This window comes from Ornithorhynchus anatinus, chromosome 2, assembly GCF_004115215.2.
Source record: "Ornithorhynchus anatinus isolate Pmale09 chromosome 2, mOrnAna1.pri.v4, whole genome shotgun sequence".
Taxonomy (NCBI): domain Eukaryota; kingdom Metazoa; phylum Chordata; class Mammalia; order Monotremata; family Ornithorhynchidae; genus Ornithorhynchus; species Ornithorhynchus anatinus.
Genome location: NC_041729.1, coordinates 131,265,472 through 131,842,187, shown reverse-complemented (window position 1 = coordinate 131,842,187; position 576,716 = coordinate 131,265,472). Strand labels below are relative to the sequence as shown.

General features: G+C 42.1%; 1 protein-coding gene, 1 long non-coding RNA gene and 5 other non-coding genes across 8 annotated transcripts; 3 read left to right on the top strand and 4 right to left on the bottom strand.

The window, feature by feature from the left end:
- Positions 1–30,342: 30,342 nt before the first annotated feature.
- Positions 30,343–58,898, top strand: LOC114809019. Its single transcript, XR_003756773.1, has 4 exons — positions 30,343–30,684; positions 49,712–49,828; positions 50,232–50,478; positions 57,608–58,898. It is a non-coding gene; the product is annotated as an uncharacterized LOC114809019 (long non-coding RNA).
- On the top strand, positions 34,838–34,975 carry LOC114809896. Its single transcript, XR_003757667.1, has one exon. It is a non-coding gene; the product is annotated as a small nucleolar RNA SNORA7 (small nucleolar RNA).
- Positions 58,899–115,452: 56,554 nt separating the features above from the next.
- On the bottom strand, positions 115,453–115,590 carry LOC114809757. Its single transcript, XR_003757535.1, has one exon. It is a non-coding gene; the product is annotated as a small nucleolar RNA SNORA7 (small nucleolar RNA).
- An 11,710-nt stretch (positions 115,591–127,300) lies between these two features.
- Positions 127,301–568,149, top strand: KLF12 (Kruppel like factor 12). 2 transcript variants are annotated; one of them, XM_039911204.1, is made up of 7 exons: positions 127,386–127,447; positions 313,778–313,867; positions 321,102–321,180; positions 403,435–403,987; positions 452,154–452,289; positions 526,521–526,678; positions 565,206–568,149. In XM_039911204.1, the coding sequence occupies exons 2-7, from the start codon at positions 313,815–313,817 to the stop codon at positions 565,385–565,387; spliced, it is 1,161 nt and encodes a 386-aa protein (XP_039767138.1). In that variant the 5' UTR covers positions 127,386–127,447; positions 313,778–313,814; the 3' UTR covers positions 565,388–568,149. The 2 variants fall into 2 exon arrangements, with proteins under 2 accessions (XP_028913311.2, XP_039767138.1); XM_029057478.2 differs by lacking the exon at positions 321,102–321,180 and having other exon boundaries at positions 127,301–127,447.
- LOC114809355 lies at positions 198,822–198,959 on the bottom strand. The gene has a single exon (XR_003757142.1). It is a non-coding gene; the product is annotated as a small nucleolar RNA SNORA7 (small nucleolar RNA).
- LOC114809692 lies at positions 245,664–245,801 on the bottom strand. The gene has a single exon (XR_003757469.1). It is a non-coding gene; the product is annotated as a small nucleolar RNA SNORA7 (small nucleolar RNA).
- Positions 537,628–537,765, bottom strand: LOC114809552. Its single transcript, XR_003757329.1, has one exon. It is a non-coding gene; the product is annotated as a small nucleolar RNA SNORA7 (small nucleolar RNA).
- Positions 568,150–576,716: the final 8,567 nt, after the last annotated feature.

The following is a 576,716-nucleotide window of genomic DNA, read 5'->3' as shown; positions in this document are numbered from 1 at the left end:
CGGTGAACTCATCCGCTCTCACGGCTTTGACTACCATCTCTACGCAGATGACACGCAGATCTACATCTCCGCCCCTGTCCTCTCCCCCTCCCTTCAGGCTCGCATCTCCTCCTGCCTCCGGGACGTCTCCACCTGGATGTCGGCCCGCCACCTAAAACTCAACATGAGCAAGACTGAGCTCCTCATCTTCCCTCCCAAGCCCGGTCCGCTCCCAGACTTCTCCATCACCGTGGATGGCACGACCATCCTTCCCGTCCCGCAGGCCCGCAATCTCGGTGTCATCCTTGACTCGTCCCTCTCGTTCACCCCACACATCCTATCCGTTACCAAGACCTGCCGGTTTCACCTCTACAATATCGCCAAGATCCGCCCTTTCCTCTCCATCCAAACGGCTACCTTACTATTACGGGCTCTCGTTATATCCCGGCTAGACTACTGTGTCAGCCTTCTCTCTGACCTCCCTTCCTCCTCTCTCGCCCCGCTCCGGTCTATTCTTCACTCCGCTGCCCGGCTCATCTTCCTGCAGAAACGATCTGGGCATGTCACTCCCCTTCTTAAACAACTCCAGTGGTTGCCTATCGACCTCCGCTCCAAACAAAAACTCCTCACTCTAGGCTTCAAGGCTCTCCATCACCTTGCCCCTTCCTACCTCTCCTCCCTTCTCTCTTTCTACCGCCCACCCCGCACGCTCCGCTCCTCTGCCGCCCACCTCCTCGCCGTCCCTCGGTCTCGCCTATCCCGCCGTCGACCCCTGGGTCACGTCCTCCCGCGGGTCCTGGAACGCCCTCCCTCCTCACCTCCGCCAAACTGATTCTCTTTCCCTCTTCAAAACCTTACTTAAAAATCACCTCCTCCAAGAGGCCTTCCCAGACTGAGCTCCTCTTCCCCCTCTACTCCCTCTGCCATCCCCCCTTTACCTCTCCGCAGCTAAAGCCTCATTTTCCCCTTTTCCCTCTGCTCCTCCACCTCTCCCTTCCCATCCCCACAGCACTGTACCCGTCCGCTCAACTGTATATATTTTCGTTACCCTATTTATTTTGTTAATGAATTGTACATCGCCTTGATTCTATTTAGTTGCCATTGTTTTTACGAGATGTTCTTCCCCTAGACGCTGTTTAGTGCCATTGTTCTTGTCTGTCCGTCTCCCCCGATTAGACTGTAAGCCCGTCAAACGGCAGGGACTGTCTCTATCTGTTGCCAACTTGTTCATCCCAAGCGCTTTGTACAGTGCTCTGCACATAGTAAGCGCTCAATAAATACTATTGAATAACCATTATCAACAAAAACAATTCCTTCAGACTGGTTATCAGCCCTCACATTTCAGTAATGAGGTTTATCCACTGTTCTTAAAGGGAAATCCCAACCTCAAGTGCTTAATCACTAGTTTGTGTATGATTTGTTATAGTAATATTGGTATTTGTTATGCACTTACTATGTGCAGAGCACTGTTCTAAGCGCTGGAGTAGATACAGAGTAATCAGGTTGTCCCACGTGAGGCTCACAATCTTAATCCCCATTTTATAGATGAGGTAACTGAGGCCCCGAGAAGTTAAGTGACTTGCCCACAGTCACACAGCTGACTAGTGGCCGAGCCGGGATTCGAACCCATGACCTCTGACTTCCAAGCCCAGGATCTTTCCACTGAGCCACACTGTTTCTCTGTACTTCTAGAGCAGAGATATTGCCTAGTGGGAACCTAATGGGCTTGGGAGACTAATGACCTGGGTCTAATCCATTCAATTATATATATTGAACACTTACTGTGTGCAGAGCACTGTACTAAGCACTTGGGAGAGTACAATGCAATAAACAGACACATTCCCTGCCCACAACGAGCTTACAGTCTAGAGATCCTGGCTTTGCCACTTGCCTGCTGTGTGACCTCGGACAAGTCACTTATTTTCTCTATGCCTCAGTTCTTCATAAGTAAAATGGGATTCAGAACCTGTTCTCCCTGCTCCGTAGATTCTGAGCCCCATGTGAGACAGAGTCTGGGTCTGACTTGATTATAAATGACATTATCATCGGTGGTATTTACTGAGCACTTATGTGCAGATCACTCTACTAAGAGTTTGAGGGAGTACAGTAATCCTACTTGATTATCTTGTACCTACCCCAGGTCTTAATAATAATAATAATAATGATAATTGAGGCATTTGTTAAATGCTTACTAAATGACAAGTACTGTTCTAAGAACTAGATTCGAAACAATGGGGTCCCATGGGGTTAACAGTCTTAATGCCAGTTTTCCAGATGAGATAAATGAGGCCCAGAGAAGTGAAGCGACTTGTCCGAGGTCACTCATCAGACATGTGGCAGTCCTGGGTTAAAACCCAAGTCCCTTGACTCTCAGGCTCATGCTCAGTACAGTGCTTGGCCCATAGTGCCTCACAAATAATATTCTTATTATTATTACTCCCTCTTCCATGAAATTTTGATGGATCCCTATCCGTGGCAATGGGAGGGCCCTGAGCAGAGCTGTATGCTCCCTCAGTCGCCTGGAACTCCCTCCCTTCTCAAATCTGACAGACAGTTACTCTTCCTCCATTCAAAGCTTTATTGAAGGCACATCTATTCCAGGAGACCTTCCCTGACTAGGTCCCCCCTTTCCACTTCTTCCATTCCCTTCTGCATCGCCTTGACTTTCTCCCTCTGTTCTTCTCCCCACATCACCCCCAAAGCAGTTGTGCACATATTTGTAATTTACACTTTTATATTACCGTCTGTCTCCACCCTTCTAAGCTTAAACTCATTTGTGGGCAGGGAATATGTCTGTTTTTTGCTGTATCGTACACTCCCAAGTGCAAGACCTGCCGGTTCCACCTCTACAATATCGCCAAGATCCGCCCTTTCCTCTCCACCCAAATGGCTACCTTACTGCTACGGGCTCTCGTTATATCCCGGCTAGACTACTGTGTCAGCCTTCTCTCTGACCTCCCTTCCTCCTCTCTCTCCCCGCTCCGGTCTATTCTTCACTCCGCTGCCCGGCTCATCTTCCTGCAGAAACGATCTGGGCATGTCACTCCCCTTCTTAAACAACTCCAGTGGTTGCCTATCGACCTCCGCTCCAAACAAAAACTCCTCACTCTAGGCTTTGAGGCTCTCCATCACCTTGCCCCTTCCTACCTCTCCTCCCTTCTCTCTTTCTACCACCCACCCCGCATGCTCCACTCCTCCGCTGCCCACCTCCTCACCGTCCCTCGGTCTCGCCTATCCCGCCATCGACCCCCGGGCCACGTCCTCCCGCGGTCCCGGAACGCCCTCCCTCCTCACCTCCGCCAAACTGATTCTCTTCCCCTCTTCAAACCCCTACTTAAAACTCACCTCCTCCAAGAGGCCTTCCCAGACTGAGCTCCTCTTCTCCCTCTACTCCTTCTGCCACCCCCCCTTTACCTCTCCGCAGCTAAACCCTCTTTTTCCCCCTTTCCCTCTGCTTCTCCCCCTCTCCCTTCCCATCCCCACAGCACTGTACTCGTCCGCTCAACTGTATATATTTCCATTACCCTATTTATTTTGTTAATGAATTGTACATTGCCTTGATTCTATTTAGTTGCCATTGTTTTTACGAGATGTTCTTCCCCTTGACTCTATTTATTGCCATTGTTCTTGTCTGTCCGTCTTCCCCGATAAGACTGTAAGCCCGTCAAACAGCAGGGACTGTCTCTATCTGTTGCCGATTTGTTCATTCCAAGCGCTTAGTACAGTGCTCTGCACATAGTAAGCGCTCAATAAATACTATTGAATGAATGAATGAATGAATGCTTAGAGCAGTGCTCTGTGCACAGTAAGCACTCAATAAAAACGAAGACTGACTCAGAGAGGCTTCCTTAAATATCTTGGAGGAAATGACAGGAGGAAACAGAGTAATAATAATAATAATGTTGGTATTTGTTAAGCGCTTACTATGTGCAGAGCACTAAGTGTTGGGGTAGATACCCTGTATTTACCCTGTATTTACCCCAGTGCTTAGAACAGTGCTCTGCACATAGTAAGCACTTAACAAATACCAACATTATTACAGGGTAATCAGGTTGTCCCACATGAGGCTCACAGTCTTCATCCTCATTTTACAGATGAGGTACCTGAGGCACAGAGAAGTTAAGTGACTTGCCCACAGTCACACAGCTGACAGGTGGCAGAGTCCGGATTCAAAACCATGACCTCTGACTCCCAAGCCCATGCTCTTTCCACTGAGCCATGCTGCTCACTGAAGCCAGGTTTGCCCCCTACGTGACTACCTTCTCTTCTCTCCACCAGGAGAGCTTGACTCATTCTGGATTTTCTGGGATCATTCCCACCCAAGTCCCTCCAATCCCAAATGAGCAGGCATTAAACATTGGGATTCTGAATTGACCAAACCTTGAATTTAATAAAAGAAGTTTATGTATCCAGTAAATAGCATCAATTTTAGAGGAAATAGAGCACCTTTAATCCATGTGTCCCCTAGGCCACGAGCAGCAGCATAGCCTACTGGATCAAGCACAGTCCTAGGAGTCAGAAGGACTTGGGTTCTAATTCATTCATTCAATTGTATTTATTGAGGACTTACTGTGTGCAGACCACTTTACTAAGCACTTAGCAAAGTAGAGTACAACAGTAAACAGTCACATTCCCTGCCCACAACAAGCTCACAGTCTAGAGTCGGGGAGACAGACATCAAACTAATAGATAAAATTAAGCTGGAAGGGGTAATTCTGGCCCTGCCATTTGTTGGCTGTGTGCCCTTGAGCAAGTCACTTAATTGTACTTTCCAAAGCACTTAGAACAGTGCTTTGCACACAGTAAGGGCTCAGTAAATACAATTGAATGAATGAATGAATGAACTTCTCTGGGCCTCAGTTACCTCAACTGTAAAATGAGGAATAAGACTGTGAGCCCCAAGTGGGACAAAGACAACACCCAACCTAATTAGCTTCTATTTATCTGAGCTCTTACTATAGTGCCTGGCACATAGTAAGCACTTAACAAATATCATAAAAAAAATCCATGTCAACCATATTTATTGAATGCCTACTGCATGCCAAACATTGTACTAACCCCTCTGGAGAGTACAATCTAGTGGAATTGCTAGACATGTTCCCTGCCTACAAGGAACTTACAGTCTAGATGGAGTTTAGAGTCTAGTCTTCAAATAGCTTTAAGGTGCATGCTAACTACACCATGGTCCTCATACCAAAAACGTAAAAGAAGAAGAAAGAAACCTTAACCAAAATGGAATCAGGACTTTCAAATGAACAATTCTCCCCCTGCACCCAGAGAATTGGGCTGATTAGTATAGCAATGCCACCAAATAATTTCTCCAAGAACCTGAAAGTATTTTTAATACAAATACAAATTTGTAATACAAATACAAAATATGCGTGATGCTCATCTAATAATCCTTAAAATGTCCAAAATGTTAATGGACAGTATTATCCTCAGATTTAGACTCAAAGATGTTTAGAGACTAAGGTTCTAAATAGAGAAATAGGGAATCTCCTGACCTCAGCCTTTTAATGTTCCTACAGTTGCATGCTTCCCTCATGAAGGAATTCCAACTCAAAACATCTGGAAACTTGGAAATAGTGAGTATTTCCTGCATACAAAGCACAGTATTTTGACCTCCAGTTTGTCTTGTATCTGGATGGGTGAACCCAAGTTTGAATTTCAGTCTTTTTTGTTCACTCTTTTGAACTAAACATTTTCAGTTTATTTTCACTTTTCCTTACTTTCATGTTATCTAAATCATGGCTCAGCAGGTGAGAGACATGAAGCTATTAATAGAAATTTTGAATTACATCAATTCCTTCATTATTAATGGTCTTGGTAATCAAAAGGAAAGCATCTTATTTGAAATAGAATATTCATGACATAAATTGGAAACAATGTAATCTGGCATCTGGTTGAAGATTTGTTTTCCACCTGGTTTAAATTTGTGCATAATAACATTTCTCTTTAATAATGTTGGTATTTGTTAAGCACTTACTATGTGCAGAGCACTGTTCTAAGTGCTGGGGTAGACACAGGGGAATCAGGTTGTCCCACGTGGGGCTCACAGTCTTAATCCCCATTTTACAGATGAGGTCACTGAGGCACAGAGAAGTTAAGTGACTTGCCCACAGTCACACAGCTGACAAGTGGCAGAGCTGGGATTCGAACTCATGACTCCTGACTCCAAAGCCCGTGCTCTTTCCACTGAGCCACGCATTTTTCCGGTAACATTTGAGTGGATGGTCACGGTGCCTTTTAGCAACTTTGGGTTATGGAGGCATCTATGAATTAAAAATATATTTTGTACTGGCTGCTTTTGATTGTTAGACTACTTTTGAATCATTCATCCTATTGGTAAATCTTATAGCATTATAAAGTATTTGGTATTAGTACACTACAATTCATTTAATTATCCTCTAACCACTTGTAAAATGCTCAGCAGTTAAAAGATCCCTATAAGAGGTCTCTGTGCTACTTTGGAATGTAATTATCCATCAGTGGTATGTATTGAGCACTTACTGTGAGCAGAGCACTATACTAAATGCTAACAGATTTGGCAGATCCATTCCCTGAGCAAAAGGATCTTACAGACTTTTTCCATTACAGATATGTACATAAATTCATTCATTCTATCCTTCCATCATTTATTGAGTGCTTACTGTGTGCAAAGCACTATACTAAGCTCTTGGGAGAGTACAGAATAATAACAAGCAGACTCATTCCCTCCCCACAACAACTTTACATTTGGGTGGGAGGATAGGGCTAATATCAAATGCTTAAAGGTTATAGATCCAAGCGCATAGGGGGGAATGAAGATTTAGACAGGGCAGGTCTCTTGGAGGAGATGTGATTTTAATAAGGCATGTATTCAAACGGAATTAAGTTTGAGAAAGACAAATGCTGCACATAATGCAAGACTCTGGGGTGCACTAGGTTGAAAAATCTCCGACTAAGACTGAATCGAACTCTTGTGATATCTTCCTGAATCTGCAGAATCTTCAAGATGAATTGTCTAACAGTCTGTCAGTTCTGGGATGAATAATAAGTTAGAATGTGAGAGGGAGGATGTCGTCTTCATTGAACAGTTCTTGTTATTTAACACTTGACTACCGAGATGTGCAAAACAGAGATTTTGGAGCTCGTTGCCTTTAGAAACTGAGTCATACTGTCTAGGGTTGTGGTCATAATTCAGTCTCTCATCCTGGCTGTTCTGGTTACTTCTACCCTTCCTCTTTTCCTTCCCGCCCCTCCACTAAATTAACTGACCTAAACTCTGAGGTTTTGTTCTGTTTGCTATGATTTAGCCACCTGCTTGCAATGTTTGTGGTGAAGAGAGAGGAAAGTAGGGGGTGCAGAAGAATAGTGTTCCTGACCTAATAGCATCAGAGTCTCTTACTGAAGAAGCTTCTCCAAGCAAAATAATTGAAATAAATTAGGAATATTTGAAGAAATGTATCTATCTAAAGAGAAGTTGTGGATTTTTTCTTGCTGTTAAAACTGGTTCAGGGCCGAACACAGTAAATATTTAGTTCCAGTTATTGTTGGCAAGTGTAGGAAAATGGTTCTGATCATTGAAGAGATGACAGAAACGACTAGCATATTAAAAAAACAAACAAAAAACAAAGACCTCTATAGTCCAACAGTAAAACTATACTTTATAATGAATTATTTCAACCAGATAGGAGCAGCAAGACCTTTTTTCTGAACAAGAAGTGCCAAGGGGCTATCAATAACTCAAAATTAAGGTAAATTAAGGAAATAATTTAACACTGAATTCCTATCTTGGATAGTAGACATTGTATTGTGAGTGTGTGCGTGATTCAGTGTGCATTTAAAATCAAGAGAAAACCAATTTCCTACATCTCCAGAGTTTGGGGAAAACTGGAGCTTTGAATTACTTTTCTCATTCCAAAGAGAAACACCATGGCCTAGTGGATAGAGCACTGGCCTGAAAGTCAGAATAACTTGGTTTCTAACCCCAGCTCCACTACTTGTCAGCTGTGTGACCTTTTGCAAATCACTTTACTTCTCTGTGCCTCAGTTATCTCATTTGTAAAATGGGGATTAAGACAGTGTCCAACCTGATTCTATTTATTGCTATTGTTCCTGTCTGTCCGTCTCCCCCGATTAGACTGTAAGCCCGTCTAAGAGCAGGGACTGTCTCTATATGTTACCGATCTGTACATTCCAAGTGCTTAGTACAGTGCTCTGCACATAGTAAGCACTCAATAAATACTATTAAATGAATGAATGAATGATTCCCTCCTATCTACTCCAGTGCCTAGAACAGTGCCTGGCACGTAGTAAGCGCTTAACAAATGATATAACAAAAAGATAAACCTCATACCTTTTCCCCTGCTGGTTGGTCATGGAATAACCCCAAGAAAACAACCCCAGCAGTGTACAAAGCAGATTTTCTGGCAGGTTGGGTTTCCTCAGGGCTCCACGCACTTTAATGAGAAAGCCCTGTGGCCTGTCCAAGGGAAAGATCACAGATCTGGGAATAGATCTGTCACAAATCTGTCTATTGGCTTAGTTCCTCATGGGGTGAAAGTTTCTGAGCACAGCATTTATGTACATATCCTTATATCCTTCCATTTCCACGATCTCTAATTTATTGATCATATTTACTAAGTACTGTACTAAGCACTGGGCAGAGTATAATATAACAGAGTTGCTAGACGTGTTTCCTGCCCACAATGAGGTTACAGTCTGTTCGGATCCTCCTGTAGACTTTAAACTCCATGTGGGAAGGGAATGTGTCCACTAATTCTATTGCATTGTACTTTACCAAGTACACTGTTTTGCACACAGTAAACAGTCAATAAATACTATCGTTTCCCTAAATGACCAAAGAACTACCTAGGACATCCCATTAAAACCAGCAGTCAGTCAGTCAATCGTATTTTTTTGAGTGCTTACTTGGTGCAAAGCACTGTACTAAGCGATTGGGAGTGTACAATATAACAATATAACAGATACAGTCAGTAACTCGTATCTACTGAGTACTTTATTCAGAACTATGTACTCAGTGCTTGGGGGAGCATACAGTACAACAATAAACAGACACATCCCCTGCCCACTATGAGTTTACAGTCTAGAGGGAGCGACAGACAATATAAATAAATTACGGATATGTACATATGTGCTGTGGGGCTGGGAGGGGTTGATGAATAAAGGGAGTAAGTCAGAGTCATGCAGAAAAGAGAGGGAAAGAGGAAAGGAGGGCTTCGTCAAGGAAGGTCTCTTGGAGGAGATGTGCCTTCAATAAGGCTTTGAAGAGGGGGAAGAGTAATTATTTGTCAGATACGAGGAGGGAGGGCATTCCAGGCCAGAGGTAAGATGTGGGTGAGAGGTTAGAAGTGAGATAGATGAGATCAAGGTACAATGAGAATGTTGGCATTAGAAGAACAAAGTGCTGGGTTGTAGTAGGAGAGTAGTTAGGTAGGAAGGGGCAAGGTGATCGAGTGCTTCAAATTTCTGTTTAATACCAAGGTGGATGGGCAACTAATGGAGGTTCTTGTGAAGTGGGGAAACATGGCCTGAATGTTTTTTAGAAAAATGATCTGGGCAGCAGAGTGAAGTGTGGACTGAAGTGGGGAGAGACCGGAGGCTAGGAAGTCAGCAAGGAGGTTGATACAACAATCAAGGTGGGATAGGGTAAGTGATTGGATTCATAGGGTAGCATTTTGGATGAAGGGGAAAGGGCCATTTTAGTGATGTTTTGAAGGTCAAACCAACAGAATTTAAGGATGGATTGATTATGTGGGTTGAATGAGAGAGAGGAGTCAAGGATAATGCTGAGGTTACAGGCTTGTGAGACAGAAAGGATGGTGGGGCCATCTACATTGATGAGGAAATAATGGGGAGCACAGGTTTTGGGTGGGAATATAAGTTCTTTTTCAGTCCTGTTAAGTTTGAGGTGACGGGAGGACATGCAAGTAGAGATGTCTTGAAGGCAGGAGGAAATACGAGACTGCAGAGAGGGAGAAAGATCAGGGCTGGAGATATCATCGTCATAGAGGTGGTAGATGAAGCTATGTAGTTGTAGTTCATTCATTCATTCAATTAATTCGATCATACTTACTGAGCGCTTACTGTGTGCAAAGCACAGTATGGAGTGTTTGGAAAGTACACTTCAACAATAGAGACAATCCCTGCCCACACTGCGCTTATAGTCTAGAAGGGGAATACAGACGTCAAAACAAGTAAACAGGCATCCATATGAATAAATATAGTTATAGATATAGATACCTCAAAACAAGGAAGCAGGCAATAATATAAATTAATAGAATTATAGATATGTACATATATACACAAATGCTGTGGGGTAGGGAGGGGAGTAGAGCAGAAGGAGCGAGTTGGGGTGATGGGGAGGGGTGAGGGATCTGAGGAAAAGGAAGGCTTGGTCTGGGAAGGCCTCATGGAGGAGGTAAGCCAGATAGCGTGTGTGGTGAAGGCCGCAATAGCTTCCAAAGCAGCCCCCTGTTGGGACATCTGCCCATTCTGCCTGCGCTCACTTCAGTCAGTCTACTGATGAAAGGTATTTATTGAGTCCTTATAGTGCAGAGCACTGTACTAGCACCTGGGAGAGTACAATACAATGGAGTTGGTGGACAAGATCCCTTCCACTCTCCTTTGACCCTACAGCTCACTCCATTTATGGCCCCATCTTCCTACCATTTCTCTCCAAATTCCTTAAGTAAGGTTTTACATCCACCGCCTCCACTTCAGTCATATTTATTGGGTGCTTACCATGTGCCAAGCACGGTACTAAGTGCTTGGGAGAGTACAATACAACAATAAACAGACACATTCCCTGCCCACAACGAGCTCACAGTCTACAGGGGGAGAGGGACGTTCATATGCATTAATTAATTACAGGTGTATACATATGTGCTGTGGGGCTGGGCTGCTCCACTTTCTCTCCTCAATCCCCTGCAATGTGGCATCTGTCCCTTTCTGGGCCATAGAAACAGCCCTCTTAAAGGTCAGCAATGCCTCCTTCTTGTCTAATCCAATGGCCACTACTCCATCCTAATCGTCCTCGACCTTTCTGCTCCATTCAACATTCTGGACCACCCCCTTCTCCTGGAAGCAATGATTTAATTTTGGCTTCACTGACACTTGCCTCCTTGGGTCCTTGTACCTCTCCGGCTGCTCCGTATCATTCTCAAGGTTCTCCTCAGTGAAGCTAAGGTTGGATAATGTAGTGAAGAGAAGGGGATGGTCCACAGTGTCAAAGGCAGCTGAGCAGGCGAGTTGATAGTTGAAGCCATGGGAGTGAATGAGTTTCCCAAGGGAGTGATTGTAGATGGAGAATAGGGGATGAAGAACTGAATCTTGAGGAACGCTTACAGTTGGGGAGGGGAGGGGGAGGAGGAGCCTGCAAAGGAGATTGAGAATGAATGGCCACAGACATAGGAGGAGATTCATTCTCAATCTCCTTTGCAGGTTTCCCTTGGGAAACTCATTCACTCCCATGGCTTCAACTATCATCTCTGTGTGGTTGACACCCCAATCTATACCTCCTCCCTTGTTTTGTCTCCCTCCGTCCAGGCTTGCATCTCCTTCTACCTTCAGGACATCTCTACTTGGATGTCCTTCAGCCACCTCAAATTCAAGATGTCCAAGACAGAGCTTCTAATCTTCCCTCCCACCCTGTCCTCTCCCTAATTTTCCCATCACTTTGGATGTCACAACCATCCTTCCCATCTCACAGGCCAGCAACCTTGGTATCATCCTTGACTCTGCTCTCTCATTCACCCCACACATCCAATTCATCACCAAATCCTGCCAGTCTCATCTTCACAACATTGCCAAAATCTGCCCTTTCCTCTCCATTGAAACTGCTACACATTAGTACAAACACTCATCCTATCCCAACCTGACTGGATTACTGCATCAGCCTCTTTTCTGACCTCCCAACCTCCTGTTTCTCCCCACTTCAGTCCATACCTCTCTCTGCTGCTCAGAATATCTTTCTACAGAAATGTTGTGGGCATGTCATCTGCCTCAAAAATTTCCAGTGGTTGCCTATCAACCTTTGTATGAAGCAAAAACTCCTCACTCTTAGCTTCAAAGCTTTCCATCATCTTGCCCCTTCTTACCTCACCTCCCTTTTCTCCTTCTACTTTCCAGCCCCCATACTCCTCTCCTCTGGTGCTAGCCTTCTCACCACGCCCCTGGCCCACATCCTACCTCTGGTCTGGAATGCCCTCCATCCTCAAATACACCAAACAATCACTCTTCCCCACTTCAGAGCCCTACTGAAGGTTCACTTCCTCCAAGAGGCCTTACCAGACTAAGCCCCCCTTTTCCTCAGCTCCCCCTCCCTTCTGTGTCACCTTGACTCACTCCCTTTGCCTTTCCCCCCTTTCCCCACCCCACAGTACTTATGTATATATGTATATATCTATAATTCTATTCATTTACATTGATGTCTGTTTATTTTCTTTGATGTCCATCTCCCCCCTCATAGACTGTAAGCCTGATATGAGCAGAGGTTGTCTCTATCGCTAAATTGTACTTTCCAAGCGTTTAGTACAGAGCTCTGCACACATTAAGTTCTCATTAAATACGACTGAATGAACTACCACCTCTTTGTGGATGCTTCTCAAATCTACCTCTCCTGCCCTGACATTTCCTTCTCTGCCATCTTTCAATTCCTCCTGTGGTCAGGACATATCCAGTTGGATACCCTGACAACTCCTCAAATTTCACATGTCCAAAATAGAACTCATAATCTTCCTAACCAAACCCTGTCCTTTCCCTGCCTTTCCCATCACTCACTATAAACAACACCACTATTCTTCCTGTCTTACAAGTCTGAAATCTTGGCATCATCCGTGACTCGTTGCTGTCATTCACCAAACATGTTCAATCTGTCACTGAATCCTGTTGGTTCAACCTTCATAACATTGCTAAAATCCATGTTTTACTTTCCATCCAAACAGTTTCTATGCTGTTACAAGTACTTACTGTGTCCCACCTTGACTACAGCATCAGCCTCCTTGGTGACCTTTATTATTATTATCATTATTATTATTATTATACTTGTTAAGTGTTTACTATGTGCCAAGTACTGTTCTAAATTCTGGGGAAGGTACAAGTGAATCAGTTTGGACACAATCCCTGTCCCACATGGGGCTCACACTCTTATCCCCATTTTACAGATGAGGTTAATGAGGCTCAGAGAAATGAAGTGACTTGCCCAAGTGCCCAAGGTCACACAGCAGACATATGGTGGAGCTGGGATTAGAACCCAAGTCCTTCCAACTCCCATGCCGTGCTCTATTTACTAAGCCAGAATGCTTCTTCTGACTTCTGTCTCTCCTCACTCCAGTTCATAGATGATTCTTCTGCCTGGGCCAATTTTCTGAAAAAAAAACCAAACCAAAAACCAAGAACCATTCGGTCCATATCTCCCCACTCCTCCAAAACCACCAATTGTTCACTGACCTCTTCATCAGACAGAAATTCTTTGTCATTGGTTTTAAGGCACTCAGCTCTCTCCCTCCTATTTAACCTCTCTGATCCCTTAATACAACCCAACCCACGCACTCCAGTCTTCTATCACCAACCTACTTTCCCAAGCACTTAGTACAGTGCTCTGCATAAATCAATAATTGATTGATTAATTAGTTGTGCCCTGATCTTGTCTATCCTGGCACTGACACCTTCCCTCAGTCCTGGAACTCCCCTCCCATTTCATATCCACTCTCCCCATCTTCAAAAGCCCTCCTAAAATCCCATCTCCTCCAAGAGGCCTTCCCAGACTAAGACTTCATATTTTTGGACTATTGGAAAGTTCTAATTTTTCTAAGCCTCAACACAACATCTTGATGACCCTGGGGTATAAATAAACCAGTGGCCACATCCTCAGTTCTTGCCCCATCTCACACTCCTTATACCTTTTAAAACCCCACCTTACCATACCACTACTCTGAACCACTCTAACCCAGTTCTAGTTCTTTTGTTCTGTTTCATACCCCCTAGATTTGCTATTCACCCCGCCAGCCTTTTTTTTTTTGACCCCAGCAATCTAGTTCTACCCAATCCTATTTTGGTTCCCTGCAACCTCAATCAATCAGTGGTATTTACTGAGCACTTACTGTGTAAAGAGTACTTACTGTATTAAGCTCTTGGGAGAGCACAATACAACAGAATTAGCAGAAGAGTTCCCTGAATTCAGTGAGCTTTGTTTCGGCCAATTGTCATTAGCTTGAGCTGCCAGAGAGTAGTTAGAACTGGATACTTGCCCATCCATGTTTTATTAGGGAAACAGCATGGCCTAGTGGATAGACCAAGGGCCTGGGAATCTGGACCTGGGGTCTAAATTTGGCTCTGTCACTTGTCTGCCGTGTGATCTTGGGTGATTCACTTAACTTCTCTGTGCCTCAGTTCCCTCAGCCATAAAATGGGGATGAAGTCTATGATCCCCATGTGGAACAGGAACTGTGCTCAACTGATTAGCTTATATCTAACTCAGCGCTTAGAACACTGCTTGGCAAATACAGTAATTATTACTATTATTATTAGCTTTTAGGGAGAGATACAAGGAGTCTCCTTTTATTTCCTACTTTCATATTTCATCTTTTTGGTCTCTAATGTAAAATTAATCGATGAATCCATAGCATTTATTGGGAGTTTACTGCGAGTAGAGGCGTATGTACAGTCAATCAATTAATAGCATTTACTGAATGCTTACGCCGTGAAAAGTGTGTTACATTTTTGAGGCATTTGCTAGCTAGTGAGTGAGGTAGGTGCTAAAATAAATTACAGGAAAGAGGGAGTAATTGAATGTACTAGATGCCTGAAAGAGTACAGAAAGAACAACAAATCTGGTCTTTGCCCCAAGGAGCTAATGGTGGAGAGGAGAGAGAAAAGGTCACAAGGCTGAATAAAATGATTTACAAATGGTGGGAGCAGGAAGGAGAAAAATGAGTGACTGATGAGCAAAAGTATGAAAGATGAACCAAGATGAAAAATTCACCATTGTAAGATCCTTGAGGTCAGGCTCATGTCTACTAATTCTATTGTACTCTCCCTAGTGTTCAGTACAGTGTTCTGCCTGGAATAAGTGCTCAATAAATACAATTGATGGATTGTTTTTAAAAGTGAATGAATAAGTAGAAACTGTAGCTCAATATCTAACCCTAACCTATATATCTAGAAATAATTGTCTGTTGGGTTGATGTGCTGATTGAATTTGGGTCAAATGGAATTCATCTGGGAAGGATTCCTAAAACAGATGAGATTTAGGAGGACTTTGACAGTGGGGAAAGTTACGGTCTGTCAGAAGGAAATGTGCCCCCTGCCGAAAGAATGTCATAAGCAAGTGGTCAGAAGTGGGAGTCTCGGGAGCAAGGTACAGTTAGAAAATAAGCTGGAAAAGAATGAGTGCTCAGCATAGCCTCAGTACCCCATATGAGCTAACATTTTATTATTATCATCACAACCTTTTTTTGATCCTCTTGTAGCGTTCAAGTAAAGGGATTATGCATACCCAAAGCCTGTTTGAATCAAACAATCAAGTAAATGATGCTACCAGATACTTAATTCAAGTTATTTTTATTTCATATCAATTTTCATTTTCATATTTCCATTTAGTAACTTTATCTTCCCAGGTACTATGAAAATGTGGTCCATAGAAACAGATAAAATATATCAGGTAGAAAGCACCTACTGCACTTTTATTCACTAATTTTGTCATTTTACCTAATTTTTCCCTTTAAAACTCCTGCTCTTTGCTGATCATGGTTTTGTTGACCTCTAGATGTTTTCAGATTATCTCCTGGCATGTATTTTGTGAATTTACTACCTTTGGATTAGCAACTTGTGTAATAATTTCCAGGTTCACTTGTGATCATTCCTTTCAAAAAAAATTTTTTTCTCTCCAACTCTATAGTAGACTGCTGGTTTTACATATTATTTTATCTGTCACATCTAGAGTTCAGAAAGATGAAACCACTGTCAGAAGCTGAGACTTCCATTCCTATATGGCAAATGAATCAGTAAAATGGGATACTGAGGTAAAGAGCTCAAGGAGAAGCCTAGGAAATACAGATATCATCTTTTGGGAGTCTTGGTGTGATTAATGGAAGCATTGAAAGGCAAACAACAGGATAATCAGCAGCCAACTGGACAGTCAATTCAACAATAACATTTACTGAGTGCTTAGACTGTACAGAACATTGTTCATTCAGTCATATTTACTGAGCGCTTACTGTGTTTAGAGTATTGTACTAAGCTCTTGGGAGAGTACAAAATAACAATAAACATTCCCTGCTCACAATGAGCCTACTGCCTAGAGGGAGGTGTTTGGGAGAGTACAATACAGCAAGTAGACACAAGCCCTGCTTTCAAGGAAGCTACAGTCCAGTGGGTGAGGAAGGTGTGAAAATAAATTCCAGGTAGGAGGAAGTAATTGAGTGCAAGGATAAAGACGTAAATGAAACAAAGTGGGGTGAGCACCCAAATGCTTAGGTGACTTGAAAGGCCTAAGTGGCTGATCTGGGAAAATAGAGTGGGGAGTAGATAGAGCATGGGCCTGAGAGTCAAAGGGACCTGGGTTCTACTCCCGGCTCTGCCATTTGTATAGCATGTGACCTTGAGCAAGTTACTTCACTTCTCTTGACCTCAGTTACCTCAATAGGAATTAAGACTGTGAGCCCCATACGGGACAGGGACTGTGGTTGACCTGATTAGTTTGTATCTACCAAGCTATGGGAAGCTATGCTTATGGGAAGCAGCATGGCTCAGTGCAAAGAGGCCAGGCTTGGGAGTCAGAGGTCATGGGTTCGAATCCTGGCTCTGCCACTTGTCAACTGTGTGACTGTGGGCAAGTCACTTCACTTCTTTGTGCCTCAGTTACCTCATCTGTAAAATGGGGATGAAGACTGTGAGCCTCATGTGGGACAATCTGATTACCCTGTATCTACCCCAGCACTTAGAACAGTGCTCTGCACAGAGTAAGCGCTTAACAAATACCAACATTATTATTATTTACCACAGTGTTTAGAATAGTGCTTGACACATAGTAAGTGCTTAACAAATATCATTATTATTATTATGAGAGATTAATCAGGGAAAGCCTCATTGAGATGAAATTTTAGGGAGAGCAATGTTCTGCTTGATGTGAATTGAGAGGAAGTAACAGAAAGAAGGGAGGGTGTGAGCAAGAGTCGCAGCAAGGTACAGTAATAATAATAATGATAGTTCATTCATTTCTTCAATCTTATTCAGCACTTACTGTGTGCAGAACACTGTACTAAGTGTTTGGAATGATCAATTTGGGAACAGATAAAGACAATCCCTACCCAACAATGGGCTCACAGTCTAAAAGGGGAGATAGACAACAAAACAAACCAAGTAGTCAAGCATCAATACCATCAAGATAAATAGAATCATAGATATATGTACATCATTAATAAAATAAATAGAGTAATAAATATGTACAAATATAAACAAGTGCTGTGGGGAGGAGAAGGAAGTAGAGCAGAGGGAAGGAGTAGGGGCAATGGGGAGGGGAAGAGGGGGTAGGTAACAGGAGAGTTCAGTCTGGGAAGGCCTCCTGGAGGAGGTGAGCTAGGACGTGGGCCAGGGACCAACAGAGGGACAGGCGAGAACGAGGCATCATGAGGAGGTTAGTGGTAGAAGAGCAGAATGTACGGGGTGGGCTGTAGAAGGAGAGAGGGGAGGTGAGGTAGGAGGAGGCAAGGTGATGGAGGGGAGGGGAGGTAGGAGGAGGCAAGGTGATGGAGAACTTTGAAGCCAAGGGTGAACAGTTTTTGTTTCATGTGAAGGTTGATAGGCAACCACTGGAGGTTTGTATTTACCCAACAACTTACAACACTCTCCTGGCAAATATTAAGTGCTTAACAAATACCGTAAAATTTTAAAAAAAAGTGGTGTTTATAAATTGGGGAAGGAGCATGGCTTAGTGGAAAGAGCCCAATCTTGGGAGCCAGAGGATGCAGGTTCTAATCCCGGCTCTGCCACTTGTCTGCTGTGTGACTTTGGGTAAGCCACTTAGCTTCTCTGGGCCTCAGTTACCTCATCTGTCAAATGGGAATTGAGACTGTGAACCCCATGTGGGACAACCTCCTTACCTTGTATTTACCCCAGCACTTAGAACAATGCTTGGCACATAGTTAGCGCTTAACAAATGCCATCATTATTATTATTATTATTACATATTTGGGACTCATGGAAAGGGCTGTTAAATGAAAAAAAAATCTGTCTGGTGCTCTTCCTAACTGTACCTAACTGGGAATCCATTGACCTTAGGACTCATACCGATAAATGAACCACTCAGATTGTCAGTACAAGAGAGTAGGGTAAATTTTTCTGTGCTTACCTGGGCTTTATCTAAAAGAATCACTCTTCAGCAACCAAATCTTTCTCTCAACTACTTTGCATGTGCGTAATATATTTATGATTAATTCGAGCTTATTCAAATTGATGTTTGTATACCAATATTTTATTTGTATATATGTCTGCTCAATTGATTTAGACAGTATTGTAAATCTCTATGATTTTCTCCCCCATTTGTGTTTCAATTCCTGTGGGCAGGGAACATATCACTTCATTATTTTGTACTCCAGAAAGCCTAGTATAGCACCCCATACCGTATATTCCATTGTTGAGCAGGGATTGTCTCTATCTGTTGCCGAATTGAACATTCCAACGCTTAGTACAGTGCTCTGCACACAGTAAGCACTCAATAAATACGATTGAATGAATATTCACAGTGAATACTGCTGTTACTACTAGTAGTAATATTTCTACTTCTACTATTTCGGCTATGACTACTAAATAATCCCCTTCCCTTTGCCCTCAGTTGCTCAGTTTTGTAAATATAAATGAACATATGCCATAGAGCAAAATATCTTTTCTTAACTTTTCTTCCTCTTATAATAATAGTAGTTGCAGTATTTATTGAGCACCCACTTTGTGTTCTGCAATTTATCTATAAATCAGTCATTTATTGAGCACCTACTGTGTGCAGAATACTGTACTAAGCACTTGAGAAAGTACAAAATAACAGAGTTGGAAGACACATTCCCTGATCACAGCTAGCTTACAGTCTAGAGAGGGAGATATATTGTATGCTATGACATATATCTTTATGGCTGAATTGTACTTTCCAAGTGCTTAGGACAGTACTCTGCACACAGTAAGCACTCAGTAAGTACGATTGATTGAATGAATATATCATACATTATATATATGCAATAATATATATTATGCACTTTACCTGATGCTTGAGAAATACAGAGAAAAAGTGGTGCATTCCCTGCCCACAAGGAAATTACATCCTAACAGGGGGGAGATGAAGTCATCATGTATCTCAAGATGTAAAATGTTGGCAAATATTTAGTTTAATTAAAGAAAATCACTTAATGGATTCCCAGTTTACTTATTGCCTGGCTGATTTCTCTGTAAAACAACCAATTTCTCACTTTTTGCAATGAAGATTTTAGTCCACAGTTGCCCTAAAGCGGACAACTGTGGTAACGGCAATACTCCCAGAGAGTAAAGGCACAATTCTACATTGCAATACTGTTATTAAATGCTTCACTGGCCTGAACAATCCTCATTAGTTCGTTTTTTCTTGTTACCAGCATTTTAGCAAGATAGCACTTCCCAAGTGCTAAACAGAACTCCTCTCATTCCCACCTAAATCCTTCCCTCCCACTACTTTCCAGTAAATGTAAATTCATTCATTCATTCAGTAGTATTTATTGAGAGCTTATTATGTGCAGAGCACTCTACTAAGTGCTTGGAAGGTACAATTCGGCAACAGATAGATACAATTCCTGCCCAATAGCAGGCTCACAGTCTAAACCAGGGAGACAGGCAGCAAAGCAAAACAGAACAAAACAAAACTTCTCACAGGCCTTGGCGTTATCCTCGACTCATGACTCTCATTCGACCCACAGATTCGATCTGTCACCAAATCTTGTTGGTTGAACCTTCACAATGTCATTATAATCTATTCTTCCCTCTCCAACCTAGCAGCATTTATCCTATCCTGTCCTGATTGCTGTATCAGCCTCCTTGCTTATCTCACTGCCTCCTGTCTCTCCCCATTCCAGTCCCCACTTCATTCTGCTGCCCAGATCAATTTTCTACAGAAACATTCAGTTCATCTTTCCCCACTACTCAAGAATCTCTAGTGATGTCCCATCCACCTCAGTACCAAACCAAAACTCCTTAACTTTGGTTGTAAAGCACTCAATCACCTTGTCCCCTCTTATATTACCTTCTTGTTTTCCTATTACAACCCAGCCCACACACAGCAGTGTGGCTCAGTGGAAAGAGCCTGGGCTTCAGACTCAGAGGTCATGAGTTCGACTCCCGGCTCTGCCACTTGTCAGCTGTGTGACTGTGGACAAGTCACTTAACTTCTCTGTGCCTCAGTTCCCTCATCTGTAAAATAGGGATTAAAAGTGTGTGAGCCCCACGTGGGACAACCTGATTATCCTGTATCTCCCTCAGCGCTTAGAACAGTGCTCGGCACCTAGTAAGCACTTAACAAATACCAACATTATTATTATTATTACTTCACTCCTCTAGTGCCAACCTACTCATTGTACTTTGATCTTGTCCATCTCATCACTGATTCCTGACCTACATGCTACATCTGGCCTACAATGCCCTCTCCTTTTATGTCCAACAATCACCCTCCCCACCTTCAATCTCTAATCATAAACACATCTTCTCCAAGAGGCCTTCCCAAATTAAGCCCTCATTTCCTCTTATCCCATTCCCTTTTGCACTTGGATTGACACCCTTTATTCACCTCTCCCTCAGCCCTGCAGCACTTTTGTACATATTTGTAATTTTTTGTTTATATTCATGTCTGTATCCCTTCTAGACTGTCTGCTTACTGTGAGAGGGAATGTGTTATAATCTACTCTCCCAAGAATTTAGTACAACCCTCTTCTCCCCACTTTCCCTCTGCTCCTCCCCCTCTCCCGTCCCATCCCCTCAGCACTGTACTCATCCGCTCAACTGTATATATCTTCATTATCCTATTTATTTTGTTAATGAGATGTACATCACCCTGATTCTATTTATTTGCTATTATTTTAATGAGATGTTCTTCCCCTTGATTGTATTTATTGCCATTGTTCTTGTCTTTCTGTCTCCCCCGATTAGACTGTAAGCCCGTCAAAAGGCAGGGACTGTCTCTATCTGTTACCAATTTGTACATTCCAAGCGCTTAGTACAGTGCTCTGCACATAGTAAGCGCTCAATAAATACTATTGAATGAATGAATGAATCTCTGTGCGCAGTATACACTCCATAAATATGGTCGATTGAGGTAGATACAAAATGATCAGGTTGGACATAGTTCCTGTCGCTCTTGGGATTCACAGTCTAGGAGGGCATACAGGAGTTTAAATCCCATTTTACAGTTGGGGAAACTAAGGCACAGAGAAGTTAAGTGGCTTGAGTCCAGTCACACAGCAAGCAAGGGGAAGAGCCAACATTAAAACCCAAGCAGTGTAGCAAGCAACGTGGCCTATTGGAAAGGTCACGGAACTGGAAATCACAGGACCCTACTTGTAATCCCAGCTGTGCTCCTGACCCGCTGTGTGACCTTTGGCAAGACATTTAAGTTTTCTGTGCCTCAATTTCCTCACTGTAAAATGGGGATTTAGTACCTGTTCTCCTTCCTACTGAGGCTTTGAGCTCCATGTGGAACAGAGATTGTGTTCAGTTTGAATATCATGTATCTACCCCAGTTCTTAGTACAATGCTGGGCATATAGTAAGTGTTCAACAAATATCTCAACTGTTATTATTAAGTCACCTAACTCTGAGACCCATGTTCTTTCCAATAGGTTATACTTAATGTGTAAGAGCAAATTGTGTCTCCAATTTGGTTTTCTGTGCTCCAGAGCCCCTGAAAAGAGAGGGAGTTATTTGAGGAACTTTGAGTTATTTGGATTGTAAAGAAATCGTTTCATCATTATCATCAATGGTATTTCATTCATTCATTAAATAGTATTTATTGAGCGCTTACTATGTGCAGAGCACTGTACTAAGCGCTTGGAATGTACAAATCAGCAAAAGATAGGGACAGTCCCTGCCCATTGATGGGCTTACAGTCTAATCGGGGGGAGATTAAGCACTTGTAAAATGCTGCAGAGTTGGTAGACACATTCCCTGACTACAGTGAGGTTCTTGTGGACAGATCTTTTATAAAACAATTAAAATTTGCATTTTAGATTTCAGTGGATGACAAACAGCTTCATGACAGAGTTGATCTTTCCTACCATTTTCTGTTGTTCCTAGGTGATCTTGGTGAATTCACCATTACAAAATAGAGATGTAGCTTTATTTACTGAGGGATTGGTGTAACAACTATATACTTTTCATTAATAACTCATTTTTAGAGATTAAAATAATTCCCCCCCCCCAAATGTTTTTCAGGTGTCACAAAAATTTCCTTCCAAACTATTTCCTGAGTGATGACTAACACTGTTAATGAAAGGAAGGAAATAACTTTATAAAGTTAATCAGTTATTGTGCCTGTCTTCATATTTGATACAGTAAGAGCTGACAACTACCGTCAAAGCCCTAATAAACTCACGTAGAATGCGGTAGCTAAAGTGACTATTGCAATTATTATCACCAGAAACAAGCATAGCCCTTCATTATTAGAAGCAAATAAAGGTCAATACAGTCCGAACCTGTGAACTTCATAGTTTCCAAATCACTTATTCTTCAGCTTTTGTTCAGTCAACATTATTCTGGATGTATTTTTTTTAAAATTAAGCAGAATAGTTATTGCACACATATTGATATATAAATTTATTTTATTTTGATTAAATATCAGAGACGGATATTCACAGAAGTATTGCATATCCGTGAGCAAAACACAGAATCCGTAAACATCCATGGTACTCTCTCCCACCCCCAACCTGTTGCTCACACCCTCAGTCCTGTCTGGAACTATCTCCCCCTTTACACCCAGAAAATCCACTACTCTCCCTGTTTTCATAGCACTTCTGAAATCACTTCTCCTCCTGGAAGACTTCCCCAATTAAGTTCCAATATCCTCATTGTCTACTCCCATAAATGGCACTTCAAATCTTCCACACCACTTAATAATGGTATTTCAATAATAGTCTTTGTTAAGTGCATACTATATTCCAGGCATTCTTCTAAACACTGAGTTAGATACAAGATATTAGGGTTGGAAATTGTCCCTGTCCGACTGCAGGCTCACAGTGTTAATCCACATTTTACAGATGAGGGAAATGAGGCCCAGAGAAGTGAAGTGACTTGCTCAAGGTCACATAGCGGATAAATGGAGGAGCTGGGATTAGAATCAGATCTTTCTGTCTCCTGGGCCCATGCTCTATCCACCATGCTATTTCTTAAATACTCACACCTCCCTGTAGCAATTAGCCATACCTTTATACTTAATAATAATATTGATTTAGCTCTTGAAATGTGCAAAGCACTAGACTAAGCAGTGGGAAAAAAATTAAATGGATGAGATATAGATACAGTCCATGGCCCCAAAGGATCTCACCACCTAAAATTGGTTGTGCTGCAGAGGGAAGGGAGTGTTGGCAACAGATATGTGAGGGACATGTGCCAAACAAAATGTCAACAGCAAACATGAAAGGAGCAGCAGGATTTCAGGCTTTTCATGGTTCAGACCAACAGACACAGAAGTCACAGTTGTGGTTAGGATGATGACCTTCTCAATGGTCTAAAAGTTGAAGGGGCTTCATGCTGTTACTGCTCGAGTCCGTCACTGGGCTGGCACAGAGGTTGATGAGAGTCTCAGTTCTTTCTTGTACGCTGAGCTCTGGGGTTGGGAGTGAATAGAACACTGAACAGCTCACATGGCTGCCAGCATTGATTATTATTATTACTAGTAATAGTAATAATAATAATGAATTGTGTATTTGTTAAGCCCCTTTTGTGTTCCTGACACTCTTCTAAGCACTGGGATAGATACAGGTAACCAGGTTGGACACAGTCCCTAACCTACAGAGGGCTCACAATCTTAATCCTCAGTTTGCAAATGAGGAAACTAAGGCCCAGAGAAGTGAAGTGACTTGCCCAGGGTCACACAGAAGACTGGCAACAGAGCTGGTATTAGAACCCAGGTCCTTCTGACTCCTAGGCCCGTGGTATATCCACTAGGCCACACTGCTTCTCCAGCATTTGAGTTCTTTCCGTGCCCACCCGAAACAGGAGAAGCATTTCTTCCTACTTTTACTTTCTACTGTCCACAATTCATTTTAGCAATTTAATTTAGTGTCTGTCTCCCTTGCTAGACATAAAGCTCTCCAAGGGCAGGAATCATGTATACTTCCTCTACTGTACTCTCCCAAGCACTTGGTATAGTGTTCTGCATAGGATAGGTTCTCAGTAAATACTACTGACTTTTTTAATGATATTTGTTAAGCACTTATTATGTGTCAAACCCTGTTCTAGATGCTGGGCTAGAGTAATTAGGGTAATTAGGTTGGCACAGTTCCTGTCCCACTAGACTTATATCTTCTAATTGTACATCTTACATTAATGGGGGACACAGTCCAAAAGTTTGGATTAGGATTTAATCCTCATTTTATAAATGAGGAAACTGAGACACTGAACAGGAAAGTGACTTGGCCATGCTCGTTCCACTAGGCCAAGCATGTTCTTAAAATGTTTTTGGACTAACAAAGAGTAAAAGCCATTACTGACTGTCAGGAATGCAGTGCATAAATACTTTGCTCCTTGAATGATTCAACTTGAGCTCTTCCCAACTCACATTGTTCTATTTCTATGGACACACTGGTACTGGGGTCTTAGAATGTGAACCCATAAATGGCAATGTTGAAGCAGAAAACCCATTGAATGGTAAAATTGGTAACATGAGATATGTCCTCCAAAATAATATCATTACCAAGCCACCCGCTCATTTACCAACCTCTCTCCTCTTTTGTCCCCTCTACTTTTATATAAAATATAGTTTGTTCCTGCCACCATTTATGCCTTCATTTCTTTCTATTTGGTTTCTGCCTCAACAGCTCAACTATGAAGGGTTTTCAATGTCCTACATAGTGTCACACCATCAATCCTCTATTTTTATCCTCTTTGTTTTGATTCATTTTTGGCAGTTAATCAATTGCTCCTCCAAATGCTTTCCAATCATGATTTCCACTCTCTTTCCTTCCAGGGGTTGCTTTCCACCTCTTGCTGTTTCAGTATCCTTCTGATCATCTGTTGCTGTTCTCCTCTTCCACTAACTAGAAGTTTCCCAGAAATCTTCTTTTTCTTTTTTATAGAATTTAAGTGCTAATTGAGTGCCAGGTATTGCACTAAGTGCCGGGACAGATACAAGCTAATCACATGGGCCTCCCATTCTTGATCCCCATTTTACAGATGAGGTGACTGAGGCACCCCTTCTCAGGGTCACACTGGAGAGTTTCCAATATTCTACCAATCTCGATTAGGGGAGGGAGAGTCAAGCAGAGGTCTACCCATTCCATTTTTAGCTTAGGCAGCTGCTAGCGTGTAGAAGGCAATCTGCTACAAGTCAAAACTCACCCATGCTGGGTAGCAGCGGCAAGGGAGAGAGTCAAGGGTGGAGACTCGAGTTTACTGCGTGAAAGGAGGCAATATTAAACCACTTCTGTTGTTTTTTTTTAACCAAGAAAACTATGGATCCACTACCAGAACAATTGCAGATGGAGGTGGGGCATCCTGGGAGAGATGTGTCCAAGGCATCGCTACAGGTAGGAGACCACTCGACAGTGTGAGACAAGACATCGGAGGGACAGAGAAGTCAAGTGATTTGCCCAAGGCTGCACAGCAAATAAATGGCAGAGCCGGGATCTATCCAGGGTTCCTCATCTACATTCTTTGGATACCTTCACTGCTGTCATCATTTATTTATCTGAATGTCTTGAACAGCTCCCAGATGGCCTTGATTCTACAGGCTAATTGTACATCTTCTATTGCCTAAAAACACATCCACTTGAATGCCTTACTGCCACTTCTGGACTTAATAATTTATGATAATTGTGATATTTGTTAAGTACTGATTATATGTCAAGCAGGTAGATTAAAGATAATCCGGTCCCCTGTGGGGATCATAGTCTAAATAGGAGGGAGAACAGGTATTGAGGTATCTTCCTGCCCAAATCCTGTCCTTTCCCTGTCTTTCCCATCACTGTAGATGACACCATCATTCTTCCCGTATCACAAGCCCGTAACCTTGTCATTATCCTTGACTCCTCTCTCTCATTCAACCCACTTATTCAAACTGCTACCAAATCCTGTCGGTCCCACCTTCACAACATCACTAAAAACTGCCCTGTCCTCTCAATCCAAACTGCTCTCATGTTAATACAGTCACTCATCCTATCCCACCTAGATTACTTCATCAGCCTTCTTTCTGAGCTCCAAACTTTGTCTCTCCCCACTCCAGTCTATACTTCTCTCTGCTGCCCAGATCATCTTTCTGTAAAAACCTACAGGACATGTCACCCACCTATCCCCCTCCATATTAAACAAAAACTCCCCACTATTGGCTTTAAAGCAGTCCATCACCTTGCCCTCTCCTACCTCACCTCACATATCTCCTTCCTTACCTTCAGCCCACACATTTCGCTCCTCTAGTGCTAACCTTCCCACTGTGCCTTGATCTTGTGGCTGACCCCTGACCCACATCCTGCCTCTCGGCCTGGAACAACTTCCATCCTCAAATCTGACAGTTACTCTCCTCCCATCAAAGCTTTATTGATATTGAAGGCACATCTCCTCCAAGAGGCCTTCCCAGATTATGCCCCACCTTTCCTCACCTCCCACTCCCTTCTGTGTCACCCTGGCTTGCTCTCTTTGCTCTCCCCTGCCCACCAGCCCCACAGCATTTATCTATACATCCATAGTTTTATTTATTTGTATTTATGTCTCTCTCCCCCATGACTGTGAACTCATTGTGGGCAGGGATTGTCAATGTTTATTGTTGTATTATACTTTCCCAAGAGCTTAGTACAGTGTTCTGCACACAGTAAGTGCTTAACAAATACAATTGAATGAATAAATGAATGAATTTTGCAGATGAGGGAACTGTGACATAGAGAAGTGAAGTGACTGGGCCAAGGTCACCCAGAGGACAAGTGGTGGAGCTGGGATTAGTATCTAGATCTTTTGAATGCCAGGCCCATGCCGTTCCCCTGCCCACCAGCCCCACAGCGTTTATCTATACATCCATAGTTTTATTTATTTGTATTTATGTCTCTCTCCCCCATGACTGTGAACTCATTGTGGGCAGGGATTGTCAATGTTTATTGTTGTATTATACTTTCCCAAGAGTTTAGTACAGTGTTCTGCACACAGTAAGTGCTTAACAAATACGATTGAATGAATAAATGAATGAATTTTGCAGATGAGGGAACTGTGACATAGAGAAGTGAAGTGACTGGGCCAAGGTCACCCAGGGGACAAGTGATGGAGCTGGGATTAGTATCCAGATCTTTTGAATGCCAGGCCCATGCCACTTCCTTTAGGCCATGCTGCTTCTTGACTTTTCTATTCTGATCTCCCCTCTCTCTCTTGTCCCTCCTGCCCATGAGTCCTTCACACCTGGCAAAGGAGTCAGACACTAAAATAAATTACAGCTAGGGGAAAGCAGCAGGATTTAAATATATTCTATAATTGCTCATATCATTAGGAGCAATAGAGTTAAAATCAGTCAATCAATCAATGGTATTTATTGAGTGCTTACTATGTCCAGGCCACTTGGGAAGTACAATACAACAGAGTTAGCAGACACATTCCCTGTTTGCAATGAACTTTCAGGCTAAAGGGGGAGACAGACATTAATAAAAATAAGTAATTTATAAAATATAATTTAAGGAAATGTACGTAAGACCTGCAGGGTTGAAGGTGAGCCAAGTATCAAATGACCAAAAGCCACAGATTCAAGTGCATAGACACTGCAGAAGGGAGAAGGAGGTGGGAAAAGGAGGGTTTGATCGGGGAAGGCCTCTTGGAGATATTGACTTTAATAAGGCTTTGAAGTTGGGGAGAGTGGCGGTCTGACATATAGAGAGTTCCAGGCCAGAGGGAGAATGTGGGAAATGGGTCAGCGAAGAGATTGACGAGATTGGGGCACAGTGAGTAAGCTAGAGGAGCGGAGTGTGCTGGCTGAGCCGTAGTGGATTAGTGAGGTGAGGCAGGATGGAGCGAGCCGGTTGAGTGCTTTAAAGCCTATGGTAAGGAGTTTCTGGTTGACATAGAGGTAGATGGGCAGCCATTGGAGATTCTTGAGGAGTGGGGAGACACAGACCAAATGTTTTTTAAAGGTAACTCATTATGTTTATATCATATAATTACACTACAAACTCTTTGTGGGTAAGGAATGTGTCTACCACCTCTGTTTGCATTTACTCTCCCAAGTGCTTAGTACTGTGCTCTGCACACAGTAAGCTCCCCAATGCCACCAATTGATTGCTAATTGCCTTCACTGCACAATTACCCCACCCCATTTTTTGAGGTGGGAATAAAAGACCACATAATTGTAAGCAATTATAGCCACTGGCCTGGGGAAGGAGAAAGAGCAGAAAGGTGAGACTGGGACAGACCACATAGGGTTGCTCATTTATTGTATCAAGGAGAAGAGCAGAAGATGGAGAAATGTGATTGCCCAAAGGGAACAAGGGAATAGATTTACTGAATGCCTATTGTTTACAGCACTTGGGAAAATGAAGTAGAAGTAAGATAGTGTATCAAGTGCCCCTTTATCTTCATCTTCCTTCTCCCTTCCTTTCTTTGATTCTCTGCTTTAAACACCTGCTCCTTACATCTCATAGTAGCCCCACCCCCTTTTTGGGGTTGCAAAAATTATGAAGAAAGCAAAACAATTATGATGATAGTAATGCTTGTGTTTTTTTAAGTATTTATTATGTGCCAAGCACTGTACTAAGTGCTGGGGTAGAAATAATCCATCAATAATTAATCAATGGTGTGTTTTGAGTGCTTACTGCATGTGCTTGCTGTATGCAGAGCACTTAAATAAGCACTTAGGAGGAGTACAATTCAATAGGGTAGGTAGACACAATTCTTGCCCAGAAGGATTTTACAGTCTAGAGGTGGAGACAAATATTAAAATAAATTTCAGTGCTGTGAGGGTGGGTAAAAATAAAAGTGCTAAGTGGATGCAGACCCAAGTTCATAGGTGATGCAGAAAGGAGAGTGTATAGGGTAAACGAGAGCTTAGAGATATGATTTCAGTAGGGCTTTGAAGGTGGGAAGAGTGGTGATCTGTCAGATATGAATGTGGAGGGTATTCCAGGGTAGAGGGAGGACATGAACAAGACGTCAGTAGTGAGAAAGATGAGATTGAGGAAATGCATAGGCAATCATTAGAGTTTTTTTGAGAAATGGGGAGATAGTGTTTTTTTAGAGAAAGATAATCAGATCAGGTACAGTCCCTATCTCACTTGGTGCTCGCAATCTAAATAGGAAAAAAACAGAAGTATTTAATCCCCATTTTACAGATGAGGAAATTTAAGCACAAAAGAATCAAGTGACTTACCCAAAGTCACACAGCAGGCTAGAGGCAGAGCCAGGATTAGAACCCATGTTTTCTGATTTCCAGGCCCATGATCTTTCCAGTAGGCCAAGCTGCTTACAGTTATTATAATGAATACAGTGTATGTAAAGAGCTGAAGGACAAAGGAATGAGGAAGGTCCACTGAGGCTTCTCTTAATGAAGCCCCAGATGGAAGCAGAGTGGGTGGAGCCGAACTATGATCCAAATGAAGGACGTACGGTTGTCTGCATATGCAATGGCTGTGACTGCTCCTAATTTTTCTCTTCCATTTTCCCCTTCTGGATCTCCTTTTGACCCACCTAAACTGCCTTAGTTTTTCAGTTAACCTTCTTCCTAGACATCCTCAACTCAGTTGAATTTGAGGACATATGTTCTGAACTAAATAGCCTCTTTTGTGGCATCTCCTTGCTAAAGAGCAACCACCCCATTGGTCTTTACAACAGGTGTGTCACATTCAACAATGGGATGAACACAGACAAGGTCACAGCAAGGTCAACTGCTGAGAAGTTTCAGATATACTACGTTCCGTGGCTCCTATGCCAAGGCCATCATCTCCCAGGGTCTGCTACTCCTGGTGGAACCAGGTGAAAGGGAATGACTGCAACTCATCATCCTTGCTGGAAAAAGAAAAACAAAAAACTCAAGTGCATGTTCAGTTTCTGCTTTTCATCCTGAACTAAGATAAGTATCTTTTCATGGACACAAACTGTTTATTCACTCATTCATTCAGTGAATCATTCAACTGTATTTATTGAATGCTTACTCTGTGCAAATCATTGTATTAAGCGTTTGGAAGAGTACAATATAACAATAAACAGACACATTCCCTTCCCATTACAAGCTTACAATCTAGATGGTGATGGTTTTCAGTCACCCATTTGCACCCGGTTTCAACACCAGATGCCCAAACGTCTAATATTTCTATTTTCAGAGCGCAACACCTCCTCTCCACCCCCGGCCCTGAGTTCTACTGCCAAATTCTGCAGTTTGGAGGCGGCGGCTGTGTCCACAGGGACCCTAAGAGGGAGAATGCAATGGCAGCATGGTCTAACGGATAGGGTGCAGTCCTGGGAGTCAAAAGAACCTAGATTCAAATCCTGGCTCTATCACCTGTCTGCTGTTTGATCTTGGGTAAGTCACTTAACTTCTCTGGGCCTCAGTTACTTCACCTGTAAAATGGGGAGTAAGGCTGTCAGCCCCATATGGGACAGGATCTGCATCCACACTGATTAACTTGTATCTATCTCAGAGCTAAGTACGATGCCTGACATATAGACAGTGCTTAATAAATACTATAAAAAAGTTGGGAAAAAGTCAGAGTATTCCAGAGAATGCTCTGGGTGCATTTGTGCTGAGTACCACAAGATAGTGCTCTCAGAAGAAGCAGTGTGGTTCAATTGAAATAGCACAGGCACGAGGGAGAAATTGGGTTCTAATCCTGCCTCCTCTACTTGGCTGCTGTAGGATCTTGGACAAGTTATTTGACTATTCTGTAGTAGTTACCTCATCTGTGAAATGAGTAAAATTGACTTAATATACCAATTATATTTATTGAGCACTTACTGTGTGCAAAGCACTTGGAGACTGTGATTGGATCCAACCTGAGTATACTGTAGCTTCTCCAATGTTTATTACAGTGCAACAGTTATTGTCATTATTACTATCATTATTAACACAAAGTGGAATAGATTATTATTATTGAGTTCCCACTATGGGCAATGCACTGTGCAAAATGCTTGGTAATTACCAATCAATGAAGGGAAAAAATCCCTGCCTAAAAGGCATTTATAGAGGGAGAGAGACATAAAAACATTTACAAATTAATAAGAATAAATAATTGAATTTGCAACTGAAAAATAATATACTACAAAGTCCTGTGGATGGGTATACATAAATACCTTAGGTGGAGTGAGTTGGTTAGTTGGAGAGGAATGAAGATTGCATGTTTGGGTGTAGTGAAGGAAGGCAGTGGATATGCAGGAGAGAGTTAAAGCTTGGTGGTTTCTATTTTACAAAAAAAGTGGTTGATGAGTTCATCAGGGATTAGAAAAGGAGAGGGTTGAGTAAGTGGGGTCTACAATAGGAAGCTGAAGGTTTCGAAGACTTAATGGGTGTTGTAGGCATAGGAGTCAATGAGGGAAAAATACTAGAGTTGTCAAGTAAAAAAGAGGGCTTAGTTACAGCAAGACAGAATGAATTTCTAATTACAGAAGTCAGGATGGCATCTGGATTTTGCCCAACTGTGTTAAGCTGCCTGGGAGCAAGAGCAGAAGCAGCAGTCTCTGATGGTGATCCAGGAATGTGGGCTGGAGAAGTACACGCGGCGCTTACAGTTTGCTAAGCTATGACACCCATGACTAATGAAAGGCTTTGGGAAAACTTTATTTTTTGGTTTCCTTGAATTAAAATTCTGGGGAGGCACTGTGGACTAGTGGAAAGAGCTGGGGCCTGAGAGTAAGAGGATCTAGGTTCTAAACCCAGCTCTACTACTTGCCTGCTGTGTGACCTTGAGCAAGTCACTTAGTTCTGTGCCTCAGTTCTCTCATCTACAAAATAGGGATTTAATACCCTCCTACTTAGACTTTAGAAGCCTCCATGTGGGCCCTGGTTATCTTGTATCTATCCCAGCCCTTTCCCCTCTCAGCGTCACACATGGAGAATTTCCAGTAGTCTACCAGTCTCGACTAGGGGAGAGAGTCAAGCAGAGATCTCTCCATTCCATTCCTAGCTTGGGCAGTGGCTAGTGAGTGGAAGGCAATCTGCTACAAGTCACAACTCACCCATGCTGGGCAGCACCGGCATGGAAGAAATTCAAGGGCAGAGACTCAAGTTGACTGCTCGGAAGGCAGCAGTGTTTGTACTTATTTTTATCAAGAAAATCATTTAGATCCACTACCAGAATGATTGCAAATGGAAGTGGGGTATGACTCAACAGCATAAGACAGGACAGACCCCAGCCCTTAATATAGTGCTTGGCACAGAGTAGGGGCTTAAGAACTACCACAATTATTATTAAAGCATTGGTGTGGGAAAATGTGTGTTGAATGCTCACTCCACTTAGGTCCCGTCTGATTGGTGAGCAAATCTACCTGTTGTGTTCCCTGTGACAGTGACAGAATCTCTTTTGGGTTCAGTGGTAGGAAGATTGGCAGGGAGGCTTATTTGGGGTTTATTTCATCCCACATTCCACTCCAAAGGGGAGAAGAAGAGGAGCAGGTGGGTGAATGACTGGGTACTCCAATACAGGCTATTCATTCAATCGTATTTATTGAGCTCCTACTGTGTGCAGAGCACTGTACTAAGCTCTTTGAAAGCAAAATACAGTAATGAAGAGAGAAAATTCCTGCCCACAATGAGCTTACAGTCTAGAGCAGGGGGAGACAGACATCAATACAAGTAAACAGGGATCATTATAAACAGAATTATAGATATATACATATATCTATCCATAAGTGCTGTGGGGTGGGGAGATGAGGGAAAGAGCAAATGGAGCGACATGGGGCGATGGGGAGGGGGAGCTGAAGAAAAAGGGGCTTAGTCTGGGAAGGCCTCCTAGAGTAGGTAAGCCTTCAGGAGGGCTTTGAAGTGGGGAAGAGTGATTGTCGGATTTGAGCGTTCCAGGACATGGGCCAGGGGTCAGTGGCAAGACAGGTGAGACGGAGGCACAGTGAGAAGGTTAGCCCCATATGGAACAGGGACTGTATCCACCCTGGTTAGCTTGTATCTATCTCAGAGCTAAATATGATGCCTGGCATATAGTCGGTGCTTAACAAATACTATAAAAAAATTGGGAAAAAGAGTATTCCAGAGAATACTTTACCAAGAGTGGAATGGGCTATGATTCCGATGTGGACTGGAGCCACCCCCTGGAACACCGTAGAAGCTTGGGTAGTGGCCAGAATTCATCAGTTATAGTCGTCCCCCACCCATGGTCCTGGAGATCAGCATCCCTCCCTCCCCACAGCCACCCCTGGGGCCCGAGGGGCTTTAGTCTATGTAGTGAGGAACTGATGGAAGGGACCTGGTCTCCCTCTGACCAAACTGGGACCTGGGCATGATATTGAGGAGGCCAGGCTGGGTGCCCACAGAATGGGTGTCCAGGTACATGGGTACCCTCTAGGGAAACAACACCCCTCATTTCTTCTCCAAGGAAGGCAGAGAGAAAGTAGTCTTCTCATGCCTCCAGCTTCATGAAAATTGAGGGTGAATGGGTGGAACCTGTTCCCCAGGAAACTGTGAAGCACTCCTGCAGTGGAGAGGGTCTCACCCTTTCTCCTCCCCTTACTCCCTTCTTTTCTAGCCCCGCCAAAATCGAGTCTGAGTGCTCTTGAGAAAGGCAATAGTTGCCTTGTAAAACCATCAGAAGGATGTGGGTTCTAATCCCAGCTCCACCATGGATCTGCTCTGTGACCTTGGGCAAGTCAATTCACTTCTCTGGGCCTCAGATATCTCATCTGTAAAGTGGGGATTAATAATAATAATAATGTTGGTATTTGTTAAGCGCTTATTATGTGCAGAGCACTGTTCTAAGCGCTGGGGTAGAAACAGGGTAATCAGATTGTCCCTCATGAGGCTCACAGTCTTAATCCCCATTTTACAGATGAGGTAACTGAGGCACAGAGAAGTTAAGTGACTTGCCCATAGTCACACAGCTAAGTGGCAGAGCTGGGATTTGAACCCATGACCTCTGATTCCCAAGCCCGTGCTCTTTTCCACTGAGCCACGATTAAGACTATGAGCCCTATGTGGGACAAAGACTGTGTCCAATGTGATTTACTTGTATCCATCCCAGCACTTAGTACAGGGCCTGTTACCTAGTAAGTGCTTAACAAATACCACAGTTATTATTATTATGATAATATTAATAACAACAACAAGAACTGTAGTATTTGCTAAGCCCTTATTTTGTAACAAGTACCATACTGAGATAAACAGTCACCCAGCCTCCAAGTAAGCTATGGGATTTTTGTTGGACACCACCCACTCGAGCTTGTGTTCTCAGCAGAGAGTTCCTCTTAGTTCCTCTCCAACTAGGTAGGAAGTAACAGCATCAATTGTATTAATTAAGCACTTACTGTTATCAGGCACTGTACTAAGCTCTGACAGAGAATAGAGGTGGGAAATAAAATTTCCTCACGGGTCTGTGACTTCTACATTGGGAGCCTTCTTCAAGATTGAGATCAAACCAGGGCTGCACCACTCCCATCCAAGAATCCTGGCACTCAGTGACTTCACCTGACAGTTTTGCTCCAGGCGAGCTAGCAAAATCCTCTTCATTTTGGAGCTTTTCTCGGAGTCGCAGCCGGAGAGTTTCCAGTACTCTACCAGTCTCGGCTACGGGAGGGAGAGTCAAGCAGAGGCCTAGCCATTCCATTCCTAGCTTGAGCAGTGGTTAGTGAGTGGAAGGCAATCTGTTACAAGTCAAAACTCACCCATGCTGGGCAGCAGCGGCATGGAGAGAGTCGAAGGCGGAGATTCAAGTTCACTGAGCCGAAGGAGGCGATGGTAAACCACTTCCGTATTTTTACCAAGAAAACTCTATGGATACAGTACTGTAATGATTGCAGATGGAGAGCAGGGAGTTCTGGGGGAGATGTGTCCGTAGTGTCGGTAAGGGTCGGAAATGACTCGACGGCATAAGACAAGACAAGATGTACTATGCATACAGCAGGTTTGGTAATGTCCACAGAAATCTCAGACACAGTTGAGGTTTCATCCTCTAGAAATGGTAAATTCATTATCAGTCACCCTAAATAGGATAGAAAATAATTATTCCCAGTGTCTACATACTCCTTTCTTCAGAGAGACTAACTGCTATATATTAAGAAAACCCATTAGCTCTTTATCTTTCAGTGAGAACTGCTTTCCTTCACTTTCCAACCTTTCATCTTTTTGTTTTCCTTTTGCCCAGGATGTCTGTGGGAAGCTCATTGTGGGCAGGGAATGTGGCCATTTATTGTTATGTTATAGTCTCCCAAGCGCTTAGTACAGTACTCTGCACACAGCAAGCCCTCAAAAATATGATGGAATTGAATGAACGAAAGATATAGAAAATGCAGCTCATAACACTGACATCCTATAGTGCTGCCTATTTGTCTCCAATATTTCCCTTGAAGTTCTGGCCTTTCAGAGGAATGCTAGCAATTATAGTGCTAGCAATAGTTGCCGCATTGGTTAAGCACTTACTATGTGCTGAATATTCTACCAAATAATGAAGTCGGACACAATCTCCGTCCCCACAGAAGCCTACAGTCTAAGGGTGAGGAAGAACTGGCATTTCAAGGGAGTGTGTCTGCCAACTCTGTTTTATTGTACTCCCCCAGTTGCTTAGTTCAGTGTAAGTGCTCAGTAAATACCACCGATAGATTGCTTCATTCCCATTTTACAGATGGAGAAACTAAAGAAAAGAGAAGTGACTTACCCCAGGTCATACTGCAGCTGGTAGAGCTAGGAGTTGAACTTAGGTTCCCTGACTCCCAGGCCTAATACTCTTTCTTCTATGCCCCCACTGTCCTCATTTCATATCACTGGGTGTCTTGGCACTCAGAATCTGCAGCAGAAAAATAACCGTATTTTATTATTCCTTACTCTATAGCTTCACAACATTTTCCAAAACTAATTATTGTCATCATTGTCTTCAGCGAGTGAATATTTAGTGCCAATTATAGTAGTATTCTCTTCCATTTCTTCATCTACTTGAGTGTGCTCTCTCTCTCCCCTTTCCCTTCCTCTTCTCCCTCTGTCCCTCCCTTTTTTCCTCTCTCTCTCTCTCTCTCCCTCTCAATCGTTCCCCCTCTCCTTTTCTCCCCCATCTCCTACACCTGACTTTAATTTCTTTTCAATAAGGTGTGTCCACTGAAATTTTCTTACTGCCACCTACACCCATTACTGGCAAGATAAATGAATTTGATCTAAGTTTTAAAACCATGGAACTAGGAACAAATTAATTTCCATGGCAAGATGGCTTTTCAGCTGAGTAGTTGCTTTCCTCAAGAGTCACAGGGTTCCAGCTAAACTCTGAGTCCAGTATTTCTATTCCCTCACTTGAATAATTAACTCTTCTGACCTTCCCTCAACATCTGTCTCCTTAACCTTGTCAATTGCTGTCATTAAGTTTGAGTGCTAGATGTGCTTTCTCATACTTTCCATGAGCCGATGCAAATACCCAGGCACAGAGCTCACAGTTCTAAATGTAGAAGTGCATGAACTCTGAACAAGTCTCCTCCTCACTCAGTTGTTTTTTTTTTAAACAACAGAGTTGGGTTTCCAGGGAAAACACCACCGTGGATCACCAATTTTGTCTCCCAGCCACGTTGGATCCCACATTTCCGGGTAGTTACACAGAGAGCATGTTGGTGAGGCACAGGAGGTCGCTTCATGATGGACTTTTATTATCAACAAAACCAGGAAGCTGCACAGATCCTTGGCAAACATCTATCTTTATGCTGCTTAGAAGTGATAGTATGTTTCACTCTGTTCTTTAAAAGAGTTGATAGCCACCACTTAGTGCAATTTAAAAGCTATGGCATGAGAGCGGGGAGGTACAACACATTTTTCATCTAAGAAAAATCCAAAAATTACAGAGCAGGCAATATTCTCAATATCTCCTTTTCCTGTAATCCAGGAGAAATTATAGTTTGGTCATCCATTTTTCAAACTATACAAAAACAGTTATGTGCACACTACTACACTCCTATAAGATTAAGACATTTTTTCTAGAACTTCTAATGAAGGAAACGCTCCTGTTCTCCTCTTCTGATTCTTCCCATTTTCAAAACCCTGACAAAAGTCATGTCTTTTCCCTCAGGCCTTTCCTGATCAACCTCATCACCCCATCCAATTCTCCTTCCTTCTGTATCACCTATGATTTATAACTCTCAATCAATCAATCAATGGTATTTTGAGTACTTCTACATATAAAGCACAATGATGATAAAAATAATGATGAAAATAATAGTACTTAAGTGCTTACTATGTGCCACACACAGCTCTAAACATTGGGATAGAAATAAGTCGATCAGGTTAGACACAGTCTCTGCCTAATATGGGTCTCACAGTCTAAGTAGGAGGGAGTAGATTTAATCTCTTTTTTACACAGCAAACACATGGCAGAGCTGGGATTAGAAACTTGGTCTTCTGACTCCCAGGCCTAGGCTCTTTCCACTAGGCCACACTGCTTTTCCTTACTGTACCAAGTGCTTAGAAGATGCAATAGAATTGGTGCCCACAAGGAACTTACAGTCTAAAGGGGAAAACAGACATTACAATAAATTTCATATGGGGGAAATGGGAGAGTATAGAAACGTGTACTTCTACTCTCCCTCCCTTCTGCATCACCTGTACACTTAAGCCTATACATCCTAACCACTTTTATCTTCACCCAGACCTGCCCCCACCATTCTGCATTTTATTTTGATATATTTTTTCCCCCACTAGAAAGTAAGATCCTCTGGAGTAAGGATCCCATTTACCAACTGTATAATACTCTCCCAAGCACTTAGTACAGTCTTATATACGGTAAGCTCACTATGGGCAGGGAATGTGTCTGTTATATTCTTATATTTTTCTTTTTTCTTTCCCAAGCACTTAGTACTGTGCTCTGCACACGGTAAGTGCTCAATAAGTATGACTGCTTGAATGATTGCTCTGCAAACAGTAAGCCCTCAATAGATACCATTAAATGATTGGTTGATTGACATTCTAATAGTGAGTTGGAGTGAGATAAAGAAATGTATTACTAGCTAACTTCTAATTTGAAAGGCGTTAATCGATTCTGAAAACAAATAATTACTTTGCAAGCTAAAATTCTCTGATAGGGGATGTTTTAGGCATTTTATCCTCTGAAATAAGCTACAGTGCAATTAAAAGTGATCAAAATGGATAAATACTGAGACATTACATCTTTTGGGAAAGCTCACAAATATTTTCTGTCATATGATACAAATAATCCACACTTTAAAGAAACAAAAAAGCACCAATGAGTTTTGGGAAGTTAGCTTTAATATTTACCCAGTCCTAGCTAAACAAATCAAGATATGGTCTGACAAGATACATGGTTTTTAAGAAAACAGGTCCTCTCAGTTTAGTCCGCTGTCTCCTATTTCTTTTTTTCAATTGTTTTCACTTTAAGTTTAGGGCAAATGGCAGTGTTGAGTCATATCATCTCTCTGAAGCTGCAACCTCATCAAGTCAGAGATGTGACCTGATATCATTATGATTCGAGCAACTGTCATTTGGATACATGGCTTTCATTCCCCATCACCTTCCCAAAATATCTCACTTGTGAAAAAAATGTGATCTCCAAAGTTGGGTTCATACCTCTTCAAAGTTCCAAAAAAGTGGAAAAAGATGTTTCTACCCGGAAGAAGAAAAGAGTCTCATTATAAAGATGCTATTGCTGATTGCCTCTGACTATTAATTTGACCCTGATTTAGATGTCAGCTCATTAATCTGAAGAGTTGTTTCATGGGGAAACTGGACAGGAAGAGGTTATTGAAAACATTCTTAGGGATTGAGGCCATGGAGTTAGCTGCTGCCGAATTATGCAAGCAGATCCCTTAGTAAGAAACAGAGAGTTTATATAAACCACAGAGAACTGAACTTTACAGGATATAGCCAGCTTTCAATCTAGTTCCATACGTATAATAAATTATGAAAATAAAAATGTGCTTTAAATAGAAGTACTATTTCTTGAAGTTCTCTTTTCCAGGTTTCCTTTTTCCTTCTAGAATTTTTTTTGTTTTCCATCCCTGTACAGTTTGAAAACAGATTTTACAAATTATATGGATGAGAGGAAAAATCACTGGTTTGAATGGCCCCGGGATTCAAAATCTTGTCTTTGCTGCTTTTTCCAGCAGTGGAGATAGGAGGGATTGTTATGAGGTATAATAATAATAATAATGTTGGTACTTGTTAAGCACTTACTATGTGCGGAGCACTGTTCTAAGCGCTGGGGTAGATACAGGGTGATCAGGTTGTCCCACGTGAGGCTCATAGTCTTAATCCTCATTTTACAGATGAGATAACTGAGGCACAGAGAAGTGAAGTGACTTGCCCACATTCACACAGCTGACAAGTGGCAGAGCTGGGATTTGAACCCATGACCTCTGACTCCCAAGCCCGGCCTCTTTCCGCTGAGCCATGTTATGAGGTTTATTCAAAGACATTTGGAAGAGCACATTTAGACCACAAAATTAAACCAATAAAAGGCACTAAATGTGTTGAGCAATATGTAAGGGTTAGAATCACAACTTTCTCTTCCCTTCAAACTCTTAGTCTTCTACCATACTCCGTACAGGACACCCTCGAACCTAACCATTTCACAATGCGATCTGATATCCCAAGCACATTGGAAGACTCTACGCAGCCCAGAATGTGAGTTGGAGAAGCAAATTATGTATCCTCAGTGGTATTTAGTGAGGACTTACTGTGTGCACAGCACTGTACTAACCACTTGGGAGAGTACAGGGCAACAGAGTTGGTAGACACGTTCCCTGCCCACAATGAGCTTACTGTCTTTCTTTTTGACAAGTGTATACCCAAATGCCCTACCCTAAACAAAAGCCATAAGCACAAGTTGAGTATACTCCAGCACCTAGAACAGTGCTTGGCTCAGCGTAAATGCTTGGCTCAGTGTAAACGCTTAACAAACTTTTATTATTATTTCACAGATTGAGTGTTTGCTGCATCTCAGAGAAACAGTGCTGCCTATTGGAAAAAGCATAGGTCTGGGAGGCAAAGGACCTGGATTGTAACCTTAGCTCTTCCACCTACCTGATTTGTGACCTTGAATAAGTTACTTAACATCTCTGTGAATTAGTTTCCTCATCTGTTAAGTGGTAGTTCAATACCTATTCTCCCACCTACTTAGATTGTGAGCATCATGTGGGGACTGTGTTTGACTCAATTACATTGGGTCCAGCCCAGAATTAATAAATGCGCCACACACAGTAAGTCCTTAGCAAATACCACAATTATTATTATTCTCTGGGCCTCAGTTTTCTGATTTGTAAAATTAGTATTAAATATCTTTTCTCCCTCCCTCTTAGTTGGTGGGCCCTGAGTCGGATAGGGACTTCATTCGACTCAATTATCTTGCATTTATTCCAGTATTTAGTATGGTGCTTGGCACAAACTAAGAGCTAAGAAGGTACCATTATTATTGTTATTTTTTTTTAGGAAAATGCTACTCACCTCAAATTGGAAACAAGCTAGAAAAGTTACTGAAAAATGTCCTGCCTTATTCATATTAAACTCATGGGACCTCCATGTCTAGTGGGCTTTAATTTGATTTTGTAGGGTTAAGACAGAAAATTCACAAAGAAAATAAATCAATATACAAATAGTAGACCTTTAAGTTCCAAGACGACACCATACTACTACAACTAATAACAATAATAAAAATAATAATAATGGTATTAGGTGCTTATTACGTGTCAAGGACTGTTCTAAGCATTGAGGTAAATACATGAGAAGAGAAGCAGCATGGCTCAGTGGAAAGAACAAGGGCTTGGGAGTCAGAGGTCATGGGTTCTAATCCCAGCTCTGCCACTTAGCTGTGTGACTTTGGGCAAGTCACTTCACTTCCCTGTGCCTCAGTTTCCTCATCTGGAAAATGGGGATTAAGACTGTGAGCCCCGTGTGGGACAGGGACTGTATTCAACCTGATTAATTTTATCTACCCCAGCACTTAGAACTGTGCTTGACACATAGTAAGTGCTTTACAAATGTCATCATTATTATTATGATTATCAGATGGGTCACAGTCCTTGTTCCACATGGGACTCACAGTCTAAGTAGGAGGGAGAACAGGCATTTTGGGGAAGTCCCTTAACCCCTTGAGGGACATGGCTTCCGCATCTGTAAATTGGGGATAATAATAATTCCAGCCTCTCCTTATTTCATAGGGAAAAATGAGATGTGATGTGAAAGTGCTTCAGTAGCATAAAGTTGCACAAAAAAGAAGGCATTATCATCATTATTATTAGTTTCTCTTGTTATTTCAACAAAAGTAAAAGACAGTGCCCTCAAGGGGCTTACATCTAATGGATTCCTGTCATGGAATATCAAGACCCTGCATAAAAAGACAACACAGAAAAAAGAATGTAACCTGCACAAATATTAATTTGACCCCACAATACAGAATTTAACAGAAACAATCTAGATTGTAAACTTTTTGTGGGCAGTGAACATAGCTATCCACTCTGTCATATTGTACCTTCCCAAGAGGTACAGTGTTCTGCATGCAATAAATGGTCAATAAATATGATTGAATTTGACATAAGGTAAGGAATCTGCCAACACTGTTGTACTCTCCCAAGTGTCTAGCACAGTGCTCTGCACATAGCATGCAGTAAATATGATTGACATGGAGTGTCCCAGTGGTAACTAACCAATTATGGATTGGCACGGGAGATGATGCTCTTTAATTTGCTGTGAATTTTAAAAAACAAAACAAAACAGGAGGCTCCCTGGACTTCCCCATTTATATGGTTGTTTTTTAACAATTCCTCAAAACTAATTCTGTTCTCCCTGACCTTGTCTCCTCTGCTGAATTCACAGTTGTTATTAAGTCCTCCCAACCCTTGAGGAATTCTAGGCTTTATGACAGCATTATTCTTTGGTGTAAAGGTTCAGTTTTGGCAGTGTGGCCCTTCCCAGATTCCTTTCTCAAGAAATTTGATCCCTATGGGAAGCCTTTAGGCCTGACTTCTCTCCCAGGACCAAGTTGGAAACCAAGGAGAATCTACCGAGCAAAAATCCCTGCAGCTTTCTGAACTTCCCGGGATGCCTTAGAGAAATGAAGCTTATAAAAATCATACAGTCAAGTGCTGATCACTTAAACCTCTCTCAAGACTTACATAGAATCAGACTCAAAATAATGGCATGGGAAATTGCAGCAAAAGCTAGTTCAATTTCATTCATTCATTCAATCGTCGCTTAGTACACTGCTCTGCACTTAGTAAGTGCTCAATAAATATAATTGAAATAATTTATTGAGCACTTACTGTGTGCAGAGCACTGAACTAAGCACTTGGGAGAGAGAGTACAGTACAATAAACAGACACATTCCCTGCCCACAACGAGCTTACAGTCTTTCCCCTCACTCTCATTTGTTTCCACTCTCTCCTGAGCTGATGGTGCTGGAATAAGGGAATATGATTTCTGAATATTTTTTTACTGATGATGATAATGAAGATAGTGTTGATTTCATTCAGAAAACTGAAAGTTCCTTGTATTCTAATCCTGAGTCATTTGTCAATTTTAAATGTACTTAAAATGACACTTTAAATATTTAGAGCCATAGATCTGAAAAAATCTAAATTGTGCAATCTTTCAAGTAAAATTAGCAGATCAATACTTTCTTTTTAATATTACTGTTCTGTGACAGATAAATAAATCTAGACCTATTCTGATGCTGAATAGTTCATGCAGTGCTATGAATTTGCCTTCCTGAGACATTTCATTTTTATTTCATTCCATTTTACCATTTCTCTCCAGTTTAACTCGAAGTGCTTCTTCAATAAAATACTTTCAATATTTTCAGCACCCCTTTTGCAAAATATGACAAAATGCGCTAAAGAAAAAGGTATAAGGAAGAGATAATATCCTTCAGGCATAGATACTCTGTCTCTCATGCACAAAGACAAATAAAATATATTTAGATGAAAAGTGACATTTAAAATTGGTATAGGTACACACACATATTCTTCCAGAAATAGTATCCTTTTACCTCCATTGCAATAAACCTCTTATCTGTCTTCCCAACTCATGGGAAAAGGCATTTCTGAGTTACTGATTAATGTCCTACACAAGCTGATCTTTGCTTCTGTCTAAGGTTCATAAAAATCAGTTACACCTTTTCCTACCAAAGGGAAAACTAAATCCATGGGAAATTAATGATTGTTTTGGGGGGATAGAGTCATAAAAAATTAATTCCTCCATGTAAACAGTCTATTCTATCCCATAATACCTAAGCATATTGGTTCCTTCTTCAAACCATGAAGTTCTAATAGCGGTTCTTCCGCTTACTATGATCATCCTGAGTCACACCTTATCATAAAGGAATTATTAAGAACCCACTTACAAATGGCTCTATATAACCACAAGTAGCAGGCACAGGGCAGATAAGCATGTAAAAAGACATATAAATGGAACTAAACAACAGACCAAACTTCTTGAAGCATCCTTTGCTTGAAGGTGTTGAATGCTACCAATAACGGGAAGTTGAGGAGGGAAGAGGTTTTTTGTAAGGGAGCAATAAACCATTTCATTAGAAGTGTCCTGAAGGCATAATGAGTTTGGGTTGTACTACAGAGGGAGAGTTTGGTGAAGTGAGGAGATGCTCGATGGTGGGTGGTGAATGACCCTGCTATTGAAGGAGACTGCCAGAGTGTTAGATTTAAAATGAGTATCTGAGAGCAAGAGATTTCCATTTCTAAGTAAGGATTTTATGTTATATATATTGCAGGCTCACCCACAGTATTATGCCTCTGCAGATCTGCAAGAAACCACACATGTAATAATAATAATTGTGGTGTTAAGTGCTTATTATGCTTCAAGCACTCTAAAAAATGCTGAATTAGGGTCAACATCATCAGGTCCCACATGAGGTTCACAGTCTAAGTAGGAGGGAGAAAAGGGATTGAATCCCTATTTTGCAATTGAGGGAACTGAGACCCAGAGAAGTTGTGATTGCCCAAGGCCACTGTCCAAGATAAGTGCTGGAGGAAGGATTAGAACTCAGAACCTCTGACTCCCAGGTGTGTGCTCTTTTCCAGTAAGCCACACTGCTTCTCACATTTCATGACAAATAAAAGATGACAAATTAAAATCCATTTCAACTTGGATATTTTGAGTTGCTCAATAGAGTAAACAGTTTTCTTGGATAATCTTCAAAAATATAAGGTGGACTTTGACTATGGCTTCAAAGTTACCTTCCCTACTTTGTAAATAGCTAGATTTTTCCTCATTCACTTGTCAGTTGAGTTCCAAATACCTAGCATTTCTTTAAATGATGTTCCTAATCAACATCTATGATCCTCTTCCTTTATTGGATTTCGCCAAATGTCTCCAATGAACTTTGTGTGCCTTCTTTAGAATTTATTCATGGTTTTAGTTATAATTAGGAAAAAAAGGCTCTAAAATCTAAAGCACAATTCTTCCACTGTGAGCCATTCAGAATGGCATATCTCCTCTGTACCTTAATGGAACCACTCCAGATGTGACACTTGTATTTACTTAATTGAGCCTTAATCTAACTACCACTAAGCATCTGACCAGTTTCTGCTAGTATAATTCCTAATTATAAAGACAAAATGTGATATATTGACATTTGTAGAAGCACAGAGGAAGTGGAAAGGAGAATTTCATCCGGTTATTGAGTTCCTATTAGACAAACCTATATTAGTCTCTCAGATGCTGAAAAGACAACAGAGCCATTTGATTTTTCAGGGGTATTTATTGAGCATCTGCTGTGTGCAGGGCATTTGGAAGTCCACTTGGGATCTGAGTCATCTAATTTAAGAATGGATAGCACTGCACATGGGGGCTAGAAAAGATGTCCACAGATCAGTCTATATAAGGTGAAATCAATCAATCAGTGATATTTATTGAGCACTTGTATGAGTGTATTGTTCTAAGCACTTGGGAGAATACAAAGTGACAGAGTTCTCTGCCCACAAGTAGCCAGGGAACTACTTTTTCCCTCCTACCTCACCTCACCATCTTCAAATCCTTATTGCAGGCATATCTCTTCTGAGAGGGCTTCTCTGATACTTCCTCATTTCCCCTTCTCCCACTCCCTTCTGCATCACTCTGATTTGCTTCCTTCCTTCAGCCTTCCCTCAGGTCCACAGCACTTACGTACATATCCATAATATATTTATATTAATGTCCATCTCCCCCTCTAGACTGTAAGCTCACTGTTGGCAGGGAATGTGTCTACCAACTCTGTTATATTCTACTCTCCCAAGTGGTTAGTACAGAGCTCTGCACATAGTAAATGCTCTATAAATATTGACTGATTGAATGATAGAGGTCTGAAACTGCTTTCTTAGCCACACCCATACAGAAGGATTTGAAATCACACTTTCAGCCATATCAACTTCAGTGGCAAATTTCTAAATTCCTTGGCCAACATTAATTTATTCAATAGTACTTATTGAGCACATACTATGTGCAGAACACTGTACTAAGCACTTGGAATGTACATTTTGGCAACAGATAGAGACAATCCCTGCCCAATGATGGGCTCACAGTCTAAACTTAGTGATATACTTTGTTAGCTACTTTTTTGCAGAAAACTTCCTATACTTCAAGTTCAAAGATGGTGCTACTGACATTGATTTCATCCTTATGTAGTTAAAACACTAAAATATGAATGAATCAGTTGTATGCATTGTGTGCTTATTCATTCAATCATATTTCATGAGCACTTACTGTGTGCAGAGTACTGTACTAACTGCTTGAGAAAGTACAATACAGCATATAGAGACAATCCCTGTCTCTGATGAGCTCACAGTCTAGAGTAGACCCTGAGCACTCTGTGCATGATCAACAATTTCTCAACAATTTCTTCCTCATCTTGTGGTATAAAGATGTACATATGCATTCATGATCTATATTTCAGTTGAGAAACAATATGGCCTAGGAGAAAGACCACAGGTCTGGGAGTCAGAGTAACTGGATTTTAAACCCAGTTCTGCCACTTGCCTGCTCCGTGATATTGAACAAGTCACTTTATTTGTCTGTACCTCAGTTTCCTCATCTGTCAAGTGTTCTCCCTCCTACTTAAACTGTAAACCCCACGTGGGACAGGGACTTCTGCCTGACATGATTTATTTTGTATCTACCCTAGTGCAGTCCCGAGGACATAAGAACTTTAAAAATATTATTATTATCAACAATCTTCTTGAAATGCCTTGTATATTTTTATATATATTAGGTTATCTATATTAGTATATATATAGGTTTGGCTGACTTCTTCATTTTCATATCACAATCTAAGCTACATAAAGCAACAGAATGAATTACTACTAATAATGAATGAATGTCTTCTTTCATGTATTTCTTTAGTGCTTACCACGTGACAACTAATAATAATAATGATGATTGTGCTATTTGTTAAGCACTTTCTATGTGCCAGGCTCTGTACTAAGCACTGGGGTAGATACAAGTTATTGGGTTGGACATAGTCCCTGTCCCATGTGGGCCTCACAGTCTCAATCCCCATTTTACAGACAATGTAATTGAGGCCCAGAGAAGTCAAGCAACTTGCCCAAGGTCATACAACAGACAAGTGGTAGAGTTGGAATTAGAACCCAGGGCCTTCTGACTCCCAGGCCCATGCCCTATCCACTAGGCCACATTGCTTCTCTACTGTGCTACGTGCTGTCTCTGAGGTTCTTCCCTTGCCTGGCCTCCCACAGACTGATAAGGATTCACCTCCCCTTACCAACAGTCACCCACCTTTGTGAATCTGTCTCTGAGGATTACCCTGCCACATCACCCTGCAACATGGAGTTGAACCTTGTCATAGTCTACGAGCCTGTCACTGGAGACCCACTCCCCCTCTGTCAGGCACTCAATGACAAGTTCAAAGTGAAACCAAGTGACCACTATATGGCAGCAAGTTTTATTCAATTCTTAGTCTAAATGAAGGGGTAAACACATATGAACACACATATAGATATAGATATAGATATATACACATATATCTATACCCCATTAGCTCCCCATCTGACTGTTTGCCCCAAGTTCATGCAGATGGTCCCAAATCAGAGGAGTTTGAGGAGTCTGGCTCCCCTTAGCACGGCATCCCAATGGGGCATGGCTTAGTGAAAAGAGCATGGGCTTGGGAGTCAGGTTTTACTGGGTTTTACTCCCACCTCTGCCACTTGTAAGCGGTGTGATTTGGGGCAAGTCACTTCATTTCTCTGGGCCTCAGTTACCTTATCTGTAAAATGGGGATTAAGACTGTGAACCCCACGTGGGACAACCTGATTATTTTGTATCTACCCTATGGCTTAGAACAGTGTTTGGCACATAGTAAGCACTTAACAAATACCCTTATTATTATTAAGTCTTAAGTGATTCTCAGCGGCCATAACATAGGCATCTTAGGTGGTCTTTGCTGCCGCCACACAGGATCCCATTCTTTCCCCCTTTTTATCCACTCAGGGTAGTTGTTTAGGGGGGATGGCAATGGGTTCTGATTCACTGCTTCGATTGCCTGGTGCCCCCACCCCCAGGCTGTTTTTGCAAGATAACTTATCTCGGATCACCTCAGTTAGTCTTTCTTCGCCCAAGACAATTCAATTCCTCCTCAAATATCTCCTTTGATGTTGTTCACAGGGTCACAGAACCCTCTCTTAAAAAATGGCTTCTGCATTACAAGATGGATTCACTATTGCTCACTGCACTGTGCTCTTCTACTTGACCAAGCTGCATCTAACAAAAATAAATTACAAATAAGAGCAAATAAAAATAGGGGGAATTCAGGACCACATTACTGTAGCCAGCTTCTCTCTGTCTCTTTCCCTTAGGGGATGTCTTCCCTCCATGTGGACAGGAGATGCCTGCTTGATACCTCTATTTCCAAGTTAACAGTTAGATACTGCTAGATACAGTGTGGCCAAGAGCATAGGCTTAGGAGTCAGAAGGGCCTGAATTCTAATCTTGTTTCTGCCCCTTGTCTGCTGTGTGACCTGGAGCAAGTCCACTAACTTCTCTGGGCCTCCGTTACCTCATCTGTAAAATGGGATTAAGACTGTGAGCCCCATTGACATGGACTGTGTCCAACCTGATAATCTTGTTTCTACCCCAGTGCTTAGTATAGTGCATGGCACATAATAAATGCTTAGTAAAGACCACAAAAAAAAAGATTGCACTGTCATTAGATAGATGGATAACTTTGCAGCATGATTGTCATGGTGGATTTTCCTGGAGTTTTAATTCAAATCCTCTTCTTATTGGAGTATTCTGGGTTGATGTTTCTGCAATCATATTCCAATAGTCTGCAGCTGTGTCCATCATCTGAGGTTGTGTTTCACTATTTATCTTTAAAGACTCTGTTCTATTCTTACCCTGTTCAAATGGACCAGATTTCAGTTTGTCATAGAGTCGTTGTGAGGAACTCCTGCTGTTTGTGAAGAAATGACTGAACAGAACACTGAAAACTTTCTCTTCTTTATCCTTAATAAATGTAAAAGAAACCCCTAAGACAGCATGTTTTGGAAAACACAGCTTGGTTCCTGGAGAATGTGGTTTGTTATAGCTTGAAGAAAACCTATAACAAATGCATTTTCAGGTGCTTCACCTACCAATTAAGGGTTTGTGTTGAAACAGTGACATGCACCCTTCGAAATACGTGGGGAAAAAAGTAGTCTCATCCCAAGTTTCTGACCTCTACTCCAGAACCAGGGCTTGTGAATGCATTCGTACCAGGCATTTGGGATGGTTATGAGAAAGTTTGATGCCTAGGTCAATAATTTCCAACCCAACAGCAACCATCCTTCCATTTCCTCACAGTGAGAGGGAGATGAGCCAGGGAATGGAGCTGACTGAGGAGTGATGGAAAGAAACTAAGGAGCAGCATGGCCTATAGAAGAGTACCCAGGCCTGAGAGCCAGAGGACCTTCATTAATGAATTCACTCAGTCATACTTACTGAGCACTTACTGTGTGCAGAGCACTGAACTAAGCTCTTGGGAGAGTACAACAATAGACAGACACATTCCCTGTCCACAGTGATCTTACAGTCTGGAGGACCTGCATTCTAAACCCTACTCCGCTACTTGCCTGCTGTTCAACCTTTAACAAGTCATCTGCTACTTGCCTGCTGTTCAACCTTCAACAAGTCACCTCACTTCTTTAGACCTCTAGTTTCCTCACCTGTAAAATGTGGATTCGACACCTGTTTTTCCTCCTACTAAAACTGTGACCCCCATGTAAGACAGGGTCTCTGTTTGACTGGATTATCTTGCATCTACCTTAGTACTTAAAATGGTCTTTGGCATATATTAGTCACTTGATAAATACCACAATTATTATCACCATTATTATAAAAGCAATTTCAAGAAGGCAGGAGAGAGAGCTCGATGTTGATGGGGGAAGAGCCTTTCTTCTGCCTCTCACATTCCTATTTCTCTGTGTCTCAGTAGGAAGACTGTCACGAGCCCACAGTTCGTACCAACCAGGGCCTTCCCAAGACCAGGGGAGCTTCAGTGACACATAGTAGAGTTCAAACCACACCTCTGATCACCAAGGTTAATGTGGTAAGTTTTTACTTAGTTTTACCAACGTGCAAGGGAGTTGCACATACACACTCACTCACACACTCCACCAAGAGTCCAATACTAGTCTGTGGTCAAAGGAGCCCATTCTGCCGGTACTTCTTTCTGCTTCCAAGTGCTGCTCTCCTGCTGATTCTATACTTGTTTCTCTGTGTGCCTTCAGGTGCCCCAGTGCAATTCAAAACAAGTACCTTTTTTTCTGCCTTAGGCATCACAGCTGGGGCTCTGTGTGGCAGTCACTGATTGTTCCAGGCTTATTATTGGGTAAAACAGGGAGAGCAAGTCACACCTCCCTCCATGCTCCACCCAACAGGCCCTCAATCACCCGTCTCAGGTAAAGACCATCAGTCACTTTGCAAAGTCTTTTCTTTGTTGTTGTTTACAGGATTACAATCAGTCTCTCACAAGCCTTTAGCTTGCTGTGGGCTCACCACAAAGACCAAAACAGGTATCTCACTTCAACTCCTGCCTTTCATCATCCGAGCTGCCCAAGATGACTATCTCCACCTCCAGTAGAGCAGCTGCTGCTAGCCCAATCCCAGCTCTCTCTGCCATGGTTCTAGCATTGTTCAGTCCTCCAGATGAGCACGTGTCCGGCTTCTGCAGAAGTCCTGAAGAATGACCCATCAGAGGTAAAAGTACACCAAAACAGTTTGTATCATAGCTAATGAAAATAGTAATAATAATAGTATTTGTTAAACAGTTACTATGTCCCAAGCACTAAGTTAACCCCATGGGGTTGACAACATCAGAGCAGACACAGTTCCGGTCCCATGAGAAGCTCACTGTCTATGGGGGAGAGAGAATAGTGAGGAAACTGAGGTCCAAGGTGTTTAAATGACTTGCCCAAAGTCACACAGCAGGCAGGTGTACAATATAACAGACACATTCACTGCCTGCAATGAATTTTTTAGAATCTAGAGGGGGAGACAGACACTAAATTACAGACAGGGCAAATGGAAGAGTAATGGGATAAGTGCATAAGTGTTGTGGGGCTGGGGGTGGGGTGAATATCAAGTGTTTAGGGGGTACAAACCCAAGTGCATAGGTGACCCACAGGGAGGGTGAGGATGGGAAATGATGGCTTAGGAAAAACCTCTCAATGGAGATATGATTTTAGGAGGGCTTTGAAGATGGAGAGAATGGTGGCCTGGTGGATATGAAGAAGGAGGGAGTTCCATATCAGAGGACATGGGAAGGGGAACAGAGACTGTGAGCTGATCACTGGGCAGGGATTGTCTCTATCTGTTGCCAGATTGTACATTTCAAGGGCTTAGTACAGTGCTCTGCAAATAGTAAGCACTGAATAAATACAATTGAATGAATGAATGCAAGATAGAGGAGATCAAGGTACAATGAATACATCTCCTCCAAGAGGTCTTCCCTCACTAAGCTCTCTTTTCCTTTTCTTCCACTCCCTTCTACATCACACTGACTTCCTCCCTTTATTCATCTCCCTCCCCTACCCCGCAGCCCTTCAGCACTTATGCACATATCTGTAATTTATTTATATTAACATCTTTCTTCCCCTCTAGATTGTAAGTTCATTGCAGGCAGTGAATGTGTCTGTTATATTGTTATATTCTCCCAAGTACTTAGTACAGTGCTCTGCACACTGTATGTGCTCAATAAATACGTTTGATTGAAGTGGGTAGGCTGGAGATCACTGATGAAAGGTAGGCGGGGGAGAACTGATTAAGCTTGAAGCCAGTGGTAAGGAGCTTCTGTTTGATGCTGACTTGGGTGGGCAACGAGTGGCAATTTTGCTTAGTGGAAAGAGCTCGGGCTTGAGAGTCAGAGGATGTGGGTTCTAATCCCTGCTCCACCACTTTTCTGCTGTGTGACCTTGGGCAAGCCATTCAACTTCTCTGTGACTCAATTACCTCATCTGGAAAATGGGGATTTAGACTGTGAGCCCCACATGGGGCAACCTGATTACCTTGTATCTAATCTATCTAAGTAATCAAATACTTAGAACGGTACTTGACACAGAGTAAGCACTTAACAAATATCATAATTATCATTCAGAAGTCAGAGACATGGACAGAACTGTTTACAGAGAAATGATCTGGGCAGCAGAATGAAGAATGGACTGGAGTGGGGAGAGACAGGGATCAGGGAGGAGGCTGATGAAGTAGTCAAGTCCTGACATAATGAGAAGCACTATGGTATTCTGGAAAGAGCATGGCCTGGGTGTGGTAAGTCTCCACTACTCATCTGCTGTGTGACCTTGGGCAAGCCACTTAACCTCGATGTAAAATGGGGATTAATTTTGTCAGCCTCATATAGCACCTGGACTGTGTCCAACCTGATTAGCTTGTAGCTATCCCAGGGCTTAGTACAGTGCCTGGCACATAGTAAATGCTTACCAAATACCATAAAGAAAAGGAGACTGAACAGGTATTGAATACCCAGGCTAAAAATGAGGAAACTGAGGTACAGAGGACTTAAGTGACTTACACTAGGCTACATAGAGATTGAAAGAGCAGGAGTTAGAACTCAGATCCTCTCACTCCCAGACCTGTGCTTTTTTCATTAGACCATGCTGCTTCTCTATTATTTGTTGATTGGTTGATCAATTTTAGAACCTTGCTTTACCCCCATGATCTAGAAAATGTTAATATAGGTATTTTCTATCTTGATTTGGCTGAGCTCACCCTCCAGAATAACCTTTAGTTCTTTTTTCTATGCTACTTAAGTGCTTACTATGTGTAAAGCACTGTATTAACGATGGGAATGAAACAAGATAGTTGTTGGACATAGTCGCTGTCCTACATAGAACATTTCTCAAGTCCACTTTATTGCCAAGTAATGATCAGAGTTCAAGCCTGCTGATGGAGTCTTTACTTTCATAAAGTTCTCAGTATTGAGAGAAGCAGCATCGAGACAAAAATGCAATGATCATATTCGTGACAAAAACATTTGATATTCTCCTTTGATCATGGCTTATATGACTACTAATTTTTTTTTATTTCCCCAAGACTTTTATCAAGAGTTTAAGATTACCACCCAATGATCTGAACTATGTCTAGACTCGAAGAAGTTTGTCAAATCATTTCTACATCATCAACAGAGCAAAGTAGCACCCTAATCTATGAAGCCTTGTGTCAGGAATGTTGCAAGAGGTCTAAAAACTGGTGTCAGAAAATGATAATTCTGTTTTCTGAACCTCATAAAGGCTGAGGGATTTTGTTCTGCTTTAGGTATTGAGGGTAATTGGTTTAATTTTCTGCAGAAGCTCTAGTCAAGGCTTAACTCTTGCCATTCTGGTGTAAGGAAACCCTTTCAGTTTGCTGCTGATAGGTTTAAATTAAAAATTTCAGCTTGGATGTAAAATAAAAAAGCCTCCTCGGTCATTAGACATTGGAAATATACATATATATATATGTAAATATATATATATATATAATCGGAAGCTAAGGAAACTAGCGAGCCATCTGTTTGGGACAGGCTAATTACTCACTTGTCTAATGCAGAAACCGAGAAAGATAAGCTCTTGAGGTTCCTCCAGCAGGATTTTCCGATTCTCTGAGTCCTGTGAGTAAACTATTCCCTTGACTCAATCAACAGATGAATGGTCCTGTTCTCCAAACCTCTCTTTTGAAGTCTTAGTGTCAAATCAAAGCGTTCCATTTGGAAGGAGACAGCATAAAATTTGGTGCTGGAATTACACTGGCTGGCAATAGCTGAAAAATTAGCATACTAAATTAGCTAAAATTAAAAAAAGAACCACTCTCATTCCAACTCGATGGGGGTCCATTGTAACTTTCTTGGTTTCTCACATATGTGTTTTTTTTTTGGATTGCTTTAGTTAAGGTTTGTACAGCTGAACCGGAGCGTTAATGGGTTCATTATTACTTTCAAGTAAGCAGATGCCAAATGCTTCAAATTTCACCAAGTCTAGGATTAGCTCTGTAACTCTTCTGATACTGACTGTAATGTGCGGTATTAAATAAATTGCCAGAGTGTAGACTTCATTTCATGATCCCATGTTGAGCTGAGCAAGCACCTTTCACCATCTTCAAAGCACTCTTGAAATCCTAGCTCCTCCAGGAGGCTTTCCTCAATTAATTTTTCTCCTCCTCAGGTCATATCATCCCAACTATCTCACCACTTAGGCGCTCACAGTCCTCAACAGCATTTTTATATGTATCCATTTACACACACTTCTTTTTAAGCACTTATTTATCCATCTCTTCATTTGGTTCTTCTAGTTATCCGTAATAACAATGATGGTAATAGCAATAATAGTATTTTTTTACTATAATAATAATAATGGCATTTGTGAAGCACTTACTATATGCCAAGCACTGTTCTAAGTGCTGGGGTAGATCCAAGGTAATCAGGTTGTCTCATGTGGGGCTCATAGTCTTAATCCCCAATTTTCAGATGAAGTAACCGAGGCCCAGAAAAGTGAAGTGAAGTAACTTGCCCAAGGTCACACAGCAGACAAGTGGAGGAGTCAGATTAGAACTGATGTTCTCCGACTCCCAAGCCTGAGGTCTTCTCAGAACGCCCGCAGCTTCTCTATGGAACAAGTACTATTCTGAGCATCTGGTATCCAAACATCTGGTATCCAAGTATCTACGTTCCTTGGGTAGATACCAGATGACTCTAATAACAATAGGTTATGTTAAGTGAACACTATATGCCCAACATTGGTGTAGATAAAAGATAATTCGGTCAGATATTGTCCTGTCTGATGCAGAACTCGCAATCTAAGAGATAGGGACAGTAGGGGGATTGTATCCCCATTTTAAAGATGAGGAAATCAATCAATAACAGTATTACTGAGCCTTTAATTTAAACAGAGCACTGGACTAAGTAAGCACTTGAACTAGATCACTTCAATAGAGTTGATTGAGACAAGGAGCCATTCCTGGATGGGAACCATTTTGGGTTAACCATATTTTTTTTCACCCAATCCCACTCCTGCATTTCCTATGTTTTCCACTTCTAGGTTCTTCTCTCTCTCTCTTCTCTCTCTCTCTCTCTCTCTCCTCTCCATGATCCCAGTGACTTAGATGCATGCGTATCCACTCCATGGGGTGATGGGGACAATGAGGGTGATAGCAACAAAAGTTAAAGGAAGCAGGGTGGCTTAGTGGATAGAGCACAGGCCTGGGAGTCAGAAGGATCTGGGTTCTAATCCCCGCTCAGCCACTGGACTGCTGTGTGATTTTTCCGTGCCTCAGTTACCTCATCTGTAAAATGAGAATTAAGACTGTGAGCCCCATGTGGGACAGGGACTGTGTCCAACCTGATTAGTTTGTATCTACAGCAGTGCTTAGTACAGTGCCTGGCACATAGTAGGTGCTTAACAAATTCCATGATTATTACTATTATTATTAATAATAAATACCACACACACAAAAAAAAATTGGTGTTGATTAATTCAGAGAAGGCTGGTGGGATCACATACCTGTCTTTGAATCTGCTCTTAATTCCAAATGAAAACTATAGATTTAGGCTTCAAAGTACTCTACTGGGGAACGTGCCTGCAGGCTCTATTTTATTGTACTCTCCCAAGTGCTTAGTATAATGCTCTGCACACAGTAGGTGCTCAATAAATACTATTAATTGATTGATAAAATTGGTTCCCCCCTACCCCTGCAAGCCATAAGGATCCCAGGAGATCAGGGCTTTGGAGGGCCTCTGGAGGAGAAGTGGTTCTGGAGGGGCTACAGTAAGCTCTAAATTGTAAGCTCCTTGTGGGCAGGGAATGTATCCATTCTATTGTTATATCGTCCTCTCCCAAGTACTTAGTACAGTGCTCTGCACACGGTAAGTGCTCAATAAGTACAACTGAATGAAAGAATGAATGAATGCCCAAGGTCACACAGCAGACAAATGGCAGAGCTGAGATAAGAACCCATGACCTTCTAACTTCTGGGCCCATGCTCTATCTACTAGGTCATGTTGCTTTCTACTCCTGCCCCCACCAGAGTGAGTCTGGGTACTTCATTTCAGTGGAACCAGTTTAGTTCACCATGGAACCATTTTCCCACCACTAACAGTAGCAGTTCAATGCTTCGAACAAGTGCTCCAATTCCCCACCCTCTCAAGCGTATCCCTGGATTTCTTTTCATGCTTAATACAGGTGATCTGAACATACTAAGCACTCAATAAATACCACTAATTTGAAATTTCCCAAACCAGGAAACTATGTGTTTTACCAGCTTAGCATATTTATTGTCATTATTTTACAGTCACATGTATTTAAGCACTTTGAATACAGTGACCTAGCATTACTGACGAATGATACCAAATCTTTTTGAGACTATTGTTCCTTATATTTGCATGTTTTATGCACAAATTTATCCCTTTCACCTATGATTCTCCTGTGATGGAAATACTATAAAAATAGCATTCCACCCACTATAACATCAGCTTGGTAATAATTACTCCTCATCTTGAGATGACAGATATAATTTCTATTCTTTTATGTTTACATCTATAATAATGGAACAGAAATTATTAAATAACTTGTTTAAATGCTCTGTGATTCAAAGTGTATACAAAAAAAAATTAAAGAGAGAATTAGTTTTAAATACATTCTTTTTGTGCATTCTTTTGGTAACTTACAAGTTTACTTTAAAAGTTAAAAATGACAATCAAAATTAAAGATAAACTATGTAGTCATATTTTATGTTCCTTTTTCATGCATCTTTAATATCCTGAAATAACCATAAATTTATTGCAATGTTTTAACTGTTTATTGAGCACTTTTCTGAGCCTGAGCCTCGTCTTGACATGTGGATATGTGGACGTGGATAGAGCATGGGCCTGGGTGTCAGAAGGACCTGAGTTCTAATCCCCACTCTACCATTTATTATTAATAATAATAATGATAATAATGACTTTGGTATTTGTTAAGCACTTACCATGTGCCAAGCAGTGTACTAAGTGCTGGCGTAGATACAAGGTAATCATGTTGTCCCACGTGGGGCTCACAGTCTTAATCCCTATTTTACAAATGAGGAAACTGAAGAACAGAGAAGTGGTTTGTCCAAGGTCACACAGCAGACAAGTGGCGGAGTCAGAATTAGAACCCAAGAACTCTGATTTCCAAGGCCATGCTCTTGTCACTAGGCTATGCTGGGTGACCTTGGGCAAGTCACTTCACTTCCCTCTGACTCAATTACATCATCTGTAAAATGGGGATTAAGACAGTGAGCCCCATGTGGGACAGGAAATGTGTTCAACCTCATTTGCTTGTATCTACTCCAGCTCATAGTAGAGTGCCTGGCACATAGTATGTGTGTAAGGAACACCACAGTCATTATTATTATTATTATTATAACATGGGGCTGTGAAAGGGACATGTTGGAAATTTCATTTGAGAGTTCTAGATTTCTAGTATTTTAGGATTTTCCTTTGTATGGCTAATGTTAAGTGTTTAGTTATAAGCAGAGTGGCCCAGGTGACATTGAAGGGGCTTGGAAGTCAGAAGGACCTCTGTTGTAATCCTGGCACTGAATCTTGTCTGCTGTGTGGCTTTGCTCTGTTTCTCTGTTTCTCAGCTACCTCATTTGTAAAATGGGGATTAGGACTGTGAGGCCCATGTGGGACATGTACTGTGTCCAACCCGATTTTCTTGTATCTTCCTCAAAGCCTAGTACAGGGCCTGACACATAGTAAGCACTTAACAAATACCATTAAAAAAAAAAACTGCAGTGTCTCTGCCTTTAAGATCATAAGCTCTTTTATTGCAATTATCATGTCTACTACCATTTACATTATATTTTCCCTCATCTCTAGAGAAGTGCTCAGCTTGCAGCAGAGCACATAATAAATCATGGAGGATGATGATGAAAATGATGGCATATACAACAATGATGAAGATGATTATGGCAAAGATGACAACATGACGATGAAGGAGGAAAGTCTGAAATGTTTTCTCTCAAGCCAGGAGACATACCAGTGATGGGATTAGTAAACTGCATTCTGAGGCAAGCCTAGTTTAGTGGACTGTGGCTTTCAAAGGTTTTGTCGGGTCAGCCCTTAGCAATCCCTGTTAAGGTTAACTTGGTCTTTGAAGTTAACCTCGCTTATGCAAATTCAAAGCAAAAATAATTTTCCTCTAGTAATCTCTCCAAAAATGCAGTGAAGACCTATGCAGACACGGCAATTTTCTGTAGCGGGAGCCGTTGTTCCAGGGGCAAATGTTAAACTGCTGCTTAAGTAAGATCAGGGCATGCTATGAAAACACAGCCCCAATGAAGGCAAATACATTTTCCAGGTTATATAAAGCCTCACTCTCTTCCTAATTTCCAGTCTCTCTCCACAAGGTTAGAGCTGTGTCTACCTTGGGGAAGCAGGCTTTCAAAAGATACCATTTCTGAAGAAAAAAAATTGCCTTTAGCCATCTTCAGAGTAGGGTGAACACAATGCATGCAGTCAAGATTAATATTTTTGCAGCCAAACATGCCCTTAATCTCACCTCTGAGTCTACCTCAGAAACTCTGCCTCAACAACCACGTTATAGAGAAAATATGATGCTTTGCCCCATAACCAGACCTGTCCATTTTTCCTTTGCCAGCTACTGTCCTTAGGGCAGTTTTCAGCACCCAGGAAGGCTGGCAGAGGGGAGAGGAAGAAAAAAAAGCATTTAAAGCTCTATCAGGGAGCACAAGGACAAAATCTCACATCCAAATGCCCCATCTGCATGAAATCAATTAAGAATATTTCAGCCTGGTTTGAATTCTAAGAAAAGTAGAAGTGACAACCCTTCATAAGTCTGATCACCTATATGTCCTTAAACCCTGATCACATTCTGTGAAATGCTTGAAAATGAGGTTAGGTTTATCCCACACAGTCACTTCCAAATTCCAATGAGAGAATTTTTAATCAATGCACTGACCACTATTTTTTTATTATATTTGTGTCAAACCTTAGTTGGAAGAAACATGAGAATTTAAAATACTATTAATGCAACTCTCCCTACAAATCCATTTTATGGTTTTTGGCATACATAATATCACATCACAAGGGACAAATGAGTGTTTTAGTGTTCTTAAATGTGCTATAAAAAACAGTGCCAAAAATTGAATTTTGAAATGGTCCTTTATGAACTACTGTTGGATTTAAAACCCTTGTTCAATTGATTATCTCTTTTCATGTAAGTACCCTTAGTGATCTGTTAATTTCTTCATTTCCAAACTCTTTTAAAAGAATGAAAATGTGCCCCAAACTCTTCTCTGTATCCTGACCCCTAAATTTGACGGAAGACAAACATCCAATTATCATATCATACTTTTTGTTTTTGAACATCAAGCACGAGCTTGACTATGCCTTTGAGACTTTCAAAATGAGAGTGGAGACACGGTGGACATAACAAAGCCCCACGCAAGCCCAATATACAATGACAGAAGAAGCTGTCCCAAGTGTTCCAAGTTTCCACAAGTTCTTTCTGAATATGGAACTTGTTATAATATCCTGGATGGTTGTCAATGAAATGATGGTTGGATGAGACATATTGGAAAAGTGATTAAAAGAAGAGTTCTTTTCTTAGATGGATAATGAAGGCTCTCATGAATGGAGCAGGTCATTTAGTAGGACCTGAGATTAGGACTGAACTGTGGAAGTACATGCCTCTTTCATTGAATTTGATAAGGGGGAAAGCAGCGTGGGAAGCAGTGTGGCCTAATGGAAAGAGCATGGGCCAGGGATCAGGGGTGTTCCTTAAGGTTCAGTTTTGGGTCCCCTTCTATCCTCCATCTATTCCTTCTCCCTTGGAGAATTCATTCACTCCCATGGCTTCAACTACCACCTCTATGCGGATGACTCATTCAATAGTATTTATTGAGCGCTTACTATGTGCAGAGCACTGTACTAAGCACTTGGAATGTACAATTCGGGAACAGATAGAGACAATCCTTGCCCATCGACAGGCTTACAGTCTAATCAATGAGAAATCTACCTTTTCAGCCCTGATCTCTCTTCCTCTCTCCAGTCTCGCATCTCCTCCTGCCTTCGAGATATCTCTCCTTGGATGTCCCCCCATCATCTCAGATTTTAACATGTCCAAAACAGAGCTCCTTATCTTCCCACCCAAACCTTATCCTCTCCCTGACTTTCCCATCAATGTGGATGGCACCACCATCCTTCCTGTCTCACAAGTATGTAACCTTAGCATTATCCTTGACTCCTCTCTGTCATTCAGCCCACATATTCAATCCATCACTAAATCCTGTTGGTCCCACCTTCACACCATCGCTAACATCCATCCTTTTTTCTTCATCCAAACTGCTACCACATTAATAATGATAATAATGTTGGTATTTGTTAAGTGCTTACTATGTGCAGAGCACTGTTCTAAGTGCTGGGGTAGATACAGGGTAATCAGGTTGTCCCATGTGAGGTTCACAGTCTTAATCCCCATTTTACAGATGAGGTAACTGAGGCTCAGAGAAGTGAAGTGACTTGCCCACAGTCACACAGCTGACAAGTGGCAGAGTCGGGATTTGAACCCATGACCTCTGATTCCCAAGCCCGTGCTCTTTTCCACTGAGCCATGCTGCTTCTCTCACCCTATCAACTCACCCTATCCTCTCTGGATTAATGCATCAGTCTCCTTGCTGACCTTCCAGCCTCCTGTTTCTCTCCACTCCAGTCCATGCTTCACTCCGCTGCCTGATCATCTTTCTTCAGAAAGGTTCAGGACATGTCACCCCACCCCCCTCCTCAAAAATCTCCCATGGTTGCCTATCTGCCTCCACATCAAACAAAATCTCATCATTGGCTTTAAAGCAGTCCACCACCTTGCTCCCTCCTACCTCACCTCCCTTCTCTCCTTCTACAACGAAGCCTACTCACATCACACCTCCAGTGCTAACCTTCTCACTCTGCCTCCATCTCACCTATCTCACCACAAACCCGTGGCCAATGCCCTGCCTCTGGTCTGAAACACTATCCCTCAAATTCAACAGATAGTTACTCTCCCTTCCTTCAAAGCCTTATTGAAGGTACATCTCTTCCAAGAGGCCTTCCCTGCCTAAGCCCCACCTTTCCTCATCTCCCACTACCTTCAGCGTCACTCTGATTTGTTCCCTTTGCTCTTCTTCTCTACCCAGCCCACAGCACTTATAAACATATCTGTAATTTTATTTGTTTGTATTCGTGTCTCTCTTCCTCCCTCCCCAACCTCCAGACTGTAAACTCATTGTTGGCAAGGAATGTGCCTGTTTCTTGTTGCATTGTACTCTCCCAAGTGCTTAGTGCAGCGCTCTGTACTCAGTAAGCAATCAGGAAATACAATTGAATGAATGAATGAATGAGTGTGGGTTCTAATCCTGACTCTGCCACATGTCTGCTGTGTACCTTGGACTAGTCACTTAACTTCTCTGTGCCTCAGTTACCTCATCTGTAAAATAGGGATTAAGGCTGTGAGCCCCATGTAGGAGTAAGACTGTGTCCAACCCGACTACCTTGTGCTTGTCATGTAGTAAGTGCTTAACAAATGCCACAGTTGTTAAAAGAAAGGGAAAATGTGTGGGCTTGGGTGAAAGGGGAAAGAGATGAAGGGGAAGGTGAAGAAGGGGGTTATTTCCAAACCTCCTCACTGTGGCCCCTCATGCCAGGCCTGGGCAGCCTGCCCGGCAGCTTGGACCAGACTCTGCAGAACCACAGAATTTCTAACCTCTGGCTCTCACCAACAGAAGCTCATCTCTATTTGCTTAAGGGAAAAATCCATCCTGGTATTAAATAGGAGGTGAATTGCAGAAAAGAAGGAAGGAAGGAAAATGAGAAAATCAAAACCATGGCTATTAACATGACTTTCAAGTCTTAATCGTGCTTTACTTCACAGCATCTTGACGGATGTGATAAGTGGAGAAAAATGGTATCTGTGAGGCGAGACTAAAAAAAAATCTAGTTTCACAGTAGCCAGTAACAAGGAAAACCCCCATCCTGTAATAATGCATAAGTGAAGAGCCTCCAGCTGTTGCTACCCAGCAAGGAAACATTAAATCAGCCACCTGTGAGTCACAGATGTCAAGCTATATGTATTCTGTTGCTAATTCCAAAACAGAATATACTACTTGGCACATTCTTGATATAAAATCATTCCAAAGGATAATTCATTAGAAGGGATGCTTGCAATATAATGATGGAGACTTTTTTATTGCTTCATTTACAACTGACCTGAAGTTTTAATCTGGAATCTCATTAGGATCAACTTGGATTCAAAAGCTTGGTAGGAGTAAAGGATATGTATATATAAACATATTAGTTTAGGTTTGACTTTTAGTTTTGACTCTACCACTGGCCTGCTCAAGCTGCCTTGGGCTAGTCCTTTAAAGTTTTGGCCAGAAATTAAGTGACTGTCAGAAATGAGCTGTGTTTATTATTTAATTAGGTGGGAGATTAAGAGCTATGTGAGCATCCAGTTATTGGGTTTCATTTCAGCCTTTATTTTAAGCAATGGTATCGTACACAGTAACTCAATTCCACACTCCCTTACTAAAAGCACTAACTTCGTGTCTACTTGGCCCTCTTCTCTTTGATGTAACAATCTTAGATTGGACAATCTCTGAAAGAAATGATCTCAGCAGTGTACATCTTGCCTGGCTTTTGCGGGGGCGAGGGGAGTGAGTGAAGACGCCCAACTCTGACCATAGGAGTAAAGTCCTGAGAACAACAAAAGGGCAGGCTTACGGACCTTTGGGGATTGCTTTTTTTAAGGTATCTGTTAAGAATTTACTATATGCCAGGAACTGTACTGAGCACTGGAGTAGATACAAGCAAATCAGGTTGGACACAATCTCTGTCCCGCATGGGGCTCTGAGTCTTCTTCCCCGTTTTACAGATGAGAAAACTGAGGCATAGAGAAGTAAAAGGACTAGCCCAAGGTCACACACGAGTGGCGGAGACAGGACTAGAAGCCAGGTCCCTCTGACTCCTAATCCCATGCCCTATCCACTAGACCACACTTCTTCTCTAGTAGTCCAGGACTACAAGCAGATGCTAAGGACTCCTACTGAACAAAAGGCATGAGGTTCCATAAATAAGATGAGAATAGTTCAATTCCTTTCCTTCCCACCCCTTTATAAGATCTGCAGTTGGATCAGTTCTCCCTTGTACTCCAAGGGCATAGGTAGCTCTGCGCTCTTGGATATTCTATCCTTAAGCCTGGATCAACAGGAAATGGCCAACCGGTCAATTAATACTCAGTGATCCTTCACAGAGTGTAAGGTCATTGTGGGTGGACCTTGGGGGCAGGCAAAGGCATCACACTAGTGCAACTTGTCTACTGCGTGACCTTGGGCAGTTCACTTAACTTCCCTTAGCCCCAGTTCCCTCATCTGTAAAATGGGGATTAACACTGTAAAAGAAGCAGTGTTACCTAGTGGATAGAGCACGGGCCTGAGAATCAGAAGGACCTTGCTCCGCCACTTGTCTGCTGGATGACCTTGGGCAAGTCACTTAACCTCAGTTATCTCATCTGTAAAATGGGTTAAAACCATGAGCCCAATTTCCTTGTATCCATCCCAGCGATTAGAACAGTCCCTGGCACATAGTAAGTGCTTAACAAGTACCATAATTATCATTATCATTATTTCTATTATTATTATGATGATGATGATTAAAAGCCCCATGTGGAACATAGACTCTGTCCAACCTGAACATCTTATTATTACTACAACACTTATTTCAATGCTTGGTATGTAGTAAGAGCTTAACAAATACCATTAAGAAAAATAATCTCTACTCCTTAATAAGGGTTTTGCTAGACTGCTATTAGAGTTAGTGTGATTTCCAACCACCGAGGAAGACATTTGGTGGAAAGGTGGCACAACTGTGAAATACGAAAGGGGGAAATATTTCCCAGGAAGCAATGTAGCTGATTGTATTTCCCAGTGACTCTCAGGGTTTATTGGAAGAATTTTGCGTTCACTAGCAGAGGTAGAGTCTACAACTAAGCTGAGCCAAACAAAAGGGTTGACTTGTTAATCAATCCTATTTATTGAGCGCTTACTGTTTGCAGAGCATGGTACTAAGCACTTGGGAAAGACTTCCTATGCTCTGCTGTCCTAGGCAGAGTCATGCTCACTGATGTCTCTGGAGAAGAATCAGAATCATCCATCTGTTTTTTCATTCCTGATTGTGGTACAGGGAGAGCTTCTTCCTCCAGCTCTTGGGAGCAAGATCTTACATATGGTGAGTTTTACTCTCTGCTTAATCAGTACTTGTGAGAAAATAGGCTAGAGTGACCTATTTGTGGGTTATGATCTTTCACTTGCAAGCAAATCTTTGAAGAAAAAGGGTTCAGTGTACTCTGAAGTGTAGCCTGAGCACATGGTGATGAAAATCTTTCTTAGTGAATCCTTGGGAGCAGTGTAAATCTCAGCTTGTATAATTTCCATTTTAATCTCATATACTTTGGAACTATGTCTGATTAAATATTATTTGCTAGCAGACAAATTTAATGAGAGGTGGACAGCGTCTTAATAGATTGATATAGGGTTGTCATCTGAGCTTTGATCAGATCCTATACCTCAATCAATCATATTTATCGAGTGTTTACTGTGTTCAGAGCACTGTACTAAGTGCTAGTTGTTGTTGTCTTATGCTGTCGAGCTGTGTACAACCCATAGTGACGTAATGGACACATCTCTCCCAGAATGCACCACCTCTAACTGCAATCATTGCAGTAGTGTATTCAGAGAGTTTTCTTGGTCAAACTACAGAGGTTCTTCTCCATTGCCTCCTCCTGCACAGTACGAAAGAGTCTCCACCCTTGACTCTCTCCCATGCCGCTGCTGCCCAGAGCAGATGAGTTTTAACTTTAGCAGATTGCCAGACACTCGCTAGCCACTGCTCAAGCTAGGGATGGAATGGATATGCCTCTGCTTGACTCTCTCTCCCATAGTCAAGACTGGTACAGTACTGGAAACTCTCCATTTGAGACACTGAGAGGTGTACTAAGTGCTAGAGAGAGTATAATATAACATTGCTGGTAGACACGTTCCCTGCCTGCAAGAAGCTTAGTCTAGAATCTCACTTATTCATTCTGAATACTTTAGTTTAGTAAAGATTTTCATAGCAACTGATTAGGAGCAAGAAACAACATGACCTAGCAGATAAAGGCCAGGCCTGGGAACCAGAAGGACCTGAATTTTAATCTCAGCTTTACCACTTCTCTGCTCTGTGGCCTTGGGCAAGTTAATTCACTCCTCTGTGCCGTTTTGTAAAATGGAGATTAAGACTTTGAGCCCATGTGGGACAGACACTGTGTTCAACCTAATTTGCTTGTATCCGACCCAGTGCTTAGTACAGTGTCTGGCACAGAGAAAGAACTTAACAAATACCATTATATTATTAATATTAATCATTATATTATTATATTAATAATAGTAAAGACCATAGGAAAATGAATGAGTAAAAAAGATTGTCCTCTGAATCACCAACAGTTTTACACCCAGGGAAACCCTGCCATATCTTTGCCACAATTTCACATTTTGTTATTGTTGTCCTTCTTAGCTAAGTCCTTCAGATAGAGCAAAACCACAAGAGTACTCCCAAAATGAACACTTTTATAAGTACTCTGTACTCCAGATGGTTTCTTCTTTTGTTTAATAGTATTCGTTGAGTCCCAGGAGCTATACTGGGCACTGAGTTGATGCTAGCTCATCAGGATGGACATGGTCCCTGTCCCTCATAATAATAATAATAATAATCATGGTATTTGTTAAGTGCTTACTTAGGTACTGTACTAAGCACTGGGAAGGATACAAGCAAATTGGGTTGGACACAGTCCCTATCCCACATGGGGCTCACAGTCTCAATCCCCATTTTACAGATGAGGCAACTGAGGCCCAGAGTAATGAAGTGACTTGCCCAAGGTCACATAGACAAGTGTCCGAGCTGGGATTAGAACCCATGACCTTCTGACTCTCAATTCTGTGGTCTATCCATTATGCCATGCTGCTTTCCCTTAGGGCTCACAGCACAGAGAAGTTAAATGACTTGTCCACAGTTACACAGCAGACAAGCAGTGGAGTCTTAATAGGAACCCAGGTCCTCTGACTCCCTGGCCTGTGCTTTATCTATTAGGCCTCACTACTTTCCTAGGACACCTAGGACATAGAAGAATTCCAGAGGACACCAGAATTATCCCACCCTCTAGGTCTCTGGCTTGGGATGTGGAAAGGCCGAGCATTTCCCCACAGTGAGTGCCAAGCCAAGATTATGGACTCTCACCTCCACCTCTGGGTTTCACTGACAGATGTCTGCCAGAATGCTGTAGGGTAGCCCGGGAATCAACCAATCGATGGCATTCATTGAGCACTTACTCTGTGCAGACCACTGTACTAAGCACTTGGGAGAATACAACACAACAGTATTAGTGGATACGATCCCTGCCCACAACGAGCTTACAGTCTAGAAGACAGGGAAACCACATTTTGGGGATTCATTCATTCATTCATTCATTCATTCAATCAATCATATTTATGGCCTGCTTAAAGTGTGCATAGCACTGTACTAAACCCTTGGGAAGCAGTGTTGCTCAGTGGAAAGAGCCTGGGCTTTGGAGTTAGAGGTCATGGGTTCAACTCCCGGCTCTGCCACTCGTCAGCTGTGTGACTGGGCCAGTCACTTCACTTCTCTGGGCCTCAGTTACCTCATCTGTAAAATGGGGAATAACTGTGAGCCTCACGTGGGACAACCTGAATACCCTGTATCTACCCCAGCACTTAGAACAGTGCTCTGCACATAGTAAACACTTAACAAATACCAACATTATTACAATACAAAAATAGTGAAGCTCCTGCCTTCGGTGAGCTTACAGTCTAGAGGTGGGGAGACAGACATCAATACAAATAAAGATACAGATCTGTACATAAGTGCTGTGAGGCTGCGAGGGGGGAAGAGCAAAAGGAGCAAGTCAAGGTGATGCAAAGGGAGTGAGAGGTGAGGAAAGGTGGGGCATAGTCTGAGAAGGCTTCTTGGAGGAGGTGTGTCTTCAATAAGGCTTTGAATGGGGGAGAGTCACTGTCTGTAGGATTTGATGAGGGAGGGCATTCCAGGCCAGAGGCAGGATGTGGGCTAGGGGTTGATGGGGTGATAGGTGAGGACGAGGCCCAGTGAGAAGGTTAACACTAGAGGAGCAAAATGAGAGGGCTGGGTTGTAAAAGGAGAGTAGTGAGGTGAGGTAGGAGGGGCCAAGGTGATGGACTGCTTTAAACCCAATGGTGAGGAGTTTTTGTTTGATACCAGAAGTGGATATGCAACCACTGGAGTTTTTAGAGGCGCAGGAAGACATGTCCTGAAGCTTTCTGTAGAAAAATGATCTGGCAGCGGAGTGAAGTATGGACTGCAGTGGGGAGAGACAGGAGACTGGCAGGTCAGCAAGGACAATGATGCAGTCATCCAGGCTGGATAGGATAAGTGACCATATTAACGTGGTAGCAATTTGAATGGAGAGGAAAGGGCAGATTTTAGCAATGTGGTGAAGGTGGGACTGACAGGATTTAGGGATGGATTGAATATGTAGTTTGAATAACAGAGGATGGGTGAGTTGGGTGTGGGAAGAGTGACAGAATCAGTTCATATTTCCCATGTCATATCCTAGTCACTGTCTTTCCAGGAAATTCATGGGATCTTTCACAAAAGAGCACTTTAGACAATCAAGTGTCCTGAATGTGGTTACGAAGCCCTTCTCCCACACAGGAAATATTATGGCTTACTGGAAGGAGCATGGGTTATTATTAATATTAGTAATAATAATAATGGACTATCATTATTAGCAATAATAATAATAGTGGCTAAGCACTTACTATGTGCCAAGCAATGTTCTATGCACTGGGGTAGGTACAGGATAATGGGGTTTGACACAGTCCCTGCCCAATATGGGGCTCTCAGTCTTCATCCCCATTTCATAGGTGAGGTTACTGAAGCCCAGAGAAGTGAAGTGACTTACTCAAGGTCAAATAGCAGACATGTGGCAGTGCCAGGATTAGAATCCACGTTCTCTGACTCCTAGGCCCGTGCTCTTTCCACTAGGCCATGCTGCTTCCTGGGTCTGCCAGTTGTCTGTGACCTAGGACAAGTTGCCTCTCTGTGAAATGGGGATTAAGTCTTACATCCTCCTTTATAGATGTTTATTCCCTCATGGGCCAGGGATTCTGTCCAACTTGGTTGTCTTGAATCTAGGGTTTTGTAAAGTGTTTTACTCCTAGTAAGCCCTTAACAAATACCATAATAATTATTATTATTATCCGTGAGTCAAGGTTTTTTTCCTCCATGCCTAGCCTTATGAGAGTAGAGGAGAGGTAGCAGGAAAATTCATTACAAATTCGATGCAAAATACATTAGGAAGACTACAAAGTAAAATGAGCATGCAATATCCCAGTGAGGCATCCTGCTATTAATCATATGCCATTCTAATTTCCTAAACATATGTCTCACTCAGACATTCGGTTTACTGATTGAAATGCGGAAAATCGCATATTTTAACTTTCCCACCCTAGAAAAAGCTTTTAGAAAAATAAACTCTCAAGTAAGAGTCTCCCTGCTTGTCTGAAAACTTATGATCCTTAGCACAATAGATATGTCACATATGTCAGGGTTAACATTGATGAAAATTTCAAAAAATTGTAATAATTGTTCTTCATATAAATTTAGTCCTCTCAGGGTCACACCTGGCAAGTTTCCAGTGTTCTACCAGTCTCGGCTACGGGTGGGAGAGTCAAGCAGAGGCTTACCCATTCCATTCCTAGCTTGGACAGTGGCTAGAGAGTAGAAGGCAATCTGCTACAAGTCAAAACTCACCTGTGCTGGGCAGCAGCGACATGAGAGACAGTCGAGGGCAGAGACTCAAGTTGACTGAGCAAAAGGAGGCAGTGGTAAACCACTTCCGGATTTTTACCAAGAAAACTCTGTGGATCTACTACCAGAACAATTGCAAATGGAAGCGGGGCGTTCTAGGAGAGATGTGTCCATGGTGTCGCTATGGGTCGAAGACGACTCGACAGCATAAAACAAGACTAAATTATGCATGGGGAAAGTGAGACACAGATTGGAACTAAATTAGGAAGTCAAGGTCAACAACCCACCTGAATTAGTACTCAAATCTCCCATGCCTCACGTTGCAGATTGGTCTTGTGTCCATCTTTGTTTCCATGCCACCCTGTATATTACAACGATTTTTCCTTCTCAGTTAAAGGACTTCATTGTATTAGAAGGACTCAGCTATATGCACTGAATCTGCCAGGTGTTTCAATGCTCTTCTTCCAAGTTGTGTGGGTGGATGGAAATGAGTTTAAATTTTCATCATCCAAATAACAATCAGTTTTTTTCACAAAGCTTGACTAAGCCCATGGGTAGAATATATCTGATGCTCAGCCTTTTCTTGCTTAAACTGAAATGTTAAGATTAAATCTTATTGCATCACTAGGAAATGGGTACAGATTTGCTTATGTAAAGTCCTTGGTGCAAACATTACCTGGATAAGCAAATAAGAAATAAGAAGACTTAAGGACATAAGCAATACCTGTAAGGTTGATATAAACCTTTATATTCTGTTCCTTAGCCCTACATGTACATTTTTATTAGTGTCTGTCTCACCCATTAGATTGCAAACTCCTGGCGAGCATGATTCTTACTACTTACTTTAGAATGTGCTCCCAAGTGCTTAGCACAGTGCTCTACAAATATTAAGGGTTCAGAAAATACTGTGGATCAATTAATTGATCAGCATCCAAATCATAAAATTTCACCAGGAACTTCTAGGATTAATGTATTTACTTATACCCATCCTCAACACTATGGTATCTGTGGTTAATTTATTTTGATTATATGTAAATATTCTTCTGCCTCTCTTCCCCATTAGAGTGTGGGCATGACACTGTCTCCTTTTTACTCCAAACACTTAGTAAGATGTTTGGAACCCAATGGACAATCAATAAATGCTATTATCAAAACTACCACTAGATTCTTGATATTTCTTTCTTCTTTTCTTCTAGGAACTGAAAGTGAAGTGTTTGTCTAAGAATTAATCCAAAATCCTATTAAAACTCTTAATATTTTGAAGACATATCTCCTCTAAGAAGCTTTTCCTGACTAAACTCTCCTTTCCTCTTCTCCCACTTCCTTCTGTGTCTCCATGACTTGCTACCCTTACTGATCTTCCCTCCCAGCCCCACAGCTCAATCATTCATTTATTCAGTCGTATTTATAGAGCACATATCGCGCACAGAGCACCGTACTAAGCATACATATGTATATATGTAATTTATGTATTTATTCATGTATTTGTTTGTTTATGTATATTATATCTGTCTCCCCTTCTAGACTGTGAGTTTGCTGTGGGCAGAGAATGTATCTGTTTATTGTTGTGCTCTCCAAGAGTACTTTGTACAGACTAAGCACTCAATAAATATAATTGAATGAATTAATGGATATTTGTTGCTGGCGTAACTTTCTCTGGTAACAAATCCATTATGAAGAAGTGTTTCCTTTTAATCAATACATACAGGCTAGCTGTTCTTTGTGGGAGCTATTCATTTCCAATGTTGGAACATAGATTCCAGCCCTTAGCATAGCTTAGTGGAAAGAACACGGGCTTGGAAGTCAGAGGTCATGGTTCCTATCCCGGCTCCACCACTTGTCAGCTGTATGACTTTGGGCAAGTCACTTAACTTCTCTGTGACTCAGTTACCTCATCTGTAAAGTGGGAATTAAGACTGTGAGCCCCACGTGGGACAACCTGATTACCTTGTATTTACCCCAGTGCTCAGAACAGTGCTTGGCACATACTAGGCGCTTAACAAATACCATAATTATCATTATTAGTATTAGATTAGCTTTAAATACACATGAAGCCACACAAAAAGGTGAAGGCTAGTCAAATGATGTATTACTGTTCTCAGGCACTTTGATACTGTTGACCAGTCTCTCCTCAAGGAAATCTTTTCTAGTCCTAGATTAACTGATTATGGTTCCCCCTTGATTCTCTTCTTACTTTTCTGCCATTCCTAGTTTCCTTCACTGGCTCATTTTCTCCTGGTGTGATCGAATTTGCGTATTATTTCAACTATTGCTGAAGCATCTGTTCCTTAACCTCTTATTTCTCAGTGGAACAATAATTGAAAAAACAACATTTTTGGATAAACAGGAAAGTTTGTAGAAATGCAACAGGATGTTGCGAGATTAATGCTTGTAGTGGGATTTCTCTTTGGCATAAAGGATTGATAACATGCAAGGTAATCGAGAAGCATGTAAGAGGCTACATGTATGGGAGGCAGCATGGCCTATAGTGGAAAAAGCATGGGGATAAAAGTCAGTCAAGTGATTTTGTCACTTACCTATTAGGGAATTTGGATGAAGTCACTGCCTCAGTTTTTTCTTCTGTAAATTGGTCATAAAATACTTGCTCTCCTTTTCTCTTAAACTGCGAGCCCCATGTCATTTTGCTTATTTCTATTTGACCATTTAGTACATATCCTAAGGCTTTAGCACCGTGTTTGGCAAATAATAAGAACTTAAGGAATTCTATCATTCCTATTACTCTCTATGGTTACTTTTGATGACTTTTCTGGCTGTTTTATCTTTTAATAAGATAAGGAATTTTGGCCCATCCTGGGTTAAACAGGCGTTTGCCATGAAAGTTCCTGAGCTCATTGCTAGAATGTAAGCTCCTCTTCTAGACTGTTAGCTCCTGTGGACAGGGACCATGTCTACCAACTCCACTGTAGTATACTCTCCTAAGCACTTAATACCGTGCTCGGCACACAGTAATAATAATTACTCTCTTTATTAGGGGCTAGCTATGTGTCAAATGCTAAGGGAGATACAAGGTAATCAGGTTGGATATGGTCTCTGTCCCACATGGATCTCACAGTCTAAGCAAAATGAACACTGATTGATCATAATAAATGACCAATCAAAATAGATGACTGTTCATAAGCTCTCACTGTCTTATATTTTTGCTATTGAGGATTTTCACATTGAAGAAAATATTTGCAGAAAGAAATAATCATCAAAATGATGTATCTGCAAATCTAATCCTTAGGCAATCCTTTCTAAGTGTAAGTCTGCACTCTTAAAAATCACAGGTTAGGTAACAAATCCTAAATGGGAGATTGGAAATTCCCAGAGAAGCAGCGTGGCTCACTGGAAAGAGCACGGGCTTTGGAGTCAGAGGTCATGGGTTCGAACCCCAGCTCTGCCACTTGCCAGCTGTGTGACTTTGGGCAAGTCACTTAACTTCTCGGTGCCTCAGTTCCCTCATCTGTAAAATGGGAATTAAGACTGTGAGCCCCACGTGGGACAACCTGATTCCCCTGTGTCTACCCCAGCGCTTAGAACAGTGCTCGGCACATAGTAAGCGCTTAACAAATACCAACATTATTATTATTATTAAATTCATCAACTTTGAGCCCGTTGAGGGCAGGGATTATCTCTGTTGCTGAACTGTACTTTCCAAGCACTTAATACAGTGCTCTGCACACAGTAAATGCTCAATAAATGCAGTTGAATGAATGAATGAATGAATGAATGAACGAACGAATAAAGTTTTTTCCATTTACCCAAAAGCAAAAACTGAAACATTAAGCAGTTATGGAACAGAGATGAAAAGGAATCTCGAACTATAATTTTTATCACTTGGTCTACTACAATAGCTAAAGTAGAATAGATTCTGAACAGAATAGTTATCTTCTGTGATATTTCCATGTCCATTAATACAATCTGTTGGTCATCCTGATGTCACTATTAGATTATTGTTCTTTCCATTCTTCCTTCTCTTTTCAGTCCTTTTCATTGATTTTTCAAGGAAAGTAGTTTCTGTATTACTCTAGATAACTATTTTTTCCATAATACTGATTTTTGTGTTTACTGGTTCTTACCAAAATTCTATATCTCAGCCATTTCTCAGCTATCAGTCAATCAATCCTATTTATGGAATGTTGTTTTGTGCAAAGCACTGTGCTAAGAATTTGGGAAGTACAATATAAAGAGTTGGAAGATGCAATCCCTGCTCACAAGGAGCTTACAATCTATGTAGGGTGGGACAGATATTAAAAGAGATTACAGTTGGAGGAAATATTAGAGTATAAGAACATTTACATAAGTGTTATAGGGCTGGGATGAGTATCAAAATGCCCTCCCTCCTCACATCTGCCAAACTAACTCTCTTCCCCTTTTCAAAGCCCTCTTGAGAGCTCACCTCCTCTAGGAGGCCTTTCCAGACTAAGCCCTCCCTACCCCTCTGCTCCTCCTCCCCTCCCCATTCACTCTTCTTGCACCCTCTGCTCTTCCTCCCCCCCACCCCAGCACTGTGCATATTTGTATATATTATTTATTACTCTATTTATTTTGTTAATAATGTGTATAATAATTAATAATAATGGTATTTAAGCACTTACTATGTGCTGAGCACTGTTCCAAGCACTGGGCTATATACAGGGTAATCAGTTTATCCCACGAGGGGCTCACATTTTTTTTAATTCCCAATTTTACAGATGAGGTAACTGAGGCACAGAGAAGTTAAGTGATTTGCCCAAGTTCACACAACAGACAAGTGGTGGATCTGGGATTAGAAACCATGACCTCTGACTCCCAAGCCCGTGCTCTTTCCACTAAGCCATACTGCTTCTCTGAGCATGTGTATATATCTGTGATTCTATTTATTTTGATGATATTTACGCCAGACTACTTGTTTTGTCGTCTGTCTCACCCACTTAGACTGTGAGCATGTTGTTGGGCAGGGATTGTCTCTATCTGTTGCCGAATTGTGCATTCCAGGTGCTTAGTACAGTGCTCTGCACATTGTAAGTGCTCAATAAATATGATTGAATGGATTAATTAATTAATTTAAGGTATATACAGAGAAGTGCATAGTAGACTCATAGGGGAGGGCAGATGGAAGAAATAAAGAGATTAGTCTGGGAAATCCTCTTGGAGAAGTTGTAATTTTAGGAAGGTTTGTAGTAAGGAGGCTGATGCAGAAGACAAGGTGGGAAACAAATTCTTGGATCAGCATAGTAACAATTTAGATATAAAGGAAAGGGAGGACTTTAGAGATGTTGTGAAGTTAGAATTTCATGGCAGATTGAATTTGTGGATTGAATTTAAAGAGATGAGTCAATGATAATGTCTAGAATGCAGGCTTGTGAGGAAAGAAGGCTGGATGGTGGTGCTGCCTACAGTGATAGGAAAGTCACAGGGATGTCAGGGTTTAGGTGGAAAGATGAGGAGTTCTGTTTTGTGTACATTAAGTTTGAGATGTCAGCAGGGCATCCACATAGAGATGTCTTAAAAACTGGAGGAAATGCAAGACTGCAGAGGAGAGGGTAGCCTGGAGAGGGAGATTTGGGAATCATCTAAATAGAGGTGGTAGTTGAAGCCATGGGAGTGAATGAATTCTCCAAGGGAATGGGCAGGAAATGGAGAGTAGGCAACCACTAGAAGTCATAGAGGAGGAGGCATGGACTGAATGTTTATTTAAAAAAATGATCAAGGAAGCAGAGGGAAGTATGAACAAGAGCCATGGAGATCAGTGAGGAGGTTGATGCCATAGTCAAGGTGGAATAGGATAAGTGTTTAGATCAGTATAATAGAGTTTGGATGGAAAGGATGAATTATAGCAATGTTGCAAAGGATTCGGTGCCAGATTGAATATGTGTGTTATATGAGAGAGACGAGTCATAAAATATGGCAAGGTTACAGGTTTATGAGATAGGTAGGGTAGTGGCTTTGTCTACAGTGACGGGAAAGACCGGGGAGGACAGGATTTGGTGGGAAGATGGGGAGCTCTGATTTGCACATATTTAGTTTGAGGGTCGATGGGATATCCAGGGAGAGGTATCTTGTAACCATTAGGAAATGTGACACTGCAGAGCAGGAGAGAGGTCTGGGCTGGAGAGGTAAATCTGGGAATTATACATGTAAAGATGGTAGTGGAAGCCATAGGAGAGAATAAGTTCTCCAATTAAGTGTAGATGGAGAATAGAAGGGCAACCGGAACTGAGGCTTGAGGGATTTCTGCTGTCAGAGGGAGGGAGGCAGAGGAGAAGCCTAAGAAAGAGACTGAGAATGAGAGACCAGAGAGATAGGAGGAAAACCAAGAAAGGACAGTGTCAGTGAAGCCAAGGTTGGATAATATTTCTAGGAGAAGAGGGTGGTCCACAGTGTCAAAGGCAACTGAGAGATTTAAGAGGATTATGATGGAGTAGAGGCCGTCAGATTTGGTGAAAAGAAGGTCATTGCTGACCTTAGAGAGGGCAGTTTCCATAGCGTGAAGGAGGAAATAAACCAGTTTGAAGGAGAGCAAGGAGAGAATTAGATGAGAAGAATTGGAAACAGCAGGTTAGACAACTCTCTCAAGGAGTTTGGAGAGCAATGAGAGGAGGGAGGTGGAGCTAAACTTGGAAGGAGCCATGGGATCAGGAGAGGTTTTTTATAGAATAGAGGAAACATGAGCATGTTTGAAAGCAGTGGGGAAGAAGCCATTGGAAAGTGAACAGTTGAAAATGGTGATCAGGAAGAGAAGGCAGGGGTCAAATGTTTCGATCAGGTATGAAGGATGGGACAGAAGCACAGATTGAGGGGGTAGAATTTGAAAGGAGGTGGGAGATCTCCTCCAGGGATACTTCTAGGTAGGATAGTAGTGTCAAAAATGGGGTTGGAGGAGGAAGGGACTGCAGAAGAGCAGGAGAGATTTTAGGAAGACCACGCCTAATGCTTTCAATTTTATAGAGCTGAGTTAATAGGTGAAAGATTACCTATTCTCTCATTTTGCAAAATTTACTTCAGGTCATTTGCCTCTTTATGAGAATACATTATCATTAATTAAAATTACACTTCTCAAAGCAAATGAACAAAGTACACGTTGTCAGCCATCATAATTGCTTTTTATTATGCTCGTGCGTATATATACTCAAACCACCATTTGGTAATACATATTGCTTTTCCTTATCCTAGAGATTTGTTTCACATAAATGTATTTATGTAGTGCATTATGGAAATGGTCTGAATGAATGAAATATTTATTTTGGGCCGGATTCTGATCTACCAGTCGGTAGAATGTCTCTTCAGAGTCACAAACGAATAAAGGTTTTGGTAAGTGTGGTTACCAACTGATTTGAAAGGGATGTAACTACAGCTGGTCAGGTACTGGCCTGTGATTTAGTGAGGTATATATTTATATTTATTCCATGTGGGGATAAAGACCGGATGAAAGCCTCTTGTGTTTAGGGATCATGTACTCTCTATTACAATATTCTACAATACAATATAATTACAATACAATACTCTCTATTGTATTGTACTCCCCCAAATGTTTATTATAATGCTCTGCATAAAGGAAGTTTTTGGTAAATACCATTTATTGATTGATTTATTGATTTCCTCCCCCTCTAGACTGTAAGTTTGCTGTGGGCAGGGACCGTGGCTGTGAATTCTGTTGTATTGTGCTCTCCCAAGTGCTTAGTACAGTGCTCTGCATATAGTAAGCGCTCGATAAATACAGTTGATTGGTGAAGAGTTGTGGCCAAAGGAGTTCCTTTTGTAACTTGGTGTTCTATTGCCCAGAACACTAAAAGAGTCCATGTCCTAGAATCCTTTGGGAATTAATCTCTTCTGGGAGTTGGAACCTGGAAGGAGTTCAGCCAATCGGTGGATCTGGCCAAAATTTTACGATCCAAGGGAGCAGGAGCTTGCCCTTTTTCTCTCCCTCCTTCCTGCATTGCGCTGCTCTGCTTCCTCCCTGTGGCTAAAGCGTAATGTCTAAACCTAAGCACGTTTTCTCAGGCCAAGGAAAGCTTGTTGGCTATCAAATTGCAAGAGATTTAGTTTTTTCATTTCCCATTAAATGTTTTCCTTGATCTATTAGTCTGTGAGTAAATGAAAATGTCTGAAGCCACTATGAATTTTGTGAATGATCGACCTTTCACACAAAAAGTGGTCTGGATTATAGCAATTATCCTTGGTAAGGAACCATGATACATGAGGTTGTTTTGAGAACCCAAAATATAACACCAAGGCAATGTAGCTGTCTATTTTGCATCTATTAAAATCATATTTAGAGGTGATGTGTAATTTTGTTCCTTTTCTCTTACAAAACATCCTGGGAATCTTGCTGTGAAAATTGACACTGCCTACACAAAAATACTTTTAAATGAATGAATAAAGCTGTCATTACCATGTATTACTTATATATTTTTCTCAGGTTCCCATCCTATGTTTGTATTTCTTCCCACTTCATAATTGCTCTTCCTGCCTTCTCTAGAAATATATTTTATCTTTATCCCCCATTAGACTTCAAGTTCTCTGAGGACAGGAATCTTGGGCCTTCCTACTACTTAGCGAGAAGCAGCATGGTTTAGTGGATACAGCATGGGCCTGGGGGTCAGAAGGACCTGAGTTCTCATTCTGCTCTGCCCCACATGTCTGCTGCATGACCTTAGGCAAGTAACATAACTTCTCTTTGCCTGAGTTACCTCATCTATAAAATGGGGTTGAAAAGTATGAGTCCCATGTGGGACAAGGGACTTTGTCTGATCAGATTAACTTGTATCTACCCCAGCGCTTTGAACAGTGCTTGGTACATAGTAAGTGCTGAACAAGTACCGTAATTATTATTATTATCATTATTATTATTATTCCTGCTGTACTCCCAACCACTGAGTCCAGTTTCTAGCACTTAAAAGGTACTCAACAAGTGCCACTGATTGATCAGTGAAAGATCCAAGCATATACTAAAATATTAAGTATAGTCCTTTTTAGACCTCTATTATAAGAACAAAACTTCAAGTAATAGAAGAATTAATTCATTTTAGAACTTTTAATGACAAAAACCCTATTACTCTTACCACTAGCATTTAATATATCCTTTCGATGTGTGAAGCATTGTCCTAAATGCTTGGGAAAATAGAGGCAAATTATAGTCCCTTTTTCACTAGGGGTTCATGATCTAAGTTGAGGAGGGCAGATACCCAGGTCAGTAAGAATGTATACAAACAGCATGCAGTAGAAGGAGGTTACAAAGTGTATTCTGTCCTTGTTTTGAATGGCTGATTAGCTTATATATTGTGTAGGCAGGAAGGCGGAGGAAAAACATGATCTCTGGCTTCAAGACCATGTCTACAGAGATAAAGAGAGAAACAGATTCATCATTTATAATGATATGGACTCATTCATCTCCCTCTTTGTCTACTAGTTGGCTCAAGGTAGCTGCGTTAAAGTCGATTTTAGTTGTGAGTCTGTGACGGGGTGGGGAAGCAGCATGGTGTAGTAGTTAGAATCCAGGCCTGGGAGTCAGTAGGTCATGGGTTCTATTCCCGGCTCTGCCACTTGTCTGCTCTGTGGCCTTGGGCAAATCACTTAACTTCCCTGTGTCTCGATTACCTCAAATGTAAAATGGGGATTAAGGCTGTGAGCTTGTCCAACCTTATTTGCTTATATACACCCCAGCGCCTGGCACATAGTAAGTGCTTAACAAATGCCATAATTATTGCTATTATTATTTGAATAAGAAATATTTGGTTGGCTTAGAAAGTTGTCTGGGTGCCCTATCAATTTTATCACATGGCCTAGTGGATAGAGCAGAGAGTGGGAGTCAGCAGTTCCAGTTCTAATCATGGCTCCGCCATTTGCTTGCTGTGTGAACTTGGGCAAGTCACTTAACTTCTCTCTGGGCCTCAGTTCCCCTATCTGTAAAATGAGGATTAAGACTGTGAGCCCCACATGGGACAGAGACTGTGTCCAACCCAACTATCGTATATCTAACCCAGTGCTTAGAACAGTTCCCAAAACAAAGCGTTTAACAAATACCATAATAATAATTATTATTATTAATATTGCCAAACCTGAGGCGAAGAGGTTGAACTATAGTCCAAAATGGCACCGCCTCCCCTTCTAGTCACATACGCAATCTAAAACCGGCCTAGTGTCTGTGGTGTCACCTCCCTGGCCTCAGTCATAGGACATAATCTGACGCCGCATGTGCCAGCCCCTCCCCTTTAGCCCCAGCTCTTCAAAAGAGGGCTCCTCCTCAGACTGCTACTGGCCTTGGGGATTGATTTTTAATTTATTTTTAAATAAAAATAAAACAAATATGAGATTTCTCACAGGTTCTTTCCTGCTTTCCCTGCTCCTATCTGGCAAATGGGGAGACGGACCTCATGCAACAGGACCTCTCTCCAGGAGCTAGTACAGAGCTGCTTCCGTGCACGTCACTGCTGGACTGGCCTCTCCATCTCTTGGTCTAGTAGTGGGGGAAGGGAATGTGTCCGTTCATTGTTACGTCGTACTCTCCGTCATGCTTAGTACAGTGCTCTGCACACAGTAAGTGCTCAGTAATACGATTGACTGCCTGACTGGAAACTGCATGCTCACATGTCTTCTTTCACCAACACAGCCTAAAAATGGTAGCATTGGTAAGCGTCCATGAGTTCCAACTCCCGTATCTCCCACCTTATTATCAATCAGTCATTCGAATTTATTGGGTTCTTACTGTGTACTGAGCACTGTATTAAACTTTTGAGAGAGTCCTGTGTAACAATATAATAGAGTTGGCAGACACATTCCCTGCCCACAATGAGCTTATAGTCTAGAGGGGGAAACAAACATTAATATAAGTAAAAATAAATTAGGGATACGTACAAAAGTATTATAGAGTGGGACTGAGGAAAGCATGAATGAAGGGAACAAATCCAGGTGCAAAGAGGAAGCAGAAGTCGGGTTTGAGAGTCAGAAGTCGTGGGTTCTAAACCCTTCTCTTCCACTTGTCTGCTGTGTAACCTTGGGCAAGTCACTTAACTTCTCTCTGCATCAGTTACCTCATCTGTAAAATAGGGATTAAGACTGTGAGCCCCACTTGGGACAACCTGATGACCTTGTATCTCCCTGAGTGCTTAGAACAGTGCTTGGCATATAGCACTTAACAAATACTACAAAAAATAAAAGAAGAAGAGAGTGGGAGAGGGACCTCAGACAGAACAAACCCTCCTGAGGAGCTGGAAAAGCCCTGGCTGTGGTAGCCCAGACTGGGGTCTCCCTTGCTTAAGGATTCACCCACAAATGTTTTGGTTTGGGAAGAAAGCATGCTTGCCCCTGCAATCAGCCTGGGTTTCTTCCTCCCAAGCTTCAGAGAAACAGCATGGCTCAGTGGAAAGAGCACAGGTTTGGGAGTTCATGGGTTCTAATCTCAGCTCCCCCACTTGTCTGTTTGTGACTTTGGGCAAGTCATTTAAGTTCTCTGTGCCTCAGTGACCTCATCTATAAAATGGGGCTTAAGACCGTGAGCCCCACGTGGGACAAACTGATTACCTTGTAACTACCCCAGAACTTAGAACAGTGCTTGGCACATAGTAACCACTTAACAAATACCATCATTATTATCATTATTATTCACCAAAAGTTACTCCTCCCTCTTTCTGGCACCACCCCAGTTTAGCAGATCAGGTAACCTAATAATAAAAGCTGTGAGATGGATCAATCAGTCGCTATTAAAAAAACACATGATCATAATATTATCTTGAAGGATTTCTCCTGAAAAACACTGTGTAGAGCAAAATGTACCACCCTACTGTAGAACCATAGTAAATTGTTTCACACAGTGAAACCCGTGTGGTTAGTTGGAATCTTTTTTTTTAATGTTTCCCCTCCCTCCTTGACATCTACTCAAAATCTTGGTAGATTTTTTGAAATTTTATCTTTGAGGTGGAGAGGAACCAATAACAGCACCATCCAAAAGTGAGTGTAAGCTCTTTGAGAACAGGGATTGTGACCCCCAATTCTATTGTCTGGTGCTTAGAACAGTGCTTGGCACATAGTAAGCACCTAACAAATCCCATTATTATTATTATTATTATTATTATTATTAATCTCCAAAGCACTTATTACTATAACTGATCAGATTAACTGTATCTAACCCAGTGCTTAGTACAATGCTTAGCAAGCACTAAACAAATGCCACAATTATTAGTATTAAGCACCTACTAGAGTACACTACACATAATAAGTTACCATAGATTGATTCATAAACACTAAGAGATGATGACATTTAGATTGCAATGACCAGTCATCTGTCTGATTTAAGCACTAGAGTCTCTGAATAGGAAGGGCTTTACACGCTGACCTCACCACTTTCTTGGCAAAAGGAGTCATTTCTGGACTTTATTGAATAGAGAAAGGTTGTGAAAGGAATTAGTAATACAATCCTTAAATTGCAGGTATTTAAATAGATTAGCTGTCAACTCAAATGATTCCCTAAATTCAGCAAACTAAATCAATCTGCCTTCCAGGATGTTTCATGCAATTTGCTAAGGCTTTGGTCCAACCATCAGTGCCAGACAAAAGTTGCTTATTTTCCTAATTATCCAAGGAGAAATATGGGTGGGGTGGCGGAATAACTCAGTTAATAAAACTCTAAACACAGTGGCAGTCTGTATCTGGTATGACAGATAGCCTACCTCATGAAACGTTCAATGAAATGCTTATAAACATGATCCTTTACTTGTCTTTCATATTTGGTTCAACAGTAAACTTCCTGTTCTCAGTTGATATGATGCCCCAGTATGCAGTATGTTATTTATTGTGCACTGAAGGACAATTTCTCCACTTGACCCTGATCTAAGCCCCTTAATGACTTCTGCCTTAGCTTTAGCCTTCTGCTTCGTTCTCTTCTGAGCTGTCTGCGAAGGGGGAAGAAGCCCAGATGTTCTGAGCCTGCCCCGTCCCAGCCAGGATCATTACAACAAGGAGCCAGTTCCGTACAGCAATTCCTCCCTGCTTTTCTCCAGGTGGTCAGGAGCCAGATGGAAGGGATTACAGTCAGGAATTGGAAAAGACTTAAATTGGAGCAAAGGATATCAGTGTGACTAAATGACAATGGTGGTGGGTGAATGGGGAACAGAGGGGAGATACAGAATTAGTTTGTGGAAAAGGGCAACTGCTGTGATGAGAGAGAGACAGAGAGACAGAAGAGAGTGGGAAAGAGAGTTGGAGAGAGAAAAAGAGCAGGAAAGAGAGTAGGTGGGTGTGTACATAGTTCCACTGGTTTTACAAGAAGCAAAAATATCCCCAACTTTTGCCCAGTCATCATGAGTTCCATACCCACTTATGGCACAGATGTGTCCACTGCTGGGGAGTCCCTCAGAGGTATTCTATTCTCTGACAGATTGATGATTCACCCAAGATGGTCACCACTTTGAACACTCAAGATAGTGGTTATAGCAGAGCCTTCCAGGCCATGCCATCAGAGTCCCTGCCTTCCCTTCCCCCTACTAAAAATGTTTAGTTTACTGTGGGATGCTCCACTTCCATAACATTCCCATAACAATTTCCCCTTAAGGCACTGTGCAGTTTCTGTCCAGCCCATGTCCTTGATTTGCTTCTGTAGTCACTTTTATCTGCTTTTGCCCTCCCTTGAACCAAGAGCTGGAACGAGACTAATGTATCTCCTCTGGAATGGGTGCCAGCTGTGAGAGCTTGAATTTTTTGCCTCCAGGAGGTCAGTTTTGTAAAGCCACCACTGGCTGTGGGGGAGAACAAACCTCTAGGAGATTTATCTCTGGGAGAGAAACTCTAAGACTGCAATAACATTTTTTTTTAATCACTCTTACTTAGCACTTACTGTGAGTAGAGCACTGAATTGGTTCGTTGTATGTCTCCACCATTGAGACTGTGAGCCTCTTGTTGGGGAGGGATTGTCTCTATCCATTGCTGAGTTGTACATTCCAAGCGCTTAGTATAGTGCTCTGCACATAGTAAGCACTCAATAAATATGATTGAATGAATGAATGAATGAATGAAGCACTTTGAAGAATACAACAGAGTTGGTAGACACATTCCTGTTCCTTTTTGTGGTTCATTTTTGTTTAGATGCTCACTTTCACTCAGTTTACAAGAAGTTAAAAAAACCAACCTAATTCTAGTAGAGCCAACGCGCATGCCTTCCAACAATCAATCAACAATATTTATTACGTGCTTACACTGTGCTAAACACTTGGGAGAGTACAATACAACAGAATTAACAGGACGTTCCCTGCTCATAATGAACCATCCACACATGTTTATGCAGTGGTCGAGGGCATGGGAGTGTCAGCAGCTGAGGAATTTGATTCTGTGTCTACAGACTGCACCCACTATCCTTACCAGCTGCTTTGCAAAGTGTGTTCCTGATTTCTTGATTTCATGGACCAGGAGAAAGAATGTGGAGGGGTCAGCCCGATCCACCCCCACCACTGGAAAAGCAAATTCATTGTCATGTATCAGCCAAAGAGTAGAATGCACTTTTTTCTCTCTTCCATCTAAACCCTAAAAAAAATTCCTAAGTGAACTGAGTCAACTAATTCTGGTCTGTTGGTTCAAAAGACGACAGTGTCATTGGGCAGCCTCCTTGGTGTCATATTTGTCAATCAATCAGTAGTATTTATTGAGTGCTTACTGTGTTCAGAGCACTGTACTAAGCACTTGAGAGAGTACAGTGCAACAGAGATGATATGTCTACAGGGGGAGACAGACATTTAAATGGATTATGGTTATGTATATAAATGCCTAAATAAGGTACTGCTGAAGAGACCATTTTTCAATAACACTCCCTTGTACAGATGGAATTCCATCATAAACAACAGCAGCAGTATCCAATGAGGACAAGCATATTCACATACAATTGGGCTTTCTTGCTGATCTCCTTGTCTCCTGTCTCTCCCCACTCCAGTCCATAATTCACTCTGATACCCAGATCATTTTTCTACAAAAACGTTCAGTTCATGCTTCCCTGCTGCTCAGTAAGCTCCAGTGGTTGCCCAGCCATCTCCACATCAAACAGAAACTCCTTATCATCAGCTTTGAAGCAATCAATCACCTTGTCCCCTCCTACCTCACTTTGTTACTTTCCTACTACAACCCAGCCCACACACTTCGCTTCTCTAATACCAACCTAGTCATCGTACTTCATTCTTGTCTATCTCGCCACTGACCTCTCGTCCACATCTTGCCTGTGGCCTGGAACGCCCCCCCTCCTCATATCCGACAGACAATTACCCTCTGCTGCTCCTTATTGAAGTCACATCTCCTCCAAGAGACTAAGCCCTCCTTTCTTCTCCCACTCCCTCTGCATCACCCTGACTTGCCCCCTTTATTCACCACCCATGCATCTAACCCCACAGCACTTTTGTACATATTACATATTTGTGATTCATTCATTTATAATAATGTTTGTCTCTCCCTCTAGACTGTAAACTCTTTGTGGTCAAGGAATATGTCCGTTATATTATGTTGTACTCTCCCAAGCGCTCAGCAAAATGCCCTGCACAAAAAAGCACTCAAAAATAGGATTGATTGACTGAATGTTCAGAGCAGGATCAAGTACACTAAACAAAATCAACAAAATTATGGAACCGAGCTGCTGGGGAATTCATTTTGTCCTAATCAGTAGTGAAAGCGAAAATAATTCCAACTATATTGCCAGCTGCCTCAGTCACTGCCGACACTTCCTCGCCCTGGAAGTAAAAGGCTTTTCAGTGAAAAAGGGAATCGAAGACACCAGGCATTCAAGTCAGGGCACCAGAGCGGAGGAAAATGGGAAAGGCAGGGCTGCAGCTGCTGGAGACCAAAGAGACGGCAGGTGTCAGGATCTGGGGCAGCCCCTCCCCACCTCAGCCCAGACCAGACGGACCCCTCCTCCCACCCCCAAACTCTCTCTCTGCATCCACGCCCACTTATCCCGATGCTTTGAAACAGAGGGTCTTTTTGGGGCATTTTCTTCTTCTGGAAGTTTATGTGGATGACTAGCCTTTCCTCAAACAAAGCTCCCACCAACTCTACAGAACAAACGGCCACTAAAAGAAAACACACACACACACACACAAGATAAGAAGAGGGAGAGGTACATACAAATTCCCCCTCTCATATATATACAAGTTGAACAGATACAAATACATATATATATTCATTCATTCAGTTGTATTTATTGAGCGCTTACTGTGTGCAGAGCACTGTACTACACGCTTGAAAAGTACTATACAGCGGTGAAGAGAGACAATCCCTGCCCACAATGGCCTTACAGTCTAGAGAAGGGGAGACAGACATCAATAAATGATGTCTTGACTCTATTTATTGCCATTGTTCTTGTCTGTCTCCCCCGATTAGACTGTAAGCCTGTCAAACGGTAGGGACTGTCTCTATCTGTTGCCGACTTGTTCAATCCAAGGGTTTAGTACAGTGCTCTGCACATAGTAAGTGCTCAATAAATACTTTTGAATGAATTAATGAAGTAAATAGGCATCAATATAAATTAATAGAATTATAGATATATACATTTATACATAAGTTGCTTTGGGGCAGGGAGGTATTTGTATCTGTTTAATGTGATTAATCTGTTTAATCTGTGTAATCTGTTTTATATATATATAGATATGAGAGAGAGAGAGTTTATATGTACTTCTCCCTCTATCGTATGTGTGTGTGTTTTCTTTCAGTGGCAGCTTATATATATATGTGTATATATATATATATATATTCCCCTCTGGGGATCATTCCTGGAGAGTTTCCAGTATTCTACCAGTCTCGCCTGTGCTCACCTGTGCTGGGCAGCAGAGGCATGGGAGAGAGTCGAGAGTGGAGACTCAAGTTGACTTCATGGAGGGCTGCAGTGGTAAACCACTTCGGTATTTTTACCAAAAAAAACTCTATGGATCCACCACCAGAATGACTGCAAATGAAGATGGGCGTTCTGGAAGTCGCTATGGGTCAGAAATGACTCGACAGCATAAGGCAAGACTCAAATATATCTATCAGATGAGAAGCAGCATGGAGTAGTGGTTAGAGCAAGGCCTGAAAGTCAAAAGGTGATGGTTTCTAATCCCGTCTCCATCACTTGTCTCCTGTGTGACTTTGAGCAAATCACTTAGCTATTGTGGCCGTGGCTTCGTGGAAAGAGCATGGGTTTGGATGTCAGAGGACGTGGGTTCTAATCCCGGATCTGCCACTTGTCTGCTGTATGACCTTGGGCAAGCCCAATAACTTCTCTGGGCCTCACTTACCTCATCTGTAAAATGAGGATTAAGACTGTGAGCCCCACGTGGGACAACCTGATTCTCCTGTATCTTCCACAATAATTAGAACAGTGCATGGCACATAGTAAGCTCTTAACAAATACCATTATTATCATTATTATTATTCTCTGTGCCTCAGTGACCTCATCTGTAAAATGGAGATTGAGACTGTGAGCCCCACATGGGACAGGGACTGTGTCCAAATTGATTTTTCTTTTTTTTATGGTATTTGTTAAGCACTTACTATGTGTCAAGCACTGTTCTAAGCACTGATTTGCTTGCATCCATCCCAGCACTTAGTACGCACTTAAAATACCATTATTCTTAATATTATTATTGAGTATACCATATGTTGTTAGCCAGTTCCAAGTGAATTGTCGAACTAGGGGTATCTATCAATCACATTTACTGAGTGCTTTCTGTGTGCAGAGCACTGAACTAAAAATTTGGGAGAGTACAATATAAGAGTTAGCAGACAAGTCCTCTGCCCACAGAGACCTTACAGTCCAGAGGTAGATATCAAGAAGATATAAATAAAGGTGTTATTATTTTAGAATACAGAGACTTTATGTCTTTCATTTCATCTTCAAAAACATGCTTTCAACAATTCTACTGAATATTTAAACCATAGTCCTAAGTGGAATTTTAAAAAATCAAAATATTTCCCTTAAAAAATCTAAAATGAATATCAAAATACTTCAAGTGACTAACAGTACCTACTCTGGATTATAATTTTATTAATTACTTGGTGCAACTAAATTTTTGTTTTGCATTTAATTAGTAAATCTCTAAGCTGTCTGGCCCATTTATTCCAGTTGCTTCATTCCAGACATTTCATTTCTCAGAGAAGAAAAAGACATTTCCTAGCATCTATCATTTGGATGGTCCTGGTTCCATTGTTATGCACATTCCTTTCAATACCCCCGGGTACTGGGGAGAGGAATTTTCAGGATCTACATTATTATCATGATCAAACACTTCACATAATCAAATGCTGTCTGTCATTTGACTGAGGAGAGCCAACCTTGAGTCCAGAGAATTATTTTTTTCTGTAATAACCAGATAACATGATCAAAATAGAATCTCCGTGAGAGATTTATGAAGGGATCCCACTGTCCACAATACCAGACTGCTAATTTACTGGATTATATGGGTCTGGGGAAAGAGAACCTTTATAAAATCACTCTAAAAACATTTAGACTGTAAAAAATAAAGGTAAAGTCAAGAACGTGGCCTAAAAGAAAAAGATAAAAATAAACTATTCAGCTACATTGACTCTGAGGTTATGGCACAGTCATTCTTCATTCTTGAAAGTACAAATAGTTTCCTTATTCCTCATTCCCTTAAAAGGTTATAATATATGGGTCAGCTTGACTTTGGTCTTTTAGTTATCCAAAACACCACTGGATAACTTCTTTAGCAGTTTATCAATTAAGTACCATATCCTTGTAGGAGAAGGTGGTTTCTATCTTTCAGGATATTGCATTTTAAATAGAAAATAATTTATGAATTTATGTTACACCTAGGGGATGGAACTCTAGATTGAAAATGTGTTTAAACACAGGTACAGTATTTCACCAGATAAGGGGACACAGAAGATTAATGAGGCTTAATGAAGGATGATAATGATTGTACAATCATTCTGGGCTCACAGTTGCAGCAGCGTCTGTGTTTCTGATTTATTTTAAATGGTTAACATGTTTCTTAGTTAAATGAATTCCACTCGAAAGGCAGACCTTTCAAATGTGATTTAAACAACGTTTGTCTTAAATGCATCCATTTCTGTTTTTTTCCAGCCATTCATTGAATTCGAGCCCCTGCCCATTTTCAATGAATTCTAATTTTGAAAAATGCCTTAGTCCATCTCTATCTGCAATAATCGTTTCCTATACATGTTTGATTTTTCAAATGAAATGATTGTTTTCAACCTGGGATAGAGAGAATGGCAGAACTGCTTTGGCGGTTGTAAGATGAATATTCTAAACCCCGGTGGTCTCTACACAGGCCTGACTCGGTGTGGACATTAACATTTAAAATGAGTGCAGATGTGCTGCCTGCTGGCTTTTCCAAGAAACCCAGCCTAAATACCTCCATGGAGGGGAAATCAGTTGAGTGGCTCTATTCCTTGATTTTCTGTGACTCTCTGTGGATTTACCTGGGTGACTCACCAGACCTCCTTAAATTGTAGACTTTTCTATATAAAATAAAACTATAACATGTTCCACTGAATGATAACAATCTAGCCTGTGAGTATAGTGAAATATTCCTGTTAACAGACATGAGCTGGCAAAACAAAGGATTTACACTAGGCAATTCCTAAAAAATAAATTACATATAGTACATGTTTAGTTTTTCACAGCAGAGTCTTACCAATCAATCCCTCAATGGTATTGAGTGCTTACTGTGTTCAGAGTACCACACTAAGAGTTTGAGCAAGTACAATAATACAGAATTGATAGTTGTGATCCCTGCCTATCAAGAGTTAGTCTACAATTTTATCTACAATCATTCAATCTAGAGTATTTATGGACAGTACACTGTACTGGGATCATCAAAACTTTCAAATGAAGAGTAAGATATGATCCCTTCACCTGGAAGAAGTCTTAATGTAATGGAGAATACGTTCCGCAAAACAGAAATGCACATGCTTATATGCATATGGTCTTTCTCTAAGAAAACACCAGAGAAGGTGAAATTATCCTATGAGAGTATGTGTGTGTTTATATATGTGTGGGTGAGAGAGAGGGAGAGAAATGGGCAGGGCCCAGTAACACTGTGTGCACAAAAAGGCTGGCTCTTGTTGCAAGGTTTGATGTTTGCAGGGCTTGGAGCTATTTTCTCTTTTACCTCCCTGTCGCTTGTTCCTTAGGATACTTTTGTGCATAAAGAACCATTCCTTTCTCCTTTCTCCTCAGGATCTGACCCAGTTTTCAGATAATAATAATGTTGGTATTTGTTAAGAGCCTACTAGGTGCAGAGCACTGTTCTAAGCACTGGGGGAGATACAGGGTAATCAGGTTGTCCCACGTGAGGCTCGCAGTCTTAATCCCCATTTTACAGATGAGGGAACTGAGGCACAGAGAAGTTAAGTGACTTGCCCACAGTCGCACAGCTGACAAGTGGCAGCTGTGGGCATGTCTCTGGGCATGTCACTCACCTTCTTAAAAACCTCCAGTGGTTGCCTATCAACCTCTGCTCAAAACAAAAACTCCTCACTCTAGGCTTCAAGGCTCTCCATTTCCTTGCCCCTTCCTACCTCTCCTCCCTTCTCTCCTTCTACTGCCCACCCCGCACGCTCCGCTCCTCTGCCGCCCACCTCCTCACCGTCCCTCGGTCTCGCCTATCCCGCCATCGACCCCTGGGACACGTACTCCCGCAGTCCTGGAATGCCCTTCCTCCTCACCTCCGACAATCTAATTCTCTTCCCCTCTTCAAAACCCTACTTAAAGCTCACCTCCTCCAAGAGGCCTTCCCAGACTGAGCTCCCCCCTTTTTTCCCTCTGCTCCCTAAACCCCCTCTTTCACCTCTCCACAGCTAAACCCTCTTTTCCCCCCCTTTCCTTCCCCACCCCTCAGCACTGTACTCGTCCACTCAACTGTATATATCTTCATCACCCTATTTATTTTGTTTAATGAGATGTACATCACCCTGATTCTATTTATTTGCTATTGTTTTCATGAGATGTTCTTCCCTTTGACTCTATTTATTGCCATTGTTCTTGTCTGCCTGTCTCCCCCGATTAGACTGTAAGCCCGTTAAAGGGCAGAGACTGTCTCTATCTGTTGCCAATTTGTACATTCCAAGCACTTAGTACAGTGTTCTGCACGTAGTAAGCGCTCAGTAAATACTATTGAATGAATGAATGAAGTGGCAGAGCTGGGATTCGAACCCATAACCTCTGACTCCCAAGCCTGGGCTCTTTCCACTGAGCCACGCAGATGGGATGCAGCATAGCCTGAGAATTTGTTTCATCGAGTCCTGAAAATGTTTCATTTGCCCTCTTTGCTCTTGGTTTCCCAGTTTCAGCTCTCCAGTTGGGATATCCTGCTGTCATTAATTTGGCTCAGGTTTTCCACCCAGAATAACTGTGTTGGGTTTGAGCACATTTTCAATTCTAAAAGATCAACTTAGTTCCCCTACTTTGTTCTATGTGGTCCTGCATTATTATTTGATATTGAGTATATACCATAAATAGTTGCTGATGGAATATCTGATGCAGTCAGATGTAATATCTGTGTACATGGACAAAGGTCTTACAGCCATAGAGAAGACTGGACAACATTATAGCTCTGTAGAACTTTGGTATGTCTTTGGTTAAATGCTATGGGCTTTGGAGTCAGTGGTCATGGGTTCGTATCCCAGCTCTGCCACTTGTCAGCTGTGTGACTGTGGGCAAGTCACTTAACTTCTCTATGCCTCAGTTACCTCATCTGTAAAATGGGGATTAAGACTGTGAGCCCCACGTGGGACAAGCTGATTCCCTTGTGTCTACCCCAGCGCTTAGAACAGTGCTCTGCACATAGTAAGCGCTTAACAAATACCAACATTATTAACACAATCGGTTTGACTGTCTTCTCCAAAGAATATACCAGCCTTCTTGATTTGGTTTTCTATTTCTTCATCCATCTTCGTACTGTCAGGGATCTGCCTAGGCAATAAGATTCTAGGCTAGAATTTATCTTCCTGGTGCCCAGATAAATATTTGGTTGGCGTATGACTTCCTTAGGATGGGTCTGGGAATCAGAAAGTCTTGGGTTCTAATCCCAGCTCCACCACTTTTCTGCTGTGTGACCTTGGGTAAGTTATTTCACAACTTTGTGCCTCAGTTATTTCATCTGTAAAATGGAGATTGAGACTGTGAGCCAAGCAGCGTGGCTCACTGGAAAGAGCATGGGCTTTGGAGTCAGAGGTCATAGGTTCGAACCCCGGCTCTGCCACTTGTCAGCTGTGTGACTTTGGGCAAGTCACTTAACTTCTCGGTGCCTCAGTTACCTCATCTGTAAAATGGGGATTAAGACTGTGAGCCCCACGTGGGACAACCTGATTCCCCTGTGTCTACCCCAGCGCTTAGAACAGTGCTCGGCACATAGTAAGCGCTTAACAAATACCAACATTATTATGTGGGACAAGGACTGTGTCCAACCTGGTTTGCTTGTATCCACCCAAATGCTTAGTACAGTGCTTGGCACTTAACAAATGCCACAGTTGGTATTATTATTATCACCAACCAAACATCTTCAGACTTACTACCAGCCTGGATTGCCTGACTGATTTGGTGAAGTGGTTTACAGCCATTTTTCTGTCATTCTTGAGGTTGTGTTTCTAGAGCAGAGTCATCAGTGCTAAATACTTAGTAAAGTGCTCTGCACACAGGAAATGCTCAATAAATATGATTGAATGAATGGATCTGCCTAGAGCCACTAATGAATGAATATCTCTAAGAATATTCAAAATTTGCATTGGAAGTGTTTCTTAGGCACAGCGGCATATTCTAGCACCTTCATGAAGGTCTCTGATATCTTTCAGACCAGCTACATAGAATAAGGTGAACAGGACCAGTCATACTTCACATCGTTGCCTTACTCCACTGACAATGGATCAGGCAAGGCCCACTCAGCTCTGACCCAGCCAACCATGCAGCGTAACCTAGCAGATAGAAAATGGGCCTGGGAGTCGGAAGGTCCTGGGTTCTAATCACAGATCCTCTACTTGTTTGCTGTGAGATATTTGGCAAGTCACTTCACTTCTCTGTGCCCTAGTTACCGCATCCAGAAAATAAGAATTGAGGCTAGAAACCATCTGTTGGATAGGGACTGTGTCCAACTCGATTATCTTATATCTACTCCAGAGCTTACTACAGTGCCTGGCACATAGTCAGTGCTTATTAAACACCACAGTTATTATTACGGTTATTATCATGATGTAGTGTCAGAATCTTGATGAACTTTTAAGGGCAACCAGATTGGCATTGTCATTTCCAGAGCGCCGATCTATTTATGATGACAAAATTTTGTGAAGCTTATGAAATCTGTGAAGACATCTCAGGGCCATTCCCTGCATTTTTTGTGTATAGGACGTGCAGCAGAGATCATGTCCACTTAGCCGTTGTGTAGTCGAAAGCCACATCATGACTCAGGCAGCATTTGGTTGATGATATAAGACACATCTCCTCCATGAGGCCTTCCCTGACTAAGCCCTCACTTCCTCTCTCCCAACTCCTTTCTGGGTCATCCTGATTCTTTCCCTTTATTCACCACCCCACCACGGCCCCATAGCACTTATCTACATATCTATAAGTTATTTATTGATATTAATGTCTGTCTCCCCCTCTAGACTGAAAGTTCACTGTGGGAAGGGAATATGCCTGTTATATTTTAGTATTCTAGTCCCCCAAGAGCTTAATACAGTGCTCTGCACTCGGCGATTAGTAAATATTATTGATTGATATTCTTTAACCGCCAATCCAGGCAGACTCTGGTTAGTATCTTGTCAGAGCTGGAAAGCAATGCGCTACCTTGAGTGTTGCTGAAATCTGGTCTTTCACTTGGCTTCTCGAAGATGACTGGCATCCTTAATGTCCCTTGATGTTTTCTCAGTGGTCCGTGTGCAAGAAAAGCTTGTGTCAGGGCTTAGACAGGGAGATGTGTCGGTTTATTATTAAATCATGCTCTCCCAAGCGCTTAGTACAGTGGTGGGCAAAAAGTAAGTGTTCAATAAATAGCATTGAATGAATGATTGAATGAATGGAGGGTTTGTAAGTCTCAGCAATCGTGCCGATCAGGGGCCAGAGACTTTTCCATTTTTCATGAGTTCGCTGCAGACACTTTCTCAATAGCTGGGACAAATCCCACTACATATTTTGGAAGGTTCTTTTTTTATTTAGTGGCTCTCATCTTCAATACCAGGAAGCATGTTGAAGCCACTGAAATGTACTTGCAGTCTTTTTAGGATTTCTGTCAGGAGCATGGAGCGGTCTTTATTCTTCACAGCTAGGCTGATGATATAATATCTTTAGATATAGTAATAATTATTATTATTATGGCATTTGTTAAGCGCTTACTATGTGCCAAGCACTGTTCTAAGGGCTGAGGTAGATACAAGGTAAGGAGGTTGTCCCACGTGGGGCTCACAGTCTTAATCCCAATTTTACAGATGAAATAGGCCAGAATAGTTAAGTGGTTTGCCCAAGGTCACACACTAGACAAGTAGTGGAACCGGGATTAGAGCCCATGACCTCTGACTCACGAGTCTGGGCTCTTTCCCCTAAGCCATGCTGCTTCTCTGGTATGCATAAAGATACATAAATGGGTTGGTCTCACTTTGGTTTGATTTGTAGGCCACATTACAGGTTACTACAAGTTTCAGAAAGTGGTATTCCCACATTGTCCATCCATTAATAACTGTGATATTTGTTAAGCACTTATTATGCGCCAGGCAGTGTATTAAGCTCTGGGATAGATAGAAGCAAGTCAAGTAGCACACAGTCCCTGTCCCAGATGGGACTCACAGTCTTAATCCCCATTTTACAAATGCGGTAACCAAGGCACAGAGGAGTGAAGTGACTTGTCCAAGGTCACACAGCAGACCAGTGGCAGAGATGGGATTAGAACCCAGGTCCTTCTGACTACCAGGTCCATGCTTTATCCACTACACCATGCTCCTTCTCATAAATCTAGAATGCTTAATGCAGGCTAGTGGGGTGTTCATTAGGGTCTGCTGTTGATAAGAGCACATAGAAATATTCTTTTCCAGGGTCACAGATTGCAACTGGCTTGGAAATGAGCACCTCAGCAATTAGTACAGAGAATGTGGCTCTCCGGGAAAAATGGAGTATAATCTGGGGTGCTGCTGAGAAGGGCAACTTGGGATGGACTGTTCATTCATTCAATGTCATTTATTGAGCACTTAGTGAGTGCAGAGCACTGTACTAAGCAATTGGGAAAGTACAATACAGCAATCAGAGAGACAATCTCTGCCCACCCTGATTGTTCTATTGCCACGGATCGCCAGCCATCTCAAAAAGTGTACTGGTGTCTTCTAGGGGACCAGGTAAAAGAGTGTGGATGGCTCATCACAAACTATTACTAGTAGTAATAATGATAATAATCTCTTTTTTATTGTACTTTAGTGAACACTTGATACAGTGGAAAGAGGGTTGCTTTGTGAATCAGGAGGCATGGATTCTAGACCAGTTGTACTGGAGTTATGGCTTGGTGGTGAAGGTGGTGAATATTACCTATATAATATATGTCATATTATTATGATTATTACTAGTAATGGTAATTAATATATAATAGCATTTAATTACACTATACTGAGTAATGGAAAAGTTTACAGGGGTGGGAATTAAATACAGTCCCTGGTTCAAGGGTAAGACCTACCAGTGGTGGGATGTTTTATATAATGTTGGTATTTGTTAAGTGCTTACTATGTGCAGAGCACTGTTCTAAACGCTGGGGTAGAGAAGCAGCGTGGTTCAGTGGAAAGAGCACGGGCTTTGGAGTCAGAGGTCATGGGTTCGAATCCCGCTCGGCCACTTGTCAGCTGTGTGACTGTGGGCAAGTCACTTCACTTCTCGGTGCCTCAGTTCCCTTATCTGTAAAATGGGGATGAAGACTGTGAGCCCCACGTGGGACAACCTGATTCCCCTGTGTCTACCCCAGCGCTTAGAACAGTGCTCGGCACATAGTAAGCGCTTAACAAATACCGACATTATTATTATTATTATTATTATTATACAGGGTAATCAGGTAGTCCCATGTGAGGCTCACAGTTAATCCCCATTCTACAGATGAGGTAACTGAGGCACAGAGAAGTTAAGCCCACAGTCACACGGCTGACAAGTGGCAGAGCTGGGATTCGAACCCGTGACCTCTGATTCCCAAGCCCGGGCTCTTTCCACTGAGCCACGCTGTATATCTCAAGAAACCTCCATTCCGAGTAGACAGTACAGTGGATATTGGTCAGTCAATCACTGAAGAAGCAGCAGCCTGGATGGGGCTCTTGAGGAATGCATTGCTCTTCCCATTTGGGAATGGGAACTGGAAAGAATATATCTATAAATAGTCTGTGGCACCCAAAATCGACTAATAAAGATTAATTATGTGGGTTAATTTGTAATAAAGTCATCTCAATAAATGATAAGCTGTATATATCAGCGATCCAAAAGCGGACAAAAGATTTATTGAGACTTGCATTAAGAAAATAATCATTAAGTCACGGAACATCAGGACATTACACAATCTTGGTGTGGCTCCTGGTACTTTTTCTGTCCACGATAAGATGCAAAGATTTCACTTTGCTGCATGGATTTGCTACCCTCAGTGTCTGGTGCTATTTTTATTTAGCCTCTTGCTGCTTCATTCTGTCATAAGCATCTCTCATAAGACAATAAACCTGCTTTAATTTCTGTATTCATTCAATAGTATTTCATTCATTCAATAGTATTTATTTAGCTCTTACTATGTGCAGAGCACTATACTAAGTGCTTGGAATGTACAATTCGGCAACAGATAGAGACAATTCCTGCCCATTGACAGGCTCACAGTCTAGTCAAGTTCTATACTTCAACCTGATCGGGAATTCTCCTGTGATAACATCACATCATTTAAGGTTTTGCTTCAATGTGACGTAATATTCCTTCTGTCCATCATGTTTACTTTTATTCCCTTTCAGCTTATGATAGTTTCTGTTGCTGTGATTCCTTCTCCTCACATGTTGCCCAAGTGACTGTTGCTCTATAGATCGTGAACTGCTTAAGCAGCAAAATTGTCACAACCTTCATATCTGTGCGAATCTGGAAAAATGATTGACTGTGTATAAGATTTACCAAATGCAGACTGCTATGTAAGCAGAATCAGGTTCACAGCAATTGTGAGGTCCTATTTCATTTGGCTCATTATAAAAATATTTTCATAAGATCTTCATGCCTTTTTTGAATATTTTTACAGTTCTATCAATCTGACAGTGCTATTTATTGGACACCCTTCTGAACCTCTAGCCAACTCTAGCACTTATGCATTGGTTCATACTTAACCTCAGTACTCAAGTACTTGGGCAAGTCGCTGAACTTCTCTGGACCTCAGTTACCTCGTCTGTAAAATGAGGATGAACAATGTGAGCCCCACGTGGGACAACCTGATTACTTTGTATCTACCCCAGTGCTTAGAACAGTGCTTGGCACATAGAAGCAGCGTGGCTCAGTGGAAAGAGCATGCGCTTGGGAGTCAAAGGTCTTGGGTTCAAATTCAGCCTCCGCCACTTGTCAGTTGTGTGACTTTGGGCAAATCACTTAACTTCTCTGTGCCTCAGTTCCCTCATCTGTAAAATGGGGATTAAGACTGTGAGCCCCATGTGAGACAACCCGATTACCTTGTATCCCCCCAGTGCTTAGTACAATGCTTGGCACATAGTAAGCGCTTAACAAATGTTATCACTTTTATTATTATTATTATTAAGTATATGTGTGTTAATTTGTAATTACAATAATAGGACAAGGTTATTATTATTCTATTTGTTAAGCACTTACTACATGCACAGTACTGAGCTCTGAGGTGGAGGGAAAACAATCAGGTTCATTCATTCATTCAATAGTATTTATTGAGCGCTTACTATGTGCAGAGCACTGTACTAAGAGCTTGGAATGTATAAATCAGTAACAGATAGAGACAGTCCCTGCCCTTTGACGGGCTTACAGTCTAATCGGGGGAGACAGGCAGACAAAAACAATAGCAATAAATAGAATCAAGGGGATGAACATCTCATTAGAACAGCAGCAAATAAATAGAATCAAGGTGATGTACATCTCATTAACAAAATATCCCTTTCCCACCTGGGTCTCCCAGTCTAAGAGGGAGTAGGATTTAATCCCTATTTGTCAGATGAGGGAATTGAAGCACAGGGATGTTAAGTGACTTGCCCAAGGGCACATGGCAAAAAAAAGTAGTGGACCAGGAATTAGAACCATGTCTTCTGACTCCCAAACCTCTGCTCTTTCCACTAGGCCATGCTGCTTTAAATTTGTATCCAAATTTGTATTAGTACATTCAAATATTTGCTCTACTCTCTTTCTAAATATTTTTCTATCGGTCTCCAGGAGCTGCCCTGGTCACTCCAGCCAACAGGCTTTTTGGGTGTGTTTTCTTGCCACTGCCAATGAAATAAATACCACCTTGAATTCACCTAACTTCTGGTGAGGATTGCCATGTACCCTCACAGAAGGGGTAATTGTTACAGACAAGAAAACCTGAAGCCTAAAAATGTGGAATTCATTCAATAGTATGTATTGAGCACTTACTATGTACAGAGCCCTGTACTAAGCACTTGGAATGTACAATTCGGCAACTGATAGAGACAATCCCTGCTCATCGATGGGCTTACAGTCTACCTGGAAGTAGGAGAACCTGGGTTCTAATCCCAACTCTGTCTCTAGTCTGTTGCTTGACCCTGGAAAAGTCACTTCATTTCTTTGTGCCTCAATTTCTACACCTGTTAAATGGGGATTCATTATCTGTTTTCCCACTCACTTAGATGGGTGAGCCCCATATAGGACAGGAACTGTGCCCAATCTGATTATATTCTATCTACTCCAGTGCTTAGTTTGGTGCTTCTCACATAGTAAGCGCTAAACAAATATGACTATTATCATTGCTACGATCATCGTTGTTAAGAAAAGTATCAGCGGGGAATATGTCTCTTTTTTATTGTACTTTAGTGAACACTTAGTACAGTGGAAAGAGGGTTGCTTTGTGAATCAGGAGGCATGGATTCCAGTCCAATTCTACCTGCTGGAGTTATGACTTTGGTGGTGAAGGTTTCTGACTGACCAACCACCTAGACCATTCCACAGGGTGGACAGGCCTAGCAGGCCTAGACTGTAAGTTAGTTGTGATCTGGGAATGAGTCTGTTTATTGTTATATTGTACTCTTCCCAAGTGCTTAGTACAATGCCCTGCATACAGTGAGTGCTCAATAAATACAACTGAATGAATGAAAGGAAGCCTGAAAAAACAATTCAGATGAAGGCGGGCCTTGCATATAATGGAGTTACTGCATCGCATGAACAATACGCTGCAGTCTGCAGGCAAATTCTACCAGAACTGGGTTCTGCATATCCAAAAACCTTCATGTGCATTTCACATTGTGCTGTACCCTTTGCCTACTCAGTGAATTCAGAGTTCCATGGGGATCATGTTTGGCAGGGTTAGCTTCTTATGGGAAGCAGTGTAGCTCAGTGGAAAGAGCCCGGGCTTGGAAGTCATAGGTCATGGGTTCGAATCCCAACTCTGCCACTTGTCAGCTGTGTGACTGTGGGCAAGTCACTTCACTTCTCCGTGCCTCAGTAACCTCATCTGTAAGATGGGAATGAAGACTGTGAGCCTCACGTGGGACAATCTGATTACCCTGTATCTGCTCCAGCACTTAGAAGAGTGCTCTGCACATAGTAAGCGCTTAACAAATACCAATAGCATCATCATCATCATTAACAAATACCAACATTATTATTATTATTCTTGTGAACGGGGAGTGGATCTAACAACTCTGTTGTATTGAACTCTCCCAAGCATTTAGAGAAGTAAGGTGGCTCAGTGGAAAGAGCACGGGCTTGGGAGTCAGAGGTCATGGGTTCAAATCCTGGCTCAGCCACTAGTCAGCTGTGTGACTTTGGGCAAGTCACTTAACTTCTCTGTGCCTCAGTTACCTCATCTGTAAAATGGGGTTTAAGACTGTGAGCCCCAAGTGGGACAAGCAGATCACCTTGTATCCTCTCCAGCACTTAGAACAGTGCTTTGAACATAGTAAGTGCTTAACAAACGCCATAATCATTATTATTATTACAGTATTGTACACACAGTAAATGCCCAGTAAATATCCTTGATTGATAGATTGATTGAGAAAGTTTGAGTGGTGCTGTCCAAACCGCTGGCAACTAGACACGATTCCTTTATACAAGGTCTCACTCCTGAAGTCAAATAACTGAATCCATCATTCTCAAGAGAGTTCGACAGTATAGGATATTTCACCAGTGATCGCTCAGTAAGTACTACTATTATTATTACTACTACTACTGATAGCAATAATAATAATAATGTTCTACTCTAGAAGTGCTTAGTACGGTGCTCTGCACACAGTAAGCGCTCAATAAATATGATTGAGATGACAAAAGAAGCAAATTTCATGCCTTTAAGAAGCCTACTGGGGAAAACAGGCAGGTAAAACTTAATTACAAATAAAGAGATCAGGAGGAAGAAACAAAGATCTAACAGGATTTAGTACACATCTGTCAGAAGGAAATAAAGGCATATTTAATGGAATGTAGAAATAAATATTCATGTGCTTCTAAGTATATAAGCCCTCTCCTCTTGCTTCTTGAGCCACAGTACCTACCGTTTCTGTTTTGTTTTGCTCTATTAGTTTTTACTTTGTGTGTATCTGTCCTTGTCTTGGGTTGTTTTAGTGTTTTTATTGATTCATCTCAACTTATGTATCTGTCACAAGTCTCCTCTCCCACCCTTAATTCTTAGTCTGTGAACACTTTGAGAGTCAGGAATCATGTCAATTTCCCAAGAACTCTTTTCCAGTACTTAGTGTGGTGCTTTGTACACCATCAGCACTTAATAAATGCTATTATTACCATTACGGTCAACTCCTGGCTTAGTGGAAAGAACCATGCTGCTTCTCTGCATATTATTTCCAGCAGTTAGAACAGTGTTTGGCACATAATAAGTGCTTAATTAATACCATCATTATACTAGTAGAAGCTTGGCTTAGTGGACAGAGGAGTCAGAAGGATCTGGGTACTGATCCCAACTCCACCACATGTCTGCTGTGTGACCTTGAGCAAGTCACTTCACTTCTCTGTCCCTCAGTTACCTCATCTCTGAAATGGGCATAAGAGTGTGAGCCCCATGTGGGACAGGGAGTGTATTCAACCTGAAACTTGTATCTACCCAGGTGGGCTTACAGTCTAATCGGGGGAGACGGACAGACAAGAACAATGGCACTAAACAGCGTCAAGGGGAAGAACATCTCGTAAAAACAATGGCAACTAAATAGAATCAAGGCGATGTACAATTCATTAACAAAATAAATAGGGTAACGAAAATATATACAGTTGAGCGGACGAGTACAGTGCTGTGGGGATGGGAAGGGAGAGGTGGAGGAGCAGAGGGAAAAGGGGAAAATGAGGCTTTAGCTGCGGAGAGATAAAGGGGGGATGGCAGAGGGAGTAGAGGGGGAAGAGGAGCTCAGTCTGGGAAGGCCTCTTGGAGGAGGTGATTTTTAAGTAAGGTTTTGAAGAGGGAAAGAGAATCAGTTTGGCGGAGGTGAGGAGGAAGGGCATTCCAGGACCGCGGGAGGACGTGACCCAGGGGTCGACGGCGGGATAGGCGAGACCGAGGGACGGCGAGGAGGTGGGCGGCAGAGGAGCGGAGCGTGCGGGGTGGGCGGTAGAAAGAGAGAAGGGAGGAGAGGTAGGAAGGGGCAAGGTGATGGAGAGCCTTGAAGCCTAGAGTGAGGAGTTTTTGTTTGGAGCGGAGGTCGATAGGCAACCACTGGAGTTGTTTAAGAAGGGGAGTGACATGCCCAGATCGTTTCTGCAGGAAGATGAGCCAGGCAGCGGAGTGAAGAATAGACCGGAGCGGGGCGAGAGAGGAGGAAGGGAGGTCAGAGAGAAGGCTGACACAGTAGTCTAGCCGGGATATAACGAGAGCCCGCAATAGTAAGGTAGCCGTTTGGGTGGAGAGGAAAGGGCGGATCTTGGCGATATTGTAGAGGTGAAACCGGCAGGTCTTGGTAATGGATAGGATGTGTGGGGTGAACGAGAGGGACGAGTCAAGGATGACACCGAGATTGCGGGCCTGCGGGACGGGAAGGATGGTCGTGCCATCCACGGTGATGGAGAAGTCTGGGAGCAGACCGGGCTTGGGAGAGAAGATGAGGAGCTCAGTCTTGCTCATGTTGAGTTTTAGGTGGCGGGCCGACATCCAGGTGGAGACGTCCTGGAGGCAGGAGGAGATGCGAGCCTGAAGGGAGGGGGAGAGGACAGGGGCGGAGATGTAGATCTGCGTGTCATCTGCGTAGAGATGGTAGTCAAAGCCGTGAGAGCGGATGAGTTCACCGAGGGAGTGAGTGTAAATGGAGAACAGAAGAGGGCCAAGAACTGACCCTTGAGGAACTCCAACAGTTAAAGGATGGGAGGGGGAGGAGGCTCCAGCGTAGGAGACCGAGAATGATCGGCCAGAGAGGTAAGAGGAGAACCAGGAGAGGACAGAGTCTGTGAAGCCAAGGTGAGATAAGGTATGGAGGAGGAGGGGATGGTCGACAGTGTCAAAGGCAGCAGAGAGGTCAAGGAGGATCAGAATGGAGTAGGAGCCATTGGATTTGGCAAGAAGGAGGTCATGGGTGACCTTAGAGAGAGCAGTCTCGGTAGAGTGGAGGGGACGGAAGCCAGATTGGAGGGGGTCTAGGAGAGAATGGGAGTTAAGGAATTCTAGGCATCGATTGTAGACGACTCGTTCTAAGATTTTGGAAAGGAAGGGTAGTAGGGAGATAGGACGATAACTGGAGGGGGAAGTGGGGTCAAGAGCGGGTTTTTTTAGGATGGGGGAGACGTGGGCATGTTTGAAGGCAGAGGGGAAGGAGCCCTTGGAGATCGAGTGGTTAAAAATAGAAGTTAAGGAAGGGAGGAGGGCAGGGGCGATGGTTTTAAGAAGGTGAGAGGGAATGGGGTCCGAGGCGCAGGTGGAGAGGGTGGCACTTGCGAGGAGGGAGGAGATCTCCTCTGAGGATACTGCAGGGAAGGATGGGAAAGTAGGGGAGGGGGTTGTTGGGGGGGAGGGAGGGGTGACTTTGGGGAGCTCAGACCTGATCGTGTTGATTTTCGTGAGGAAATAGGTGGCCAGATCATTAGGGGTGAGAGATGGGGGAGGGGGAGGAACAGGGGGCCTAAGGAGAGAGTTAAAGGTCCGGAACAATCGGCGGGGGTGACGGGCATGGGTGTCGATGAGGGAGGAGAAGAAGCTTTGCCTGGCGGAGGAGAGGGCAGAGTTAAGGCAGGAAAGGATAAATTTGAAGTGTGTGAGGTCGGCTCGGTGCTTGGACTTTCGCCAGCAGCGCTCAGCAGCTCGAGCATAGGAGTGTAGGAGGCGGACGGAGGAGGTGATCCAGGGCTGTGGGTTAGTGGAGCGAGAGCGGCGGAGGGAAAGGGGGGCGAGAGAGTCGAGATGAGTAGAGAGGGGTCAAACGGCAGGGACTGTCTCTATCTGTTGCCGACTTGTTCATCCCAAGCGCTTAGTACAGTGCTCTGCACATAGTAAGCGCTCAATAAATACTATTGAATGAATGCTTAGAACAGTGCTTGGCACATAGTAAGCACTGAACAAGTTCCATAATTATTAATTATTATTATTGCTACTATAAGCGTTGTGGATAAGTATAAAATTAATAAGTGCCAGGAGTGGCTATTGGGTGGATGCAAATAGGTGATAAATTAATTGAAGAAAGTCTTCTGGGAGATCTCTGGGAAAATTTATCTAAAATTCTGTAATTTTAGAGGAGCTTGAAAATGGGGAGAGCTATGGTCTGGAAAATTTGGTCAGGGAGGGAGTTCTGGGCTGGGTAACAGCATGAGAGAGGCCCAGAAACATAAGGGTCAAAAGTGGGGCACAATTTGAAGGTGAACCTGGAAGAAGCAAAAACAGGATGATCTCAGGAAGAGCGGACCTACCTTGACTCTGGAATCGGCCTCCTCGCTGACCTCCTTTATCTCTAGTCTTGCCCTGATTCGGTCCATGCTTAACCCTGCTGCGGGATCATTTTTCTAAAAAACGTAGTTCTGCACCACTGTCCCCACTCCTTAATTACCTCCAATGGTTGTCCATCTATCTCTTCATCAGACAGAAACTCTTTATCAGCTGAAAGGCAATCAGCTCTCCCACTCCTAACCTAATCTCACTCCTCTCACACTACTGTCCAGCCCACACACTTCACGCCTCTGAAACCAACCTACATCCTGCATCTCAATCTTGTCTCTGGAACTATTACCCTTTTCCAACATGCTTCATCTTGACTCAAACTCCCAGCTCCTTCACATTCATCAGACCACCACTCACCACCACTCTACCTGTCTACAAAGGCCATCTACAAATCTGAGAATCAGCGAGGTGTTTTGGAAAGAACACCGACCTGGGAGACAGGGGATCTGGGCTCTAATCCTGCCTGTCATTTGTCTTCTGTGTGACCTTGGACAAGTCACTTCACTTTTCTGGGTTTCAATTTCCCCACTGGTAAATTAGGACTTAAATTCCTGTTTCCTCTCCTATTTAGACAGTGAGCACCATGTGGGACAGGAATAAAATGATTTCTACTCCAGGAAGCCTTCCTTGACAAACCTCTCTTCTCCCCATGTTATCCTCTCTCTTTTCTGCATTACTTATGCACTGCTGTCATTGTTGATATTTGCCCCACCTCCAACCGCAGAGCATTTATGTGCATATCCTTATATTTTATTACTTCACTTATCTATAATTTGGTTTGGTGTTTCTCCCACTAGATTTTAAGCTCCTTGTGGGCAGGGGTCATGTCTATCAATTGTAGTATACACTATTTAAGTGCTTATTTCAGTGTTCTGCACACAGTAAATGCAAAATTAAGAAGTTTGATGGATTGATAGATTGGCTGACAGTGTGTAAGATGGGGAGAGCTGGTGGGCATCCGTGAGACTGATTACGTCAATCAGTGGTATTTATTGAGCATTTACTGACTGCGGAGCGCTATACTAGGTCCTTGGGAGAGTACAGTAAAATGAGTGGACATGATCCTTTCCCTCAAGTTGCTTACAAACTAGTGGGGAAGCAGACAGTAAATTACATTCATTTCAAATTTACCCTTTCCTGCCTTAACTCTGCCCTTTCCTCCACCAGGCAAAACTACTTTTCTTCCCTCATTGACACCCACTCCCGTCACCCCCGCCAATTGTTCTGGACTTTTAACTCTCTCCTCAGGCCCCCGTTCCTCCTCCTCCCCCATCCCTCACCCTCAACTATCTGGCCACCTACTTGGTCACGAAAATTAACTCAATCAGGTCTGAGCTCCCCACAGTCACCCCTCCCCCTTCTGCTTCCCCTCCCTCCCAACCCTCTCCCCTACTTTCCCATCCTTCCATGCAGTATCCTCAGAGGAGATCTCCTCCCTCCTCACAAGTGCCACCCCCTCCACCTGTGCTTTGGATCCCATTCCGGCTCACCTTATAAAAACCATTGCCCCTTCCCTCTCCCCTCCTTAACTTCTATCTTTAACCACTCACTCTCCATTGGTTTCTTCCCCTCTGCCTTCAAACAGACCCATGTCTCTCCCATCCTAAAAAAACCCTCTCTCGACCCCACTTCCCCTTCCAGTTATCACCCTATCTCCCTCCTACCCTTCCTTTCCAAATCCTAGAACGAGTCATCTACACTCGTTGCCTTGAACTCCTCAACTCCAACTCTCTCCTGGTCCCCCTCCGATCTGGCTTCCGTCCCCTCTACTCTAACTAGACTGCTCTCTCAAAGGTCATCCATGACCTCCTTCTTGCCAAATCTAATGGCTCCTACTCTATCCTAATAGACCTCTCAGCTGCCTTTGGCACTGTCGACCATCCTCTTCTCCTTCACACCTTATCTCACCTTGGCTTCATGGACTCCATCCTCTCCTGGTTCTCCTCTTATGTTTTTGGCCGTTCATTCCCGGTCTCCTTCGCGGGCTCCTCCTCCTCCCCGTCCCACCCACTAACTGTAGGGGTTCCTCAAGGGTCAGTTCTTGGCCCTCTTCTGTTCTCCATCTATACTCACTCCCTTAGTGAACTCATTCACTCCTACAGCTTTGACTATCATCTATTTGCAGATGACACCCAAATCTACATCTCCTCCCCTTATCTCTCCTCCTCCCTCCAGGCTCATATCTCCTTCTGCCTCCAGGACATCTCCACCTGGATGACTGCCTGCCACCTAAACTCATGTCCCAAACTGAGCTCCTTAACTTCCCTCCCAAACCCTGTCCTCTTCCTGACTTCCCTGTCACTGTGGACAGTACGACCATCCTTCCTGTCTCACAAGCCCACAACCTTGGTGTCATCCTTGACTCAACTCTCATTCACCCAACACATCCAATCTGTCACCAACGCCTACTGGTCTCACCTTTACGATATCACCAAGATCCACCCTTTCCTCTCTGTCCAAATGGCTACCTTGCTGGTACAAGCTATCATAATATCCTGACTGGATTATTGTGTCAGCCTTCTTTCTGATCTCCCTTCCTCCCGTCTCTCCCCACTCCCCTCCACCCTCTGTTCACCCCCCTTGCCCCCTTCACCTCCCCTCAGCTAAGGCCCCTTTCCCTCTGCTCTTCCCTCTCCCTCTTCCCCCCAGTACTGTGCTTATTTGTGTATATTTTTTATTACCCTATTTATTTTGTCAATGAGATGTACATCCCCTTGATTCTATTTATCGTGATAATGTTGTCTTGTTTTTGTTTTGTTCTGTTTTGCTCTGCCGGCTGTCTCCCCCGATTAGACTGTGAGCCCCTCATTAGGCAGGGATTGTCTCTATTGCCGAATTGTACATTCCAAGCGCTTAGTACAGTGCTCTGCACATAATAAGTGCTCAATAAATACTACTGAATGAATGAATACAGGTCAGGAAAAAACTGATTATAAAGATATAGGTTCATAAGTGCTGAAGGAGTGGAAAGTGGGGTGAGAACCTAACTTCTTAGGGGGTGTACAGGTGACACAGTAAGGGGAGCATTAGGTGAAGAGAACAGAGATTCACCACGGGAGGCTTCCTGAAGGAGATGTAATTGCAACAGAGTTTTGAATATTGGGAGCACCGTGGTCTGCTGGATGTGAAGGTGGAGGGACTTTCAGGCAGGAGGTAGGGCATGAGCAAACAGTTGTCATAGAGAGAAGCGTGAGTCAAGCACAGTGATTAGGGTGGCATTAAAGAAGTGAATTGTGCAAACTGGGCTGAAGTGAGGGAGCAGTGAGGCTAGATACAGGGAAAACAGCTGATGAGGAGGAGTCTTTGCTGAATGCAGAGGATTTTGAGAAGTGGAGTGGAGTGATGGGTCAAGTGACATTTAACAAAGATAATCTGGAAGGTAATATATATTATAGACCAAAGGTAGACACATAGACTACAAACTTGTTGTGGGCAGGGATTGTATCTGTTTATTGTTGTATTGTACTTTTCCAAGTGCTTAGTTCAGTGCTCTGCACATATAGTAAGTGCTCAATAAATACGATTGAAGGATAAAACTAGAGGCAAGAAAACCAGTGAGGATTCTGTAGATTCAAAAACTTTCGATTTGTGGCATTGAGATCAGGGTCATTTATCTGTCAAACGTAAAACTAAAACAAAAATTTACCATCCTAAATTCATAGCCATCAGAAGATATGTGGGACTGGAAGTTCCAGCCAGAATCCAATTGGAAGCTCTGTGAAGAGCCTAGTAATCATGGCCAAACCTGATTCTCAAACAGGATAACAGCCAGAATCAGGATGTGATTAAAATTACCAACTGGAAAGAATAGTAACAGAAGATCCAAAGACTACATTGTACAGAATGATAATTAAAGCTACAAATCTTAAAACTGCAATGCAAAGTTTGATTGCCTGATTCCAAGAATCCACACAATATAGGCTTGGGGAAAATGGATAGAAAATATTTTCATTAAAATAATCCCAAATTGTTTCACCTTGGTTTTCTTCTTATCCCAAAGTATAGTTTACCTCACCATGTAAAACTCATTCTGAGTCCTGAATAAGCAGCAAACAAACCGGCACAGAACACCAGAGAAAAACCAAGCCTCATTTTCCATACTCCTTCTGAGGAAAGCCAAGGCTCATTTTCCATACTCCTTATGAGGAAAACTAAGCTCCATTTATAAGAGTGAGGGAGAAGAGGAGGAGGAGTGGGAGGGAGGGTGGGAAGCCAAAATTCTCTATTGATGGAGAAGGAAAAATCCTCCCAGAATGTTCCAGTGGCTTCTGGGAAATAGGTACAATTAGCTCTTCACCCCATGGATTTTTTGGTTTTACTTGCCTGTCCTTCCCTGCAATCTTCCTACCACCTTGCTTATGCAGGTGTTATTTAAAAGGGTTTTAAAACTTACTCCTCCATCTCTGGCTCACCATCTGAGAGAAGTTAATACAGTAGTCTGCCATAATCTGACAAGAGATTGGATCAGTGTAATGGCTGTTTGGGTGGAGAAGAAAGACTAGATCCAGGAAATGTTATTTAGGGAGAATAGGCAGGATTAAGCAGTGAATGAATTTGGGAAGCAAAGTACAGCAAAGAGTTGAGAATGTCATTCATATTAAATTGTATTTATTCATTCGATAGTATTTATTAAGCACTTACTTTGTGCAGAGCATTGTACTAAGCGGTTGTAATGTACAATTCGGCAACAGATAGAGACAATCCCTGCCCAATGACGGGCTCACAGTCTTGTACAGAGAGCCGTACTATCATTTCAGGCTTTTAGGACAGGGAAGATTCAGACAGTGCTGACTAATGAGAAATTCAGTTTTAGACATATTAAGTTGAAGCATTCAGGCAAGGTATTCAAGTGGAGACCTCTTGGAGGGAAGAAGAAATGAGGAATTTTTAGATCAAATGAGAAACCGGGATTGGAGAGGTCAATTTGGGGGTCAGTGTGGCTTAGAGGAAAGAACCTGGCCTTGGGGGTCAGAGGACTTGGGTTCTAATCCCGGCTCTGCCATTTGTCTGCTGTGTGACCTTGGGCAAGTCACTTAACTTCTCTGTGCCTCAGTTCCCTCATCTGTAAAATGGGGATTAAGACTGTGAGCCCCATGTGGGACAACCTGATTAGCTTGTTTCTACCCCAGCATTTAGAACAATGCTTGGCACGTAGTAAGTGCTTAACAAACACCACTATCATTATTATTATCGTTAGATGGTAGCTGGATCCTAGATGCACATGAGCTCCTTTAGAGAATTAGTATAGGGGAGAAGTGAGAAGAGTAGGGACTCATCCCAAAGCCTCGTGGGACCCTCACTTTGAAGCAAATAGAAGAGCAGCCTGAGGAATCATGAGTGATGTAGGAGGAGACCCATGTAACTTCCTTGGTCGTGAAATCAAACACCATTTCCTCCTCTAGATTGTGAGCTCATTATAGGCAGGGAACATGTCCGTTACTTCTGTTGTACTGTACTCTCCCAAGAGCTTAGTGCTCTGAACATAGTAAGTGCTCACTAAATATGATTGATCGAGTAAGGAATGATCCACAATGTCGAAGGCAGACGAGATCAAGGAGGATCGGCGCCCAATTGATCTGCTTGGACTTGGCTCTAAGAAGGTGATTGGTGACTTTGAATGAAGTATTGAGAACCTGAATCTACTGAGTCAAGAAATGTAGAGAGGAAGTAATGGCAGTCAAGGAATACAATACGTTCAGTGAGTGTGGATCGGAATGGGAGTAGGGAGTAAGAGAAGCAGAATGGTGTAGTAGCTAGAGCATGGGCCTTGGAGTAGAAGGTCATGGGTTCAAATCCCAGCTCCGTCACTTGTCTGCTGTATGATCTTGGGCAAATCACTTACCTGCTCAGTGCCTCAGTTGCCTCATCTGTAAAATGGGGATTGAGATTGTGAGCCCCATGTAGGACAGGGGATTGTGTCCAACCCGATTTGCTTGTATCCATCCCAGTGTTTAGTACAGTGCCTGGCACATAGTAAGCACTTCACAAATACCATAATTATTATTACTATTATTAGGGTAATGGGACTATGGGAATCAGAGAAGTCTTACTTATAATATAACACAGTCATTATTTAAGAACTCCTGAATGAGTTATTCAGGGATTCTCCATGATGCACCAAACCTGTCAAACATAATATCCCAGGGGCTCACGCTGGCATTCCAACCCAGTTTCCAGATTCCTTGTGACTTAAAACAAAACTCCATAGACTAGGTTGAACTGCCTGTACCTATTACACACTCCTGCTCTTCTTTGTTGGCAGTGTGATGGGAAAGAATCAGACACAAAACCCATCCACTCTAATCAATTGTTTTAAAAGAAGAGATTAACATAAAACTTTTAAGAATTGAATAAACCAATGGTATTTATTGAGTGCTTACTATGAACAAAGCACTGTATTAAGCACTTGAACATAAGATAGAAGATAAAAACATAAATCAAATTTACACACACATATGTAAAGTGCTGGGTTCAAGATGAGATAAACACTGACAGTTTAAAACAACATAATGTTTAAGGAAAATTAATCCACTTACCTAAACTCACTGGACATTCATTCATTCAATCGTATTTATTGAGCGCTTACTATGTGCAGGGCACTGTACTAAGGGCTTGGAATGTACAATTGGGCAGCAGATAGAGACCATCCCTGCCCGATGACGGGCTCACAGTCTAATCGGGGGAGACAGACAGCAGAGCAAAACAGAATAAAACAAAAACAGGACAACATTATCACGGTAAATAGAATCAAGGGGATGTACACCTCATTAACAAAATAAATAGAGTAATAAGTAATATATACAAATGAGCACAGTGCTGAGGGGAGGGGAAGGAGGAGGGGGAGAAGCAGAGGGTGGAGGGGGAGCAGAGGGAAAAGAGGGAGGCTCAGTCTGGGAAGACCTCTTGGAGGAGGTGAGCTTGGCATGCAGAGACTGGTCTCTATTGTCTCTATTGCTGAATTGTACATTTCAAGTGCTTAGTACAGTGCTCTGCACACAGTAAGCACTCAATAAATATGATTGAATGAATGAACGGTCAGTGTTTGCTGTCACAAGGGCTCCATGCAGTCATCTTCATTTTGCACCTGGCAGCTGTTCTCATTAGCACTTTAGCCCTCTGGAACAAAGAGGTTCTCACTATCGCATAATCTGTCCCATTAGAGCATGCAGTAGGAAACAGCAACTTTACCTTTCGAAGAGTTAAAAATAATGGATTTGGGATTGTTTCCCTTTCTTTTGTAGCTATATTATGATTATATGATACAATTTAGGTTGGGATGGAGTATTGTAGCAGTTTATTAGAAGGGGACAGTAATTAATATTTTAGCCTCCATAAAGTAAATCGAATCCCTTCTTTTATCTCTTTTATTTATAAAACGCCATCCTACTTGAGGCAATGAACACAATATTTAATAATTGATGTGGATTTGTAGAGCTGAAATCTTGTAAACAAAGTAGTATTTCAGTGTAACAAAAGCTGAACAGGCTCTCTCTGTGATATTTACTATCATTTTTATAGCACCTATTGTCCTAATATCAAGGCAGGGAAATCTTAGATAAAATAATGAGATAAAACATATTTTTATTTCTGCTCCTGGAATTAAAGTGTTTGGCCTGGTAGGCTTCCAGAAGCACATGTATTTCTAAATCTTTTTCCGGTCTTCCCAAATTCAATTTTTTTAAATGAAAATTTGTAGTCTCTTTTAATGTAATGTAAATGCATATGTGCTTAAGATCCTCTGAGGACTGAATCTCAAGGATTTGTATTAAAAATACCTAAGTGTAAACAACATATAAGTCAGGGTGTGCATAAAATTTACTAATGGACAGATTTCCCTTTCTATTTTTAGACTTTTATTCATTTTACTCATTATTCATTCTTTATTCCTCCTTGCCTCATCCTTGTGGAAAATGGAGTTGAGAACCTGAGACACACTGTCAGCTGGTGATGTTAACAAGCTTCTTCATGCCAGGAGAAGCCATATGGAAATGGTTTATGTTATAACAGTTAGTGACAAATTGTACAAAAAGGACACATAGCTGTAGTTTATGTGGCACAATGACAAGAGAGCATGAGGAATTTTATTTTACTATTTATTAGTTGAATATCTAGTATAAAATAGCTGGGAAGATGTAATGTTTTCCCTGTTTTTTTTTCTTAATTGCCCATGTTTTTAAACCATAAAAGATTCTGGTATGTTGTGTAAATAGTTTAGCGGGCTAATCTGTGAACTGGAAATAAGAATCAGGAATACCAGTAAAGACTTTATTAGTGAAACAAACAAACAAAAAAATAAGGTTATTAATCCCATCCTTCACTTGGCTAGCCAGTCAGTGAAAAATATCATTTAAGTACTTTACTGATTCATAAAAGGAGAACACATGATGGTTTTGAAAAATTTAGAACCTAGTAGAGAATGCAAAACCAATATATTCACAGAAATATATCATCGCAGGCTAATATCTAATATAATCAGATGGATAATGAATATATAATATATAATATGATCAGTGGAATACTCCCGCTAAGGATGGGTAAGCAAGCACTCAGATCACTCTTCAGAGACAGTGGACTGAGGAAAATAACTGACCCCTACAGGGAAGAAAAAGAAGAAGAAACAGAGTCAGTCAGATCCATTCCAGCTAGCTGCCCAGCAACTTCCAGCTAACGGTGCTGCTGATGCTGTAGCAAAGGATTGATAGCTCCCCAGAGTTTCTGGATGAGTTGCTCTGCTCCCAATCTCCATGCACCACAAATCCCAATCTGGAATAATAACAACATCAAGATCCCAGAAGATGTCGGCCAAAGGCAGATTCAGCTGTGTCTCATTCTTCAGTGACCAGATTTTTGCGGGAAAATCATCTTGATGAGCATAGCTATGGGGTGTATGCATGATAGTGGTTTTAATGTCTGTCCATTTCAGTCTCAGCGTGTGTCTTTGGAGTTTCTCTCCTTTCTCTGCCTCCTTCTTCCCCCTAATGTTGAGCCACTCCTCTTTTCCCTACAGAATTCTGCCTTGTAACCTGCTCTTGTCTTATGCCATCGAATCATTTCTGACCCGTAGCGACACCATGGACACATCTCTCTCAGAACACACTGCTCTCCATCTGCAATCACTCTGGTACTGTATCCATAGAGTTTTCTTGGTAAAAATCTGCAAGTGATTTACCAATGCTGCCTTCTGCGCAGTAAACCCGAGTCTCCTCCCTCGACTCTCTCCCATGCTGCTGCTGCCCAGTTTTTACTTGTAGCAGATTGCCTTCACTAGCCACTGCCCAAGCTAAGAATGGAATGGGAAGGCCTCTGTTTGACTCTCCCTCCCGTAGCCAAGACTGGTAGAGTACTGGAAACTCTCCAGGTGCGACCCTAAGAGGTCTGTAACCTGGTACAGCCACAAATTAATAGAGTTTTTTTTATTTGTCAATATCATTTTCTTTGTAGTAGTAGTCATAGTAATTATTAAGCACTTACTGAAATAAGTGCTGGAAGAGAATTATCCAGGAGGGATTTCAACTTGGAATACAGTCCCATGAAGGACTCACAATCTAAGATTTATAATAATAATAATAATTATGGCATTTGTTAAGTGCTTACTATATTTGTTAAGTGCTTACTATGTGCTAGGCACTGTACTAAGCTCTGAGGTGAAGACAAACAAATCAGATTGGACACAGTCCCTATCCCATATGTGGCACACGATCTTAATCCCCATTTTACAGATGAAGTAACTGAGACACAGTGAAGTGAAGTGACTTACCCAAGGTAACACGGCAGACAAGTCGTGGAGCGGGATGAGAGCCATTTACCTTCTTGCTCCCAGGCCTGTGCTCTCTTCACTATGCCATGCTGCTTCTTGGTTCTGTTTCTAAAAAAAGTATTTGTGTGCTAGTATAGAGCTTTCCTCCTGTCGTACAGTACTTTTTTTAGGGAATATAAGAGTAAGCTGACACTTTGAAAAAGTGCAGCATGCATACATATGTATAACAGGCTTAAGATCTTATCCTAGGAATAAGTCTGTTTAACTAAGGATGTTACTAGGGAACTGGAGTGAGTGGCAGCAGGTAGGGTAAGTGTAGGGAAGCATCTTGGAAGTGAGTTTTGGACAGAGTTTTTAAGTGAGGAGGAAAGAAAATCTGGTTTGGTAGAGAGGAAAGGCAAGAGCATTCCAGGCAGAAGCTGGAGAAAGAAAGGGACAGGCCAGACATAAATAATCACGATCAAATATGACTGACAAAAGAACTAACTGAAGCAGAACAAAAATATGCACAGCCAACTCCTGTGTCCAGAGGTCCTTCTCATAATTAGCGTTACCACCACAGTTTTTTGCTAAGCTAACCAAATTGCACCATGCAGTGTCCTGGGAGAAAAGTACAGTAAAAATGAGGAGGCAGAGACCCTGTCCTCGAGGAACTCTCGAAACAAAATACAGGAGGGAATTCTTATAAAAACCTCAGCTCACAGAAGTGGACACAGTGCATAATGGCAGGATGATAATGAACTAGGAATCTCGACAAGCAGGGCCAAGTGGTTGAGTGTTCAACCACATTCAAGGCCAATGTGTTCCTGTTCTTCCCAGTTCTTCTCGGTTTTCTAGACCAAATTAAAGGCAGGCTTCTTGGCACCGCTGCTTCCTCTCTTGGAAGGGGTAGAGGGGAAGAGGGGCATGTCTATCGGATTAGATGTTTTCTTACCTCAACTCTTGTCAGGGATCTGAGCAGTATTCTGTATATGATGAGCACTCAGTAAATACTACTGATTGATGGATTAATTGAGGTTACAAATCTATCTCACAGAGCTATGGAAATAATCGCCTTCATCCCTCCCACTGAGTGGACATCAGAGAATCCCTGTGTTACTTCAGGGATTCTCAAAACTAAAAGTCATCTACCGTGTCCAGTGGGAACTCCATATCATAAATTGAGTGCTTTCTCACATCTAAATGATCATGCAGAGTTTTTCTTGGCTTATCATTTCCCTTCCCCTCTTTTTCAATCAGTCAATCAGAGGTATTTATTGAGCATTCACTGCACTCAGAACACTGTATTAAGTGATTGGAAGAGTACCAGTATAACAGAGTTGGTACACATGTTCCCTGCCGGCAATGATTTAACAGACTAGAGGGGACGTTTTTCTGGAGTATTTTGGTTGATTGATAGATGTCACTATCTCTGCTAAATTGAAATGTCCTTTAATCACTCTTTTTAGCATGAACAATGGCAGGTCTGTTAGCAAAAATCTGTCTTTTTGTTGAATAGGATGTTAAAGAAAACATTTCCAAAATTAAGTACTGTATTTACGTGTCCACACAGAACATCTAGTTCAAAATCTTGAAGTAGAAACCAATTTACATTGCCATTTGATCAGATATTTATTGTGTTTTTAACTGCTTGCAGTGTATTAACATGCTTTTGGTTGATTTTGGGGGGATCTTGGGAAAACATCAATGTACTTTACATTATTTCCAGTGGTAAACTACACTTCTTTAACACGCTTTGCTTGGAATTCTATCTCCATAGATAGATTAAGAAGGCTAATGGTGTAAAATGGTAATATTGCATCAGGTCTATGGCATCACTTCTGACTCAGAGTAGCCTGTCTCAAATCTCCCTGTTACTCTCCTTGGGGGTATATTATGGGATATTAGGATGGGAGGCATGGGGGGAGTCACAGACTTCTGGACACTTAGACTGCAAGTCCCATGTGTTTTAGTTAGTCTGACCTGATTAACTTGTGTCTACTCCAGTGCTTAGAACTGTGCTTGGCACATATTAGGTACTTTGTCTTGTCTTATGCCGCTGAGTTGTTTCTGACCAGTAGCGACATCACGGACACATCTCTCCCAGAACACCCCGCTCTCCATCTGCAATCATTCCGGTAGTGGATCCATAGAGTTTTCTTGGTAAACATCCGGAAGTGGTTTACCACTGCCGCCTTCCGATCAGTCAACTCGAATCTCCGGCTCTCATAATACCCCGGCTGGATTATTGTGTCAGCCTTCTCTCTGATCTCCCTTCCTCCTGTCTCTCCCCACTCCAGTCTATTCTTCATTCTGCTGCCCAGATCATCTTCCTTCAGAAACGCTCTGGGCATGTTACTCCCCTCCTTAAAAACCTCCAGCGGTTGCCTATCAAACTCCACACGAAACAAAAACTCCTCATTCTGGGCTTCAAGGCTGTCCATCACCTTGCCCCTTCCTTCCTCACCTCCCTTCCCTCTTTCTACTGCCCACCCCATAGGCTCCTCTCCTCTGCCGCTCACCTCCTTACTGTCCCCCGTTCATGCCTATCATGCCGTCGACCTCTGGCCCACGTCCCACCACTCTCTTGGAATGCCCTCCCTCCTCACCTCTGCCAAACTAACTCTCTTCCCCTCTTCAAAGCCCTACTGAGAACTCACCTCCTCCAAGAGGCCTTCCCAGACTGAGCTTCCCCTTTTCCCTCTGCTCCCTCTGCTCCCCCTTCACCCTCTGCTTTCTCCCCCTTCCCCCCTTCACTTCCCCTCAGCTAAGCCCCCTTTCCCTCTGCTCCTCCCCCTCTGCCTTCCCTTCCCCTCAGCACTGTGTTCATTTGTATGTATTTTTATTACCCTATTTATTTTGTTAATGAGGTGTACATTCCCTTGATTCTATTAATCGTGATTATGTTGTCTTGTTTTTGTCCATCTGTCTTCCCCCATTAGACTGTGAGCCCATCATTGGGCAGGGATTGTCTCTGTCGGTTGCCGAATTGTACATTCCAAGCACTTAGTTCAGTGCTCTGCACATAGTAAGCACTCAAGAAATACTACTGAATGAATGAATGAATGACTCTCTCCCATACCGTTGCTGCCCAGCATGGGTGAGTTGTGACTTGTAACAGATTGCCTTCCACTCGCTAGCCACTGCCCAAGCTAGGAATGGAATGGGTAGGCCTCTGCTTGACTCTCCCTCCTATAGCCGAGATGGATAGAGTACTGGAAACTCCCCAGGTGCGACCCTGAGAGGTGAGTAAACACTGTACAAATACGATAATAATAACTATATGCAGCTCACAGTATTGCAACTGCTGCCTGGTTAATCTCTGAATTTTAATGTGGCTCCCCCTAAGGAACTATCATTCATGCTCCTCATACACTGTCAACAACTTGCTGGCATCTGCTCTCATCAGTCACTCTATCAGCAGCATTTATTAAGGACTGACTCAGCACAGAGGACTGTACTACGCAGTTGGCAGAGTAGACAAAATCCCTGTCCTCAAGGTGCTTACAATCTAACAGGTGGCATAGTGAAAATTAGAACCCTGGTCACCTGACTCCTACGCCTGTGCTCTTTCCACCAGACCACGCTGCCTGCCAAATGATGGTGTTCATTAAGCACTTACTCTGTGCTAAACATTATAGTTAGAACACCATCAGGTCAGACAGAGCCCCCATCCCCAAAAGGGCTTGCAGACTAAGAGGAAAGGCATACAGGTACTTTATCCCCATTTGTGGATGAGGAAACTGAGGCACGGAGAGGTTAATTGACTAGTTTTCTATCATCCAGCTGGCAAGTGGTTGAACAGGGAGGAGAACCCAGGTCACCTGACTTCCAATCCCTTGGTTTTTCCAGTTGGCCATTCTGTTGCCCTTAGTAGTAGAGTCTTGAAAGTCTAATTTAATTTGAAAGGCAATTGTAAGGCATTTATTGAGCACTTGCTATGTGCAGAACACTGTAATAAGCACTTGGAAGAGTACAACAGAGCTGGCAAACACATTTCACATTTAGAGAAGCAGGATGGCTCAGTGGAAAGCCCCCGGGCTTGGGAGTCAGAGGTCATGGGTTCTAATCCCGACCCTACTGCTTGCCAGCTGTGTGACTTTGGGCAAGTCACTTAACTTCTCGGTGCCTCAGTTACCTCATCTGTAAAATGGGGATTAAAAACTGTGAGCTCTTCTTGGGACAAACTGATCACCTTGCATCCCTCCCCCAGCACTTAGAACAGTGCTTTGCCCATAGTGAGCGTTTAACAAATACCACCATTATTATTATTATTTCCTGCTCACAAGGAGCTTACAGTCTAGATAGGAGTGATGTCTGAGATAAATAGTTTTTTGCTGGGTTTAGGATGAATTCATGGGAGCAGGGTGTTCAGAAGAAGATCGTGTCAGTAGTGAACAGGCAAGAACTTGATAGGAGCTGGACAGAGACAGTGATCCGGAGGAAGGAGAAAGAGACCAGAAGCAGCAAGGCCTGTTGGAAAAGAGAGGGGCCTGGGAGTCAAAGAACCTGTGTTCTCATATAGGTTCTGACACAACTGATGTGTGACCTTGGACAAGTCACTTAAATTCTCCTTTCCTCAATTACCTCAATTGTAAAATTGGGGATGGAGATTATGAGCCCCCCTAGGACAGAGATTTGTGACCAACCTGATTTTCTTATATCTACCCCAACGCTTAGTACAGTGCCTGTAGCATCATTGTGGGCGGAGAATGTGTCTGTTAAATTGTGTTGTACCCTCCCAGATGCTGAGTGCAGTATCCTGCACAGGTAAATGCCCAGTAAATATGATTGATTGATTGACACATAGTAAGTGCCTAATAAATGCCATTGGGGAAAAAAAGGACATATTTAGAAAATATTTTAGAGAAAGAACAGTCTGGATTTGATGGCAAATTGGGTGTGGAAAAGGGGAGAAAGGAACTAATAGCTTAGAATCTGAAGGATTCAGAGTGGTGGAGTAATTGAAGATTAGTGAGGAAACTGGGAGTCCTTGAGGATTTGAAGGGATGATCATGAGCTCTGTTTAGTTTTTTGGGGTTTTTAAGTATTATCTGGACAGTCAAGGAGAGATTTCTTATAGAACATAGGAAATACAGACCAGTGCCTAGAACACTCCAATGACCAAGCACTTAGTACAGAGCTAAGCACTTAGTACAGTGCTCTTCACACAATAAGTGCTCAAAAAATATGATCTAATGAACCCAGCAAAAGCTCAGTAAATGTCATTGACTGTACTCTGGCTGGTGAGAGGATGAAATGTCAGAGCTGGAGATGTAGATCTGGGAGTCATCAGATTACAGGGGGTAATTGAAACCATGTGGGTGGACGTGCTTCCTGAAGGAGTGTAGAGAGAGAAAGAAAAATAAGGGCATGTTTCTCCATGCCTGTAGGTACAAACGGACTTGTACCGGAAGAGGGGTTGGGATGGAGGCGTTTAAAGGTTCCTGGTCTTCTGTAAGACTAGAGATTATGGGGAGAGAGGAAGCCAGGCATTTGAAATTGTGGAGGCAGGGGTAAGGGGATTCCAGCTTAACCTGCGGCCCAAGGGATGAAAGAATACTAGGGTTCTCTGGGCCAGGCTGAAGGTTGAGTTCTGTCAGTCCAAAGAGTGGGAGCAGAAGGACCACAGGCTGGTTTTCATCCCGTTCTCACCCTAGAATGGCACACACCTATCAGTGAGTGAGGTTAAGAAGGTCACAAATGGTTCATATATTTTCTGAATTCCCACTTAATTCCCGCACCAATTCTCAAGCTACCATTCTTAGAACTTTGATTTACCATTCCGGAAAAAAGAACACCAGAAGAATCTTAACTGTATCTAGGAAATATTAAATGTCTAAAAACGGATGGAATTTGGGCTTTAGGGAATGGGCAAATTGAAATCCTCATTCGGTAATGAAAAACAAACTGGTGATCAGCCAAGAGAATACTATATTGTTTTTGTTGAAGTTGAAATACTTTTTTATTTAAAAAAGAGAAACATTACTATATTCACTATTATATTAAACCCAGATCATTATGAACTAACCCAAAGTCTCCCAAATTTCAAGATGCATGTTTTTATTACATTGCATCATCATTTATTACATTACAGTTCATTCTGTTAACAAGATGTGAAGATTGAACTCAGAGTTTTAAAAGGAAAGGGGAAATTCTAAACTAGCACAGTCATGTTTATTTCCAGGTGACAACATAGAGTCATCCCCAAAGGAATTTATTGAGCACCTACTGTATGAAGAGCACTGTACTAAGCAGTTGGGAGCCTATAATACAACAGAGTTTGTGGACACTTCCCTGGCCCACAACAAGTGAGTAACTTATAACAAGATGGAGCTGAACATATCGCAACATTAACTTACTGAATATTTTTAGACTGTAAGCTGTTCCTCTAGATTCTCAGCTCATTGTAGGCAGGGCATGTGTCTGTTATATTGTTATACTGAATTCTCCCAAATGCTTAGTATAGCTCTCTTCCCCCAGTAAGTGCTCAGTAAATATGACTGAATGGGAGATGGTGATGATGAAGATGTATCACACTATATAAAAAAGCATAAATTCTAATACTCCTAAAATAATAATAATAATTATAATAAGGCTTTCCATTTACTTTAGGAAGGGATTTTCCCCAAAGTGCAGCCCTGAAAATTATTAATTAACAAATTCACTGATTTCACGGGCATCTAACTGTCCTTCTTTTCTGCCTGAAACTCTCTCCCGCTTCACATTGGGCATACTGTGTCTCTCTTCAACTTCAAAGTCCTTCTAAAAATCACATTTCCTCCAGGAAGCCTTCCCTGATTAATCTCTCATTTCTCTGCCCTAACCCTCCACCCCCACTACTGCCCCTTTAACACTTTTTTGTCACCTAGGTACTTCAGTCAGCGTCTTCAAAGAATAAGATTGCAGGAGGGGTTTGAATATGAAGAGAGCTGTACTCTTTGTCAGATATGAAGGAGAAGGGAATTGCAGACACTGGGGAGCGCATGACAAGAGGTCAGCAGTAGAAGAGACCAGAATGTATTTAAATTAATGTTTGTTTCCCCTCCTCTAGACTGTAAGCTCTCTGAAGGTAGGGTACATGTGTGTTTATTGTTGAACGTACTCTACCAAGAGCTTAGTACAGTGCTCTGCACACAGTATGTGCTCAATAAATACGACTGAACGAATGAATGAAGGAAAGAGTAATAATTGTGGTAATTAAGTTCCTACTATGGGACAAGCATTGTACTAAGCACCGGGGTTGATATGCTATAACCAAGTGGGATACAGTCCCTGTCCTCTGTGTAAGAGGGAAAAGAGGTATTGCATCCCCACTGTACAGATGGGGAAATGAGTCACAGAGAAATGAAGTGGCTAGCCTAAGGTCACCTAGCAGGCAGGTGGTGGGGCTAGGATTAGACTCTGACTCCCAGGTCCATGCTCTTTCCTCTAGTCCACATTTCTTTTCACTGGCACAGTGAGTAAGTTAGTCGAGAGGAAGAAAGAGAACAAACTGGGGTGTAGTGTGTGAAGAGTAGATAAGTGAAAGCAAGATTGCTGATTGAGTGCCTTAAAACAAGGATGAGTACTTTCAACTTTGTGCACAGAGAAATGTTCAACCAGTTGAGTTTTTTTGTGGAATGAAGAGATGTATGTAGAAAGATGATCCAGGCAGGAGTGAGATATGAGCTAGAAGTGGGGAGAGGCTGGAGGTAGGGAAGTCAGGAGATGGGATATGGCCATCTGGATCAGCATGGTGGCCATGGAGATGGAAAGGAAGATGGGGCTCCTGGAAATACCGTGGACCCAAATCGACAGGATTTGTGGAGAGTCGAGGATCATATCAAGGTTGTTGGCTTCAGGTATGGGAAGGATGACTGTCATTCACTCTGATGGGAAAGTTAGATGGAAGAAAACAATTAAGAGGGAAATGAGGAATTCAACTTTGGACCTGTTAAATTTGAGAGGTATGAGAAACGAAATATTACAGAGAAGGGAAGAGGTTGGAGCTAGAGTTAGATTTGGGCATTGTTCCCATAGAGATGGTGGTTGAGCTGTGGGAGCGACTGAGGTCCCCAGTGGAATGAGTATAAAATGGGAAGAGAATCCAGAAGAGAGCCTTGAAGGAGACCTGTGCCTATCTTTCCAAAAAAAATTTAATTAAATCGGTTTTGCAAAGCTATCAGCCTACCAAAACTCTGACTAGACTTTTCACACTTTGTCAACCATTTGTTTTAGTGGTTCTACTCCCTGATGCCCCTCTCAGGATCACACCTAGAGAGTTTCCAGTGCTCTACCATTATTGGCTATGGGAGGGAAAGTCAAGCAACGGCATACTCATTCCATTCCTACTTTGGCCAGTGGCTAGCGAGTGGAAGGCAATCTGCTCCGAGTCAAATTTCACCTGTATGGGCAGCAGCGACATGGGAGAGAGTCGAGGACAGAGACTCAAGCTTAATAATAATAATAATAATAATAATAATAATAATGTTGGTATTTGTTAAGCGCTTACTATGTGCAGAGCACTGTTCTAAGTGCTGGGGTAGATACAGGGTAATCAGGTTGTCCCACTTGAGGCTCACAGTTAACCCCCCATTTTACAGATGAGGTAACTGAGGCACAGAGAAGTTAAGTGACTTGCCCACGGTCACACAGCTGATGAGTGGCAGAGCAGGGATTCGAACCCATGACCTCTGGCTCCCAAGCCCGTGCTCTTTCCACTGAGCTTACTGCGTGGAAGAAGGCAGCGGTAAACCATTTCCGTCTTTTTACCGAAAAAACTCTATGGATATACTACCAGAATGATTGCAGATGGAGAGCAGGGAATTCTGGGAGAGATGTGTCCATGGAGTCACTTTGGGTTAGAAACTTCTTGACAGCATAAGACAAGACTAGACTCGCTGCTGGCCTTCTCTCCTCATGTAACTCTAAGAAGGCCTTTCCCTTACACTGCCCTAGGACACTCCCCCCTCTACCCACCAGCACCCTAGATCAATCTCTGCCTACTCTCCGTTTCCTCAGTTCCAATTCCTTCTCACTTTCAGGATCCAGATGTCTCATCTTGCATTCCCATTTCCCACATCCTCTCACTATCATCCTACCATGGCCGAAGGCATTCTGTCACCCATAACTCATTCCCTTCTCATTTATTATCTGTATTACCTCCACTATTGTCATTCTGCCACTATTTCATTTAACCCACAAGTGGAGGTAGGAGAATGTTGAGCACTAATTTGGGACTAAGAGAAGTCCTGTCAGAAGTGAATCCAGGACTCTTTCTGAAATGGGAATAGTGATCACCATTCTAGAGGACCTATGTTCTAATTCTGGCTCTACCTTGTATGTGACCCTGGGCAAATCACATAATTTTTCTGTGCGTCCATTCTGTAAAATGGAGATTTAATACCTGCTCATTCATTTCATTCATTCAGTCGTATTTATTGAGCACTTACTATGTGCAGAGCACTGTTCTAAGCATCTGGGAGAGGATAATATAACAAAAAGCAGACACATTCTCTGCCCACTATGAGCTCTCTTCTACTTTGGCTTTGAGCCCCAACTGAGGCGGAGAATTTGTCCAACCTGCTTTATGTTTTGTTTTGCTTTGTTTTGATAGTATTCGTTAAGGCACTGCACGAAGCACTGAGGTAGTTGCAAAAATAATTTGAACACAACCCATGTTCCACATGGAGATCACAATCTTAATCCCCATTTTACAGATGAGATAACTGAGGCACAGAGAATAATAATAATAATAATAATAATGGTATTTGTTAAGTGCTTACTATGTGCCAAGCACTGTTCTAAGCGTTGGGGTAGATGCAAAGTCATCTGGGTGTCCCACGTGGGGCTCACAGTCTTCATGCCCATTTTACAGATGAGGTAACTGAGGCACATAGAAGTTAAGTGACTTGCCCAAAGCCACACAGTCGATAAGTAGTGGAGTCGGGATTAGAACCCACAACCTCTGACTCCCAAGCCCATGCTGTTTCTACTAAGCCAAAAGTGACTTGTCCCAGGTCATGCAGTGGACAAGTGGTGGAGCTGGGTTCTTTTTTTTTTTTATGATATTTGTTAAGTGTTTACTATGTGCCTTCTTAAAATGTGCTTACTTCTATGGGGTGAGACCCCGGGTCCTTCTGACTCCTAGGCCCATGTTCTATCCACTAAATCACACTGCCTGATTATTCTGCATCTACTCCGGCACTGAATACAGTATTCGGGACATGGTCAGTGAGCAACAAATGATATTATTAGTATCATTTCTTGATTTCCACTAGGGTTTTTGCAGTGAGACAAGGGCTCTGTCACGGGGCTCCCATTCCCATCCCCCCCCCTTGTCAAATGACATTTCATTCATTCAGTCGTATTTATTGAGCACTTACTATGTGCAGAGCACTGTACTGAGCGCTTGGCCTGTACAATTCGGCAACAGATAGAGACAATCCCTGCCTAAGGACGGGCTTGCTGAGAGCTGGGTGGTTCTTAGGTCACTAATGGCAAGCTCAGCAGGGATCCTGAAAAGAGTTGGCTAAAGTGGGCAGCTGAGGCCGCAGCATCTCCCGAGTTGGTTACCCTGGCAACGGGCGGCGGTCCTTCGGTGCTAGGCAACGGGCTGGCCCGGCACTATGCTGCAGTCACCCTGCCCGTCGGCGGCTTCTCTAGGTGAATTCCCTGCTCCCGATTCTTGCCTGATTGATCTCTATTATGATCTGCAGCTCTCCACCTCCATTCCACCAGTCCACAGCCCCCCAATTCCACATCCTAACCCTTCTCCCGAGCTACCGCGGAGGAGACTCGACGCCGGAGGGGGAAAAGAATAGCTTTCTTTGAAATAATCGCCATGGGAAAGGAAGTCACAGCAGCCCCGATCGTTTTCCCCCTACTGCATTTCGGACAGTTCTGACTTTCCCCTCTGCGGATCCCTTTCATTTTCCTTTTCTCCTTCTTTTATTTCCTGCTGTTTATCGCCGTTTCTTTCTCCATCCACTCTGTCCCGAGTCACTTTTTTTGTTTTTAGGTTTTTCAGTTGTTTCTTCTAGATCTACCGATTTCTCTGGTGTTTCTGGCTCTCCCCCGAGTGTCCTAGCAGACGGCTCTAAGGGACCCGTAGTGACCGAGGGTGCCTGGCACATAGTAAGCGCTTAACAAATATCATTAATATTATTACTATTATTTCCAGATCAGGCAGGGGGGAGGGAGGAAAAGACTGGAGGGAAGAGGTGAGATTGGGGTCGATCACGCCTTCTTTTGGGGCAGAGTCGAATGTGCAATCTTAAAACATCCTTGATTTGCCCGTCCCGTGGTCGCATCAGGAAGGCAATCCTCTACCCACTTTCTCTCCGACTCCCTCCGCTGAAGCTTTCGGTCCTTCCCTTCTCCTGCTCGATCTCCTCCCCCTTTTGCTTCATTGACCTCCTGCCCCCCCCCCCCCCCCCCCCCCCCCCCCGGGGTCTCCTTTTTTGTTTTGTTTTCTCCAGCTCGAATAAACTCCCCGGGACTCAGGGAGAGGGAGGAGATCGGGAGAAGAACAACCCAGAACAGGGAGACGGGGAGAAAAACGGGAGGGAAAGAGACGGAGACAGAAAACGAGAAGGCGAACTAAGGTTAGCTTCTTCGGTGTCCATCCCGCCCGTCGCTGGGGAGGGCTGTCTCCCAGGAGCTCAGCTTCTCCTTCTGATGGTATTTGGGGTTCACCTTTCCTGTACCCAAGGCGCCCACCCAAAGCTGGGCTAAGAAGAGGGGATCGGTTCTTTTGCATTTTGGACTTTGGGCGCCTTTTCTCTGAGCAGCGGGACGGAGGGTCGGAGAGTCCGGCTCGGCATTTGGCAAGCCAAGCGAGACCTGGCCTCTCCCCACCCCCATTCGCCAAAACAAAGGAAGGGGGGCGGTGTTGGGGATTCAGAGATCTCCACCATCAGCAACGTGGGTTTCATTCAGAACCCAAACAATGACTTCCTTTTTTTTCCCCCCTCCTCCCTCCTTGTCTCTCTTCCTCTCCCGGGGCGTAGGGACAAGCAGCGGCTCCTCGGCTCTGGGCTCCGTCCCCACGCCCAACCCCAGCCCCAGCCCAGCCCCAGCCCCAGCCCTGCCCCAGATCCAGCCCCTCCCCGTCCCCGCTCCCAGTCCCCTCCCCCCGCTCCCGTCTCCAGTCACAGCTCAACCTAAACCCCGGCTCCAAGATCAGTCCCAGCCCAACCCCAGGTCCAGTCCCAGCATTTCCCCAACCCCAGTTTAGCCCAGCCCAGCCCCAGCCCCAGATCAGCCCCAGCCCCAGTTTAGCCCCAGCCCCAGTTTAGCCCTAGCTCCAACTTAGTTCCAGTTTAGCCCCAGCCCCAGCCCAGCCCCAGTTTAGCCCCAGCTCCAGTCCCAGTTCAGCCCCAGCCCCAGCTCTGCCCCAGAGCCAGTTTAGCCCCAGCCCAGCCCCAGTTTAGCCCCAGCCCAGCCCCAGTTTAGCCCCAGCTCCAGTCCCAGCTCAGCCCCTGCCCCAGTTTAACCCCAGCCCCAGGCCCAGCCCCAATTTAGCCCCAGTCCCAGACCCCAGCCCCAGCTCAGCCCCAGACCCAGTTTAGCCCCAGCCCCAGCCCAGCCCCAGCTCTACCCCAGGCCCAGTTTAGGCCCAGCTTAGTCCCTGTTTAGCCCCAGCCCCAGTTTAGCCCCAGCCCAGCCCCAGTTTAGGTCCAGTTTAGCCCCAGCCCAGCCCAGCCCCAGCATAGTCACTCTTTGGCCTCAGCCACAGCCCAGTCCCGGTTTAGCCCCAGCTCCAGTTTATTCCCAGCTCCGGCCCCAGTTTATTCCCAGCTCCAGCCCCAGTCCAGCATATTTAGCCGCAGCCTAGCCCCATCCCATCCCAGCCCCAGTCCCAGCTCTGCACCAGCCCCATCCCAGCCCAGCCCCAATCCCAGCTCTGCATCAGCCCCATCCCAGCCCAGCCCTTAGCTCAGCCCCAGCCCCAGCCCCAGCCCAGTCCTAGTTCATTCAGTCAATAGTGTTTATTGAGCGCTTACTATGTGCAGAGTTCAGCCCCAGCCAGCTCAGTCCGAGTTCATTCGTTCAATAGTATTGACTGAGCGCTTACAACGTACAGAGTTGAGCCCCGGCCCCCGGCCCCCGGCCCAGTTGAACCAGAGTCCCAGGCCCAGTTTAGCCTGAGCCCAGGGCGGCCCCAGCCCCAGCTCAGTCCTGGCCCATTGTTTCAGTTGACCGGCGATGCCCAGGGCCCAGGGGCAAAATCCCGGAGCGGAACGGCTGGAGTCCAAAGCGGCGACCCCTCCCCTCTTTCCGCCCACACCTTTCCAAGTTAGCGAGCTCTGGAGAAACCCCTCCCTCGTCCTGGCCCCCTCCTCCCCACCTCCCCATCTCCCCACCTCATGGCCTTTGCCGCCACGCCAGGCTTTATTTTTCTCTGCCCCAATCTTCCCAATAACGGTACGCCACCCGACCCGGGAAATAGGGAACTTGCTCCCAGCTCAGCGAAACTCTTCAGCTTGGGAATGATTTGTTCATCTCGGTGAGAGCCGCGCAACCCTTCCCCTCCCCCAGCGGCAGATCTCTCTCTCTCTCTCTCTCTCTTTTTCTCTCATTCTTCTTCTCTCTTTTCTCTCTCTCCTCTTTCTCTTTCTCCCTTTTCTCTCAGTCTCCTTTCTCTCGTTCTCTCTCCTTTCTCTCATTCTGTCCTTTCTTCCTCTTTTCTCTTTTTCCTTTCTCCCTCTCTCTCCCCTTACTCTTTCTCCTTTTTCTCTCAGTCTCCTTTCTCTCATTCTTTCCTTTCTCCCTCTTTTCTCGTTTTCCTTTCTGTCTCTCCCCTTACTCTTTCTCCTTTTTCTCAGTCTCTCTCCTTTCTCTCATTCTCTTTACATTCTCTCCCCTCTCTCTCTTTTCTCTTTCTCCTTTTTCTCTTGCTCCTTTTTCTCAGTTTCTCTCCGTTCTCTCATTCTCTTTCCTTTCTCTCTCTCTCTCCTTTCTCTCGCTTTCTCCTTTTCCTTTCAGTCTCCTTTCTCCCTCTCTCCTTTCTCCTTTTGATCTCGCAGCCTCTCTATCTCTATGTGTGTGTGTGCTTGTCTCCGCCCCAGTCTTGGGCAGAGCCCGGGGGTGGGTGGGGTGCAGAGAAGGCCCCGACGGTGTCGGGGGGAGAGGCGGTGTCCGGCCAAGGGCCCCGGGAGGGGCGGCGGCGGCGGCCGTCTGGTCCCTCTCCCCGCCCCTCTGAGGATGGGGAGAGAGGGAGGGAAGGAGGGAGGGGTTCCCAGCCCCCCCGGGGAGGGCCAGGATCAGCAGCCCGCCAGGCCCCTCCTTCCCTCCCGCTGCCCCTCCTCCGCCTCCGGTGGAGCCCTTTCGGGGAGACACAATGTTAGAGCAATAAAAAGGCCCGGAGCTCCCGCTGCCCGCGGCCCGGCCCAACCCGGCCCCGCTCCGGCCTCCGCCTTTGTTCCGGAGCTCTTTCTTTTGTTTGAGGGGGGCTGGGGGTGGGGGGGTCCTTGGGTCGGTGGCTCTCCATCAGCCCCCACCCCCGTCCTCCGCCCGCCGACCCTCGGGTTTCCCACGGGCCGGAGGAGAGGAGAGGACAGGGGACAGGACGGGAGAGGAGAGAGGAGAGGAGAGGACAAGGGAGGACAAGGGAGAGAAGAGGACAGAGGACGGGGGACAGGACAGGGGAGAGGAGAGAAGAAGGGAGGGCAAGTGAGAGAAGAGGACAGGAGAGGACAGGGGAAAGGAGGGGAGAGGACCTGGGAGGACAGGGGAAAGGAGAGGAGAGGACAGGGGAGAGGGGAGGGGAGGGGAGAACGGGAGAGGGGAGAGGAGAGGAGAGGAGAGGGGAGAACAGGGGAGAGGAGAGAGGAGAGGACAGGGAAAGGAGAGGGGAGGACAAGGGAGAGAGGAGAGGAGAGGGCAGAGGAGAGGACTGGGGAGAAGAGAGGAGGGGAGAGGAAGGGAGGAGAGAGGAGAGGAGGGGAGAGGAGAGGAGAAGCGCCCACAGGCTCGCGAACCCCCTCACCCGGGCCCCAGTGTCATTTGATGCGGGCCCCCGCTCAGGCTCAGATTCCCCAGGCTAGCTTCTGTCCCTCTCTTGTTTCGGAAGCCTCCACCCACCGGCCCACCCTACATTTAGCTCATCATGTGATCCGGGTAAGTCATTTGCAAGTACCACAGTTCTCTCTGTTGCCCCCCTCCCCATTCATTTCCTGAGAACTGCATAGAGCAGCTGAGAGAGAGACACACAGGGAGAGGGAGAGAGAGAGAGAGAGACCTCTGTGTGTGCGTGTGTGTGTGTGTGTAGGAGAAGGAGTCACAGCCTGTGTGTCTCATGTGGGTGTGTGTATGTGTGTGAAAAGGAGAGAGGGAGGGAGAGAAAGAAAGAGCGGTGGCTCTGTATAAGGGAAAGAAAGCAATTTCTCCTGCTCTGCAGCTTCTGTTCAGGTCTGTGCCTATTCCGTTTCTTATCCCAATAAATAAACCTTTTTCCTTTTTCTTTTTTTCTTTTGCCATCCCAAATCAGTCGGAATTCTTATAACCTGCTTTATTGTCATGATGATGATGATTCTTATTCCCCCCTCTCCCGTCATCTGCTCAAGTTAGATCATTTTGTTGGGGCTGGCTTCTTAAGCGGGTAAAGTGATAGGAGACGGGGTGGGGAGAGGGCAAGAAGAAGCGGGGGTACGCTATGGCAAAGCAATTCTATAAGGCTTAAGGATCTGGCCATTGATGCCGTGCAGATCGCGTGGGTGCGCTTCGCTTTTTTCTTTGGGAAGAAAAACTTAACAACTGATGTGCATCAATCAGATGCGTTTTCACCCCCCGGCTTCTTGGTTAGTTGTCACGGATTAAAAAGACAACGTCACGGCTCGATTTCGGAGCTCGATGAAATAGTTTTCCTTCCTTTTTTTTTTTAGTATATTTCTTTGGTACGGGAACGTGCCACAGAGGGGTGCGTGGGGTGTGTTGGAGAGGTGGTTGGGGGACAGAAGGGGTTAAAGTGGAGATGACACCGCTAGCGTGATGAGCGGTCCAAGTGCTACATTCATTATTGTCTCTGGTCGGGATGATGTGTAACTGTCACTTGCTACAGTGCGGAGTTCATGGAAGTAGCCCCGAGGCGGCCCAGGGCTCTTATTTTCCATTCAGGTGGATTCCTTTAGAGTTGTCAAGGCAGAACTTGACGTCTCGACCCACTCGTGAAAAGCCCTAAGCTTGGGGAGCCACTTCAGGCCTCTCTTGAGATTGCTGTGAAGTGACGGTCGACTGTTGACCCCCGATGACATCTGGGGGTGAAGCTCCCCTTGAGGAAGCATCCATCCCACTTTCGTTGCGGGGAAGGCCCAGCGGAACTTTCCACCAACTCTTACCTTGGTTTTGGGGAGGGGGGCTGGGAAAACGCAACAGTGCGTTTGATAACTTCTTTTTGGTGAGTGCTGCCAAAAAGTCCTCGTTCCTTTGTTAACGTTTCTTTGTGGTCTCCCTACTCCCACCCGCTACTCGGGGCACCCAGTGCTGCTATACTTTAATAGTTACGGCTATGATTCAGTCGATAAAAGCCTACCGTGTCGAACTGGAAATATTAGTTTAGTGGAATGCGTAATCTGGATAGATGCTGTGCAGTGGTATTGTCAGTCATTTGAATTTTAGCTGTTCAGAGGGTTAAAGCGCCATTCCACGTAGATAGCTTTAAAACAATTCCAGTGACTTACCGGGCTTCCTAATGCTTCTGTGGGGCATTTTTTTTTCTTTTTCCATCAGCCGTAATGCTGTCTGCTTCACTGTAATGTTGGGAAAAGGAATGGCTCTATTTACATTTTGTGCATGTGCATCCAGTTGTTTCGGCAGACATCTGCCAATCAGATGAACGTCATCCAGAAAATCCACCTAGACTATTCCATCCCCTCTTCTGACTGGATGATAGAACTGATTAGCAGAGGAAATGCTTGGATATGAAATTTGTGGATCATGGCGAGTAGCGAGACATAGAAGCATCTGATGTGAATAGGAGTGGTCACTTTGAAAGAGTGGGCATAGCCCATGGAGTGGGAAATGTTTCTTAGACTTGGTATTTTATAATCTTCACTTTTCGGGTTTACCATTTTTAGGTACTGAAATTAGAGGGAAGGCATTTCTTTCCAATGGCAAAATGAAATTGAAGATGTACAGTGAGGATAGAGTGTTGAAGGGTAAAAACATTGTTTCGAGTGCCTTCTTTCGTTCTTTGGACCAACAAACTCTATAAGCAACTCAATCTCTGGTCCCTTCACTAAAATATGCAACAGGTAATGGAAGAATGATGAACATTAAGTTCCAAATTAATTGAAAATGGCCCGATTTGGGCACAAGAGTGAAGGGGTAAATTTGTGTTAATTACAGGAGGCTGCTTACTGCCTATGTTTGAATCGATATTTTTTTTATTAATGTGTACCTAGAGAAAGAGCGATGCATTTGAATGTTTCACATTAGTACTAAAACAATCCCATTAAAAACAGTCATTTGGTAAATACAGGAAAGACACTAATCAAAAGAGGAAATGTTTATATGAGTATTATGTGTTCACTAAAAAGCAACTAAGACAACTAAACATATTTATTTTATAAGACTTTTATTCATTTCCTTGACTGGGAAAGGCTGTAATGACTGTTCCCTGAGTTAAAAAAAAAAAAAAAGATTTCATTTCAATAAATGAAATGTCATTTTGGGAGAAAACTGGTATGGGTACAGTGTTAAAGACCTTGACCTTCTCAACTCTTTGTGAAGGGTTGTTTACTACAGCTGCAGTCTCTGTGTGTGCAAAGGGGAAGGACTGCAAACACAAGTATCAAGTATATTCACTTTCCTCTGCTGAGGGAAAAATAAATCAGGAGGCTAGACACTTTCACCAAGCTTCAGGGAAATAATATTAATAGTTATCTGCTGGCTCTTTAAATTCACTCTCCTCTGGGGATTGTTTCAGTCTTCCTGTGAAAGGCACATATACTTCTAACAGTCTTCAAAGTGAGGCCCGGTCATAACAGCAGATTGCCATCACACTCATAAAAGCAGTCTACTTTTACTAAAAATGAGAAGTAAATGTTATCTAAGTCAATGCAACAAAAGGGAAAACACATTTAGGACCCTATTAAGGTATTTTACCTGAGACCAGTACTGGTCAGTCAAATAAAGAGCATTCTGTAATCCAGTGAGCTCACAGAACAAAATACCTGAACTTGTTTATTTTTGTTGTTGTTTTTTTCTACCGAGTAAAAAGGAGAGCTGATAGTTTCACACCCTATCAAGTAAAAAGGAGAGCTGATAGTTTCACACCCATGTTTAATAAGAAAAGCAAAAAACAAACATTAGAATGTTGAATTTTTTTTAACTTAATAAAGAGAGATTCTTAAGATTTGGTTTAATAGCTAGCTCAAGATGATCTGTTTAGTGAACATTAAAAAAAAATCAGCCAATGGGAGAACTCTTGTGTCTTCCAGGTGAGTTTATGCTGATGTTTGTTCAGCAGCAACAAAGAGTTTATCAACCATCTATTGAGATTTTCCTTCAATCACTTCTCGACAAATTATTTAAAAATAGATCAGGATTTAGTATTTTGACCATTTTAGGCTGCTGAAGAGTACGGGCTCCGTTCTCATGTGCTACCAGGAGCTAATATATGGGCTTGCTAAATCAACAAAATTATAAAATTCTGCACTTATCCTTTCTTCTCCAATTACAGGGCATTTAAAAAGCGTAAGCATTCCAAGGTGTTTATACGTGTCAACAGGCGGCCCCAGGAGGCTGCAGATTCTGGGCTAAAGCAGTCAGATGACATGAAACAATCCCCGCTGATCGAGCATGTACTGGTACCAGTCGATAGCGGCATTTGGAAGAAAAAAATTCCATCCATCAATTTGGACCCCAAGTTCATCTCTTGGGTTACTCTGTGGGTGTGGATGGGAACATGCCCTCTCTTCCATTCCATCACATTTCCATACCTAGTATTTTTAACTGGGTTGAGTCAGTGCTTAATATTGGTAGGTGTTATTATTATCATTAGTTGCAGTAATAGTAATATTTGTTTAGCACTTACTATGTGCCAAGCACCGTTCTAAGCACTGGAATAGATACAAGTTAATCAGGCTGGATAGAGTCACTTTCCCATCTGAGGCTCCCACTCAAAGCAGTAGGGAGAACAGCTATTGAATCCCCATTTTACAGATGAGGAAACTCAGGCTCAGAGAAGTTAAGTAACTTGCCCGTGATCATAGAGCAGAAGTGGCAGAACCAGGATTAGAACCCAGGTCCTCTGACCCCCATACCCATGCACCTTCCACTAGGCCAGGCTTCTTCCATCTAAGCTGTCCGCATCACCAAACTTTTGGATGGGGACTCACTGCTGGATCCTTCATTCAGGTCATTCGATCGTATTTATGGAACGCTTACTGTGTTCAGAGCACTGTACTAAGTGCTTGGAAAGTACATTTCGGGCAATAAGGAGAGACAATCCCTGCCCACACTGGGCTTACAGTCTAGAAGAAAATGATGGTATTTGTTTAAGCCCTTATAGAAGCCAATTGGGTTGTGCAGAATCCCTGTCCCATGTGGGGTTCATAGTCTCAATCTCCATTTTATAGATGAGGAAACAGGCACAGAGAAGTGAAGTGACTTGCCCCAAATCCTACAGCAGACAAGTGGCAGAGCTGGGATTAGAACCCATAACTTTCTCATTTCCAGGCCTGTGCTACTTCCACTGTGCCATGCTGAATGTTATCTTGCTATCCAAAATACATTCTTCCCTTTTAAAAGTTTCTATTCAGTGCACAAGCAGTCATCCCCTTGTGTAGAGCCAAAATTTAAGAAAAATATAAACTCTGTAGATCAAATCATTCTAAACAGTCTTAAGTCACCACAGTCACCCCCTCCCCAAAGACAAAAGATTGAGTAAACAGATGGGTCTCCTATGTGCCTTGAAGGTCAATAAACTTAGGCTTTGTCTGACCACGGGAAGAACACATTCTAGAATCAGAGAACCGTCTCTGAGTTGAGGCCACTGGAGTTCATGGCTAGCCCTAAGAGTAGCCACACCCTGCTGATCTCAGACATCCAGGACTGTGGCAAATGATAAATATTGTATGATCAACCTACCGCAAATGGTCACTTGCCGTGTTCTTTTTCACTATTTAGAGACAAGCTACTGAAAGAACTCTATTGTTATTAAAGTGATGGACTCGAGTGGCCATACACTGTTTAAGCTTTGACTTGTCTTGCTATAAATTATAGGGTAAGGCACACCAAAAAATTCCAGTGTAGCTAAGACTGCTAAAAAAAAAAAGAGTAACATTTGACTTTTGGCATTCCACCCACAATGTGAACTTTTCTCTAAGGGTAAGTATGTGGTTTTCTACTACGATTGTTGGGAATTGGGTACCCACCTTCAGATGTTACATAACCCTTTTCCCAAAAGTCACAGAAAAAAACAAGACCAGCTGTCACCTTATTCCCTAAAGTATAAAAATTAATCAAACCAGTTCCAAAACAAGTTAGGAGAAACATTTCCTTATAAAAGGAAGATCCAAGCTAGATTCCCGAAAAGTGCCATGGCTCATTTAATGACTACAAATAGACCAAGAATATCTTTTCTATCAACTGTTTGACAATCAAGGTAATACATTTCCAAAATTGAAATGTCTAATAACTAAGAATCTCCACAAATTGAGAATTGACATTCTGTTGTGAACAAAATTAATTAACCACTGACAAACTGGATTAACCTACTTCCTCTTTAACTAGGTATGATTAGAGGTAGGACTAGGTTGGATAAGATCAGCTTTACCTTTAGAGCTAAGGATAGGAATCAGAGATCATTTTGGATAAACGACTTTTTCATTTGATGGTTGGGTGTGTCTATCTTTGACTCTTCTCAATTTGTTCGAAGCACTGGATTCTGAGAAGTGAAGAACCCAGGAAACTTTTCGTTCTGAACCCATACATTACATTTTTTTTTTTTGATATTCCTTAAGTGCTCACTTTGTGTTGAGCACTGATCTAAGCGCTGATACAAGCTGATACAAGTCTATCAGCTTGGACACAGTCCCTGCCCCATATGGGGCTCAAAGTCCAAGTTGAAGGGAGAAAGATGTAATCCTAATTTTGCAGATGAGGTAACTGAAGCATGGAGAAGTTAAGTGACTTGCCCAAGGTCACACAGACAGTAAGTGGAGGAGCCAGAATTAGAATCCAGGTCCTCTGACTCCCAGGCCTGTGTTCTTTCCACTTAACAGCGTTGCTTTGTGGTAGTCCCACTGTGCATCTCGCTAGATCACTCAGGGACAAACAAACACACAAACACACAGGGACACCAACTCAGAGACACACCCCTTTGCCCCCAAAGCCACATTTACACAAACAGAAATACTGGGACGATGCTGAAGTCTCCATCATCTAGCAGGGCAACTGCAACTGGAGCGAGGATGAATTTCAACTAACCCTCTCTATTGTTTCTGGCTCTAAAAAAAATTGTGCCTCTGCCCAAAGTCCCGGAAAAAATGGAATACCTGTGTTAGGAGTGGGGAAGAGAGATCATCCAACTCCCACTGCTGCCTCCTTATTGCTCACTGTGCCTGGTTTCTGGTTTATTCTCTTCTCTTTCATTCATTCATTCAATAGTATTTATTGAGCGCTTACTATGTGCAGAGCACTGTACTAAGCGCTTGGGATGAACAAGTCGGCAACAGATAGAGACAGTCCCTGCCGTTTGACGGGCTTACAGTCTAATCGGGGGAGACGGACAGACAAGAACAATGGCAATAAATAGAGTCAAGGGGAAGAACATCTCATAAAAACAATGGCAACTAAATAGAATTAAGGCGATGTACATTTCATTAACAAAATAAATAGGGTAATAAATATATACAGTTGAGCAGATGAGTACAGTGCTGAGGGGATGGGAAGGGAGAGGAGGAGGAGCAGAGGGAAATGGGGGGAAAAGAGGGTTAAGCTGCGGAGAGGTGAAGGGGGGGGGTGGTAGAGGGAGTAGAGGGAGAAGAGGAGCTCAGTCTGGGAAGGCCTCTTGGAGGAGGTGAGTTTTAAGTAGGGTTTTGAAGAGGGGAAGAGAATCAGTTTGGCAGAGGTGAGGACGGAGGGCGTTCCAGGACCGCGGGAGGACGTGGCCCAGGTGTTGACGGCGGAATAGGCGAGACCAAGGGACGGTGAGGAGGTGGGTGGCGCAGGAGCGGAGCGTGCGGGGTGGGCGGTAGAAAGAGAGAAGGGAGGAGAGGTAGGAAGGGGCAAGGTGATGGAGAGCCTTGAAGCCTAGAGTGAGGAGTTTTTGTTTGGAGCGGAGGTTGATAGGCAACCACTGGAGTTGTTTAAGAAGGGGAGTGACATGCCCAGATCATTTCTGCAGGAAGATGAGCCGGGTGGCGGAGTGAAGAATAGACTGGAGCGGGACAAGAGAGGAGGAAGGGAGATCAGAGAGAAGGCTGACACAGTAGTCTAGCCGGGATATAACGAGAGCCCGTAGCAGTAAGGTAGCCATTTGGGTGGAGAGGAAAGGGCGGATCTTGGCGATATTGTAAAGGTGAAACCGGCAGGTCTTGGTAACGGATAGGATGTGTGGGGTGAACGAGAGAGACGAGTCAAGGATGACACCGACATTGCGGGCCTGAGAGACGGGAAGGAGGGTCGTGCCATTCACAGTGATAGGGAAGTCTGGGAGAGGACCGGGTTTGGGAGGGAAGATGAGGAGCTCAGTCTTGCTCATGTTGAGTTTTAGGTGGCGGGCCGACATTCAGGTGGAGACATCCTGGAGGCAGGAGGAGATGCGAGCCTGAAGGGAGGGGGAGAGGACAGGGGCGGAGATGTAGATCTGCGTGTCATCTGCGTAGAGATGGTAGTCAAAGCCATGAGAGCGAATGAGTTCACCGAGAGAGTGAGTGTAAATGGAGAACGGAAGAGGGCCAAGAACTGACCCTTGAAGAACTCCAGCAGTTAAAGGATGGGAGGGGGAGGAGGTGCCTGTGAAGGAGACCGAGAATGACCGGCCAGAGAGGTAAGAGGAGAACCAGGAGAGGACGGAGTCCGTGAAGCCAAGGTGAGATAAAGTATGGAGGAGGAGGGGATGGTCAACAGTGTCAAAGGCAGCAGAGAGGTCAAGGAGGATTAGAATGGAGTAGGAGCCATTGGATTTGGCAAGAAGGAGGTCATGGGTGACCTTAGAGAGAGCAGTCTCAGTAGAGTGGAGGGGATGGAAGCCAGATTGGAGGGGGTCTAGGAGAGAATGGGAGTTAAGGAATTCTAAGCATCAATTGTAGACGACTCGTTCTCTTGTTACTGCTCCACTTCTGTCAGGGATCCTTGTACACAAGAAGACCGAAGGGCAAGTGGTGCTGTTGGTAAAAGCAACAGCTATTGATTCTTTTTACCTGCTTTGGTTTCTGTGCATTACTCCTTGGTGAACTCGGGAATGGGCTACTCCAGAGAGAGGATCAGAAGAAACACATCAGCAGCTATAGGGGGAAGAAAACTCCAGCATCAAAGTGCCACTGCAGTCATAGCACCCATCTCAGTCAAATCTACATGGCCTAGTGGAAAGAGCGTGGGCCTTGGAGTCAGAACACCTGGGTTCTAATCCCTGCTTTGCCCCTTTTCTGCTGTGTGGCTGTGGGCAAGTCACTTAACTTCATTCCCTCATCTGCAAAATGGGGATTCCATCCCTGTTCTCCCTCCTGTTTGACTGTGAGCCCCATGTGGGACTTGGTTGTATTGTATCTGCCCCAGCATTTAGTACAGTGCTTGGCATATAATAACCACTGAACGAATACTACGATTATTATTATTGGAAAATCCACTCCTACACATATGGTTAGCACACCAGAGGGACCTAGGGAGCCAGCAACCATTCTCTATTTTTCTCAGGTTTCCTTCACCAACCAGTTTTAAGTATCCTTATTTGATGTATAGAGAAGTGGTGTGCCGTTTTGAGCATAGAGTCTATAGTTATGAGTAACCACGCGTTATCGTGGTTACGCATCGGACCGCCAGCAGCCAAGTTATCTCTTGCCATCATGGTGTTTTACATCGCTGTGGGCTCTTCTTCTTCTCAAGCTCTAGCACTCTCCTCCCGAGGATCAACTGGACACATGGATTCTACAGCCTCATGCTAGAAGCACAGACCTGTAACATAGGCAGCACACTGATGGATAACTCTAGGGTAGAAAAGAGGAAGTAACCAGGCAATGTTATGTTTTGAATGCTCATTCTGTGCAAAACACTGTACTAGGCACTCGGGAGAGTACAACAGAGTAGGTAGAAGACAAAATCAAGGTCAGCTCATCCTCTGGGAGGCCGGCAAACTGAGTGGTAGCTGGGTGGAATTGGGCTCCAGATCAAACTAATCTTCCCTTTGGCTGTGAGACCTGGATGGTACACTTACGGCACATCCTATTCCTTGAGGAGTTCGATCAGCGTCATTTTCGGGCCATGCGCAATGTCAGGTGGCAAGACAAGATCACGAATCGTGGAGCTTTGGAATCCCTCTAACATTGAAACAAAGTTCACCTCGCCTAAACAAAGCTATGCTGGGTGGGACATGCGAAGAGAATGAGTGACGGCAAGATCTCCACAGAGCTGCTGTATGGAGAGCTGCAATCGGCAAATTGAAACACAGAGGACCGAGGAAACATTTTAAGGACGATAGAACAAATCCTCAGACAAGGCTGCATCCCAGCTGAAAACTGGGAGGCCACTGATGAGAAAAGATCAGCAAAGTGCACTGCCATCAAGAAGGGAGTGACTCTTTTCAAATAAAAGCTTCCTTAGGAACAAGAGAGAAGGAGGCAGAAGAGACAGCAATTCCAGGCACTGCAAACATCAGTCATAACAACACAACAAGGGGCAACTTTTTGTGGGTACAACGTGTCTGAGATTGTGGATTTTTCCAGCAATAAATGCACCCATGGAGGAATCTCACAATCAGTGGTGTACTCTTTGCGTATGTAGGACAACTACGCATACACACACACACACACACGTACACACATATGTACACAAATATAAATATACAAATATATATACAGTGTCAAGCTCAGGCTCATGTTGCATTTCACCCCACTAAGATCTAGTCGCAGGACATTTAACTCTGTTCCCAATTTTGTTGTGATTTTTGCTCTTACTAATGAATCATTCAGTACTATTTTAAGAGAGCCTACTGTGTGCAATCTGACCACTTGGGAGATTACAATGGAGGTATTAGACATGTTGTTGGGTAGGGAGTGTTTCTATTTGTTGCCAAATTGTACCTTCCAAGCACTTAGTACAGTGCTCTGCACACAGTAAGCACTCAATAAATGCAATTGAATAAATGAATGAAAATCTAGCTTGGGAGACAGGCACTAACAGGTAGGAGGGGGAGGAAATGTGGGGATGTTTATCACTCACTGTTTCAGTAAATAGGATAAATAAGATATGTCCATTAGTTCACTCAATCGTATTTATTGAGCACTTACTGTGTGCAGAACCCCGTACTTAGCACTTGGAGAGTACAATTCGGCAACAGATAGTCTCAGGATAGTTGTGAGAACGAGTGTGTAGTCGGTCCAGAAGTACTGAAGTGGGGTGGCTGTGACAACTGGGGAAACTATGAATTAATCAAGGAAGGCCTCCTGGAGGAGATGCCATTTCAGAAAGGCTTTGAAAAATCACCTGTAAGTGAAAAGCGACTGAGCGATTCATGGCAAGGGCAAGGAGAGTGGAAAACGGTTTTTCAACTGTGAAATTGTTTTAATTTTTTAGAGGAATTTGTACTTGAATTATATCTTAGTATAAAAGTACATAAAGGGATTTTTACCCATTGTGGGTTTCTTTATCGCCGTATTTATCATTATCAGTTCAGGCTAAGCATGTTTCTATTTGACTGTCACGTAACTCATCAGCTTTTCCCAATGTGACCACAGGCTCCTTCACCCCATCTGTTCCATAAATTACATTTGACTCTCCCAAGCACAGAATACAGTGCTCTGCTCATAGTAAGCGCTGAATAAATGCTTTCGATTGATTGATGAATCTTCTAGCTTACCAGCCATAATTTTGCTGGGTCTTTCAGGAACCTAGCCCCAAAGACTAGAAGGGAAATCTATTCACACACACGGACACATACGTGCACTCACACACAAAATGGCATGTTCTAGTTTGGGTAGAAAGATGGCAGCATCCGTCAAGGTCCATGGCTTCCCCTCCTTGCACCGCTTGGGCTGCGGTGGTGGATCTCAGTCACCACCATCGGTATGGATATGAATCAATAAGATCGTTATTATGAGATGAGTCACTAAAATGTTTTGACCTTCTGGAATGGGAACGTAAACATTTAATTGTAATATTTCATGAAGGGGGCAATTAAGGAAACTAACACTGTCAGGCGGTCACCCTCAGTTATTTTAAATGCTGGTAAAATATAGCAATTAATCAATTAATGGTATTTATTGAGCCCTTAATATGTGCAGAGCCTAGTACTAAGCCCCTGGGAGAGTACAACAGTGTAAACAGATGCAATCCCTTTTCTTGATTACCTTACATTCTAGTGGATGTCAATGTAGCTAGAAAAGGGAGCCCAGTTGTTGAGTTTGGGAGAATAGATTGTTGCGTACCTGTGGAGGCCAGTTAAGAAAGCCTCAGAGAGCAAGATAAACAAATACTATAATTGTGTAAACCCCTAGACTGTAAAGCCCTCTGGACCATAAGCTTGTTGTGTGCAGGGAACACAACCTACCAACTCTGTTATATTGCAATACTTTTCCCTGGACATTGTACCCAAACACTTAGTACAGTGTCCTGCACATGGGTAGTGCTTAATAAATATGATTGATTGATTAAATGAGGGGCAAACTACTAAAGAGAAACCTGAGAAACTGCTGATCAATCAAAGAATCAATAATATGTTTGAGCTCTTAATGTGTGCAGAGCAATTTACTAAGTGCTCGGGGAGAATACAATAGAATTTGGAGACTAGTTTTCTGCTCTCAAGGAATTGACAGTCTCAAAGGGGATACTGGATGAATTGGTGATTAAATAGCATAGTGTTTGATTATAATAACTGCGATGTTTGTTAGGCCCTTACTATGTGCCAGACACTCTACTAAGCGCTGGGATAGATATAGATAGATATAGGCACAGAGAAGCAGCATGGCTCAGTGGAAAGAGCACGGGCTTTGGAGTCAGAGGTCATGAGTTCGAATCCCAGCTCCGCCACTTGTCAGCTGTGTGACTGTGGGCAAGTCACTTAACTTCTCTGTGCCTCAGTTACCTCATCTGTAAAATGGGGATTAAGACCGTGAGCCCCACGTGGGACAACCTGATTCCCTTGTGTCTACCCCAGTACTTAGAACAGTGCTCGGCACATAGTAAGCGCTTAACAAATACCAACATTAATACAAGCAAACTGAGTTGGACAGAGTCCCTGCCCCACATGGGGCTCACAGTCTCAATCCTTATTTTACAGATGAGGTAACTGAGGCACAGAGTAGTGAAGCGACTCACCCAAGGTCATATAGCAGACAAGTGGAGGATCTGGGATTAGAACCCACAACCTTCTGACTCCCAGACCCGTGCTCTATCCACTACATCAAGCTGCTTCCCTTTATTTAGTGATATGGTAAGTTTGTTTTGGGCAGGGAATGTGTCTACCAATGCTGTTGCATTGTACCTTCCCAAGCACTTAGTACAGTGTTCTGCACACAGTAAGCGTTCAATAAATGCCTTGACGATGAGGATGATGATGATGACTGTTGTGAATTCATAAGTGCAGAGAGAGACAGCTCCACAGTGCTGAGGTGGTAGCTGGAGCATATCACCTGGGAGGAATGAAAAATTCACCAGAGCAAGTTTCTTGGAGGAGAAGGAGCATGGCCTAGTGGACAAAGCGTGAACCTGGGAGTCAGAGGATCTGGATTCTAATCCTGGCTCTGCCACTTGTCTGTTGTGTGACCTTGGGTGAGTCATTTAGCTCTGAGCTTCAGTTATCCCTTCTATGAAATGGAGATTGACTGTGAGCCCCACATGGTACATGGGTTGTATCCAACCTGATTAGCTTATATCTACCTCAGCACTTAGTATAGTGCCTTAGTACATAGTAAGTGCTTAACGAATACCATAAAAAGGGGAATTTCAGAAGGCTTTGAATGGAAGGAGAGTGGTCAAGTGGTAGATTGAGGGGAGAGGCAGTTCCAGGCAGGTCCTCATCTGTAAAATGGGGATAAAATGTATTTTAAGCCTCATGTCAGGCAGGGAGTGTTTTTGACATGGTAACCTTCTATCTACCCAGGACTTAGCACATGGTAAGTGCTTAATGAATGTCAAATGCTACAAATGTATTATTAGGAAAGAGTGGATGAATTAGGAGAGAGCTGATGGAGTGCTTTGATGGCAAGGGTCAGGAGCTGCGTATCACTGATTACATCTGAGCCAATTTGATTTCATTCTGAGAACCCAAATGAGCTAAAGCTGCCAAAGGAATACGCTCCCTGGCCCAGCAGGCTTACTTGTTTCACCCCTCATAAACCTTGGTCACTTCCCCTTTGGTAGCTCAGTGCTGAGCTGGGCTGAGTCTGGGCAAAGCAGCCTCATCTTGGAGCCCTTCCCACCTTGCAGTTGAATCTGATGGCACAGGCATATATAGCTTGATAGACACCATGTCTTTCTCCTATCTGGAAGGAAGAGGATATGGGAAAAAGATTCAGTCCCGGGAGATAAGAACTGAGAGTTCATTGAGAGTGTTTCCGTATTTGTCAACAGCAGACAAAGATGTCGAAAGGACTCACATCGTCTCAAAATCCAGGGCACGAAGTAGCTGTGGATAACTGTACTTTTGTTCTTTCCCCAGCTTCTCTCTGTAATAATAACAGTAATGATGATATTTGTCAAGCGCTTACTATGTGGCAGGTTCTGTACTCAGTGCTGGGGGGGAGATAAAGGCAAATGGAGTTGGACACAGTGCCCATCCCAAGGGGGGCTCACAGTCTCATCCCCATTTTACAGATGAGGGAACTGAGGCACAGAGAAGTAAAATGACTTGCCCCAGGTCACACAGCAGACAGTGGCAAAGCCGGGATTAGAACCCCTGACCTTCTGACACCCAGGCTCGTACTCTATCTACTACGCCATGCTGTAGCTCAGCCACTCCCCTGGAAAGCTCATGAACTCTCTTTCTAGGTTTCCAGTGGTCTTCACCTCTCCTGCCATTGGTAAAGGGAGATGGTCTTAAAAAAGGAATGAGAGTCCTGCTCTGGCCTGCCCTAGGTATTATTGTTATTATTATTTTGTTGAGTGGTGCTTGCGTCTTCCCTTCTTGCTTTGCTACTTGTTCTTTGATTGAATCATTGTGATTTCAGTATCAGTAGATGATTATTTAAATGTCTGACAGTTACTTTTTTGAGTGGCCGGCAATAGATCCTCTTAAATAGTAATATTTAAAACTGTGCATTAATTATAGGACCATTACATGTGACAAGAAGGTGAGATGACCATACATTGCTCTCATCATTTCCAAGGCAGGAGTTTTATTCCCATAGTAGATAAAATACATTTCAAGAAAAGCAAATTCTTCCTTATAGGAGATAGTGCAGATAATCTTATTCATTATGCCTACAGTGGATGTGACATTGAAACCCATGAGCGGGAGCTACAAAAACCTCTTTTAACTTTCTCCAATGCTCCAAATTCAGGTTACAGCACTTCCTCCTTCTTTTTCCTCTTCTTCGCATTTTGGTGGCTACGATTATCTTTTAATTGAGGGTTTTGCTCCTCACCATGCTTTAAAAAATTGCATAGCTTTACAGGTAATATGTCCAATGCTTTAGAGATAAGAAGTCAATTAATTGCAAGATGTGTCATCCAACATCTACGGTTGATCATTTTCCTTATTCCTTATTGGAAAGCAGCCCCCCTGGTAAACTAAAGGCAATTTCCCCCAAGCACAGCTCAGCTGCGAGAAAAGGAACACAATTTGGTAATCCTAGGACCTCCACTTTCAACAATTTTAGTATCTCTCTTCTGCCCATCTGAGCATCTGGTGATCAGACTGACAATAATATGTAAGGACCTCTGTAAAGAATGGCATATATAAACTAAAAGACAAATTACCCCCTTACCCATATATCATAATTCACTTTTTTCTCATAACATATCAAGTATAGCATAAATGTCCGTAAGCCAGTTCAAACAACTGACATAATGAGAAAGAATTGAATATGATGTCAGTTTCATTTTCATAAACAGTGTGCAACTCATTTTTTAAAAGAGTGGTGTATTTCTGCCATGAAAGCAGATTGAGGTCATCTAAAAATTGGAGCCAGAGTTCAGATAATTGGAATTCATGGTTTTCTAAACTTTTTTTTTTAAAGCTGCAAAATAGTTGGAATCCTCCCAGGGTTCTCTTTAAGGCCCCTGCCATTTTCTTGAAAACACTGGATAAGTGGTAAAACAAAAGGCACTTTTTACATGCATAAGAAAAAGAAATAAGGCATTCTCAGTGCTTTTTATAACACAATTTGAAAAGACCATCATTTTCCACTGGCCTCCATCTTGTAAGTGAATTTTTTTTTTTTTTGAAAAGAACGATAGAATACTGAAAGAAAATGAAATAAGCAATACGGTATTCTCTGATGGGTGACTTTTTAAAAGATTGATATCAAATTAAATTCAAAATTTGTTTTTTAAATCAAACTTAGTATTTCCCGAAATTAGGCAGGCTAAAACAGCAGTCACCCTTAGAAGGAGGAAATGAAAGTGGCAACAGGGCTTGAAGTTAGACGCTAGATAGGAGAGAGAGAAGGAGACAGAAAGTGGTTTTGGTGCCACAGATCTGGTGTCCTTATTGTTTGGTGTTGAGAGAAGAGCCTGAGAAATGTCTTTTCATTAGATATGAAAAGAAGAAGGATCTGATTTCCCCATTCAAAACCATCCACTTGATTCTGTGATGGCTTTTGTTACTATAATAAATGGAAAATGTTTACTTAAATAGTCATGTTGGTATTTGTTAAGCGCTTACTATGTGCCGAGCACTGGTCTAAGCACTGGGGTAGATACAGGGTAATCAGGTTGTCCCACGTGAGGCTTACAGTCTTAATCCCCATTTTACAGATGAGGTAACTGAGGCACCGAGAAGTTAGGTGACTTGGCCAAAATCACACAGTTGACAGGTGGCAGAGCCGGGATTAGAACCCATAACCTCTGCCTCCTAAGCCCGTGCTCTTTCCACGCTGCTTCTCTACTACGACGTATGACAAGCAGCCTTCTATTGTCAATCTAATATAATCAGATGAAAATGAAAGTCAAGACTACAGTCTTTGCGTTATGCTGGCTTCTTCACCTCGAGGGAGTGGCCGGTCTTTTGTACTGGTGAGTTACCTTATCTACTGCATCGGTCTCCTGTGTCTCCCCACTCCAGTCCATACTTCACTCTGCTGTCCAGCTCACTTTTCTAAAAAAAGTTCAACCATGTCTCCCCTCTCCTCAAGAATCTCCAGTGGTTGCTTGTCCACCTTTGTATCTTTTCTACCAATGGCTTTATAGCAATCAATCACCTTGCACCCTCCTATCTTACTTTGCTGCTTTCCTAGTACAGCTCAGCCACACATTTTGCTCCTTTAATGCCAACCTTCTCACTCTATCTCCATCTCATTCGTCTCCCTGCCGATCCCTCACCCACATCCTATTTTGGGGGCTGGAACTCCCTCCCTCTTCATATCCTACAGACTATCACTCTCCCCACGTTTAAAGTTTCATGTGAGCCCGTTGTTGGGTAGAGATTGTCTCTATCTGTTGCCCAATTGTACTTTCCAAGCACTTAGTATAGTGATCTGCATACAGTTAGCACTCAATAAATATGATTGAATGAATTAAAATCACATCTCCTCCAAGACGCCTTCCCTGACTAAGCTTTTATTTCCTTTACTGACCCTCTTTTCTGCACTTGGTTCTGTAGCCCAGAAAAATTTTGATATTCATCCCACCCACAGCCCCGTATCACTTATGTACACGTTAAAAAGTACATCAGTTAAAAAGTCCATTGGTAACTTATTTTACTGTCTCTTTTTCCTGCTGGAGACCAAGGTACAGTGAGTGCTCTCCTAGTTCTCATCCTACCTGCAACAATTTCTCTGCAGCTTCTTATGCTGGTCTGTCCTCACCTCCTCATCTTTTTACTATGCCTCAGTTGAACTTTTTCTCAAGGCTATATTCTCGACCCTCTGGTCTTCTCACTTTACCTTCATACTCTTATGAAGCCCATGAGCTCAGCTATTTTCTACCACTACCTTTTATGTGAGTAAATGAGTCAACTGGAGGAGCCTCTTGGTCTAATGGAAAGAGCTTGGGTTTAGGCTTCAGCGGACTTGGGTTCTAACTCTGGCTCTACTCCTTGTGTGCCTCTTGACCTTGGACAAGTCACTTAACTTCTCTGTGGTTCAGTTTCAGCCTCAGACCCAACTCCAGATGGAATGCAAGGTAACCACCCTGTGCCTCGGGGGGCACACATCAGAGGTAACCACCACGTGCCTCGGGGGGCACACGCCAGAGGCAGAAATGGTCCTCCTGGCCCATTCAGGATGGTCTTTGTCTAGACCAAACCCACCTCCCCCACCTTGACAATGTGCCTATTCGATGGTTTCTTAAGTTCGTTCTATTTAGGTGAAGAAGGAAGGTACAGGTGGGCGGGTAGGAGATGGAGGAGTCGGAGAGGATGAACTCTGGCAGGGAGGTAGGAGTGGTGAGGGGAAGAGCCAGGATACGGCTCCCAATTAGCGCCTGAACCTTAGTTACTGACTCCTGAGTGGCTGGAGCCTGTGGCAGGCTGCTGCTCTAGCCCAGCCTAACCTGATCCTGGGTCCAGGGTAAGCCCGGGGGACCATCTGGCAGTCGAGGATCTACACATTTCAGCGCTGTGCCCTGGGATCCTTGAGTGGCTCATCTCTTCCATGTTAACCTGGGGCTGGAAGCGTGGAGTAGAGTGGTGAGGAGGGGACTGGAATGTGGCAAAATGATGCCTCCTGGAGCTGAGATGGTGGTGGGGCAGCTGGGGAAGAGCCAGCAGGGTAAGGAGCCTTGGAGAAAAGAGATATTCAGCTGTGCTGTGTCGTGTGAAAAGACATATTCAGCGGGGCGGAATGGGAGGTTTCCTTCCTGTCACTTGTGGGGGTTTTCTTGGACCTGGATGGTTGGTTGGAACACCCCCACCCAGGTACTGTGGAGGCTCATCTGGCAGGGGGTGAGAGGGGAGGGAGACACTGAACTGTTTGCTTCCTCCACAGCCAACTAGCCTGTCCTCCCAGGCCACGGCGGGCAGTCCAGAGCTGAAGGAAGCGCTATGGTTTACCATCAGACAGGATCCCAGAGACCCCTCTTGTCATATAGGGGTGCGCTCACTGCCACAGTAATAATTGTGGTTTTTGTTCAGTGCTTACTATGTGCCAAGTATTCTGCTAAATTCTGGGGTTATGATACAGTCAGATACAGTTCCTGTCTCACATGGAATAAGGGGGAAGGAGAATGGATATTGTATTCCCCCTTTTTCAGATGAGCAACAGAGAAGTGAAGTGACTTGTCCAAGGTCACAGAGCAGGCAAGTGGCAGAGCCAAGATTAGAACTCAGGTTCTCTGAGTCCCAGGCTCGTGCTTTCCACTAGGCTATGCTACTTCTCATGTGGTGATGTCACAGGGTGTGCCATATAGCATCACCAGATCATGTGACAGGGGCAGGAGAAAGTCCTAAGTAATGATGTGGGCTTGTTTGACTTCCTTCAAAATCCTAAAAACCCACACCCCTAAGTAGGCATTCTCTAATTAATCACCCAACCCAATCATCATCAACTCAGAACTCCTATTTACTATCATTTTATTTCCTTATTGTTAACTTATGTATCCACGTTTTATTGGAAGCCACATGGCTTAGGGGAAAGAGCATGGGCTTGGGAGTCAAAGGACACGGCTTCTAATTCCGGCTCTGCCACTTGTCTGCTCTGTGACCTTGGGCAAGTCGCTTAACTTCTCTCTGCCTCAATTACCTAATCTGTAAAATGGGGATTAAAACTGTGAGCCCCATGTGGGACAACCTGATTACCTTGTATCCACTCCAGCACTTAGAACGGTGCTCGGCACATAGTAAGCGCTTAACAAATACCATAATTTTTATCATCATTATTATTATATATCTATTCTCTATTTTCTATGCATAATCATCAAATTACATATGTTTATAATAATAACAATTGGTAGTGTGTGCCAAACACTATACTAAGCACTGGACTACATACACAGGGAAATTGTAAGCTCCTGTTTGGTAACAATAATAATAATAATGTTGATATTTGTTAAGTGCTTACTATGTGCAGAGCACTGTTCTCAGTGCTGTGGTAGATACAGGGTAATCAGGTTGCTTCACGTGAGGCTCACAGTCTTAATCCCCATTTTACAGATGAGGTAACAGGCACAGAGAAGTTAAGTGACTTGCCCACAGTCACACAGCTGACAAATGGCAGAGCTGGGATTCGAACCCATGACTTCTGACTCCCAAGCCCAGGCTCTTTCCACTGAGCCATGCTGCATCTCATCACATCTATCAGTTCTATCATACTTTACTTTCCCCAGTGCTTAGTCCCGTGCTCTGCACACTATAAGCACTCAATAAATACCATCAGTTGATTTACTGATCACATCGGGCATAGTTTCTGTCCCAATGTGTCTAATAGTCTAAGTAGAAGAGAGAACAAGTATTGGATCCCCATTTTACAGATGAGGAAACTGAGGCACAGAGCATTTAAGGGACTTTGCCAAGGTCATACCACAGGCAGGTGACAGAGCTGGAATTAGAAGTCAGGTTTGGGCTCTAGACTGGATTTGTATTCCCCATTAGATGGGAATTTTTCAAGGGCTTGAAGGTACAGTCAGTTCTCTTTTAACCTGGGGTTTCATTCTGGAAGAACCATGCATTCTTAATGATGCTGCATGCATTTATGTAACTGTTTCTTCTGGCATGGCCTCACCTTTTACCCAGACAGAAGCTCATTGTGTGAAAAATGCTCCGTAATTGCACAATTCTAATTCTATTGAAAATGCATGATTTGATTTTCTGCATATTAGCTGCACACCTTTGGATCGATGACCTGATCAAGTTTCTTTCAAAAAGAACTTGAATAAAAGAACTGGGAAAGTTTCAGATGATCATTTTTCCCTGCCCCATGAAAACCAAAACTTAGGATTTTCAAACTTTTTAGAAAATCTTTCCCTGAGGATTCAAGATTTTACCTGAATTATCTCCCCCGCACCCCCTTCCCACACACAATTTACTTCATCTCACAGTAAACTTTCCCAATTCCTCCCCTCACACAATATTTCTTACACTAACCTTTTTCCTTCCCCAACCCACAAACACCAGAGCCAGATATTAATGATAATGTCTATCTCCCCTCTAGACTGCAAGCTTGTTGTGGATGGGAAAATGTGTCTACCAACTCTGTTGTATTGTACTTGTCTGCTATGTGACCTTGGGCAAGTCACTTCACTTCTCTGTAGCTCAGTTACCTCATCTGTAAAATGGGGATTGAGACTACAGCCCTATGTGGGACAGAGACTGTGTCTAACCCGATTTGCTTATATCCTCCACAGCAGTACAGTTCCTGGCGCACTGTAAGAGCTTAACAAATGCTGCAATTATTATTATTATTCTACCAAGGATTTAGCATAGTGCTCGGCACTCAGTAAGCGCTCAGTAAATACCATTGATGATAACTGGCATTTGTCAAGTATTTACACTGCAAATGTTTTGGGGTAGATACCATACAATCAGATCAGATAGTGTCCCTGCCCCACAAGGGGTACACAGTCTTTGATGGGGAGAGCAGTTAATTTCTATTTTACAGATGAAGAAATGGAGGCATAGACAACTCCAAAGTCACACAGCAGGCAAGCGGTGGAGCCAGATTAAAATTTAAGCCTCATGCCTCCTGGCCAATGCTCTTTCAGTCATCGTCAGCCACCCATTATTTATTGAGTGCTTACTATGTGCAGAACACTGTACTAAACACTGGGGAGAGTATGCTACCACAACGGACACATTCCCTGCCCACAACAAGTTTACAGTCTGGAGGTGGAGGCAGACATTAAGGTAAATAAATGAATTACAGCTCTTTCTATTTAGGCCATACTCTATGGTGGTTCTGTGCTCATTTGTATACATTTTTATTACCCTATTTATTTTGTTAATGAGGTGTACATCCCCTTGATTCTATTTACGGTCATTAAGTTGTCTTGTTTTTGTCCATCTGTCTCCCCCGATTAGACTGGAAGCCCGTCAATGGGCAGGGATTGTCTCTATCTGTTGCCGAATTGTACCTTCCAAGCGCTTAGTACAGTGCTCTGCACATAGTAAGTGCTCAATAAATACTACTGAATGAATGAATGGTTGGGCAGAAGTATCTGAAGCCGGTGGAGATAAAGTGTCTGAGCAGAGCGGGAGATTTCTTTGGAAGTTGATTGTTGGGGAGATATGGCCTCAGAAGCGCTGGAACTAGATAACCTGGCATGAATTTTGTATGAATACATTATCTATATTCAGGGCTAACATCACACATTTGGGAGCCCTGAGGCAGGAAAAACTTGCCACCTCATCCCCCATGATGTGTGGGGCACCAATTGATCATTATGGAGGTGGAACTCCCGAGTCTTGAAATCAATCTTCCAGCTCAAACGCTGCAAGCAAATTCCTTCAAACCAGAAACCCTTAATTACAAAGTCGAATTAAATTAAAATCAAAATAATTCTTCAAAATCTGCTTAATCACTATAAAATTTCCATTACAATGAAGTATGTGAACTTTCTAGCAATAATTAATCAACACACTGAGCTGTCAATTAATGAAGAAAGCTTCCTTGAGCTCGAAGACCCTTACTCACAATGCTGTGGGGTTGCTGCACTTTTCTTGGAATGAGCACAGTTTAACATATGAAATAGCAAATTATCTATGCCCGAGAACTCGCTTTTATAGAAACCTAGGGGGAAATTCGACACAAAATGGCCTTCCAGATCGGGACTTGATCTTTTGGCCTTAGTGTGCTTCTTCTATGAACTTTGTCACTGTTAAGAATTTCAAAATGGTCAGGTTATGTAGATGGTTTTCCTCATTACCTGTGTTGCTTGGCGTATCAGTCCCTCATCATTTTGCATAAGAACCTATTCATTTATTTGTTGCTCTGAGTTTAGGAAAAATTGGGTCACTTTGGGAAGCATTTATTTAACAGAAAATACTATTCCTTTGCCTGTTTCCCATTGGTGTGTTGGTTTCCTTCATATGCTATGGTTGCAATGCTTCCGATCATTCCTTGCTACAACCGCAGCAGCTTGGCCAAGTGGATGGAGCGTGGGCATGTGAGACAGGAGGATCTGGGTTCTAATCCTGACTCTGCTGTTTGTCTGCTGGGTGATCTTGGGCAAGTCACTTTACATTCTGTGTCTTTCGTTACTGCATCTGTAAAATGGAGATTAAGATCACAAGACCCAGATGTGTCCTACTTGACTAGCTTGTTTTGCCCGTGTCTAGTACACTTCCTGGCACATAGTAAGCGCTTAACACATACCATAAAAAAAATCCCTAATCAATGGGAATAAAAACTGCTGTATCTTGATGTTTCTCTGAAATCATTTGATTAATGTATGCTTTGTAATTAAAATTTCCTTACATAAAATCTTCAGTGTTGCAAATATTCAATGCCATCCCTCACCACCCCTGTGTTGGTGCCCTGAGGTGACTGACTCCTCTTGCTTACTTTTTGAAGTCAGCCTTGCCCAGCCCCATAACTTCTCTATATTCATAGCATCTCTGTAGTCATAACATCTGTGAGTGACTGTAGAAAATCAGTGGTATGTAGCAAAGTTACTCATGAATTGGCCCAATTTTCAAGGAGTCTGCAAGAGAATTCTCATAAGAGTTCACGGCAGTGATCTAATTTTTAGAGTAACAGAGTCATAGGCAACTGTGAAGAGGCCGCTTGTTTAGAGAGGCGTGGTCACATCATAACTGACAACACTGCTTCTGGCTATATCTTTTGGCTGTTACAAGGAATAATGTTTACAAAATATTTACAGGTCTTCAAATGAAAATTGCCAAGGGAGCACTAAGACTATTATTACAAAGAATATAAAGGGATCAGTAGCATAGAAATCTTGGCTTAGTATTGGTAGTTGACTAAAGTATGAAGTAAAAACAAAATAAACTGTGTAATGCGTCCCATTATAAGGGAGGATCAGATAATTTCTTTTATAATAATAATAATATTACTATGTAATATTAGTAATAATATATTACTATGTGTTAAGCACTGTACTAGGTGCTGGGGAAGATAAAGAGGATGCAGGGGACTAATCCCCTGTCCCACATGGTGCTTACAGTCTAAGAAGGAAGAGAACAAATATTTAATGCCTATTTTTCATTACTCCTTTCAAAAAATAGAAAGTAAATGATCATCAGTATAATACATTGACCCAACCTTACATCTAGAATATGCTATCTAATATGAAGTTCCAAAACAAATATTGGCCTCTGTTAGCTATTGCTTCTTCCCTTCTGTAGGTTTGTGGAAATTAAGGATAGACAGCACAATTTTGCTAATGATCCCTAGCATGGCTTAGTGGAAAGAGCACAGACTTGGGAGTCAGAGGCTGTGAGTTCCAATCCCGGCTCCGTCGCTTGTCATCTGTGTGACCTTGGGCAAGTTGCTTAACTTCTCTGTGCCTCAGTTACCTCATCTGTAAAATGGGGATGAAGACTGTGAGCCCTAGCTGGGACAACCTGATTACCTTGTATCTACCCCAGTGCTTAGAACAGTTCTTGGCATATAGTAAGCGCTTAACAAATACCAACCTCATTATTTAATTTCTTATGACTAAATAATAAGGATCGGACAGGTTCCTCTGAGCACTTTGTCATTAAGACTCTCTTCACCTCCTGGTCCTGATAAAGTCTTAGGGTATTGAACAATAGGTCACAGCACAAGGTTTATTTGTTCAGCTTGGCTCCCAGATTTATGATTTCTCTAGCATGACTTCTTTCTTTGAGGTATTTTGTATTGGTTAAATCAGTGTGTGCATCCAGAGACCTCAGTAACCTGTTATTTTGGAAACAAAAGCAAACAAACAAAAAATCCTAAACACCAGAAGAAAATAAAAAAAAAGAAAGAAAGAGACAAGTTGCCAATTATAGGATTGGTATAGAACAAAATCACATTTTGCAATACCGATTATTCTCTATCTCAGTTGAGTGGGAATCTAATTAAAATCATGGTAATAAAGCTTGGAGAAAAGCTGTCAAGCCACACAGTCTTCACTATTGAACTAAACTTGGAATATCCATAGAGAAATCTTAACCTTATTTTCTGTGGAATTTCTGAGGGGAGAGTAACTCTCTTTGTGTCTGAACTCAACTACCATGGTGGAGGGAAGAATACGATCATTCGTCTGGTATTTTATTACTTATTTATTTACCATTTACTAATATGACCCTTTGGGACGCCTGCTTTTTATGTTTGCCAAAATGTGGACAGTAAATAATTACAGTGGAACTGTTAAGAAATTTCTAGATTGTCTTTACGTTCTCCTGACAGTCATGTAAATTAAATTATTCCATAAGCACATCCATTTCATTACAAATCTAGTAGAAGATAATATTTTTGAAGCCTGATGTTTGCCTCCTGTGTATGGAGTCCTCTTTAATTTTTGAATGACTGCTTACGTGAATTTACACATCCCTGATGACTGTAAATGTGTTCACCAAATCACCCAGGAGAAGAGAGTGACAAAAAGGAAATCAAGGGCATGTGTATTGGCAAGACAGTGATTAAACACTGTCACAAAATGATGTTACTTAGGAAGCACTCTAGCGATGCGACCATAGACAAGGAAGTAGAAGATCATATCGAGGAGGCCAGGATATCCTTGGGGAGACTTTCAAACAGATTCTGGAGGCCTTTTATTTCAGGATTCAAGAACAGCTAAAGATCTGTGGAGCTGTAGTGCTGACCGACTTTCTCTCCAGCTATATAAAGCTCTTCGAGTATTTCCTTCAGTGTCATTTATGAGCTATACTCAACATCGAATGACAAGACAGCATCACAAATAGCAAAATCCTAGGAACATGTCAGTTGCTGGCCAACTTTCTTTACAGCCACATCCATCTCCTTGGGTATTTTCATCCGTGTCACTTAGGAGCTATACTCAACATTGAACGACAACATCATAAATGGCAAAATCCTAGAATGAAGTCAGTCTTCGAACACTGAAGCTACGCTCATCTCAATGAATGGAACATTCAAAGAGAATGGACAGCAGTGGGATACAGCAGCCGTACGGTGAACTGAAGTTGGGAAATCCAAAAGTAAAGAGGACCGTCATGACTACAGTTATTTTAGGGGGTTAAAAAACAACAACTGGACTTCAATTATCACAGAAAAACCATCATGGCTCAACCCACTCAAGAAAAGGGCAACTTTTAGAGCGGAAGTTTTGTAGGATAGGGAGATGAGGCGGCAAAAGAGAAACAAGAGTTTGGTATGCTGCAGAAATGAACATAGCATAACAAAGTGTACACTGTGTGTGGGTATGATGTGGTCAGGGCGGTTGCTACTGTTATTGGTCTTTTTAGGCACAGAGGTGCTCACAGCTGAGTTTCACTATTGGTAGTGTCTTATATACGAGTGTCCACTTATGAGACATGAAGAGAACATTTCCCTTCCTGTTTCAAGCACTACCCTCATTTTATGTACTCAAGTGGCAAATTCAGTGCTTCATACTCAGCTGTCATTCAGGAGAGTTGTTTGTGATTGTGATGGCAATAGTTTGGTGCATCATTTTTCAGTTAAGCAGTGCATAGAACCACTGAGACCATGTGCCTTCAATAAGGCTCTGAAGGTGGGGAGAATCATTGTCTAACAAAGAGGGAGGATACTCCCTAAAATCTCCCCTGAACCCCTCCAGTTTCACCCTCCTCCTGCCCCCTCTTCAATTCTCCCATCCTTCCCAGCAGTATCTCAGAGGGCCATCCCACTTCTCCATAAAATCTACCCTCTTTACCTTCACCCCTGACCTACTCTTTGCACCTTAGTAAAACAGTTGCACCCTATTTTTTTCACCCCTTACACCCTCTTCAGCTGCTTACTCTCCCGTGGCTCCATTCTCATTGCTTTCACATATATCCATGTATCCCCTATCCTAAACAAAGCTTCCTTGGATCCCCCAGTACCCTCCAGTTATTGCTCCATTACCTTCCTACCATTCCTTTCCAAACTATCTGGGTCATTCACACTCACTCCCTCCATTTTCCTTCCCTCAGTTCACTTTTTGATCCCTTGCAATCTGACTTCAACCTGCTCTACTCAATCAACCGATCAATGCTATTTATTGGGTGCTCACTGTGTTGAGGGCACTGTACTAAGCTTTTGGGAGAGTACAGTGCAGCAGCAGAGTTGGTGGACATGTTCCCTGCCCATGAGGATCTTGCAGTCTAGAAGAGGAGTCAGTGACCTCCTTCTTACCAAATCCAATGGCCTCTACCCAATCCTAATCCTTCCGAACCTTTCAGCTGCCTGCAATGCTGCATTTCCTTCTTCTGGAAACACTTTACATCCTTGACTTTACTGTCACTACTCTCTCCTGGTTCTCTTCCTATCTCTCTGGCCATCCCTGTCCCACGGGTTCTTCCTCTTCAACCCTCTGATACTGAGGCGGGGGCAGGGCGGGTAGCAGGGATCCCTCAAGGCTTGGTTCTGGGTCCCTCGTTATTCTCCATCTACACTCACTCCCTTGGAAAATTCATTCATTCATAGCTTCAACTACCATCTCTGCGACCTGGCATTTTTCCCTGCCTTCAGGACATCTCTACTTAGATGTCCCACTAACACCTCCAACTTAACATTTCTTTAGCAGAAATCCACATCTTCCCACCCAAATCCTGTCCTCCGTGTGTCTTTCTCATCACTGTAGATATCACCATCCACCTCCTTGACTCATAAACCTCAGTATTATCCTTGACTCATCTTCTCTCATTCAACCCGTATATTGTCTGTCACTCAATTCTGTCAGTTCTACCTTCACAACATCTCTAGTACCTGAACCTTCCTCTCCATCCAAACTGCTTACCATGCTTATCATATCTGTAATTTATTTCAACATCCGTCTCCACTAGATTGTAAACTCCTTGTGGGCAGGGTTTGTGTCTACCAACTCTACTGTATTTTCCTGTTTCCCCAGTTGCTTAGCACAGTGCTCTGTACACATTAAGCAGTCAATGAATAGCATTGATCGATTCATTCATTGCTGTTGAATGAGAATAAATCATATGCTTATCAACAGGACAAGTTCATAGAATTTAGGACAGAATCACTGTTCCAAATAGATCACTCAATGCTTGATTTTTCTCTTTGAAAAACTTTTACTGTTTATAGAGCTAGAACAATGATTGTGGTCCACACTGTTCTGAGACCTCATACACAGTCATTGAATAAAGTGCACTAAAAGAGTATTCAAGTACAATGGAGACTCAAAGCCAAAAGGAAATTTCATTATGCCCTGGAGAGCTGTGTAAACCAGTGGATGTTTACCCTTTTTTTTTAAAGTACAGTGTAAAACAAATTTTATACCCCACTTTGGAAAGCTAATTGCTCTATTGGGAAAATACTTATCACCTTTCTGAAATTAAATTGACCTTTTCCATGATATATTACAATTCCAGCTTTTAGCTCATTTCACAGCCTTCTAACAAAAACTCTTTCATTTTGCCGTTGCATCATGATTTAAGCTTCCACTGAGATGTTCAAAAATGGCATGTGCTATTCGGGCGAACTGAAAACGGGTGTGAAAATACAATCCCTGGAGTTAAGCATGGTATTTCCAAGACTTGTCAATAAGTTCTCACACAGACATTTAAACGCTTTTCTTTGTGTATTGGTCTTTTGTGGGGGAAGAAAAGAAACAGGTAAAAGTATCATTTTTCTCCTTAAAAGACTGAAAATTTTAATTCAGCTATTATATTACAGAAGCACTTTATAGGCTGAGTTAACAGTTCATTGACTTTTTTGTTTTTTAATTCTATTCAGAATATTGAATTTTAATGTGTATGTCTTGTGTTCAGTTCATATATATATGAACTATATCGATACATATCTCTATAGATACATTATGCAACTATATATAGAGAGAGATGGCCTTCATCACTGGTGAAATGCACATATGAATGTATGTGTGCCTGGTGTGGACATCCAGTCCTGTCCACACACCCAGAAAATTGTCTCTTGTGTTTTATATTTCGTAAAAATAATAGTATTTGTTAAGCACTTACTATGTGATAGGTGCTGTTCTAAGCGTTGCAGATCAGGTTGGACACAGTCCCAGTCCCACCTGGGGCTCTCGGCCCCATTTTCCAGATGAGGTAACTTAGGCCCAGAGAAGTGAAACGACTTGTCCAAGGTCACACAGCAGGCTTGTGGCAGAATCAGGATTAGAACCCAAGTCCTTCGGACTCCCAGGCCTGTGCCCTATCTACTAGTCCATCCTGCTTTAATATTTATAGCCCCAGTACTATTTTCTCTATTGCTTTCTTGTCTTTTGTTTTTTATGATGTTTTTTGCTCGAGGGGAACTTCTCCTTTCTTCATAGGATTGTAACCGCTGGTTCATATTTTGCAATTGACTCCCAGTTTTCTCCTGGGATGGAGCATTGTCTGAAGCTTCGCATTACCCCTTCCTTAAATTATATTATCTGCACCCTTTGCTTTCGGTGTGCCAATTTCAACTCTACCCAAAGCAGTTGTTTGGGTCTCCTGCTGTGCAGGACATCCTCTTAACAAGTCCCACCTACTGTAGCTGGGTTAAGGCGAACACAGTTTTGTTGTTAGGAGACTGACTATATTTCAGAACTTCATTGTGCATGAACCTGTCTGGCCATCTAATATTGAGTATAACCTATAAGAGATGGTGGCAGGACAGGTAGGTGTCCGTTATATTGTACTTCCTAAGTGCTTAGTAAAGTGCTCTGCACACACAAAGCACTCCATAAATACAATTGACTGACTGGAGCGCTCTGACCACGGTTAACTACTCTTGAATCAACACAACTCAGAAACTCTAGGCTGACATCTCGCCCCGCCCCCCCCCTTCAAGTGGACATGGTGTAGGTTTTCTGCAGCAATCTGGAACTACATCTCTGCAGCACAGTGCACAGAGGTGAAACATTGCTCTCCTGGAGAGGGGCAGCCTGCAATGCCTGTGGGAAAGAAGAGCGGTGTGTAGAGCCTGAAGATCAGAGTTGGCAGTGGGGAATGGAGACAGAGTAAAGTAAGTTTGGAAACCCTGAGATCTCTGAGGTTTGGAAACAGCTGGAACAGCCCTAGCAAGCCTCAGGAGAGCAGCTCTTGAGAGGTGGGAACCCAGGTGTGTACAGTGGAGGATAGAAGGTCAGAATCGAAGGGGGAGCAGGAGGGAAAGTATATGGATTGAACCAATCAGTCATTTTTGTTGAGCTTCATTTGTGTGCAGAGAACTGCACTGAGTGTTTGGGAGAGTTCACTAGAATTAGTAGACATTATTCCTTCCCTTAAAGAGTTTGCAATGTATGGGGGGAAACTGACACTAAAATAAATTACAGGTAGGGAAAAGCAATCAAATATAACAATAAATACATAAGGACTGTGGGATCAATCAGGTGTTTGAGTGAGGCAGGAGTGCTGAAACACCAATTGGGGAAATATGGTTTGGAGGCCAGAGAGTAATCAGAGAAGACCTCTGGCTCCTTGTCATTTGGGGTTATGTCAGGGAAGATTCTGGAACAACATCTAATTGCATATATTAAATCGTACTTACTGAGCACTTACCGTGTGCAAAGCATTGTATTAATAGCTTGGGAGAGTACAGTATAACAGACATATTCTCTGCCCACAACGATCTCACAGTCTGGAAGACGAGCTCACAGTCTGGAGGGTAACTAATAATAGTAATAATTCTGTTGTTTGTTAAGTGCTTACTATGTGCTGAGCACTGTTCTAAGCCCTGTGGTAGATGCAGGGTAATCAGGTTGTCCCATGTGAGGCTCCCAGTTTAATCCCCATTTTACAGATAAGGTAACTGAGGCACAGAGAAGTTAAGTGGCTTGCCCAAGGTCACACAGCAGACAAGTGGCAGAGCCAGGATTGGAACCCATGTCCTCTGACTCCCAAGCCTATGCTCTTTCCCACTGAGCCATGCTGCCTCTCTTTAGCGTAAAGACCTGTGGCAACCGTGTATCCCAGCATTGTGATACAGCACTTCATGATGTATCAGTTTATGATGCACCATTATTTTCAAGGACAAAATTGAGGGTGTTTCCCTGGGTACATGTGAGCATTAAAAGTTAAAGATATGGTCTATACCCCCTGCGAGATTATAATTTGATAGGGATACAGGGAAAAACAAATTGCCTGCATTCGGTAGGAGCAGAAATTTTGGTTTTGCCCTTTAAGATGGTGCTTCTGACAGTGAGATTTTTCTTGGTAAGCATGAGCCTGATCAGAACTCTCTGAGACTGTGCCTTCTACACTGTGTATGTACAGGGGTTTGTGTTTGCGTAATGACCTGCTAATGCCACTCCATTTTGTTTGTTACCAGAGTGCCTGAAGCTGATTTTGTTTCTCCTTCTTGGTTTCATGATATTCCTGAAGCCAATGGTCCCAAGAGCCTCCCAGTGTACTAATATATACTATTGTCTCACCCAATTGTCCGTGGTATGCCACATCAGGTGAGGTATACTTTATTGTGTCCTTCAATGCTTCTTCTGTCCACTTATTCTTTGTGGTTTCCCTATTTCAGTTCCCCATAAAGTGACCATACGGACATTCAGTTGTTACCAACTCAGCGTGGCCTAAGAGAAACAACATGGCCTAGTATGGGCTAAATAGAGTATGGTCCTGGGAGTCAGAAGGACCTGGGTTCTAATCCCAGCTCTGCCATTTGTCTGCTGTATGACCTTGGGCAAGTCACTTTCTTTGGGTCTCAGTTAACTCATCTTTAAAATGGTGATTAAGACTGTGAGCTTCATGTGGGACAAGGACTGTGTCCAACCTGATCAGCTTGTAAGTACCCCAGAGATTAGAAGAGTATTTGACACATAATAAACACTTAAATACCATCATCATCATCACATCTTGCACCCAAGTGAAAATATGATATGACATGTATTCCTTCAGTGTTGGCAATTTGACTGTTTTCTAGGTTGTGAATGCTTGTTTTCCCATCTGGTTCTTGATGTTAGATATTACAAGTAGGTATCTTTGGTGGAGCTGCTTTGTGGTGTTTACGGTATGTATAGGACTCACAGTTATAAAGAAGTTGGACTCCACAACTGTCCAACAGAACTTCAGCTCAATCAGAATGTTATTCAATGTTAAAATTTCAAGGGCCATGTAATCTTGTAACCAATCTCCATTCCAGTTTGTCAGTTATTTCCCTCTCCCTAGTGTTTATTTTTGGAGGTTCTGAGTAAGGTACAGACACCATTCAAGTGATATCTTAAAAGGCAAAGAGAGAAAATGACCCAAAAATATTTGAAAATCACAGCTTTAGAATTTTTTTCCCTTTCATGAGAATTGAGATTATTTGAGCAAGGGACTCCTGCTGGCAATTCCATAATGCTAAGTTCAAGGGTTTGGAAGAAGTAAAAGTCTGTAAAGGACCATTGGCTGTGGAATTCCCCGCCCCTTCTATTCTATCAAGTAAGACGCGTTTTCCAATCGGACTTTTCTGAGCGGGTACCAGTTAAGATTGAATACAAAAAGAATTCACAAGTTCAGTCTCTGCTGTTTCAATCGTTGCAAATGTGTGTTTTCATTTATTATAAAGTTTTACATTTCAATTGTACTTGGTTTCTTAACTGCATGGAAAGAAATGGTAGACATTCATGGTTCATATCCTAATGTGTGAAGCAGTTACTTTATCCTACTTTATGTACTTTCATGTTATGGCTACTCTTCTATATGTCCTTGGGGCCTTGGAACTGAACATTCTAGCAGAGATTTATTAGCTCGGCTTCCAGAAGCCAAGCTGTAAAGCAGTGACCCATTATTTGCTAAGTTATTTAATGAAAGATGAATTGAATCGAAAGAAGTGATATCGTACGGTATTCTAGGATGTGCATCATCATTCGACTCTCATCTGAGGCTAAGCCTGAGGAGACATTTTCATTACGGGGCCTTTCCTATGGACCCATCTTAATCAGCATATGCTTAAACCTGATGTGTGAGTTTTTTATTATCCTGAACTAGACCATACTATCATTACAATTTGAATTTATTTGCCTTTCAGTTTTAGCATTTGACTGATTGAGTAATGAGTTTTCTTTCTCCTAATTCAGTAATTCAGCCCCAACATCTCTTTATCTGACAAAAAAAAGATGAAATCCATACCTACACAAGAAAAACAAAAGTTAGTCACAGCCTGAGCCCTTATCATAGACAGGTTATTTAAATAACACATACAAAAAGCCAGCTTCTTTTTTTTTGCCTTTTAAGCATTTAATTTTGGCTCATTGGAGCGGTGATTGAATGATCACTTTTCTGAGTCAAGAAGGGTAACGCAAAGCTCACCATCGTGTATCGTAATTTGGTTTTATTTCCCTAGAGGCATTACCTTCCACTTGCTTACACTGGAACTCATCTGCCATTTTTCAGCCCATTTACTCTTTGATTTTTGAGGTCTTCCTATACCACTTTGTGAGGAACAGCATGGTCTGGAAGAACACAAGTCTGGGAGTCAAAAGATCTGGTTCCTGGGGCAAGATCTACCACAGGATTGCGATATAAAGATGGACAAAATAATTCCTCTTAGCCTCAGTTTTTCATCTGTTAATTGGGGACAATAATCCCAGCCTCTCATTACCTCCCAGAGATGTTGTGGGGTTAGAAGTTATAACTTAGTGTGATCTGTAAATGTGGAATTTCTTTGTTTACTTCCCCTTCCAAACTATATATGAAAATGCTTAGAAAAACAAGTTCTGGCACTGATCCCTCACCCACTTAAACAGTGGAAATTGAGAGGCCCCAAACTAGGGGTTAGAAAAAATATTTTCAAATCACAGAGAAACTCGATTTCCAGAAAAAAAAACTTCAGAAAATAAGGGTCAGCAATAATAATTACAATGATAATAATAATGGTATTTGTTAAGCACTTACTATGTGCCAGGCATTGTTCTAAGCACTGGGGTAGATACATGGTAATCAGGTTGGACACAGTCCTGTCCCACACTGGGCTCACAGTCTTAAACCCCATTTTACTGATGAGGGATCTGAGGTCCAGAGAAGTGAAGTGACTTACCCAAGGTCACACAGTACACAGATGGTGAGCTTTGCGTTATCCTTCTTGACTCAGAAAAGTTATCATTCAATCACCACTCCAATGACCTTCTGACCCCCAGACCCAAGCTTTATCCACTGTGCCATGCCTCTTCTTACGCTGCTTCTTGCAGTAGGAAACTTGCAAAAATTAGAAATGGGAAGGTTCTCTGTAAGAGCAGAGACTCTTAGAATATGGTAATGATAATGACTGTGATATTTGCTAAGCTCTTATTATGTCCCGAAAGGATGCACAGATACAAGATAAGCAAGTTGGACACAGTCCCTATTACACATGGGCTCACAGTTCAGTGGTATGTGGGGGAAACTCTCTCTTAAGGAAAAGAGAAGTTCAGTGACTTGTCCAAGGTCACACAGCGAGCAGGTAACAGAGCTGGCTTAGAAACCCAGATCTCAGTCTTTTCCCACCAGGCCATGCTGTTTCTTTTCTCTTGGGGTATTGTAAGTGGGAGAAGGAAAATTGGCACCAGACACTAAAAAAAGCAAATAGAATGGCACAGTAAGGGGTAATCACTATGCACATATGGCCTAGTCGATAGAGTAGGGGCCTGGGAGTCAGAAGACCCTAGATTCTAATCTTGACCCTGCCAATTGTCTGCTTGTGACCTTTCACTTTTCTGTGCCTCAGTTACCTCATCTGAAAAGTGGGGATTAAGACTGTGAGCTCCATATGGGACATGGACTGTGTCCAAGATGATTAGCTTGTATCTACTCCAGTATAGTGCTTGGCACCTATTAAGCACTTAAATACTATGAAAAACAAAAAAAACCCCAAAACCCCTATGCCATAGGGATCACTTGTCATATATCAAGCATGTTTCTAGACACAGATGCAGTTTATTTGAAGTTCAGGCTTTCCTTGCATCTGTCTCTAAATTGCTTTTTCTGATCAGACTGGTCATTGGGAAGCCATGTGGCTCAGTGGGAAGAGCACGGCCTTGAGAGTCAGAGGTCATGGGTTCGTATCCCGGCTCTGCCATTTGTCAGCTGTGTGACTGTGAGGAAGTCACTTCACTTCTCTGTGCCTCAGTGACCTCATCTGTAAAATGGGAATTAAGACTGTGAGCCTCATGTGGGACTATCTAATTACCCTGTATCTCCCCCAGCACTTAGAACAGTGCTCTGCACATAGTAAGTGCTTAACAAATACCAACATCATTATTATATTATTATTATTATTATCAACCACTTTAGTACACAATCTATTTCTCTAGTCTGCAAGCTTGTCCTCTAGACTGTAAACTCACTGTGGGAAGGGAATGTGCCTGTTTATTCATTCAATAGCATTTACTGAGCACTTACTATGTGTAGAACTCTGTACTAAGCGCTTGGGATGTACAATTCAGCAACAGATAGAGACAATCTCTGCCCATTGACGGGCTTCCAGTCTAATCGGTATTTGTTAAGTGCTTACTACATGCAGAGCACTGTTCTAAGCACTGGGGTAGATACAGGGTAATCAGGTTGTCCCACGTGAGGCTGACAGTCTTAATCCCCATTTTTACAGATGATGTAAACTGAGGCACAGAGAAGTGAAGTGACTTGCTCACAGTCACACAGCTGACAAGTGGAGGAGTAGGAATTTGAACCCGTGACCTTTGACACCCAAGCCCGTGCTCTTTCCACTGAGCCACACTGTTATACTGTCCTCTCCCAAGAGTGTAGTACAGTGCTCTGAAAATAAGGGCTCAATAAATACGATTGTACTCCAATCTTTGTTCCAATGCTGCTCATCAGAGTTGTAATGTAATAAATATTAGTCAGAATCTCATGGTAAGGGATTTTATTCTATTTATTAACTTTGCTTACTAGGGTGGGATGACTGTGTAAGTTTGAGGTTTCCCTAAAATGGGAAGGTTGGACCAATTCTGTAGACTTTCAGTGTGGTCTGGAACTGGCTGCTCAGCTAATAATGCTATATTCTGTCTGGATCGCTACCTTCTTTGACATGGTGAATTATGAAATGATTGGAGTTAATCTTGCTTAGTGAGCAGAATTCCCAAACAGCCACCAACAGAGCTGTCAGTCAAAATCTTTGGCTCAGAATAGGGTTTCTTTGGTGCTCATTTCTTCTCTGTTACTATGGTCACTTTCGAGCATATTTTTGGCATAAATAGTAGCAATAGTATTTACTAAGAACTTACTGTGCATTTAGCATTGTAGTAAGCATTGTAAGGGAATGTATATGTGGACATTAGACAGAGTCTCTGTGTTTGTATTGACTCTGCAAAGTGTGTTACAATAATTGGTGTGACCTCTTGTGAGTGTATTTCCAGAGGAAAATGATCAGCATATTTTGTTTCCCTGAATGATACTATCCAGAATCCTAGGGGATAATGGCATAAATCACTTCTAAAATCTCACAGTTTCTAAATACACTAGCATTACGAAAAGCCACAACAGATGATTTCTAACAGATTAGGTCATGCTTTTAACTCCCTCCCTAGTTGTCCCATTAAACTACTACTCAACCTCTTCATTGAAAGCGTTTATTCTCCTTTCTCTTGTTTATGCCCATGCCAATTGCTATAACAATAGCCTTGGTTCTCCTTTCCCTTTATCCCCACTTTCAGCTGTGGCACTGTAGTCATTACTGATTGTTGAAACAATCCTCATTTCTACAATTCCTGCCCAGAGCTTCTAAAGTATTTAGCCGTGCCTCAAATAATCTACAGCATTCTCTTACTACCTGGAAACACACATTTTTTTTTCCCCCTGCTCATTATTTTTCCCTCATTCTTAAAGGAATTGCCATCTGATATATTGCCTTTCTAAGAATACGTCTATCCCTTTCCCCTTTTACCTCAGCCCAAAGAATGAGGCTCATTGTAGAGAATTTAATTTAGAATGGGGATGTGGTGTAGAAATGAGGAAGCTACATAAAGATAGTTCAAAATTTGGGGAAATAAAAAGGAAAAAAATTGGAAAGAAAAAAGATTAGTGTGGAAAGATGGGACTCTCAAGTAAAAATAATGAGCTTAATTGGGAGGTCAGAAGGCAACTGGGAGGTCAGAAGGCAACCTCCATCCATGCTTCTGTCGTTTCCCTTTGGCCAAGCTTTACTCAGGTTAAATACCTCAGAGATTAAAAAATTGTCTTGCAGTAAAATTGTCTTACAGTGTCTCATGATGCAGACCAAAGAGAAGCTAACAGAAACACACATTGTCATGAGTCACCCCCCAGGGATCACTCCCCTACAACATCAGGCACTCGACCTGCGACATTTAACCAGAGATTTGACTCCCTTATTAATTCATGAGCTCAAATGACATGTCAAAATAAAGCATAACCTAACACCACTGTTACAGTGGAAAGCTTTATTTTAAACTAAAACAGGGGTTAGGCCCATCATCATATGCATACATATACAAACGCACACACAAATCACAACACCTATAGTTTCCAATCTAACTCGTTTGCCCCAAATTTTGGTGACGATAACAGTTTCAAGGAGTTGGAATGCCCAAAGCTCATCATCATCTTGGTTTTCCCCAAGTCTAGTTGAAGATGATCCCACGTTGGAGGAGTTTCATTGAGTTGGACTACCCACAGCTCATTGTCATCCTGGTTCAAATCTTAGGTGCTGGGCCATAGCAGCAATAGGAATCTTAGCGCATGGCTCAGTTCGTTCCAAGCTGGGCAAACCGGCTAAAGATGGCCAGTTTTTTCCCCCATTTTATTCACGTTCTCAGGGAATTGCAGCAGGGGGGCTGCTCAGGATTGCCTGCTGTCTTCCACTCATTAGCTCATTCAGGGTAAACCAGACAGAAAGGCTTATTCCCCCGTGGGCATGGACCCATCAGACAGTTCCTTTCCTGCCCAGCGGAGGAATTCAGCTCCTCCTTAAGGCCTCAGCAAAACAATTCAGTTCCTCTCCTCAAAACTCCTCAGAGAGAGAATACAGTTTCTCCTCTAAATCATCCTTTGGCCTTGTTGCTCCCAGTGTCAAATAATACAAGATGGAGTCACTCTCTCTCACCACACACATCACTACATGTAAATCAGAAAAGCAACATTGCCTAATGGAAAGAACAAGGGCTTGGAAGTCAGAGGACCTGGGTTCTAATCCTGACTCCACACTTGTCTGCTGTATGACCTTGGGCAAGCCATTTTATTTCTCTGTGGCTCAGTTACCCCATCTGTAAAATGGAGATGGCCCCATCTGTGAGCCCCATGTGGAATGTGGACCCTATTCAACCTGATTGTTGTGTATCTACCCTAGTGCTTAATACATTGTCCAGCACATTGTGTGGGCCTAACAAATACTGTTTAGAAAACATCACTTTAAGAAATGTGGAATGTGTGGGGAGATGTCAAAGGAGAAGAGAGCCAAAACTAAACATCAGCCACTAAATTATGAACTTCTAGAAATAATTAAATATGTTATATCTCCCCACACATTCTTTCACATCACTTCTAAGAATGATGATGGTTCTAGTCTTGTGTTAGACGAGGCAGAAAGTATGAAGAAATGTCAAAAACATTTCATCGTTCTTCCCAATATGCCTAGCAAAACAGAAAACCTGCCAACACTCAAAGACATTGTACTTGTCCCAAGTATTAAGGACGTCCCCACAGCAGTCAGAGCCATGAAAACTGACAAAGCATCTGAACTTAATTGCGTATCACGCTGAACTCTACAACCTGTCAGGGAACTTTCTGCATCAACAGTTCTGTGTCCTTGGGTAAATCACTTTGGGCGAATCTTGGGCAAAACTGAGGCAAATCTGTGCCTCAGTTTCCTCAACTGGAAGCAGCTTGGCCTAATGGATCGAGCAAGCGTCTGGGAGTCAGAAGGACCTGGGTTCTAACCCCAGCTCCACCACTTGTCTGCTCTGTGACCTTGGGCAAATCACCTAACTTCTCTGTTCCTCAGCCACCTCATTTGTAAAATGGGAATTAAGACTATGAGTCCATTGCTTAGTAGCGTGCCTGACACAGAAGCAGCGTGGCTCAGTGGAAAGAGCCCGGGCTTGGGAGTCAGGGGTCATGGGTTAGAATCCCAGCTCTGCGGCTTGTCAGCCGTGTGACTGTGGGGAAGTCACTTAACTTCTCTGGGCCTCAGTTACCTCATCTGTAAAATGGGGATGAAGATTGTGAGCCTCACGTGGGACAACCTGATTACCCTGTATCTACCCCAATGCTTAGAACAGTGCTCTGCACATAGTAAGCGCTTAACAAATAGCAACATTATCACTATTTTTAAAAACCCCTAAAACAAAGAATTGCATAATGGGGATTCAGTAACTGTTTCTTCTCCTTCTTTGACTATGAGCTCCATGAGGGACAGCGATTATGTCCAGCCTGATTAACTGCCATACACCCAGTGCTTAGAACAGTGCATGGTACATAGTAAGCACTTAACAAATGCCATAAAAATGAGTTCTTCCTCAACACAGAATACTGAGGAGAGGCTAGGGGATCTCATAGATGTCACCGTTATCACCGTCTCTAAGAAGGAAGTTAAAAGATCAGACTGTGGTCCCAATCACAGCATTTTATTATTCTTTTACCAGGAAGGTTCTATCTTGAGTCATCCCGGATAGACCACTGATGAAAATCATTAATTGCGAATTCATATAATCTGAATGAGACTTCAAATCACAGCGTGGCATGAAAGTCTTGATTTTAGCAGCAGCATATTAGATTCTAGCACTTCTCAGGGAAGCACAGAAGTACTCAGTTTAGTTTCTCCGCAGAGCTTCCATAATACACTCCCTCTCTCTCTTCTCTCTCCCTCTCCCTTTCTCTTTCCCCCACTTTTTCCCTTCCCCCAATGCTCTGTCACTCCTCTCTCTCTTTTTCCTAGTTTTCTCTTGCTCAATTACACATAATATTTGTAAGAAGAATTTCTCTTTAGGTTTCAGGGTCCTATGCATCTGTTGGTAGAGAATCAGTTCCACCTTATTGATGGAGTTCCACCAAGGTCAGATTTGGGAATGAAAGGGGGATTCTTAAAACAAGTGGCAGATATGCTGTTCAGGCTTCACCACCTCTAGGTCCACTTTCTTCTTCCCTGTAAATACTCTAGACTATAAACTTATTGTGGGCAGGGAATATGTCTACCACCTCTTTTATACTGTACTCTCCCAAGTCCTTAGTACAGTGCTCTGCACACAGTAAGCACTCAATAAATATGACTGATTGAGTGATACAGGATTGCTCGAGTGCATCTGTTATATTTTCTAGGCTGTGGGCTTGTTATGGGTAGGGAACTAGACTGCTAATTCTGTTGTACTGAACTCTCCTAAGCAGTTAGTACGGTGCTCTGCATTTAGTAAGTGCTCAATAAATATGCTTGATTGATTGACTGAAGGATGCATTTTTCCTCAGTAGCTATACTACAGCCTAATACCTCCTTCACACTGGGGAGATTTGGGTTTATTCTTTAAATACGTGGAATAGGAAGTTTGCATTACCTGGTCTGTTTGAGGCAGACCTACCTGAATAAAGTGAACTACAATGATGATCCTTAACTTAATAGTAATAATGATAATTACAACATCTCCTCATAACATTAAAACTAGTGAATGTCAGGTTAAAGGGTGGTCAGAGGCAAAAGTTAAATAAATGAATGATTGATTCACGTAAATGTTTCAATGATTAATAATAATTCATGCAAGCGTATTTTCTCCTTAGTTTGGTGGGTGGTTACATGTTCTAAAATGCAAGTGAAATAATTTTCATTGTCTAATAGTTCTATATCACTAATTCCCAATTAGTTACTTGAAAACTGAAAACTGTGTAGCGGAGAACTTTTTTTTTTTTTTTTAAATGGCATTTGTTAAGCATTTGATATGTGCCAGGCACCATAATAAGCACTGCAGTAGATACGACCTACGTAGGTTGGACACATTCCTTGTCTTTCTTGGGGCTCACAGCCTTAATCCCCATTTTATAGTTGAAGTAACTGAGACACAGAGAAGTTAAATTACTTGTCCGAGGTCACACAGCAGACACTTGGTGGAGGTGGGGTTAGAACCCAGTTCCTCTGCTTCCCAGGGCCATGTTCTTTCCACTAGGTCACACTGCTTTCACTCTGAGATCAAATGGTAAATTCCATCGGATTATTATTCCATTAGATTAAAAGCTTCTGTAGGGTAGTGATCCTGTATCTTGCTTTTGATGTATTCTTTCAAGACCTTAATAAAATGCTGCACCTTGAGTAGGCAGTAGTAAATAAATACCACTGAATGAACGAATTCATGATTATGCCTGGCTCCCCTGGCCTGAGAGTGGCCACCGTCAGTTCAGAAAGACCTGATCCACAGTCCTCCCTGTTTTGCTATTTTAAATTCCGCATGGACATTGGAAAGTGGCCTAGGACTGTCCCATATCCCAGAGACAAACAGGTCTCTGAAGGACTCTTCAACTGCATAGCCATTTATCCTCAATTTCCTCCTTGGATCCGTCAAGGGTAGACAATAAACTCTTTCAGCTGCCTCCCCTCAACCCCCCACTCCACTCCGGTGGGTCCCTGCTCCCAGCATACTCCCTACCCCCCCTGCCGGGGACAGATGCTGTTCCTGTATGCACTCACATCATGGTGTAGTGGATAGAGCACAAGCCTGAGGGTCAGAAGGTCATGGTTTCTAATCCCGGCTCCCCCACTTGTCTGCTGTTGACCTTAAGAAAGTCACTTCACTTCTCTGGCCCTGAGTTTCCTCATCTGTGAAATGGGGATTGAGACTGTGAGCTCCACGTGGGATGGGAGCTTGTATCCACCCCGGCACTTAGTACGGTGCATGGCACATAGTAAGTGCTTAACGTGTGACTGTGGGCAAGTCACTTAACTTCTCTGTGCCTCAGTTGCCTCATCTGTCAAATGGGGATTAATACTGTGAGCCTCACATGGGACAACCTGATTACCCTGTATCTTAGAGCTTAGACCAGTGCTCGACAGACACATAATAAGCACTTAACAAATACCAACATTATTATTATTACTATAATAATTATTATTATTACCTTGGGTAATTCATTTCACTTCTCTGTACCTCAGTTACCTCATCTGTAAAATGAGGATTGAGACTGTGAGCCCTATGTGGGACAGGGACTGTGACCAACCCGATTTGCTTGTGTCCACCCCACAGCTTAGTACAGTGCCTGGCACATAGTAAGTGCTTAACAAATACCATAATAATAATAATTACTATACTATTATTATTATTATTGGCATGGGGCTGCCATAAAACCCTGGGAAAACCGGTGGCTGTGTGTGTTCCCTGAACCCTGAACCCTGAGGAGCCTGAAATTCTGCTCCTCTATTCACAGTTTTCATTTTGGCCATTTGTCTGTATTATGTTTTAATATTTCACTGTGTCTGATGTGTCTGTCTCTTCTCCTCACTTGTACTCTTGGATGGTGAGTAGACTGAGGGATAAGACCAATGCCTAAGTTCCACCTATGGGAGAAACAGCGTGGCTTAGTGGAAAGAGCCCGGGCTTGGGAATCAGAGGTCACAGGTTCTAATCCTGACTCTGCCACTTGTCAGCTATGTGACTTTGGGCAAGCAACTTAACTTCTCTGTGCCTCAGTTCCCTCATCTGTAAAATGGGGATTAAGACTGTGAGCCCCACGTGGGACAACCTGATTACCTTGTATCTCCCCCAGTGCTTAGAACAGTGCTTGACACATAGTAAGTGCTTAACAAACGGCATCATTATCATTATTTTTAGTCTCTGTGCTCAATACTGTGCTTTCCACATGGTAAGTGCTGAATACGTGGTATTTCCACTACCTTTTCATACTTACACATGTGCAGTTGTAGCTGAAACCAATATTTGTGGAGAGGGACAAGTACCATTTGAGACTTTTCTGATACTTTTAATCATTATAAGAGAAACACCAATGAACTGTCTGAAAAGAGAATCTGTGGTTCAAAAGAACATGATCCTAACTCTCACGTGTGGGGTCAGAGGCAAGGCAGTTGGCAGAGCTGCAGGGGAATGATTTTAGAATCCTTTTCAACCCACCCCATCACATAACTCCCATTAGGATTTTCTGTAGTGAGCTTCCCTTCGTGAGATTAGTGAGCTGCTGGAGATGCAACATGTCCTAATGGAAAGAGCACGGGTCTGGGAGTCAGAGGACCTGGGTTCTACACCTAGCTCTGCCGTTTGTCTGCTCTCTGATCTTGGGCAAGTCACTTCACTGCTCTCTGCCTCAGTTTCCTCACCTGTAAAATAGTAATTAAATACCAGATCCCCCTCTCCCTTGGACTGTGATCCCCATGGGGGACAAGGATTTCTCCGACCTTATCTTGGTCTATCCCCTACTTAGTACAGTGCTTGGCAAATAGTATGTACTTAATAAATATGATTATGATTATGATTCCCACAGGTTTTAGATGCTCAAAGTGTGGTAAGGAATAGGGCTGTTTATTTTAAAATGTGGGAAAGACCTAAGACAGCAAGGAGGTAGTTATCAGAGACAGACGTAGGAAGACAGAAGAGCAAAGAGAAATAGAAACATATAGGAAGGCCAGTAGGCAGATCATATAGGCAGGGGCAGTAACCATGGGGACAGTTTCACACATTCATAAGGAAACAAACTCCTGTATCTCACATACAGGCACAGAAATGCACACACTCATTTCTTAATAATAATAATTATGGTTTTTTTAAGTGCTTACTATATGCAGAGCACTGTTCTAAGCGCTGGGGTAGATACAGGGTAATCTGATTGTCCCACGTGGGGCTCACATTTTTTAATCCCCATTTTTGACAGATGAAGTAACTGAGGCCCAGAGAAGTTAAGTGACTTGCCTTAAGCACTTACTATGAGCCAGGCATTATGTTAAGCACTGGGATAGATACAAGAGCATTAGGTTGGACACAGGCACTGACCCACATGGAGCTCACAATATGGATCCCCATTCTGTAGATGAGATAACTGAGGCACAGAGAAGTTAAGTGACTTGCCAAGGTGACACAGCAGCAAGTGGTGGAGTCAGGATTAGAACCCAGGTCCTTCTGACTCTCAGGCCCATGCTCAATCAATAGACCATGCTGCTGTCTGCTGTGCCTGATGCTTCTCCCTACCTCAGCTATCTGATATGGAAACTGGGGAATAAGAATACAAGCCTTATGTGGGACAGGGATTGTGTCCAACTCGATTTGCTTGTATCTACCCCAGAGCTTTGTACAGTGAGAAGCAGCATGGCTCAGTGGAAAGAACAGATATGAATATAAATAAATTACAGATACATATATAAGTGCTGTGGGGCTGAGGGAGGGGTCAATAAAGGGTGCAAATCCAAGAGCAAGGGCAACTGGAATGGGGTAGGAGAAGAGGAAATGAGGGTCTAGTCGGGGAAGGCCTCTTGAGGAGATGTAGCTTCAGTAAGGCTTTGACGGTGGGGAGGGTGATCACCTGTCAGAGATGGGAAACAGTGTGGCTCTATGGTAAAAGCATGGGCTTTGGAGTCAGAGGTCATGGGTTCTAATTCTGCTTCTGCCACTTGTCAGCTGTGTGACTTTGGACAAGTCACTTAACTTCTCTGTGCCTCAGTGACCTCATCTGTAAAATGGAGATTAAGACTGTGAGCCTTACGTGGGACAATCTGATTACCCTGCATCTACTTCAGTGCTTAGAACAGTGCTTGGCACATAGTAAGAGCCTAACAAATACCAACATTATTATTATGATTATTTTTAGTAGTAGTAGTAGAGTGTTTGGCACACAGTGAGGGCTTAACAAAAATAAAACAAGACAGAAACAACAAAAACTTACACACACTAACCCACACAGTTATGCTTAGCTGGAACAGAAGTGTTGTGAGTGGTTATGAAATATCCCTAGCTGAATCTTGCCACTGCTGCACTCTTATCATCCCTCATATGTCTGCCTGGGATGGGGTCAGTGGGTGATCCATCTCTGAGGCCAGGTAGAAAACCATGGCGGGAAATCCATCCAATACCTTACCACTGTCTTTAAAACATTCAATCACCTTCCCCACTCCTAGTTTACCTCCCTGATTTCCAACTACAACCCAGCCCACACACTTTGCTCTTCTAATGCCAACCTATTCACTGTACCTCTATCTGATCTATCTCACCTCTGAGCTCTCACTCCTCGTCCTGTCTCTGGGCTGGAAAGCCCTCCCTTTTCATATAATAATAATAAGAATAATAATGATATTTGTTAAGTTCTTAGTATGTTTCAAGCACTGGGATAGATATAAGGTAATCAGGTTGTACCGCGTGGGGCTCACAGGCTTCATCGCCATTTTACAGATGAGGTAACTGAGGCACAGAGAAGTTAAGCGACTCGCCCAAAGTCCCACAGCTGACAAGTAGCAGAGGCAGGATTAGAACCCTTGACCTCTGACTCCCAATCCCGTGCTCTTACTACAAACCACATTACTTTCCATCTCTGACGGATGATCACCTTCCCCACCTTCAAAGCCTTATTGAAGGTACATCTCCTCAAGAGGCCTTCCCCGACTAGGCTCTCACTTCCTCTTCTCCCACCCCATTCCAGTCGCCCTTGCTCTTGGATTTGCACCCTTTATTCACCCCTCCCTCAGCCCCACAGCACTTATATACGTATCTGTAATTATTTATTTATATTAGCGTCTGTCTCCCACTCTGGACTGCAAAGTCATTGTGGGCAGGGAATATGTCTACCAACTCTGTTATATCGAACTTTCCCAAGCATTTAGTACAGTGCTCTGCACATAGTAAGTGCTCAATAAATCTGATTGATTGATTGTTTAGGAACTCTGGAATCTTAGGCAATGGCCATCGTTCACTTGTTTTGTTTGCCTGTTGTGATAACACTTTTTTCCCCACTACTCCTTCACTTATGATGATATACCAGAGTTATGGCTCTTGCTATGTCCAAAAGGGAGATTTTTTTTTCTTTAACAATTCTGCTGACCTTTTGGAAGGACGCAGAATTGCCCTGAGAGGATGTAGTAGCCCTGACTCCTGGGAAATATCTGTGATATATTTTTAGTTGGTTTCAATCAAACAGCATATTGGAAAAAGCAGATAAATATGTAACAAAAACATACTGTTTTCTATGCGGATGTTTTTGGATAATCCAAGAAGCACAGATACCGACTAATGTTGTCATACTATATAATATTCTGTAAGCACATTCGCTATTAATAGATGATCCCAATCACTTACAGGTGGAGTTCAGGTAAATCTGGCTTGAATAAATGTGCAAGGTTTGGACAGGTTCAGTCCTTCTGCTCAGCCGTTTGTGAAATTCCTACTACTCCTAACCCAGAGGGATCATTGTGTGAGGTAAAGCAGTCTCTGAGGTTGCATAAGCATCATAGTTCTTGGCAAATATGCCTGTGTCTCCTCTGCTTATGTAAGGAATTGTGCCGATGTACAGAACGTAGGAGCGTGGCATAGTGGATAGAGCACAGGCCTGGGAGTCAGAAGGTAAAGGTTTCTAATCCCAGCTCTGCCACTTCTCTGCTGTGTGGCCTTGGACAATTCACTTCACTTCTCTGGACCTCAGTTACCTCCTCTGTAAAATAGGAATTAAGACTGTGAGCCCCACTTGGGACAGGAACTGTGTCCAACCCAATTTGCTTGTATTCACCTCAGCACACAGTAAACACTTAACAAATACCACAGTTATTATTATTATTGTTATCATTATTATTTGCACCAGGATAGCCTTTCGACTCCCTGTCAAGCACACATCGGAACAGTGGTTTCTCTTTCCACCTTACCCAGAGTTCCCAAATATCGATCAATCAGTCAATCAAGCATTTATTCATTCCTTCATTCAATCCTATTTATTGAGAGCTTACTGTGTGCAGAGCACTGTGCAATTCAGCAACAAACAGAGACAATCCCTGCCCACAACGGGCTTTCAGTCTAGAAGTCTCGAAAGTATATTTATTATACTTTACTATACTTTATAGCATTTACTGTATCAAGCAAGTAGGAGAATACAGTGCCATTTGTGCACACAATTTTTACAAGGAGCTTACAGAAGATGGGGAGAGTAGAGATCTCTCAGAAGTGAAAGGTAGGGCTTTCCAGCCAGGAGGGATCAAGATGTGAAGAAGAGAATCAAGGCAAATGATAACAATATTTCAATTATTTTCCATTTCACAGTCTAAAGTTGTACCTACCCATTTAGAAATTAGCATTGATAGTAATAATAATGGAATGTGTTAAGCGCTTCCTATGTGCCGAGCACTGTACTGAGCGCTGGGGTGGATACAAGTTAATTCAGTGGGACACAATCCACGTCCCACATAGGGCTCCCAGTAGTAATGATGATTATGGTATTTCTTAAATGCTTACTATGTGCCAAGCACTGTTCTAAGCCTTGGGATAAATACAAGGTAATTAGGTTGTCCCAAGTGGGGCTCACTGTCTCAATCCCCATTTTACAAATGAGATAACTGAGGCCCAGAGAAGTGAAAGTGACTTGCCCAAGGTCACACAGCAGACAAGTGGCAGAACTGGGATTAGAAGCCTCAATCTCTGACTCCCAAGCCCGGGCTCTTTCCACTAAGCCATGCTGTTTCCCTCTTAATCCTCATTTGACAGATGAGGGAAATCAAGCCCAGAGAAGTGAAAGTGACTTGCCCAAGGTCACATAGCAGACAAGTGGAGGAGCCGGGATTAGAACCCAGGTCCTTCTGACTCCCAGGCCCGGGCTCAATCTACTTCTCCACTGTATGGAAAGGAAGCTTGATGCGATTTATGATCTCGACTGAACAGTGTTTGTGGATTAGGCCATGGGAAGTGCTTTTACTCTTTCTTGGTGCTATGTAAATAGTTGCAAATGTTAGACATTTGCTTAAATCCAGCCTATTGGCATGTTGCTCAGGCTGGAAAAGTAACGTGTAAAATCATTTCTCTACGCTTGCTTTGCCAACTTCTTGCTAGTATGCTAATGTTTCCAAGAGGATGACTGTCATTCCAAAGCCAAAAATTGTGCCTAATAACTGAGCTCATATTGTTATCTTTGACCTGAATTTGACAAACCCGGGCTGCCCTTCAATTTAGCAATTGTGCTTAGTGAAAAGACTCTGCAGAGCACAATTTCCAGCCAGAACCGACCACCTCAGACACAGTGATCATTGGCTGAAATCCCCAAATATTCTATTGCTGTACACATTATCAACCTTCCAAGTAAGTCATTTTTAAAGAGTAGCCTTTGGGTGCTATTAATCAGGGGATTTGCAGCATTATCATGCCAGATAATGCTTTGCTTATTTTGTGACAAAATGTTTCCATGCAATTAATAGAATACAAAAGAGCATCATTAATTAAAGTTGAGCAGCTCATATATGTATATTGTATATGTATATATTTTGACTTCTCATGATAAAGTGAACACAGTTGATCAACATAATGGCTATTTTTCCTTAATGAAGAACTTGAGTTCTGATGGATCTATTGTTCAGTAGCTAAGGATGGTTTCAACCTCCATTACTGGGTTTAAAACAACTAGCAAATTTGAAGTGATTTGGAAAAATCTCTAATGTATTGGTAAATCTTTTTGAAAAAGTTAGTTGTTTTCATTTCAGCAATTATGGATAAAAATGCTGTTAAGGAAAATAAGCATATTCTGTAGAACAATCAGTTAATCATTGATATTTATTAAATGCTTACTGTGAACAGAACAGTGAAGTTTAGCACTTTGGAGAGTACACATTGTAGATGACATTAGTTATTCATTCATTTAAGCATAAGAACTGAGCGCTTATTGTGTGCAAAGAACTGTACTAAGTGCTTGGAAGAGAACAATATGATAAGAGTAGTTTACATTGAATCCAAACTTTACCGATATGAAGTTAATTTCCTATTTAGGTGGTCAATAGTTAATAATGTTGGTATTTGTTAAGTGCTTACTATGTGCCGAGCACTGTTCTAAGCGCTGGGGTAGACACAGGGGAAGCAGGTTGTCCCACGTGGGGCTCACAGTCTTAATCCCCATTTTACAGATGAGGGAACTGAGGCACAGAGAAGTGAAGTGACTTGCCCACAGTCACACAGCTGACAAGTGGCAGAGCTGGGATTCGAACTCACGAGCCCTGACTCCACAGCCCGTGCTCTTTCCACTGCGCCACGCTGCTTCTCAATAGTTCTTATCATAGCCAGAGTCAGCTTTAGTGCATGAGGGTTAGTTGCTCTAGGACCACCATGGTCGAAGCCCACCTGACTGAGGGGATTCAGGGATGGCTTGCATTGTTGTTGAGTGACGTTGGACAAGTCACTTCACTTCTCTGGACCCGACTTACCTCATACAAAGTGGGGAATGAGACTGTGATCCCCATGTGGTCCAACCCGATTTGTTTTATCCATCTCAGTGCTTAGTACAGTGCCTGGCACAAAGTAAGCACTTAACAAATACCATTATAATTTTATTATTATTATCATTATTATTATTTGCCATCCTCTCTGGCCACTTGGTTGATCACTGATGATATTAGAGAAAATTGGATATTACTTTGTCGATTCTCCTCTCCCCTACGTATTACACAGACCCAAATAGGTGACAAAAGAGATGAATGTCCGCTGATTTTAAAACCATCACAGAATTGGAGTGGAGGCCCTACTTTATGCCTCACTGCTAACCAGGCACCTCCGTGGAATGAAAATGTCTATTTTAGTGTAAGTAAAGGGTTTGAAATGAAAATACCGTATTTACTTATACAGCAGCTTCCACCATACCGTCGCATCCTCCCACTTCCTGATTTTTGAGGAATAAATAAAGGATTATTTTTTAAAGCAGTGATAGTGGCCTGTGCCGGGTAGGAAGATAGAGTTAGAATGCTCAGGGTCCCAGGTCACACTGCAAATTTGAGTTTTTGGAAAATGGGTTCATGAGCCAAGATAGGAAGGGGATAAGGGGGATGGGGAGGTTACTATAATTCACTGAGTGCCTGTTGTTTGCAAAGTACAATGGAAATAAATGTGAGCCTCTTCCCTTTCTCTTTGTTCTTCAGTACTTTTCTCCTTTTTCTTCTTCCCCTTTTCTTCTGCTCCCCTTATTACTAGACTTACCTCCCAGTATAGTAGGCCCTCCCCAGTTTGGGGAGTTCCAAAATTAGGCAGAACGGTAGGGAGTTTTTATAAGGACATACAGTAGTTGATAATGTTTAGCGCCACCTCCCCTTCTTCCTCTTCTTTCACGTTTGCCATTTTTTAAAGAGAAGTAGAACCCTAGTTTATCCTTTGCCCTGAACACACCGTAAGCCCAGAACAGGCCCTGTTTGTGCTCATGTGTACAACTAAGCTCAGTGTGGGGTGGGAATATGTCTGTTTATTGTACTCTGCCAAGCACTTAGTACAGTGCTTTGTACACAGTAAGCTCTCAATGAATACGATTGAATTGAACAGGGATAGTATAGTCTCCTTCTCCAGAGTAAACCTGAACAGACAGATGCTTACCCCCTCCCCTCCCAGCTCCACAGCACTTATGTATTATTACTGTTACCAAGTGCCATAGAGTCATTTATGAATAGTAGCGACTCTATGGATATGATTTCCCCAGAACGTCCTGTCTTCTGCCATAATCCGTAACCTTGCTAACAGTTCTTCTGTTATTGTTATGATTACTTACACATCTAGCTGTTGGCCTGCCTCTTCCACATTTTCACTGGACTTTTCCTAACATTAGTATCTTCTCCAAAGAATCTTGACTTCTTGATGATGTGTCCAAAATATGCTAATCCAAGTTGAGTCATTTGGCCTTTCAAAGACCACTTTGGTTTAATTTGCTTCAAAACCCATTTGTTTGTTTTACTGGCTGTCCATGGTATTCACAAAAGCCTTCTCCAATGCCACATTTCAGAATTCTCCACATTTCAAATTTCAAAACTCTCCTCAAGACTGTAAGCACGCTCTGGTTAGGGAATGTGTCTGTGATATTGTTATATCATACTTTGCCAAACAATCAGTACAGTGCCCTGCATACAGTAAGCACTCAATAAATCTGATTCACCTCACTAGTGAATTGTATGTGAGCATTTGTACCCTTCACAGTGAGCAAAGTCTGAGCAAAGAGAGTTTTGTCATTATTACTATAGCTCAGGTAATATAATCTTTGGTTACTATGCTTCACATAGCATTTATTCTAAATCATCATCATCATCATCATCATCATCATCATTATGGTATTTAAGCACTTACTATGTGCCAGGCACTGTACTAAGTGCTTCGGGAAGATACAGACTGATCAGGTTGGACACAGTCCTAGTCCCACATGGAGATCACAATCTTAATCCCCATTTTACAGATGAGAAAACAGACACAGAGAAGTAAAATGACTTGCCCACGGCCACACAGCAGACAAGTGGTCGAGCTGGGATCAGAATCCAGGTCATTTGAACCTAGGCCCCTGTTCTATCACACTATGCCAGTTAGATCATTCTGTGTAATCTTTTTAAATCATTTGTTCTATATAGTTATACATGTTTAAACTGTGTACATTTGTAAATTCCTGTGTTTACCAAGGAAGCTTGGCAGTCTCGAAACAAAGCTTTCTAATTTTTAGTGTGTTTAGCAACTGGTACAACTGAATTCAAACCCTATAATGTTCAGAAGAACAAATGCAGCTTAGACTGTTTTTTTTTTTCTAAACATACCTAAAAAAAGAATTTCCTGAAGCAAAACTGAACAAGATTTACAACTTAAGATGTCTTGATTTATTTTTTTTCTCAGAAAGATTTATGAAAGTATAAAGGTCAACAATACTCTGCAGGACCATTTCTCTCTAGACTAAGGTAATAGAAACCTGTGTTTATTCCATTCTTTGCACTGTGAAAAAGCATGTCAATAAACTTCAGTAGGGTGTAAAATAATAATAGTTTCTATAAGAAAGAGTCAGGATGCTGTGGGAAAACATCTTAGCTGTAGTTTCCCACAGTCCTTGATTTCTTTGTATGAATTTGGGATCATTTTTTCAGACCTATAAAAGGAAATAAATGAGATGCGTGATCAGGAAAATTAGCCTAGGGATTTCTCAAAAATAGGAAAATCAGGCAAGAAAATGGGATGATATTGCCTATTTTCCTTCCTGTCTCCAGTCTCATCAAATAAGACAAGAATTCTGGAGATCGTATTCAGTCAATTTTGGGCAAGAGAGGGTAGTTAGTGGAAAAAGGCTTGCTCATTTTGGAGACTGTCTTGTTCTATAGATATTCATTGCTTTAATCACCTGGTGTTCTCTGCTTGTAAGGGAAATCAGGGCTCTGAATGCTTCACCAGACCCCGATTCTATCTGGACTGGTAAACTAGAAGTGTTTGGTAGGCAGACATAAGCAGGTTCAGATTCTAGAAGAGTTGCAGCTCAAATTTAGATGGCCTTGCTGTAGTGGAACACTTGTGGATTTGGGACAGTGCAGTTAAACAATTTACCCGAATGCCGAATTAATCATCATCTGATGTGCCCTCAATACAATAAATGCATTGAAGAGTAATATACAAACCACCAAAAAAGTTCTGTTATTATTTGTTTAGCATTTGCTCTGTGTCAAACACTGTACTGAGCATTGAGGTAGATTGAAAATAATCAGGTCTGACACAGTTCCTGTCCCACATGGGACTCAGAGTCTAAGTGAAAGGAGAATGGATATCGAATCTCTGTATTTCAGATGGGGAAACTGAGACATAAAAGTTAAGTGACTTGCCCAAAGCTCATACAGCAGATGTTAGAGCTGGGATTAGAACCCAGGTCCTTAGATTCCCAGGCTCATGCTCTTTTCACTAGGCCAGGGTGCTTCTTTCTATTTCAAGTATCTGGAAAATGAAGCTACTATCAAGGAGATTTATTAAAATATCTTATTAGCCCTATTGGAGAGAGGCACCAGTTATAAATACCAATGTGAAAATTCAATTCATTTCAATTCAATCCTATTTATTAAGTGCTTACTGTGTGTAGATTACTATGCTAAGCACTTGGGAAAGTACCTCAAGTATAACAAGAAACAGTGACATTCCCTGCCCACAGTGAGTTCACAGTCTGCGGGGTTAAGGGGAGACAGACATCAAATAAAGAAAATTACAGATATGTACATAAGTGGTTTGGGGCTGGGAGGGGGTGGGAAAAGCAAAGAGAGCAAATCAGGGTGACGCAGAAGGGAGCGGGAGATGAGGAAAGGTGGGATTTAATTTGGAAAGACTTCTTGGAGGAGATGTGCCTTCAGTAAGGCTTTGAAGGGGGGAGAGTAAAAAGTGAAAGGCTGTTTCTCTAAGATAATAATGATGGCATTTGTTAAGTGTTTACTATGTGCTAGGCACTGTACCAGGCTCTGGTGGATAAAATAAATCGAACTGGACACAGTCCCTGTCCCATGTGGGGCTCACATTCTCAACCCCCATTTTGCAGATGAGATAACTGAGGCACAGGGAAATGAAGTGACTTGCCCAAAGTCACACAGTACACAAGTGACGGGGCCAATATTAGATGCCATGACCTTCTGGCTTCCAGGCTCTTGCTCTATCCACTATGAAGAAATTGTTATGTAAGCGCCATGACTTTGTGGTTGGCAAAGCAAGAATGGGTTTGGGAAAATGACTCTCAGGTGTTTCTCTAAGAAACTGCCATGTTAGTATCAAGGTTTTTGAGGATGCTAAAGCAAGAATGAGTTTGGGAAAATGACTCTCAGGAGCTTCTCTAAGAAACTGCCATGGTAGTATCAAGGTTTTTAAGGATGGCAAAGCAAGAATGGTTTGGGGAAAATGATTCTCAGATTAGAAACACATTCAGCAAGGCAAGAAAAACATTATTTATTCTTTTCAGTTCCCGACACTGGAAAAAGGAAAAACACACAAGGCAGCATGACCTAAGGGAAAGAGGTCTGGAACCCAGTTTTGGGTTCCACCACTTGTCTGCTTTGTGACCTTTAACAACTCACTTCACTTCTCCATGCTTCCGTTTCCTCATCTATAAAATAGGGAATAAATACTCCTTCTCCCTCCTACTTTCGTTCAGTGGTATTTATTGAGCTCTTACAGTGTGCAGAGCACTGTTCTAAGCACTTGGGAGGGTTCAGTATAACAATACTTAGACTGTGGGCCCCATGTGAAATAGGGTCTGTGTCCAACCAGGAATGTACCCCAGTGCTTGAGCACAATGCTTGGCACAGACTACATATTTAACAATATCACAATTATTGTGATTATTAGTAGGAAGGCCTCCAAAATTGTGTGATATGACAGAATGCTATGGTTAAAGAGATCCTAATGAGTCAGTCTTCACTGCAGTTACAGAGGGGCAACACATATCACAGAGGATGAGAAGCAGCATGACTTAGTGGAAAGAGCGTGGGCCTAGGAGTCAGAAGGCCTGGGTTCTAATCCTAGTTCTAGAACTCGTCTTCTGTGTGACCTTGAGCCAGTCCTTCAACTTCTCTATGCCTCAGTTTCCTCATCTGCAAAATGGGGATTCAATTCCTTAGACTGCGAGCCCCATGTGCTGGGATCTGCTTATCTGATATCTACCATAGCGCTTAGAACAGTGCTTGGCATATAGTAAGCACTTAACCAATCTCACAGTTATTATTATTATTATTATGAGGATCGATGAATCAGAGAGATCTGACCAAAATGTGAAAGATGAGTAAAGCTCAAATTTTTGTTGAAATCACTTTGTATCCCAGTTCTGTCACTTGACAGCTGTGCAACCTTGGACAAGTCACTTAACTTCTCTGAACCTCAGTTATGTCATCTGTGAAATAACTGTGAGCCCCAAGTGGGACAACCTAATTACCTTGTATCTACCCCAGCACTTTAGACAGTGCTTGGCATGTAGTAGGCACTTAAAAAATACCATAACTATTATTATTATTATAAGAAGCAAATAAATACCATTAAAAGACAAGAGAGTCATGAAAAATGGAATAAAACCCCAACCCGATAACATTCCTGCGTAATCATCAAACATGGAGGGGACTTAATTCCTGGACATCGTGACAGGGATTCCTCAACATAGAAATACTGGCTGAGGAAGTGCCATAGGATTTCCAAGAGGCCCATTGTCACCATCTCTCAAAAGAGAAAAGAATGATGACTTGGTGAAATTAATTTCTTTCTAGCCAGAATCCTGGATCTGCTTCTGAAGTACGTAATCAGTAGAATGGCTAACTGACTATAAATTCTAAGATCACTGTGGGCAGCGAACATGTCTACCAACTATTTCTATATTTTACTCCCCCAAGTGCTTTGAACAGTGCTCTGCACAGATTAAGGGCTCAGTAAATATGATTGATAGATCAGTCTCTATAGGAATCAATCTAGATTCAAGAAACATTTGCCCAGTGTTCCATATCATTTTGTTACTTTATACTGCATGCCTGGGGTAACACCAGCCATGACATATGCATCTAGACAATGGATAATAATAAGAATTATGGTTGTTTTTAAGCTGTTACTATGTGCCTGACACTGTACTAAACACTGGAGTGGATACAAGTAAATCAGGTTGGATGCAGTCCCTGTAATTAATTAATTAATGTTGGTATTTGTTAAGCGCTTACTATGTGCCGAGCACTGTTCTAAGCACTGGGGTAGACACAGGGGAATCAGGTTGTCCCACGTGGGGCTGAAAGTCTTAATCCCCATTTTACAGATGAGGTAACTGAGGCACCAAGAAGTTAAGTGACTTGCCCAAAGTCACACAGCTGACATGTGGCCGAGCAGGGATTCGAACCCATGACCTCTGACTCCAAAGCCCACAATCTCAATCCCCATTTTACAGATGAGTTAACTGAGGCCCAGAGAAGTGAAGTGACTCGCTCAAGGCCGCACAGCAGACAAGTGGCGGAGCCGGGACTAGAACCCATGTCCTTCTTATTCCCAGGCCCATGCTCTAGCCACTACGCCATGCTGCTTCGATGCAGCTGGTGGACCTAATCCCTGCACACAAGGAGCCTGGTAAGGAAGGGAGGGGAGTTTCTTGAACAAGGTAGACTTTTGGGAGGACTTTGAAGATAGAGTGGGAGTTGGTTGGGGACGTTCGGGGGGACCAGGTGAAGTTCTATTTAGTGGGAAAGACAGGAGCAATGTGTCAGATTTGGGAGATGGCAGAGTGACAAATGGTTAGAAGGTTAGTTTGGGAGGGATGAGAATTGTAAGCTGAGTTGTAACTAGTTGTGTAGAGAGTGACTAGTTAGATAGCTGTGGTAAAACATAAAATACAGTTCCATTGATGTCCCCAGTGTGTACTATTTGTCATGGAGAATAGATTAAGAAAGACTGGAATAAACTGAATTGCCCTACAGTATATCAGTCACTGGAAAAGTGCCTGATGGAGCAATTTCTGATTCCAATCAATCATGCAAATAATGGTACTTATTGAGCTCTTATTACTTCAATCGTATTTATTGAGCACTTACTGTGTGCAGAGCCCTGTACTAAGTGCTTTGGAATGTACAGTGCAGCAATAAAGAGAGACAATCCCTGCCCACAGTGAGCTCACAGTCTTGAGGGGGGAGACAGACATCAATACAAGTAAACAGGCATCAATATAAATCAATAAAATTACAGATGTGCACATAATTGCTATGGAGTGGGGAGAAGCAGGAAGAGCAAAGGGAGTGAGTTAGGGTGACACATAAGAGAGTGGGAGATGAGGAAAGGTGGGGCTTAGTCTGGGAAGGCCTCTTGGAGGAGATGTACCTTTGGCAAGGATTTGTCTGGCAGATATGAGGAGGAAGGGCATTCCAGGCCAGAGGTAAGATGTGGGCCAGGGGTCGACGGCGAGACAGATGAGAAGGATAGCACCAGAGGAGTGAAGTGCGTGGGCTGGGTTGTAGAAAGAGAGAAGGAAAGTGAGGTAGGATGGTGCAAGGTGATGGAGAGTTTTAAAGCCAAGAGTGAGAAGTTTTTGTTTGATACAGAGGTGGATAGGCAACTACTGGAGATTATTGAGGAGGGAGGTGACATACCCTGAGTGTTTCTGTAGAAAGATAATCTGGCAGTGGAGTGAAGTATGAACTGGAGTGGTGAGAGGCAGCAGGTTGGGAGATCAGAAAGGAGACTGATGCAGTAATCTAGGCAGGATAGGATGAGTGATTGTAGTTCCATGGTAGCAGTTTGGATGGAGAGGAAAGCGATGCTTTGAAGGTGAGAACGACAGGATTTGGTGATGGATTGGTTATGGGGGTTGAATGAGAGAGCGGAGTCAAGGATGAAACGGAGGTTAAGGGCCTGTGAGACGGGAAGGATGGTTGTGCCGTCTACAGTGACGGGAAAGTTCGGGAGCGGACAGGGAGTACAGAGCACTTTACTAAGTCCTTGGGAGAGTACGATAGAAGAGAGCTGGGAGACATGTTCATGTTCATAGAAGAGAGCTGGCCATAAGGAGCTTACAGTCTAGAGGAAAAGCCAGGTAGAAGGCTATCACACCCATAGCTTCATTCCACCATGGACTAGGCTAAGAAAGTCGATGAACTTCTCGGTGTGCCAAATTGCTTAATATTTGTGAGAACTCAGCACCAGTCATCAACTTTGTAGCATAGCCACGTAAGTGCTAGTGTGCACTAAGAACAGCCTAGCTCTTAAATACATTTTCTGGTTTTATGTAAAATACGATATGAAAAGTGAAAACAATGCCGGGTGCTTTAAGCCACAAACATGATAGCATAATAAGGGTCTGCGTTTGTGGGTGCAGAGTGACTGGAGCTGTGGGCCTGGACTGGATTTGCCAATCACACAAGGACTTTTGGGTGACCTTTACCTTCGGCGGCATCTTCTTTGAATAAGAAGACAATGATAATCATAATGATAATAGTTGTGGTATTTGTTAAGCATTTACTATGTGCCAGGCACTGTATTAAGTGCTGGAGTCGATACAAGCAAACTGGTTTGGGCACAGTCCCTGTTCCTTGTGGGGCTCACCATCTCCCCATTTTACAGATGAGATGACTGAGGCACAGGGAAGTGACTTGCCCAAAGTAACAGAGCAGAAACGTGACAGACCCAAGATTAGAACCCATGACCTTCAGCTTCCCAGCCTGGAGCTCTATCCACTATGCAGGGGCTGGAAGGAGGGTGGGTGTGCCTAAAGATGATTAAAAAAAAATTTGTAAGATCTGCTATCTGAAAATTAATATAGTGATCATGGCTCACTGCTGTTCCTCCCCTCCCATTGTATCCCCCATATACTCACGCAGATCATCTTCTTAAAATACTTTTCAGAACATGCTATTTCCCTTCCTCAAAAACCTCCAAGACTCCCATTTCTTCTCACTTAAAACAGAAACTAACACTCTCTTCAGTGGTCTCCCATCTCTTTCTCTTTCTTACTATACACTCCCCTCTCCCACTCTATTCAATTTATGCTTCTTGCTCCTCCAAAAAATCTCACAGTGCTCCTTACCCGATTTTAATACTAAGGGCAGGATATTTTAACCCCACAGCTTGTGGAGAGTTGAGAGTGCTCGATGCCTTCTTCTACCTACCCCTCTTCTACCTTTCTTCCCAATTCAGCCATATCAGACCATATAATGGAATTTCAGTGGCTTGCTGGGAGGTGCAGAGCCCCATCCCAGCCTCCTTGGGTGAGTCCTGGAGCTGGAATCGACTGATCCAGGACAGATTTCTGTCAGCCCGCCTATGCTACTGGTCTGGGCCTTCTGAGCCAGTGTCGTAGAGCTGCCAGTCTGGTCCTAAATGGTCCTGCTGGGAGCAAGCCCTGCTAGTCAGAAAAGAACCAGGTTTTGGCCTCCTTCTCTTCTTCAACCCTCAGAGAAATTCTTTGCATGTCAGTTGCCCTGTTGTCTCATCCGAGCAAAGGAATAACTGGCCTCATTATGATTTCCTGCCCAAATGAGCTCCTTCCTTACTTTTTTTAAGCAAAAGCAGTCCATCGCAGTCCTAGGCTATGATGCTAAAATTGTTTGCTTTGGGTTGCTTAATAATAATAGTAATAATAAAAATTAAAATAATAATAATAATGGTATTTGTTAAGCCTTTACTATTGGCCAAGCACTGTTCTAAGCACTGGGGGATACAAGATGATCAGGTTGCCCCATGTGAGGCTCACAGTGTTCATCCCTATTTTACAGATGAGGGAACTGAGGCACAGAGAAGTGAAGTGACTTGCCCAGAGTCACACAGCTGACAGGCGGGGGAGCCAGGATTAGAATCCATAACCTCTGACTCCCGAGTCGGGGCTGTTTCCACTGAGCCACGCTGCTTCCACGCTCAAGGAGTCGTGGTGTTGTCTGTGGTAGTCCAGAGAGAAATGGAGTAGCAACAGAAGGGCGAGGGCTGCCAACCAAGCCCAAGGGCTGCCTATGATCGCTTCCTGAGCTCCTCCTAATGGCAGCCCCTTTGGGCATCAATCCAGGCGACTGTGGTGGGAATTCCATCCAGGCAGCCAGGGGTATAATCAACAATGTCTCTGGAAGCGTCTGTGATTGTTTATGTGGTGAGTGAGTGTGTGTGTGTGTGTGTGTGTGTGTGTGTGCGTATGTATTCTGCCCTGTCTGTGTGTGTTTGTCTCTCTTGATTTGTAAAATAATATTGGCATTTTTTAAGGACTTACTATGTGGTAAATACTGTGATAGATACATGTTAAGCGGATTAGACACAGCGCAGTCCCTGTTCCATTTGGAGCTCACAGTCTGAGGGGTGAGGTTGGGAGAACGGGTATCTTATCTCCATTTTTACTGCTGAGGAAAATGGGGCACAAAGAAGTTAAATGAGTTGTCCAAAGTCACACAAGAGACAAGTGGTGGAGTTGCAATTAGAACCACACCTCTGGACTCCCAGGCCTATGTTCTTCCCACTAGGCTGGGAAGCAGCGTGGCTCAGTGGACAGAGCACGGGCTTCGGAGTCAGAGGTCATGGGTTCGAATCCCAGCTCTGCCACTTGTCAGCTGTGCGACTGTGAGCAAGTCACTTAACTTCTCGGTGCCTCAGTTCCCTCATCTGTAAAATGGGCATTAAGACTGTGAGCCTCACGTGGGACAACCTGATTACTCTATATCTACCCCAGCACTTAGAATAGTGCTCTGCACATAGTAAGCGCTTAACAAATAACATAATTATCATTATTATTAGGCTTTGAGGCTCCTTCTATTTCTTGTTCTATCTCTCTGATGGACTGTGCCTCTCTTTCTCTCACATGCTCTCTCATACCTTCTAGATCCGCCACTGTTTGGCTTTTGCTGTCTTTTTCTTTCCTCTCAAAGTCTTGGATGTTGGTTCCTCGCCCCCGTCTCACTGTATGCTACAGAAAAATGGTCATTTTAGTGAAAGCACCACTTTAGTCCTAAAGAAATGAACCATGCTACTATATAAGATCTATGTCCATAAACCCATGTGGCAAGCTTATGTGATTGGAATAAAACTTGGGACCATAAAAGGCAGTGAAGCAGTTTTTCTAAATGTGTTTATATAGAATTCTGGTATATGCTGACTGGCACTGAGATGTAATTTTGCTAAAGCATGAGGTTCTAATCAGTTGGTGAAATACTCTTCAGGAAGAATGTCGTCAATTGTCAATGATAATATTAAGAACATTAATTGTGATGTTTGTTAAGCGATTTACTATGTGCCAGGTACTGAGGGGGATACAAGGTAATCAGTTTAGACATCGCCCCTGTCCCACATAGTTCTCATGATCTAAGAAGGGGGGAAGAGTAGGCATTTAACCACCATTTTAGAACTGAGGAAACTGAGGCACAGATAAGATGAATGACTTGCCAAAGGTCCCGCAACAGACTAGCTGCAGAGCTGGGAATAGCACCCAGGGCATCTGATTCTCAGACCTGTGCTTTTTCCACTAGGCCACGCTGCTTTAAATGAAGTGAAAAGTGAAGGAAAACACATGGTAAACACTCAGTGAACATTTTGGAGGTTAGTAGACAATATAACTCTTAGAAAGCTGGCCCGGGCTTCTTTTACATTTATTTTACAAAGGGGTTGTGAGAATTAATGTTTGAAGTTTGCTGTGATGGCAGAAATGTCATTAAAGGTCTCCTGTCATCCTGTACTGATCAGGTATGGTGGTAATTAATTTTTTTTGTTTCAGTCTGTACTTTGTCTTCCTTACTGCTGGAAGAACGAATAATGTAGATCTTTTTAATTGGTTCAGGTGTCAGGAACCCACAGAAGAGGACATAGGCGTATGTATAATTGGGGTAACATATAATTGGGGTAACATGGTAAAATGCTCTCCAGGAGTTCTGATGAGCATGGAGAAGAGAGAGTACCAGGAATATTCAAAAATGCAGGCAGAGCTTTTGATTGTCAAATGATGCTTTCACTTTAGCTCATATTCTACTCAGGCATTTTAAAGGAGTTGTGATATGTCTAGTAAACGGTTCTACTTAAATTTCAGAAAGAGACTTTTCCATATTCAGAGTGAAACAAAGTATTCATTTAGAGAAAATTAAAAAAAATTAAAAAAACCTCTTCCATCCAGGAGCAGACTGCATTAAGGTTTTGCCAACCGTCCTGTTTGTGAGAACTAGTGAAGTCATCAAGCCAGTTCTATTTTAGTATGCTGACAGAGTGCACCACGGCAGCTGGAGATGCAGATGGAGGAAGGGAGGAGATAGAGGAGGGAGGGAAGCAGGAATGGAAAGTAAAGGGAAAGAGGGAGGGAATAAGAGAGTTTTAGAAACAGAAATTTTCCATAGAGATCGGCAGAATCGCCATTTCATTGCTGAGGGGGTTCTAAAATCTCAAGCACATATGAACCAATGTTGTACAGTGGGCTAAACTTGTGAGCTTGAAGGAACTCATAGACATTATCTGAAAGAGCCTGCCTTTAAACAACTGGCACGAAGCCAGGTGTCAGAAGGACTTCGGTTCTAATCCTGGCTCCGCCACCTGTCTGCTGGGTGACCTTAGGCAAGTCACTTCACTTCTCTGTGTCTCCATTAAAAATTGGGGATCAAGACTGTGAGTCCTATGCAGAACAGAGACTCTACCCAACCTGGCAACCTTGAATCTACCTCTGTGCTTAGTAGAGTGCCTGGCACATAGTAAGAATTTTACAAATAAATAGAGAGAGAGAGAAAGTAAGACTCTGTCTATTGCACAGCATAATCTCCCATGGTCAAGAATTTAGGTAAAAATCTTATATTTATACAGTAAGACATATTTTTTTGACCAAAAAAAAAGGTCAAAAAGGCAAAGGCTAGCAATCTGCTAACACAGTCCAGTAGAAGAAATGCAAGAAAAGCAATTACTTCAAGAAGTAAGGTATAAACATGTGATTGGCAGGGAATGTGTCTCATAACTCTGTTGTATTATACTCTCCCAAACTCTTAGGACAATGCTCTGAACATAATTAGCACTCAAGGAACACCAGCAGCATATTGAAAAAGAAATTTAAGGTCCTATTGTACCAAAATTAAATCTACTAAGATATAATATAGGACAAAATAGTGATGAGAAGAAGTTTTCATCCTCACAATAACAAAAATCCTCCACCCTTGAATATGTCTTTACTCCATTAGTTCAATTTTAGGGGTGAGGGCATATTTGGATTCATTCATTGTGCAATATAAACACTGTACAAGGATAGAGCAAGGGTCTGGGAGTTGGAAGTGTTTAGGTTCTAATCCTGGCTCTGCCCTTGTCTTCCAGGTGACCTTGGGCAGGTCACATCACTTCTCTGTGCCTTAGTAACCTTAACTGTATAGGGGGAATTAAGACTGTCCCCATGTGGGACAGGGACTGTGGCCAACCCAATTACTTTCTATCTACACCAGTGCTCAGTACAGTGCCTGGCACATACTAAGCCCTTAACAAATACCACAATTATCATTATAATTATTATTATTAGAATGTAAAGTTCATTCTTGGTTCATGAACTAGGAGAGTATTTTACCTGCCTTTAAATTGAGCCAAAGGCATGATCTGCGCTCCATATCTTGAACCACTTGCAGCAAAATGCTGATTTATTCTTTTCAGATGAAATGTTGAGTTTTGAACTTATGAAGTCTGTTCGCCATATGCAGGCTCAGTCAACATTCTGGCACACGTTTGGCTGATCTGAACAGAGGGGGCATGCTTTAGATTCTAGTCTAAAAGCAGAAGGCAGCCTTGGGAAGGGAATACCGTCTCTCTGCAATAAGGAGTTAATTGAACTAGACAGACTTCTAGCATGAGTGCATTGGGAGGTCATGACTGAAAGCTGCCATGATTCAATCTGATGTAGCAATGGGGCCCTGAGACAGGAAGTTGCCTTGTTTATAAGAAACAGAATAACCACACTCTCAAACAACCCCCAAAGATTCCACCAATTCTTTCGTTCTCAGTGGTGTGTAACACCACTAAGAATAAACTTACAAAAGTATCAACATATTAATTAGACATTGCCTACAGTGACCAGATTTCCTGATAACTGGAAGTTTCTTGATGCAGTTTTGTATTTCTCATTGCTTTAAGGATAAAAAACTGGGCAGCGTATCATATGGTTTTAGAGTACTAACAATCGCCTGTATTCATATATGCATGGAGAGAGAGAAAGAGGTTCTTTTTGAAGATAATCATATTGATGGCTATTCTGTTAGTGCTTCTCGAATGTGGTTGGAAAAACTATGTAAAACCAACACTTCTGTTCACCCTGAGTCCACCTAAAGATTATCCTCTGTTGCAGTGATGCATTCCTACTCCCAGCATATGATAGTAAAATATATATATATAATATATATATGTTTTGGGCTCTCTTGGAAAGGACCCATCAATATAATTTTTTGAACTCTTGTTCTCTGCAGAGCATTGTCCTAGGTGCTTGAGAGATTTTTTTTAATGGTATTTGTCATTTGTCAAGCTCATACTATTTGCTAAGTACTATATTAAACAAAGAAGTAGATACAAGCTAATTAGGTTGGAAACAGTCCCTCTTCCATATGGAACGCACAGTCTTAATCCCCATTTTACAGGTTTAAGGAACTGAGGCACAGAGGAGTTAAGTAACTTGCCCAACGTCACACAACGGACAAGTGGCAGAACCAGGATTAGAATCCAGGTCCTACTGACTCCCAGGGCCATGCTCTATCCACTAGATCGGGCTGCTCCTCAATCGAAATAATAGGCATGAAGCTCAAGGAGCTTATAAAATAGCAACCTTTCTCCCAGATGCTACAAATCATCTTGTTCCATCTCTTAGTGTTGTCTCCTATCAGCCCCTTGCTGCACCACAATTGTACAAGAAATGCATTGTCAACACCTTGCACCCCCTGATGATGACACTAAACAGGACTCCTACAAGAGCCCGCAACATGAGACAGGTCAGCCGTGTTCAACAAATGGTATGATGCTAAGGTTAAAGAGGCCACCAAACTAAGGATTTTTTACCCATCACTGCAAAAGAAATATATCCCCTTTCACAGTACCAAAATTTCACTGGAGAAATCAGATAGAACCACTCTCAGCACAAAGAGGGACTTTTGCCAACCAAAGCAAGAATACTACAGTGGACCTTTGAATGTTCTTTCCTAACCCCAAAGGAGCCCGGAAAACTGCCCCAAATAGCAAGTTATGGCCTCAGCTCCAATTTTTGAGAAAATTATTTCAGCAAAGACATGGAAGATAGTATTCATTCTTTGCCCATATTTATTTTTATTTATTCTTTACATATATTTATACACATAGCCTTTACCTAATGGTATTCCTGCAATCGTCTACAGGTGTGGGGTAGGCCTAATTCTGAGATATCTGCAAAAATTCTTCTTCCTCAACATTATGGATATGGCAGAAGTTCCAGATGATTTCAATAAGGATGCAGTTTCCGGAGTGAGATGTGGACCTAGTGGCCTATTGCTCAACCGAATATAAATGTACACCCACGTATTGTTCCACCTACCTAAAAGGGACTTAAAAATGGGTCTAAGCTCAAAAGCTGGGATCTAGCAGGTGAACGACAAAGTGGCCCAATTGCTTGGAAAGTCTGGTTTATCCAAGGCTTTCTGGTTGTCCTGGTTGGTTGCTATTATTAACAAAATCCAGTTTGGGAGCTGTGGGACCCTGGGGAAGGGGTGGGATATTTTTAACCTGTTAACATTCTAGGGCTGGTTCTGTTATCAAGGAGGAAGTATTGGTGTCCTCTTTTTGACCTCTCTTGAGTCCAAGAGTCATTGCAGAATTTTCTATTAAGAGCTTGTTGAGATCAGGTGCCTAGCTGCCAAACACGATGATGTTTTCATGTGAAGCAGTGTGGCCTAGTGGGTCTGGGCATCAGAGGACCAGGGTTCTAATCCCACCTCTGCCACTTGCCTGTTGAGTGACTTTGGGGAAGTTACTTCACTTCTCTGTGTCTTCACTTCCTCATCAGTAAAATGGGCATTAGATACCAGTTCTTCCTCCCTCTTAGAAGGTGACTCCTATACAGGACAGAGATTGGGTCTGGCCTGAATATTTTGCATCTACCCCAGCACTTAGTACAGTGCTTGGCACCTAGGAAGCGCTTAGCAAATTCCCCAATTATCATTGTTATTATTACTTGTTATTGGTTTAGGTGCTTACTATGTGCCAGACGCTGTATTAAGCACTGAGGTGGGTATGAGATAAAGTTGGACACACTTCCTGTCCCACAGAAGGCTCACAGTCTTACTCTCCATTTTACAGATTAAATAACTGAGGCACAGTGAAGTTAATAGAGTTGCCTGAGGTCATACAGCTAACAAGTGGCAGAGCTGGGATTAGAACCTAGGTCCTCTGAACCCAGGCCCTTGCTTGTTCCACTAGACCACACCGCTTCTCTGCATTTCACCAGACACAGCATTGTTTTATCACACAGCACCCTGAATCCATAGTTGCTGCCAGTGCTCTTCTCTTGACAGAGGTCACCATGCTAGATAAGGAGTGTGGCCTAGTGGATAGAGCATAAATCTGGGAGTCAGAAGGACCTGGACTCTAATCCCAGCTCTATCACCTGTCTGCTTTGTGACCTTGGGTGAATCTCTTAACTTCTCTGGGCCTCAGATAGCTCATCTGTAAAATGGCCATTAAGACTGTGAGCCCCATGTGGGACAGGGACAGTGTCCAACCTGATTAGCTTGTATCTACCCTGGAGCTTAGAACAGTGCCTGGAACATAGTAAACACTTACCAAATCCCACCAACATCGTGGTGGCGGGGGTAGGGAGCAGAGCTGAGGAAAAGAGAATGCAGAGAGAAGTGGTGAGGGAGGTGAGAAGACGAAGGGCGCTGCTTCACAGCTGCAAATGAGCCGGGGGCACTTTCTGTGAGGCGGCACGGTTCTGGTACCTTTTTGCAGTTGCAGCCTAAGGCATGCTGGGCAAGGGCCGTGACCATGGGGCCGTGAACATGGGGCATTTTGCCAGGGGAACACCATCCTGGTAGCATTTAGGGCAAAAGCAGAGATGCAATGAGTTTCTCCCCATACGCTGATGAGAAGATTCAAAGACATGCCCTTTTACTCGCTTTAGCAAGCTCTTACCAAATACCATCATTATTATTATTATTATTATTATTATTCTCCTCATGGTCAGGTTAGGCCACAACAACTCTTCCTGTCAGTACAGCTGGAGCTACCCCCCAAGTGCTTATAAAGCTAAGCCCTGGTCCAGCCCATTTAGTTGGGAATGTCATGCAATAGAATCAGTTGAGAAGCAGTGTGGCCTAGTGGAAAGAGTGCAGACCTGCGAGTCAGAGGACCTGGATTTTAATCCCATCTCCACCACTACTAGATGACCTTGGGCAAGTCTTTGAAGTTCTCTGTACCTCAGTTACCTCACACATAAAATGGGGATTAAGACTGTGAGCTCCATGTGAGACAGGACTGTGTCCAACGTGATTGGCTTGTATCTCCCCCAGCGATTAGAACAGTGCTCATCACATAGTAAGCACTTAACAGATACTATTATTATTATCATTATTATCACACAATTTGTCTGGAATGTAGTTAGGGAATAAGCGACCATTCATCCCACAAACTGAACCTGCTTGAATACAGGATAATGATGATGATAACAATAATAATAATAATTGTGGTATTTGTTAAGCATTTACTATGTGCCGGGCACTGCACTAAACATTGGGGGTGAGAAATACAAGCGAATCACGTCACATTGGATGCAGGATGCCATGATGCTGGAGGGAAGCTGGCCCAAGGTGAGTTTTCCATGTCCTAGAGTCTCGAAAGAATTTGAACACCTTCATTTTGCGGGAATTGGACATAGTTACATGCAAGTATTGAGGAGGAAGCTTTCAACTCCTCACTACTTGCTGCCTTCAGAGAAGAGGCCCTAGTCAACCCTGCAACACAAGTCAAAATGCCTCTATAGATTTCAGTCATCTCCCAGATGAGTATCAACAACCTAAGTAGCTACTGGAGATTACAAGGGGATTTCATTTTCTTCAACTCAGAAAGAATCTAGCCTGTGGGTTAGCCTTCTACGTGATATGTTCAAATAAGAAAATCAAGTTGGTTTGCATTCCTTTGCAATAGTTGGAAAACGGCTGTAAAACACAAATAATCCTGTCTCAAAATCAATACTTTATTATTTTGATATGTATGCACTATATAACTCAGATGTTTCATTCTCTTTGTATACCATGCTAGACCTCTTCACAGACTAAAATGCATTTATCAAACTTCTCATTAGGTCCAGTAAGATCCCGAAGGATATAAAGGTGATACTTGTCTCAGACTAATATAACAGATACCTTGCAAATTGACTATCTGATGCATAAATAACAAATACAGTCAAATTACTCTCCATGACAGATTAAAGATATAAACAACCTCAAATGCAAGCAAGACTTTGGGGCTAAAAAATATCTTATGAAAGAAGCGTCAGTCAACTAAGCTGTTCAAATAATTGACAGGAAAATATATGGTACACCAGTTATCAACAGTCCGTATCGTACGATTGTACTTCACAATGTTCATCTGTGGATGAGACTAGGATATAGAAGCTCATATCAGGGGAGGCTACCCAGTTTCTGAAATTTAGAGCCTGCTGCTGCTATAGTGTGTTGCAACTTTTCAGATCTACTGTACTATCTCAGAGCTCTGCTTAGGTTTGATTTAGGAAGCCCTACTTGACTGATAAACCAGTTCCACCCAAGAATGATAAGCAAAGGAAAACTGAGAGTCAGGCCTCTCTCCCCCTGTATTTTAAAACGTTTCCCGACGGAGAAAGGAAAGTGGATGCCCTTTCCAACAACTCCAAGTTCTTGCTCAAGCAGGGATTGCAGCATAAGGACAATCACTAGGGACCCTAATGTGTATTTACACGTTTGTGTGTTTGCTTTGGCTTTATTACCTTCCAAGTGAGAAATAAAGCCAATGAAACCCCCAAACATTTTAAAGTGCAATTAGCTTCCTTCCTCCCTTAATGCTTAGTTGGCAGGAGGGGGCTGGGAAGCTGCCTGAGCTTACTTGAATCTGGTTCGGCTAGCATATTGACTCTAGACTCTGAGAACTGGGTTTAATGGGTTCCATTACAGGATCCCTCTACCAGTTTCCTTCCTGTGGCTGGTTGTCAAAGGCATATTGGAGGCCCATGATCCTGATGCCAAATTTTGGGACCAGCTACCAGGATCTGGAAAGCAACTTCTCTATCTACCGTGGCTCAAGCTCCTTTGGGGTCTGGCATACACCCCAATCCCTTCGTGTAACTTGGCTGTGCTCCTTTTGATTGCTGCTGTCTAAACTCAGGGTCACTCTAATTTTTCTTTCAAAGAATCAGGATTCACCTTGTTTTGCTGTTTAATGCTCTAGTTCTCAGGATTTTATGATTCAAAACATCTCTCAGAGCAAGAATTTTCTTATTAGATCTTAAATGATAAGTGGAGTGTTTCTAGCCTATCCCAGCTTCCAGGTTGATTTGTTGACGATTATTAACACACAGCTGGAAGTCACATGTATCAGGGCTTTCCCAACCAACTGCAACATATGGATGCTACATTAAGTGTATCCTCATTTTTGGACTTATTGAAATTTCAGAGGCTATGACTTTTTCTTACCTCAAATGATCATTTAATTTATTTGTGATTTATACTGGTTTGAAACAGTTTTCCTGTGAAGGTGGTAGTCCAGGTGTTTACCACCAAAAGTGTTATTATAAACTGTTTTAGTTTATAATAGTGCGGAGGGGAAGAAGCAGAGAACGAAACTTTTGGGGGGCGTGTGGAGGTAAGGGCAGACTGACTCCTGTTATTTGTAGTCTGCAGTTTGATTTCCCTAGTTAGCCAGGCATGAATATTATGAATACAAAGTAACACTCACATGGGATCTGCCTCTTTCTGCAATTTACTAGGTTTCCTCAGATACCTTTGTTCATCTAGTAAGTGCTTTGTATTTATTTGTGCTTCAACTAAGGTGTGCTTTCTTCCCCATTACTAAATTGTTTAGCAGACAAATTTAGCAGACAAATAGTTCTTCTCTTTTGAGGTCCTATAAAAGAAAGCATTGGCAGAATTTTTAGCAATATGAAAAGTTTTCCAGCACAAAAGATTTTCCTAGGCAATTATCCAAATTTATCAAGTCCTTTTTGAATTCCTAACTTAAAAACATGATATATTTTTCACCTAGAGTTGGAAAATTCACTTTGAATAAAATTAACGCCTGAATTTATTTTATGTTATTTTGAATAAATGATGTAACTAATAGGGTTAGTTATGTTTAATTCATCTATATATACGTATGTATATATTGATGTATTTGTTTTAGATAAGTAATCAATATGTGAGTTACTCGATTCTTAAATATCTTAACCCTTAACAGGAGGGGCATGTGGAAACTATCCTTTAGGAATCTTGTATGAATTACTGTTGTATGACATCTTTTTAAAATTAATTTTAATATGGAGCATACACTTTAGGAGAGTTCAGAAGATATTTTTAGATTGTATTATATGAGGTTCTGTGCTTGAGATTATGTTTAGCACCTCTTTTATTCTTATTATTACTACTAACATAATAATATTAATAATAAAAGTATTTGTTAAGCACTTACTATGTGCCAAACACTGTTCTAAGCCCTGGGGTCAATAAAAGCTAAAGAAGTAGGACACAGTCCATGTCCCACATGGGGTTCACAGTCTTAATCTCCATTTTACAGATGAGGTAACTGAGGCCCAGAGAAGTGAAGTGATTTGCCCAAGGTCACACAACAGACAAGTGGTGGAGCTGGGATTAGAGCCCATGTCCTCTGACTCCTAAGCCTGTGTTCTTTCCTCTAGGCCATGCTGCTTTTCTACATAAACTAGTTCAGTGCCTATTCCCTAAAACTGTGATATGTACAATATGGCTGCTCAGTAAATAATGCTATTGTTGCTGATGATAAAGCAAATGATGAGGATCATGATGAGGCTTTGTAGAATCAAAGAATAAAGTAGATTTTACAGCTTTGTAATTAGCAATGATTTTTGGTCCAGAAACTGAAAGCGATGGAAAAGATAGATGCTTCAGAAATTATAGCACCAATATATTCTCACTCTAGACTGTGGGCAGGGAATGCATCTGTTTATTGTTGTATTGTTGTATTGTACTTTTCCAAGTGCTTAGTACAGTATTTTGCATGCAGTAAGTGCTTAATAAACGTTACTGAATGAATGACTACATCATCAAAAGTACTTATTGTGTGCCATCATTCCAAGAACTGTAGTAACCTCCTGGGGAAGAATTTAAAAGACACAGAACCTGCTCTCTGAAAATTTCCATTCATATGGGATAGAGGGTAGACAAAAAAAATGACTAATATGGAAAAATAGAGAAGCAGTGTGGCTTAGTGGAAAGAGCCCGGGCTTGGGAATCAGAGGTCGTGGGCTCTAATACTGCTTCTGCCACTTGTCACCTGCGTGACTTTTTGGGCAAATCACATCACTTCTCTGGGACTCACTTCCCTCATCTGTAAAATGGTGATGAAGTCTGTGAGTCCTACGTGGGACACCCTGACTACCTTGTGTCTACCCCAGCGCTTGGAACAGTGCTTGACACATAGTATGCGCTTAACAGATGCCATCTTTATTATTATTATTATTTATAGGCAAAGTGAATAAATGCATTTACAGATGACTACTCTAAGAGATTGCCTTGTATTTTCCTTTTGAAGAGAATGGTAGTATAGAGTGAGTTTAGAGATGTCTTTCCGATTTGGAGCTGTTGCTTCTGCTGGCCTGATTTTATCACTGTGAGAAAGGATGGCGGTTAAGTCCAATGTGATTGACATTCCTTTCTGTATGACGTGCATCAAAAGGCTGTTTCTTGCCGCAGCCGCAGCGTTGCATTTGCTACCCTGGTGCCTGCTGCTCTTTTCATTTCTGGTTTTGGAATCAGGATCTTCCTGAACCCTCTGCCTCAAGTCAACTACCCATTTCTAATCGCTGCCTTTCAGACAAGTCCTCTTCCTTCCTTGCCATTTGCCAATAGTTCACTATATTGTCTTATCACGGGAAGATTTGCTCTTTTGTATCTATAAAACTTTTCTTTTGTCGACCGGGTTTACAGTGCATCACTTAGTCGTATTTCAACACATGTGGGCAGGGAACGTGTCTGCCACCTCTGTTGTATTGCACTCTCCTAAGCCTTTACTACTGTCCTACTGTCCTATTGCCAGTTGAGGCCACCCATTAAATAAAGGCAGCTGTAGTGGAGTAACTACTCCAAGAGTTTCTTATGGTGCTCATGGCTGGTCCAGGTCTCACCACCATAAAGAAGTTTGGATCTTATCTTTGCCTTGTATGTTTGTGGTTTGGTCTTTACCTTGACACCATGTTGGTATTTCAGTCTTCGAGCACTTAGTACAGTGCTCTGCACACAGTAAGCACTCAACAAATACGATTGAATGAATTATGAGTCTCCAAAAGGATATTCTAACCTTTTCTGCTTCTGTTTTATGATCTTTTCTGTTCTTGTGGCATTGGGCAATAAAGTCATCTCTAGACTGTAAGCTTGTCTCTAGATTGTAAATTCATTATTGGCAGGGAACAAGTCTGTATTCTGTTGTATTGCACTTTCCCAAGTGCTCGATATAGTGCTCTGCACATGGTCTTGACTTTTGCCGTTAAATCTTTTCCGACCCAAAGACACACCACAGACACATCTCTCCCAGAACGCTCTGCTCTCCATCTGCAATCGTTCTGGTAGTGGAGCCAGAGAGTTTTCTTGGTCAAAATATGAAAGTGGTTTACCATTTCTGCCTTCCCCACAGTAAACTCAAGTCTCCACCCTTGACTCTCTCCCATGCTGCTGCTATCCTGCTCGGGTGAGTTTTGACTTGTAACAGATCGCCTTCCACTCGCTAACCACTGCTCAAGTTAGGAATGGAATAGGTATACCTCAGTTTGACTCTTCCTCCCATAGCCGAGACTGGTGGAGTACTGCGATCTCTCCAGATGCGACCCTGAGAGGAGTCTGTACATACTGAACATTCAATAAATACCACTGATTGATATGCTCTCCAACTAATAGCATTCAGCACTCCAATTCAACTGTGTTTTACCCATGTTCAACCTACCAATGGTATTTATTGAGCAAGAACTCCATGTTGTGTGCAGAGCACTGTACAGAGACCTTGCACTAAGATCTTTGATTGCATTTAGAGTTTGTGAGCTGCACATAGATACATAGCCTCAGTTTTTATAAGATGAATGGTCAATTCCTAGGAATTGACTGATTCTGAGAAAGTGTTTGATATTATCTCTGTGGTTTCTTGTATGTGGACTTTCAGAGCATAGTCATCAGTCTATGGGAGTTACAGTATTTGTGATCTGAAGACTTTTAGTGATGCCCTGCTTTGGTTTCAGCATGACTAATGTACAGACTTTTCAATCTTGGCATCTTTTCCCTTGACACATGTGCTTCTTAGCTTGTTCTGCAATCTGTGACATAACCTAGAGTGTAATAAGCAGCCCCTCTGTCAGGCTTCTGAAATTCATGTTGTTGAAATGCTTCTTTTTCCAGTGTAGCTCTTCGATCTCATAAGCATTTTCATCAAATTTGCCTTAGTATTTAAAGATTTAAAGTCCGTTTGGTATTGAATATCCTCTAGAGATACCCAACTGTTGGTCATGTATTGGAAGCAGATGAAATTTCTTGCCCTAATAGGCTGGCTTTGATGTTATTATGAAATTCCTTATATATTTTTCCATCCTCTAGACTGTAAGCTCATTGTGGGCAGGGAACAAGCCCACCAACTTGGTTATATTGTACTCTCCAAAGGGCTTAGCATAATGTTCTGCACACACTAAACACTCAATATGTCCCACTGATTGATTTGCCAGGCACTCAACATCCAGGCAGCCACCTGAATGCAAGCCATTGGCTATACAATTAGGGAAAGTTTGGCACATATTATAATAATAATGATGGTCTTTGTTAAGTGATAACTATGTGTCAGGCACTGTCCTAAGCGCTGTGATAGATAAAAGATTATCAGGTTGTCCCACACGGGGCTCATGGTCTTAATCCCCATTTTACAGATGAGGTAACTGACACACAGAGAAGATAAGTGACTTGCCCAAAGTCACACAGCTGACAAGTCGGGGAGCCAGGGTTAGAACCCATAACTTCTGACTCCCAAGCCTGTGCTCTTGCCACTAAGCCATGATGATGATCAGTTCAAAACTCTGTCCCAGACAGTATCAGGAATGCGAGAATCTGCAGGGCTTGCCAGATGATGTTGCTTATATCACAGGTACACACAGGATACCTTTCTCTTATTTGTAAGTGAAAAATGGTTTTAGTTATAACGATCTCCTGCTTGTCGCAGTGATTTCCTTCAGGTTTTAGCAAGATCGCTAAGCCTACATCAAAATCTCCTGAATTGATCCTTTAGGGAATCATTCTACTCATTGGCATCATTCATTATGGGGGCTTAGTCACTGGTAACTGTGACATAGCATCTCTGTTTCCCAGGTAGGCGTAGGGTCATTATATGATCACTAATGTTCGACAAGTTGGGAAGGATTGAGTCAAGCATTTGTCTTTCTTCAAAGTCTATGGCTAAGAGCTGGGAGAGAGGATATCTTCAGGAAAAAAGGAGTATTTGGCATTTATTTCTGTTAGTTGTCATTTATCAGGCAGTCCTATTTACACATAAGTACACACACACACACACACACACACACACACACACAAGTCCCCTGAAATAACCTCTTCCTCTGTCTCTGCATTCACACCTGGATGATTTACTTTTAAAACTCAAATATTCAGCAATGCTGAGAATTCACGCATGAACAGTTTTGTAAAGGAAAGAGAAGGTTAAAAAAAAAAAGAATTGTGATATAGTTGTATTGTTCAGAGATTGCTCCAGCTGCACCTAAGGCAAAATTGAATGTGGCTTTTGATATTACAAACATCTTATTCCTCCAAGCATGCTGTTGCCATTCAGCAAGACAGAAAGCTAGAATAACGGGATCCTTGTTCTGACCCTAGAGTTGCAATTGCTTATAGTTTCTAATGTTTACAAGAGCCAATTTGATGTATATCCAAACAACACTGTAGTTTATTTAACCACTCTGTGGGTATGCCTCAGACAGAACACAGTTGGCTCCTGAAGACTGGGTCTGAAATGGAAATGTACTTTTCTCTTAACCAAAGTCAGATACCTAATATTCACCAAATCTATTCAGGATTACGGGCTCCGTTAGTGTAATAAATCGATTGTACTTAATGATAATAGTGGTATTTGTTAAGCACTAACAATGTGTCAAGCACTGCTATAAGCTCTGGGGTAGATACAAGGTAATCACGCTGGACACAGTCCATGTTCCCCATGGGCCTCACAGTCTTCAATTCGATTTTACAGATGAGATAACTGAGGCCCAGAGAAGTGAAGTGACTTGCCCAAGGTCACACAGCAGACAAGTGGCAGAATCGGGATTAGAACTCAGGTCCTTCAGGTCCCAAGTCCGTGCTCTAACCACTAGGCCATGCGGCTTCCAAGTTGAGGTCCGTGGTAGGGTAGCCAAATTTTACCTCATCAGATTTAAAATAGATCTTCCTCTTTTCTCTGACAATTCCACCTCACGATTAGATAACTCTGCCAAGCCTCTCCTGCTCTGCCATTCTCATCCTCTGTTGATGTATCCCTTTATTTATCCCAAAATGAGGCTTCTGAAATTATTTCCTCATTTTCCCTGGCTTCCATATTTCAATACCTTCCCCACCATTGCCCAAGACATGAAGTGCCATAAAGGAGACTTGGTGTTGTAAAGTTAAAATGTATTTGTTGTAAATATCAAATCTGGTGTACATGTAGACTAAGCATACTTGGAAGTCATAATGTGAAAACTTCCTGGAGTACCTTTACTCTTCAGAATAACTACTTTCGGGAACTGGATTCACAATTGGACAATTGCTAGTTTCTGTTCTTGCAAATCTGCCCAGAGGTATAAATGATGAATCATGCTGACCTTTTCCCTGGAATAAATATGCTTTGCCATCATCACTGATGTCTATATACTGCTTTAATATGTCAGTCTTTTTCCACTTTGGTTCTATCTAGTTGTATAAAGTGAAACTGTATATTCATTGTTTTTTGCTGTCCTTGGTTTTTATTTCTGCTTTTCCCCTGTTTTTTTTCAAGATGAAAACACTCCCCCAACCATCTTGAATGGCATAATCACCATAGCTTATGAAACCAGTGAGAGCACAGCAGTGTCTGCTGCCCATGAGGTGCCACAGAAATATCTTGTTATCTGAACAGAGATGGGATAAGACATCTAATAAGCAATCAGTGGTATTTATTGAGCACTTACTCTGTGCAGAGCACTGTACTAAGCACCTCAGTGAGTACATTATAATAGAGTTGGTAGACACATTCCCTGCCTTCAGGGAGCTTACGATGTATCCATCCTGCTGAACACGGTGGTGTCTTGTGAGAGAGTGTGGATGGCTTAGTGCAACCCATCACAACTGCTTTAAGTTCAGTGCAAATACATGTCCTACCTGGAATAGGTCTTACCTTTTCTCTCTCCTCTTACCTAGGGGAAGAGAGCGATGTCATTGGATAACTCAACATTGTAATAATAGTAATGATATTTATTACTTAATAAATAGTAATTTAATGGTAATCTCTCCTACTAAAACCCAGACTGTACACTTAAGTCCTCTAATGCTAACCTACTCACTGTACCTCAGTCTCGTCTATCTCCTTGCTAACCTCTCGCCCATATCCTGCCTCTGGCCTTCCCACTTCATATCTAGCAGACATGGACTCCACCATCCATCAAAGCTTCATTGACGGCACATTTCCTCCAAGAGGTCTTCCCTAAGCCCTCATTTCCTCTTTTATCACTCCCTTCTACGTTGCCCTGATTCACTCTCTTTATTCACTATCTCCACCCCTAGCCCTGCATCATTTATGTACATGTTCCTAATTTATTTATATTAATGCCTCTCTCCCGCTCTAGATGATAAGCTCATTGTGGGTAGGAAATGTGTCTGTCATTTTGTTATATTCTACTCTGCCAAGTGTTTAGCACAGTTCTATGCACACAGTAAGCACTCAATGAATATGATTGATTATGAAATGTTTACTAGGTATGAAATAATGTGCTGATAATATACTGTCTCTATCTGTTACTGATTTGTACATTCCAAGCGCTTAGTACAGTGCTCTGCACATAGTAAGCGCTCAACAAATACTATTGAATGAATAAATATGACATATCCCTTTATCAAGAAGGGGATGGGGCTGGAGGGGACTCGGGCTCACAGATTAAATGGGGATAAACAATGATCAATCAGTGGTATTTACTGAGTGCTTACTGAACATTGTACTAAGCACTAGATAGAGTACAGTATAGCTGAGTTGCTAGATGGGTTTCCTGCCCTTCAGAAGCTTTTTTTCTAGCTCATCCACAAAATAGATGAGTAACAGTGGAAAATGAATTGAAAATAAACATTCCAAGATAAAAATAATAATATTGATAATTATGATATGTATTAATTGCCTATTATGTGCCAAGTACTGTACTAAATGTTGGGGAATATAAAAAATTGCAGTGGACACAGTCTCTATCCCACATGTTGTTCATAGTTTAAGTAGGAAGCAGAAAAGTTATTGAATTCTCATTTCAGAGATGTGAAAACTGAGGCACAGAGAAGTTGAATAACGTACCCAAGGTCACACAACAGGTCAGTGACAGTGTCATTATTAGAACCCAGATCCTCTGACCACTAGGCCCACGATCTTTCTATTAGGCCATGCAGCTTCTTCACGGTTGTATAGCACACTGGCTAAATGTGACTTCTTTGAGAGAGGAGTCCCCATACAGTTCATATCCTGGCCTGGTCTCTGTTTAAAAAGCCCAATATTCAAATCAGTCAATGGTATTTTTTGAGCCATACTGTGTGCGGAACCTTTTCTTAAAGGTACAGGACAGGAGAGGTGGTAAACATGGTCCTTGTCCACAAGAAGCTTACACTTTAGGGGGAGAGGCAAATATTTCAATAAATTATGGATATTCACATAAGCTATATGGGGCTGAGGATGGAGTGAATATCAAGAGTTTAAAGGATACAAATCCAAGCATGTAGATGATGCGGAAGGAGAGGGAGTCGGGGAAAGGAATTTCTGATTTGGTGAGGGTAGAGATTATAAAGTGACTAGAAATGATGAGTTCAAGCATGTGTCCATGTTGGTGAGTGTGTGAGGTGGTCATGGAGCAGGAGGTCACTGGAGTTGAGGAGTGAGAGGAAACAGTCAGTGGAAGGGTATCACTCCAATGGCATAAAGCATTTCTGAACTGGAAAAGGAACCCAGGAGTCTGCTATACCCTAGAAGTAGGAATTAGCATTCATTTTGATGAACGAGCACCACCATCCAATAAACCAACTCGAGCCAACCATCATAAAATAGAATGACTTATGATAAAGACAATAAATCAGTGTTATTTACTGAGCACTTAATAATAATATAATGATGGTATTTCCTAAGTGCTTACTATGTACCAGGCACTGTACCAAGCGCTGGGATGGATACAAGCAAATCAGGTTGGACGCAGTCCCTGTCCCACATGGGGCTCACAGTCCCAATCCTCATTTTACAGATGAGGTAACTGAGGCACAGAGAAGTGAAGTGACTTGCCCAAGGTCACACAGCAGACAAGTCTATGCTGTGTGCACAACATAATAATAATAATAATGATGGTATTTGTTAAGCACTTACTATGTGCCAAGCACTGTTCCAAGCACTGGGATAGATACAAGGTAATCAGGTTGTCCCACATGAGGCTCACAGCTTGAATCCCTATTTTACAGTTGAGGTAACTGAGGCACAGAGAAGTTAAGTGGTTTGCCCAAGGTCACACTGCAGACAGATGGTGGAGCCAAGATTAAAACCCATGACCTCTGATTCCCAAGCCCGCGATCTTTCTGTGTGCAGAACACTTTGGTAAGGACTTGGGAGAGTACAGTACAACAGAGTTGGTAGACGTGTACCCTGCCTGCAGTTAGGTCACAGTCTAGACAGGAATACTGGCATTAATGGAAGGGAATGTGTCTGCTAATGTTGTTTTCTCCCAAGCACGCAGTAAAATGTTCTGCACATAGTAAGCATTCAGTAAATACCATTTATTGATTAAAACAAATAAATGAATTATAGAATGAACATAATTGTTTTGGGGCTGAGCGTGGAATGAATACTAAGTCTCTACAAACAAAAGGGAGAGGGAGTTGAATAAAAAGGGCTTAATTGGGGAAGGCCGTTAGGAGGAATTGTGACCTTAATAAGGCTTTGAAAGTCGAGAAAGTGTTGGTCTGGCAGATTTGGAGGGGGAGGGTGTTCCAGGTCAGATGGAGGACGTGGGAGAGGAGTCGGCAGCGAGCTAGATGAGATTGGGGAACAGTGAGCAAGCTGGCACTAGAGAAGCAATGAATTGTGTGGGCTGAGCTGTAATGGATCAGTTTGGTAAAGTAAGGGCAAGCTGATTGATTGCTTTAAAACCTATGGTAAGGAGTTTCTGTTTGATGTAGAAGTGGATGGGTAACCACTGGAGATTCTTGACAATTCGGGAGACATGGACTGAATTTTTTTCAAAAAATGATCTGGGCAGGAGAGTGAAGTATGAACTGGAATGGAGGGAAAGAAGTAGGGAGGTCAGCAAGGAGGCAGATTCAGTAGTTAGGCAGGAAAGGGTAAGTGTTTGGATCAGCACAGTGTCAGTATGGATGGGGAGAAAAGGGTGAATTTTATCAATGTTCAGAAGAATCGATAGGATTCAGTGCCAGATTGAATATGTGGGTTTCATGAGAGAGATGAGTCAAGGAAAATGTCAAAGGGATGGGTTTGAACCCAACGTATATGAATCGAAAAGGTTACGAGGAAAGGAGTCACTAGCGGAAGGCTCTCGTTCACCGTCAGAGCTTCAGTAGAGTCCTAACCCATCCAGAACATCCCCAGTGGATCCATCAGATAATGCTAGGTGAAATTCCTCAAACCGGTGGATCACCTATCCAAACCTCGTACTCATCCATCCATAGAGAAGCAGCGTGGCTCAGTGGAAAGAGCACGGGCTTTGGAATCAGGGCTCATGAGTTCGAATCCCAGCTCTGCCACTTGTCGGCTGTGTGACTGTGGGCAAGTCACTTAACTTCTCTGTGCCTCAGTTCCCTCATCTGTAAAATGGGGATTAAGACTGTGAGCCCCACATGGGACAACCTGATTCCCCTGTGTCTACCCCAGCGCTTAGAACAGTGCTCGGCACATAGTAAACACTTAACAAATACCAACATTATTATTATCCATCATCTCCTGGCTGCAAAGTTCAGCGGCCACATCAAGCCAGCAAGAAAGATTAAACTGAGGTTGACATAGTATACCCCTAAATTATTTGACCCAGAGGAGAGCAGATAGACAACAGTATTGAAGAGAAATCTCTGCAGAGGGACACCAATAAAAAATGAATGAAATGTTATCCAGAAAACCTCAAGGAAGAGCAATCTCCATATGGCTGAGTAAAAATTTGAGGCTGTGTATAATCCAGTTTATATCACGCCTCTGGTCTTTGGGTGTGATGATAGTATCGCTTATAATGGGATTTTATCCATATGAACTTTCTCAAAAGAAGGGCAGATGATTGTTAATCCATAATACACCTTGTCCACTTTAAGAACATCTATCTATGTTGTTCCATTTTCTGTTTTCATTGTCTGAATCTGTCCTTGATTCTGCCTGTTGGTAATAGGATTGTCCCAGAGTTTCCATTCCAAAGGAGCCTCTCTATTCCAAGCATTCATTCAACTCAAGGGTTTCTGAAAAAAATTCTTTGTACCTTTAATTCTATTGCTCTTGTAAGTAAAAAGACGCTACTATTCTCTACTCACATTTTTATCCTAACTCCTAGACATCTCGTTTTCTCTTTCGAAGCACTTTTCTGGATCCACCCAATAAAGTTTCCTATCCATAACTTCTCTTTCAATCTGTTTCCACAAATCTCCTAAAACTGTTCAGTGAAACTTAGCACAGCCTGGTGTCCATTCCAAAATGAATTTAATTTTATTATAGTTATTTACTTCCATGGACATATGTATGACTATGCCTGGGTTATCTGTTTATTGATTGTCACTATCATTTGCATTTTCCAAATAAATCTTATAGAAGTGTAGCTTAATCAATTGCTATCTGAGCTGCTGTGGCATACAATCAAATGTTCATATTTGTAAATATTAGGTATAAATATTCTCAGTGGACGTGTTATGAAGATAAATGCCATTTTTCTTTTTATAGACTTTAAGAGATGTAGCTGTCATCTTCCTCCTTACATAGTCTTTGATCCCAATCCTTTTGTGGGTAAACGTAAAATACAAAATAAAATACAGTTTCCTTGACTACGAAGGACATTTCTGGAGGAGCAGCGTCGCTTAGTAGAAAGAGCAGGGGCCTGGGATACAGAGGACCTGGTTTCATTATTCATTCATTTGTATTTATTGAGCACTTACTGTGTGCAGAGCACTATGCTAAGCCCTTGGGAGTGTTCAGTGCAACAATGAACAGATACATTTGCTGCCCACAACGAGCTTCCAGTCTAGAACTGTACTCATTCCATCTATGCCACATGTCTGTAGGGTGACCTGGGGCAAGTAATTTAACTTATCTGATAGATCTGTTTTAATCCCACCTATGCCATATAATTCATTCATTCATTCATTCAATAGTATTTATTGAGTGCTTACTATGTGCAGAGCACTGTACTAAGTGCTTGGAATGAACAAGTCAGCAACAGATAGAGACAGTCCCTGCCGTTTGACGGCCTTACAGTCTAATCGGGGGAGACAGACAGACAAGAACAATGGCAATAAATAGAGTCAAGAGGAAGAACATCTCATAAAAACAATGGCAACTAAATAGAATCAAGGCGATGTACATTTCATTAACAAAATAAATAGGGTAATGAAAATATATACAGTTGAGCAGACGAGTACAGTGCTGAGGGAGAGGGGGAGGAGCAGAGGGAAATGGGGGGAAAAGAGGGTTAAGCTGTGGAGAGGTGAAGGGGGGGCGGTAGAGGGAGTAGAGGGAGAAAGGGAGCTCAGTCAGGGAAGGCCTCTAGGAGGAGGTGAGTTTTAAGTAGGGTTTTGAAGAGGGCAAGAGAATTAGTTTGGCGGAGGTGAGGAGGGAGGGCATTTCAGGACCGCGGGAGGACGTGGCCCAAGGGTCGACGGCGGGATAGGCGAGTCTGAGGGACAGTGAGGAGGTGGGGGGCAGAGGAGCGGAGCGGGCAGTAGAAAGAGAGAAGGGAGGAGAGGTAGGAAGGGGCAAGGTGATGGAGAGCCTTGAAGCCTAGAGTGAGGAGTTTTTGTTTGGAGCGGAAGGTTGATAGCAACCACTGGAGTTGTTTAAGAAGGGGAGTGGACATGCCCAGATCATTTCTGCAGGAAGATGAGCCGGGCAGCGGAGTGAAGAATAGACTGGAGCGGGGCGAGAGAGGAGGAAGGGAGGTCAGAGAGAAGGCTGACACAGAAGTCTAGCTGGATATAACGAGAGCCGTTTGGGTGGAGAGGAAAGGGCGGATCTTGGCGATATTATAAAGGTGAAACCGGCAGGTCTTGGTAACGGATAGGATGTGTGGGGTGAATGAGAGAGACGAGTCAAGCGAATGACACGAAGTTTGCGGGCCTGAGAGACAGGAAGGATGGTCGTGCCATCCACGGTGATAGGGAAGTCTGGGAGAGGACCGGGCTTGGGAGGGAAGTTGAGAAGCTCAGTCTTGCTCATGTTGAGTTTTAGGTGGCGGGTCGACATCCAAGTGGAGACGTCCTGGAGGCAGGAGGAGATGCGAGCCTGAAGGGAGGGGGAGAGGACAGGGGCAGAGATGTAGATCCGCGTGTCATCTGCGTAGAGATGGTAGTCAAAGCTGTTGAGAGCGAATTGAGTTCACCAAGGGAGTGAGTGGTAAATGGAGAACAGAAGAGGGCCAAAGAACTGACCCTTGAGGAACTCCAACAGTTAAAGGATGGGAGGGGGAGGAGGCGCCTGTGAAGGAGACCGAGAATGACCAGCCAGAGAGATAAAGGAGAACCAGTGAAGAGGACAGAGTCCGTGAAGCCAAGGTGAGATAAGGTATGGAGGAGGAGGGGATGGTCGACAGGGTCAAAGGCAGCCAGAGAGGTCAAGGAGGATCTGAATGGAGTAGGAGCCATTGGATTTGGCAAGAAGGAGGTCATGGGTGACCTTAGAGAGAGCAGTCTCAGTAGAGTGGAGGGGACGGAAGCCAGATTGGAGGGGTCCCAGGAGAGATAGGAGTTAAGGAATTCTAAGCAGCGATTGTAGATGACTCGTTCTAGGATTTTGGAAAGGAAGGGTAGTAGGGAATACGGCAATAACTGGACAGGGGAAGTGGGGTCAAGAGCGGGTTTTTTAGGATGGGGGAGATGTGGGCAGGTTTGAAGGCAGAGGGGACAGAGCCATTGGAGATTGAGTGGTTAAAATAGAAAGTTAAGGAAGGGAGGAGGGCAGGGACGATAATGGCAGTCATGGGTAGTATGAATCTTGGGCCAAGGTCATTTACTTATCTGTGCCTCAGTTAACTCACATGTAAAATGAGGAGTGATTGGATACCTTGTCTCCCACTTTTAATGTGAGCAATTGTATCTTAAGCTTTGTGTAGTGCTTGAAACATAGTAAGCACTGAATAAATGCCACATTATCATAACCATTATTATTTACATACAAATATTTGAAGAAATGACATGAATAGAAGAGGAGATTTAATGTTCTCCATGACTAGGGAACAAAACAACAATTGGGAAAAACAAAATCATGTAAAACAAACAAAGGCTAAAGCTTTAGTAGTTTTCCATCGTTTCTTGAATAAAACACATTCCTGCCTATTAACTCTAAGACTCTCCATCAGATGGCTTTCCTTTTCCCTTTATTTTCTTTATTCTATTCCACTCCACTCACTTTAAGTAAACCTCCTAATTGTCTTTTGTTCTTGACTCTCCATCTCTCAATCCATTTCTTTCTCCTGCTTTGAATGTCCTCTCCCATTCAACTTCCTCAACCACTTCCCCTTCCCCCCCGACGCAACCAAATCCTCCTAAAAGGTAACTACTCCAGGAAGCTCTTCCACCATTAATCTCTCCAAATCCCCATTATGCCAACACATCAGCTACCTCATCCACAAATATTACCTGTTAATTTGTCATTTATTTTTATTTACTTATGCCAGTGACAGTAAACTCTCATTGTCTATCTCATCCTGTGTCTCAGTGACCAAACAAATGGGAAAACACGGATAATCAAAAAATTATCTCCAGAAGAGAAGGTTGAAGTTTCTTTGGCTTGGGTGTGCTATTGCTGGGGTCCATTGGTCGATTTTGGATTAGATGTAGATCTCCCCTGTATCTCGTCCTACAGGTTTCAAGGAAGGGAACTTGTCCTAGCCCCCATTTATCTTCTCTATCTTTATCATTAGAGTGGCCAATTTATCTACTTTTAAAATGGAAAATGAGAGCTTTGGGCTGGCTCGACCCTGTCCAATGCCGACAGGGTCCTTGATGTCGTGATTCTTATTCAGTACCCAGCCTCATTCCGACTGCCGCTCGCTGCTAACATACCTGTGAGGAACCTGGGAGCAGAAAAATAATAATAATAATAATGGTGATGATAATAATTGGGGTATTTTTTAAGCATTTGCTATGTTCCAGGCACTGTACTAAGTGCTGGGTGGTTACAAACAAATCAGGTTGAACACAGTCCTTTCAGTCATTCATTCAATCATATTTATTGAGCGCTTACTATATGCAGAGCACTGTACTAAGTGCTTGGAATGTACAATTCGGCAACAGATAGAGACAATCCCTGCCCAACAAAGGGCTCACAGTCTAAACTGGGGGAGCAGACAACAAAACACTGTACTAAGTGCTTGGTTAAGTACAATACAGCAATAAAGAGAGCTAATCCCTGCTCACAAGGAACTCACAGTCCCTGCCTCTCATGGGGCTCACAGTCTTAATCCACATTTTACAGACGAGGTTATTCTCTGGCTCAGAGAATTTAAATGACCTGCCTGAAGCCACATAGCAGACAAGTGTGGGGACAGGATTAGAACCCAGGTCCTTCTGACTCCTAGGTCCCTGCTTTATCCACTAGGCCAAGCAATACCCTTGGGGCTGTGATTGCCCCCTGGAGAAATGCTGCAGGTTGAGGCAGACTTTCCAAAATGTTCCCTAGGTTGTAACTACTTTGTCCTGCATGCTCTCCATAATCCATGTACTACTGTCATGTGTTACTGGCTGTCTGGTGGGATAGCAAGTTCTTACTTTGTGCAGAGTACTCTACTGAGCTCTGGAAAACGATACACAGGAGAGAATTAAACATGGTTTGGTATCCGCAAGGGCTATTCCTGGCCACCCTATTTATGATATTATGGTAGCCGTGAATAGAGTCAGAACTCAGAAGACAGGTTGGTTGTGGAGATGAAAAGCACCTCCTTACAAGTAGTAACACCATTAGTGAATAGCAACACGATTACTAAGTAAAGAATAATAATAATAATAATTGTAATAATAATAATAGTGGTACTTGTTAAGCACTTACTGTGTGTCATACACTCTTCTAAGTGCTGGGTTAGATACAAGTTACTCATGTTGGACACAGTCCCTGTCCCTTATAGGACTCGCACTCGCAATTCTCATTTTACAGATGAGGTAACTGAGTTCCAGAGATTTTAAGTGACATGCCCAAGGTCACACAGCAGACCTATGGCAGGATTGGAACCCAGGTCTTTCTTACTCCCAGGCCCCTGCTCTATCCAGTACACCAGGCTGCTTTTCAGAGAACTGAAAGAATCCTTAAAGCCTACCAGTTATACTAGGGGCTAGAGTAGCTGAAGTGGTTTGCATGGGAGATTATCACCAGAAGGCTTCACTGTGAAGCTGATTTTCCCCGTTATTGGTAAAGCTTATTTGGCCACAATTGATGCAGAGGCACAACCTTCCATTTATAAATATTTCTGACAATTTAGCTCTTAGTCTGTCTCCGATAAAGCTTCACATATCCAAAGCTTCAACATTAACACATAAGAATCAAAATAGAAATGATGATCTGTGTTTGTTTCATTTTAGCAGCCTGTGATTCCAGCTGGCTTCCCGACATTATGGAAATTTTTCTCCACTTTTTCTAAGAAGTGAAAACATGGCCCAGTACCTTGTAAGTGTGCTGTGTGTCTAGGTCAGTCATATTTTCAGGAATAGGTTCTCACTGAAGTAATTTCGTCTGAGGCTTTTTCTACTAAGAATTTCTTAATGGGTAATTGAATTTGAAATATCACCGTTTACTATGGCTATCTAAGTAAACTATGGATAAACCATACCAGAGGGACGAGTCCCTGAGAGATCTTTATAAAGTCAATGAGTAGAGGATTTGCTTTGTCATACCTTCATCAGCCAAGATTTGGATTTTATTTTCATTCATTTCAATTATGGATATTAGTAATTCTATGAGTAATGAGTTTTAAGATAGTTTTTATCGCTAGTATTTATCATTATCATTATCATCACAAGTGTTTTATTATAAAGTTCCTACTCTATTCCAAATAAAGTACTGAATGCTTGGGTAATATAGCAAAGAAGCATACGACATGGTCCTTATATTTTGATATGGAATCATGGGAGTAACTTGCCTTAAATGGACCACGGAATTTTTTTAAAAGAAACAAGCCATTAGATAGAAATATCAATAATAGAATTAATTATACATCCCCTGGGTCCAAAGCACTGAACCAGGTGCTGGGGGATAATAAAATGGTTGAAATAAAGACAGTGTTCTTGCCTCCAAGGGACTCAGTCTAAAAGTAAAGAGTACAGAATTAAGTCTTGACTGTAACCTCGTTTAGGTCAGGGAACGTGTCTGTTATATTGTTGTGTTATACTCTCTCACATGCTTTTACAGTGCCGTACACTGTAAGCACTCAAGAAAAAAGAATGATTGATTTATTAATTGACTGAACAGTAAGGCAGAGGAAGTTTTAAGCAACTGTTATCATAAAGAAGACTAAACACAAAATAATACGAAAGACAGGACAACATGAGCAATCGGTCAGTCGTATTTATCGAGCTATTATTGTGTGCAGAGCAATGTGCTAAGCACTTGGAAGAGTACAACATAACAATAAACAGACACATTAGCAGACGATTCTCCGCCCACAATGAGCAAGCAGTTATAAAATGGACAAGTTATTCTTTTGTTCCATTAATCAGTCAGTGGTTTTTATTGAGTGTTTACAGTGTGCAGAGCACTCTACTAAAGTGCTTGGGAAAGTACAGTATAATAGAGTTGGTAGACCCATTCCCTGCCCAAAACAAGCTCACGGTTAAAATCCATTTGGAGATCACACTAGACATGATGAGGTCAACACTGATTTCAGAATTATGTAGGTTATCAATCCTGGCTGGTCCATCTATGGGGTGATAAAATAGTATAATGCAGGCTCTAAGACTAGCTGGTTTTATTTGTCCTCTTGCCCTCCTCAATTAGAGGCATTTATCAATCAATCATATTTATTCAATCATATTTATTTAGTGCTTACTGAGCACAGAGCACTGTCCTAAGCACCTGGGAGAGTACAATTTAGCAATAGACACAGTCCCTGCCCAAATTGAGCTTACAATCTAGAAGGGAATGCCAAAACTGTGGGCTTGTGGAACAGGAAGAATGGTGGTAGGGGTATGTACAGTGATGGGAATGTTAGGGAGAAGAAAAGGGTTTGGGTGGGAAGATGAATATTTCTAATTTTGGCATGTTTGTATGTGTTAAGTTGAGGTGTTGGTGGGCATCCAAGTTGAGCCATGTCATGAACCCCTGGTTTGTTCCAACCAGGACCTTCCTGGACCAGGAGAGCCTTGGTGACATGTAGTCAAGTTCAAACCAGACCTCTGATCACCAAAGTTACTGTGGAAAGTTTTTTATTTAGTTTTACCAGTGTGCAAGGGAGTGACACATACCCACACTCACTCCACTCTACCTAGGGCCCAATACCAGTCTGTGGTCAAAGGAGCCCGTTCTGCCAACGCTTCTTGCTGCTTCCAAGCTGTTGCCCACTGCTGCCTTCTATTGCTTTCAATTGCTGCTCCTGCAGAAGGTGCTTTCCTGTGCTTTCCTCTGCTTCTCTACATGCCACAGCTCCTTCTCTTGCTGCTTCTGTGTGTGCCCGCCCCCACACACAATGCTGCCTAATGCATCACAGCTGTGGCTCTATATGGCTGTCATAGATTGGTCCAGGCCCATTACCAGGTAGAACAGGGAGAGAAAGTCCCTCCTCTCACCATGCTCCGCCACCCCCACGCAGGCCAGCAATCTCCTGTCCCAGGTGGAGCCCATCAGTGCCTTTGCAAAGTCTCTTCCTTCTTGTTGTTTGTGGGATCACCAGTAGTCACCGGTAAGGTAGCTTGCTGTGGGTTCACCTGACCTGAGGCAGAAGAAAACATAAGACTGCAGAAAGGGAGAGCTATTGGGGCCGGAGAAGTAAATTTGTTAGTCATCAGCTTAGAGACTGAACTTTGGTAATTGTGCACGCTATGGAGGAGAAAGCCTTCTTATGAAAATAATAGTATTTACATTTCTTTGATCACTGTAATTCTGGTGCTAGCACAGGTGGATGTTTGTCAAAATCATATTAATAATAATAATAATGTTGGCATTCATTAAGTGCAGAGCACTGTTCTAAGTGCTGGGGTAGACACAGGGGAATCAGGTTGTCCCACGTGAGGCTCACAGTCTTCATCCCCATTTTACAGATGAGGTAACTGAGGCACAGAGAAGTTAAGTGACTTGCCCACAGTCACACAGCTGATAAGTGGCAGAGCTGGGATTTGAACCCATGACCTCTGACTCCAAAGCCCAGGCTCTTTCCACTGAGCCATGCTGCTTCCCTAGCCTTTGGTTCTTTCATTAGGGCCTGTCAGTACTTAGTGTAGGGACCTTCACTTCAGACCCGAGAGTAGAATTCTTTCTTAATACAGAATTTCTAGCTGCATTTCTCCCAAGTCATTTTTAAAGGAATTTTAATGCAAGTTTTAAGTTTAAAGATAAACTCTATCTTGCTATGAAAACAATTCAATTGAAATGAGAATTTCTATTTTCTTATAAAAAGGATTTTATTTATAGCACTCTTCTCAAGGTCATGGAGCATATGACTCGTTAATACATAGATACTTCTGACGGTGGGTTATGCTTAAAATTGAGTGCTGTGTTGGGGTCCATAGTTGGTGAATATATTAATCTGAATATATGGCCTTCATCAGCAACTTTTGCGCACAATGAAAGACATTATTGATTCTGCACGTTTGTGAAGTTTCAGGGCTCTTTTTATTCCTCACTTCTACCTTTTAAATGACCTAATCTCTTTTCTTCTACTTTCTGTGAATGATAACAGTGTTTTGGTTATGATTTGACTGTTATTTTTAACCTCAATTGTGAGGGTTGAGATAAGAGCATCTTCAAGGCACAGCAAAGTTGGTGCCTATAAATTTCACCCTAGTGTGAATTGTAATTATTTTATATCTTGATATCTTAGATAAGTAGGATAGTCACTGATAGTCCTTTTGGTTACTTGATCCTGATTATGATATAATGCCATGGTGGTGTTCTTAAAGAACCTTGTGTTTTTGCTGGAAATTGATTGGCACAGGTGATCAAAACTACTACCAAAGTTGATAAACATTTTATGCTACAAATTCTTAGCTAAGTATTACATGTTCTTTTACAGTTACAATAATTATGAAAAAAATCAAATAATATGCTCAAAATTAGATGTATCTATATGTGTTTTAGTTCTATAAGAAAAATACAACAAACCACCACTCTTTCAATCAATGGCATTTATTTAGCCCCTACTCTGTGCAGATCGCTGTACTAAGCAGTTGGAAAAGTAGAGTGCACTATTGTAGGTAGATATGATCCTTGCCCACAAGGAGTTTGGAGGAAATGTCATTTTAAGAGGGCTTTGAAAATGAGGAGAGAAATGGTATTTTGGATAAGAGAGGGGAGGGAATTCCATAGCAGATGGAGGATTGGATAAGGGGTCAGTGGCAAGAAAGATGAGATTGCAATATGGCACGTACGTTGATGGTAAAGAAGTGAAGTGAGTGGGCTGAGTTCTAATAGGAAATCAGGTAGGAAGGGGAGAGATGATTGTGTGTTTCTAAACTGATGGTAGTGAGATCATTATGGAGATAGATGGGCAACCATTGCAGGCTTTGGAAGAAAGGGGAAATATTAATGGCATTTTTTTAGAAAAATGATCTGATCAGCAAAGTATGGCCAGGAGGCTGAGTGGTTGGCGAGGAGGCTGATGCAGTAGTTTAGATGAGATATGATAATTTCTTGGATTAACATGCTGGCAATTTGGGTGGATAGGAAACAATTAATTTTAGAGCCATTGTGAAGGTAGAATTGTACTCTCCTAGTGTTTTGTAGAGTGCTCTGAATATAATAAGCTCCTAGTAAATACCGCTGATTTATAGATTGAGAGAAAAAATAGTTTGGTGGCAGACCAAATATACAGGTTGAATGAGAGAGGTAAGTCAAGAAGAATGCCAAGGTTATGGGCTTGTGAGACAGGGTGGGTAGTGATCTTGTCTACAGTTATTACAGTCACAGAATTTGGGTGAGAAGATGAAGAGTTCTCTTTCGGACATGTAAAATCCCCACCTTCAAAGCCCTCTAAAATCCTTTCTTCTCTAAGGAATCTTCTCTGACGAATTTCTAATTACCTTACCAAATTTGCCTTCCTTTCTGTGTCAGCTTTGCATCTGTTTCTGTACCCCTTAAGCACTTTGATCCTCTCCCAACTCCCAGTCCCACAGCACTGACGTGCATATTCATATATTCTGCCACTTCCCATATCTATTATCCATTTTAATGTCTGTCTCCCCCACTAGACTGTAAGCTCCTTGAAGGCAGGGATTACTACTACTAACTCTAATGTTTGCACTCTCCCAAGTGCCTAGAATAGTGCTGTGCACACAATGAATGTTCAAAAAATATCGTTGATGGATTGATCGGTTAGAGGGAATGACAGAAAACATTCAATTTACTACTTGTTCAGAACACCGCAGAACTATTTCAAATCATTTTTTGCTATTTGCAATTATGCTAGAAACATTCATTTAACCAAAAGATTGACAATTGTTTTATCTTCGACATAAACTAAAAAAAGTCATGTAAATTTCCCATCTTATGTTACTTGGCAACTATTGCCATGAACAAGAGACAGCTGAGGGTGGAAGACAAAGAAGGGAATATATGAAAGAGTAAATCTCATTTTAACCATTTTAAAAAAAACACATATTCTTAAAGTAACAATGTTGAAAACACAAATTTCCCCTAACTGTAGACATCACTCGACACCCTGTCTCACAAGCCCATAAACCTTATTTTTCTTGACTTGTCTCTCCCATTCGACTTGCCTAATGGAGCTGTCACCGAACACTATTCCTTCTGTCTATGAAATAAAGTGCCTGGTAGTGAAGTTGGCCTCAAATGAATTAGAATATGGTCATGAGCAAGCACACAAATATCACCCCCCGTTCATGAATTAAATGGTACCTTGGTGGTAATGGTAGGTCCTGTTTCACAAAATACTTTTCAATCTTTTGGTGAATTTCTACTTTTCTCTTTTCACTGATGATTGCAGCCTATAGTGAGACCAAAGCTTTTAGGTCTTGGCATTGAAGTCACTCTCCTCCGATCAGTCAATCAGTAATATTTATTGAGCACTGTGCTGTTTCTCTAACCCTTCTTATGTTAGCTGTTGCCAGAGTAATTGTGGTTAAACCTATGTGTAATCTGCTTGGTCAGGATCATCATTGTTTCCACATACTGCCATTTCTTCATGAAAAAGTATAATAGTTAAGTGCTTAACAAGTACCAATATTATTATTACTAAATGATCATAAATATATTATATACAATATAATATTATAACCTAATGTTATAATAAATATAACTGAATGAATGAATTATCATTACGATACTTCTAAAGTGCTTACTATGTGCTAAGCACTGTACTAAGTGCTGGGTTAGGTACAAGATAATCAGATTGGATCCAGTCCCTCTCTCAGAAGGGGGGTCATTCAGTTCACTAATGTATCTGTGTGCTCGTGCTACTATGTGTAGGCAGAGTATTGTGCTAAAGCGGCTTGACAGAGTTCAGGTAGGATTTTAATCCCATACCTTTTACATATGGTAACTGAAGTATGGAGAGATTAATTGTGACTTAGGTCACAGAACAGAAAAGTGGCGAGATAGGATAAGAACCCAGGTCCTCCAACTCCCGGGCCTGTGCTTTTTCCTCTAGGCCACACTGCGTCTCAGTTCTTGCTCTGTCAACTCCATGTACCTGTGGAACTCAAATTTAGCCTTTCTCCTTTGTGAAACCCCGTGGGTTTTTTTGACCTTCTTCAGTAGAGCCTGTGCTACTGCACAACTGTGCAGAACATGGGGAAGTAGGCTTTACCATGCCTCATTTAAGCATTGGTTAGTCGCTTCTGACCGTGGCTGTTCAATGATGCCTACTGTAATCTTAGATTAAATACTCCCCAAAATATCTTCTGCTAGGCATATCCTCACCATTATGAGCTCATTCATTTTTGCAAATGGTTGTGCTAAAAAATAGACCTCAGTCTAATGGCTGCTATAATAATTTGGTAAAATGTGGCAAAGACAAAATGGAAATATTTTCCAAGAATTGATCAATGTCTAGATGTGGGTGTGGCTGCAGGCATTTTCTAACAAAAATAAAATCTGGAAAGATTGATTATCCCAGTTTCAGGTTCTATGCATGTATTTTCTCATGCAGTGGCCCTCAATCATGACATTTATAATTGTAATTTCTGTCCGTCTACCCAGTTAGATGGCAAGATCAAGAGCACCGCATATGTGATTTCCAGAAGTGACCTGGAAGTCTAGCCTGAAAATATTGTTTCAAAAGACCTAATAAATATTAAGAAGCAGTGTGGCGTTGTAGAAAGATTGTGGACCTGGGTTCTAATCCTGGATCTACCACTTGCCTGCCATGTGACTTTGGGCAAGTCACAACTTCTCTGTGCCTCAGAGTCCTCATGTGTGAAATGGGGATTAAATACCTATTTCCCCTCCTACCTGGACTTTCAGCACTGTACGGGAGAGGGGCTGTGTCTGACCTGATTATTTTGTGACTTTCCCCAGCACCTAGTACGGTGCTGGCCACATAATAAGCACTTAATAAATACCACAGTAATAATAATCATTCCTCTAGACCGTAAACTCTTCCTCTAGACTAAGCTCCATGTGGGCAAGGGACATGTTTACCAACTCTGTTGTAGTGTCCTCTCCCAAGCGCTTAGTCCGGTTTTCTGTACCCAGTAAGTGCTGATTGATTAACTGAATTCAATAACTACAACTTGGCTGTCTCTATAGCATTTTTTCTGTCAGCCCCGCTTCTGAGTTATCACCCTTCAGCTGGCTATGCAACAATTGTTTGGGTGTCCTGCTGCTTTCCACGTTTTATATGTATAGTAATTAATTGATTAATTAATTAAGGCATTTGTTAAGCACTTACTATGTGCCAGGTACTTTACTAAGCAAATCAGATTGGACAAAGTCCCTCTTCCATAAGGAGCCCACAGTCCCCCAGTCAAGCCCTTCATACCTAGCTATCCAGGCATATAAATGCTTGTGATCCAGGGCCTTCTTCTCTAGATTTATTACCGGTCTATAGCCCTTTATTGGCTCTGCACAGTGATCCTTAATCTCTGGCATGTCTTCTTGAATGTACATTTAGGGAATTCAGACATACTCGTGCAGACTCTCCTGGATTATAGTCAAAGACTTTTGATGATATTCACAGCCTGTTGAAACAAGAAGAATTTTCCAGAGCATTTGAAGCATAGTGAAAACACATGCTTCCAACTCCTTATACCATAAACAGGGCTGAATAAAATATACTTGTCAAAAATGGACTGGCTCCCCAGTTCATCTGTATAGAGCTTGGATTCATCAAGAAGTTGTCCCTATCATCATTAGTTAGCTTAGTTTTAAATGTTAAATGTGTAACACATTGCTTGAGCATAGTTTTTAATATGACTATATTTAAGATTGGACAGATATTTATTTTTGCCATTTTCTCTCTATCTTTTTTAGGCAAACTAGTGGTTTTCTAATTGTCTTAAATTACCTTGCCATGTAAGCTTGGGTAGGCATATCACACTCTATCTTGGAACCTCCCCTTTCTAACAATAAACACACAATTCCCTTTGCAAAACCATCATGTCAATCTAGAATGTACAGTTCAATATTCTTCAAGATATTAGAATCAGAGGAATTTTTTTCAGGTTTTTTTCAAGTCCATTAGAAAAAAAAACACCCTCACTCCAATTATTCAGAGTTTTGAAATCATAGAGGCTTTTACGACCTTTGAAGGTGATGAGAATTTTCAACTCAGATGTTATAATTTAATATTATTAAAAGCAGATGTAAGGCATATTTAAAGAAAGCTACATCGTGAAATTGGCTGGATTTTTTTCTTGAGCAGGACATTGTCTCATTTTACAAATTTGAATTCAAAATGTGCAGTTCTTTAATAAGTGTTTCAAGGAAAAATTTAAATAGCATGGATCTCAACAGTGTGACTCGGGTCACTGGTCTATTTTTCTAGGACTGAATAATTTATTTGCTGTAGCAATTCATATTAGGCCTGGAGTGATTATTCAATGAAGTCAGTACTTGAACAGCTATTTTAACTTAAGGGGCACCGTAAATTAGTGATAGTGGGTTCTCTTTCTTTCTTGGATATAGTTGAGTTTGGTCATTAGAGTTGAAGATGTGAAATCATCCTTGTTAATTCCCTCCATTGTTCTGTCACTCTCAACCCCCTCCTTGTGATTGCAGACCTATTCTGCACTGGAAGTCATTTTCCAACTGTCCATTTCCCCATGAGGATAAACAATGTTAATGATGGATAAATTTACATAAAGAGGAAAGTACATTAAGGTGTAAAAATCAATGGAATTTATTGAGCACTTGGTGCAGAACACTGTATTAAGCACTTGGACAGTAGAGTATAAATGATAACAAATGAGAAGTGTGAGATCTGAAAACAAGACTGAAAATTGTTATGGAGGAAAACATGAAAAGGAGTAGAGGGGATAGAGGTGTTTTCTCAGATCTGCCTTCGAGACATCTCTACTTGATGTCCTGCCTTCGCCTCAAACTCAGCATGTCTAAAACAGTACTCCTTATCTTCCCACCCAAACCCTGTCCTTTCCCTGACTTTCCCATCACTGTAGATAACACCATCATCTTTCCTGTCTCCCAAGCCTGTAATCTTGGCATTATCTTTGACTCCTTGCTCTCATTCAGCCCACATATTCAATCCATCACTAAAGCCTATTGTTTCAACCTTCAATTCGACCTTCACAACATTGCTAAAATCCTCCCCTTCCTCTCCATCCAAACTGCTGCTGCATTCATCCAAGCACTTATCTTACCCCGCCTTGACTACTGTATCAGCCTCCTTGCTGACCTCCCTGCCTCCTGTATCTCCCCATCCCAGTCTTCAATCTGCTGCCCAGATTATTTTCTTACAGAAACATTCAGGTCACGTTTCACCACACCTCAAGAACCTCCATTGTTTCCCTATTCACCTCCGCATCATGGAGAAATTCCTTGCCATTGGGTTTAAAGCACTCAATCACCTTGCCTCCTACTACCTCACCTTGCTACTTTCCCACTGGGAAGCAGCGTGGCTCAGTGAAAAGAGCACGGGCTTTGGAGTCAGGGCTCATGAGTTCGAATCCCAGCTCTGCCACTTGTCAGCTGTGTGACTGGGCAAATCACTTAACTTCTCTGTGCCTCAGTTCCCTCATCTGTAAAATGGGGATTAAGACTGTGAGCCCCACGTGGGACAACCTGATTCCCCTCTGTCTACCCCAGCGCTTAGAACAGTGCTCTCCACATAGTAAGCGCTTAACAAATGCCAACATTATTACATTATTATTAACCCACCCAACACACTTTCCTCCTCTAATCCCAACCTTCTCACTGTCCCTTGATCTTATCTGTCTTGTCGCCAATCCCATGTCCGTGCCTCTGGTCTGGAACACCTTCCCTCCTCAAATACGCCAGACAATCACTGTCTCCCACTTCAAAACCTTATTGAAAGCACATCTCTTCCAAGAGGCCTTCCATGACTAAGCCCTTCTTTCCTCTTCTCCCATTCCTTTCGACTGGCTCCCTTTTTTCATCCCCCATACCACCACCACAGCACTTCAGTATATATCTGCAATTTCATTTCTTCATATTAAAGCCTGTCTCCCCTCTAGGCTGTAAACTCATTGTGGACAGGAAACATGTCTGTTATATTGTTATATTTTATTCCCCCTAGTCCTTCCTACAGTGCCTTGTACAAAGTAAGTGCTCAGTAAATACTATTGACTGACTGACGTCTTCCTATTCTGGCTTTGTTTGCAGTCCAATTTTGTTCTGTTTAATTATTCTCCTCATCCAAATTTCCCAAATGATAATATTCTAAATCTTTCAACCTAATTCGAGTGCTCTTTTTCACTCTTTTCTGACATCCCTCTGTTTTGACATGTGAAAGTCTTTGCTACTCTTCCTCCTGCCGTTCCTGTTGTTGCTGCCTCACCTTGAAGTTTCCCTTCAGGAGAATTATAACTTTAATGGTAGAGGTTTCTGGCAGTTATGGATAAGAGGCCAGTCACTCATAGGTGATGATTCATAAATGGACCTGCAAAGCAGCAACTTCAGGGCATGATACTTCACCACCTTTCAAGTTGATTAGTAGAAGATGCTGCTTTTATTGCAAGTTTGAACGAGAGAGGAAACAGGTCAACTCTAGGTTGACTTCTACCTGTGCTCTGATTCATGTCGTACTTTTCTGGAGCTAGATTAAAAAAGAACACGGTTGATAAATATACCATATTTAAAAATGAATACTTGTTTGGAGTACTTTTCCTGTGCTATCACACTCCATATACCTTTTTGGGTTTCAAAATTTGCTTCTCAGTGATAGAGGTTTGTGGCCTTGAATTCAGTGATTTCTGGTTTGGTAATTTAGAATCTATATAAACTATATGTTTGCCAGGAGGGTGACTCATCGGTTTCTAATTTTAGCCTGTAGAGTCCCAAGAAACCCAAATAACTTTACTCTTTGCCTATTTTCGTACAATTTCGCTTTAGGTACTTGGAGAATACTGAGCTGTTTTAAAGCTTTTATCCCGTCTAAATCTGGCAATATATTTTTTAAATAAGAAGTCGATGAACAGGCAGTCATTTCTCCATAAAGCATAAATTGTCCTACCTTGTCTCGTCAGGACAATATAAACAAGCTGTAAGAACTCAGAGAAGTAAATTCTTGAGGTAGCATGACTGACAGCCATTAGTTAGAAACAGATTTGAGTTGAAATGATCCTATTAACTCGAGGATACAAAAGCCCCCCAATTGATCAGCTTTCACTATTCGAAGGAGCCTTTTTGTCACCTTTAATTATTATTTTTCTTAATTTTGTTTTGGGGACTCAAGGTGTGATTATATGGCAGTAAATAATCCCTAAGTGATTAAATGCACATTAAAACACCTGGCATTCCCAAAATAATAACCTCGGTCATGGGATTATCTCATGAGATCAGTTTAATGAATGTTCTTGTTTTACTCTCATCGAAACTATTTATATCACAGTTGAGCTATGAACACTATTGTACTCTGTTTATGAATAAATTGAATGCAGCCCTCTAAAGGGCAAGGGCGTAATATGATCAAAGTGCTTTAAAACATTTGGGTACTCAAGGAATATTAATGAATAATGGCAGTAATAATTAGGTTGAACGAACCTTGAATACTAAATAGGTATCACTTTGTAATCTGTCTGGATTCATCATTTATGTTTAATTATTCTTTTTTAAACCTGAAAAGGTGCCTGACACTTAAATTTCACTAAAGCTTACCACCAATGAGTGGCAATTAATTGCAAGGACTCTGATGTGTGTGTAACATGAGTCCTACTTCATATGTAAGCTTAACCTGAGAGTTATTAGAAACTAAATTTTGTCAACGGAAGACACACATAGCTGGAGGGAGTGACGTTTGCATAAAAGCACTTTTTGCCATCTTGGTTTTTAAGGATTAGATTAATCTTACAGTGCTTTCAGCTTCTTTAAAAATGTCACAATCAGATTGAAGGATTTTAATTATTCCTCATACATTCCAACAGAATAAACCTCAGGCATTTAATGAAGAAGTTTCTTCTTCTCAGGCCTTGTGAGCTTGCGTTTGTTTCATTCGTTCATTCATTCATTCAGTCGTATTTACTGAGCACTGGCTGTGTGCGGAACACTGTACTATGCACTTGGGAGAGTACCATTCAACAACAAATGGACACATTCCCTTAGGAGTAAATAACCTGACTTTGATATTTTACTTTTCAAAGCTGTATCAAATGGATTATGTTCCTTTAATAATACCTATTGTATCTGTTGTATTTGCATTTTGTGGCTCAAATCATTTTTCTCTCACATTATTTATAGTGTGGAAGGGTCCCATGCTAATAAGGCCAACACAGTCTTTTTTTTTCTTTTTATCTAACCACTGATAACTAGGGCTCAAATGTTTGATAACTACTGAAGATGGAATGGTTGCTGAAAGGAAATATAATTTTCTCTTTTACTATTTATCGTACTCAGCATCTGTTTTGTGTTTTTTTTGCTCATGTTTGTGTTTACTGTTCTCAAGTCATTGATCCAATGTGTAGTACAGAGATCCAGAGTGTTTTTGAAAACCACTTAGGAAGATAAACCAAGATAAACCAAGAGCTGAGTTCTGCCATTTTCTAAAATCATGGTCTGGTAATACTAGGAATATGACTTTCAGTTCCAGTAGTGACCTCTTAGAAAAGAGTTTAATGGAGCTCGAGAAGCTTCAGAGAAGGATAATCACAATGACCTGTAGTATGGGACATTTTCATAGTATAGGGTAAAAAAAAAAGGACTGAAACTCCAAAATGGAAAAGATGAGGCTGACATTGAAATCTACAAAGTGGTAAAGAGGCTGAAAAGGCAGACCAAGGAATTCTCCTTTACCAAAGCCCACTAGTTCAAGGATCACTATCAAATGGCTAAACAAGATCATAATAAAAATAATGTTGGTATTTGCTAAGCGCTTACTATGTGCCAAGCACTGTTCTAAGTGCTGAGGTAGATACAAGGTAATCAGGTTGTCCCATGGAGGGCTCACGGTCTTCACCCCCATTTTACAGGTGAGGTAACTGAGGCACAGAGAAGTTAAGTGATTGCCCAAAGTCACACAGCTGACAATCGCCTGAGTCGGGATAAGAACCCATGACATCTGACTCCCAAGCCTGGGCTTTTTCCACTGAGCCATGCTGCTTTTCATGAACAATGTAGTTTCTGGAATGTGGTCTCTTTTATTATCGAATCCCAGTTTTGATGCTGGGGTCTAATCCTGACTTGGCCACTGTCCTGCTGTGTGACCTTGGAAAAGTTACTTAAGTTTTCTGTATCTCAGTTTTCTCATCTGAAAAATGTAGGTTAGTTTTTTGTTCTCTCTATTCCTTAGACTGTGAGTTCCATGTGGGATAGGAACTGTATCCTATGTGATGATCTTGTATCTATCCCAGCACTTGGTAGTTTTACTCTTGTATCTATCCCACTGCTTAGTGCAGAGATTAACAAATGTCACAATTATTATTGAACCTATTCTCACATTAATAGAGCTACCCTAAGTCAAACACTCACAGAGAATGTGGGGGATACTAATGAATGATGGGTATCTCAGAGAAAGATGGCAGGATACTCAGTGAACTGCTGTATGAAGTACTGAAATTGGGAATTCTGAAAACAAAATGGGCAGAGAAAACGTTTTAAGAATTCAGTAGAACAGAGTCTCATGCGATGCTATATCTCACAGTGCAAAGTGGGGGACAGTACCCAGAGATAGACCAGCAGGACACACTACTATCAAGAAAGGAATGACTCTCTTCGAGCAAAAAGCTTTGAAGGAACAAGAGACAAAGAGGCAAAAGAGAAAACAGCATCAGATGCTGCAGGCATTAAATACGGCTTTAAGACTTCTACTTTTCCTAACGTGGTCGGGACTGTAGGCCTCCATTTACCCATTTACACACCTGATCTCAAGAGTGAATTTCTCCATCAATAGCTTCTTCTTTCCATAGGAAGAACATCTGTGTGGAAAATCCAAGGAATAGGATCCATCCATTAGGGCGGTGATGGTATCGCCCGTTGAAAATGACAGATGAGACTCAGTTCCATCACCTCGATGTGTTTCTAGATGGAGGCCAAGACAGGAGGCTCTCGGCAATTGCGGACTGTACACGCAAAGGGTAGCACTAATTGGTCTGCAGTGACCCACTGATACTTTGGCTCTCATGGACCCAGTAGCAGATCGGATGCCAAGAGGACCCATATTGTATTGGCAGTGGACCATGAGGGTGACCTTCCGTATGACTTTCTAGCTTCATACTAGTATATGGGTGTGGGGAATTGGGATTCTTCTGGCTAAATTGATATCTGCCTACCTTTCACCCACCTCCAGCTACTCTCATTAATTTAAAATGCTCAGAACCTCAGTGTCGGAGCTGGAGCACACTCGGTACATGATCGGTTGAGATCCCGCAGGATTCTGGGACTTCTAATATGGATATTGAAACTTCCAGGGGAATAAACCACACATTTCTTCTTCCAACTCCACTCTTACAAATGTCAAGACGGAAGGAGAAAGTCCCACAACTTGGAATGCTGCCTCAATGTCCCAGTTTCAACACAAGTAATACTGACAACCTATCGATCAATAATTTTATAGTATAATAATAATGAATAATTATGGCATTTGTTAAGCACCTACTATGTACTAAGTGCTGGAGTGGATACAAGCAAATTGGGCAGACACAGTACCCATCCCATACGGGCTCATAGTCTCAATTCCCATTTTACTGAGGCACAGGAAAGTGAAGTGACTTGCCCATGGTGACAAAGCAGACAAGTGGCGGAGTGGAGTTAGAACTCATGACCTTCTGACTCTCAGGTTCTATCTACAACACCATGCTGCTTCTCCATGAGTGCTTACTGTGTGCAGAACACTGTACTAAGTGCTTAATATCGTGGATTAGTGGAAAAAGCCCAGATTTGGGAGTCAGAGGTCATGGGTTCTACTCCTTGGTCCGCCACTTAGCAGCTGTGTGACCTTGGGCAATTCACTTCACTTCTCTAGGCCTCAGTTCCCTTATCTGTAAAATGGGGATTAAGTCTGTGAGTCCCACGTGGGAAAATCTGATTACCTTGTGTCTCCCCCAGCACTTAGAACAGTGCTTGGCACATAGTAAGCGCTTAACAAATACCAACATTGTTATCATTTTTATTAATATACTAATAAAAGAAAAGGGTGAAGACTATGACCGTTAATTAATATTAAAAGACAGTTGATTTGTGCATCTTTTTGAAAGATGAAATCATCACAGACATGAATTGAAAGACTTTCAGCACCACTCTAACACTCTATTGTCAATGAGTAAATTTAGCTCCTGACCAATCAATTCTATTTATTGAGTGCTTACTGTCTGAGAGTACAGCAATATAACTATAATCTAAACATAATTATAAACTACTATTATGTTGCTGTATCCTCTAATGAGTGGAATGTGGAGTGTGAGCAGGAGTGTAACAGGAGAAGAGTTTGCATAAGTAGTTAGGAGAGAGATGATGGAGTACCTAAATAGCAATTGACGGGAGCTCCTGCTTGATGGTGAGAGTATTACGTAAACATTGGAGGTTTCTGAGGAGAGGGAACACATGCACGGAATGTGGTTTTAGTAGGATGACCGTCTAGGTCTAGCAGAGTGAGGGACTGGAGAGAGAAGAGACCAGAAGCAGAGCTTAATAGAGTGCCCGGCACCTAGTAAGCGCTTAACAAATACCATTTAAAAAAGACAGCAAGAAGGAGGCTGGCTTAGTAGACAAACCAAAATATGAGAAATATCTGGGTCAGTGTGGGGGCTATGTGGAGAGAGGAGGATTGAACCTGGAGATGCTTTGGAGGAAATGACAAAAGGATTTGACGACTGACCGAATGTAGGTGTTGAATGAGACTTAGAGTAAAGGATAATTCTCAGGATGTGGATTTCAACGATAGAAAGGAAAGCTATAAGGAGAGGATTTGAGAGGGAAGTTCAGTTTGGATATTTGAAACTTGAAGTCCCAGCGTGACATAATAACTGTGGTATTTATTAAGTGCTTATTATGTGCCAAGCCCTGTACTAAGCACTGGAGTAGATACAAGATAATCAAGGCCCACATGGAGCTCCTAGTCTAAGTAGGAGTCAGTGAGTCAATCGTATTTATTGAATACTTACTGTGTGCAGAGCACTGTACTAAGTGCTTGGGAGAATACAATATAACAATAAACAGGCACATTCCCTGCCCACAATGAGCTTACAGTTTAGTGGACAGGTATTGAATCCCCATTTTGCAAATGAGGGAACTGAGGCATGGAGAAGTTAAGTGACCTGCCCAAAGTCACACAGCAGGTAAGTGGCAAAGATGGGATTAGATCCCAGGTCCTCTGACTAGCATGCCTGTGTACCTTCCACTAGACCATCCTGCTTCTTCATGTAGACATTTCCTCCCTCCTTCAGGACATCCACATAGAGATGTCCTGAAGATGGGAGGAAATATAATAAAATCATATGTATAATATAATAATAATATAAGACTCCAGGGAATGAGATAGCTCAGATCCAGCGACGTAGATATGGGTTTCAATAATCAATCAATCGTTCATATTTCAATCAATCATTCGTATTTATTGAGCACTTACTGTGTGAAGAGCACTGCACTAAGTCCTTGGGGGAGTAATTAATTGATTATGGTGTTTGTTGAGCATTTACTATGTACCAGGCATGAGAAGCAGCGTGGCTCAGTGGAAAGAGCCTGGGCTTGGGTGTCAGAGGTCATGGGTTCAAGTCCCCGCTCTGCCACTTGTCAGCTGTGTGACTGTGGGCAAGTCACTTCACTTCTCTGTGCCTCACTTCCCTCATCTGTAAAATGGGGATTAAGACTGTGAGTCTCACGTGGGACGACCCAATTACCCTGTATCTACATCAGTGCTTAGAACAGTGCTCTGCACATAGTAAACCCTTAACAAATACCAACATTATTATTATTATTTCTAAATGCTGGGGTGGATACAAGCAAATCGGGTTGGACACGGTCCCTAACCCACATGGGGCTCATAGTCTCAATCCCTGTTTTACAGGTGAAGTAACTGAGGCCCAGAGAAGTGAAGTGACTTGCCCCAGGTCACACAGCAGGCAAATGGAAGAGCTAGGATTAGAACCCAGGACCTTCTGACTCCCAGGCCCATGCTCTGCCCATTATGCCATGCTGCTTCTCTATAATATAGATAATACATCTACATAATGGTAGTAGTTGAAACCACTGAAAGCCGAGTGAGCGAGAAGAGCGGTGTTCATAAACAAAAGATGGCTTATTTGCCAACCCTCTGAGTCTTTCTGTGTTTAGCCACACCTTCCAGGCTTTAAATGCTACACACACAGGCTCTCAATACATAGGATTGATTGATTGAGTGTAGAGTTTCCAGATTCTGGTCCCGAGGGATGGCAGCTTCCCAACATTCTGAACGTTGGAATTGCTAAGCGCTTATTATGCACCAAGAACTGTACTAAGTACTGGGGAAGATATAAGATAATCAGGACTCACAGTCAAAGTAGGAGGGAGAACTGGTATTGAATTCCCAGTTTATGTATGAGGGAACTGAGACATGAAGCCAAGTGACTCAGTAAGCCATTTCTGAGTGGGCTTGAGAGGAGAGGAACTTTGTCAAACTTCCCGGACTCCACGTGCCACAGAGCAACAGTGGGAAGGGAAAAGCAGAGTGGACTGTGCAACACAGCTTCCTCAGTCTGAGGATGAAGTTCATATTTTGTTCATAAATTCATACTTTTAGGTGCCTGGAACTATAAGTCTCAGGAGAAAACATATGTCTTTTTGTCTCCTGAAGGTCATTACCATAAGAGGTGTGTATCTCAATGAGCTTCTTGAGAAGGAGCAGGCCATAGTGGATGGAGCACAGTCCTGGGAGTCAGAAGGTCATGGATTCTAATCTTGGATCCACCACGTTTGCTGTGTGATCTTGGGCAAGTCGCTTCACTTCCCTGTGCCTGTTACCTCATCTGTAAAATGAGGATTGACACTGGGAGCCCCACGTGGGTCAGGGACTATGTCCAACCCGTTTTGCTTATATCCACCCCAGCTCTCAGTACAGTGCTTGGCACAGAGTAAGCACTTAACAAATATCACAATTATTTTGATCATTATTATGATTCTGTTTCTACCTAACAGAAACCCCAGATTTGCTGAAGTAACTTGCCCCTTACCCCAACTCCCTTCCTAGCCAATCTTCCACATTGCTACAGGCTGACAGGACCAGAGGAGAGGAGAGGGTGGGATGAAGATTTTCAAGTGAGGTGGTGTCTACTGTCTCCGCCGGCTTTGGTAAGGGACCCACGACGTTGCGTTCCCACAGTGTTCTGTGGTGCTGACGTATGTGGCCATTGGGAAGAATGGGGAGGAGAGAGAAAGGTCCAGATTTGGCAGCAGGAAGTGCAGGGAAGCTTTCTCCCCTCCCCAGCACTTCATTCATTCATTCATTCATTCAATAGTATTTATTGAGCGCTTACTATGTGGAGAGCACTGTACTAAGTGCTTGGAATGTACAATTCGGCAACAGATAGAGACAATCCCTGCCCAGTGACGGGCTTACAGTCTAATCAGGGGAGACAGACAAAAACTATAGCAATAAATAGAATCAAGGGGATGTACATCTCATTAACAAAATTAATAGGGTAATAAAAATATGTACAAATGAGCAGATGAGCACAGTGCTGAGGGAAGTGGAAGGGAGAGGAGGAAGAGCAGAGGGAAAGGGGGGGGAAAGGGGGCTTAGCTGATGGGAGGTGAAGGGGGGCAGAGAGGGAGCAGAGGGAAAAGGGGAAGCTCAGTCTGGGAAGGCCTCTTGAAGGAGGTGAGCTCTCAGTAAGGCATTGAAGAGGGGAAGAGAGTTAGTTTGGCGGACTCCTGCTTTCTGGTTGGTGGCTTGCAAAGAGAATCAGCTCCTCTCTCCAGTGAGAATCACAGAAGAATGCAGGGAATAGTGGGATGTAAGCTCGTCATGGGCATGGAATGGGTCTGTTTACTGTTATACTGTACTCTCCCATGTCCTTAGTACCTGACTCTGCATACAGTAAACACTCAGTAAATGTGACTGAATGAATAATAGCGTTTGTTAAGAGCTTACTGGGTATAGAGCACTGTACCTCTTCCGTATTTTTTCCCAAGAAAACTTCTGGATCTACTCCCAGAACGATTGCAGATGGATGTAGGGCGATCTGGGAGAGATGTGTCCATGGAGTCGCTTTAGGTTGAAGATGACTCGATGGCATAACATAAGACTAAATGGTGGGAGAGAATACACAGGTGAGATTTAGACACCTGTCCATCGTGGACTCACAATTTAACACTTTAAAGGGGAGAAGCAAGGGCCTCGGGAATCCTAGGAGGGGTGGGTTACATGCTGGTTTTGTGCCAGGCTGGTTTTGCCTAACTTGACGGGAATGGGCCTGAGTTCATAACTATCGCGTCTCTCCTTCCATCTCTCCCTTCTGCGTCATTTATGGATCAGTGGATCAGTGACCTTTGGAAATTTGATATTCACTCTGCCCCCAACTCCACAGCACTTATGTATATATCTTTAAATTGTATATTATAAGCTCTTTATATTAATGACTATCTCCCTCTCTAGACTGTAAGCTCATTTTAGGTAGGGAAAAGGTCTGCTAATTCTATATACTATACTCTCCCAAGTGCTTTTTACGATACTCTGCACAAGATAAGCGCTCAATAAATACCACTGATTGATTGAGGCTCAACTTTCTTCTTGGCACATGCAAAATAGAAACAGTTGAAAACCTTGAGATGCTGTGGTGCCCAGGGGAACAGTTACAATAATGGGTGGGGATCAGCATTGTGATAAAATCCATTACTATGATAATGGATTTCATTCATGACTTTATTGGTTGGAAAGATTTCTGGGTAGATTGGAATGTATTCTAATTTTCTAGCACCTGCATCCCTTTTAGCACCCTGAATCAATCAGTCATTATGCTTGGAAGAGTACAATACAACGGAGTTGGTAGATATGTTCCCTGCTCACAAGCACAGGAACAGAAACTATTGTACAGTCTCAGACCTGCATAATAATGCTACTATCTTCTAATATTGATGGGAATGAATTGATGAGAAGCAGCGTGGCCTAGTAGAAAGAGCAAGGGCCAAGAGTCAGGGGACTTGAATTCTGATCCTGACTCTGCTGGGTGACCTTTGGCAAGTCACTTAACCTCTTTGTGCCTGAGTTATCTCAACTATAAAGCATGGATTAAGACTGTGAGTCCCAAGTGTTACATTATTTGTGACCATCTCTATTATCTTGTATCTAACTGCAGCACTAAGTACAGTGTCTGGCACAGAGTAAGTGCATAAAAAGTACCATTTTTTTAAAAAGGAGTAGGCTTATCACCTTTCCTTCTGATTTGATGGACTATACCATTTTGGAGTGGTCTAAGGATCTTGGTAACCTCCTCAGTGTAGCCAAATTTAGACTGTAAAATCCTTTGGGCAGGGAACATGTCCACCTACTCTTCTGTTATGCTCTCCAAGAGCTTCTTAGAGCATAGTAGGTGTTCAATAAATATGATAGACTGATTTGTTTAGAAGTAGCAAGAGCCCAGGTTTGTTGATGCTGTCAAATGCTTTCATTCAGTCTGGATCTGTAAAAACAATGTACCGTTCTTATTGTTGCAATTTTCTGTCATCTGTTGTGCTACAAAGATCATTTCTGCCATGTTGAGCTTAGGCTGAAGCTTCATTACAATTCAGACAGTAGCTGGTTAACTCTAGTGGTCAGCAGTCTGTCCCAAAGAATTCTGAAGAGAAACTTCCAGGCAACGGAAAGCGGTGATGTAGAACAGCAGTTCCCCCTCCCAGTTTTGTGTTTGTGTTTGAAATGGTGGGACCTCTGAAGGCCTGTGGGATTTCTTCATTGTTCCATATATTAAAATAATGTGTGCAGATATTCATGCTGGCTTGAGATTTCTGCAGGAATGCCACCTCAACTAGTTGGGTCTGCTGTGGTTGGTTTGCCATTTTTTCATGGCTTTTTCGATGTGGTAACTTCCTGTAAATTTCAGATTTGACCCCTTTTCTGTTTCAAACACTTTCTCCTCAATGTTGTAAGTCCTGTTAGAATATCATCATTTATATATGATTCCTTTTGTGCCAGGGTTGTGGGTTGTTCCATCTGTACTGCACACAGTAAGTGATCACTGCATGTCCTACTGGGTAGAGAACAAGTCTGGGTGTCTGGGAGTCAGCCTCTGCCCCCTGTCTGCTGTGTGACCTTGAGCAAGTCACTTTACTTCTCTGGGCCTCAGTTACCTTATCTGGAAAAGGGGGATTAAGATTGTGAGCCCTATTTGGGACAGGGACTGTGTCCAACCCAATTACCTTGTATCTACCCCAGTGCTTAGTATATATACTATGTGTATAGTGTATACACAGAATAATCACTTAAGAAATACCAAAGTTATTATTATTATTGTTAAAAACAATTAACTGGTACTCTTCAGCAGGGTGCGGTAGTATGCACCGGGCCATAGTTTCTTTGATGCTGAGGAAAACTTCATTGTTTAATGGTAGCCCGTACATACCTTGCTCTTTTCAGCTTCTCCAACCTGACACAATAGGATGCAAATGATTATTAGTTAATCTACATGTTTGATCATGGAGTTTGGAAGACTCCTTTTTGATACTATCACAGAGGCATTGCAAAATATTGACAATGCATTCCTTGTTTTATTGCAAATTGTCTTCATTCCCCAAGTTACTTTTCATTGAATTATTATTCGCAGTGCCTTCCCCGATTAAGCCCTTATTTCCTCTATTGTCCCTCCCTTCTGAGTCACCTATGTCCGTGGATTTGTTCCCTTTAAGCAGTTGATAGTCACCCCATCCTCATCCCCATAGTACTTAGATTCATAGGTGTGTATCTCCTTGATTCTATTTATCTTGATGATGTCTTGTTTTTGTTTTGTTCTGTTTTGCTTTGCCGTCTGTCTCCCCCATTTAGACTGTGAGCCCGTTATTGGGGAGGGATTGTCTCTATCTGTTGCCGAATTGTACATTCCAAGTGCTTAGTACAGTGCTTTGCACATAGTAAGCGCTCAATAAATACTATTGAATGAATGAATATTCCAATATTCTGCTATTCCCCGCCTCCTCCATAATTTTTTTTAAAGCCTGTCTCCAATCGACTGTAACTTCCTTGAGAGTAGGGATCGTAACTATCAATTCTATTTTTGTACTCTCCCAAGAGTTTAGACTAGTACACTACCTGCAGTAATTGCTCAATAAATACCATTGATTGATTGATTGATCCCCCTGTTAGGCAGTGTCTTAGAAAATGAGCCATTCATGGTTCCTGTGGGGACTTGTAGCTAGACAGAAGTATTTACTGAGCCCTTACTACATTTAGACCAATGTAATAAGCACTTGGGAAAGTACAATAGACACAATTCTTCCCCTTGAGGACTTTTAATAGAAATAGATTTTCATTAGTAATACTGTGATGCTGTCACAGAAAGCCTTGCAGGATTCTTGGTTCTCCAAGAATTTTTGTATTTGCCTGTCTTGATTGTTAGGATGTGACTTTGATACGTTGGCTCTACTGTAAGCATGTTGGGAGCATATAAACTGATCAATCGGATCATTTTTTATCTATTCCTGTGTTTTAACATAGAAAAAGAGGAGCTCTCAGAAATAGTGAAAAGCCCTATAATTGACAAACGTATCAGCGAAGCAAGAAACTATCTTGACAAGGTCATAACTGTAAGCTCTAGCTGTAGACTGTCTATATTAGATTCTGGCCTCATAAAGGCAGATTCTGTTATCTTTTTCCTACCACACTGTGCCTCCTAAAATTCACTCTAACTTGACAATTTAGTAAATGAAATTCAACCCAATTAAGTGTTTATTTTTCATTCAGTAGGGGTGGTGCTAAAATGCCCGGTGTCTACACCTGTGTGTATTTGCTCCTACACAGTGCTGCTTAGAAAATACCTTTGAAACCTCAAATTTTATCTGGCAGTCAATAAAAAAAGGTACTTTTCAAATGCTTATTGTGTATAGAGCACTGTATTAAACATTTGGAAGAGTACCATGCAATGGAATCGGTAGACCTGCTCCCTGCCTACAGGGAGCTTACAGTCTAGAAGGGGAGACAGACATTAAAAGAAATCACAGACATATATAAATGCTGTGGGGTTCTATAATGCCTAATGATTTTGTATATTTTGAAAATATAACTTTGTACATTGATTTCACTACTACTAAATCGTACATCCACTCAGGTTCTTCATATGAAAAATGCAGGGCAAACTAATATTTCAATCTACACTTGTTTAGATCACTAAAAGACTAAGTTCATTAAATGAACTGTTCATTCTGGGTTCTTTCATAGGTTTTATCTCTAGTTACATTTAGTTATATGGGCATAACATGCCTTTGCAGTCTAAATAATTTTCAGTTAAAAATTGAAAATCTACAGGATTTTCCAACTTAAGAAATCATATGGGTATTTTAAAATATGTATATATGGAGAATTCTATATACACTGCATTTTTATGTTCCTTTTTAATTACTACAATGTATTTTCAATTCAGAGTTCACTCTAAAGTATGAGGATAATATGCAATTTGAGGCATTTATGCTTTATTAGTATTATTACTATCATATTGTTATGGTAATTTAGTGCTTGCTATATGTCATGCACTGTTCTAAGCACTGGGGTAGACACAAGTCAATCAGGGTGGTCACAGTCCCTATCCCACAAGTTGGAGGAACAAGAGGTATTGAATCTGCATTTTATATTTGAAAAAACTGAGGCCCAGAGAAGTTAAGTGACTTGCACAGGGTCACACAGCAAGCAATTGGCAGAGCTGGAATTTGAACCCAGGTCTCTGACTTCCAGGCCCATGTCCTTTCCACTAGGCAATACTGCTTCTCATCTAATTAGGGTCAACTTTTAAAAAAAAAAATTCATCTGTTTTTATATTGTAGAAAATGGAGCAGTAGACAGACAAACTGACAAATATATAATAGGTAGATAGTTCATCATGGAGGAGCTTTTTAAATATTTTACTGACATCCATTCTTCCTTACACCCCCCCCCCCATAAAGTTATGGGAAATGAACATAGCTGTATTTAAGGTCTTCATTGCTTATGATCCTAAATGGCAATTTGTTTTTAAGAATGTCCTGGAAATGATGATAGACTACTTAGAGATTTGGTCATAAGTCCAGATTTCACAACCATATATGTTGTTATACAGCACTCTTGTACATTTTGAGCTTGGTTTGAAGCATGATACAGCAATTAATCAATAGTATTTATTGACTGTGAGCCGAGCACTGTACTAAGAATGTGGAAGAGTACAACAGAGTTGGCAGATTAATTCCCCGTCTACAATAAGTTGACAGTCTCTTGAGGAATACAGATAATAGCAGATATATACCTAAGAGCTGTGGGGAGGATGGGGTGAATACCAAGTGCATATGTGATACATATAAGGAGAGGGATTGGGGAAGGAAGATTTAATGGAGAAAGAGGCCTCTCAGAGGAGATGTAGCCTGAATTAGAGAATGTAATGTAGAGAAGCAGCATGGCTCAGTGGAAAGAACCCGGGCTTAGGAGTCAGAGGTCATGGGTCTGAATTCCAGATCTGCCACTTCTCAGCTGTGTGATTGTGGGCAAGTCACTTACCTTCTCTGTGCCTCAGTGACCTCATCTTTAAAATGGGGATTAACTGTGAGCCTCACAGGAGACAACCTGATTACTCTGTATCTACTCAGCCGCTTAAAACAGTGCTCTGCACATAGTAAGCACTTAAATACCAACATTATTATTATAAAGTATTAATTAGGCTTTTGAAGGTGGAGAGACGTGATAGTCTGGGCAAATATGGAGGAGGAAGAGAGTTCCAGACCAGAGGGAGGATGTGGGAAAGGGGTCAATGAGTTTAGAGAGATGAGGTTGGGGCACCAGTAAGCAATCTGGCTCGAGGAGAGTGTAGCGTATGGGCTGGGCTGGAATAGAAGATCAAATGAGGTAAGGTAGGAGGGGTAACCTGATTGATTGGGAAGTAGCACGACCGCAGTAGATAAAGCACAGGCCTGGAGCCAGAAGAATGAGGGTTTCTGTTCCCTGCCCTGCCACTTGCCTGCTGTGTGATCTTGGAAATGTCATTAACGTCCTCTGCAGCTCAGTTTCCTCAACTGCATTGTGGGGATTTTCATTCATTTATGTGATTGTATTTATTTGAGTACTTACTGTGGCAAAGCATTCTACTAAGCACATGGGAAAATACCATACAACAATAAACAGACACATTCCTTGCCCATAATGAGATTCAATAGATTCAATACTTCTACTCCATCCTACGTGACTGTGAGCCCCATGTAGGGACAGGGACTCTGTCTACCTGATTCACTTGTAGTTATCCCAGCACTTAGAACAGTGCTTAACACATAGTAAGCACTTTAAATCTAGTTTTTTTAAAGTGGATTTCAGGATGTGGGCTTGTACATCAAAGAGTAAGTATTGGTTAATATTCCAAATATTGTTTAGACTGTGAGTCCATTGTTGGGCAGGGATTGTCTCTATCTATTGCCGACTTGTACATTCCAAGCGCTCTGCACATAGTAAGCGCTCAATAAACACGATTGAATGAATTAATTAAATTCCAAATGGGACATCATGGACTGGGAGCTGTGGAGATGGAAGAGATTATTTTGTAGGAGGAGATGCATGGGCGAGAAGAGAGGAAAAGAGGTTATAAATTTCTATTCCCTTTTCTCTCTCTGTCTTTGTCTATGTCTCTGCCTCTCTCTCTCTTTATGTATCCTATAGATTAGTAGAAAATACCACTGCTGGTGTAGGTCACCTTGAATGAGTGTGTGGATGAAAATCCAATGAGGAACACACAGTCCTGACTACACTTTCCCCCCCGAAAGCCTAACCCTTACTTTGTTCTTACCTTTAATGCTTTACTCCCCACCCACCTTGTTTCTCATCATTTCAAACAGAGCTTGGGTTCAAAGAGAGCCTCTCCTTTCCTCTGGACTGTAATTCCATTGTGGGCAAGGGAAGGTGTCTGTATATTGTTGTGTTGTATTCTCCCAAGCTCTTAGAACAGTGTCCTGCTCAGTAAAGTGTGATTGATTGATTAATAACCATGGGTCATGATGATTTCACCTTAAAAATTGAATCCCAATTTTCAGCAGCATAGACTTCCTTGTTTTTCCTGACATTGTTGGGCGATGCACAGCTATGTAGATAACAGACTACTCTGAAATCCTTCAGCCCCAGGTTCCAGTTAGGATCTTTGGCTGTGGGAAAAGTTTCCCTGGAACTCTAATTTTTTTACCTTATTTTGTTTAGATTTATTGTTAAATCCATAGCACTGGGCTGACTGCAAAGTGACTTATCCCTAAGGCATAGTCACCTGCAAATAGGTCTGGAATGACTAGCTTTAGGGCCTCATTAACGGGTAAAACCTGCTTGACTAAAGTTTCCTGTAAATTTGGAAGACTATTCTATGCCAGTGTTGTAAAACTCAGCTCCAATTACATACCAACTCCTCAGTGTGTGTTTGTGTGTGTCTGTATACCTTATGTGCTTGGGGAGTGGTCTAGTAGAGTGTGGGCCTAGGAATCAGAGGATCTGGGTTCTAATTCTGACCCTACCATCTGCTTACTGTATCATCTTGGGCAAGTCACAACTTGTCTGTGCCTCAGATTCCTCATCTGCAGTACATTTAATTGCATTAAAAATGTATCTCTATTTTTCAAAAGTTTTTCCTTCAAGTATATTCATAAAGGCAGTTAAAACATAATTTTAGCCACTTTTCTTTGGACATTTATTTGTGCTTTCAATATATAGAAATGAAAGACACATTTGAGGTTGGAGACAGGAAGCGTTGAATTTAAATTTTCAACCTACATTTGCTTTACTTCTGTCTGGAACTAAGCTGTTTGCTAATAATAATAATTGTGGTATTTAAATGCGTACTATGTGCCAAGCACTGTACTAAGTGCTGAAGTGGATACAAGCTAATCAGATTGGACACATTCCCTGTCCAACACAAGGACTCACAGTCTTCATCCCCATTTTACTGATGAGGTAACTGAGGCACAGGGAAGTGAAATGACTTGTCCCAAGGTCACACAGACAAGAGGAGCCAGGATTAGCACCCTTGACCTTCTGACTCTGAGGTCTGAGTTCTTATCCACTAGGCCATGCTGCTTCTCAATTATGACCTCATATAATGCATAGCTCGGGGAAAGAAGCCTGGGCTTGGGAGCCAGAGGTCATGCGTTCGAATCCCGGCTCTGCCACCTGTCAGCTGTGTGACTGTGGGCAAGTCACTTCACTTCTCTGTGCCTCCAGTAGCTTCATCTGTAAAATGGGGATGAAGACTGTGAGCCTCATTTGGGACAACCTGATTGCCCTGTATCTACCCCAGTGCTTAGAACAGTGCTCTGCACATAGTAAGTGCTTAACAAATACCAAACATTATAATGTCTGGTTTTTTATGGTATGTGTTGAGTGCTTACTATGTGCCAATCAGTTTTCTGAACTCTGAGGTAGATACCAAAGTTGTCAGATTGGACACAGTCCCTGTCTTGCATAGTTTTATTTTGGAGTAAAGCTGATCTCCAATTAAACCTTGTATTTTGGATGTGTTTATTTAAAGTTCCCCCTTGCCTTTAATCATCTTCCAGGAAATCACAGATTTGGATTGTAGTGAATGGGAGTGAAGGGTTAAATACATCTGTGTAAATGTATTTATATAGTTCTGTGTACAACCAAACTTGGTTTTTTCAAAATACCATTTAGCAATTATTGATTTCTTTTCCTTTCTGTTTCTCCTTCTTTGCTTTCTCTGACTGCCTTTTGATCATCTAATGACTCTCTAGTATATCCAAAAGAGTGTGCAAGAATAAGGGTCAATTAAAACACAATCACTTAATTTGCTACCATTTACCAGTCTTGAATAAAAGTTTTGGAGAGGATAGAAATAAAAAGATGATCCTGTATGAGTGTTTTTTAAAAAATTAAATAAAGATCGTCTATCCATTCCCTTGGTATAGGTTATGTCCTCTAAGACGCCATTTTAAATTTTGCTTTAATGGATTCCTATAAATATATATGCAAATATTTGCACATCTAACTGGCTCTCAATTCACAAGCATAGCACAAAATTCAATAGTAACAGAACAAATGCATGCTTGAAATTATGATTGCATAATGCTTGGTTAAACTAAAGATGCTAACATGGCAAAATTGTAGGCAATAACTGGACTCATCAATCAGTTGTATTTATTAAATGCTTACTATAGGCAAGCGCTGTACTAAGCACTTGGGAGAGTATAACTGAGTTAGTAGACACATTCCTGCCCATAATGAACTTATATTCTAGAGGGGAGACAGGCATTAGTATAAATTAATTATGGCTATCTTAACAGGATGAAATATTGGGGAAATGATCTTTAGGCCTCTGCAGTTCCAAAGTAACCAAATCTGAAACTTTGTTTCTCTTCTCCTCAGACCATGTTGCATAGCCAACAAAACTCCCGTTCCCTAGTAGATGCCATTAGTCTCATGCTACATATGTTCAGTGCTTAGCACAGTTAGCGCTCAATAAATACGATTGAATAAACAAAGTCAGAACAGATAAAATTGGTGTCATCTATCACCTAGCTAAATGCATTCCAAAATCTATACTTTAGCTTGTCTTGCCTAAATCAAAAGCTCCAGTGAAAACAGTATTGTGCATCGTAAACTCCTCGGTAGATTGGAAGTTCCTTCTGGTCGGGGTGTACTTACAACCTCAGTTGCACTGTACTTTCCCAAGCACTTGGTATAGTGTTCTGCACACAGAGAATGCTCGATAAGTACTACCGATCGGTATTGAGAATGAGTTTACCTTGAGAAATTATTTGGATTAATCTTCAGATAGTTTATTCCCTTTATTTGTTAGGACAGATAAAGCAGAAAGATAAAGTGAAATTCATTCAATTAATTATTCAATCATATTTATTGAGCATTACTATGTGCAGAGCACTGTTACTAAGCACTTGGAATGTACAATAGGCAACAGATAGAGACAGTCCCTGCCAATGACGGGCTTACAGTCTAATCGGGGGAGACAGACAGACAAAACAATAACAATAAATATAATCAAGGTGATGTACATCTCATTAACAAAATAATAGAATAATAAAAAATATATACAAATGAGCGGACGAGCACAATGCTGAGGGGAGGGATGGGAGGGGGAGGAGCAGAGGGAAGGGACAGAAAGGGGGCTTAGCTGAGGGGAGGTGAAGGGGAGATAGAGGGGCAGCAAAGGGAGAAAGGGGAAGCTCAGTCTGGGAAGGCCCTCTTGGAGAGAGTGAGCTCTAAGTAGAGCTTTGAAGAGGGGAAGAGAATTAGTTTGCGGAGGTGGAGGAGAGAGATCAATTCCAGGACCACAGGAGGATGCGGCCCAGGGGTCGACGGCGGGATAATAATGTTGGTATTTGTTAAGCGCTTACTATGTGCAGAGCACTGTTCTAAGTGCTGGGTAGATACAGGGGTAATCAGGCCATCAGGCAACCACGTGAGGCTCACAGTTAATCCCCATTTTTACAGATGAGGTAACTGAGGCACAGAGAAGTGAAGTGACTTGCCCACGAGTCACACAGCTGACAAGTGGCAGAGCCGGGAGTCAAACTCATGACCTCTGACTCCAAAGCCCAGCTCTTTCCACTGAGCCACGCTGCTAGCGAGAAGGGGGGATGGTGAGGAGGTGGGTGGCAGAGGAGCAGAGCGTGCGAGGTGGGAGTAGAAAGAGAGAAGGGAGGAGAGGTAGGAGGGGCAAGGTGATGGAGAGCCTTGAAGCTAGAGTGAGAAGTTTTTGTTCCGTGCGGAGGTTGATAAGCAACCACTGGAGGTTTTAAGAAGGGGGAGTGACATGCCCAGAGCGTTTCTGCAGGAAGATGACCGGGCCAGCGGAATGAAGAATAGACTTGAGCGGGGAGAGTCAGGAGGAAGGGAGATCAGAGAGAAGGCTGACTCAGTAATCCAGCCGGGATATTATGAGAGCCTATACCAGTATTTGAAATGATTTTAAGTGACTAGGGTTTAATGAATAAAAAAACATTTATCTATCAAGTAATAAAAAAGTGTATGTTTGCATCAAATGTCCATCCACTATGTAAATTGCATAAAATAAGTCTTTTCGATTCCTAATACATCTCTAAATGTGTGTGTTCATTAACTTATTATATGTGGGGATCTCAGCAGGCAAAAAATGGGCTATGAGTGGATTGTAAACAATTTGCTATAGAATTTGCTTACATAAAACAGAAACTTGATCCTTGTATTTTGCAATGAAATGAATAGCCATTCAGATGTATACTTTGGTCTTCCTGATTGTATGTTTATATAAAAACAATCTGTTTAATTAGAAGCAAAAAAAGAGGCTTTGCGCATTCTATTCCAGTAGGGAAGGTTTCTGTATAGTTTTACAAAATCTAGACTAGTCAGGTACATCAAGCCAAAAGCTAACATGTTTCTCTGACTTATTTCATCCCATTCTTTACTTTCTAATATATATACATATATATTTACATAGAATATTGTGAAATTTACTCCTTTTCCTCTCTCCTTCCCATTTCCACTTCACTCTCCTCTCCCGAAAGAGCTAGTATACTTTAGGAGAGCATACTAGTGTAGCATATCTAGCTGCTGAGAGTTTGAAATGAGACTTGATTGACCATTACTGTGCAGCAACGAGGGCCATGGTATTTGAGAGTAATAAATATGGTAGCATACTGTATCCAGATAAAGGGAAGAAGACTTTAACATATTATCAAGTAATTCAGACTCAACTGTGCAGGCTCAGGGAGAGTGGCTGATTGAAAGTGTTAGAAGTGAAGTGGTGGGAGGGGAATGATAAAGAAAAATGAGTGTAGAGGAGAGAGGTATTCGTGTCCAAAAATAGAAGATAAATGCCATGGTCACTGAGGACTGTGGACTACTCCCTTTTCCTCACAACATTATCTTTTCTTGGATTCGCGGATAAAGTTATCTCCTGGTTTCCCTCATTTTGCTGCCCACTCCTTCTTGGTCTTCTTCATTAGGTCTCTCCCTGACTCCCACCCCCCTGACTGTGGATGTCCCTCAAGTTCAGTGTCCCTTTTCTTTTCATTTTGTACTCAAAATTTGGGATAGTCCTGTGGCTATCACTAATAATAATGTTCGTATTTGTTAAGTGCTTACTTATGTGCAGAGCACTGTTCTAAGTGCTGGGGGAGATACAGGGTCATCGGGTTGTCCCACGTGAGGTCACAGTTAATCCATTTACAGATGAGGTAACTGAGGCACAGAGAAGTTGAAGTGACTTGCCACAGTCACCACAGCTGACAAGTGGCAGAGCCGGAGAGTCGAACCCATGACCTCTGACTCCGAAGCCCAGGCTCTTTCCACTGAGCCACGCTGCTTCTATACAGTTGACTCCAAATGTATCTGGCTAAGCCTCTGTCTCTGTCTGCATTCTGACATATCCGCTCTCCCCCAGAACATCTTTACATACATATCTCACTGGTCACTCAAGAACGATATGTCCTATAAACGATATGTCCTATACTCAATTCCTCCCAAATCATCTCCTCCACCTTAAGTTTCTAGCCCAGTTGATGACTCATTCATTCATTCATTCAATAGTATTTATTGAGCGCTTACTATGTGCAGAGCACTGTACTAAGCGCTTGGGATGAACAAGTCGGCAACAGATAGAGACAGTCCCTGCCGTTTGACGGGCTTACAGTCTAATTGGGGAGATGGACAGACAAGAACAATGGCAATAAATAGAGTCAAGGGGAAGAACATCTCGTAAAAACAATGGCAACTAAATAGAATCAAGGCGATGTACAATTCATTAACAAAATAAATAGGATAATGAAAATATATACAGTTGGGCGGATGAGTACAGTGCTGTGGCTCCACCATCCTGCTCATCTCACAAGTCCATAACCCTGGAAATCCTCCACTCCTTTCTCTCTTTTAAACCTCCATATTCAGTCTATTATTAAACACTGGAGGTTTTTCCTCCACAACACTTTCAGAATGGGTCCCTTCCTATTTATCTAGATGATCACCACACTCATCTAGGTAGTTATCATAACCCCGACACACCTGATTAGCCTCTAGTCTCCCTACCTCTAGTTCCTCTCCTGACTCAGATCATGCTTTAAAAGCATGGTTAGTGCCTTAGAAGAGTGCTTTGCACAGGCACTGAATACATACTATCAGTGGATCAATTCTAGACAATAAGAAATGGAAGTTGTGCATTGGTCTTTTCAGACTCATTGCTTGGGTCTGAATGTCAGTCAGACTCATTAGCAAAGCTGAAGTCTTTGTAGAACACTGTGACCCTTTCTTAGAACAGCAGATTATCAGATTAAGCCACTTCATTTACTCTATACAAAAGAGGTAAACTATGGACCAAACCCTTCTCCTGGAAACTTTATCTAACCTTAGCTTCCCTGACACACACTGTCCTTCCTGTATCTCTTTGGCACTTCTTCTCTGTCTCTTGGGCAGGCCCCTCCTCTGCTCCCCCCTCTAACTGTAAGATTCCCTCAAGGCCCAGTTCTGGGTCTCCTCTGTTCTCCATCTATACCCATTCCCGGGGACAACTCATTCCCTACCTTGGCTTTGACTACCATCTGTATGTGGATGATTACCAAATCTACTTCTCTCCCTCTGCAGTCGTGCATTTCCTCCTGCCTTCAGGTCATCTCTACTTGGATGTCCGGCCAACACCTCCAAGTTAACGTGTCCGAAGCAGAACTCCTCATTTTCTCACCCAACACTGTCCTTCCCTTCCTTACCCATCCCTGCAGACAACACTATTTCCCTCCCCATCTCAAAATTCCATAACCTTGATTCATTCACTCATATTTACTTATTGAGTGCTTACTATGTGCAGAGCACTGTACTGAGTGCTTATCTTCTATCTTATCTTCCTGGACTCATCACTTTCATTCAATCAACATGTTCAATATGTCATGTAATTCTGTTGGTTCTACCTTCACAGTGATGTAAATATCCTCCCATTTCTGTCCATCCAAACTGCTCCCTCACTGATATCAGCACTTGTAATACTTATGTTGTTGTTGTCTTATGATGTCGAGTCATGTCCAACCCATAGTGACACCATGGACACATCTCTCCCAGAACGCCCCACCTCCATCTGCAATCGTTCTGGTAGTGGATCCAGAGAGTTTTCGTAGTAAAAAATATGGAAGTGGTTTACTTTTGCCTTCTTCCATGCAGTAAACCTGAGTCTCCACCCTCTACTCTCTTCTATGCCACACTGCTGCTGAGCACAGGAGAGTTTTGACTTGGAGCAGATTGCCTTCCACTCGCTAGCCACTGCTCAAGCTAGGAATGGAATGGCTAGGCCTCTGCTTGACTCTCTCTCCCAAAGTAGAGATTGGTAGAGTACTGGAAACTCTCCAGGTGCAACCCTGAGAGATGAATACTTATGTAAATTGCATATTGTAAATTATTTATATTAATGCCCATCTCCCCCTCTAGACTGTAAACTCCCTGTGGATAGAGAACTCACTCACTGTGGATAGAGAACTCACCTACCAACTCTATTGTACTGGACTCTCCTGAGCTCTTAGGACAGTGATCCACAGACAGTAAGTGCTCAATAAATACCACTGACTGATTATAATATCCCTCCTAGACTAAGGCATCAGCCACCTTGCTGACCTCCCTGCCTCCTATCTTTCTCCACAGGGGGCCTGACTTTATTCTGCTGTCAGGATTATTTTTCTGAAAAGTCCCCTCCAGTGGTTGCCCATCCATCTCCACATCAAAAAGAAACTCCTTGCCATTGACTTTAAGGCATTCGATCAGAATGCCACCTCAATCAATCAATGGTATTTATCGTTTACTGTGTGCAGAGCACCGTACTAAGAGCTTGGGAGAGTACAGTGCAACAGAGTTGCTAATACACATTCCCTGCCCACAGTGAGCTTAAGGTCTAGAGGGGGAGACAGACATTAATATGAATAAATGAATTACAAATATGTACTTAAGTACATTTCTTACTGCAACCCAGCCCAAACACTTCTTTCTTCTAAAAGCAATCTGCTCACTGTACGTTGATATCTATCTTGTCTATGACTGTAAGCCCGTCAAACAGCAGGGACTGTCTCTATCTGTTGCCACTTGTTCAATCGCTTAGTACAGTGCTCTGCACATAGTAAGCGCTCAATAAATACTATTGAATGAATATGACCCCTTGCCCAAGTCCTCCTCCTGGCCTGGAACTGTCTTCCCCTGCAAATCTGACACACCACCACTCTCTCCACCTTCAAAGCTTTATTAAAATTCCATCTCCTCCAAGAGGCCTTCCCTGACTAAGCCCTCATTTTCCCTTCTCATTCCCCTTCTGTGTCACCCTTACATGTAGATCTGTACCTTTAAGCCCTTGATATTCACCCTCAGTTCCACACCACTTATTTACAAACCCATAATTTATCTTGATATCTGTCTCCCCCTCTAAGTTGTAAGCTCGCTGTGGACAGGAAATGTGTCTACCAATTCTGTTCTCTGCAAACTGAAAGTGCTGAAAAAATCCCATTTTGATTGACTATTTTTCACTCATGGAAAACGTTTTATCTTCCAATAGGATCCCCTTCAAAAATGAATTTTATATCTGTAGATCTCTAGAGAGAAAAACTTATGATTTTCCAGTAACTTGATGACAAGTCTGTGTTTGTGTTGAGAAACGACCGACAAAAAAACGTTGAAAACTGGAAGCAATTACAGGTTGAAGAAACTTTCCAGAGTGGTACATCCCATGGAGCTTTTAAAATGTGACTGCATGTGGTTTAATTGAGTTTGTGTGAATCTCCTTTCACTCAGTTTAGGTTTGGGCTATGGAGGGCACAGATTTTACACCTACAGGAAATGTGGCCCACATCACTTACACACAGGAGTTGGCTCAGAATGGACACTTCTAAGGGCTCAGAGTTGTGTCCTTTCCTGAGTACATTTCAAAAATAAAAAAAAAAAACTAAGGTCATCACTGGATGCCAAAGAAAATTTTCCATTGAAATGGAAATTCTGAAGTAATTTGAATAACGCCAAGAGAGATTAAACAGAAATGACCGTCTCCAAGATACATCAGAAACGGGGCAAATAGTCCACAATATTTAGAAGATTCCAAGACCTCAATACTTAATTACATTTAGTGAGGTCAGTGTTCCAAGGGAATCTGAACTTTTAGAAATTGTGCACATTTTAATTTGGAACTCAAATCTTTTTTTACAAGAGAATTTGAACTTTTAGGAATCATACACATTTTAATTTGGAACACAGATCTTTTTTTTTACTTTTTAGGAGAATATCTAAATCGGAGTTAAAAAAATGATTGGACATTAGCCATTACGGAACTATCCCATTTTGCACAAATAAATATAGGATTTTACTCTGGCCATTTTCCAAAATTTTAGCATATTTCATCAATTAGAATGAACCAATTTTGAAGGAAAATTGGTGTGGGAACTTCTTGTAAGGATGGATGGTAGAGTTGGTGATAGATATAGAAAAGTGCTCAACAAATGCAAAATTATCACTCAGTCAAATCATTGGTATTTACTGAGTACTTACTGGGTGCAGAGCACTGTCAAGTGCTTGGGAGGATACAATATAACAGAATTGGTAGACACTTTCTCTGCCCAAACGAGGTGACAGTCTATCAATATTATTATCTGGCTTCAGAAATTTGGTCGTCCTGAGGGAAGGTCAAACTTTTCCATCCTTTCCCTTTCTGTATATCACTATGGCAATATATGACACCATTACATTACATACCAAAATGTTATCCTAGCAGGATTTTGCAACAGCCTGTGTGAAGGACATTGGCATCCACTGACCCCAGTGTCCTGCTGCCACTCTTTAAATGATGTTGCCCCTGCCTTTACCTTTTTAGAGGATAGAGCACAGGCCTGGGAGTCAGAAGGACCTAGGTTCTAATCCCAGCTCTGTCACTTTTCTGCTGTGTGAACCTGAGCATGTCACTTAATTTATCTATGCCTCAGTTACCTCATCTGTAAAATGGGATTAAGACTGTGAGCCCTGCCTTTTCCTCCCCACTAATCAAATGCTCTGAGACCACAACTTCTATCTGGTAATGCATCACTGAGCACTCTCCTAAGTGCTAGGAAAAAATACACACTTGGGAGTTAGACATAGTCCGTGGCCCTTAAGGGACTCACAATCCAAGAGTATAAATTGGAAAGAAAGTCACATCATTTGTAATGAGACAGTGAAACACTAAAACATCAAAAACACACCAAATGGACAAAATAAAAGATAAATCATTAGAGTGCAGTGGCTACAGGAAAAGAGTTTCAGATTCTTTGTGGCTCGAGTTCAGTGAACACCCATAACCACAGAAACCACTGTAGTAGCCACCAGTTTTGTGGGATTTTGGGGTGGCCTCATGCTGCTGGTGATTTTCTCTTTCCTCCACCAGGGTGGAGGAAGGCAGGGATGAAGGGGTCTCCTCGATGATGCAGAGGAGAGCCGGTTCCCAGAGAGGCAGATTGGTCAGATCTCTGTTGGCGGGGATGCTGAAAATATGTAGCATTAAACTTGTATTTCTGTGAGCTTTTACACACAGAGCATATTGAGAGAAGGATCCCTTGGAAAGAGCCTAATGGATAGAACATAAGCCTGGGAGTCAGAAGAACCTGGGTTCTAATCCGGACTCTACACTTAATAATAATAATGATAATTATGGTATTTGACAAGCTCTTACTATGTGCCAAGCACTGTTCTAAATGCTGGTGTAGATACAAGGTAATCAGGTTGTCCCACGTGGGGCTCACAGTCTTAATTACATTTTACAGACAAGGCAACTGAGGCACAGAGAAGTGTGGTGACTTGTCCAAGGTCACACAGCAGACAAGTGGCAGAGCTGGGATTGGAACCCAGATCCTTCTGACTCCTAATCCCAAACTCTATCCTCTAGCCCACACTGCTTCTTGACTGAGGCTTTGAGCCGCTTGTGGGACTTGGACTTTGTCCAACCTGATTGGCTTATATCTAATGCAGCTCTTAGTATGGTGCCTGGCACATAGTAAGCACTTTAAAAAGTACTATATTAGAATAAAAAAGTAGTTACCGGTTGCTTCCCTTGGCTGTAGTGGAGAGGAGGGCATAGAAACATACTGACTCTGCCTCAGCCCTCTTTCAGTCAATCAATCAATCAATCAATTGTATTTATTCAATTCCTTTCATTCATTCATTCAATTCATTCAAGCATATTTATTGAATGCTTACTATGTGCAGAGCACTGTACTAAGCACTTGGAAAGTACAATTCAGGAACAAATGGAGACAGTCCTTGCCCACAACAGGCCCACAGTTTAAAAGGGGGGAGACAGACATCAAAACAAGTAAATAGGCATCAGTAAAATCATTATAAATAAATATAATTATAGATGTATGCACATCATTAATAAAAATAAATAGAATTAAAATTATAAAGTTATACATATATACACAAATGCCATTGGGCGTGGAGGTGGGAAGAGCAAAGTGAGCGAGTCGGGCGATGGGGAGGAGAGGAAAAGGGAGGCTCAGATTGGGAAGACCTCCTGGAGGAGGTGAGCTTTCAGTAGGACTTTGAAGGGGGGAAGTGTACTAGTTTGGGGGATTTGAAGAGGGAGGGCATTCCAGGCCAAGGCAGGACATGGGCCAGGGGTCGACAGCGGGACAGGCTTGAACGAGACACAGTGAGGAGGTTAGTGGCAGAGGAATGGAGTGTGTAGGCTAGGATGTAGAAGGAGAGAGGGAGGTGAGGTAAGAAGGGGCAAGTGATGGAGAGCTCTGAAGCCGGTAGCGAGGAGTTTTTGCTTGATACAGATGAAAAAAAGCCTTCTGTGTGCTTGGGAGAGTACGATACAAAAGGATTGGTAGACACATTCCCTGCCCACAACAGGCTTTAAGAAGCAAGGTGCTGTTACCATCTTTGCTCTTTCTTCCTCTGGTGTTGCATCCACACTGATGATTCTGCAGTGGCTCAGCACCTGCTGCTGCGATCTTGTCTCCTCTGGCATCGCACCCTTGACTGATCCTTCATTCGCTCTCCGAATGAAGCTGGCTCTGCCACACACTCCCCATCGTCTATTCTTCTCATATAATCAGTGAAGCAAAGGTGTATTGAAATGAGCATTGCCTCACACTTGATGCCCTGTCTGATTGAGTTTGAATCACAGGTTACATTGATGAAATTGCTAGAGAAACCGAATATATCTTCCGAAGAAGGTCTGGGTCTTTTATATCTAGAAGGTAGGACAACACAGCTGTGTAGGTGATCCATTTGTTATAAGCTAGATATCCTGTTGTTCTCAAATTTTATCTCGAAATCTCCCAGGGAATATGTTGGCCTTCTTGATGCACTTTCTTCTTCCTCTGCATTGTTAAGCAGTGTATTGCCTGATCATAGAATTTTACGTTACCGATGAAAATCATTGGTGATATGTAGAATTTTCTGGTGTAAGCGCGTATAGAGTCTCCATTTACTTCAAGTTAAATGTCAATTCTAATGTGGGACAGACTCTGTGAGGCAGTTCAGAGTTATCCAGATGTCTTGAATATTCATTTTCAGAATTTAGTCATTAGCCATGTAATCAGTGGCATTGATTGAGTCCTTGTAGTGTGCAAAGCATCGTACTAGGGAGTGTATAATACAGTAGACTTGAAAAACATGAACTCTTCTCACGAGAAGTTTACAATCTGTAGGACAATAATGCTAGTACTACTAATAATAAAGGTATTAGTTAAGTGCTTACTATGTTGCCCGGCACTGTATTAAGTGCTGGGGTGGATACCAACAAATCAGGTTGGGCACAGTCCCTGTTCCACATGGGGGCTCACAGTCTTAATCCCCATTTTACAAGATGAGGGAACTGAGGCACAGAGAAGTAAAGTGACTTGCCCAAGGTCATACAGCAGACAGGTAGCTGAGCTGGGATTAGAATCCATGACCTTCTGACTCTCAGGACCATGCTCTCTCCATTACGCCATGCTACTTCTCCAAGAGCTCCTGAATCCCTACCTGTAGTGTGTGTCTCCCTTTATCGGTACCTCCCTGTATTTTCTACCTTTATTGCCTCTTCCCCTTCCCCTTCCTCTTATTCTTCTTTTTCTTCTCCTTCCCCTTTCATTTATCCTTTCATTCGGTCATATTTACTGAGTGCATACTGTGGAGAAGCAGCGTGGTCAGTGGAAAGAGCACGGGCTTTGGAGTCAGGGCTCATGAGTTCGAATCCCAGCTCTGCCACTTGTCGGCTGTGTGACTGTGGGCAAGTCACTTAACTTCTCTGTGTCTCAGTTCCCTCATCTGTAAAATGGGGATGAAAACTGTGAGCCCCACGTGGGACAACCTGATTCCCCTATGTCTACCCCAGCGCTTAGAACAGTGCTCGGCTCATAGTAAGCGCTTAACAAATACCAACATTATTACATAGTACTGTACTAAACATATGGGATAGTGCAGTACAAGATGCATTTCCTGCTCATAGCAAGCTTACAATTTAGAGAACCCTTCTTCTTCTTCTTCTTCTTCTTCTTCTTCTTCTTCTTCTTCTTCTTCTCTTCTTCCTTCTTCCTTCTTCCTTCTTCCTTCTTTCTTCTTTCTTCTTCTTTCTTCTTTCTTCTTTCTTCTTCTTCTCTTCTTTCTTCTTTTCTTTTTTCTATCTTCTATCATCTTCTATCTTCTTCTATCTTCTTCTTCTTCTCTATCTTCTTCTCTCTTCTCCTTCTTCTTCTTCTTCTTCTTTCTTCTTCTTCTTCTTCTTCTTCTTCTTTTCTTCTTCTTCTTCTTCTTCTTCTTCTTCTTCTATCTTCTTCTTCTTTCTTCTTCTTCTCTTCTTCTTTCTTCTTCTTCTTCTTTTCTTTATCTTCTTCTTCTTCTTCCTTCTCTTCTTCTTTCTTCTTCTTATCTTCTTTTCTCTCTTCTTCTCTCTTCTTCTCTTCTTTTCTTCTTCTTCTTTCTTCTTTTCCTTCTTCCTCTTCTCTCTTCTTTTCTTTCTTTTCTTCTTTTTTCTTTTCTTTTATATCTTCTTCTTTCTTTCTTCATTCTCTTTTTCTCTCTTCTTCTTATCTATTCTTCTATTCTTCTATCTCTCTTCTTCTTCGCTATCTTTTTATTTTTTCTTTTTTTCTTCTTCTTCTTTCTCTTCTATCTTCTTCTTCTTCTCTTTTCTTATTCTTCTTACTTCTTTATCTTCTTCTTCTTCTCTTCTTTTCTTCTTATCTTCTCTTCTTCTTCTTCTTCTATCTTCTTCTTCTTCTATCTTCTTCTTCTTCTTCTTCTTCTCTTATCTTCAATCTATCTTCTTCTTCTATCTTCTTCTTCTTCAATCTATCTTCTTCTTCTATCTTCTTCTTCTATCTTCTTCTTCTTCTTCTTCTTCATCTCCCTCTCCTTCTACATCTTCTTTTTCTTCATCTCCTTCTACTCTCTCCTGCTCCTCTCCTTCTTCCCCTTCATTGATCGATTGGAAAAAAAAAAGCTTCAACAATTTTCCTGGCTCTCTGGACAAAGGCAATTAATAAATTAGTGATATTTATTGAACACTTAATACAAAGCATTGTACTAAACCCAAGGGAAAAAACATTACAGTAGAGTTGGTAGACATGACTGCGTGAAAAGCCATGTATTAAGCACATGGGAAATATGCTACAGTAGACAGGTAGATGTGAACCTGCACACAAGGAGCTTAGAGTCTAGAGGGGGACAGGTAGTAAAATAGAGAATGAAAAAATGTCTGAGTGCAAGGATATCAATCAATGATATTTACTGGAAGCTTACTGTGTGCAGAGGACTCTTCTAAGCTTTTGGTAGAGCATGCTACAAACGGGGTAGTAGGCATATTCTCTGCCCTCGAGAGGTTTATGTGTATTAATGTTTAAAGCGTTCAGATCTGAATACAGGGCACAGAGGGGAAGGTAGATGTGGGAAATGAGGCTTGATCGAGGAAGGCTTCTTGGAGGAGATGTGATTTTTGGAGGGGTTTAAAGGTGAGGAGAGTGGTGGCCTGTCAGATATGAACTGGGAAGGAGTTCCAAGCAAGAGGGAGGAATGAGGAAGGGATCGGTAGTGGGAAAGATGAGATCAAAGTAATTAGAGTAAGTTGGTGTAGAGGAGTGGGTTGTGTGGATTTGGTTGTACTAGGAGACCAAGGAGGTAAGGTAGGAGGGGGAGAGGTGATTGAAGGCCCTAAAGCTCTGGGAAGTTGTTTCTATTTGATGCACAGAGTAACTATTGGAAATTTTTAAGGAATGGGGAGATAGGGACTGCAGGTTTTTTTAGAAAATGATCTGGGCAGCGGAGTTAAGTATGGACTGGAGAGGGAGAGACAGGAGGCGGGGAGGTCAGCAATGAGGCTGAGGCAATAATAGGCAAGATATTATAAGTATTTCGATGAGTTTGGTAGCAGTTTAGTTGGAGAGGAAAAGACAGAACCCAGAGCTGCTGTGAAGGCAATATTGCAAAGTGCACATTGAAGTCATTGCTCATTTAAGTCAGTACAGGTCTTGACCCAAGTCTCCTGATACCTAGAACAGTCCTCTTTCCATTGCACCAGGTTCAATGGTCTCTATCATATTTTTATCAGTGTTTTGCAATATATGTGCATTGTTTTGGTCAATTTTTCAGATCTTGGCATGGATTAATTCACATTACATTATTTACTACCATAAATATTCTTAATTTAGCACTTTTTTGTTGTAGATTTCATTGCCAATTAAGAATGCTTCCTGGTAGATAATGTGCTTTTAGTCCAAGGAAGGTCCAGTCATTGCGGTGGGTAGAAAAATCATTAAATTACTGATACTGATAGTATCTATTTTGCAGCCCCGAGTGTGATGCACCATATTAAGGACTTGAGAAGTAGTAATCAATCAATGCTTTAAATGCTTGGAATAGTAGAATACAATAGAGTTGGTCAGACAAAATTCCTGCTCACCAGGTTCTCAAAACTCCCTCTCCAAACCCTAACCTCTCTCCTTCTCTGCAGATGTCTGCAGATGTCCCACTGACACTTCATGCTTAACCTGTCCCAAACAGAACTCCTTATCTTCTCACCCAAACTCCGATCTCCCCTGTCTTTCCCATCACTGTAGACAAACAACTATCTTTCCTATCACACTTTGGCATTGTCCTCGACCAATCTCTCTTATTCAACCCACTTGTTCAATGTCACCAAATCCTGTTGGTTCTGCCTTAACAACATTACTAAAATCCTTCTTTTCCTCTCCATCCAAACCATTACCTTACTTATCCTATCCTACCTTTACTTCTGCATAGGCCTCCTCTCTGAGCTCCCAGCCTCCTGTCTCTCCCACTACAGTCCATACTTCACTCTGCTGCATGGATTACTTTTCTAAAAAAAATAAAATTCAGTCCATATCTTCCCACTCCTCAAGAACCTCCAAACGTTGCCCATGCACTTCCGCAGCAAACAGAAACTCCTTAGCATTGGCTTTAAAACATTCAGTCATCTTTCCCCCTCCTATCTTACCTCACTGGTCTCCTAATACAGCCTAGCCTGTTCACTCTGCTCCTCTAATGCCAATTATTCACTGTGCCCCAATCTCAGCATCACACCACGACCCCTTTCCCACATCCTCCCCTAGACTGGAACTCCCTCCCCTTCCATATATTCCAGATGACCACTCTCCCCACCTTCAAAATCTTATTAAGATCACATCTCTCCCAAGAGGTTTCCCCCAATTAAACTCTCTTTTCCCCGACTTTCTTGTCCCTTCTGTGACATCTTTGTACTTAGATCTGTGACCTTTGGGCATTTGATATTCACCCCACCCTCAACCCTATAGCACTTATGTACATATCTGTAAATAAAATACTCTAATTACTCATAGATACTAATGTCTCTTTCCCCCTCTATACTGTATGCTCACTGTGGGCAGGGAATATTTCTGCCAAATCTGTTGTATTGTACTCTCAGCCTGGCTTAGTAGAAAGAGCACGGGCTTGGGAGTCAGAGGATGTGGGTTCTAATCCCAGATCCACCACATTGTCTGCAGTGTGACCTCGGGCAAATCACTTAACATTTCTGTGCCTCAGTTACCTCATCTGTAAAATGGGAATTAAGACTGTGAGCCCCAAGTGGGACAACCTGATTACAAGGTAATTACCCCAGTGCTTAGAAGTGCTTGGCACATAGAAAGCGTTAACAAATACCATTTGAATAATAATAATCCAGTGTCTGCACATAGTAAGCCCTCAGTAAATGACACTGATGATGATGATTGATAAAGAAGTAAACTAAATACATAAGTGAATGTACAATTGAGTAACTATATATGCATTACTGTTTAGGATAAGTATAAACAAGTATTTAATTTATAGAAATGACTAATTCATAGAATTTTCGGTGCTGGGAGTTTGCTGAAGAAATCATGATGAAAGATTTTGGGATTTATAGCAGTCTTTGAATATGGGGAGGGTTGTGAATTGTTGAACTTGGGGAGGAGAGAGGGAATTCTTAGCAGGGGAAACCCCATGGCAAAGGGGTTAGAATCAGAAAAATTGAGAGTGACATGTAAATAGAAGGTAAGTTTGGTAAAAAATGAAGTGGATGAAGTGGTTAGGTGCATTAAATGGGTCGAGTTGATGGAGAGCCTTAAAGTCATTTGTAAGGAGATTATGTTTAATGTGTAGAGGCACAGGAGAGATGTGTGTCAAGCAACTAATTTGCAGTGACAAGATAAAGCAGAAGATCCCCATTTAGTATTATTATATTATCAGTCATTCTTGACAAAGTGCTGATTCAATCAAATAAGAAAGGAATTGGTAGTTTCATACAACATGAAGTGTTTGGATTGATTTTCAGTGAAAATACACAATGTATTCCAGTCTAAAGAGCCTTCCATAAATGGAGTGTCACCTAAACCATGAGAAAAATAAAATTTGATCTTGACTTCATGCTGCCTTGATAATGTTACCTTACAGCTCTGCTCTTCAGTTTCCTCAGCTGTGAAGAAATAGTAGTGGCAGATGCTCAGGGGATATATAAAAATTGTGAAACATATATATTTCTAATTAGAATCTTATATTAAATTATCTTCCCTCTCCATCACTACACCGGGGTTGAGTCACAGACACATTTCACCTCAATTCTCTGAATTGCAAGAGGTAGACTGGGGTTTTCATCTGCAAAATACTTAATCTTTCTCATATATTGGTCTTAATTCTAAGTAGAAGATGATCAAAGCACCCAGACCCTAGATTGTTTTAAAATGTGTAATCAACTCCACTTAGCAGTCAGTGACCATAAAACTGAAACAACCAAATGGCCGTATCCATCAGACCATTTTGATTACAGAATCAGAGGAATTTGGAGAGGAATCTCATCTACCACTGACTTTTGCCAGGAACAAGCCCAAGGGCCAAACCAGATGGATCACGGGGGCCATATTGAACTAGCCTCTAATCAGCTTAAATGGATCCGACATACGTCAAATGTTGGAACTTAACTGTGCTGGAAGACCTCCATGACACAGTTCTTTTTCTGGGAACATTTTACCCTGGTCAAAGAATCAGTGGAATTGATTGAGCACCTACTGTGTGAAGAGCACTGTTTCTGGAGAGTACAATACAATGGGGTTGTTAGATATGATCTTGACCTTGAAGGAGCTCACAATGTAGTAGATCAGCATCACCTGGAGGGCCATTTTCCACCCTCCAGGTGATGCTGATCACTACACTGTGAGCTCCTTAAAACTGCTGAACCATCCCAAAGTTTGGTGGTCATTCACAAATTGTCACAAGTTATAGGAAAATTCCTGATGGAATTTGAAATGCTCCAAAAGTCCTGAGGTTCATCAGTGTATGTTAAAATGCCCGACACTGGACTAGTCCGGTAACTAAATTGTAATGTATTTCTTATGGGGATAAAAAAAGTTACTTTTTCGATTATTATTTTATAAATATGTAATAAAAAAATTAATCATTATTGAAATTATTTCTAATTTTTGTAGGATTACTTTGGTTCTAAGAACAAATGGATGATTGACTTTCTTTATGAAGAGAAAAAGTAAAGGTTAGTCGGCAATTTTATTGTTATATACTGAAAGTATTTATGGTCAGCTGTAGGGATTGTTGAAGTGGATGGTTCCAGGAACCCTATTTGAAGCCATTTTCCAATCCTATTTTTCTCTCTCCTCCTTGCTAAGTGGTGCAGTATTTGATGATCTGAGGAAAATGGCATTTACCCAGCCAGAAGTTGTTAGCAGTATAGGATTACTTGTAAGTGCACTACGTTCTTCAAACACACCTTTCTTTCACACATTTGGATAGTTCCGCATCCTGGAATCAATGCCTCCCAGTTCAATCTGGAGAATGGAAGTTTAAGAATGAAGGAAATACTTTTGCAGGCATTAGATCAAAGCTTTGAACATCAGCTAACCATTTTTCCTCACCTTAGTGCCCATTTTTCCAGGACAGTCAAAGAGTCTTAGCCATGGTTATGTTGTATAAGGAATAAATTCAGAGTGATAAGAAAATGATGCGTGCAGTTTTAATTACTCAAAAATACCTTTAGTTGTTTCGTATATTAATGTTATAATAAAAATATACATACATATATAAAGAACTTCACATATTCTATTTACTATGGAGTTTGTTTTAATAGTTTCCCACAATCATTACTTAAAGTGATTTAAAAATATAAGGTCCAAAGAAGACAATAAATTTCCAGTGGATCAGGTATGATCTCTACTCTTTATATCTATATGTACCTCAGCACTTAACAAATATCACAATTGTTATAATCATTATAACTGTTAGAGACCAAACTAATAGCAAAATTACAAACTAATAGCAAAATTATTATCTCTGTTAGTTTTTTTTTTAAGGACTCTATTTGCAAAACACTTTTATATTTCCCAATTACCTCCACATACCAGAATTTTGGGTATACAGTCATGCCACCTAAAGTAGCCAAATATACCACTTTTTAAACCTGAATTTTGTCAATGATTGATTTATATTAGTATTACATTCTATCCAGTGGAGAGGCAGCATGGTGTAGTCTACAAACGATGGGAGCCAGGAGACCTGGATTCTAGAAGCAGCGTGGCTCAGTGGAAAGAGCACGGGCTTTGGAGTCAGAGGTCATGGGTTTGAATCCCGGCTCGGCCACATGTCAGCTGTGTGACTTTGGGCAAGTCACTTGACTTCTTGGTGCCTCAGTTACCTCATCTGTAAAATGGGGATTAAGACTGTGAGCCCCACGTGGGACAACCTGATTCCCCTGTGTCTACCCCAGCGCTTAGAACAGTGCTCGGCACATAGTAAGCGCTTAACAAATACCAACGTTATTAGTTCCAGATTTACCACTGGCCTGATGGGTGACCTTTGGCAAATCACTTAACTTCTCTGTGCTTCACTTTTCTCAGGTGCAAAATAGGAATGATATTTGTTCTTCCTCCCTTTTAAACTATGAATCCCATGTGGTACAGGAACTGTGTCTGATCTAATTGTATTTTATCCAAGTGCTTATCACAGTGTTTGGGAAATAGTAAGTGCTGGTTAATACTGCTTGAAAATGGAGAGCTCCCTCACTCTCTTACTCTTCTCTCTCGCCCCTGCTTTTTAAACCTTTTCTTTCCTCCTTTGTTCCTATTCCTTTCTCCCCTCCCTTCCTCGCTTTATTTTTTATCTCTGATCTCTTTTTCCTTTCCCCATTCCTGCTCTGCAGCCCCTATTTGTTCAGATTTGATAGCAACTGTTATTTTCATAGTCAATTTTTTTGAGAATGACAATTTAGTTGGGCATAAATTAATAAATTTGAATCATACCAATTTGCCAGCTATGAGAAGTACTTCTTGGGAGGCCTCTGAATACTGGCCTGTGCCTAGCAACCAATCTGATTTGCTTGTATCCACTCCAATGCTTAGTTCAGTGCCTGGCAAATAGTAAGCACTTAACACTTACCGCAATTATTATTACTATTATTCAGTGTGACCTTGGAAGTTACTGATGATTTCTTCAGAGAACACTGGAGTCATGCAGCTGCTTGTGATATTTCCCCACTTTGAGGCCAAGTATTGGGTCTTAGCACCAGGACTATAATTTGCTGTGATACTCCGAGACACTTAGCTATGGTCTTGTCTACCTCTCATCTTTCTTGCCTAAATCTTCCCCTTCATCCACTGTGTCCTAGCAAATGACATCAAGACTATGGTAAAGAGGGGTCGCATGGAGTGAGTAATTTCTCTGCTCTAGAACCAGCTGGGCCTTCTCCCCCTTATTTGTGTGTGCTGACGGCTAGCCTGATAAACCATCTCATGACCCACATCGCAACAAAATGGTGGGTGACTGGCAAGAATTGTACAGTGACAGTTGAGGAATGTTTTAAAAATGCATTTATTTTGCGTCGTCTTACCATGTTTGTACTGTTTTCCTTTCCCTCATCCAGTTTTTTTGCATTTAAGCATACTCCTTCATAAAATAACAAATAATTGCACATTAGTACATCATTTCATACTACATACCAAAACACGGTTGAAGACTACCGAGTGAGCAATGCTTAGGCCAGCTCCAATTGATTTGGTAAGTTGTTGTCTTATAAAGTGCCACTGTGTGATGACAAGGAATTTGTCACTTTCTCAAACTTAATCATTTATTGAGCTCTTATTACGTGCAGAGCACTGTATTGAATGCTTGGGAGAGTATAGTATAGCAGAGTTGGTGCACATGTTCCCTGCCCAAAATGAGCACAATTAATGAAAGCTTGTGGTTCATTTTTCCACTATTTCATATGTGATGGCACACATAAACATATGTGAACATGTATATGAGTGAACTGTGTATCCTTCCCTTTGACAATGGCACTCTTAACAGTAGGATACTAGAGATATGTTTGGCAGAAAAGACAGATATGTGACCAACAATCCCTGCTCTATCTCCTGCACTTAGAGATAGATCCTTGCTCCACCAATGGCTTTGCCCCATACAAGGCAGTATCTTTTCATGCCTGTCCCTTGACAACCTGATCTTTGTGAAGGAAAAAAAAGAGTCAATCAGTCAGTCATATTTATTCAGTGCTTACTGTGTGCAGAGCACAGTACTAAGTTCATGGGCGAGTACAGTATTACAGTGTAACGGACACATTCCTTGCTCAAAAAGAGCTTACAGTCTAGAGGGGCAGACAGACATTAATATAAATAAATACAATTACAGATATGTACATAATAATAATGTTGGTATTTGTTAACCGCTTACTATGTGCAGAGCACTGTTCTAAGCGCTGGGGTAGACACAGAGGAATCAGGTTGTCTCACTTGGGGCTCACAGTCTTAATCCCCATTTTACAGATGAGGTAACTGAGGCACAGAGAAGTTAAGTGACTTTCCCACAGTCACACAGCTGACAAGTGGCGGAGCTGGGATTTGAACTCAGGACCTCTGACTCAGTGCTCTTTCCACTGAGCCACGCTGCTTCTCAAGCACATAAGTGCTGTTGGGCTGGAAGGGATGAAGAAAGGAAGAAGTTAGGGTGACACAGAAGGGAGTGGACTAAGAGGAAAGGAGGGCTTAGGCAGGGAAGACCTCTTGGAAGAGAAGTGCCTTCAGTAAGGCTTTGAAGCTGGGGAGAGTTACTGTCAATATGAAGAGAGAGGGCATTCCAGGCCAGAGACAGGCCTTCGGTGAGAGAACGGCAGCAAGGTATAAAATAGTCTGGGTTTTATAACCAATTAGAAAGGTGGACAGTAATCTTGTAGATCTACAACATGATATAGAACTGCCATACTCTTTCTTCCAGTTTGCCAAAAACCATGCCAGCCTTTTGGTTTTGCTTTCTATCTCCCTAAGGATAGAAGCAGTAGTGATAGATAGACTGCTTAGTTAGCGGAATTCCATAACAGCTTTGGTTTAGTGATGTGGCTGAGACCCTTGGTTGTATGTATCATGTTTCTGGGTGTTGGCTGGCATGTAATTTCCATTTTCTTGAGATTTATTTTCAGGCCCTAGCTCTGTGCTCTATGCATACTTTAATTCATAAGCATTTGCAGGCCCTCTTGTGTGCCAGGTTCCTAAACCAGTAAATAGAATAAAGCTATTCCTGATCTACTATTACTCAATTCCCATGTCTTTTTTAATAGTATTTGTTAAGCGCTTAATATGTGCCAGGCACCTTGCTAAACCATGGGCATGGTGTGGTGGATAGAAAATGGATCTGGAAGTCAGAAAGGTCATGTGTTCTAATCCCAGCTCTGCCCCCTCCCTGCTGGGTGACCTTGGGCAAGTCACTTCACTTCTCTGGGCCTCAGTTCCCTCATTGGTAAAATGGAGTTTGAGACTGTGATCCCCATGTGGACAAGGACTGTGTCCAACTCACTTTCCTTATATCTGAGCTGATGCTTAGTACGGTGCCTGGCACATAGTCAGTGCTAAACAAATGCCAAAATTTTCATTATTATTATTATTATTGTTATCAGATACAAGCTAGTCAGGTTAGACAAAGTCCATGTCCCACATGGTGCCCACAGTCTTAATCCCCATTTTACAGATGGGCAACTGGGGCCCAGAGAAGTGAAATGTTTTGCCCAAGGTCACACAGCAGACTCGTGATGGAGTTAGGACTAGAATATAGGTCCTTTTGACTCTTTAGGACAGAAATCATGATATTGGCCCAGGGCAAAATTAGAATGCATTCAGCAACTTAGTAGTGATTCTGCATTTCAATCATTCATTCAGTCATTTATTGAGCACCCACTATGTGCAGAGCACTGTATTAAGTGCTTGGAAAGTACAATTCAGCAATACAAAGAGACAATCCCTGCCCACGTCGGGTTTACAGTGTAGAAGGGGAGACAGGCGTTTCCTCTCTGTAGACTGATGGTGGTTTTCGGTAATGAAAAGGCCATTGTGGAACCACAATTTTGAATATACATAAAGAGTGTCCTTTGTTATAATGCAACTAAATCAATCCCAATGATCAAAATAGACAGATAGGCAGTATGGCCTAGGGAAAGAGCACGGGCCTGGGAGCCAGCGTCCTAGGATCTAATCCCAGATCTGCCAGTTGTCTACTGTGTGATCTTGGGCACGTCACTTTCATTCATTCAGTAGTATTTATTGAGCGCTTACTATGTGCAGAGCACTGTACTAAGCGCTTGGGATGAACAAGTCGGCAACAGATAGAGACAGTCCCTGCCGTTTGACGGGCTTACAGTCTAATCGGGGGAGACAGACAGACAAGAACAATGGCAATAAATAGAGTCAAGGGGAAGAACATCTCGTAAAAACAATGGCAACTAAATAGAATCAAGGCGATGTACAATTCATTAACAAAATAAATAGGGTAATGGAAATATATACAGTTGAGCGGACGAGTACAGTGCTGTGGGGATGGGAAGGGAGAGGTGGAGGAGCAGAGGGAAAAGGGGAAAAGAGGGTTTAGCTGCGGAGAGGTGAAGGGGGTGTAGAGGGAGTAGAGGGAGAAGAGGAGCTCAGGTGTGGCGAAGGCCTCTTGGAGGAGGTGAGTTTTAAGTAGGGTTTTGAAGAGGAGAAGAGAATCAGTTTGGCGGAGGTGAGGAGGGAGGGGCGTTCCAGGACCGCGGGAGGACGTGGCCCAGGTGGTCGACGGCGGGATAGGCGAGACCGGGGACGGTGAGGAGGTGGGCAGCAGAGGAGCGGAGCGGGCAGGGTGGGTGGTTAGAAAGAGAAAGGGAGGAGAGGTAGGAAGGGGCAAGGTGATGTAGAGCCTTGAAGCCCAGAGTGAGGAGTTTTTGTTGGAGCGGAGGTTGATAGGCAACCACTGAGTTGTTTAAGAAGGGGAGTGACATGCCCAGATCGTTTCTGCAGGAAGATGAGCCGGGCAGCGGAGTGAAGAATAGACTGGAGCGGGCGAGAGAGGAGGAAGGGAGGTCAGAGAGAAGGCTGACACAGTAGTCTAGCCTCCTCTGTAAAATGTGGATATATGGCTGTTCCTCCCTCTACATAGACTGCATGTCCTATGTTGGATAGGGACTGTGTCCAACCTGATAAACCTGTACCTAGCCCAAAGCTTAGTACAGCGTTGGAACGTAATAAGACTTAACAGATACTATTATATAATCATCATCATTATCAAATCAGTAATGTTTATTGAGTGCCTCTTGAGTGTACTACGCTGTAGTGAGTGTATTGCGCTGTTTGGGAAAGTGCAACAGAAGCAAGATAAACTGGTTCATTATTAAAAAGCAGTTATTGAAATATTAACACTGTTTCCTATACCAAAATGAGTTGACTTTCCCTGCTGCTCTCCTGAAAGAAATGTGTGCTAATGAAAGTGTTGTGGGCAGGGAACATGTCTACCGTCTCTGTTATCGTGAGCTCTCCTAAGTGCTTAGCACAGTGCTCTGCTCACAGTAAGTGCTCAATGAGTAAATCAGTGATTGACCAAAACATTACTGACACCATTTTTCAGGCCTACATATTAGACCCCACTTTTCCTCAACTCCATTCCCTTCTGCCTCACCACGATTTGCTCCCTTTGCTCTCCCCCCTCTCCCCGCCCCACAGCCCTTATATATATATGTATATGTTTGTGTATATATGCATATGTGTACATATACCATATTATATATATATATATATATATACACAATATGTATATATATACATAATTCTATTTTTTATATTGATGCCCGTTTCTCTGTCCACCCCCTCTAGACTGTAAGCCAGTTGTGGGCAGGAATTGTCTCTCTTTATTCCTGTATTGTACTTTCCCAATCACTTAGTACAGTGCTCTGCACAGAGTAAGTGCTCAATAAATACGAATGAATGAATGAATATTAATCAACACTTCTTCATTATCCCATAAAATACTGTTGAAAATTAGCCATCTTTGTACAGTACAATTGATTATATTATTATGTAATAATGCTTACATATAATGAATCACTCTAGGTTAATGTAAATGTTTCACATTGTTAAAGTTAGCTTATTATTAAAAAGAATGTCAGAAGCAAAATGATGAACAGAGCTCATTGTTGTGAAAAGTATTAGCTCGGTTTATTTTTTTTTAATCTATTTTCCCTGAAGTATTCTGTTTTCTGTCTTCTGAAAGTTTCATCACTACAACAATGATCATAGAATTTGTTTGTGTTAGCCTAAACCTGATTTTTCCCCATTATTAATTTAACAAGAATAAGTAAACTAATGACATCTATTCAAAATGGAGATAAGATTCTTTGAGTATGATTCCCCACTGGGACAAAGATTGTTTCTGATCTGATTTTAGAGGTCATTACAACCTAGTCTCTACTGTCAGTAGTAGTCAAATTCATTAACTGCTTAAGGTGTGCAAAACAATATACTAAACTCTGAGAAAGAATATATGGGTGGGAATTAATCATGGACCCTGCATTGAGGGCTCACAATCCATGAATATAAGTGGGGGAAAGAACTGCGGATGGACACATTGGGAGTGATGAAACAATGAACATAAAATCACTTTTCTAAAAAAGCATTCAGTCCAAGCCCTGGCAGCAGGATTGAAGTATGAACTGGACTGGAGAGAGACAGGAAGCAGGGAGGGTCAGTAGTTGAGGCGAAGTGTGATAAGTCTCTTAATGACTATCATGGCCATTTGAATGGGAGAGGAAAGGGCATGATTAGCAAGCGAGGGTTAGAGCCGTTAGAATTTGGCTACAGAATGAATTACGTGGGTTGAATGGGAGACGTGAATAGAGAATACTGCCAAAGTTTCAGACTTGTGAAACAGGAATGATGTCAGACCTGACTACAGTGATGGGAAATCTGGTAGGAGGGCAGGGTTCGTTTCAGAAGACGAGAAATTCTGTTTGGACGTGTTAAGGTGGAGTTTTGTCGTGACAGATACTAGATTGCAGAGAAGGAAGCTATTACTACTATTATTGTACTATTATTACTATGACTACTACTATTAATAATAATGGTGGTATTTGTTAAGCGCTTACTATGTGCCAAGCACTGTTTTAAGCACTGGGTAGATATAACCGGTCATCAGGTTGTCCCACATGGGGCTCACAGTCTTAATCCCCATTTTAGTGATGAGGAAACTGAGGCCCAGAAAGTTAAGTTGACTTGCTCAAAGTCACACAGCAGACAAGTGGCAGAGCCGGGATTAGAACTCACGTCCTCTGATTCCCAAGCCCGGGCTCTTGCCACTAAGCCACGCTGCAATTGCTATTATTAACAGAGATGCGAGAGCAGTATTTAGTTGCCATTTTACAGATAGGAAACTGAGGTACAGATAATATAAGTGTTTTGTCCAAGAACACATAGTGGCCAAATGATGGAGTTGGGATTAAAACCCAAGTCAACCTATTCCCAGTCCTGTGTTCATCCTAGTAGACCATTCAGCCTCTCCATCATTTAGGCACTTCCATATGTCTTGGATATTCACACCATTCAACCCTTTGGTATTGCTACTGATAACTTAGTTTAGCGTCTGTTACCTAGGATAGATTGAAAGCTCCTTGAGAGACAGAATCTTGTCTACTAAGTGTATTGTACTCTCTCAAGCACTTACTACAGAACCCTACATAGAATTAAAGTATTCAACAAATGTCTGTGATTGATTGATTGGTATCGGAAATCCATCCAAATGGCTTAACTTCCTCCATAAAGTGTCCTTTAAGTGTTACTACTAAGAAACTAAATTGATTCATTTCATTGGCACGCCCTTTGCAATCCCATTGTTTTCCTTTTGGCCCAACTGATGGCAGGCAGTCAAAAAAAGAAGCAGCAAGGGATGTCAATAATCTGCAAAATAGGATGAGAAAATAAATCCTCATTTAATCAAATTTTCCCTTATTACGACTGCTGTTCTGGAGAAAGATTTGTGTTGCTTTGCAACAAAAAGGAATGTGGTGATAATAGGATTTCCTACAGCCTAGTAGTTCTGCACCACTTTCCTGACTCAAATGTTGCAAGGATAAAACAATGCATTTTAGTGTGGAGGCTTCATTTTACAATAAATAGGTTAATTTGGACAGTTAGCTCTTTGAAATTTCCAACCTCCCAAATTAAATTTCCAATATATTGCTTACATTTCCCCTTGAATTGCTGGTATCTTGGCAACTCCCTCTACCCAGTGCAGACTGTGGATATTAGAAATGTGTCCTTTTTTGACTGATTGGTTTTTACAAAGTTTATACAGCTTAATATATCATTCAGTTGTTATAAGATTTCATTTTTCTCAAGGTAAACTGCTGTGTGCCTTGTTCTTATCTCTCCTGCTGTTCTCTTGTTCACACCCTTCCCAACTGCCTCCCCCTTTGACCACAGTTCTCCCCATACTCAAAGCCCTTCTGAAATCCCATCTCGTCCAGAATGCCTTCCCTGATTAATTTCTAATTTCCCCTGCTGATATGCCCCCATTACCACCTTAGTACTTCTGCAACACCTAAGCACCCAAGTAAAAGCAATTGGGCAAAGCCCTTAGGTACATATTTCACATATCCTATTACTTAACCACTAATAATAATCATTAATAGTTATGGTATTTGTTAAGTGCTTTACTATGTGCCAGGCACTGTACTAAGCACTGAGGCGGGATATAAATAAATCAGGTTGGACACAGGTCCCTGTCCCACATGGGGCTCATTAGTCTCGATCTCCATTTTACAGATGAGGGAACAGAGGCCCAGACAAGTAAAGTGACCTGCCCACTGTCACACAGCAGACATGTGGCAGAGCCGGGATTAGAACCGTGACCTTCTGACTACCAGACTTGTACTCTATCCATTACACAGTGCTGCTTCTCACACAGCCACTTTATCATCAGGCAGTCCCTTTTCTCTCTCCTGAATGATTCCTTGATAATATTACTCAGCTCCTCCTGCCTCACAAGGCACTGTATTAAGCAATTTTACTTATTGAGCACTTCCCGTGTGTGGAGCAACGGAAGTAGTGCTTGGGGAAGTACAGTACAATGAGAAACAGTTATGTTCCCTGCCCCCAATGTCCAATAGAATGATAAAACAGACTCTTTTCCTGCCCACTATGAGCTTCCAGTCTAGAGAGAGAGACAGAAATAAATAGAAAGAAGTGAATAACAGAACTGGACATAAGTACTGTGGGTTACTAACTTTCCTACCAAACCAACTAATTTGCACTAACTTGACTACCAAAATTTGGTTATCTCAGGATGCTCTGCACCCAGTAAATACAAATAATAATAATAATGATGGTAAGCACTCACTATGTGCCAAGCACTATTGTAAGCGCTGGAGTAGATACAAGGTAATCAGATTCTTCCATGTGGGGCTCACAGTCTTAATCCCCATTTTACAGATGAGGTAACTGAGGCAGAGAGGAGTAAAGTGGTTTCCCCAAGATCACACAGCAGACAAGGGATGGAGCCGGAATTAGAACCCATGTCCTTTGACTCCCAAGCCCATGCTCTTGCCACTAAGCCACGCTGATTGATTGGTTGGTTGATCCCCTTTTCCTTCTTTCTCTATGTAATTCACTTTAACATTTGTGTCCTGTGCTTACGTAACCTAAGCTCCTTGAGGGAAGGATTTTATCTACTAATTCTGTTCTCTCCCAAGCATCGAGTACAGTGGTCTGCTTGCAGTAGGCATTCAATAAATGCCATTGATTTATTGAAGATTAATAAATCATCTTTTTCAAAATGAAATGGCTCCATTTAATGATTGGACTAGGCAGATAGCACACCATAGCTTAGTACAGTGTTCTGCACACAGTTAAGTGCTCAATAAATATAGTTGAATGAATGAATGAACAACATGTGCAAGTGACACTCCTATATCCTTGTCTCTGATACAGTCATGTGCAAATTTCCTACCTATTGTACCAATTGATTCTTGGAATGCTTAGTCCTGCTATAAAGTAGTGCCAGTCTTAGGCTTCTCAGTGACAGAAATCACTTGCGGTCCATCAGGAAGAATGAAGAGTCTATTCAAAAATGTAGACTCGGCTGTATCAGTTTTTTAATGTTGATTTAAGAATATTATCATTTCAATGTAAAAAAGGACAAAGGTGGAGTAGGGAGGAGACCTAGGAAAATTTGGCGATTTGTGGAATTGCCAAATACCACCAACTGCATTTTATGAACTCTTTCTTATCCTCAGGCCTAGAAATGAATGATACATTAGTTTTTATTTAAGTATTAAAATACTAAAGCTTAGTCGTTTTTCAAGAAAAGTCAGTGGTGTTCATATGGCGGGGAGGTGGGGAGGGGTGGAAAGGGGAATCACGTCTCTTGGTGGTAAACATGAAGTGCTTAGACTCATCAAACTGGTACCAGTATCCAACAAGCTGATCGATGCCAACTGAGCATCGAAATGTTCCACAACATGTCAAAACATGGAAAAATGTCAAGTCACACTGAAAAGCTAAATAACAGTTTGAGGAAGGTGCCAAATATTAGCTTGCAAATATCCATCAGCATCTTCTGTCTGGCAAATAAGATAAAGATGTTATGTTGCCTTCCAGGATAAATGCCTTATTAATTCTATTAGTACTCGGCAGGGGAACCCCATGTATGTTAGGGATTATTACCGCCATGCATTGCCCCAAATCTGGAACCAGTCATTAGTTCTGTGGTCCAGATTATCTCTAGGGACTCAGTCAGATGATTGAAAAATATCACACTACTGATTTAGATGATTAAATGTTAAATTTAAGGAGGGTGAAAAGTTCACAAAGTGAAGATTATCCTGGAAATCCTCTTACGGTTAGGGACCCATCTCAAAGTTAGGATTTTAATAACTACTAGTTTTATTTCATATATTGTATTCAAATGTATTATATATTTAATAAAACAATAAAAAGGCTGATGTCAAGGCAGTGGGGATTATTAGTTGAAGCAAACGATATCTGTTCAGTGAAAGTGACCCACAGAACTAGGTACTACTTTTTTATGGTGTTTGGGTAGAGCTCACTATGTGCGAGGCACTATACTAAGCACTGGGGTAGATTCAAGCTAATCAGGTTGGACACAGTCCATGTCTCACGTGGGGCTCACAGTCTTAATCCCCATTTTACAGGTGAGTTAACTGAGGCCCAGAGAAGTTAAGTAACTTACACAAGTTCACAGAGCACACAAGTAGTGGAGCCAGAATTAGAAGAGAAGCCAGGCCTCTCTGCCTCCCAGGACTGTGCTCTATCTACTAGGCCACGCTGCTTCTCAAGCGACAACTCACCATAGTTAATCTATTAGCCCTATTGATTGAAATACGTGTCATAATTTGACTATCAAAAAAAGAAACAGTTCTGAGTATTGGAAGGATTCCATGGATGGAGATCTTCAGATCTTTGCAGACCTGCCATGAAATTAAGGACCTGTAAAGGATTGTGGAAAACATATATGATCTCATACACTATGACAGCTTCATTCAAATTGTATTTGCACACTTGCATCACTTGTTGTTTTCCAAATTGACTCAAACGGTGGACTGAACCTGTCCCTATCTAAGTGTGCTGATGTGGACTGAAAACCCAAGTGTGGAACTAATTGGTACACTCTCTTGCACTATTTACAATTCAGGATACAAGTCAGTCAGAAGCAGCGTGACCTACTGGATAGAGATAATAGTAATAATGTGGTATTTGTTAAGTGCTTACTATGTGCAAAACACTGTTCTAAGCGCTGGGGGAGATACAAGGTGATCAGGTTGTCCCACGTGGGGCTCACAGTCTTCATCCCCATTTTACAGATGAGGTAACTGAGGCCCAGAGAAGTTAAGTGACCTACCCAAAGTCACACAGTTGACAAGTGGTGGAGCCGGGATTAGAACCCATGACCTCTGATTCCCAAGCCCAGGCTCTTTATTAATACTTTTTATTAATACTTGAAACATTGAGGAAATTTTATTCTCATCATTATTATTATGTTTATTAAGTACTTACTAGTTGTAAAGCACTGTTCTAAGTGCTGGAGTAGCTGCAGTTAATCAGGTTGGACAGCATAGCTTAGTGGATAGAGCATAGGACTGACAGTCAAGAGGACCTGAGATCCTGGCTCCTCCACTGTCTGCTGGGGTGACTTTGGGCAAGTCGCTTAACTTCTCTGTGCCTTAGTTACCTCATCTGTAGAATGGGGATTAAGACTGTGAGCCCCCTGTGAAACTTGGACTGTGTACTGTGATTAGCTTGTACCTACCCCAGCACATGGGAAGTGCTTAACAAATACCACTAAATAGATAAAAAAAAGGTGGGGGGGACAGGTATTGAGTCCTAACTTTACAGTTGAGGAAAATGAGGTACAGATAAATTAAGTGACTTCCCCAAGATCGCACAGCAAGCAATTAGCAGAAAGGGATTGGAACCCAGGTCCCGTCATTCCCAGGCCCATGCTCTTTCCACTAGGCCATGCTGCCACAGGATTAAAAATTCAAAAACGTTATGAATTGTCGAGGCCCTCTATTGCTCACTTGATCATACCCAGTACTGTTCTACATATTAATTAATACCATTGTTAAACTTCCAGAAAAGTAATTTGGCTCTGGACCACAGGAGAACAGTGTGGACTTGAGCTTTCTTGCACACTAATGCAAGGAATATCCAGACCATTATATGTGTTAGAAACCTGAATTCCATCATCTAAGAAGCATATTTGATGGCTCTGGGAAGTTCAATGAGATCTTAGATTTACTTAATAACAGAATTCCTTATTTTGAGGTTGAAACTAATTACCCATCTCACTTCAACTATTTCTCTTTTTCCCCTCCTTTAAAGCTCATATCAGCTGCATTTACGACTCTTTCCAATTACTAGTCATCATCGCCTACCACTCCCCAGGCCCCACATCCAACTTTCTGAATGATTTTCATCCCTTTCTCATTCTCATTTCATCTTTCTTTGTCATATATTGATTCTCACTATCCACAAGGCTGTTTCCATCCACTGATCGCTTTCTCTCCCCCGTCAACTCCGCTGACCTCCTGCTCCACCCCATCTCAACATTCACCAACTCGGACACACACCCAGTCTCATCATCTTTAGTTACTGTACGATCCCCAACTTTGAAATCACTCTATCCGACAAAACCTCCTCACCAACCTTCTGTCCCAGACACCCACTTCCTGCAAATCTGTCCTGTTCCCTGACAGAAACCTCAGATCTTTTCACCTCCTCATGTTTCTAAAGTCATCATCTTCCATTTGGCCTCCAAACCCAAACTACCTTCTTTGACACACAGATTACCATTACTCTTATGGTATTTGCTAACCACTTGCAAGCGCTAGGGTAGGTATAAGTTAATTAGGTCGGACACGGTCCCTGTCCCACATGGGACTCACAGTCTATGTAGGAGGGGTGAACGGGTATTGAATCCCCATTTTACAGTAGAGGAAGCAGAGGCACAGAAAAGTTAAATGACTTGACCAAGGTCACCTGGCAGGCAAGTGACAGAGCAGGCATTAGAACCCAGGTCCTCAGACTCACAGCCCCATACTTTTTCCACTAGAACACAGTCTCTTCCAGCTTCCAAAGCACACCCTCAACTCCACCCATGCCACAGAAATCAAGTTCTTCACTCCCTTCTCCTTCTGCCAACCACATGCCACCAAACCACAGTCCTGGAACGCCTCCACCATATGCTTGTTGCATTCCAGTTGCTGGTGGAAATCCAAACTCACCCATCTCAAACTCATTCTCACACGCTTTAACTCAGTCCTCTTCTCCACCCAGCAAAACTGTCTCTCCACCCTCTCCACCCATGTTTCCAACCTTATCCCTTTGCATCTTATCAAAACATTTCCCTCCTCCCTTCTTCCTACCCTGATTGCTTGACCACAGCACCACCATCCTCCCTCTCAAGCCTGTAACCTTGGCAATATCTTCAACTCATCTCTCTGTCAACCCATATATTCAATCTGTCACCAAATCCTGTCTGAACTACCTTCACAACATCTCTAGAATTTGTTCTTACCTCTTCAACCAAACTGCTACCATGCTAATCCAAGCATCTGCCATAGCCCGCCTTGACTCCTCGCTGACCTCCCGATTCCTGAATCTCCCCACTCCAGGTCATAATTTACTCAGATGCATGAATCATTTTTCTAAAAACACTTCAGCCCACATCTCCCCAACCCTTGAAAGCCTCCAAAGGGTTGCCCACCCACCTCCATATCAAACAGAAACTACCCAGTTAAGGTACTCAAACTGCTTTCTTCCTCCTACCTTACCTCGCTAATCTACAATTCAACCCACATGCTTTGCTTCTCTAATGCCTACCTACTCACTGTACCTCTATCTTGCTCCTTGATCCAGTAGATCTTGTTGTGGAAGTGGCAAGGCCGAATTGAAAAAGTATGGGCCTGAGAGTCAGAGGACCTGGTTTCTAATTCTAGCTTCGGCACTTGCCTGCTCTGTGACCTTGGGCAAGTCACTGGACTTATTTGTGCCTCAGTTTTCTCAACTGTAAAATGAGAATTCAATATCTGTTCTCCCTCCTACTCACTCATTCATTCAATGATATTTACTGAGCACTTACTCTGTGCAGAGCACTATACTTAGCACTTGGGAGAGTACAATATAACAATAAAAAGACACATTCCCTACCCACAGTGAGCTTACAGTCTAGAGGAAGGGGAGACAGACATTAATATAAGTACATTATAGATGTGTATTTAAGTTCTGTGGTGCCGGGGCAAAGAAGAACAAAGGGAGCAAGTCAGGGTGAGGCAGAAGGGAGTGGGAGAACAGGAAAAGGAGGCTTATTCAAGGAAGGCCTCTTGGAGGAAATATGCCTTCAGAAAGGCTTTGAAGGAGGGGAGTGAAATTGTCTGTCCGATTTGAAGAAGGAAGATGTTCCAGGTCAGAGACAGGATGTGTACTAGGGGTCAGTGATGAGATAGCTGAAACTGAGGCTCAGTGAGAAGATTAGCATTAGAGGAGTGAACTGTGAGGGCTGGGGTGTAGTAGGAGAGTAGCAAGGTGAGGTAGGAGGGGGCAAGGTGATTGAGTACTTTAAAACCAGTGGTGAGGAGTTTTTGTTTGATTTAGACTAGGAGCCCAATTTAAGACAGGGACTGTGTCCAACCTGATTAACTTGAATCTACCCCAGCACTGCGAATAAATAGTAAGAACTAAACAAATGTTATTATAATTATCATTGTTATTATTATGATTATTGTCAACCTGGTCACCCAATTTTTGCCCATATCCTCCTTCAGACCTAGAATTTCCCTCCTCTCTCAGCCTGATGACTACTACTCTTTCCACCTTATGCACTTTAGACATTTGATATTCACCCTACCCTCAGCCTCCAGGACCTATAAACAGATTCTTATACCTTGCCATTTCTCTTGTTTGTACTGCCATTTCCCAATCTCTCTCTCCCCATCTGTACTGTAAGATCCTTGTGGGCAGAGATCATGTCCATCAACTCTATTGAATGAATCAACTCTATTGATTGTACTGTCCAAGCACTTAGTCCAGGGCTCTGCACAGAATAAGTACTCAATAAATACCATTGATTGCTTCAACTAGTCCTTTCCCTCAAACAATATGGTATTCCACCTTTGTCTTGGCTTATGCTGTCGAATTGTCGCCAATCCATAGCAACTCCATGGACACATCCCCCCAGAATGGCCTACCTTCATCTGCATCCGTTCTGGTAGTGGATCTACAGGTTTTCTTGGTAAAAATACAGAAGCGGTTTACCATTGCCTTCTTCTGTTCTGTAAACTTAAGTCTCCACCCTTGACTCTCTGCTACTGCCCAGCACAGGTGAGTTTTGACTTGTAGCAACCTACAGCCCCTGCCCAAGCTAGGAATGGATTGGATACACCTCTACTTGACTCTCCCTCCTGTAGCCAAGACTGGTAGAGTACTGGAAACTTTCTTGGTGTGATCCTGAGAGGGCATTTCCACCTTTCTTATCCTATTTTATTTAGCAGTGTTTAAAGGTGCAACAGCAGAAGTCTTTCATCAGTCATCCAATTGCTTGTGCTTCTAATTCCTTATAGGCAGGAATCATATCTACTAACTCTACTGTACAGTACACTCTCAAACACTTAATACAATGCTCTGCACCCAGTATGTGCTCAAAAAATTCCATAGATTGAATTATTGATATACCAGTGGTTATGATCTTTAACTCACATACAGGGCATTCACTTTGCAGGGTCACTGAAGTCCTGTGGACTAGGTTGGTGTATGGAAGTGTGATATTATTGCATTACAATGAAAGATTTCTGACTGTTGTAAATAGTTGGAAGCTGTCACTGAGTTCTGATGCTGAGGTATCCAGTCTTTCTACCACACACTGTGGTGAAGGGCAAATATCACGGGACTCGAGGTCCGGAGACCTGGATTCTAATCCTGGCTCTCCCATTGACTTGCTGGCTGACCATCTGGCAAGTCACTTGGACTTCATACCTCAGTTTTCTTATATGTAGAATGACTGTGAATCCCATGTGGGACAGATATTATGTCCAATACGATTATCTAGTACCACCATACTCAGGTTTGTTCTTGGCACAATGTAAATACTCTGAATACCACAACAAATTGATATGCTAACAATGAGTGAGCAGGCAACAAAACCCACTAATGACTGACAGAGTGCGGCAACAATGTGTAATTGTATAGAATCTGAGGGTCTGTGATGTGGTTGTACTATCTAATTTTCTAAAGGGCTCGCTGTAATCAACAATTGAGAATTTGATCCTTAAGGGGAGCGATTATTTGTATATATGGTTGCTTATCAATTTTAAAATATGATTAATTATAACTTGAAATGCTATTCAAATCCTACCTTTGACTCCTCTCCTTTAAATTGGATTGCTTATTGATTGTTCAGAGTAAAACCACTGAGAAGAGCAGTACAGTTTAAAAACATTCAACATAGGTTATTAAGAATGGTGCCATACAACAGTTGCACCCAATGGGATATATTAGAAAAAAATAATTCTATAATCCTTAGTGGAGCATTCAATCAGTCATATTGATTGAGTGGTTACTGTGCACAGAACACTGTTCTAAGCATTTGGGAGGGTACAATATAACCCAGTTGGTCTAGAAGTTCTCGTCTTATGCCGTCGAGTCGTTTCCGACCCATTGGGACACCACGGACACATCTCTCTCATAACATCCCGCTCTCCATCTGCAACCGTTCTGGTAGTTTATCCATAGAGGTTTCTTGGTAAAAATACGGAAGTGGTTTACCATTGTGGCCTTCCGCACAGTAAACTCGAGTCTCCACCCTCGACTCTCTCCCATGCCGCTGTTACCCAGCATGGCGTAAGTTCTCTATCCACAACAAATTTACAGTCTAGAGGATTGCAGCTAGGGAAGCATTGCTCTCTGATGGAGACAGCTCTTCAACACCTCCACAGTCTACCTGCCTCTGCTATTATCTGCATCCAACTGGACCATAGTAGCCTGTTTCTTCCACTATTCTTCCTCTAGACTGTAAGCTCCTCGTGGGCAGGGAGCGCATCTACAAGGTCTGTTGTATTATACTGCCCCAGGTTCTTAGTAACTAAGTCTCCCAAAGTAAGTCTCAAAAATACCATTAATTGAATGATCATTAGAGAGCCGTATTTTGTATCTCGGGAATATCTCTGGAAGTAACACAAGCAATATTTTGTCCAGTAGGTTGGATTCATGAGGAGAGCCACTGTTACACTTTCCCCATTGCCTAAACCAGTACCAAACACAGAGTTATGCACTATGACTGCAATCGGTATTCACAGTGTACTTCAATCCCCCATCATTATTTAACAGTGTAAAATTAGTAGTCTTTCTGGACTCCTTTCTTGGCACTGAGCCATTTTTCAGTTTAGTATCCCTATTCAGTATCTCTCAGATCTTTGATAAGTGATCATGTCTAAAAACCTGAAAAACCCAGAATAACATTCATTTCTCTAAACCCCAAACATTACATTTGACATACAGTTTTTTATGGTTGTATGTTATGGGCTTTTTATGTGCCAGGCACTGTTCCAAGTACTGGGATAGATAAAGAGTAATCAGGCTGGACACGGTCCCTGTCTCAAATTAAGCTCACAGTCTTAATCCTCATTTGCAGATGAGGAAACTGAGGCCCAGAGAAATGAAGTGACTTGTCCAAGGTCACACAGAGGGCAAGTGGCAGAGCCAGAACTAGGACTCAGGTCTTCCCTACTCCCAGGCCCACGCTGCTTCCCACTAGGCAATGTTGCTTCTCCCTTAAGTCCAATAGAAAGAGCAAGACCTTAGTTCAGTACTAAGGTAAGTCTCATTTTCCCATCCCAACAATTAATTTTGAGCTTGATTATTCAGTGTGTGCTCCTCATTAAATATTTTATATTCCAAAGGTGAGGGAATGTCATGGAATGGCAAGTTTTCTGCCAAGAAGTTCTCGCTTATATTACTTTCCCACTTATTTTGTTCATTTGGGTTTGATATTATTTTGCTGTCACTAGAAATATTGAAATATATTGGGTGCCATGGACAGATTAGGAAGTGAATATGAATCCAAACCAAAACTTTTTATAGGAACAAGAGACCAGTTATTGCAGGCAGCAGTTAAAAATCATGTTCATATTAAATTGTCCTTGGTATTTAGACAGTGCTATGATGGGAATTACAGCAGAAAGATGATTTGGGTTTAAAAGAGTTCATCATCGATAAAGTTTGGCTCCTCAAGATATGGAAAATGTGGGAGGGATTCAGATTGCGATGCTGAATGGAAATTAATTTCAGTGCAACCAAGGTTGAATTGATGATTTTTCAAAATCTGTTGTGATAGGAAAATGATATTTTCCAGGGCTATTTTCCAATGCTACATCCAGTATGTGGAAGTGGAAAAATCAGTGAAGAAAATTTTATGTTACTTATAGTTTCATTGTGTTCCCTGTTTTAATGAATCAGGATTGATTTTCTTAAGAATGAAATGCTTTCCAGGACAGATAAATCCTCTCACAGTATGTCAGGATTTGTGCAGTATTATGTATGTAGCATATGTCTGCCTTTTTATTTGTTTTATTACTATACAATTTCAGGTTATTTTTTAACAGTATAATTCCACCTCTGTTGAAAAATAGACCCTAATCATACCTTTCCAGTCACTATTAATTAAGAAGGGATGAATTTCCAGTAGAGTTCATCTAGCATTTATAGATCATTGGATAATGCATTCAATTTGACTTGGGCAACCTTTCCCATCTTAAACATTATCAAAAATATCCTAATGAAGTGGAGATGGGTGATGTATTTTAATAAATTATGTATGCAATACAAAATTCTGAAAGGGTACAGACCATAATCATTTTACAATATTTTAAAGCACAGTTGTGTAGATTTGGGTTCTTGCCAGAGACTGAGTCTGGAATTTGTTGGATATGTTTATTTTGGTAAGGGAGGCATGTGTTTGGATTGCATTATGTCTACTGCTGTATGTATCATGATATCCTGGAACACAGACCCCTCACCAGCATTAATGAGGAGCTCACAATAACACAGTCCCTTGGACTGGGGGGCTTTTGAGGCAGGATCCCCAGGTTACTGTTGGGTAGTGTAGAGAATAGGAGCACAGCAAGCGGAGAGAGCAGAATAATATAAAGATATAATGGAGCAGAGTTTCCTTCAATGCAACATAGTTGAGGGCAGTTTGCAGATTTTTTGGAGGCAGGCCAACTCAGCAGGCAGCAACTAGGAGAAAAATGTATTTCTGTCTTTGAGCAACAATTTTGTCAAGGTTGGAATATCAAGAGTCAGCCTCATATACAGATAGAAGTTGTAAAAGATAAACTCTGTAGCACAGCCAGGATATCCTTATGTGCAAATGGAAGCAGTGTGGCTCAATGGAAAGGGCACAACATAAGGAATCACAACATCTAAATTCCAATCCCTTCTCCATCATATACCGTCTTTTTGACCTTGGGGAATCAATTTGCTTTTGTGTGCCTCAGTTCTCTCATCTTTAAAATGGGGATAAAATACCCCTCTCCATTCCCATTAGACTGTGAGGCCACCCCAGATAGGACAGAGACTGTTCTGATGCGATTATATCTATTCCAATGCTTATTCATTCGTTCAATGATATTTATAGAGTCATTACTGTGAGCAGAGCACTGTATTGTGCTTAGCACTGTGCTTGGCATACAGAGATTATTACTATCATTATTGTTATTATTGTTATCATTATTACTGTAAAGATAGCTTTGGTCCCTTATTAGTCTTAACAGCCACAATCCCTCAGATAAGCACTCTGTCACCATCAGTAGCATCAATCAATCAATAAATTGTATTTATTGAGCATTTACTGTGTGCAGGACACTACATTAAGCTCTTGGGAGAGTACAATATTGGTATAGACACATTCCCTCCTTACAACCCTGCTTAGAAGCAGTGTGTCTCAGTGGAAAGAGCACGGGCTTGGGAGTCAGAGGTCCTGGGTTCGAATTCCGGCTCAGCCGCTTGTCAGCTGTGTGGCTTTGGGCCAGTCACTTAACTTCTCTTTGCCTCAGTTTACCTCATCTATATAATGGGGATTAAGACTGTGAGCCCCTCGTGGGACAACCTGATCACCTTGTACATGCCCCAGCACTTAGAACAGTGTTTGGCACATAGTAAACACTTAACAAATGCCAATGAAAAAAAAGTTTACAGTCTAAAGAATAACGATTTTGCTAAACTCACCCATGCTGGGCAGCTGCGGCATGGGAGAGTCGAGGTTGGATACTCAAGTTTACTGCGTGGAATCAGGCAGTGGTAAGCCATTCCTGTACTTTTACCAAAAATACTCTAGGATCCACTACCCGAATGATTGCAGACTGAAGTGGAGCATATTGGGAGAGATGTGTCCATGGCATCGCTACGGGTCAGAGACAACTGGACAGCATAAAATGAGAATAAGCACTTACTACGTGCCAAACACTGTACTAAGCAATGGAGTAGATAGAAGATAATTGGGTCCCACATGGGGCTCAAAGGTTAGGTAGGAGGGAAAGCAAGCATTTAATCCCCATTTTGCAGATGGTGAATTGAGACACAGAGAAGTTAAGTGAGTTGCCCAAGGTCACAAAGCAGATAAGTGGCAGAGCCGAGATTAGAACACAGATCCTCTGAGTCTCAGGCCCATTCTCTTTCCATCATCTTCAGACATGATGATTAGCAATGTAAGTAATAATGATGGAATTTGTTAAGTACTTACTATGTGCCAAGCATTGGTCTAAGCCCTAGGGTAGATACAAGGTAATTAGGTTGTCCCAGGTGGGGCTCACAATCTTAATCCCCATTTTGCAGATTAGGTAATTGGGGCAAAGAGAAGTCAAGTGACTTGCCCAAGATCACACGGCAGAGAAGTGGCAGAGCCAGGATTAGAACCCACATCCTCTGACTCCTAAACCCGGGCTTTTTCCGCTAAGCTGCACTGCTTCTCTATGTGTAACTGTGATACATATATTCTTCTATTCACTAAAATATAAATCATGTGAGGCATGCATATTGAAGTTTACGTATTTTGTCACTCAGGCCATTTTTCTCTTAAATTTACTAGCTCATGCATCGCAAATTGAAAAAAGCATGTGCAGCTATCTCTTGTAGATTTTTGTCAGTATTAGGCATCAATTTATTATACTTTTTTGAACTCTCATTTTATAATCTATCTCTGTGGGCTTGCTGCCATTCCATCGATTGCTCATCACAATCTTTCATGGTTTATGTGATTTACATTCTTTTGGAAATTCCCAATTATGGGATTTTTCGCAGCCCAGACCTTCCTTTAAGCCTCAGGAAAAGGAAGTCTGACTCTTTCTTTTGTAGCATGCTACAGCTACTGATGATCATGATCATGATAGTCATAATATTTTTTAAATGTGCATTATAGCATTAGAACTAAGCACCCTGGGGTATATTTAAGATAATTAGGTCCCTCTTGGGGTTTCCAGTCTAAGTAGGAGCGATAAAAGCGTAGATATCTCTGTCAGATTCATTCATTCATTCAATTGTATTTATTGAGTGCTTACTGTGTGCAGAGCACCGTACTAACCGCTTGGAAAGTGGAATGCCAAAACAGATGGAGACAATCCCTACCCAACAATGGACTCACTGTCTAGAAGAGGGAGACAGACAACACAACAAAACAAGCGGACAAGCAACAGATGCAAAACTGTCTCCAGTGATTAAACAATTTCAAATTTCCACACCCTCTTTAACAATTTTCTTATCAGTTAAGGCACTCTTATGTTATTTCATTCATTCACTCAGTCGTATTTGAGTGCTTACTGTGTGCAGAACACTGTATTAAGCGCTTGGAAAGTACAATTCGGTTAATTGCCAGTTGACATCATTTTCATGCCAACTGCCATGAAGAAGTATGGTGTAGTGGATAGAGCACAGGTCTGGGAGTTAGAAGGTCATGGGTTCTAATTCCAGCTCCACCACTTGTCTGCTGTGTGACCTTGGGCAAGTCACTTCACTGCTCTGGGCCTCAGTTACCTCATCTGTAAAAAGGAGATCTAAACTGTGAGCCCCATATGGGACGGGAGCTGTGTTCCACCCTATTTGCTTTGTACAGTGCCTGGCACATAGTAAGCACTTAACAAATACAATTATTATTATTATTTTCTCTATGCCTCCTTGTACATTTGTTTTGGCCACATAGCACTAAGCTCTGAGGAGGTCCTGTTTGACTTTCCATGATGCTCCTAGCCTCATAATTTGGAAGAGTTTTCCATAGCATCATCATCAATATCATCAGTTGTTTTCCTAGAGGGACAGAGTGGAACAAGAGAGGAGGTGGGCAAGAGGCAGTTCCCACTGTGTGAAGTGTGCATAAGAAGTTTACATACAAACTAAATTATGAGTGACATGACAGTATATATGTATATTTTTATAATAATAATTATGGTATTTGATAAGCACTTACTATGTGTCGAGTACTGTTCTAAGCACTGGTGTAGATATAGTGTCAGCAGGTTGTTCCAGGTGGAACTGTGAGCCCCATAGCTCACAGTCTTAATCTCCATTTTACAGATGGGGTAACTGAGGCACAGAGAAGTTAAGTGGCTTGCCCAAGATCACACAGCAGACGAGCGGCAGAGCTGGGATTAGAACCCACAGCTTTTGACTCCCAAGCCCGGGCTCTTTCCGCTAAGCCCCCTGCATCTCTGGTATTCCTTAAGCTTGTCCCCTCCTATCTTATCTCACTGCTTTACTACTATAACCTAGCATGCTCATTTTGCCCCTCTAATGCCAATATACTCTCTGTACCTCAATCTCGTCTATTTCGGACGAGACTCCTTGCTTTCCTCTGGCCCAGATCTTCTTTCCCTTTCATAAATGACAGATCACCACTCTCCCCACCTTCAAAGCCTCATTACAATCACATTTCCTCCAAGAGCTCTTCTCTAAGCCCTCATTTCTCCTACTCTTTCTGCCTTCTCTTTCACCCTTGCTCTTGGATTGTCACCTTGTATTCACCCCAACTTCAGTTCTACAACACTTATGTACATATCTTTAATGTATTTTAATATCTCTCTCCCTCTCTTGACTGTAAGCTCCTTTTGGGCAGGGAACATTTCCCCCACTTCTGTTATACTGGACTCTCCCAAGTGTTCAGTACAGTTCTCCGCACACAGTAAGCGCTCAATAAATACGATTGAATGAATGAATGAATAAATACCACTGATGATTGATTGATTGATTGGATGCCAGTTACACATTGCCTTTATCAACCTCAATGGCACCATCAGACTTTTAACTTTCAAAAGCATGATCTTTAAACACTGAAAGGGTGTTCTGCTTTCTTAGATTTCATATGTATTTATGTAAGATCTAAATTTACATTGAACACAGTCTTCAAATTAGATCTTAATTCCATTTCCTTAATTGAATGTTTTTCACAGTCCATTCCAAGGAAAAAATACATGAGAAATACCATTTTCTTCCCCTAGGATTATCCCAGTAAGATATATCCTATTCTAAAGAATTTGGAAACTTCTACTTTGGATCCTGAATAAATATTTTGGTGTGCCACATTAAATTCTGTGCCCTTAACCATAAGATCAATCAAGGGAAAGCAAGTGAACAAGACAGGTCCTTGTGCTGTTTTGTCCAATTACACTAGAATAGTAGTCATTTGAAAACTTTTAATAGTACATTCTAATATGCATGTCTGCTTCACATTGGTTTGTGTTGAGGTTGATCTAGGATTATAGAAATCATTTTTGGTTAACATGAAAAAACTCATTCGTATAGCTTTATTTAGAATTCTTTTGGACATATTGTAGAGAAATTCTGCAAAGTAAACATGGCATGTGGAAAATGTTGGGAATGGGTATGTGGGTATACACATTCTTAGTTTGTTGATTTACAAGCCTGGATTTAAGGCCCATCTGTTTACCTTTTTGGGAGCATGAAGATGAATTGTATGAGGGAAATAGAGAACTATGTGTATCTGTCTGCAAAAAGTACATATTTTTCATCTGATCATAGACCTGGAACAGAGCTCTTGAGTTCACCTGTCTTTGGATGATACTATGTTAAGTCCATTGCTGAAAGTGCTATTATTCTCCACCCATATGTCTGCTAACCTATGTTGTGCTGGATGAAACTAACTTTCTATTTTCAATCGAACTTCTCAAACATCTCATAAAAGTAGAAAGTCAGGGATTTCTTTCAAAAGTATCCCCAAAGGCGCTTGTGCCCTGAACTCTGTGGATTCTTTACTTCCAACTACCCATTTTGCCTTCTATATTCATTCATTCATTCAATCATATTTATTGAGTGCTTATTGTGTGCAGAGCACCATACTAAGTGCTGGGAAGTACAATTCAGCCGTAGAGACAATCCCTGCCCACAACAGGCTCACAGTCTAGAAGTGGGGAGACAGACATAAAGACAAGTAAACAGGCATCACTAGCATCATTATAAATGAACAGAATTATAGATATATACACATCCTTGATAAAAATAGATAGAATTATAATTATAGATATGTACATTTATACACAAGTGTTGTGGGGCAGAGAGGGGGTAGAGCAGAGGGAGTGAGTTGGGGCAATTAGGAGTTGAGGAGGAGCAGAGGAAAAGGGGGGCTTAGTCTGGAAATGCCTCCTGGAGGAGGTGAGCTTTCAGTAGGGCTTTGAAAAGGGAAAGTGTGTTAATTTGGCAGATTTGAGGTGGGAGAGCATTTCAGGCCAGAGGTAGGATGTGGGCCAGGGGTCGACGGTGGGACAGGCGAGAATGAGGCACAGTGAGAAGATTAGCACCCGAGGAGAGAAGTGTGCGGGCTGGGATGTAGGAGAGTCCTCCCATGCAAAAGCATTGTTAAATGTAACCAGAAAATGGAAAGCGCATTGTTAAATGTAAACTAGGAATGCTGCTGAATCTTTGAAAATATTTCACAGTGTCAATAATTACCGGTATGAGAGGAAGTTCTCTGTAAATTTGGAGATTAATCTGTGCATTTCTCAGCGGACCCAAGAAACACGCTAAATGATGATAACGCTTCTCTGGTTCGTCTCCCACTAAACCCCAGCTCACCAGCTCTGTTCCTCCGAAACCAGTGTAAGCACAGCTTCTGTCTCATCTCTCTCACTGCCAATCTCTTGCTCACGTGCTCCTACTGCCTTCCCATCCCCTTCATATCTGACTGGCTGACTATTGCTCTCTCCTGTGCCGAGGCCCCTTCAAAATCACATTGTGTTCAGGAAATCTTCCACATCTCCTAAGCCCTTATGGCCCATCTCTGATCCCTGCAGGACTTGCACATTTTTCTGCTCTGTTGCTTCCTCCTAAATCTTAATTTATTAATGTCACGGGTTCAAATCCCTGCTCTGCCACTTGTCAGCTGTGTGACTTAGGGTATGTCACTTAACTTCTCTGTGCCTCAGTTTCCTCATCTGTAAAATGGGAATTAAGACTGTAAGCCTCACATGGGACAACCTGATTACTCCGTATCTACGCGAGCACTTAGAACATTGCTCTGCACATAGTAAACGCTTAACAAATACCAACATTTTTATTATTGTTATTGTCAGTCTCTCAATCGATCAAACGTTTTATCCAGTGCTTACTGTGTTTAGAGCACTAAACCACTGCTATATCGTGAACTACTTGAAACCAGATCATATCTGCTAATTCTAGTATAGCCTCCTAAGTGCTTAGCATGCTGCTTTGCACAGAGTAGGTGCTCAGTGAATAATATTGATTCATTGATTATTACTGACCAAATATGCAATTATGATGGAAGGCTGATCAAAAGCATGCAATTAAATCTCCCTTAGCTTTCTCTTCTCCAGGCCTTTATAAAGATGTTTTAGTCGTTTTGCATCAGGTTATTTTGGTTGCTCAATTTTGGATTTTTTGACCTATGTGAAACAGAGACTGTGTCTAATTTGATTATTCTGTATCTATTCCAGCACTTAACACAGTTCTTGGAACACAGTAAGTGCTTAACAAATCTAACATTTATTGCTATTATTGCTCTCCAAGTTCCTACGCCTTGTTTCTGTTGTGGATTCAAAACTGAACACCCAATTCCAGTAAAAGCTTAACCACTGCTGCATAAAGTGGGGAAATACTATTTTGATTTTATGTGGCATTATCATAATTAAACATAGCAATACAGATATATTTGCAGTATGGCAGATGTTAAAGTACCGGGAGCAATATCAAGACTCTGAACCGTTTTATAGACTTTACAAAAACATTTCACCTAACCAACAGGCCAGAGCTATAAAACAGACATGAGAAATACACCAAAACCAGTCTTTTTCCATCTTGTATTTCCCCAGTTTATTTTTCTTCCTTAAGATACTTTGAATATGCTCCTATTTCCCTTCAGTCTCCTTAAAGTTGCTATTGCTCTAACTTGTCAAGATTATTTTAAATTTCAGTCCGATTCTCCAAAGTATTAGCTGCATTTCCTAATTTTTAGCCTTGGCAGATTTATTGAGCACACTTTCTATTCTGCTTTCTAAGGATAATGAGACCTTTTAAAAATTGAAAAATGAATAATTAAAATAATAATGTACGGTTAAGATAAATGCAAGTATCCCCAACCTCATTTTTCTGAAGTTCTTAGGCTCTGAAAGCAGGCTCTGTGGTGACCTGTATGCTTCCTTTCCAATCTCTGTTTCTGCTGTTGTTTTCTATATTTTCCAGGAGACATCTCTGCCAGCCTCTTTAATGGCCCAAAGTGGCCAATTGGGAACCACAGGCAAATTGGTCGAAGGCTTCCCAAGTGAAACTATTCCCCCATTAACCTCCACCTTCCCAGGTTATACCAATCCGGCCACTTCTCTCAACAATTTTGATTATTTCACCTTATGTAAAGCAACTACATAACTAACTCCCATCAAGGCCCTTTTGTGTTTCCTCATTTCCTTTAATCTATGCTGTGCTACTCAGGGTTCCTGTGTATGAGATGGGGATACCAGACACATGCTATTTCTAAATTCATTGAAATAATGGAATTATGCTTTAAACAATAAATGATCAATCACTGGCAATGAATGTCTTATCAAAGTATACTCCCTCTTCTCAGCATTTACAGAATGTCAGTTTGAAAAAAAAGGAAATGCCATATCTAAAGCTAATGTTGATATGAGGCTAGACATGGCTGTTTAAAATTGCATGATGGATGCGTGGCTACTTTCCCAATGTTTTAGCAAAAAATAACCAGCTTCTGCTTTGGTTGCAGTGCATAGGTAACATCCGAATTGGTTATCTTTACACCAGAAGCAAATGCTAGCACAGTCTTTTTAAAGAATACATGTTTAAGACTAGTATTGAGCTTCATCTTCGTTATCCGTATTTAAGTGAGTCGAAGTGAGTTGTAAAAGGTAGAGGTGGAGAGGAGGTACTTAGGGCTTGTTTTTGTCCGTTATTTGTAACACACCAAACAGTGAATCAGGCACTGTTCCCAAAAGATTAAGGAATCAGAGAATTACCGTCCCCGCTTTGGGGCCCAAATCCAATTCTTTGTTGTTGTCATCACCTCCCAGGCAGTCAGGTTCAGCAGTGACTATCAGGAATTTTACCTTGTGTCCCTTCTAAAATGATCAGTTTGAAAAAACCTCAAACACAGCATAGGATAATTTGCCACGATAATAGGGAGGCTGAAAATGATCTTTTAGATAAATCTAGTAGTGACTTCTTACAGTTGATGGGAGTTTTAAATATTTGTTTTCTCAAAGATTGCTTATTTGAATATATTGCTCTATATCTCCGTAGATCCACATGAAGTGCAGTAAATACATTCGCTTGGGTTAATCAAATAAACTTCTGTCTAGTGAATGTTTGACTGAGCCGAGATGTATGTGTCGATGCTGAGACTGTGAGCCCCTTGTGGGACAGGGACTGTGACCAACCTCGTTAGTCATGTATCTACTCCAGTGCTTAATATAGCTCTTGGCCCACACTAAGCACTATAACAAATGCCACAATTATTTTTATTGTTATTATTGAACCGAACCATGGACTTCTACCCATCCCTGGAGAGCGTATATGGACATACACGCTCCCAGCACCAAAGACCTATAGTTGGTCTTCTAGACTGTGAGCCCGTTTTGGGTAGGGATTGTTTCTATCTGTTGCCAAATTTTACTTTGCAAGCACTTAGTACTGTGCTCTGCACACAGTAAGCGCTCAGTAAATATGCTTGAATGAATGAATGGGTGAATAAATTAGAGATGGCCTCACCACTGGGGATGATATTGAATGAATAATAATTGGCTGTCGAACCTGAAATATAACTCTGGCTCCAACACTTGCTAAAATTTCCATGGCCGTCATCACACACCTCTGTACCTCTGAGCGTCCCTGTTGTGTGTAGGATTGGGCAGGTCTAGGCTGATTCATAACTTCAGTCTTCCTTAGAATCAATGTCAATCCATAGCACTTTGCTTATTCTGTGAAGCAGCATGTAATCATGTGTCTGTCTTTGTGTGAGTGTGGATCCAAAGCATAGTCATCAGTAAATAGAAATTACTGTATGAGTAATTCAAGGATCTTTGATGATGCTCTCAGCTTGATGAATTCAGAGTTTCTCAGAGGAAGTTTCCCAGAGGAGTGACATCATATTCCCCTGGTTCTCTTACTGAAACCTTGAACATGGCGGTGTTAAAGAGCTTGAACAGTGGACCAAGTATATTGACCCCCTTTGCTCCATCGGTGATGGGAAAGCATCTAACAACCCTTCCAACTGTATCACTGTCAGTCATAATTTTACTATCTTGATAGCAATGAAATAGTTTCAGAAATTTCCAGAAAACCAAATCTAGTCCATTCTACCTTCATAACACCTCTAGAATCCATTCCTTACTCTCCATCTAAAAAGCTAACCTGCTGCTCTAAGCTCTCACTTGTCTTATTACACCTCAACTCCTGCACCGGTCTCCAAGCTGACCTCACTGCCTCCAGCCTTTCCAAACTCCAGTCCATATTGTTCTCTGCTGCCCAAATCATTTCACTAAAAAATTGTTATGTGTACATTTCCCCCATCCTCAAAATCCTCCAACGTTTGCATCGAACAGAAGCTCCTCACCACTGGCTTTAAAGTTCTCAATCACCCCTCTCTCTCCCATCCAACCTACCTCCTCTCCTACTACAACCCAGCCCACATATTTCAATCCTCTAACACCAACCTATTTACTACACCTCTGTCTCCTCTCTGTCACTATGGAAACTGTTCATTCATTCAGGTTGTATTTATTGAGTGCTTACTGTGTGCAAAGCACTGTACTAAACGCTTACTCATGTCCTCCCTCCTGCCTTGTATCATACTTCCCCAACTGCTTAGTACAGTGTTCCGCATACAGTAGGTGCTCAATAAATATGACTGAATTAATAGTACTCCCTCCCCTTTCATATCCAGCAGACCACCATCATCAATATTACCAGTGATATTTATTGAGCACTTAATGTATGCAGAACACTGTATTAAGCTCTACGGACACTACAATACAACTGACTTGTAGATGTTCCCTGCTCACAGTTAGTTTAGATATACTCTCCTCACTTTCAAATCTCAGAGAAATCTCCTCCAGGAAGCCTTCCCTGACTAACCTCTCACTACACCACCCCATCCTCCCTCTCTTTGGCTTCACCTGTGCATCCTTTCAATTCTTTGATACATCATGCTTGGCCCCAGAACACTTATCTACATATCCTTTAGCTCTGCTGCTTCCCCCCCCACCATAATTTTTAATACACCTCCCCCCTAGATTATAAATTCCTTGAAGGCATGGATCTTCTCTACTAACACAATTGTACTGCGTTCTTCTAAGTGCTTAGTCCCCTCTCAGTATGGCACCTGGAAAGTTTCCAGTACTCTACCAGTCTCAGGAATGGGCGGGAGAGTCAAGCAGAGTCAAGCATTCCTAGCTTGGCTAGTGGCTAGCGAATGGAAGGTAATTTGCCACAAGTCAAAACTCACTCATGCTGGGCAGCGGCGGCGTGGGAGAGACCTGAGGGTGGAGACTCAAGTTTACTGCATGGAAGGAGGCAACAGTAAACCACTTATGTATTTTTACCAAGAAAATTCTGAGGATACACTTCCAGAATGATTGCAGATGAAGAGCGGGTCGCTCTGCGAGAGATGTGTCCGTGGTGTCGCGGGTCGGAAACGGCTTGACGGCATAAGAAAAGACAAGAGCTTAGTAGAGTTGCTGGCTCACAGTACGTGTTCAATAAATGCGACTGATTGACAATGGATTACTGGTAATGTTAAATGCATTTATAAGGTCTTCAAAAAACAACTTGAGTGTTTTCATGTTCTTCCTTGTATTACTGTCATATCTGATGTATCGCTACGATCACTTCCGCCAGTGCCTTGCTGTGGCTTGAAGGTCATGATGTAAGCAAGAAGGAAAGCTCTCAAGGTCAACTCCACCCCACCTTCCCCTGGAGAAATGTTCTAAATTTGGAGGTCCAGTGACCTTCCATACTGAATGGAAGGAGGTGGTGAATTTTTCCCTTTCTCAGGGTAGCCCAATCAATTAATCAATCACTCAGTGGTATTTATTGAATGCTTACTGTTGTATGCAAAGCACTATATTAAGTCCTTAGGAGAGTACAGTACCACAGAGTTGGTATATATGTTCCCTACCCACAGTAAGATTACCCTCTATTAGTTTTACATTGTATTTCTGGTACTCTGAACGCAGAGGTGAACAAAGATGTGAATGGGTGAACAATTCTGGTTTTCATTTTCCAGAGAAAAACAGCATGTCATCCAAAGAAGCCCTTATGCATTTTCTTTGTGACCCTAAACGCGTGGTGTTAAGTTGATAATTAGAACCAGAGGACTGAAGAAATTTGTTGTGGGCGTGAGCTGATTAATTTGCTAGTTAAAGAGGCACGACTGGGAAGGAGGTATACAAGAGGAGAGGAGAGGATAGAACAAAATATAAACTCTTTATTCACCAGGCACTAATAATCCAGAATCTCCTTAAAAAAAATAATGGAAAAAAAGGAAATTGGGATATAAGAGTGAGAGTAAGGTAGGTTAAGTCAGGGTTCAGAAGATAGAGAATAGCAAACTTGGAAACAAGGAGAATCATATAAATCTAAAATAGATGAAGAGGGGAAAAAACATCATTCTAAGTAAAACTGGGTAGCGAAAGAGAACAAGAAGGACATCATTTACATACTTTATAGAAATTGCTATTCCATGAATTAGGTATGAAGTAAAATGCACATACATTGTTCAGGGGTTTTTTTCCATATATTTATAGGGAAATGGCAACAATCTGGCACAATGCACTGTAGTAAGATTTTGGAAAAGTGCATCACAACTAATTAATGCTATTTGTTTAGTGCTTACTCTGTACAAGACACTGTACTAAGCACTTGGGAGAGGACAATACAACAGAGATGGTAGACACATTCCTTGACCACAAGGAACTTACCATCTAGAGAGGGAAACAACACTCAGGTACATATTTATAAATTGTATATAATAAATTATTCATTTGTATGAATGTATGTCTCCCCACTAGACTGTAAGCTCATTCTGTGGGCAGAAATGTTGTCTACCAACTCTACTGTATTGTGTTCTCCCACGAGAAGCAGTGTGGCATAATGGATAGAGCACAGACCTGGGAGTCAGAAGGATCTGGTTCTAATCCTGACTCTACCACTTGTCTGCTGTGTGACTTTGGACAGGTCACTTAACTTCTCTGTGCCTCAGTTACCTCATTGTAAAATGGGAATTAAGTGTGTGAAACCTATGTGGGACAGGGACTGTGTCCAACCTTATTAACTTGTACCTATCTGAGTGCTTAGAACAGTGCTTGGTTCATAGTAAGCGCTTAACAAGTACCACAATAATAATAATAATAATTGTCTAGTACAGTGCACTGCACATGGCATCATGGAGAGAACATGGGTTTAGGATCAGAAGATCATGGGTTCTAATCCTGGCTGCACCACGTGTCTGTTGTGTGACTTTGGGCAAGTCACTACACTTGTCTGGGCCTCACTTTCCTCATCTGTAAAATGGAAATTGAGACGGTGAGCCCCATGTTGGACAGGGACCATGTCTAACCCAATTTGCTTGTCTCCACCCCAGTGCTTAGTACAGTGCCTGGAACATAGTAAGCACTTTAAGCACTTAACTAATACCATAATAATTATTATGATTACTATTACACAGTTAGTGCTTAATAAATACCACTGATGATGATGGATGATTAATATAAATATGTTACAGATATCTACATAAGTGCTGTGGGGCTAAAACTGGAGGTAATATCAAATGCTTAAAGGGTACAGATCAAAGTGCATAGGCAGAGGAGATGGTGTGACTGTGGGCAAGTCATTTAACTTCTCTATGCCTCAGTTCCCTCATCTGTAAAGTGGGGATTAAGACTGTGAGCCTCACGTGGGACAATCTGATGACCCTGTGTCTACCCTAGCACTTAGAACAGTGCTCTACACATAGTAAGCGCTTAACAAATACCAACATTATTATTAGAAGGAATAGGGGAAAAGAGGGCTTAATTCAGAAAGGTCTCTTGAAGGAGTTGTGATTTAAATAAGACTTTAAAGGTGTGGAAAGTGGTGGTCTGTCATATGTGGAAGGAAAGGGAGTTCCAGGTCAGAGGGTAAACTGTGGCCAACGGATCACTAGCAAGATAGATGAGATCAAGATATAGTGAGCAGGTTCATGTTAAGAGGATGCAAACTGGAGTGTAGTAGGAAATCAACAAGCTCAAGTAGGAGGGGGAGAAGTGACTGACATTTAAAGCTGATAGTAAGGAGTTTCTGTATAATGTGGAGGTGGCTGGGTCACCACTGGAGGTTCTTGAGGAATAGGGAGATATAGATTTAGTTTTTTCTGTTTTTTTTAGGAAAATGATCTGTGCACCAGAGTGAAGGATGGAGTGGAGTGCAGAGAGTCAGATGGCATGGAGGTCAGCAAGAAGGTGGGATAGCATAAAGGCTTTGAACAGCATAGGGGCAGTTTGGATGGAGACGAAAGGGTGGATTTTAGTGATTTTATGAAGATAGAAATGACAGGATTTGAGGACAGATTAAACATATTTCTTGAATAAGAGAGGATGGGTCAAGGAAAATAATAATATTAATGTTGGTATTTGTTAAGCGCTTACTATGTGCAGAGCACTGTTCTAAGCACTGGGGTAGATACAGGTAATCAGGTTGTCCCAAGTGGGGCTCACAGTCTTCATCCCTATTTTACAGATGAAGTAACTGAGGCACAGAGAAGTGAAGTGACTTGCCCACAGTCACACAGCAGCCAAGTGGCAGATCTGGGATTCGAACCCATGACCATGATAAAAATGCCATCAATCAACCAGTTGTATTTATTGAGCTCTTATTATGTGCAAGATACTGTACTAAGCTCTTGGGAGAGTACAACAGGACATGTCTACAGTGATGGGAAAGACAAGGGGAGGCCAGGGTTTGGGTGGGAAGATGAGAAGTTCTGTTTTGGAGATGATAAGTTTGAGGTGTCATAGGAGATCCAGGTAGAGATATCTTGAAGGCAGGAGGAAATGTGAGATTGCAGAGGAGGATAGAGGGCAAGACTTTGAATCCTCTATATAGAAATAGTTGAAGCTATGGGAGCACATGGGTTTTCCAGGGGAGTGGGTGTAATAATGATTATGGTATTTTTTCAATACTTACTACATGCCACACACTCTTCTAAGCATTGGAAATCAGGTTTCCTCATGTGGGGCTCACAGTTTTACTCCCAATTTTACAGATGAGGTAACTGAGCACAGAGAAGTTAAGTGACTTGCCCAAAGTCACACAGCAGTCAAGTGGAGGAGCCAGGATTAGAACCCATGGCCTCTGACTCCCAAGCCTGTCCTCTTTCCACTAGGCCATGTGTAGATGGAGACCAGAAAGAGATGCAGAACTGAGCCTTGATGGACTCTCAGGCAGAGGAGGAGCTTGTGGAAGAGACTGAGTAGAAGCTGTCAGAGAGGTAGGAGGAGAACCAGGAGAGGACAGTATCAGTAAAGTCAAAATCAGTCAATCAATCATATTTATGCAATCATTCATCCAATCCTATTTATTGAGTGCTTACTGGGTATAGAAATTAGCACAGTGTTGTGCACACAGTAAGCACTCAATAAATACGATTGAACACAGAGCACTGTACTAAGCACGTGGGAGAAGACAGTATAACAATACGGCAAAAGCATCTCTTGCCCCCAACGAGTTAAAGTCTAGAGCGCTGTGACTATTAGTCACTTAGGTGACTATTTGGGAATGCTGAAGTTTGAGTTGGGAGTGGAGGATGTCGGGAAGGGATAGTAAATACTAATCTGTCAACCTCTGGCCCATGTCCTCCTGCTGTCCTGGAATGCCCTCCCTACTCATCTCCGCCAAATTAACTCTCTTCCCCTCTTCAAAGCTCTACTGAGAGCTCACCTCCTCCAAGAGGCCTTCCCTGACAGAGCTACCCCCTTTTCCCTCTGCTCCCTCTGCTCCCCCTCTGCTCCTCCCCCTTTCCCTTTCACTTCCCATCAGCTAAGCCCTCTTTCCCTCAGCTTCACCCCTTCCCCCTCCCCTCAGCACTGTACTCATTTGTATATATTTTTTATTACCCTATTTATTTTGTTAATGAGGTTTACATCCCCTTGATTCTATTTATCGGGTAATTTTGTCTTGTTTTTGTTTCATTCTGTTTTGCTCTGCCGTCTGTCTCCCCTGATTAGACTGTGAGCCCATCATCGGGCAGGGATGGTCTCTATCTGTTGCCGAATTGTACATTCCAAGCGCTTAGTACAGTGCTTTGCCATAGAAAGCACTCAATAAATACTATTGAATGAATGAATGATCAGAAAAAATTTCCTAGAGTAGATGTAATTTCAGAAGGGCTGGACTTTTGGGAAATACAGAATAATGAAGTGACACATTTTTGAATAATGCTTCAGGAAGAAGGCGTTTGTCCACAGTAGTTCATAGCATGGTAAACAGCTGAGAAATAGAGTAGAATTGAAATCCCAGCTCTGCAATTTGTCAACTGTGTGACTGTGGGCAGGTCACTTAATTTCTCTGTGCCTCAGTTACCTCATCTGTAAAATGGGGATTAACTGTGAGCCCCACGTGGGACAACCTGATTACCCTGTATCTACCCAGCGCTTAAAACAGTGCTCTGCACATAGTAAGTGCTTAACAAATACCAAAATTATTATTATTATCAATTAGGATGGAGAAAAGTCCTTTGGATTTGGCAACAAGAAGGTCATTGGTCATTTTTTGAGAGGGTAGTGTTTGTGGACTGAAGGATGTGGAAAAAAGATTGGAGGCGGTCGAGGAGAGAATTGCAAGAGAGGAAGTGGAGACAGTAGGTGAAGACAACAGGGAGCTTGGAGAGAAATCATAGGAGGGAGATGGGGTGAAAACTGGATGGATCCATGGGGCCAAGGTAGTATTTCTGTTTTATGTTAGGAGATGCATAAGCATGTTTAAAGCAGTGAGGAAGGAGCCATTGGAAAGGGAATGATTGAAGATGGCAGTCAGGGAAGAAGGAATAGAGAGAATGTTTTGATCAGGTATGAAGGAATGGGATCAGAGATGCAGAGATGGATTTTGAAAGGATTCAGGAGATCTCTTAATAATAATGTTGGTATTGGTTAAGCACTTGCTGTGTGCAAAGCACTGTTCTAAGCGCTGGGGTAGATACAGGGTAATCAGGTTGCCCCAAGTGACGCTCACAGTCTTAATCCCCATTTTACAGATGAGAGAACTGAGGCACAGAGAAGTGAAGTGACGCCCACAGTCACACAGTTGACAAGTGGCAGAGCCGGGATTCAAACCCATGACCTCTGACTCCCAAGCCCGGGCTCTTTCCACTGAGCCACACTGCTTCTCTTGAGATACTGCTGGGAAAAATAAGAGAGAGTCGAAGAGGATGCCATGCTCCATGCCCAGTGTAGCTTGCGCTTGATTAGGGAGGACTGTCATAAAAGCATTTGGAGATGATGGAATACTGTGTCAGGAATGATGGACGAGCCTCTGTCTTGAGACTTCTGGATTGAGAAGCTGGACAGAAATATTGTTTCTAGCAATAGTGGTTTAGGTGTGGCGTCCTCACTTGTCCCTGCCAGGTTTGACTCCAATGGAGCACAGAATGCATCAAGCAAGGGGTCAAGCAGGGAAGCTGCACGTTGCCAAGTACACATGCAGTTTTTGCCCACCCTAGCCAGCAATATGTACCACTGGGACCGAAACCCGGGTGTCTTGAAACTAAGAGCAGTGCTTTCTCTTTTTTTTTTTATTCAATAGCAGGATTATAAAAGTATCTGCAAAAATAACAATAATAATAATAATAATGTTGGTATTTGTTAAGTGCTTACTATGTGCAGAGCACTGTTCTAAGCGCTGGGGTAGATACAGGGTGATCAGGTTGTACCACGTGGGGCTCACAGTTTTAATCCCCCTTTTACAGATAAGGTAACTGAGTCACAGAGAAGTTAAGTGACTTGCCCACAGTCACACAGCTGACATGTGGCAGAGCCGGGATTCAAACCCATGACCTCTGACTCCCAGGCCCGTGCTCTTTCCACTGAGCCACGCTGCCAGAATCAATAATTGACTATAAAATTGCATTTAACACAAACACACATATGTATGCCCATCATCGGACAGGGATCGTCTCTCTCTGTTGCTGAATTGTACATTCCAAGTGCTTAGTACAGTGCTCGGCACATAGTAAGTGCTCAATAAATACTATTGAATGAAGGAATCTGTGTATATACATATATATCCAAGTGCTGATGATGAGTAAAAATAAATAAGTCATTTTTTGGAACATATGTGGAGTAATCCTGACCAGAATTTGTATTGTTCATTTTTCAATTTAAAAATCATCACTTGTCATTGGTCTTGAAATTGAAGATTCTTTTTTATTTTTGCTTCTTTCAAAATGTGTTGTCTTTCAGAGCTTAATTCTCTTTGTGGGAAACTCCATAAGAATTTTAATGAATCATACTTTCCTCTAATATTGAATAACATGAGAATCTGACATGTAATGACTTAAAATACTCTGGTGTGTTGAGCTGAATAAAGATTTAGATTTGCCACTCCTGGCAATAATCACAGGAAATAATGTGTCTTGAAATGAGTTGACCAATGCACATATTCTGTTTCTCATGTTATTTTTCAGTTGTGAATTATTAAGAATGCTTTGACTTCAACAAAAACAAAATCATTCATTTAGAGTTTTAAGTAGTTGGTTTTGTAACTTTACTCTTAGAGCTTTGGAAAAAATCCTAGATAATGTGTGACACCAAACTATTAATTCAAATACTGTCATCTGGGACCCTCGACTATGAAAATTTGCTTTAGAAAAAACAAAATGGAAACTACTTATTAAATGCTGTGTTGAAGTGAAAATCATTTTTGAAATCATATGGAGAACTAAAGTCAGAACTATTGATGAGAAAGAGGCAAAAATTTAGAAGATATTCAAATTTTCAGCTAACATTATTAAATTCAAAGGTCCATTTATTAATCAGTCATATTTATTGAGCACCTAGTCTGTGCAGAGCACTGTATTAAGTGCTCAGAAAGGTACAGTAGAAGGTGGGAGACATAATCTCTAAAGAATTTACTATCGAGCAGGGGAAACAATTTACAGATAGTAGGTAGAAGTACACGGAGGGTCTTATCTTGTCTTATGCCGTCGGGTGGTCTCTGACCCATAGCGACTCCATGGACACATCTCTCCCAGAACGCCCCACCTCCATCTGCCATTGTTGTGGTATCCTGAGAGTTTTCTTGGTAAAGGTACAGAAGTGTTTACCTTTGCCTTCTTCCTTGCAGTAGACTTGAGTCTCCACCCTCGACTCTCTTCCATGCCGCTGCTGCCCAGCATGGGTGAGTTTTGACCCATAGCAGATTGCCTTCCGCTCGCTAGCCACTGTCCAAGCTAGGGATGGAATGGGTAGGCCTTTGCTTAACTCTTCCTCCCTCAGTCGAGACTGGGAGAGTACTGGAAACTCCTCAGATGCGATCCTGAGAGGTGGCACAAAGAGTAGAGTATACTTAAGAAGCAGTGTGGCTTAGTGGATAGAGCACGGGCCTGGGAGTCAGACAGACATGGGTTCTAATTCTGATCCACCACTTGTCTGCTATGTGACCTTGGGCTAATCACTTCTTTGTGCCTCAGTTACCTCACCTGTAAAATGAGGATTATGACTGAGGAACATGTGGTACACTGATTGTGTCTAACCTGATTAGTTTGTATTTACCCCAGTGCTTAATACAGTGCTTGCAACATAGTAAGTGCTTAACAAATACCCTAAGAATAAAATATATAAAGGTGTTTGGAAAATTGTGAATGCACATGTGCTGAGAAGGTCTGAGGTGATGTTTGGGAGGATGTGTCCTGGGAATTAGAAACATTTATTCTGGAGAGCTTCTCGGAAAAGGTAGGATTCAACAGGCTTGAAATGTGCCCTGGAGAATTTGAAGGGAGGAAAGAGTATTGGGCAGGACAAAAACTGTGAGCCAGGAATTGGGGCAGGGCAATCAAGCATTGGAGAGAAGTTGAGCTGGGAAGCTTTGGAGAGTGCCAACTGGGCTATAATAAAAGAAAGTGTATACATAAGAAGGAAAGAGTTGATGAAATTCCTCAAAGCTATTGTTCCGAAGTTTGAGGCAGAGAGGAATGAACAAAGATTGAAGGTTTTACGTTTTGGAAAGATGATCTGAATGTGTACTGGAAAAGGGAGACCAGAGAGGAGACTGATACGGTAGCCTAACTAGGAAATATTCAGCATCTGAGCTAGGGTGGTGGTTATTTGGATGGTAAGAAAAGGGCAGATCTAGGAAATATTGTAGAGGAAAATGTGAGGAAATATGAAGAAAATGGAGGAATGTGATAGTTGAAAGAGAGCTATTGATAAAAGATAATAAACAGCTGCAAGTTTCAGAGACAGGGAGAATAGTGGTATTGTCAATCATTATAGAAATGAAGGGTGGAGGAGAGGATTTGGGGGTGAAGATGAGTTTGGATGTGCTGAGTTTCCTGTACAAGTAGAACATCCACGTCATGTGGAATACAGTGCCAGCCTGAGGAAATGCTAGTGTGGAGCGAGAGAGAAGTTGAAACTAGCAAGAGAGATTGAGAAATTGGAGAAGTGGCCAACTCAAAGTAAGGATAAAATGCATTAGAAACAAATGCAAGTTTGTGAGTGTTGCGACAGGGTTGTGATTTGCATGACATCTTATTAGTGACCTCAAAGGTTGTTTGGGTGCCCTATCAAGTCTATTGACTTCTTGGGAAAGGGGTTGAATTACTCTCCTACATGGTGCCATTCACCCTTCCCTTCTCCTTCCCCCAGTCATGTGACTTGATCCCTAAAGCATCCCCCATCCCCTCCATCCCCCACCACTTCCTTCCAGGGGCAAGAGTCAGTTAATCATCCATGTTGAAATTTTTTATCATGAGGAAAAATGCCTTGCTCTTTGCTTTCTCTATCACTCCACCTCAGTAAGCAATCCCTACCCCCAACCCACCAAGCTTTCCCAAGCATTTAGTGGATTTTTCTGCAGTAAGTGCACATGAAATACTATTGATTTATTGATTGATATGAGTGGCCCTAAAACCGTTAGCAGGTAGCTGGAGAGAATTGAAGGTGGGTTGTGCAAAGGAAGTACCCTAAAAAGCAAATACCCATATAAGATTTTGAAGAAGTTCTCAGGTGGGTAGAATCTTTGATTTGCAGGTGGTTTTCCTGAGCATTGAAGCTCAACTCAGAGCACCTGGAAAGAAATGAGTTGGTGGTGGTGAACGCTTAAGATATCTTCTCCTCCTCTGTTTTTTCCCTTTTTTTGGTGTTGTTTTTTATGGTATTTGTGAAACACTTATTATGTGTCAAACACTATTTTAGGAAATTAGGTTGGATTCAGTCCCCGTCCCTCATGGGCTTCACAGTCTAAATAGAAGGGAGAACCCAAGAACTGAGGCACAGAGAAGTTAAATGACTTTCCCAAGGTCACACAGCAAGCAATTAGCAGAGTTGGAATTGACCCCAGGTCCCCTGACTCCCAGGCCTGGGCTTTTTCCGCTAGACCACAAGGCTTCCCTATGTATTGGATGCTAATGTTTCATTGTCTAAAGTTTCTTCCCATCAGCTTCAAGGATTTTAGCTTTTAACCCCCATCTCCCACCCCAGCGTCCCTTTACAAAGAAACACAGCCACTGGTAGGTGATTTGGTAGTATGGTTTACCATCGATTAGGAACATCATATGTATTCATTCTCTCAAACTTTTTGGAAGTTATTTTGAGGTTGTTGCTTTTTTTAGAACATCTGGGATGTAAGTAAAGGCAAGCCTGTTCACAATTAATGGTTGAGTCAGAGTTCTAGGAGCAGAGGAGGTCCATATCATGAAAATCACATTGTCCACCAAAATGGAGAGTGTGACTCTCTCAACTCCAGTGATCAGGGCACCTGAACCAGAAATTCCTTCCCCTTCCTCCACCCACCTTCAATTCTCTCCAGCTGCCTGCTGAAAGTTTGAGGGCCATACAGGTGAATCAATAAATAAGTAGTATTTAGTGAGGACTGACTAAATGCAGAACACTGCACTAAGTGCTTGGGAAAGCATGGTGGGTGAGGATGGGAGTGGGATGCTAGCTGGAGTGTAGTAAAAAAGAAGCAAGGAGCAGGACAGTGAACTTCTTTGTACCTCTGTTTCTTTATAACAAGATAATTGATAAAACAGTTATATCAACTAATCAATAGTGCTTTTTGAGTGCTTACTGTGCTTAAAAGGAGCAACTTCTTTTGTAGAAGCCAGAGTTAACTTAAAATGCAAATGAAGGTCAGACATAATAGTGAATAATGAATTGCTCAAAAAAAAAAGACTTCTTTAATTTATACTGTTTAAGCAGGGTGTTACAATCTGTAGTCATCTTCTCCAGCTCCCAGGACTATATTCAACATAACAGGACATTCAACAGGAAAATCATCAACATGATGATTGACTCATGCTTCAAAGAGAGATATAAAACAGAGTCAAAAGCATTCCCCCTCTAGACTCATTGTGGGCAGGGAATGTGTCTGCCAACTATGATGATGATAATACTTACTAAACGCTTACCTTGTGCCAAGCACTGTTCTGAGTGCTGGATGTTAAACTGTACTCTAGGCTCAGTGGAAAGAGCCCGGGCCTGGGAGTCAGAGGTCATGGGTTCTAATCCCAGCTCTGCCGCTTGCCAGCTGTGTGACTTTGGGCAAGTCACTTCACTTCTCTGTGCCTTAGTTCCCTCATCTGTAAAATGGGGATTAAAACTGTGAGGCCCACATGGGACAACCTGTTCACCGTATATCCCCCCCAGCGCTTAGAACAGTGCTTTGCACATAGTAAGCACTTTAACAAATACCACCATTATTATTATTACTCTTCCAAGAGTAATTGGAATAATAATAATTATTGTTATTACTCTTCCAAGAGCTTAGTACAGAGTTCTGCATATAGTAAATGCTCAATAAGTAACCACTGATGGATTGAAGAACAAGCAGCTTCCTATTAAATAATTGCCAAACAATTGAAAATGCGATGAGCATAATTTCAGTATTTGTAAATTTTCTTCTCCGCTTGTCTGTCCCCATTTCCCATTTCTCCACCTCCTTCTTATTTCCGGAGTGAAGCTCTTCCTCCAGTGTCCTGGGCCATCTCACAAACAGCAGCCTCCATGTTGCCCTACTTGCCCTGCAGGCAGGACTGCTATGGAAGGCAGAATGAAGAGATCTTCCTCTGACTAGGACCTAGTGGGATAGATTTCATAACATGATTTTCAGCTTAAAGTCCCTCCTCCTTCTTTGCTGGCAATGCCTTCTTGCTTGGACGGTCACATAACCTCTTAGTATAAAGTTTGCAGAGATCAGATCAGGTGATCTGTGATGATCTCAAAGGATTAAACCTTTGTAGGACTAAGTCGAAGTTGTAGAACTGTCAAACTACCATGGAACTGGTCTGTGCATTTAAGGAAGAAAGACAAACATACCCCCAAAAAAGGATGGGGAAAAATGTGTACCGTTCTTTTAAAGTATAGTGCACAACAGGTCACAGTCAATGAAGGAATAGTGGAGAAGTATGTCTTTGAATTTGGTTTACGTAGCTTAGAACAGAAAAGCTAAGGATAACAATAAATATGTTGAAATATCGCATGGAAAAGTTGCTGATCATTTATTCTTCATGTTTACCCTATCTTTATATCACTAATAATAATATACTCTTCTGTCTCCTGCATTCCAACTCACAATCTCCATTCCTCTCAAACTGACCTTTTAACTATGCTTTGCTCTTGTTTTTTCTGCCTCTGCCCCCTTGCTCTTTCCTTCCCTCCTTCCTGGAGGTCCTCACTTCAAGTTCACAAGACCATGGGTGTCCCCCTCCTCAAAGCCCTTCTGAAAATCCCACCTCTTCCAGGCCCATTTAAATTCTTTTTTCCTCAGGTTATAATCCCTAACTACCCTTTCAGCACTTCTGTACTAACTTCGCTTCTGGATACTCAAAACCATTTTAGCACTTCACATATCAACGGACATACCTAAATACTTAGCACTTACTAATCTACAATCTGAAATTTCATTTGTCTACCTTTCTGTAAATGCATCAGTATATTTTCCCAAGAGATCATAAATTCCTTAAGGGCACGGATTATGTTTAAACCTTTAGTATTCTCTCCCAAGTGAAAATACTGCACACAGTAGACACTCAACAAGTACTAATGTTTGATGGATAGACTGAGGACCAAATAAAGCAGGAAAAATTTCAGTCCGCCTTAAGTACATTTTTCTGACTACCAGAGATTTAAAACATTGGAATCAACCAACAAGAGAGGTTACAAATGTAATATGCCTCACCTGCAACCCCTCTGAAGTTAGCACTGTTCAAAAAGGCCCATTTCAGGTGCTGGGATAGAATTTATGGCAAAAATAAAATTTCCTCAAAAATCCACCCCAGTGAACCCTCATGCCTACTCCCTCTACCCAGTGTTTCAGGATTTCCGACTCATTGCCAGTATTGCACCTGGCTTCCCATTGGAATAACACTGGAGTTCCATGCTTCTATTTTGGATTCTCCTAGCCTTGTTAAGGTTTAGAACAAATGGGCAACTCCTGTTCTAATAGTTTTGCCGTTTGTCTTCCTGAAGGAGGTCTCTCCAAACTGTATTACTTTATAATTCTGGGAAATCGCCAAATTTTAGAAATGCACATTTATTTTCTGCCCAGAGGAGTTGTGAGTATTGCACAAATGGCCCAAAAGCTGTACAGACGTTACAAATGGTTCACACGATAATGCCATTCTCTTTTGAAGAAAATAACATATTGACTCTTTCCCTCTCGAATTTTTTATCCATCCTATGGATCTCTCTTGGCATGTTTTCCAAAATGCTAAGCATGAAGGGACATGCTGTACTTATCTTGATAAATCATTTTTCGAGATGCAAAGATTTTTTCGAAGTTGGTAGGTACTTTAATCAACACAGATTTAGCAAGGACTCTGCTCAGTGTACTCATGAGATAGAAAATTTACTCCGGGATGATAGGAGAAAGTTTGGGAAGAGGAGTGATAATATATTTAGAGAAAGGCAGACACTAAAATGTTGTTTGTCAGAACTGTTCAAGATGCTCTTTTGAGAGGATAAATAGAATTCATGCTGTTGTAACACCCAAGTGCAGCCCCATTTGACAGAACCTTTGGAAAATGAAAGATCATAAAGATCTATAGATCAGTCATCATTTCCTTTGTTTTCCCCCCAAAGTGACAGCATTTGAGAGCACTCCTCATTTCATGTTTTTTTTTCCAAGGCATAGGAAGAAAAGAGATGATTTCTTTTATTCATATTCCAAAAAAAAAGTTTTTTATTCCCAAACTTCACCTGGTGTTTTTTAATGAATAGATGAACAGATAGATGTGTTGAAATGCTTTCCATCATTCACTTTGCCCAAAACTCTCTGCAGTTTTGCAGTTCCTTCTGCCTTCAAGTCATCTCTAGTTGGATGTCCTGTGGTCACCTCGAACTTACACTTCCAAAACAGAACTCCTTATCTTCCCACCCAAACCCTGATCTCCCCTGGCTTTCCCATCGCTGTAGACAGCACCACCATCCTTCCTGTCTCACAGGCCCTTCATCTTGTCATTATCCTTGATTTGTCTATTTCACTGAACACACATATTCAATCTAGTACTAATTGTGTTGGTTCAGCCTTCACAACATGGCAAAAATCATCCTTTCCTCTCCATGCCAGTTGCTATCACATTAATCTAAGCATTTATCCTACTCCACCTTGATTACTGTATCAGCCTCCTAGTTGATCTCCTTGATTCCTTTGTCTCCCCACTCCAGTTCAACCTTCAGTTTTCTCCAAAAACACTCAGTCCATGTTTCCCTCCAGTGGTTGCCCATTCACTTCTGCATCAAAGAGAAATCCCTTACCATTAACTTTAAAGCACTCAATCAACTTGCCCTTCCTACCTCACCTTTCTGATTTCATCCTACAACCCAGCCCACAAACTTTGCTTCTCCAGTGCCAACCTACTCACTTTACCTCAAACTCATCTGTCTCACCACCAACCTCTCACCCATGTCCTGCCTCTGGGCTGGAGCACCCTCTCATCTTATTCAACAATGACTCTCCTCCAATTCAAAGCCTTACTGAAGGCATATCTCCTTCAAGAGGCCTTCCCTGAATAACCCCTCTATTCCTTTTCTTCAGCTCCCTTCTGCATCACCCTGCCTTGCTCCTTTTATTCACCATCTGGTCCCCCAGCCCCACAGCACAATTATGACTTATTTAGGTTAATGTCTGTTTTCCCCACTAGACTCTAAGCTAGTAATGTGTAGTAAGGAGTAAGTAGTAATGTGTACTGCGGGCAGTAATGTGTGTGTTATATTGTTGTGTTGAACTTTCCTGAACACTTAGTACAGTGGCCTGCACACAGTGAGCACTCAATAAATACAATAGATTGATTCATTGCTGATCCCGGTTTGCTGTGGTTTGAGAATAATCCAAAAAAAAGAAAAAAGTAACAAAAATTTCAGGTTTATTTTATATAGCTAATCATGGTGAATGTTTAACTGAATCATGTGCAGCTACACATCTTCTGTTGACTTGCTTTCTGTCTGACATATGACCTGCATATGCAGTCAATCAGTTAGTCAATCAGTCTTCAAGTGCAATCAACCAAACGGTGATATTTGTTGAGCACTCACTATATGCAGGATATTGTGCTTAGTGCTTGGGAAAGTACAATACAATAGAGATGTTAGACCCAAAGCTTACCCTGAAAGAGCTTACAGTCCAGTGGAAGAGACAGACATTAATGCAAATTCCAGAGAAGGGAATTGGCAGAGTGTCAGGAGATGTGCATACATTCTAAGGGGTCCCACACATCCATCTGTCACCAATACCTGCCAGTCTCACCTTCAAAATATTGCCAAGATCCACCTTTTCCTCTCCATCCAAACGGCTACCATGCTGGTACAAGCTCTCATATATCCCAGCTGGATTATTGTGTCAGCCTTCTCTCTGATCTCCCTTCCTCCTGTCTCTCCCCACCCCAGTCTATTCTTCATTCTGCTGCCCTGATCATCTTCCTACAGAAACGCTCTGGGCATGTCACTCCCCTCCTTAAAAACCTCCAGTGGTTGCCTATCAACATCCGCACAAAACCAAAACTCCTCACTCTTGGCTTCAAAGCTCTCCATCACCTTGTCCCCTCCTACCTCACCTCCCTTCTCTCTTTCTACTGCCCACCCCACACGCTCCACTCCTCTGCCACTCACCTCCTCACTGTTCCCCGTTCATGCCTATCCCGCCATCAACCTCTGGCCCACATCCTCCCGCTGTCCTGGAATGCTCTCCCTCTTCACCTCTGCCAAACTAAATCTCTTCCCCTCTTCAAAGCCCTATTGAAAGCTCACTTCCTCCAAGAGGCCTTTCCAGACTGAGCTACCTACTCCCTTTTCCCTCTGCTTCCCATCCGCCCTCTGCTCCTCCCCCTCCGACCTTCCCCTCAGCACTGTGCCCATTTGTATATATTTTTTATTACCCTATTTATTTTGTCAATGAGGTGTACATCCCCTTGATTCTATTTATCATGATAATGTTATCTTGTTTTTGTTTCATTCTCTTTTACTGGGCCATCTGTCTCTCCCGATTAGACTGTGAGCCTGTCATTGGGTAGTGATTGTCTCTATCTGTTGCTGAATTGTACATTCCAAGTGCTTAGTACAGTGCTATACACATAGTAAGCACTCAATCAATACTATTGAATGAATGAATGAATGAATGAATGAATAAATAGGTTTCAAAGTGCTTAAAGCATAGAGATCCAAATCCCTAGATGATGCTGAAGGGAGGATAAATAGAGTAGGAAAATGAGAGGTAGGTCAGGAAAGGCTCTTGGAGGAGTGTGATTTTAGTTAGGGATTTGAAGAGATTTGAGTGAGGTGGGGAGAGTGGTGATCTGTTGGATGTGAAAAGGTAGGGCACTCCAGATCAGAGGGAGGACATGGGCAAGGGATTGGTGCTGAGACAGATAACAATAATAATAATAATGGTATTTGTTAAGCACTTACTATGTGAGAAGCACCGTTCTAAGCACTGGAATAACGTTGGTATTTGTTAAGCGCTTACTATGTGCCAAGCACTGGTCTAAGTGCTGGGGTAGATACAAAGTAATCAGGTTGTCCCACGTGGGGCTCACAGTCTCAGTATTCCATTTTACAGATGAGGTCACTGAGACACAGAGATGTGAAGTAACTTCTCCAAGGTCACACAGATGACAAGTGGCAGAGCTGGGATTAGAACCCACGACCTCTGACTGCCAAGCCTGTACTCTTTCCACTGAATCATGCTGCCGGATTTAGGTACAGTGAGAAGGTTGGCATTAGAGGAGCAAAGTATGTGAGCTGGGTGGTAGAAGGAGATTAGTGAGGTAAGGTAGGAGAAGGAGTGTTGATTTGAGTGCCTTAAAGCTCATGGTAAGGAGTTTCTGCTTGATGCTGAGATGGATGGTTGAGGAAGTTGTTAATCACTCAAGCTCATTTGGGCAGAGAGCCTGTCTAACAATTCTGTTGCCTTGACTCTTCCCAGCACTCAATATAGTGCTTTGTACATAGTAAGTGCTCAATAAATACCATTGATGATGATGATGGAACCTTCAAGAGCTCTAGGTTTACTGGCCAACATCTTATGTAAATATACACATGCCTCTTCATGTATTTCCAGAAGCAGAATGGATAACCTGAAATATACTTGAAGAATAGCTCTTCCAGTCAAAATGTAACCTTTTCCATATATTTTGAGGAACTGGAAATGCAGTAATCAAAAAAGGTACCAATCTGGGCTTTGCTACTTTGGAGAGGTAATGCCGTCAGGCTGCGTGCACAGCACAGACTGAGTTAAACATATATTAAAAAAGCCAGACAGAAAGTCTAATGAAAGTATAGTAGTACAAAGCTTTTTACCTACAATAAAAGCCCAAAGAACCATCTCTGAGATACTAAAATTGATGACCCTGAGTAATTTCTGTTTATCTCTTTAGTAGCAAATGGGCTATTAATTTCACAGCCAATATGATTTGATTAAGATCAAGACAAGATATATCTGACAACATTACCCATTTGTTTGAAAATGTGAATTTAAATGTATGATGGATTCTGTTGCTATATGCTTCTGATTTGGAACTGAGGTTGGTGAATCTTTATCAGTGCTTTCAGTGACCAGTTGCACGTTGCTTTGAAAATGTGTTTTTCATTGTTTTTGAGCCTGTTTTGAGTCTGAAATCCAATGTTTAAGCTTCCAAAGAAAGTGTAACACAAAGAGCTTCAAGATTTATTTTCTTCCTGCCAATACTCTTTTGGAAAAGTAAAAGTAGTTCTACAACCAAGGTCTGCTCCAATGGTTGTATAAATAACTGCGTTGTTTTTTGCCTGTTTTAGTTGTGGTAAGACACTTCTTGGGAGAACCAGTTCCTACGAATAATCTCAGGGAAAATGTGGCATGTTACCCCTAGGATTGTATTATCTTTTTTTTTCCTCACATTTGAACCTGAAAGGTGGAACCTGCCTTTAGGATATGCAGCCTTTGGGAACGAATTAGAAAGAAGGTACCTCACACCATGGAATCCAGTTACATTTTCATGTGTTAAATGGTACATGAACCAATCAGGTGTCTATGATTTATCATTTTTAAACTTCAAAGGCTCTGGTTAGCTTGCATTTTTTAAACTAATGAGTTTATCACAGCCAGTGGGAAAATGGTTAAAGTATATCAGCTGTAAATTGGTACAAAGCACTAAAAGGGACATTAGCCCCTAATCAGATTGGAACAGTTCATTAAACCTGCCTTTCTGGAATCCTTCTTTGTCTTTTCCCCCTCTCTTCCCATGCCCCCTGCACAAGGCAGCTCTTTTTTTTCTCTCTGTGTATGACTTCCTCAGGGATCTGGAGCAATATCAGCTCATCCTTCTTTGTCTACAAACTAAACAGCTTTAGGGATGCCTTCTTGTGGCATAGTCCTGATTTTGCTGTAAAACTCAACTGCTCATTTTATAAATCGTGACGGCAAGGGATGCTAGCTGTATAAAGGTTTTTTGGAGGTGGGGTGGTGGAATAGCAATCTGGCCTCTCGAATTGCTCCACCCAAAACCAAAAATCAAACCTCCGAAACCAGGGAAGCCCTAGGGTAATGATATCTATTCCTCGTAAGGGAAAAACAAATGGCCCTTTATGGCAAGAGGAATTTAAAGTTTGAAGCTCTACTAGAGGAGCCTGACTCATCTTAACTTATGATAATGATCGGTCGCAAAAATTGAGAGTAAAGAGCGACTCTAAAAATGTTTAGTCTTCCAAATCTGTGATACTGAGTTTCTTCACGTTTTTTCATCACAACCTTAACTTCTACAATTTTAGAGTGCTAGATATATTTCAGAAACAAGTGCTACTGCCTTTTCATTGTTTTTATTGTTGTGCTCTCTTTAACTGTGATTCGACTGCCTAGCATGAAGCTTTAAATGCCCATTATGTGTCTGTGCAGATAGCGTCTCTTTTCAGCCCAACATCTAATCTTAGCACTTGCGAATTTTATTCCTACCCCTAGCATCCATAAGCGTATGTATAGTTTATATCATCCTATTTATATAGTTATCTAAACGTTTAACTATCCTTTCAGCTATTTCATCTTTATGCGCTTGTACAATTTTTGCTTTATCTTTGTTCTTTCCCTGTCTTTACATCGTTAGCTCTTTGGTGTCAGCTGTGTGTCATCTTAGTCCTGCAGTCTCCCTAACACTACAGTGACTAGACTTCAGCAGATACTCAAAGAATATCATTGCTTAATTGAACGATTTTCCTTTGTTGCTTTCCTGGATTGACTGAGCTCCATACTGATTAAAATCTCCCATGAATCAATTGATCGATCATATTTATTACACTTACTGTGTGCAGAGCACTAAGTACTAAGCACTCGGGAGAGTGTAATATACAACAGTATAACAGACACATTCCCTGCCTACAACAAGCTTACAGTCTAGAGGAATTTCAGCTCCAGGCATTTGTGGAACTACAGGAAACAATTTTAACAAATTATAATACATGCTTTAAGATTTCATGGGGAATAAAATGTTCTGCTGCATAGATCAGTGGCTAGAAATGTTGATAATGATAGCGATGACACAGAAGTTAGGTTTGTGTTAGAGGAATGAGGTGTTTGAGCTGAGTTGTAATGGGAGATGAATGAGGATAGGTAAGAGGTGGAGAGCTGATTGAGTGCTTTAAAGTCAATCATGAGAAGTTTATGCTTGATGCAAAGGAGTGCAGAACAGTGTTTTAGAGAAATGATCTGAGTAGTAGAGTGAAGCATAGACTGGAGGTCAACGAGAAAGCTGATGCAGCAATCGAGGAAAAATATGACAAGTAATTAGATCAAACTGGTTTGAAAGGAGTGGTTTCAAGAAACGTTGCCAGGTAGTTAAGGTAGAACTGACAGGAGTTGAGATGTTTAGAGGATTAAGATGGATTTGACAAGACAGAGGTCATTTCTTAGTCCACATTTTCAATGGAGTAGAGGAGGGGAAAGACAGAATGAAGGGATTCAAGGAGAGAGTTCAAGGATAGGGAGTAGAAGTAGTAAGGTTAAACTCATTAAAGGACTTTTGAAAGGAATAGTAGGAGGGAGATGGGTGATAATTTCAGTGAGATGAAGGAAGGGTAGGACAGAGATATATGGGCACGTTTGAAAGCAAAGAGGAAGGGGCCTTTGGTGAGTGTATGGTCGAACATGGTGACCATGAGTGGAATAAAGGAGGAGACAAGTGATTTAGAAAGGTGTAAAGAAATTGGGTTGGAAGAGCAGATGTTGGTTGGGGGGTGGGGTAGATTTCAATAAAATATGGAAGATTTCTTTCTGAGAAATGGCAGGGAAGGATGAGTCAAAGGGGCTGGAGGAGAGTAGCATGGGAGAGGTACAGTGGATGTTTTAGGGAGATCACACCTTATTCATTTCAATTTTATTGATGAAATAGCTGGCAAGATAGTCAGGGCATGAGATGAAGAGGCAGGGAGAACAGGAGGTTTCAGAAACGAGTTCTGTCTGACTACTTGTTTTGTTTGGTTCTCTGTCTCCTTTTTAGACTGTGAACCCACTGCTGGGCAGGGATTGTCTCTATCTGTTGCCGAATTGTACATTTCAAGCACTTAGTACAGTGCTGTGCACACAGTGAGCACTCAAAAAATACGATTGAATGAATGAATGAGTTGGAAGTCTAAAATAGTTGGCGTGGGCATCGGAGGCAATGAAGGAGAAGAAGTATTGTTCCTAGGCAAAGGAGAAGGCAGTACTCTTCAGTGCAAACATGTGCATTGGGGGAAGAGTAATGATAATAATATTAATGTTGGTATTTGTTAAGCACTTACTATGTGCCGAGCACTGTACTAAGCGCTGAGGTAGATACAGGGTTATCAGGTGTCCCACATGAGACTCACAGTCTTAATGCCCATTTTACAGATGAGGTAACTGAGGCACCGTGAAGTTAAGTGACTTGCTCAAAGTCATACAGCAACAGGTGGCAGAACTGGGATTTGAACCCATGACCTCTGTCCTAATCCCGTGCTCTTTTCACCGAGCCATGCTACTTCTCTAGAGGTGATACAGCGGTTATGATTTTGTGGGATGAGATCAATGGAAGCACAGGAGTACAAGGGAGTTGAGGTCAGTGCAGAGGGCAGAATTGAGGACTTGGATCTGTGGTCAGTCTGGTCTGACACAGTTCCCGTTCCACATAGTAGAAATGGTATTTAATCCACGTTTTACAGGTGAGAAATGGAGCTACCGGGAAGTTAAGTGACTTGCCCAAGACAAGTGGCAGAGTTGGATGGCATTTGGCGGAGCTGGTGATCAATTGGCAGATTCAATATGAGAAATCAATCAATCGTACTTACTGAGCACTTACTGTGTGCAGAACACGGTACTAAGTGCTTGGGAGAGTACAGTATAACAGTAACCCAGAACCCAGGTCCTCTAGCTCCCAAACCTGTGTCCTTCCCATTAGGCCACACTGCTCCTCTGCTGAAAATCTAACATAAAAATCTAACATATTCCCTTTCTGCTCCCTTTCCTTACTCCTGATCCAATATACTTTTAAACTTTGAGAAATGATTGCTCAATGGGAAAAAACAAACGTGTCAATAGAATTTCTCATTTTTACAGTTTAAACTAGGTCTCATTATGATATTCTATGTTTACTTGGTGTTTGCAACCTCAACTGTGTTTAAAATATGAGCCAGGTTCTAGAATTTGTTACACAGGGAGCATTTTGAAACAAATGGTCGGCTTTTTCCTATTGATTTCTTTCAGGAAAATGTAGAAGCAGAATTGATAAAATTAATGGAATTTGTTTTATGAAATTCTGGATAAAATGATCATAGATTGAGGTTTTATAAACCAATCACAGACATATAATCTTAATGAAGAGTGTTGGTAAATTGATACAAAATATTAACTTCTTGGGAAATCAATTTATACAGATTGTCATGTGACTGCACATTAAGCAGCATTTATAGTTGTTGAAAAGACTTTTGATTTTTGTAGCAAGATTATATAGTCAGACTTAAGAAACATTATTTGGGAGAACATATTGATGGATGAATGAAGGAATTATGTGATGATAAATGATCAGCAGTCAATAAATAGAATTTATTAAACACTCTCTGCAGCACATATGTACTGAGCTCTTCAGAGAGTTCAGTAATTAGGCATAATCCCCATCCTGAAAGAGTTTACAGTCTAGAAGGGGACAAACATACTAAAATGAATTGCAGGTATGGAGAAGCAACCGAGTTGAAACATATTTACCAAGGTGCTATGGGGGAGTGGATGAAGGAGTACCTGAGTGCTTAAGGGGTGAGAACCCCATACAGTGGGGTGTGGAAATAGTTTTAGAGAGATGAGAGATTAAAGAGGAAAGTTTTACTGGAGAGCATGCAATTTTAGTTCAGTCTTTGAAAATGGGGGGTAATAGCAGTCTTTGTTCTGAAGGGTGTTCCACATAGGAGCGGAGGCTGTGAGCAAAAAGTCACTGACTGGAAAGATGAGAGGTAGGTACAGTGAGCAGATCGAAGGTATTCATTCAATAGTATTTATTGAGAGCTTACTATGTGCAGAGCACTGTACTAAGCGCTTGGAATGTACAATTCGGCAACAGAGAGAGACAATCCCTGCCCAAGGAGCAAAGTATTCAGCCTGGGTTGTACTGGCAGAGGGATCCATGACAATTGGAGGATTTTGCTCTATAAAATGTTAATCAGGGGGAATCCTTTAAAATGATCCTCTAAAACAGCACTTCATTAAACCTCCTGACCAGCTCCCTGTATAGTTTAAATGATGAAGTCTACCAGGTGGAGCCGGGGAAGAAGGAGGAGGAATTTGGGGTGGAGTTGGGGAGGAAGCAACCCAGGCTGTCTCAGATTATTTTCCTGGCTCTGGAGCAGGCTGAAAAATGTGTTTGCCTCCACTGCTCCACTGGAGCAAGGAAAGCAGGAAATCACATTTCCCTCCTTGTCCCGGCTCATTTGCTTGGGCTCCAGAGCTGGAGAAGCAGGAAAATGACTTTTCCTCCATTGTCCCTGTTAAGTTTCCTGGGTTTATCCCCACAGCAGGAGGAAAGACCTGCCACTACTGTTCCCCCATCACCACTGCGGACTTTGAGATTCTATGGGGGATGGAACCGGCCTAGGCTTTCTCCACGGGGCACGGATTCACCCCACTTGAAATCTATCTCCCCATGGGGCGGGGGGAGAAGACAAATCGAGCAGATGTTTGTTTCCTTTTAATTTAAAAAAGCTGACAAAATAATTCTCCGGGGCCAGCAGCAGTCCGAGGTGACCAAGGTGACATCCATATACTGGGTCAGGGAGTGCTGTGGCCATTGCCCAGCCCAATTGGGCCACCCCTGGGGAGCAGGTACCAGGCCAGCATCAGATTACATAAGTAATAATAATAATAATTGTGGTATTCGTTAAGTGCTTAAGATGTGCCAAGCACTTTTCTAAACACTGGGGTAGATAATTAGGTTAGACACAATCCCTGTCCCACACTGGGCTCATTGTCTTGATCCCCATTTTAAAGATGAGGTAACCAAGCCACAGAGTAGTTAACAAGCAGAAGCAGCTTAGAGTAGTGGATAGAACTTGGGCCCGCGAGTCAGAAAGTTGTGGCTTCTAATGCCGGCAGCATCACTTGTCTGCTGGGTGACTTTGGGCAAGTCACTTTACTTCTCTGGGCCTCAATGGGGATTGAGACTGTGAGCTCACATGGGACAGGGACTGTGTTCAACTCGATTTGCCTGTATCTACCCCAGTGCTTAGTACAGTGCCTGGCACCTAGTAAGTGCTTAAGAAATGCCATAATTCTCAATTATTATCATTATTACTAAGTTGACTTGCCCAAGGTCACACAGCAGACATGTGACAGAGCCAGGATTACAACCCACATCCTCTGCCTCCCAGTCCTGCGCTCTTTCTACTAGGCCATGCTGTTTCTTCATACATCATATACTTAACTGTGGCATCTGTTAAGCGCTTACTATGTGCCAGGCACCGTACTAAGCGCTGGAGTAGATATAGGAAAATCGGGTTGGACACAGTCCCTATCCCATGTGGGCTCACAATCTCAATACCCATTCTACAGATGAGGGTATTGAGGCCCAGAGAAATAATATAACTTGCCCAAGGTCACACAGCAGATAGAGGCTAGATTTGGGTGAGGGGTCAGCATAAATCTCCGAGGCAAATTTTTAGGCCAATCAGATGCTTCTTTTACAAACTGTACCCCCATCGTTGATTCAGGTGGAGAGGGATGGACAAACACTGGAGAAGTTTGTGGAGAGGGGACATTGTACACAGAATTATATTTTAGAAAATGATATGGGCAGGAAAATGAAGTAGGGTCGGGACAGGCAGAAAGGTTCGGGAGGAGTCTGGTGTAGTAAAGATGGGATGTGACAACTGCTTTGACCAATAGACTGGCAATTTTGATGGAGATGAAAAGGATAACTCTAGAGATGTTATAAAGACCGACCTGACAGGATTTGGTAACCAATTAAGTATGCATGTTGAAAGTAAGGGAGGAGAGTTAAAGATAATATCTAGGTTGCAGACTTTTGAGATGGGGAATATGGTGGTATTATTAACAGTAATAAGAAAGTGAGTTGGGGGAGAGGGTTTGGGTGGGAATATGTAGTGCTTACTTTTTCAGCTTAAGGTGTCAACAGTACATTCTTCTTGCTACTGGATTTAAACCATTTTATTATGCTCTTGATATAATTGACACCTACATAGTCTAGGTATCATTAATAGAAATTTTTGGCCATTACTTCAAAATTAATTTAGTCGGAGGAATAATTGGCTTGTCTCACGTTTCATTGCAAAAATTAGTTAACACTGGGGGCGGACTGTGTCAGGCATTTCTACTTTCTTCAACATTTTACAGAAAATTTTCTTCTATTCTCAGAACATCAACACCTTTGAGAACAGAATGTTAATGCTTGATGGGATGCCGGCAGTCAGAGTCAAAACAGAGCTGTTGGAATCAGAACAAGGGGTAAGTAAATGTTGCAAGACGTTCTCTTCTCTTGGTGACATAGAAAATCCTTTCCAAATCATCCACAGGCCAGTCATACATAGCATAAAAAAAATTATTTTTCCTTTATCAGTCTGGCTCTATAGAAATCATAGTGTATGTGGCTTAAAAGTAGTGCCATAGACACTATCCAAAATTTAAGAAAATGTGTATCACTCTTGGGAACCTATAGCCCCTTATTTACCTTTAGCTTGGAAAATGTTTTGAATGGACTTCTAAAAGGAAAAAAAGGTATTAATAATAAATATGCATAATGGCAGTAGTGCCATTCTGTGCAGGTTTATTTTCAACTTTTAAAGATTGGAAAATAGCAAGACTAGCTATTAATTGAACAACTTTAAACAAATCAAATAGAAATTAACCATGAGGAATTGAAAAAGAAAAAGTTTCTTACAAGTTTCTTACCCTTTAGATGGTAAGCTCACTGTGGGCAGAGAACGTGTCTATCAACTCTGTTGTATTGTACCTTCCTAAGTGCTTAGTGTAGTGCTCTGCGCATGGTAAGCTCTCAATAAATACGATTGATTAATTACAAGTAGCTTAAAAATGAATTCCCAGTTACTCAAGGTGTAAGAATACAGCATTGCAATTTTTTGAAAGGCATTAATTATTTTGCAGTTGCTAACATTTACAGATAGTCTAAAATATTTGTGGGGTTTTTTCAATTGCTACTCAGTACTGACAGTCACATTTGGGAAAAGGAAACAGACACTTCTCAATAAGAATATTGTTATAATTAGGATGATCAAATTACTTCCTTAAAAATATGGGCATTGGAGCATCACCCTGTGCTCCACCTTTGGTAGCCGTAGACACCATGGGAGTTGGGAGGTGGGAGGAAGAATGAAAGCAAGAGACTACTTTGGAGCCTAAGAAAAGAAGGTTGAAGGGAGCTTGTCCCAGCCTCACTGGAATTCTGAGTATTTAAAATTAACTAGAACAGTTGGGGATTGGTATAAGGTACAAGTCTAGTCAAACCAGCCCCTGATCAAATAATAATAATTGTGGTATTTGTTAAATGGTGATTATGTGCCAAACACTATTTTAAGTGCCAGGGTAGATACAGGATATTCAGTTTGACATCATTCCACAAGGAGGTCACAGTCTATATAGGAGAGAGAACAAGAATTGAATCCCCATTTTACAGATGAGGAAACTGAGGCATAGAGAAGTGTTAGTCATTTAGCAGGCAAGTGGTGGATTCAGGACTATAACCCAGGTCTTTATTTTATGGTATTTGCTAATCACCTAGTATATGTCAAGTACTGTTCTTGTGTTGGAGTAAAACACAAGTTAATCAAGTCTGACCCAAATTGGGTTCACAGTCAAAGTAGGTGGTAGAAGAGTTTTTGAATCCCGATTTTGCAGGTGAGGAAACTGAGCTACGGAGAGGTTAAGTGACTTGCCCAATGTCACACATCAGGTAAATGGTAGAACCTAGATGAGAACCCAGGACCTCTGGCTCCCAGACCATGCTTTATCCACTAGGCCATGCTGATTCTTATAAAAGGTGCTTAGTGAGCCTACAAATCCACAGGGTTGTCCTGACCAAACCAAGACTCGTAGTCGACGAATTATGAGATTCCTTCTTTCAAAGCCCCTGGTCTGACTACAAGTAGGATTGAAATCTACCAAAAAATCAATAACAGGATATATCATGTTTTAAAGCTGCTTTCTTTTGTTTTCTAATTATATGGTTGAGGGAGACACCATATAACTTCGTCAGAAAAATTGAACACCTTTTCAGAAGAGAATTGCCATGTTCTAGAATTATTTAGGCCTTGAAAGGATATAAAAACTGTGGAAAAATACCACAGTTAGTAACTAAAAAGTTCCATTTTCTTCTTAACTGGGAAGATGGGAGACATATGCTTTACATTTCTTTAGTACTTTATGTTACACCAAGTTCTCCTTTAATATAGGAACTGTGTTCCTGCAGAAACCCCAAACTAAGGAAAACTTGTGTTGTAGTGCTCACCTTGTGCTCGATGCTGTGTTCATGCGCACCACCATGTTTTCCACGCCACCTCCAGAAAGACTTCATTGGTCAGAAGAATTTTCTCTATTTTTGATGTCACTTTCTATACAAAATACACAAAAAAAGTGTACATTTACATTGCTCAATAGTATAAATGTATATTGAAATACTTTTGTAGATATTATTATTATTATCAGTATTTACTGAGGGCTTACTGCATGCAAAGCACTGTGCTAAGCACTTGGGAGAGTACAATATAACATCAGGCACATTCCCTGCACACAACAAGCTCATATCTCTCAATGCCATCATCATTGCCAGAAGTAAAATAATTTAGACATTACATTTTGAAAAAAAGCCAATGGGGAAATGAAGCAAAATTATGACAAATAAGTAAAATAAATCCTCAAATATATGTATGTATTCATACATATATGTGTGTATATTCATATATATATATATATATTACTGATCTGAATATATATTATTAGACTGTGAGCCCGTCATTGGGCAGGGATTGTCTCTGTTGCCGAATTGTACATTCCAAGCGCTTAGTACAGTGCTCTGCGCATAGTAAGTGCTCAATAAATACTACTGAATGAATGAATCTGAAATCTATTGTGCTATAATTTAAAAAGTCAACATTAATGACTTCCATATATGTCATCATCAACACCATCATCCTTAAATTTGGAAGCTCAATAAGCGTGAAAGTTTCCAAGACTTTTTAAGCAAAGGCTATTCATTCATTCATTCAGTCCTATTTATTGAGCACTTACTATGTGCAGAGCACTGTATTAAGAGCTTGGATTGTACAGTTCGGCAACCGATAGAGACAATCCCTGCCAATAACGGGCTCACAGTCTAAAAGGGACACAGTCTATTCTCTCCAGGGAATATGCAGTCTAAATGGAAACTCTGCTTGATACTCCTCATATAGTAGTTATATTCTTGGTATGTACTTTAACAGGGCGAAGTAAAGTATCATGCTGAGAATTTTACTGCATATTTAGTTAATAAAAAGAATCACCCTCTGAGTGGAAAAATGTGTAACTTGTTATTGCAGCTTTCCTTTTGAGTTTAGGTTTTGGGAAAAAATAAACAATTGGCTTGGTGTGTAATTTCCACAGTTTTCCATGAAATGAATTTATGGAGCTCAGAAATATCTTGCACGTGGTGACAGTTTCTGGTGGGAGTTACCCTGTAGACAGACCACCAATGCCAATGAGAAAATTGGAAGAGAGGCTCCTCCCCTGGAGCAGAGGCTTTGTGGGTGCAAGGAACCTGGCTCAAAACACAGGCCAACCAAGAGAAGCAGCGTGGCTTAGTGGAAAGAGCCTGGCCTTGGGAGCCAGAGGTCATGGGTTCTAATCCCGGCTCTGCCACTTGTCAGCTGTGTGACTTGGGGCAAGTCACAATTTCTCTGGGCCTCAGTTACCTCATCTGTAAAATGGGGATGAAGACTCTGAGCTCCATGTGGGACAACCTGATGACCTTGTATCTACCCCAGTGCTTAGGACAGTGCTTGGCACATAGTAAGCGCTTAACATATACCAACCTTATTATTATAGCACCAACCCAGAAAACCTAGTATCATAGAAGATACTTTACTGCAAAACAATGTGGAAAGGTATTCCAGGCCTTATCGGTTAAGCTCCTCATGGGTGAGGACCATGTCTATCAACTCTATTGTATTGGCTTCTCCCCATTGTTTAGTATAATGCTGTTCAGACAGTAAGTTCTCAATAAATATCATTTTTGGATTTCCAGCTAACTTTCACCAATATGAACAGGCCTTAAGCATCTGAAGTCTACGCTTGAGTGACATATATACAAAGAGAAACAATACATTAAATGCAAATAAAATATTTTACTTAAATTTGAGTCAGTCAATCCTATTTATTGAATACTTACTTTGTGCAGAGCACTATACTAAGCATTTGGGAGAGTACAATATAATAACAGACACATTCTCTGCCCACAGTGAGTTTATAGTCTAGAGAGGGAGACAGACATTAATACGAATAAATGAATTACACATATATGCAGAAATGCTGAGGGACTTGGAGGGAGGATGAATAAAGGGAGCAAGTCAGGGTGACGCAGAAGGGAGTTGTAGAAGAAATAGAGTGGTCTCGTGGGAAGAACACAGGCCTGGAAGTCAGAGATTCTAATCCCAAATGGATTCTAATCCTAGCTCTTCCACTTTTCTGCTCTGTGACTTGTACGATCTTTGACAAGTCACTTAACTTCTCTGTTCATCAGTTACCTCATATGAAAATGGGAATTAAGATGGTGAGCCCCATTCGGGACAGGAACTGTGTCCAATCTGATTAGCTTGTATCTACCCAAGCATTTGGTACAATACCTGACATTGTCATACATTCAATCGTATTTTTTGAGCACTTACTGTGTGCAGAGCACAGTACTGAGCGCTTGGAAAGTACAGTTCGGCAACAGACAGAGAAAATCCCTACCCAACAACGAGCTAAGAAATACCATAAAAAGTAGTTGTCGTAATAATAGTACATTAAGCACTTGCTGTGTGCTAATCTCCAGGATATAGTACACGGGGGAGCACTGGACAGGATTCCTGACCCTCAAGGAGTTCACGGTCTAAAAATCTGGGGGGAGAGGAGACAGGTGAAGGGCACATAAGGAGAAAACAAAATGATATAAAAACCAAAATGAACATAAAAACGAGGGCGAGGATGAATATGAAATAAAAAGCACTGGGTGCCATGGCTTGAAGAGCATTCATTCATTCAATAATATTTATTGAGTGCTTACTATGTGCAGAGCACCGTACTGAACGCCTGGAATGGACAATTGGGCAGCAGATAGAGACCATCTCTGCCCTTTGACGGGCTCACAGTCTAATTGGGAGAGACAGATGGCAGAGCAAAACAGAACGAAACAAAAACAAGACAACATTATCACGATAAATAGAATCAAGGAGATGTACACCTCTAACAAAATAAATAGGGTAATAAATAATATATACAAATGAGTACAGTGCTGAGGGGAGGGGAAAGGGGAAGGAGGAGGAGCATAGGATGGGGTGGGGAGGGCAGGTGAAGGGAAGCAGAGGGAAAGGGGGCTCAGCTGAGGGGAAGTAAAGGGGGAAGGGGGAGGAGCAGAGAGTGGAGGGGGAGCAGAGGGAAAAGGGGGAGCTCAGTCTGGGAAGGCCTGTTGAAGGAGGTGAGCTCTCATTCATTTTTGAAGAGCAGGGTTTCAGCATTCTCATAGCTCCTAAGCCAACGGTTTTAGACATGGTAGCCGGGGTGGCCACGGCTTTTCTAACACTCTACATTCTGTGGAGTTGTCACCATGCTGCGGCTCAAAGCCTCTGCTCCAAGGGAGGAGCCCCTCTTCCAATTTCTGCTCATTGACAATGGTGGTCTGTCTGCCATGTAACTCCCACCAGAAGCTGTCACCATGCGGGAGATATTTCAGAGCTCCATTTCTCTCCCTCTGAGATGAAGCAAGGCAGGTTGGGAAAGAGGCCCTGATTTGGGGCACAGCCTGCCCGGTGAGGGTATCACCTTGACTCACTGTTGTTTTGGTAAAAATGAATAAATAAATAAGTAAATATTCAAAGACCTAAGTAGATAATAATAATGTTGGTATTTGTTAAGCACTTCCTATGCCATGGATATGAAAGTCAGCTTTTCAAGTCTTTTTAATTGGATCATACTATATTTAGAATTTCTGATATTCTAGACTTACCTTATTTCTGTTGGCAATAGATTTTAATCCAAAACTATTAGCATATTATTAACATTTGAATTGGAAGTGCAGTAGATAAAAGAGCAAAAATGAATTGAATGTCACCGAATCTGCCTCAGCACTTAGCATAGTACAGATATTTAATAAATACCAGGTAATAACAGGTAATTGAGAAGCAGCATGGTCTAGTGAAGGGAGCTAGCCTGGGAGGCAGAAGACCTCGGTTCCAATCCCGTTCTGCCTGTTTTCTTCCATGTGACCTTGGGCAAGTCACAGCTACTCTGTTCCTCAGTTACCTCATCTGGAAAATGAGATTCGAGACTTTGAGCCCGATGTGGGACGTGAACTGTGTCCGACCTGAATAGTTTGTATCTACCCCAGTGTTTGCCACAGAGTAGAAGCTTAACAAATGCCATAAAAATTAGTAATCACTTAGTAAATTTTAATAAATAGTATTACAAGTACGACTGAAGCCAGACCGCATATCACAGGCTATCCACAATCCCTTTGCTATCCAAATGAATATGGAAAGGCACCAATGGGAGATTTTCGCAGGAGCTGATGAAGTCACTTAACGGCACTGTATATATGAGAAGCAGTTTGACTCAGTGGAAAGAGCCCGGGCTTGGGAGTCAGAGGTCATGGGTTCAAATCCCAGATCTGCCACTTGTCAGCTGTGTGACTGTGGGCAAGTCACTTAACTTCTCTGTGCCTCAGTTACCTCATCTGTAAAATGGGGATTAAGACCGTGAGCTTTAGATGGGACAACTTAATTACTCTGTATACCCCAGCGCTTAGAACAGTGCTCTGCACATAGTAAGTGCTTAACAAATACCAACATTATCATCATTATTATCCAGATCTTGCCACTGCCTGATATTGGCTCCTTCCAATGCCAATCTAGACTGGCCAAGTTCTAGGTGAAATGGAAGGGTGCCAAGCTGCAAAGAGAAAGAGAATGGCTTCAACCATGCTCGGGTTATATCTTAGTCAGGCTACGGCTTTAGTTGAATGCTTATCGATCGTAAAGGAGTGTACTAAGCGCTTGGGACCCAACAATGCAAGGGTTGATAAATGCTTTCACTGCCCTGCAAGGAGCTTGCAGTCTACGGGTAGGACAGCCATTGAAGTAGATTAGGGTGAGAGAAAATGGTGAGGAAATATTTGCTCAAATAATTTGGAATTGGGAAGTGTATCAAAGTGCAAAATGTCCTATGCAATTCCAGTTTCCCAGGACTACCCCTTGTTGGAGAGGAGGAGGTATAGAATTGAAGGAATTCAACTGATTCCAGCCCAGAGGAGGCCAAGTTTGTCCCTGGGAACTTGTGAGACCTTCTGAGCTCTTAGAGGGTTTTTATGGGGGTATTCAAACTTAGTACAGGGAAGCCTATGCACGTTTCTGATTTGCTAACCAAAGCACGGTATTTATTCCCCGTTAGCTACTGGTTAAATGTTCACAGCTGAGGCATTCAGTGTTTCCTTTTCTAGACTCAACCATGCTTGTAAAGAAATCTCTACTACAACTAAGAGGTCTCTAGAGGGAATGGAGCCAAAATGTAATTGTAAGGTGAGTATGAGTTTACTCCAAAGGATTTCATTAAGAGGGCTTGAAATGTGCTGCAGAATGTTACTTTAGGCAGTTTCTTTACTAGGTCACAGTGTACGTTAATTATTTTAAAATGTGTCAGCATTACCTGAAAAAGACACATATTTCCAATAATGACTATTCTTGATTCTGAATGAGAGATTCAGTGCAAATTATTTCACAGTCTAAAAAGAAACACTGTTACTTTAATGACTATCACGAGCGAAGAAAAAGCATTCAAAAAAGACTCCTGGCTTTGCCCTTTTACAGAATTTAATTATTACCTCCCCTACTGTGAAACAGGAGCTAGAGTTGATAATAAATTGATAAAATTACCTTAGAAATGTGAATTTGCTTATCATTTCATATTCTCTGGTAAACCCCTGCTTGCCATCTTTTGATCTGTTGCAAAAATCATTGTGTGTCAGTACCTCAGTTTCAAAGAGAAACAAGCACAGAAGTTGTATTCTTATTAATGTGGAAAGACCAAATGTTCTAGTAGGAATGAGTTTTTCGACAAGATACATTTTGAAAAAAACTTTCATCTAACATTAAGAAACTGCACAAGCTTTAATAACAAAGTCAAAATTTCAAACATGGATTCGTTGAAGAGATTGAAAAATAGCACATTTATAGCCAATTAACTGTATACCAATAAGTGGAAAAGAAACAGAAACAATTAAGTCATGGCATTCTGTCATCATAATCTGTAAACCCCTTTCTGGCATCATAATCTGAAACCTAACATGCAGAAAACTCACATTTACTTGAAGTCCTTCGGTCAGTCAGTCTACCAGTCAGTTGTATTTCTTGAGCACTTACTTGGGAGAGTACAGTATAACAGGCTGAAGAGTACTCACTGGACATAGAAGGCTTTTGGTTATTCTAAGAATCAAGCTGTCAATCAATCCATGATATTTAGTTTTTGAGTACTGCATAGAGAAAACGATGCAAAACTGCTTGGGAGAGTATAATTAATTAATGTTGGTATTTGTTAAGTGCTTACTATGTGCAGAGCACTGTTCTAAGCGCTGGACCTGGGGGTCACAGTCTTAATCCCCATTTTACAGATGAGGGAACTGAGGCACAGAGAAGTTAAGTGACTTGCTCACAGTCACACAGCTGACAAGGGGCAGAGCTGGGTTTCAAACCGATGACCTCTGACTCCCAAGCCCGGGCTCTTTCCACTGAGCCATGCTGCTTCTCTAATTCATTCATTTAATAGTATTTATTGAGCACTTACTATGTGCAGAGCACTGAATACATATGCCCAGTTCCTGCTCTCAAAGAGTTTACAGCATAAAACAAATGGTTGCCTTCCTACTTTCCTACATCTCCTACTCAAATGCTTGAAATTTCAAACTCAGTGTTGTGCATTTAAATAAATCTATGTACACCTTTGGGATACCAGAACGGAAGGAAGACCTTAATTGCAAATCCGCCAGCCAAATGGCATCGCTTTGAAGAGGAGAGGTTTGTTCAGAAAGTTTAAATGGCATCTGCCTTCATGAGCTGTTCTTGATAATGTCATCCAGTTAGGCTCAGGTGAGGTAGTCAACGATCAGACACTTTCCTGAACCCCTGCTCCAGTTCTAAGTTGGACTGCGGCATAGATTGAGTGACCAGTGCTCTATCCCGCCCATTTAACCGGAACTCTGGTTAAAGACTTGGAAAGAAGATATCTCACTATTAATAGAAATGCAGACTCTAGCTAGACTATAAGCTCATCCAATAGACTGCAAGCTTATTGTGGGCAGGGAATGTGGCAACTAACTCTACTGAATTCTATTCTCCCCAACACTCACTGTGTTGTGCATTCAAATCTGCCACGCAACAAATCTATTCAGTTGTTCAGTTGAGTTTTCCGAGCTGCTTACCCCAAAATATGGCCATATAGACTATTTGAAAGTATTTGCAATCCAAGATAAAATTGGGCACTGGTAATAAGAAATGGAGAAAGGGCAGCATGAGTAAATTTGCGGAAATATCCATTTCCTTTATATTTTCATTTTAGCCCCATCTCTATGCTATATGTTTTTAGTGGAAAAAATGATACATCAAGAAACTAAAAACTTTTGTATTCCTAATGCTAGCTCTCCAGGCTTTTTTTTTTTAATTAGACTCTACAAACTACATTAACATATTGTCAAAACAAGTAGCACCTCAGTTGTGTCATGGTAGCATATGTGAGACAAAGCATTTGGGGTTTTTTTTCTATAAGTATCATCGTGTATTTTAATTAGAAATGATGGAAGAAAAGGATCGAGTGCAGTCCAGTGGTGAATCTGAGCTAAGGAAGAAAGAGAAACAGTTTGATTCAATGGAATTATTTTCATCCCACCCCAACAAGATCACCTATTTCTGAAACGATCGTGAGAAGTTGTGTTTCGTAAATTTCAAACTAGGTTCAGAAGATGAGATACTCTTGGGCAGGGATTGTGTCTATCAGCCTTAGTATACGCTCCCAAATGAGAGTACAGTGCCCTGTACACAGTAAGTGCTCAGTAAATACCATGGAATAATTGATACAAACATATCACATTATGATTTGTATATAACACGATGGAAGAATTAGGAAATGTTCAGTGTATAAAGAAATGACTCTGTACCCGCACATAGTATTGTCAAAATGTAATATTGCTACCTCCCTCCTCCCTCTCTCTGCCAGAGTCTCACTTCATTATATCATACAGAATATCATGTCTTTTGTTTTTGCAACTTTTAAGTATTAAATACAGTAAAAGTCTTCCACTGTTGGTGAGCATAATGATAATGAAGAAATTCATATTCAAATGTCAGTCCTAGTATTATTTATTATATACTATCCATCAATTAATTATATTTATTGAAGACTTACTGCATGTAGAGCACTGTACTAAGTGATTTGAGAATAAAATACAACAGAGTTGGTAGACACATAATAAGCATATAGTGTAGAAGGGGAGACAGACATTAATATAAATTAACAAACAAACTCAGTGAGTGGCTGAGAGCGGCTGCTATGGTCCTGGTTCTCTGCGCGAGCCGGAAGCTCTGGGGCTGAAATTTATTTTTTATATTAGTACTTGTTAAGCGCTTATTATATAGCAGGAACTGTTCTAAGCACAGGGGTCGTTACAAGACAATCAGCTTGGACACAGTCCCGTGTATATATGTACATATCTATAATTCTATTTATTTATATTAATGCATGTTTTGTTTGTTCTGATGTGCATATATATATCTCTAATTCTGCTTACTTATATTGATGCTACTGATGCTCGCTTACTTGTTTTGATGTCTGTCTTCCCCCTTCTAGACTGTGAGCCAGTTGTGGGCAGGGATTGGCTCTGTTGCTGAATTGTGCTTTCCAACTGCTTAGTACAGGGTTCTACACACAGCAAGCGCTCAATAAATACGATTGAATGAATGAATGAAATAAACAATGTCATTAATCCATTAATTACCACTAATGAAGGCTATATTATAACATGAGTTTCCCACATCCTGAGGTTCTTTAAGTACACAGTAACCATTTGTTAGAAGAAATGACTATATGTTTAAAAATTTTTCTGATGAAACTTGAATACTAAATAGATATTATGAATAAATTAAAGAACTGCCATAAACTCGGTACCTATATTAAGGGAATAGTAAATATATTCCTGACTATTGTTCTCTACCTCATTATTTAATGGATCCCTTAAATTACCTGTTTTAGAAAGGGCAGAAGAAATTTTATTTTGGGTTACTGAATAGAGAAGGTTGGAGTTAAAAGTGAGATTGAAAAATTGTTAAAAACTAGGCCAGAAATATCTGACTTCTTTTTTGTCATAGATGCATCATATTTTATCATTATATGCCACAATACGTATACATACAACTGAAGGTAGACTAATATTTGGATTTCTAATAACTATAGTTAATAAAGGCACTAGCATCATATAAATTTTATACAGAATTTGTTGTGTTTGTATGTTCATTTTTATTTGGTTCTTCTCTACTGGGAAATATTAAGACAATTTTTTAAAAATATCAGTGTCTGTACATTATGTATCCTTAAAGGGTTGCATTATATGCTTTCGATATTGTACTATACTAAATTTTGCATTCTTTGTTCCTGCCGTGAGAAGGGTATTTTATAATATAGAGGTGTGGACTTCCAAATCCTTTTCATGATTTAGCTTGTTGCTATTCTATGGTATACCTCAGAGTTGTAATGGAATCATGATAATTGGAGATAGAAAAAACCTATTAGCTCATCTTGACAGTATTGTCCCCTACAGTGTATGCCTAAATTCTTAAATCCTATTTAATAAGCCTTGACAGTTTTGGGCCCAGGAGATTAGTACACCATTTTCTAAAGTGAAAAGGGATAATTCAGATGATCATTTCTTCACAGAAGGTAGTCTTATGTTCCAGAAATCCCTTGGTATGCTCAACAGTTGGTCTCTCCAGTATTAGTTTTTTTTTTTTCCTCCTTTCATTTTAACTTCTGTAGCATTTCTGTCATTTCATATATTAATTTCCTTTCCAAGTCTACAAAAAAACCACTTAGATTCCATTAGGTCTCCTTATTCTCATCTAATTATTAGCATTGGGGGATGGGGGGTGGGGAATGAAGGAGGGTGGGAGGGAGCTATAACATCTAGAAATTATACAGTTTCCGCTACATCTCCCGTACTGTGATCTAGGACACAGTGTAACGCCCCGTTTTCAACAGCTGTTTGAGATAGCTCAGGCCACCTTATTCACTTTCCAATCTGCAGCTGCAAACCTGGGGTCAAATTGGTTGTTAGGATAAGGAGAATAATGAAGGCTATTAAAGAATGGGGTACGGGGAAGGTATTCAACAGCAAGGGGACACCTTCCAAAGCAACAAAACCCCCCTTCCCTGACCATCTTTCTGCTAGGATCCCATGATGTAGAGGATTTTTTCATGTGTCAAATCATCTGGAAGAGTCAGTGGTGACCTCATACTGAAGTGTTCTGATTTTCTTACTTGATACACCCTGAAGGTTTACATGAAAATGATGTGAAGTACAGAATACATTTGCTTAAAATTATTCATAGCATTTATGTGAGACGAGTAAAGCCAGAATAAAGGCATGGCAGGCTAATCTGGTGGACACTCCATATCTTTCAAGCTCACCTCCTCCAGGAGGCTTTCCCAGACTAAGCCCCCTTTTCCTCTGCTCTTCCTCCCCTCCCCATTGCCCTTACCCCCTCCCTCTGCTCTACCCACCTCCCCGCCCCCCAGCACTTCTGTATATATGTTTGTATTCATTATTCCATTTATTTTATTAATGATGTGTATAGATCTATAATTCTATTGATATTGATGCTATTGATGCCTGTTTACTTGTTTTGATGTCTGTCTCCCCTCTTCTAGATGTGAGCCCACTGTTGGGTAGGGTTTGTCTCTATCCATTGCTGAATTGTACTTTCCAAGGGCTTAGTACAGTGCTCTGCACACTGTAAGCACTCAATAAATACAACTGAATGAATGAATCTTTCAGTTTGACATTACAGTTACAGGTCTAGACCTATACCCTTAAGCACTCCCCTTTCCCCTAGGCCCTCCCCCGCTCCCCAACACACACTTTCTGTTTCTGTCTCTCTGTCGCTCCATCTCTCGAGGCTTCCCCTGGTGAGGAAATCCTGCAGTCAATACCTATTTCTCTTCCCAACCTAATATTTTCTATGAGAAGCCATTGCATAATTGGAGATTTTTGAAGATGGACTAAGTTGAGGGTTGTTGTGAGTCCCTGGTTTGTACCAACCTGGGCCTTTCTGGACATGTAGTAGAAGTCAAATCACACCTCTGATCTCCAAGATTACTGTGAAAAGATTTTACTTGGTTCTACCAGCGTGCAAGGGAGTGACACGTACATATGCACACTCACTCCACTCCACCAAGGGTCCAATATCCTTCTGTGGTCAGAGGAGCCCGTTCAGCCGATGCTTCTTCTTTCTGCTTCCAAGTGCTGCTGCCTTGTGCTGCGTTCGAGTGCTGCTCTCCTGCTGCGCTCAGCGTTGTTCCTTCATGCTTCTCTGCATGCTTCTGCCTGCATGTTCTGCTCCAGTGCTGCCTCTCCTCTGCATGTCTCTGTTTGCATGTCGACTACGTTTCAAAGGGGCCGCATTTTATCTGGCTTAGGTTTAGGCATCACAGATGTGGTTCCACATGGCAGGCATTGATTGCTCCAGGCCTGTTACCGGATAGAAGAGGGAGAGAAAGCCATCTTCCTTCCATGCTCCACCCCACAGGCCAGCAATCACCTGTTTCAGGTAGATCCATCAGTTCCTTTACCTAATCTGTTCCTTGTTGTGGTTTGCAAGATCACAAACAGTCACTAAGTCAGCTTACTGAGGGCTCACCAAAAGGGTGGACTTCTAATAATAATTATTACGGTATTTGTTAAGCGCTTACTATGTGCCAAACACTGTACTATGCCCTGTGGTGGATGGAAACAAGCAAACTGTGTTGAACAATGTTGGACACAGTCCCTGTTCCATGTGGGCCTAACAGTCTCAATCGCCATTTTGCAGATGAGGTAACTGCGGCACAGAGAAGTGAAGTGACTTGCCTAAGGTCACACAACAGACAAGTGGCAAAGCTGGGATTAGAACCCATGACCTTCTGTACTTCCGTGATTCAACACAGACTGAAGAGGGAGACTCAGGTGGCAGGAGATCAGTAAGAGAGAAAGGAACTTGGTTTCTGAGTCTGACCTTAATCCATCAACTCTGAAAGGGATCCCAAGTTTCAGTCCCAGGGGGCCACTCCCCATGCATGCATGTGTTTGGGTTGGGACAGTGAGAAATGTATTCATTACAGCCCCTGGGGAAATTGCTGAACATGGCTGAATCACCAAGTGTCTGTCCCAGCTTTCAAGCAATTAATAATAATAATAAGAAGAAGAAGAATTATGCTATTTGTTAAGCACTTACTATGTACCAAACACTGTTCTAAGTGCTGGGGTAGATACAAAGTAATCAGGTTGTCCCATGTGGGGCTCACAGTCCTAATCCCCATTTTACAGATGAGGTAACTGAGGCACAGAGAATAATAATAATGATAATTATGGTATTTGTTAAGTGCTTACTACGTGCTGAGCACTGTTCTAAGTTCTTGGGTAGATACATGATAATCAGATTGTCCCACGTGGGGCTCACATTTTTCATTCATTCATTCATTCAATAGTATTTATTGAGCGCTTACTATGTGCAGAGCACTGTACTAAGCGCTTGGAATGAACAAGTCGGCAACAGAGACAGTCCCTGCCATTTGATGGGCTTACAGTCTAATCGGGGGAGACGGACAGACAAGAACAATGGCAATAAATAGAGTCAAGGGGAATAACATCTCATAAAAACAATGGCAACTAAATAGAATTAAGGCGATGTACATTTCATTAACAAAATAAATAGAGTAATGTAAATATATAAAGTTGAGCAGATGAGTACAGTGCTGAAGGGATGGGAAGGGAGGGAGGAAGAGCAGAGGGAGATGAGGGGAAAAGAGGATTAAGCTGCGGAGAGGTGAAGGGGGGGCGGTAGAGGGAGTAGAGGGAGAAGGGGAGCTCAGTCTGGGAAGGCCTCTTGGGGGAGGTGAATTTTAAGTAGGGTTTTGAAGAGGGGAAGAGAATTAACCTGGTGGAGGTGAGGGAGGGCATTCCAGGACCGCAGGAGGACGTGGCCCAGGGGTCTACGGTGGGATAGGCGAGACTGAGGGACGGTGAGGAGGTGGCTGGCAGAGGAGCGGAGCGTGCGGGTTGGGCAGTAGAAAGAGGAAGGGGCAAGGTGATGGAGAGCCTTGAAGCCTAGAGGGAGGAGTTTTTGTTTTGAGCAGAGGTTGATAGGCAACCACTGGAAGTGTTTAAGAAGGGGAGTGACATGCCCAGAGCGTTTCTGCAGGAAGATGAGCCGGGCAGCGGAGTGAAGAATAGACTGCAGCGGGGCGAGAGAGGAGGAAGGGAGATCAGAGAGAAGGCTGACACAGTAGTCTAGCCAGGATATAATGAGAGCCCGTAGCAGTAAGGTAGCGTTTGGGTGGAGAGGAAAGGGCGGATGTTGGCGATATTGTAAAGGTGAAACCGGCAGGTCTCGGTAACGGTTAGGATGTGTGGAGTGAACGAAAGAGACGAGTCAAAGATGACACCGAGATTGCGGGCCCGAGAGACGGTAAAGATGGTCGTGCCATCCACGGTGATAGGGAAGTCTGGGAGAGGACCGGTCTTGAGAGGGAAGATGAGGAGCTCAGTCTTGCTCATGTTGAGGTTTAGGTGGCAGGCCGACATCCAGGTGGAGACATCCAGGTGGAGGATGCGTGCCTGAAGGGAGGGGGAGAGGACAGGGACAGAGATGTAGATCTGGGTGTCATCTGCGTAGAGATGGTAGTCAAAGCCGTGAGAGCGAATGAGTTCAGCAAGGGAGTGAGTGTAAATGGAGAACAGAAGAGGGCCAAGAACTGACCCTTGAGGAACTCCAACAGTTAAAGGATGGGAGGGGGAGGAGGTGCCTGCGTAGGAGACCGAGAATTACCGGCCAGAGAGATAAGAGGAGAACCAGGAGAGGACGGAGTCCGTGAAGCCAAGGTGAGATAAGGTGTGGAGGAGGAGGGGATGGTCGACAGTGTCACAGGCAGCAGAGAGGTCAAGGAGGATCAGAATGGAGTAGGAGCCATTGGATTTGGCAAGCAGGAGGTCATGGGTGACCTTAGAGAGAGCAGTCTCAGAAGAGTGGAGGGGACGGAAGCCAGATTGGAGGGGGTCCAGAAGAGAATGGGAGTTAAGGAATTCTAAGCAGCGATTGTAGATGACTCGTTCCAGGATTTTGCAAAGCAAAGGTAGTAGGGAGATAGGGCGATAACTTGAAGGGGAAGTGGGGACGAGAGAGGGTTTTTTTAGGATGGGGGAGACGTGGGCATGTTTGAAGGCAGAGGGGAAGGAGCCATTGGAGATTGAGTGGTTAAAAATAGAAGTTAAGGAAGGGAGGAGGGCAGGGGCGATGTTTTTTAAAAGGTGAGCGGCAATGGGGTCCGAAGCTCAGGTGGAGGGGGTGGCACTTGCGAGGAGGGAGGAGATCTCCCCTGAGGATACTGGAGGGAAGGATGGAAAAGTAGGGGAGAGGGTTGGTGGGGAGGAGGGGAGAGGGGGAGGGGTGACTTTGGGGCGCTCAGACCTGATTGTGTTGATTTTTGTGCTGAAGTAGGTGGCCAGATCATTGGGGGTGAGAGATGGGGGAGGGGGAGGAACAGGGGGCCTAAGGAGAGAGTAACAGGTCCGGAACAATTGGCGGGGGTGACGGGCATGGATGTCGATGAGGGAGGAGAAGAAGTTTTGCCTGGCGGAGGAGAGGGCAGAGTTAAGGCAGGAAAGGATAAATTTGAAGTTTGTGAGGTTGGCTTGGTGCTTGGACTTTCGCCAGCAGCACTCAGCAACTCGAGCATAGGAGCGTAGGAGGCGGACAGAGGAGGTGATCCAGGGCTGTGGGTTAGTGGAGCGAGAGCGGCGGAGGGAAAGGGGGGTGAGAGAGTTGAGATGAGTAGAGAGAGTGGAGTTGAGAGCGGAGACATCATCAAGAGTGGGAAGTGAGGACAGGGCGGCAAGATGAGGAGAGATGCTTTTGGAAAGACGGATGGGATCAAGAGAGCGGAGGTCTCTGTGGGGCAGTAGCAAAGATTTGCAGGGGGAGGGAGTGTGAGAGATGAGGCAGGTGAGAAGGTTATCGTCAGAGAAAGGGATTTCAGAGTCGGTGAGGGAGGAGATAGTGCAGCGGTAGAGATGACGAGATCGAGGGTGTGACCGAGTCGGTGAGTGGGCGCGGTATGGTGGAGGAGGAGGTTGGCAGAGTCGAGGAGGGACAGCAGGTGGGCGGCAGAGGAGTCATCAGGTACATCCATATGGATGTTGAAGTCTCCGAGGATCAGAGTGGGCAGAGAGAAGGAAGGTGATTTTTTAATCACCATTTTTACAGATAAGGTAACAGAGGCGCAGAGGGATTAGAACCCACGACCTCTGACTCCCAAGCCCGTGCTCTTTCCACTAAGCCAGGCTGCTTCTCTAATAATGTTGGTATTTGTTAAGCGCTTACTATGTGCAGAGCACTGCTCTAAGCACTGGGGGAGATACATGGTAATCAGGTTGTCCCACGTGAGGCCCACAGTCTTAATCCCCATTTTACAGATGAGGTAACTGAGGCCCAGAGAAGTGAAGTGACTTGCCCACAATGACACAGCTGACAAGTGGCAGAGCAGGTATTCGAACCCATGACCTCTGACTCCCAAGCCCGGGCTCTTTCCACTGAGAGAAGTTAAGTGACTTGCTCAAGGTCATACAGCAGACAAGTGGCAGAGCTGGGATTAGAACCCACATCCTCTGACTCCCAAGCCTGTGCTCTTTCAACTAAGACACACTGTTTTTCACAGCCACGCTGCTTAAACTTTGAGGTCAGGGGGCACTAGTTCAGCAGCTAACTGACAAGGTTGACACTCCAAGACGTGTCTAAACCTAGCTCAGACCAACCTCTTATGGAGCCAAGTATAACAATAATAATAATAATAATGTTGGTATTTATTAAGCACTTACTATGTGCAGAGCACTGTTCTAAGCGCTGGGGTATGCAGGGTAATTAAGTTATCCCATATGAAGCTCACAGTCCTAATTCCAATTTTACAGATGAGGTAACTGAGGCACAGAGAAGTGAAGTGACTTGCCCACAGTCACACAGCTGACAAGTGGCAGAGCCGGGATTCGAACCCATGACCTCTGACTCCCAATCCCGTGCCCTTTCCATTGAGCCATGCTGCTTCTCAGCCAAATATAGTCCATGGCCTGACAGGACACGGAAGCTGCTGGCTGATACAAGTGTGTAAAAGGGCTTGGTGTCAGGAACTGTACTGAGGAAGGAATTCAGTCATGGGGCCAACTCCAATACTTATTAAATTATATACAACCCCCTTAGCACTTATGTATGTCTGTGTACTCATTTATTTTAGCAAAGTAAGTTGTAAATATTTTTCAATCAATCACCCGACTGTATTTGTTGAGTATTTACTGTATGCAGAGTACACTACCAAGACATTGGGGGACTATAGTATGACACATTTGGTAGAACTATTCCCTCTCTCTCCTCTCAAAGTGCAGAATAAAGAAGTGAGACTGATGTCTGCCCTCAAGGAGTTTAGCTTGTGGGCAGAGCTTGTAAGGAATAATCTCTTTTTGGTAACCACTGGTGTCACTTCTTTATTCGGATCTTCCCATGTTCTTAGTACTGTCCACTCCACTAACTGGACACTCGATAATTGATTCTTCTGTTACTGTTTGCGTACACACCTCTGAAAACTGTTTGTTGACTCGTCTCTATGATGTTGCCTTGGTTGTTGACTCTATTGCTTGTTTTCATTTATAATTCTTTCCATGGTATTTGTTAAGTGCTTACTATGTGTTAAACCCTTTTCTGAGTGCGGAGGAAGTTACAAGTTAACTATGTCAGACATAGTTCCTGCCCCACAAGCTGGTTTCTAGTTCCAGGTCCATCACTTGTCTGCTGGGTGACCTTGGGCAAGTCACTTAATGTCTCTGTGCCTCAGTTACCTCATCTGAAAATGGGGATTAAGACTGAGCCTCATGTGTCCAACCTGATTACTTTGTATGTACAGTGCCTGGTACATAGTAGATGCTTGACAAGTATCAGTGAAAGAGTTGGAGAGAGACTAGGTATATAATCTGAATTTTACAGTTGAGGAAACTTAAGCACCGAGAACTTAAGTGACTTGCCTAAGGTCACACACAGCAAGAAACTGGCAGAGCTGGGATTAGAACCCAGGTCCTCTGACTCTCAGGTCTGTGCTCTTTTCACAAGGCCTAGTGGAAAGCTGTGGTAATCTTAATATCTTTGTATCTATCCCAGGGCATAGGCTCCGAGCTTGACATATTGGAAGAGCTAAATATATACTGTAACTAATTAACTGTGAAGAGATTGGGACGGTGTTATTTGTACGAGAGTATTGAGTGCAAGGATCATGTTTATTATACTCCTCCAGGCACATAATACAGTGCTCCCCCAGGAAAAAGCTCTCCATAAAAACCATGAATTGATTGTGTGTGTAGGTAAGCATATGCATGGTCTGTATGTTCAATGGGAACCTGCAACTGACATCCTTTCAATTATTATGTGAAACGTTAATTAGCCGAGAGAAAGCCAGCTTAATTTGTTTCCTAAACAGTTACTCTCTGATCCGCCTTGTAATGATTATGGATAATGGAAGAAATTTTATCTTCAAGGTAAAATAACCGGAAGACATAGCTTCCATTTCCATCTAGGTTTGGTGATGGGCCTTAAAAATACTTTCATAATCTTTGATGTTGGAGTTCAGTTGCCAAAGTTGAGACTCAAAAATAGGAAATTGAATATATCTTAACCTGTACATCCAAAAATCTTTCCCTGTTGGGTGAAGGCCTTATCTTTATATCAATCCTCCTGTTTCAAACAATTAAATATGTTCCCCTCCCTAAATCACCAGCTTACGGAGTTTCATTTTATTTCAGTTGTCGTTGTGCACTTGAACATATTTGAAAAATGGAGAGTTAGGAAGAGACTGAAATGGAAAGCATAGTATTAGGTTATTGTGGAAGATGTTATTAATCTGAACTGTATTTCAGTCAATAGACAAGAATGTATGAATTTTCCACTAAAAGTGTTTTTTTTTCTGCAGTATAATGAAAGTACTTTGGGTCACGATTACTTAAAAAGCAGGGAAGAAAGTGTTTTATTCTCTGTAAATGGAGTACAAGGACTTTTAAAAATTTGCTAGTAAAAATGCAGTCAGTAATGATGCCATTCAATGTTGGAGCTGACATAATGTGGATTTGCTTTACCCTGTTAAAATAATACAAGATGTGTTTGGCAGAACATTGCGAATGAAAAATTATATGCCAATCTTCATCGCTTTACTACATTAAGGAAGTTTTAAATTCAGTCAGGTTGGGTTACATCCATTTGTCAATGGATTCTGTATCACCCATGAGATTTTTCTTCTTCAATTTGGGGAATGTGTCAGAAGTAGGGTCTATGTGTCATTTATAATAATCATCTTGGGTCGAGTTATCTTACAATTTGTACTAATATTCCCCTGAAAATTTTCCAAAGCACGTTGATGTAAAGGTAATGTTTAGAACTAAGAACAAGGTGGCTGGAAGATATTTCCATGGCAACGGAAGAGTCCCTACAGATGCCTTCCTTCTGAAGTTGAAGCTGTTTATGAAAGGCTGGTTGTTCCACAATCTGTAATTATCATTAGGTAGAGAAAGGTTGTGAATGTGGGTGGACGACTTAACTGATGTTTTTTGACTGATTTGTGTAACATCGCTTTGAAAAGCAAATTCAAAAGAATATTCAGAACTTGAGAACACTGTAGGGAGCATCTCTGGAGGTGAGTCCATAGTTAACTGAAAGAGGTTAGCTGAATTAGAGGGAAATGTCTGAACAAATGATTTATGTCAGTTATAATCACAAGAATAAGGAAATCTATCAGTTTTACTCATGTTGGGCCCTCTGCCTGTTTATGTCATAAAGACATACTCATTTCCACTTTGAGGAAAAAAAGCATTCAATCAGTGGTATTTACTGAGCATCTACTGCATTGAGTGCATGGGAGAGTACAACAGGAGTAAAAGACATGATCCTCACTCTCAAGGGACTTACAGGCTAATTAAATTTATACAATTAGTTGAAGATTTTAGTGTCTGTCTCCCCCTCTAGACTGTCAGTCCCTTATAGGCAGGGAACAGGTCGACCAACTCTATTATAGTGTACTCGCTTAACAAATACCATTATTATTATTATTATTACTATTATCCCATGCAATTGGGAGAGTAATAATAATAGTAATGATGACCAGGAGGCCTTCCCAGACTGAGCCCTCCCTTTCCATCTGCCCCTCCTCCCCTCCCCATTCCACTACTCCCTCCCTCTGTTCTACCTCCTTCCCCTTCCCACAGCAGTTGTGCATATTTGTATATAATATGTATTACTCTATTTTATCAATGGTATGTATATATCTATGCTTTTTATTCATCTATTTTGATGGTATTGATGCTCGATTACTTGTTTTGTTTTGCTATCTGTCTCCCCCTTTTAAACTGTGAGCCAGTTGTTGGGCAGGGATTGTCTCTTCTTGTTGCCGACGTGTACATTTCAAACGCTTAGTACGGTGCTCTGCACACAGTAAGTGCTCTATAAATGCGATTAAGTGAACAAATAAATGAAGGTCCTGTGACTCCAAGGTCCATGCTCTATTCACTAGACCATGCTGCTTTCACCCACTGCTTGGGAAAGTACACTATAACAGAATGGGTAGATCCATTCCTTGACCACAAAGAGGTTACAGTCTCGAATTTACAATTTTACCTACCCGACATCACTAAAATCCATGCTTTCCTCTCCAACCAAACTAATTCTATGCTGATCCAAGCACTTAACCTATCCTGCCTTGATTATTGCATCAGCTTCCTCGCTGATCTTCCTGCCTCTCATCTCTCCTCACTCCATTCGTTACTTCAGTCTGCCTCCCAGGTCATTTTTCTGAAAAGACACTCAGTCCCACTATTCAGAGACCTCTATTGGCTTTCCATTCAACTCCTTGTCAAACTGAAACTCCTTAGCATTGGTTTTAAGGCCCTCATTCAGCTCTCTGCCTCCTACTGCTGGGAAGCAGCGTGGCTCGGTGGAAAAGAGCCTGGGCTTTGGAGTCAGAGGTCATGAGTTCGACTCCCGACTCTGCCACTTGTCAGCTGTGTGATGGTGGGCAAGTCACTTCACTTCTCTGTGCCTCAGTTCCCTCATCTGTAAAATGGGGATTAACTGTGAGCCTCACGTGGGACAACCTGATTACCCTGTATCTACCCCAGCGCTTAGAACAGTGCTCTGCACATAGTAAGCACTTAACAAATACCAACATTATTATTATTACCTTATCTCACTGATCTCTTGCTAGCCAATCTACACACTTCACAACTCTAACACCAACCTATTCACTGTACCTCAGTCTCATCTATTCCGATGTTAACTCCTGACCCACGTCCTCATTCTGTCCTGGAACTCCCTCCCCCTTCTTACATGAGAGAGGACGAGTTTCTCCACCTTCAGAGCCCTATTACAATCTAAGAGGCCTTAACCCTGATTACGTTCTCATTGCCTGTACTTGCCTTCCCCTCTGCACCTAGCTGGGTAATCACTCAATAAATACGATTGAATGAATAAATACGAGTGAATCAATGGATACCTCTTAAGCATTCTGATATTCACCCTGCCTTCAGCCCCACAGCACTTTTATACATGTCATTTATGCTCTACCATTTCTCCTATCTTTAGTTAATTTTAATGTCTAGCTCCCCCTCTAGGCTATAAGATCCTTAGGTACCGGGATCTTGTCATTCAACTCTATTACACTGTACTCTTCCAAATGCTTAATTCAGTGTTGTGTACACAGTAAGGTCTCAGTAAATACCCCTAATTGATTGATTGATTCCAGTGAAATAATTTTCCATACAATTAACACTTGCTATCCTTCACTACTTTTCCCTTGTGTGAGAAACTTCCATAGTTTTTTTTCATATGTTGTAGTAAGAACAAGGTTGTAAAAATAGAAACCAAAAGGGTATCAAATTAGTTTGTAGATTAGAGCTTGATGGACTACTGTTAATTTTGTTTTACTGCATTTGTATTATTAGTAATTCTTCATCAGTAGATTTCAAATTTTCAAGTAGATTTTAAAGACATATAGGCTTCGTTTTACGTGACCCTTGTAACTCCCTGCTTCTATAGTAACATGCACTATGCAGAGTATATGATCAAAATATACTGCCAGTGATGGTGGTAAGTATTTAATATGTTGAGATTTCACTTGGAAGCTGAATAATCTGGAACTGAGAACCATGAAATGAAAATATTCAGTAAGGGGTCAGACTGTGTATTTCATCTTTGGTAGATTGTTCCCCAGTGTTTAGTAAGTATGGTGTGTGGTCCCTGTGGGTGCTTAACAAATACCCAAACTGTTTAATATTATCAATATCATTATTATTCCTCTCTAACCAGGAAAATTGTCAAGTGCTGAATTTAGCTTCTGCTAGAGCTGAACTTATTCAAAGCATGATTCCAAAGCATGAGCTTATTCTTAATAATAATAATTATTCTTATAATAATGATGGTGTTATACTCTCTTCCACTGTAATATGTTCAAAGGTAGATAAAAGATAATCAGATCAGACATAGTCTTTCTCCCTCATTGGGCTCACAGTCTAAGTAGGAGGGAGAACAGGGATTTTTATCCCCATTTTCTGATGAGGAAACTGAGGTACAGAGAATTTAACTGAAGTGCCCAAGGTCATACAGCAGACGGGTGGCAGAATGGAGATTAGAACCCAGGTCCATGCTCTTTCCACTAGGCTAAGCTGCTTCTCAATGAGAAATAATAATAATAACAATTATGGTATTTGTTAAGCACTTAATATGTGCAAAGCACTGTTCTAAGCGCTGGGGTAGATACAGAGTAATCAGGTTGGACACAGTCCTTGTCCCACTTGGGGCTCCCAGTCTTAATCCCCATTTTACAGATGAGGAAACTGAGGCACAGAGAAGTTAAGTGACTTGCCCAAGGTCACACAGCAGACAAGTGGCAGAGTAGGGATTAGAACCCACGTCCTCTGACCTCCAAATCCATGCTCTGCTGCTAGGCCATGCTGCTTCTGAAATGAACACATGGATAGGAAGAGGAAAAAAAATCATCACTTCTGTCTGAATGACAGACAGATTGTGGTGACAAAGGTTTTCAGTCAGTCAGTATTTATTGAGTGCTTATTGTGTGTAGAGCACTGTACTAAGAGCTTGGGAGAGTACAATAACAGACACATTCCCTGCTCACACTGAGTTTATGCTCTAGAGGGAGATACAGACATTAATAAATCAATTAATGATCTGTACTTAAATGCTGTGGGGGTGGGAAGGGGGGATGAGTAAAGGGAACAAGTCAGGGTGACATAGAAGGGAGTTGAAGAAAAGGAAAAGAGGGCTTAGTCAGGGAAGGCCTCTTGGAGGAGATGTGCCTTTTAAGGGGGTGAGGAAGCATTTCAGACTTTCTACACCAAGCATAGCCTAGCCTTTTGCAGACCTGCGAGGCCTGGACCTACAATCAAAAACACATCTCTCCTACTGAGTGAACCGGTGAACCATTCTCCACACCAAGCGTTGGGATTCCTAACTACAGGGTCTCAGAACAAAGCTTAGCAGCTCTGAAACAATGCTTAGCTGAACACAACATTTCTGGGTAGTGCTTATTACAGCCTTCTGCACACAGTAAGCGCTCAATAATTACAATTGAATGAGTGGTAAGGACTCAGTGAATGCTTTAAGAACAGCAGCAGAAAGCCTAGCCAGTTCATCAGTGAAGGCATTTTACACAGTTGTTTCTTGATCACTCCTCCAAATCACGAAATCTCACTCCAAGCTATTTTTGTCAGCCTGCCTAATTTGTTGGAAACTTGACATCTCCAGATATCTTTGCAAACCAAGCCAGCCAACTGAGAGCCCCACCTGGGACAATGTGATAAACTTGTATCTCCCCAGGTGCTTAGAACAGTGCTTGCCACATAGTAAGCGCAAAACAAATGCCATTTTTATTATTGTTGTCGTTATCTTAGCAGTGTGGCAGGTAGTAATCAGGAGAAAAGTTGATTTTCTTCACCAAGGCTAGACAAAGTTTGAGGCAAAAAAAGCCTGAAGACAGGTTCTCTATGGGATAATTCATCTACATAACAAAGACTAGATTGTGTACATAAAAAGGGAGGGTGTGTCCTTTTCTATCTTTTCAGCCACAGGTGCATAAATAAATGGGATCACTCCATGTTCAATCTGATTATTTTGTTTCTACCCCAATAACACCCAGTAAGCGCTTAAGACATACCATAAAAAAAATGAGCTTCTCATCTTTTAAAATGAAGGGCAACTGTATATTTGCTTATGGGTCCCTTGAAAAGAGAATGACTTTACCGTCTTTATTAACTGAACTGTAACTGTAGATACATAATTCACAAGCTGTTTTCCGTGGTTCATTTTTACTGTCTCCAGTCCATAGTGACTGTCCATCACCCTCAGAATTAAGATCAACTCCTGATCATGAATTTTAAATCTCTATATCACACTTTCCAAGTCTTCCATCCCTATCACATGCCCTACTGATACGATGTCTGCTTCCTTACTTCCAGCCAGGCAGACCTAATCCTCATTCATTTCTTCCTAATTATATCTGACCCTTCACACCGATGTACCCTTAGAGAGGAGGTGATATAGCTTGAATTTCCATTTTCAAAATTTTTGATCACTCCTAGCCTCATTTCCCTTGTTTATTTTACCCTGAAGTACCTTGTTTGCCCGATATAATGCAATGAAATCACCAAATCAGTGGATGAAAGGGTGACCTCCACAATTCATTTACCTATTCCAGCTCCTACACTGAGGCAGGAACTAAGTTAAATTAGTCCAGGAGCATGAGTATCTTTATTCTTCTAAATGATCTCCTGGGAAGAAGTGAAATCATAAAACCTTGAATAAAAAATCAGTATTGTGTAATTACATAAATCACATATGCATATTCACAATCGAAGTCCCTAAAGAAACATTTTAAGAGTACTATTTGGCTTAATGAATCCAGTATTATTTTCATTTAGGAATAACCCAAGAAAATAATAGTTTCTGCTGTGACTTTAATTTCAAATTCTGATCATTTATTTTCAAATTCTACAGGATCTGTATAAAAGGATTTTGGGATTGTGATTACTCACAGGGATCCCTCACAGGGAACATATAGTGCTTGGCACATAGTAAGAGCTTAACAAATATCATCATTATCATTACTGTTATTTTATCCTGTCAATGAAATGCAGTGTGAGAAGTAGCGTGGCCAAGTGGAACGCGAATGGACCTGAGAGTCAAAACAATCAATTGTATTTTTATTATTTTATTATTTGTTATAATTATTATTATTGAAATATTTGTTAAGTGCCTGATACCTTACTAAGTTCTGGAGTAGATACAAGGTAATCGGATTGGACACCATCCATGTTCTACATTGGGCTTAGAGTCTTAATCCCCATTTTACAGATGAGGTGACTGAGGCACAGAGAAATGAAGTGACTTGTCCAAGGTCACACAGCAGACAAGGGGTGGAGCCAAGATTAGAACCCAGTTCCTTCTGACTTCCAGGCCTGTGCTCTGTCTACTAGACTGTGCTGAGACCTTACTCTATAATAATAATGTTGGTATTTGTTAAGAGCTTACTTCGTGCAGAGCACTGTTCTAAGTGCTGGGGTAGATACAGGGTAATCAGGTTGTCCCACGTGAGGCTCACCGTCTTAATCCCCATTTTACAGATGAGGTAACTGAGGCACAGAGAAGTGAAGTGACTTGCCCACAGTCACACAGCTGCCAAGTGGCAGAGCCGGAATTCAAACCCATGACCTCTGACTCCCAAGCCCAAGCTCTTTCCACTGAGCCACGCTGCTTCTCATATGCAGAGCCTTGTAGTAAGTGCTTGGGAAAGTCCAGTACAACCGAGTTGGTAAACACATTCCCTGCCCACAATGAGCTCACGGTCTAGAAGGAGCTCATGGGTTCTAATCTCAGCAGGGCTATTTTCCTGCTGTGTGACCTTGGGCAAATCATATAACTATTGTGTGCCTCAGTTTTCTCATAGAGTTCAATGTCAATTCAATACCTCTTTTCCCTCCTTCCTTGACAGTGAGTTCCACTTGGGACAGGAATTTGTCCAGCATGGCCTACTGGAAAGAGTATGGGCCTGAGAGTCAAAGTGCCTGTGTTCTGTTCTGCCTACACCACTTGTCAGTTGTGAAACCCTGAGATAGTTATTTAACTTCTCTCTGCCTCAGTTACCACATCTATAAAATGAAGATTAAGACTGTGAGCCCTAAGTAGAACAGGGAGTGTGTCCAATCCAACTGTCTTGTATAAGTGCTTAGTACAGTTCTCTGCACACAGTAAATGCTCAGTAAATACAATTAATTGATTTACTCTAGCCGGTACTATGAACCTTGACACATAGTAAATTTGTAACAAATACCTTAAATAAGGACAAAACCCCTCTTTTCCCTTGTATATATCCTGTCATTTAATACAATGTTTGGTGTACAGTAAATATTTAACAAATACCACAATTATATTATTATTGTCATCATTATTATTGTGGTTTATGTTATCATTATTAATTTTATATATTCTAATAGTGAACTCTTACTAAATGCTTAATATTGTGCTAAAAAAATGTTGGCCATTCAATAAATACTATTCATTGATTTACTGACTGATTAGAATGAGTATCATGTTTGTTAAAAATGCTTTCAAGAGAATTAACATTTCTATTCTTGATAATCACCGTGACTTGATCATGACAGATGCAAAAAATGCCTCCTCCACAAAAAGAAATCACCTCATGCAGAGTTTTTAAAGTCTTTAAAAAAACTACTAATATGGAAGAGATTTGTCATTTGTGTCCAAACTGATTTAATTCTTTTTCTTTCCTGGTATTCCCCTGTGAAAATTGTTTCTGAATTTTGGCCAAAAAAATCAATCCAATCAATCAATCATATTTGTTGAACACTTACTGTGTGTAGAAGACTGTACTAAATCTTTGGGAGAGTACAATACAACGGATTTGGTTGACACGTTCCCTGCCAACAATGAGTTTACGCTCTAGAGGGGGAGACAGACTTTAACATAAATAAATAAATTACAGATATGTACATTGGTGCTTTGGGGCTGAGGAAGGGGTGAAAATAGGGGGTGAAAATCCAAGTGCAAGGGTGACACAGAAGATTGTGGAAGAAGAGGAAATGAGGGCCTAGTGGGGGAAGGCCTTTTGGAGGAGATGAATCTTCATTAAGGCTTTGAAGGAGGGAGATGAGGAGAAGTGATCGTCTGTCCGATAAGAAGGTGGAGGGTGTTCCAGGCCAGAGACAGGATGTGGCAAGAGGTCAGCAGCAAGATAGGCTGGAAGGAGGTAGAGTGAGTAAGTTGGTATTAGAGGAGCGAAATGCATGGGCTGAGTTGTAGTAGGAAATCATAAAGGTAAAGTAGAAGAGGGCAATGTGATTGAGTTCTTTAAAGCCTATTGTTTCTGTTTGATGGGGAGAGGATGGGCCAACACTGGAGGTTCTTGAGGAGTGGGGAAACATGAATTGAAAGCTTTTGTAGAAAAATAATACGGATAGCAGAATGAAGTATGAACTGGAATTTGGAGAGACAGCAGGCAGGGAGATAAGCAAGGAGGCTGATACAGTAATCAAGGTGGAATAGGATAAATTCCTGAACTAATGTAGTTGCAGTTTGGATGCAGAGAAAAGGCAAATTGTACCAATCATGTGAATGTTGACCTGACAGGATTTGATGACAGATTTAATATGTGGCTTGCATGGCTCAAATGAGTTGAGAATAACCCCGAGGTTCCGGGTTTGTGACAGAGCAAGGATGGTGGTGCTGTCTAGTGACAGGAAAGTTTGGGCAGGGACAGAATTTGTGTAGGAAGATAAGGAGTTCTTTTTGGACAAGTTAAATCTGAGGCATCAGCAAGGACATCTGAGTGGAGATATAGTGACAATAGGAAGAATTGACAGGAAGAAAAAGACAGGAAGGAGAGAGATCAGGGCTGGAAATGTAAATTTGGGACTCATCCACATAGAGGTGGTAGTTGAAACCTTGGGAGCGAATGAGTTATCCAAAGGCGTAGATGGAGAATAGAAGGGGACCCAGATTGAGCCTCAAGAGACTCCCACATTTAGGGGATGGGAAGCAGAGGAGATGGGAAGCAGAAGAGGAGCCCATGAAAGAGCCTGAGAATGAATGGCCAAATAGATATGAGGAGAACAGGAGAAGAAGGACAGTTTCAGTGAAGTCAAGGTTGGATAATGTTTCCAGGAGAATGAGATGGTTTACAATGTCGAAGGCATCTAAGAGGTCTATGAGGATTAGGATGGAGTAGAAGTCATTGGATTTGTCAAGAAGCAGATCAGTGGTGACCTTTGAGAGGGCAATTTCTGTGGAGTGAAGGGGGAAGAAGCCAAATGGGAGAGGCTCAAGGAGAGAATCAAGGAGAAGAACTGGAGACAGGGGTATAGGAGTTGTAATCGCTCAAGGAGTTTGAAGAGGAAAGGTAGGAGGGAGAAGAGTCGATAACTGGAAGGAGCCATGGGTTCAAGGGAATTTTTTTTTTTTTAGGATTTGTGGAGACATGAGCATGATTGAAAGCAGTGGGTAACAATTGGAGAGTGAACTGTTGAAGACTGCAGTTTGGAAGGGAAGAAAGGAGAGGGGGTTAGGGGTGGGGTCAGAGGCTCAGGTTCATTCAGTAGTATTTATTGAGCACTTACTATGTGCAGAGCATTGTATTAAGAGCTTGGAATGTACAATTCGGCAACAGATAGAGACAATCCCTGCCCATTGACGGGTTTACAGTCTAATAAGGGGAGATAGACAAAAACAATAGCAGTAAATAGAATCAAGGGGATGTACATCTCATTAACAAAATAAATAGGGTAATAAAAATATATACAAACGAGCAAATGAGCACAGTGCTGATGGGAAGGGAAGGGAGAGGGGGAGGAGCAGAGGGAAAGTGGGGGGAAGGGGACTTAGATGAGGGGAGGTGAAGGAGGGGGCAGAGAGAGAGCAGAGGGAAAAGAGGAACCTCAGTGTGGAAAGGCCTCTTGGAGGAGTTGAGCTCTCAGTAGGGCTTTGAAGAGGGAAAGAGAGTTAGTTTGGCAGAGGTGAAGAGGGAGGGCATTCCAGGACAGCGGGAGGACAGGAGCCAGGGGTCAACGGCGGGATAGGCATGAACGGGGGACGGTGAGGATGTGGGTGGCCGAGGAGCAGAGCGTGCAGGGTGGGCAGTAGAAAGAGAAGGGAGGAGAGGTAGGAGGGAGCAGGGTGATGGAGAGCCTTGAAGCCCAGAGTGAGAAGTTTTTGTTTCGTGCGGAGGTTAATAGCCACTGGAGGTTTTTAAGAAGGGGAGTGACATTCCCAGAGCGTTTCTGCAGGAAGATGAGCCGGGCAGCAGAATGAAGAATAGACTGGAGCGTGGAGAGATGGGAGGAAGGGAGATCAGAGAGAAGGCTGACACAATAATCCATCTGGGATATTATGAGAGCCTGTACCAGCAAGATAAGCCATTTGGGTGGAGAGGAAAGGGCGGATCTTGGCAATATTATAAAGGTGAGACGGGCAGGTCTTTGTGACGGATTGGATGTGTGGGGTGAATGAGAGAGGTGGATCGGGTGGATGGAGTGTATTTTGAGAGGGTGCAGGAGATCTCCTCTTAAGGTACTGCTAGGAAAGATGGGAGAGTTGAAGAAAAGGCTGGAGGAGGGAGGGACTGGACAGGAGCCAGGGAGATTTTAGGGTGATCACACCTAATGATTTCATTTTCTCAGTAAAATAGGTGGTTAGATTATTAGGGACAAGAGATAGTGGATGCAGGGAGATGGGGTTTGCGAAGGAAGTAAACATCTGGAACAACTGGTGAGGACAATAGGAGTGGGCATAAATAAGGATGAAGAAATAATGTTCCTGGGCGGTGTTAAAGCACACAAGGATGAACTTGAGGTGGACGAGGTTAGCTTAATATCTGCATTTCACCAGTGGCGCTCGGTGGCTCATGCCCAGGAGTGAAGGAATAGGGCTGAGAAGGTGATCCAGGATTCTGGGTTAGTGATCAACGAAGGGGTAGGGAAGAGTTAGTTGAGTGCAGTAGCGAGGGTGAATCTGAGAGTCTCCATTTGATTGTCAAAGGAAAGCAGTTTGGGTATAGAGACTAAATGGAGCATAATGACTTGAGAAAATTGGATGGGATCAAATGATCTGAGGTGTGCAAAAGATCTGAGGTGTCTATGGGGGAACAGTACAGATTTGCAGGGATGGGGCATATGGCAGAAAAGGCAGAAAAAGAGAAGCAGCGTGGCATAGTGGAAAGAGCACGGGCTTGGGAGTCAGAGGATGTGGGTTCTAATCCCTGCTCTGCCACTTGTCTGCTGTGTGACTCGGGCAAGCCACTTAGTTTCTCTGTGTCTCAGTTACCTCATCTGTAAAATGAAGGTTAACAGTGTGAGCCCCACGTGGGACAACCTGATGACCTTAAATCTACCCCAGCACCCAGACAATGCTTGGCATATAGTAAGCACTTAACAAATACCATTATTATTATTATTATTATCATTATAAGGAGGTTTTAGTCAGATAGGGGGATTTCAGAGTTGGTGAGGGTAGAGATTGCACGATGACCAGAGATGATGAGCTCGAGTTTGTGTCCAAGTTAGTGAGTGGGTGAGGTGGAGTGGAACAGAAGGTCAGTTGGGTTGAGGAGTGCTGGCCAACAGATAGTGGAAGGGTTATCAGGAACATCCATGTAGCTATTGAAATCCCCAAGGATTGAAGTAGAGATGGAGAAAGAGAAGAATGTGAGAAAGGGATCAAAATGGTTCAGAAAGTTAATAATAATAATAATAATGTTGGTATTTGTTAAGCGCTTACTATGTGCCGAGCACTGTTCTAAGCACTGGGGGAGATACAGGGTAATCAGGTTGTCCCACGTGAGGCTCACAGTTAATCCCCATTTTGCAGATGAGGGAACTGAGGCACAGAGAAGTTAAGTGACTTGCCCACAGTCACACAGCTGACAAGTGGCAGAGCCGGGAGTCGAACTCATGACCTCTGACTCCGAAGCCCAGGCTCTTTTCCACTGAGCCATGCTGCTTCCCCTAAAAAAGTTGAAGTTGAAGTTCAAGTTGAAGTTCAAAGTTGAAGTAAGAAAGTTGAAGGTGGAGCCCCGGAGGTGGTAGACGACCAGCCCCGATTAGACTGTAAGCCCATCATTGGGCAGGGACTGTCTCTATCTGTTGCAGATTTGTACATTCCAAGCACTTAGTACAGTGCTCATCACATAGTAAGTGCTCAATAAAATCTATTGAATGCCTAGTAATTGGTGTGGGTGGGTAGAGGCGGATTATATGGGCTTCAATGGAAGGGAGAGACAGAGGGAGGTGGAATGGTGCAAAAGCGGCATTGGCAATCGAGAAGGAAGCTGACTTCTCCCTCTTTCCCGGTGAGTCGGGAGGAGTGGGTTAGCCAGGGATGGATAGTCGATAGATTTTAAGTATAACTATAATGCAGAAACTTTATAAGGATCATTTTTCTTTTGGCTGGTAGGCAGGCACATTTTTTGTGATATGTTATTGCTGTACAGACCAAAGAAATTCCCCCAAGGACCTTGACCTATGACCTCTGAAAGAGTCAAAGATAAGTAATAACATTTGGAGTGTGGGAATTGTCTATAGAGATGCTAGCCTTATCTGATAGCAAACTAAAGATAAGATTAAACTTAGCCTGCTAGGAACTTTTGTACAGACAATGTGTATGTCAAAACTACATTTCCAAGGCAACTAAAATGAAAATAAGCACAGCAAATAAATGTTCTCTGTCAATTCTTATTCTGATGGCAAAAATATTCTTATTCAGTAGTAAATGTGAGGACCAAAAATACATCGCAGAACTCATCTTCTGTGAATAAAATTGTTTATTTGAAAATCTGGTTCTTTAAAATGGATGAAAATTTGTATCTACGTCTTTTCAGAAGGAGTGTCCTAGTCCTCCATGACTTTGCTAACTTTGACAGTGTGGAGCATTCCCTCTTCCTTGTTGCACCTTCAATAATTACTTGATTTCCCCATATGATACTCTCAGAGTTCGCCTCTTATCTCACTGTCTTCCCTTTCTCGATCTTGTTTCTTGGCTCCCCTTCTACCTTCCATCCTCTAACTGGTTACTACAGTGCTCTGCACAAAGTGCTCACTAAAAATGATAATAATTGCGGTATTTTTTAAGCGCTTACTATGTGCCAGGCACTGTTTTAAGTACTGGGGTAGATACAAGCTAATTTATGTTGGACACAGTCCCTGTCCCACATGGAGCTCCCAGTTTTAATCCCCAGTTTTACAGATGAGGGAACTGAGGAACAGGGAAGTTAAGTGATTTGCCCAAGATCACCCAGCAGACAGTGGCGGAGCTGGGATTAGAACCCAGGACGTTCTCACTTCCAGGCCCATGCTTTATCCACTACACCATGCTACTTTCAAACTGCCAGCAACTCTTGTCCAAAATCTTGCTTGTCCTACCAATCAATATAAGTACCTGTCTTCTCAGGTATTTAGTGCTTGGGAGAGAGAACACTACAGTTACCTGGTAAAATGCTTGCCCTCAGGGAGCTTATGGTAGTTACACTACTGTCTATGTTTCTGTCCAAGAAGTCGTAATTATCATAGTGCACTTTTCAAGTGCATACTATGTACAGAGCACTGTACTATGAATAGGAAAAGAAGACACTAGTGGGAATTAGACATGACCTCTGACCCTTAGGGGACTCATACACTTAAATCTTTCGTACACTTGTCTCCTTCAAAACCAGTCTCACTCCATTTTAGTCTAGCACTGCATTCTCCTGCTGGGCTATCATTTAGCATCCCATCTCTTCATTCTGCAACAATCCCTACAAAAATCTGTGCAAAAATCCACCTGAGGCAAGTACTCCTCACAATTGGTTTCAAGGTTCTCCCCAGTTCTCCTCTTTTTATTGTCACCCACTTCTTCCCAGACCTCACACTGCTCGCTTTTCAAACTCACTCTTTAATTTCACCTTTATACCACTTCCAACCCCTCAATTGTGTCATTCTCCTGCAAATACAACAATACACAGCTCTCCCAGCTCTCAAAACCCTCTTAAAATCCTACCTCTTCCATATTCAAAATATCCCAGTGGAACTGGCCCACCATTCCCTAAGCTCATTCTTTCTATGCTCAGCATTCATGTCCTTACATATAATTTCATTTGTATATTGAATTATTGATTGAGCTAGTTCATCTTGATTTATTCATGCTGCTTCCTGATTATCCCTGTTTTTCCTCCTGTGACCACCTTTGTAAATAAGATTTGTCTGTCTTCTTCCATAATTACAATTTCTTTGAGGCTAGGAAATGTATGTCCTGATTCCATTGTACTGTCCCAAGAGCTCAGTACAGAACTTCGCTCTCAGTAGGTACTCAATGAATACCACTGATTGATTACACACAAAAAAAATTCAGTGAATATTGACTACTTTTGAAGACTTACCCTTGAGGCATAATGGTATTTGTTAAGGGTTCACTATGTACCAAGCACTATATGAAACATTGGGGTAGATACAACAGAATCAGGTCCTTCACAATCCCTGTCTCATATGTGGCTCACAGTTCAAGTCGATTGGAGAAAAGAGTATATTACGGATGAGAAACTGAGGCATGGAGACGTTAAGTGGCTTGCCCAAGATCACACAGTTGGTAAATGGAAGAGCCAGATTTAGAACCCAAATCCCCTGACTCCTAGGCCCATACTCTTTCCATTAGGCCATACATAATATGGACAAGACCATCTTTCCTTACTTTTACAATGAGATTTTACTGTGGAACCAAATCAAAAGTTTTACTCAAATCCATACTATCTAAATCTATTGCTTCTCCCTTGGCTATGTGCCGACTGTAAGCCCGTCAAAGGGCAGGGACTGTCTCTATCTGTTGCCAATTTGTACATTCCAAACGCTTAGTACAGTGCTCTGCACGTAGTAAGAGCTCAATAGATTATATTGAATGAATAATTCTGAGTTGAAAATAAACTGATTTTCTCTAATAATAATCATGTCATTATTTTGGTATTTACTAAGAGCTTACTATATGCTAGGTACTGTACTAAGCACTGGATTGGGTACCAGGAAATCAGGTTGGACACAGTCCCTGTTCTGCACAGGGCTCACAGTCTAAACCCCCAATTTTTAGTGTGGCTCAATGGAAAGAGGACGGAGTTGGGAGTCAGAGGTCATGGGTTCTAGTCCCGGCTGCTCCACTTGTCAGCTGTGTGACTTTGGGCAAGTCTTTGTGCCTCAGTGCCCTCATCTGTAAAATGGGGATTAAGACTGAGCTCCATGTGGGACAATGTGATTACCTTGTATCCCCCCCAGTTTTTAGAACAGTGCTTGGCACATAGTAAGCACTTAACAAACACCACTCTCGTCATCATTAACATCATTTTGATGCTCACCCTACCCCTGACCCGGAGCAAATTATTCAGTCACTCAATTCTATTTCATTCATTCATTCAATCATATTTACTGAACGCTTAATGTGTGCAAAATACTAAATATTTGTGAGAATACAGTATAACAATAAACAGGCACATTCCCTTCCCATAATGAGCATTTATTAAGTGCTTATTGTGTGCAGACCACTGTACTATATGTCTGGGAGAGTATAATACAGAATTAGTGGACACACAGAACATATTTCTATGTCCTTAGACCATTTCCTCCAGGTGTATTTTATTTTAATCCCTGATAGAGTGTAAGGTCTTTGGCAGGGATCGTGACTGCCAGCTCTATTTTATTGTACTCTCCGAGGTGTTAGTAGAGTGCTCTGCATACAGTAAGTGCTCATTAAATACCGTGGATTGATTGATGGGTAGTGCTGCATTTGCACCAGTGACTCTTCAATCACAAACTGCCTGACAGTTTTCAAATATAAAAGCCCTCGCTTTCAACTCCAATTTCAATCTAAATAAAGGGAAGTAGGGAGGAAGAGTTTTTTTGTTGTTGTTGTACCATTAAGAGCACCGTTCGCCCTGAAAGGTAATGCATCTGGATAATGGCCTCCTTAAAGTTTGAGGAGTATCTACAATTAATAGCTGATGCCGAGCATGGCATAGGTTAGATGAAACGTTAACTCTACCTCTGACCCGACAGTCTCTGTTTAAGCACGCAATTTAGTTCCCACCAAACATTATGAATAAGATATATCTGTACTGATACATTCCTTCAGCCAAAGCATGTTGACATGGGTAAGACCCTTGGTTAATTTCAGCAAAACCTTTTGATTAGTGAAATCAGAAGCAGCTTCTAAATATAAACTATAATTAGTTGGAGGCGAAAATTATTTGCTTTCCACTGTGGCCTTCCTTTCAGAGATCATCAATGATAATGACCAATGTCATTATCATCATCGTTATAATAATCCTATCACGCTAGGATTTATCAAGTTCTTATTTGCATGTGATGCTATATTAGGCCCCGAGCAAATCAAATAAAACGACTAAATAAACTTTCCCCTTGGAGCTTGCAGTTTGAGGTAGATGACAAAAGTTTGTTTATCCTGAATCAAACTCGAAAAAGTGCAGAAAGCAATCTTTAAACTGTCATCATTTAGTCTTTCATATTTCCTTGATTATCTTCTCTAAGGAGGAGGGCTAGGCAACAGAGTTGATGAAGAAGGAAGGGATACTTGGAATGCAATATAGAAAAAGGGAATTCAGCATCAGATTAAACATGATATTTTCTTAATCTTCAAACTTCACCTGGCAGTTTATAATATGAGAATTAAAAATTAATCAATTAATTTACTTGCACTGTACTAAGCATTTGGGTGAGTACAATATAGCAGAGTTGGTAGACATATTTTCTGCCTACACGGAGTTTACAGTCTTGAGGCGGAGACAGCTATTAAAATGAATTATGGATATGTACATCAGTGTTATATATGCTTTAAAACATTTTAACATGTTTTTTATTATTACTAATAAAATAAATAATAATTGTAATATGTTAAATGCGTCTTATGTACAAAGTACTGCACTAAAATAATTCCAAATGGGGTTCTCTCCAGCTAAATGGGAGGGTGAACAGTTATTACTTCCTCATTTATAGATGAGAAAACCGAGGTACAGAACAGTTGAGTGATATGCCCTGGGACAATTGGCAGGGTATTTTCCCACAACCTTTACCCAACCTGGATGGAGAAGAAAGGGTGGATTTTAGCAATGATGTGGAGGTCGAACTGACAGGATTTAGTGAAAGAGTGAATATATGCATTGAATGAGAGAAAGGAGTCAAGAATAATGCCAAGTTTATGGGCTTGTGAAATGGGGAGGATGGTGGAGTGGCCTTCAGTGATGGGAAAGTCAAGATAGGCCAGGGTTTGGGTGGACTTCTGTTTTTGACAGGGTAAGTTTGAGGTGATGACAGGACACCCAAATAGAGATGTCTTGAACGCAGGAGGAAATGTGAGATGGCAGAGAGGGAGAGAGATCGGGGCTGGAGATGTAGATTTGGGTATCATCTGCATAGAGGGAGTTGAAACCATGTGAGTGAGTGAGTTCTCCAAGGGTGTGGGTGTAGATGGAGAATAGAAGGGAACTCAGAACTGAACCTTGAAGGACATCCACAGTTAGGGGGTGGGAGGCAGAGGAAGAGCCCACAAAGAGGCCTGAGAATGAGCGTTCAGAGAGAAAGGAGAACCAGGACAGGACAGCGTCAGTGCAGTTGAGGTTAGATAATGTTTCCAGAAGAACGGGGTGGTCGACAGTGTTGAAGACAGCTAAGATGTTGAGAAGGATTGGAAAGGAATAGAGACTGTTTTTTTGGCTTTTTTAAATGGTATTAATCCAATGCTTACTATCTGTCAAACTGTTCTAAGAGCTGGAGTAGGTAAAAGTTAATTATGTTGGGCAGAGTCCCTGTCCCACATGGGGCTCAAAGTCTAAGTAGGAAAGAGAACAGCGATGCCCATTTTACAGTGGAAGAAACTGAGGAACAGAGAAGTGAAGTGGTCATATAGACAGTATCGGAGCTGGGATTAGAACTCAGCTCTTTCAGACTCTAAAGCCTATGTCTTATCCACTATGCAACACTGCTTTTTGCTAGAATGAAAATGGTAGGCCTGAAAATGAAAGTTCAATTTATAATTCCCCTTCTGACATTATTTTTATCGTTATTATATTAGTTAAATGTTATGTGTCGTACACTATTCCAAGCTCTGGGGTGGATACAAGTTAATCGGTTTGTCGAGAGACTCTGTCCTACATGGGACTTACAGTTTAAGTAGGAAGGAGAAAAGGAATTGAATCCCCATTTGGTAGATGAAGAAACTGAGGTGCAGAAAAGTTAAGTGACTCGCCTAAGATCACACAGTGAGCCCCACAAGGGACAGGAACTGTCACACGGTAAGTACTAAAGAAATACCACCACAGAGCAGGCAACTGTCAGATTCAGAATTAGAACTCAGGTCCTCTGTTACTCTCAGAGCTGTACTCTATCTTCTAGGCCACACTGGTCCATACTTGGACATACTTTGGAATGAGTGAAAATGCAGATTGTAATACCGAAGTACTGAGGATAGGCATGAGATACTTTTGTGTTATAAGGTCATGTAGATTAATGTTCATTTAACTGGGGATACTGTGAATTAATCAGACAAGTCTTTCTGGATGAGTGGGATTTAAGGAGGGTTTCCAAATCAGGAAAAGTTATAGTCTGGCAGGTTTGTAGGGAGAAGGAATTCAAGCTGCGGTAATAGTCTAAGTGAGAAGTTAGAGGTGGGAGAGATGAGAATGAGGGGAAGTGAGATGGTGCTTAAGCCAGTGAAGAATGTTGATATAAAAGATGAGGAGAGCTTGAGAAAAGCCTCTGATGTGTGAGGAGCTTTCAGAGGATATTGAGGATAATTGGTAGCCATTAGTAGGTTTTGAGAAGTGGAGAGATGAGAATAGAGCAAAATTTTGGGAAGCTGAATCAGACAGCAGTGTGTGTGTTAGCCTGCAGTGGATGGAGGCTATAAGAGATAAGTGATGAGGCTGATTCTGTAATCCAATTGGGATATGACAAGAGCTTCGACTAAGTTTGTACCTATTTGGTTGGAAAGAAAGGGGTATTGCCTGGGAGTGTGATAGAGGAAGAAACTGCAGAATTTAGTATTTGATGAAATATCAGAAGCAAAAGACAGTTAAGCACTTACTTTGTGCCAGAAACTATACTAAGTGCTGGGGCTAAAAGTCTGTGTCCCATACGAAACATGAAGTTGATGTCCGTCTCCCCACCCCTAGACTGTGAGTTTGTTGTGGGGAGGGATTGGAACTGATTACTGTTGTAGCGTACTTTCCCAAGTGCTTCGTGCAGTGCCGTGCACACAGTAAGTGCTTAATAGATATGATTGAATGACTGAATGAAGTCTTAATCCCCGTTTTACAGATGAGGTAACTGAGGCACAGAGAAATTAAGAGATTTGCCCAAGGTCACACAGCAAACAATTGGTGGAGAGGACCGAAGTCCCCTGACTCCCAGGCCTGTGCTTTATCTACTAGGACCGCTGCTTGACGGTGACTTCTTCATAAAGCAGATTAGTGACTTTTCCAGGATTTTTTCAGCTGCAAAGGGCACCAACAAGCCCTCTCGAACCTGCGTTTATGAAGCAGGGAAGATGAGGTGTCATTTACAGAGATGTGAGGGCTAAGAGGTGAGTTTGAGGAAAAACGATGTAGCGATTGAGTGAAATATTGATTTTTATTAAGGGTATGTTTCCCAGAGATGGTTGTAAAATAAAGCACACAACTCGATATTTCTTGTCTAGACAGTATCCTCAAATCAAAGATGTTACATTTTAGGAACATTGTAGAATGTTTGGAGAATCATTTTTCAATTATTTGGAAAACAAATATGTCATACTATTGCTAAATCCACTTTAAAAGGGTAATGAATTGAAAATTGGACCACATTATTCATTTAGCATAAATTTATTTGGGAATTTCTTGCTGCCTTTCAAGCAGTGCTATGTCAAACAAATGTAATCAATCTCGTATATACTAAATACGTACACTGTAAGAAGCATCACACTAAGTACTTGGGGAGCACAATGAAACTACAAGGTTCATTCCTTGCCGTCAAATGAATTTTCAATTTCAATAACCATTTAGCTTCATCTAAATGATATGTAGATTTTACTTGCATAGCAACTTTAAGCCTCACCCAGAAAATTAGAAAAGAATGTGAAGAAGCAGCAGAGGCTAGTAGAGAGAACTGGGAGTCAGAGCACCTGAAGTCTAATCTAATTCTGGCTCTGCCAGTTACCTTCTGTGTGACCTTGGGCAAGTCACTTCAACTTCCCCTTGCCTTGCCTCAGTTTTTCTCATCTGCAAAATAGGCATTAAATACTTGTTATCATTTGGGGTTTTTTTTAACGTTTTTTGTTAAGCACTTACTCTGGGCCAGGCACTGTACTAAGCACTGGGGTAGGTAAAAGGTAACTCAGTGCCAGAGTAGGTACAAGGTTCTCAGACTGGACACAGTCCCTGTCTCTCATGGGGCTCACAGCCTTAATCCCCATTTTACAGATGAGGTAGCTAAGTCACAGGGAACTGAAGTGACTTGCCCAAGTTTACCCAGCAGACAAGTGATGGAGCTAAAATAAGAACCCAGGTCTTACTCCTAGGCCTCTGCTCCATCCACTAAACTATGCTGCTTCTCTTTGCTCTTTTCCTCCCTCCTCATTAGACTGTGAGCCCTTTTGGGCCAGGGAATGGGCCTGACCTGATAATCCTGTGTCTACTCCAGCACCTAATACAGTACTTTTCACATAATTTAAATGCTTTAGAAATACCACACTATTTATTTATTTAACAAAGATGTTGGGGGTCATTTAGAAGATTCTAAATAGATAACTCTTCCAGCCTCACTAACACTGAAGCAATGTTCATTCATGAATAATAATTATGGCATTTGTGAAGCACTTACTATGTGCTGAGCACTGTTCTAAGCACTGAGGTAGGTAGAGGGCAATCAGATTGTCCCACGTGGGGCTCACATTTTTTAATCCCCATTTTTACAGATGAGGTAACTGAGACACAGACAGTGACTTGCCCGAGATCACACAGCTGACAAGTGGCGGAGCCGGGAGTAGAACCCACGTCCTCTGACTCCCAAGCCCGGGCTCTTTCCACTAAGCCACACTGCTTCTTAATGAATACGATTGAATCAGTCCTTCATTCAGTCATATTTGTTAGGAGTTTACTGTGTGCAGAGCACTGTACTAACTGCTTAGAAGAATACAATGCAACAATAAGCAGACACATTTCCTGCCCACAATGAACTTACCGCTCCACTGACAATGATGCATCCTTGAATGGAAAAGATCAAATCACCCAAGCAGCTTCTGCATGCTGAAATTCAAGGGACCACTAAACAGAAGGTAAAAATAATTTTTTTAAAGACAGCAAAGTTCAGCCTACAGCAACGTGTACTAGCAGTGGACTTTGGGGAGACCATTTCAGTATTAAGTCGGCTTTGGCAAGCAACAATTTATGAAGGCATCATTTTCCTTGAACATAGAGGTTTATGTGAAAATCTGGAATCCAACAGGGAGGCTTGAAAATAAGAGCGGGCTCTTCATGGGAGAAATCCATTAGCATGACAACCAATGAGGAAAGGAGAGAAATTGATGCATTGCAGGTAAATTTTGGCATTGGTAATGGCTTAGTGGAAAGAGCATGGGCTTGGGAGTCAGAGGTCATGGGTTCTAAACCCGACTCTGCCGCTTATCAGCTGTGTGACCTTGGGCAAGCCACTTCACTAATCTGTGCCTCAGTTACCTCATCTGTAAAATGGGGCTGAAGACTGTGATCCTCACGTGGGACAATCTAATTACCTTGTATCTACCCTAGTGCTTAGAACAGTGCTTGGCACGTAGTAAGCGCTTAACAAATGCCAACATTATTATTAATATACACCTCTTTTTCATGCACTCCTCATCTCTCTCCCCACAAAAGTAATAAATGATAGAACATGTTATTTTCACTAATTATAGCATAATATTAGGCCGACAGTCTTGAGCCTATAATTCATGGGCTACAGATAAGCCTTCTTGGAACAATAATATTAATATAAATAATCATTATAATATTGTATAATCTATAATATGTAATATAAAATAATGATGTATAACAATAAATATAATGATATATAGTACTACAATGGGCTCAGTTCTCTCACCTGTCAAATGGGGATGAAGACTGTGAGCCCCATGTGGGACAAACTTATGACCCTGTATCTCCCCCAGCGCTTAGAACAGTGCTCTGCACATAGTAAGCACTTAACAAATCCAACATTTTCATTATAGTATCATATAATAATATGATAATAACTATAATAATTAATTAATGTTGGTATTTGTTAAGCGCTTACTATGTGCCGAGCACTGTTCTAAGCGCTGGGGTAGACATAGGGGAATCAGGTTGTCCCACGTGGGGCTCACAGTCTTAATCCCCATTTTACAGATGAGGGAACTGAGGCACCGAGAAGTTAAGTGACTTGCCCAAAGTCACACAGCTGGCAAGTGGCAGAGCCGGGGTTCGAACCCATGACCTCTGACTCCAAAGCCCGTGCTCTTTCCAGTGAGCCACGCTGCTTCTCAATAACAATTGTAGTTGTGATATTTGTTAAGCACTTACTATATGCCAGGCACTGTACTAAGCACAGGGGTAGGTAAAAGGTAATTAAGTTGGACATAGTCCCTGTTCCACTGGGGCTCACAGTCTTATTCCCCATTTTCCAGATGAGGTCACTGAGGTAGAGAAAAGTGAAGTGAATGAGCCCATGGTCCCACAACAGACACGTGGTAGAGGTGGAATTAGAACCCAGGTCCTTCTGACTTCCAGGCCTGTGCTCTCTCCACTCAACCACACCGCTTCTCTAGTCACAGATGGCTTTTGAGTAGAGTTGGGTTTCCTTGCATCTGTTACTGAAAGGGCACTGCCTTCAGCTTTATCTCCACAAGAAGGAGCTGGGCGGGAAATGGCTGAGCCACCCAACTCCTTGGGAGATGGAGGAGCACGTGTCAAGTGATTCTTAGGGTGGGGCGTACAAGGAATGACTCTCTGTGACCCAGCTGCTGAGAGATTTCATTTAGTTTGGCTTTCCTGCACAGGAAGGTCTCTGACCCCTGTGCTAAACGATTGGAACACAGCTAGCAGCTGGGTGTGAGAATTGGCAGAGTGATATAGAAAGAACATAGGCCTGAAGTCAGAACACCTGGGTTCTAGTTCTACACTCCTCTCCTTGGGTGTCCACCTCAGTGCTTAGAATAGAATTTAGCAGATGACAAGCACTTAACCAGTACCATTATTATTGTCATCATCGCCATCGTCCTCATCAACCTCTCAAACTCTATTTAGGCCTGGCAAGACAATTTCAGGAAAGGAAGGAGGGGAAACTACATTTCCCAGGAAGCAAAGGGGTTGATTTATGACCTTTTCCAACATTGTGATTCTATAGTGGCCAACCAAGCCCCCAAGACCTTTCTTAGTGACAGAATTCTTCTCCCTTCTTGCCCGCCTGGGTAGACCGAGGGTTCCCCCTCCAGCTCTCTGAAGCCAACTTCACGTGGTAAGAAGACCTTCATCACCAAAGTGAAGGAGGTTCTCAAAGTTCCTAGCCTTCCTCTATGCCTGCGTAGGTGTTCAGCAAATATCGTTAATAAGGCTCTGAACGATAACGGTGCCCACGGTCAGGTACTTGAAGATTCCGGTGGCTTCTTTGAGGAACTCTAGGTGAGCCAAATGCGCTTCCCTAAAGTATAGCAGCAGGGCCTAGTGGAAAAAGCACAGGCCTGGGTGTCAGGGGACCTGGGTTCTCATGTGGGCTGCCTCTTCTCTGATCTCTGACCTTGGGCTAGTTACTTAACTACTCTGTGCCTCTGTTTGCTCATCTGTAAAATGTGTTTTCAATATCTACCTTGTGCCAAGACTGTGCGCCCCAAATGGGATAGACACTTGGTCTAATCTCAGTTTCTTGTATCTACCTGGGGTTTAGTGCCACACTAGGAACAAAGTCAGTGCTTAACAGATACTACTATACCACAGTTTTTAACTCTGTGCCTCAGTTTCCTCATCTATGAAATGGGGATCATTCATTCATTCAATTGTATTTATTGAGCACTTCCTGTGTGCAGAGGACTGTATTAAGTGCTTGTAAAATAGAGAGACAATCCCTGCCCGCAACATGCTCATAGTCTAGAGGGGGGAGATTAGATTAGATACCTATTCTCCTTTCCATGTAGACTCTGAGTACCCTGTGGATCATGCACTGTGTTTAACTTCAGTACGTTGTATCTACCCCTGGATTATTCAATGCTTGATACATAGGAGGGCCTTACTACATGGGGTAGAGGATTCATTCAATAGTACTTATTGAGCGCTTACTATGTGCAGAGCACTGTATACCACTACATCACTATATATCAAGGGCCTGGGAGTCCGCTTGTCTGCAGTGTGACCTCGAGTAAGTTACTCACTTCGCTGTGCCTCAGTTACCTCATCTGTAAAATGGGGATTGAGACTCTGAGCCCTGTGTGAGACAGGGACTGTGTCCAACCCGATTTGCTTGTATCTGCCCCAGTGCTTAGTACAGTGCCTTGCACATAGTGAGCACTTACCAAATAACATGATTATTATTATTATTAATAAGTACCACCATATTATTATTATTATTGTTATTATCATCATTAACCAGGTAACCTATCCAAGGTGATCTAGATCCTGAGGGAGATCGCATAAATATTATTGGAGTAGAATCAGAAAAGGCCTCGGAATCTATCTCATCTTCTCCGTGTGTCCTTCGCTTTTACAAAGAGATCAGCCTTCGTATTTTCAGTTAACCTAACTGCTCTTCCTCTTCTTAAGGAGAGAATGGGCTATCGTGAGTTTATACAGGGTTGACTTCACCAGCGATAAGCTCCCACTGGACTGCCAGCTCCTTAAAGGCTGGTATCATGCACCCAATAAGCAATCAGTAAATACCATTAATTTATTGATTGATCAGGGTGAACAGTGGTCCATTTTTCTCCCATGTCATTGCTAGATAATACCTAGTGATATTTCCCATTGTTGGTGCTGTTGAGAGAGTGGAGCTCAATGTGCGTGGTCAAAGAATCTGTCTGTTTATTGTTATATTGTCCTCTCCCAAGCATTTAGTACAGTGTTTTGCTAACAGTAAGCATTCAATAAATAGGAGTGACTATAGGTTCTGACCAATGTAGCGGGCGAAGACTCTCCCACAATTGGTCTTTGTTCCGGATCCATTACTAGTCACTGCATTTGGGCAGGTCCGTAAAAGAGGTCACTGGCTTGTCCCCATGGTATCTTTTTCCTGGTAAGGTCTAGACCACCTCCCAGAAATGTGGCTAGCTCGACTGTAAACTACTTGAGGGGAGAGATCAGGCCCTTTAGGTCTTTTTCCTCTATTGTGCTTTCCCAAGCATTTAGTCCAGTGCTCTGCGCACAGCATGCACTCAATAAATATCATTCATTCTTTGATTATAGCTCTTTCACGCAAAAAATTTTGATTTACCACTCAGCTATCTTTCTGAAACCAGGGCAAACATACCTGCTTTTCTGGACTCCAGGTCCAGTTAATCAATTAACCAATCAATGGTATTTATTGACAGCTTATTCTTTGCAGAGCACTGTACTAAGCACTTGGGAGGGTACAATACAACAGAGTTCAATCAATCAGTCAATCAATCAAAGGTATTTATTGAGAGCTTACTCTGTGCAGAGCACTGTATTAAGCACTTAGAGATTTAGCAGATTTACAACAGATTTAGCAGACATTTGCCCCAGGGAGCTTACAGTCTAGAGGGAGAGACAGACATTAATAGGAATAAGTAATTTATAATGCATAATTTGAAGATAGAGACATAAATGCTATGGGGTTGGAGGAAAGGAGGATATCAAGTGTCCAAAGGTCACACAGATTGAGGTCCATAGGTGATGCAGAATTGAGAGTGAGCCGGGGAAAAGAGGGCTTAACTGGGGAAGGCTTCTTGGAGGAGGCATGACCTTAGTAATGCTTTGAAGGTAGAGAGAGTGGTGGTCTGGTGTATATGGAGGGGGCAGGAATCTAAGCTAGTGGGATGACGTGGGAAAGGGGTTGGCGGCTAGATAGATGAGAACAGGACAAAGTAAATAAACTGGCTGTAGAGGAGCGGAATGTGTGGGTTGGGTTGTATTAGGAGATTAATAATTATGCTATTTGTTAAGCCCTTACTATGTGCTGAGCATTGTTCTAAGCGCTGGGGTAGATCAGATTGTCCCATGTGGGGCTCACATTTTTTTTAATCCCCATTTTTACAGATGAGGTAACTGAGGCACAGAGAAGTTAAGTGACTTGCCCAAGGTCACACAGCAGACAAGTGGCGGAGTCAAAATAGAACCCACGACCTCTGACTCCCAAGCTCCTGCTCTTTCCACTCAGCCAAGATTATTGAGGTGAGGTAGGTTGGGAAGAGTTGGAAGACATCTTTCCTACCCATAACAAGTTATAATATTATAATTCTACGGGGCCAACTAACGATCAATCTACTCTTGATCATTTCTATTGATACGGAGACTGCGAACCTGTTGTTGGGTAGGGATTGTCTCCATCTGTTGCCAAACTGTACTTTCCAAGTGCTTAGTACAGTGGTCTGCACACAGTAAGAGCTCAATAAATGCGAATGAATGAATGAATGAATGAATGAATGAATAGAAAACCTATTGCTCGTTGACGAGGACTTACCCTAGCAGGAAGTTCATATCCCTAATAATAATAATAATAATTGTGGTATTTGTTAAGTTCTTACTCTGTGGCAAACACTATTCTAAGCCTGGGAGTAGATACAAGGTCATCAGGTTGGACACAGTCCCTGTCTCACATGAGGCTCACAGTCTTAATCCTCATTTTACAGATGAGGTAACTGAGCCACAGAGAGACTTTCCCAAGGTCCCACAGCAGACCTGTGGCAGAGCGAGGATTGAAGCCCACATCCTTTGACTCTCAGGCCAGTGCTCTTTCCATTAGGCCTTGATGCTCCTACTGTAAGCTCACTGAGGGCAGGGAATATGTCTCTCAATGCTGTTATATTGTACTCTCCCAAGTGCTTAGTACAGAGCTCTGCGTACAATAAGCGCTCAATATGTACAACTGATTATTGATGCTTCATAATTCGCTTGTGGGAGCAGTATCTCCTATAGGCATCTGGCCTTTTATAATGGTGTTTAATGCTCTCTGGACAGGTGACTTCCCGTGAGCAATTTGGGAACATCAGAATGACAGACTGCACAGCGACAGTCCTATTTCCTCCCCAGGGACCCAAATAATGGGTGGAGGTTGTGTACAGTAGGGCTTTCCTTCTACAGGCTGCTGTTTCAGCCTCAGCAAGAACAGTTTCAATATCATCGTTGGCATTTACTGAATATTTACCGACTGCAAAGCACAGTACTGTGATGCACTGAAGAGAATATACAGAAGTGAGACACACAACTACTCACCTCCAGAAGCATACAATCCAACTGGGCAGACACACAAACCTTTTTACAAGTACCTAGAGGTGGAACAAGAACAAAAACTTAACAGGAAGTAGTACTATTGCATCAGATTTGAATGACCAAATAAATATTTAAAAAAGTTAAAAGGTGCCCGGCAACATAAGGGCTGAAAATAGAAATGAAATATATTAGTGCAGTTAAGGTTGGTGCAGTGGGGTGTTGTAAATAAGACAGGAAATGCTTCCTAGAAGAGCAGCAATTTTAGATATTTGGGCAGAGAATATGTCAACAAACTGTGTTTTATTGAACTCTCCCAAGTGCACTATATTTTCCTGGCAATGATGGTGACCATGATCCAGGTGAAGAATATTCTACTGCACAGTGAAAGGCTTAAGTGTTCATGTACATGGACACCAGTTGGGTGGATTTGTGATAAACTAGATGATAGCGATAACATCCCTATCTATAATACATTTGCCTCCGAGCCCTGTACACCTGAATTTATAACCTCAAATAGGTGTGAGAATCAATTATTTTAAAATGTAGCATTATCATTTACCTCTGAAGTTATGTCAACAAGTGATCACCACATAAATCGAGTGGGGTTGGTTGCTTTAATGATTTATCTGAAGTCTTTGTTTCCTGCAGACCTGTTCTAAAGTCAGTGGAATTGATACGGCCCATTAACTCTTCTGAGGATGATAAGAGACATCCATTAACATTGTCTTGGAGCTGAAGGTCAAGAGTAAATGTCAGTGGAGCTATTACTGTTTTATTATTATGTCATTTGTGACAGCTGAAATTCTATGAAAAGTAGTTACTCAAATGCATGTAATAATTATCTATTCCTCTGATAATGGGCCCCTTTACATCAAACTTCTAGTCCCATCCTGGTCTGGATTCATAGTGAGTAAAGGTATTGGTTCTTTGTATGAGAAAGTTGTAAATCACTTGACTTGGGCAAAATTAACTTCTTCAATTCTGTAATGTCTTAATATCCTGAAGGAATTAATATACCTTCAAAAGGGCAAATTTACCAAAATCCAGCAAGAAACCCTCACCTTGAATTCCAGTTTGGACTAAACTGGGACCTTTAAGGCTTATCAGTGAGTCAATCAATCAACCGTATTCCTTGAGCGCTTACTGTACTGAACTCTTGGGAGAGCACAATATGACAGACACATTCCCTGCCCGCAACAAACTTACAGTCTAGAGGGGGAGACAGAAGTTAATATAAATGAATAAATTACGGATGTGTACGTAAATGCTGTGGGGCTGGGTGGTGGGAGCAAATCAGGGTGACGCAGAAGGGAGAGGGAGAAGAGGAAATGAGGGCTTAGTCAGAGAAGGCCGCTTAGAGGAGATGTGGCTTCAATAAGGCTTTGAAAGTGGAGAGAGTAACTGACTGTCAGCTATGAAGAGGAAGGGTATTCCAGAGGCCAGAGGCAGGACATGGGCCAGTGGTCGGTGGCAGGCTATATCAGCCCAAGGTACAGAGAGTATGTTGACAGCAGAGGAGCGAAATGTTTGGGCTGGATTGTAGTAGGAGAGCATGGAAGTGGGGCAAGGTGATTGAGTGCTTTAAACCAAGTGATAAGGAGTTTCCGAGGTGGATGGGCAACCACTGGAGCTGGCTGAGGAGTGGGGAAGCATGGCCTGAATGTTTTTGTAGAAAAATAGTCCAGCCAGTAGAGTGAAGTATAGGCTGGAGTGAGGAGAGACACTTAATTAAACAAGCTTAATTAAACATAGAAGTTGAATAGCAAGGTAGAGTAGGTGCTCTCCTCACATCCGAGGACTAATCCAGTTTTGATCCTGCCCACTAGGATCTTGGTGTAGATTCTGTTCTCTTCTCTGAAGGCAGAGAACAGTGCTTCACATTCAGTAGGTGCTCAGTAACACACACTGAGGATAATAATAATGAAGATATCTTTACTCTGGTTCCAACGTAGTTAATATCCTTTGGCAACTGGAAGGCTCGGCCTTTTAGAGCCTCCACCCTTTTCTGGAATCTCTGGGTTGGAAATTGTCAGCTCTGCCACTGTGAGACAATGAATGGTCCAGGGTGAGTCACTTGAGTTGGACTTGAGACTTTTACTTCTTTTTGGAAACTGCTGAAAATTCCATCCCAGCCCTGGATTAATCCACTCCCGATTCATCAGATTGGATTAATAGTCCCTGGCCAATGAGGAGATTCTAGTCCAGTAAAGGGTAGGTACATCATAGCACACAATAAACTAGATTGTGGGGACCTCCTTAGAATGATTCTGGATTAAGTCAATCGATCAGTCAATCCTTTATTGAGCGTTTACTGTCCGCAGGCCAATGTACTAAGCTCTTGGGAGAGTACAGTGCAACAGTAGAGCAGACATATTAATTCCCTGCCCACAATGAGTTTAATAATAATAATAATAATAATGTTGGTATTCATTAAGCTCTTACTATGTGCAGAGCACTGTTTTAAGCACTGGGGTAAATACAGGGTAATCAGGTTGTGCCACGTGAGACTCACAGTCTTCATCCCCATTTTACAGATGAGGGAACTGAGGCACAGAGAAGTTAAGTGACTTGTCCACAGTCACACAGCTGACAAATGGCAGAAGTGGGATTTGAACTCATGACCTCTGACTCCCAAGCCCGTGCTCTTTCCACTGAGCCACGTTACGGTCTAGAGGGGGAGCCAGACATTAATGTAAATAAATAAATTACGGAAATATCCAAAAGTGCTATGGGGTTGGGGGTGGAGGTGGTGATTAAAGACTGTAAATTCAGTAAGGACGCTCAATAAGTAAGACCGAATGAACGAATAAATGAATGAAGTCAGGGCGAAGCAAAAGGGAGTGGAAGAAGAGGAAATGAGGGTTTAGCCACGTCAGAGGCAGGACCGAGCCAGGCTTTGCAGGGCAAGGAGGAGAACCTTTGCCTGTATATTAACACAACCAATGTACGAACACTGGCTGTGGACTAGGGAAGACTGCTCTCCACCTATCACAGCTCTCGTGCTTTCACAATTATGTAGTTTGTTTGGATTGGTAACCTGGCAGCCCTGGCTGAGCGGCTCCAGTCAAAATGGATGTGTCCTGCAGTTTGATGTGCAGTTTACCCTTCCATAAAAGGAAAAAAATAATAATTTGTGATTTTTCTAGTGGGCAGGAAAGAGAAAGAAGATGACCGTGGAGAAATGTTAAAAAAAATTCTGAAGAGCAGACTCCAACTTTGTATACATTTTAGAGAACTGACAAACATTTCTAGATCATTTTATGTGAATCAGATTTTCTCTCTCTTAGAAAAGCCAGTACTTTTAATTCCTATTCAGAATTTAACACCTTTATTTAATGCACTGTAAGAGAATTTAGGTCCCCAAACATCTTTATGGCATTTGATTTAGTATGTTTAAGTAAATAGTCTGAAGGGGAAACTTGTATTTAGTAAGAATGTCAAAGATAAACTGTATACCAATGAATTATCTTCATGAATAAAATGTACTGCTGATATTGTAATACATACTAAGGGGAAATATGCTGTTCTAAAAGGAAAATATATCAGAATTCATAGCGTTTCTCTTCTGATTTGATGCAAAACTCCTCGTGGTGATTAAATGAAGTACTGAATATACCTGAGACTCTGAAAAACCAGAAGCTCCTTAACTGTCGTATGGCAGTAGAGATCGGTTTCTACTATCCTTCAGCAATGGAGATTTCAAATCCAAAGAGAATCTGTAGCAAAGGTGGGTATTATTGTCACCGCCAACTGCCATCGAAAACCATGGGAATGTGATTTTACCTAGGTGTCTGGTTTGGGTTAGTGAAAAACATAATCACTTTCCCTCTAACTGAGCTGCTCATCTGCCCTGGTTGCTTCAGTTTTAACAAGAATCTGACTAGTGACGGAGAGAGTGTCAATCACACATCACCGTTTCCCATCACCTCACATGCATCGACAAGACCTCACCATCAGTGAGGCATCTTCAAATGCAAAGGACGGACTCGGTCTCCGTACGTATGAATGCATCTCGCTACTAATCGAATGTATAGTGTTGTATGTTATCATATAGTTATTATATAGTATATGATCCACAGTATCATATCTGGGCGAGAGAATGATGTGATCGAGTCCTCTAACCAGAAGGCAGGTCACGGTCCAGGGTACTTAAGCGACAGGGTGAATTTGTCCTGCTTTATGCCCCCACAATCGGCCTTTCTGACTATTGGTGTGTGAAAATGTTAAGGATTGCGAAACAAAGAACTATTCTGCATTTACAGTTACAGTTCCCAGATTAATTGAGTAATTCAGTGCCAAAAATGCACTGAAAAAACAGCTCCAGAATATTTATCGTATGTCGACGTTAAGTTTATTCTTAGATGAACTGATGTGGAAAACATTCTAATTTATCGTGGTGGGTAATTGCTTGCGGTTGTTGAACAGTGTTGTGGAGCTCCATGGATGAGGCTTTTTTTTTTTGCATCAGTTTTTGGTTATCTGAATAATTCACCTTTATAGAATGATCTCTATTCTTTATCGAAGCCTACATCTCTTTGGTCCATAAAGTAAAGTCGAGGTCGCCAACCCAGACAATCCATAAACAAAGCAAAACAAAAAACAAAACCTTATTTGCAATCATCCTAGCATGGAAGCTCTGAAGCATGATGTTGTTGCTTTCTTAAAATTCATTCATTCAATTGTATTTATTGAGCCCTTACTATGTGCAGAGCACTGTACTAAGCGCTTGGAAAGTACAATTCAGCAAGAAAGAGAGACAATCCTTGCCCTCAACGGGCTTAAGAAATCCAAGCATAAGAAACTGAACCTGACCTCATCAAAAAGTTTCCCCCCAAATTGTTTCCGGCCTTGCCTTCTTGCATCTCCAGGTCAACCTGTAAATTCCTTTTTTTTTTAATATTTGTTAAGCGCTGCCTATGTGCAGTAGTGAAGTAGCATGATGTAGTGGATAGAGCCCAGGTCTGGGAGTCAGAAGGTTATCGGTTCTAATCCCGGCTCTGCCACTTGTCTGCTGTGTGACCTTAGGCAAATCACTTCGCTTCTCTGTGCCTCAGTTACCTCATATGTAAAATGGGGAGTGATAATAATGATAGTGGCATACGTTAAGTGCTTACTATGTACCAAACACTGTTCTGAGCTGTGGAACAGGGACTGTGTCCAGCCTGATTTGCTCATATCCGCTCAAGCTCTTAATACAGTGCCTGGCACAGAATAAGCGCTTAACAAATAACATAATTATTATTATGTGCCAGGAACTATGCTACACACTGGGGTAGATACAAGAGAAGCAGCGTAGCTCAGTGGAAAGAGCACAGGCTTGGGAGTCAGAGGTCATGGGTTTGAATCCTGGCTCCGCCACTTGTCAGCTGTGTGACTGTGGGCAAGTCACTTAACTTCTCTGTGCCTCAGTTCCCTCATCTGTAAAATGGGGATTAAGACTGTGAGCCTTATGTGGGACAACCTGATTACCCTGTATCTACCCCAGTGCTTAGAAGGGTGCTCTGCATATAGTAAGCATTTAACAAATACCAACATTATTATTATTAAGTAAATCAGGTTGGACATAGTTCCTGTCCCACATGGAACTCACAGTCTTAATCCCCATTTTACAGAAGAGGAAGCTGAGATACAGGGACTGTAAATGCCCCACATCACAAAGCAGACAGGTGGCAGAACAGGGATTAGACCCCGATCCTCTGCCCTTCCGGCCCGTGCTCTTTCCGCTAGGCCATGCTACTTCCTTGTTAGTCTCTTACATGTAGGCTCTATCTGTACTCATTTATATTTTTCATAATTACTTCTGATGTTTTCTGTGTTTTACCAAATATTTACTACTGAAATTGAAATGCTCATGCCTGAAATTTTCTCTACATCTAATTGAAAAATTGCATCTTGTGTGTTTGAATCCTTCATTAATTTGAATGCCTTCTCTATTCTGACTTAATCAAACCTCTTAATGTCAAGTGAGAAGCAGCGTGGCTTAGTGGAAAGAGCATGGGCTTGGGAGTCAGAGGAGGTGGGTTCTAATCCCAGCTCCGCCACTTGTCTGCTGTGAAACCTTGGGCAAGCCACTTAACTTCTCTGTGGCTCAGTTAGCTCATCTGTAAAATGGGGATTAAGACTGGGAGCCCCATGTGGAGCAACCTGATTACCTTATATCTATCTAAGTGCTTAGAACAGTGCTTCGCACATAGTAAGCACTTAATAAATCCCATAATTATTGTTATTAAATGCATTCATTACTTTATGTGACCCTTTGGCCTAGAACTCCTTCTAAGAGACCTACTCCAACCCAAACCAGTTTTCCCCAACTCCCTCTCCCTTCTGCATTAGCTAAGCACTTGATAGTCACCCCACCCCCGGGTCCAGAGCATTTATGTTCATAACCATAATTAATTGATTTATATTAATATCTGTCTCCCCCTTGAGACTCATAAGCTCATTGTGGGCATGAGCTTACCCGTTTCAAGACACCTTTCAACTCTGTTGTATTTAGTCCCAAGTGTCTAGTAAAGTGCTTTGTATACAGGAAGCACTATAAATACCACTGATTGTATTAATAATCATCCCCATTTCATTTGTGCAAAAACTAGGAACATTTCACTCTTCTCACAGCCTGTATATTGAACATCTAAAAATATGGGCACATAATAAGTGCTTAACAAATACCATTATTCTTATTAGTAGTATATAAACGACCCCAAAACAAATACAGTTTGATAATAAACATTTGGCTAGGCATGCTAATTTGGTTACTTCTATAGTATTGAAGATTTATATGAATTAATTCCTTTCAGAAAGGCAAAGGAAGGATAAGGAACTGTTTTTAATGGTACTTGTTAAGTGCTTACTATGTGTTCGGCAATCAGTCAATCAAAAATGGTATTCATTGAGCACTCACTCTCTGCAGAGCATTGTGCTAAGTGCTTGAGAGGGTACTGTAAAATGGAGATTAAGTCCTATTCCCTCCTACTTAAACTGTGAGCCCTATGTTGGGCAGGGACTGTGTCCAACCTGATAAAATGATATCTACCCCAGCTCTTAGAAGAGTGCTTGGCATATAGTAAGCACTGATCAAATACCATAGAAAAATACAACAGAATTAGCAGATACTTTCCCTGCCCATAACAAGCTTACAGTCTCCAGGGGAAGACAGACATTAATATAAATTAATGTGATTTATAATACAATATAAAGATATGTACATATAAGTGCTGAGGGTTTGAGGATGGGGCGAATATCAGAGATCCAAGAAGCAGCATGGCTTAACGGAAAGAGCACAGGCTTGGAGTCAGAGGTCATGAGTTCTATTCCCAGCTCTGCCACTTGTATCAGCTGTGTGACTTTGGGGAAGTCATTTAACTTCTCTGTGCCTCAGTTGCCTCATCTGTAAAATGGGGATTAAGACTGTGAGTCCCACGTGGGACAAGCTCATTACCTTGTATCTACCCCAGTGCTTAGCATAGTGCTTGGCACATAGTAAACGCTTAACAAATACCATCATCATCATAAATGACACAGAAGGGAGAGCAAGCTGCCGAAAAGAGGGCTTGAGGAAAGTCTCTTGGAGCATATGTGACCTTAATAATGCTTTGAAGGTGGGAAATGGGATGGTCTGGTGTAATGAAAGGGAAGGGAGTTCCAGGTTATAGGGAGGACGTTGGAAAGGGATTGGTAATGAGATAGATGAGATTGGGGCCCAGTGAGTAAACTGGGAGTAGAAGAGTGGAATGTGTGGCCTGGGCTGTAGATTGAATGAGAGAGATGAGTCAAGGATAATGCTAAGGCTACAGACTTGTGAGATAGGGAGGATAGTGGTTTTGTCAACAGTGATGGGAAAGACAAGGAGGACAGGGTTTGGGTAGGAAGATTAAGGAGTTCAGTTTTAGGCGTGTTTAGTTTGAGGTGTCAGCGGGACATCCAGGTACAGATATCCTGAAGGCAGGAGGAAATTCGAGATTGCAGGGAAGGAGAGAGGTCAAGGCTGGAGATAAAGTTTTGGAAATCATCTGTCAAAAATGATAGTTGAAGTTTGGGGACGAATGTGTTCTCCAGGGGAGTGGGTGTTGATGGAGAATAAAAGGGAACCCAGAGCGGAACCTTGAGGGACCCAACTGTCAGAGGGTGGATGGCAGAGATAGAGCCAGCAAATGAAATTCAATTCAATTCAATTCAATAGTATTTATTGAGCGCTTACTATGTGCAGAGCACTGTACTAAGCGCTTGGGATGAACAAGTCAGCAACAGATACAGTCCCTGCCGTTTGACGGGCTTACAGTCTAATCGGGGGAGACGGACAGACAAGAACAATGGCACTAAACAGCGTCAAGGGGAAGAACATCTCGTAAAAACAATGGCAACTAAATAGAATCGAGGTGATGTACAATTCATTAACAAAATAAATAGGGTAACGAAAATATATACAGTTGAGCGGACGAGTACAGTGCTGTGGGGATGGGAAGGGAGAGGTGGAGGAGCAGAGGGAAAAGGGGAAAATGAGGCTTTAGCTGCGGAGAGATAAAGGGGGGATGGCAGAGGGAGTAGAGGGGGAAGAGGAGCTCAGTCTGGGAAGGCCTCTTGGAGGAGGTGATTTTTAAGTAAGGTTTTGAAGAGGGAAAGAGAATCAGTTTGGCGGAGGTGAGGAGGGAGGGCGTTCCAGGACCGCGGGAGGACGTGACCCAGGGGTCGACGGCGGGATAGGCGAGACCGAGGGACGGCGAGGAGGTGGGCGGCAGAGGAGCGGAGCGTGCGGGGTGGGCGGTAGAAAGAGAGAAGGGAGGAGAGGTAGGAAGGGGCAAGGTGATGGAGAGCCTTGAAGCCTAGAGTGAGGAGTTTTTGTTTGGAGCGGAGGTCGATAGGCAACCACTGGAGTTGTTTAAGAAGGGGAGTGACATGCCCAGATCGTTTCTGCAGGAAGATGAGCCGGGCAGCGGAGTGAAGAATAGACCGGAGCGGGGCGAGAGAGGAGGAAGGGAGGTCAGAGAGAAGGCCGACACAGTAGTCTAGCCGGGATATAACGAGAGCCCGTAATAGTAAGGTAGCCGTTTGGGTGGAGAGGAAAGGGCGGATTTTGGCGATATTGTAGAGGTGAAACCGGCAGGTCTTGGTAACGGATAGGATGTGTGGGGTGAACGAGAGGGACGAGTCAAGGATGACACCGAGATTGCGGGCCTGCGGGACGGGAAGGATGGTCGTGCCATCCACGGTGATGGAGAAGTCTGGGAGCGGACCGGGCTTGGGAGGGAAGATGAGGAGCTCAGTCTTGCTCATGTTGAGTTTTAGGTGGCGGGCCGACATCCAGGTGGAGACGTCCCGGAGGCAGGAGGAGATGCGAGCCTGAAGGGAGGGGGAGAGGACAGGGGCGGAGATGTAGATCTGCGTGTCATCTGCGTAGAGATGGTAGTCAAAGCCGTGAGAGCGGATGAGTTCACCGAGGGAGTGAGTGTAAATGGAGAACAGAAGAGGGCCAAGAACTGACCCTTGAGGAACTCCAACAGTTAAAGGATGGGAGGGGGAGGAGGCTCCAGCGTAGGAGAGCGAGAATGATCGGCCAGAGAGGTAAGAGGAGAACCAGGAGAGGACAGAGTCCGTGAAGCCAAGGTGAGATAAGGTATGGAGGAGGAGGGGATGGTCGACAGTGTCAAAGGCAGCAGAGAGGTCAAGGAGGATCAGAATGGAGTAGGAGCCATTGGATTTGGCAAGAAGGAGGTCATGGGTGACCTTAGAGAGAGCAGTCTCGGTAGAGTGGAGGGGACGGAAGCCAGATTGGAGGGGGTCTAGGAGAGAATGGGAGTTATTCTCTCATGGGAGAAATTGAGATGGCACAATCAGAGAGATGCCGAGGAGGAAACCAAGAGGGGGCAGTGTCAGTGAAACCGAAGGTGGGGAAAGTTTCAAGAGGAAGAGAGTGATCCACAGTGGGGTAGATACAAGTTAATCAGGCTGGACACAGCCTTTGTTCCACATGGCGCTCACAGTATAAGGAGGAGAGAGAACAGATATTGAATGCCCTTTTTCAGTCAAGGAGCCGGCTGGAATTTGAACTCAGGTCCTCTGACAACCAGTCCTGTGCTCGTTTCCTAGGACGCACTGCTTCTCCCTAGGCCGTGATGCTTCTCTGTTTGCAATAATAATAATGATGAGAATTATTAAATATCTACTATACTCCCTCCTATACGGTGACCTCTGGGATGAATAAAAGATAATTAAATAGGACAGTCTAAAATAGAGAGATTTTTACAGTTGAGGAAACTGGGGCATTGAGATGTTAAATGACTTCAGCCAGCCAGTGGCTGAGATGGGAGTTTCTTCTCACTCCTCACCCCACGTCCTATGCATTTACATGTGCTTTTCACACATTATATCACTACACAAAAAAACATGTTGAGTTTGCTGGCCCTGGGAAGCTTTGGAACCCTGTTCCGGCATCGTGACAACCTGAGTCATCATGGTTTTGAGGCGAAGGTTTGGGGTTGAGGGTGAGTGCAGGATATTGGGACATGCTTTCTTAAGAAAAGGAATATCCAAGGTGGTCAAGGCCAGCTTCAAGACCGAATATATTCCAGGTATTGCTATGATCATGCTGAAGATTTAGGAATAGTATGGATTCCACACAGGGACCATTCAGGGTTTCCTGAAGTTTTGTTGGACCCCTAGAGGACTTCCAGATAACTGGAAAAAGATCCAAAGCTAGAAATGAGATGAATATACAGTTTTACATGAGAGTCCTCGGAGATCCCAGGCCATTCTCTGGTCTGAGGGACGTCCTGTTGGAAGTATTCGCATGTGCCCATTACTGGGTGGTTGTTGTCATAGTCCAGCTGTTTCTAAGGACATTCTCTGGCTGTCTGTTAAGGGGAGGTCATCCTGGTTTATTTTATATTTTTGAGGATCAATGGTTCTTATGACAAGATTCCCCAAACCAGAAAGTGGCATTGCATTGCATTGGCAATCTGCCTCAACCCAAGTCCAAAAGTCATGGTCCTCCTCCTTACGGCAAACCACTCCCACAGAAATGCACACATGAGGCCTGGGAGGCTTTGCATCTTCAATCAATTCTATTTATTGAGCGCTCACTATGTGCAGAGCACTGTTTTAAACTCTTGGGAGAGTACAGTATAAGAGAGTTGGAAAACATGTTCTCTGATCACAGACTCACCATTTCACCTGTTTTTTTACAATGACAATTGTTTATATGCCTACTCTGTGCCAGCTACTTTACTAAATGTTGGTAAATCATGTCCCACGAGGGCCTCACTATTTTAATCCCCGTTTTGTAGATGAAATAGCTGAAGCACAGAGAGTTAAGTGACTTGCCCAAGGTCACACAGCAGACAAGTGGCAGACCCAAGATTTGGAGAAGCAGAAGCAGCGTGGCTCAGTGGAAAGAGCCCGGGCTTTGGAGTCAGAGGTCATGAGTTCGAATCCCAGCTCTGCCACTTGTCAGCTGTGTGACTGTGGGCAAGTCACTTAACTTCTCTGGGCCTCAGTTACCTCATCTGTAAAATGGGGATTAAGACTGTGAGCCCCATGTGGGACAACCTGATTCCCGTGTCTACCCCAGTGCTTAGAACAGTGCTCTGCACATAGTAAGCGCTTAATAAATACCAACATTATTATTATTATTATTTGGAGTCAGAGGTCATGGGTTCTAATCAGCTGTGTGACTTTGGGCAAGTCACTTCACTTCTCTGAGCCTCAGTTACCTCTTCTGTAAAATGGGGATCAAGACAGTGAGCCCCTGAACACCTTGTATCTCCCCAGCGCTTAGAACAGTGCTTTGCACATAGTAAGCACTTAACAATTGCTATCATTATTATTATTATTAGTGGAAAGAGCATGGGTTTAGGAGCCAGAGGTCGTGCTTCTGATCCCAGCTCTGCCACTTATCTGCTCTGGGACTTTGGGCCAGTCACTTAACTTCTCTGTGCATCAGTTACCTCATCAGTAAAATGGGAATTAAAACTGTGAGCCCCATGTGAGACAACCTGATGACCACGTAGCTCCCCCAGCGCTTAGAACAGTGCTTGGCACATAGTAAGCGCTTAACGAATGCTATCATTATTATTGTTATTAGAAGCCAAGTCCTATAACTTCCACACCCAGGTTCTTGCCATTAGGTCACACTGCTTTTCAATTATCACCCGGTAATTTTGCCTGACAGGATGGGATTGTTCTTCTCCTGAACTTGATGAAGCCCTCCTGCCAGTTCATGGGAATGAGCACCGTTGAGAGAGTCAGGAGATTCTAGACCCGGTTCAGCCTGGAGCTAGCTAAAGTGCTTAGTACAGTGCTCTGCACACAGTAAGCACTCAATAAATACAATCGAATGAATGGGTAATGACTGTGTGTGCCCTTTACAGTTTGCTGCATTCCTACCTGCCTTCTTGCTGTTTGCATTCCATATCCAAGTAGGAACATGCCTGGCGAGGATGAGACAGTTTGAGGGGCTCGGTGCAAGCCCCTAGTTCTAATAATAGTAATAATAATAATAATAATGCTTGGTTTACTGGAAAGAACACGGGCTTGGGAGTCAGAGAACGTGGGTTCTATCCCGGCTCCACCGCTTGTCTGCTGCATGACTTTGGGTAAGCCACTTCACTTCTCTGGGCTTCAGTTATTTCATCTGGAAAATGGGGGTGAAGACTGTGGCCCCACGGGAGACATCCTCATTACGTTGTCTCTACCTCAGTGCTTAGATCAATGCTTGGCACATAGTAAGTGCTTCACAAATACCATCATTATTAGTATTTTTAAGTGCTTGCTATGTGCCAAACATTGTTCTACGCATAGAGGTAGATACAAGCTAATCAAGTTGGACACAGTCCCTGTCCCACTGGGGGCTCCCAGTCTCAATCCCCGCTTTCCTGATGAGGGAACTGAGATCGTACATGACAGCAGTGAATTCATGACACCTGAATCCTTTTTCCTAATGTGAAACCATTTCAGTCAAGCTGCTCAAATTAATTTCTGAAAGAAATCTGTGGATTTATTTTTTTAGCACAATGCCTGGCACATAGTAAGCGCCTAGTAAATACCATTAAAAATAAACAACAATAAAAAACCCCAACTTCTTTATTCAAATGATTTATTTTGGGGATCCGAGAACATGATAAAATATGTTACAGAGGAGAGTTTAATATTGTCATCCCTAAAGAAGCATGCATCTGCCAAGTCATTTCCCCCTAATCTGTGCTCCCAACGGAACTATGTTGACTCCTGTTATTGGGCAGGGATTGTCTCTCTCTCTTGCCAAACTGTACTTTCTAAGCACTTAGTGCAGTGCTCTGCACACAGTAAGCGCTCAATAAATATGATTGAATGAATGAATGACTCTGTCACTTTTCCGCTGAGTATCTTCGGGCATCTTATTTAATTCAACTGTCCATCAGTGATCCCATCTGTAAAATGGGGATTAAAATTGTGAGCCCCATGTGGGACATGGACTGTGTCCAACCTGATTGTCTTAGAGAAGCAGAGTGGCTCAATGGAAAGAGCCCGGGCTTGGAAGTCAGAGGTCAAGGGTTCTAATCCCAGCTCTGCCACTTGTCAGCTGTGTGACTTTGGGCAAGTCACTTCACATCTCTGTGCCTCAGGTACCTCACCTGTAAAATGGGGATTAAGTCTGTGAGCCCTATGTGGGACAACCTCATCACCTTGTATTCCCCCCAGTGCTTAGAACAGTGCTTTGCACATAGTAAGCGCTTAATAAATACCATCATTATTATTATTATTACCAACCCCAGCACTTTGTACAGTGCCCAGCACATAGTAAGCTTTTATCAAATACCGTAAAAAAAACCACCAAACTGCAGCGTGGCTCAGTGGAAAGAACCCAGGCTTAGGAGTCAGAGGTCATGGGTTCTAATCCTGGCTCCGCCACCTGTCAGCTGTGTGACTTTGGACAGGTCACTTAACTTCTAGGTGCCTCAATTACCTCATCTGTAAAATGGGGATTAAGACTGTGAGCCTCTCGTGGAACAACCTGGTCACCCTGTATCTACCCCAACGCTTAGAACAGTGCTCAGCACATAGTAAGGGCTTAACAGATACCAGCGTTATTATTATTAGTAGTAGTATCCCACAGTGACCCCCATTGACCATCATGAAAAGCTGGAGCTCAGTAGGAGGGCAAGAAAGGTTACCTGCCTGGACCCATCTCACACGCCAAGTAGATTTGTGTGAAAAATTATGTCATATTGACTTTTAATAATAATAATAATTATTATTATGACATTTATTAAGCGCTTACTATGTGCAGAGCACTGTTCTAAGTGCTGGGGTAGATACAGGATAATCAGATTGTCCTACTTGGGGCTCACATTTTTTAATCCCCATTTTTACAGATGAGATAACTGAGACCCAGGGAAGTTAAGTGACTTGCCCAAGGTCACACAGCAAGCAAGTGGTGGAGCAGGGATTAGAACCCATAACCTCTGACTTCCAAGCCCAGGCTCTTTCCACTAAGCCAGGCTGCTTCTCTAAGGTCTCATTATGTTCTTCTATGTTATGGGTTTGCTGTAATCATTAACTTGCCAAACTATAATTTGAAATTTGTAAAACTCCAAGTAAAACCTCTAGAATTAAACTAAAGGATTGCCTACACTGGCAAAAAGATTTTTGAAAAAGGTTAATTTTCCCTCTTGTGTCACCACTGAATTCATGTGAATGCAGACAGGGAAAAAAATCTATCAGTAAGTGTTCAAATCAGGAAGCTGCTTTCTCTAAGGTGATTGAGCAATTAAACTGAGCACTGATAAGAAAACAGAGCAATGCACCGCATTTTAAAGTTTTCTCAAAATACTCCTGGAAAATAGGGAATAGAACCATGAATTCTGCTGCTCCGTGTAAGTGGCAGGAAATAGGATTCAGAATACCTGGTTTCAAATCCCTGGTTGGCCAACTGCCTTCTGTGTGAATTTAAGATGTTATCGGGGGTTTTCATCCCTAAACTCTGGCTAAAAGTGCCCCCGGAGTCACTGTAGATGCAAGCGTCTTTTAAAACTTCCAGTTCTCATGTTCTCTTATTGCAGGTTTCGGGGCACCCTACTCACTGCCCCCTAAGTCCCTGCACCCCTATTGCTCCCACCACTTTAAAGCCAAAACAATTGGTCAACTGATCAGTGGTATTGGGTGTTAACTGTGTGCCGAGCACTCTACTGCTAAACATTCCACTCTAGAATGTAAGCTCGTTGTGGGCAAGGAATGCGACTGTTTATTGTTGTATTGTACTCTCCAAAGTGCTGAGTACAGTGCTATGCACACAGTAAGCACTCAGTAAATGTGACTGACTGACTCACTGGCAATATAACTGACTTGGTAGACACTTTCCCAGCCCACAATGAGCTTACAGTGTAAAGGGGAAGAGAGATACCTAAGCCCCCCCATTTCCTTTCCTCCTCCTTCCCTCCCCATCGCCCCGACTCCCTCCTTCTGCACTACCCCTTCCCCGCTCCACAGCACTTTTATATATGTACATATTTATTATTCTTTTTATTGTATTAATGATGTGTATATATCTATAATTTTATTTATTTATATTGATGCTATTGATACCTGTTTACTTGTTGTGATGTCTCCCATCTTCTAGAGTGTGAGCCCGTTGTGGGCAGGGAGTGTCTCCATTTGTTGCTGAATTGTACTTTTCAAGCCTTTAGTACAGTGCTCTGCACACAGTAAGCGCTCAATAAATACAATTGAATGAATGAATGAATGAATGAATACCAATGTAATAGTAATAATAGTAATAATGATGGTATGTACCAAGCACCATTCTAAGCACTGGGGGAGTTAGAAGGTTATCAGGTTGTCCCATGTGGGGCTCACAGTCTTCATTCCCATTTTATAGATGAGATAACTGAGGCACAGAGAAGTTAAATGATTTGCCCAAAGTCACACAGCTGAAAAGTGGCAGAGCTGGGATTAGAACCCATGTCCTCTGATTCTCAAGCACGTGCTCATTCCAATAAGCCACCCTACTTCTCTAAGTATAGTAAATAAATTACAAATCTGTATATAGGTGCTGTAGGACTGAGGATAGGTTGAATGACAAGCTTCCATAGATTACAAATTCAAGTGCATAGGTGACACAGGGGGAGAGGGGCTGGGGGAAAAGAGGGTTTAAGCAGCATCGCTCAGTGGAAAGAGCCTGGGCTTTGGAGTCGGAGGTCATGGGTTTGAATCCCGGCTCTGCCACTTGTCAGCTGTGTGACTGTGGGCAAGTCACTTAACTTCTCTGTGCCTCACTTACCCCATCTGTAAAATAGGGATTAACTGTGAGCCTCACGTGGGACAACCTGATTACCCTGCATCTATCCCAGCGCTTAGAACAGTGCTCGGCACATAGTAAGCACTTCACAAATACCATTATTATTTTCTGGGCTTCAGTTACCTCACCTGTAAAATGGGAATTAACTGTGAGCCTCACATGGGACAACCTGATTACCCTGTATCTACCCCAGTGCTTAGAACAGTGCTCTGCACATAGTAAGCACTTAACAAATACCAACATTATTATTATAGGGGTCATGAGGGACTAGTTTCCTGCAGAAACACTCTGGGCATGTCACTCCCCTCCTTAAAAACCTCCAATGGTTGCCTATCAACCTCTGCACGAAACAAAAACTCCTCACTCTGGGCTTCAAGGCTCTCCATCACCTTCCCCCCTCCTACCTCTCCTCCCTTCTCTCTTTCTACTGCCCACCCTGCACACTCCGCTCCTCTGCTGCACACCTCTTCACCGTTCCCCGTTCATGCCTATCCCAACTTCGACCTCTGGCCCACGTCTTCCTGCTGTCCTGGAACGCTCTCCCTCCTCACCTCCGCCAAACTAACTCTCTTCCCCTCTTCAAAGCCCTACTGAGACCTCACCTCCTCCAGCAGGCCTTCCCAGACTGAACTTCCCCTTTTCCCTCTGCTCTCTCTGCTCCCTCTCTGCTCCCCCTCTGCCCTTTACTCCTCCCCCTTCCCCCCTTCACCTCCCCTCAGCTAAGCCCCCTTTCCCTCTGCTCCTCCCCCTCTCCTCAGCACTGTGATCATTTGTATATATTTTTATTACCCTATTAATTTTGTTAATGAGATGCACATCCCCTTGATTCTATTTATCGTGTTTATGTTGTCTTGTTTTTGTCCATCTGCCTCCCCCAATTAGACTGTTAGCCCGTCATTGGGCAGGGATTGTCTCTATCTGTTGCCGAATTGTACATTCCAAATGCTTAGTACAGTGCTGTGCACATAGTAAGTGCTCAATAAATACTATTGAATGAATGAATGAGTAGGTTGACATCAGAGGATTGAAGCGTACCGGCTGGGTTGTAGTAGGAGAGTAGCTTTTATTTCATACATTCATTCAATTGTATTTACTGAGTGCTTGCTGTGTGCTGAGCACTGTTCTAAGTGCTTGGAAAGTACAATTTGGCAACAGAGACAGTTCCTACCCACAGTGAGCTCACAGTCTAGAAGGGGGAGACAACCAGACAAAACAAGTAGGCATCAATAGCATCAAAATAGATAAGTAGCAAGGTGAAGTAGGAGGGGACATGGTGATTGAGTGCTTTAAAGCTGATAGTAAGGATTGTCTGCTTGACGTAGATGTGGATGGGCAACCACTGGAGGTTTTTGAAGAGTGGGGAAACGTGAGCTGAACATTTTTATAGAAGAATGATCTGGGCTGCAGAGTGGAATAAGGACTGCAGTGAGGAGAGACAGGAGGCAGGGAGGTCAGCGAGGAGGCTGTTGTGATAATCAGGGTGGGGTAGGAGAAGTGCTTGGATTAACGTGGTAACAGGTTGGATGGAGAGGAAAGGGTGGATTTTAGGGAGAGAAGCTTCACTCCTATCTTCCTAATTGCTAGACTCTGAACTCCCAGGGTGTCTGGGGTGTATAGCATCATCTCTCCCCATGTCCTTCTCTCCCAGGAACATAGCTCACCTTCTTTCATCTCAGTGTAATAATAATAACAGTAATGATAATGATGGTCATTTGTTAAGTGCTTACTATGTGCCAAGCACTGTTCTAAGCACTGGGGTAGACACAAGGTTATCAGGTTGCCCCACGTGGGACTCACAGTCTTAATCCCCATTTTACAGATGAGGTAGCTGAGGCACAGAAAATTTAAGTGACCTGCCCGAAATCACACAGCTGACAAGTGGGTAAGCCGGGATGAGAACCCATGACCTCTGACTCCCAAACTGGTGCTCTTTCCGCTAAGCCATGCTGCTTCTCCAAGGCTCTTCCTCTTCCCTCCACCCCGACCCCTCCAACCTAATCCCTCCACTGCCTCCACAATCCTTCTCTCTGACTGGTTTGGTTTATACTTGCAGGAGGGGCATTTCTGGCTTCTTCCACACTCTCATAAATGTGGGAGCCAGTGGAACTGGGCAATAGAGACCTTGACCAAGTCACTTAATCTGTCTGTGTCTCAGTTTCCTCATCTGTAAAATGAGGATAGATTACCTTTATACTCCCTTTTTAACTGGGGAATCAATGTGTACCTTGATACTCCCTTTTCAACTGGCAAGCCATCTGATTTGATTATCCTGTATTTACCCTAGTGCATAGCTCAGTGCTTGACACATATTTATCACTTAATATGGTCTATTTCTCTCACATAGGTGGGGGGTGATATTCAAAAATTATCTATCCAATATTATCTATCCAATATTGATAACCACAAGAGTTTAGAGTATTTGAAAATAGTTGTATCCAAATTACATCCTCATGAAAATTCTGAATATTCACTCTGTTTTGTTACAACTTTATCTTTAAGAAGCAAGTTCCCCTTTTTGCATAGACTTTGAACTTTGTCTCTTTCTCTCTCCCTTTCTAATTACTTCTGTTCTTGTTTTGGGGGAAGGTTCTGATTTTTGAGGCCTGTGATTTTTGTCTTTCAGACTTTTATAGTAGAAAATGAAAGTAATCATTCAAATAACTCATGCATCTTTTGATTATTCCCGTAACTCTAACGCATATACACTCAAGTTCAGAAAGTGACCTCATTATATTGATTCTGTCTGCCTTACTCAAGACTATAGGTAATTTTCAATTAATTATGGTAATTGTGAACAGAGATGATGTAGCAAGTGATAGCCAGGAAATGTACAACATTTCAATTCCATCTCATTTTCCAGCAACCTTTTTATCAGAATTGCAGAAAACTGGTCAGTGACTGTTCAGTAATTTCTGCATATGTTCATTATCCACTTCTGATGTAATGAGATAGAAAAATTAATAATAATAATGGCATTTGTTAAGTGCTTACTATGAGCCAAGCACTGTTCTAAGCACTGGTGTGGGTACGAGGTAATCAGGTTGTCCCACGTGGGGTTCCCAGTCTTAATCCCTATTTTACAGATGAGGTAACTGAGGTACAGAGAAGTAAAGTGACTTGCCCAAGGCCACACAGCTGACAAGTGGTGGAGTTGAGATTAGAACCCATGACCTCTGACTCCCAAACCCGGGCTCTTTCTACTGAATGACTGTCCAACACAAGTCTCTTATAGAAACAACACAATTCACAAGTTGGCATGGGCATTTTGCATAGATTATACTCTCAAATGGCTTTTATTTCAGAGCTATATTTTCAAGGACATACTTATAAAATAGGTTAAACTCTTCAGAAAACATCCAAATATCCAGATATGCCAAGCATGTTAAAAAATGCACTTCTGAAACATGAAGGATGTGCCATTAAATCAAAAAGTCAGGATAAAGTTGGGTGGCCCTCTCAGCCACATGTGATTAAATTTTGAAATACATTTTGAGTACGTATAACCAGCAATTGCAGGTGAATGGAAATTATGACCAAGAATCAAATTGTTCTTAGTGATGACGGATTTAGTAGTACATTAAGGGCAAGAGGAGAAAATGTTTAATTGATTGAGTGAATATTTTCAAAGTAGTATGGCCTAATGGCTTGAGAATAGACCCAGAAGTCAAAAACAACCAGAATTCTAATCCTCGCTCCGCCACTTGTCTGCTGTGTGACCTAGGGAAAGTCACCTCACTTCTCTGTGCCTCAGTTACCTTATCTCTAAAACAGGGACTAAGACTGTGAGCCCAGTGTGGGACATGGACTGTATCTTAACTCATTAGCATGTATCTATCCCAGCTCTGAGTACAGTGTCTGGCACATAGTAAGTGTTTAACAAATACCATATAAAAACTGGTGTACCCTAAAATCTTTGTGTTCAGAGCTGCATTCCCATCTTGTCTATACCCATTCTTCATAAACTGATTCGATCCCATCCATCTCTCCAAAAGCATCTCTCCCCACCATGCCCCCCGTCCTCTGTTCTCACTCTTGATGATCAGGTCACCGCTCTCAACTCCACCCTCTCTACTCATCTCAACTCTCTCACCCTCCTTTCCCTCCAACGCTCTCGCTCCACTGACCCACAGCCCTGGGTCACTGGCTCTGTCCGCCTCCTACGCTCCTACGCTTGAGCTGCTGAGTGCTGCTGGTGAAGGTGCAAGCACCAAACCGACCTTATCCATTGAAAATTTATCCTTTCCTGCCTTAACTTTGCCGTCTCCTCCACCAGGCAAAACTTCTTTTCTTCCCTCATTGACACCCATGCCCATCACCCCCACCAATTGTTCCAGACCTTTAATTCTCTCCTCAGGCCCCCTTTTCCTCCCCCCCAATGATCTGGCCACCTACTTCATCATGAAAATTAACACAATCAGGTCTGAGCTCCCCAAAGTCACCCCTTCCCCTCCTGCCTTCCCCGGCAACCCTCTCCGCTACTTTCCCATCCTTCCCTGCAGTATCCTCAGAGGAGATCTCCTCCCTCCTCGCAAGTGCCACCCCCTCCACCTGTGCCTCGGACCCCATTCCCTCTCACCTTATAAAAACCATTGCCCCTGCCCTCCTCCCCTCCTAAACCTCTATCTTTAACCGCTCACTCTCCAATGCCTTCTTCCCCTCTGCCTTCAAACATCCCCATGTCTCCCCCATCCTAAAAAAACCCTGTCTCGACCCCACTTCCCCTTCCAGTTATTGCCCTATCTCCCTCCTACCCTTCCTTTCCAAGCTCCTAGAATGAGTCGTCTACACTCGCTGCCTAGAATTCCTTAACTCCCATTCTCTCCTTGACCCCCTCCAATCTGGCTTCTGTCCCCGCCACTCTACAGAGACTGCTCTCTCTAAAGTCACCCATGACCTCCTTCTTGCCAAATCCAATGACTCCTACTCTATCTTAATCCTCCTTGACCTCTCAGCTGCCTTTGACACTGTCGACCATCCCCTTCTCCTCCACACCTAATCTCACCTTGGCTTCATGCACTCCATCCTCTCCTGGTTCTCCTCTTATCTCTCTGGATGTTCATTCTTGGTCTCCTTTGCGGGCTCCTCCTCCCCCTCCCATCCTCTAACTGTTGGTGTTCCTCAAGGGTCAGTTCTTGGCCCTCTTCTGTTCTCCATCTACACTCACTCCACCAGTGCACTCATTCGCTCTCACGGCTTCAACTATCATCTCCATGCAGATGACACACAGATCTACATCTCTGCCCCGTCCTCTTCCCCTCCCTTCAGGCTCGAATCTCCTCCTGCCTCCAAGACATCTCTACCTGGATGTCTGCCCACCACCTAAAACTCAACATGGCCAAAACTGAGCTCCTCATCTTCCCTCCCAAACCCTGTCCTCTTCCTGACTTCCCTATCACTGTGGATGGTATGACCATCCTTCCCGTCTCTCAGGCCCGCAACCTCGGTGTCATCTTTGACTCGGCTCTCTCATTCCCCCCACAGATCCAATCCGTCACTAAAACCTACCGGTCTCACCTTTATAATATCGCCAAGATCCGCCCTTTCCTCTCCACCCAAACGGCTATCTTACTGTTACAGGCTCTCATAATATCCCGGCTGGATTATTGTGCCTTCTCTCTGATCTCCCTTCCTCCTCTCTCTCCCCGCTCCAGTCTATTCTTCAATCCACTGCCCGGCTCATCTTCCTGCAGAAACACTCTGGGAATGTCACTCCCCTTCTTAAAAACCCCCAGTGGTTGCCTATCAACTTCTGCATGAAACAAAAACTTCTCACTCTAGGCTTCAAGGCTCTCCATCACCTTGCCCCCTCCTACCTCTCCTCCCTTGTCTCTTTCCACTGCCCACCCTGCACGCTCTGCTCCTCTACCGCCCACCTCCTCACCATCCCCCGTTCTCGCCTATCCCGCTGTCGACCCCTGGGTCACGTCCTCCCGCTGTCCTGGAATGCCCTCCCTCCTCACCTCCGCCAAACTAATTCTCTTCCCCTCTTCAAAGCCCTACTTAGAGCTCACCTCCTCCAAGAGGCCTTCTCAGACTGAGCTTCCCCTTTTCCCTCTGCTCCCTCTGCTCCCCGGCTACCACCCCCCCACCTCCCCTCAGCTAAGCCCTCTTTCCCCCCTTTCCCTCTGCTCCTCCCCCTTTCCCTTCCCCTCCCCTCAGCACTGTACTCATCCGCTCCACTGTATGTATTTTCATTACCCTATTCATTTTGTTAATGAGATGTACATCACCTTGATTCTATTATTTTGTTAATGAGATGTACATCACCTTGACTCTATTTATTTGCTATTGTTTTAATGAGATGTTCATCCCCTTGATTCTATTTATTGCTATTGTTTTTGTCCGTCTGTCTCCCCCGATTAGACTGTAGAGGCAGGGACTGTCTCTATCTGTTACCAATTTGTACATTCCAAGCACTTAGTACTCTGCACATAGTAAGTGCTCAATAAATGCTATTGAATGAATAGACCTGAGAAATCTGTGTCAAATACCGGCTTTTCTTCTACCTGAAACAATGTAGGTAAGTGTGGTCAACCTATTTTGGCTTTCAAAGGTTCCATTTCTTTATTTATCCTTATTTTTACTCCTTCTACTTCAGCTCCCTCTTAAGGTTACTGTGTCGTGACAAATGATTGGTATAGTCCTTCAGACCCAGTGGGCCTTCAATAAATACTATTATTATTATTAATCTAGGAGCAGTATTAGGGATAAAAGGAGATAAGGATTTGTAATTCCGAAAATATACCACCAGGTAGAAAGGAAAACCCTCTTGATAAGGGTATTTATCATTGTTTTGTTCTTATCCTTCCTGTTACATTTTCCCCTTCCTCTTCTCTGATTCCTGATGTAGTTTTTCCCTCTCCGACTTCCCAGAGCTCAGAGCAGAATGGTTGTCCTGCTCTGTTTCATAGTGATCTCCAAAATCTTCGGGTTAACAAGAGGACATGGGTGTCTGAAGAGCTTATTTAGGGAAGGTAATCTAAACTACAAAACATTATAAAGCAGTTACCCTAATGTGCCTTCTAAAATACCTTCACTCCCCAGCAAATTAAATAGCTCCCTAAGTGCTCCTGATGGTATAGCAATTGACAGACCACTTAATACTGCTGTATCTAGCCTAGTATTTCTAGCCTGCTACTTCAGGGGTGTTGTGAAGGTTAATGAGTTAATGTTATAAAGTACTAGGAAGTGCTCAAAGGAGATGCATAAGCAAAAATGTGAAACCTGATTCCCTTGTGATGGGGAGAAGTAGGTTGTTTCAAGTAGGGATGCCTATGCACACATAGCGAGCATGTTCTTTTTGCCTAGTCCCCCCCAAAGAGTCCTTGAAGTGGATTGACAGTGGAGAGTGAGGAAAGGTGTGGAGGGAGATTGCTTTCTCCTCTGCTGTTCCCAGGCATGTGTTGTCCAACCCAAAGCTCCAGATTGGAGAATTGGATGCGTCCTTATTACAACATGAATTAGTATATCTCTGAGTTGCATAATGAGACGGTTAAATAGTAAAATGCTTGGCTGTACCCTTCATAAACTGTAGGCCCGTAAATTGACGATTGATCACGAAACAGCTGTGTTTGGAAATCTTTTATCACGAAGTTTTAGATGATTTTCATTTCTCCCAAAGACCTAATCATCTCCTCCTATGGATTTTTCAATATTTAATCTCGTCTGCTTTCTGCCTTTTAGCTAATGGCTGTTGCAAATCACAGCACTGTTTATGAAAGGCAACATGATCCAAAGTTTCAAGGCTACTTTGGTCAGGGAGACAGACAGACAATCCAGCTTCTATTTTCAGCACCTTAACAGGGCTAATGTGTGCCATCGGTCCCATTTACAAAGGCTTCTCTTAGCCTTGTTTCCCTATGAACAAATGAGGTAACACTTTAATGCGGGGTTTGGTAAGGACTACTGATGTAAATCCTTAAACAACTTTTTCACAACTTTTAACTCATCTGAAAGCTCTTTGGCTCACATCCTTGCCAACGCCCTTTGGTAGCTATCACCACAGTTTGAAAAACAGAGTAGTACTAGCAACTTTGGTATATTTCCTGTTCTAATAACAATAATGATCATGACATTTATTAACCAATTTCTCTGGGCTAAGTGAAGCCATATATCTACATATACATATGTAGATATATTGAGGGATTCTATTTTATCGCACTCTTCCAACTGCCAGGTACCATGCTCTGCACACAGTAAACTTTCAATAAATTTCATGTCGACGGGAAGAGATTTTGGGTGTAAAAATGTGTCCAGAAGAATCTAGAGCATAAAGTGACGAGACTCGGTAATCGCAGAATGTGTCTGGAATGGACTGGGATTTTGCTTTACTTTGTTGCAGAAAAGATTGGTTCGAGGGAATGCAAGGAACATGTCTGCCAACTCTGTTAGATTGTACTCGCCCAAGCACTTGGCACAGTCCTCTGTATGCAAAAAGCGCTCAATAAATACCACTGATTGAATGTCGTATGGAATCATGTTCAGGTCTCATCCCTGTCAGGAGAATGGGCAGGGCAAAACTGGGCCGTAATGATGTTTCAAGTCCCCAGCACAATATTTGGCAAGCCTATTTTATGCATATTTATCTTGGGTATTCCTTTGTCATTCCTTAATGTGAAACCACTTAACTAAAATCAGACAATTAATCAGATCATTAATATGGTTAGCTTTGACTTGGGGACATCTTTCCCACTGAGGTTTCGATTTTTGAATCAAAAAACAAGATGGGATTTCATGATATAGTGCTAACCGATGCTTTGTAAATCTAGGTCAGTAAAATACTGCTATTATGTGGTTTTCAGGCTAAGAGAGAAATAATAATAAATAGAATCTGGAATTAAAAAATGGTATTACCACCCACGGGCCCTCTCTGCAACAGTAAGCATATCAATTCCATTCTAGATGGGGATTAAAATGGTTATTTGTTGAATTTAAATTACAGTTTATATGTAATATTTCTTGGCCTAAGTTTATACAAGATTTTCAAGAACATTAATAATAATATAAAGCAGCAGTGTAATGATTTTCACCAGCTCTGAAGAACACCAGGGTTTTTAATAACTGTAAATCATTCTATTATGCTCTTTCAAAGATATCTTCTTTCAGGAAATTGTGAATTTATTGAAGCATAAATACATCTAACTGTTTAAAAGATAACTGCTGAAGTGAAATATGGATCTGTGGCACATACACACACATACTCACACAAACACTCACAACACGCAGTGTAGCGAATGTTTGATTCCTTGGAACATTACGGGAGAGGACGACAGAGTGTACAGCCAGTGCTGGTTGGCTTTCATTTCCAGCGCAGCAGCAGAGTGGCAGGTGGCGAGTGGCATCCAACACGTGGCCTAATGGATAGAACATGGGTCTAAGAGTCAGAGGGACCTGGGTTCTAATCCTGTCTCCACCACTTGTCTGCTGTGTAACCTTGGGCAAGTCATCATGGCTCAGTGGAAAGAGCCCGGGCTTGGGAGTCAGAGGTCATGGCTTCGAATCCCAGCTCTGCCACTTGTCAGCTGTGTGACTGTGGGCAAGTCACTTCACTTCTCTGTGCCTCAGTTCCCACAACTGTAAAATGGGGATTAACTGTGAGCCTCACGTGGGACAACCTGATTACCCTGTGGCTACCCCAGTGCTTGGAAAAGTGCTGTGCACATAGTAAGTGCTTAAGAAATACCAACATTATTATTATTATTTCACTTCCCTGGGCCTCAGTTACCTCATCTATAAAATGGAGATTAAGACAGTGAGCCCCATGTGGGACATGAATTGCGTCCAACTTGACTGCCTGGTATCTACCCCAGTGCTTAGAATAGTGCCTGGAACATAGTAAGTGCTTAACAAATACCATTAAAAAGAAAAACGGCAGTTCTAAGAATCCTTGGCAGCAGACACCCTCTCTACTGGAGCCTTAGAATAACCTGCATTTGCCTCACATCTCTGGTCCAGGTTCAGACCCTATCCCAGAAGTGATAGGCCCTTTTATTCCTTGGCCCTTTTATTCCTGCTGAACTCCCAGAGATCAGAAGGGATTCTAGCATGCTGTCTTTGAGCATCACCACAGGATGAGCAGAGAGTCAGGGAGCTTCAGTGGAATAGGGCTCACTGGAGCTAACGTGTAGGTGTAAAGAGAAGGCAGTGAAGGCAGATTCTTCCCTTAAATCAGGCAGACTCTGCTGCCCCTGGTTGCCTGCTCTTCTCCCATCCCTGGCATTCCCTTTTTCAGCAAGAGAGGAGGATCGGAAAATGTTCCTTCCCCACTGTCACCGAGCACCTGACCAAGCTGATGGGGCTCCCAAGTCTGCCTGATTTTCTTGATCTTTTGGTGGGAGGAGACCGTGTACAACGCAGCGACTCTGAGATCCTGGAGAGGGCTGGGAGACACAGCAGCTCAACTTCACTGTCCTGTATCTACCCCTGTATCTAAAGAAGCAGCGTGGCTCAGTGAAAAGAGCCTGGGCTTGGGAGTGAGAGATCATGGGTTCGAATCCAGACTCTCCCACTTGTCGGCTGTGTGACTGTGGGCAAGTCACTTCACTTCTCTGTGCCTCAGTTACCTCATCTGTAAAATGAGGATTAACTGTGAGCCTCACGTGGGACAACCTGATTACCCTGTATCTACCCCAGCGCTTAGAACAGTGCTCTGCACACAGTAAGCGCTTAACAAATACCAGCATTATTATTATTATTACCCCAGTGTTTAGTACAGTGCTTGGAAAACAGTAAGCACTTAACAGAAACCACAGATATTATCAGGGGTGAGGTTCTGTTGGTGGGAGATTGAACCTGTAATCCTGGGCCTTTGTTATCTACTATCCTGGTCAGACAGCTTCCCTGGAGTCGTATCAAAAACTGTCAGGAAGCTGCATGTGATCTGCATGAATTCACTTCCTCAGGCAACCTGAACTTTAGCAAAACTGCTACAGTCGATAACTTCCATTCTTGCCTCTGTTTGTACTCTCTCAAATGCTTAGTATAGTACTTTGAGGACTTTATGTGCTCAATCGACAGCACTGACTGATTGATGCAGTTAATCCCTTAGATTTCAAATGGCCATAAATACTATTAGATATATATATATTAAAACCAAAACTTTTTATAAATCTGGATGCATAGAAGGAAAGATGAATAAGCATTAAGTTGCCCATTTGTATATAATAATGTTGGTATTTGTTAAGCGCTTACTAAGTGCAGAGCACTGTTCTAAGCGCTGGGGTAGATACAGGGTAATCAGGTTGTCCCACGTGAGACTCACAGTCTTAATCCCCATTTTACAGATGAGGGAACTGAGGCACCGAGAAGTGAAGAGACTTGTTCACAGTCACACAGCTGACAAGTGGCAGAGCAGGGATTAGAGCCCTTGACCTCTGACTCCCCAAGTCCGGGCTCTTTCCACTGAGCCTCGCTGTTTCTCTAACACATTCAAACTTTCTAGATTTGAGAGGAGCCTTATGTCATCTAGAATTGTTGAGCATTATTTGACTTTATAGGAACTAAAGTCAAATTTGTCAAAACACATGTTTCGTGTATTCAGCTCAGAAGGAAGTCACATCCAAAAACTTTTGGAGTTGTTTGTTCCTCTCCTTTTATGAATAGTGAAGGTTAAAGCCTAGTCCCTCAGCTTCTTTATCTTGTCCATAGAATACACTGACAAACTTCAGTTTTTTAAAATCGGGTTATCGGGTGCAGTTGAACGTTACCCGGGCCCCATTCCTGCAAAGAAGCAGGGGATGGGTCACTCAAGTTTGGGGAAGTGTGCTGTCGCTTCCAGGAGCTCTTTCCAGGAAAAATGGCAAGAGGAAATGAGATAATGGGCACACAGTAAGGACTCAATAAATACGACTGGCAATCTTATCTCAGTGTCCCTCCCTGTTCCATCAGTCCTCTAAGATTGACATTTTTAACTTCAGCTGCTGGAGGGAAAGCTAGTGATAGAAATGCAATAAGGATTTGACTTGTGCTGATTTGATTTGTTACCATGGGAATTGTAAATCACCATTTTTATTCTACAGAGATTGCACAAATGCATTTATTGCTATATCTCATCATATGGACATTTAATCTGTCTTTGATTTACAGACAAAAAGATAACAAATCTTAAATTAATTTTGGGAAAATGAATAGGCATTAAAATAGAGCCATGGAATCAGATAGATATTACAAGACAGACACAGCTGAATTTTGGTCACCACCCGCTTTTGAGTGATTTTTCTAATATTGAAAATTCATATACCAAAAACAATGATGAAAGTTTATATAGAGCAGTGTCATGAGCCATAATGATCATCTGGTTTTGCAAGCCAAGGGAGAAGGATTTAAGGTTCTTCCAAATCAAGATAATGTGGTAGAAAAAGCAAGTGTTCAGTACAGTGCTCTGCAAACAGTAAGTGCTCAAAAATACAATTGAATAAATTTAGAAAATTGGATTATAGTGGTGTGTCAATCATAATTATGAGGTTTCATATTGCTGAAAATCTTCAAATTTTTTGAGGGCAGGAATCGTCTTCTAACTCTGCTGTACAAATAATAATAATCATAATAAAGACAAAGTATTTGTTAAGTGCTTACTATGTGCCAGGCACTATAATAATAATAATAATGATAATAATAATAATGTTGTTATTTGTTAGCGTTTACTATGTGCCGAGTACTGTTCTAGCGCTGGGTAGATACAGAGTAATCAGGTTGTCCCACATGAGGCTCAGTCTTAATCCCCATTTTACAGATGAGGTAACTGAGGCACCAAGATGTTAAGTGACTTACCCAAAGTCACACACCTGACAGGTGAGGGAGATGGGACTAGAACCCATGACCCCTGATTCCTAAGCCCATGCTCTTCCACTGAGCCACACTGCTTCTCACTGTACAAAGCTCTGGGGTGGATACAACCACATAGAGTTAGACACAGCCCCTATCCCATGTAGGGCTCGCAGTCTCAATCCCCACTTTACAGATGAGGGAATGAGGCTCAGAGAAGTGAAGTTACTTACCCAAGGTCACACAGCAGACAAGTGGAAGAGTCGGGATTAGAACTCTTGACCTTCTGGCTCCAAGGCCCGTGCTATATCCACTACACTATGTATTCTTGCAAGAGCCTAGTACAATGAGCTGCATGGAAGAAACACTCAATAGATGCTATCAATTGATTAATTTATTAGGATATAGCAAGCCCCGACTATGGTGACAACTATTAAGATGCAAAGGAGAAGATTCCTGAAATGTTGTGGGGGGAAAACTGGCAGAATTTGAAATAGACTGAATGTGATTGCTCATTATAATTATAATAATTCATTTTTTGAGAGCTTACTGTGGGACAAGCATTATACTAAATATTGGAAAGAATTGAAAATTGAAAGATAGTGAGGAGTCAATGTTAATGGCTTCCCCTAGATGGTCATTCATGTTTCTTAGAAAGTTAGGTTGAAATTATTTCACATGCTTAATTTTATATACTTCCTGTTGACAAATTCATCAAGCTTTATGTTTTGACATTTTCTTAGATTTTTGTTCATCTTCATGCCTGTAATTTCATATGAATCAATCAGTTGATCAACAGTAGTTATTGAAAGCTTACAGTGTGCAGAGCACTGTACTAAGCACTTAGGAGAGTACAGTTTAATACTACAGAGTTGGTACACAAGTCCGTGCCCACAGGGAGCACACAGTCTAGAAAGCACATGTTGTCTCTGTTTAGAGAAACAGCGTGGCTTAGTGGAAAGAGCCCAGGCTTGGGAGTCAGAGGTCATGGGTTCTAATTCCGGCTCTGCCACTTGTCAGCTGTGTGGCTTTGGGCAAGTCACTTCACTTCTCTGTGCCCCAGTTACCTCATCTGTAAAATGGGGATGAAAACTGTGAGCCCCACGTGGGATCACCTTATATCCCCCCACAGCGCTTAGAACAGTGCTTTGCACATAGTTAAGCAGTTAACAAATGCCATCATCATTATTATTATTAGAGGGGTTACAGTTCCCCATATTTGCAAGATGCTTTCAACAGAAAGGCCCTACCCATGAGGATGAATGTGTCTGAAAGAAAATATGGTATCAATACTACTACTACTAATAATGATAGTAATTGTTAAGCTCTTGCTATGTGCCAAGCACTGTTCTAAACACTGGGGTCGATACAAGGTAGTCAGATTGTCTCACGTGTGGCTCACAGATTTAATCCCCACTTTCAGATGAGGTAACTGAGGCACAGAGAAGTAAAGCAACTTGCCCAAGGTCACACAGCTGATAAGTGGCGGACTTCTGACTCCCAAACCCGTGCTCTTTGCACGAAGCCAAGTCTTTATCGTCTTTTAGCTTGTGTGCAAATTTAATTTTTCAATGAATGCATCGGTAGTCAGATTTTGGAAAAGGATTAATCTTGATGGATATGTGTAGGCTCCAACTTTTCATCATGATTGTTGGGATGGGGATGGAAAGGCGGGGCAGGGAATGTTGGATACTGGAGTCTGGGGGAGGCAGGATTCACCACTGGCTGGTTTACCTCTCACACAAATTGTCTTCATGAATTTGCATCTGTGGGTGGAATTGTTAATGCTATAGGGGATCAGGTTTATCTGGAAGAAATATAGCATGTAAACATTCTACCACCTGATAAAATACTGTCTAATCAACTTTGTCCCTGGTGAAAAAAAACCCCAAAAAAGCAATTGCACCTCTTCAGGCATTATTGAACTCCACTTCTAAATTCCGTTAGTGGGGAAGTAGATTTTCCTGTAGTTGTCAACCTACTCTCTCCAACCTATCTGTTCCAAATGAAAAAAATCACCTTTTTAAATCAGTATAATTTAGTGGTCTGTGTGAAAATCATTATGTTATTGCAGAAAACAAATCCAAGAATCTTTTTATATGGTGACAGCCAATCCATTATTTTCCTTAAAATCCTGATAAGGAAAGTCTATAACATTCTTTGTTTATACATATAACTTGGAAGTTTTTGAGTATTTTTTAAGTCTAGCTTGAATCTTTCTTGCTTTAATTTCCTCTTGACTTGTCTCATATCAATTCCATTTGGATAACTCCCATTCTTAGTCATCTCTTCTCTGGGTTAACTAAACAGAATTTTTAGTCTATTCTTTTAAGTTGATTTTCCAAGTTGTTCTCATGGTTAATTTTGGGATTTTTGATAATTAAGCTTAGATTTGGTGACTACTAAAAAAAAAAAAATAAAGCATCCCTACTTTCTTTCATCTTAATCGGAGAAGAATTACTATTCCTTATCTGACTCCTAGATTTTCATTGCACATTTCAACTGAGGACAGATAAAGCAACTGTATCTTTGGATCCACTACCAGAACGATTATAGGTGGAAGTGGGGCGTTCTGGGAGAGATGTGTCCATGGTGTCACTATGGGTCGGACATGATTCGACAGCATAAGACAACGACAACAGCAACATCTTTAAAAGGGAAGAATCAGAAGCACCTGGGTTCTAATCCTGGCTCTGTCCCTTATATGTTGTGTGACTTTTGGCCAGTCAGAACTTCTCTGTGCCTCAGTTCCCTCATCTGCAAAATGGGGATCGAGACTGTGAACCTTATGTGGGATAGAGACTGTGTCCAACCTGATTAGCTTGTATCTAGCCCACTGCTTAGAACAGTGCCTGACACACAGTAAACACTTAACGAATGCTATTATTATTATTGTTCTCTCCTTGTCCCACATTTTCAGTCAGCATCGACACCACCACCATTCTCCCTGTCTTTTGAGCACCAAGCCAGCTCTTCTTCCAGATTCCTCTCTTTAGTTCAAGTCCCAGCTCTAGCCTGTCACCAATCCAGTTGATTCTTCTCTCGACTGCTTGCCCGTGTACTCTAAAGTACATAAGACCCACCTCCAAAGTTATGTCCAATCAAGGTCTGTACTAAGTTCCCCCTCCTCCATTGCTTGTCTCTGTGTCCCAACCAATCAGTCATTAATTTTCCCCTCTAGATTGTATCGTACTCATCCAGTACAATACAGTGCTCAATAGATACCAATGATTGATTGAATGATTAACTGTCCTTCCAGACTATAGGCTCTTTGTGGGTGGGGAATATGTCTATCTTCTCTGTTGTATTATACTCTCCCAAGTGCTTACTATTGTCCTCTGCACATAGTAAGCACTCAATAAATATCATTGATGATGATGAAACATTAATGATGATGTTGACTGAGGGCTTGCTGTGAATAGAGCTGTATTAACCAATTGGGAGAGTACAGGGAAATTAGCATATCTTATCCCTGCTGTCATGGAGTTTGCAATCTAATAAGGGAGGCAAGAATTTTTTAAGAAATAGAGCTAGAAGAAGTAAATGTAAGATAAGTACATAGTGTTAAATGGGTTTTTAGTTTTTAATTGACTGTTGTAGTTTCCCAAGGGCTTACTGCTTCAACCTCTTCACTGACCTCTCTATACGGACCATTCCCAAATCTACATTTCCAGCTCTCATCTCTCTCCTCTACAGTCTCACATTTCTTCCTGTCTTCAGGGCATCATTACTTAGATATCTTACCGACTCCTCAAACTTAACATGTCCACAATAGAACTCTTCATCTTCCCACTCAAACCCTGTTCTCCGCTGACTTTCTTGTCGCTGTAGACAGCACCACAATCCTCCATGTTTCACAAGCCTGTAACCTTGGCTTTTTCCTCTATTCGTCTCTCATTCCACCCACATATTCAATCTTTTACCAAATCCTGTTGGTTCAACTTTCATATCATCACTAAAATCTGTCCTTCCCCCTCCACCCAAACTGCTATCACGTAATCCAGACATTTATCCTATCCTACCTTGATTATTGCATCAGCCTCCTTGCTGACCTTCCCGTCTCCTGTCTTTCCCCACTCTTCACTCTGTCCATTCTTCACTCTGCTGCCTGGATCATTTTTCTACAAAACATTCCCTCCATGTTTCTCCACTCCTCAAGTACCTCCAGTGATTTCACTGCTTTCCTATCCAACCCTCAGGCTTCACTGTTCTAATGCCAACGTATTCACTGTACATCCATCCGGTACAGCTTGTCGCCATTCTCTCACCCACATCCTGCCTCATGCCTGGAATGCCTTCCCTCTTCATGATCACTTTCTCTATCTTCAAAGCATGATTGAAGGCATATCTCCTCCAAGAGGCCTTCTCCATCCAACTAGGCCCTCATTTTCTCTTTTCCCACTCCCTTCTGTATAGCCCTTGCATTTGAATTTGCACGCTTTACTCACCCCTGTCAGCCCTACAGTATTTACAAACCTAGCCCTAATGTATATTCATATTAGTGTCTGTTTCCCCCTCCGCACTGTATGCTCATTGTGGACAGGGAATGTGTCTTCCAACCCTGTTATACTGTACTCTCCTAAGCGCATAGTACAGTGTTCTGCACATAGTAAGCACTCAGTAAATAAGATTGATTGAATGATTAGTACAGTGCTCTGCACACAGTAAATGACATTGACTGATCATTTACCGAGGGGGCCATAAAAATACTGAAGTTTTAGGTGGGAAGAAAACACTAGAAGCAGAGTGATTAGCAGAGGCTGATTCAGTGGTCATCCCTGGATACACCAATTGCCGGGACCAGTGTGGTGTTCTTTTGGAAATGATGGAAGAGAAATGTTTAGACAGAAAAACTATCAGGATTGGCGAGAGAGTGGATGAGGGAACTGGAGAAGCAGCACGGCTCAGTGGAAAGAGCACAGGCTTGAGTTAGAGGTCATGGGTTCTAATCCCAAGATCCGCCGCTTGTCAGCTGTATGACTTTGGGCAAGTCACTTAACTTCTATGTGCCTCAGTTACATCATCTGTAAATTGGGAATTAAAACCGTGAACCCCACGTGGGGCAGCCTGATCCCCTTGCATCCCCCCACCTCCGTGCTTAGAACAGTGCCTTGCACATCGTAGCGCTTAACAATTACTATTATTATTATTATTATCATTGACCAAAAGGGAGGAATTGAGGATAATAGCCAGTTTGCTTACTCAGAAAACAGGGAAAATGTTGATATTTTCAATACCCAAATGAAAACATAGGTCAAGGAGAGGATTTGAGAGGGAAGATGAGCCATTCAATTTTTGACATATTGAGCATGAGATTCCAGCAGGACATCCATGTAGGGATGCTGTGGTGAAGGAGAGTATGTGCCAACTTGTGAGGGCCAAAAACAGAGCTAGCAAGATAGAACCGACAACCATCCACATAGAAGGTGTGGTCTAGTGGTTAGAGCACAGTTTGGGAGTCAGAAGGTCATGAGTTCTAATCCAAGCTCTGCCATTTGTCTACCAAGTGACCTTGGGCAAGTCACTTCACTTCTCTGGGCCTCAGTTACCTCATCCATAAAATGAGGATTGAGACCGAGAGCCCCACATGAGACTTGGGCTGTATCCAACCTGATTTACCTGTATCCAACCCAGTACTTAGTACAGTGCCTGGCCCATAGTAAGCACTTAACAAATACCACAATCATTATTATTAGTAAGGGATGTAACCAGTTCAATCAAGCTGGCTGCTCACAACTGGGGACATGGGGTGGAGCCAGGACTCAGGCAAACTTCTCTGTGCCTCAGTTACCTCATCTGTAAAATGGGGATTAAAACTGTGAGCCCCACGTGGGACAACCTGATTACCTTGTATCCCCCAGCACTTAGAACAGTGCTTTGCACATAGTAAGCGCTTAACAAATACCACCATTTATTTATTTATTTATTTATTTATTTATTTATTTATTTATTTATCTTGGCCATCGGATGGGGTCACATAACATTTTTCTATCCCCTCCTGGGACAGATGCCAAACTTGAGTCTGGGCCAACAGAATTCCTGCCTTACCAAAAAAAAAAAAAAAAAGATACTGAGTGGGAAGACAGGGATGGCATGATCCGTAATTGAGGGGCATGGAGTAGATCAGGGAATTCCTGAGGAATAAGAGGAAGGGAAAGGGATGACCAGATAGGGGGTGACGGGGAGTGATCTACAGTGTAATTTTTACTGACCCTGTAGGGCTCAGTTGTCATGTTGGAGCTGATTCTGGAATGAAGCCTATTTGCATATGTCTATACTAAAACATACCTCATCAATCACTTGGTTTATTGAGTGCTTACTTTATGCAGAGCACTGTACTAAATGCTCTGTACTAAATGTACCAAATAGTGAAGTCCACAAGGAGCTCACAGTCTAGAGGGGGAAACAGCCAGTCACGATAGAGACCACAGAGTCAAGGAACATATCATGGACTTACTCTGCGGTACGTCTTTATATGTATGATCATTTGTAGAGTCAGTTACTCATTCTGATTACCCTATCCATTTCTAAAGACCTTGGATGTATCTCTCCTCCCTTAGCATGTGAGCTCCTTGAGAGCAGTGAATATGTCTCCCTCTTCTGTTGTACTTTCCCAAGTTTTGGGCATCATCCCTTGTGGGTGCTCAGTAAATACCATTACTCTTACAATCAAACAGCAAAAATATTGTAGTTGAGAGAATCAAACATTCGTCCCAGGCCTTTTACATTGGGCCAGCATCATTCACTTTGAAGAACACTAGCTTTGTTCTGTCACGGACAATCCTCTTTCCAGTTTTGGAATGTTCCCTAAGTGCTTTTTTCTTGGTTTATGTGTATATGTGTGTGTGTTGTTTGCCTCCCTTCTGTCTCTCCCTGTTTCCTTGAAGCATGGATTTTTGTTTTCTGTAACGAGGTGACAATTTCTTTGAGGAAATCAAACCAAGGTTTTTCTGATTACTTCATTACAGGGAAAAGACACATCATATAGTATGGAACTGGTTTAGGTTTTCATGCCTCATTCCAAATCTCATTATAGGCCTGTAAAATTTTAATTTATAATATACATTATTTAATTTAAAGGTAATGACTGCTAATGCTTTAAACATCCTTGAACAAATTTCCTCCACACCAAATATGTATGTAATAGAAAATTATTTATTCATAAAAATATTTACAATCCAATATTGTATTTTGTATTAGGGGATATATACATATTTTTTGCTTATCAAAAGAAAGTCATCATTACTGCTCACAGTACCGGGAAAAGGTGATTGAATTCATCATATGTTGTAATTAAAACTGCTGGCCATTTTAACTCATTGGTTCCTAAACAACAATATGTTTGACTTCTCCAGATTTCTCTGGAGGAAGTGAGGCATATGGTTTAGAAGTAGAGTAGCAGCGTGGCTTAGTAGAAGGAGCCCGGGCTTGGGATTCAGAGGTCATGGGTTCTAATCCCTGCTCTGCCATTTGTCTGCTGTGGGACCTTGGGCAAGTCACTTCACTTCTCTGTGCCTCAGTTACCTCATCTGTAAAAATGGGGAGTAAAAAATGTGAGCCCCACGTGAGACAATCTGATTACCCTGTATCTATCCCAGTGCTTAAAACAGTGCACAGCACATAGTAAGCGCTTAACAAATACCAACATTATTATCATTAAAAGCAGAAATGTCATAATCAGTCAATCAGTCAAATCAGTCCATCAATCAGTGGGATTTATTAAGTGCTTACTTTGTCCTGAGCACTGTATGACAGCATTGGCAGACATGATCTCTAGCTACAAGGTGCTTACCGGTTATAACGGGGAGGCAGATAAGAAAAATAAATGACAGATGGGGAAAATAGTAGGGTATAAGGATATATGCATATGTGCTGTGGGTTTGGGATTAGTATCAGAGTGCTTAGGGAATATACAGCCAATTGTTTAGTTGACATGGGATGGGCGGGGGCGCTGGTAGGGGAAATGAGAGCTTAGAGAAGACTTCTTGGAGAAGATGAAATTTTAGGAAGTTTTGAAAATGAGTCCAAGTTGTGGACTGCTGGAGATGAAGGTAGAGGGAGTTCCCTCATTTGTAAAATGGGGATTAACTGTGAGCCTCACGTGGGACAACCTGTTTAACCTGTATCTACCCCAGCACTTAGAACAGTGCTCTGCACATAGTAAGTGCTTAACAAATACCAACCTGACTACTTATGGACCTGTGTTGTCTTGTTTTTGTCCGTCTGTCTCCCCCGATTAGACTGTGGGTCCGTCATTGGGCAGGGATTGTCTCTATCTGTAGCCAAATTTTATATTCCAAGCGTTTAGTACAGTGCTCTACACATAGTAAGCACTCAATAAATACTATTGAATGAATGAATGAATGAGGTATTCAGCATTCATTCAGTAAAGTCTAAGTTGTTTGATTCAGATATATCTACAAATGGAAGTCTAACTCAGCATGTAAGAAACTCCTCTCTTTGAGAGTCCAGGAAGATGGCATAAAAGCTATCAGTTTTACTAAAGACAAACTTTGTCAATCACACAAGTTACAGGCATTTCTAGTGTCACAATATATAACAAAAGCCAATTAAAAGTTTTTATTTGTAAACCAGTGATAGGATCTTCTTCAAGAAACTGTAAAAGAAGTCATTGTCAAGCCACCACTTTTGTTTCAAATGAGTGATTATTTTTGAAATTTTTTTTTTGAAAATTAATATCTGATTCCAAGCTAAAGTTAAAGCCAAATAAAATGTTATTTAAAATGTATTTTTAATAAGATATAATTACTGAAAACTCGTAGTGCTACTCATGATTATAAATAGAGGCTTTGCTAACATTTGTGTAGGTTAACTATTGTTGAGACCTAGCAATACTTTTTCTAAGGATTAACTTGATTGATAACTACAATATTAAGTGACATACATAGCAGTACATTTCTAAGGATTAACCTGATTGATCAGCACATTATTTAAATGAGGCATTCGTTCCATCGTTCTACAGAGGTATCTGAATATGAATATATTTAGGAAAGTGATGATTTTACTAACACTTGATAATAGTATTTGTTAAACACATCAGTGGTTAATTTTTTTCTCCTTTGATTCTTACTGACTGAGAAAAGAAAAGCCCATTTATATTTTTTCAGTTTAAAAAATTAAATTAAAAACTTTGTATCCGTTGTTAATATGTACTAGATAGTACTTCATTGTATATCAGCTTAATGCATAACAGCCTACAGAAATCATTGTGTTAGTCTAGAAGGAAAGGATTGGATGCAACATCACTGCATTTCCATCTTTGGCTGAACTATTATCATTTTCACCTTGATCTTTTCAGTGTGTTTACTTTGGCAAATCAAATGTAAAGAATTAATGTTAAAGTCTTTTAAAGGGATGCCTCATCTATTTTATATAATGAAAGAATACTGTTATTTTATGACAGAATATCCAGTCACCGTAAAGTAGACTAGTTTAACTCATCTTGATCCCCCCACTAATGTGGTGGCAATTTATGGAGAAAGAGCATGGGCCTGGGAGGCAGTTGGATCTGGGTTCTAATCCCAAATTCGCCACTCACCTGCTGTGTGATCTTGGGCAAGTCACTTAACTTCTCTGGGCCTCCGTTTCCTGTTACCGGTTCTTCCTCCCGGACTAAACTGTGCTGTCCATGTGAGAAGGGGCTGTGTTTGATCTGATGGTTGTGTACGTACCCAGCGCTTACTACTGCACGTGGCAGAAAGCATTTGACAAATATTGTTATTACATTGTAAGTCATGGCACAGTTTGATGTGGTTGTCATGACTTTTACACATACCATCAATGGCACCATCTCCTGGGCTCTGAGCTAACCCTTCTCCCATGCCAAAGACCCTCTGTAGCCTTTGGGGTGGGATGCCACTGAGCGAGATGATGGAACTCTAGGTTTTGTGCTGTCCCCATGCTAATACTCAGACACCACACTTCCCCTCTGCTTTGCTTCTGATCACAGTTAGCTCATCTCTAGACTGTAAACTCATCTCGAGACTGTAAATTCATCTCTAGCCCGAAAGCTCGTTGTGGTCACGGAATGTGTCTGTTTACTGTTACATCGTCCTCTCCCACACACTTAGTACGATGCTCTGTGCACAGTAAGTGCTCACTCAATATGATTGAATGAATTTTCTCCGGGCCCCCATTGCACAAGGGATGTGGGGGTCAGGTGGAAAGCACGGATTGCCCCGAGTTCCTGCCAATCCTTCCGATCCAGTCTTGCTCCTCAGGGCCTCGAGGCCAAGCAGGCAGAAGCAGCTGGAGGAGACCATCCCAGTCTCCTTGGCCGATTGGCATTTCCCTGAAGGTTAGGAAGCAGAATCCCCCTCCACGTCCCCAGCTCCACCACTTTTGCCTCCTCTCTCTCAGATCAGTGACTACTGTACCTACTCTCTGTGGTGTATCTGAGTAAGTGACAGGGGACCTGCTGTGACCCCCAGTCAGAAATGCTGCTCTGCCTTGGGGATGGGACAGGAGAGAGAAAGAGAGAAAGAGAGCATGAGAGAGTGAGCAGCCACATGGTAATAATAATGGTACTTGTTAAGCACTGACTGGATGTGAAGGTCTGTTCTAAGAACTAGGATAGATACAAGAGAAGCAGCATGGTGTAATGGAAAGAGCACGGGGTTGGGAGTCAGAGGTCATGGGTTCTAATTCCAGCTCCGCCACTTGTCTGCTGTGTGACTTTGGGGAAGTCACTTAACTTCTGTATACCTCAGTTATCTCATCTGTAAAATGGGGATTAAGACTGCGAGCCTCACATGAGACAACATGATAACCTTGTATCTCCCCCAGTGCTTAGAACAATGCTTGGCATATAGTAAGCACTTAACAAATACCATCATTACTATACAAGGTAATCAGGTTGGATACAGTCCCCATCCCATGTAGGGCTCAAACTCTTAATCCCCGCTTTGCAGATGAGGTGACTGAGGCCCAGAGAAGTTAAGTGATTTGTGCAAGGTCACCCAGCAGACATGTGGCGGAGCTGGGATTAGAACCCAGGTCCTTCTGACTCCCAGGCCTATGCTCTTTCCAGCTGGTTGGCTCCACATCTGTATCTGAGACCTGGCTACTACCAAGGACATCCAGTCTCTTCTTGCAGCATGTTCAGCTTCTCCCAGACCCCAGCAACCTCCTCTCCTCCCGCTTTCCTGAATTTTGCAATCCTGTTTGTGCTGGGAATCATTCAGATAAGAGCTGCTCGATGCGGGCTGGATGTTCTGCCTTGTCCATAGGCCTGTGGTTGACTGGATGAGATACAGGAGTGATCCCATCAGGAAGGATGAGATCCAAGGATGGGACCCCTCATAGTCTCTCCCTGTTCCCTCTCATCATCGGCCTTTCCAACTGCTGAGGCTGTCATTTTCCCCCTCCTCATCTCCCCATCCTCCCGTCCTTTCTCTCACAGTAGGATGATGACCTGCAAGCCAGGACTCTGAGTGTGATGTCCAAATGGTAGCCAGTCTGGTATGATCTTCCTTTGAATATCTCCAACCTTGGCCATATTGGTAGATTCAGAAGACACCACACAGTGATCATCTGAAGTGGTGGTGGCTTGGGTCACACGCTCTTGGGTCACACACTCCCCCCTTCAATCAGTCAGTCTGCTACTCCTATTTATTGAGCACTTACTGTGTCAGAGCATTGTACTGAGCACTTGGGAGAGTATGGTATAACCATTTTCAGGTACATTCCCTGCCCACAGTGAGCTTACAGTCTAGAGGGGGAGATTTCAATCGTATTTATTGATCACTAACTATAAAAATAATAACTGTGGTATCTGTTAAGCACTTATTGTATGCCAGGCTCTGTATTGGGGTGGGGTGGTTACAAGCTAATTGAGTTGGATACCGTCCCCGTCCCACGTGGGGCTCATGGTCTCAATCCCCATTTTACAGATGAGATAACTCAGGCACATTGAAGTGAAGTGACTTGCCTAAGGTCACACAGCAGACAAGTGGCAGAGCTGGGATCAGAACCTGTGACTTTCTGACTCCCAGGCCCGTGTTCTATCCACTAAGCCACTAATTGTCTGCAGATCACTGTACTAAGCACTTGGGAGAGTCCAACACAACAATGTAACAGTCAGCCTGTGCGCATAAAGAACCTTTTGGGTTCTACAAGACAGAGGCAGTATTGTTCAAACCAATTGTCAAGTAAATTAATTGAATTTTCATTTGCGGTTTTATTGCTGCTTCCCGCTTGAAATAACCCCTCCTTTAACTCTCTCATTAATGTAAACCTTCAAATAAACAGGGGAGTCATGAAGTAGCTGTATGATTTATATAGGTGAAAGGGATTATATTTTATTACCTTTTAAAGAATAGAATGTTCCCGTGTTTGAAATCTATAGGACAAAATGAAAATGAAAAATCAGCACACCTAAGTTTCCCAAAAGTATTTGGAGCAGTGACATTTCTATTGGTAGATTTCTACTTGGCTATTGATCGTAAGCGTAGAGCTCAACCTGGGGTTGAATTAGACATTTTGGAAAGAGCCTTAGTTCTTCCAAGCTATTTAGTGATTTGCTTTTCCCATTAATTACATTTTACCTTTGGGACCTGAAGGAGTGCATGCCAACCTATTCCCAGGTACTAATTTATTTATTCACTCAGTGGATCCAGTGGACTATATGGTAATTTTAATGATGTGGTAAATTTTCCAAAGCTTTTCTCTAAATAATATTTTAGTCTCTTTCATTTAAATGCAAGTATTTATGAAGGAAATAACCCTGACTGCAAACTTTTTTTGTTGTGGTTGTTGAAAACAATCCAATCCCCTTTTCTTTTTAAGGAGATCTTGGTTAAGATACTCTCTGTGTAGTGTGCGAAATACTAGCCGCCCCTTGGGTTTTTAACTATGATTGATAGCTATTTTTACTCTCTGATCATCTCTGCATTACAAACTTACTGCTGAAGAGATTCAACAACCTGTTTCATTTTCTCTACAGTCTCCAAATATCCCCAGTTACCCAGATATGGAATCGGTTCCCCTCTTGCTAAATAACATGAAGGCAGAGCACCCAGAGGACTCTTTGTCCACAGACCATTTCCAAACACAAACTGAGCCAGTGGACCTGTCGATAAACAAAGCCAGGACATCATCCCCCAACGCCGTTTCGCCTTCCCCGGTTTCCATGACAGCATCAGCCGCCTCACCCTCGTCTACTTCAACTTCCTCATCGTCTTCTTCTAGTCGCCCAGCTTCATCCCCAACGGTCATCACATCGGTATCTTCGGCATCGTCCGCGCCATCGGTGTTAACTCCGGGCCCGCTCGTGGCATCGGCTTCTGGGGTCGGAGGTCAGCAGTTTTTGCACATCATCCATCCCGTACCGCCTTCGAGCCCGATGAATTTACAGACTAACAAACTGAGTCACGTGCACCGCATACCGGTGGTGGTGCAGTCAGTCCCTGTGGTGTATACAGCCGTGCGCTCGCCGGGGAATATGAACAACACTATAGTAGTACCGCTCTTGGAGGATGGGAGAAGTCACGTCAAAGGTAAGATTGGAAAATCGGGTCTCGATCTTGTCGGGGAACCCGTTCCAGTTTTTAAATTGGGTTCATCGGAGAGTGCTGAGACATACGTGAGTTGGGCAGCACTGCGTTAACCCAGGGCTCTGTTCGATAGTGTCAATTTAGGGCAGCGCTTGTCTCTGCTTCAGCATAAGGAGCGTTCGGTCGAGACGGATTAATCAATAGCAGACAGACCTCGTTATAGCTGAGCTTTTTCATGCCTTTCCTGAACGTACCACTTGATGCCCGGGTAGGTTTGCTAGGAAGAATTGAAAACTACCGAGTACACCTGATGGTGCTTAAAGCTGTTAGTGCATCTACCTTCATGATCAAAGAAAAGGGTAATAATGTACGATCGCTCTGTTGTCCGGAGAAATCGACAGATACGAATATCTTCCAAGGGATTAGCTTCTGTAGATTCTCCTGTGAGTGTTTATTGTTTCCTGGTTGCTTCAATGGGAACTGCTTTAGGTGATGATGGAGTGACTTGGGACAGCATTGTTGGGCTCTAAAAATAGGATTTGGATGGGCTAGGGTGTGCCCTCTGCCCTGCTTTTTCCTCATGGTGACTGAATATCTCTCCATGATGGGAGCATTTTAAGATAGAATTGTGTCTTTAGAGGTGTTGGGATGGGGAATCATTATTTCCCTAGTAAGGCTATAATAATCGTAATAATATTGTACATAATGAGAGTTGTTCAACAATAATAATAATTGTGATATTTGTTAAGCGCTCACTATGTGTCAGACACCGTACTAAGCACTGCGGTGAATACAGGCAAATTGGGCTGGACATAGTCCCTGTCTCATGTGGGGCTCACAGTCTTAATCCCAATTTTACAGATAAGGTAACTGAGGCACAGAGAAGTGAAGTGACTTGACCAAGGCCACACAGCAGGCAAGAGGCGGAGCTGAGATTAGAAACCGTGACTTTCTTACTGCCAGGGCCGTGCTCTATCCACTACGCCATGCTGCTTGTATAGTCTTTATTATGGTACTCGTTAAGTGCTTACTCTGTGTCAAAGACTGTGCTAAGCCCTAGGGTAGGTACAAGATATCGGGTCCCTCACAGGGCTCACAGTCGAAGTAGGGGGGAGAACAGGTATTGAATCCCCATTTTCATTCAATTCATTCAATAGTATTTATTGAGCGCTTACTATGTGCAGAGCACTGTACTAAGCGCTTGGGATGAACAAGTCGGCAACAGATAGAGACAGTCCCTGCCGTTTGACGGGCTTACAGTCTAATCGGGGGAGACGGACAGACAAGAACAATGGCACTAAACAGCGTCTAGGGGAAGAACATCTCGTAAAAACAATGGCAACTAAATAGAATCAAGGCGATGTACAATTCATTAACAAAATAAATAGGGTAACGAAAATATATACAGTTGAGCGGACGGGTACAGTGCTGTGGGGATGGGAAGGGAGAGGTGGAGGAGCAGAGGGAAAAGGGGAAAATGAGGCTTTAGCTGCGGAGAGGTAAAGGGGGGATGGCAGAGGGAGTAGAGGGGGAAGAGGAGCTCAGTCTGGGAAGGCCTCTTGGAGGAGGTGATTTTTAAGTAAGGTTTTGAAGAGGGAAAGAGAATCAGTTTGGCGGAGGTGAGGAGGGAGGGCGTTCCAGGACCGCGGGAGGACGTGACCCAGGGGTTGACGGCGGGATAGGCGAGACCGAGGGACGGCGAGGAGGTGGGCGGCAGAGGAGCGGAGCGTGCGGGGTGGGCGGTAGAAAGAGAGAAGGGAGGAGAGGTAGGAAGGGGCAAGGTGATGGAGAGCCTTGAAGCCTAGAGTGAGGAGTTTTTGTTTGGAGCGGAGGTCGATAGGCAACCACTGGAGTTGTTTAAGAAGGGGAGTGACATGCCCAGATCGTTTCTGCAGGAAGATGAGCCGGGCAGCGGAGTGAAGAATAGACCGGAGCGGGGCGAGAGAGGAGGAAGGGAGGTCAGAGAGAAGGCTGACACAGTAGTCTAGCCGGGATATAACGAGAGCCCGTAATAGTAAGGTAGCCGTTTGGGTGGAGAGGAAAGGGCGGATCTTGGCGATATTGTAGAGGTGAAACCGGCAGGTCTTGGTAACGGATAGGATGTGTGGGGTGAACGAGAGGGACGAGTCAAGGATGACACCGAGATTGCGGGCCTGCGGGACGGGAAGGATGGTCGTGCCATCCACGGTGATGGAGAAGTCTGGGAGCGGACCGGGCTTGGGAGGGAAGATGAGGAGCTCAGTCTTGCTCATGTTGAGTTTTAGGTGGCGGGCCGACATCCAGGTGGAGACGTCCCGGAGGCAGGAGGAGATGCGAGCCTGAAGGGAGGGGGAGAGGACAGGGGCGGAGATGTAGATCTGCGTGTCATCTGCGTAGAGATGGTAGTCAAAGCCGTGAGAGCGGATGAGTTCACCGAGGGAGTGAGTGTAAATGGAGAACAGAAGAGGGCCAAGAACTGACCCTTGAGGAACTCCAACAGTTAAAGGATGGGAGGGGGAGGAGGCTCCAGCGTAGGAGAGCGAGAATGATCGGCCAGAGAGGTAAGAGGAGAACCAGGAGAGGACAGAGTCCGTGAAGCCGAGGTGAGATAAGGTATGGAGGAGGAGGGGATGGTCGACAGTGTCAAAGGCAGCAGAGAGGTCAAGGAGGATCAGAATGGAGTAGGAGCCATTGGATTTGGCAAGAAGGAGGTCATGGGTGACCTTAGAGAGAGCAGTCTCGGTAGAGTGGAGGGGACGGAAACCAGATTGGAGGGGGTCTAGGAGAGAATGGGAGTTAAGGAATTCTAGGCATCGATTGTAGACGACTCGTTCTAAGATTTTGGAAAGGAAGGGTAGTAGGGAGATAGGACGATAACTGGAGGGGGACTGCAGATGAGGGGACTGGGGCACAGAGAAGTTAAGTGGCTCACTCAAGGTCACACAGCAGGTAAGCGGCAGAGGTGAGATGAGATCCCAGGTCCTCTGGTTCCCTCTGACTCAATTGCTTCATATAGACTTCAGGTGTTTTGGGCTGATCCCCACTATTTTCCAACTCTGTAAACTACTTTACGCTCCAGAGTTTAATTTCCCACTGGTTTAATCTTTAGCAGTTCCATGGTGATCGCTGTGTCATTCTCTTCAGTACCTTCTTTGAGGTAAAATGGAAAAAGCAATACTCCTGCACAAGTGGGATGTATCAATTTTCATAAATTAGGTTTGTTCAGAAATCCCTCAGCATATCATTTTGTTTGTTTAGAGCTGCTAAGTCACAGTGTCTAATATATTTTACTTTGTAATCTGACCTCATACTTGGGTTTTAAAATATAATATTTCATGAAACTCTCAAATCAAACAATGTGCCTCGCCATTTTGAAAAATAATTTTATAAAAAACTCATTGTATTGTATTGTTGTACTTTAGAATAATTTTTAGAAATGGAGTTGCCAACGAAGCATATCTTTACTACATATATAGGGGTTATGTCCCTATGAAGGTGAGCTTAAAAATTTATCCTCTAATTATCGAAACCATTCAAATTTCAGTATCAAAATGCCCGGGTTTTTCTCCCAGTAACTTAATATGCCAGACAGTCAGTGCTACCTTGACAGCTTCTCCTTAGTACTATTCATGGCAGAAAATATTTACAGGCATCACTGAATCTCTTAGGGCACAACTGAAACAAGAAAAGGAATTGACCCATCCTAGAGAAGCAACATGCCTAATAGAAAGAGCACAGGCCTGGGAATCAGGGGCTGAGTTCTAATTCAGGCTCTGCTACTTACTTGCTCTATGATCCTGGGCAAGTGGCTTGGGAGTCAGAGGTCATAGGTTCGAATACCGCTCTGCCACTTGTCAGCTGTGTGAATGTGGGCAAGTCACTTAACTTCTCTGTGCCTCAGTTACCTCATCTGTAAAATGGGGATTAACTGTGAGCCTCACGTCGGACAACCTGATTAAGCTGTGTCTACCCCAGTGCTTAGAACAGTGTTCTACACATTGTAAGTGCCTAACAAATACCAACATCAACTTCTCTGGGTCTCAATTTCCTCATCCATAAAATGGGAATTAAATCCTCCCCTCCCCTCATTTAGGCTGCGAGCCCCATGTGAGACAGCAATTGCGTCCAACTTTATGATCTCCTATCTACCCCAGTGCCTAGTAGAAAGAGCACAGGCCTGGGAATCAGGAGACTTGGGTTCTAATTCCATCTCTGACATATATCGGCTGCGTGACTTTGGGCGAGTCAATTAACTTTTCAATGCCTCAATATCCTCTTCTATATAAGGGGGATTAAATACCAGTTCTCTCTCTTCTCTGGACTGTGAGCCTCAGGTGGGACAGATATCGTGTCTGACTCAATCCTTGGCCCATAGTAAGTGCTCAATAAATAATGGTGGTATTTGTTAAGCACTTACTATGTGCAAAGCACTGTTCCAAGCGCTGGGGACATACAAGGTAATCAGGTTGTCACATGTGGGGCTCACAGTTTTTAATCCCCATTTTACAGATGAGGTAACTGAGGCACAAAGAAGTTAAGTGACTTGCCCAAAGTCACACAGCTGGCAGTATTGTCACCATTAATATTGTAGTTATTTTAATAATTATTATTGTATCCTGGATTTCTCTTCAAGTGAATACTCTATAATATTGGTAATACTTATGATGAGAATCAGTAAATTAATTTGAATAGTACTAATGGTGAATAATAATAATGAGAAACAGCATGGTCTAGGAGATAGAGTGTGGGCCTGGGAGTCAGAAGGACCTGGGTTCTAATTCCGGCTCCATCACTTGTCAGCTGGGTGACCTTAAACAAGTCACTTAACCTCTCTGTACCTCAGTTACCTCATCTGTAAAATGGGGAATAATGCTGTAAGCCACATGTGGGACATAGGCAGTGTCCAATCAGATTATCATATTGTTTACCCCAGCACTTCGAACAGTGCTTGAAAACAGTAAGTGCTTAACAAGTACCATAATGATTATGTAATATTAACAATATATATCATAATATAATATTATACTATTAATGATAACAATAATAATACTAAAAGAAAGTTCACATTAGGTAGTTATCCCTTTTATGCCACACAGGTGCATTACTGTCCTGAAATACAGTAAAAGCAATTGAAAGATGCATAATTCCCTTGTGTCTGTAAGCTCCTTGTGTGTAGGAATACGTATATCACCTTTCTTTTATTGTACTCTCCCAAAAGCCTGATTGTTTGATAATTAAGGTGTAGTAATAAATACAGGTAATATATTTTCTTGAAAATCACAGATGCCTCAGTAATACTGTATTTGGGGATATGCCTATATACTTGTAGTATATTAATGAATACAGATAGAGGCATTGTTTGTCCTTTTCACTGTTCTTGTTATTTTACAAGAGAGGAAAAAACAAGCAGATCTGTGGCAACCCATAGATTACTATATAATAAATAAGGATCCATTCCAAACCTCTGGGAAAACATTTTGCATTCCTGTCCTACAAAATCCCTTGCAGCCAGTCAATTTCTTTTAAATATTGCTTCACCCTTTAAGCCCCTCTCTCCATCAGAGCGTAGTTCAATCATTTTCTATATTTATCTGCGGCCTTTAAAACTGACACAAGACATTTCAATTCCCAAATTTTATCAGGTGGTGGGAAGACCATAATGTCTTCATCTCACTGGGCATCTTGCAATGCTGCATTGGATTTTTGAGGTGTCAAATAATAATGGCTATGTCCCCGGGTTATTTGTTGTCCTAGGATGACTGGAACCTGGATTAAGGCATCAAGTCATAAAGGCTGTATCTCTGGGTTGTATGTATCATGGGATGGCATATCCTGGTGTTTACTTGCCTCCTTTTCCTAAATACCCAAGAAAATCATGGGTACAATACGTATTATATATTATACTGTACTCCATTGGGCTCTATTGTTTTGAAGCAGCATAGCTCAGTGGAAAGAGCAAAGACCTGGAGGGGATCTGGGGGAGGATCCAGCTCTGCCACTTGTCAGCTGTGTGACCTTGGACAAATCACCTATCTTCTCTGTGCCTCAATTTCCTTAACTGCACAGTGGAGGTTCAATACCTGTTCCCCCTCCTACTTGGATTGTGAGCCCCATGTGGGGCAGGGACTGTGCCTGGCCTGAGTAACTTTTATCTATCCCAGCACTTAAGAAAGTGCTTGACACATGAAAAGCATTTAACAAATACCATAATTTATCATTATCATTAGTAGTAGTGGTCATTGGAGTGCAATGCTCAGTAAATATCATTTTTTGTTTGAAATCATCACAGATGGCGATAATAGTCACATAGGTGCCTGTGTTGTCAAAAGAGACAGTATTTCTCAATGTATACATATAGTTAAGAGTCTATGTCTGCACACATAAACCCTGTGGTTACTTATCTTTCACTAAATCCTTTGACAAATGTTTCACACTTTGTAATTTAAAAAGCAAAGGTAGAATTTAGTAGATTCAGACAGAATACATACGAGTCAGAAAGAAACCTAGATTTTGTCAGTGTATTTTTGTTTAAAAGGTTTAATTAAAGCCAAGAGCTTTGAGTAATTTGTTTCATATGGATGGATGTTGCTCTCGTTTTGGATGTGATTTCCATAGGAATGAAATCTTTTAGCCTGATGCCGTACTTCATCTTTTTCCCTTCTATGAATGCGTGCCACCTGGTTGGAACATAGTTTATCCAAGAGTTTTCATTTTATACCATGCCTTTGAATAGCTACCTGTTCCACTTCTTCTCAATGAGGAGTCTCCTTTAGATGAATCAACTTATGAGGATTTTCCCACATGGTTACCTGTACTCATATAGTGAGTTGATATAGGGAAAGAGGAATGAAAGAAGGAGAGAATAGATGGGAAAGAGAGAGCAAGAGAAAGAGAGATGGCGAAGCAAAAGAAAAAAGGAAACCTTGGCTCTAGGGTGGAACCATACTGTGGTCATTGAAGTAAACAAACAGAACAAAGATATTCTGCCCTTACTGAAAGGGATATGGAAGTTAAAAGACAAAGTATGCAAAGTCTGATCCTTACCTTTTTATGGTGGGAGTTGCCTGCTGGGATTTTGCCATCAGTGATGAAAATTTCAGGATGAAGGACCATCTAGGGCATTTTTCTCTGTGGGAGAAAACCTGTAGTTAAAACTCAGAAGGAAACCCGTAAATAGCTGGGCAATCAGGAGTGGTGAAGATTGCAGCAGTACATTGGCAGTGCCTGCTGGTGTGCAGAATTTGGGGACAACATTGGCACTGGGTTGCGGTCAGACTTTAAGAGGTTTTGTGTGTAAAATGATTGCCTGTACTTGGCAATGTGTTGAACCCAGGCTTACCTAATTGTGTGTTGCAGCAGTAACATTATTGGCTGGAAAACAAGAGTGTGAATGATTCTGGGTATCATGTATGTAGTGTAAACATCCTATTCATAGAAGACACCGTTGACAGTTAGAATTACTATGAGTGCGTGACTGGCTGAAAAGGGTAAGAGGGATGGAAGAAGGAGGGAGTTGAAATGATCATGAGTTGACAATTAGAATTACTATGAGTGCATGAGTGGCTGATAAAGCCACTGTGGAACCCTCAGTCCTCATTGCATTGTGTACACAAAAAGGCTTGCTGTGTTGCCAGACTTAATGTTAGTAGCATTTAGTGCTGTTTTCCCTCCTTTTGCCTCAGTATCAACATATGTAGCTCATCCTAAAAATGGGTATTAAGACAGTGAGCCCCATGACAGAAAAGAGACCTGGTCCCATCTCATAATCTTATATCTACCTTAGCACTTAATACAGTGCCTGACACATAGTAGATACTTAAATTGTCTTACGCTGTCCATAGCGACTCCGTGGACACATCTCTGCCAGAACACCCCGCCTCCATCCGCAGTTGTTACGGTAGTGTATCGATACGGTTTTCTGGGGAAAAATCTGGAAGTGGTTTACCATTGCCTCCTGCACAGTAAACTTGAGTCTCCACCCTCGACTCTCTCCCATGTTGCTGCTGCCCAGCACAGGTGAATTTTGACTCGTAGCAGATTGGCTGCCACTGGCCAGCCACTGGCCAAGCTAGGGATGGAATGGATATGCCTCTGCTTGACTCTCCCTCCCATAGCCGAGACTAGTAGAGTACTGGAAACTCTCTAAATGTGATCCTGAGAGGGGCAGGCACTTAAATACCATTTTTTTTTAAAAAAAGAGACTTCTACTCCCCTCTTGAAGGTAGTGCACCATTCTGGACTGTCCTCAGCACCTGAGTCTCAGGTTTTATCCGCAGCAACTGACTCTCAGTTTTTACCCAGGACTCAGAATGGTTGAAGCTCTGTTTTCCCATGTCCTCAAAATGTTTTCTCTGTCCTCCTTGCTTTCAGTTTCCAGTTTCAGCTCTCCATACACCAGTTGTTTGGATATCCTACTCTCGTTCATTCCCTTCAAATATTCCACCCAACAAGGCTGTGCTAAGGTGAGCGAGAGCCTCAGTGCTAGGAGACTGACTGCATTCAGAACTTCATTGTTCATGACCTCATCTTGCCATTTCATACCGATACTGTAAATGACAGTTGATGGAACTGCTCAATGAGATGGTTGTGGTGCCTCCGTGAGCTATAAGTACTTGTGTATATCGTTTAGACTGTGAGTCCGTTGTTGGGCAGGGAGAGTCTCTAACTGTTGCCAAAATGTACACTCCAAGCGCTTAGTACAGTGCTCTCCACATAGTAAGCACTCAATGAATACGATTGAATGAATGAATGTATATATTTATAACTTTATTATTCTATTTATTTCATTGAAGATGTGTATATATCTATAATTCTGTTTATTTATATTGATGCCTGTCTTCTTGTTTCCTTTTGTTTTGTTGTCTGTTTCCCCCTTCTAGACTGTGAGCCTGTTGTTGGATAGGGATTGTCTCTATTTGTTGCCGAATTTACTTTCCAAGCATTTAGTACAGTGCTCTGAACACAATAAGCGCTCAATAAATATGATTGAATGAATGAATGAATGAATGAATGAATGAATGAATGAATGAATATATCTCACTGTCGTAGAGAAGGTTGGACATCACTACAGTTCTCTGGAATTTTAGTTTGATCTGGAGCCTGATACTATTCACTGCCAATCCACTGTACTTAACATCCTCCCAAAAGATGTGCAGGACTGATTAGGTTTTCTGCTTCCTTATTTATCGTTTATCAGTGGTTGCCCAGGTAGGTATTGCATAAACCACTAGCACTAAAATCAGTTGGTCTGAGCCATTTTTTCACCCCAAGGCCTATGTGACTGTACTGAGGTCCATCTAGAGTTAATGACAGCAGACTCCATTCAGTCCATTTATTGAGCGCTTACTGTGTGCAGAGCACTGTACTAGTGCTTGGAAAGCACAATTTGGCAACAGAAAGAGACAATCCTTACCCAACAACAGGCTCACAGTCTAGAAGAGGAAGACAGACAACAAAACAAAACAGGTAGATAGGTATCAATAGCATCAAAACAGATAAATAAAATTACGAATATATATAAATCATTAATAAAATAGAATAATAAATATGTACAAATATGTACAAATGCTGTGGGGTGGGGAAGTGGGTAGAGCAGAGGGAGGGAGTAGGGGTGATAGGGAGGGTAGGAGGAGCAGAGGAAAAGGGGGGCTCAGTCTGGGAAGGCTTCCTGGAGAAAGTGAGCTCTCATTAAGGCTTTGAAGGGGTGAAGAGAGCTAGTTTGGTGGATGTGAGGAGGAAGGGCATTCCAGGCCAGAGATAGGATGTGGGCCAGGGGTCGACGGCGTGATAGGCAAGAATGAGGCAAATGAGGAGGTGAGCGGCAGAGGAGCGGAGTGTGCAGGGTGGGCTGTAGGAGGAGAGAAGGGGGGTGAGGTAAGAGGGGGCAAGGTGGTGGAGAGCTTTGAAACCAATAGTGAGTTTTTTCTTCATGCAAAGGTTGATAGACAACCACTGGAGATTTTCAGGAGGGGGGTGACATATCCAGAGTGCTTCTGTAGAAAGATAATTCAGGCAGCGGAGTGTAGTATAGACTGAAGTGGGGAGAGACAGGAGGATGGGAGATCAGAAAGGAGGCTGATGCAGTAATCCATTTGGGATAAGATGAGAGACTGTAGCAACAAGGTAGCGGTTTGGTGGAGAGGTAAGGGCAGATCTTGGAGAGGTTGTGAAAGCAAGACCGGCAGATTTTGGTGATAGATCGGATATGTGGGGTGAATGAGAGAGCAGAGTCAAGGATGACATCAAAGTTGTGGGCCTGTGAGACTGGAAGGATGGTAGTGCCGTCCACAGTGATGGGAAAGTCAGGGAGAGGTCAGGGTTTGGGATGGAAGATACGGAGCTCAGTCTTGGACATGTTGAATTTTAGGTGGTGGGCGGACATGCAGGTGGATATGTCCTGAAGGCAGGAGGAGATACGAGCCTGGAGGGAGGGAGAGAGAACAGGGGAGGAGATGTAGATATGGGTGCCATCTGCGTAGAGATGATAGTTGAAGCCATGGGAGTGAATGAGTTCACCAAGGACTTGTGTCCTCTCACCTTCTCTCTGTGGAAGGAAGCTCTCTTTGCCCAGTGGATTTGCCACAGATTAGGCATGAGGGTGGGGGGGGGGAGTTCCCTGCCTGAGAGAGGTTGCCTACCTACACCTCCGTCAGAGCCCAGCGGGGCTCACCTGGTGATGGGTGTACTTGTCACCCGGGGGGAAAAGAGTTGATTGATCTCCGGGGATGGAGGGAGGTGAACATCATCATCATCATCTCATCATTATCATCATTTTTGTCCTTGGCAGTGTTAAAAGGCAATTTTAAGAGCAACTGAGTGTAAAAGCTTAGTAAACCCACCATTTTGCCCATTGTGGAAAATTGACTTCATTTACTTTTAAAATAATTTCTCACCAGCCTGACGTATTAATATCTGTTCAGTAGTTTAATTTTCTCCATGTCGGGTTTTCCCTGGGCAGGTTATAATATATTGAATGTCAAATACAGTCTCGACTTCAGGAGGGAGAGTCAAGCAGAGGCAATCCCATTCCATTCCTAGCTTAGCCAGTTGCTAGCAAGTGGAAGACAATCTGCTACAAGTCAAAACTCACCTGTGCTGGGCAGCAGTGGTATGGGAGAGAATTGAGGGAGGAGACTCACGTTTACTCCATGGAAGAAGGCAGTGGTAAACAGCTTCCGTATTTCTACCAAAGAAACCCTATGGATACACTTCCCAAATGACTGCAAATGAAGGTGGGACATTCTGGGAGAGATGTGTCCATGGTGTCATTAAGGGTCAGAGATGACTCGAAAGCATAAGACAAGAAAAGACACCGTAAGCATGTAACAGATACCAAAATTGATAGGGTAGAATCTGGAATTTTCTGTTTCCTCCAGGGCATCATGGCAGCACATCAAACTCAACAATTTCTATCACTATCTTATCATCCCTTCTAAACCCACTTCTCTTAGAATTAGTAGTTGTAATACTTATTAATTTTGGTACTTGTTACATGTTTACAATGTCTTGTCTTCTTTCATGCTGTCAAGTTGAGACTGGTAGAGTCCTGGAAACTCTCCAGGTGTGACCCTGGGATGGTGGTTTACAATATGACCATCACTTAACTAAGCACTGGGTATATACAAAATAATCAGTCACCCATAGTCCCTGTCCCACATGGGGCTAACAGCCTAAAGAGAGAGAGAAAGATGAGGAAATTGAGATACAGAGAAGCTGTGTGCCCAAGGTCACACAATGGGAAATTGGCAGAGCTAGGAGTAGCCAGGTACCCAGGTCTTCCTAATCCCAGGTTCATGTTCTTCCCACTAGGCAACACTGCTTCCCAGCAAATACTCTGTGCCGAGCACTCTGTAACATTAAGTGCTAGGGAAAAATATGCCGGTGACAATTAGACATGATATTTGTCCCAGGAGCCTAAGACTAAGGTGTGGAAAGTTGGCCCTAGGCATGAAAGGAGAGATGAATCTATTAAAAATAGAGAGATGCCTATTTGGGAGAAAGCTATGGTCTTATGCAGTAATAGGTTTTCTGCTCATATTCATTCATTCAGTTGTATTTAGTGAGCACTTACTGTGTGCAGAGCACTGTACTAAGCGCTTGGAAAGTACAGTTCGGCAAAAATGTTCATATGGATTCTTATCTGCTGTCAGAGCATTAGGGTTCTATTTAGGCATGGTTAGGCTGCCTACTTCACCTCAGCCTCGGTCTCCTTATTTAAGAACCCCAGTAAACATAATTGTTACTGCTCCTGTTTTGTAAAGCAATGTAGAGAAAATACCATGATCATTCCTGTCCTCTTGTTATTTCTTAAAGTTCCCAGCCCTATCAGAAGACAACCATTTAGATATAATTTGTATTTCCTATGAGCAATATTTTCTCCCATATATTCAGTGGGAATTTGCTATATTTGCAAATGTTTGTCCTAAAGATGTGCTTTCAAAATAAATGTTTAAGAACTAAACTATATTTCAAATTATTTGTCTCCGATTGGACGTTCCAAAGTGCCTAGTACAAAGATCTGTAAACTGAAGCCTCTACCCCCAAATCAAACAAAAACTCCTCACCACTGGCTTTAAAGCTCTCCATCACCTTGCCGCCTCCTATCTCACCTCCCTTCTCTTCTTCTACATCCCAGCTTACACACTTTGCTAACTTTCTCACTGTGCTTCAATCTCACCTATCTTGCTGCCGACCCCTAGCCCCTATCCTGCCTCTGGCCTGGATTGCCTTCCCTCCTCAAATCCATCGGACAATTAGTCTCCCCACCTTTACCCCTTATTAAGGCACATCTCCTCCAAGAGGCTTTCCCAGATTAAGCCTCACCTTTCCTATCTCCCACTCCTTTCTGCATCACCCTGACTTGCTCCCTTTGCTCTTCCTCCCTCCCAGTACCACAGCACTTATGTACATATCTGCAATTTTCTTTATTGGTATTGATGTCTGTCTCCCCTGCTCTAGACTGTAAGCTCAACACTGTTTATTGCTGTATTGTACCCTCCCAAATGCTTAGTAGAGTGCTGTGCACAGAGTAAATGTTCAATAAATATGTGAGTGAATGAATGCTTAACAAATATAATAAAAAATGGTATCTACTGAGCACACTTTGTGCAGAGCACTGTACTAAGCAATTTGAAGGAGACAGTGGAGTTAGTAGATAAGAATAATGATGGCATTCGTCAAGAGCTTACTATGTGCCAAGCACTGTTCTGAGCTTTGGGGTAGATACAAGGTTATCAGGTCATCCCACTTGGGACTCACAGTCTTATTACTCATTTTCAAGATGAGGTAACTGGGGCACAGAGAAGTGAAGTGACTTGCCCAAAGTCACACCTGGCCTTTGGAGCTTACAATCTAATGAGGAAGACAGGCATTACAATAAATTACAGGTAGGAGGAAGCACCTGAATTTAAAGTTAGGTGAAGTTAAATGCAGCAGGGGAAGGGGGAGTGTTGAGTACCCAAGGACTTAGGGAATGAGTATGCACATTCAGGTGTTGTAGAATTGCTGAAGTGGCAATGGAGTGCCAGGAGTTTGGAATGAATAAGAGAAGACTTTCTGGAGGAGGTGCAGTTTTTGAGAAAGTTTCAAAGGTAGGAAAATCAATAGATTGGAAGAATATTGGCCTCCCGGATGGGAAGTGGGAGGAAGGTTCAGGCAAGATGGAAGATGGTAGCCACAGTTTGATAGCTGGACTGATGAGAACAAGGCATAGTGAATAGGTTGGCTTGGGAGAAGTGAACCTTAGGAGCAGTGGAGCGTGGTTATTTACTGGAGATACAACTGACTGAATGATGTAGAGCCTATGGTCAGGAGTTTCTGGTTGAGGTAGAGAAGAATAGGCAACAACTGGAGCATTTGGGGAGTGGGGAAATGTGTATAAAATAATAACCTGGGCAGCAGAGACTCAGTAAATGCCATTGATTGATTGATTGATTGATTGAATGGAGGAGGGGAGGCTAGAGGCAGAAAGGTTTGTGAGTAGGCTTATTCAGGAGTTGCCTAGTGATATTAAAAATAATAATAATGATAAAAATGATGATGGTATTTGTTAAGAGCTATGTGTCAAACACTGTTCAAAGTGCTGGGGTAGATACAAGCTAATCAGGTTGGGCACAGTCCCTGCTCCACATGGGGCTCAAAGTCTTAATCCCCATTTTACAGATGAGGTAATCGAGGCACAGATAAGTGAAATGACTTGTCCAAGGTCACACAGCGGCCAAGTGGTGGAGCCAGGATTAGACCCCAGGTCCTGCTGGGTCCCAGGCCCGTGCTGTTTCCACTAGGCCATGCTGACAAATGCTGGGACCAGTGTGGTAGCCTTTGGGATTGAGAGCAAGGGGTAGATACTAGAGATGTGAAGACAGACCTGACAAGACTTAGGGATTGACTGAATTGGTGGGTTAAAGAAAGAGAGGAGTCAAAGGTAATCGTTATGGTTGTGGGCTTGTTTTGCTGGTTAGAGTGGAGGTGATGTCAACAGTGATGGGAAATTATGGAGAGAATCTTTAGGAGGGAAGTTGAGTTCAGTTTAGGAAATTTTGAGCTTGAGGTCCCTGGGAGACATTCTTGTGGAGACGTTCTGAAAGCAGGAGGGGATGTGTGGTCGCAGAGGAGGAGAGAACTTAAGTATTGTGAAATAGGTTTGGGAGTCATCTACGTAGAGCTGGTAGCCAAAGCCATGGGAACAAATAGATGTAGATTGAGAACAGAAGGGAAGCCAGAAGAGAGCTTTGTCTAACCCCCAGAGTTAGGGAATCAGAGGCAAATGAACAATCAGAAAAGAGCAGCCAGAGAGGTAGGAGGAGAACAAGGTGAAAAGTCAGATAAATCATTTTTGTAGTGTTTCCTGGAGAAGGGAGTGTTGCTCAATGGCAAAGGCTGCTGAGCAGTCAAGGGGAATTGGGAAGTAGAGTCTGCTATATATGGTGAGGTGGTAGTCATCATTGACTTTGAAGAGGACAGAGTTCATCCCGTTTAGACTGTGAGTTTTTTGGGCAGGGATTGCCTCTATCTGTTGCCCAATTGTACATCCTACGCACTTAGTGCAGTGTTCTGCACATAGTAAGCGCTCAATAAATACTATTGAATGAATGAATGAATTGTAGTCTCCCAAGTGCTTATTACAGACCTCTACACACAGTAAGCATTCAGTAAATACCACTGAGTGAAGTTCAGTGGAGTGGAATGGGGGTTGGGAGCTGGATTGGAGGGGGTCAAGGAGGGAGTTGGAGGAGAGAAAGTGGAGACAGCATTTAGGAAGTTTGGCCAGGAATGGTAAGAGGGAGATGGGATAATAGCTGGCTGGGGCAGTGATCAAGTGAGGTTTGTTTAGGATAAGAGATATGGTGGCATGTTTGAAAACAGTGGGGAAGGAGCCATTGGCGAGTGAGTGATTGAAGATCATTCAGTCGCATTTATTGAGCACTTACTGTGTACAGTGCACTGTATTAAGTGCTTGGGAAAGTACAATACAGGATAATTTTGGTATTTGTGAAGAGCTTACTATGTGTCAGGCATTGTTCTAAGTGCTGGGGTAATCACATAGGACACAGTCCCTGTCCCACATGGGACTCACAGTCTTGATCCCCGTTTTACAGATGAGGTAACTGAGGCACAGAGAAGTTAAATGATTTGCCCAAGGTCAATAATTATGGTATTTGTTAAGCACTTACTATGTGCCAAGCACTGTACTAAGCACTGGGGTGGGTACAAAGTAATTTGAACACAGTCCCTGTCCCACGTGGGGCTCGCAGCCTCAATCCTCATTTTACAGATGAGGGAACTGAAGACCAAAGAAGTGCAGTGACTTGCCCAAGGTCACAAACCAGACAGGTGACAGAGCCAAGATTAGAACCCACGACTTTCTGACTCCCAGACCCATGCTCTGTCCACTACAACGTGCTGCTGCTTATAAGGTGTGAAGGGATGGGGTCACAGTTCATTCATTCAATCGTATTTATTGAGCACTTACTATGTGCAGAGCACTGTACTAAGCACTTGAGAAGTACAATTCAGCAACAGATAGAGACAACCCCTGCCCACAGTGGGCATTTGTTAAGTGCTTACAGTGTGCCAGACACTGTACTAAACGCTGGGATAGACACTAGGTTGTCAGGTTAGACACATTCTCTGTCCCACATGGGTCTCATAATCTTAATCCCCACTTTGCAGATGAAGGAACTGAGGCCCGGAGAAGTAAGGTGACCCAAGGTCACACAGCAGACAAGCGGTGGAGCCGGGATTAGAAACCAGGTCCTCTGACTTCCCCTTCTCTTCTTCCCCCAGTGTGGCTCTCTCTCATGACACCCCCTTTCCCTCTCTGTTTTCATCCTTTGAATCCCACATTTTCCCTCTCTGCCCCCAACTTGAATTCCTACTTGCTGATGTTTACTGCCTCCTCGAATCCCACCTCTGCATTTCATTCGTGGCTGTTTTGTTAACCTTCCCAAGAGCTCTCCTTTCTCCCATTCTAATTGTTGGGGAATTCAATTATCCAGGGTGCTGATGGGTACCCCCGATCTCCAGCGCGCTTCCCTCTCTCTTCTCCTCCGAGAATCTCTTACCTCACTCTGCTTTAACCACACAAAAGCCAGGATGCACACTTGATCTAATCATATAATCATCTAATCATCTAAACAGCATGACTCAATGGAAAGAGCCCGGGCTTGGGAGTCAGAGGTCATGGGTTTGAATCCCAGCTCTGCCACTTGTCAGCTGTGTGACTGTGGGCAAGTCACTTAACTTCTCTGTGCCTCAGTTACCTCATCTGTAAAATGGGGATGAAGACTGTGAGTCTCACGGGGGACAACCTGATCACCCTGTATCTACCCCAGCACTTAGAATAGTGCTCTGTACATAGTAAGCACTTTACAAATACCAGCATTAACATTATTATCTCCAGACAATACCTTATCTCTAACCTCACCAACTCTCTCCTTCCACTTACCAGATACAACCTTCTCACCGTCTCTAGGTGGTTGCAAGTAAAGAGAGGGTAGATTTATTGAGAGACAGCCTGATGGATGAGAGACTAGATTATTTAATTGTTTTTATACTTTAGTACACAGTAATCTAGAAAATGTATATCTTATAGCAAAGCTGAATTTACATAGCTGCGTTGGTTGTAAATAGAATCTGAGGATAATAATAATAACTGTGGCATTTATTAAGCACATACTATGTGCTGGGCACTGGGATTGACACAGTATGAACAGATCAGACACTGTCCCTATCCCACAAGGGAATTCACAGTCCAAGAGGAAAGGAGAACAAATATTATATCCTCTTTTAACTGATGAGATAACTGAGGCACAGAGAAGTTAAGTGACTTGCTAAGGGTTGCACAGCCGTTATTAAATATCAAAGCTGGCATTTGAACCCAGCTCCTCTGACTCCCAGGCCCATGCTCAATCCACAAACCAAGGGTCTCGATAAACAATAAAATAACCAATTTAGAAGTGGAATATGGTAACACCATGTTCTTTGTATCATATACATTTCCAAAAATCAGAGGAGCCACAGGATAGGCAAGATTTTTCCATTGACTATTGATTCCCCCATCTCAGTCACTAGCATTTAATAAGTACCTTCTATACTAAGTGTTTGTGAGAGTAGCAAAGTAAAGACATGATTCCTTCCCCGTAAGTCATTTATAGTCAATTAGTCATACAATCTATCATATTCATTGATTGCTTGCTGTCTGCAGAGCCCTGTTCTAAGTGTTTGGGAGGGTACAGTGTAACAGAATTGGTAGACGTGTTGGTAGACGTGTTCCTCGCCCACAAGCAGCTTACAGTCCAAAAGGGGGCACAGACATCAAGTTGATAAATTACGGACAGGTGCATAAGTGCTTCAGGACTGAGGATGGGGTGAATTAAAGGATATAAATCCAACTGCAAGGGTGACCCAGAAGGGAGTGGAAGAAGAGGAAATGAGGGCTTAGTCGGGCAAGGGCTCTTGGAGGAAATGTATGTATGACTAACAAAGCTTTGAAGGTAGGGAGATATGAAGAGGGAGGGAGTTGCAGGCCAGAGGCAGGTCTTGAGGCAAGAGGTGTTGGTGAGCTAGATGAGATAAAGGTACAGAGAGTAGGTTGGCATTAGAGAAATGAAGTGTATGTGCTGGGCTGTAGTAAAAAATCGGGAAGGTAAAGTAAGAAAGACCAAGGTGACTGAGTTTATCAAAGTCAATGGTAAGGAGTTTCTGTTTCATGCAGAGGTGGATGGGGTTATTGAAGATTGGGGAAACATGGACTGAACATTTTTGTAGAAAAACGATCCAGGCAGCAGAGTGAAGCGTCGACTTCACTCTGGATAAATGCTCGAATTAACATGGTACCAGTTTGAATGGAGAGGAAAGGCAGATTTTAGTGATGTTGTGAAGCTTTAACCAACAATGTTTGGTGACAGATTGAATGTGTGTGCTGAATGAGAACAGATGAGTCGAGAATAATGCCAAAATTAGGGGCTTGTGAGACTGGAGGGTGGTGGTGCTGTCTACAGTGATGAAAATGTTATGGGGAGGACAGGTTTGAGGTATAAAAATAAGGATCGCTGTTTGGGACTCGTTAAGTTTGAGGTGTCAGCAGGACATCCAAGTTTACAATGTAGTGGGACATATGTCTCTTTATTATGACATAGATAGTAAACTCTTCCCTAGTGTGTAAGCTGTTTGAGGGCCAGGAGCATGCCTTGTAACCATATCATATTCTCCCAAGTTCTTCAGACAGTACTCAGCATTCAGTAGGTGATCAGCAAATAGCTAGTCATTTATGTCTTTGCTATATTCCATCAGGACTACTCATCCAAGTTGGTTTACATTATAAGGTTTAATTTTAAAATTTTTATACCACACAAAAGTATGCCTTACATGATTTAGGCTGTGATCTAAATTCCAAATGTTGAGAAAAATTTTCATATTTCAAATGAAATATCCACGTATAAAATTACAACCTTTATCTTTTATTCTGAAAGTACTAAGCAGAGCTTCCTACCTATAAAAGTATAATGGATAGTGACTTTGATCAGGCACTAACAATGAGCCAGTTAGGGAGGATTTGATGTTTCCCATCGTTCATGCTGAGAATCATACTTTCTGTGTCTGCTGCTGTAAATAGCATCAGCAACACAGTCCCATAAAACCTCAATAAAATCTGAAAATTGTAGAGCATGGGTAATCCCTCCATATATTGTAATAAAATGTACCTCTGTAGACCATATCTTTTCCCCCATTAAATTCATGGGAACTGTCATTTTGTACATAAAGTTTTATTAAATAAATCGACCGTCTCTGTTAGTGTTAGCGGAGAGAAAAGTGTTCTTTATTTAAAAGCTGAAAAAGATCCAGATTTATTTTGGATGTTTGTGGTCCACATTTAAAAGCACATATTTCAAAAACAAATCCTAAATCAAAGTGAAAATTTAATTCATCTGTACTATGTCGTGACTATCCCTATGAGAAAAGAAAAAGGGTGGCACCATTTTGCAGAATGGACTCATCCGTCAGATCCGTACGTTCGGTTTTATTGCCTTAAAGTCCCAAATAGAAATGGCTAAATTTGGAAGCTAATAATAGTAGATTCGAGGCTCCTTGAGAACAGGGATCCACATCTTCTAACTCTTTTGTCATATCCCAACCACTTAGTACTGGATCTGTACACAGTAAGCCCTCAATAAATACTACTGATTGTTGGATAGAAAGGTTACCGGCTCTTTTATGCATTTACGAAGAAATGTGGATAGCTTTTCTAATATATTTCTTCCGTGCTGAGGATCAAGATTCCTTTACTGAGTTGTGCTAGACATATGCCCCAGATAGTAATATTAAAACATGGCCAGTAACAAACTTCCCTGATTAAGCCTGTCACGAGCCCTCCGCCGGCTCGTACCAACCAGGACCTTCCTGGCCCAGAGGAGCCTCGGTGACATGTAGGGGAATCAAATCACACCTTTGACCACCGCGGTTACTGGGGCAAGTTTTTTACTTAGTTTTACCAACGTTCAAGGAAGTGACGCATACACACTCTCACTCAGTCCACTCCACCAAGGGTCCAATACCAGTCTGTGGTCATAGGAGCCCGTTCTGCTAGTGCTACTTCTTGCTGCTTCCAAGTGTTGCTCTCCCACTGCTCTTTTCCAGTGCTGTTCTCTGCTCATTTCTTCAGTGCTTGCTTCTCTTTGCTGCTTCTGCTCCAGGTACTTCCCTCTGTGCTGCTCTACGTGCCCTCTGTGTGCCTCCTCGCGATTCAAAATGAACGCCTTTTATCTGGCTTAGGCATGGCAGCTGTGGCTCTACCTGGCAGTCATTGATTACTGGATAGAAGAGGGAGAGAAAGCCACGCTTCCCTCCGTGCTCGGCCCCCTCTCCACGGGCCTGCAATCACCTGCCTCAGGTAGAGCCCCTCAGTGCCTTCTCCCGTCTCTTCCTTCCTGTTGTTGTTCGCAGGATCACAAACAATCACTAATAAGGCAGCTTACTGTGGGCTCACCAAAAGCCCTCATTTCCTCCTCTCCCACTCTCTTCTTTGTCTCCCTTGCACTGGGATTTGCACCATCCATTCACCCCTCCCTCAACCCCACAGCACTCAGAGAGGCTGCGTAGCTTATTGGAAATTGCACAGGCATGAGAGTCAGAGGATATGGGTTCTAATCCTGCCACTGCCACTTGTCTGCAATGTGACCTTGGGCAATCCAGTTAACTTCTCTGTGCCTCAGTTACCTCATCTGTAAAATGGGGATTAAGACTGTGAGCCCCACATGGGACATGCCAATTCCCTTGTATCGCCCCCAGCACTTAAAACAGTGCTTGGCATGTAGTAAGGGCTTAACAAATACCATTATCATTTATTAATTTTATGTACATATCCATAATTCATTTTTTATTTATTTGTTTTAATGTCTATCTTTCCCTCGAGACAGTAAGCTCATTTTGGCCAGGGAACATGTCTACCATCTCTGTTCTACTTATACTCTCCCAAGTGACTCATTCAGTGCTCTGCTCATAGTAAGCGCTCAAAAAATGTGAGTGATTGGTTGATGACAGTGCTATGCTCATCACAATAGTTCATTTGCCATTAAGGTTTAGGCTTCTCCCACTCTCTGAAGCCTCACCATCTTATCCCATGTCTCGTCTACCCAGTTCTCCTTTCTCCAAACAAGTGCTGGTTCAGAAAATTAAGGTGGGTGGTGGGGAAAAGGCAGGGAAAAAAGATGGGGCATAGAAGGTAGTATTAGCAGAGAGATAAAACCACAGATGGATGAAGAGTCCCAGAGGCAGAAAGACGGACAGAGACAACAACAGAGGAATGGTACAAAGGTAAGACCCCATGCTGTTTCTCCTAGTCCTCACTCCTCTTGCCCCTTACTTCTCATCCTCAACCTTCCCCTACCCTTTTCCTCCCCTCCACCCTCAATTCCTGGACTTCACTTCCTGGTCTCACTTCCCATCTCTCTTTGACTTCCAGCTACACAGTCAGTTAGCTTTCTCTTCTTTCATTCAATCGTATTTATTGAGCGCTTACTGTGTGCAGAGCACTGTACTAAGAGCTTGGCAAGTTCAATTAGGCAACAGATAGAGACAATCCCTACCCAACAGCAGGCTCACAGTTGCCTGTGACCTTGGGCAAGTGACTTTTTTGTGCCTCAGTTATCTCATCTGTAAAATGTGGATTAACACTGTGACCCCAGATAGGACATAGACTTTGTCCGACCTGATTACCTTGTATCTACCCCAGCACCGAGAGCAGTGTGTGGCACATGGTAAACGCTTAACCAATACCATAAAAAAAAAATCTTATTGTTGCCAGCATCAACCGGGAAGGCCATTAACCCGATTTTTTTAAAATCACAATTAAACAGTTTGTCTTTAGAGTGTTAAGTGGATTATTTGGAGACAAGGTATTGGGAGACTGACCCAATGTCTCCATGCTTGCCTCTTGACTGCCTGAGAAGAATGAAGGCTTGATGGGCCAACCCTGAAAGGTTCAAGGGGGCCTTGCCCTTTTTATGCCCACTGGATGACCTGTATATTCCCAACCCACTGAGTCCAGATCGCAGCCAGATCACTCTCTGAAGCCTTACCATTTAGTCCCGTGTCTCTCCTGCCCAGGCCTCTTTGTTCCAAACAATTGCTGGTGGATGAGGTTCAACATTTCGAGGCCAGAGATCAGGGGAGTGAGAAGTGTGTGACCTTGGGCAAGTCACTTCACTTCTCTGTGCCTCAGTTACCTCATCTGTAAAATGGGAATGAGGACTGTGAGCCCCATGTGGGACGGGGACTGTGTCCAACCTCATTACCTTGTATTTACCCCAGTACTTAGATCAGTGCTTGACATAGTGAGTGCTGAACAAATATAATAATAATAATGTGAGATTTTTCTGAACCAGATTAATGTTTCTTGGGAAAGTTTAGATGCAAGATGAGGAGGATTCGCCGCTTCTAATATCTGTCTCCTTTACCAATGACTCATTCATTGCTAGCATTATTTGGGGTAGAATCAAGGGTGATATGGAATTTCTACTGGAAAATCTAGTAAGGAAGAAACACATTGTTACAAGTCTAGAGATGGGTAGGAGGATTTGGACTTTGAAGCTTAGTGAAAGAGAAATGTGGCAAAATCATTTTTTAGCGTATAGACCATGTCTAATGCTCTCTGTCACGTTCTGGAGGATCTACTGCTTTTATTTTAAGAATTAAGGGAGGAATCTAGTAAATGTGCAGGATATTGAGTATATATTTGCTCCTAAGGTCTCTTCGTCATCCACCTTTTCAGAACTTTCATCAATCCAAAAGCTAAAACTTCAACAGCAGCACAGTATTTGAATTTGCAACCTCTTGCATCTTGCATCTTCAGTAGTTCCAAACAGCAGCCCCTGGCTGTAGGTGAATATCCTCAGGCACTGGAAGACCTTGTTGAGGTGCGGTTCACTGATTTTCAGAGATCAACATCTGTGACTCTTTGAGACATTTCTGGCCCCTGCCCTGAGCTATGTGAGGGCAGAGAATCAACAAGAAATAAGCATGCTACATCAGTATGACAGGACCATCAAGCCTCGTTCTGGCCGTTGTTATTTTGTGAGAAATGTCAAAAATAAGCACAATATATATTAAGCTTCTTTGGTATTTGAGTATTTTTAACAATTCTAGTGATAAATAGGCTTCAGCTTCCTTTGTAGCAAAGTGCTTTCTGAACTGTATCATTTCATGTCATGGTAATGAGCTCAGTTCAGTTTAGAAGGAGGAGAAGTGGAAAAGTTGTTAATCATGACAACGTTACCCTTCAATCAGTCAGTCCATCAATCATTATTATTATTATTATTATTATTAAGCATTTAACTGGGTGCAAAGCACTGTATTAAATACTTCGGAGAGAACAATATAGCATATAACAGACACATTCCTTGCAACTCACTTAACTTCTCTATGCCTCAGTTTCCTCATGCATACAATGGGGATTCAATGCCTGTTCTCCCTCCTACTACTTAGACTGTGAGCCCCAGAGATTTTGTCTGACCTGATTATCTTTTAACTACTTAGTACAGTGGTTGGCATATAGTAAGAGCTTAACCAATAGTACAGTTATTATTAATAATAATAATAATAATAAGAGGAATGGAGGATTTGGTGAAAGCTTCTGTGAAGTTATGGTGCTTGATTTGTGTCTACCAACAGGGTGATTTCCATTATGGCCTATGACTGGTAATTAATTAATTAATTAATTAATCGTGGTATTTGTTAAGTGCTTACTATGTTCCTGGAACTATTCTAAATGCTGGATAGTTATTCCAGCTAATAATAGCTGGATATTCTAAATGCTGGAGTAGATATGGGCCCCTCTTCAACATCTCAGCCTCTAACTGTAAGAGTCCCCCAACCTCAGTTCTGGATACCTCTAATTCTCCTTCTCTACCCACTCTCTGGGAGAACTCGTTCGCTTCTACAGCTTCAACTACCATCTCTACATTAAGGATTCCCAAATCTACATCTCCAGCCCTGACCTCTCTCTTTCTCTGCAGTCTTACATCTCCTTCTGCCTTAAGGACCTCTCTACTTGAGTAGCTCGCTGACACTTCAAACCTAACATGTCCAAAACAGAGCTCTTCATCTTCCCACGTAAACCTTGTCCTCCCATTGTCTGTCTCATCACTGTAGACAGCATTACCATCCTCTAGACAGTACTACAACCTTCCCTGTATATTGAGCTTATAACTTTGGAATTATCCTCTATTAATCTCTTTCATTCAACCCACTTAGGCAATCTGTCACTTAAGCTTGTGGGTTCTAGCTTTGCAATATCTCCAAATCCACATTTTCCTCTCCATCCAAATTGCTACCACACTAATGCAAGTATATATATCTCAGCTTGACTACCGCAAGACACTCCTGTGTCTTCCCACTCCAATACTACACTTCACTCTGCCTTATGGAACATTTTTCTAAAAAAAAAATTCAGTCCATCTTCACATCAAACAGAAACTCCTTACTATGGGCTTTAATGCATTCATTCAGGTCCACCTCACTCCTACCTTACCTTATTGATTTCCTACTACAGCCTTGCTAATGCCAACGTACTCTCTCAACTTCGCTCTCATCTATCTCAGTTCCAGTCCCTTGCCCATATCCTCCCTCTTGCCTGGAACGTCCTCCCCATTCATATCCAAGAGCCCAGTACTCTCCCCACCTACAGTGCCCTAGGAAAACAACCTCTCTTCCAAAAATCCTTCCTTGATTAATCAATCATATTTAGTTAACACTCACTGAGTGCAGAGCACTTTACTAAGTGCTTGGGGAAGAGTACAGTAAAACGGAGCTGGTCGTTAGGTATCCAGCCTACAAGGAGTTTGCAGTTTAAACTAATCCCTCATTTTACCTACTCACTCACCTTCTGTGTCACCCCACCTTCAACCCCACAACACATATTTGTACACTTTTGTAATTCAAGACTCAATCTCCCATACCACATTGTAAGCTCCATGTGGGTGGGGGATGTGTTTGCCAACTCATAGTTTATTTTCTAAAATGCTTAGTTCAGTTGCACTAAACACAGTAAATGCTCAATAAACAGCACTGATTAATTGATTGATTAATAGGCAGAATAATCCGATGGCAAATTCAGCTATACTGGCCCAAATGTACTATTCAGAAATACATCCGGTTTCCCTAATGTGACAATTTATTATCTTCCTTGTTTATTTCAGATTTATCTCTATCCTTTACTGAATAAACAGCTTTTGTGGTTGATTCAAATTGCACATAACCCAGTGACCAAAGTTAGTTCAGAATTTAAATAGAAAGAAGATTTATATTCAAACCTTAGCCTTTTCACATTTTCAATGTCTTCCCTACATTACACCAAGAGATATTATCCAGTAGAGAAATAATTGGGTTTGAACAGCAGTGTAGGGCCCAAATTCACATCAGTAGTCTTCCTAAAGTAGTTAAGGATAGAACACTTTTTCTCTCTTGGTATTAATTCAATCATTCAATCATATTTATTAAGCACTTATTGTATGCAGAGCACTGTACCAAGCTCTTGGGAAAGTACAAAACAACAATAAACAGTGACATTCCCTGCCTACAGTGAGCTCACAGTCTAGAAGGAGGGAGACAGACATCAATCCAAATTTTAAACAATTACAGTTCTATACATAAATGATGCAGACCTGGGAGGGGGCAAGGAAGAGCAAAGGGAGTAAGTCAGGGCGACGCAGAAGGGCGTGGGAGATGAGAAAAAGTGGTAGGACAAGATACTGGTGTATTGCTTTTTTCTCTCAGTGTCTTGGCCTGTGTTTCAGTAAACTAACTGCTTGAGATTCAGTTTTCACATCTATGGTACCTACGCATACCAGAGGTGAAATCAGCACACACTAAAATTTAGTGTAAACACTGTCTATCTTCAGTAGAATAATTTGGAGCACTTCGGCTGTAAGTCCAAAAGTTTCTATTCCTATCATATAGCATTACATTAAGTGTCCAGAAGTCAAAATAAAACCCAGTTTTACTCTTGTACTAGTGGAAAACAAGACTGAAAAATCACTCAACTAATGTGAATTCAGTACAGACCCAAATTGTTTCTAAACAAGAAAAACAAGGTGGGTTTAAATTGAGCTTTTGCTCCTCACCGGCTTTACCCATGAAGACCCTGCCATAAAGTGACTGATCACTGAGACACCCCTCACAGTGTCTGGTCCGTGAGATTAGGACCGATTTGGATGATAATCAGTGTCTAGTCTGGTGAATTACTTTCACGTGTACTTGTTAGAGTGATTGTCCAAACCTAAATAGGATTGGTGAGAAAGAAGAAATGCTCCATTCATTTATCTTTTCTACCAAGAAGGAGATGTTAGAGAATGATATGCCTTTAACCCCTGCAGTGTGGATGCAGTATCGAGGATACAGTGCCATGGATGCAATGTCCCTCCTTCATTTCTAGGCAATTATCAGACCCTTCCTAGTTAAACCCTCAAGATCTCTTCCTGAATTGGGACTTTGGTTTGCCTCAGGAAAGGTGTCTCCTGCCAACCACGAAAATGCAGACCTTCTTTAAGAAGAAAGAAGTATATTCATAGAACAGTGTAAAATCAGTATAATAGTAGAGTTAAGCAAAGATGAGTCCAGTAAGTTCATGTTAATGTCGGTTACAAAGTCGCAAACACACCTTCAGTCTGCAAGAATAATTTTCCATAGCAACCATTTTGATTTTTTGGAGTCCACACAAAGCACTCTTTCCTTCAAGGGTCTTTTATGAAACTCAGCTATATCTATCTGCATAGGTCAACTTCCCAGAAAGAAGTTCATTCATTCATTCATTCAATAGTATTTATTGAGCGCTTACTATGTGCAGAGCACTGTACTAAGCGCTTGGGATGAACAAGTCGGCAACAGATAGAGACAGTCCCTGCCGTTTGACGGGCTTACGGTCTAATCGGGGGAGACGGACAGACGAGAACAGTGGCACTAAACAGCGTCAAGGGGAAGAACATCTCGTAAAAACAATGGCAACTAAATAGAATCAAGGCGATGTACAATTCATTAACAAAATAAATAGGGTAACGAAAATATATACAGTTGAGCGGACGAGTACAGTGCTGTGGGGATGGGAAGGGAGAGGTGGAGGAGCAGAGGGAAAAGGGGAAAATGAGGCTTTAGCTGCGAAAGAAGTCTACAGTGAGGATGTGATTTGCATAAGAGGCATTAGCTTGGCTTACCAATTTGTCCGAGTGTCCTATAAATTTTCCAAATCCCAGAGCAAAGGGGTTGAATTACAATTTTTTGGTCATGTGGTGCAATGTGGCCCACTCCCCTTTGCCCTTCCCAGCTCCCAACCTTCCCACAGTCCAAGGTGCACAGTGGTGACAGCCACAGCTCTCCATGACCAGCCAGGCGAGACCTAATGGCCACCATCCAGATTGGGGTACCCCTGCCCCTCCATGGGGGTCAGCTCCAGGTTCACCTAGAGGAAGCTCTGTTCTACCCACCTCCCTGCAACACAGCACTTGTGTATATAAGTACATATTTATTATTCTACTTATTTTATTAATGAGGTGTATATATCTTAATTCTATTTATTTAGAGAAGCTGCATGGCACAGTGGAAGGAGCCCGGGCTTGGGAATCAGAGGTCATGGGTTCTAATCCTGGCTCCACCACTTGCCAGCTGTGTGACTTTGGGCAAGTCACTTAACTTCTCTGTGCCTCAGTAACCTCATCTGTTAAATGGGGATTAAGACTGTAAACCCCACACGGGACAACATGATCATCTTGTATCCCCCCCTTACCCCAGCACTTAGAACAGTGCTTTGCACATGGTAAGAGCTAAACAAATACCACTGTTATTATTATTATTATTCATACTGATACTTTTGATGCCTGTCTACTTGTTTTGTTTTGTTGTCTGTCTCTCCCCTTCTAGACTGTGAGCCCGCTGTTGGGTAGGGATTGTCTCTATCTGTTGCCGAATTGTACTTTTCCAAGTGCTTAGTACAGTGCTCTGTACACAATAGATGAGTGAAAGAATGAAAGCTGTATGAGCTAGTATGCCCACTGGACAATCAAGTATGCAGTCCTCAACTCCTGAGTAGGTGAGAAGCATCATGGCTTAGTAGAGTAAGGGCTTGGGAGTGAGAAGAACCTGGGTTCAAATAATAATAATGATGATGATAAAAGTGATGGTATTTGTTAAGCGCTTACTATGTGCCACGCACTGTTCTAAGCACTGGGATAGATAGAGGTTATCATGTGGGGCTCACAGTCTTACTCTCCACTTTATAGATGAGGGAACTGAGGGACAAAGAAGTTAAGTGACTTACCCAAAATCACACAGCTGCACCCCATGTCTGCTGTGTGACCTTGGGCAAGTAACTTCTCTAGGCCTCAGTTACTTCCTCTATAAAATGGATATGAGTGTGAGCCCCATGTGGGGCAGGGACTTTGTCCAACCTGATTAACTAGTATTTCACAGTGCTTAGAACAGTGCTTGGCATATAGTAAGGGCTTAACAAGTACCACCATAAAATAATAATACTCAGTAGGTGAAACTGCCCATCGCTACCAAGTCAGAAAGACACAGCAAGAATGAAAGGGATATTTGGGAAAGGAGCAGATCAGAGATGGCCAACTGACCAAAGAGTGGAGGCATAACTCTGGCACAATTCAAGGGCCCACCTTTGGGATGCTTGTGGTGTGACTGGGACAGTCAAACCCACTTAGCTCTCTTCCGCCTCAGTCCCACCCAGAGGTCACCCTCATCGTCGGTGACATTCTGGCAGAGTGTGAAGGCCGGCTATGAATATACCAGCCAAGTTCTGAAGTAAAAGGAGAGCTCTTTGTAGGAGTGACTGTGTGGGCCAGGAAGGCCTCAGGCTGGAATTAGATGTGTTGCCCCCCCCCTCATTGGACACTCCCCTCAACCATACATTGGGAGGGAGGGTTGAGACTCCCATCACCTCCCCCTTTAGACTGTAAGCTCATTGTAGGCAGAGAACTCTCCCAATTGCTCAGTGCAGTGCTTTGCACAAAGTAAGCGCTCAGTAAATATGACTGACTGATCGACTAAATTCATTGAAAATCCCGCCTCCCTCTTCCCCGGATCTGCCCCCTGCTCTCTTCAGGCAACCTAGTAATTCAGGCTGTGAAGCTGGTCAATCAGTAGCCATTAAAAGGCATCTTGAAGGATTTCACTCGAACAACATTTTGTAGAGGAAAATGCTCCAACGCATAGTGGAACTCCAGGGCAGCCACTGTGCCACTTTTTCAGCATGGAGGCTCTTAACTGAACGCTTCCCTCAGTGCTAACTCATATAGGCTGAGGAACTTCAACTCTATGAAAATTCCCTTTTCTTTGCTCCTACAGATCTAGGACAATCCAGTAGAGTAAACTAGAAAACTCAGGAGGTACTAAATAACATTTTCTATTGGCCTCTTCCTCCGTCAGAATTAGAACATCCCATTTTTTATAATTATGGTATTTGTTAAGCGCTTACTATGTGCCAAGCATAATTTCTTTCCTTTCTTCAGTGTTCACTCTGATGGTGTTCACTCTGATGGTTGTTTGCTGCTGATAAGCACAGAGAATGGCACAGTTTTATGAACTTGACAGAAAATACTGAATTGAAGTGTAAAACATTTCCGAAAAGGAAAAGCTAAAACATAGTTGAAAAATCCAATGATTAAAAACAAATAGAAATGGTATGACTCTCCCCTATGAAGTCATTTCAAAATATAGTAGTTTTTGTACCTTTTAGCGAAGTACAGGCACATTGGGCAAGTTGATTTGGTGGGAGAAAGCAGAAGTCTTTGAAATTAAATGTGCCTCTAGGTCACGATATTCTGGAATGCTTACATCCTATTTTATCTTTTTTTATTTTTGAACCAGTAAATAATAGTACCCTAATGGGTCATTTAAACAACAGCTAACTAGGCACAGGATAGCAGATGTTTGGAGCAAAACCACTCAATTTCCAGTTGATTTTTCTCTCACTATTGAAATTGCATTTATCAAAGCCCTCTGGGACTTGATTTCATTTCAAATCCAAGCTGTTCATTTAAAATAATTTCTAGCAGCCTTCAAGCCTTTCTGGGGAAAGTAAATTTCAGCCGAATCCATGTTCCAAAAAAACGTGGTGAGATCAAACTCCTGCTTCACTAATTGAAAGCTGTAAGGAGAAAGTGATGGATTTATGTATTACAAATGAAGATGAGTTTAGTACTGTCACGCTTGTCCATACACAGCTGTCCTTTGTGTCCGAAGATGACCGTGCTGATGGCGAGATTTTATCCGTGTGTGAGAATGGCTAACCTGACTGAATTATGACCGCCAAGGCCTTCTTCAATGCGTGCAAGTAAAGGTTGTCCTAGGTTGTTGGCTTTGCTCCCTTCCTGCTTGCTGCTGTTTGCAATTCTGATTTTTGGCGAGGCCAAACCCTTGCTCTGTTTCTACTTCTTGCATGCCCATTGGTCTGTCTGCCCCAGGGGGTCCCGAATATGTTTTGCTATGTCACACTGTCAGTTTTGCATCACTGTGTTTTTCACATTTTTCTGTCCACTGGGTTCACTGGCTCTCCATGTCAGCATTTCAAAGAGCAAATATCAGGGTATCCAGCTTCTATCCATTCCCTTCGTCTGCTCTACCTGTGGAGAAGTAGCCTGGCCTAGTGGATTAAACATGGGCCTGGAAGTCAGAAGGACCTGAGTTCTATTCCAGGATCTGCCATTTTGTCTGCTGCGTGATCTTGGGCAAGTGGCTTCTCTTCTCTGGGCCTTAGTTACCTCATCTGTAAAATGGGGATTAAGACTCTCCATCCCATAGGGGTTGGGGACTATGTCCAACCCAATTTGCTTGTATCCACCCCAGTGCTTAATATGGTGCTTTATTATAGGGCACATAATAATAATGATGGTATTTATTACATGCCTAATGGAATAACAAATTCCACAATTATTATTTTTATCATTATCATTATGGGGGTATGAAGTGATAGACATTGCTTTGATGTGGATGAAATTACTGCATCGACCCTCCCTTGCCATTTGATGGTGAATAAAATACAATTCCTCTCTCAGGGTCACACCTGGAGAGTTTCTAGTACTCTACCAGTCCCGACTATGGGACGGAGAGTCAAGCAGAAGCATTCCCATTCCATTCCATTTCGAACTTGGGCTGTGGCTAGTGAGTGAAAGACAGTCTGCTGCAAGTCAAAACTCACCTGTGCTGGGCAGCAGTGGTAGGGGAGAGAGTTGAGAGTGGAGACTCATGTTTACCATGCTGAAGGAGGCACTGGTTAGCCACTTCTGTATTTTTACCAAGAAAACTCTATGGATCCACAGCCAGAACGATTGCTGATGGAGATGGGGTGCTCTGGGAGGGATTTGTCCGTGGCATCGCTACGGGTCGGAGATGACTCGATGGCATAAGAAAAGACAAGAAAAAATACAAAAGTGACACTGACTGAGACAGCTGTTCTAGAACATCATTGTGCCACCACTGAAAAACGTCCAGACCTCATGGTTGAAAATGATCATAGCCTGTTTATTTGGAGTAGTTTCCAGATTTTTGTGTGTGTGCTATTTGTTAGGCACTTACTATGTGCCAGGGACTGTACACAGCACAGGGGTAGATACAAGCAAAATAATTTAGACACAGTCTATGTCCCTCAGAGTCTTAAACACTGAGTTTTCAGATGAGGCAACTGAGGCACAGAAAAGTGAAGTGACTAGCCCAAGACCATGCAGCAGACAAGAGATGGAGCCAGGATTAGAACCCAAGGCCTCTGAATCCCAATCCCAGAGTCTATCCACTAAGCCACAGGGCTTCTACAGATGATCAGAATTATATTACAGAAATCATTATTCCACATCATCCTGCAGAATTTTTGTTTTCATTATGTGAATTTGTCTGTGTTGAGTTTTAATTTTTCATCATTCTTGGTGAGTCTGTCTCCAGTATTTTCACCCCATTTATACTCTTAGACTGTGAGCCCTCTGAGGAAAAGGAGCCGTGTCTAATACCCACCTGTGTATTCTCTGCAAGTGCTCAGTACACAGCTCTGCACACTGTAGGTAGTTAACAAATACTATTCCTGCAACTTGTTGTGGAAGAGAGAAAGAGAATGTGGCTACTTCTGAACAAATCATCGTAACTACTGAAAAATCTCAAGTGCATGCTCTATTGCTGGTTGCGTGCTCCAAAATTCCTTCTTGTCTTATGCCATTGAGTCATCTCTGACCCACGGCGATGCCATGGACACATCTCTCCAAAAAGTCCCACCTCCATCTGCAATCGTTCTGGTAGTGGATCCATAGAGTTTTCTTGGTAAAAATATGGAAGGGGTTTACCATTGCCTCCTTCCATGCAGGAAACTTAAGTCTCAACCCTCGATTCTCTCCCATGTCACTGCTGCCCAGCACGGGTGAGTTTTGACTTGTATAGCCTTCCACTCGCTAGCCACCGCCCAAGCAAGGAATGGAATGATATATGAGGAATGCTTCTGCTTCACTTTCCCTCCCTTAGCTGAGACTGGTAGAGTACTGGAAACTCTCCAAGTGTGACCCTGAGAGGGGCCAAAATTCCCACTATGAAGAAACTTTCTGTGCTTGTAGGGGTCTTTGGATATTAACTATTCAATTGACAGTGAGGCGGCAGTGATACCCTGTGTCTGAGTGGAAAGAGCACGGGCTTGGGATTCAGAGGTCATGGGTTCAAAGCCTGGCTCTGCCACTCATCAGCTGTGTGACTATGGGCAAGTCACTTCACTTCTCTGTGCCTCAGTTACCTCATCTATAAAATGGGGATGAAGACTGTGAGCCTCACGTGGGACAACCTGATAACCCTGTATCTACTCTAGCACTTAGAACAGTGCTCTGCACATAGTAAGCGCTTAACAAATACCAACATTATTATTATTATTATTATTATTATTAAAGATGCTGTTCTGCTTTTTATCCATTGAAAGAGCACTGCTCTGGGAAAGTCTTACTTTTTTTTAATGTTATTTGTTGAGCGTTTATTATGTGCCAGATGCTGTACTAAGTGCAGGGGTAGAGGCAAGATAATCAGGTTGGATATAGTCCATATCCCACATGGGACTCATAGTCTTAATCCTCATTTTGCAGAGGAGGTAACTGAGGAACAGAGAAGTGAAATAAGTTGCCCAAGGTCACAGAGTAGGCAAGTGCCAGAGTTGGGGTCAGAACCCAGGTCTTCTGACTCCCAGGGCTGTGCTCTTTCCTCTAGGGCATGCTTCTTCTCTGCTGGATTCTTGTCCCAGTTCTGCTTGTTAGGGCTATGTCATCGGTAATGAAAAGGTCTCCCCAAAAGACCACTCCCAATCTTCTGTGAGGAAGACATGCTCTTATCTGTGAAGAGGACATGCCATATGGAATTCTTAAAAATGTCTGGCCAGCCAGGGTAGAAAATGCCGCAGTGGCTACTAAGTCACTGCTTTCCAGTCACGGGATTATAGCCCAGCAACACTATTGTGCTTTGGTCGCAATTGAGTCCTATACATAAAGACTTCCTCATGTCATTCACTCATTGTATTCCATGCCAGAGAGGGATCATGAGTGGCAGGGAAAGAGAGTGTAAGTGGCACTGTGCCAACCACTCACACTAGAATCAATGTCTTTTTGCCACTCTGGGTCCCAATATTGAAGTCCATCAAACAATCAATCAATCAGTGACATTTACTGAATGCCTACTGTGTGCGCCCAATCGATCAATGGTATTTTTGGAGCCCTTACTATGTGCAGAGCACTGTTTTAAGTACTTGGGAGAATACAATTCAAGAGAATTAGCAGACATGTTCCCTGCTCATAATGGGTTCACAATCTAGAGGGGCATGAAAGACATTAATATGAATAAATCATTTATAATAGATAATTTGAAACGCTGTGGGGCTGGGGGTTGGGTGAATATTGAATGTCCAAAGGTCACAAATCCAAGTGCTTAGAGGGTGCAGAAGGGAGAGCGAGCCGGGGAAAAGAAGGTTCTATCAGGGAAGGCCTGATTAATCAGGGAAGGCAGAGCACTACTAAGCACTCAGTTAACAGAGTTGGTAGACATAATCCCTGCTCCTAAGAAGCTTGCAGAATAGAGGAGGTGACAGATATTAAAATAAAATACAGATAGGAGAAGCGGCAGAGTAAAGGATATGTACGTAAGTCCTGTGAGGCTGGGAATGGGGAGAATATCAAGGTGCTTATGAGCTACAGGCTCAAGTGTGAAAGTGACACAGATGGGAAGGTGAATGGGATGCAGAAGTGAGGAGTTAGTCAGAGAAGACTTCTTGAAAGAGATATGATTTTAGTAGAACTTTGAAGGTGGGGAGAGTGCTGGTTGTCAAGACGTGAAGGAGGAAGAGATTCCAAAGCCAGAGGGAGGAGCTGAGCAAGTGGTCCGCAGCAAGTGACATGCGATTGATGTACAGTGAGTATGTTGGCATTAGAGGAGTGGAGTATATGGGCTGGGTTATAGTACGACAGTAGAGAGGTCAGGTAGGAGGGGGCAATGATGAGGGGTTTTCATTTGATGCAGACTTCTGACCTCATTCCTTCAAATTTATCAAAGCAGTTACCCCATCTCTTCTTCCCTTCCTTACCATTATCTTCAGCTGCTCATTCTCCATTTGCTTCTTTCCCATTGCTTCAAACATGCTCATCAGTCCCTTATCTTAAAATTAACCTACCTGTCTCCACAAATTCCTTTAATTATCACCATTATCGTTATCATCATTTTTCTCCAGACTCCTTGTACAAGTTGTCTACACTTGCTGACTCCACTTCCTCTCCTCCAGTTTTCTCCTTTAACCGCCCCCCAGTATGGCTTCTGCCCCTTTTACTTCACAGAAACCGCCCTCTCAGGGATTACCAGTGACCTCCTTCTGGCCAAATCCAACAGCCCCTACTCGATCCTCCTCCTTTTCATACTCTCCACTGCCTTTGGCAGGTGGACCAGTCCCTTATCCTGGAAACATTATTAACCTTGGCTTCACTGTTCTCTCCTGGTTCTCATCCTGTCTCTTTGGCCGCTCATTTTCGGTCTCTATCAAAGGCTTCTCTTTTGCCTCCCATTCTCTGTGGGAGTTCCTCAAGGTTCGGTTCTGGGTCCCCTTCTATTATCCACTGAAATTAATTCCTTTGGAGAACTAATTGGCTCGAATCACTTCATCTACCACCCTATGCACATGATTCCCAAATCTTCAACTTCAGCCTGATATCTCTCCTCTCTACGGTCTCATATTTACTCTTGCCTTCAGGACATCTCTACTTGGATGTCCCACCGACACCTTACATTTAACATGCGCAAAACAGAACTCCTCGTTTTCCCACTCGAACCCTGTTCTACCCATGACATTCATTGAAATGTACTTATCGAATGCTTACTGAGTGCACAGCACTGTAGTAAGCACTTGCTAGAGTACATTATAACAATAAGCAGACACATTCTCTGCCCACAGTGAAACATCACTGTAAAAAGCCCCACCATCCTTTCTGTCTCACAAGCCCATAACCTTGGTATTATCTCTCGTTCAACCCACCTAGTCAATCTGTCATGAAATCCTGTTGGTTCAACCTTCACAGTGTTGCTAAAATCCACCCTTTCTTCTCCATCCAAACTTCTACCACCTCGATCTAAGCACTTATCGTATCCCACCTTGACTAAAGCATCCGCTTCCTCATTGACTTCCCAGCCTCCTGTCTCTACTCACTCCAGTCATACTTCACTCTGCTGCCTCGATCATTTTCCTACAAAAACAAAACATTCAGTCCATGTTTCCCACTCCTCGGGAACCTCTAGTGGTTGCCCAGCCACCTCTACATCAAACAGAAACTCCTCATCTTGACTTTAAAGCACTAAATCACCTGCTCCTTCCTAACTCACATCATGGATTCCTATTACACCCAGGACACTCACCTCGGTCTTCCCACACCAACCTACGGAGAAGCAGCGGGGCTTACGAGACAGAGGTTGTCTGTTCTAATCCCGGCTCCGCCGCTTGTCAACTTTGCCGCTTGTCACTTAACTAATCTATGCCTCAGTTGCCTCATCTGTAAAATGGGGATTAAGACTGTGAGCCCACGTGGGACAACCTGATTACCTTGTATCTACCGCAGTGCTTAGAACAATGCTTGATACATAGTAAAAGCACTTGACAAATGGCATCATTATCATTATTATTACTCGCCGTACCTCATTTTCTTCTATCTCACTGCTGATCTCTTGTCCATATCCTCCCTCTGGCTTGGAACTCCGTCCCCCTTCCTATCTGACAAATACTCTCCCCACCTTCAAATCTTTATTGCAATATCTCCCCCAAGATGCCTTCGCTAACTAAGCCCTAATCTCCCCTACTCCCTCTTCCCTCAGTATCATCCTTGCACTTGGATTTGAGCAGCAGCCTGATTTAATGGAACGAGCCAAGGTTTGGCTGTCAAAGGTCATGGGTTCTAATCCCAGCTCAGCCACTTGTCTTATATGTGTTTTTGGACAAGTCACTTAACTTCTCTGTGCCTCAGTTATTTCATCCATAAAATGGGGATTAAGACTGTGAACCCCATGTGGGACAACCTGATAATCTTGCATCTATCCCAGATCTTAGAACAGTGTTCAGCATATGGTAAGTGCTTAAAAAATACCACTATTATTATTATTACCCTTTATTCACCCCACCCTCAGCCCCACAACACTTAGGCATGTTTCCATAATTTATTTTAAAGTATGTCTTTCCTCTAGAATGTATGCTTCTTGTGGGCAGGGAGCATGCCTACCAGCTCTGTTAAGTGTACTCTCCCGAGTGCTTAACACCATATGCTGTGTAATAATAATAATAATGTTGGTATTAAGCACTTACTATGTGCAGAGCAGTGTTCTAAGCACTGGGGTAGATACAGGGTCATCAGGTTGTCCCACGTGAGGTTCACAGTTAATCTCCATTTTACAGATGAGGTATCTGAGGCCCAGAGAAGTGAAGTGACTTGCCCACAGTCACACAGCTGCCAAGTGGCAGAGCCAGGATTCGAACCCATAACCTCTGACTCCCAAGCCCAGGCTCTTTCCACTGAGCCACATAGTAGCTGTTCAATAAGTGCATTTGATTAACTGATTGAATGTCTTCCAGCCGATGTTAAGGAGTTTCTAGTTCTGCAGAGATGGAAAGGCAATCATTGCAGGTTTTGAGGAGTGGGGAGATGTGCACAGAATATTTTTTTGGAATAATGATCCAGGCAGAAGAGTGAAATCTGGGCTGGAGTGGGAAGATACAGTAGACGGGGGGTCAGCAAAGCGGCTGATGCAGTTGGGAAAGTGGGATACCATAAATGCCTGAAGCAGCAGAGTAGCAGTTTGGATAGGGAGGAAGGGATGATTCTAGGGATGTTATGAAGATAGAAACCACAGGCTTTGATGACAGACTGAATATGTGCCTTGAATAAGAGAGATAATTCAAGGCTCCATTGTTCCTGACAGGAGCCTGCATCTGTCCATCCATCCATCTGTTTTCATATGCATTGCTCATCAAATGGGAAAGTGCTGGAAAAAGAGTCCTAAACTTTGCCTACCTCATCATCACATATTTTAAGTGAAACCTGCAGCCTTATTAGTACTTATGTCATTTTCAAATGTTTAAGGTGGATATACTCTCACTAGGACTTACCTCATATGCTTTGCATTTGTAGTTAAATGTAGGTTATTTATATCTCACGTTGGAGAGGTAAGAAAATAAATAGAAACTACTAGTTGATAAAGCCCAGAAATGATCAGTTCCATATGGTTTTGACAATGTGGTTTTAGGGGTTGGGTCTTTTACCTCTTTTGTATGGTCCTATGTACTAAATCCTTTTCACACCGAAGGTGCTCAGTAAGTGAGGTTGGAGGTGGTAGGGAAATCACCCTGTATTATAAAGATTGTAGTTTTTTATTAATGCAGATATAATTGATCTTATTTTAATCACAAAGGCCCTTAGACAATCAGAGATACTCTTCTAGTGAATATCAGAGAATTGTAAATTGGTGGATATGTTATTTTCCTCATTGAAATAAGTGGTTGTATTCATGCTGCTTTATGGAAATGAAACTCTAATAGCTGTTATTATATCAACAAACATATTAATTTTTAAACTCTTTTTAAAAACTTAATTACTTCTTTCCAATTCCTGGAGGAGTAAAGCCTTATGATAAAATTGATAATGATTTCAGTGTTAAAGTTTTTGCTTTTAGGAAGAAGGAAAACTGGACCCAGATCATTTAGCTAAAATAGTTTTGAAATACAGTGTATCTTTCTATGCCATCTCAAGCAAAATTAGCATTTATTTGTAGTCCTTGGGGAAATAGCCTTAGCTATTGTGGTTTCCTCTCTGATTTCTCCAGGACCTGGAATGTAGACTAGACAAATAATTTAAGGCTACTGTGTGTGAAAGTGGCATCTTGTCTCACGTGGCAATCATTTTGTATCGAATAAAAGAAGCCACGTTTATTTGTCAGCCCAAAGAGTGTAATAGTTCCAATTGGATTCAATCAATCAGTTATAGTTATTGAGCATCCAGTGTATAGAGCATTGAAATAGCCATTTGGGAGAGTACAGTGGAGCTAAAAAACACATTCCCTGCTGTCAAGTATCTTTCAATCTGGCAGATAGTTTAAATTCTGAATGTGTGATGTGTATGTCAGGGAGCATTCCAGGATATGATAAACTGCCCAAGTTGGGCCAGGCTCATGCATTCATTCAAACAGTCTGTACTATGTAGTATTTGTTATTGTGGGCCAAGCCCAAAGCTTTGCAAAGAGCACAAGGCAAGGAGGGAAATGAGTCAGCAGTGCCAGGCGCTGGAAGCATGAAGCATGACACGCAACAAGAGACAGCATTTTTGCGTCAACAATGCGGCCAGGATTATGAGCTTCTCATAGGCAGCGAACGCGTCTACCAACTCTGTTGTACTCTCCTAAGCGCTTAATATAGTGCTGTGCACATAGTAAGTGCACAGTAAATAGCATCGATTTATTGATTGACTGTGGGCTCTTCAGCTGCGCCGACTCTCAGTTGAACTTCACCATCAGTGGTGCCTGCTTAGAATACGAAGGACAGATTTTGTATGTAAATATTCTGAATTCAGTTACAGTCTCCTGGTCCATTCTCAAGCCTAGCCATCTACACTAGGTTGAACAGGCTAGAATCTACAGTATAGCTCCGCTTTATCATATGGTGGTGAGAAACGTATCAAGGATAGTCCCTTCATCAGTGACTCAAGTGATCAAACTGTCATGGAGTAGCCTAAGGATCTTGGTGAAGACAGGAGATTTCTTTTAGGAGTAGCCTGGGGCCTGGTCTTTTCAAGGTTTCAAATGATTTTATAATGTCTAAAAAAGGAGTTAGGAAGATCCTGATGTTACTCCCTGCTCTTATTCTGAACCAGTTCCCCTTCCCCTCCCCACCACCCTGACTCTGTTCCTTTGCCCTACCCCTCACTCCCTGCCCCATAGCACTCATGTATATATGTACATATTTATAATTCTACTTACTTCTATTAATGCCTCCTTGCTTGTTTTGATGTGTATATATGTATAATTCTATTTATTTATACTGATGCTGTTGATGCCTGTCTACTTGTTTTGATGTCTGTCTCTCCCCTTCTAGACTGTAAGCCCTACAGAGATTGTGGGTAGGAATTGTCTCTCTTTATTGTTGAATTGTACTTTCCAAGTGCTGAGTACAGTGCTTTGAACACAGTGAGTGCTCAATAAATAAGATTGAACGAATGAATGAATGAATGAATGAATGAATGAACCTGTCATCCTGCAAATCAATCAGTCAACTCAATGGATTTTAAAACCATATTTAGAAACAAACATATCATGTTCTAAATTGTAATTTAGAACAATGATAACATCAATTAAATGATAAATACATCTCTTTAAGGTGGATTTAAACTTTCACAGTTGGATTAACTGCCTATCTTTTTTTTTCTCCAAAGGGTGGCAGAACCTGGTCTTATCCAGAAAATAGACACAACACCATACCGAACTAACTTTAATGTAATATTAGGGTCCAAGGTTTAAATGATGAATTTTTATTTTCTGTGGCATTTGTTAATCGCTTACTGTGTGCCAGGAACTGTACTAGGTGCTGGGGTAGATTAAGACTAATCCCTACATGGGCATGGAGTCTTAATCCCCATTTTACAGATGAGGTAACTGAGGCACAAGAGAAGTGAAGTGACTTGCCCAAGGTCACACAGTAAAGTGGCAGTATGGAATTAGAACCCAAGTCCTTCTGACTCCCAGGCCCATGCTCTATTCCCACAGGCCATGTTGCTTCTCAGTGTCACATTTCTTAATGTCACACACAAGAACCACCATATAATACGGAATTTGTAAGACTGTAAAAGTTTCAGTCTGAATTCATCTAGAAATTTGAGTTTTCAATACCACTTTCATGTTGGTTAGATCATTACAATATTTACTGTTGCCATGGATTTGCTCAGGTACGTTCTGCAGCAGGGTGATGAGGAATAAGTTAAACGATTTTGAATCTCCTCCACAACACTCATTTATTCTGATGGTGAGGGAGAAAAAGTCAGACAGAAAACTTCTAACATTGATTTCATTCACTCATTCAAATCATTCAATCGTATTTATTGAATGCTCATTGTGTGCATAGCATGGTACTAAGCACTTGGAAAGTACAATTTGGCAACAGATAAAGACAATACCTACCCAACAATGGGCTCACAGTCTAGAAGGAGGGGGGAAAGACAACAAGACAAAACAAGTATACAGGCATCAATAGCATCAAAATAGATAAATAAAATTACAGATATATACACATCAATAAAATAAGTAGAATGATAAATATGTACAAATGTACACAGGTGCTCTGAGGTGGGGGTAGAGCAGAGGGAGGAAGTAGGGGTAATGGGGAGGGGAGGAGGAGCAGAGGAAAAGGCCTCCTGGAGGAGGTGAGCTCTCTCTAGGGCTTTGAAGAGGGGAAGAGAGCTCGTTTGGCAGATGTGAGGAGGGAGGGCATTCTAGGCCAGAAGTAGGATGTGGGCCAGGGGCCGACAGTGGGACGGGGAGAACGAGGGACCGTGAAGAAGTTAGCAGCAGAGGAGCAGAGTATGTGAGGTGGGCTGTTGAAGTAGAGAAAGGAGGTGAGGTAGGAGGGGGCTAGATGATGGAGAGCTTTGAAGCCAATAGTGAGGAGTTTTTGCTTCATGTGAAGGTTTATACACAAACACTGGAGGTTTTTGAGGAGGGGGTGACATGCCCAGAGAGTTTCTGTAGAAAGATAATCTGGGCAGTAGAGTATAGACTGAAGTGGGGAGAGACAGGAGGTTGGGAGATCAGAAAGGCAGCTGATGCAGTAATCCAGTCAGGATATGATGAGTGATTGTACTAACAAGGAAGCAGATTGGATGGAGAGGAAAGGGCGGATCTTGGCGATGTTGTGAAGGTGAGGCCGGCAGGTTTTGGTGACAGATTGGATACGTGGATGAATGAGAGAGCGAAGTCAAGGATGACACCAAGTTTGCAGGCTGGTGATATGGGAAGGATGGTAGTGCTGCGTGGCTCAGTGGAAAGAGAACGGGCTTTGGAGTCATGGGTGTGAATCCCCGCTCTGCCACTTGTCAGCTGTGTGACTGTGGGCAAGTCACTTAACTTATCTGTATCTCAGTTACCTCATCTGTAAAATGGGGATTAAGATTGTGAGCCCCACGTGGGACAACCTGATTCCCCTATGTCTACCCCAGTGCTTAGAACAGTGCTCTGCACATAGTAAGTGCTTAACAAATACCAACATTATTAGTGCTGTCCACATTAACGGGAAAGTCAGTAAGAGGACAGGGTTTGGGAGGGAAGATAAGGAGCTCAGTCTTAAACTTGTTGAGTTTTAAGTGGCAGGCAGACATCCATGTGGAGATGTCCTGAAGGCAGAAGGAGATACAAGCCTGGAGGGAGGGACAGAGAACAGGCAATAAATGTAGATTTGGGTGTCATCTGTGTAGAGATGGTAGTTGAAGCCATGGGAGTGAATGAGTTCACCAAGATAGTGAGTGAACTCTACCATTGTGGAATAGCTAAATTTCTAGGGAAAATTCTTGGTGAGGTCAAATTTACTTAATAGGTGCCAAACATTAGGTCTGTTAATGGTGTCAAGTTCTGTTATAAAAAAATAAATATTGAAATCAGCAGGGCAGTGTTAGGGTGTATCTAGCATATCCTTATGTGTCATCAGTTCTATAAAGGGAGGTTTTGTTTCTGAAGAACCTTGGATTTTAGAAAACATGAATTATAGTACAGTCATTTACCAATGCCATGGTGTGTGTATTTTTTCTAACGCTACGTAACATTGTTTCCAGAAAGATGTGCCTTGTGGGAAGACCATCATTTAATTTCCAAATGGAGTTCTTCCCACATCCTTGATTTAGTCACAAGCCACATGGTGATTTAAGCAGTATCTGATTAACTCACACCTACATTAGCCTGTTTCAGAGTATTCTGGTTAGAATATGGCCAGAAATCAAGCAATCAGTCAGTCAGTGGTATTTACTGAGCACTTACTTTGCAGAGTACAAATGCCTGGGAGAATACAGTGCAGTAGAGTGGGTAAACATGATCCCTGATGGCAACAAGCTATCCTTCCCTGGAATTTCCCATCGCTGTAGATGACACTGCCATCCTTCCTTTCTCACAAGCCCGTAACCTTGGTATTATCCTTGACTCCTCTCTCTCATGCAACTCACATATTCAATCTATCACTATACTCTGTCCCACCTTCACTGCATCACTAAAATCCGCCCTTTTCTCTCCATCCAAACTGCTACGACATTAATACAATCACTCATCCTTTCCCTCCTGGATTACTGCATCAGCATCCTTGCTGACCTCCCATCTTCCTGTCTCTCCCCACTCCAATCCACTCTGCTGCCCAGATCATTTTTTTACAAGAACACCCTGCTCCTGAAAAAACTCCAGTGCTTGTCCATCCCCTTCTACATCAAACAGAAACTCCTCATCATTGGTTTTAAAGTGTTCAGGCACCTTGCTTCTTCCTACCTCACTTCACTACTCTCCTTCTACAACCCAGGCTTCACACTTCACTCTTCTAGTGCTAAACTTCTCACCGTCCGTGCCTCGATCTTGCCTATCTCACTGCTGACCCCTGCCTTACATCCTGTCTCTGGCCTGGAATGCCCTCCCTCTTCAAACAGTTACTCTCCCCCGTCCTCAGAGCCTTATTCATTAATTCATGCATTCATTCATTCATTCAATATTATTTATTGAGCGCTTACTATGTGCAGAGCACTGTACTAAGCACTTGGAATGTACAGTTCGGCAACAGATAGAGACAATCCCTGCCCAATGACGGGCTCTCTTATTGAAGGCACACCTCCTTCAAGAGACTTCCCACTCCAAACCCCGACTTTCCTCTTCTCCCACTCCCTTCTGTGTTGCCCTGACTTGCTCCCTTTGTTCTTTCCCCCTCCAACCCCATAGCACTTATGTAAGTATCTCTAATGTATTTATTTGAATTGATGTCTGTCTCCCCCACCTCTAGACTCTAAGCCAGTGTGGGCAGGGAATGTGTCTGTTTATCAAGTATTGTATTGTTACACATAGTAAGTGCCCAATAAATATGATTAAATGAAAATCTTAAAGTTCACAGTTGGACAGACAATAAAATTAATTACAGAAAGGGGAAATCGTAGAATCTAAGGATATGCACATAAGGACTGTGGGGCTAGGATGAGCAGTGCCGAGGAGGGGATATCCCAGCATTTTCCATTGTCAGTTCTCTTACCTTTGGGTGGCTGACATTTAAGGTTGAGGAGTTTACTGCTGCTGAGGTTTGGTGTAGTCCACCATGACAACTGCATCGGCCTCCTCGCTGATCTCCCTGTCTCCTATCTCTCCCCACTCCAGTCCATGTTTTGCTCTGCTACCAGGATCATTATTCAAAAAAAAATGTTCAGTCCATGTCTCCCCACTCCTCAAGAACTTCCAGTGGTTGCCTGTCCTCCTCTACATCAAACAGAAACTCCTTACCCTCGACTTTAAAGTATTCACTCACTCTCCCCCTTGGTGGCTAAGTGGAAAGAGCCCAGGCTTGGGAGTCAGAGTTAGTGGGTTCTAATCCTGGCTCCACCACATGTCAGCTGTGTGACTTTGGGCAGGTCACTTAACTTCTCTATGCCTCAGTTACCTCATCTGTAAAATGGGGATTAAGACTGTGAGCCCTACGTGGAACAACCTGATTACATTGTATCTACCTCAGGGCTTAGAACAGTGCTTGGCACATAGTCAGTGCTTAACAAATGCCATCATTATTATTACCTCACATCAGTGATCTCCTACTAGAGCTCAGCCCACATGCTTCGTTCCTCTAGTGCCAGTTTCTCACTGTGTCTGAATATCACCTACCTTGCTGCTGACCCCTTTCCCAGGTCCTCTCTCTGGCCTGGAACTCCCACCCTCTCCAAATAGACTAGATCCTACTGTCCCCATCTTCAAACACTTATTAATATCACATCTCCTCCAAGAAGCCTTTTCTGATTAAGCTATCTCTTCCCCAGCTCCCTCTCCCTTCTGCATCTCGTTCACCCCACACATCCTATCCGTAACCAAGAACTGCCGGTTTCACCTTTACAATATCGCCAACATCCGCCCTTTCCTCTCCACCCAAACGGCTACCTTACTGATACAGGCTCTCGTTATATCCCGGCTAGACTACTGTCAGCCTTCTCTCTGACCTCCCTTCCTCCTCTCTCACCCCGCTCCAGTCTATTCTTCACTCCGCTGCCCAGCTCATCTTCCTGCAGAAACGATCTGGGCATGTCACTCCCCTTCTTAAACAACTCCAGTGGTTGCCTATCAACCTCCACTCCAAACAAAAACTCCTCACTCTAGGCTTCAAGGCTCTCCATCACCTTGCCCCTTCCTACCTCTCCTCCCTTCTCTCTTTCTACCGCCCACCCCGCACGCTCCGCTCCTCTGCTGCCCACCTCCTCACCGTCCCTCGGTCTCGCCTATCCCGCCGTCGACCCCTGGGCCACGTCCTCCCGCGGTCCTGGAACGCCCTCCCTCCTCACCTCCGCCAAACTGATTCTCTTCCCCTCTTCAAAACCCTACTTAAAACTCACCTCCTCCAAGAGGCCTTCCCAGACTGAGCTCCTCTTCTCCCTCTACTCCCTCTACCACCTCTCCCTTTACTCTCCGCAGCTAAACCCTCTTTTCCCCCTTTCCCTCTGCTCCTCCCCCTCTCCCTTCCCATCCCCTCAGCACTGTACTCGTCCGCTCAACTGTATATATTTCCATTACCCTATTTATTTTGTTAATGAAATGTACATCGCCTCGATTCTATTTAGTTGCCATTGTTTTTACGAGATGTTCTTCCCCTTGACTCTATTTATTGCCATTGTTCTTGTCTGTCCGTCTCCCCCGATTAGACTGTAAGCCCATCAAACGGCAGGGACTGTCTCTATCTGTTGCCGACTTGTTCATTCCAAGCGCTTAGTACAGTGCTCTGCACATAGTAAGCGCTCAATAAATACTATTGAATGAATGAATGAATGAAGGCATCATGTTTTCTCTTGGCTAAATGACCATTGGCCATATAGTATCTGCTACACCCTCAACCTCACAGCACTTATGCACACATCTATAAGTTATATATTATTTATTTATATTGAAGTCTCTCTCCCCCCTAGTCTGTAAAGTAGTTGAGGGCAGGAAATAATGTCTTCCAACTCTGTCATAGCATACTTTTCCAGATGCTTAGTACGGTGCTCTATCCACAGAAAATGTTCAGTAAATACCATTGGTTATTGATTGATTGATTGATTTTGTGGGTTGGGGCAGAATACAAAACAAGAGGAGGATGTGGTGGGGTAGTTACAGGGAGTGGCCACATAGTGAATGGAGCAAACAAGGCAGGTTAATGGGCTCAGAACAGTTGCTGGCAAGAGCAGAGAAGGGCGATGAGACTGCGACAAGAAAAACCAGAGCCCATACTTCCTTCCAGAATGATGAGAAGCAGTGTGGCTTAGTGGAAGGAGCATGGGCTTGGGAGTCAGAGGACCTGGGGCACTTGTCAGCTGTGTGATCTTAGGCAGGTTCCTTCACTTCTCTGTGCCTCATTCCCCTCATCTGCACAATGTGGATAATAGGGATTTAATACCCATACTCCTTCCTACTTAGAATGTGAGTCCCATGTGGGACCTGATAATCTTGTATCCACCTCAGGGTTTGGTGCACATTAAGCACTTTACAAATACCACTGTTATTATAATCATTAGGGAATGTGTTTGTATATTGTTATATTGTTCTCTCCCCAGTGGTTAGTACAGTGCTCTGCACACAGTAAGTGCTCAATGTATACGAATGAATGAATGAATGAATGAATGAATGAAAGAAGGGGCGTCAAAACCACAGACACAACGGGAATGTCGGGAATCGATTGAGATTGGCAATGGCAGGCAACAAGAAAATTCACCCACCTTTGTGGATGATCAGAAAGGAGAACAGGTACAGAGGTCATAACAGCTGGACTGGCCACAGCCTTTTGTAAAGACTGCACAAACTCTCAACTGCTCAAACCTCCAAAATCTGCAAAATACCCCAGATCTCCCCCGTGCAACCTTGGAGGGCTGGAAACCTCCCTCTGGAGTGGAAGCGGGGAGGGTCATGGGACACTGAACAGAAGGTGTAGAAGGAAGACTTACGTTCATTGTGGGTATCTGATATATTGTTGTGTTGTACTCTCCCAATTGCTACATACAGTGCTCTGCACAAAGGAAGCCCTCAGAAAATGTGACTGATTGATTCATTCATTCATTTAATCGTATTTATTGAGCACTTACTGTGAGCTATCGTTCTTGTCTGTCCGTCTCCCCCGATTAGACTGTAAGCCCGTCAAAGGGCAGGGACTGTCTCTATCTGTTACCGATCTGTACATTCCAAGCACTTAGTACAGTGCTCTGCACACAGTAAGCGCTCAATAAATACTATTGAATGAATGAATGAATGAATACTGTAGCTTGGGAAGTACAATTCAGCAACACATAGAGTCTAGAAGGGGGGAGGCAGACATCAAAACAAGTAAACGCATCAGTAACATCATTATAAATATATATATATATTATAGATATATTCATATCAGTAATACAAATAGAATAATAAATATGTGCCAATATATGCATAAGTGCTGTGGGACGAGGAGGGGGTTAGAGCAAAAGGAGCAAGTCGGAACGATGGGGAGGGGAGGCAGAGGATAAGGGGGGCTTAGTCTGGGAAGGCCTCCTGGAGGAGGTGAGCTTTCATTGGAGATTTGAAGGGGGCAAGTGTGCTAGCTTGGTGGATTTGAGGAGGGAGGGCATTTCAAGCCAGAGGTAGGATGTGGGCCTGGAGTTGATGTGGGGACAGGCAAGAATGAGGCAAGTGAGATTGATTGATTCTTGTTAGGGCCTTAGTTACTCTGGAGGTCTGCATCCCTCTGTCATGTTCTTACAGTAGTTGAGGTCAGTCAGTGGTCATGTGTTCAGTGTTTTCAAAACTGACATCTTTAATGAAGGACTGTGACTCTGAATTAGTTACCTTTTCTGGTCTAACAGAACCTTAACGAAAAGGTGTTGCAAATAAAATTGCTGCTGAGAACTGACTATTGCCCACTGTTTGGGAGAAATGCTAAAAGAATAATCTAAAATTTTCATTTATCTATTGGTTGAGATTACCACTCCAGAAGGTCTTTTTCTAAAATCGGTGCCTTAGAAATTTCTGGTTTGACTTTTAGACCACTTTTCAATCCCTCATTTCTAGCAAAGAGGCTGTAAAACCAATGTAGTATTCAAAAGACTGGCGACAGGAGGAAGAGAAGTTGAAAGAAAGGTTTGGGAATAACCACTGATTGAGTAATCAGGCCCTGAATTGTGAGTTGTTGAAACTTCTACAATTTAGCATGCTCGATCTCTTGAGTAACTAATGTGAAGTTGGTAAATCAAATAAATAAGTGGCTGTAGAAAAAGAAAAATGTCTACATTTTCAGCATATAAAATATTTCCTACTAGAGTTCATTCATTCTTCATTTGATTTATGAAGGAATAGCGATTAGGTTGCACAACTACATGGAAGAGAAATCTGAGCCCTTACTTTGTCTGGAACAAGATGAATTGCATCACACTAATTTTAATCCATTATACGTCTTTTTTTTCAGCACAAATGGACCCTCGAGCCCTATCTCCCAGAGAAATTAAAAGTGACAGTGATGATGACGACCTGCCAAATGTGACCTTAGATAGCGTTAATGAAACTGGATCCACGGCCCTTTCCATAGCCAGAGCCGTTCAAGAGTGAGTATTGTCATATTGCCATGGATGTTCCGTAGATAATGGAAAAACCAGCCGTCTGCTGTTTTAGAGATATGTATTTCTGCTTTAAGATGGCATCCATGCTAGCATCGTTCCATTTGAGTTCATATTGTTCCAAGCAAGAGGAAAATAAATGTTTTTTTGTAAAGTAAATTGATAGTTTTAAGGAATAGCTATAAACACAAGTCATGACAATACAACAACAGCGATAATCCATTGGCAAAATGAATGGGGGAAGGAGGTGATGACCGTACTGGGAAACTCTTTGACTAGGTACGATATCAGAAGCCCTTCAATTCTGCTTGTGAAGGACCCCAAGCAGAAAGGAGAAATTAGTAAGAAATTAAATAAGAAACAGACTTTTTAGAGCCAACAGTTTAAAACACTCTTCACCCTTCTGCATAGTCTCCTACCAGGCTGAACATGGTCAACCTCCATAGAGTCATTTGAGTCTTGTTAGGGGTACTGTACATTTAGAATGTATATCTTTGAAACATATCTAAGGCTATAGGAGAGGAAAGGGAAAATATGGGAGGAGTATGGGTGTAATAGTGAAGCAACATGCCCTAGTGGAAAGGGCACAAGCCTGGGAGTCAGAGGACCTGGTTCCTGGCTCTGCCACTTGTGTGGTCTGTGTCCTTGAGCAAGTCACTTTACTTCTTGGCCATTAACAAGCTAATCAAGTTGGACACAGTCCCTGTCCCACTGGGGCACACGGTCTTGATCCCCATTTTACAGGTGGAAATAAGTGAGGCACAGAGAAGTGAAATGACTTGGTCAAGATTCATTCAATAGTTTTTACTGAGGACTTACTATGTGCAGAGCACTGTACTAAGTGCTTGGAATGTACAATTGGGCAACAGATAGAGACAATCCCTGCCCAATAACGGGCTCACAGTCTAATCGGCAAAGATCACACAGCAACCAGGCAGCAGATCAGGTTTAGAACCCAGGTCCTTCTGACTCCCAGGCCCATGCTCTATCCAGTAGACCATGCTGATTCTCCTCAAGTTACCTTGAAGAGCTTTATGAAGTTCTTGATTCTCCAAGTAATTCTCACTGAACCCTTCCTGCTGTGCCTACCCTCTGAAAGACCCACAGTTTTAATGGCTAACTTGTCTTACCCTGTCGAGTCCCCTCTGACGGATAGCAATGCTATGGACACATCTCTCCCAGAATGCCCCACCTCCATCAGTAATCGTTCTAGTAGTGGATTCAGATAGTTTTCCTGGTCAAAATATGGAAATAGTTTACCATTGCCTCCTTCCACATAGTAAACGAGTCTCTGCCCTCGACTCTCTCCCATGCTGCTGCTCCCCAGCACAGGTGAGTTTTGACTTGTAGCAGATTGCCTTCCATTCTCTAACCACTGCCCAAGCTAGGAATGGAATGAGTAGGCCTCTGCTAGAGTCTCCCTCCCATCATCAAGACTGGTAGAGTACTGGAAACTGTCAGTGGCTAACTAGTTGAAAATATTTTCTACATCTACCTCCCTGCTTTTTAGACCTAAATCATAGTCAGACCAAGAACCGCAAACAGCAGTTTCTCTTACAATCAATCAACCATCAGTCATGCTTATTGAGCAGAGCACTGTGCTAAGTACTTGGGAGAGCACAATATAACAGAGATGGAATATAACACATTCCCTTCCCATAAAGAGCTTACAGTGTAGAGTTTTGATTATATCCTAAAGCACACCTGGACCTGAAGCAAAGATTCATTCAATAGTATTTATTGAGCACTTACTATGTGCAGAGCACTGTGCTAAGCGCTTGGAATGAACAAGTCAGCAACAGATAGAGACAGTCCCTGCCGTTTGACGGGCTTACCGTCTAATCGATGTAACCTTTTAACAGACGCACACACAACTGTGTCTTTATCATGCTTCTTTTAATCCTCACTTTCATCCCAAAATGGCTAATCCCATTTCAAAGGGCAGATGAGTTAACAACAGTGTTTACTTTATGGTCCTTCTAACCCTGCTGTCACATCCTCTTGCGCTTCCCCATCGTCCCATAATCCTAGTCCCCATGGCAAGCGCCTGCCATAATCTTCACTTGGAATTCCTCCACAATTCTCTTTCCGACATTGGAGTTGCTTCTGGAAAATCACGTCCAAAGTTATCTTACACAAATTCAATTCTGGGGCACTAATTCCCCTGACTCTCACATTTAGTCACGTGTAGCTGGTGAAAGACAGGAGGGGAGCATGTAGGGAAGTTTCTCCCGGTCCTCGCAAAGATGCAAAGCATTTCTAAGGACCACATCCTGGAATGTACTCAGCAGGTGTGTGGTGAGTAACCCAGTTGGTGGTGAAGGATGTTGGTCCATAATAAAGGTTCTTGCAGCGAAGGAAACATTTGACCCCTTCCATGATCTGAAGTCTAGCTCTGGCTGCGTTGCTCTGCTTGGGTACGTGGATGGCTTCATCCTGCAACCTCCCATAATGAGAGTTCACTCACAAACCTTCTCTGAATTTGCTAAGATACAACTCAAGGACAAGATTTAGAAGTCTTCTTGCATACCAATTTTCCTCTGTGTTAAGTAGAAATACCTAACCCCTAACTTCAAGTTTCCACACCAACTCTCTTATAACAGCTATTTTTACTTAATATATTGCAGCTTATTCTATTCTCTCTCTCCCCAGATAACTATCTTAGTGTGTCTTGTTATCACGGTTATTAGTATCATTATCATTATGGTCATTATATTTATAAAGTGCTTACTCTATGTCAAGCACTGTTCTAAGAACTGGGGCAGATATTAGTTAATAAAGCCAGACATGGTCCCTGTCCCATGGGAGGCTCACAGTCTAAATAGGAGGGGGAACAAGTGTTGAACCCCCATTCTATATTTGAGGAGACTGAGGCACAGAGAGGTTGAGTGAAACTGAAGCACAGAGAGGTTAAGTGACTTGTACAAGGTCACAGAGCAGGTAAGAGGCAGAACTGGGATTAGTACCAAAGACCTTGGGTTTAGAACCCAAGTACTGCCTTGGTTGCTGTATCTGCCTTCTCACCGACCTCCCGGCTTCCAGTCTCTCCCCACTTTGATCCACGGATCTTGTATCAGTGAAAACGTTCAGTCCATGTTTCCCCACTTCTCCAGTGGTTGCTTGTCCACCTCCCCATCAAGCAGAAATTCCTTACCATTGACTTTATAGCAATCAGTCAGCTTGTCCCTCCTACCTCACCTCACTAATCTCCTACTCCACTCCAGTCCTCTAACTGCAGCTTATTCAGTGTGCTATGATCTCTGTTACCTCATCTGTAAAATGGGGATTAAGACTGTGAGCCTCATGTGGGACAACCTGATTACCCTGTATCTACCCCAGCGCTTAGAACAGTGCTCTGCACATAGTAAGCGCTTAACAAATACCAACATCATTCATTCATTCATTCATTCATTTGATCATATTTATTAAGCACTTACTGTGTTCAGAACACTATACTAAGCGCTTGAGAAAGTACAATACAGCAATAAAGAGTGATGATCCCTGTGCACAATGAGTTTACAATCTAGGAGGTGGGGAGATATGCATCAATAAAAATGAACAGACATCAATATAAATAAATAAAAATTACAGGTATATACATAAGTGCTGTGGAGCAAGGGGGTGGGGAGAGCAAAAGGAGAAAGTCAGGGTGATACAGAAGGGAATGGGAGATGAGGGAAATTGGAGCTTAGTCAGGGAAGGCTTCTTGGAGGAGATGTGAGGATGTGAGGTACAGAGAGAGGAGCGAAGTGTGTGGCCTGGGAGGTGAGGTAGGAGGGGGCAACGTGATGGAGAGCTTTAAAGCCAATGGTGAGGAATCTTTGTTTATATGGACGTGGATAGGCAACACTGGAAATTCTTGAAAAGGGCGGAGGGGGGGGTGACATGTCCTGAACATTTCTGTAGAAAGACAGTCCAGGCAGCAGGGTGAAGTATGGATTGGAGTGGGGTGAGGCAGGAGGTTGGGAGATCAGCAAGGAGGCTGATGTAGTAATCTAGGTGAGATAGGATGAGTGATTGTATTAACATGGTAATAGTTTGGATGGAGAGGAAAGGGCCGCTTTTAGCAATCTTGTGAAGGTGAGACTGACAGGATTTGGTGACAGATCTTGCTGCTGACATCTATCTCCCATCCTTCCCTTTGCCTGGAAATCCCTCCCCCTCCATATATGTAAGACCACCATTCTCCCCACCTTCAAAGCATTTTTAAGGTCACAGCTCCCAAAGCTCTTCTCTGCTTGAACCCTCTTTTCCCCCTCTCACTCTCCTTTCTGTGTCATCTATGCACATAGATCTGTGACTTTTGGATTTTCTATATTCACCTCACCTCCAACCCCAAGCACTTATGTACATATTTTAATTTATATATCATATATTATTTATTCATATTAATGGTCTGTCTGCCCCTCTAGACTGTAAGCCCATTATGGGCAGTGAACATGTACTGTAATCTCCCAAGCATAGTGCTCCGTACATAGTACTGATTGACTCATTGATTGACGTCCTCTCAGTCGCACGCCCGTGCTCGTTCTACTAGGCAATGCTACTATCCTGTTCTTGATTCTTCACCTCCAACCTACTATGAATGCCTTCCTCCTGTTCGGAACTTCTCCCCACTTCAAATACACCAGAACGCAACTCTTTACCTCTTCAAAATCATCCTGAAAGACCCACTCCCTCCAGGAAGCATTCCCTGATTATTTTCCACTACCCCAGGTTGTTTCAATCATTCACCACCTTTTACATTTATGTTTATGAACCAATTCTTAGCCCTTCTCTATATAGCTATTTAAATATGCTCCATGCCTTTTCAATTACTTATTCATCTGCTCTATATTGGACTTCCCTCATTGATTCATTCAATAGTATTTATTGAGCACTTACTATGTGCAGAGCACTGTACTAAGTGCTTGGAATGTACAACTCGGCAACAGATAGAGACAATCCCTACCCAATACCTTTTCAGATTGTAATGCCAGAGACCATGTTTTCAAATGCTTAGTTCAGTACTTTTCTATAGTAAGGATTTAATAAATCATCTTGATCGATACACTGATTAGGTGGGTGCTTATTCCTGAGAGTCACATTTGATTTCCAGAGAAGCCATATCTCTCTCCCAAGGGCATTTTGTTCCCATCCAGGCTTAACTTATTCTTAAACATTATACATTTTTCTTATAGACATTGGACTCTTCTGACACATATATTTTGCTTGCAGTTAATTCCTGAAATATTTTTTTTTATGTGCTCAGTTGGCAAATACCCAGAATGTGTCTATGAATAGTATGTGGTAAATTCCGTCAAGCTGCTGTGATAAAACCACATTTACCTAATGCTCTTTGAAATTAACAGTAAGGGAGAACATTCTTCCTTCTGCTATCGCTGGAAACCAAACCATATTTTTCATGCTTTCTGCCAGATAAGAGTTGAATTTTCTTCTCTTTTGCATATATCCATGATTTTCTGCTTCATATCCAGTGATATTCTTTATTTTTGTAAATATTCATTCAAAAGAATAAGTAAATTATATAGTCTTGCAATACATCTAAGTTTATTAGAATGTGATTCCACTAGATAAAATAATGTAAATATGAATTTAGTGAGGATACAGGCATTTCTTTGATAAGATGGACATAGTACATAGGATATTCTTGATAAAAAAGTGATATTAATAAAAAACGGACAATAAAACTTTTACCTGGAGTTAAGGTTGGACATAGGGCATACATTTCCAAGCTTATATCTATTGTGTGCCACAGGAGAATGAAAATAAGGACAGAGAAGTGCACAATAAGTATGGAATGCAATGTGTTTTTGTAATGTTAGGAGGAGGCAAAAGTGAGAGGAAGGGTAGAAGAAGCCTGTTAAGTTTGTAATGGAACTTGATGAAGGTATAGACATAATGCTGAGAAATGTTAAGCCAGAGCAATGAGGAGTGACATCCCCTTGATGTTCGTTTGTCAGATTCTGAATTTTCCAGTTTGCTTTATGAAATTAATTTCTGATGAAGGAAATGACATTGTGAACACTTGATGAAAAAGCATCTTTGACAAAACCTAGGAGAAAGATAGTCAAAGTGGAGGTATTCAAATTGGAATTGGAAACAATATTATGGTCATGACTGCAGGTCACAGTTGTTCTTGTGTGGGCAGCATTAGACATGGTTTATGTGTAATGCTTCTACCTGGCCCGCACACTCCGCTCCTCTAATGCCAACTGCTCACCGAATCTCGATCTCATCTATCTCATCACTGACCCCTCACCCACGTTCTTCCTCTGTCCTGGAGCTCCCTCTCTCTTTATATCTGGATGATGATCACACTCCCCACCTTTAAAACCTTACTAAGATCATATCTTCTCCAAAAGGGCTTCCTTAACTAAGCCTTCATTTCCCCTTCTCCTATATCCTTACATGTCACCCTTGCACTTGGATTTTCACCCTTTATTCTCTTAACCTCTCTCAACCCCCCAGCATTTATGTATCTTTAATTTATTTCTTTATATTAATGTCTGTCTCCCCCTCTAGAATGTAAACTCATTGTGGGCAGGGGATGTGTCTCCCAACTCTTTCATTCATTCTTTCATTCAATCCTATTTATTGAACACTTACTGTGACAAAGCAATGTCCTAAGCACTTGGGAGGGTAGAATATAGCAATAGAAGGACACATTCACTGCCCACAATGAACTCGTTCATTAAATTGTATTTATATTTTTATTATATAATACTATTATTATATATATATTTATACTCTATTTTATACGCTTCCAAGTGCCTAGTAAAGTGCTCTGCACAACGTAAGCACTCAACACCATTGAGTGATTGATTGATTGATTAATCCAAACACTTATTCTTTTTCACCTTGGTCATTGCATCAGCCTCTTTGCTGACCTCTCTTTCTCCTGTCTCTCCCTACTCCAGTCATACTTCACTTTGCTCTCCAGATCATTTTCCTGCAAAACTGTTCCGTACGTGTTTCCTCCCTCCTCAAGACTCTCCTGTGGTTGCCCATCATCTCCACATCAAACAGAAACTCCATAACATTGAATTTAAAGCACTCAATCACCATGGCCCACCAACCCCCACACTTTACCTTGATGTTTTTCTACTACAGCCCAGCCCACACAGTTCACTTCTCTATTACCAACCTACTCACTCTACCTTCATCTCATCTGTCTTGCTGCCAACCTCTCGCCCAAGTCGAGACTCTAGCTTAGAACACCCTCGCTCTTCATATGTGACATATGATCACTCTCTACATCTTCAAAGTCTTATTAATTGCACATCTCCTCCAAGAGGCCTCCCCCAACTAAGCTTTCATTTCATCTTCCCCCAGTCCCTTCTGTGTCACCATTGAACTTGGATTTGCACCCTTTATTCACCCCTTTCTTAGCCCCACAGCATGTATATGCTTATCCATAATTTATTCATATTAATGTCCATCTGCCCCTCTAGACTGTAAAGTCATTGTGCACAGGGGACGTATCTACCAACTCTGTTATACCATACTTTCCCAGGTGCTTAGCATGGTTCTCTGCACATAGTAAGCACCCAATAAATGTGATTCATTGTTTCATTTATTGATTGTTGTGTATGGAAAGGGGGGAGAGTTCCAGGCCAAGGGAGGTCGTGGGCAAGGAGTCAGTGGCAGGATAGGTGAAATTGAGTACAGTGAGTAGGTTGGACTTAAAGGAGCAAAGTGTGGACATGGTTGTTGGAGGAAATCAGAAATCCGTAGCTTACAATGTAAATAATGGATTTCAAGGTCGTGGTTAATGCACTAAAATGGACTTAATGCACTTCACTCTTAAAAAGAATTGAGAAAACTAAATAAAGTGATAAGTTAGTTATATATTGAAAACAGTATCAGCAACAGGGCAGTCTAGAATCTGTGGTTTTCACTGTGTGCTTTGGGAAGAATGCAATGGGAGACTTAGAAAATATTATTCCCAAAACATGGGTTTGGTTTTAGCAATGTGGGGTCAGTAGAAACAGCTGTGTTTATGCACATGGTCCACAAGAGTAATGCAAGTGTTTCTTACTGTAGCATTTGTCAAGAACATAATCTGTATGTTCTAAGAAAGCTGAGTGTATTTCTTAGGGACTAATGAGAAAATCTATTTTGTTTAATATATTCATAATGGATGTGAAACAGAAAGCACAGTGTGCAAATTCCAAGTTTCCAGATAATCAACCAACTGTATCAAGCACTTAATGTCTGAAGAGGACTGTACAAAGCACTTAAGAGAGTACAATATAGTAGAATCGGTAGACCAACACTGGGCTGGAGGGCTAAACTGAAACAAGACCTCTCAAAACTGAATGAGTCAGCCACAAAATGGAAGAGGAATCTTCTGAAAAATGCCATTAAAAACGATCCAAGCGGCAACTACTGTATATTAGCCTCAGGAAAAAGATCTGAGTAAGTTTTGACCATTCCTTGAAAGTCATTGGTTCAGTGTGAGTGGCAGGATGGAAATGGAGACCAAATGAAAGGACGTAGTTTGAATTGATCAATCCATGGTATGTACTGAGAGTCTATTGTGTGCAAAGCATTGTAATAGATATTTAGAATAATACAGTAGAGATAATCTACATGATCACTGTCCTCTAGGAGTTTACAGTGGAAAACCATTATAAACAAAGAGGGTGGACACTCAGTCTGCAGAAGTTAGAGGCCAGGAAGCAGGCTACAGCTGGAAAACTCTACACTGCCAAGAATCTCCACCACTCATTGTAGACACTGAATGTATGTGTTTATTGTTATATTGTACTCACCGAAGTACTTAGTACAGTGCTCTGCCCGCAGTTACTGCTCAGTAAATACATTTGACTGACTGACTGATGACTCAAAGCAGAAGGCTGACACTGAATTCTGCTAACTGAGCAGTGGGCAGTTCAGTTTACCCAACAAAAGACAAAAAGGTAGAAATATCAGTTAAGAAAGCTACAATTTCACTGGGGACACTGACCACACATTTTTTAACCAGGCTTCAGATTCTACTAAGTGTTATTTTAAGAAGGCAAAAAAAGAATTAATTAATTTAATATACAGTTCCTTTGATTTGGCTTATAATACAAAAAAAACTTTGTGATGCAGGCAGACATGTTTTAGAATCCATTTCATTATAGAAGTAAGATAAATAACTATCTCACTAGGGTTGTTAATGAATGCTTATTGAAGGTTTGTGCTACCTAGAACAAACCACATTAATCTACTGTCTCTTGAGATTCTCAGACTAATGGTTACACATAATAATGAAGATATGCAGCAAAGTAATATTTGTACCCATTGTGGTACCATTTCCGAATGTATCTATCAGTTCCCACTTCTAAATATCAATTTTTTATTATAGTGCAATAGTGTAAATTTGGCTAAGTAGACATAATAACAAACCGGTGAGATTGATTTTGTGTAACTGATGCCAGAAGAGATTTAAAGTTTTTTCTGATATTGATTGCAAGCGTGGCTCAGTGGAAAGAGCCCGGGCTTGGGAGTCAGAGGTCCTGGGTTTGAATCCCGGCTCTGCCACTTGTCAGCTGTGTGACTGTGGGCAAGTCACTTAACTTCTTGGTGCCTCAGTTACCTCATCTGTAAAATGGGGATGAAGACTGTGAGCCTCACGTGGGACAACCTGATTACCCTGCATCTATCCCAGCGCTTAGAACAGTGCTCTGCACATAGTAAGCGCTTAACAAATACCAACATTATTATTATTCCATTTTCTTTCACATTCCGAAGCTTGACTTCATCGAGTAATAAACAATATTGTAGAAGAATTGTTAAACAGTTGGCAGACAAGTGAAGGATGACACAAAGAACAGATCAGTTTGGAATAGAAGACTCTACCGATATAAAATACCTAGGTACATTGCAACTTAATTAAACTCTGTCCAACCTGATAAGCTTCTCCCCCATCAGCACTTAGTACAATGCCTAGAACATAGTAAGCAATTAATAAATACCATAACCTCCACCCCCCCTGCAAAAAATCCCCCAAGGATTACTGTAAAATGCAATGAACTGTATAGATCTAAATGCTTTGTTTTAAGTGTCTATGGATTGATTAATGAATGATGGCATAGGGCTCTGATTATAAAATGATAAATGGTTGTCACATATTATGATGTGAACCTTACTACAATTTTTGGAAAACTATAAGGTGATACCAAGATCAGAGCCATATTGTATGTAATATTTTTATCCCACTTAGAATTTATTTTTAATTACTTTTCATCATCATCATCATCATTATTGGCAATACTATTTGTTAAGCACATACTATGTGCAGAGAACTGTATTAAGTGCTTGGGAGAGTACAATATAACAAAGTTGGTAGATACATTTCCTGCTAGTGAGGGGAGACAGACATGAATATAAATAAATGATTTATATTATATAATTTATAGATATGAATACTTGAAGCTTTACCAATTTGTATTTTAAGATGAAAATGTTGGGACATTTTAGAAAGAATAATTTCATTCATTCATTCAGAGAAGCAGTGTGGCTCAGTGGAAGGAGCCCAGGTTTGGGAGTCAGAGGTCATGGGTTCTAATCCCAGCTCTGCCACTTGTCAGTTGGGTGGCTTTGGGCAAGTCACTAAACTTCTCTGCGCTTCTGTTCCCTCATCTGTAAAATGGCGATGACGACTTTGAGCCCCACGTGGGACAACCTGATCACCTTGTATCCCCCCCAGAACTTAGAACAGTGCTTTGCACATAGTAAGCGCTTAACAAATACCATCATTATCATTATTATTATTCATTCAATCATATTTATTGAGTGCTTACTGTATGCAGAGCACTGTACTAAGCACATAGGAGAGTACAATATAAAATAGATACATTCCCTTCCCACAACAAGCTTACAGTCTGGAGGAGGAAACAGACATTAATAATACAAATAAATAAAATTACAGATGTGTACATAAGTACTGTGGGCCTGAGAGGGGGGCTGAATAAAGTGAGCAATTCAGGACAATGCAGCAGGGACTTGGAGAAGAGGAAAGGAGGGCTTAGTCAGGGAAGAGCTCTTGTTGGAGATGTGCCCTCGATAAGCGTTTGAAATGGGTGAGAGTAATTGTCTGTCATATATGATTGCTCACGGTGAGGAAAGTACTTTGCTAAGTCCTTTTTTTAAATTCATCAGGACAAAAAATTCTTAAATGTTTCTCACCAAAATGCAGCTCCATAGTTATCCCAGTTGCTAGTGGTTTAGACTTTTGCCATTCTAGAACACTTTAATGCTAATAACCTTCAGAAATGTTAAATTTATGCTTCACTGTAATGCCCTGAAGAAGATGAAAACAGTTTGCATTTAGGAAAGTTGTGCACTGGAGAGTAGGTTAAGAAGCAAAAGAAGCCAACTATTCCATTTTTTTTCTATAAATTCTTTATTAAAGCCCATTTCTCTCAGTTCTCACAAACCCAGATTTAAGGCAAGCTCATGCTGTAGTAAGTAGAGAGGCCTAGTGGAAAGAGCCGGTTAGAGGAACTGGGTTCTAATCCTGCATCTGTGACTTGCCAGCTGTGTGACCTTCCTTAACTTCTCAGAGCCTCAGTTTTCTCATCTGTAAAATGAGGATTCAATATCTGTTCTCTCTTCTACTCTGACTCCAAGCCCCGGGTCAGACATTCCTTTTCTAACATGCTATTTCTTCTGATACGAGGGTGTACCGCTACCAAACAGACTCTCATGGATACATGATTGCCCAACAGTGTTCCAGACACAAAACCTAGTGAAAACACATACTTCAACAGAACCAAATATAGAAGAAATTGTAGATGAAAGTTCTGCACTTAATAGAACTAGAATACATAGGGAAATTCCACTTAGATGATCGTTTTGTCTCTAGCCGTAATTATAGTGACCCAGAATAGATCCTTAGGAAAGAATTCCTCTGGTGAAATCAAGATTGGGTATATGAGTTCAAAGTCATTTTTCCTTAAACAAAAGGAATTTATCAGTAAATGAAAGAGTAGTGAAGACAGAGAGGAGGCAGAATCGATCAATCAGTAGCATTTATTGAACGCTTACTGTGTGCAGGGCTCTGTGTTCTCTACACTTGAGAGAGTACAGTATAACAAAATAACAGACTCATTTCCTGTGTACCACAAGAATGTAAATAGCAAGAAGATTTGGGGCCATCTTGGGGTGGAACTTAAGCGTGCCAGGATGATCAGGACAAACACAGCTGGTTCAGTACTATCATCACACAATCCATTTTCCTGAACTCGTTATCTCTGCAAGTCACCTTTCTGTGGAAGTCAGTATCCACAAGTATTGTAATGTCTTCTCTTTACTCCACAGCATCTTATTCTGCCAGGAATCAAATAGAAGACTGCCATATATTTTTTGCAAGGAACCCAGTTTATGCATGTAGGTTCAAAAAAGTCCTTTCTTTTCAGCCCCCTCAATACCAGAGGGTCTTCCTACCCACATCAAAGATGGATTTAATTGGCATTCCTTTAGAAATGACAGTGGTTTCCAAATGAACTCTACCGAATTTATTACGTTTCTAGGTATATTTGCTGTGGGGAATTCCATCACCTCTTCTACTAGCTTCTTCAAAATCTTGAATCGAGGAGTCAATGCTGAGTTGACAAACTTGAAAAAGCAAGTTTTGACTTGCAAGAAACATATGTTCCAGTAACCTCTTTTTATTCTTGCAGAAGCTCAATTGAAGCATCATGGTGGGGCAGATTTTTCCTCATTAATGGGACATTATCCAGACGCTAATGAACATGTCTTCCAGAAATGGAGTATTGGTGAAATACAGACTTGCCTTCAATCACAGAGCTATCCCTCACTTTTAAAGATAGCTACTGATGCTAAGATCCTACTTATGTAATAGAATTCCCAGCAGTATTAGGATCGAGTATCTAGTAGATACAGTTTACGGTTATAAGGACTCAAGAAATAGATAAAAAGGAGACTTGTTCACTAATAACTGGGCCAGAAAGCAACTGCTCTGTAGTCAATTCATGCCCTTTACAAAGTACATTTACATAGTCCATTTGTAAAAATTATTCTCTAATGCACTGATGTATTTCTTGGCACTTTGTCAGGGAGCTTAGACTTTAGTGAAGGAGAAAGGCACACAATGTATTAACAATAATGTTGGTATTTGTTAAGCTCTCATTATGTGCTGAGCATTGTTCTAAACGCTGGGATAGATACATGGTAATCAGGTTGTCCCACGTGAGGCTCACGGTCTTAATCCCCATTTTACAGATGAGGTAACTGAGGCACCGAGAAGTTAAGTGACTTGCCCAAAGTCACACAGTTGACAGGTGAGAGAGCTGGGATTAGAACCCATGACCCCCGACTCCTAAGCCAGTGTACTGTCCACTGAGCCCCGCTGCTTCTCTATGTATTGTAAATACGAAGATAGCACATGAGAATAAAACAGAGACCCAACTAGAAAGAGCAAAAATACATGAACGTAATCAATCAGTCAGTGGAGAGAATCTATGTGCATGTGTGTGTTTAATATACATAAATGTGAAGGTCAGTGTTGAGGTGCAGTAGCAATTAGTTTGAGAACGTCTTCCAGAATAGGCTTGTAATTATGACCCACCATTTGACACTGTTCAGCGCAGGGTACATTTTGAGGTGGTTTATGCAGCAAGTCCAAGAATAGAGTTGTTTTCTCCCAATCTTCATGAACGTGAACTATTTGCAGTCACTCTGGAGAATAGATTGGAATTGCTACAGGTAATTCTTAGTTCCAGTATACAGATTCCCTGCAAATTGGGAAAGGTAGCAGCTGATCTGCTTCATCAACATCAACAGCCTCAAAGAACGTGAGTCCTGCTTTTGCCAAGCTCGCCGCCCTTTCTACCTTGTTCTGCTTCCTCATCGCATAATAGATTTGATTTGTAATTTATATTGAATTTGGAATTGTTTAAGCACCTGTCGGGATCTCAAAGCCACTAAAGTGCAAGAAGTCCTGACGCACAAATCGAATTTCAAACCAGAGAGCCAAAATGTTTTGTTTGTTTTCCCAATTTTCTTTCTCTGATCCTGGGGAGAATACTCAGATATTTGTCTAATAATGCTCATCCCTAATGATTCTGCAGGATTCCTTTAGCAGCATGGCTGGTAGAATGCAGAATATGTGAATCGGGCTCACTACATCTTGCTGTTAATTAGATAGAACTTGGAGGTTGTTTCTCTTTTAATCTGTGTTTTAAAATAAATCATTTCTTTTATTAATAGCATCATTAGCTTTAGTTCCAGCTAGACACAAATTGAGAATGGTGCTGTTTTGAGCTGGTCTTTATTGCAGTGCCTGGCAAGATGCACACTAAGATGTAAAACTCGGTTACTAATTGTCAGCCCCATTAATAAAGGGCATGAGGTAAGGAGCTCTGCTCCTTCTACTATTCAAAATATGAGCAGAGGTCATCACCACAGCAGAGGAAATACAGCCTTGCACTAAATCCTAATGCCTGAAGGATAATCAGAATTGATATTAAATATATTTAATTTTAAAAACAAACAAAATCAGAAATCTTCCTGTTCTCAAATGAGGAGAAAGTGAGTTGAATGCAGTGTGAAAAGGGAAAAAAAAATCATTGAGAATGATCCTTTCAGTCAAATTTTATTGGGTTATTTCAAATGATGTTTAATACTCATTCATCCATTCAATCGTATTTATTAAGCACTTACTGTGTGCAGAGCGCTGTACTAAGTGCTTGGAAAGTACTAAACAACAATAATCACTGATATCGCCTGCCCACAACGAGCTCACACTCCAGAGTCAGGGAAACAGACAACAGTGCAAATAAATCAAATTACAGATATATGCATAAGTGCTGTGGGGCTGGGAAGGGGAGGAATAGCGAAGCAATTCAGGGCGACACAGAAAGGAGTGGGAGATGAGGAAAAGTGGAGCTTAATGTGGGAAGGCCTCTTGGAGGAGATGTGCCTTCAATAAGTCTTGACATCAGGGGAACAGTAATTGTCTGTCAGATTTGAGGAGGTAGGTCATATCAGGCCAGAGGCAGGACGGGGGCCAGGGGTGGGCAGGGAGACAGGTGAGATCGAGGCACAATGAGAAGGTTAGCAGCAGAAGAGCGAAGTATGTGGGCTGGGTTGTAGAAGGAGATAGACCTTGGCCCTGGGAGTCAGAAGCCCATGGGATCTAATCCCGGCTCCTCCACTTGTCTAATGTGGGATCTTGGGCAAGTCACTTCACTCCTCTGAGCCTCAGTGCACTCATCTGTTAAAATGGGAATTAAGGCTGTGAGTCCCACATGGGACTGGAATTGTGTTCAACTCAATTTGCTTATATACACTCCAGGGCTTAGTACAGTGCCTGGCACATAGTAAGTAACAAATATCGTGATTATTATTATTACTATTAAGGCTGTCTTCACAACTTTTACAAGTGAATTCCTGCAGCCAGAGCTTGGGTCTTATGAACATGTTGATATGAGAAACAGAAGAAAATGCAGTGGGTGGAAGGAAAGGAGTTTTGATATTAGATAATTGTGGGCAGGGAATGTGTCAATTTATTGTTCTATTCTAGAGAAGCAGCGTGACTCAGCGGAAAGAGCACGGGCTTGGGAGTCAGAGGTCATGGGTTCAAATCTATGCTCTGCCACTTAGCTGTGTGACTTTGGGCAAGGCACTTAACTTCTCTGTGCCTCAGTTACCTCATCTGTAAAATGGGGATTAAGACTGTGAGCCTCAAGTGGGACAACCTGATTACCCTGTATCTACCCCAGTGCTTAGAACAGTGCTCTGCACATAGTAAGCACTTAAAAAATACCAACATTATTATTATTATTACTGTCCCAAGCACTTAAGACAGTGCTCTGCACACAGTAAGTAATCACTGAATACGATTGAATGAATAATTGATATGGAGTTGATGGAAACTTGCAGACCAGAAATCACTGTAACAAGTCTAATCCTTTTCAAAAACTACTTGCAAAATATCCCTTTGCACTGCAATTTGTGGACATTTAAGATATAACTAAACCTTTGGCATTTTGGTGTTTGAGTAGTTATTTATCCATGTCCTAGAGGATGGCTGGCAGATATTATCTCCTGATCTATGGACCGGATACCTCTCCCTTTCCTCAGCAGTGCGGGGCCAGTCCACTTATTTTATTTGTTTTTCCAAATGGAATGTGTGTTGTCACCAAAGTCTACAGGTGTCAGGTTCTCCACTGCTTAGATGGAAAAGTTGAATGCTGGTTTCCTGGTTTGTAAGTCATCTGGTTGGAACTCGGGGCTCAAGAAAATATCAACTCTATCATCACAGGAGCCGTATGACCACTCAGGCTATGGAGATGCTGGGCATGTTATTGGACACATAAGCCTCTAGAACACCACTGTTTGCAATCTATTCACGGAGCTAAGTTATATACTAAGGGAAAGCTTCCACTCTGTCACTTTGCCATTTTTCTTATATAACTTAAATGCACTGCTTTATGTTGGCCAATTTGTTTATTTGAGTTAATTGAACTTGTCCCTTTGATTAGTGGTGAAAAGCAGGTATCTGATTGGGGTTATCTAATAATAATAATAATGTTATTTGTTAAGCATTTACTATATGCCGAGCACTCTTCTAAGTGCTGGGGTGGATACAGGGTAATCAGGTTGTCGCACGTGAAGCTCACAGTTTTTTTTAATCCCCATTTTCCAGATGAGGTAACTGAGGCACCGAGAAGTTAAGTGACTTTCCCAAAATCACATAGCTGACAAGTGGCGGAGTCAAGCTTAGAAACCATGACTTCTAACTACTAAGCCCGGGCTCTTTCCACTGAGCCATGCTGCTTCTATAGTCACTACATATTCCCAGTCAAAGTGAGACAGGACACCTAGGCAGTTGTCCAAACGTGGGTGGGGTGAAGGGGGGAAATGGATGGGAGAAAGGAAAGAGGACTAAGGAAAACATCAGAAAAGAAAGAGAAAGACAAGTAGATGAAGCAGTGTGGCTCAGTGCAAAGAGTGTGGGCTTAGGAGTCAGAGGTGATGGGTTCTAACCCCGGCTCTGCCACCTGTCAGCTGTGTGACTTGGGCAAGTCACTTACCTTCTCAGTGCCTCAGTTAACTCATCTGTAAAATGGGGATTAAGACTGTGAGCCTCATGCGGGACAACCTGATTACCCTGTATCTATCCCAGCGCTTAGAACAGTTCATAGTAAGCACTTAACAAATACCAATATTATTATTATTATAGGTTAAGAGAGACAGAGAGAGGAACAGGCAGATTAGATATTCACAGGGAGAAAATGGTCACACAGGCTGAGGAACACACAAACACATGCATACACACAACCCAGATGCTCATATACATATTCATATATGCATACATTTAACACAGAGGCACACACTCACCCAAATATACAAACTGAGTTTTGGGGCAGAGCTAAGCAGAAATACAGAGGGAGATATAGAATAAGAAAAAGTGAGTGCTGCGACCACTACCAGCTGCTCAGATTTTTTGTTGTCACTGCTTGGCCATCTCCAAAAAGCCCAAAGTGGGAAGGATTAGTGGGAACCCAGGAACCACTAGCCAAGATTGATCTCTTCATCTGATATTGAAACCTGGGTTTTTCCACTGCTTCTGCTCAGTTGGGCTGCTCCTTTACTCCCTAGAGTTCTTGCTATCTCACCCAAAGCCACCACTCCTAAAACTGTACGTTTTTCAGTCTTGCCATCTTTCTTTCAAATGAGAAGAATAATAATAATTCTGGTATTTGTTAAGCACTTACCATGAGCCGGGTATCGTACTGAGTACCAGGGTGGATACAACATACAAAATGGGTTGGACACAGTTCCTGTCCCATGTGAGACTCACAGTCTCAGTTCCCATTTTACAGATGTGGTAACTGAGGCACAGAGAAGTGAAGTGACTTGCCCAAAGTCACACAGCAGACAAGTGGTGAATTCAGGATTAGAACCCATGACCTTTTGACCCCCAAGCCCAGGATCTATCTACTATACAATGCTGAGAAGCCAGGTGGTGTTTGTCTGGTCACCTGATTTTTCAACTAAGATAGTATTGTCATCTCAGTTTCGATTAGCCGCCTACCTTACCAAACCAAAATCTTTAATTTTGGTTTTAGTGTTATAAATTGCACGGTTCACTACACTAGAAATGTAGGCACACATTTTAATTTTGCATTCTCTGTGATTTTTTTCCATAAATGAATTCGTGTACACCTGTCCCTCAAGGTTGACTCTTAATTGCTTTGATTAGAAAGACCAAATTTAAAGGTCTGCTTGTTCTGCCAAAGCAAAACTCATCTGCAGGATAACTGTAGTAAATTTCCATAACGTGCTGTCCCACCGCTTTTTTATGATTATGCTATTTAGCTCTTTTTGCCAGACTTAGAACACCACCTTCCTCCTGATGGTGGTCGCCGTCCCCACTTAGCTTCCCTACCAGAGTGTTGGCCCTAGGCACCTAGCTTCCCCGTCAGGGTGTTGACCCTCTCCACCCAGGTTCCTTCCCAGAGTGCTTGCCCACGCTACCCAGCTTCCCTCCCAGAGTGTTGGCCCTCGGACCCAGCTTTCTTCCCAGAGTGCTTGTCCTTGCCACCCAGGTTTCTGCCCAGAAAATTGGCCCTCAGTACTCAGTTTCCCTCCAAGGCCTTTGACCCTCACCACTCAGATTCCCACCCAGAGTATTGGCCCTCAGCTCCAAACTTCCTTCCCAGAACACTTGCCCTCCCCACCCAGATAACCTTCCAGAGAGTTAGCCCTCACCACCCAACATCCCTCCCAGAGTGATGGCCTTCAACACCCAGCTTCCTTTCCATGACATTGACCCTCACCACCCAGCTTCCTACCCAGCATGTTGGCCCTCATTACCCAGCTTCCCTCCCAGAGAATTGGCCCTCACCGCCCAGTTTCCTATCCAGATTGCTTGACCTCCCCACCCAGCTTCCCTCCCAGAATGTTGGCCTTCACCATCCAGCTTCCCTCCCAGAGAATTGGCCCTCAGCTCCCAGTTTCCCTACCAGAGTACTGGCCATCTGTACCCACCTTCCTTCCCAGAGTGCTTGCCCTCACCACCCAGTTTTCTATCCAGAATGCTTGCCCATCGCACTCAGATAACCTCCCAGAGAGTTGGCCCTCCCAACCCAGCTTCCCTCCCAGAATGTTGGCCCTCACTTCCCCTAAAGGTAGATACCTACAAAGGATTCCCTGCCACTCTGGGAGTTTTAATGTTACCCAGTCTCTTCCCTTACATCTGTTCCTCTTACCCCTGGTGGGTCATCATTATAGGGAAGCAGCGTGGCTCAGTGGAAAGAGCCCGGGTTTGGGAGTCAGAGGTCACGGGTTCGAATTCTGACTCTGCCATTTGTCAGCTGTGTGACTTTGGGCAAGTCACTTCACTTCTCTGTGCCTCAGTTCCCTCATCTGTAAAATGGGGATGAAGACTGTGAGCCTCACGGGGGACAACCTGATGTCCCTGTATCCACCCCAGCACTTAGAACAGTGCTCTGCACATAGTAAGTGCTTAACAAATACCAACATTATTATTATAGGACAAACTGATAGTCATATGTGATTTCAAAGCTACATGTGCTGCTGCATGTGGGAGAAAAAAATCAGTGTAGTGCACAGGATTAGAAGCTAGTTAAGAACGACCTTTTCCTGCTTAGTCAACTTGTTAAGCATCAGCTGGTGATCACCAACAGAGTACTTTGCTGAACAAATAAGCAAGGACCAAGGTGTAAGTGGTAACTTGTTGTTGATTAGAACATGATCACATCAAAGCGAGACCTGAAGGATGTTGACATTATGGCCTCTCTGCCTTAAATAATAATAATAATGTTGGTATTTGTTAAGCACTTACTATGTGCAGAACACTGTTCTAAGTGATAGGGTAGATACAGGGTAATCAGGTTGTCTCACGTGAGGCTCACAGTTAATCCCCATTTTACAGGTGAGGTAACTGAAGCACAGAGAAGTTAAGTGACTTGCCCACAATCATCCAGCTGACAAGTGGCAGAGTCAGAATTCGAACCCATGACCTCTGACTCCCAAACCCGGGTTCTTTCCACTGAGCCACGCTGCTTTTTGGACTATGTCACCTGATAACATTGAAATCTTTTCTAATGGTAAACCCAGTAATTTGCCTTGGAGATTGATATACAAAATAAATTTTTTGACATCAAATTAGCCCTCACAATGCAAGAAGCTGCAGCTTCCTTGACCGATATGAAAATAAAAATGGGGGCTGTCACAGCTACAAGGCCCTTCAGGACAAGTACTTATCCTTTCTCTCTCTGGTAGGAGTTCATCCGTAAAACTACAGAAATAATTCCTAGCTTTCATGACCTCCTTGGTCCCTTACTTTGTTTGGGTAGAGGTTTCTTGAACACAGAAACTTTTCACTTCTCATAACCCCTCCTGGAGAAAAAGCAGTTCAATAGAGCACATCAGTCATTCACCTTGATGGTATCAAATGGAGTAAAGCCAACTGCAAGGGAGGCAATTGAGATACAAAATGAACAAAAACCTCATCCTATCAAATCAGTCAGGCATATTTATTGTGTGCTGAATGTGTTCAGAGCTCAATACTAAGTGCTTGGTAAGCAGCATGGCCTAGTGGATAGAGTTCGGGTCTGAGAATCAGAAAGTCATGGGTTATAATTCCAGCTCTACCACTTCTCTGCTGTGTGACCTTGGATAAGTCATTTAATCTCTCTGGGGCTCAGTTGCTTCACCTGAAAAATGGGGATTAAGACTGTGACCCCTATGTGGGCCAGGGACTGTGTCCAACTTGACTGTCTTCTATCTAACCCAGCTCATAGAACAGTGCTTGGCACATAGTAAGCACTTAACAAGTACCATAATTATTAATTATTATTACACTATAACAAAGTTGATAGACATGTTCCCCTAAATCAGGAAGTAGGAAGAGAGAAGGCCTCCATGAAAGCAGATATTAAGCTCCTTGAGGGTAGGGAACAGGTCTACCGCTCTGTTAAATTGTAATAAAAATAATAATAATAATGATGATGATGATGATGGTATTTGTTAAGCACTTACCATGGGCCAAGCACTGTTCTAAACACTGGGGTAGATACAGAGGAATCAGGTTGTCCCAGGTGGGACTCACAGTCTTAATCCCCATTTTACAGATGAGGTAACTGAGGCACAGAGAAGTTAAGTGACTTGCCCAAAGTCACACAGCTGACACGGAAGAGCGGAGATTAGAACCCACAACATCTGACTCCTAAGCCACTTTCCACTAAGCCACATTATTCTGCTCATGTCTCTCTATCAGTAGTTCCTCAGATTTCCAATCATTGTCGTCTGTTAAGGAGTAAGAGGGCAGTAATTCTCTAAGGAAAGTAGCCTGTAAGCCCCTCCTCTTGACTGTAAGTTCCTTAATAATGATGGTGTTTGTTAATCAAACACTAAATCAATGGTATTCATTTAGCACTTACTGTGTGCAGAGCACTATATTATAAGCATGAAGCTCGTTGTGAGGAGGGAATGTGTCTGTCTATTGTCATATTGTACTCTCTCAAGCACAGTACAATGCTCTGCACAGAGTAAGAGCTCAATAACTATGATCGATTGACTACCGTATAACAATAAAACAGACAAACTCCCTGCCCACAGCACTTACTATGTGTCAAACACTGTTGTAAGCACTGAGGTAGATACAAGTTATTCAGGTTGGACACAGTCCAGGTCCACATGGCGCTCACAGTCTAGGTAGGAGGAAAGAGAGGTTATTGAAACCCCATTTTACAGATGAAGAAACTGAGGCACAGAGAAATGAAGTGACTTGCACAAGGTCACCCAGCGGGCCATTGGCAGAGCTGGGATTAGAACGCAGGTCCTCTGACTCCCAGGCACTTGCTCTTTCCACTAGGCTGCACTGCTTCTCTCCATATGGGCAGACATCATGTTTAACAGTTCTATCGTATTGTGCTCTCCCAAGCTCCTAGTACAGTTCTCAGCACACAGTAAGTGCTCAATAGATACCATTAATTGATTGTCTTATTCCTATAAGACAGCAACCACAGTTGCTATCATCGTCTCATGTAAAAAACTGTTTTCTTTGGGCATTTCTGCTCCACCTGTCTTGTGCTGACCACCCGGGATGCTTATGGTCACAAATTCCCAATTTTTGTGGCTGAAAACTGAACATTTTCTGTCAGAAGACAGGTCAGGTGATATATATCCCATCTTGTTAGACTAATTGGAAATTTCCATCTGAATGAAGTGTTAGCTTCATTTCCCTTTGAGGGCCCATACCATAATGTTTTATCCACAATGTGGATCATCTTGAGTAAGCATATGTGTTATCAAAAAAGAAAACCAAAAAAGCCCTGAAAACATTATTCTGAAAGGATATGATGCAACTTGGAGTTTTCAAGGAAAAACTCCTTGAGTGAATGATTAGAAAATAATGTCATATAGCTGAACTTCAGGTTCAAAGATGATACTCTTGATGATACTGTAGTTTTGTCAGTGTGTGAGGAGCAGTAGATAAAATTAGCTTGTGAGTGAAGATTCCTTCTTCAGTGTGTGCCTGAAGTGACTGTCTGTTCTTGCATTTGTTCCCTACAATACGTGGTAGCATTTTTTTCCCTGTTGTGGGCACAATTTTCCTGTTACCTCAGTTCCCGAGATTCACCCTCTTTCAGATTTCTGCTTGCCAGACTGAACTGTTTTCCATTTCTCCCAACTGTCCACTCTTTCTTACATTACTAGAGGTTTTATTTGATTGTGTGTTTAAAGTTAGTCAAAAAAACCCTTTCCTTTCCACCCTTTTTACAGCTTCCCTATTTCATCTTGTCAGAGATTAGTTTATTTGGTATGCTGGTGTCATTTGTTCTCCTCACTTGTTTTGCCCAGTGGAAATGTTTGTTTTCAGACCATGAATCAGTAGTATTAGCTGAGTGTCTCTACTTGTGCAGAGGATTCTATTCAGCATTTGGAAGAGTACAAAATAATTAGTAGATGTCATTGATCAATCAATCGATCATATTAATTGAGTGCTTACTATGTGCAAGGCACTGTACTGAGAGTTTGAGAATAACAGAGTTGCTAGACATGTTCCCTGCCCTCAGGGAGCTTACCTTGTCCTCAAGGGAGATGCACAATAAAATAAATAAAATTAAAATAAATTACCAGAGGAAGCAGTAGACAATAAAGAATATGAATATATTCATGGGGTGCTGTGCTTAGGTGATGCAGAAGTGCTTGGCCTAGTGGCAAGAGCACAGCCCTGAGCGTCAGAGGACCTGGGTTCTAATCCCAGCTTTGTCAGTTGCTTACTATGTGATCTTGGACAAGTCACTTATCTTTTCTGTGCCTCAGTTTACTCAGCTGTAAAATGAGGATGAAATACTGTTTTTCCTCCCACTTAGAGTGCAAGCTCTATTTGGGGCAGGGACTCAATACCAAATTTTATCTTTTATCTGATTAACTTACATCTACCCCAGGGCTTAGAAAAGTTCTGAACACATAATGCGTGCTTAACAAACATAGTAATTATAATAATAATAATAAAATTGATAAAAGTGCCAAAATGGCAGTTGGTGATATCAGGTGGATAGATTAGAAGTCAATAAGGGAAGACTACTAAACTGTAGACCGGAATATGAGTTTGTTTTAGGCAGGGAATGTGTCTGAAAACGCTGCTGTTGTGTTCTCTCCCAAACACCTAATATAGTGTACTGCACATGGTAGTAAATAATAAATAGGATTGACTGATTGGTGGAGATGTGATTTCAGAAACTTTGAAGACAGGGAGAGCAGTGATTTGTCCCAACTGAAGGGGGAGGAGGTTGTAGGAAGGAGGAAGGGTATGAAATGAGAATGAGTCATAGTGAATAGTTCACATAAAGAAAAAGTCATGCTTGGGTCTAGAGAGGGAGAAGAGAGTGCATAATTAGGTAAGAGAGAGAGCTGATTTTAAGTCACTGCTCTGCTTGGTACAGAGAGGAGACAGGAGCATCATGATCTACTGAAAAGGGAACAACACCTGGATCCTAATCCCAGATCTGGTCCTTGTCTGCTTTGTGACCTTGGACCAGTCACTTTTCTTATCTGTGCCTATAAGTTAACGAAACATAGTAAGCCCTTAAATATAATAAGATTGGTATTATTAAATATAATAACAATAATACTAAAAACAGCTTATCAATGGAGGTTTGGGAGGAGCTGGGAGATGTGTTCACACTGCCATCATAAATAAATGATCTGAAAAGCAGAGTGAAGTATGAATTGGATAGAGAAGCTGAGGCCTGGGAAATCAGCAAGGAGAGAAATGCAGTTAGTAGTCAAGTTAGGATATTGATCAACCAATTAATCAATAAATGGTATTTATTGAGCTCTTACTATGTGCAGTCTAAGTGCTGGGGAGAGCACAGTACAAGAGAATTAGCAGACATAATCCCTGCCCATAATGAGCTTACAGCCTAGAGGATATGACAGTTGCCTGGACTTGTGTTGTAGCCGTGTGATTGGATAGGGAGGGACAGATCCTGGAAATGTCATGGAGGCAGAACTGACAGACTTCAATGACAAAATTAAAGCAGGGGTTGAAAGAGAGAGAAGAGTCTAGGATAATGCTAAGGCTACTGGCTTGAGAGATGGAGGGGATGGCAGCAGACAAAGGATGTGATCCCAGCTGTGGCACTTGGCTGCTGCTAGACCTTGTTCAAGTCACTTTTTATGGTATTTGTTAATTCATTAATGTATGCCAGGCACTGTACTAAATATTGAATTTGATACAAGCTAATCAGGTTGGACATAGTCCCCGTCCCACCTGTCGCAGTCTTAATCCCCATTTTATGGATGAAGTAACTGAAGCCCCTCGAAGTTAGGTGACTTGTCCAAGGTCACACAGCAGACAAGTGGTAGAGCTGGAATTAGAACCCAGGTCCTGACTCACAGTCCCATCTGTGTTCCATCCACTAGGCCGTGCTGCATTACTTCTATGTACCCTGGTTTCCTCATCTGTAAAATTGGAATTAAATACCCATTCCCTCTCCCATTTATACTGTGAGCCCCTTGTGGGACAGTGACTGTGTCTAATCAGAGACTGTTTTGTATCTACCTCAGCATCGGCACAGAGTTAACACTTAACAAATACCACAAATATTATTAGTATTGTTATTGTCCATGGGGATGAGAAAGTTAAGAGGAGGAAAAGGTTTGGGATAAGTGGAGCTTGAGGAGCCATAGTATATCCAGGTGTATGATGTGTTGGATAGAGTAGAAGATGTGAGATTCCAGAGAAGGAGCGAGGTTTGGACTAACAGGATAGATTTAGGACTCATTAATAATAATAATGTTGGTATTTGTTAAGCGCTTACTATGTGCAGAGCACTGTTCTAAGCACTGGGGTAGATACAGGGTAATCAGTTTGTCCCACGTGAGGCTCACAGTCTTCATCCCTATTTTACAATAAGTTAACTGAGGCACAGAGAAGTTAAGTGACTTGCGCACAGTCACAAAGCTGACAAGTGGCAGAGTGGGGATTCGAACCCATGACCTATGACTCCCAAGCCTGGCTCTTTCCACTGAGCCACGCTGCTTCTCTAAATTCATTGGTATAACGATGATTGTTGAAGCTGTAGGTTTGGAGGGACTCCCATAGGAGTGAATGTAATTTGAGAAGAGAAATGGATGCGAAAGAGACCCTTGAGAGACACCCATAGTTAGAGAGTGGAGACAGAGGAAATAGCTAAAAAGACTGACAAGAATTGACCTGAGACGTAAGAGGATGGCCACCATATTCTTGATCTCATTTTTTTTTTGTGATCTCGCCTTCCTAATAAAGAAAAGTTGCTCTGCGTGATACTCATAATATAGTTTATATTGCCTTTTCTGCCCTCTTCTGTCAATTAGCAAGTGAGCATTGCCATCTGACATAATTTGCCACAGTTTAGTACGTTGCAGACTGTCAATAAATATAAAACAACAGTAAAAAGCTTACCCTTTCATTCAGCACTGCAAAATATTAGTGACTACAGTCAGTCATTAGTGAAATTTCTATTAGTTACAGAACAAAGTGGTTTAGCGATGCCTGAGTTAGCGCGAAGCTTGGAGAAGAATGATGAGCATTTCTTACAGGCATCGCCTCTGTGCAGGTGCGGGAATCAGGTGATAGTGAATAATTTATGGAATGAAAATTAGATAGTGATTACTTGCTACTGGAATGTAGGCCTCACTACCTATAAAACACATAAAACAGTGGAAAATATCTGTGGAAAAAGGGGAGATGATTTCAGAAAATGACACAGAATAAAGGCCAACATGCAGAAATGTTGATGGCCTCTTGAACTGGGACTGTCTGATAAATGAAAAGGCATATTGGTTATTTATGAAGTAATTCCTCTAGGAAAAAAATCATATTTTGGTCATCCATTGATCTACTCCTGGAGTAGACTTTTTTGTTTTTCAGAACAATTTTACCTATTTATTTATTTGTTTGTTTATTTAATAACAATAATAATAGTAATGTTGATATTTGTTAAGCACTTACTATGTGCTGAGCACTGTTCTAAGCGTTGGGGTAGATACAGGGTAATCAAGTTTTCCCGGGTGAAGCTCACAGTCTTAATCCCCATTTTACAGATGAGGTAACTGAGGCACCGAGAAGTGAAGTGACTTGCCCAAAGTCACACAGCTGACAGGTGGCAGAGCTGGGATTAGAACCCAAGACCTCTGACTCCTAAGCCTGTGATCTTTCCACTGAGCCATGCTGCTTCTCTAATTTTATTATTTTATTTATTATTTATTATTATTTATTATTTTGATATTATTGATGATGATAATGATATTTGTTAAGCACTTACTCTGTGCCAGGTATTTTCCTAAGCTCCAGGGTGACTAGAAGTAAATCTCATTGTACATAGCTCCCTGTCCCACATGGGGCCCACAGTCTCAATCCCCGTTTTACAGATGAGATGACTGGGGCACAAAGAAGAAAGGTGACTTGCCCAAAGTCACAGAGCAGACACTTGGCAGACCCGGAATTATAACCCATGCCCCTCTGACTCCCACGCCTGTGCTCTATCCACTATGCCATGCTGCTTCCTCAGTCAATCAATCAATTGTATTTATTGGGCACTTATTATGTTCTCAGCACTGTATTAAGTGCTTGGGAGATTACAGTACAACAGAATTAGTTGGACACATTCCCTGCCCATAATGAGTTGACAGTCTAGAGGGAAAGACAGGCATAAATATGAATAAAAAGGTGATTTATAATATATATTTTAAAAATATGTAAGTGGTACGAGGTTGAAGGTGGGGTGAATATCAATTGTCCAAAGGTCACAGATCGAAGTGTATAGATGTAGCAGAAGGGAGAGCGAGCTGGAGAAAAGAGGGCTCTTGGAGAAGATGTGACCTTAATCATGCTTTGAAGGTAGAGAGAGTGGTGGTCTGGCATATATGGAGAGGGAGGGAGCTCCAGGCTAGGGGGAGGATGTAGGAAAGAGGTCGGTGATGAGATAGACAAGATTGTGGCGCAGTGACTAAGATGGTGCTAGAGGAGCGGAGTGTGCAGGCCGGGCTGGAGTAGGAGATTAATGAGGTGAGGTCAGATGGGGCAAACTAACTGAGTGCTTTAAATCCAATGATAAGGAGTTTTTCTTTGCTACGGGAGTGGACGGGCCACCATCGGAGGTTCTTGAAGAGTGTGCAGAAAGTTTTTATAGCAAAATGATCAAGGCAGCAGAGTGAAGTATGGGCTGGAATGGGACAGGACAGGAGGCCGAGAGGCCAGCAAAGAGGCTGATACAGGTAATCAGAGTGGGCTAAGATAAGTGTTTGGATTCATGTGGTAACATTGGAATAGAGAGGAAAGTTTGGAAAGGGCAGCAATGTTGTGAAGGTAGAACCAACAGGGTTTGGTGACAGATTGATTATGTGGCTATGCCCATGTACAAACACATGCAGACACGTGTGTATGTGTCTAGATGAATATGTATATTTATATGTATATATACATGGGTTTTGTATGAAAAAAGCCTATGAGTAGCTCAAGGATCTATCCTCACTGGAAAAACAATTGAGGGGAGGGTGTGGATTGAGGATGGGTATTGTAAGCCACACAGGCACCCATGAATAAAAGCTCATCTTCAGCATGGCCTAGTGGATGAAGCACAGACCTGGGTTCCAATCCCAGCTCTTCCACTTGACTGCCGTGTGACCTTAGTTAGTCACTTAACTTGGTTGTGCCTCAGTTTCCTCAACTACAAAATGGGGATTCAGTACCGGTTCTCCTTCCTACCTAGCATACGTAAAGAGGGACAAGGACTGTATCCAGCCTGTATAACTTGTATCTGCCCCAGGGCCTAGAACAGTGCTAGACACAGTAAGCACCTAAAAAATACCATTTAAAAAAACTATTACAGATTGACTTTGCAAAGAAAGTCAGTCAGCCAATCATATTTATTGAGCGCTTACTGTGTGCAGAGCTCTGTACTAAGTGCTTGAGAGAGTACGATATAATGATAAACAGACACATTCCCTGCCACAATGAGGTTAGAGTCTAGAGGGGCAAACAAGTGTTCACTTTCTCAGTCTTTCCTTTCTCTCTCTATAGAAATGAGTGTTTATATTTGTACATGTGTGTATACACAACCCTCTACACATACCCAAACAGAGGTGCTTCGGGCTATAATCAATCAATCAGTCAATGAGTCATATTATTGAGACCTTACTATGTGGAGAGTGTTATATTAAACACTTGGGAGGGGAAAATGTAACAGATGTGGTAGACACATCCCCTGCATTCTATCCAGAGGGGGAGACAGATATTAATACAAATAAGTAAATTATGGATATGGATTACATGTTGTGAGGCTGAGGGAAATTAGGAATACGAATATAAGTGTCATGAGGCTGAGGGAGAGGTGAATATACGGTTACGCAGAAGAGAGTGAAAGAAGAGGAAAGAGAGAGGGAGAAGAGCTTAGTTGGGTAAACGAGGGCCTAATTATGTCGGGAAAGGCCTTCTGGAGGAGATATGCTTTTAATAAGGCTTTGAAGGTGAGGGGAGTGATTGTCTATCAGATATGAAGAGGGAGGGTGTTCCAGGCCAGAGGCAGGATGTGGGTAGGAGGGCAGAGGTGAGATAGACTTGATCAAGGTACAGTGAGGAGGTTGGCATTAGAGGAGTGAAACCCCAGTTCTGATGCTTATCCGTCCTTGGGTAAGTTATTTAACTTTTTTATGCAAAATGGGGATTAAATCTCTCTTCTCTCTTCCTCTTAGACTGTGAGCCCCCGTGGGAAAGGGACTGTTTCGGCGCTGATTAGCTTGTACGTTCCCCAGCATTTAGTATTGTGCTTGGAACATTGTAAGCGATTTAAAAATGCCATCATTATTATGTTCACTTAAAAATAATTTAATTAAAATTTTTTAATATCATTTTGATGGTCATCTATTCATATTTACATTGCAAATTCACATAAATATATTGTGCTTTTTATTCACAGCTTTAGTAGATTTCACATTGTTTTTGTCAATATTTTGGGTCTTGGAAATGCAGTAATGATCCTTGTATTATTTACTATGGGAAACTACATCGTTTAGAACTCTTTTGCTTACCACTCAACTTTTTTTAACCGATTAAGGATGCTAATGTAGGTATCTTGTCTAGAATATGATGTTTTAGGAAGGCCAGGAAGAACTGAATTGATTTCCCTCCTTCCTGGCATTCCCTTCACCTTTATATCCAGCAGAATACTACTCTCCCAGAGGCAAAGCCCTACTAAAAGCACATTTCCTCCAGGAAGCCTTCCCTGATTATTCCCCTTCTTAATTTCCACTTATGCAGTTGCATCCTCTCCCACTACCCACTTACATACTCACCCCGCCTCTCCCCCTACAATACTTATTTACAGCTCATGATGGGCACTGTTGGCATTGTGTCTGCTTATTGTTATTATTAATAATATCAATAATAATACTAATAATGGTATTTGTTAAGTGCTTACTATGTTACAGGCTCTGTACTAAGTGCTGGGATGGATACAAGCAAATCAGTTTGGACACTGTCCTGGTCCCACGGGGGACTCACACTCCCAATCCCCATTTTACAGTTGAGGGTACTGAGACACTAAGGTAATTGAGGCACAGAGAAGTGAAGTGCTTTGCCCAAGGCCACCCAGCAGACAGTTGGGGAGCTGGAATTAGAACCTATGACTTTCAGACTTCCAGGCCCATGCTCTATCCACTATGCCATGTTATAGTGTACTCTCCGAAGTGCTCAATACACTGCTCTGCACACAATAAGAACTCAATAAATATGATTAAATAAATCAAATACATATCTTTGAATTGGATTGCTTCACCCTACCTATAGTGTCTTTTTCCCCGACTAGTTTGCAACTTCCTTGAGGGTAGGAACCATGTATACTAACTCTATTGTACTCTGCCAAGCTCTTAGCACAGTGCTCTGCATAGAGTTCAAGTTCTCAGTAAGTACTATTGATTGATTGATGGATTGATTCTAAAGTGAAACTTTGCTGCAGCATGTTTATTTCAAAAGCTCATGTCACATGTGATCACAGGATTGCTTTGCAACACTGTTATCATTAAAAACAACAATATAGTGCACAAAAAAAAACAAAAACAGCACGCACTTTGCCTGCTCTGAAGGAGCTCTTTCTACAACCTTTTTGAATTTTACCTCGTTTGACTAGTACTAGTTCAAACCATCTTTCCCTTAACCCTGTCAATTTACCATTAAAATGTGGATAGATGGTGCAATTTTTAATAACGCTGAGATATTCAAGACACATCTTCCATGTGGTAGTGGAAGCGTATACATTCATATAGCTATATCTATATGGGTGTGATTAATAGCATATTCTATATTAGAATACATGATATTTTTATGCCTGTACACACATACATATGTGTAAACGTAAGTGTGTACATATGTTTGTGTACTTTTGTTATTGCATGGTAGTTGTGTATAGATAGGTAGGTAGAGAGATAGTTATCTGTTAAATTTGAAGATGAAGCTTCTGGCAAAGGGTACAATGCAAGAATGAGAATTCATTCTGTATCCATTTTTTTTAATAGTTTTTGTTAAGCACTTAGTACGTGCCAGGGAGTTTACTAAGAGCATTTTACTAAGTGCTTGGCAAGTACAGTTTGGCAATAGATAGAGACAATATCTACCCAACAAGGGGCTGGGCAGAGATCATATCTATCAATTTTATTTCACTGTATTCTTCCAAGAATTTAGTATCATGCTCTGCAGAGGGTAAACCTCACTAAATAGCTCATCTCTAAACTGTAAGCTTGTTGTGGGCAGAGAACATATCTACCACCTCTGTTGTACTGTACTCTACCAATCGCTTAATTGTCTTATCTTAAGCTGTCGAGGCATTTCCGACCCATAGCGACTCCATGGACACGCCCAACCTCCATCTGCAGTCATTCTGGTAGTGGATCCGTAGAGTTTTCTTGGTAAACATACGGAAGTGGTTTTCCATTGCCTTCTTCCTCAAGTGCTAGGTAGATATGGGATAATCAGGTTGGACTCAGTCCTTGTTCCACATGGGGCTCACAGTCTTAATCCCCATGTACAGATGAGGTGATAGGGCCCAGAGAAGTTAACTGACTTTCCCAAGACCATGCAGCAGACAGCTGACAGAGCTGGCATTAGAACACAGTTCTTCTGACTCCCAGGCCCGTACTCTTTCCTCTTGGCCACACCGCTTACCTAGTGAATGCATTAAAGATGCAGTATCTGGTCAGTTTTTTTCTCTTTTATTACTACCATTTCCCAAGCCCTCCAGGCCAGAACAGCCACCAGTGTTTCTAATTGAAGCAGCATGGCCTAGTGGATACAGCCCAGGCCTGGGAGTCGGAAGAACCTGGGTTTGAATCCCAGCTCCTCCACTTGTTTGCCGTGTGACCTTGGGCAAGTCACTTAACCTCTCAGTGCCTCAATTCCCTCATCTGTAATCAAAATAATAGTGATGATGATGGTATCTAAGTGCTTATTATGTGTCAAGCACTGTTCTAAGCACTGGGGAAGATCTGTAAAATGGGGATTGAGACTGTGAGCCCCATGTGGGACAGGGACTTTGTCCAACCTGACCTGATTAGCCTGTATCTACACCAGCACTTAGAACAGTGTTTGACAAATAGTAAGTGCTTAACAAATACTATTATTATTATTATTACCAATAATAATGTCTCAAAGTCAGATTAGTTCATTTCCTCAATCTCCTAAACAACCAGTGCTGTCACATAGTTTAGTGTTTTAAGTCATTGTGCCTTCAAAGTGTTCACTGCTGAGGAACTAGTGGATTTAGAATGTTTCCACTATTATCAGATGAATTCTATTCTATTTTCTTTTTTATTACTCTCATCAGGTGGGAAACACATTCTGAAGACATTCTTTCTCAAAGCCCTATTGTTTTCCTTATGTAAATTCCTTATTCTGTGTTGTCATTTTAATGTCCTGACAATAACACTACATTCTTATCAATAAGCATAAATCTTAGTGAAGAGGTATGAACTGGAATATAGTTCCTCTGTGTTGCAAATTAGGGAGAATTCAGCCTTAAAAGGACGATATACCATGGTGAAAGTTAGGTTCAAAGGAGAAGATTCAGGCACACACCTGATAATATGCGAATCGCCTCTCCGAATCATAAAGAGATGTCTGATCTGGATGATTACTGCACACTTGAAAGAACATGGTTATTTTTGTAAAACCTCTAACATGAATCTGACACCGTGAGGAAGAATAGAGCAGAGGAAAAGAATGATTGATCTCTCTCCGTGGGCAGTCTCAAAGTAGAGAAACCATTGCCCAGAATTAAAAACTTGTGAACGTCATCAAGGTCCGGAGAGGAGTCACATAAAGTATTTTGGTTTGTTTTATTGTACCGCTTCCTCTTTCCTTTCACTCCTGCCGGGTGAGAGTCATCATCTATTTGGTTCTTTGGGGATGTGTTTTTTCCTCATTTATGTAGCTGGAATATAAGCTGACTTTCATTTCTATCCTGATTTTGTCATTTCTGCTAGGCCCCAGTTTGGAGGAATGCCATCACCAACAGGTGATCTTTGTAGCTGCAAAACAGCAGGAAGTAGGCTGTGCTTGGATGAGACAGTTCACCAGAGGGGCTGTCTGGCCTGTCTCCATCTCTCTGCATAATTAACACTCTTTCCCCTCATACAGTGTAGACAATCTGTGCTAAGCAGCTCAGCTGTGGCAAGCACTGTAAGGAAAAGCATGTTTCTAGGAGACCCTGAAAGAACATAGACTTCAATATGTAACGAAAGATTCTGAAGATAAAGAAAAGGATTTTGAGGTTGGGCCCGCTTGCTGCTTTAGAATAAAGTACTATTAAATTTATTGTGAAATGATATTCACTTGGAGGACTCAATCAATCAATCGGTGGTAATTATTGAGTGCTTACTGAGTATTAAGCGATTGGGAGAGTACAGTACAACAGAGGTGGTAGATATGTTCTCTGCCCACAACAAGCTTACAGTTTAGAGATGAGCTATTTAGTGAGTGTTTACCCTCTGCAGAGCATGATACTAAATTCTTGGAAGAATACAGTGAAATAAAATTGATAGATATGATCTCTGCCCAGCCCCTTGTTGGGTAGGGATTGTCTCTATCTATTGCCAAATTGTACTTGCCAAGCACTTAGTAAAATGCTCTGCACACAGTAAGCGCTCAGTGGAAAGAGCCCGGGCTTGGGTGTCAGAGGTCATGGGTTCGAATCCCGGCTCCACCACTTGGCAGCTGTGTGACTGTGGGCGAGTTACTTCACTTCTCTGGGCCTCAGTTCCCTCATCTGGAAAATGGGGATGAGACTGTGAGCCTCACGTGGGACAACCTGATTACCCTCTATCTCCCCCAGCGCTTAGAACAGTGCTCTGCACGTAGTAAGCACTTAAAAAATACCAACATTATTATTAAATGCAATTGAATGAATGAATGAAGGAGTTTATAGTCTGGAGGGGGCTAGGAACTGGGAAGGTAATAAGCTAATCAAACTCACCTATTTTGAATCCAAGTTAAAATACTCTGTGGTAATTGTGCCTTTTGTTCTTTGAAGTAAGGGACATGTCTGTACAAAGGTGTTGAGATTATTTTTTCTGACTTGGAGATAGTAACAAAAGCCAAATCAATCAAAAAAATCCATCAATCAGTGTTATTAATTTAGTGCTTACTATGTGTACTAAGTGCTTGGGAGAGTACAATACAAGCTTTTCTTTTCCTGCATTCCTAGGCAAGATCTAGTGAAAGCCTCCTCTGGAAGTCTGGGCCTGCTGCCATTGAATACTGGGTGGCTTTCAGATGAGTCCCTAGCATCCCCATTCATTCATTCAATTTTATTTATTGAGCGCTTACCATGTGCAAAACAATGTACTAACTGCTTGGGAGAGTACAGTGCAACAACAAACAGACACTCTCCCTGCCCACGACGAGCTCACCGTCTAGAGGTGGAGACAGACATTAACATACATGAGTAAATAGATAAATAAATAAATAAATTACAGATATATGCATATGTGCTGTGGCGATGGGAAGGAGGAAGAATGAAGGGCCAAGTTCTTGGGAGCCTTGGGCTTAATGCATTTTCTCTCCAAACTCAAGTTTTACGTGGCTATTCGTGAGACCCTAGGATATACTGTAGGTTGCTGAACTGTGTGATGTAGTAGATTAAGCATGGGCCTGGGAGTCAGAAGAAGGACCTGCGTTCTAGTCCCGACTCCACCACTTGTCTGCTGTATGTTCTTGGGAAAGTCACTTAAATTTTCTGTCTCAGCTCCCTCATCTGTAAAATGGAGATTGAGACTGTGAGCCTTATGTGGGACAGGAACTATGTCAAAGCCCATCAGCTTGTATCTATTCCAGCGTTTAGAGTAGTGTCTGGAACATAGTAAGCACTAAACAGATATTATTATTATGATTATTAATTATATCCAGGCCTGGAAAACAGTGACTCAAGCTACCCATGAGGTTATTGTTTGTTTTCATTTGACCTTAGCAACTGATAGAAAATGGCTTCATGGGGCCACTTTTCCTGGATGGGCCATGTTCTTCTATACTTAAAATAGGCATGAGTGCCTTTTCTATTATCTGAACTGAAACTATAGCTTCTTGAATCCTTTCTGAAGGCCGGGGGCAAATTAGAAACTAATTTTTTGAAATTCAATTAACACTCCATCGAATATCTTCATGTCAGTCTATTAAAGAAGCCATATTTTATAACTGATAGAACTCAAGGTATTTCAATATTTGCCTATCATCTGCCTAAAGCCGCTTATGTCCCCATTCAATTAGTCAGTGGTATGTGCTGAGTGCTTACTAGGTGCAGTGAACATTTACACAATATTAGGAGACATTGTCCGTACTGTCAAAGAGCTTGCAGTCTAGTGGGGAGAGAAACACTAAAATTAATTACAAATATGGGAAGGCAATAGAGTCTAAAGACAAATACATAAATGCTTTCAGGAAGAGTTCTCAAGTGCTTAGGAGGGAGAATAGAGGCAATCCATACTTATTTCTCCTCTAAATTATCTGGTACGTAAAAACTGAAATAAGAAATAGTCCCATTTTAGGTTGGTGAATGTGTCCTCCCCAGTACTTGCAAATACTTCATTCAAGTAACCAAATTGCAGATCTTTGTGGACAGGGAATGTATCTGTTTATTGTGATATTGTGATATCTCAAGCACTTGGTATACTGGTCTCTACACAATAAGCAATCAATAAATGCGACTGAATGAATCGAATGACACCTGTCTGTGTAATAATGATAATAATAATGATGGTATTTGTTAAGCACTTAGTATGTGCCAAGCACTGTTCTAAGCGCTGGGGTAGATACAAGTTGATCAGGTTGTCCCACGTAGGGCTCACGGACTTAGTCCCCATTTTACAGATGAGGGAACTGAGGCACAGAGAAGTGAAGTGATTTGCCCAAAGTAGCATAGGGAGAAGTGGCAGATCCGGGATTAGAACCTAGGACCCTCTGACTCCAGTCCAGGCTCTTTCCACTAAGCCACGCCACTTCTCTCTATACTTATTGTATTCCAACAAAAAAGAAAGCTATTACCAGGAGCCAAGCATTTATTAAGTCTTTCTGTAGAGCACTTCCTCAATTTTAATGTACTGTATTCTATTAACTTCCCTGAGTGTTTCAGCTATCTCCTCAAATTCAACTTATGTGACAGTTATCTACTCTTCAAATTTTACTTCTGGACTACAATTTTACCTCAGATGTTCCATCTTTCAAATGAAAGATTATTAATGGGGATGACTGTTTTTTCAAGTATTTTGTTTAATAAAAATGTTTCAGCAATAGATTTCCATGCTCCTAAAATAGTTGCCATTAGTATTTGCTATAAAGCACAGGTTTGGGCCTCATAATAGTGATTGAAAATATAAATAGGTCGCTTTTCAGCTGCGGTTTGCTTAATGTAACAGAAATGGGGAAATAAGACCGTGCAGAGGAATAAAGGTCACAGCGTCTGAAGAAAGTTTCTCTATTAATAGTCCATATGTATTTTATTTCCGCCAAGATACGGCTCAGAATGAAATTAGTCCCTCATTATGTGGCTGATATATTAAAGTGCGGATTGTAGCGACATGTTCTTTATTGCCTTCAGATACCCTTATCTGTGTTTGAGATGGACCATGTTACTCTGAAATATAAATGTAAATTAAATAAGCATTTTATAAAGTCAGGATGACACAGAAGAGTATGTCTTCTATTCAAAATGACTTGTAGGAGTTGTTTGATACATCGATACATTCACAAAACATCTCTTCTCCCTTTTAGGATTTTCTTCTTTGTGTAGTTAAAGAACACCTCAAATATCCTCCACAGGTAGTTTGTAGAAACTGAATGGTTTTCTGCACAATATGGGCAACAACTCTCAATTTTATGATACACTTTAATGGTGTGTTTTGCTGTATGTAATTTTCAGGTATATAGAAAGACAGATAGAGAGTAAAAGACAGCAAAGGAGACAGAAAGGAAGAGAGAGAAAAAATAGAGAGAAAGTGAAAGAGACTCGATGGTCCATATTTGGGTATTATTTTAGAATATGTAATAGAGTATGGAGATTTGAGAAGAGTGCCAATATTTTTAGGAAACTAATCCATTGTGTGATATTCTGAAAATGTAGAGGTAGGGAATCATGTATTAAATTTTCTTAGTTAAATTTAGGGACCCAGTAAAACTTTTATCTGCATGCAAGAACATTAGTGATCCTGCTTCCTCTAGATATTCTTCTGTGAAAAATTTCATCTTGGTTGGTGATGATATGGCCAGTGATGACAGTTTGCTTCTCTAACGTGCTACCTAATAAAAAAAAAGATGGTATTTGTTAAGCGCTTACTATGTGCGAAGCACTGTTCTAAGCGCTGGGGAGGATACAAGGTGATCAGGTTGTCCCACATGGGGCTCACAGTCTTAATCCCCATTTTACAGATGAGGGAACTGAGACACAGAGAAGGTAAGTGACTTGCCCAAAGTCACCCAGCTGACAAGCGGCAGAGCACTGGATAGAGCATGGGTCTGGGAGGCAGGAGGTTCTGTATTAACCCTGTCTCTGCCACTTGTCTGCTGTGTGATCCTGGGCAAGTCACTTCACTTATCTGTGCCTCAGTTACCTCATCTGCAAAATGGGGATTGAGACTGTGAACCCCCACTGGGACAGGGATTGTGTCCAACCTGATTTGCTTCAATTCACCCAGGGCTTAGTACAGTTCATGGCATATAGTAAGTGCTTAACAAATACCACAGTTCTTCTTATTATTACTAAGTGGGAATTACATAGTCTCTGTACCTCAGGGGTCTCACAGTGCAGGAGTTTAAGCGGGGAGAAGCGACTGGATACAGACACATGAGGAATCTGTGTGTATGTTAACTTGTAAAATTATTTACTCAATTTTTCATTCATATAAATTCTGAAATTTGATCCTGATATACTATCTTTACTCACTGGTTGATGTTTTTTCTTTCACTATTTCTTTGTATTTTGCCTATCTGTCTACCTCTCATTTGATTTAATCTCCCTGTCCACAGAGAAAATGTCTTTTGCTTCTTTTGTGCTTTTCCACTTAGTACATGCTTAGAACTCAGCAAATTTCAGTGGCTACTGAAATTTGAGGTAGTAATGAAAGAGCCTACACTCAAAACAGCCAACAGACAACTGAGTGCTTCCTTCGTGAGCACCAAAATGAATACATTGAAAGAATTCTGTGTATGAGAAGCAGCGTGGCTCAGTGGAAAGAGTCCGTTGTTGGGTAGGGATTGTCTCTATCTTTTGCCAAATTGTATTTTCCAAGCACTTAGTACAGTGCTTTGCACACAGTAAGGGCTCAATAAATGCAATTGAATAAATGAATGAATGAAAGAGCACGGGCTTGGGAGTCAGAGGTCGTGGATTCTAATCCAGGCTCTGCCATTTGTCAGCTGTGTGACTTTGGGCAAGTCACTTAACTGCTCCATGCCTCAGTGACCTCATCTGTAAAATGGAGATTAAGACTGTGAGCCTCATGTGGGACAACCTAATGACCTTGTATCTATCCCAGAGGTTAGAAGAGTGCTTGGCACATAGTAAGTGCTTAACAAATACCATCATCATCATCATCTGGACAGTTCCCCACTGACAGAGATGCAGAAGACAGAATCCCAAAAGTCACCTGTCCTTTGGGAAACTGTCTCTGGAATGTGGATGTGAAGAGTCAGGAGAAGTGGATGTCTTCAGAGCTGTTGCTGCCAAGATTTTGTAGGTTTAGTAGATCTGCATCGACCACAATCAGCGTGGCTTGAGAAGTTCCATTACCTCCATTTGCGTTCTTAACTTCAGGCCAAGTGGTGGAGAACAGTCACAGATGGCGAGTCCCTAGAACGAAGCAGCACTGGAACTCTTCCCACCTGAATTTAGCTCCACCGGGAGGGGCACAGGCAGAGAATGAATGGCAATTGTTAAAGTAAGGAAACTGAAAGCAATGAGACATGGGAATGTTTTAAAGATGTAATGAAGAACAGTATAACAGCATTTAAATGTTAGAAGTCAAATGAGATAGACCAAGGAATCCTGCAAGGAAGAAGGGAGATGCCCTTTCCACTATAGCATAAGCCTCCCTGCTGACCTCCCTGCCTCCAGCTTCTTCCCACTCCAGTCTAAAAAATTGTTCTGCTTCCTTCTCTTCATCCCTCAAAAACCTCCAATGTTATCCATCCATCTCAGTATCAAAGAGTAATTCCTCATCATCAGCTTTAACACACTCAATTACCTCTCCACCCACTAAATAACAAGAAGCAGCATGGCTTAGTGGAAAGGGCACGGGCTTGGGAGTCAGAGGACATGGGTTCTAATCCCGGCTCTGCCACTCATCTGCTGTGTGAATTTGGTCAAGTCACCTAACTTCTATGAGCCTCAGTTACCTCATCCGTAAAATGGGGATTAAGACTGTGAGCCCCATGTGGGATAATCTGATTACCTTGTAGCCATCCCAGAGCTTAGAATACTGCTTGGCACATAGTAAGCACTTAACAATGCCATAATTAAATAACCTTACACATCTCTCACTGCAGTCCAATCCACACAATTCATTCTTCTAACACCAACCTACTTAGTGTACCTCGATATCAGCTATCTCCCCATTAACCCTTTCCTCTCATAATAGTAATAATAATAATGTTGGTATTTGTTAAGCGTTTACTATGTGCCGAGCACTGTTCTAAGCACTGGGGTAGACACAAGGGGAATCAGGTTGTCCCACGTGGGGCTCACAGTCTTAATCCCCATTTTACAGATGAGGGAACTGAGGCACAGAGAAGTTAAGTGACTTGCCCTCAGTCACACAGCTGACAGGTGGCAGAGCCGGGATTCGAACCCATGATCTCTGACTCCAAAGCCCGGGCTCTTTCCACTGAGCCATGCTGCTTCTCATCCTCCCGCCTGGATGAAATTGCATTCCATTTCATATCCACCAGACCACCATTTACCCCATTTTAATAATCCTACTAAAATCATATTTCTTCCAAGAAGCCTTCTGTGACTAATCTTTCATTTCCCCACCATATTCTCCTTCCATCCATGCATTTGGATCTGGACCCCTTAGACACTTTGGTACTTTCCCCACCCCCATTTCTATAGTACCTTTGTACACAACCTTATATTTTGCTGCTTCTCATATATGTAATCTATTTTAATGTTTGTCTTCTCAGGGTAATCTCCTTGAGAGTAACCTTGAGGGATGGCATCTACCAACTCTACTGTATTATACTCTCCCACATGCTTAATACAGTGTTCTGCACATAGAAATTACTCAATCATTTGATTTGGGGGCACGATTTTGGAGTAGATCTTGAGTCTGTAAAGTAAAATCAAAGACAGCGTTAGGTGCAGTAAACCCAAAGGAAGACAGCTTATCTGGAAAAGAGAAAATTCAGTTGGGTGGAAGGAAAAGAGTCTTGACATTAGCCAATCATGGGCAGGGAATGTGTCTTTTTATTGTAATAGTGTACTATATAGTATAATATAGTGTATAGTATTGTAAAGTGCTTAGTAACAGTGCTCTGCACAGAATAAGTGCTCAATAAATATTATGGAATGAATGAATCAGGATAGTATTTATCACTATGCACTGTGTGCATTCTGCACTGTGTTTATTCAATCATATTTACTGAGTGCTTTCTGTGTGCAAAGCACTGTACTAAGCACTTCCACACACAAGTTTCAGCCCCAGCTGCCAAAATAAACACAATTAATTGTTAGTATCCTGGTGTTTGAATGTGAAAGACAATTCCTGATCAGTGTACATAGCATGGCCAGACCCAAATGAAAATTATGTTTTAAGCTCTGAAGGGCCCTAAATTGGTGATCTCAGATCTCTCAAGTGGAAAACAAAAAGCATCTCAGAATTGCATTTTATTTTCTCATTCCTGTGTTTTCCTATGACCTTTGCATCACTTTCCCATAGAGTTCTGAAAACGAGAGGAAACACTGCTTTTCTTACATTTTGCAGTTGACAGATACGGAGAAAGAAATATAATACCTTTCTATTATTTTCCACTTTAGACCTCAATTATTTTGTACTCTTCAAAGAACCCTGGAGCTTAACTGCAGGAATGTGCTTGTTTTTTTTCTAAGAAAGTGCCTTTTGGTAATCTTCCCCACACCACCCAGGGAAGGGAAGTCTTTCTTTGGGTGAGAGAAGGAAGTATGGAATTATCCTCAAGGTAAAAAACAAAGACCTGAAACCCGGAAGATAACCATGTTGAAAATGGAGGAAAGCTGCTGCCACCCAGAGGGAAAAAGTAACAGCAACATTCTGAAAATTTATCCCCAAAATTGAAAAAGTTACCATGATTTCAGAGAAATGTAGATTCACAGGGACCTACAGAGGTCATCTAATCTAATTCCTCTTCTCGTGGAAGATTGCACCTACAATCCCTAAAAGATACATTACAGATTCCACAACCTTCCTTGTACATGGGGTCTCCCTGTTATTACACTTTCTGTATCTACATTCTTCCCCTCATTGGAAAAAAATTGGTAGCAAGTAGCTTCATGACCAAAATCAGCTTTTTATTTTTTTTACATGGAAATTGTTACGGCGGCATGCACTGTATTTTGGCCCTCTCCTTTTGAGCTGAATTGTATTTTTAGTAGTCAAGCTCCTCGGTTAAATGACATTGAGCAGAGACAGAATAATAGGTAACTTCATGACCATCCATTTTGGTCATCTTTGAGAAAATAAACATTTTACCTAGGGAATGAGGTGGAGTGAAAAATGATTTAAGGCTTTCCCTCTTCGACAAATGAGCATGCATTTCTTTCCAGTAATGATAGTTCATCTGACACCCTGTGAACGTCGCCTAGCTAAAACCCAATTTTGTTCTGAGGATACGTCTCTGTCCCTCTGTCCTTAATGTGTCAGCACTGATGATTGGTTCTGCTCCGATCTGAGGGAATATGATTGCTTCAAGAACGGAGGGCAGCTGGCCTACTTGGGCAACATCTCTTTGATGGATCAGAGTGGGGACATTGCAGGGGGAAGGGCAGACAAAGTTGGGTAAGGAATGCATGAAGCACACTGATTGACGTCTTCATTCCTGGGAAAATCTGCTTCTCCACCCACCAAATGAATTCCTGTCTCTCCTGTATTTCTCCTTTTAAATTAATGGGTCTATAGATAAGTACATGTTATCTGTTTAAGACTGTGAAAACTATTTAGATTTTGAACTCCACTTACTAAGCGATCATTTTTGTTAGTAAAGACCATGAATTCACTCCATTACCTCCTTATCTTTCATTTAAATCAGCGAGCACTTTAACATGCCAAAGATAATTTTTTTTTCCCCCCGGTTTGATGCTATGTGCATGAATACTGGGACTCCCATGGTTGGCATTCATTTATGAGAAGACAGGGAAGTTTGGTATAAATTTGTCAAATCCCAAACTGGGTGGTAGCAGATGAGTCATTATTAGCAGCACTGTCTTCTTTTGAACCATCCACACACCCATCAATGCTGTCCTTGGCCTTGATTTAGTTCTAGGATTAGCTACATATAAATTAAAATAATATTGACTGTTAACGGTATTTATTTAGCACTCACTCTGTGTCAGGCACTGTGCCAAGCACTGGGATTGATTCATTGTAAACAGATTGGACGTAATCCCTGGCTCACATGGGGCTCAAAGCCTAACGGTGAGGGGAGATCAAGTAGTTTATCCCCATTCTACAGTTAAGGAAACTGAGGCTCAGATAAGTTGTGAAAACAGGACGAGAACCTAGGTCTTTTGAATCCCATTTCTGTTCTCTATCTACATGTCCTCTCTTATGCCATCAAGTTGTTTCCAACCCACAGGGACACCACATTGAAATCTTCCCCAGAATGCCCCACTCCCCATCTGGTAGTGGATCCAGAGAGTTTTCTTGGTAAAAATATGGAATGGTTGCCATTTTCCATGCTGTAAACCTGAGTCTCCACCCTCGACTCCCTCCCATTATTCCTGCTGCCCAGCACGGGTGAGTTTTGACTTGTTGCAGATACCCTTCCACTCGCTAACCACTGCCCAAGCAACGAATGGAATGGGTAGGCCTCTGCTTGACTCTTCCTCCCGTAACTGAGACTGGTAGAGCACTGTAAACTCTCCAGGTGTGACCTTTAGAGAGGAGCTCTATCTGTTAGACCTGAAATAGAGGAAGGTTTTAAGCTCCTTGAGTGTAGAGATCATGGCTACCCAACTGTACTCAAGCACTGAGAACAGTGCTCTTCACATGGTAAGCCCTCAGTGAATACCAAGGATTTATTGACATATTAATGGAAGCAAAAAGAGAGTGCTAGGCTATGATTGCAGTCCCATTTCCAGTAATTTGGAAGTTTTAGTGTTGCATGAGGTAAAAGGCTATATAGTTTCCAGGTATCCCATCATCTAGACTGTAAACTTGTTGTGGGCAGGGCTCTGTTACCAACTCTGCTACTTTTTATTCTCCCAAGCCCTTAATGCAGTACTCTACATACAATGAATACGATAGAGTGATTATTATCATTAAGTATTATTATTATTTCAACAATAGCAATTAACTCTTCATGATCTATCCGCTGCCGACCTTGAAGGTAATATCAGATGACTTGCTTTTTTCCCATCTCATCAGAATCAAGTGTTTTGAAGGATTAAAATTACAATTCTCCTCTCCATCTACTTTCCATTTATGCTCTTTTCCTGTGTTATTAGACCAGTTGCTCTTTCACTTTCTTCCCTATTACAGTTTTCCGTATTTGAGAGAGAAGAGTTTGATTAATGGAGAGTTAGTTAAAAATTAATAAATTAATTAAGAAAAAGGATCACCTGCTGAATGTCGCCTTAGATGTAGTTTGTGCTAGAAGATTACTCTTGCCTTTGTCCTTGGCTGTGTCTATTTCTGTGACTTTGAAGTTGACCATGTGTCCCTAAAATGTGCAGAGAACAGCACATTTTTCAGTGGTCTTGAAGGATTTAAGAATTACTACTCAAGAATTTTATTTGTGATCAGGTTTGTAACTTAAGCCCTGGGCTGCCTTGAAACTCCACAGGATGAGAAGAATTTTTTTCAGCTCATTATGCTTAATGCATTTTGGCCACAGATTGAGGTAAATCATGATTTATTTATGTGCTGACATTTACTTATTGGATTTCTTAATTGTGACCATTATTTAAAGCTTCAGGGTGAAAGTCCAAAACATGTTTAAACATTTTTAATGGGTAATAGCCGGAGTAAAAACAAAGAAAAGATAGCAGTGTTTCACAGTTCTATTTTGGGCAATGACACGCAGTCAACGTTGCAACGTGGTACGTTATACTTTTCTTAATCAGCCAATCATCAGTAATATTTATTGAGCTTCTACTGTGTGCATAACACTTTTCTAAGCACTTCAGAGAGTACAATAGAGAAAATAAAGCTGCCCTAAAGAGGTTTACAATCTAGTGGGGGAATTCTTCTATTCATTCATTCAATTGTATTTATTTAATGCTTACTGCTACGTCTAATAATAATGATGGTATTTGTTAAGCCCTTATTATGTGCCAGGCACTGTACTAAGGGCTGGGGTGGATACAAGCAAATCGAGTTGGACTCAGTCCCTGTCCCATGTGGGGCGCACAGTCTCAACCCCCTTTTTACAGTTGAGATAACGGAGGCACAGACAAGGGAAGTGACTTGCTCAAGGTCACACAGCAGACATATAGCAGAGCTGTGTGCAGAGCACTGTACAGAGCACTTGGAATGCACAATTCAACAATAAAGAGAGACAATCCCTGCCCACACTGGGCTTACAGTCTAGAAGGGGGGGAGGGGGCAGACATCAAAACAAGTAAACGGGCATCATTATACATAAATAGAATTATCGATATGTACACATCAAAATACTCATCCTATCCATCCTAGATTACTGCATCAACCTCCTTGCTAACCTCCCAATCTTCTGTCTCACCCCACTCCAGTCCATACTTCACTCCACAGCTCAGATCATCTTTCTACAAAAATGTTTAGGACGTGTCACTGCCTCCCCCTGCCCAGAAATCTTCAACGTTTGCCTATCACCCTCTGTATCAAGCAAAAGCTCCTCACCATTGGCTTTAAAGCACTCCAACACATAGCCTCTTCCTACCTCATCTCACTTTTCTCCTCTATTACCTAGCCTGCATACTTTGCTCCTCTGGTGCTATCCTTCTCACTGTGCCACGGTCTTGCCTGTCTCACCACCAAACCCCAGGCCCATGTCCTACCTCTGGCCTGGAATGCCCTTCCTCCTCAAATCTGCCAGACAATTACTCTCCCCAACTTCAAAGTCTCATTGAAGGCACTTCTCCTCCAAGAGGCCTTCTCAGACTAAGCCCCACTTGTCCCTCATCCCACACACCCTTCTGCATCACCCTGACCTGATCCCTTTGCCCTTCTCCCCTCCCAGCCCCATAGCACTTATGTATATATCTGTAATTTTATTTATTTGTATTGATGTCTGTCTCCCCTTCTCTAGACTGTGAGCTCGTTGTGGGCAGGGAATGTCACTTTTCTTTCTTGTATTTTACTTACCTAAGCACTTAGTACAGTGCTCTGTGCACAGTAAGCGCTTAATAAATGCAATTGAATGCATGACAGGGTTTGGGTGGAAAGATTAGGAGCTCTGTTTTGGACATGTTATGTGTGAAGTGTCTTTGGGACAGCCAAATAGAGATGGCCTGAAGGCAGGAGGAAATACAAGATTGCAGAGAAGGAGAGAGATCAGGGCTGGAGATGTAGATTTGGGAATCATCTACACAGTGGTAGTAGTTGAAGCTAATGGAGTGTATGCATTCTCCAAGGGGGTGAGTGTAGATGGAAAATAGAAGGGAAACCAGTACTGAATCTTGAGGGAGGCAGAGGAGGAGCCCGCTAAAGAGATTGAGAATCAGTGCCTAGAGAGATAGGATGAGAACCAGGAAAGGGCAGTGTCAGTGAAGCTAAGGTTGGATAATGTTTCCAGGAGAAGGGGTTGGTTGAAAGTGTCGATAGCAGCTCTAGACTGTAAGCTCACCGTGGGCAGTAAATGTGTCTGTTATATTATTGTACTGTACTCTCCCAAGTGCTTAGTACAGTGCCTTGCACACAGTAAGCGCTCAATAAATATTATTGACTGACTGACCGAGAGGTTGTGGAGGGTTACACTGGAATCGAGGCCATTGGAATTGGCAAGAAGGAGGATGCTGGTAACTTTTGAAAGGACAGTGTCTATAGCATGAAGGGGGCGAGAGCCAGATATGAGGATGTCACAGAGAAGTATTGTTTTTAATAATTATTAAAATAATAATAACAATTATGGTATTTGTTAAGCACTTTCTATGCACAGGCACTGTATCCACTCTGGGGTAGATACAAGCAAATCGTACCCAACACAGGTCCTGTCCCACATGGGGCTCACAATCTTGTTCCCCATTTTATAGATGAGGCCCAGAGAAGTGAAGTGACTCATCCAAGGTCACAAAGTAGACAAGTGGCAGAGCCAGAATTAGAACCTAGATCTTTATGACTCCCAGGCCTGTATGCTATCCACTAGGCAACTCTGCTACTCAATGGAGAAGCAAAAGCTGAACTGGAGAATAGGAGATGGAACTAGCGGATGTAGATAACCAAGAGTTTGAAGAAGAATTGTCGGAGGGAGATGGGGTGCCAACTGGAAGGAGGTGCCAAGAAAGGTTTTTTGAGGATAAGGGAGACATGAGCATGTTTGAAAGCAGTGGGGAAAATGTCAAGGGAGAGTGAACAGTTGAAAATGGCAGTGTGGAAGGGAAGCAGGGAGGGCACAAACACTTTGATAAGGGGAGAAGAGATAGGGTTGTAGGCGCAGGTAGAGAGCATGGACTTTGAGATCAGACAGGAAATCTCCTCTTGAAATACTCTTGGGAAAGATGGGAAAGTTGAAGAAGCGGCTGGAGGAGGGAGGGACTCTAGAGGAGCAGGGGAGATTTTAGGGAGACCATTAATTAATTAATTATGGTTCTTGTTAAGTTCTTAATATGCCAAACACAATTCTAAACACCAGGGTAGATACCAGTTAAGTCCATGTCCCCATGGGGCTCACACTCTTAGTCCCCGTTTTACAGATGAGGTAAATGAGAAGTTTAGTGACTTGCCCGAGGTCACACAGCAGACACTTGGCAGAGTCAGGATTAGAACCCAGTTCCTTCTGACTCCCAGGCCCATGCTCTATCCAATAAGCCACTCTACTTCAATTTCCTCAATAAAGTACACAGCCAGGTCAGAGATGGAGGAGGTGAGGGAACGGGGAATTTGAGGAGGGAGTTAAACCGCTGGAATAACTGGCAAGGGCAATGGGCATGGGAGTCAGTAAGAATGGAGAAATAATGTTGCCAGGCAGATGAGGGGGCAGAGTTAAAGCAGGCAAGGATGAACGTCAAGTGGAAGAGGTCGACCTGTTATCTGGATTTCTGCCAGAAGCTCTCTAAGGCTCATTCCCAGAGCGAAATGAAGTGGACTGTGGAGGTGATCCAGGGCTGTGAGTTAGTGGTATGAGCTACGAAGGGATGGGGAGTGAGCGTTTGGAGTCAGTAAGGAGGATGGTGTTGAGGGCATCAATTTGGTCACCAAAGGAAGGAAGGTAGTTTGCCTATGGAGATTAAATGGGGCATGATGACTTAAGAAAGTTGATATTGATACGGATTTGGTGACATTGAATATGCATTTGTATGCATTTGTAATAAAGTAATTGTTGGTTTTACTGGGCTTGCTTCTCCCCTGACTAATGAGGACAGAGGGAGCAACATCTCCAACACCTTCAACATCTCCAGACCTTCCACCCCACAAAATGGGGAGTATCTAGCTTAACCTGGGAGCTGTCCCTTTGTTACTCACATCTTCACTTAAATAAGCATTAAATTTGCATACTTTAAATATGTGTTGGTAGTCTTACACCTTTTTATTTATTATATGTAAATTTACTGCTCGTCTAGACTGCATATTATGGGTAATATACAAGTAATAGCAAATTTATCTATTGGTATGCAATGATCACAAGGTCACATTGAGTAAGGCCCATGGTAATTCTTAGCTATCTTTGTATGTGAGCTAATATATTATTGACGAAAACTATAAGTACACCTTTGAACCCCCAGAAAAGCCTGAATTACCCTATACAAGAACCTTTTTTGACAAGCCAGGGGTTTGGACAGATGGCTCCTAATAAAATACATTTTATAGAGAGAGCTGGGGTAATCAAATATTTATCATATGGATAGTAAATCCTTCTAGCAGGAAAGAAGAGAATGTAGCAGAACCTGCAGAAATAGAAGGCTGTTCTTTTTCCTGTGGTACTGGCTTTTCAACTGGAATGAATAATTTGTCCAATTTAGGTTGAACAACAGTTGTCTTCCTGTATTTCTAAAGTATTGTATTCCAAGGCACTCCTAAACACTTATTCACACTTTTCAACTCTGCCTGGCATTAAGCTCTTTTTCAGTCACTTTTCTAAATGTATCTGCTCTTTAAAAAATAGGTACTATCTATCGACCAATGGTATTTATTGAGCTCTTACCATATGCAGAGCACTGTACTAAGTGCTTTGGGCAAGTGCAGCATAATAGATTTGGCCCATCTGGTTGGGCATTTTACAATGACGCATTGGGTTGTGGAAGGATCAAACAGTCCTGGAAGCATAATTCCTCACCCCACCCTGCTCCGGTCATATATATTTTGGGGTGTCTGTATCTGGGGGTAAGGTATCAAATAATAATGATGGAAATTCTGAGTTATAAATATCTTGGAGTGGCTTCAAGCTGGGACTCTGACTGCATAATAAGCACATTGTGTGTGTGTATATAGTTAATGAATTTGAGGAGACCGTATTCGATCTTATTTTAGAAAGTCCATTTAGATCCCTGTAATCTAACAACTTGTTTGAAGAGCCAGATTGACAATGTTACATTTGATTGGGTTTAGCCATATAGCAATTATTTATGTTGGCAAAGCCAGGACATGTAAAAGAAAATTACTAATTTGAGAAAGAGTGAGAGAAACAAAATGTTGCAGAGTTCCTGTTTGCTATGTAAAATAAAATGCCGGATGCTCATCAGGATGGCTAGAAAACATTTCTTTCCTGACTGGTGGGAGAGAATCCTAGTATATTATTATACAGATAGGGATTTTGGCCAATGAGAAATCAAGGAGACTGCTGCCACTAGATTCTACTCTGTCTTTTTATTTATATTTCCCTTTTCCAGTAATAAAAGTGGTTTAATAATTTATGTAAGGCTTAAGTACATGATAGTTAATGGATATAATTTCATAGCTCTTTAGTAAAATAAATCTCTAGTGGAAAATAGGCTTAGTTAATGATCAGCATGAAATAGATGTTGGCTTTTTTTTAGTGTCATTTTTGAGTTCATTATATTGGTTGAGAAGAGCATGCATCACATTAAACCTCTGTACTTTGAAAAAATTGTCAATTCCTAACGTTGAAAGCAACAAATACAACTTTTGAAATGGGTACATAAATTGGTTGATCATAAGAATGGGTTGTATCAGGACAGTCCTTACTTTGTAGGTTTTACATGATAACAGATAGCTTGGAGAACATTTATTTAAATGGTAGAAAGTTGGAAAGGACTAATCGTTCAGACAAGCAGTTCAGGAGGTGTCTCATTTAACTACGACAGCGCTTAAGGTTTATGGTGAAGGAGGAACCCAGCCTGAGACTGGGTATCAAAAGGCCTGGGTTCTCAACCTAACTCTGCCACTTGTCTGCTGTGTGACCTTGGGTAAATCACTGAATTTCTCACCACCTTAGTTTCCTCATCTATAAAATGGACAGTAAATAATCTGCTCTTTCTCTCCTACTTAGACTTTGAGCCTTAGTGGGAAGGCAACTGACTGTGTCAAACCTAATTAAGTTGTAACTACCACAGTTTGGCACATAGTAAGCACTTAACAAATACCACTATTATTATCATTTTTTAATTAGACAATGAGCCTTATGTGGGACAAAAACTTCGTCTAATGGAGTTAAAATGTATGTAGCTCTTAGTACCATTCTTATCCCTTAATAAACATTGAATAAATGTCACAATTATCATTATCATTATTGCCAGTGGAGTTTAGAGGTGTTTACTCTGGAGATGGATATGATTTGATGATGGTTTTCAGTTCAGGATCCTTGTGTGATTAGAAAATCATCCTTTTTCATCCCCAAATCTAGAGAACCTGAAGTTAAGTTTCCTTCCCTTCTTACATCTTTTCCGATATCATCCTCTTTGCTATTATGAAGTCCTGTCTCCAGAAGCACACATTTTCCTTTAAGTTCAGTGTTGATATATATTTAATTATCGGCCTCATAATCAGTGTAAGATTACACCAATGCTTCTATCTGATCTCCAAAGTGCTCTTAGTTAATATGTAGGAGTTGTTACTCATCAGTATGTACTCAGGTATGAGAATGTGATATATGTAAAATATATATATATATAGATAGATAGATCTATATATATAAATTCAATAAAATGCCTCTATTTCTGACAGTTGGGAACTCTAGCAGCTAAATATATGGCAAAATCATCATTATGTCAGATCCCTTGTTTTGCTGACCAGAATCCATAGATTCTAAAAGGAAATTGAACAGTTTGTCACTCAGGAAATATAAACCATGTTTCATTATTATCCCTAGATGGTGATGAAATCAGGGGGAGAAAATGGGGTAATGGCTTTTCAAGTTTTCTAGTGATTATAAAGTCCTTTCCTATAAATTCTTCTTGGAAGTTTTTCAAGAGATGACCTTGCTAGAGTAAGAATTTAAATTAAAAAAAAAAACAGAAAGGAGTATTCTCCTTTATCCAGCTCTATCTAGCAGTGAGAGAATAAAGTCCATAAGGCAGACAGTGGTTACTTGGGGCCTCATCCAAAAGTTAGGAAATAATTAACAAAGCATCCAGACTTGTGTATTGGGGGGTGCACGGAGTTCATATTTTCAAACTGTGTGATATTGTTAGTCCATCTTCCTTTTCAATTGGCAAACTAATCTTTTACCTCTAAGTTCAACCTCAAAAGCTTGCTAATAACAGCAAACAAAATTAAGACTATTAGCGTGGATAAAGCATATTTTCACTTTGTGATGACCTTAAAACTTTTGCTCGATGAATTCATGTTCTTACCTGCCAAAGGTTGATGAATGAACTAAGCAGCTAGAAGATAAGCTTCTAAGAGGCTTGTTTTTCTTTTTTTTTTAAGACAAAATCATCTAGGGTGAAAAACTATAGCCATTTTATTTAATAAAAGATTTACAGAAAAATCCATCCTATAAGAATTTTCAGAATATTCTTGCAACTGTTTACCTGGTAAATTAATTTGAGAATCAAACACAAAATATTTAACATTGTATTCTACCTCTTATTTATTTTTGAAAGGATTGATATTTACAGGGTATTGCAAAGTAGGAGGCTGTACATTTAGAACATACTGGGTTTGTCAGAGTTGCCGTATATATATAAATATTTACTATATCACAGATGTTCAATACATTTTAAAATCATTTTCAGGGAAACTGTTAGGAAGAGAAGTGGCAGTTTTTCTGAGTCACCATTTTTATGTAGTCTAGCAAAGGCATAAACTACTTGAATCATAATTTGGCATGAGATCCAAATAGCACTGTGGACGAGATTTTTATATCAAGATAAATTTGGGAGAATTGCAGGAGCAATACCAAAACTCCTTAGAAAAGCAATAGATTGGGAATATGCCAGCTCCTGAACAAATTTGAGTATCCCAAACTCATCCAACTATAGCACAAAAGCAAAGCCAGTTGGTTCAGAATTGAAGATGCCCTGAATGACCCTTTCCCCATTACTCCCGGAGAAAAGCAGGGATTTGTGTTGGTTTAGTAATACTCAAGTTACTGTATGCTACTATGCTTGTTTGAAGAAACCTGGATCCTGGCATCCCTGTACTCTTACAGTCTATCAGCATGGCCTTGTGGAAAAAAGCACAAAAGTCAGAGGACCAGGGTGCTAATCCTGGCTCTGCCCTGTGCCTGCTGGGTGACCTAGGTCAAATCACTGAACTCTGTGCCTCAGTTTCCTCATCTTCAAAATGGGGATTCAATACCTGTTTTCCCTCCTTCTTAGAGGGAAGCCCCATGTGGTACAGGGACTGCATCTACCCCAGCGCTTGGCATGTAGTAAAGGCTTAACAAATACCACAGGTATTTACTGTTATTATCATTATTATTACTAGGAAGCAGAGAGGATTAGGACAGACCGCTGCCCTCTCGACTGGTGTTCCCATTACAAATATCCAAACTAAGCTCTTATCATTCCTCCCAAACCCTGTCCTCTCCCTAACTTCCCTGTCACTGTGGACGGCACTACCATCCTCCCCAACTACACAGGCCCGCAACCTTGGTGTCATCCTTGACTCTGCTCTCTCATTCACCCCTCATATCCAGTCCGTCACCAACACCTGCCAGTCTCATCTTCACAATATCGTCAAGATCCGCCCTTTCCTCTCCAACCAAACGGCTATCGTGCTGGTATAAGCTCCCATATTCTTCCCAACTGGATTATTGTGTTAGCCTCCTCTCTGATCTCCCTTCCTCCAGTCTCTCCCAGCTCCAGTCTATTCTTCATTCTGCTGCCCGGATCATCTTCCTATGGAAACGCTGTGGGCATTTCACTCACCTCCTCAAAAACCTCCAGTGGTTGCCTATCAACCTTCGCACGAAACAAAAACTCCTCACACTTGTCTTCAAAGCTCTCCATCACCTTGCCCCCTCCTACCTCATCTCCCTTCTCTCTTCCTACTGCCCACCACGTACACTCCGCTCGTCTGCATCCCCTGTTCATGCCTGTTCCGCTGTCGACCTCTGGCCCTCATCCTACCACTATCCTGGAATGCCCTCCCTCCTCACATCTGCCAAACTAAGTCTCTTCCCCTCTTCAAAGCCCTACTGAGAGCTCACCTCCTCCAGGAGGCCTTTCCAGTCTGAACCCCCCCTTTCCCTCTGCTCCTCCTCCCCTGCCCTTCCTCCCCCACCCTCTGCTCTTCCCCCTTCCCCTCCCCTCAGCACTGTGCTTATTTGTGTATATTATTTATTACCCTATTTATTTTGTTAATGAGGTGTATATCTCCATGATTCTATTTATGGATTATATTGATGATGATAACTTGATGGTGTTATCTTGTTTTGTTTTGTTCTGTTTTGCTTTGCTGTTTGTCTCCCCCATTTAGACTGTGAGCCCGTTATTGGGCAGGGATTGCCTCTATCTGTCACTGAATTGTACATTCCAAGCGCTTAGTACAGTGCTCTGCACATAGTAAGTGCTCAATAAATACTATTGAATGAATGAATGAATAAGTGAACCCATCTAAATCTACTTTTACATCATGGATTGTTCCTTCTCCTTCTCATTCACTGGCTCCTCTCCACCTCTTCTCCCCAACTGTAATCCTTCCCTAAGGGCTCTGTTCTAGCCTCTGTTCTCTTCCTTCTTTATATTCACTTTAGGAAAATTAGTCCACTTACATGCTTTAACTACACCACTTCTTGGATGACTTCTTAATCTCCTTTTTCAGTCTGGACTTCTCACCTAAAAAGAATCCTGCATTTCATCTTGCCTCAGGATATATGGTATTATGGTATTTATTAAGCGCTTACTATGTGCCAAGCACTGTTCTAAGTGCTGAATGCCTAATACATGGGGCTGTACCACCAATGCCAATCAGTCATTGGTATTTATGGTACTGTGGGCAAAACATGATGCTAAGTGTTTTGGAGAATGCAATACAGTAGAGTTGGTGGACACAATTCCTGCCCTCAGGCAGTTTACAGTCACATTGGGAGGCAGAATTTAATATAAACTACAGATAGGGGAAATGGCAGATTATGAGGAAATGTAAAAGGACTATGAAGAGGACGAAAAGCACTGTGGCCTATTGGAAAGAGCAGAGGCCTGGGAATCCGATGATCTGGGTTCTAATCCTGGCTCTGCCACCTTTCTGCTGCATGACCTTAGGCAAGTCACTAAATTTTTCTGTGCCTCAGTGACCTCATCTGTAAAATGGGAATTAAAGTTGTGAGTTGTACATACTTTGTATCTACCCCTCCACTTAATACAGTGCCTAGCACATAGTAGTCCCTTAACAAATACCATATTAAAAAAAAAAAGATATGTACATAGATTCTGTGGGGCTGGGGTGGGGTAAGTATCGTGGCTCAGAGGAAAGAGCCCGGGCTTGGGAGTCAGAGGTCATGGGTTCGAATCCCGGCTCTGCCACTTGTCAGCTGTGTGACTGTGGGCACGTCACTTAACTTCTCTGGGCCTCAGTTACCTCATCTGTAAAATGGGGATTAAGACTGTGAGCCTCACGTGGGACAACCTGATTACCCTTTATCTACCCCAGCGCTTAGAACAGTGCTCTGCACATAGTGAGCGCTTAACAAATACCAACATTATTATTATTATTATTACAGACAGAAGTGCAAGGTGATAGTGAAGAAAGAGCGAGTAGGACAAATGAGAGCTTAGTTGAGGAAGACCTTTTGGAGTATATATATTTTTAGAAAGGCTTTGAAGATGGGGAGAATGACAGTCTGCTGAATATGAAGGGAAAGGGAGTTCCAGGCCAAAGGAGGATACGAGCAAGGGTCGTTGATGAAACAGGCGAGATCAAAGCACAGTGAGTAGGTTGGCATGGGAAGAGAGAAGCGTGCGGGTTGGACTGTAGTAGGAGATCAGCAAGGAAAGTTAGGAGGGGGAGAGCTGATGAGTGTCTTAAAGCCAGTGGTAAGGATGTTCTATTTGATGTAGAGGTGGAATAACACCCCTTGACAGTGTATTTTATTCCTAGCCTCATTACCCATGAACATACATGCTCTTTTATTTATTTGCACATTTCATTAATATATTTATCCATTCAAATATTTAGTTAGCTCTTTAGTTCTGACATGTTTGTGCTGATTCCTTCTATCTGAACTCTCCTTCTGGCTTCCGGTCTCTTTAAATCATTTTGCCAGGAGGATGTAAGATCCTTCACTACATTGTAAAGTCCTTGAGAACAGAGAGCATATCTTTGAACTCTACTGTACTGAATGCTCAGAAGGACTTAATTCTGTGATCCGAGCACAGTAAGACCTCAAGAAATGTATGTCCAATCCGATTTTCTTGTACCCACCCCACTGCTTTGTACAGAGAGAAGCAGCATGGCTCAGTGGAAAGAGCCCGGGCTTGGGAGTCAGAGGTCATGGGTTCGAATCCCAGCTCTGCCACTTGTCAGCTGTTTGACTGAGGGCAGGTCACTTAACTTCTCTGTGCCTCAGTGACCTCATCTGTAAAATGGGGATTAACTGTGAGCCTCGCATGGGACAACCTGATTACCCTGTATCTACTCCAGCACTTAGAACAGTGCTCTGCACATAGTCAGGCTTAACAAATACCAACATTATTATTATTATTACAGTGCCTGGCAGATAGTAAACACTAAACAAATACCAAAAAAATGTTATGGGTTGCCCATTAAATTTTAAGCTTCTCAAGGGCAGGAAGATACAATCTGCCACTGTTGTACTTTCCCAAGCCCATAGTACAGTATCTAGAATTTAATAGTCACTCAATAAATGACTAGGAGAGGAGAGGAGTTGCTATCCTGGAACTTTGGAAAAGTCACAGTAGCAAGAGGAAGATTCACCAAGAGGAGCTGCAAGAAACAAATGCATCAGTGCTGCGTTAAGTCTATATCTTTGTTCTTAGGGCTTCTTCAGTCAAACAACTCTTATTAAAAAAGGCTGTTGTCAACAGTGTCATCTAATAAAAATGTCAACTCCCCAACTCCCTCTCTCTTTCTCTATCTCTTTGTCTTTCTCTCTGTAACACTTTCTCTCTTCCCCATTTTTCCCCATTTCCTCTCCATTATCACTTTTCTCTGCCCCAGGAAAATTAGAAGGGAATCAATCAATGACATATGCTGAGCACTTATGGTGAGCAGAGCACTGTATTAAGCACTTGGGAGAGTACAATATAACAAGATGGTATTCACGTTCTCTGCCCCCAAGGAGCTGGCAGTCTAGAAAGGAAGATAAAGTGCATTACTACACTTGAATTACTACAGCACAGGTTCTGAAGGTTATGTAGTTGTCAAATGTATTCCATTCCTTTTCTCCACAAAACATCAAGGAAAGAAAAATCTATTTTCAAAGAAAAAATAAATTGTAACAAACTCATCCCAGTCCTTGTAGTATGCAAATCTAAAGATCCCTACCCTTACCAGAAGACAGAAGGGTCATTAGCAAGATGAGCCGAAATCCACAAAATAATGCAAAAGTCTTTGGGGCATTATTTACATTTAAACTTGTAGCATAATGTGCGAAAATTTCATTGTGCTAACTCCTGTTGACCTTCATTTTAAAGTGAAATACGATTGGCTTAGTTTTGAGATAGCGTCCTCTATCTACCTATGAATCAGTGACAGTGAAATGCCCTTGTTCGGTATATGACTTTTTTAAGAAAAATATATGTATTCAATCTTATTTTTGTTGAGGTAGCAATAACTTAAAATTGAAACATTGAATCTTGCATCTTACTCTTTAAAAGCATAATTCTCAAGTACCCCAGGGCCAACTCCTCTCCCCACCTGGGTTTCGGTGGTATAACTGGAATGTTATATAACCAAAGACGCTTTTCAGTGCCTAGAAAATCTTTAATTAGTAGCAAAGCAGCTAGTGGAAACTCACCCAAGTGCTTATTACAGTGTAGTAAATACAATGTTCTGCAAATAGTAAGTGCTCAATAAATAACACTGATTGATTGATTGATTGATTGAAAGAGCACGTGCCTGGGAATCAAAAGACCTGGATTCTAAACCTGGCTCCGCCAATTGCCCACTCTGTGACCTTGGAAAAGTCACTTAACTTCTCTGTGACTTTCATTCATTCAGACATATTTATTGAGCACTTACTTTATGCAGAGAAGTGTACTAAGCGCTTGGAAGAGTACAAAATAATAATAGATTCCCTACCCATAACAAGTTTTCTCCTCTTTAAAGTGGGGATTAAACATGCTAATATTTCATTAATATTCTCCCCTTTAGACTGTGATCCAGGGACAGAGTCCAAACTGATTCATTTGTATCTACCCCATCACTTAGAACAGTGCTTGACATATAGTAAGAACTTAACAAATGCCATTATAATCAAGATAAGTAGTATTTAACTCTCTATGCATTTAATCCCTGTCTGTTCAGCGTTAGTAAGGTGACTGGATATTTCAGTTTAGGAGAAGCAGTAGTCCTGTTTTGGAGTTAATTTTTCCTATTTTTCATGGCTCAGCTTTTCAGAAAATCTAGAAAGGGCATTCCTCGTAGAGGAATTAGGGAATGACTTTCTCCTCCCATCCCCTTACCCACTGAAACATCATGTCTAAGCAGAGATTATCCCACAACATCCGTGCACTTCAGGTGATGGAATCTGCCGTAGTATATAACAAATGTGCCTCAGTCCAGTCGCAAAGACTTTGAGACAGAACCTCGGTCAAATAATTGAATACGGTGCTGCTTGTAGTTTTACGATCCTGCCAGGCAAGTTCCATTGACTGGAACAGCACATCACAATCTGTCTAATCCCTACCTGTGTATTTTTTCCCAACACTCAATACAGTGCTCTGCATACAGTAAGTGCTAAATGATTAACTACAAGTACTATTTATGGACTGTGAGAAAGGCCAGAGTTGTGCCTTAGGACAAATAGACCAGCACGTTGTAGCCACAGTGCTCTGCTCAGGAGCCGTTGCGCTCTTGGTTGTGAAAATTAGCCCACTGCTTTTAGTCTCCCTGCTCAGCCTGCCCACCAAACAAGATGTTGTGTGTGGTATTTCATCCAGAAACTGTCACTACTGATAACATTATCCCAGCAGCGACTATACTTCAGTAGAAGTGTGGGTTGAATGATTATAATGATAAAAGCATTTGTAAGTGCTTACTTTATGCCAAACATTGTATTAAGTGCTGGGGTAGATACAACTTAATCATATCGGACACATTCCCTGTCCTATGTGGACCCACGGTTTAAGTTAATAATAATGTTGGTATTTGTTAAGCGCTTACTATGTGCAGAGCACTGTTCTAAGTGCTGGGTTAGATACAGGGTAATCAGGTTGTCCCATGTGAGGTTCACAGTTAATCCCCATTTTACAGACGAGGTAACTGAGGCACAGAGAAGTTGTGACTTGCCCACAGTCACACAGCTGACAAGTAGCAGAGCCGGAAATCAAACCCATGACCTCTGACTCCCAAGCCTGGGCTCTTTCCACTGAGCCATGCTGTATAGAAAGGGCAAAATAAACCTCGCAACGCTAAAACTGAGAGAACCTGTAATTCATGCACTATAGTAAGTCCAGGGGACTACTAATTCATTCATTCATTCAATTGTGTTTACTGAGTGCTTACTGTGTGCAGAGCACTGTACTAAGCGCTTGGGAAGGTATAATAGAGCAGTAAACATAAAGGAAAAGTAGAGCTTAGTCTGGGAAGGGCTTGAGGATGAGAAGGGACTTCATAAAGGCTTTGAAGGAGAGGGAGTGTAATCGTCTGTCGGTCTTGAGGAAGGAGGGCGTTCCAGGTAGGACATGGGCTAAGGTCAGTAGCGAGACAGGCAAGATGGAAGCACAGTGAGAAGGCCAGCACTAGGGCCAACAATTCCAGTTATCGTCCTATCTCCCTACTACCCTTCCTTTCCAAAATCCTAGAACGAGTCATCTACAATCGCTGCTTAGAATTCCTTAACTCCCATTCTCTCCTGGAACCCTTCCAATCTGGCTTCTGTCCCCTCCACTCTACCGAGATTGCTCTCTCTAAAATAACCCATGACCTACTTCTTGCCAAATCCAATGGCTCCTACTCCATTCTAATCCTCCTTGACTTCTCTGCTGCCTTTGACACTGTCGACCATCCCCTCCTCCTCCACACCTTATCTCACCTTGGCTTCAGGACTCCGTCCTCTCCTGATTCTCCTCTTATCTCTCTGGCCGGTCATTCTCAGTCTCCTTCGCTGGAGCCTCCTCCCTCTCCCATCCTTTAACTGTTGGAGTTCCTCAAGGGTCAGTTCTTGGCCCTCTTCTGTTCTCCATTTACACTCACTCCTTCGGTGAACTCATTTGCTCTCATGGCTTTGACTACCATCTCTACGCAGATGACACGCAGATCTACAGCTCTGCCCCTGTCCTCTCCCCCTCCCTTCAGGCTCGCATCTCCTCCTGCTTCCAGGATGTCTCCACCTGGATGTCGGCCTGCCACCTAAAACTCAACATGAGCAAGACTGAGCTCCTCATCTTCCCTCCCAAGCCCGGTCCTCTCCCAGACTTCCCTATCACCGTGGATGGCACGACCATCCTTCCTGTCTCTCAGGCCTGTGATCTCGGTGTCATCTTTGACTTGTCTCTCTCGTTCACCCCACACATCCTATCCGTTACCGAGACCTGATGGTTTCACCTTTACAATACCGCCAAGAACAGCCCTTTCCTCTCCACCCAAATGGCTACCTTACTGCTATGGGCTCTCGTTATATCCCGGCTAGACTACTGTGTCAGCCTTCTCTCTGACCTCCCTTCCTCCTCTCTCGCCCCACTCCAGTCTATTTTTCACTCCGCTGCCCGGCTCATCTTCCTGCAGAAACGCTCTGGGCATGTCACTCCCTTTCTTAAACACCTCCAGTGGTTGCCTATCAACCTCCACTCCAAACAAAAACTCCTCACTCTAGGCTTCAGGGCTCTCCATCACCTTGCCCCTTTCTACCTCTCCTCCCTTCTCTCTTTCTACTGTCCACCCCGCACGCTCCGCTCCTCCGCCGCCCACCTCCTCACCCTCCCTCGGTCTCGCCTATCCCGCCGTCGACCCCTAGACCACATCTCCCGCGGTCCTGGAATGCCCTCCCTCCTCACCTCCGCCAGGCTAATTCTCTTCCCCTCTTCAAAACCCTACTTAAAACTCACCTCCTCCAAGAGGCCTTCCCAGACTGAGCTCCCCTTCTCCCTCTACTCCCTCTACCGCCCCCCTTACACCTCTCCGCAGCTTAACCCTCTTTTCCCCCCATTTCCCTCTGCTCCTCCCCCTCTATCTTCCCATCCCCTCAGCACTGTACTCGTCTGCTCAACTGTATATATTTTCATTTCCCTATTCATTTTGTTAATGAAATGTACATCACCTCGATTCTATTTAGTTGCCATTGTTTTTACGAGATGTTCTTCCCCTTGACTCTATTTATTGCCATTGTTCTTGTCTGTCTCCCCCGATTAGACTGTAAGCCCGTCAAATGGCAGGGACTGTCTCTATCTGTTGCCGACTTGTTCATTCCAAGCGCTTAGTACAGTGCTCTGCACATAATAAGCGCTCAATAAATACTATTGAATGAATGAATAGGGGACTGAAGTGTGTTGGTTGAGTTGTAGAAGGAGAGAAATGAGGTGAGGTGGGAGGGGGCAAGGTGGTGGAGTGCTTTAAAGCCAATGGTGAGGAGATTTTCTTTGATGTGGAGGTGGATAGGCAACCACTGGAGCTTTTTGAGGAGCAGGGTGACATGTCCTGAATATTTTTTGTAGAAAAATGATCCAGGCAGTAGAGTGAGGTATGGACTGGAGTGGGGAGAAACAGAGGCTGGGAGGTCAGCAAGGAGGCTTGATGCAGTAATCCAGGCAGGAGAGCATAAGTGATTGCATTAATATAATAGCAGTTTGGATGGAGAGGAAAGGGGTGATGTTGTGCAGGTAGGGCCAACAGTATTTTGTGATGGATTGAATATTTGGGTTAAATGACAGAGAGGAGTCAAGGATAATGTCGAGGTTAAGGGCTTGTGACCCTTGGGAGGATGGGATTTGGGTGAGAAGATTAGGAGTTCTGTTTTGGGCATGTTAGATTTGAGGTGATGGGAGGGCATCCTAGTAGTTGATATCTTGAAGGCAGAAGGAGATGCGAGACTGGAGAGATGGAGAGAGATGGGGGTAGAAGATGTAGATTGAGGTGTCATCCACATTAAAGGTGGTAGTTGAAGCCGTGGGAGAGAATGAGTTATCTAATGGAGAATAGAAGGGGGCCCAGAACTGAACCTGGAGAGATTCCTTCAGTTAGAGGGTGGGAGGCAGATCAGGTCAATATTACTTTAGTTTTACTATTAGTATGTCTAGTGCATCACTCTGGGGCCTAATCTGGAGCATGATCCATTTAGAATATCAGGGATTACTGAAGAGCGGATTCAGGACTTAGGTTGAACAATTAGACTTCCTCTTCACCCACCTGCTACCATCCTGATGGGAGCTGTGGTCATTCCCAAACTAAACAATTACATCAGCCTTCTCCTTCATCTTCTGGCCTCCAGCCTCGGACCCTTCCCGTCTGTGCTTCCCGCTGCTGTATGGATCATCTACCCCAGGTCTCACTCAACCCACATCTCTCCACTCCTCCAAGCCCTACACTGGCTTCCTGCTCACACTCAGGCTTTAAGGATCTCCACCACCTTGTCCCACCTGTCCATTTTATTTACTGGCTGTTCCTCAAGGGGCTGTATCCTAAGCAGGCCTTCTAGCTGCACCTCACTCTCAACTCTCCCCCTCCCTCCCCTTGCTCATGCAGTTTCCTCAGCCTGGAATCACCTCTCTCCCCTCATCAGATGGACCCCACCTATCCCCACATTTAGAACCCTCCTAAAATCCCACTTTTTCCAATAAACTTCTCCAATTCTTCTCTCAGCACCAAGAGCCATTGAATTCCATCAAACGCCTCTAGCATTTCTGAATGAATTTATCACCGTCCTTAGCACTTACGTATATATGTATATATGTGTATGAAATTGTTAATTTTGACCATTCTAGTTGTAAACATTTTTATGTTTGTCTCCCTCATTAGAGCATAAACTCCTTGTGGGCACAGAATATGTCACTTCATCATTCTTTATTTCCCCAGAGTCCGGCCGTTTTGAAGTCACATCTACTATAGGAGATTTTCTCTGGTTAATCTTTTCTCTCCCTACCCTCCATCCCCCACCCCCAACTCCAACTTCAGCATTCCCACCTCATCACCTGAGTGCTTACACAGCCCTATAAGCTGGTAAGGTAATCTTGGGCAGAGAATGTATGTGTTACAGCTTTATTGTACTCTCTCAAGCACTTAGTAGAGTACTTTGCACACAATAAGTGCTCAATAAATATGATTGATTGACTGACTGACTCATACCGCATGATGTAGGTGTGAATGTGTACATGCATGTACATATACAGACCCACGTGCCTTCTACTTCCTTCTACTTCCTGGCCGATGCTGCATCCACTAAACCATACTCCTTCTCTTTTAATGGTATTTGTTAAGCGCTAACTAAGTGCCAGAAAATGTACTAAGCAATGGGATAGATACAAGTTAAACAGGCTCTTGATTCTATTTATTGCTCTTGATTCTATTTATTGCTATTGTTCTTGTCTGTCCGTCTCCCCCGATTAGACTGTAAACCCGTCAAAGGGCAGAGACTGTCTCTATCTGTTACCAATTTGTACATTCCAAGCGCTTAGTACAGTGCTCTGCACATAGTAAGCGCTCAATAAATACTATTGAATGAATGAATGAATTAATTAATTAATACAGCCCCTATCCCACATTTGGCTCTTCTAAACCCTAGCTAGAAGCTGTCTGGAAATGTTGGGGTGAGCCAGGAGGGAATCAGCCCAAAATTCTGAGTTGACAAAAATAATTTTCTCCCCATGACTAGAAACCCATAAAGGCAATAACCAGTGACACCATGGAGGTAGGACCTGTAATCCCTTTTTTATTCTATTTATTTTTATGGTATTCACTTTTATGGTACTTGTTTTTATAGTATTTGTTAAATGCTTACTATGTGCCAGGGATTATACTAAACGCTGGGATAGATAGAAGCTAATTATGTTGGGCACAGTACATGTCCCATATGGAGCTCACTGTCTTAATCCCCATTTTACACTTAATCCCCAGATTAGAACCCAGATCCTTCTGACTCCCAACCCCATGCTCTAGTCATTCATTCATTCATTGTTATTGAACACTTACTATGTGCAGAGCACTGTACTAAGCGCTTGGAATATACAGTTCGACAACACATAGAGACGATCCCTGCCCAACAATGGGCTCACAGTATTAAAGGGGGAGACAGACAGCAAAGCAAAACAGAACAAAACAAAACAAGACAACATCATCAAGATAAATAGAATCATGGAGATATACACCTCATTAACAAAATAAATAGGGTAATAAATAATATATACAAATATATACAAATAAGCACAGTGCTGAGGGGAAGGGGAAAGAGCAGAGGGTGGAGGGGAGGGTGAGCAGAGGGAAGGGGGGGCTTAGGCTGAGAAGGCCTCCTGGAGGAGGTGAGCTCTCAGTAGGGCTTTGAAGAAGGGAAGAGCGTTTGTTTGGTGGATGTGAGGAGGGAGGTCATTCCAGGATAGCGGTAGGACGTGGGCCAGGGGTCAATGGCAGGACGGGTGTGAACGGGGGACCATGAGGCGAACGGGGGACCGTGAGGAGGTGAGCGGCAGAGGAGCAGAGTGCATGGGGTGGGCAGTAGAAAGAGAGAAGGGAGGAGAGGTAGAAGGGGGCAAGGTGATGGAGAGCTTTGAAGCCAAGTGTGAGGAGTTTTTGTTTCATACGAAGGTTGATAGGCAACCACTGGAGCTTTTTGAGGAGGGGAGTGACATGCCCAAAGTGTTTCTGAAGGAAGATTATCCAGGCAGCGAAATGAAGAATAGACTAGAGTGGGGAGAGACAGGAGGAAGGGAGATCAGAGAGGAGGCTGACACAATAATCCAGTCGGGATATTATGAGAGCCTGTACCAGTAAGATAGCCATTTGGATGGAGAGGAAAGGGCGATCTTGGTGATATTGTGAAGGTGAGACCGGCAGGCGTTGGTGACAGATTGGATGTGTGGGGTGAATGAGAGAGCAGAGTCAAGGATGACACCAAGGTTGTGGGCATGTGAGATGGGAAGGATGGTAGTGCCATCACACTATTCACTAGGCTACAATGTTTTCCTTGAACACAAGCCCTCATTTGGAACAATGAGATTCATAAAAACTTTGAAGCTTTGAACCCATATAAGCAATCTGCTGGGTTAATGTTGAATGCATTTAGGCCTTCCTTTGGAAAACATTTTGAAATTGCTGCAAATAGCTTTTGAACTTCACGCCACTGGGACGTGTGTATTTTGGTATTTTCCCTACTAAGGAATCCAGCCTCCAGAGGCGATGTCCCTTATCAAATTTGAGACTATCTGGGCACTTGAGTATTCGTGGCTCAGTGGAAAGAGTACGGGCTTGGGAGTCAGAGGTTGTGGGTTCAAATCCTGACTCAGCCGCTTGTCAGCTCTGTGACTTTGGGCAAGTTGTTTAACTTCTCTTTGTCTCAGTTACCTCATCTGTAAAATGGGGATGAAGACTGCTGTGAGCCCCACGTGGGATAACCTGATCACCTTGTATACTCCTCAGCGCGTAGAACCGTGCTTTGGACATAATAAGTGCTTATCAAATGCCATCATTATTATTATTATTATTATTTACATTTTTCAACTCAGTAAGTGAATTAGTCACTCACTAGTATTTATTGAGTGCTTACAGTGTGCAGATCACTGTACTAAGCACTTGAGAAAGTACAGTAGCATTAGTAGACATAATACCTGCCTCGAAAGAGCCTACAATCTAGTGGGGAAACAATTTTCATTGTTACAAAATCTCAGCTTCAATCACAGTTTAGCACATCATTTTAATTAATGTATTAACTATAATTATTAATCATATTAATTGTAATTATAAATAAGGAATTCTACATTAAATAAGTTTCTCCTTTTAATCAGTTGTGTTTTCAATGGAAAGATAGAATGATGAAGAAATAGTGCACTCAAATTGCATACATATTATTCCTGATTTTACATTTGGTAAACAACTACTTGATCCCTAATAAATCACCTCCAAAGCAGAGTCTGTGAGATTTTGGCTGGATGGCATATGTGTTTTGCTAATTTGTCTCTCTCTATATATTTTAAAAGCAAAGCCTCTGTGTCCCCTGACTTTGTGGCTGTTGTTCCTAGCTTGGGAATGTTTCTGCTCTGTAGGTTTGTAAGACCATTTCACTCTTCATTTTCTTATAAAAATTCCAGTTTCAGAGAAGGGCATCTCACTGCTGTGAGGTCACTCTCCTGCATATGACAAATGATCCTTTATTAAATGCTGATTCTAGTTAGCCCTATTTTTTTTTTCACAGCAGCTTTGTAGTACCTTTTCTACATAAGTAGCACTGCTCCTCCATGACTTTTCAACTCTCTCTGGATTTAATTCTAATTTACCTTGCCATTCCATTAGGGAACCATTCTCCACTACAGTCATGATTCATTCGTTTGTTCTCTGTAAATCTTATTATTACAACTCAGTGCTTATGAATCTCCCTCAGGCATTCATTCATAAACTGTAAATGCAGCAAACTCTTGGGGAAGGGAGTGAACCTTCAATAATTGTTCTTTTGGAACTTGCAATTATTGTCTTTGGTGCCGTCTTGCCTCAAAAACACTCTTTCACATCACCAGATTGTCTCACCCAGAGGTGGTTCCTGAGAATTACACATAGGCACAAAGTCATCCTTTCTTTCACACATGCAATGAAGTTTTATCTACAGAGATAATATCTTATGCATTTTCATTCTGATTCTCTTCATATGTAAGGAGTGGTCTAATAGTTAGGTACTTAAATACTGTTCAGTAAAACTAAATTAGAATGCAGAAAATCAAGTTCATTTTAGATACTTGGCTAAACTTAAAACTTAATTTTTTATGTTTTTCATGAATTATAATCAAAATTAATTCGGACCCTTTTAATGGAAGATCCGCTAATTGTACTAAAAGAGGAAGCATATTATTCGATTAGCAGAATAATGCAGATGCCAAGGGTTTCTGACAATTCCATCCTACGTAAACTCTGAGCCCTTTGTAGGACAGGGACTGTGTCTGATCTAATTAACTTCTACCTACACCAGTGCTTAGAATAGTGCTTGATACATAGTAAGCTCTTGTCAAATACCATAATAATTATCTATCCTGCTTCTTCCAGGAAGCAATGTTGCCTAGTGGAAAGAGCATGGTCCCAGGATTCAGAAGGCCTCGGTTCTAATCCCAGTTCCGCCCCTTGCCTGATAAGAGACCTTGGACAAGTCACTTCATTTCTCAGGGACTCAGTTTCCTTATCTGTAAAATGGCAATTCATTGCCCGTTCTTGCTCCCACTTAGACTGTGAACCCCAAGTGGGTCAGAGATTTTGTTCGACTTGATTCTTTATCCCAGGCAAAACAGAAGCCAAGAGAAATGCATCACCACGTGGAGCCCTTCATATGAAAGTGGCTTTCCGGAGAGCATGGTTCACTCAGTAAATCAGTGGTATTTATTGAGCAATTACTATGTTCAGAGCACTGTTTATTACTGCACATTCATGCACTCGTGCAAAAACACACACAGACACACATACACTTCAGCACACACAAGCTTTTTGAACTGCTTCTAACTCAGACAAACTTGATTCCACCCTTCAGGTTGTAGTGGGGCTTTAACCACCCACAACCACAGTTAGACAAATAGTTAATCTCACCCCCAGTATATTCCAGTAACCTTTAACAACAATAATAATAATTATGGTATTTTGTTAAGCACTTACTGTGTGCCAAACTAACAACTTAGTAGAGTGCTCTGAACACAGTAAGCGCTTAATAAATATGATTGAATGAGTGAATGAATGAATGAGGTAGATACAAGGTAATCAGGTTGTCCCACATGGGGCTCATAGTCTTAATCCCCCATTTTACAGATGAGATAACCGGGTAACTGAGGCACAGATAAATTAGGTCACTTGCCCAAGGTCTCACTGCCAAGTGGCAGGATTAGAAGCCATGTCCTCTGACTCCCAAGCCCGTCGGGCCATGTTGCTTCTGGGAAGTGTAGCCAAAACAAGCCAGTTTGCCCCACGGGTGTTGTAGTATTTTGTCTTTATTCTCTTCCCCACAATCCTCTTGCCAGAACTGTTTCCGAAGGATATTTAAATCAGTCAATCGAAGGAAGTTATTGAGGGCTTACTTTGTGCAGAGCTTGCAGTCTAGAGGACTCTATTTAAAGCGCATGGCAGTTATCCTGTGGCCTTGCTCCATTGCAAACACTGGATGATTCCAATGCACTTATTTATTTGGAAGTTAAACACTCTGTGCAATACATAGTGTCCACTTTAGTTATCAGTAAGCTCGTCACCATCACCATCATCATCGTCAGTAGCATTTACTGGGTGCCTGAGCAGCATGGCTCAGTGGCAAGAACCCGGGCTTGGGAGTCCCAGTTTGTGGGTTCTAATCCCGGCTCCACCACTTGTCTGCTGTGTGACTTTGGGCAAGTCACTGCCCTTCTCTGTGCCTCAGTGACCTCATCTGTAATATGGGGATGAAGACTGTGAGCGCCATGTAGGACAACCTGATTACCTTGTATCTACCCCAGCGTTTAGAACAGTGCTTGGCACATAGTAAGTGCTTAACAAATACCAGCATCATCATCATCATTATCATCATCATTAGGTTTTCGAGAACACACTCTAGAGTATAGAGGGCTTGGAATTGTACAGTAGAGCTAGTAGATGTGATCCCATCCCTCGAGGGGCTTCCGATCGACAGAGTTCTGCCTCTGAGATACTGGCAATCTAATGAACTTTATGGCATTCAATCTTCCAACTTTTCTTTGTTCCTATTTATTCTTCAGCACTTTCCATTTGCTGAATTTAGGATTGCCAGAGTTTTCCCACATTTATTTCCTCGTGTTTGTAGGAAGTATCACAAAGCTAAGGCAGCATATTTTTTTATTCAAGGTGCATCTACGTCTTGACCAGTGTCCCTGTGTATCAACCGGTCATATTTATTAAGTACTTACCATGTGCAGAGTACTGTGCTAGGTTCTTGGGAGAATATAATTCACCACTCTCTTTCTTCACCCTTCTGGGTGTGCTGATTGGCCATCTTCACTTTGGTCCATCCATGTGTTTTTCATTCTTTCTTCTCTCCTCTTCCAACCTGGTGACAGATTTCTAGGTGACTGTAGTTCACATATGCAGACGTGCCCTTCAAGTATGGAGAGATCAGGCCAAATCACTATAATGGGAGCAGATCAAAGAAAATCTATATTGGACCTCCTTCCCATATCACTCTCATGCCCCTACAGGATCCACACTCATTCGATGTCCCAGCCCTGCTATACTGTGTTTTGAGCTGAATAAATAATAATAGTAATTCATTCAATCATATTCATTGAGTGCTTACTGTGTGCAGAGAACTTTACTAAGTGCTTGAAAAGTCCAATTCAATGATGATGATAATGGTATTTGTTAAATTATTTCAGTGTGCCAGGCCCAGCCCAAGGGGTGGGGTAGATACATGCAAATTAGGTTGGACACAGTCCCTGCCCCACGTGGGGCTTGCAGTGTCAATCTCCATTTTACAAGTGAGATAACTGAGGCACAGATAAGTAAAGTGACTTACCCAAGGTCACACAGCAGACAGGTGGCAGAGCTGGGATTAGAACCCATGACCTACTGACTCCCTGGCCCGTGCTCTGTCCACTAGGTCATGCTGTTGGCATCCAGTGGGTTGGGGGATGGGGGAGCAAGTCCCAGAAAACTTTGGGGGACGGGTCCCAGACAGCCCCGGGGGGAGTGTTGGAGGGGGATGGCGAGGGAGCAGCTTAGACGATGCTGGGCCCCCACTGCCCATCAGAAAATGATGTGGCTCAGGGAGAAGGGGCAGGCTTTGAGCGAGCATATGTGCCGTGGTGGCTGGGGAGGTAGAATTTTCTGTGTGCTGGGTGGTGGGTGGGCAAACTAGACTTTGATTGATTGACTACTTGATCGATTAGACTGTTACTTCCTTGTGGACAGAAATCACATCTCCCTACTCTGTTGCATAGTACTCTCCTTAATGCATACTACTGTGCTCTGCACATGGGGGTGCCCAATATATACCATGGTTTGATTGATCGATTGACTGAATGAGAAGAGTTCAAGATTTCCAGTGTTCACACTTCAATCTTCTGATGGGTTGGGTCTCTTTCACCTCATCGGTCACCGTTCGCAAACATTTTTTATGCATTTGTAACTGGAGATAGCTGCCAAGTGGATTTTTCAGGTTGGGGAGTCAGAGTATTTTTGAAAAATAACCTTCGTCACTAATTTGAGGCAAAGAGAAGTGAAGCGACTTACCCTAGGTTACACAGCGGCCTAAGGTTGGAGTCAGAATTAGAACTCCTGACTCTGGAGAAGCAGCATGACCTAGACAAAAGAGCACAGCTCTTCAGCAGTGTGGCTTACTGGAAAAACCATGGGCCTGGGAGTCAAAGGTTGTGGGTTCTAATCCCGGCTCCGCCACTTAACAGCTGTGTGACTTTGGGCAAGTCACTTAACTTCTCTGTGCCTTAGTTATGTCATCTGTAAAATGGGGATTAAGACTGTGAGCCCCACGTGGGACAACCTGATTTCCTTATATCTACCCCAGTGCTTAGAACAGTGCTTGGCACATAGTAAGTGCTTAACAAATACCATCATTATTATTACTATTATTTTGCAGCATGATATTGGGCAAGTCATTTAACTTCTCTGTGCCTCAATTCTTCCTCTGTAGAATGGAGATTAAGACTGTGAGCCCTAGGTAGGACAGGAACTATATTCCACCCAATCGTTTTGTATCTAACCCAGCTCATAGTAAATTATCAGGCACATAGTAAGCACTTAACTGACTCCTAATCTCATGTTTTTTCACCCCTCGGCTGTGCAGCTTTGCTAAGAAATATAATTCAAACCTGTTCATCATTCTTCAATAGTTACATTACTACTGCGTCCCTAATTATGCATATTGCATTTTTATTATGTTTTTCAACTTATTTATATTGTTTTGGTCCCTCTTTTTGATTTTGAGAATTGATTAATGAACATTATATTTCTCTACTGGGAAACTACTGCATTTAGAAGTTTTTTGCTTAACACTCTATTTTTATGAAATCAATTAAGAATGCTAACTGGGGTTTAGCCAAGTGTGCAAGATATTTAAATCTAAATTAAAACTCATCCACACTTCAGGAATAAATTGGTTCAGGGGATGAAACATTTTATCCATTAGTTATAGATGATTCATGATAATATATTTTTGTATTTGGGGTAGAGTTCTTCCAGTTAGTGGTTTATGTCAGTGATGAGTTCAGCATATTGTGTGCAAAGATTAACTGTGCTATCATTCTCAAAGTGTTAGGGCTGTGTAATGTGGCCTTGACTTGTAGGTCTTAAATTTAAATGCAGCAGTAGAAAAACAGGATTAGAAGATAATGCAGGATAATTGATTGGCACATACTTTTTAAAATCCACGGCTCTTTTGATTGAGATGTACCAGCAGGAGTGACCTGAAAAATGAATGATTTTAAAGAATTCCCAAATGGGACTGCAACGAGCTCCCTATCCTTCTGGGGGCTCACAATTTAAAATTATACTTATCTAGTTTACCATCATGTTAAAGCAGTGGCTTGAAGATCTCGATTTTCCAAGATCTAGGAGCAAGGAGGGGTTAAAGTGCTTGTCATATACTGAGGTAGAACTGTAAGATCCTCCTCTAGACTTTATACTCGTCCTTTAGATGATATACTTGTTCTCCAGATTGTAAACTCATCCTTTAAACCATCAGCTCCTCCTCTAGGCTGTCAGCTCCTCCCCTAGGCTTTAAGCTTGTGTGGGCAGGTAACATGTCTACCAACTCTTTTGTACTGTAGTCGCCCAAGGGTTTAGCACAATGCTCTGCACACAGTAAGTGCTCAATGAAAACCATTGATGGTAATGAAGATGATGACAAAGAGAGTACATTTCAAGAGCAAACTTGGCCTAGTGGACAAGGCACAGTCCCGGGAGTCAGAAGGATCAGAGTTCTAATCCCGACTCAGGCACTTCTCTGCTGTGTGACTTTAGGTAAGTCACTTAACTTTTCTGTGCCTCAGTTTCCTCTTCTGCAAAATGGGGATTAAGATTATGAGCACGATGAAGGATAGGGACTGTGTCCAATCTGATGAGCCCATATTTATCCCAGTTCTTAGTACAATACCTGGCACACAGTAAGCACTAAACAAATATCATAAAATAAGTAAATTCCACAAGATTTCAAAAATGGCACTGCCACGCTCTCGTAAATAAGAACGGTAAGTAAGCAGACAAGGCAATTCAAGTGGAAATTTGATGTTCTTCCTTGCTATGAATATACAATCATTCATTCAATCATATTTATTGAGCACTTACTGTGTGCAGAGCACTGTACTAAGTGCTTAGAAAGTACAGTTTGGCAATAAATAGAGACAATCCCTATCCAACAATGGGCTGTATCATAGAGAGAGTCATTTTGTATTGCCTGATGATGAACGTTGTTATCCATATTCCCAGATTTAAAGTCCTTGCTGCAGGGTAGATAACAGAAGTGCAAGAAGAAGTGCAAAACAATGATGAAGCCCATACACAGTGAATGTAGATGTTACGAAAGTACATGACTCCATCAGCCAACCTCTTCCTTCCCAGAATTTACCAAAATCTTTAGATTATGCAACAGTCAGTAGGCTGGGCTGTGAGATTTGGAGGGGGAATTAATTCTTTCTTGTCACCAAAAGAATGAGGAAGAGACACGCACGAGGTCCAATACAGTTCAAACTATTTTCTCAGCCAAGGATGAAGATGAATTAAAGAATCTAAATTTGATATCATCCTGCTGTGACCCTGTTGTATTGCATTCTCCCAAGTGCGTAGTTCAGTGCGCTGAACACAGTAATGCTTAACAAATAGGACTGATTGATTGATTGGAATAACATACTAATGTTGATATCACTAAATCAATAAATCCTATTTATTGAGCATTTACTGTATTCAGAGTCCCGTACTAGGCACTCGCCAGAGTACAGTATAACAGAGTCGGTAGACATGTTCCCTGTCCACAATGAGCTTACAGTCTAGTGAGATGATGCAGAAGGGAGTGGCAGAAAAGGAAATGAGGAAGAGATGTGCCTTCAGTAAGGCTTGGGAGGTGGGAGAGTGATCATCTGTCGGGTATGAAGAGGGAGGGCATTCCAGGCCAGAGGCAGGATGTGGGCGAGAGGTCAATGATGAGATAGACAAGATGGAGGTATAGTGAGTAGATTGGCATTAGAGGAGCAAAATATGTAGGCTAGGTTGTAGTAGGAAATCAAGGATGTAAGACAGGAAAGGGCAAGGTGATTAAGTGCCTTAAAGAGAGCTCATTCAACTCAACAAAAGAAGAGCAACAACAAAAGGCCCTGAATGAGTCATTCAGAAGCACCTATACACTTTAATTTAAATAAGATATACAACTGATTATGCATCACTTTTTAAAATGGCAAAATGATAGGAACGAGCAACTAGTCTGAAGAATCTACCATCGCGAACTAGCTTGGAACTGTCAAGTGTCAAGTGACCAGTGCACACAGTTAAAATCTTTAGCACACAGGCACACTGAGTGTAACTCTTATCATTGAACGCCATTACTGAGACAATGTATTAATCAATCAGTTAATCATATTTATTGAACATTTACTGTGTGCAGAGCATGGAACTAAGCACTTGGGAGAGTTCCATTTGGCAGAGTTGGTAGACATGTTCCCTGCCGGCAGTGAGCTTACAGTCTTGTAGAGGTTGAGCGTGCAGTAATACAATGCTAGACAAAGAGGTAAAATAAACATTATTGGGAGACTAAACAAAGTGTAGCACCATTAGATCTTTCATTCATTCTTTCATTCATTCATTCATTCAACCGTATTTATTGAGCACTTACTGTTGGCAGAACACTGTACTAAATGCTTGGAAAATACAGTTCGGCAACAGATAGACAATCCCTACCAAATAACGGGCTCACAGTCTAGAAGGGGGAGACAGGCAGCAAAACAAAATAAATAGACAGGCATCAATAGCATCAATAACAGTTCTGTAAGCACCACACCAAAATTCAGTAGAGCATTAGACATCCACTGTTGAATATGGCTGTGAAACTGGGTGAACTGGGGTCCACAACCAACTTCTAAAGCAGTTCCATCAGCTGTTCCCCCTTTAGACTGTGAGCTCATTGTGGGCAAGGACTGTGTCTTTTATATTGTTATATTGTACTCTCCCAACTGCTTAGTGCAATGCTCTGTACTCAATAATATGATAACATTATTAATTATAATTCATATTGTAATTAATACGATAAGAGTCCCCAATAAATATGATTGACTGACTGATACTACCTTTGTGTCATATTTGTCAACACTGTTGAAGAGAGGACATGAAATCCTGAGGTCCTGAAAAACACTAATAATAATAATGATGGAATTTGTTGGACGCTATGTGTCAACCACTGTTCTAAGCACTGGGACAGATACCGACTAATCAGGTAGGACACAGTCCCTGTCCCCAAAGGGGCTTGCAGTCTTAATCCCCATTTTACAGTTGAGGTAACTGAAGCCCAAAGAAGTTAAGTGTCTTAACCTTGGGTACACAGGAGACAAGTGGCAGATCCCGGAATAGAGCACAGGTCCTTCTGTCTCCCAGGCCTGTGCTCTATCCACTAGGCCAGGTACGGTCCTCTATCACTGAAGCAAAACTTGAGGCATTAAATCTTTACTGGCAACTGGAGCATGGAAGCAGAATCCTCAGCCAGTTCTGAATGCTGAACTAAAGCAAATAGACTGCAAACATAGAGGACAGAAGAAACACTTCAAAATGTATTAAGCAAAATTCTAGGAGTATTCAGAAAAAAATCTTTCTGCAAAAAATAATGCCATTTCAAAGCAGGAATTTGAAAGAGGGGAGTTACATAGTATCTTAGTTATTAGCAGAAGTTATTCCATTTATTTCATAGGAAGAACATTCCCAGGTTTTGGTTTCAGAAAACACAATAAATTTCTTAGGTTCCTGTTTAGGCTTGTGATTTCTTTTTAATGATCAGGTCGTGACATTTTTTGCATTCTCTACTTATAAGAGATTACTGTACTCTTTCCACAAGTACCACACTTTCAGCCTACCAGTTAGAATTTTCAAAGCATTAGAATGGATCCAAAATATACTTTCATGTTCATTTTACGCAGGGTAGTGCTTTCTATTCATTTTTCTTTCCCTATTCCTCTTTCTCTGTGTTGTAGTTCGATTTCACCATTCAGTATTGAGAGCACAAGGCGTCAGAGACGGTCTGAGTCCCCGGATTCCAGGAAACGGCGCATCCATAGATGTGACTTTGATGGCTGCAACAAGGTGTACACAAAAAGTTCTCATCTGAAGGCACACAGGAGGACACACACAGGTAAGGAGGCGATCTAAAACCGGGTGATGACCCACACGCGGAGATGGGTAAACTTCAGTGAAAAAACGTCAACCAACTTAGAGATTAAGCCACGCTGGACTTCTGAATGAATGATAGTTTTCACTAAGATGGATTTTACTTTCATGGAAAGCATTGCCAGGGCAAATAAAACGTTTTTTTTCTTCTGTTTCCTTGGGATGTTTAGAAGGATATAAAGGAGGAAAAGACTGCCTTGCTTTACACACAGTAAGCACTCAGTAAATATAGTTGAATGAATGTCTGCCTTTCTCCTTTGCTTCCCCTAGTTGGAAACTCTTGGTTCTCCACTATCTCCTTGTGGTACACTGCTATCTCTAGCTTCCGCAGAAATCTAATGGGACGTATCGCCAGTAGGAGTAGCTCGTATTTATCGAGCGCTTATTGTGTGCAGAGCACTACACTAAGCATTTTGGAGAGAACAATATAACAGACACATTCCCTTCCCACAACAGGTATTCAGTCTAGAGGGGGAGGCAGACATTAATATAAACAAATACTATACAGATATTTACATACGGGCACCCTCAGGATCACACCTGGAGAGTTCCCAGTACTCTACCAGTCTCGGCTACGGGAGGGAGAGTCAAGCAGAGGCCTACCCATTCCATCCTAGCAGTGGCTAGTGAGTGGAAGGCAATCTGCAGCAAGTCAAAACTCACTGTGCTGGGCAGCAGCGGCGTGGGAGAGAGTCTAGGGCGGAGACTCGAGTTGACTGCGTGGGAGAAGGCAATGATAAACCACTTCCATATTTTTACCAAGAAAACTCAATGGGTACGCTACCAGAATGATTGCAGATGGAGGTGGGGCGATCTGGGAGAGATGGGTCCATGGAGTCACTATGGGTCGGAGACGACAGCATAAGACAAGAAATGAGGGCATTAGAGAAGCGGGAGGGCTCTCCATCAGCCGAAGTCAAAGGGGGAATCCTGATGGAGTCTCTGTGATAGTCTTAGCAACACCGAGGCCTGCCATTCATTCATTGATTCACTCTTATTTCGTAAGCGCTTACCATATGCAGAGCACTGTACGAAGCGCTTGGGAAAATAGAGTAGAAAACAATAAAGAGGGACAATCCCCGCCCACAACATCCAGACTGTAAGCTCATTTTGGGAGGAGAATGTGTCTGCATAGTGTTATATTATACTCTACCAAGGGGTTAGTACAGGACTCTGCACACAGTAAGCATTCAATTAATGTGACTGAGTGAATGAGTGAATGCAAGTGAGACAATCAGTTCGTGGCACCATTTCCAAATGGGCAGCAGGCTGGCACAGTGGGGGTGGTTGCCGGGATTTGATGTCAGGTGAACTGGCAGGACTACAGGGAAGGGGGTTTAGGCACAAAATTAGTCCAGGTGGTGGCCCCGGGGCATGGGTGGTAGCCCAGGGCTAGTGCCCAGTGAACAGTAGGGGTGAAGAGGTTGAAAGCGCTTGCTGTGTGGCAGAAGCAATGCCTATTTTAACAGTTCCCTCTAGACCTTAAGGTCGCTGTGGGCTGGGAATGTGTCTATTATATTGTTCTATTGTGCTCTCCCATGTGCTTAGTACAGTGCTCCACACACAGCATTTGATAAATATGATTGGCTGACTTTTATTAATAATAATAATAATGGCACTTATTAAGTGCTTACTATGTGCAAAGCACTGTTCTAAGCACTGGGGTAGATTCAAGGTGATCAGGTTGTCCCACCTGGGGCTCACAGTCTTAATCCCCATTTTAGAGATGAGGTAACTGAGGCCCAGAGAAGTTGTGACTTGTCCAAAGTCACACAGCTGACAAGCGGCTGAGCCGGGATTTGAACCCATGACCTCTGACTCCCAAGCTTATGCTTTTTCCACTGAGGCACACTACCTATCTGATAAGTTAAAGGATGAGGATGCAGATGGTTCTGGACCAAGAGAGTATATCAGGGGCCTTCCCTCTAGTGTCTTGGGGTTCCACTGGAGTGCCATATGATGTCATTAAGTTGTGAAACAGGGAGATACATTTTTCTGTACTTTGGGGGTGTCAAATGCCTGCAGCTGGCCCTGTTTTTGGAATACCCTTGGATCACCCATTTCCAAGAGTCAATCAATCAATTGTATTTATTGAGAGCTTTTTGTGTGCAGAGCACTGTATGAAGCACTTGGGAGAATATAATAGAACAGAGTTGATGATGATGGCATTTGTTAAGTGCTTACTATGTGCAAAGCACTGTTCTAAGCACTGGGGGGGATACAAGGTGATCAGGTTGTCCCACGTGGGGCTCACAGTCTTCATCCCCATTTTACAGATGAGGTCACTAAGGCACAGAGTAGTCAAATGGCTTGCCCAAAATTACACAGCTGAGAAGGGGTGGAGCCTGGATTAGAACCCATGACCTCTCACTCCCAAGCCCAGGCTCTTTCCACTGAGCAACACTGCTTCCCTTAAGTTGGTAGACACATTCTCTGCCCATCTGGTGAAGTACAAACTCCTAGCACAAACCTGATTCATGAGCATCCACTCCAGTGCTTGGCACATAGTAAGTGCTTAACAAATACCATCATTATTATAATTAATACTATTTTTAACCTTGTTAAAATGCTCCATTTAACATAGTTTTTTTGAACCCATTGAAAAAAAAATGAATGGTATCTGTTAAGTGCTTACTACATGCCAAGCACTGTTCTAAGCACTGGAGTAGATACGAGATAATCAGGTAGTCCCACATGGGGTTCAAAGTCTTAATCCCCATTTTACAGATGAGGTAACTGAAGCACAGAGAAGTGAAGTGAGTTGCCTGAAGTCCCACAGCTGATAAGTGGCAGAGCCAGGATTAGAACCCATGACCTCTGACTCCCAATCCCAGGCTCTTTTCACTAAGCCATGCTGCCTCGCTAAGCCTAGTAAATATAATCCATATTCAGCTTTACTTGCTTGGAATCTCTATGTTCCCGAGGCAAATAGTTTATCCTATCAGTTAATCAATCAATAGAATTTGATGAGCACTGACTGTGCAGAGAACTCAATTTTAAGCCCTTGGGAGAGGGAAATTGAGATAGTAATCAGTTTGCCTGCCCTCAAGGACCTTACAATCTATCAGGGAGACAGAAATTAAAATAAATTACAGATGAGAAACATCTTGGCCTAGTGCGAAGACCACAAGCCTGAAGAGTCAGATCTCTGACTAGCTTTGCTAGTGGCCAGCTGTGAGACCATGACAAATCACTTAACTTCTCTGTACTTCAGTTTCCTCACCTGTAAAATGGGGATTCATTGCCTGACCTCCTTCCTAATTAAATGATGATTATGGTATATATTAAGCACTTACTATGTGCCAAGCACTGTTCTAAGCACTGGGGTAGATATAAGGTAATCAGGTTGTCCCACGTGGGGCTTACGGTCTTAATCCCCATTTTACAGATGAGGTGACTGAGGCACAGAGAAGTTAATTGGCTTGCCCAAGGTCACACAGCAGACATGTGGCAGAGCTGGGATTAGAACCCCTGTCCCCTGACTCTCAAGCCCGTGCTCATTCTGCTAAGCCATGTTGCTTCTCTACTTAAAATGTGAGACCCATATTGGACAGGGACTGTGTCTGATCTGATTAACTTGTACCTACCCCAGCACTTAGAACACATAATAGTAATAATAACATTGTTACTGTTATTATTAATAAAAGTGTTCACAGTAATAATAAGTAGAAGGAAGCTATGTCCTCAAATTCTACTGGGAGTGAGGAGTTCTACAGGGAGTGGGAAGTGAATATCAAGTGCTTACATGATGCAAAAGTACCAAAATGTGAATATCAGGGAAATAGAATGGGGACGGTATAGATTAATCAGGGAAGGCCTTCTGGCAGAGATATGATTTCAGAAGGGATTTGAAGATGAGTTGAGCTTGATAGGAAGTTCCAGGAAAGAAGGAAGGTGTGAGCCAAAGGTTGAAAATGAGAAGGAGGTTTAAAAAAAAGGGGAAAGCAAGGTTAGAGTGGAAGCAGAGATGGGACAGAGATGATTGAGTATTTTAAACCATATGAGCAAGAGTTTCTGCTTGATGCACAGAGGAATGGGAAGCTAATGGAGGACTTTCAACAGTAGGAAGATCTGTGGAAAATGATGTTTTAGAAAAATAATAATTATAATTATGGTACTTATTAAGCACTTACTGTATGCCAAGCACTCTTCTAAGCCCTGGGGTAGATACAATTTAATCATGTTGGATACTGTTCCTGTCCCACATGGGGCTCACACTCTTAATACTCATTTTACAGATGAGGTAACTGAGTCCCAGAGAATTTAAGTGACTTTCCCAAGATCACCCAGCAGACAAGTGCCGACTTGTTCATCCCAAGCGCTTAGTACAGTGCTCTGCACATAGTAAGCGCTCAATAAATACTATTGAATGAATGACAAGTGGCAGAAAGGGAATTAGAACCCAGGTCCTTCTGACTTCTAGGCCCGTGCTCTATCCACTAAGCCACGCTGCTTCTGTGAACCAGGCAGAAGAGTGAAATATAGGCTAGAGAGAAGAAAGGCTGGAGGTAGGGATGTCTGCAAGGAGGCTGATGAATTGAACCACTGAACCACTAGACAAAGAATCCCTATTTGAGAAGTCGAAACTCCTCCTTCAGACTGTAAACTCCTTGAGGGTTGGGATTGTGTTTACTACCTCTGTTGTATTGTACCCCTCAAACAGTTAATTCAGTGCCCTGCACACAGTAAGCACCCAATAAATGCTATTGATTATCAATCAAAAAAATCAATCATTTATTTGTCACTTACTATGTGCAGAACACTGTAGTAATCCTTGGGAAAGTAAAATATAGTAGAGTTGGTAGATACCATCCCTGCCCCTACAGAGCTTACAGTCTATAGGAAGAGACAGACATTGATTGAATCTGTTGCCGATTTGTAATCTGCTGCCAGTTTGTACATTCCAAGCGCTTAGTACAGTGCTCTGCACATAGTAAGCGCTCATTAAATACTATTGAATGAATGAATGAATGATTGATTGAGTGATTGAAAAAGCTACTGTCCAGAGAATTAGTTTAAGGGTAAGTGGTTAAAGGCTAAGACTCATGGATTTACAACACCTAACAGTGTAGAAATACTTTTTAGTGGTTTCTCTTCCCAGTGCCCCATCCCCTGCTTAATTCATGTTTGCTTTGCTCTCCCTCATGTTTCAGTTTAGTTTAACACCCCAATTTCTTCCCTTACTACTTTTTTTAAAAAAAAATGATTTTCTCTTATCCTCCATGCATCCTTTAGTCACTTCTTCTGGTCTCTTATATTTGAGGCAGGTAATGGAGGTTAGAACAAAGTAATACCATTTCATTCAATAGTATTTATTGAGCGCTTACTATGTGCAGAGCACTGTACTAAGCGCTTAGAATGAACAAGTCGGCAACAGATAGAGACAGTCCCTGCCATTTGACGGGCTTACAGTCTAATCACCTACTACCATCTACTACATCTACTACAATCTACCATTTCTGATGTTACAATGTCACCATACCACTCAAGTCAAAATTAAAACTTTGTAGATTTATAACCATACTTTGCACTCAAAGAAGATGCTACTTTTGATGAACTTCATCAAAGAATGTGTGTATGAGACTGAATAACAATAATAATAATAACGATGATGATAATAGTGGTATTTGGTAAGCACTTTCTATATACCAAGCACTGTAATAATAATGATAATTATAAGCATTGGAGTATATACAGTATAATCAGGTCCCAGATGGGACTTACAGTCAAAGTAAGAAAACAGGAATTGCATCCCCATTTTGCAGATGAGGTAACTGAGACTTAGAGAAGGTAAGTGATTTACCCAGGTCACACAGCAGACAAGTGACATAACCAGGATTAGAATCCAGGTTTTCTGGCTCCCAGGCCTGTGCTTTTCCCACTAGGGCATACTGCTGAAGGGACCAATGTAGTAGAACATATAGACCTGATTTGGATACAGTTATATAAAGGCATTAGGAACACCATCAAGACATGATCTCAAGATGAATCTGAAAACCATTTTGAAGGTCATACTATAGTGTTGCCGACAGGGTAAACCTGCCGTTCTGTAATACAGTTCCCTTTTCTGCAGTCACCAAACCATGTAGCTAGTTGGTGACAAGTTGTGGGACATAGAGGAGACAAGTGTCGAGGCCATAAAAATATTTTATCTGTAAAGACACCAGCAAATTAATACTTTGACTGAAAACCTCCCTCGGATACTATGGAATGCAATTTTTTTCTAAAAAAGACTTTATCTGACACCACTTTTCTCTGAAGAAAAAAATAGAAATCACCACACCTGTGTGCACCAATCTGGTTGGTCCTGAAATTTTTATTTGCAAACTTTTTAGATGCAGCTCTTTTTCTCCCTTCTCCTGTTTTTGTCAAGCACTTTCGTTGTGTCATGTACTCTACGACGTGCTGGGGTAGATACAAGCTAATTAGGTTGGACACAGTCTTACTTCCCACATGGTTGCTCACTGTCTTAATCCCCATTTTACAAATGAGGTAACTGAGATACTGAGGTGGCTTACCCAAGGTCACGCAGCAGACAGATAGCCCTTGCTTAAGCATAAGATGACTTCTGGGCAGTAAGCATATACTCGGTTTAGAAGAATACAGAAGTGGAGAAGAGGGAGTATTTTTTTTCCCCTCTGCCTTTTGGAATATATGAAAGGGAAAATCGGCAGAGCTGTATTGTTCAAAGTATCCCTCCATTTTAGAGTCTATAATAAAATTATGGAATATTAAATGATAGAAAAAATCAATTTTGGGTCATAATTGTTGGAATATAGTTCATAATTAGATCAGAAATAACAGTGAATATTATTGCAGTTGGATATATTTATGAAATTAATTGTCTTCCTGCAAACTTGAATGTACAATGTAATTTTGGACGAGGTAAGCAGAAACTTCAATTTACATAGGTTTTATTAAATAACTGCTAAGTTGTTCCCTTAGCTTCAGGCAAAGTGAGTCAGTTATTTGTGTATGATCAGTAGTAATTAATGTGTAGTTGGGGATTAGAACTGAATGAATTATGAAAGCCATGCACGCCATGTGAGGTGAAGAAACTCTCACAAGACCTTCCTTAGAGAAGATCATAGCCGACTGCCATTTATTTGTCAGACTGTGGAATGTTCTAGCAAAGGATCTCGCTATACATTTTCCGTATCTGATAGGCATTCTTGTTCAATTGGGCACAATTTCCAGTTAGCACTCTTAATGAGTTCCAAGAAATAGTGCGTTAGGCAAAAGAACACTAAATTAAACACGGTCCCTTAAGAAAAAATATAGAGTGAATCAATGTGTTCCCAATTTGCAAAAATAAAATAGATAAAACAATATTAAAATGATTTTAGGTGGCAAAAGCCAAATATATATAGATAGATAGATAATACTCTTTATTAACCCACACGACCAAATGACAATGTAAATATGTACCCATAGCAAAAGAGTAGTTGGGTTTTTTTATAGTATTTGTTAAGCGTCATAACAAATAACAGTGCCAGACACTGTTCTAAGAGCTGGGGTAGATAGAAAGTAATCAGGTTGGACACAATCCATGTCCCCAGTGGGGCTCACAGTCTTAATCCCCTTTTACAGATGAGGTAACTGAGGCACAAAGTGGTGATTGCCCTAGGTCACACAGAGGACCAGTGGCAGAGCTGGGATTAGAACCCAGGACCACATTAATCCAATCACTTAACCTATCCCACCTTGCTGACCTCCCAGCCACCTGTCTCTCCCCACCCCAGTCCATACTCCACTCTGGTGCCCAGATAGTTTTTTCTACAAAACTGTTCAGTCCACATTTCCCCACTCCTCAAGAACCTCCAGTGATTGCCCATCCACTTCTGCATCAAACAGAAACTCCTCATCGTTGGTTTTTAAAGCACTCTATTTCCTTGCTCCCTCCTGCCTTATCTTGCTGCTTTCCTACTATAACCTACTCTGCACACTTCTCTCCTCTAATGCTAACCTTCTCACTGGTGACTCTGTGCAAGTCACTTAACTTCTCTGGGTCTCAGTTACCTCTCTGTAAAATGTAGATTAAGACTGTGAGCCCCACGAGGGACAATCTACTTTCCCTGTATCTACTCCAGTGCTTTGAACAGTGCTTGGCACATAGTAAGTGCTTAACGTATACCTTCATTATCTTCTGGACTGTGAGCCCATTGTTGGGTAGGGATTGTCTGTATCTGTTGCCGAATTATACTTTCCAAGAGCTTAGTACAGTGCTCTGCACACAGTAAGCGCTCAATAAATACGATTGAATGAATGAATGTATGTCAATCTCATCTATTTGCTCATTTTAATAGTATTTGTTAAGTGCTTACTATGTGCGAGGCACTGTACTAAGCATTGGTGCACAGTCAATCTCTTGCTCACATCCTGCCTCTGGCCTGGAATGTCATCCCTCCTCAAATCCGAAATACAATTACTCTCACCACCTTCAAAGCCTTATTGAAGGAACATCTCCAAGATGCCTTCCCTAAGCACTGTTTTCCTTTTCTTCAACTCCCTTCTGCATCACCCTGACTTTCTCCCTGTATTTTTTCCCCTTCCCAGCCCCACAGTGCTTATGAGAAGCAGCGTGGCGCAGTGGAAAGAGCACGGGCTTTGGAGTCAGGGCTCGTGAGTTCAAATCCCAGCTCTGCCACTTGTCAGCTGTGTGACTGTGGGCAAGTCACTTAACTTCTCTGTACCTCAGTTCCCTCATCTGTAAAATGGGGATTAAGACTGTGAGCCCCACGTGGGATAACCTGATTCCCCTGTGTCTACCCCAGTGCTTAGAACAGTGCTCTGCACATAGTAAGCGCTTAACAAATACCAACATTATTATTATTATTATGTACATATCTGAACACTGCTCTTTACACAGTAAGCATTCAATAAATAAAATTGAATGAATGAATATCTGTAATATACATATTTATATTAATATCTGTCTCCCACACTAGACTGTAAGCTCGTGTGGGCAGGGAATTTGTCTGTTATATTGATTTATTGTACTCTTCACAGTAAGCGCTCAAAAAGTACGATAGACTGACTTGACCAATTGACCCGGCCATGCTTAGTTTTGTATAAAAGTGATAGTTCTCACCAAAGTTTTGCCTGACTTGATTCGATGCTCACCTGTTCAGCTAAGTGCTCAATAAATACTATTGAATAATTGATTGACCTATCTAGTTTAGTGCCCAGCCTTAGATTCTTTAAATATTTCCTGTGGGTAGCTTCTCATGGCTAAATGCCAGTCTCTATTTCCCTGCTGCTTCCTGGAAAGGAGCTACTCTACTGCATCATTGGAGATTTACTTTGAGGTTAGGGTATGTTATACTCTCTATTTGCACAGCAATGAACTTCCATGCAAAACTCAGCAGCTGTGTGTTGGTAGTTTGCTTTGAGTCCATGTATGCCCAGCATGGAATGCATGAGAACCAGCGTGCTCTAGTGTAAAGAGCACAGGCCCTGGACTCGGAAGGGTCTGAGTTCTAATCTTCTTGGTGACTTTAGGAAAGTCACTTAACTTCCCTTTGCCTCAATTACCTTGTCTGTAAAATGGCGATTAAGACTGTGAACCCCATGTGGGACATGGACTGTGTCCATCCAGATTACCTTGATTTCAGGCCAATGCTTAGTACAGTGCCTGGAACTTAGTAAGTGCTTAAAAAATGCCATTAAAAAATGTACCATACTCATAGTGCATACGCAGCAAAGCCAGAGCCCTATCACCAAGTGCAAAAACCCTGTAAGAAACATTAGGATAACGTTCAGTAGTGCTGACAGGGAAAAGTACGAGGCTAGAGGAATTGCTGTATTTGAAAACTTAGTTCATTTTAGTGAGTAAGAATGTGGAATTAAAATAAAATGGTAGTTAATTTGTAGAAATAGTCACCTTGTCCACAAGTCATGACAACAATGCCAGAATCCCTTACCCTCCTTTTCTGTAAAAGTAGTTCAATCGATCGATCAGTGAGTTATGATTATTGAGTGCTTTTGGTGTGCAAAACACTGTACTAAGCACTTAGGAGAAGGCAATACAGTTGGTAGATACTACCCTTGCGCATAAGGAGTTTGCAGTTGAGTGAGGACTTTTATTGTGTGACATAAGTCATGAAAAAGAGTGGGGCTGTGTAGTATTAGTAGTCGTAGTAGGAAGAGGAGTAGATGTAATAGCAGTAGTCATAACAGCTAGCAACATAGTGTAGTGATAATGAGGTTTTGCCTTGTCTTATGTCGTCGAGTCATCTCTGACCCATAGCGACGCCATGGACACATCTCTCCTCACGTCCGACAAATTAACTCTCCTCCCCTCTTCAAAGCCCTATTGAGAGCTCATCTCCTCCAAGAGGCCTTCCCAGACTGAGCCGCCCCCTTTTCCCTCTGCTCCCTCTGCTCCTCCCCTGCCCCTCCCCTCAGCTAAGCCCCCTTTCCCTCTGCTACCCCTCCACCTCACCCCACCCTCTGCTCCTCCCCCTCCCCCCTTCCTCTCCGCTCAGCACTGTGCTCATTTGTATATATTATTTATCACCCTATTTATTTTGTTAATGAGGTGTACATCTCCTTGATTCTATTTATCTTGATGATGTTGTCTTGTTTTTGTTTTGTTCTGTTTTGCTTTGCAGTCTGTCTCCCCCGTTTAGACTGTGGGCAGAGATTGTCTCTATCTGTTGCCCAATTGTACATTCCAAGCACTTAGTACAGTGTTCTGCACACAGTAAGCGCTCAATAAATACTATTGAATGAATGAATCTTTCCCAGAATGCCCCACCTCTATCTGCAATCGTTCTGGTAATAGATCCATAGAGTTTTCTTGGTAAAAATCCGGAAGTGGCTTACCATTGCCTCCTCCTGTGGTGTCAACTTGAGTCTCTGCCTCTGACTCTCTTCCGTGCTGATGCTGCTGCCCAGAATGGGTGAGGTTTGATTTGTAGCAGATTGCCTGCCACTCGCTAGCCACTAGCCAAGCTAGGAATGGAATGGGTATGCATCTGCTTGACTCTCCCTCCTGTAGTCGAGACTGGTAGAGTACTGGAAACTCTCCAGGTATGACCCTGAGAGGGAGAGTCAGAGGACCTGGGTTCTAATACTGGCTCCAACACTTGCCTGGTACGTGACCTCGCGCAAGTCACTTAACCCCTCTGTGCCTCAGTTGCCTTATCTGTAAAATGAGGATTCTATCCCTGTTCTCCCTCCTACTTGACTATGAGTCCTATTTGGGGCAGGGACTGTGTCTAACATGATCACGTAGTATCGACCGCAGTGCTTAGAACAGTGTATGATGCACAGTAAGCGTTTACCAAATGTCATCATTATTTTTATTAGTATTAGTCGCAGTAGTTTTATTAAGAACTTACTTTGTGCAGAGCATCCTAATCGCCATTGAAGGGTATCAGAAACATTTTGGGAACAACAAAATTACTACCTAGAGGTCCAGGGATGGATTATTCCTATTTGGCTAAAACACTCAATTTGAGCAAACTCCTTTAAACTTCTTCCTAGGCGTAAGGTATACTATGAATGTTACGCAGTTGAATTTTCAAAATTCAGTGATTGAGCTTAAGAGGTCAGACAGTTCTTTGAACTTCTACCATGTCGAAGGGATAAGATTGGGACGTTCATGATCTCATTTAAATATGTTAAACCTTAACCTTGTGGACATGATCTGTTGAAATCAGATCCAAACTTCGAAGTCTGTGTATTCCAGCAGATGGTGTAGTAGAACAAGAGATGCGTCCTAGGGAAAGTAGCTGTTTCAAATCCGACAAAGCGGGGCCATCTAGCGGGAAGAAGGGCAGCATCCTGAAACATCGTACAGTTTCTCACAGTTAAGAATGATTGGGAATAAAAGCAGAAACATGCTTTTTATGAAAATATAACTCACTGCTAAGAATTCATGTTCAGAATTACCATCTCCAACAAATACTCCTAGCGTGAAGTGTTTGAACAATAGGAAGAAGGCCCCAGTGTGCTCTGTTTCACAACCCTGACAAAAAACTCATTGATTCAGTTCTGTCACTGCCTGTCACATCTCCTAGGAATTTTGAGTGAATCATCATCATCAATGGTATTCATTTATTGTGTGCTTATTATGCACAGAGCACTGAACTAAGCACTTGGGAGAGTCCGCTACAACAGAGTTAGTAGACGCGTTCCCTGCCCACAACGAGCAGGTTTATCAGGTAGGACTCGGGGACTGAATTAGGGACTAAAACATTGAGAGTTATTTTCGTTGTTACTCTAACAGTACAATTATTCTTAAATAAGATTTGGGTTGCTAATTCTCTTGTAATTATTTTGAAATCATTGTAAAAGTACCTGAAAGTAAGATGTTATGGTTAAAATAATAACAAACTTATTTCTAATAAAACTTTATATTAATCAGGTTCAAGAACTCCAGTGTAAATGGTTGATTTTTAAAGTATCAATCATCATATTGCAAAGAATAGTTGTTGAAAAGTAAATTAGTGATTATCTGAAGGAAGCAAATTACTAAATTTAGTCATATCTACTACTATAGTAAGTTGAGTATTATTTACGTTATGCAATAAGAATTTATTTGCATGAAGTTACTATCAGATTATAATTACATGAGTCGAATATAGTTGCCTAGGTATTATTGAAATACATTATTTTTAAAAGTTGTCCTTCACACTCAGAGAAGGTATCGCAGAAATGAAGTTGAAGTTCATTAATGTTTACCATTGAAGTTCGCCCTTCTTTGAACTGGCATCTTTGGTGTTTGCTGTCCTGAGCATGTTTTCACTTTTGCGTTCTCATCTAACCTTTCTTCAAAAAGACTCTCCTTGAAAAGAGCCATTCAATTTTGATTGCAGGATTACAGACTGTAGTATGATAATACTATGATATGTAGTTTATTATAATTTATTAGATTCGAGGTCATTTCTAAGCTTCTTCCCAATTATTGAAGCTTCTTCTATATTCTAAAATTTATCCAACAAATATCACCAAGGCCTTGTATGATGTACAGTTTAAACTTGTGTGTACTGCAAGTGGTTGGGAAATAGCGTGGAAGGAACATTAGTATTAATAATATTAATTTTAATAACTGTTACAGTTCACTATATGCCAAGGACTGGGCTAAGTGTGGGATAGATGCAATAACATCACAGTCTAAAGAGGAGGGGGAGCAGGTATTTACACATGAGGAAACTGAGGCACAGGAAAATTAAGTGACTTGTCCAAAGTAACACAATTGACAAGGGGCAAATCAGGATTAGAACCCAGGTCTCCTGACAACCATTCCCAGGCTCTTCCCACCAGTTCTTGATAAGCACTTGATAATCACCTCTCCCTCAGCCCCACTGCACTCATATATATAACCTTGAAGCAGCGTGGCTTAGTGGAAAGAGCCCGGGCTTGGGACTCAGAGGTCATGGGTTCGAATACCAGCTCTGCACTTGTCAGCTGTGTGACTGTGGGCAAGTCACTTAACGTCTCTGTGCCTCAGTTACCTCATCTGTAAAATGAGGATGAAAACTGTGAGCCTCACGTGGGATAACCTGATGACCCTGTAATAATAATAATAATAATAATGTTGGTATTTGTTAAGCGCTTACTATGTGCCGAGCACTGTTCTAAGCGCTGGGGTAGACATAGGGGAATCAGGTTGTCCCACATGGGGCTCACAGTCTTAATCCCCATTTTACAGATGAGGGAACTGAGGCACAGAGAAGTTAAGTGACTTGCCTACAGTCACACAGCCGACAAGTGGCAGAGCTGGGATTCGAACTCATGAGCCCTGACTCCAAAGCCCGTGCTCTTTCCACTGAGCCACGCTGCTTCTCTGTATCTACCCCAGCACTTAGAACAGTGCTCTGCACATAGTAAGTGCTTAGAAAATACCATTATTATTATTATTATCCTTGATATATTTAATATCTGCCTCTAAAGTGTAAGTTTGTTTTGTGCAGGGAATGTAACTAGCAAACACTGCTCTACTCTCCCAAGTGCTTAGTGCAGTCCTCTACACATAATAAGCACTCAAGTAAAACGATTGATTGATTGATTGGTCACACTGCTTCTCAGTGAAGAATGGAAGAGAGAGAAAGAGACAGACAGAGACAGAGAGAGACAGAGATAGACTGAGAGAGAGAGAGAGAGAGAGAGAGAGAGAGAGAGAGAGGTGAAGCAGCAAGACCAAGTGAAAAGAGCCCAGTGCCTGGCTTCTAATCCTGGCTCCACCACAAGTCTGCTGTGTGACCTTGGGAAAGTCACTTAACTTCTCTGTGCCTCAAATTCCTCAACTGTAAAGATCACAGTTAAATCCTACCCCTTCATAGTTAAGAATATGAAGCTCAGGTGGGGACTAGGATTGTGTCTGTCTTGATTATCTTGTATTAATTCCAACATGTAGTACAGAGCTTTGACACATAATAAATGCCTATCAAGTACTATGATAATAATAATTATCGTTATGGTAGAACTCTCCAAGCTCCTGCAAATGTAAGACTATCCTTAAATGTAAAACACGTTTCACCTTGAACTTGTACCCTTTCATGTGGATCCCCAACACTGAAAACAAAACCCCACATTTTTTGTTACTACAACAGCAACAAATACACAAGATAAGAATCTTGATTCAGGTTTTTCCCCATATTCAGATGTCATTCCAAAAGTAGGTAAAGTGTCATAACAAATACCTGGAGCCTGAGCATTACGAGGCCCATTTGTAGTGTCTGATCATTTTACCAGCATTAAGCTGCGAACCCAAACATTTCTGAGACATGCTTTACAGCTAAGCAAATGTCTCCATTTCCTGTAAAAAAGAGATGTTTCCTTTCAGTTGTTCGAGACAATTATAAAAGAGGGCTAGTGAGAAACCAGGTGTTTTTTTTTTTTTTTTAAGAACAGGCTTTTTCAAAGTTCACGTTCCAATCTTGAACTTACTCCATTCATGATTTTCATATGAATGGACTCCTGTCAATGGATCCTTGACAGATTAGCCTTTCAACATTCAGGTTAAGCTCAGAAATAAGAGGCACCAAAAAAATGGTATTTTTTTTTGCTCTGTGGCTTTTAAGAAATGCACTGAATACCTAGTGTTTTCTTAGGCTTCATATCATCATCTGGATGCCGGTCACTGAGCTAGTTATATTTACCCACTCTTCATCCATCTTTCTAACAGATATTGAAAGGAGTGGCCATTCTGAAGATCACTGTTCTTGTGTGTTTTGTTTTACACATGTAGCTAGTTTAGGCCCAGATCTAATTATCTTTGTTTCCTCCAGCCCATTTCACTTTGTTTATTGGAAATTCTTTAAATTGAATGGCTTTTGAGAATATGTATTGTGAGTTGCTTTAGTCTTGAAGTTTTAAAAAAAAGAGGTTATATATTTTTTAAAAAGCTGATGAGTCGCTGTTGCATCTATTAAATGCATAAGCATCATTTAATGAAAAAAATCAGAGTGTCTTGCTGATGGTTTCATGGCTTTACTTCCCTCTGTAAGGATGGGGGTCGGTGGAACTGTTTGTCACAGGGGAAGAATTCCATGTTTAGGAAAAGGTGTGAGCAAGTCATCAAAGACACCAGAGTAGTGAGGGAGGTACAGTTAGATTGTGAGCTGGGTTGTATCTGGAGAAGAAAACAAAAATGTTAAAAGATGTGGTGAAGAGCCTTGAATCCAATGGTTAGACTGTGGTAAGAAATGGGTTTGACATTTTAAGAATGTGATCCAAAAAGCTGTATGTCGGATAAATTTGAGAGGAGAGAGGCTTGAAGCAGGAAATTGATGGGGGATATCAGAGATAACAGCAAGAAGGCAAGCTTCAACATGGGGAAGATGGTGGTTCTCAGCACACAGTAGGTGCTCAATAAATATTATTAATCAATTGGTATGGGCCATGATAGGGGGATTACCAGGGGAGAAGATGAGGTATCTATTGAGGGCAGCAGAGAAAATGAGGAGGCTGCAAGCATAGTATAATATGGTAGATGTGGTAAGGAGGAAGAGGAGGAGGTCACTGGTGTCCTTGGCTAGCGGGGTCTCTTTGGAGAGAAGGGGTAAAGAGTTGCATTATAGATTGTGCAGAAAGCTCTGGGGGTGGGTGTTCACACGTGTGTTCAGTGTGTGTGTGTGTCTGTACATGTCTCCAGACTTTAAGGCTAGAGATGTTAGTCTCCAGAAGCTTCTAAACAGTCTTGGAGCATTCCTGCCCTTGGAAACCCTGTCCTGTAGACCCCCTGCCCCCTTGAAAAGCCACCCCCTCAGAGCTCTGCCCCAAATTTGCCTCCTCACCCCAAAGTGGTAAACTGGCAGCAGGTAATCCTTGAAGGGCAGGACCCAGTCTGACTCCCCACCATTACCCACATTGGCTCCTCTAAGGGCCAGCACTGGATTCCAGCCACTTCCAGTTGGGGCATCCAGCCCTGCCCAGGCCTATGTCAATTTGGGTGCCCCGTGTATGGCCTCCATATGCAGATGAGTGATAGTGGTCAGTCCGTCGGTTAGGCAGTCAATCGTATTTATTAAACACTTACTGTATGCAGAACACTGTACTAAACACTGGGGAGAGTACAATACAACAACAGATACATTCCCTGCCAACAGTGAGCTTACAGTATAAAAGGAATCTAGTGGTCCTGTACATAGAGCATTTTACTGGGAGGGCTGAGGTGCAGGCATAAACACATGTGACCTATGATCCCATGTAATTAGAACTTACTGAGCCCAAGGCAAGTCTTAATAGTCCTCCTCCTCCTCCTCCTGTTATTATTGGTATTATTATTGTTATTATTATTATTAATAATGGTATTTGTTAAGCACATACTTCGTGTCAAACTCTGTTCTAAGCACTGGGGTAGGTATAAGAAGCAGCATGGCATGATGGATAGAGCTCAGGCCTAGGAGCCAGAAGATCATGGGTTCTAATTCTGGCTCCTCCACTTGTCTGCTCATTGACCTTGGGCAAGTCACTTCACTTCTCTGTACCTCAGTTACTTCATCTGTAAAATGAGGATTGAGACAGTGAGCCCCACGTGGGGTAGAGACTGTCTCCAACCCAATTTGCTTAGTACAATAAGCACTTAACAAATACCACAATTAACATTATTATTATTATGAGTTAATAAGGACAGACACAGTCCCAGTCCCTCAAGGGGCTCACAGTCTAAGTAGGAGGGAGAATGGGTTTAAGCCCCATTTTATATTTGAGGAAATTGAGGCCCAGGGAAGTCTAGTGACTTGCCTGATGTCACACAACAAGCAGTCAGCAGAGTTGGGATTAGAAGCTAGGTCCTTCAGACTTCCAGGCCTGTGCTTTTTCCTCTAGGCCACATTGCTTCTTAGCAACTTAGAGAAGCAACCATGACCTAATGGAAAGAGCATGGGCCAGGGAGTCAGGAGGACATGGGTTCTAATCCCGGCTCCGCCGTTTATCTGCTGTGTGACCTCGGACCAATCACTTAACTTCTCTGTGCCTAAGTAACCTCATCTGTAAAAATGGACTTTGAGAACGTGAGCCCTGTGTGGGACACGGACTGTGTCAAACCCAATTTTATCTTGTGTCTGCCCCAGCACTCAGTATAGTGTGTGGTACATTATAAGCACTTAACAGATGAAATAAAAAAATTTATCTGGAGCTAGTCAAGTAATTTATTTGTTTATATTAATGTCTGTCTCTCCCTCTAGACTGTAAGCCTGTGGGCAGAGAATGTGTCTACCAATTCTGTTATTCATTCAATAGTATTTATTGAGTGCTTACTATGTGCACAGCACTGTACTAAGTGCTTGGAATGTACAATTAGGGAACAGATAGAGACAATAACGGGCTCACAGCCTAAACGAGGGAGACACAGAGCAAAGCAGAACAAAACAAAACAAGACAAGTAGTCTGGCTTAGATATCGTCAAGATAAATAGAACCATAGAGATATATACATCATTAATAAAATAGAGTAATAAATATATACAAATATGCACAGTGCTGAGGGGAGAGGAAGGGGGAAGTGCAGAAGGCGGGAGGAGGGGGAATGGGGAGGGGAAGAGGAGCAGCGGGAAAGGGGGATAGAGTATATTATACTCTACCAAGTGCTTAGTAGTACAGTGCTCTGAATAAACACTCAATAAACATGATGGATTTATTGATTGATAGCAGGGTGACCTTTTTGGCCCTTTGAAGTAGGACCCCCTCCAACTCCACCGTCCATTATAATAGCCTCCACTCAGCACGCAGCCTGTACATGCCCTAAACATGCGAGATGTCACCCCACCGACTACAGACATGAACCACCCCCCAGGTGTTACAGGCCTGGGCATTGGTCCCACATTTGGGGGTAAATGATCCTCACCTACTTTTCTCCCATCCTCAGCCACCAGCGGAGTGGCAGCCAACAGGTCAAAGACTGACCCACCCTGACCCCACAGGGTGCCTACGAAACTGCCCTTGGAGGGGAACCCTGCTTCACCATATTTTGGATCGGGAGCCCCTGAGGGCCAAAGCCCATGGCCACACCCATGCCACAGATACCCTTGTGTCCGACCTAAATACAGCGCTCTGAACATGGCACTCAATAAATACTATCGTACTAGCTGGGATCGTGTCTACCAACTCTGTTGTATTGCCATCTCCCAAGCGCATAGTTCAGTACTCTGCACACAGTAAGTACTCAATATATACCATTGATTGATTGATTGAGAGACAAAGGAGGTTTAGGAAAGAAGATGAGTTCACTTTCTGAAATTGAGTTTAAGGTGCCAATGGGTTATTCAGATGGGGATAGATTTGGAAGTCTTCTAAGCAGGGGTGTTAACTGAAATATTGTTAGTGGGTGAGCTCCCCAAGAGAATAAGTGGCAAACAAGAAAAGTAGAGGATCTAGAGCAAATAATTTTACTGGTGAGGAAACTGCAGCACAGAGAAGGTAGTTAGTTACTTGCCCAAGTCACCCAGCAGGCCATTGGTGGGGCAGGGATTAATAATATAATAATAATGGTATTTGTTAAGCGCTTACTATGTGCAAAGCACTGTTCTAAGCGCTGGGCGATACGAGGTGATCAGGTTGTCCCACATGGGGCTTACAGTCTTCATCCCCATTTTACAGATGAGGTAACTGAGGCCCAGAAAAGTGAAGTGACCTGCCCAAAGTCACAAAGCTGACAAGCAGCGGAGCTGGGATGAGAACCCATGACTTCTGACTCCCAAACCTATGCTCTTTCCATGGAGCCACACTGCTTCTATATCCAATTCCCAGTCCCATGCTGTTTACTCCCTAAAATCAGAGGGGTGGCATTCTTGACAAATCCCCTCGTTAAGGAAAGGTGGAAAGCAGGGTGGCCTAGTGGAAAGAGCACGGGCGTGAGAGTCATAGGGCTGGGTTCTAATCCCCTGGCTCTCCACTTGCCCTCTGTGTTACCTTGGGCAAATCACGTAACATCTTTGTGCCTCAGTTTCCTTATCTGTAAAATAAGGATGAAAATACTGCACTCTCCTAATTAGATGGGGAGGCCATGTGGTACATGGATTGTGTCCAGCCTGATTATCTCGTATCTACCCCAGTACTTGGTATAGTGCTTGGCACACTGTAAGAGCTTAATAAATACCATTATAAGGAGGTTTGTGTATGCTGGTCTGGATCAGAGCTGTTTGCATGGACTCTACCATTGATTCAAACAGAGCACCATGTTCTGGCCAAACAAAAGTGAACCGTAGAAATCACTCCCCTTAGTCTGCCATCATATTCTATCTAAAACACATTGAGAAAATGGGTATAGAGGGAGAACTGACTGCACTCCAATAAGAGACTTGCTAAATTCTCTCTGACCTCCCTTCCTCCTCTCTCGCCCCGCTCCAGTCTATTTTTCACTCCGCTGCCCGGCTCATCTTCCTGCAGAAATGATCTGGGCATGTCACTCCCCTTCTTAAACAACTCCAGTGGTTGCCTATCAACCTCCGCTCCAAACAAAAACTCCTCACTCTAGGCTTCAAGGCTCTCCATCACCTTGCCCCTTCCTACCTCTCCTCCCTTCTCTCTTTCTACCGCCCACCCCGCACGCTCCGCTCCTCTGCTGCCCACCTCCTCACCATCCCTCGGTCTCGCCTATCCCGCCGTCGACCCCTGGGCCACGTCCTCCCATGGTCCTGGAACGCCCTCCCTCCTCACCTCCGCCAAACTGATTCTCTTCCCCTCTTCAAAACCCTACTTAAAACTCACCTCCTCCAAGAGGCGTTCCCAGACTGAGCTCCTCTTCTCCCTCTACTCCCTCTACCACCCTCCCTTCACCTCTCCGCAGCTAAACCCTCTTTTCCCCCTTTCCCTCTGCTCCTCCCCCTCTCCTTCCCATCCCCTCAGCACTGTACTCGTCCGCTCAACTGTATATATTTCCATTACCCTATTTATTTTGTTAATGAAATGTACATCGCCTTGATTCTATTTAGTTGTCATTGTTTTTACGAGATGTTCTTCCCCTTGACTCTATTTATTGCCATTGTTCTTGTCTGTCCGTCTCCCCTGATTAGACTGTAAACCCGTCAAATGGCAGGGACTGTCTCTATCTGTTGCCGACTTGTTCATTCCAAGCACTTAGTACAGTGCTCTGTACATAGTAAGCGCTCAATAAATATTATTGAATGAATAAATTCATTCATTCACTCATTCTATTGTATTTATTGAGCACTTCTTGTGTGCAAAGCACTGCAATAAGCACTTTGCTTAGTATAGTTCTAAAGTTGTTGCTGGCAGAACAACACAGAAACACTCTGGGAGGGAAGCTTGATTTACATTCCCAGTCCTGTGTAGCTTTGTTCTGGAGCTGCTGGAAGATAGAAAATGGAGGTGATTTTATTTGGGTTATGGGTTTAGATTATTTTTAAAATAATTGTAATTGTTCCATGATTTAGGAAATTAAGAGGAATAGTTTTGATTTTATTCTGTAATGAATCTGAAAATCAGAGACTCTATCGTTTTAATGATAGCTTTAAAGGACCCCAGTTAAATGCATCTTGTCCATATTCTACAATTCCCCCTTAAATATTTAATGGAAATAGTGTTTAATATCCCTGTTGTTTAACCCAACACAGAACAGCTGCAAACAGTCCCTGATGAGACATCTGACTTTTCTCTTCAGGCCAGTTCTTTTCATTGGAAAAAAAAAATCATGGAAAATCCACCTCCTACTGATTTAGCTAAATTCATTTCTGAAACAGTTTCCCTTGTTCGTTATTCTGTCTTTTGCTGTTTATCCCTGTATCATTTTCTGTTACTTATAATCAGTTCTATTGGTTCATCTTCACACCATCCCTGTGAGGTAAAGTTATTGATTGTAATTTGGTATTGCTATCTGTCAGGTTTGTTTTATAATTGCCAGCTTCACAGTTTAATTGCTTGAAAATAAAAATGTATAATTTAGTATGCATTTAAAAAATGAAAGGAAGCAGCTGCTGCAGCTAAGACAACATATCCATAACAGTTTTTAAAACTTGCCTTGGCAGTATTGATGCAGTTTAAAAAGGTGGATTTTTCACTGGTCCCAGTGATCACTATCATCAATTACTTCCTGGTCAGTCCAAGGGTGCCCCCAGAAAAATAGGACATTTCCAGCCCCCCAAGGTGGAATTGGGGGTAGGGAGAGAATTCTCGAAGGGACTATTCCACAGATCTTGATTTGCTGGTTGGTGTATGAGGAGCGTGCCCATGTTTCATACTTCTTTTATTACTGTATTTGTTAAGCACTTACTTTGTACCAGGAACTATATTTAACGTTGAGGTAGGTACAGTTTGGGCACAATAATCCCATTTTAATCTTAATCCTCATTTTACAGATGAGGTAGCTGAAGTGAAGTGACTAGTCCAAGGTCACACAGCAGACAAGTGGCAGAGCCGGAATTAGAACCCACATCTTTCTGATTCCAAGAGCTGTGCTCTATCCACTAGACCATTCTGCTTGGGACTTACACTTGAGTTTAACAGATGAGGAAATGAGGGCTTGGAGCTGGGCAGTGGTGACTCGAAGATTTCACAGTAATCAATGAATCATATTTTTTGAGCGTTTATCGTATGCAGAACACTGTACTAAGTGCTTGGGAGAGTACAGTGTAACAGAGTTGGTAGACACGTTTGCTGTCTGCAAAGAGCTTTCAGGTCTAGAGGGAGAGATGGACGTTAATATAAAGAAATATATTATGTATATGTACATAACTGCTGTGAGCTGTGTTTAGGGTGAATAAAGGGTGAAAATCCAACTGCGAGGATGACCCAGAAGGGAGTGGGAGAAGAAGAAATTAGGGTTTAGTTGGAGAAGGCCTCTTGGAGATGTGATTTTTAAAAAAACCTGGATGGTAGGGAGAGTAATGGTCTGTCAGTTATGATGGGGAGGTCCAGACCCAAGGCAGCATGTGGGTGAGGGGTTGGTGGTGAGATTTCTTAGTGTGTAGGCTGATTTTAGAGGAGTGAAGTGTGTGGAGAGGGTTGTGGTAGGAAACCAGAGGCGTAAGGTGCAGGGGAAAATTGATTGAGTACTTTAAGCCAATGGTAAGGAGTTTCAGCTTGATGCAGAGGTGGATGGGCAACCACTGGAGGTTCTCGAGGAGTGGGGAAACGTGGACTAAACGGTCTTGTAGTCAAATGAACCAGTCAGAAGAGTGGAGAGAGATAGGAAGGTCAGCGAGGAGGTTGACAGAGTTTCTACACCTCCGATTTGTTGGACTTCTAGTTTTGTAAGCTTTCTCTGCCATAATCCATTTTGGAATCAAACTAAATTTCATTCTGTTTCCCATTTTTAAATCCGCTTAGCCCTGGCTCTTATGTTCCACAGCAAGTATTTTTTAAAATTTTGCAATATCTTTGGCCTCTGCTCTGTCATCCTGTCTTCTGCCTCAAATTCCTTTTATCCTTCAGAATACGCTTCCCAAATCCCCTTTCCTAACTTTTCCTTCTTCCTTTCTTTTCCACATCCTCCCACTTTGATTTCTTGTCTTTATTTCCATCAACATCTTCTGGCCTTAAGAACTCCCATATGAATCCTAGAAGCTTCTCAAGATGAAATATTAAGAAATGCTGAATTGTTCCATGAGCTACATGTTTTTTCTCTAGGACACTTAAATGTATGTATTTACCTATAAAGCATATACACATAATAAAACCCCTGCTCGGTAGGAATGTATGTTTTAATATAGCATGACACCCACATTGCACCCATTATATATAAATCATATATGTGTGTATGTATATAAATATGTGTGTGTGTATATATAAAGTTCAAATACATAGGTGCATATATGTGTGTATGCATGGTTTGGATACATACAAACCACACATACAGTTATTGACCTCTTCTAATTGTGAGCTTAAATTTTCTGTTACTGTGTTATGCAAAGCTTTTAGTGAAGACATTTTGAAATGAGCACTTCAACATTTAATTGCTTAAATTCATCATATAGTTTTGGTAGAGAAGCAGCATGGCTCAGTGGAAAGAGCCCGGGCTTGGGAGTCAGAGGTCATGGGTTTGAATCCCGGTTCTGTCACTTGTCAGCTGTGTGACTGTGGGCAAGTCACTTAACTTCTCTGTACCTCAGTTACCTCATCTGTAAAATGGGGATGAAGACTGTGAGCCTCACGTGGGACAACCTGATTACCCTGTATCTCCCCCAGTGCTTAGAACAGTGCTCTTCACATAGTAAGCGCTTAACAAATACCAACATTATTATTATTATTATTATTAACAATGGAAAAAACATAAGTAGTATTAACTATATTGAACCCATCTTTTCTAAATACATTTATGGAATTTTTATCAGTTCTTTGGATCATGGGGAGGCATTAATTCAGTGTACCTTGATTTCTTAGGGAAAACCTTGCTTCATTCACCACTATTTAGTTTAACAGTCTATTTCCATAGACAAATAACCAGCACCAAGTAGAATTTTTCACAGAATAGTGACTTAACAAAGGCCACTTCTGAGCCCACTGTAGTTCTCATTTGATACTCATTTCCTTGGGGAAGTTAACTTCCCATGTGGTTTGCACTTCCGTACATATCTGTCTCCCCCTCCAGTCTGTAAGCTTGTGGTGGGCAGGGAATATGTCCATTAATTATTATAGTGTACTCTCCACTTAGTACAGTGCTCTACAAACAGTAAGCGTTCAGTGAATATGATTGATATATTGATGGATTGAGGGAAGGGATAGGAGACTAATCTCTGCCAGTACCTGGTTCTATTGCTTCTCCTCCCTTTCCTTTCCCTCCTTTCTTCCTTTCCTTTGCACTCATTTATTTTTCTTTCTTCCCCACTTCTCTCATCTACTGTTAGTAGCCACAGCTGCTGCTAGAACACAGCCAAGCAGCTCACTGATTGAAGTCATCATGTTGAGGTGTGTGCAGCCTGATGTAATGATGTCACATGTCAAGATGGTGAGCCTTAAAACTGAGTCTCTGGTCTTTTATATGTATGGATCTCTCTCTAAATCTATATAGACATATATACTTCTCCACAAGCTGTCACACTTAACCACCGGCTGGATATCTATACGTACCTTAGAATGAGGCACACCTCAGGATTTTTATTTTACATGTACCTCACAAATGTAGGCTTTTGTAAACTATCAGTTTGTTGAACTCATTTTCCCATAGACTTAAATGTAATTTATGTTCCCGTTCCTTACATCACAACTCTCAGACAGTAAGCAATCAATAAATACCACTGATTGATTGACTGATTCCTGAGACCTACAGGCAACCAAAAAGTAAGTTCTTCTCCACCACCCCTTGCTCTTTGGCTTTTCCCCTCCATTTTCCTAGAGAGGTTTCTGATTCCCACTGCACTCAAGTTTCATTTCTGTCCACCCCTTTCTTCCTCTCATCCTGCCACCAAGATTTCCACTCATTGCCGGATACCTGGATCTCCGTCCGGACTGCCGCCGGGGCCCAGATGCATCATGACTCTCGGCTTGGCTGCACTCTCTGGCCCCCAGATCACAGGTTGCCCAGACTCTACCTCCCTAGGCCACTTCTGGGCCCCTGCTTGGACCCTGGGACTCTGAGCAGCCCTGATCTTCTAGTTAAATCACCACCATGACCGCACCCCTCCTGTCCCCGTCTTCTTCTTCTCCCCCTTCTTCCTCTCTCCCTCCTTCTCCTCCCAAGGCTGCGGATATTAACGTCATCCCCTGTCTCCATGTGTGTTTGCTGCTGCTGATGTGTTTGCTGCTCATGAAACAACTATAGACTGGCAGGGGCCTGGAGTGGGGTGAGTTTTCAGCATTTCTTGACTTACTGGGAGCAGTTGGGAGCGAATGGAAGGAAAGGAGTCGATTTAGGATTCTGGAGGGAGACAAAAGTACCCAGAATTAAGTAAAGATGGAAATTATTGGAGGGGAGTGGAGGTGGGGAGAATTACATTCTCTGTGCTACTTGGACAACATGTCAGATGATGGTTTTAAATTCTGTGCTATGCCAGGAATTAGTATGTGGTGTGGCTCCAGATTCTATGTATTGTGGTTTTTTGAAACTCAGGGTTCCCCCTTAATAGCGATGACAGCCTCGTCCAGGAAGAAAGATAGGGGCACTCCCCTAATCAATTACAACCAGGAAAACATCTCACCTGGGTCCACCTAGCTTACCCAAATTCCATTTGGAGTTAAACAGGATAATTTTCTCGATCACCTTTATATATTTTACTGCCCCCAGTGATGATGTCCCCTTCTTAAACAATGAATGACCCTGGGTCTAGTGATAAGTATTTCGGGACCAAAAACCTGCCTAGTGATGTGTTCAGACCCACTTATTATCTCTCACCGCAGCCAGTCCTGTACCCCTAGGGCTGTGGGTATGACAAATGAGTTGGCAGATGGGATGCTGTGATTTGTGAAATGCCCATGAGAATTTTACATTCAGGAGTGCGACATAGTGCCACTGCTATTCAGTAGAGCCCTCTGTCAGCGGATGACAGTTAGTGGAGCCTCCTCGATAGCATTTGTGGTCTTTGTCAACCAGGTGAGCTGGCTATTTTATAGGATTCCTGCCTATCTCTCCATCCCTTAAGATGCCCTAAAATGTTCTTGGGGAAGAAACCTTCAACATCACTGGTAGACCCCCAGGAGACATTTCCCTATCTCTGATTGTTTCCCTAACTGCTGTCCCACCGTGATGAAGTATGGATTGGATGAAACCACTGAGGCAACAAAACTTCTTCAAACTTGTACAGTGACTTCATACATTCATTGGTATTTATTGAGCTCTTACCGTGTGCAGAGCACTATACTAAGCACTTGGAAAGTACAATTCAGCAACACAGACAATGGGCTCACAGTCTAAAAGGGGCAAGAGAGACATCAAAACAAGTAAACAGGCATCAATAGCATCATTTATATATATATATGCACATCATTAGTAAAATAAATAAAATTATAAACATGTACATATATACACACAAGTGCTGTGGGGCGGGCAGGGGGCTAGAGTACAGGGAGGGAGTGGGGTGTTGGGATGGGTAAGGGGAGGAGACTGCAATATCTTTTATTATGGATTGTTCACTATATGCTGAGGAATTTTACTGAAGAGGCAGTATGTCCTAACGGATTGCGCATGATCCTGGGGAGTCAGTAGGTACTGGGTTCTAGTTCAGGCTCCCTGACTTGTCTGCTGTGTGACCTTGGAAAAGTCACTTAGCTTCTCTGTGCCTCAGTTACCTCATCTGTAAAAGGGGGATTAAGATTGCGAGCCCCGTGTGGGACATGCATTGTGTCCAACTTGATTATCTTGTATCTACCCCAGTACTTAGTACAGTGCCTGGCACATAGGAAGCACTTAACAAATACCATGAAAAATGAAGAAATGAAGAAGAAAGATTGAGGGAGATTTACACCAACGCCTGTATTACTGCAAAATGAAGTACCTAAAAGCTCTGTAGTGCATCTACAGCTATTTTTTAATCCTATGCTCAGAGGAAAAGTGACTTACATTGTCACTATATTTTTTTTGAAACATTATGGAAAAGTAGGGTTTTTTCTTGCATTTTTATAAAATCTATAATCTCCAGTGATATCCAAGAACTACTTGGATTGGACTCTTCAGCATAAAATACTGTGGGGCAGTCCCTACATATTACATGTTATTTTGGACATCATCCCAAAACGAATTTATCTTTCCAGATTTCAATTGGTGACTCCCAGCCCTAGAGCCAACCGGCATAGGTGTGGTATGATTCAGTGTGACTTGTTAGTATTCAGTTTGATAATAATAAGTGAGGGAAGAACTGTACTATTTTGACTTTTTATACACATTTTACTTGGGCAAATCACTCAATTTCCATGACTATTTCCTCACATGTAAATTGGGAATTAAAGACCTGTCCTTCCTCCTATCTAGATTGCTAGCCCCAAGTGGCAGAGGGACATTGTCTGACCCAATTACTTTGTACCTGCCCCAGTGCTTAGTACAGTGCTTGGCACATAGCAAGCACTAAATAGTTAACTTTATTTGGGGGAAGCAGCGTGGATTAGTGGAAAGAGCCTGGGCTTGGGAGTCTGAGGGCATAGGTTCTAATCCCGACTCTGCCACTTATCAGCTGTGTGACTTTGGACAAGTCATCTAACTTCTCTGTGCCTCACTTACCTCATCTGTAAAATGGGGATTAAGACTGTGAGCCCCACAAGGGACAACCTGATTTGCCTTGTATCTACCCCAGAGTTTAGAACAGTGCTTGGCACATAGTAAGCGCTTAATAAATGCCATAAAAATATTCATTCATTCAATAGTATTTATTGAGCCCTTACTATGTGCAGAGCACTGTTCTAAGAGCTTGGAATGTACAATTCGGAAACAGATAGAGACAATCCCTGCCCAGTGATGGGCTCACAGTCTAAATGGGGGAGACAGCAAAGCAAAACAGAACAAAAAAAACAAGACATTATCACGATAAATAGAATCAAGGGTATGTACACGTCACTGACAAAATAAATAGGGTAATGAATAATATTTACAAATGTTCACAGTGCTGAGGGGAAAAGAAGGGGGAAGGGGAAGGGGCAGAGGGTGGGAGCAAGGGGAGGGGAAGCAGAGGGAAAAGGGGAGCTCAGTCTGGTAAGGCCTCTTGGAGAAGGTGAGCTCTCAGTTGGGCTTTGAAGAGGGGAAGAAAGTTAGTTTGACGGATGTGAGGAGGGAGGGCATTCCAGAACAGCGGTAGGTTTTGGGCGGGTCGATGGCGGGACAAGCGTGAACCAGGGACCGTGAGGAGGTGAGCAGCAGAGGAGCGGAGTGTACGGGGTGGGCAGCAGAAAGAGAGAAGGGAGGTGAAGTAGGAGGGGCAAGGGGATGGAGAGCTTTGAAGCCAAGAGTGAGGAGTTTTTGTTTCATGCAAAGGTTGATAGGCAACCACTGGAGGTTTTTGAGGAGGGGAGTGACATGCCCAGAGCATTTCTGTAGGAAGATGATCCAGGCAGCAGAATGAAGAATAGACTGGAGCGGGGAGAGACAGGAGGAAGGGAGATCTGAGAAAGGGCTGACACAATAATCCAGTTGGGATATTATGAGAGCTTGTACCAGCACGATAGCCATTTGGATGGAGAGGAAAGGGCAGATCTTGGCGATATTGTGAAGGTGAGACTGGCAGGTGTTGGTGATGGATTGGATATGAGAGGTGAATGAGAGAGCAGAGTCAAGGATGACACCAAGATTGCAGGCCTGTGAGACGGGAAGGATGATAGTGCTGTCCACAGTGATTGGGAAGTCAGGGAGATGACAGGGTTTGGGAGGGAAGATAAGGAGCTTAGTTAATATATTATATTTTTATATGGAGCTTAGTTAATATATTATATTTTTATATATTTCATATGTTTATATATTTGTATTTATATCAAATATATATATTTAGTGCTAGCTATGTGCTAAGCACTGGCATGTACATACATAAGAAGCAGCGTGGTGGCTTAGTGAAAAGAGCCCAGGTTTGGGAATCAGAGGTTAAGGGTTCTAATCCCAGTTCCGCCACTTGTCAGCTGTGTGACTTTGGTCAAGTCATGTAACTTCTCTGGGCCTCAGTTACCTCAGTTCTAAAATGGAGATTAAGACTGTGAGCCCCAGGTGGGACAACCTGATCACCTAGTATCTACCCCAGTGCTTGGAACAGTGCTTGGCACATAGTAAGCACTTAACAAATACCAACGCTATTATCATTATTATGATGCATATTTTTAAATGTCTATCTCCTTTAGTCTGTAAGCTCTTGGTGCCCAGGAATTGTGTCTTTCAACTTTGTAGCATTTTACTCTCTGAACGGCTTGGTACAGTGCTCTGCACACAGTAAGTGTTCAAAACTACCACTGAGTGATCAAATGAAATTGCCTCCTCTACAATTAGGATGACAAAACATGAATCAGGCATTTTGAGTTAAAATTCACTCAATTAATCATATTCATTGAGCACTTACTGTTTGCAGAGCACTGTACTAAGCACTTGGAAAATACAATTCAGCAACAAAGAGAGACAATCTCTGCCCACAACAGGCTCCCAATCTAGAAGGGGAGAGAGACATATCAAAATAAACAGGCATCAATAGCATCAATGTGGATAGAATTATAGATATGTACACATCAAAACAAATAAACAGGTATTAATTATAAATACATAGAATTATAGATATATAAAATGAATGGCACCTATATTTCAAAATGCGCAAATCTCTTCCTGTTTCAAGTTTACATCAGGATGCTCCATTATGGAATGGCAGTGAGGAGCAGGTGATGAAGAGAGAGTCCCATGCAGATAAACAGAGAAACAATCTTAAAAGGTGTGATGCAGGGGGAAGCAAGAGAAGAGTTGAAAGAGAAAGGAAAGAGTGAGGAAGGTGGCATGGAAAGGTCATCAAGGAGGGTCAGCTTCTCTATTTCACTTCCCATTAAGTGAAGTCGATATCTTATTATGTGACTTCTCTGATCTAATATAAATACATTCACGTAGCTGTGATGCTCTTGGAGAGCTAAACCTTAAATCCCAACCAAAAGACCCCCAGGAATCACTGTAGGAGTGTATTCCTGACTATTTGTGTTAATGGAGAAAAGGGACGCCATCATAAATAACTGAAGTGAATGGGATCTATAAATCAATCAATCATATTTGTTGAGCACTTAGTGTGCTCAGAACACTGTACTAAGCGCTTGGGAGAGCACAATATAATACAAATTTAATGTATTTTACATAAATGATAAATGATACATGGCAGAGAATGCCATAATTAATACATAAATTATAAAAAAACTAATATGGATTCAAATCAAATTTGAATCTCATTTTACCAAATGGATTACATTCCTCCTCCTCGATCTTATCTTTCCCCATAGCTACAAGTAATTGCAATGTTCACTGCTTTAAGTTTGTTTACCCCACCACCTTTCCCCCCCTTGATTTTTTTAATGGTCAGTTGAGTTCCAGATGAGACACTCTGATTTATTTCAGTTAGAACTGGTCCCTTCCAGGACCACAGTTCTGCTGGTTCAAGTAATTGTTCGGCAAAGTTAGGCTGCTTGCCTCCATGTAATTCTGGTCCAAACAGAATCCCACAGTTGGGGAATTTGGGTTTCAGGTTTTACCAAAATTTTATCCTGATATCTACTCACCTACCCATTTTATTTCATTCACGCAAATCCCCCCAAAATTTGTGTTATGTCTCTGTGCTTCTTCTATGCTTGCTTCCACTCTACCCATCGCCCTTTCTGTATTTCCCCCACTTCTCCCACAGCAGAGAGTTCTGTTGCCCCTCCTCATTTCCCACTTTCCCCATTCCTGGGAAGTCAGCCTCCCGGGGGCTGGGAAAGTCAATGACAAGAGAAAGCCTCTGCTGCTGCCATGACAAGTCACCCCTTCTTCCACTCCTCAAAGCGAACCTTTGATTTTTCTCCTGCTTTCCCCCTCCTGTGAGAAATGACCAGATGCACAATTTCTGCCATTCTACCCCTTCACCACCAGCTGTTGTATTGTACTCTCCCAAGGGCTTAGTACAGTGTTCTGCACATAGTAAGTGCTCATAAATTGCAGTCAATCAGTCACATTTACCACTAACTGATTGACTTACCCTGAAGAGACATTTGTTATGCACCCTCCTCCCAACTCCTGGACCAGCAAAATTGTTTATTACAAAGATGAAATAAATCCCCAATTCTTTTTTTTAATCATTTCTAAAGGCTAGCCCTATTAAGCCCTCCTTCAAAAAGTAGGAAGAAATGCCAGTAACTAGCTTTCAAATCATTAGTGTTTTAAATTCCAAAAAATCCATACTCTATCCATTGACTACAGAGTAGCAATCCAAACCTCTTGGAGGCCCTCAAACTGACCTCAGTCCCCAAGGTCTTCTCCACCTGCTGCTTCCAATGAAAGTGAATTCCAAGTCTTTTGGCTCGAAAGGGACCACCCTCACACATGTAGCAAGTTGAACAGTCCTTGCTACATTTGACCTACGACACTTTTCTCTCCTTATCTAGGTACCCTGAGTAATTTTTCAATAAGAGATACTCTATCCCCTCAGAGTGGCCTAGTGGATAGAGCTAGGGCCTGGGAGTCAGAAGGACTTGGGTTCTAATCCTGGCTCTGCCACATGTCTGCTGTGTGAGCTTGGGTAAATTATTTAACTTCTCTGGGCCTCAGCTATCTCAGCAGTGCAATGGGAATTAAGACCGTGAGCTCATGTGGGTCAGAGACTGTGTCCAGCCCAATCTGCTTGTATCTACCCCAGTGTTTAGTACAGTGCCTGGCACATAATAAGCACTTTACAGATGCCACAATCATCGTCATTATATGTTCTAAATTAGTTTGAAATGCCTGAGCAGTTCTCCCTTCTGGGAATAACTGCTGGACTTCTCAATTTCTTCATGTTCAGGAGATTTTTATTCTCCACAAGAAAATTAGACCTTGTGACTTAGTCTGACATTTCTTCTTCAGCACACAACTCTAGTTTGATACTGGGTGACCTTTGGGTGTTTTTTCAGGTATGAAAAATCACTCTTTGTTCTCTGATAATGCTCCAAAGCTATACTAATCCATTAAACACACAGACCTCATTTTCTTCTCTGAGGTGTCCAAAGTCAGTACTTCCTTATACCATATACTCTGTATGTGCTCTACTGCTATGTTGAGTGTGATACATGGTAGTTTGGAACTGAACTATGCCTTTCTTTTGGAGAGCAGCACTGTGGACTCTTAAATCTCTGACCAGATTAGCTGAAGCTGAAAGTGTATTTGTTCTGCGAGGATTTAGATCCCTGAAACCTTTGAAGCATCTTCAACTCCCAGTGGAAAGAAGACATTTTTAGGAATTAGAAGATCTATATTCTATTCTTTATCTTCTCAGATAGGGGATTCACCATTCAAATGTAACAATAATATTATGATCATTATTATTACCTTCATCATTGATAATAATAATAAGACTAATTGTGGTATTTGTATTAAGCACTGGTATAGATATAAGAGAATCGGGTCAAACATGATCTTTGCCTCACACAGTGCACTTTTTAAGAGAGAGAGAAACCAGGTATTGGGACAGATGAGGAAACAGGCAGTGTAAAGTTAAGTGACTTGCCCAAGGTTACTCAACAGACAGGTGACAGAACAGGTATTATTTTCTAGATCCTTTCACCATGTCCAACCTGATTATCTTGTATCCACCCCAGGGCTGAATATAGTGCTTGGCACATAGTGCATGCATAATAAATGCCACGATTATTATTACTATCTGACTTCCAGGCCCATGCTCTTTCCACTAGGTCTCACTGCTTCTATAATCTTGTTAAGGACCTTGCCTTGTGTAATATAGTGTTTCAACAATTTATTTGCTGAAAATGAGCATAAAAATATCAATAACAAATTTTTTAAAAGATAAATCCATAAATAACTGAGTTGAAGATGTGATTGAGATGGTGGGGATAGTAAAGAAAGAATGAAGCATTGTAAGAGAGTTCATGATAAGTGTAGTTTGTTTCCTATATTTAATCGAGCTTAAAATGATGTAAGTCTAAATAAGAAATAAGACAGAATGTGAATAAACATGCACAGTTTCAAATATAGATACCAAAATAATTACATGAAAGGATTTTTTTTTGGCTGGTACCCCTGAATATCAACTGGTTGGTTTGGAAACTACAGCTACAGTACTTTTGATGAGTTTCCAAAGATGCTTGTTTAGTTCCTCAAGGGAATTCTTTTAAGCTTAGCAAATGGCAGATAGTCCATTTCTAGTCTGTATGAACTCACTAGAATGAAGATATTTGTGAAGTCCTCTCAAGTATTGTTAGTGTAAAGATCAAAAGAAGTTTTTGTGGTGATACAATTTAGCAAATAAGCAGGATAAAAGGGAAATGGAGGCAGGAAGATAAAAAATCAAGTTTTACTGCATAGGAAGCAGTGTTGTCTAGAGGAAAAAGCATGGACCTGGGAATCGGAGGACTTGGGTTCTAATTCTGGCTCTTCCCGTAAAGCTGCTATGTGATCTTAGGCAAGTCACTCCCCTTCTCTGTGCCTCAGTTACCTCATTTGTAAATCAGTCAATCAATTGCATTTATTGAGTGCTTACTGTAGAACACTATACTAAGTGCTTGGGAGAGTACAGCACAACAATATAAAACACATTACACATATATGATCGATTGAATGAATTGCCTGCCCACAATGAGTTAACAGTCTAGAGGGAGAGACAGACATTAATATCAATAAATTATGGATATATATAAAGTGCTGGGCTGCTGGGAGTGGTGATAATAATAATAGTAGTGGTATTTGTTAAGCACTTACTCTGTGCCAGACACTGTACTTGGGTTGGACACAGTCCTTGTCCATATGGGGTACACAGTCTTAATCCCCATTTTACAGATGAGGGAATTGAGGCCTGGACAAGTCACACAGAAGACAAGTGACGGGATTAGGACCCTTGACCTTCTCACTCCCAGGCCTGTGCTCTATCCACTGTGCCATGCAAGTCAAGGGAATGGAGAAGGGAGTGGGAAAAGAAATAATGAGCACTTAGGGAAGGCCTCTTGGAGGAGATGTGCTTTCAATAAGCCTTTAAATGTGGGGAGAATAATTGTGTCAAATATGAGGAGGGAGGGTGTATTAGGCAGGAAGATATGTGCATGAGATCAGCAGTAAGCTAGATGAGATCAAAGTACAGTGAGTAGGTTTGCATTAGAGAAACAAAGCATGAAGGCCTGTGCTGTAGTAGGAGAGTAGCAAGATGACACAGGAGGGGGCTAAGAGATTGAGTGCTTTAACACCAATGCTGAGCTTCTTTTTGATGTGCAGATGGATGGTCAATCACTAGAGGTTTTTGAGTGTGAAAACATGGACTGACTGTTTTTGTAGGAAAATGATGCAGGTGGCAGGGTAAAGTATGTCCTGGGGTGGGGATAGACAGGAGGCAGGGAGGTCAGAAAGAAGGCTGATACAATAATCAAGGTAGGATCAGATAAGTGCTTGGATGAAAGGGATAGCAGTTTGGAGAGGAAAGGGCGGGTTTTAACAATGTTGTTAAGGTTGAACTAATAGGATTTAGTAATATACTGAATATGTGGGTTGAATGAGCGAGTCAAGCATAATGCCAATGTTATGGGCTTGTCGGACAGGAAAGGTGGGGGTGCTGTGTACAGTGTTGGGAAAGTCAGGGGAAGGGCGGGCCTTTGGGTGGGAAGATGAAAAGTTCTGTTTTAGACTTGCTATATTTGAGCTGATGGCAGGGCATCCAAGTAGAGATATCTTGAAGGAAGGAGGGAATGTGAGTCTGCAGGGGAGGAGAGAGATCAGGGATGGAAAGGTAGATTTGGGAGTCATATGCAGGGAGGGGTAGTTGAAGCCATGGGAGTGAATGAGTTCTCCAAGGGGATGGGTATAGATGGAGAATAGAAGGGGACTCAGAACTCAACCTTGAGAGACACCCACAATTAGATGGGAAGCAGAGGAGGAGCCTGTGAAAGAGACTGAAAATGATCGGCCAAAGAGGTAGCAGGAGAAAAGACAGGGTCAATAAAGTCGAAGTTGGATAATGTTTCCAGGAGATGGTGGTCTAAAGTTTCAAAGGCAGCTGAGAGGTCGAGGAGGATTAGGATAGAGTAGAGGCCACTGGATTTCACAAGGAGATAATTTGTGAGCTTTGAAAGGGCGATTTTCTGGGGAGCAAAAGGTATGGAAACCAGATTGGAGGTGGTCAAGGAGAGAACTGGGGGAGAGGAATGTAAGAGAGCAAGGAGTTTGGAGAGGAATGGTAGGAGGGAGATGGAGAGATAACTGGAGAGAGCTGTGGGGTCAAGGGAGGGTTTTTTTAGGATAGGGGAAACATGACCATGATTGAAAGCAGTCACCCAGTAAGTCCTGGGGAGTAGGTGATGATGAGGACCCCTCTAGAGAGAGCAGCAGCGGAGACTGTTATCTGGGGAGAGTCAGGTTCCAGTGATGATGAGGAGGAGGAGCAAGTGGGTTGGAACAGCTCAAGGTTGAATGGAAGCTTTTCCATGATGGAACTGAGATTCCACAAACCATATTTGGCTGAGATTGGGAGGGGAGGAGAGCTGGGGGATTCTGGTGGAGGGGATGGCACGAGGAGTGGAGAGGAATTGACTGGGAGTGAGTTGATGGGGACCAGCACAAGGGGGAGGGGGATGAGGGGTGTCACTGGGACAGGATTCATTCAATAGTATATATTGAGTGCTTACTATGTGCAGAGCACTATACTAAGTGCTTGGAATGTACAAATCGGTAACAGATACAGTTCCTACCCTTTGATGGGCTTACACTCTAATCGGGGGAGAGAGACAGACAAGAACAATAGGAATAAATAGAATCAAGATAAATAGAATCAAGGATAAGAGGGATGGGTTTGGGAATAGGGATTGGAGCAGTGCAAAGGGTGGGGAGGGTTTGGATGGAGGGGGAGGAGAGGGTGTTCTGGGAAAATGCTTCTGGTTTCCTCAGTAAACTGCTGAATTGAACACAGGTCTTTGGGTCCTTGAGAATGAAGATTTGAGAATTTAGGAGTAATTCAGAGGCTGGGTTGATGTGAAGGCAGGCAGCTGTTGATATGCAAAAATCTGGGTCTGGGTCATTGTCACCTGGGGGTGGGACAGCCACAACTCTTCTGGGTTCTCCTTTGTGGATTTAGGCCAGGATGCTGGGGAAGGGAGAAAATGAAGAAATGACTGTTTCTTGGCTGCAGCAGTTAGAGAATGAAATGCCAGAGTCTTGGCAGGAATATGGTAGACAGTAGTTCTAATGGCAGAGAGAGCTCAGAGTCCTTGGCAGGTCTCTGTCCCAGCTGACATTCACTACTCCTTGTCGGTTTATGACTTGTTAAAATGGGGGTTAAGACTTTGAGCCCCATGTGGGGCATGAACTATGTCCAACCTGGTTAGCTTGTATCTACCCCACACTTAATAAAGTGCCAGGCACATAGGAACTTTGCTTCCCTAAAATGGGGATTAAGACTGTGAACCCCATGTTGGAAAGGGACTGTGTCCAACCTGATCAGCTTGTCTCTATGCTGTGCTTAGAACAGTGCCTGGCACATAGTAAACATTTAAATATCATAAAACGAACACAGTAAGTACTTAAATACCGAAAAAAAAAGACATGGAGTAGGTCCAACCTGATTAGCTTGTATATACCCAGCCCTTAGCACAGTGTCTGGCACATGGTAAGCGTAGACAAATACCATATATATTATGGTAGAAATTGAGGAAAGCATGGGCCTAGGAGTCAGAGGAGCTGGGTCCTATTCACAGATCTGCCACTTGCCTGTGTGACTCTGAGCAAGTCACTTAACTTCTTAGTCCCTCCGTTTCCTAATTTGTGAAATGGGGATTCAATCAATCAATCAACTGTATTTATTGAGCGCTTACTATATGCAGAGCACTGTGATAAGCACTTTAGAATTAGCAGTCACATTCCCTGCCCATAAAGAGTTTATAGCAAGGCAAGACTGGTTTGGAGGGGGTGTGAAAATGATGATTGAGTGCTTTAAAGCCAGTGCTAAGGAGTTTCTATTTGACACAGTGCTGATTATCTTGTATCTACCCTAGCGCCTAGCACAGTGTTTTTGTAAATAGTGAGCACTTACCAAATGCCTTAATTAAATTAGAAAATACATACTGTATTACTACCATCCCTTTCAGTAAATTTTCCTGCCTTCAGTGAGGAAGTCTGAATTATATTATATGAATGGCATTTGTTAAGCACTTACTATGTGCAAAGCACTGTTCTAAGCGCTGAGGAAGATACAAGGTGATAAAGTTGTCCCATGTGGGGCTCACAGTCTAAATCTCCATTTTACAGATGGGATAACTGAGGCGCAGATAAATTAAGTGACTTGCCCAAAGTCACACAGCTGACAAGTGGCTGAGCCAGGATTTGAATTCAATTTTGAAAGTATACAATCAAAGAATTTAATAATAATGATGGTATTTTTTCTTTCATTCCATCGTATTTAAGTGCTTATTATGTACCAAGTACTGTTCTAAGCACTGAGGTGGTTACAAGGGAATCAGGTTGGGCTCACAGTCTTAAGCCCCATTCTATAGATGAGGTAACTAAGGCAAAGAGAAGTTAAATGATTTGCCCAAAGTCACACAGCTGGTAAGTGGTGGAGCCAGTATTAGAACTCACGACCTCTGATTCCCAAGCCCATGTTCTTTTCACTGTCATGCTGTTTCTCAGAATTTAGTAGTCTCATCTGAACATCTCTGGTCCAAGAGAAAACAGGGAAGGAGTATACCACTTGATGTTTTGTACTTCCCCAGTGCTTAATGAATAATGTTTTATTCATGCTTAAATGAATGTTTTTTGGTGCTGGTGGAGGTGGTTTTTCAGTTGTTTTTTTTCTTTTTTTTAAATGCTACTTGTTCAGCGCTTACTGCGTGCCAAGTACTGTACTAAGCACTGGGGTAGATACAAGATAATCAAGCTTTTTACAGTCCATGTCCCACATGGGGCTCACAGTCTTAATCTCCATTTTACTGAGGGACAGAGTAGTTAAGCGAGTGGCCTAAAATCACTCAACAGACACGTGGAGGAGCCGAAATAAATACTCAGATCCCCTGACTCCTAAGTCCATGATCTTTCCACTAGACCATGAGAGTCAGAGGATCTGGGTTTTAATCCCAGCTCTGCTACTTTTCTGATGTGTGGCTTGGGGCAAGTCACTTAACTTCTCTGCTTCAGATCCCTCATTTGCAAAACGGGGATTAAATATCTGTTCTCCTTCCTACTTATATTGTGAGCCCCATGTGGGACCTGATAATCTTGTACCCCGGCGCTTACTACAGTACTTGGCCCATAGTAAGCGCTGAACAAAAATGAAAATTATACTAGTTATCATTGGTATTATCATTATTATTACTGCTGCTGCTAAAACTACTGTTACTAAAAACTGCTCTTCTGTTCTTTATCAGTGAAGAATCACCACGAAGCCCAAGAAAGAACTCCCCCCTTGGCTAATTAATGAAGCTTGTCAGGCAAGGAGGTATGAGATGATTGAGAATGCTGGATGAAAAATAACTTCTTCTCATGTTCCTTCCTCCCAGGCGAAAAACCTTACAAGTGTACTTGGGAAGGCTGCACTTGGAAGTTCGCTCGCTCGGACGAACTGACGAGGCATTACCGCAAACACACGGGAGTGAAGCCATTCAAGTGTGTGGACTGCGATCGCAGCTTTTCCCGATCTGACCACTTGGCACTTCACCGTCGGAGGCACATGCTTGTTTGAGGCAATGCTACTACCTGAGTCCTTCCAAGTGTAAGAGCTGGGTCTCTGAGCTACCCCCTGATTCAGCAGGACTGAATCCCCCTCACAGTGTTAACGCAAAAGGGCATCGTCATCCTCATCACCATCATCTCACCTTGTCTGACGGGAGAGCGAGGCTAGAAACGCCCCTCTTGTCCTCCCGGCTGCCTGAAGGTAACCCAACTCCATGGCTGACAGATATGTCTTCATGTTGGCCTGGGAGACTAGGGACACGAAGGTTGAAAGGGTCTGGCATCATGTTCCGTGCTGGGTCCTCTTCCATTTGTAGATGCTTATGGCTTATACATTTTCTCAGCTGTCAGACATTTTGTTAACGCAGTTTAGTGATGGGTTACCACAAATGGATGGCAGAGAGCAAGACCTTTAGGACTTGGATTGTTATCCCCAATTTCTTCTTATGGGTTTTTTTTAATGACCTCCTAAGTAATGTAGAAAATCCACCTAACCTATGTTTTCGGCAAGCCGCATAAAGTAGTAGATGAGAAGAATCTGATGGAGAGGTCCATCACCAGAAAATCAGGAGCAGGCAAGCAGGCCGTTGCAGGAAATGGTGGCATGTAGAAATCCCACACAGTGTGGATGTATGCCCTGCCCTCTTAAAGATCCAACATTTATTGTTTCATTTGTTTTGTCACTGGTCGTTTTTTAGTTTGGTTTGGTTTCATTGACTGTGTGGGTCTGTAAAGTAAAGGGGCAGCAACATTTCAGTGCAGCCCGGTTATCTTATGGTCTGTCTTGGACTAGTCTTGGAAGTGTGTCCTGATTTGTGTAGGAAGAGTCTTTCTTGAAAACAACTACTGCCCTAAAGCCCAGTGCAACTTTCTGGACTTCCCTCTACTCTTCCCCCTCCCCTCCACCCCCAAATGAGAGTCATCGCTTCCAAATCTCAACATTTGGTACAAGGAATAAGGAAAAGAAACCTTCCCAGACACTCCGGCACCAGCATAAAAGGTGTGTCTGTCCAGGCAAAGCCAGCGCCCACGACAAATCAGACATAGCAGAGATGGAATTAATGTGCCTCTTGAGGAGAAAAGCAATAATGAATGAAAGGACTTTCCTCCCAGAAACTTCCTTGAGAACTCCCCTTACCAACTCTCATAGTTAAGAGTAAAAATAGCTCTGTAGATGTTTGGTTCCAATGACCATGGAAGGGTAAGCTTTCGGTTTACTTGTCATTCTTGGGTTGTGTTTCACAGCTAAGGACTGTGATTCCTCTTCGTTCTTTTAGTGCATTGGTTTGGATGCTAGAAATGCAAAGTAATCAGGGCATTTCTTCTCGAGATCAGGCTCGTAGGAAAGATATGCTCCCAGAGGAGTAAGAGCAGTGGTGCTAGTTTCCACACTAAGACAGATGAGGGTAGGAAAATCTCTAGAAATTTTCCCATGAAGTTTCCGTTCAGGCAGTGATTGAGTCCAGTGACTCCTTACTGGACTCTGCAGGAATATTCTACCCAACCTTTTTGTATTCTGGATAAAAGTAAAGTGCATAGATTCATATACAAACCCACAAAATGACAAGCCAATTTGTATTCAATAAAGTATATGATAAAGCAATATTTCACTAACATTTTTTTTCCTGAAAAAGTTATTTATTCAACTTAGTGTGGTTGTCAGGGCTTGGTGTGATTTTTATTTGTGAAGATTTTTATAGCATGGTAAAAAGGTGTCCAGAAAGATCTTTTGCAATATATTTTCATTATGAACACTTTATTTGGGAATTGCACAGATTAAAACCTCACAGTGTTTCTAGCTCATTTTGAAAGGTCTGACCAGTGTGAAATAACTTCTGATTGCTAAAATATCCTCGATGGTGAGTCTGTTAATTCCAAGTTATCTTGTACTGAAAAATGAAAATAGATACAGGAACTGTGAACATTTAAACCAGTAATATCTATCACATCTAGTATTAAAGTATATTTTAATTCAAGGAATTCAAGGAATAGTTTAAGGGTTTTCTGGTTAAGAGCATCCCCTCCAAAATATATGCTTGATAAAATCTACCAGATAATTAAATAATCCATTGAGAAAGAGTCTATCCCAGACAAGGACTACTGCCATCAAGACTAACTAATAAAACAAGGGGACTGTGACTACTCTGAAAATTTCCTGCATTGATATAAATACTACTTGCCTGCTCAATGCCTAAACACAAATCCTAGGTTTGGTTTGATGGAATTCAGTATTTTGACAGTTCATTGAAGAGAATCAGCATGGGAAAACAATTTCTCCAAACTGATTCTGCCCTAAATGGGGACATGATGAGACCCCGGGATAATGAGTGATCTAATGTGATACTTGCTGCCCTGTGCAAGGATGGTTAATTGATGTCTTCTCATTGAGAGACAAATTTTAAAATATTACAGGTAAAATTGATTTTGAGAACACCTAAAGCTTAGTACAGAGCCAGGTTTGAATTAAATTCAACCCAGAGGGATCAACTTATTTCTGATAGAAAAGGGAATAAAGATGGAAAGCAGGTGAACCCTTGCAGTGTAGGTAAGAAAGTCTTGGACCTAGAACCATTAAACCTCCTCCTTCAATATGGCATCATCCCAGTAGCTAGATCGAAAGGAGAAAGTAACTAGTGGACAAGTAACAGAGCATTTTAGTTGAATGGTAAAAACTGGAATTTGGTTTAGTCTGATCTCCTTATTAATGTCTGTCTCCCCATCTAGACTACAAGCTCGTGATAGGCAGGGAACATATCTGCTATTTCTATTGTACTGTACTCTTCGAAGCACTTAGTACAGAGATCTGCACATAGTAAGTGCTCAGCAAATACTATTGATTTGATATGGCTCGGCACGCTGAAAATAACGTTTATAAAAGTGAATGGGTTTTATAAAGTTGTTTGGTACTAGAAGTGAGTGAGAGAGAGAGAGAGAGAGAGAGAGAATGTGAGGGAGAGGGAAGTGAAATGGGGGAGAGGGAGGGAAGAACGGATGGGAGAGCAAGAAAAAACAAACATCCTTCCTATCCTATTCCTGTTATAGCTATAGGAGTTACTGGGACCTAATCCTCTCATTTTGTGGTTTGGAAATCTTGATAACTTCAGTGGGAATGGTATTAGTGGATTCAGTCATTTATGTTTTCATTAAATCTCTATCCTTTTAAGTTGGTGTTAAATTGTTTAGAGAAAGGACAATTATGCTTTCTCCTCTTGTTCATAGACTGTGGTCTCCTTATAGTTGGTCTTTGGTCCCCTTAAGGCTGGGTTCAGACAGAAATCTTCAAAGACTTACACCATGAAGACCATAAAGCTATTTCTGGCATCCCCTTTATAAAACACTATAGACCATTTGTTTTTAAGAGAAGTTGAATAACAACAAGGTAAACCACATCATTTTTTAAAAAAAACAAGGGCACATTTCTTAATTCTCTTTAAAGTCTAAGGAATAGGAAGATGATTGTTCGCAAAAGAATTTACAAAATGCAAAATATTAAAAGTGGCAATCTCCAAATTAACTGAAGGGTCTCTGTCAATCTTGTTGTAGTAGCACATAAGACTGGCAGGGTCTCCTTTTCTTAAAAAAAAAGTATTTGAACTATGCTGCACTTTGAACTCAGTTTATTAATTGTCAATTTACACAGAGCCTACAGATGCAGTACTTTTTATTCTAGTCTTGATTTATGCCATTTTCCAGAGTTGTAATTGAATCAATCTGATATGATGGGACCTTTAATTGAATTGCACACTCCCACTCATGTTTGTTCACCGTTGTCCTGGAATAGTTTTAAGAGGATAATTTACCAGTCAGAACATTAATTGAAAATGTATTTAGCAGAGTTTAAAATACCAGCATCTAAAGAGGCTGAAGGTTTAACTCCGGAGTTTAAAGGGTTGGAAACACCTTCCGTGATTCATACTCAAAAATGAGCAGTGATATTTATTGTGCGCTTACTGTGTTCAGAGTACCGTGCTAAGCGCTTGGGAAAATATGATAATCCAGATTTAGAAGATATGTTCCCTTCCCACAGCAAGCTTCCAGACTTCAGGAGCTTACAGTCTTTGGTTCATTGTGCAATGACTACACCTGAATGACCCAATAATGCTGTTTCTTATCTTAGTGGGTAAATTGTCTTCTTTTACAAGATATTATTAGATCAAAAGCTTTCCATCTACTTCTTGAGAGTTGCTGCTTTCACTACCTAGCTATCTCTTTATGGTTTATGAAGAGGATATTATGGTATATCTTCCATAATATAGCCAACCTTCTTCTCTCTGTACATCCCTGACTTCTGCCTTCCAAACACTGTAGTATATGTGTATACACCTACAGAAATGTCTGCGTCTTTTTGTGCTATCAAGTCAAGAATCAAAAAAAGAAAGAATTTGATAATAATCCATAATGTCAGGGAAAATGATTTACCTATTAGGAACTCAGCACATATTGCTACATATCTCTTGACCTGCATTGCATTTTTTAATGTTCATAAAAATAAAACTCCTCTATTTTCACAATGCCATTAAAAGTGTAAATTTCATAATCCATGCCAATCTTACATTATTCTGTTGAATATTGAACAATTTCAATGGAAATTCAGATTTTAGTAAAAAAAAAATTGGTAGACTACTGCATCTTTAAAAATAGAATGAAGGTATTTTACTATACTTTTAGCAATTGAAATATTCTGTAATATATGTGATAGTGGAAAAGTATTTTCAAACTCACAGTTTTACACAGGTTGTAAATAGTTTAATGAAATACGTTTTTTAAAAGGTTTTAGTTTTCATCATACAAAAATGTGTTCGGATAGACTTTGTAAATCTTTCAAATACTGAATATTGCTTTGGAACTACATTGATCCACTTGGTCAGAGCATATTCTGTTTGCTCCAAACGGAGTGGCCCTCTCATCTCCATTTATCTAAGATGGTATCAAATAGAATGAATCATTCCCGAGTCCCAGGAAATGGATTCCAAACATAAAATTCCTTAGTCTCACCAAGGCAAAACAGCTGGAAAGATGTTTCGAATCATTTTCTTTTTCCCTCTGGCCAAAAGTTTCTTCAACAAAAGATTATTCTGTTAGAACCGGTGGTCTCTTGACTAATTCCAGAGGGAGTCGTAGAACTTTTAGGTATGAAGACATGTCAGTGGTTGATGCAGTATGGGATGGTTGGGTTGGGGCATTTAGAAAACACACTTACAGCAGCTCTGTCTAAGATAACTCCAGTCCTCCGAATTGAATTAGAAACTGAAAGTGCCTGATTATGTACACTACAGCTGATGGGATGTTCCGATACTTTTAAACAGCAATAATTACAATTCACTTAATCAGTCATTTTCGCAATAATTACATTTAAAAAAACCCAAACCTGCTTTGCCCTTAATGCATCCTGATCCATTGGCAGTTTTTTTTTTCTTATTTCAATCCTTCATGCACGACAACAGGGTTTAAAAGTCAATCGATCTGCAGCTGAGCTGTGAACATATTTTACACTGCATACCTCAGTTCCAAATTGTGGATGAAGTTTCTCATAGTTTTTCACCCTTGATTCGTGAATAACCTCCAGGAATTACCTAAGATTTTTCTCAGTGAAACATAGCCCTGAAAATAACAATAAGCATAGCTTATCTCGCTAGATGTATGCGAGTAATAGGACTAGTGCTAAGTTTCATTTTCGTGTAAATTCTTGTTGAATCCTGTCCACTGACTTTGAGCTCTTGAATGTAAATATCCATGTCTCTTGCTGTTGTTGTTTTTATCAGTTTCACCCAACGAATGAACTTTTGCCTGAGCATTCTCAAAATCTTTATAGGATTTTTTAGGGAATCGAAAAAATTACTAGGGCTATCCATAGTGCTTAACCCACCATCTCGATTGGCTAAGGGTTTCAGGTGTTCCTGTAAATGAAGCCAGTGACAACAGGAGAAAAGCTTAATCTCATGAAAATGGACACTTTTAGGTCAATCAAGAACGAGAAAGTTTCTTTCAATATAGGCGGGTTTCCACCTGTTTAAAGATGAATCTTCTTTAAGCTATTCATTTCCAGAACTGGCGAACAGTAGCAGCACAGCCAATATAGAATTTATTGCACAGTTCAGGGGGAGTTTGAGAAGCAGTAACATTTGGGTAACAAAGAAATGATATTGTTTCTTTTCCGATTTCTTACTTCCCTAAGGAGTATTCTTAAGGTTTTACTCAAGAACAGTGGCATTCACATAGTAGATTAATTTAGCTAAACACAGGTCAAATATGAACTTTTCTTTGTGGGGGGGAGAGAATGTTGGTTGTTGGGTTTTTTTGTTTGTTTAGTTTTATTGTGTGTTTTTTTAATGCACAAGATTTCTGACAGAATGTTGATTCATTGATGTGCCTAATGGACTTTGAAAACATTGCAAGACTGTCATTTTTCATATTGTTTCTGTTTCTGAAAATGAATCCCCTGACTTACGATCTGTCTTCCTTGATACTTGGCTAAGGGAAGAGAAAAACCTGTATGAACAAATTCCCTTCCATGCTGAAACCAAACACTCTGTGTGCAAAATCTACTGTAGAAGGGGATGCTTCTCAGATAATTGGGCTTCTCAGGCAATAATTTCTCAACCCTTAAACCACAAACTTAAATGAGTTGAAAAATGATGTGAGGTGAAAAGTCACCATATTTTTCCATCTTAGTGTTCACCTCCAGATGTGAAGGGTGTACAAGGCGTCGGACCCTGTGTTTTGTGTTAGTACACCGAAAAAATGATTTGTTGTATGAATTAGTTGGATCTTGCCATTTCCAATGAGTGCTGTTTTGGACTTTGAAAGAAATGTATGTTCCAAAGGGGACATTTGTCTTCTAGCAGTGCAAGTGGTAGAGGGTGAGAAAGGAATGATGTTTGGGGGATATCAAAATCCTTTATTACATATTTCTTTCTCTAAAAGAAATGCTATATAATTCATGCTGAAAGTTTTGGTACATTATTTTATTGCTAGATTCCTTCTGTAGTAGCAAGGGCGCTATGTTCCCATAATCAAATCATGAAATAAATTGAATTATTCTACATTAACCTGTTAAGTGCATGATCTTGACCTGGATCACTGGTGTCTGTATTCGAGACTCTCTCCTGTCGACTCCACTCCAAGTTTTCAAAGTTCATTCTGCTAGAAACCTCAGAGAAACACAATTACCATCAAAAGGGACTGTGAATGCTTTTTATTCATTTGTCCATGTCTAACTGGAATGCATTGCATCACACTGAAGAGTCCCTGAATGATATGAGGTAAACATTTACACAGCCAGCTTTAAAAACAACGTTGGATATTATATCCCCCTTGATCCAAATACAATTGCGAGAATCATAAAAGGCTCCGTGGAAAAAAAAAAACAAAGAAAAGAAAGAAACCAATTGAATTTGTATGTCTACAACAGAACATCCTCACGATCGTCTGTGTTGTGAAAAAAATAACCAGACTAGACCACATATAAGATGCCCACCTGCCTCTTAAAATGACATACCTATCATTAGTAGTAGTCTAGACACTGTTCTTTATATGTGGGGAAGTTGATTCAAAGGTAGTGTTCTTTTGAATGATTTTCTCAGCTGTATTTGAAGAAACAAGAGAATATAGATAAACACTATCTATGGCCAAATCAAGCAAGCATCTTTCTTTCTACCAATTAGATCATTACTTTAATATGTATGGTAATTGGGCCATATGATCTTGCTGGGTAAAAATATAAAAACATCCCATAGTTCACAAAACTATTATTTTAGGCCTGGAGCCGTGGAACACTGCGTCGAGTAGACATTTTGCGCCTGATCTTTTTTATGTGATATTGTGTAAGAGACTTATTAGTCCAAAAGCTATAGAGATAAAGAATATCACAATAAAGTCCTGCACTTAAGAGGATTTCAAAAACCCATGCTAGCAAGCAAGTATTAGTTCATTAAATTCTTCTCTTTTGTTTCCTGTTCGAGGGTTTTTAATCCTAAAACAAATTTATTTCTTTGAAACTCATCTGAAGCTCTAATTTCCCAATAGTTTCTTCTGCATTTATATACTATGTAGTGTTTAGATAACACCTGTTATAAGTTTATTAATATTATGTAAGTGTTGTTCTTGTATTTATGTATAGTGTATGTATTGTAAATATATTCAGAGCTTTTTTTCCTCTTACTGTAAAATGGTGATTTTGCCCTATGATAATGTAAAGGGAGACCCTCCTAATGAAATTCTGTCAGAGGATGATTATTCCAGTCTATTCTCAGAGATTTAAATGAACAAGTGTTATTGTTTTTAATGGTGTCTCAGACATATTCTGTTGGTGCATTGCTTTTCTGTATTCAACTTTCCTATGAATTGAGCTGTGAACTGAAATAGAGTTTAAACCTTTAAATGTATGCATTTGTATAATTATCTGAATGAAGGCATGAAGGTTAAATAAAGCATTTTGTATGGAACAAAACCTCCTAATTATCATTGTGGGTGATTAGGTTGATAATTGTTCAGCATTCCAATGAAGTGATTTCCATATGCAGAAAGGGAATTTGGGGGCAAAAAAAACCCTGGAAATGTTCCAGAGAATGGATTGGATTTATTAATTTTTTTAAAGCAAGCATGAAAGAAGTGTAGGCTTTGGGGGGGGGGGGGGGGGGGTATTATGATTGGAAAAGGAAAATGAAACTAAAAGAAACCCTTGGAATCACAGGTAAGTTCTAAGGGGATGTAAATAATGTATTTTTTTCCCAGGTTTTCACAAATAGGTGTCACTACATGTGAGCTATCAGCCTGTGAATGACAAAACTTTGCATCAGAACAAAGAATTATTCTAAGGCTTTACTTTGTCCATAGGGAGAATAGAATATGTGGAAGTTGCATAAGAGAAGAACCTTCAATTAGCTCATTATTGAACAAACTGTCACAGAAAATATGTAATGAATTAAAAATGTTTTCAAAATGGAAACTGTGAAGAAAAGGACAAATAATATGATTCCTTCCCAAGCAACCTAAACATAGCTATAGATGAACAATGGACAAGTTGCATTTTGATTGTTCACTGGTTTTCTATTGACTCCCTTGAATCTCAGAAGAGCCAATCATTTGCTGGGTGACAACTTGTCTACATCAAGACATCTAAAGCCTGTCAAAGGGCAGGGACTGTATCTGTTACCGATTTGTACATTCCAAGCGCTTAGTACAGTGCTCTGCATATAGTAAGCGCTCAATAAATACTATTGAATGAATATTTAAGCCAGACCTACTTGAATTCAAGTTCCTTTTGAAATATTGATGTGAGAACATGACACAAAGTCTTATTCTGCCTTTTTTCCAGGAAACTTTTATGACTAGATAATTTGATTTTAGATAGGTTGATTTTAGGTGCTTTTTTATTTTATAATTCATCCTATAACCATTTTTGACTGGCTAGAAGCAGCATGGCATAGTGGATAGAGCACACACCTGGGAATCAAAGGTCACGGGTTCTAATCACAGTTCTGCCAGTTCTCTGCTGTGTGACCTTGGGCAAGTCACTTCACTTCTCTAAGCCTCAGTTACCTCATTTATAAAATGGGGATTGAGACTATGACCCTATGTGGGTCAAAGATTGTGTTCAACCTGATTTGTTCGTGTGCAGGCCAGTGCTTAGTTCAGTGACTGGCACATAGTAAGCGCTTAACAAATACCATAATTAAGAGAAGCAGTGTGGTTCAGTGGAAAGAGCACAGGCTTGGAGTCCGATGTTGTGGATTCTAATCCCAGCTTCACCACTTGTTCAGCTGTGTGACTTTGGGCAAGACCCTTAACTTCACTGTGCCTCAGTTGCCTCATTTGTAAAATGGGGATTAAGACTGTGAGTCCCACGTGGGACAACCTCATTACCTTGTATCTCCCCCGGTACTTAAAACAGTGCTTGGTACATAGTAAGCATTTAACAAATACCATCATTACTATGGTTATTATTATTAAGTAATATTCTGCCATGTTGCAGGCTAAAAATTAGGGATGCATAGATAAACTGGTCCTCTCATGTGGTTTGTCATATTTTCAGTGATATGATTCAAGGAGGTATCATTCCATAACTTCGATTTTAACGTAAGGTTTTTTCAAAATTAGTTTTCAATTCTGTCCGATTTAATATATTTAATATTAAATGTTACTAAATCAATTAATCCATACTATTTATTGAGCACCTCTGTGCAGAGCACTGTACTAAGCAGTTGGGATAGTATAATGGAGTAGGCAGTCATGGATTTCTGCCCTTAGTAAACTTAAAATCGAGCAGTAGAAATCGATGTTGTTATAATAGTTTTCAGGTAGGCGCTTGGAGACAAAGTGATTATTTACAAGAGTTAGTGCTTAAATAAGGGGGTTTGTAAGATATATGTACTCTTCAGTATTGTACTCTCCCAAGTGCTTAATGCAGTGTTCTGCACACAGGAAGCAATCGATGAATACCATTGATTGATGGATTGATTGAAATTGCTAGTGGAGGCATTGCCTGACGAAGTGCTTAGGAGGGAGTGGGATTCCAGGCAGGGGGAAGAGCGTGAGAAAGAGACTGAGGATAGGAGAGAAGAAAAAGGCATCTAATTGAAGTAGGTTAGCTTTAGAGAGGCAAAAGTGCAAACTGAGGTGTAGTTGTAGAAGAGCATGGTGGAGTGGATAGAGCATGGGCCTGGGAGTCAGGAGGTCATGGGTTCTAATTCTGGCTCTGTCACTCATCTGCCATATGACATCAGGCAAGTCACTTCACTTCTCTGGGTCTCAGTTATCTCATCTGTAAAATGGGGATTGATACTGTGAGCCCCACATGGGACAGGGACTGTGTCCAACTCTATTTGCTTGTAACCACCACAGGGTTTAATACAGTGCCTGGCACATTGTAAGCATTTAACAAATACCATAATTATTATTATGAGATATTATTATTAAGGAGCCAGATGATTGGGTGCCTTAAAGCCAATTGTTAGGAGTCCTTCCTGTATGTGGAAAGGAACTAAAGAAACTAGTGGAAGGAAATGGTTCAAAAAAATATGCTTTAGATTTGAATTCCTCTGGGCTTTATCAAAAAAGAAGAAAAAAAAAGCTTAGAACCTGAATAAAGCTTTGCTCCTTAAAAATGATTTAATGATCCCACATGGCCACTCTGCTTTTCATTCTACATAGCTCATTGTTGTCCCACCAAAGTTGCTGTAGTTAACTTCCACACAATAAGCCACTTGTTCTTTGGCAATAATTTGTCTGGATTTAATATATTTCTGTCCCAGCAGTGCTATAAGTATAAATTACATCACTTCCTGTTTAGTCTAAGCTCTCCAATGAACGCCTACACAACACACTCTCTTGACCTATTG

Coding starts and splice junctions, on each gene's coding strand:
- KLF12 (XM_029057478.2), top strand. CDS start 127,337: ATGCGGGCCCCCGCTCAGGCTCAGATTCCCCAGGCTAGCTTCTGTCCC. Junction 403,988..452,153: donor TGGGAGAAGTCACGTCAAAG/GTAAGATTGGAA, acceptor CTTTTTTTTCAG/CACAAATGGACCCTCGAGCC. Junction 526,679..565,205: donor ACACAGGAGGACACACACAG/GTAAGGAGGCGA, acceptor CCTTCCTCCCAG/GCGAAAAACCTTACAAGTGT.